This window comes from Ochotona curzoniae, unplaced genomic scaffold (genome assembly GCF_017591425.1).
Source record: "Ochotona curzoniae isolate NIBS_2020 unplaced genomic scaffold, NIBS_Ocur_1.0 contig_2688, whole genome shotgun sequence".
In the NCBI taxonomy this organism is placed as follows: domain Eukaryota; kingdom Metazoa; phylum Chordata; class Mammalia; order Lagomorpha; family Ochotonidae; genus Ochotona; species Ochotona curzoniae.
In genome coordinates, this window is record NW_024465553.1 from 18,735,919 (window position 1) to 19,256,898 (window position 520,980).

At 45.5% G+C, this 520,980-nt stretch overlaps 1 protein-coding gene across 8 annotated transcripts; it reads right to left on the minus strand.

Annotated features, from left to right (window-relative positions):
* Positions 1-21,310: 21,310 nt before the first annotated feature.
* RGS6 (regulator of G protein signaling 6) lies at positions 21,311-418,657 on the minus strand. Of its 8 annotated transcripts, none has more exons than XM_040975607.1 (18): positions 390,488-390,584; positions 130,429-130,528; positions 101,776-101,826; positions 100,195-100,301; positions 98,986-99,037; positions 93,873-93,937; positions 92,447-92,523; positions 90,048-90,129; positions 87,619-87,693; positions 84,645-84,743; positions 83,707-83,768; positions 70,291-70,401; positions 64,985-65,110; positions 58,331-58,517; positions 42,789-42,878; positions 39,213-39,266; positions 29,533-29,599; positions 21,446-21,615 (listed from the first exon to the last, which is right to left on the minus strand). In XM_040975607.1, exons 1-18 carry the CDS (start codon positions 390,569-390,571, stop codon positions 21,446-21,448), a joined length of 1,659 nt encoding a protein of 552 aa, XP_040831541.1. In that variant the 5' UTR covers positions 390,572-390,584. The 8 variants fall into 8 exon arrangements, with proteins under 8 accessions (XP_040831545.1, XP_040831544.1, XP_040831541.1 ...); XM_040975608.1 differs by having other exon boundaries at positions 87,628-87,693; positions 390,488-390,571; XM_040975611.1 differs by lacking the exons at positions 29,533-29,599; positions 39,213-39,266 and adding an exon at positions 418,337-418,657 and having other exon boundaries at positions 21,311-21,615; positions 390,488-390,591.
* Positions 418,658-520,980: the final 102,323 nt, after the last annotated feature.

The following is a 520,980-nucleotide window of genomic DNA, read 5'->3' on the forward strand; positions in this document are numbered from 1 at the left end:
TCTTGAAGTATCATTTGTAGGGCAGGTTTGGAAGAGGCAAATTCTTGTAACTTTCTTTCCTGTGGAAGAATATTTCATTTTCAAAGAAAAAAAGGAAAGTTTGCTGAGTACATTATCCTGGGCCGACAATTTTTTTCTTTTAGAATCTGGAATATGCCACTCTATTCTCTTCTGGCCTGTAGTTTCCCATGAGAGGTCTCCTGTGAGTTTAATTGGCATTCCTTTATATGACAATTGATTTTTTTCTCATGCACATTTAAGGATCTTTTGCTTCTGTTCAATTGAAGAGAGCTTGATGATCATGTGCCTTGGTGAAGATCGCTTTTTGATCAGACCTGTTGGGAGTTCTGTGTCCCTCCTGGATGTTTTCCAATTCTTTCTCTAGATTAAGAAAATTTTCTTTTATTTCATTAAATATATTTGTAAAACCAGTTTCTCTTTCCGCACCTTCTGGGACTCCCATAACTCTTATGTTAGGCCTCTTAATAGTGTCTTTCAATTCTTGAATATTTTTTTTTGGCCTGATCCAGCTCTGCTTCCAGCTTTTTGTTTGCTTCTCCCTGATGACAGAAATATCTTCCAATTCTAAGATTCTTCCTTCTGCTTGCTTCATTCTATTTTGGAGACTCTCCACTGTACTTTTAATTTGCTCTACTGTGTTCTTAACTTCTGATATCAGCCTTGATTTGTTTTATTGCTGCTATTGCTTGTGTAAAATATTCCTGAAATTCTTTGAACTCTTGTATGGCTTCTCATCATTGATCAGAAGCTTTAAAATGAGTTTTCTGAATTCTGTGTCCCCCATTTTCTTGATGTCTTCTTCAGTTAACTCTGAGGTTGGCATAGGGTTTTGCTCCTTTGCAGGGGAGTTTTCAGTAATCTTCATTGTGCCTTTGTCTCTTTTGCTCTTGGTCATTGTACTTCTGCTTAGCAGAGTTCTCCTTGGCAGGTTTCTAAGCTGTGTCACCCACAGGTCTACAGTTTGATTTTATTTATTGTGGTTGGTACATGGCTCTTTGTTTACAGTCACTTGTGCCACTGCCTCCAGCGAGTTCCAAGTCTGAATTCTTATGTTAGATTTCCACAAAGAATTCCATAACCCCAACTCCTGGCTCGCCATTCTCCACCTCTTGCGATACCATGCTGAGGTTGCACCATTGTCTATACAACCTTTCTCCCACTTCTAGTTGCTGAAGTTCCCAGGATTAGGGAGACACCAGGTGTCCTATATAGCTGGTTGTTGGTGGTATTGATCTTGCTGGAACTTGTTGGATGTTAGGTCTGGGTGCCACCGGACCTATTTTGACCCATATGATGCTACAATTGGTATTTTCCTGCGGGACCAAGTGCAATGCACTGAACTCAGTGAATTATCGTGAGCTCAGCACATGCACAGTTCACGGTTGTCTCCTGTAGTCCTAAAGCTATTGCCACAGTGTACAAAATGGCGCCTGGTGTACCACTACTAGAGTTCTTGATCTGTTAGCCGTCAGATCTAAGGGCTACCCAGACCTGTCTTGGGTGATACCTGTAGAATGCCGCATTGATGCAGTTCACTGAGTCAGAAATGAGTTCACTCCCAGCTCAGCGTATGCTCAGTCCTTTCCCTTGCCTTTGCTTCCTTATGCAAAATGGCACCCAATTCGGCTCTAGGGGGCTGGGCTGACTGGGCTGTGAAAGCTACCCTGTTCTTGCGCTACCCATCTGGGATCTGGTGCTGTGTCTCTGCTCCTGGTCAAATCAAATGGACCAGCAGGATGGACAGTTTTTTGTCTAGGTTCACCTCCCAAGCTCCTAGTGAAAGTCCCTTCCCACCTGGTTGCTGGTGGAGTTCAGATCTCAGACTGAATGCTGCTGGAGTATCAGTCACTGCAATACCACACTGCTGTGCCCGCTGCTTTCCTGTGTCTGTCAGTCTCCAGGTACCCCTCTGCTGCTGTTCTGTCCTCTCCTATTTCCTGAAACGTGTCCTCTCTGCTTCATCCCAATTAAATGTTTCTCCATCCGTTTAAACGTGTCCTTACTCTATTCCGCCATCTTGATTCTCCCATCTGTTCATCTTTATACACACTCACCTATTCTTCCATCCTCCGACCCATTCCCCTCACTTATCTTTCTATCCTCCCATCCATCCGTCCATTATCCAGATGAACAGGGGTTTGTTAAGGTAATTGTTTCATGCTATAATGAGGCTTTGACATTCCATGTTATGCCGTCTGCAAACTGGAAAATTAGAAAAGCAGATAAATGGCTCAGCCTAAAACAAAATGTCTGGGAGCCTGGGAAGCTAGTGACGTAATCCTCTGTCTGAGGCCGAAGACCTGAGGAGCAGCAGGAGCGCTGCCCCAAGTGCATGGTCTGAGGACCAGGGAACTTGGAGCTCTGATGTCCAAGGGCAGGTGGGTAGAAGTAATGTGGCTCTAGATGGGAGAATGCGTTGGTCTCCCCTCTGCCTTTTTGCTCTGTCTTGGCCCTTGGTCAATTGTATGAAACCTGCCCATGGAAGGTAGAGGAAGAATGTTTCCTACTGAATTCGCTCACTCACATGTTCATCATTTTCAGAGACACCTTCAAAGGCACAGCCAGAAATGATGCACTACCAGCTATTTGGGCATCCTTGAATTCAGTACAGTGGACCCCTAAATTAACCATTATTACAACATGGAACTATGCAGGTTGGAAGCTTACCTATCTTCATGGTGGTTGCATTAGAGCCAGGTTCATTCATTCAATACCTGGTCAGGTTACCTACGTACTAATTTCTGAATTGTGCTCTAAGCTCAGTGCTAAGTCTCACAGAATGAAGTGTCAGCACATTTACACATGTGACTACATTTGCCTGGGTAAGACATAGCAGCCAAAAGCATAGGGGAAATCTGAGCCAAAAGTGCTTTATTTGAAACTTTCCTTAGTTTTGCATATGTTCCTATTATAACTCCACCCCCCCCCCCGGTTTTACTCACCCCAAGCTCCCAGCTGGCCCCCTTTCAATATTTTATTCTTGAATTAATTCAACCCTGTGATACTTTTAAGTGGCTATTTTGTGGACTATAGTAGTTTTTCTTTTAAGATTTATTTTTAGAAGCTGATGCAATGGTTCAACTGGCTAACTTTCTACTTCCAAGCACAGCATTTCATATGGGTGCTGGTTCATGTCATGGCTGCTGCATTTCCCAATCATCTTCCTGCTTGTGGCCTGGGAAAGCCAGGATGGTCTATGTCCTTGGGACCCCAAACCCATTGGGAGACTAGGAAGAAGCTCCTGGCTTCAAATTGGTTCAGTTCTGGCCATTGAGGCCATTTGGGGAGTATACCAGTGGATGAAAGATCTTTCTGTTATATCTCCTCTGTAAATCTGCCTTTACAATAAAAGCATTGTTTTAAATGAAGGTTTGTTTTTGAATTCAAAAGTTAGAAGGAGACATGGATATCTTCCATCTGCTGGTTCACTCCCTAAATGGCCACAATGGCCAGAGCTGGGCCAGCCTGGAGTTTCTTGTAGGTCTCGCCTGTAGGTACAGGGGCCCAAGAACTTGGACCGTCCTCCACCGCTCTCCCAGGCCATTAGCAGAGAACTGGATGAGAAATTGAGCAGCCAGGACATGAAAGGGCTCCCAGATGGGCTGTCTGGCCTACTATGGTCCAGCAGCAGCCCCTAGGCACAAGTTTTAGAAAGTAGACTGCAACAGCATCTTTGTACTGAAGAAACCCAAGTTTGGGGGACACAGGTATAGAGATAGTACTCTGCAGTAGGAACAAAGGGACACTTATCTGGAGTAAGAAGGAACAGATTTCCTGGAGAAGACTGCTGGGGCCAAGTTCTGGAGAAGGAACGAGATTTAATGGAGCAGAGGGGAGAAAGGAAAATGTTCTGGGCAAAGACGGTGGCACAGCAAGGGCACCTAGTGAGACAATTGCTGGGGCACCATGGGTAGTTTCTGCATGCTGCATGAGGCCCAAACCATAGCTCTGAGGAAACAGGTGGATGAAGGTACCCCGAGCTAAGACTAGAATCTCAGGGAGAAGCCCATGGGAACACATCTTCCTCTTTCTGCAGCCTCTACTTGTATCCCAAAGGGGTTCTCAAGACTCCCCTTAAAACTGAGCTAGGTCCTGAGATCCCTGGGAAAGCTGAAAAGGACACAAAGGCCACACTGGGTGTTGGACATTGTCACCCTGGGGAATGAGGCCACATGCCTGTGAACCAAAGTGTTTCTGAGTCAACCCTGACTTTTGAATCTGAACATGGCTGGCACCTGCTCACACAAGGCAGGCAATGGGCCAAGGGCAGGGCATTGCTTGGAAGACAGCATCCCCTTTGGGGGACCAGGGAAAGTGGAAGGCACTGCTGGTGGTTAGAGATCCACATCCTATCTCAGAAACACTTGCAAAGGGATTGCATGCGTAGATTGCACTCAGGTAAACTGTTTTCTCTGAAAAGCAATTTCAAAGCCACTTCATTCTCCACCTGCATTTGGCTAATATCCTGGTTACAGCCACACTAATAACCTTCAAACGCTCCCTGGAGTGGCATTGGCTCTGAAAGGGCCTGCCTCCATCCTCCCTGCCCTATTCCATGTGTCTCAGGGATTCCAGTGACAACAGCTGCATGCTTCTCGCAGGACCCATGTTCCTTGGAGCAGATGCCAGATGGCCAGGGTAGCAGGGAGGAGCTCATTCCTGAAGCACACTTCCGGGGGCTATCACCCTCAGCTCCCAGGCTGCCATTCTGCCCAGGGTCCAGGTCAGTCAGAGTGCTAACAATTGCCCATGAATACGGATGTCAAAGATGGAGACCGATGGCTTCTCTGCCTCAGGGTGAAGCTATTTTCCCAGGTGGGGATGACATTTTTGCTAAGACACAGGAGCAGGGAAGGGATGTCTCCTGAGTCCCAGAAGGATGCTGGCCACCTGGAAGACAGTGGTCCTAGAGGGAGAAGGACAGAAAGGAATTTGCATTTACCAGATAGCCCCTCTGTCAGCTCTGGCATTTCACCCTGACAATGCTCCATTAAGAGGTTAGATACCAGGGCAGGTGCCATGGCTCAGTTAGGGTAATCCTCCATCTTGTGATGCCAGAATCTCACAAAGCTGCCGGTTCATATTTTGTCTGCTCTGCTTCCCATTCAGTTCCCTACTTAAGGTCTGAGAAAGTAGTGGAGGATGGCCCAAGTCCTTGGGTATCTGCATCCACATGAGACCCAGAAGATCCTTTTTTTGAATCAGTTCAGCTCTGGCCATTGTGGCCATTTGGGAAGTGAGCCAGTGACTAGATCTTTCTCTCCTCTCTATGTAAATCTGCATTTGCAGTACAGAAGTAAAGAAAAAAAGGTTGGATATCAGGGTCTGCAGGAGGATTTTTTAGTGGCTAAGGACTCTGCCTGCCTGCCTTTTTGGGATCAGAGTAGGGATGGGAAGAGCAGCCAGAGGCCAGACAGGACTATACACTGAAGCCCCATATCTAGCCTACTGCTTGACCTGTCCTGGCTGCTCATCCTTTATTTGTGGACCCATGCTGAGTGAATTCTTACAGCAAAAGGGAACCATTGAGATGCCCGGAGCAGGAAATGGATTGAACCTTAAAAATCTGTGAAAAGTAGAATTAAACAATAAGTTCATCTAGGTGTGAGATTTTCAAAATCTGTGCATACAAGGGGTCTTCAAAAAGTTTGTGGAAATGTCTATTATGCAAAAAAACACTATGTATAGGTTTAAATTTTTTATACCAAAATATATTTTAAAAATTATTTGAGAGGCAGAGAGAGAAAGATATATTCTCATCTGCTAGTTCATTGCAGCTGGGGCCAGGCTGGAGCTACAGCCAAAAACTCAGTGAGGGTGGCAGCTGCTTGCATCATCAAGGCTGTCTCCCAAGGCCTGCCTCAGCAGAAAGTTGGAGAGGAGAGCCAGGACTCAAACTCAACGTGTTGTGATGTGGGAGGCAGGCGTTTCTACCAACCAGGCCAAGAACCTTGAACTCCCGGTCTAACCTCATTTTCCCACAGCGGATTTGAAGTATCCTTATGATTTTCTGAGGACTTTGGACTCAGCTACAACAAAGATGAGGGATGGGGGAGAGCAGATGGACAGAATTTGAGGTGTACACAGGAGCGTAGAGGCCACAGGAGGAGGAGGAAGTGGGTTAGCAACCCAACATGGGAGGGGAGGGTGTGGCTGAGTCCTGGAAGGCACTTAAACATCTCTCAAGATGGAGAAAATATTACACATTCATAGAAAATTCTAAGGAAGGAAACTGAGCTATAGTAGTGAGGCAGGTGTACATGGGTGCTCTGAGGTAGAGAACTGGAGCTAACCCCTGAGTCAGACCGCCTCGCTCTGTGAGGGCTAGTCAGCTCCTCCAAGTCTTCAAGGGCAAGGATCTTCTGCCCTCCCCTCCGGAGGCAGAGCGGGGTGGGGGGAGGTTTGATTCTGAACCAAGTCCTACAGCAGCCGGAAGGTAACTCACACGCTGAGAGCCTTAGCACTTCCTTTCCCCTCTGTGTCAAGCATGATATATTCCAGGATTTGAAGGCAGAGGACCCATCTGTCACTGGAGCCCAGGGCCACTAATCTGGCTTTTCCTGTGCCCCTCAGATCTGGAAATAGCAGTGTGGTGACAGCAGGAAGTGGTTTTCTCTTGTGGGGGTTGTTCCGGGCTCCTGCCAAGGACACTGGGACATGTTTTGTCACTATTCAACCCCGAGTTCCCTGCCGGGAGGTAGTGCTTCTGACACACATGTGCCTGGACCGGCAGGTTCATGGTGCAGGCGACTGTGTGGAGTGACGTCCCCCGGGCATGCTCTTATTCTGGTCATGGGCAGCCCCATCCAGCTATCCTCAAGTCCCACGCAGCTTCGTGTTCCCCAATGGGACTTTGTTGCCCCAGGCAGGGTGGTCAGAGCTGGAGCCTCACAAAATGCAGGGACTTTTGGAGGTGAGGTCCAAGTGGTGGGAGAGGGTGTACCAGTGAAAGATCTGGGGTCAGCTGTCAGAGCTTGCGATGCTGCAGGCATGGGGCACGTTGCATCATACCGAACCCTGAGTTTGAGGGCTTTTGCTCCTGTGTCTGTATTTGGCCACAAGGGACTACCCTTAGTCAGTCACATTCCAAATTTTCAACTTTGTTGCTCAGAACATTGTCCCATAGATACATGTTTCATGTGGCTGTGGAGAGAGAATTCCAGAGAAGAGGAACTTATTGATAGCGTTGTGTTGTCCAGGTGGTAGATGTAATGAGAGCAAAGAAGGCTCCATTTTGGTGGTGAAATCCTGACCCTGCCTGCTGGAGCCCCGTGTGGGGAGCGCCGGAGCAAATACGCATGAAGATGACTTCCGGAGACAAGATGGGAGCAGTGTCTGGTGCCCGAGGGGCCCTCCTCCAGCAGCCTTGGTATTAAAATCACATCAATGCATCTGGACATGGAAAGGAGGTGTTCTCAGAGCAGCGGCAAATGCCATCACTGAAGCCCCAGGTGCTCCTGTCGCCTCTGAAGGCAGGGCTTGAGGAGGCCCCTGCAGCCCTCGCCCTGCAGGCTGCTCCGGCATAAATGATTGTGACTCAGATTTAACTACTAAGATTCATATTGCTAATATCCCAGTCCCCACCCCAACACCACAGGTCAGATTCCCAAGGCTGGAAGTGCTGAGAGACAGCAAGAGAGCGGCTGGCTCCCTTCCACTGAGAACCCCCTTCTGAGGGTACGGAAAGAAGCTCTTGTGGTGGGGTAGGGAAGAGGGGATCGGCTTATAGCTCCCCCACTTTGTGTGCCTCGTGGGACCACAGTGTAGCTGTCATGATGGACACATGTCACATGTCTGTGTTGTAAGGTATCCTGACCAATAGTCATTTTGACATGTCTGCCAAGAGTTCTCTTCCAAATGACTACAACAGAGTGTATGCTTCAAGGTGCTGAAAGCCTTCTGTGAGATTCCAGATGTGGCCTGATCTGACTTCTGTTTATGATCCAGCAGCCCCCGCCACCACCCTGCTTATCCACAGGGGAGAAGATGCTCCAAACCGTGACCAGATGTTATGTGGGAAGTACAGGGGTACCCAACTGTAGTCAGACTATTTTTCCCTATGTATACCAGCCTAGGCAAGTGTTTATAAATTAGGTGTGCCAAAAATATTAACAATGCTAACATACTGAAATAGAATCATAACAATATATGATCATCAAAGTTATTTTTGAACTTTCAACTGAATTATTTTTGGAAATTTTCTATTCCAGAAATGGAATAGCCATGGGTTACTGGGACTGTGAAAAGTAACACTGCAGATAAGGAAACTTAATGTCTGTGAAAGGGATAGTACTATTGTCATGGAGAACCGGGTCCCTTTGCTGCAGATGATCATTGTTTTTATTACAGACTGTAGGATGATGATATTCCATGAGTAATAGCTGTGTGTGCTTTTGGCATGGAGGATAGGAAATGACCTGGTTTCATTTCATGGTTCTCATGTGAGATGCCCCCCAGCCTGCCATGGCTAGACTGGCACAGGTCTCTATGAAGTGCGTAGATCTCTGAAGCAAACGTCCCACGTGGAGACATTGGCGGTGCAATAGATGTGCTGCTTGCAATGAAGGGAAAGTGCTGGATGGCGGCAGGGCTTTCCTTGGCTGTGTGCGTGGAGTCGGCAGTTTACGCTCTATGGAATGCTCTAAAGACCGGCTGCTTCATCACATGGTTCTGTTTGCTAGGAGGCTCTGAAGACTGGGAGTGTGTGTGTGCACACCTCTGGCTGTGTCAGGAGGTATTCCCAGTGAGGCAGAGAGGACAGCAGGATGTGGCGTGGGTGGTGACAGTGGTGATGGTGGACGAGCCAGTGTGGGTGTCCTGTCTGCCAAGAGCAGCAGATGCAGCACCAGCTTCCATGGGGGATGAGCCTTCATCTTCTCAAGGAAAGAGAGGGGTGTGCCAGGGGCCCCGCTGAGGGCTCATGTGGATGAGCTGGGAGGGACACAATCAGCCGGGCCTGCCCTGCCCAGGAGCCTGGCCCCTTTTGCAGGAGCGTCCCATTCGTCAGCCTCCCTCGATGCTCTCCCCCATGGACCCGGAGGCTGCCTTCTTGCAGGACAAGGATTCTAGTCCCCACCTCCCAGGCTCTTCTGCTCCACTCCCTGCTATGGTTCCCAGGGACCCCAGTATCCATCCCATGTGCTGCACAACCCCTGGCTCTCAGGCCCTGTTCCTTTCCAGGCTGGCAATGCCCCATGACCAGGCTCTGAAAGAATAAACACTGAGGTATCCTTTTTGGACCCCTGTGTTGTGTCACCCCCCTCGCTTTGTTCCCAGGTGCCGTGTTCCCAGCTTGTCCTTCACCTCGTGTGTCACCAATTCTTGCATCTACTGACTCCATGTGGTTCTACACCCTGAATCAAATCCTCCAGAATTCTCAGCACCCACCTCTCCCCTTCGAACCCCCTTGTTCGCCCAGTCACTGTGAGAGGTTTTGCATCCTGCTGCAGCAGCTCCCACATTCATCCCCCTCCTTGCAGCCTCAGAGCCGGGCCCTGGCCTGCTTCCAGCCATTGGATGGCTCAGTTTGTCTGGGCTCTGTCTCTGAACTTGCTTTCCCCTTCATATTCTCTCCATGCTCTGTGCACTGCCACCGTGGGGTCCACCGGGGCAGGAAGTTTGGGGGCTCCAGTCAGTTTGCGGGTTGGCTTTTGTGCATTTTTCTTGTGCCTTGTGTCACCTGGGTTACTTGCCTAGCTGTATTTTCTAGATGATGTGATCTTCAAGAACAAGACCTCTTTCTACTCAGCTCTGTAGACTCCATGCCCAGCACCACACCCACCACAGGGTCCATCTCAGCAGAGATGGATGGACTTCAGTATGTGACTTCCACACTGACCCCGAGTCCCTCTTGGGACAGAGGCTGAGCCCTGCCTCGTTCCCATGTATGTTTTCCTGCGAGGGGAAGGACGTCCTCCTGTCTTCCACCAACTGGTCCTTCCTCCTTGCCATGCCGGCTGCTGGCTGGTCCTGTTCTACCACCGTCACATGAGCCTGGGCTGTGGGAGGTGGCCAGGATGGGGGAATGTCATGGAACACTGTGTGAGTGAACTGGCAGAAGTTTTGTGGGCTCGCCAGCTGGCGCCACAGGGAAGAGCCAAACGGGAAAAGTTCATTTTTCCTGCCTAAGCTTCAGGATTCTGGGTGCAGTCACAAGTCTGAGGACTTTGGGAGTGATGAGGTGAAGGTCACCTCTGCGTGGGGCCTGAGCAGGGAGGAGTGCCGTGGATGCGGTTGCAAAGCTCCCAGGCATATCCAGAGAGCTAATAGCCTGCTACTATGCAGGGCCAGAGCAAGATCCGCTAATCCGATTTGTAATGTGTATCTTGGTTTGATCCCAGTGTTTGCCCCTTTGTTTCAGACTTGATGTTTTTATCTGAGGGCTCCGGGAGTTCACCTTGAAGTCCTACTTGAATAGAAGCAGTGTACTCAATGCTCTTGGTTTTTGTTTGTGTGTGTGTGTAGCATACAGGCATCCTTGCAGCTTGCTCCCCACCCTCCCCAGGACGGCAACTTGGGGTTGGTTGCTGTGGAACTTGGCTTTGTGAGCCAGTAGGGGGAGCTGGCATTGGTTTAGACCCTGGATGCTGCCAGTCCTCGCTCACAGATCCTGCTGCACTGCATTTTAGGGGAAGGATGGACACGGCATCTGGCTGGAGTGCTAATAGGATGCAGGTGTCTGTTTTTGCCCTTCAGTCAGCTCCCTTTTCCAGAGTCCTGTTAGCACAGTTCTCTGGCTCTTAGAAAACCTAGAAGTGTTAAAGCCAGCGGTTCCCTCACCCCGGGGGCAATGCCGTGTATCCTGGGGTCCTTCCCTAGCCTCCTGATTGGCAACCTCTGCAGGTAGAATCTAGGGTTCTGTTCTCATCATTTGCCCCAGGAGAGCTGGGTTACCAGCTGCCTCCGCTCCCATGCTCACAGTGGCAGCTTCAGGACCAGAACCAAATCATCCTGTTGTCCATCCAGGGCATTCATCCCACTTCCTTACGGCCCAAGTGCCTCTGGGGCTTTAAGGCCCGAGACGCCAGGTCCCTATGGGATGCAGTAGACTGTGGGATGGGTCTTGCATTCTGCAGAGCACTAATACGCCTAGTTAGATTTGCTTTTGTTTTTGTTTTTGTTTTTTTTTTTTTTTTACAGAAGATTCAAAGACTTCTATTCCCTGGGTGGACAGGGATGGCTGAGATGGTCCACTCTCTCTAGGGATCAGCCAGTTCTCCAAGTGACTCGGGCAGAAAGCCTCAGCCTTGTTCCTGCTCTGTAGCCATCCTCTCTCCCTCCCCATTCTTCCCTCTCACCCTCCCATGTTTTTTTTTCTTTTTCCCTTGTAAACAGCTTTACTAAAATAGGATGCACTAACTCCACAGCTCACTCTCGGAAAGCATGTAAGCCAGTGGTTTTGAGTGCATCCCCAGAGTTGTATAAACAGCACCACAGGTTTAGGACTTTTCATCACTGCCCCCAGGAAGCTCCCTTCCCAGGAGTGACAAGCTTTCATTTCTACTTGCCTCCTCCACTCCAGGTCACAGTGAGTCTACTTCCTATCTCTCTGAATTTGTGCATCCTGGATATTGTGCATATGTAAGTTGGTTCACACGCCATGCGATCTTTTGTAACTGGCATGTGTCTGAGGCTTATCCTTCTTGTAGCATGGATCACTGCTTTAAACCTTTCTTACTGCCAAATAACATCCCAGCATAGGAGTCTGCACCTTTTGTGTATCCATGTGTAAATTGATAGATATGTGGATTGTTCTCATTTTCTGGTTATTGCAAATAATGCCGTAATGAACAATTTTCATAGCCATCTATTCTCATTTCTCCTGGCTAATTACCTAGGAGTAGAATTGCTGAGTTTGGGCCTGGTGTGGTAACCTAGTAGCTAAAATGCTCATCTTGAATGCACCGAGATCCCACATGGGTGCTGGTTCTAATCCTGGTGGCCCTGCTTCCCATCCAGTTCCCTGCTTGTGGCCTGGGAAAGTAGTTGAGGACAGCCCAAAGCCTTGGGCTCCTGTACCCATGTGGGAGACCTAGAGGAGTCTCTGGGCTCCTGGCTTCAGATTGGCTCAGCCCTGGCTGTTGTGGCTACTTGGGGAGTGAATCATCAGATGAAAGATCTTCCTCTTTGTCTCTGCTTCTCTTTGTATATCTGCCTTTCCAATTAAAAAAGTAAATCTTATAAAAAGTTGCTGAGTTCATAATTACCTCTATTGTTGCTAGACTGATTTCCGAACTGGCTGCACTGTCTTGCATCGTCACCATTTTATATCCTAGCATCCTTGACATTGGGTAGGAATTTCCATTGCTCCGCCTCCCACCAGCACTTGTCATTACAGTCACCCTAGCAGGTGGCAAGTGGCTTTGCATCTCCCTGGGTGACGTTGAGCCGCTTTTCTGGATTTATTGGCTGTTTGTGTTCCTCCTTTGTAGAAATATCTATATAAATTCTGATGTAGGTTATTTTCCGATCTTTGAGTTGCTTTTTTATAGTGATTTTTATTTATTTTTAATTATATATGTATTTGATAGTGAATTTTAAGCGTTCACTATATAGTCCACATAGGTCATTGATATGGTTTTTACATCTTCCACCAATCCAAGGGTGTCTTTTTACTTGATAGATGCTGATTTTGAAGTTCAACTTGGCTACTTTTCCCTCAGTCCCTTGTATTTTGCAGATACTGGGAAATCATTATCTATGAAATTATTAATAAAGATTTACTCCTGTTTTTCCTCATATGGTTTTTTATAGTATCAGCTCAAGGATCCATTGTTCATTGTTGTAAGCTGCATGGAACAGGAATCCAATTCCAGTCTTCAACCTATGTTTCCCTGAATTGTCCCAGAACGATTTGTTGGGAGATGTCTTCTTTTTCCCACATAACTGTTTCGCACTCCTGTTAAAATCAGTCGACTAAAAAAAATACAGGTGCATTTCTGAACTCTTAATTCTGAGACATCAAGCTCTCTGTCCATCTGTGAACACCAGCACTACGTACATGTTTTGTTTATGACTGGGTAATCTTGGTCATTAGTTTGGAAATCGGGATTCCTACTTTTTATGGTCCCTTCCCCAGCACTTAGCAAACGGTGGGCAGTGGCCTGAGCAGGTAGCCTCGGAACCTGTGCAGACAGGAAGGGCCATGGAGCCACAGGAAGTCGGGAGGCGGGAGCCTCCTCTGTGACTCGTGATGCTGCACAAACCACTTGTTGTCTCTGGTCCTCAGCCTCACCTCTCTGCAGGCAGAAGTTCTGGGCTCGATGACTGTGGATGACATTTTCTAATCTTGGAAGAATTTGCCAAAAGACAATGTTCACCTTTAATCTTCTGAGTCCTAGGAAGCCCAGTTAATATCATCAAAGTCCATCATAGGATCCTTGATCTCACAGCAAACCTGCGTAGACTGATTGACTTGGGACTTAGGGATGGGACAGGAAATAGAACAGGATGAATCCTGGATTATCTTGTCTTCCCTTTCAGCAAGTTCCCAGAGACTGTCACGGTCATGTCTGGAGGACGCATGCCCTTGATAAATGGCTAAAGAAAGGGCATCTTTGGACATCAATAATGATGATTCATGAGACAGAATACTTCAGATACATATTTAAATTCCTGAGTTCATAATACTGCTTTAAAAATCTCCAGTTAGTTGGGATATCAGCATTTATTTTTTAGATTAATTTATTTTTATTGGAAAGGCAGATATACAGAGAGGAGGGGAAGATCTTCCATCCGATGGTTCACTTCCCAAGCGGCTGCAACAGCTGGAGCGGAGCCAATCTGGAGCTTCTTCCGGTTCTCCTACGCAGGTGCAGGGTCCCAAGGCTTTGGACCATCTTCGACTGTTTTCCCAGGCCACAAGCAGGGAGCTGAATGGGAAGCAGAGTCGCTAGGATTAGAACCAGCACCCATATGGGATTCCGGTGTGTTCAAGGTGAGGACTTTAGTTACTAGGCTACTGCGCCAGGCCCAACATTGGCATGTTTGAGATGGCTCATGGAGAGCCTCATCTCCACTTGGCCTTGGTTGTTATAACTGCACTGCTCTGCCTCAGTGGCCTGGTCTCTCAGGTCCGTGTTTCTGCACTTTGCTTCCTGCTTGCTTCCATCACTTTGCTATTCAGCATCAAGCTCTCTTTGGAGCTCCCAACTTAGGGGTAGGGCTCTACCAACCCAGAGCTGCCCTAAGCCCTGGCAACTAATGGACTAAATAATGCTTGTCTCCGATAGGCACTCTGGCTGTGATACAGTGATGTTGCCATCAAAAAAAAAAAAATCAAGATAGAGAGCTTTGCTGCTCTCACCCAGTGTTCTCTCTTGTCCCTCTGTAGCTAGTCCCTCCTCACAACCCTCGCTCTAACACTGCTTCCCTTTGTTTACAAGTAGGTGACAAAGCAAGACCAAAGCATGCATTCTGGGTGGTGCGCAAGGTATACAGTCCTGGACTTCCTCTCTCAGGGCTGGAGGGTCTTTGGGCTGAAGAAGTGTGACCCATGGGCTTGAGCAGCTGGGCGGAAGGCAGGACCTGCAAGGCAAAGCCTTGGCTCGCCAATCCCTCTCTGTCCTGCCCCCTATGGGCCTCTTTTTTTTTTTTTTAATGAAATGTGAAGGAATGTCCTGCCTAACCATGCAACCATGTGCCCTGAGCTAAGCAAGAGTAACCAGAGACGACTTGCAAGTCACAGACTGCATGGTTCCCCTTCTGCAGCTTTTATAAAAGGTGAAACTACAGGGTCAGAGAACAGATCAATACCTGTGGGGAACAGGGGTGGAGGGAAGGGGTTAATGATCAAGGACCACGGTAGGGATGTTGGAGGAGGGGTGATGGAATTATTCTCTAGTGGTGGTGGTGGTGACTTTGTGTTAAGTTTGAGTAAGTTTTACTGTGTGTGAATCACAGCTCAGTAGAGAAACAAGGATATATCACGCCACCACCCAACACACACACTCACACACACACTCACACACTCAAATTCTCAGTTGGACCAGATGATCTTACAGGTTCCTCTCATATGCACTGATTCTCAGATGAGGGTATGGACCTGGGAGGGGCAGCAGGAAGGCTTGGTCTTTCTTTTTGAACTTGCTCCTCGGTCCCTTGCAGCCCTGGCCAAAATGTAACAGTTTTTGTGTGAATTTGTGGGAGGAGGAGGCCACATAAGTCTCATGCACTTGCTTGATTGTTGTAGGTAGTCTGCTCCTTGGGTGGTGGACTCCCACCACGTGCCCACGAGGATGCCAGCGCATCGCGGATAACAGAGGCCTTGGCAAGCCCCTCATGCTAGGTCTGAGTCATTGGCCCAAACTAGAATGGGATATTTCTAAAAAAAAAAATTCAGAATCCAAATCACAATGAAACATCCCCCAAGCCTGATGGACAAATGGACAGCCAGGGGGAGGGATGACATTCCATTGTTGCTGCTTTCCACCTTGCGGAGGCCAGATGCTGGGGCATGTCAGTGGCAGGAAGAGACCCATGGGCAGCAGGCAAACAAGGCCCTTCGCCTCTGGCAGGGAGGCTTGCAGGATGCTGTGCACGTGGTAGAGTTGGCAGGTGTACTCTGTCTTCACCTCTGTTCAGTGCTGATCTCAGACATGACACCAGCTACCTAGAACCAGCACCCATTTCTGGGTCACCTACTGTGTGTGAGGCATAGGCGAAATGCTCTAGATGAACTCAGACACATCAGGGCTTTGACATCCTTATTGTCACATTACAAATGAAGGCTCAGACTGAGCGTGTGTGGGTATGTCCTGCCAATCACAGGCTAGAGCCCTGTTTTGTCAGCCAGAGCAGTGCCAGGGTTCTAGGAAGGACGGAGTCCACGGGAGTGGGAACATAACAGACACAGATCTCTTCCAAGGAGAGCGCATGCCAGGTGGCTCCCTCTTCCTGGCCCCCTTACAATAAACCAGACCTGTCCAGGGCATGAGGCCTTCCCCTCAGCATCCAGGTATGGTGTAGACTCTGTAATCCCTGTGTTGGGTGCTGATGGACTGGGGCTGGGAGAGGAGCCAGCACTTCTTGTGGATGCTTCTGCTGAGGTAGACACGTGAACAGGAGCCTCTGGGCAGAGCTCAGTGGGCCCGGGAGGAGGTGCATCCTCCAGGAGGCTGCTGGGGTTTAGAGGCTGCCTTGTCGCAGGTGGAGTCCTAGGGTCAGAAGCTCTGATGCTCCTGTGGAGGCCCCTGGGACAGCTGGGGGCTGGCACCCAGGAGAGGACAGCCTTCTGCTGGTTGACTCGGCAGTCCCAAGAGGGGGCGTGGGGAGAGAAGACATCGGGGTGGCTCTCAGATATTCTCAGGTGAGCACAGCTCTGTTAGGATGGCCAGTCCCAAGTTGCCACCTCTCTTGTCAAGGGATCTCTAGGATAACGTGTGACACAGCAACAGCTCAGAGGATCCGGCAATTAGCTAGGTAAGGAGAAACTCCGGAAGGGGTGGTCTTGGTCCACGAGGGTAGGGAAGCTGGCTCTTTTAAATTTGTTCATTTATGTGAAAGGTAGTTTCAGAGAGCGGGAGAGAGATCTTCAATCTGCTGGCCCATTCCCATGGTCAAGCTTAGGCAAGACTGAAGCCAAGAGCTTCCGCTGGGTCTCCCAAGCAGGTGCAGGGGCCCAAGCAATTGGGCTGCCATCTGCTGCCTTTCTCAGATCATCAGCAGGGAGCTGGATTAGAAGTGGAGCATCTGGGGCTTATATTGGCACCCACAGGGGACTCTGGTGTTGCAAATGGGGCCTTAACTGGAGATACCACAATGCCGACCCCAGGGGAAAGCTCACTCTTCAGTGTGTGAGCCAGGATGTGAGGCAGGTGTAAACTTGACCTTGGGGAGCAGAAACTGTGGTGGCCCAGGAGTTGAGGGTCTAGTTGGATCCCATCCAGATGTACCCAGGGCTTAGTTCCATGCCAGAGATGCCGCCTCGGGAGCAGCGACGTCCCTGTGGAAGCCTGCTGTGGGGCACCAGCTCTGGCATGCCAGCAGAGGGTCTTTTGTGGCTGGTTCTCTTCTTCCTCTTGCCAGCCTGACTTTCACAATCCTGCAGCTTTGGGGTTGGTGGGAAATGAGATTGTCGCTCGGGCAACCACGACTCCCTGTAAGGAGCAGAGTCTGTAGGCAGTGGCCTTGGATTCTGGGCCTTTTGCAAAGGGGTGGCCGTGCTGCTGCTGTTTTACACCTGAGCACAGACAAAGGCATGTAGAGGGCACCCAGCCAAAGAGACCCTGATGGAGGCTTCAGCATCCCCCCCACCAAGATGAAGGATGATAGAGCTTTTCTGAGCTGCACCACATCCTGTGTGCATGTGCGTGTGTGTGTGTGTGTGTGTGAGAGAGAGAGAGAGAAAGCAGAGGAGAGGCCAGGGGGGAGGGGGGTACTTTTGTTCCCTAGAGGTAAATCCTGCCTCATAAACAATCCCTCTCCCTGTCTCCCCTTCCTCTCACCGCCCCCCACCCCCACGGCCCTGCCACAAACCAAGGAATAACAGAATTAGCTGGAATATAGTGGGTTAAAGTCATTTATTTTCGACTGTTATCAGCATGTTTGGTTCTGGGGTCCAATCCCCAAATTCCAGAAAAATAAACTAATGAGAACCACATGCACTAGGAGGAGGCCGTTCTGACGTGTCCGTGATCATGCGGTGACTGGGCACGGAGTATGGGACGGGAGCCCTAGCTGTGGGCAGGGCCCCTCCCTGGTCAGCTGACAGGAGCTGGCTCTGAGCCCTGGTGGGCGCAGGGGAGACAGCTGAGGCCGTGCAGACCCCACCCATCCATTGCCCGGTCCCCTTATTGCTACATTGGCTACTTTGCTACTTTATGGCCCCGGGACCTGCCCCTGGGATGCCTCATGGGGAGGAATGAAGAAGTGGGTTGCTGGCGTCTGCGGTTGCCATGGTTACAAGAGGCCGGCTTATCTTCAGAGGGTCCCGTGGTGAGTTATTAGTGATTGATTTGGCCACAGTTGAACTTTTTTTCCATGGTCCTTGCTGTGTACCCAGTCAGCTCCTTTTAGAGGCTGGTGACACCTCATTTACACCCCCCAAGCCCCCACCCCCAGCTCCTGGATCTTTCTGGAACCTCTACCCTGCAAGCCCAGAAACCAGCAGCCTTTGCCTTTCAAAGACCACGTATTTGGAACAGAACTGGCAGGGGGATGCATTTTATGAAAAACATGGGCTTTTCACCACCAGTGAGGGGGCTGTGTGGCTGGCAGGCTCCTGGTTCAGCATCCTGAGGGTGAGGTAGTTTGAACATACCAGGAATCCTGCCAGGACAGGAGCCCCACAGCCTGCCCCCTGGGCTCAGCTCATCCAGAAAGCAACCTGGACTTGCCTCCTGGGACTCTGGCTACCACTTGTCTTCTTAGTAACTGTAAGATTAGAGTGCGGGTTTGGTGGCCTGCACTGGTAGCCGGGTCAGCTTCATTCCTGGGGTAGCACAACACCTGCCCAGGGGAACAAAGCTGATACATCACCTTCTGGAAGTGTAGGAGGCTTCTGCTCAGCTCAGAGAGCGCCTGCTGCTTGCTCAGGGCATCTGGCGGCTATTGGCCATGTATTCACATCAACCTACAAGCTGTCCTCTGCCCACAGGAGGAAAGGCTGGGTTTTTTTCTTGGTTGTTTGTTTGAAGGCCCCATGCCTTGGTGCCTTGTGGGTCTGCCCCAATGGATGGGCAGTCACTTGCTCAGGATGCCTGATGCTCTGGCTCTGAGGCTCATGAGATGCTCCCCATGGGGAAAAGTCTAGGGTCCAGAGGCCACAGCCAGTCAGGTGGTTTTGTGGGGGTGTTGTAGCACAGAAGAGGGGTGTCAACTTTGCCACAGAATTCCCTTCAAAAGTCTAATCTGGCTGTGTCAATCAGGCCAATGGGGAACTGGCCAGGAGTGGATTTTCCAATATACTTGCATTAGTAGGTAAACTGAGCTTGGGTTGAGCAACTTGGTCCATCCCCTTCTTGGGGGCCTTTTGCTTGATCCAATATGGAACATGTGGTGGTGGGAGGGGGTCGTAGGACTGAACTTGACTTTGATAGAGGCTGGGCTCGAGGGGTTTATTGCTATGATATGGAATCCAACCTCCAGAATTCAACATTCTGACCTCCATGAGCCGCCTCTATCCCCTCTGGATGTCCTCAGAGGCCTGGTCTGTCTCAGGGCTCACTGGGAACCTCCAGAACAAGGCAAGGCCAAGTCTCAGACCACTGCTGTTCCTGAGCAACACTGGAGGGACAAGGGGGGGAAGTGGAAGAGGAGTCCTGGCTGGGACAGCAGAGCTGCCGAGTCTATAGCCAGGCTATGAATGGGGGAGCAGCAGACAATGAGGCCCTGTGCCCCAAATACTGAGGGCCCAGAGGTACCCAGTGTCTTGGGAACACCCTGGGTCCATACAGCCCATACCGCGGTGATGGCAAAGCCTAGGAGAGAGCTCCTTTTGGATAATGTTGGGTTCAGATAAGCTTAGATTGCCTTTAGTCCTAAGATGGGAGTTGTGGATGAAGAGGAAGCAAATGAATGAGGAGAGGAGGGGTGAAAAGACCCTTAACTTTAGGGGAACCTCCTTTGTGTATGTCTGCTCTTCCATTGTCACAGAGTGTGAAGAGTTGGGCTCTGTGCTGAACTGGGTCTGAAACATGACTTCTGGAGACCCCCTGAGGTCCTACCCTTTGAGGGTCCTTCCGAACATTTGTGGAAAATGGAACTAAAAGGTGCTTATTTGGGGTACCCCAAATTCTGAAATCCATGTTCTTTCATGATATGCCGTCTTCTACCCATAGGCATGGATTTCAACATATTTTTACCAAAGCCAAACTGATTTAAATCCTTTTCAAATGTCGCTGTTCCTGGAAATGAGAGGAGCTACTAATAGTAGGGGAAGCTGTGGCATGGGGGTCGCATGCCAGACACAACCGAGAGACATCTAAAGCCCAGGTGGCTCCACTGTGAGCAAGGTGGGAGTGGAGCAGGAATGCACAGGACTCTGACGTGGGCAAGATGTGTGATAGGGGAGTGCCCAGAGGGTTGGGGGCTTCTGACAAGCACAGGAACCTTGGTTGCCTGCCGGTGGACTTGGCTATGTGAGTGAGGCAGCAGCAGGGACTGCTTCATATAAATCCAAGGGAGAGTTCTCATGACAGTGACTTGGGGACGGAGTGTCTGGGTCCAAACACAGCTTTCTGCAAGGACTCACAGGTGTCACAATCAAAACATGACGATAGTATTTGCTACCATTTGCTAAGCACCTACGAGCGGCAGGCACCTGAACAGTTGCTTCCATACATGACCTTACAGCCATGTTGGTAAATAATCATTTGACATACACATCAAGAGAATACAGGGGGATCTTTTGCAGGCTTTGCGTGCTGCTAGACAACCAACTTCGTTTTGCAGGTGCTTTGAGCCTCCTGGGAAGGGACACGTGGCCCTGGCCTGGTTCCTCTGTACTATACCCTGCAGCAGCTTGAGTCACAGCTGGGATCTGACCCAGGAAGAAGCTGGCTGTGGTTGAATGGATGAAGCCACATGGGCAGAGGCTTCCAGCCCTGAAATCTAGCCACTTCCTGGGACTGGGGACTCTTCTTGGCTCCTGTCTGGGTTGGCTGGAGGGCAGAATCCCAACACGGCCCCTGAGTTTGAGGCCATGTTTATTATGGTAGAACACGAAGGAACAAACCAAGGTGCAAGGTGGGCAAAAACAGAATAAAGGATGAGACAGTCACTTCTTAAAAGACAAAGACCTTTCCAGACTGCTAGGCAGCAAGCTCTTTTGTTGGCACCAGGGCTCCTGCCAGGATCTTGATCATCAGGGCCTTGAGACATTTGTGAGGACTCCAGGGCAGCCACCAGGCTACTGGACACCTCTCCTACAGGTGGTCACCAAGGGTGCGACAGGGTGGCCAAGAACTTGGAGTGAAGCAGTCCCTGGTGTTGGTTTCCTGTCAGATGTGTGAGGATGCTGACTACCAGGCTGGCGGTGCCTGGCACCGCCCTGTTGGACTCAGGTGGCCGAGGAGCCGCGGAGGAGGCGGTGATGCTCTGGACACAGTGGTCGTCGTTAGGGGTCGTGCCATGGGTACACCCTTGTGAAGCAGGGAGCTGATGTACATAATACTGGATCTACCTGGGGGTTTCTCAGTGTCCTCTTGAGTTTGCTGGAAGGTGAGGTCCCCCCAGACTGCAAGAAGGGCGAGGATGGTCAGAATACAACACAGATGACCGTGGCCATGGGAGTCTCCCCGAGGTATCCTCCCCTGGATCAGGTGGACACAAGGGTGTCGTGGAGAACAGATGTTGGCGCACGACTGTACAAGGAAGAGGGCGATGTCAATGGCCGTCTCTGTGTTGCCCTCCCAGGCTCTGTGCACATCCTCTCTGGTCTTCCTATTCACCCACCAGCTCTCCCCATCCTTGCCTTCCACCGCCCTCACTCTTTCTCCTTCACAGTGACCAAATCTCCCCGCAAGGAGACTCTGTCCGTGGACGTGGAGCGCCGCCGGCTGCCCGTGGAGGGCTCCATGGGCCCGGGCGCAGCGCTGGGGACGCTCAGGAGGACTGCATCAAGCCGGTGAGGCGCTTGCCCGCTAGCGACTTTCCCTGCAGACAGACAGTGACAGGGAGGCACACACAGGCACACACAGGGACAGAGACAGAGAGCCAGACAGGCGAGTTAATTGTGGTAGCCACTGAGGACGATCCATGAACCAACCCAACTGTGAGCACTTGAATCTTGGGTCTCTACGAATGGTAGTGTTCCCCATGGATAGCTGGGAAAACCAGGATCCCAGGGCAGGAATGAGGGTGTGTGCTATACCTTGTTTACTTACCCCAAGCCAGGCATCTAAAGACTCAGGTGAAATATCTCTTAATGCCTATGGGCTGTCCCTGAACTTGCCTTCATTTCCATGGAGAAGGAAAAGCTGGACTAAAGAGAAATGGGATCAGGAAGGGTGGGTTGATTCAGCTAAGGATCTGGGTGGTCAGAAATGAATGGAATGACTCATCTAGAGAATGCAAGTGACCTCCCTAGGTCAGAAGGCAGCCTCAGGGGCCTCTTGTCTGTAGGGTCTAGGACTAGGAAAGCGACCAGGGTATTTGGTTGGGGCTCAGTGCCCCTGCAGGTGTCAGGGTGGTATGCACCTGCTGGCCCCTGTATTCTTGATTGCTCATCTGTCACAGCAGGAGGCTTGGGTCTCCTGATGCCACACCAGGAAGTCTTCAACCCTCTGACAACCCATTTGGCAGTTTGTTCTCAAAAACAAGCACAAAGTCTGGACGACATGGCAAGAAAGGTCTGTGAGAATGCTGTTATCCCTGAGCCTAGGAGGGAGGTCTGGGGCATCAAGCTGGGCGATGTAGAGGAGGCAGAATGTGTATCCCCTTTAGAGCTCCACAGTATTGTCCTGGGCTCAGGAGTCTGGCTAGACCCAGGCAGGTGGTGGGGCAGAATGTCCATCCTGCTATTGACAGCAGGTTGGTGATACCAGTGTCACCTGGACAGGGCAGCCCACGAGGGCCCATCAGCTTCGCTGGCCTGAATTGGGGGCCTATTTCAGGGACCAGAACTTCTTGATGTTGATTTCCAAGGGACCTGTGAGGGTTCATTGTGTTGACCGGGTCTGGCTGCGAGAAAGCTGGGCATAATTAAACAGAATTGATCAGGTCAGTGAAGCTCGGTAGGCTATTCGATAAGCAGGCTGATGGATGACTTGATGGATGGCAGGTGCCTCTGATAGGCCAACTCCACGGGCTGTGGGTTTGCTGGCTGCAGGACAATATGTTGGGGGCCAAGCTGACTTGAAACAACGTGATGGCAGATGGGAACCCGTCCAGAAACACCCAGAAAGTCTCTCCTTGTTCTGTCTCTCCCCTTTTTTGCATTTTTCAGTTACCACTGAGATGGCACTTATTATTTTATTCTCTGTGCACGTGCGCACACATACACCTCTGCCCATGAGCATCAGTATCCTCATCTGAGTCTTCAAATGCATTAAACTCATTCTTCAGCAGGTTAGTTGCTATGAGGCTAAGAGTTTTTTAATCCTAGAAGATCACCGCATTGGTCCTCGTAAATCACTAAGCCAGGATGGCTCACCCTCTGCTTAGAGCAGTAGGCCTCCCCTACAGACCTGAATTCTGGGCACACATGCCTGTTACACACCCAGAGTGTCCTTCCTTGTACGGCACAAGGCATTTGTTACCTTGTGGATTGACCTGGGTCTAGGCCTGGTTGGCACTGAGCTGAATGTGGGAAGCCTGTGTGGGGAGGTGGGGCAATTCTTACAACCCTCCTCTCCATCACTACTCCAAAGAGAGGCACTGAGGAGTTTTGCTTTGCAATGCATGCTAGCCCCTCTCCCTCCCTTCTCCATCAAGGTCACAAGTGATGCATTTTGCACCCAAATACATGGGTTCTGAGCTGCTATAGATGGCACTTGGGGCACTGGCTTAGCAAGAGGATGTGAGAGAGAAAAAATAATCACTTTGGCTTCCAAATAGTAGTTTGTTGATAATGTGTGTGCTAGGAGTCCAGAGACAAAGAATACGAGGTTTACCAGTTGCCCAGACCTTCATTATGGCTTCTCATTAGTGTGTGGTTAAAGAGGGTGGTTGTGGATGAAGGGAGGTTGCAAGATTCTATTTCTGGAGAATTGTGTGTCTGCAGCTACTCCAACCTGCACCCTTCCCAGTTCTATAGAATGGGCTGGACCAGGTTTGCAGGTGCTAATTAGCCTCTTTTGCCTGAGTCCAGGCACTCAGTCCCACAGCTAACTCCAAGGGCTGGTGGCCAGCCTGTCACTGCTGCCCACCCCCTGCCACAGCTGCCATTTCCTGGGACTTGAGGGTTGCACGGGGCAGTGCATCAGCCTGGGATCATGTTCAGACCCACCTGAGCCAGGTGTGCTGTGTCTTCCTGTCTACCCATTGCTGTGCTTGGCACATTTACCCAATGCCAGCTGGGCTGCTAAGGATGAAGGTGAGCGGGGTTCAGATCAGCTGCACCACTCCACCACGACCCCTGGTTGATCTGGGACAGGTCCCTCATGCAAGGGGCAGGCATGCCTGGATGCCTGGCTTGGGGTTTGAGGGGAAAATGCTGCAGAAATCGTACTTGCTCAGCAGCTGCCTGCCCTCTGAAGAGCAGAGGCTCCTGGAGTTTTCTGGGATCAAAGTGAAAGCTGACAGCAGACCCCCCCGTGTTCAGAGCTGAGCTGCCCAAGTGGATGCCCCAGAGGGCTTGGTGGCAGTGGTAGTGGGTAGTTCGGCATGTATCCTTGCGCTGTTCAGATAAAGGAGGGCTCCCTCCCGTACTCCCTCTTCTTCATGCCCATCCCTGCCTCCAGGTGGGATGATTCTAAGGGAAGCACACAGAAGGAGAGTGGCAATTCCACTCGTGGCTGGCACCTGCACAGTTACACAAGAGGCAGCTTTGTTCTGAATGTGAATGTGTGGTGTCACTCGGAGCTGGTCAGTTGGGAACGCATTGTGGTGCCAGGAACCTGCAGCCAGAGCAGCCCGAGGCCTTCAGTGCGGGCTGAACAGAGCAGCTGAAGGTGGCTGAAAACAGAGCCGGCAGCCTTTGTCCAGGTTAAAAAGCAAACAAAAAACACCACCACTAGGACCTGAGCTGCTGAATTGCAGATGGTACATTCCAGAGACCCCGGGGCTTTGCAAAAAGACAGAGCACTTTCCACCTCCGAGAGCGTTGTCATAGTGTCATCCAACAAACCCTGCGACCCTTCAGGCTCATGGGCTGTGGGCCCAGGGCTCGCTTCACACACACCCACACATGCTGTTCCTGCCCTTTGCTCTGAAGTCAGCACAGCTCGGAGGCCATCTTGACGATGGCTGAAGCCTAGAAGGCAGGCACGCACTCCCGGGTTTTGGGAAAGAAAAGACACAAAAGGAACTGCTCCCTTCTGTGCAGTGCTTTGAGGGAAAAATCAGCATGCTGCTCCACATGCCGGGGCGCTCTGCGTCGCACTTCCCGTACTTATCAACAAGGCATGCACGATTCGGGCTACCCAGAGCTGCTGTCACTCACTTACCTGGAGACTGAGGCTAATTCAGGGCTGGGGCTCAGTTATGAGCCCTGGAGGTCAGGTGGGCTTATTGGGGGCAGCAGAGCCAAGCACTAGGGGCTGAGTGAGGAAAGATATCCGGGCTCGCTGATGGGATTTTGCTTGCTGATTTGCCCAGATGACCTAAGACCAGAGTCCCAGGTCTCAAGTCCACCAAAGGCAAAATGCAGGCTCCTAGTCTAGGGCTAGAAATCAACTTGGGTTGCCTGTGGGGGGGAGAGGGTAGGGATGACTGCAAAGGAGCAGGAGAGTGACTCTCCGGGGTGATGGGGGGTTGCTTACACAGGTGCATGCATTTGTCAGAGTCACTGAATCGCACACTTCAGATCTGCTCATTTCACGGTGTGCAATTAGACCTCAAAAGAGAAAATGATTAGAAAAAGTAATCCCGGCTTTTATACCCGTGCTTTGAAATCTCCCTTGCTCATTCTCTTGCTGTTGCTGGGCCCATCTTTGCCTTTGGAGAAGTTGAACACACTCGTTTCCCCACTAGCACAGGAAACGCCAAGACAAAATTGGGAGACTAGACCATTTCTAGCTGCCATGGGTGCAAGCTAACCTTATGGATGTGTCACCCAGGCACTGATCTTTTTCCTTGCCAATGAAGAAAGCTGCTGGGCTGCACAGGGGGTCACCAAGCGACCTTTGTGGGAACGGGGAGGCTCCAGAGATGTGTGGCCTTGTGAGTGGATGACATTGAAGTCCATAAGGGATGCGTATGGGTGGACTGCAGGCTCAGGGAAGGGAATTGCTGAAGGGGCATCACCAGGAACGTATCAGCAGGAAAGGCCAGGGGTCCTGGTTGGGGTATGGTGGGGGTAGGGAGGGGTCAAGGAGCCGCTGGGATTTGTTAATGATTGCTGGAATGCTGGTCCTTCCCGTGCCATCTCTCCATGGAGAAGAGCAAAAAGGATGATTTAAAGAGCAGGAGTTTGGCCAGTGGTTCAGCCACCATTTGGGGTGTCTGCCTGGATCTAAGTCTTGGCTCCACTCTTTCAGCTTCCTTCCTGTTCAGTGCACACTGTGGGAGGCAGCAGGTGACGGGCCACATACCCCACCAATGTGGGAGATCCGGATTGAATTTTGAGCTCACGTGAACCAGTGGGCGGGAGATTTTCTCTTAAACAGAAATCAAAGAGTACAAAGGGATTCTGCCATCCATTCAGGAGGATGGCAGGGCATGGTAGGAAAAGCCATCATGCAGATAGAATCGCTCACCATCCTCCATTCAACTTGAAGCGGAAAAGGCAGGTTATGGAACCAGCCGCAAGATCCACCCAGCTAATCCCCAGCAGACCAAGGCCAGGGCAGCCCAGGGAGGAGGAGGGATGTTTGTGGCTTTCTCACCTGTCGGAAGTGAGTTGGGATGGGAGCCCTAGGGTGTGTGTTACGCCGTGGTCCTTGCCAAGCTTTCTGATCTCTCGGGTTGATGGGCATTTTCCTTGGCTTTAAAAAATTCTTTCACTGTGTTTTTTGAAAATGAAGTTCTATTATGATCATAAAACACCACTAAATGTATAACAAATTAAGAAATGGGTAGAAATTAAGAAATCTATCAGCTGAACAACAAATGCACTCATGTATATAATCAACCTAAACCTGTAAAGAAAAATAAGGACTATGATCAAAACAAAAACAGGTTCAGGGCAGGCATTTGGTTTAGTGGTTGATGCCAATGAAGATGCCTATGGGCCAGCTCTGGCTCCAGCTCCCTCGTAATGCAGACGGTAGGAGGTGTCGGTATGGCTCTAGTGGTCAGGTCCTTGTGGAAGAGCTGGATTGAGTTCTAAGCTCGGGCTTTCTGCCCTGGCCCAACCCTGGATATTGTAGGCTGTCAGGCACTTGATTTCAGTCTCAAAATTTTTTTAAAATGGATTCTTTCAAAGCATTTGACAGTGATATAAACAACCCAGTTTTGCCCTATGAGTGGTAGACAGAATCCATCCCGTAAGCAAGTTATTCTTAAACAATTACCATGAAGACTTGAGGACCACTCGTGGCTTTAGACATTTTATGCTGGCCTTAGTTGGCAACTCCCCATGCTTTTCTGTTGAGAGCGTGTGAGTTTAGAAGAGGTGAGTTGCCAGCTCTTACTGGGGTTAAATGTCAAAGCATCAAGCTGGTTCCTTAGCTCCCAGAGCTTATCTGAATGGTTTATTCCTGCCCAGAGGGATGGCATGAGTTCTCACATGCCCTTCCTTCACTAAGTCACCTAAGATTTCATGGTGACTGAGGCCCAGGTTAGGCCACAGGCCCCATTGGCTGTTGTGCAGCCCCTGAGGATCAGGCACATGGGACACTTCAGACACCTGCTCTCTAATACCTGCCATGTCCTTGCCTGAGAGAGACCCTGTTGGCCTCTGCTAGCCAAACACACCCGCTTAGGCCTTGAGCAGTTCACCTGAAAATACATAGCTGCTGACTGGCCTGCCCGTGGCTGTGGCTCAAGGAAGGAGGCGGATGGATTTGCTTGAAACATTGGCTCCTCTGTGGCAACACATGTGGCCACTTCTCTGGGCAAGGCAGGATGATTTTCTCAGCCTCCCCCAGGAAGAGCTTCAGCTCTCGGGTACTCCTGAGCCACATCAGGTGGGAAGGCAGGCTTTTCCTCATGACATCTAAGAGCCTGAGAGGGGAGACACCAGCTTTGGTAAAAGGTGGCTACCACGTTGAGCTGACTGTGGGTCACTATGGCTTGTAGTGGCCGCTGGACAGGCCAAGCAAAGTCAGCCTTCAGTATGTGGCCCTGCATCATAGCAACCAATTCTGTGATCTGCTATAGCAACCGTGCCAGTAAAGAGAGAGGCAGGTATGATGTTTACCCTTCCATAGGAGGTCAGGCAGAGCAGCTGTGATCTGGTTAGAGCTAAGCCCCATTTCACATCATTCTGGGCCAAGTGGCTAACTCGGGTCCCAGCCGGGCTCAGGAAGCCCTCCCTGGAGAGTACTCTTGGTGTGTCTGTCTCCCCTCCTCACTTTCATCACATCTCGGCAGGGACTCACTTCCATCTGTTAGAGCTGCTGAGTGACAGGGGACCTTCCTCTGCCTCCCCACAGCTGTGCAGGGACAGATTTGAAACAGGGCACAGATGCCAGCAACGATGAGGGCTCAGCAGCTGAGCCCTGTGCCGGTGGCAGAGTGCCCAGACGCTGACTCCCCGGCCTCCTTGCCAAGTTGCGCGTTGGCATGTTCCCTTTTCTTTTGACCCTGCATTGCTGCAGAAACACCCTGTGGACCACCAGGCTCTCTGCTCTCCCTCCCCTCATTCCAGCAGCCCTGTGGCTCCTCCAACACTCAGCATCCTGCTCTCCTCCTCTTCCGCATGTATACTTGGGCATCTAAGCTCTGGTTTGCTAAATATTAGGCAGCTGCCAAAAGACTCCAAGAAATAGACAGGACTGTGTTGCTATGGGCAACAACATAGCCAGAGAGTTCAAGCAACTCTTTTCTGTGACCAGAGGGGACTGTTTAGTGACACAGGGACACAGAGGCCAGCAGAAGTGACTCGCGTGGCAATACCCCAGATTCATGAGGATTCTATACTCCCAAAGGGTAGCTCTCATCCCTTGAGAATATATCCACCCAAAACACCTGCAGTCATATGGGGTTCCTGATTAAAATGGCAACCCAGGTAGTCAACTGACTCACCATTCCTCTCCTGTCTCACCTCCAAATAAAACCCTAACACTTCAGGGACTAGCCAGGTGGGGCTGGACACCCATGCGAAGACACCAGCTCATTTCCCTTTTCTCCCTGCCCTCAGGAATGCAGTTCAGCAGATATACATTCCTAACCTGGGAGAGTGAAGCAGGTGGAGCAGCCTGGGGAGAGGTGCCTGGCATTAGGAATTCCTGGCTCCTGGAAAGCATCTTGCTTCCCTCCAGACCCTCGACCCATGAGGCTGTGAATAATTGTGGTTTCTGTGGGTCAGTGGGTAAGCAGTTTCCTAGCTTCTATCTAGTACACTAGGGCCTTGGTAGTAAGCTGGCTGTAGGAGGTGGGCCTGGGCCCACAGGGTTAGGCTCCATCAGGGACGCCCAAGGCCAGAGAGGCTACTGTGGTGTGTAAAAACATCCAGCTTCATGAAAGGGGGCACTTGTGTCCTGTTCTGCCAGTGTTTAGGGTCCAGGAGATTAGGATACAGTGCTAGGAGGCTGTGGGGTGCCTGTTGTGTCGGAGACAAGGGCATGTCTCACCATCATTTCTTAACTTCTCAACTCCTTATTTTTCGGGCAGGAAAATGTATGGGTGCACAGAGAAGGCAAAAAAAAAAAAAGGCAACATCAGGGCAGGAGAGTAACGGAGTGTCTACAGAATCAGGGTGCAAGGGCGGAGCCGAGGCCTCACATGGGTGCCCTGTGTGGTGTTCTGGAGCACCTTTTTTGCAAATGACAGCCTGGGTTAGAAGGTGTGGACGCCGGGATCACTCACCCACTGCTGGAAGGAAGCCACCTCGGGGCTGAAATGCAGCGGCCATTCGGACTCTGCGCCAGCAGCACTAGGCAATTGTGTTTGGGGGAGGGAAGTGAAGAATATTGTATCCAGCTGAAACTGTCGAGACCTGCGCCTTGTAGAGGAGCCCCGGCCCAGGCATACACACAGCTGCCACGGCATGCAGGCCATGCAAGACGTGTCAGGCCACACTCAGGACCTACACGCAACACAGGCGGCACGTGCACTTGGTAGCGCTCCTGTGCGTGTGCACACTGCAGGCTCACCCCAAAGCCTCACATGCAAGGTTGCAGAAGCAAGCAAGTACACTCGATCACCTATCGAGTTTGGCATCAGCTCCCAAGAGGCCAAGTCTTTGACCAATACTGTATTTACCTGGAAACACGTGTTAAAAACTAAATGCTCCCCAAGCATAAAGCATTCATGTCTATGGAATTGGCCTATCCATGTCGGTTTCTGCTAGGATTATAAGCAGTGGGCATGTACAACCAAGGTGGCAGGTATAGGAAGGGAGGTCTAGTTCATGGATATTGCAAAGCAGCCCTCCCAACTTGCTTCTGACTCTTCCATTAACCTCCCCCGGGAGTAAGTGGTCAGTACATGGAGTCTCTTGCTGGCGCAGACGGAATGCCTGGCCTTGGTGGGGCGAGATTGCTCAGGGTGGTTCCAGGCAGGCAGGCAGGTGAGAAGTTAGTCTGGCTGTGAGGCTTCCATTATGCAGAAGGCTACATCGAGAGGACTGCATTTCAGCCTCTGATCACGGGTTGAGTGATTCTAATCTGTTATCTACACTAGCGCCTGCAAGTGTAGATAACAGCATCCTGCATCTGAGCAGAAGGCCAAGTGCCAGGTCCTGGCATGAATGCAATGGTTCACCTGCAGCCTCACTGACCTCCTTACTGACAAGGAGCCCTCCCCACTTTGGCTTCCTGAGAAGTGCTTATGGACTACTGCTGGCCTGTTGGGCACCATAGTTGCTTAGCTTCCAGGGACAAAGAGAGAAACGAGCTCTCTGAGCTGACTTTGAAATAGGCCAGCAGTAATCAGCACTAGGCATTGAGTCATCACATTGAGCTTCCTATGGTAACCATTGCACCTTACCCACATGGTCATGGATGAGGCCACTGAAGGTTCTGGAAGCTGCCTGCCTCAGCAGCTCAGTGGCAAGGCTGAAACAGACCCCCAAGTCCAGGACAGCCAGACGTCACAAAGGTCATAGAAAACGGAATTAAAAAGTTGATTTGGGTTCAAAAGGTAAACTTGAAATCCATACACGCACAGGGTTTCATAAAGTTAATGGACAGTGTGTATTCAAGTACATGGATCACAAACAATGTCTCACACACAGAGACACCTTTCCTCTCCATTTTCCATGAGCTTGGTGAGGTCCCCTGTGTGACACTGGGAAGCCCTGAGCATGGATGCCGTCCTGTCGTTTAGTGCTGACAGTGACCTTGAGGGGCAGGCTTTGCTGTACTCATCAGGCCCACAAACGAACAGTCAGGGCCTTATGCAGACTTCAGCTGGGACACTTGTCTCTAAATCAGCCAACATCTTTTTTTTTTTTTTAAGGGATGCCAACCTCTAGGAATGAAGCAGGTCATTTTCAGGAGTGGATGAGGATGTATGTAGTTGGGGAAAATATGGCTGCCAGGCTTCTGATATTTAACTCCAAGAAGCAGGTATTACTTGGTCACATCCCAGTTCCTCTCTAGTGTACAAGCAACAAGGTAATAAAGAGCATCTTGAAGGGACCATGGCAGCCAGCCAGGCAGGACAGGGGTCTCCCCATAGCATTCCTCCTAAAGCCAAAAACATTCCTCAGTGCAGGTAACTGGGTCACTCCTGGCCATTGGAGGAAGTAAGACGACTCTGGCACTGGTGCTGGGCAAAACTGCCAGAGGGCAGCTCCGCAAGGTCTGGTGGCTGCGCAATCCACACTCCTTCATGTCTGCCGGCCTGGACATTATCCAAGAAAGCTATCATTAAGGGCTAGCAAATAATGTTGTGTGAAGTGTGTTACCAAGGAAGTCTCCACCCTCTGTGCACCCTGGACCATGCAGCCAGCCACCCCCTTTTCATAAACAGAAATGTGGATGACCTGGAACTTACTAGTTTCATCCAGGAGAGAAGTTGTCAGACATTCCCTCCCCTCCTGTTTTTACTGTAGGTAATAAGCTTGGGTTGGGTTTTGTATTGTATGCTTCATCCCTGTTTCCAAAGTTAGCCTGCCACGAGTTCAGGTACGGCTCTGGGCCTTTGCCCTTACAATTCATTTTGTTCTTTTTGGTATGGGAATTCAAATGCACTATATTCTTGGTGCAAATGAAAAAGGCCAAGGATGTGGTTTACATTGTTTTTCACTGTGCAGGTAAATACAGGTGCCCCCAGGTTCCCTATAGCTCCCTCTTCCTCACTTGTACCCAGGTCCCAATTGCACCTGGCGGGCTATAAAAGGAATACCTGAGGGGCCATAGTAACCAGCCACTCTGAGTTTTCTTTAGAAAATGTCCAATAAAAACACCACTGAACTTTATTGGGCTCTCCATGGTTAATGAAAGACCTCAACAAATTTAAAAGCAAAAGACGAAGAGGAGAGAAAGCCATGAGCTGTAATCACCATAATTACACAAATCCACAAGTTGAATATAGCCCTGGAGAAGAGAGGAGGACCAGTTCTTCTCTGGCCTGAGGCCTCCAGGGTTGTGTGCAGCTTCTGGCTGGGATGAGATGGTTTTGGAGTCAGCTTGTCCAACTGGAATGTGCCAGTGGCATTGGGTAAAAGGCAAATGATTTTACCACCCTTTCTGCTTTCAGCCAACCAACCCATCTGGACAGCAACGACAACCAGCCAAGCTTCCTCCATTTCAAGTCACTGTGTCCCATGCCCATGGCCACCCTGGCTGTGCTTGGCTTTCCTGTGCCAGTGGGTGCCCATTTCTTCTACTCACTGGCATCTTCTTAAACATCCAGGGCAGGGAGCAGCGCAGCTGTCCAGAGCTCAGCTGCTGCAATGACAAGTGGCTTGATAAAATAAGAAGGCAAGGATGGCATGCAAAGGGTAAGAATTCCACTTCTTAAAGGTTTCCTTCCTCATGTGGGTATCATTGGGCTTTTTCTCCTTCTAGGCATCTGAAATTTGGGGATTCTCCCTCACCAATTGCTTCAGGCTCCCATAAAACCCATTTTCCCTCTGTAATCTTATTCATGGACCACAGAATGAAAGGCAGAGGGAGGTACTTAATAAATGTTAATGTGACAGGAGATTCCAATCAAAAGGGAGGAAGATGGAATCCAGTGTGAAAAATCTAGGCTACCAGATCCCTGGCCACTAAACTGCTCAAATTGTCGGTCTAGCTTCTACATGTCAAGCCAGGGAGCCCAGTGCCCCTTGAAGTGACATGTTGCATTGCTGGGTAGTGGTTCCCAGTGTAGTTTTGTTCAGTGAAATTATCTTCCCTGCATCTTCCGCCTGCATGTCTATACCTTTGGAGAATAAGCACAGCTCAAGCCATGGAGGCAGATGGTGGACTGTCCTGGCTGGATGTTCAGAATTGCTCACTATTGTGAGCTTCTCCAGCTTGTAAGGTCCCTGATAAGCTGTGAAGGCTGAGAACCAAGTCCAGAGCAATACTGACTCTTTGTTTCTCTGATCTTTCACTCTTGTTATCATAGGCTACGTATCCTTTAAATGGCTGCATCTTTCTCTTGTTTATATTAAACTTGTGGCCAACTTCAACCCCAGAATTTTTAAATTTGAATTATAGGGACGGTTACTGATTTTACCCTGTAGATGGGCAAGGTTCAATATTTTTTTTCCCCAAACACAAATGTCAACTTTAGTTGCTTTTGCTCCAACATCCTGACTAACACAGATCCTTTTGAAAGATGTGAGACCATTTGGGTTTGGGGCTTTTGGCTATGATGGATTTGTTCCTTTATTTATGGGAGTCATCAGAAAGGATGCTGGATAGGAGAAGCGCATCACTGGGCCCCTGGGACCTCAGTGACAGAGTTCACCTTGGAGGGTAACATAGGTGGATCAATTCAACCTCTCTTTAGCTGTTAAGATCTCACGAATATACCCGCTCTATCTGTAGAGGGAGTAGGCAGGAGTAGACCTGATTTCCAACCTTACTGGAGTAAGAACTAGCTGCCTGGGTTTTCTGGAGTTACTAAGGCTATGCTTCTAGAATAAGCAAGCCTGGCGAAGGGGCTGGGCACATTTCCTGACTTCTATCAGGCCAATGAGGCTGCGCCCTTCTGGAGCTGTGGATCCTAATCACTGTTCTTTGACCTGTGTTCAATCATGTCCACCTTCCTGCCCACTGGGCAGTGCCCAAGCAACCCCTTGAGGCTCTTCCTCTCAAACATCTCAAGACTCAAAATCCCATTTTGGGCAGCACTTCCTGGCACCTGTGGGTGTCCGATTTAGCAACATCTCACTGGACTGGTTCAGTACTTGAACCCACATTCCATCCTTCTCCAGAATACCAAGCTTTCCTAACTCCCCACCCATGAACAGGCAGGAACTGGACATGCTAAGGTCCCTGGTCGCTTTCCCATGGGTCTGACTTAGCTGTTGAGTGCCATGACTTATCTTTAAACCCTGCTGTTAGGACCACAGGCACTCCTTGTCCCAGTCCCACTGTCCCCTGCCTAGCATCCTGCTATGGCAAAGCCTGACCAAGGCCTGCTGGTTTCTTCTTTGCTGCCCTTCCAGGACTGGGGCAGAGCCCCCCTGTGTGATGCTGGGTATCTTGGCTCCTGTCTTCCCCACTGTAGGGGTCGCTGGGTTCACCTTCCCCCTCCCCTCTGCTTTCTCACTGGGGATAGATGGGAGTCCACGGGGATGCTTGTGGCCAGGCTAAAACCCTGCAGCACTGGCAGCCACCCGAAAGAAGTCTGGGCCTTCCAGCAGGTTGTCTGAGTTGGGGAAGGGAGGAGGTCCTCTGGAGGTGGAGGGTCGTGTTCCCACTCTGTGCCTGCCTCACCGGAGTTGGGCAGAGTCCACAATTTGGATGTGGATGAGTGGCTGCAAACACACAGCTGTGTCTTTCTGCCTCAGAGGGCATGGATTTCCACTTGGATGCTCAGCACGTGGGGGTCTGGGGAAGGCAGGAGAGGGTTAGCATGGGGAGGCAGAGGACGGCAGCATCCCCCCCTCCCACCATGCCTGGAACCCGAGGCTGAATTACTACAAGGCTGGGTGCTCACTGGGGCTCCAGGTGACCTCATCAGCTGCAGCAGTTGGAGCACTTGAGAGGGAGCAGATCTAGGGCCCAGTGTCCTCCCAACCCACCCCACCAAATAAGCCCTGGCCTTAAACCTTGGAGATCACAAGGACTCTACCACTACCATCCTGGCTGGAGGGTGGGGATAGGGAGTCCCTTTACCTTGCCCTGCCCTCCCAGAAGGGTCTACACTGCCCCAGGCATGGGGTGGGTTTCCACTGTAGAACTGCTCTATGATCTGCTCCATGGCTCTAATGGTAAATGGGCTTCTCTCCTACCTCACAGGAGCCCAGAGAAGACTGCACGGCCACTGAGGGTAACCAGCAGACACTCCCCTCTTGACCCTGCAAGAACAGGTGCTTGGTGCTGAGGCTCCTGTGTATTTACCTCTCATCCCTCTCCTAGGCTCCAGTATGATGGGTTGGCCAACACACGCACACACAGCAGGCGCTTGGCTTGGCTAGGCTGACAGGATAGTATGTCACTCACCCTGGCCTGAGTGGCCCGGCTCCTGTTCTCCAGCTCTTCACAAGGCAGGATTGAGCTGCTGACACCAGTTGGGGTCCACAGCAGCACAGAGGCAGAGAGCAATGTCTGGCTTGTGCTGCTGTGCTTTTCTGAGCTTTGCAAAGGTGGCCAGCACCTCTGTCTCCTTTCTGGGTGGGTAGCTGTCTCCTGATAAAGTCGCTAATGGTGCAACGAGCCAGCATCCCTCTGATCTGAAGGGAAGGTTCTTCCAACTCAGAAATCCCAAGGTGGTTGGAGGGTAAGCATGAACTGCAGCCCACTCCAACCAGAAGGGATCACCGGGGTAATCCAGTCTCATTCCTTCCTTCGCGGGAGAAACAGGGCTTAAAGAGGGCTGCTGATTTGCCTGGAGTCCTGGAGCTGCAAGCTGAAGCTGGACACAGGGGGCAAGGGGTCTGGAGCTGTGGCTCCATGCTTCCCCTCCCAGTTGCCACCCTGGAAGTCCACCCCCATCTCTAACTGGGGCCATGGTTCCCTACCACTGGATCTCAGTGTTCCAGTAGGAGTGACTAGCACCCAGGTATGTGTGACCCAGATATCTCTGAGGAGTTTGAGGATTATTTGCAACCAAAACCAAGCCCAGGGAGCTGGTGAGCTCCTTGTGGTCCTGGCTGGAGACCTGAAAGATTTAGGGCAGAGGGAAGCAGGAAACTGAGGTCAGAGCTCTCCAGGGCTCTGCTGGGTATTTGTGCAATTATTCCAACTGCGGTACCCAGCTGTTCCCATGAGACCTGCTGTCGGGAGGAGGAGGGAGCAGTCCCTGCGGCAGGAGCTGCTGCTGCTGGGTTGGCTCTGTGCCCTGCTGGCCTACACTCTCCTCCCCTGCCAGGAGCCTCAGTTCTCTGCTCCTGCCTGCCTGCCTGCCCGGGAGAGAGTGGGAGAGGGAGGTGAGCGACAGCTGGCTCCCCCTGCATGCCTGTCGCCATCTGACCTCCTTGCTGCATTCCTTGGCAGACAGGATCTAAAAGCCAAAGCCGGCTGTGGAGAGATGCCACCTCTCCCATGCCATGGCTCCCTCCCTCTGCTTCCACAGGGGCCGCTCAGCCATGCTAAGCTTCAGTGTTCTCTTAAGAGATGCACCAACAGGGGTCTCCAGTGCTTGCTTGGGTGCTAACAACTCTTATTTCCTAAAGACTAGAGCTCTGATTCTCTCAAGTGAGCAGCTGACAGCGCTCCCAGGTGCAGACATCCAGGGAGGTCAAGGCCAGCATCGCCCTGGACTGCCATTTCTCCTACCTGAAGTGTTGGCACCCTCGGTGGCTTCCGGCATGGGGCTGTACTCACAAGGTGCAGAGGACTTGGTCTGGCTCCTCCTTCCCCCAGCAGAGTCCTCCCCAGATGCTTTCAGCCATCATGCAACAAGAAGAGGGAATAAGCTGCTGCTAGAGTTGGGCCTTTAGGGAGACCCTGGGGCATCCAAGAGTGAGGTGAGAGATCCTTTGTCTGCCCGAGTCAGCTCTCCAGCCACATCTTTTGCTATTAGTTAGTCCTAAATGACTGCTGGCCCCATGTCCTTGGTCCCTCAGCTGCCTACCTCCACTCTGATTTTTCCAGGATTAGTCCTATGATCTGGGTGGTGGTCTTACACATGGGATTGCCATTGAACTAGCCCTTCATTTCCATTATGGTTTGTGGTAGACAGAAGGTGAAATATTCATGCAGATCAACCTTTAAATAAACTCAAATTGCAAGATGTATAGAGTGGCTGGTTCCATTCTATTAGAGCACTGGACATCTGAGACCAAGCTCTTGGGCTTCAACCTTGACTCGAGGTGAGCATCAACCCAGCTAATGAAACTTAGCTTCAAATGTAGCCACCTCTGAGTGGGGACAGGGTGTTCCCCTAAAGATACCAAGAGCGTGGATAGGACCAGAGAAGTCCAGCTCCATGACAGGAACCAGAGTGAATGCATCATGCATTGATGTTTGTGCCATCTGTCTCAGATGAGAGACATGTCTGGAGCCTGAGATACTCTCCATCACCCTGCCAGCACCACTTCACATGCCTGGAGTGTGTCCAAACACTTAGCTAAGATACCTCTAGCAATCCCTGAGCTAACCCCACTTCGGGGTGAAGAGACATTAACAAAGGCTCTTCACCAAGCATCAGTGACACCTGTCTTGACATACACCTTACCATAAAGAGCAGCCTCAAATGTCTATACATCTTGTCCAAGTACCAGGCCTCCCTTCATGCAGCTTCGGCCCACACAGGCAATGGGAAGTCCTCCCAAAGGGCAGTCAGAACTCGGAGTCCCTAAAGTCTATGCTCAGGAGTTTAAGTGTACAAGGTATACTCTCGGCGGGGAGGGGGCAGGGAGGTTAACCAAATGCTTAAATATCCTCTGCATGCACCCCTGGGGCCTCAAAAGAGACAATGGGGAGATGCAATTCTGCCACTCCATTGGGCCTCTGCAGGTGGAGGAAGGCCCACGTACAGCCCGCAGCACGTGGTTTGGTGTGTGAAATCAGATGGCGTGGCATTCCTGACAAAGACATGGAGCCAGCAGGTCTTACATTCTCATGATTCCTCACGAGAAAAGCCCACAGGGAGGGAGACGACCCAAGAGGGAAAGGGATGCGTACCCCCACTTTAATCCCCCTATGAGAATGTATGATGTCTATATCCCACAAATTCAAAATACTGTTACAATGCAGTTAAAATGCATCTAGCTATGACAAGTAAATGACTAGCTTGCTTTCCACCCAGGATTCTTAGAACTGGTGTTAAAAGCATGAACTAAGGATACTAATCATAGAGGAGTCAGGCTTGGCAAGGACTTTCCTCTTCAACAGAGGCAAAAAGGCAACTCAACACCAACAAACTTCCTCCTACCTTCTGGAAATGGGATCCCTGTCCTGGTTGCCATCAATACAGGCTGGGCCTGTGAACCTGTTGGAAGAGTCAATGGAATGGGTGGAACTGAGGACTTTCTGTGTAATAAGTCCCTTGCTTAAATTTTGGGGAGAGACAAGAAAAGGGCAAAGGCTCTACACCCTGGCCTACAGGCCATGGAACAGAATCTCCACTATGTGCCACCAGGGCAACCTACTCCCTTGCACCTGTTACCACTGAGGCTCTTCCTGTGCTGCTGGGTGGGTGTATGGGGGATGGCGGGGGTGGAAGGGACTGGCTGCTTCCTTCTAATGGCAGGAAACTGGCATCCCACCTTTACTCCATCAGGAATTAAGGCTTGGGGAGCTTGGCTAGACCTTGGTCCCAAGTGGGGTTGGAGGAGAAACGAGATGGCGTGGGGCCCCAGCTACTTCTCTGCTCTCCTGTCACTGCAAAGGAAGCTTACCAGGGCTGCAAGGGGACATGAGCTCATGCAGAGGTGGCTCACATACACGCCAGCTGAGCTACAACACCAGAATCCATGCAGCACAGCCGTGTCCTGCACACAGCAAAAGTCGCCACCACCGCAGCAGCAGCAGCAGCAGCAGCAGCAGCAGCAGCAGCATGCGGCCCATAGTGCACCTGCCAGAGTTCACAGGAGGAAATCTGGATTTTTTTTTGAGATCAGCCATGGCACTGAACCAATTTATCTCACGATGCAGTTCAATATGCTCTTCTTCCCTGGGCTGGTGTGGGAGAGGCACCCACAACACAACCCCATCCCCATCCTACTAGGGCAGTGGAGGCCTTTTTTGAGCCCTAAACAGAAGCTCACACACCCCGACCTGAGCTGGGTGGTCGGGTGCACCTGCCTGCAGCAGCAGTAGCTGCTTGCTCCTTTATGCAAAATCCACCTGCAGACACTTGCAAAAGTACAGGGGGGTGGGTGGAAGGGGGAAAGCACTGGGCTCCCTCCCACCCCCAAGGAGGACAACCACCAAGGAAGAAACCACAACTGCAGAAAACAAAAACGAGGCGGGGAGAAAACCCACTGAACTTACCACACTGCGAGTGAACTTTTCTAGGGAAGTTCTACGACCTTGCTCACTTTCTGGCTTTTGAGGGGGGAAAAAAAAAACAAATGAAAGAAAAAAGGAAAAATACAGGGAAAAAAATCTTGAGCTTATGTATGGTCTCCAAACAGCAGCAGCCATGGGTAAAGGACACCACAACTGAAAGCCAAATGGGGCCAAAAAACAAAACAACGAAAAAAACAAAAACCCCACAAAAACACAGAAGGTAAAGCAGCCAGAGCTATTGGCAGAGTCAACAGGAGAGACAGAAAAGAGAAGTCTGGAGAAACGGAACTGCCTCCTGGGTGGGGCAGACAGGGGCTTGGCTGCAGGAGAGCCAGGACTTGTACGGCAAAGCTTGACATTGATCCCACCATGACCTTGCCTGGGGTTCCTCAGCTGGTGCTCGGAGCTGCTGGCTGTCACAGCCTTTGCCCATAAGCCACAGCCCACCATGCTCAGGGCCACTAGACTCCAGGCAGCCCTCTGGGTAGCTTAGTGATGACCTGGGACACATTAGCTCTAAGGTGGGCAGGTGGTGAGAGCTACGGCAAGGGGATGTCAGGAAGCCATCAACTTATCTGTGAGCCTGGCTGAAGACCGTTCCTGCTATTCAGAGGCAGCTAGACAAGATCATCATTAATGTCCATGTCCTTGTCCTGGAGTCATAGCCCAAGGAGGCTCTGTCCACATCCTAGGCAAGAACAAATGGTCTGGGGCCTCAGAGGATGGTGGCATGGACAGCACTCTGGCTAGCACATGCTCCCAGCACCCAGGCAGGCAGGTGGCACCTTCCAAGCTGTACTCAGACGCTTGGGCATCTCTGAGGGAGGGAGCCAAGGTCAAGGGGAGGTAAATTCCATACTGTAGCAGGAGGGAGAGATGTGAGGGATGGCCCTCTCCCCATCTTTCCTACCTGCAGGTGTTTGGCGGGAGGAGGATTCCACTCCAGATACCTGTTAACTTCATCCTAGAGCCCTGTTCCATGGCCCTGAGCCCACTCACAGCTAGGGGAGTGAAAGGGTGTACACACTCACAGGAACACACCCAGACACCCAGCGCACAATGGAAGGACAGAGTTGCAGAGGCCAGCCAGGTAGTTTAGGCCCTACGGGATGTGCTGAGAGCAGAGAGGCCACTCCATGTGGACAGAGCCAGAGGGGCTTCCTGGCAGATGTGCCTCTGTCTGCTTAGCCAGGTGCTGGAACAGGCACGAGATTGTCGAAGGACAATACAACAACGCAACATACTGCCCTGGAGCAGGGCTGGGCTGCTGCCTGGACAAGGAAGGGAAGTAACCACGCCTGGCCTGGGAACCAGCCGGAGCTCAGCCCTGAACCTGTGGGCAGCCTGCGCACTGCACATTGGGCTCAAGTCAGGTAGGCCCCAGCCCCTCAGCGAGCGCTGTGCCTGTCATCATTGTCCTCCGGCTACTAGGTTGCTGTTCACAGAGGAGAGCCATTGGCTGGTTTGGCTCAAGGTCCTTGGACTTGCAGATGCCCTCTGAGCTGCCCCAGGAAACTAACACGATTGGTGATTAATTATCCTGGGGCAGTCCTCCAACCCATCCCTTCCATCCCCCGAGACTTCTGTACCATTCTCTTGTGAAGAGAATGACTTGGATGAGAAGGCTGGGCCTACAGACTACAGCAGGAGCAGCTCCCAACCACAAGGGGAGGCCAGTTCCTGTCCCCTCTCTTAGCTGAAGGTTGTACACCTCACATACCTTGTGCAACCTGGGCACTGCTGTCACACGGCAAGCCCAACTCACAGTGAAGGACACTTGGAGCCTACCTGAAGTGGAAATCAGATCCACACCTGGAGCTTCTCCAGAAGGGGCAGATGGCCATTGTCACCACTCTGGGGCAACAGTGAACTCCTCAGTGTCAAGAGGGTTTTGGTGTCTGCCAGGGTTTCCTGCTGTAAGAACATCTCCTCCTCCAGGGGCTGGGAGGATAATTATAACCACCACTGGCTCTTCCTCCTCTCCTTGCTCTGAAAAGTAAGGAAGGCTAAGCAGGTGTAGGTGTCTCTGCCCACTTCCAGGTGCACCTGCCTTCACAGGGGGACTGAGTGGCCTTGGGCAGCTCCTCTGCTAGGGGTGGCCAACACCTTGGAGTCTTGCAAAGTCCCCCAATTGTGAGCAGCATAGGTAACCTGGGCCACAAGAAAGCTTACTTTGAGAAAAGGAAAACTTACTTTGAGATCTGGGCTGCAGTTTTCAAAAGGCTCCATTTGCTGGTTCCTTCCGGACTTGAAAACCACAGGCATCAGGGCCATTTGAGGGGCAGAAGGGTGCCAGCCTCCCTTCCACCAATAGCTCACCCCTACTCTGCTAATGACAGCCTCCTGCAAGGGGAGTGAGCAAGAAGCCAGGCTTTTTGCTGTTTCCACTGGAGGAGCTACGCTTGAGAGAAGGAAAGGGTGTATGGGATGCCAAAAACCAGGGCTCTGAGTATCTTGGGGCTGCCTAAGGGCAGGAGATCAGGAGACCGACTCCCTTAGACTCTGGAGTTCCACGGTGCTAACCAGACACACGGTCAAGGTCCTGGCATGGGGAACTGACAGCACAAAGAAGGGCTGCATGGTTGAGCAAGGCTGCCCAACAGAGAACCCAAGGACGGACAACCACACGTGTAAGAATGGGGGTTGGGAGGCTGTTGTTGGGGACAAGAAAGGGAGTCACACGCTCTGCTTATGCAAACACAGGAGTCAAGGAATTTGGGCAAGTAGAGCCACACCTGACCACATGAGGTCTCAGGTCAGAGCCGCACAGTACAGAGGACTGGCAGGTGTCACAGAATTACAAGCCATCTCTCTCACCTCCTCTTCCGCAGCCCCCGTGCCTTCCCAAGTTCATTCTTTCCTCCTCCCCAAAGCCTAGCTAAGCTCATCCCTGCATGAATCACACCCATCAATCTCATCACATGCACGCCCAGCTTTCTGAGCACACAATTCCACGATTGCAAGAGCTGCAGGGAACCTTGATGCCACTCTGAGTGCCGGAAGCGGAAGGGGCCTCAGTGCAGTCTCTTCCTCTCGGTTAAATGAAAGAGGAAACACTGAGGGTTGGGGGTCGGGCCAGGAAGGGCCCAATCCTAAGGACGACCTTAGGCAAACCTCCAGTCCCTCCCTGTCTCCCAAAATGGATTAGCTTTCCTTCCCAGTGAGGTGGCTGCCCCAGTCCTTGCCCTGCACTCATTTCTGGGCTAGTCAGGGATGGACAATCTGTGCAATGGGGCTGGGTGCTTTCTGACACCTCCAGGGCCCACTGGTGTCCCCACCAATCCTGAACGTCTCCAGGGCCCACCCACTGGATCACAACACCGTTGTCCTTCCATGCGCAGGCAGGGGTGGGGACTAGAGGGAGCACACCAGATCCTGGGTGAGGGAGGGTGTGGCAGTGGTCCTAAACTGCTTTTCGTTGGAGTATGAGTGGACAGAGGGGGGAAAGAAGAGGAAAGAAAGGAAACCCAAGGGATGGCGTTCTCGTTTCACCCCAGCAGCAAGCAGCACGCAGAATTGACAGAGCCAAGGAAGGCAAAGCCTGCCATTCCCCGATACCTTCTTCTTGGCCTGCAGCAGGTCCTGGTAAGCATTGGACCGTAGAAAGCGGGCATAGCTGTCACTCTTCATCAGCTTGTAAATGTGCTCCTGGGGGAGGAAGAGGCAGAGAGACATGGGATGAGCTGTCAGCCAACACCAAGGGACCCCACAGCCCAATGGAGAAACAGGGGGCCCTGGCTACACGGGTATGAACTTACCAAACACTGTGTCATGTTTTGCCTCCCTCCACACCTCACCCCACCCCACACACCTGCAAAACTTGGACTAAAAGAGCTATGAGACCAAAGTCCCAACGGATTGGTAGCTGGCCTGGGAGCCATGTTGGATGCTTATGATGGAAATCTCAGGCACAGCAGCAGGCAGGAGCAAACTGCTGCTGTACCCAATTTGGATGAAGCCCAAGAGAACTGTGATGAGCGAGGGAACCAAGCCCCAGGTTACAGACTCCAGGATTCCATTTATACTACAGTCTTGAAATGACAAATTACAGAAACAGAGACCAGTTTAGTGGTTGCCAAGGGGGTGGAGATGGAGGAGATGGAAACAGGGAAGAAAAGCAGGGAGGCAGAGGAGGGAAAAGGGAGGGAGATGAGAACAAGGAAATTTGTGGTCATTGCACGGTTCTCTAACCAGCCCAGTCTTACACGTGTGATTAAGTTGTATAGAACTACACAGCTACACTCACAAACACAGGAGTGGAAGTAAAATTGGCAAGTCTGAACAAACTGTATGAATTACAGTTGTGTCAAAGTCTTGCTTGTGATGCCGTATCGATGGATTTGAAAGAGGTTGACATTGCCCTTGTGTGGTTTCACACAGCGTATCCATCTACAAGTAGCTCAAAAGTTAGGGAGCAGGTGTTTAACCTATCAGGAGGCCCTTGTTGTGCATACAATGTCCTGGGTTCAATTCCCAGCTCTGGCTCCCGACTCTGGCTTCCTGTGCACTCTGGGAGGCAGTAGGAGTGGTTTAAACAATTGGGTCCTGGCCCAATAACAGCTGTTGTGGGCACTGAGAAACTGGTCCAGCAGAGAAGGTCACACTCATTCTTTCTCTCACTCAAATAAATAAATACACAAAATAGTAATAAATGAAGAGTCACCCATGCAGCTGGGTCAGTGTGTACCTTTTCGTCTTGTAAAGGGGCTCTTGGCAAGCAAAGCAGAGGACTGGATGGCTAATAACCAGGCCTGTGGCCGGTGCCCGGAAGAGGCAGGTGCAGTGGCCTGGAGTCACAGCCTCTCCTAGGCACCTAGAGGCATTTACATTCTGGTCCTGGCAATGGATGGCCCGCCTGGCTTCCAGTTAATTCCTGCATCCAGCCAATCCTTTTTGGAGCTTGATCCTCATGATGGGCAGGAAAGTCCTGGTCCAGCCCAAGAGAGAATATGAGGTGGGAAAAAGAAAAAAAGGGAGTCTTCGTCCCTAGAAATGGGGTCAGTCTCAGCTTGGAAGAGCTGGGCTGTCCCTACGGACGACCTGTTGGGAGAGGTAGGGTTGCTAGCTGGTGGCTGAGACAGGAAGTGTTTTTCCCCCTTTGGGCTCATTGTTCCCACCAAGAAGCTAAGCAAAGGCCCTGGTGCTTGGCGTAGAGGGGAGGGGAGGGCAGAGCTGGTCAGTGAGGAGATGGTGCCCAGCCAAGAGGCAGGGCTGGCTAATGATGCCCTCTTCCTTAGCTTCTCTTCCTGAGGTAGGGGAGGGGTGGGAAGGGAAAGAGGAACTTTGCCTCCTCTGAGTTGAAGGACGTGTTCTACAGACACCAGGCCAGAGGAAGCTGACGTCATGGCCAGGGCTTGCCAAGACTCTCCTTCCCCAGCATAAAAGAAGGCAGAAGCCCAGTTGCCAATGTGCAAAATTAACCTGTGTGGCATGCATGAGAGGGTATAAAGAAATGTGGTATCTAAAAAACAGGATCAATATCCAGCCTTAAAAAGAAGGCGATCCTGTTATTTGCAACATCAAGGATGACCCTGGAGAAGCCAGGCCTAGAGGGATCAATTTTGTGTTCATGCCTTCACTTGCATGTGGGATCAAACAGGCAAACTCATAGAAGATGGGAGGAGAACGGTGGTTTTCAGGGAATGGCAGAGACTGGGGAGATGTCGGTCAAGCTACACATTTCAGTGACACACAAGGAAGCGCTTAAGAGCTCAATGGCGCATCGTGATGATGATGGCTCATAACACATTGTCTACCCCAAAACTGCTAAGAGTTCATTTTAAGTCCATTTTCATAGCTGGGTTGAAAGACCCCATTCTCACATATCAAATGTGCATATCTAAGTATCAAGTGGAACACCATAAAGACATTAAATTTTTCTTTATGATTAAAAAAAAAAGGTTAAAATAGAAAGCAAGGCATTTCCTGGTCACATGTGGGACTCTTTGTTCTGCCCCACTGGGATCCCACAGAGTCATTTGGCACCTGCTTCACCCTCCCTTAGAAGTCCCCATATTTTCAAAAGCAGGGTGCTGCCCCACCTATGGTAACTGACTTTTTAACAGGAATCAAAGGAAGCTGAAGGTCGGCCTGGCTCTGGGGCCTGCTGACACATCCTAGAGGAAGTCGGAATGGACACACTTCTTAGGGACATGGTCTCGCAGAGTATTTTTTCTGAAAATTCCCAACAGAAGCAGAGCCCATTGTAGTGGAGTTCCTTGAGAGGGGGAAGAGTATGTTTTTATTTGACAGGTAGAGAGACAGAGAGAGGGAAGGAAACAGAAATCTCCCATCTACTGGTTCACTCCCCAGATGGCTGAGGCTGGATCAGGCCAGAGGCTGGATCAGGTCAAAGCCAGGAACCAGTAATTCTATCTGGGTCTCCCACATAGGTGGCAGGAACCCAAGTGCTTGGGAATATCTGCCTCTATTTTCCCATGTGTGTTAGCAAACATTGGATCTAAAGTATAGGATCAGCCCAGCCAGGACTGGGCATCCCAGTGGTAGCTTAACCTGCTGTGTCACAATGCAGGTCCCTTTCTCTTTTATAAATACAGGACCCACAGGGCAGAGCTCTGTGTTGGAACCATGCTCCATGCCAGATTGGCTTTGTGACTGCATCCAGATCCTGCTGTCCATATGGACAGAGGGTGAGGGTCCCAATCAGCTCCAAAGTAGAGAAGCCTTTGCTTCTTTCATCCCTGCTCTTCTCTGAGACCAGACCAGGAAGCCCTGGCCTTGGCTTGATTGTCACTGTCAATTGTTCAGGCATACATCTTGGGCACAGACATTAACCCAGGTAAAGATGACTCACACCATTCCCTTTGTGTGTCAGGTCTTGCTGTGCCTGGCTGCCAGAGGTAGGTCGCTCCTGAGTCAGCAGGAAAGGCACGTGGACCCTTTCCAAACTCCTGCCCAAAGCAACGGGTCCCTGTTTCTTGCTCTGACTCCACAGAGAAATCAAGTGCCCCAGGTTGTATCTCAAGATATCCCCCTGCTGCCTCAAGAGGAAGCAGGAAGCCTCTTTGAGCCCAGCCCCTCCTGGCCTGGTAATGCATTTCTCTCACCATCCTGCTAATTCTTAAGGCTTCACTGTGGGAAGGAAAAGCCTGGCCTATTAGAAGAGCTATGTCGATTGATATAGAGCAAGATAAGGCAGATGCTTGCACTTAGCTACAACAATGTTCTGCAGACATCCACTGAGCATCTATCGGGCACTAGATGCCAACATTATAGCCCGAGCAAGACACACAAGTCTCTTGCCATACAGCCTGAAGTCTCCTAGGCGAGGAAGATTTTGCACCAAGATGCACATGGCTTGCAGAGCAAATGGCTCCAAAGAAGTACAAGGTCAAAGTGGGACAAGCAGCCCTCCTAGGAAATGGTGGGGGATAGTGAACTGTCAATCTCAGAGTGACCCTTATCCAAGCAGGAAGATGTGAGCAGGCAGGGAGCAGTGAGCCCCCGATTCTGGGGGCTGACCATGTGGCCCCACAATCTGATCAGCTGGAGCAAAAGGGGTGACTTGGGGGCAGGGAGGAAACAGGGAAGAAAGGTGTGGGCAGGAGGGGCAGTATGCCATCACGCTCACCTTTCCTGCTTCCAGGGCCAATGCCATTGCCAGGCACCAAGGCTACAGGGAGGAAGTAGGGAGTAAGACCCCTTGGCCATCATTACGACCACTCCATGACTCCAGCCAAAGCACCATCAGCAGACCCAAGGCACAGGTCTGAAGAGAAAAAGATCCCCCAATCCTGCAGGGCCTGTGGCTCCAGCCTGACTCCTGCCTGAGCCTCTCTTCCCAGCAGCCTAAGGATCTGAGACTCTCCCCTACCCTGCCAGCTTTCTCCCAAGCACAGAAACACAGCCTTTGATGTGCCCAGTTATGGAAGCATGCTGCTTCCTCCTCGCCAGCTTTGTCTAGGAAACACAAAGACAGCAAACAGAGGGTGGGTGAACCGAGAGCCGAGATGTTTCTGGGAATGAGAATTAAGGTTGAGCTCGGGGGCCTTGGCCATGTCCCAAATGCAATGAGTTTATCACTGCCAGGGACAGCAAGTGTACAAAGCTCTTGGCAGTGACCTCTGCTGATTTATGAAGGCCTCTGGTTTGTTTCCCCAGTTCTGCAGACAACTAGTCTTCAGGAAAATGTATCCCTAGGATCTATAATGGGCAAGGGAGCCGCTGGCACAGCCAGCCAAGCCCTCACTGGGAGGAAATTCCTAAGGGGCTGGATAAGAAATTCTTTTTTTAAATTGCTCTTTCTCATCTTGTACTGTTTTATCTTCATCTCTCCTTCATGCCCCTCATCTCTCTTCTTTTTCTGCCCATTCTCTTTCTTCCTCCATACTAGATGACTGAAGTGACCACAGACATGCAGAACTTGTACTGGGCCTCTGACCCCAGGGAAAAGGCATTTTCTCTTGGGATCATGAAACCACTCCCCCAGAGCCTAATCCACTCAAATGCCAGCCAGGGTGCTGGTGGTGGGAGGGAACCCCACGGGAACCCCACCCCTGCAGAGGGGACAGCTGCGGAGCCAGTATGCCACCTTGATGTCATACTTGCTCTTCCTTTCCTTTGTTGCACTGGGAAGCTCAGCTTGCCTGGACAGCCCAGGGAAGAGCAAAAGCACCTGGAGTCAGGGGGGACCAAGGTGCAGATGGGAGTTGGAAGGAAATGGAGGGAACTGGAGCAAACGGGTAGCTGGTACTCTCTAAGCCAAACCTGCTACAAGTCAGTATTTTGCTTGTAGGAGTTCTCATGTGGAAATCTCCCTTCCTTCTAGACAAAGCAGCTACTCACAAGAGATGGGAATGCGTGCAGCTACCAGCATGCCAGAGCAGCTGACCCATTTAAAACAGCCTTAGGTCTTCACCTGGGTGGTGGGTTCTGAAGGCAGCAGAGATCTGGTTTTCCAGAACATTCTCCTAGCCTGAGGAGCCCCTCAGCTGGCACATGGCAGCCCAGAGCCCTTCTGGTGATTTTGAGAGCTGTTTTCCCTGGCATGGGTGTACATGCATGCCTTATCTCTGTCCTCCACACCTAAGCTTTTTGGAAGAACATCCAGACTTGGCTAACCACTGGGTCCCTTGTACAGTCCCACAAAGGCAGATGAGGCTGTGGGACAGAACGGGGCACTGCTGCGTGGGCTGCTAAAGAAGGAACAGAGATGGGCATCCAAAGTTGGGTGGGATTCAGATTTCGAATCTGTTTTCTCTAGCCCTGTCCATCACCCAATTAAATGCAAAGATAGAAGTGGAAGCTTTCCAGCCATGACTAAGGCATGTCCAATACCAGGCATGTCTGAGGGATGGTGCATATACCAGACAGAAGGTCAAATGTTTTGGAGAATAGGGAAACCCAGAGGGCTTGGGAGAAGAGCTGAGCTGTGCTGCTTCTGTTGTTGGTACCCTGAGGCACCCTCAATCAGTGTTGCGGTCTCAGTCCCCCTTCATAGAGGTGGATGCTGCAACTCGTACAGGTTGGGTGGATTGGTCAAGGCTAAGGACAGAGCCAGGACTGGAACCCAGAGCTGTGTGACATCACAGTTCAAGTTCTTCCCACTCTGACATGTTGCTCTTCTCTCTGACCTGGGGGGCTGAGGGGAGTCAGAGTTCTCTATGACAAAGACCCTGCTCCACTCAGGGGTCTCCTTTTTGTCCCCCATCTGAGTCAGTCTCATCACAGGTGCAGCCACTGCTCATGATTGCTTTCCAGGAGCCTTTTGTGGCCAGCGTTGTTAGTGACAGTGACAGCCACAGTGGAGGCTCTGGTTTCTCGCCTCACAGGTTGGCCACATGCAATTTACCTTTCATACTTGAAGGGAACTGTGCTCCACTGAGAATGCCTCAACCAGGCAGATCATGGAGGGTTAATGAGGTCTTAGGAAAACATAAGGTGCAAGGCTGTGTCCTTAAACTTCACCTTCCAAGAAACTCTTGAGTATCAGGAATCAAAGACATAGTTCAGGGACCAGCACAGGTAAAGCTGTTGCCTGAGGTACCAGTATCCCATGTGATCGCAAGTTCAAGTCCTCCACTTCTGAGCCAGCTCCCTGCTGGTGTGCCTGAGAAAGCAGTGGAGGATGGCCCAAGTCTTTGCTTTGTAACCTCAGAACAGACCTAAGGAATATGAACATCCGCTTAGGTGAATGGATGCAGCTTTGGCTCATGTGTTCTTAAAAGAGATTGCTTGGGCCCCTTGTATCTCCCTAAGGCATCTCAGTAGGTCATTAGAGGGTGTAAGAGTCAGTGACCACTAACTTGCCTTTACCTGGCAAAAGCATCTGCCCAAACATATTCAAGCTACTCGGCCAAAGGGTGCAGTGTGTTCATGTTGTTCAGTCCCTATTTTTAGGTAAGGGTAACTCCAAAGACAGCTTTGCCTATTGCCTTTTACCTACCCAAGTCCCCCAGGAGCTAGCTGAGAGGAGTAACCTCCCCCAGCTCACGGGGTTTAGGGTAAGACAGCTACGCTCAGAAGTAGCAATGAGTGAAGTTTGGAACTGAATTCTCTGAGTCCTTCTCTCCAGGAACTAACCACTCTGTACAGTAATCAACAGAACTGGATCACAAACAACCCATTTGCTCTTTGCCAAATGCATCCCTCTCTCAGTTGTTCATCTCCCGAAAATAAAACCACCCACTGGACACAATGAACAACTCTTAAGCAGCGCCATGGCATTCATCAAAGCATGTCTGGCCAAGGAGTCTACCAGGAAATGCCAGGAAACCGGGTATGATCTTATGACATGGGCACACAATGCCACCCCTTCCTTCCACCACTGGAGCAGAGATGTGTCCCCTCCCTCCCGCCAGCCGGAAGACCTCCACTTGCAGTGATCCTGGGCACACACACAACTCCACTCCAACCGTCTCCAGCTTTCACACAGAGCAGGAGTGAGTGTGCAGCACTGCATTCCTTACTCAAGCTTCTTTTACACAGCCACACTTAGGTAACAATAGACATTTGGGCTGGGGCTTTTTGATGCTCCTAGTGAGTGCACCCTGACCACATCTTAGCCCTGCAAGGAGCCTGAACTCATTCTGGCTTTGAGGTTGCTCTCGGCTCATTCTCTGATGATGGCTCCAGCCTTGGTAACTTAGATTGAGGTCCTGCTTGAGGGCAGCCACTTGTCTTATGTGTCTGCATTTTCACAGAGCCTAGAACATCTGACACTTAATGGTATCCCAAGTTTTGCTAAACTGGCATATAGTAGAAGCTGAGTTTAACCAGCATTTGTTGGTCATCTACCATGTGTGTTCCCCAAGACTGGCAGACACCTTGAAAGTTCAAAGGCAAGGGGTAAATTGCTTCCTATCTTTATACCACAGGCACAAGAGAGAGAGACTGAGTTGTCAAGGAGAAAAAAAATTTAACTTTAGGCATATGTAGACCGTGGCCTCAACACAGTAGCAGCTTTCTAAAGGATCAAGAAGGCCAATTCCTCCTCCTTCCAAAATCTTTCAAATCCGAAGGTCTGGAACACCTGCCAGGTGCACAGCAGGCTGACTCTCGGCATTTCTGGCAGCCAAAAGATCATCAGTACATGTGGTTGAGAAAGGACAAGGAGGAATCTTCAGGGACCAAAGCACATGGGCTGGGTCGGCCCACCCATTTTAACTGTCAACCCACCTGAAGGACAGTTTTCCAATCCAATCCACTTCAATCTCAGTGAAGCGTTTTCTTAGACCTGCTTTGTTTTGTTTGTTAAGAGTGATGTGCTGTGAGAACAGCACTGCCTGATGGCAAAAAGCCATCTGGAGCTCCCATTTCCTGTGTAATTTCCCTTGGCAAAGCACTTCATACCCTACAGGTCAAGGTCTCCCAGCTCGATGAGAGAATAGATGTGCATGAGACGGATGGTTGGGCAGATGGACAAGTGATTGAATGGGACCCAGGGACACAGTCCTTGGAACATCCTTGGCTACTCAGACTTTTTAAATCAAAGCCCAGCAGCTGGCCTCCTGACTCCAGTGTCCTTCTGGAGCTGATGGAGGGCCTGGAAGGAGGCAGAGGACTCGAGAGGAAGCCTTGGGCTTTCATTGCTTCCTCTGCTTGAGGTCTCTGAAAACCGCCAGCACATCTTCACGCTACCTGCCCGAGACCTCTTCTCCTGGCTCCCATCCGCTCTGTCTGACCCCATTGGTGTCCCCTTGTTTCCCAGCCAGAAGCCCTCAGCTGCCGGTTTGAGGATGGAGAAAGCTCAGGATCCTTAGCAGGACAATCCAGGGCCCCTCCTCCAAATCAGTCTCACAAATTTTCCCTGCATTTCCGCTTTCCCAGAGTGGACCCCTGCTTGTGGGAATCCCTCAACTTATTACAAGTAGGCCCCATGGCAAAGGAAGGCCACTCAAGTCTGTGGGTTCACACTTAGGCATAGATGCAACCTTTTCACAGAGCATCAGAGCTATCAGTGGAATCGATTTCTCCATCACAGAAACCTTTCTCCCTGCTCTTTCTGATGAGGAGACTAATACACAAAGATGCAGGTTCTGGCCTGCGACCTCAAGGCGAGTAGGTGACAATGCCAACGCTTGGATGCCATATGACTGGCAGGTGGGAATTCAATCCCCAGCATTAAAAAATCTGCCCTTTTAAAAAGAAAAAAAAATGGCCCATATTTTTTTTCCCCCTCCTCACAAGGCTAAATCTGTGAAATTGGAACAGCATGACAAACAGCTGAGGGTTGTGGTCACACCCCACAGACCTTTATGGAAGATTTGGTCTCTGCCCAAATTCTCAAAAAAAAAGCCAAAAGGATCAGCAAAACCCAAGTGCAAACGCTGGGCCTGTGCTGGAAGGGTGTCCTGAACACTATTTCCACAGGAAACACACACAGGCAGTTAGTCTCTGCTCTAACAATGCATGTGGTCAAATAAACAAAATCCCCCGAGACAGGCTGCACCCACCACTCCCATATCCTCATTTCCAGTGAACTTGTAAAGCAGCCCAGGGCCTCACTAGGGCTCCCGAGTGCTAACATGAAGGCCTGGCTTGTGTTTCTATGGGCATTCCAGAACCATCATGAGCGGTGATGCAGCCACTACGAGCCACCATCTCTACTTAGCCGATGAGCAAACTGAGGAGAGAGTATTTGGAGGCCTTATGCGTTTAATTCTAGAAGAAATGCAGATACAGAATCAAAGCCTGCTGCCTTCTCTCCACATCCCAGGGTGACAGACCCAGCTCTCAGCACACCCCAGGGATGCTCTCTCCTAGGGAGGAGACTCCTGCCCATAAGCTGAGAGCTCTCCGTGCAAGTCCTTGCTGGTCATGGGCTGCCAAGGACTTGCCACTCAGGAAAACTGGAAAAGTTCCCACTGTACCTGTTCTGCTAGTGTAGGCAGGCAGCCAGCCAGCCCTGGCCCGGATGGGTAAGGCACTGCATCAGGCACTGGCCATCTTCTGTTCTCCAACATCCAACTGATCTAGAAACACCCTGAGTTGCCATGACTACACCAACACATTCTCCTCCAACCCAAGATTAACTCTCTCAACCCTTTATTTTGTGCACTGTGGTTTGAATACTTGTCCCTCCCAAATCAAGGGGTTGGTCCCCCAAGTCTTGGGTTAATAGTACTCTCAGGGTAAGCACTTGATTAATGGTGTTTGAAGGTGGGGTCTTTGGGAGGTGACTGGATTGGACTGGGTCACTTGGATGGAGCCCAGGACTGAATCCTGGTGGCCACACACAGATGTGTAGTGCCTATCTCATGGCATTTGATGCCTTGTGCCACCCTGAGACTTGGCCAGCCGGAAGATCATCAGTAGAAGATGATGGGGCCTGCTTCATCTGAGGCCAGGGACTTCAGAACTGTGAGCCTAAGTTAGCCTGGTTCAGTGCTGGCAAGCTGCCCATTACATTCCACCTCTCTGTATTTCTTGAAGCTTTTGGAGATTTCTACTAAATGTTGGTTAGTTCAGGGGTTGTAAACACAGTAAGTGGTTCAAATCTGACATCCAATCTTGTATCTTTACATCTTGGGAGCTAACAGTGCTTCAGGTTTTGAAATGGCTGGGAAAAAATCTTTAAAAATGATATATTGGGGAAAAATACATGAAAACAAATTTCATTGTCCCTCAATAAAGTTTGTGGGGACACGGCTGTGCATTCTCATTCCTGCTGCTTACACTGTAACTGCTCTGTCTGGGCAGAACTGAACGGTTATGGCATCCAAGCCCTCGAATGCATCCCATCAGCTTTTCATAAAATCAGTTTAGTGTTTTAACTAACCCCTGGCTTCATGCAAAAGGTGGGTTGTGGAATCACTCTATTTGCATAACCATACTTAATAGGCTGAAGGTTTGCAGACCCCCAACTTCACCCTGTAAAAGCCCAACCCCTCTAAAGTGATGTGGATGGAGGAGGGGCCGCTGGGAAGACACTGGCTATGGATGGGGTGGTGAGAGCGGGATCCTTAGAGGGGCCCAGGTCCTGATAAGGGGAAGAAAGGAGGTCAGATTCTCTCTCTCTCTTTCTCTCTCTGTGTGTGTGTTTGACTGTTTCTCAAGGACACAGCAAGAAGTCCTGGAAGACAGCCCTCCCTAGGACCCACATTTACTGGCATCTTGACCTTGAACTTCTTGGCCTCTAAAATGAGGAGAAAGAAATACTTGTAGCACTTGTGGCAAACTCAGAGGATCAAATGCAGATCTACCTGCCTACCCTGAGCAATAAAATGCTACACTTATCTCTGGGTGCTACAGTTACATTTGTGCGGGGGGGCTACGTATGTTAAATGTGAAAGTATAGAGAAGGCGGTATTTTCAGGGTGGCGCATTGGCTTGACTGGCTAATCTTCTACCTCCAAGCACTGGCATCCCATATAGGTGCCAGTTCATGTTCTGGCTACTTCAGCTTCCTGCCTGTGGCCTGGGAAGACCATGGAGAATGACCCGAGACCTAGGGACCCAGTGCCCACGTAGGAGACCCAAAAGAAGCTTCTGGTTCCTGGCTTTGGATTGGCTCAGCTCTGGATGTTGTGGCCATTTGGGGAGTGAACTAATACATGGAAGATCTTTTTTTGGCTTCTCCTTTTCTCTGGAAATTTGCTTTTCCAATAATTTTTTTAAAAGGGGGGACAGTATTTGAATTACGTTAGGAAAATTGCATAGTGAACATGGGTCCTGGCAGTGGGCTGCCGGTTACTGACACGCTTCATTGTGCCCAGTCCCCATGCCACCCTAGGTGCAGGTCCCATCCGTTCTGCACTTGGGGAATTTAAGCACCTCAGCCAAGGTCACTGTTAGAAGTCATTTAGGGTGGAAACACATTGAGGAAGCCACAAGGAGCAGGATAAACGTAGGAATTGGGTTAGGCAGGGTGTTTTATTTGAAATCTTGGGAAACGGATCCTAACAGATAAAGAAGGGGACGTGTGTGGGATCTTCATACTAACCTATGAGCAGGTCTAAGACAAGCTCACGCTGGTCTAGCAGGCAAGACTGCTGCGCACGTGAGACAAAGCATCCAGGAGGACCTGGAAAATGGCAGTGCGCTGTGCTAACAAAGGCTCATCAAGGAACTCGTCAAGGCCCCGTGGGCTGAATTCCCAAGTCCTCCCATCAAATCCTCTCTGAATCAGAAGCAACATAAACGTACAAGAGCACATTTAGTCGAACAGACCATGCTGTTCCATACAACGGAATCCCATGCAACTCTCAGAAAAGCAGGCCATAATGATATGAAGGCACTTCAGAAACATTCTTGGAAAATGAAATTAGAACAACAGCATTGTTTTTTTTTTTTTGGTGCCAAAAAGTTTTGAAATTGAACAGAGGAGAGATCTTCAACAAGTGCCTGGAGAATACAAACTACGAAACCACGATTGCACGGGTGCGAAACCGTCTTGCACTAAAACCACCCTCTCTCTCCACTCCATTTTTCCAGGAACCAAAGGACCTTGCTATGGCTGCTCCAGTGTTGGCATCACAGTGCTGAGGAAAAACCCAGCAGGGAATCATGCTGTTGTGGAGGGTGTCTCAGAGCCACAGTGTTCTCAGCCAACAGAAAGGAGGCCTGGACGTGAGACAGAGAGACTAAAGAAAAGTCACACGTAGTTCTGAATCTGAATCCCAAGGATCAGCGTGAACTTGGGATGCACCTTCATGACAAACAAGAGCCCATTTCTTATTTCTTTCCACTGAAAAGGCTTCAAAAACAATCAACAACCGAGACTCCCCACCGCTGTGCTAAGCACCCAGATGTGGCCTCTAAATGGCATTTCTCACTTCCCAGGAATCTGGAATCCCTGGAAAATGAGCTCATCCCAGATACAGGGCTGATCCCGGAATACTGTGATATTATTGCTGTTTGGATGACATCAAAGACTCAATTTCTCAAATATGTCAAATTCTCAAACCTGAATCCGATGCAACACCCAAATCAAACCACCAATGTATAAGAAATGCAAAGCACAGAAGCACACAGCACCCAAGGCTGCAATCAGACAATCCTCCCAGGCTGCAGGCATCCTCACAGGGCCAACGCATCCAACTGCTTCAGCAAAGTTGTAAGGGCTGAGGTGCTAAGGGGACCAGAGCTAAAAGGACCCTGGCTCAGGTCCTCCATCTCCCATAATGTGCGCCCTCATTTGAATTCTGAATTTAAGTGAAGCTTAGAGAAAAGGGCGTTCATTGACCTCTAAGTCTGAACACTTGCCTGGCACTTGGTGATACTCTGAGTGCTGGGGTGCAGTTGGTTATGTCTCTGTTAACCCACATGAGTCCTGGTTCAAATCTTGGCTGTTTTGCTTCCAATCCAGTTCCCTACTGATGTGGCTTGGAGACCAGTGGAAGATGACCCAAGTGGGTGGGCCCCTGCCACGATGGGGGAGACCTGGATAGACATGAGGATCCCACTCTCAGCCTGGCACAGCCCTGGCTCTTGCAGCTATCTGGGAAGGGAATCGGTGGATGGAAGATTTTTCTCTCTCTGTCACTCTGCCTTTCAAATAAGTAACTTTTAGCAAAAACCAGATTATTGCTAATTTGCGAAGGAATGATAATGCTCAAACCAAAGTGTTGGTTTATTTAGGAATTGATATTTTTCAGATGAAACTATACAATATCTCAGATTTGCTTCAAAAGAACCTGGCATTAGGTGACAATGGTGAGGACACAGTCAACAAGACCTAGTCATGGGCTGCGGTCGCTGGGGCTGGATGGCAGCCCTCAGGATTTGTGGTCCTGCCTTTCTCACTTTTCCATGGGTTTGAAAGTCTCCATTTAAAAAGGGACTCAGGTAAATCCTTGCTGCTGTCATGCCCCGGGCAATAACACTGCACGGCCGTTCCAACTAAGGGTCCCTTCCTGGCTGCTCTGTGAAGCATGATTCAATTTTGTGTTTTAGATCATACATGTAGGTAGCCCCAATGGGCGTCGCCTCACTGCCCCACATCAATCCAGGGCAGTGGTACACTGTGACATGCTTGGGGATCACAAAGGCTGCACAAGCCCACAACAGGTGCTCAGTGGTTTTCAAGGCACCATGTTCCATCCTTGCCATCCAATCCAGTGCATCAAAATAAGCTTGTCTTTTAGCTCTGCTTCCTCCACATTTTTCAAGTATCCTTATATAAGCACCCACCACCAAAGTACACAGGTACTTCAACAATGGAATGAAAAGATACCTTGTTCTGGTACAAAAAAAAAATCCATGCCTATTTTTTCCCACAATACACATTTCCATGAGCATCTTGGAGTTGCTTTATGTGTAGAATTTATTTACCAGAAGATAAGAAGGTGCCAGGACTCAAACATTTTGCTCTAAAGATGACAAGGGCACAAGAAACTCACAGCTTCAGAAAGTGATGCCCTTGAACTAACCAGAACCCGATCTCTCTGACACAGGCATTCCGTGCTGGCCATGACCAGGAAAGGACAGTCCTGCTGCTCAGGCGGCCAAGTGTTGGCATCCTGAAGCTCTGAGCAAACGACCAGGCGAAGGCAAGCAGTAAGACACTGGCTGGGCTCTCGCACCGTTGCGTGCCCACCGAGTTTCCCAAGTTAGACAAAATGGACAGAAAGGCAAACAGCCCAGTTCTCCTCCAAGGACCCCATGGGTGAGAGAAACGAGGATCAGAGGTGTGGTCACCGGGTGGGGATGAAGGAAAAACCTGGGTCCTTGTTTGTTCTTAGAGATGAGAGTCTAGCCCTTGAGGGAGAGCCGTGGGGTTAGTCAGCTCCTTTCAGCATCAGGGTTGGCATCCCTGCAGGGCTGGGAGTCCCTCCCGTCGGCTTGCTTTGCCTTTGGAGTTCTCCACTCCGGGGCCCTTCGCACACGGCCTCCAGTGACTGTCTGTCTCCTGCATTGGCTCCGGTCTTTTCTTGGTGGTCCCTGCTCACCTGGCATGGGGTCTAGAATACAGAGGTGCTCACTAAACATTAGCAATGCAGCTGGAAGTCACGGTGGTGCTGACAGGGCAGATGTGGGCTTGGCTCACAGCTCCTCCAGCTCACTACACCTTCTTGACCCACGCTGTGTTTGGGTGACCAGATTCCACTGCCAGCTTAGCTCAGACTTCAGATTTTACAAAGTGCTGAGCTCTTTCCTGGAAATGCTAGCGCTTCTGCACCCAGCTGCAGCTCAAGGATGGTGTGTGATAATTTTTGGATGTAGTATGGGGGATGGAGATGACAGGCATTTAAGAGGCATCACAATGAAAGGTTTTAATTTTTATCTTTCCCTGGGCCAGCAAGAGATCATCCGATCCTTTCTCCCTAGGCCAGTTCCCAGTCCACCTTGCACTGGGGGGAACCCACTGATGCTACGCAGTGTGCAGCTGAGCTAGGCCATGCAGTATTGCAGGTGAACTGGATACAGTTCCAACTCACCACGGGTCAGCCAAGCATACTGTACTGTAAACAGAGGGGCACCTGGAACCGGAAATGTCTGCTTCTACACAATCATATTCCAGGAGAAGAACCCCTGTGGTTTCACTGTGCATCCGTCTGGAACGGTTGATGGATTTCTAGATAATAATAAGCTGTGAGATGCTAACTAGGCACTCGGCCCAGGACTTGGTCCAAGGGTTGAGTGGTGCAGTGGACAGAGGAACACTTTGAGACTCAAACCATTCAAGGAGATGGGCAAACCTGGGCATCTTCAAATGTGTGCCTTCCTCCATCTTTGACATTCTGACTGGTGATCTCGTAGCTGTGGGAGTCCAGGTTGATGGCACTCGGGGCTCCAGGAGCCAGGAACTCTTGCCAGATTTCTTCCACCCTCTTGGCCACATCCTGCAAGGGCTGTTTCTTGAGGTCTTGGACAGCCAGCCAGAACCTGAAGTTGGAGCAGAGACACGGTCAGTGCCAAGGGCTCAGCAGCTGGACCCTGCTGCAAGTAGTCCCAGGGCTGATGTCCATGACACTCATTCTGCAACATCCTGCCTGAGTCACAAAGACCACGGAGTCTGCTGGAAACACAGAGAGCACCTCTCTCTTGCAAAGTGTGGAAAACACATGTATAACAGAGGCCAGGATGTTTTTGGCACCAGGTATGTCTCTCCTTAAGCCTGTAGTGCACATGCACCCCCTGGGATATGCCTCCTGGGTCCCCCTTCCCGCTGGAAGCCAAGCCTGGACAACAGCCTCAGCAGGGTTTCCAAGGCAGCCTTGCAGGGCACTCTGGAAATGGGGCATCCCATTGGCTGGGTGTGTCTGTCCCCCATGTGGTTCCAGCAGCCAGGGGAAGATCCCTGTGGTCTTGCCAGTGAGAGATGAGGGACAAAAAAAGCAGAACCACGAGAGGGAAGAAAGTGCATTCAGTCTGCGAAAGAATTTCAAGCATAGTAAGATGCGTTTGTATTTTTAAAACTAGGGATAAGCTTATTTTTCTGCTGTTCAGTGCACAGCCCAAATCCGCCACCTAGTGGTAAAAATGGGGTACTACAGCGTCATTCACACCAGGCGAGAAAGTGGGGTGTGTGTATGTATGTGTTCTCAGCACACTGGACTTAATTCTTTCTATTTATCACCCAGAGTTCCAAGGGACCCATTAAAGTAGACCTTCACGGGTCCCTTCCTGAAACCTCAGAGTCAAGTCAAAGGCAAGGCAAGGCAGGAAGGTGATGACGTCACTGGTCCAATCTGATGGCGTTCAGGACCGCCCTCTCCCTGCCTTTGCTGTCATCTGGAATTCTGTGAGGCTCCATGAGTGCCTCTCTCCTCCCTTGAAATCTTCCCATTCAGATGTAGAAATGTTTCCAGCGTGGGGGTGGGAGCCGAGGAGGAGTGGGCCATGCAGCAGCCGCACGCTCTGTACCGGCCCAGGGACTCATGTGAATACCACCTGTCATCACCAGCAACTTTTCCAACCTGCCAGGCCCTGCCTGGGTGGCTTCCTGAGTCCTCCAGTCCATGCCACAAGAGGTGCCCCCTTCTGTCATCTCTGCCCTGAGGTGGGGCTGAAGGGAGAGAGAGCTGCTGGGAAAGGGCTGCTTGGGACCAGGCAGCTCCCGGCCGCAGAATTATCTGGGGTCTCAGGACCACACTCAGCTGAATCCGGAAGGAGGATCAGCAGAGGCCGCTTTCAGCATCACCCTGGAGGTGGGCTTTTGCAGAAAAATTAAAAGGTTCTTGCCATAGAAACCTCTGAATTAAAATCAAGGTCCAGGGAGAAACAATGGGCAGGAGGGGGGAGAGCGCTCCCTGGTGGCCATTTCCTCTGCCAGCCTTGGAAGTGACCTGCTCTGTCTGGCGCAGTCCCAGCAGGAGCCTGCCACCCAGCAGGACATTCTGCCATCATTGGCTTTGAAGCACCTTTGTGTGCCTTTGATTCTGATAGGTCTAGCCAGCTGAGGCTGCAGGGCCCCTGTCACCCACCCCCAACACACACACACACACACACACACACACACACACACACACACACAGCCACGACAGCTCTGCTCCCTCGCTTGCTTGCTTGCTTGGCACATCCAGCGCCAGCATGAGGTCCCGGGAGGCCTCCAGGGCCTCTGCTCTTATCAACAGTCTGCAGGGCTTGCTCATCCCAAGGACACTGGGGCGGGGGAGGGAGATGCCAGTGGCAGCATCATGCCTGTGGCTCGTGGGGATGGCAGGCCACAGGGGCTGGCTGGTATCAGGGAGACCACCTGTCCCATCTTTCCCCTGGAAGCTGCCAATCGGTGAGCAGCGGGAGGCAGCCTGGATGTGGGCGTTTGATCTGCGTTAGTGGCTTTGAGATAAGCCAAGACAAGGCAGGGGGAGAGGCAGCAGGCGCTGGGAACGGAGCTGAGGGACATGGATGGGACTGGATGGATGGTGATGGGCGCTGCCCCAGATGGCTCCTGTGTCCTGGCTGGGCTCTTCCATGCTAGCTCAACTGGTGTGGACAGCTCTCCCAGGCCCTTGCCTACCCAGCTTTTCACAAATACTGTTTGGGGTTGGTTCCCAGAGTGAAGCAAATTCCAGGGCAAGACAAAGTGTTTCTGTGCCCTCTGCTGGTCAACCAGAGACTCGGGAAGACCAAACATGGTCCCTGCTCTCGCTGGAATCAGCTGCCTACATCAGCGACCACCTCCTGTCGCCACCTCCTGTCGTCCTGGAGAAGCTAAGCTACGGCCCCTGGTTGTCCTGTCCTGGGGATGCCCCTGTTTCTGGGCACTGTGGACTTGGGTAATGATGGGCCCTGCCAGGCTGGGTGGACAAGGGGAACCTCCTGAGGCGGTCCAGGGTTTGGGCTTCTGCCTGAGTAGAGCACTCTTCTAGGCAGGGTCTCCTGTACTCGCTTTTAATTGCTTCTCCCCTTGGCTGACACTGTGTGGAACCAGGATCATCAATCTATGGGTTAGAAGAACAACTCTGCTCTCTCAGGAGACATTACAGCTCATAAAAAATGTACGGGGGATGCATCTGGCTGTGGGGTTTGGTTTTTAACTCATGCCCTGCCATTTGGCAGAGGTGTTAGAAGGCAGAGAGGGACAAAGCCTGGCCGAGGGGAGATGGAATATGAAAAGCAAAGGGTAACAGCCACTCTGGGACCATTCACGGAGCAGCACGGGGACTTAGAGGGCTCAGCAGGGTCCCCGCTTCAGGCTGCAAGACTTCCAGCAGCACTCTGAAGGTACCCATGCCACCCCCGCCGTCTCCTCTGGCCCACGAGGGAGGATGAGAAAAAGAGGAAGAGGACCACTCAGTGCAGCGTGTACCACACAGGCCCATGTGTTGAAGGCTTGGTCCCCAAAGTTTCATGTTAGTGGCTGATGGGTTAAGAGACAATCTTACTCAATCCTAGCCCATGGATGCAGGTCCAAGGGGGAGTCTTGAGGTTTCTCTGGGGGGAGGGTGAGCCCTTGGTGGGGAGTTCTCCTAAGGCAGGTTGGCCTAGACTCTGGCCTAGACTCTCTCAGCTTCCTGGTTGGCCTTGCAGCCCGCCCACTGCCCCTGGTCTGGCATCTGCTGTCACTGTCCTGGGTAGATGCCCACCCTGCAGGGTCATCCAATCTTAGACTGTGAACCTCCAAATGTATGAGCCAAAATAAGCTTCCTTCTTTCTCGCACGTCTCCCCAGTGTTTGTAAAAGTAAGAAAAGGTGACCAACACGGCCTCCAGACCCTGGACACGACACTCCTCCCTTGTCTCACGGGCTCCCCCTGAAGTAGAGAATCCGAGGGGATGTACTATTACCATGCCTGTCCTAGAGCTCTTCCAGGAGGGATCCACGTGATATTCTGGTGTAGACACCACCACTTGGAAACTTCACTGGAACTCTACATGCAGTGTAAACATGTTACAAGATAAGCAGCCCCATCTCCTGGGAGAAGAGCAAGGAGCATGGGGAGACACAAGTGGACAGTATTTGGCAATGTGCCCAGTGGGTTTCCAGTGAGTCTTTTTGCCTTCCATGTTCAAAGTCAGTAGGCTGGGGAGAAGGGTGAACCCAGCCTAGCCAACAGGATCTTACACTGCGCCGTACTGCACAGCCCCCTGGGGGCTATTATGTCCACAGACCATGGTGCAGGGGCATCTGTATGGCCATGCCGAACAAAGGGGAGGGTAGGCACAATCTGTTCTGAATCTCTAGGAATGAAGAACAAGAAAGGGAAGAGGAAGGAATGATTGTGTGATGGGCTACCAGGAGCCCTAGCATGCTGGGATCTCAACTCGGAGCTCTCAACCACCCTCCATGTCCCCAGCGACGGCAAATGTCCCCAAAATGGCATTGGGTATCTCCAGAGAGGCTCCCAAACCATGCTTCTTTTCATTGCTCTATTCTCTTTCTCCTCTTTTCCACTGTGGTCGGGAGGGGAGCTTCTAAGTTGGGATTATGCATGCACACTGGGGCTGGCACAACCACCCACGATTACTCATGCACATTGGTTCACTGGAGAGTGAATGCTTCCCCGCAACCCTAGCCTCTGGGGAGGAGCTGGCAGCGGCTCAGGAGGTAATGGAGGAGGCAGGACTGAACACCTGCCAGAGACGCACTTCTTGGTGCCCTCCAGGCCCTAAGTCTCATGCATACTTGAATTTGAATTGACCTGTTTCTCGATTTCTGGAATGAATGTCCCATATCGGGTAAGGGTCCTCACAGTGGCCAGGTCCTTAAGGTTATTCTCTAAACTCTCTCACCGTGCAGGTCGGGGAGGGGCCTAAGGATCATCAGACCACGTATGGGTTGAGCAATGTGAATGTCCAATGGATCTCTGTGCCACTCCAGCTTGGAAAGTCTAGAAGACCAGAAGTAAGACAGGGTGTGATGGGGAAGAACTTCTGGGTGTGGTTCATGGAGACTGGAGGAGTCAGCTTTTTTCTTATTTCAACTAAAATACCTGAGCAGATTCAGATTGTGGGGAAGGAACAAGTTTATTCTGGCTTCTGATCCAGAGGTTCACGGTTCAGGATTAGGCAGTGCCATTCACCTGGCACCTGGTGGAGGCTGGCCATGGTAGAGCTTTACAGGGAAGTGAGCATGAGGCAGGACCGAAGCTGGACCAACCCAGTGTCAAGCAGCAGAGCTCTGACAAGAACTATTCCTTGAGGACCGGCAACCGAGGACCAGGGGTCATCCCAGAGCTGCATGTCCTAGCTGCCACCATTACACCAAGTCTCTACCCACAGCCATGCACCATCAGCGAAAGAACCTCGAGGTTCCAAAGCCCTCATGAAGAGCCAATTCCTGCCCAACCTGTATCAGAGACAGAATGTGGGACTGAGCTAGTCCCATAGAAAGATTGTGTGGGTGTGTGAGCTGGCTGCAGAGGGGTTCGTATGCTACGTGGCACCTGTCTGCGGGTACAGCCATGCTGGGCTGAGTACACCCTTTGTGGAGCATGTCAAGTCTCCTGTGTCAAGTCCTTCATTAGGAATGGAAGGGACATTCACAGATGTGCTTGGAGTCAGGCTCGAGCACGAGGAAGAAACCCTTGGACCGTAGCCTGCAACAGATTCCCTGACCTTATCTCGTGTGCAGCAGACATGCGCATGCCCAGGGAAGTGTGGACACACAGGGTGAGCTGGCAGCCCACGTCCTGTCAGGTTCCTGGGTGGGTACTATGCTTGGATCACCCTTTGCTGGGAATATTCTCCCTCCTGATAACACTTGTTCCTCCGTTGAAATGTTTCCAAGGTGATTCCGAGGGTTTATACTCACTTGTAGGCATTCAATGACTCAATCATTTACGAATTTGTTTGTTTCTTAAATGCCTTACAAGGTCGTTGGAGGAAGAGCCGCATTATGCCTTTCCTGAGTTCTTCGGTGGGCTCTTGGGGTGACTGGATGCAGATGTGTCACAGATATTGCTTAATGGGGCCATGAGAGACATAGATGGTCCCTAACTTCAAAGAAATATCGTGGATGCCACATGCCAACATCAGAGGGTCCATGCCAACATCAGAGGGTCCAGGCCTTTGCCTATAGCTTACCGAACACACGCTTTTTTAAGTAAGAAAGATATTTTTAAAAAATGAACAAAATATCTTCTCAAAGAAAATATCTCCAGAGTCAGCCAAGTATATATGAGGGAATAGTATAATGAGAGAAGAAACCTTGCCTAACAAATCACCACTGGTTCTACATTGCCTGTGGGTCTCTGACTTTTCATCTAATGTGACAGGAGGCTGAATAAGCCACGCCTTCCCAAGTGTTCCATGACCAAGCAACCTTTCTCTCTCATTGTGTCCTCTTTCCTTCCTCCCCCCGTGGGCCCCATGTCTTGAGTTTCGATTACACGATAATTATCAAAACATGTCACTCATAAAGTGTGATAGGCCAACAGACACAATCCTTGGCTGCAGACAATCAAGGTATGAAGCTGATGGAATTTTCCTATGCAACGAAGAGCCATCTCTCAGTCCTGCATGCATCACGCCTCCAGCTAAGTGAGATTTATTTGGAACGTTTCACATTCTGAAATGAGTCCCTAGGCCCTTGTCTTTTCTGTTGAGCCCTCCAGACAGGAGAAGAGTACTTCTGATCCATGACTTCTTCCTTCCCAGGATCCTGGGGGCTTTCCTGTAGCAAATGGTACCACCAGACCCATGTGACTGTTGGGCTGTTATCAAAGACATGTTCCTTAGTTCGACAGATATCACCCAAGCTTAAAGAGCTAGAAAATGTGGTTGGTACAGGGGCGACAAAGTCACACGTTTTGTTTTCTCCTTTTCAGCTTGAGTCAGATGAATGGAACACTGGATTTGAACCTTAACAATATTTGGCTAAGAAAGGGTGGTTGGGTGGGTGAGTCAGAGAGACAGATTGTGCAAATTCAAATTTCTTCACATGGTTCAAGCCTTGGAGAGACTCACCTGAGGTTTTCAGAGCTGAACTCGGACTCCAGGAATCGGAGGAACTGGTCCCGCCCCACCTGGTCCTTCAGTATCTCATCAAAAGAGAAGCCCCATCTCTTCACTCGCTGCTGGCTGGGCTCTTTGCTTTGGGAAGGAGAGAATGTTTAAGAAACGATGAGTCCCAGGCCAAAGCCCATATGCCATTCTTCTCAATAACTCAACTTCATTTTGTTTCATGCACTAAAAGAAAATGTCATATTTAACTGGCCGAGTCTATCCAATCTGCATGCATTCCAAGTACAGGCTTTAGGATACCAACAGCAGCCAATAGTAAATGCCTTTTTGAAAGCAGGGTTGAGGGAGCAGGTGCTGCAGCACAGTAAACTAAGTAGCTGCCTGGGATGACTGCCTCCCATTGCAGGGAGCCTGGTTGGAGTCTTGGATACTCTGCTTCTAGTCCAGCTTCCTGCTAATGTGCATCATGGGAGGCAGCAGGTGCTGGCTCAAGTACTTAAGGTCCTTCCACTAGTACGGGAAACCCCAATGGAATTCTTGATTCTTGTCCTGGCTGTTCTGAGCATTTGGGGAATGAACTAGTGGGTGGCTTGGTCACTGTTACAAAGGACAGTGCTTTGTGAGAATCTTCAGGGCCTGTCCAGTGTGGTCTCCCACTTGGGAGCAGCCCCACCTTCACCATCGCTGTCCACTACGGGCCCAACCCTGACTCCATTCACTTCCATTGGAAGCCATTGGATATGTGAATGTCACCTTTCCTCAAGGATATCACCCCCACACCACTTCCCACCTGTTCCTCAATCCACATGGGGGAGAACGGAGGGGTCTGTTTGGAGTACAGCAATCTGTCCTGGCTAGAAAGGCACCATCCGTCTGGGATAAGCCACACGCACGGGCTGAGAGGCAACACTTTGCAGTCACTTGCTGAATGCACAGCCACCTGCAGTGTTCATGGTGAGCTTAATGCTTTTCCAGGCTCACGTTGGCCAGCTCACAGATGGCTGGCGACTATTCAGAGGACCACGTACTGGTATGATCCTCACTTTCCAGATGGGGACTATGAGGCCTAGTGATATGTTGTCTAAAGACATGCGAGGAAGGGATGGAGGCTACAATCAAGTCTAGGCAGCATGGGTCCCCAAGGTAGCCTTAACCCCGCTCTGCTGTGTAGACAATCTTTGTTGTGCTGTCTCACATGCAGACCTAAGAGGAAGGGCTGGTCTTACTCATCTGGGGTTGGACAAGAATGTTTTCTTTAGCTGCTGTCTTTTCATTCAGGTCCACTTGTTGTATTTCTTGCCCCAAACTACATGCTCTAACTCCTCCCCATTTAGATGCGGTCCTTGGACCAGAAGCAGAATGTTAGCTACCAGCCCTCCCGGGACCTGTAGAGTCAGAATCTACAATTTAACCAGGTCTCTAGGTAATTTATGGACACATTCTACTATGGAAAAAATTGTTCTAGCTGCACTTTCCTTTAAAGAGACACATACTTTGTGTTATTTCTAACAGACAGTAAGTGAATACCATCATGCTTCCTCTTATCATGGAGTTGACACATTCTCAATATTCACCTTACAAATTACACTTAGTAAAAAGCAGAAGGGAACTAGTGTATTGGAAAGAAGGGAAGAGCAAAGGACTCTGTGCCACTGCAGTTCAATAGAATGTTTTATGATAATACAAGCATCCTGAACCTGTGCTCTGATGGGATGGCCCCTCGGCTCAGGGTTGCTACTGAGCACTGGCAAAGTGGCTAGTATGATGGATACAGTGCATTTTCAATTTTATCTGGTTGATGACACTAAGAGTTTCAATCTAAATAGCCACATGTGGCACACTGGATATAGAACTCCAGGTATAAGCCATCCAAATCCAATTACTTCTGCACCAGTAGATATAATCATCAACCATGGTGCCTGCTAATGCTAACAGTGACCAAGAGATCTTGTGCTTGGGAATCTGGGTGGTGTCCGCTGTCTGACTTTGCCTTTTCAGATGTAACTCACCAGGGTTATGGTAGCAGACAAGGCCCAGCAGCTCAGACTGTAGGGAATTCCACAAAAGATCTTTCCCAAAGCACCAAGCAGGGTCTTTGACAAAGCATGAAGCCAGACTGCAGATTTTCTCGAATATAAACCACAGAGCTAATCAAACTTGGTCACTTTCCAAGGAGCAAACCCATTGCTTACTGAGGATTCTCCTTGAGGTTGAACCTAGCAGCCAGTTTCAGCACGGGAGCATATCACCTTCTTCTGCTAGGACCACACTGTGGATGGACCCAATTATCTGCAAGGATTCAGCTTATACAAGGACTGTGCTGGGGGCAGTTGTGTCCTGATCAATGGCTGTGCCCAGAGAGCCTGCTGTGGAAACTGCAAGTTTTTGCAGTGACAGCCTCAGGGATGCACACCCAACTCCAATATCACTTCTTTCTGGCATCTAAGTGGTGAGTCCACATTTACCCCACCAGAAGGGAGAAGGCAGTGGCAGGGATGAGGAGAAGGACCATTTTGGTGTGAACCAGAAGTGCTGGATGTCACTGCAGATACAGAATTAGAGGGAAGTCTGAAGCAGAAGTTGGGGATGAGTAGCAGAAATCCAGGGATTGGGTGAGACAAAGTACCCTGAAGGATTAGTGCCTTAACATTGCCGCATGGAAATTCTATCAACCTGCTTGGATTACAAGAGCAGAAATGTGTGCTCTTGAAGTCTGGGAGCTAGAAATCCCAAATCAAAGCTTTGGCAGGGCCAGGCTCTTGCTGATGCCTCTAGGGAAACATATGGCCCCTATCACTTCATTGACTTCTGATGGTGCCAATGAGCCTTGGCATTCCTGTACTACTCCCATCCCTACCTCTGCCATTACACAGAATCCTCCCTGAGCTCCTTGTCTTCTCTGGGCATTTGTTCTGACTGTGTCTGTCTTTTTGGATTAGGACCTACCCTTCTCAATAGGACCATACCTTAAACATCTACAGCTATAGCGAGTCTGTTTCCAAATAAGGTTACATGCTGAGGTTCTGGGACAGATATATTCTGAGCTGGGTACATCAACTTAGAACATCTGCATTTTCTCAATGACCCATTACTCACAATCCTATCCATAGGAATGAATGTTTCATATCACCTTCACTTATTCCTGCTGCTACTTGGCTGCTGGGATTCTATGCTATTAGAAGCCTCCTGCATAAGAGTTTCTTTCAATGAATCTTTCCCCTATCACTTGGTTAATCCCCAAATCACCTGCTTTATGGTTCAACCATGTGTTGCTCCCACAGGATGGTCTCTGGAGGGTGTAAAATAATTCTGAAAATTCAAATATCTCTTGACCCCCATTCTCAAGGGACTGGTTCAGTAACTGTCCCTTGTGCAAACTCCAGCAAACAACCTTTAAGAACTCACAGGATACTAGTGAGCCAGGAGCTGGGGCTGTGGAGACCATGGTGGAAGTCTAACATAAGACCTGGAACTCACTGGAGGCAGCGGCACAGTGAGTGCAAACAAAGAGCCGTGTACCAACCACAATAAATAAAATCAAACTGTAGACCTGTGGGTGACAGAGGATGCAAACTTGACACAAGGAGAAGAATCTGCTAACTAGAAGTACAATGACCAAGAGCAAAAGAAGAGACAGAGGAACAAGGAATATTACTGAAGACTCCCCTGCAAAAGAGCAAAATTCTTTGTCAACCTCACAGTTTACTGAGGAAGACAGAGAAAATGGGAGATACAGAATTCAAAACACTTGTTATAAAGCTTCTTATCAACAACGAGAACATGTAATATAGGAGTTCAAAGAACTTAAGGAATATGTCACACTGGAAATGAATCAAATGAAAGCTGATACATCAGAAATGAAGAATACAGTGGAGCAAATTAAAAGTACAGTGGAGAGTCTCCAAAATAGAGTGAAGGAGGCAGAAGAAAGAATCTCAAAATTAGAAGATATTTCCTTCTTTTCACCAGGGGAAAACAAACAAAAAGCTGGAAGCAGATCTGGATCAGGTTAAAAAAAAAAGTCTTCAAGAATTGAAAGACACTATTAAAAGGCCAAATATAAGAGTTATGGGAGTCCCAGATGGTGCAGAAAGAGAAGTTGGTTTTACAAATGTATTTAATGAAATAATAAGGGACAATTTCCTTAATCTAGAGAAAGAATTGGGAAACAACATCCAGGAGGGACACAGAACTCTCAACAGGGCTGACCAAAAGCAATCTTCACCAAGACACATGATAATCAAGCTCTCTTCAATTGAACATAAAGAAAAGATCCTTAAATGTGCACATGAAAAAAAATCAATTGACATATAAAGCAATGCCAATTAAACTCACAGAAGACCTCTACAGGAAACTCTACAGGCCAGAAGAGAATGGAGTGGCATATTCCAGATTCTAACAGCAAAAAGTTGTTGACCCAGGATAACGTAACCAGCAAAACTCTTTGTTTTTGAAAATGAAATAATATTCTTCCACAGTAAAGAAAAGTTAAAGGAATACGCCTCTTCCAAACCTGCCCTACAAAGGATACTTACAGAAGTTCTCTTGACAGAGAAATAGTGCCCACCAAAACCAAAGGTAAATGCAAAGAACATCTCAGTAAAATAACAGAAGACTAAATCAATGAACAGCACATTGCTAAAATGACAGGACAAAATTATCACCCATTTATATTGCCCCTGAATGTAAATAGCCCAACTCATTAATCAAATGTCATAGATTAGTAGACTGAATCAAAAAACAAAACCCATCTATTTGTTACCTACAGGAGACACATTTCACCAACAAAGAATAGCAGAAACTGTATTTCTGAGAGTTTGATTTTTTTGTGTGTGAATTTCATCTCTTCAAAACACTTTCTTCTGATTAAATTTTTCACTGACTCATAGATCATACAGCAGCATCATTTTCTTCAAGATGGTTCTTGATTTTCTTTTTCATTTCTTCAGCTACACGTTAGTCATTCAATAGCATGTTATTTAACTTCATGGTGTTGTTGATTTCTTTGTTTTCTTTCTGTTTTTGATTTTGTTCTGTGGTCTTTCATTTAAGGGGATGTACAGTAACTGTGTAGTGGAGACTATCATATCTAGTAGCGTGTTATTTAACTTCATGGTGTTGCAAATTTCTATTTTTCTTCCTGACGCTGATTTTGTATTGTGGCTTTTCATTTAAGAGGATGTATGGTAGCTGTGTAATGGACACTATCTAGTAGCATGTTATTTAACTTCATGGTGTTGTAAACTTCTATTTTTCTTCCTGCTGTTGATTTTTTATTGTGGCTTTTCATTCAGGGGATGTTTGCTTACCTCATCTCTATGTCCCATAAAGTGATGTCGTCACTGATCCAGGGGTTGGCTGGCTCGGCTGGTGTGATGAAGGGATCATACTCTGCATACTGTTCTGTGTAGGCGATCAGGCTGTGGGAGGGAAGCAGAGAACAGGATGCTGTTGATGTCCCAGGAACTGTAACAACCGCACTGCAGCAGTCCTAACAGAATTCCACATTCAAGGTTGCTCCTGGTCAATCGTGCACCTTTCCTGCATCCCTGTTCCCTTCTCATGATCAGAGTGCCAGCCTGGTGCTGGGACAGTCTCAGTACTCATACACATGTGATGCCTGCTTCTCCCATCAGCTCTTCACCTGAACTTTGCTGCATCTCTGCCTGCCAGCATTAGCTCTGATGGAAGCACTGGTCCAATCCTACGTGTACATCACCTGTCAGGTGGAGCATGTAGAAGACATAGTTCTGCCATCCCAGGATCCCCAGTTGGGTGCCTTTCCTATGGCAAAGACTTTTAAACCCTGCCGGACACTTTTCCAAAATCAACTTCATTTGTCCAGTTGCAATGATCAGCTAATGTAAGTGCAACACACTCTCAACATTAAACTTACCAGTTAACTCTTTTTAAACTCATTTTTATCTTAAAATGCTTTAAAACTTGAGAGGCAGAGAGGCAAATGCAGAAAAAGAGGGATGGAGGGAAGAAGAGGGGCAGAGAGAGAATGCTTATTCCCCAATGCCCACAATGGCCTGGACTGGTCTGCAGCTGAGCCTGGGAGCCAGAAACTCAATGTGGGTGTCCTACGTGAGTGACACAGATCTCGTTACTGTATCCATCATTGTCTCGTTACTGTATCCATCACTGTTGCCTCTTGGGAGCCGGAGGAAGCTGCAGTGAGGGGCCAGAGCCAGGGCTTGAACCCAGACCCTCTGATATGACAAACAGGTCTTGATTATTAGAACATATACCTGCCTCTTTTATTTATTTATTTTAATCAAAATACATATTGATAGCTAAAACCTACTTGTAAAACAGTGCTGAGGAAAGACAGAAGAAGCAAATGCAATGATTGCAAGATTTTTTTCTTCTCTTTCTTCTTACTCCTATTCTGTGTCTTGTTCCTTCTAGCACCTGCCTGAATATGTTTAAATTATATGATCTTATAGCTGCTCTTGCTTTATTAAATTTGAGGCAAGGATTAAACGATCTACTCAATAATCTCCCACTCTCTCCTCCTCTCCCTTTCAATGATCTCCAGAAAGACTTACACGGCAATTTTTTGCAAAATCAGTGGTTGGTGTTCACATCATTAAACCAGATAAAAATCTTCTGGTGCTCAGATAAGTATCATGCTGCTATTTTCAAGTGTTTTAACAAACCTGTGAAACATCCATCAATATTTTTTTTTTTCACACCTGCAACACATTCAATAACCCATCTGTTCTGTGCCCTGCCTCCAGGAGTTTCTCTCTGTGTATCTTTGGTTCACTTCCTCCAACCAGGACTACTTGCTCCACGGACTTCATGCAAAATCATCAGCCCGGGACAGCCTTCCTTCTGTGTTGGAACCCTTGTTTTATGAGTTGTACGTGTGATCTTTGGTTTTATTCCCTGGTTGTGCAGAAGCACACCCTGCCATAGCTTTCTAGCAGAGAGCAGAAGAACCAAGCATTTTGAGTTCTTTCAGTGCTAATTAATGGTTTTCTCTCCATATCTGAGTGAAGGTACTTCTTGACAACTAGTGTTACTATTGAGAAGTCAGGGTCCATTTGAATTCTTGTTCTTCAGTTTCATTTCTCTTTTTCAACACAGAATCTTCTCTTTGGTGCTTGACTGCTGTGAAACTTCACATAGACTCTTGCAACCTGTTTCTATTTACTGTGCTGGACACAACATGCAACAGACTAAAAAAAAAAAACTCTAAGAAATCATGTTATTTCTTTGATAATGTCTTCTTTTTCTTTTTAAAATTCATTTTCATTGGAAAGATTTTACAGAGAGAAGGAGGGACAGAGAACAAGGTCTTTCATACACTGTTCACTCCCCAGATGGCCACAATGGCCACAATGGCCGGAGCTGAGCCAAGTGCTGCTGTGCTGAGTACCAGAACCCTTGGGATGGGTGAGGAAGGCCCCTGTGCTCTCTGTCCTCACAGCCCTGTAGCCAGAGCTGCCATGAATGCCACTGGGTGCCGATGGTCCCTATTGATTTGGGTCATGCCTGTATTCTGTTTACGCACTGTTTTTCAGCACACACACTGCCCTTCTCCTGTGCTCGGGCAGGTGAATTGCGAAGGATTGTTTCTTGTAGGGCAAGGTTTTGATGCTGCTAGAAACAGACTTGGCACAGCCTTCTGCTGTTAGTCTCTTGTTGTCTTCTCACCCCCCACGGCCCTGGTAGCTTCAGGAGTCAAGCATGGCCACTTTCACTGCAATGCAAGTATTTCTATCCCAATGTTTGATTTTTTTTAAAAAAAATGACAATTTATAATATTTCAGACACGCAGAAAGGCTGAAAAGTTGTAGAAAATCTCCCTTATACTCACTGCTCAACTTAAGAATATAAAATATTACAGAGAAACAGGAGCTGTGGTTATTAATGGTTCCTAATCCTCTAAACTTTGTATCTTGGAAAAAAAGTTTAATTTTTAAAATTAATCTCTTAACTGGTTGACTTGTGAGTCCAAATTAGTTTTATTCTCTTAGTTGCTTTGGGGGAAAAAGAGAGGCTAGGCCTGTTTATAGACCTATAATTAATAATAATTTTCCAATATTAAGATTATACACCTACAATTCATCATTTCTTAATTAGAAACAGACTTTCCCTATTTTCAGCAAGTCTCCATAGAGCTGTGGTGGAATACCACTGTTCTTAAAGGGTTTCTTGGCTCTGAGTTATTCATTTAGAATTCAAATCCATCAGTGGACCTATTTGGCCAAGAGGTATGACTAGCTTTATGGTTATCGATCCATGAGAAAACTTCTCCCCAAGCATTGCCAGCAAGATATGTTAGCAATTTCCCCCAATAGCTAAGTCAGAGGCTCAGTTCCTGGGACTCAATTGTAAAGGGTGGGCAGGATGAGGCTCTTAAATCTTGGGAAGGATTGCCACTTTCCCTTTAATTCTCGAATGGGGCTTAGAATGCAACAGAGGGAGCCTTGATAATTCTGGTTTTAAAGCCAGATGCAGATTTCCTGACACCTGTACACCTCCCAGCTGTCCTGCATGCAGACCCTCACTTTTGGGCGGGGAGGAGAGGAAAGGGGAGGAAGTTGAAAATCCCTCTTGGCTGAGACATTGAATTCCTCTTTGTCAAGTTTACCAATGGCCTTACTACACTACTGACACACCACACAGAGGAGCCACACGGCTGTCCTGAGACTGCTGCAAGTTGTGTGCCTTGCCCAGACAAGGTCTATCAGTAGGAGCTTTCAGCCTCTTAGGGAGGATGGACGGGCAGAGGATTCTCAGCAAGGCTTGTGGTGGGATGCTATCCCAGGGAACCACTTCTGTGCCACGAGGGCTAACATTCTCCCTGAAAGCAGTTAGGCTTTGCATGGGGACATGTGTCAGCTTCCCAGAGCTGCTGTAACAGATGGCTGCAGACTTGGTGGCTCAGAGCACTGGCAGCGCACGCAGTCTGAAATCCAGCGCTCAGCAGGAAGAACCCTTCTCTGCTTCTTCTGGCTTCATGCGCCACAGCTGCTGCCTGGTCAGTGGCTGTAAAACTTCAAGCTGTCTCTGTCTTCCTATGGCCTTCTCTTTGAGATCCTTATATCTATAAGTTTTTTCCCCAAGTGAGGCCACATGCATTGGTTCTAGACATGTTATTTTTTGGAAGAGTTTAGCCCACTGTAAGGACCATACAAGGATAAGCTGGATGTGGGGATGCCTGCACACCATGGTAGAGTGCTACGTTGTCTTGACTACTCTGCTTTCAATCCAACTCCCTGCTCATGAGCCTGGGGAAGCACAAGATGGTTCCCTTGCTTGGGCTACTCGACCCATGGGGGAGACTTGGACAGAGTTCCTGGCTCCTGGCTTCAGCCTGACCCAGCCCTAATTGCTGTGGGCATTTCTAATAGATGAAAAAATCTCTCTCGCACATTCATATTCTCTTTCTTCTTCTCTCTCTTTCTTCCTCTCTCTCTCTCTCACACACACACTAAATGCATCTTTAAGAAAAAGAATATGGACATTTTTGGGGATTTTTATTCTGCCTACCACACTTGTGGTTTAGAGGAATTTACGCAGCAGTTAGAAAATGAAGGCACCTGAAAAAGAGTGTGGCGGAGACACAAGGTGCAGGAGGCTTGCCTGGACTTTTGGAGACTGGCACTGACATATTTTATCCCACAGCCACTGTCACCACCCATGCAAATACACTTGGTACTCATGAATCCATGCTTGTCCTGTTGGCAATATCAATGTGAAGAAGGATAAGAGACAGCCAAGTGCATGTTCCTGGAGGTCCCTAGGGGCAACTTGAGCTTTGGGCAGGCTGTGGCAGGAGCTGATCCTTCTCAGAGAGAAAGAGAAGGTTAACACCACAGAGAAGGTTCACATGGGGGATTGAGAGGAGGTGAAAGACTGCTCCTGCCTGGGCAGGGAGGGCGGGGGAGGGTCCCCTTTCCTCTGCTCTTCCTCTGCATTACCCCACCAAATGGACGCAACACAAGGAGGACAGGGAGGACAAGAGGGGCTGCTCGTGACCACCATGCTCTCTTGTCTCCTTCATCTGAGCTGAAGCTGCCTTTCCCTGGGAGCTAGAGCTTTCCAGGAGAGACACAGAGGAAGAGCCACGAAAGGGTGGCTGTGAGGGATCAGACGCATGCTCAGAACAGAGTGAAAGGCTTCGGGGGATGCTTCTAGGCGTGAAAGAGGTTGGAATGGAGACACAAGCACAGCCCATAAATAGAATGGATGCTTTCAGTTCAGCTGAACTTTATGCTTAGTCTCTGTGGAAACCTGTGTGAGGCGGACAGAGATTCTGGGTCATGAGTGTCCCCTAAGATAGACGAGCAGACATGGGGAGACACCTCTGGATTTCTGCTCAGCTCACGCGTCTCCTGAGGCTTGCCCTTGGACATGGACACAAGTTTATTTCAGGGGCGGCTACAGGCTCACTCAAGAGCCCTGCTTCGGCCACAGCTGAGTTTTCAGGAATAGGGCGAACATCCTCTCTCTCCAGTGGTAGGAGCTATGCGGAGCAGGAGGTGGTCTTGTTGCGGGACTCACACCTTGTAAAGCATGAGGTCATGGTAGAAAGTGGAGCAGGACCCAAGTTGGGAGAGTCTTGGAGGGCATCAAGGCCTGGGCTCCAGTTCCGTCTGAGTTCCATGACACTCGTGCCCTTCTCAGAGCGCAACTCTGCAGCCCTTCTCATCTCTGGAGAGTCAATATGTGCTCCTTTTTGCTAATGGATTTCAACTTAGGGATTCTTCTACTGGAAACTAAAAGAATGCAGTGGAAAAGGAGATGAAGGCGATAGGAGTATGAGAGCCAAGTTCATCAGGCTATCCTCTATGGCATCAATCAGACACCCTCTCCTCCAGAACATGCTTGCTTGGGGCTCAGCAACAAGGTGGATGGAGTTGGCTCAAGGTCAGGTAGGCAATGGTGGGGGCAGCAAGGACTACTGTTCAGAACTACTTGAGTCCAAAGTCAATGCCAGTCTCTTCAGAAAGACATGGAGTAGGGCAGCAAAAGCCCTGAGGGAGAGGAGAACAGAAGCAAAGAGCTTTGGAGGATGCTCAGCTGACAGCACACAAGCATCAGCAGCCCACAGGTGCACGTGACACAAAAGACAGAATCAGAGGGAGATAGAAACAAGAACACCCGAGAAATCCAGAGCAAGTTCTTCAGGAACAATACTTCTCCCTGAACAGTTTCAACATTCTTGTCCCTTTTCCCCTGACTCCTGGCAAGGATGTGGCCTTCCCATTTTCAGATGACAAAGTCCTCATGACAATGGAAACTGCTGACCTACAAAGCTTTGGTATGGGTACCACCCCGTCCTCAGGCCTGCCACCAGATTCTTAGCGATGTGTGGAACCAGCTTCCAATAAGTTGTCATAGGAGCTATTCAAAAACTTATTACCTACAGGGTTGTTGCTGTGGCATAGTGTGTTAAGCTTCTGCCCACAGCACAGACAACCCATATGAGCACCAATTTGAGTCCTAGCCATTCCACTTCTAATCTAGCTCCTTGCTAATGATCCGGGAAAGCAGTGGAGGATGGTCCAAGTTCTTGGGACTCTGAACCCACATGTGAGACCCAGAAGAAGCTGTGGGCTCCTAGCTTTTGTCTGGCCCAGCTCCACGCGCTGATACTATTTGTGGAGTGAATCCATGGATGAACAACCTGTCTCTGCATCTTCACTTCTCTCTAATTCCGCCTTTCAAATAAAAACAAATCTTTAAAAACCCTTGTTACCTATTTCTGGAAATTTCCATGAAGTATTTTTGAACTGCAGAGGACCAAGGGTAACTCAAAGTGCAGAGTAAACTGTGGATAGGGGGGCTCCCGGGAGTGAAAAGTTTACCCCAACTGCTTGAGAGCAAGCTCAAAAGCTCTGATAGCATCCTTTCTCCCTTAGCAAAGTGAGATGCATGATCTTGTTACAAATGGGCCAGGTGGGACCCAGCAAGTACGACAGGTGAATTGGAGGAAGAAGTGATGCGAGTCGTCACGGGCTGGGTGATGCTTTCGGAGGGCAGCCGGGAGCTCAGAACACAAGGCTGGGACTTCATTTACTACACGGGAAGGGGGGAGGATGCCAACGCCCTGCCACTGCTGGGCTCCAGGGAAACGGAGCTGGCAGCTTAGGGAAGCCATAACAAGGGCAAGCATCATGGCATAGGGTCCATGCCCACTTGAGCAACTCAGGTGTCTCGGTGTCTTTGGGGCCCGTGAAGACATGCAGATTCACAGAAGCACAAGCTCCTCCCATAACACAGCGCCGTCTTGGTGTCTAACCGGTGACATCCTTCTTTCCATCATTTCTAGATAACTTGTCATGGCTAACACAACGTAAAGGTTATACAAAGAGCGGTCATATTGCATCACCCAGGGAAGAATGGCAAGGGCCAAGGTGTGGTTGTTTGTTTTATACATGGACTTCCCCTGCCCTGTCTCATTATTGCAGATGCATGGCTGCCTGGGTTTGCGGATGTAGACGCTGCAGACAGGGAAGGGTGCCACAGGCCTAAAAGTTGCTGGAGCACTCAGTGCAAAATCTGAGCCTCTCCACAAGAAGGATGCCTAACCCTGACTGTGATGGGAAGAGAGGACAGAGGAGATGCTAACACTCCCCCCTTGGCAGGTGCCGTTCCTTAAGCCATGATGCTTGGCAGAGATGCAAGGAAGGAAGAGAGAGGGGATGCTGTTGAGGAAGGAGATTGCGGTGTGATGTGGCACTGCAGGGGCTGATGGAGGGAGCTTGCTTCCCATGGACCGATTCATTCATGAACACATGGAGTTTGTTTCCCTCCACCAAAGAATGGGGCAGTGGAGAGAGACTACAATGGAAGAAAAACGCATTCATTCAGTAGGTGGCCCTGAGAATTTGAGTCTGCAGAGAGAAGAGTGTATGCCAGGGTAGGTTCCCTGATCCTTGCCCGCCATGGATTACAGTCACCTGGTCCATGCGCCTCCTACTACCTGTAATGGAATGAGAGAAAGGAGAAGCCGGAACCCTATGGCTTCTGGACTCACACCGAAGCAAAGTGCTAGTGGCTTTTGTGGGTTGTTTTTTTTTTTTTTTTTTGCTCCTGGTTTTTCCTCCCCTGAAACTATCATTAGACATTAAGTTCACGGATTTCCATCACCCTAGCAGGTTTTTAATGGAGCCTCAGGGTACCCAGTCCCTTGCTGTCTTATCTCATTTCATTAATTACATTTCATGATCACTGAGGGTCAGGAGGCAGTGGAGGAACCGGCATCCAATTTCAGGCAGCGACGGCAGTCTTAGAGATGGGCACGGCAGATGATGTTAAAAAAAATCAATTCATCAGTCAGCTGTGACGCACAAATGACTCTCAGTAATAGGGTGAGGATAAGCTGAGTGTGGACGCAGATATCACACGGAACAACTTGATCCTGCCGTGTGCGGGTGGTGTGGCGGGACACCTGCTGTGACAGTGCCCCAGCTCAGCGCCACCATGAACAGGGAGCTACCTCTAGGCAAACACAGCCAAGACACAGAGATTCCTGACAATTTAGAACCAAAATGTATTGCTCTTCTCATTCCCGCAGCGGCCTTGTCAAGTGCTGAAAGCCTGGAGCGAACATGAAGGGGACTGCCTGGGGGACTTCCGTGCCAAGAGGGAAGATGTCCTTCACTTGGCAGCTTCAGCCATGCACAGAACTTCCATCAGGGGTCAAAGGCTGCCTGAGCCGAGCCTACAGTTCACTGCCATTTGGGCCTAGCCAAGCCTACACTATCATTTGGGAGCATGAGACTCCTCATGCATCTCCAAGTTCAAGGCTAATCAACTTTGCTCTTTGGGCCTCTGCTTTTGGTAGGTCAAAAAAACGGAGTCTATTTCCCTCCTTGCCTTTGAATCAAATCTGGGCTTGAGTCTTGCTTTATCCAATACAATGCAGCATAATCGCTGGAATGACAGTTTAAAGCCTCAAGAGGTTCTGGATGCTTCTGTGTGCGTGCTTTCTCTGCACCCCATAATTCCCTTGTGAAGACGTTAAATCAGACTGTTGAGCATGAAGCAGAGCCCACTGTCCTAGCTAACGTCATTCGGACCCAGCAGCCACCACTCCGTGAAAGATCACAGCAAAGGTTAGCGGAGCTGCCTACCCTGTCCATAGATGCCTGCAGGCACCTGGAGGAATCCACTGGAGCTGCTGGCACACAGGTGTGCGGGCAGCAGATAAACATGTACAGTTTTAAGTCACTGAGTTGTAGGCTGGCCTGATGTCCAACAATAGCTATGGACTGGAAATGGGAGCTGCTTGGAGGGGAAGCAGCATTACCAGAGATCAGCATGTTGACAGGAGCAAGAAAACCAACCAAGCCAGCAACCAGTCATCCAAACAGACACACAGGCCCTGGTAAAGCAAGGATGCCTTGGGTCACTGAGAGGGTAGGAAGCAATCTGTGGTGTTCTGGAAGACCGTAGTGGATCAGCTACCTCCAATGCTGGTTCCTAAATGGGTACCAGTTCATGTTCCAGCTGCTCTATCACCATTCCAGATCCTGCTATTGGCCTGAGAAAAGCACCTAAAAGATTCCTGAGTGCTTGGGCCCCTGCCGCCCACGTGGGGGACTCGGAAGGAACACTTGGCTCCTGGCTTCAGACTGGCCCATCCCCAGCTTTTGTGGCCATCTAGGAAAGTGAAGCAGCAGATGGAAAATTCAATCTCTCCATCCCTAATTCCTTCAAAGTAAATGATTTTTTAAAAAAGACCTTGACCAGGGCTTTAAAAGTACAGCGTTAACAATCTCCAAGGGGGTCATGAAATTGAATATTTGGAAAAATCCACACATGGACTTAGAAAAATTGTTTTGCCCCCCCCAAATGAGCTTTTTCAATTCCTTTACATGAATCTTTTGAAGTACCTACACATAAGAATACTGACCCTGAGTCAGCTAGAAAAAAACGAACTGGAATATAGTGTTCTTTCTTCTAGAAGGCGAGGTCCTAAATCACATTTCACAAAGACTGTCCCTTGAAACAGCTGGCACACCGAGCCTAGGGGACTAAGAGCTGCTTCTCTCTGCTCTCAGCAAGCTGCTTGTGTGAGCAGGAACCCACTTTCTGAAACACAGGCTGGGGAATAACTCCATTACGTTCCCAGCAGGTGCAGAAGGCCTGGGGACCGCAGTGGGGCTGTCACACGGCTGGCACTTCAGGGACATGTAGGCACTCCTAGGGACAAACAGAACTGTTGAAGCTGGGACACAACGGGGATGTCTGTGAAGAGGAGCTAGATTCCTGGCTCATGCGAAGCAGGGAGGCGTGGAGACCCCAGGGCAGCCTGCAGGGCTCTCAGGGTAGGAGACTTGGAAGACAGTCCAGTAGTGGTCCTGGCATAGAACTGCCATCTTTGGGGCCTCCCCACCTGTGCCCTGAATCTTGTGCCTCTGAATTCTATCCCCTGCACCTCGTGGAAGACAAGGGCTGCACACACTCACTGTGTGTATTCAAGCTGCTGAGGCCTGGATTGACTTATCACCAAATTCTCCCACAACCTCCCATGCCAACAGGTGGAAACAGGCCCTGGAAGAGGTCGCTTTGCTAGTTAGAACATGGGGAATGGCAAAGGCAGGCTCCACGTTGTCAACGGTGGACTCCAAACCCAGTCCTACATTGTCTATCTGCTCCTTCCACAGGCGAAGCTTCTGGATTCATTCCCTCCTATCATGCCCATCACCCTCAAGAGAAGTAAATGGGAAAAGGATGGGGACATTTCCCAAGGGGGATGAGGCTCTGGCTCATTACCACTTATCACCTGCAGCAGGTCCAGGAAACCAGATCCCGGGTGGGGGACAGTGTGCGTGCCCACCTGAGAGGGCTCAGCTTTCAACCCATGGCCAGCTGCCAGCACCATCTCCCTGTCCCACCGCCAGCACAGCCTGTGACAGGCTGGGTTCCAGGCTGCTTTATCTTCTGCTCACACCCATGTCATCCCTCTCCTCTTCCCTATCCGGGGCTCTGAAGAAAGGCTCTTGTGTCACAGGGCAAAGGGGCCAGTTACTGCTGCTGGGAATTAAATCTAGGCTTTGCCGGGTTGGGGGGGGGACTCCCTGAGAGCTTCTGCTGGGCGTGGCAGGAGCCCTGGGACTGGGATAATCCCTTCCAGGAGAGCAGGCTGTCAAGCACAATTAGGGGGAGCAGGTGGGGCCCCTCCCTGGCTTGGGGTAAACAAACAAACCACAGGACACGCCAGCCTGCTGGGCTTTCTGGGCTTTCTCTCCGGCCCACTTCAGCACACCTGTGCACTTGGCAGTGTCTGCCCACCCACTGCTGCCTGGTCAGGGTCTTTCCATATACCCTAAAGGCAAGACAAAGCCAGCTAGCACTCAGGAGCAGCCTCTGGCCGCAACATGTCATCAGAAATCAGGCCAGTCCCTCGGAAGGTTACCTGGGAAGCAGATTTCCTGGCTCTGCCCTGGAGCCCAGGATTAGCATCCTCAGATCTGAGACTTGGCAGTTCTTTTGTGGTCACTGTCCCCGTCCCCGATCCCTGCCTGGATCCCTGCACTCAGCGCCAAGGCATCTGAGGCCAGTGTGTGCTACAATAGCTTAAGCTATCATCTGCAACACAGTCCTCATATATGGGTATTGGTTCGAGTCCTGGCTGTTCCACTTCCAATCTAATTCCCTGCTAATGAACCTAGGAAAGCCTGGGACTATGTCTCAAGTACTTGAATCCCTGCCATCGAGAAGGGAGACCCAAGCAGAGTTCCAGGCTTCTGAATCTAATCTTGCCAAACTCCAGACACTATGGCTATTTGGGGAGAGTGAACCAGCAGATGGAAGGGTGGGGGTGTGTGTGTGTGTGTGTGTGTGTGTGTGTGTGTGTGTGTGTGTGTGTGTGTGAAATCTTTTTTTTTTAAGAGTCATTAGATCATTAGATCTCCATGACGGCCTAAGGAAAGGTGCTTTGAGGAAAGAGGGTGCTTCAAGAACTTCATGGAAACAGAACGAAAAGATAACTTATGTTATTGCAAAACACTGCTGAAATCCATGCCTATGAGGAGTCTTTGAACAGTCTTCAGAAAATGTATATGAGAAAAAAATCATGCACAGATTCCATGATGTTTCTGCATCGAAATAAACAGTCTTTTGGCTCCACGGAGTTTCTGAAGTCTCCTGGTGACCCTCCCCTAGGACTGCGGACCCTGAAGGACCCTTCCGATACCAGCGCAGCAAGTCCCCCTGTGCTCCTGCATACAGGGACAGCCACTCTCTTCCCTGACTCACAGGGACAGAAGCCTGGGGATGTGCACAGCTGTGGGCCCAGGAGAGTTGAAGTCATCCCAGCTACTCCACTTGCAGCCACTGTTGTGGCACAGGTGAACTACAGGGAAACCTGAAATGCATTTCCAGAGCTGGGCACTATGAACAGATGCTCCCATGTTTGGAGTGTGAGAGAGGTGGCTCTGGTGCCAACATTTAGAGGACATTCTGATTCTAGAACAACTGGGACCTAAATGTTAGTAGAGCCCCAGGCCTTGAGCAACCTCCTAACGTGTGTGCATGAGGGAAAACAGGAATGCCAGCAAATCTCAGAGCAGGGTGCTTTAACTCTCTCGGGTCCTGGACACTGGCCCCCTCTGCAGACATTTTGGGTTGCCACAACAATAGGGAAGGGGATGACTTGTAACTGACCAGTGGGTAGAGACTGAAGTTACTCCTCAATCTCTTATAAGGCACAGAATATTATATTATATACAAGCAATTATGTGGCCCAGAGTGTTGGCAAAGCCTCCGTTAGGAAAATGGGGTAAAGACACCATCAAAAATACAAACTGCTCCAGGGATATCTTTGAATCCCCTGTAGGCTGAGTGTTAATTCAGACTGTGATTTGGGGCTGGTATTTTCTTAACTACCATTTGTGATTCTTTACCAACTGCAATGTGGATCAATCCAGGAGTCTGTAGGGAGGTACAGGATTCCACGTGGATGTCACAGCCAGTCTCCAGGACGAGCTGGGCTTAAAGGACTGGGGTCATCTGATATCCGATAAACACCAAGACCAGCTTAAGCCTTTGATTCCCTTGGAAATTGGTCATCACATTAATAGAAACATATGGATGAACAAATGTTCAGTTCTGGGCAGCCTGATCAGATTTTCTCTCTCTCTGGACTCCCAAGGTGGGGTCTACCTAACACTTAAGAGTTCCAAAACAGACTATTTCATGGATAAAACTGAATCTCCCACAAGTTAATGGAGTGGAGCCAGCCATTGGTGCAGATGGAGGTCTCAATGTCCCTGCAAAGCCAGTCTTGAAGGGGACAGATATTTCATTTACAGCTGAGCCGGTGTAGTTTGGAGCTTGATGGTGTGTGGAGGCGGGCCAGCTGCTGCTGCTCTAGTCCCCTCCTGCTTGCTTACCCAGCCAGCACTGCCAAGCCCACACACAGTTTCTCTCTCCCTATAAAGATGAATCTGGGTGTTTTGTAGCTGAAAAGGGAACAATTCTACCTGTTGAAGGTCAAGGTACAGGCCACTCTTCCTTGACTGGCAAAGTCCCATGGACACCTGCCTCCAAGCTTGAGCAACAGAATGTCTCTTATTCCAGCTGGTCCTCTAAGCTGCACTCCCACAGCACCTGTGTGTGTTTTTTCCCCCAGTGGCTAAAGGAGCAACTCTGGCTCCTGGTATTGAACTTTCCTCTTGCCCATAATCTGGCAGCATCTCTCCTTCCCTTGCTCAACAGGAAAACAGGGATGTTGAGTAGAGAACACCTACCTCTCAGCCACCTTGGACATTTTCAAACAATGTCTGTCGATCTGTGCATTCAAAAACGTTATCTGAGGGGGAAAGAAAGGGGTTGTTAAGGTCCTTATACAATTCCTTTCTTCCCTTCAGCCCAAGAACCCAAATCCTACATTTTCACTAAGACCCCACATCCTCTTTGGCAAGCCTTTGCCCAACCTACTGCTTTGTGCACCAGTAGCCAATTTGCCCCTTAGGAAATTTTTTGCCACACTTCAGATTTATTCTCTACAACTGCACCTAGGTCACAGAAGTTGCCTGTTCTATGTTGTATCTGAAACCTAAACCTAACAGCGAACAGCAGCAACTTAATCTACAAAGAAAGGATGGGAAGCATGTGTGCTAAAACCGCCTATTCTCAACTAAGCCCCAATCACTTCTCCTCTTCCCATCTTTCCCATGGACATCACACCCAGGCTTGGTAGACTCAACTAGAACCATCCCATACTGATTTTTACTCATGTTTCTTTTTCCTTATTCAACTAAATGCAGAGAGGCAGGCATGCAAATGTTTATCCCCTGGGGTTTTCCTACCTCTCAGATACCACCGAAGGATAATATAAAATGGAGACCCTGATGGTGCTTTAATATCAGTAACCACCACAAGGGAGAGAGACAATGAGCTATTGTCTGTAGACTTGGAATTCTCATTAAGAAGGAATCCAAACCCAATCAAGTAATGCTGGGAACTGCTGGAGGAAGTCTGAGAATTCTTCCTCTCAAGCTCCATGGGTTCTTCATACACACGGCACTGAAAGACTCTGTGGCCCATGGAATGGACTTCTATGGTGGTTTCCCGAAACTCAAAGTTCACTCAGCCCTGGGAGGTGAGCATTAAAAGGGTTCTCTTGCTGGTTTGTTGGTTGTCTGGCCGTGTCTGCTCTGGGGATCACAACCACGAATCCACTCACCTGTCTCCGGATGTCTTCTTTCGTCGTCTTCCTAATTGGCTGACTGGGTATGTGCATGGGGCTTTGTGACTGGGATTCTTCCGTTACACCATACACGGACTAGAAGGAGGAAGAGGAAGGAGAGAGAATTATCTGCCTTTAGAAGGGAAAGGTGACCTAGGAGACAGCAGGCCCAAACCTCACCGCACTCATCAAACAGCTAACTACAGATGATAAATGGACTTGGAGCGAATTTCTGCCTCCTGAATTTCTGCCTCCTGAAGCATCTCATTCCACCTTTGGTTTATCCCAGTCAGAAAATCTTTCCTTGGCCTGGGCATTCAGTCTTGCAGCTAAAACTCTTGTGTCCCACGTTGGAGTTCTGGAATCCATTCTGCCTTGGTGACCAATTCCAGCTTCCTGCTAACACAGACCCTGGGAGGTAGCATGTGTTGCCCCAAGAAATGGACTCCCATAGGAGAGCTGGATTAAGTTTCTAGCTCCTGGCTTCAGCTGAGCCATTGTAGGCATTTGTAGGGGGTGTGTGTTGCATTTGAAACCTGTCTATTTCTTTCTCTTGACTACTAATATAGATGAAGAAAAAAATTGTAAAATGAAATGCTTTCTTTCATTGAGCTGTAAATGGTCATCTTGTATGCGGGTACTTCAACAAGTTGGTGGCTAAATGGGATGAAAAGATGAACTGATTTTGGATGCATAAAACTTGCAATCCATGCATAATCTTACTGCACGTTTTCTATTCATGCTGTGAAGACGCCCTCGTTCATGAGTATTTCCCCAAAGCTGCAGCTAAAACCTGTGAAATCCGGGAACATTTTGACAGTGTGGACGTGGCATTCTGGAATGCTAGATCCCGTAAAGGGTAAATGAAGACTTTTTAATATTAACAAAGTACAATTTAGTGACTACGGTCATCTCAGTGAGTGACAAAATGCCTAGGCAAATTTAATACACATTGTACACACACACACACACACACACACACACACACACACACACACATTTTTCATGTCTCTCTCAAACTTCAAAAAGTTCATGGGAAGTGTAACAAAAAATAAGCTTATTTGGGTGTACAAATTTTTTAAACCATGCATAGATTTAAAAACTATACATATATAATTATATATTATATGTAATCATATAATATATGATAATATATAATATGATATGATTATATGTAATCATCATATATTATATGAAATCATATAATATATGATAATATAATATAATTATATATTATATTACATATAACATTATATATTATATACACTATATATCATATATGTACAACTATATAATCATATATCATATGATATTATAATATTTATTTTATATTTGATTGTATATTCAATATTATATATAACATCTATTATATAACTTATAACATTTTTTATATAATTATATAATCGCATATAATCATTATAACCATAATTATTCTATATTATGATTATATTATAATCAATGAAATATATTTGTATAGCTATATAAATATAAACATAATATTAGTTGTAAACAATTATAAATTACATAAAATATAATTATAAAAATATATTATAATATAATCATAATTATAACATTAAATTATATAATTATATAATATAATCATATACAATATAATTATGTTTATATAATATAGAATATATTATATGCTTATATAATATAGAATATGATATATAATTATACAAATGTAATATGTAATTATATATAACATGTTTATATATAATTATATATTATACAATATAAATAACTATATATAAAATTATAAATATAATAGGTACTTCCATAAATTTTTGAAGACCTTCCACATTTGAATTCAGTTCAAAATTTTTTGCACCAAAATAAAACTTAAAAATTCCAAATTTCCATGGACTTTTAAAAGATGATTTCTTTGTTTAGCTGAAGGGCAGAGTGACAGAAAGCAAGGGGGAGACACACACAGAGAAAGACACAGAGCGAGAGCCCATCCATCCATCCACTGGTTCACTCCCCAGTGTCTGCAGAATCCTGCGCGAGGCCAGACAGAAACCAGGACTGAGCAATTCCAGCCAGCTCTCCCGTGCAAGAAACAGGAACAGGTCACCATCTGCTGCTAGGAGCATCAGCAGGAAGCTTGATAGGAAGTGACAAGCAGCTGGGGCCCAAACCAGGCACTCTGGTCCAGGATATGGGTATGCCAGAGGGACAACCAATGCAGAACAATGCCCATACTCAATGAACTTTCTGAAGCGCTTGTGTATGTGTGTGTGTCTATGACTACAGGGCAGAGAAAACTGGCCTTTGCATGAAATGGGGAAGTTTGGGGTCACATCTTAACTTTTTCTAATATAGAGGATATCATGTTCACCCACAGGACGTTCCTTGGCACTGTGGTGAGGGTGGGATGTAGGGATTGAGGAACAGTCTGGGGGTGGCACCCATGGGTATGCTGTGGCCCTTTCCATCAAGCGAGACACATGTGACCATAGGGCCATTCATGGTTAAACAAGATGGTGACCTGCGTGCAGACAATCTACTAAAAGACAGTCACTTGCTTCTGAGAGCCCAAGTCTATTTTATCTGTGACCTTTCCCATGTGTTTTTTTTTTTCTGCCTTCAGTTTCCTTTCCTCCCTGCCACCTCCCAAGGTCAGCTGCCACATGCACTGCTTCTGCACACTTGACCTCACTTCCAGGAAGCGCCTGGGAAGACCCCAGCAAGGGCAGCAGCCCTTCACATCACATCTCTGATCCTATGACCTTGTTTCATTGTTTCATTCCCCACAGGCGTAGCAAAGAACACCTGAGTAGGTCCCACTGGCAAGCACTGTGCCAAGCACACCCCAGCCATTCCGTCAGTATTTGTACAATGAATGAAATGGTTCCCAAAGACAAAATACACTAGGAAAGCAAACAGTAAATTACTATTTGAACAGCAGCAGAAATGAGAGGGCTTTTTTTTCGCAGCAGGAGTTCTTGATCCGGCTAAATTCACAAACCTTTTTAACCTTCTGCGGGTTCTTCAATCGTCGACACTTCCTGATATCCATTTCTGTAGTGTTCACACAGCCTGGCTGAGGAGAAAAGTCATGCAAATTACTGAGCGAAAATCCCTCTTCCCACTTAGCCCAAGTAACACCATCAGCATCGATCTCCAGCTTTCTCATTACAGATAATGCATGAATATGACCCAGTTCGCCATGACGGATCTGCTTCTCCAGGGAGTTCTCATACAACTTAGCTGATACTATCTAAGGAATGATATGTAGACGGCAGAATACAGTTTATTTCTTTTTAATATTTATTTAAAAGGTGGGGTTGGAGGTAGGGAGTGAGCAAGCTAACTCTTCTACCCCCTGGTTCACTCTCCATGTGGCCACCATAGCCAGGACTGAGGCACGAGACTGGAAATCCACTGGACCTCCTCTTTGGATGCAGGGGCCCAAATCAAATACTTGGGCCATTGTCCGTTGTCTTCCTAGGTGCGTTAGCAAGGAGCAGGGTCAGAAGCTGAGACTACGGACATATGGGATGCAGTCACAGCAGGCAGTGTCTTAACCTGCGGCGTGCCACCCTTGGAGTGCAGTTTCCAACAGGCAGCTTAAGTGACAAGACTCTCTGGGCCCCAGCCTTTGTTAGTTCACACACATAAGCATCTGAGAAGGCTTTGATGTCAGGGAGTTATTTTTCTTTTTGCCTTTACTTTGAATCCGTTTTTAGAAAGGCTCAAATAGTTTATTCAATTTTAATTCCATTCCATGGCAAGAGATGAAAGCGTTGTCTGAATAACAAAACATTAGAAATATAGTCACACTTCTACTGATACATTTTGTACTGGTGAATGTGTTTACTTGCTAACACGCCTTTGTGACTTCCACATTGGTACTCGGTGCATTAATGGGAAGACAAAGGCATGCTTGGGCTGTCCCCTGGGTCTGTGTTTCCAGCTGAGACTGAATGAGGGGACACTTGGTCCTTTTGTTCCAGGTCTCATGCTCCAAAGCATTTGACCCACGCTTTCTTACTGGCCACATTTCCTTTCCTTCTGTGCTTGTTGTGTGCCGCCCCTACACGTAGAGCTGAAGTGTTGACCCAAAGTGCAGGTGTCACACAGAGAAAACTCAGGCTGGAGAAGCCTCATCCAAGCAGAGCTCTGTGCTGTGGCCAGTGAGTTCAGCATTAATGCAGCAGGAGTGTTTATAGGACCTTCAGAAAGTCTGAGAGGTGTGGACGCCTTGCCTAGCTTCTAAGACACCCAGGTTCCTAATCTGAGCATCTGAGCTCCAGACCTGCCTCGTGTCTGGCTCCAGCCTCCTGCTCATGCAGACCCCGGGAAGCACTAGGGCATGGTTCCAACACTTGTGTTTCTGTCCACATGGGAGATCTGGATTGAGTGCCCAGCTCCTGGCTTTCGCTCCGCTCAGTCCTTGCCATTCATTGAGGACACTGGGGGAATGAACAAGCAGATGGAAGAGCTTTCCCCTACCCCAAGTCTGTCTGTCTGTCTCTCTTTCAAAGACTTTTTTTAAAAAAAGTTTGTTGACAAAGGGGCCTGGCAATGATGATTCAGTGGCTAAAGCTTAGCCTTGCAAGTGCTGACATCCCATATGGGCATCGATTCGTGTCCCAGCTGCTCCATGTCTGGCCCAGTTCCTGTTGTGGCCTGGAAAGGCAATAGAGGATGGCCCAAACCCTTGGGATCCTGCACCCACGTGGGAGACCCAGAAGAGGGTCCTGTCTCCTAGCTTTGGATTGGCTCAGCTCTGGCCATTGAGGCCACTTGGGGAGTAAATCAACGGATGGAAGATCTTTCTCTTTGTTTCGTCCTTCTCTCTGTAAATATGCCTTTCCAATTAAAAAAAAATTTTATTTAAAGTGTGGAAAAAAAATTAAAAGGTAAGTTTATTTTGGTGCAAATTTTTACAATTCATGCATAGCTTTTTCAAAACACGCATTCCCATGGACTTTTTGAAACCCCATTTATACATTAATTGAATCATGTTTCTACAGAAAGGTACTTTTTAACAGGTGGAGCTGGCATACATTCCAGAAACCCACATGAATGCATGGAAAGGCACATTTCACAGACCTTGAGGAATGTCTTAAGAATGAAAATATCTGGTGGTTCAAGGGCAGTGTTTTCTTTCAAGAGGGAAATGAGAAAGCTAAGATGCACGTGCAGAAGCTTCGGGTGAACACCATCACAAAACGTATTTCAAAACAGCCCTGAGAGAGGACGTGGCATGTACCCCCTATAAGGACGTGGAGGTGCCAGACACACTCAGCATTCTGACTCGCTCATTCTACAAGGCACATTGGCTTTGAATCATTATGTTGTTTCTCAACAGGTGCAATTAGGAAGTGTGGATTAAAAATATAAAAAGAGCAGCAACCCATAACCCTAGAGAAGCGGGGACAGCTGTCTCACCACCGGCCTGTGGACATCCCAGAAGGCCCGTTCTTGACTGTCCAGAATCTTCCTTTCTGTCTTGTCCTTTTTCCGGTCAATCCTGAAAGAGCGGAAAGCACACAGAGGATCTTGGATGCTCTGCCCCGGCGCTCCTTGCCCCACATCCCTCGTTTCTCAGGTTAAGCTGCACACGAGCCACGGGCATCACAGGGTCTCTGTTCTCTGCAGAGCTGGACGCGGGCATGTGCACTTCCCTCCCAGCTCTCCACACCTGCTGAGAAAACCTGTTTCTGGGTAGATCACGGATCACCATCAATGTGGAGGGAGCCTGCTAGGCCTGCAGCAAGAGCAGCAATGCAGGTGTCCAAGGGAAGCAGGAAGGCTTGGGTTATGACAAAGTGAATTTCCCGCTGGCACGCCCTCCTCGGCCCATCCTGGTGGTGACTGCGTAACAAATTTAAAGCAGGAATGTCACTGCCTACTCCCCCTGCCCCCAGCACTATCAAACGTGAGAGTTTTCTTTAGACTGGCACTCAGTGGAAACATCTTCTGGATGCTGCAATTATGTGTGCTTAGGCATCGCTTAAAACCCCTGGCTTCCTAAAGGCAGAGTGCGGGACAAAATCCGGAAGACACGTCACTGGCCTCAGCTGGGGGAGGCACAAATTCCAGGAGGTAAATCACAAGTGAAAAAGATTGTTCATTCTCCCCTCGGGAGCACAGGAAAGAGGCTTCATGGTTGTTGTTTCTGAATGCCTGTCCTACTTCGAGCTCCCTAGGTAAAAAGCAGCTTGGATTAATTGCTATGTAACTTCTGGTTCTTGCCTCTCCTGGGAACACTGTAGTTGGCTGGACTGAAATAAACCTATAATCGCTCCGTGACTTTTGTGATAATTACTGTGTACTCGGCTGGCCCACGATTACACTGCGCTCTCAGGGTTAATCAGAAAAGTTAATGGAGAAATACCATCCACAGATGGAATGATAACTTTCCCTTGTCCACAATGTGATGCTGTTTGATTCCAGAACAAATCGGTGCCCAGTCCCCGCCTCCTGCCTGGTGTTTCTCAGGGGTACAATTTTCCTTTGGTCCAACTGAATCCCAAACCTCTTTCCACAGCTTTCATACTTTCCCACTCTACTTCTCGGGCACCTCCCTCTGGAGTTCAACACCCAGAGCAGGTACCTGTTTCCCTTGGGTACTGCTGGGAGCCCAAGGGGAGTCAGCAGGTGGCTGCCACTGGCAGGTAGAGAAGAGACAGAAACTGTGGAGTGTGTGCGTGTATGAGCGCACGCACGCACGCGTGTGTGCACAATGGCAACTCCCCCGTATTTTCAACTGTGACCAACCCTCACCCCTGCCACCCTGCCCCCACCTGGGAAGATGACAGGACACCCAGAGAAAACTGTTCTTTCAGCTCAGCACACCTCTGCCCTCATCCTCTGCCCCCTTCTGTAAGCATCCCTGGCTGAAGCAGGCTTTGTTTCCAGGAAGGATAAAGGAGTTTTGACCCCAGCAATTCTGTTCCCTGGAATCAAACGAGTCTGATTGACAAGCTGGTAAGCTGCTGGGCTGGGGGACATGTTTTCTTCCCTTCCAGAGGGACAGAAGAATTTCTACTATGCTTGTAGGAGCAGCCAGTACAGAAAGAACCTATCTCTCCAGTCTTCCTGGTTCCATCTCTTGCCCTTTGGAGGACGCAGGACTCGACTTCCTGGCAGATTGGTAAGAAGAAAGTGAGGGTGCTTAGAGCAGTCCTGAGGATGTCATGTCCTCAGGCTCCCCTCCAGCTGCCAACCCACAGTGGTTGGCTCTGCAGGGCTGGGTCCATCCACCCAGTTCCACCCCAGAAGCACAAGGATCATTCAGATCTGGGGTTGCACACTCAAAACCTGCCCTATAGCGTAACTTTTAACTCAAGTAATCCTCAGATGCTTCAAACTCCAACCATCTGCTTGATGTGTCTCAATTTCCAAATGGTTCTATACTCAGTGGAGGGAGTGGGAGGTAGGAAGGTCTACTTGTTGTTCAAACTTCCACAAACTTTCTTCTGCCGACAAAAAATCCCCAGCCCCACAGGTAAAGGCGGTCCAAGCATGGAGTCAGAACTAGAAGTCTCCTGGGGAAAGAGCTGCACCTGCTGTGCCTTCTCACCACGAGGTCCACATCTGGGAGGATCCGCACCCATTATCTGCTGAAGCACAGAGTTGTGACATGGTTTGAAGCCAACACTGGTTGTTACAAAGATGGAACTCCTCCATCCTGACTTCAGTTTCCACTGAGTGGCTATCATGCAAGAGGAGAGAGACCCACGCCAGCCAGAAACCCTCACTCTGGCAATCCTGCTTTCATGCTACCTCCAAGTTCTAGAAAGTCTTATTCTCTCTCTGAAAGGGGCTCAATGAAGTTGACCTACTTGACTTGTGCTTCTGCTTGCATGAAGATGAATTCCCACTTCCTTGCAAAGGCTCGCTGGAGTCTTGCTAAATTTTCCTAATGAGAAAGGAGAATCAACAGGAAGGCATTACTCATTGCAATTGAATACATCGACACATGAGCTTATTACAAGGCAGCCATCCATTCTGTTGACTCCCTACACAAGAGCAGCCCCCCAGCTTTATCTTTTGGACATGAACCCAATTTGATCTTGCACCAGGCCCTACTATACAGTGTTGAACTATTAATGTTCATTTGCACATCCCTTCTTTGATTCACCTCATTCCTCTCCTGGACGTATTGTATGTACAACTTATTAAGAAGACCACTGAAAATTGAGAATGGTTTGAGGGTATTGGGGAGGGCTCAGTGGGAACATATAACCTGTCAGGAAGTTCTGAGAGCAAGACCCAGGGCTGGAGCTCACAGGGTTCGTCCTCCAGCAGGGAGCTGAGAAGCTGCAGGAGGTCTGGGCATTAGTGCTTTACAGAGTCAACCATCAGAAGTGGACTCTGTGTCTCTGTGATATTCATCAACAGAAAACCCCCAACCAGAAAGAGCCACCGACAGTGGCTCTTTGCAGCAAAGGGGAGACCCAGTGAGTCTGCAGAGAACAGCCTCAGAGTCTGACAGGTCCCTTAGCATCTGCTAATCTTGAAGAATGCAGAGCCGCAGCCCGCATCACAACATGTATTTTCATAGAGTTCATGCCAACGCCAATTGATGTTGGTGACTTAACGCCAGAGGAGCTCCAAACGAAGAGCCTGCCCAGGAACTCACAGCTAGTACCACGGTGCAGGGTGGAAGTCTTTCTAAAGCTCCATTGCTTGGACTCTGCCACTGTCCAGCGGAAGCAAAGCTGGTTGTGATTAGATGTCTGGCAACTGTCACACCAAGAACTGCCAGGCAACCATAAAAATGACAACACAGATGATTATTACCGAGAGATTTCCAAGACATCTACATTTGATGACCCGAGAATGAAGTGGGTAGCTTCACTGTGTTCATGGCATGGTCCTATGATTTTTTTTTTGTAAAGAATAAAATATATGTGAAAAAAACACTACAGCTACAAATGAGGAGTCACTGGAAATGCGCCTGTAAAATGTCTGTGAAAAAAATTAGGCAAATTTTTTTTGGTACCAAAATAAGTGTATACTTCCATTCAATTTCCCCCTGAATTTTTGAAGTATTCTCATATTTACAGTTTCTTAGGAGAATGACAGATTCTTTCCCTTCTTTGCTGTTTAAATTTTTATTCTATTTCAAAGAGATTACATCAACAAAAAATAAGATAACTGTATTTTGGAAACATTGTCTTTTTGGTTTCTAACCATTTTATTTTCTAACATGTCAAGGCCATAGAAGAGAAAGCCAATATATGATGTATGATATATCATACTTACTGCTTCATAATCTGCCAATTCCAGCCTTGCTTTATTTTGCATTGTCCTCTTACAGAGATAGATGGCTGTGGGAAGAAAAGAAAAAGTATACTATGCAAAAAGCCAGCAGTGGAATCACCAACTCAACCATCCACTGGTCTATCCATCCATCCATCTATACAGCTAGCCAGCCAGCCACCAGTCAGTTCTTATTACGTGATCAGCTCTGCCTCAGGAAGAATACATTTCTAAGTGGATGTGGTGATCCATTCCTGACCCCTAGGGATCTTTCTGAAAGCCAGTATCTGATGAGGACCCTACAGTGCCATAATTCCACAACTCCCTCTGGCTCACTCTGCTTTATCCCAAATGGTGTCCACTCAGAGGGGATCACGCACAAACATGCCCATGTGAATCTAGGACCAAATCCTCAGTGGCCTCCACAGTGAGACTGTCCTCCTTCTGGTAGTAAATATGGTTCCTGATGACCCAGTTTCTGCTTGTCTCACCTGCCTTTTCTCCCTCACTCAGGCATTTTCAGACCGCCACTCCCCCACGTGTGCAGCCTCTGTTTTGAAGGCCTTAGCCTAACCTCTCTTCACCCCTCCTGCCTCCTACCCATCTCTGCAGGCCCACGGCAGGTTCCAGAGGTAGCCACACATCTCCACCCAAGGAGCTTGTTTGTGCTGTGCTAATATCTTGTCCCTTGCTCAGGCAGGCTGCAGGCACTTTAAGGTCAGCTGCCTTGTCCTACTCAGCTTTAAATGTCACTCACTCTTGTGCCTGTCCTGAGGTGGAACAAAAGAGCATTGCAAGGACGGGCCTCCTCCTCTTGGTTGTCAGGCTATTCTTCCTTGAACATGGCCTTCATCACCTCCTTTCCTCATCTCTGCTTCTCAGAGTCTTCCTCCTTCTACAATGTCAAGTTGAAAGGCCCAGGAAGAAGAACGGATGGGGAAATAACAGAACCACCAGGAGGAAAGTCACAGGGGACGAATGATCATCGTGCCTGACTACTAGACTACACTTGGAGCTCTCCAGCCAGCCACTTGCTAGCTCAACCAGCTCTGTCCATGAACTCTCAGAGGTTTACTGATGGCAACCTGTGACATCCTGGAACCTTGTAGCAAACAGCCTGACCCGACTCGGTTGTCATTGTTCCCAGTTATCGCTTATGTCAGATGTACCTGTGGCCTTAAAAAACACACGCGTTCACTAAACCCTAAGTCCCTGACTCAGTGTGGTTTGGCTTAAGATTCTTGGACATCATGCTGGTGTGCAGAGGATACACATTTATTAGATCAAGACTTGACATTGTGAATTTGGATCATTTCCTGAGAAAATGGAATGTGAGCCTCTATTGTGACACTGAGACCAGACGGGGTCAGTGAGTGCAGTCCCAGTGACGTGGGGGAGACTTATGTGGACTATAGCATGCTTTGCTCTAGGCTACAAGGATACTTAGGGAAGTTCATGGAAAAATGGAGTTAAAAATTACTTTGGTGGGGGCCCGGCGCAGTGGCGCAGTGGTTAAGGTCCTCGCCTTGCACACCCGGGATCCCATATGGTCGCCGGTTCTATCCCGGCGGCCCCACTTCCCTTCCGGCTCCCTGCCTGTGGCCCGGGAAGGCAGTTGAGGACGGCCCAAGGCTTTGGGACCCTGCACCCAAATGGGAGACCCGGAAGAGGCTCCTGGCTTCAGATCAGCATAGCATCGGCTGTTGAGCTCACTTGGGGAGTGAATCATTGGACAGAAGATCTTCCTCTCTGTCTCTCCTCTCTGTATATCCGCCTTTCCAATAAAAAAATAATAAAAATAAATCTTTAAAAAAATTAGTTTGGTGCACACAGTGATGAAATCCATGTATAGGTTTTTTTTAATATAATGTGAATTTCTCAAGACCCTGTATGTATGGTCCTTCACACTAGCGTCTAAACCAACTCAAGTGACCACTAGGAAGGATGTGGGGCCTACTGTACACTCAGATGTTGCGTTCTCTTGGGTATTAATTTCTTACAAGTATTTGCCTCTTGCCCTCCTACCTGGCATTCCAGTGTTTCCTCCGGATGAACCTAGTACCACCCACCTCAAACTCAACACATCCCACCATGAAAAAAAATGGCACACACTTAAAACCATGTAAAGGGAACACATTTATATACCATACTTTCCACTGCACTTTAAAAATTGTATCAAAATTTCAATACACCTAAAAACTGATTCCATTCCACTCTTTGTGTCTGACATCATGAAATCATGTATTTTCCTTGTGTTCTCTAGAACCAACTTTAGTAATGGAAGTAACCTTGGCAAGCACCATACAGACCTCTCTTAGATGGAGAAAACAGTCCTGAGAAGCTATTCACTAAAGCTCTAGCAACAGCTGCAGTCTCTAATAACCTCTATGATGACATGCCATTAACTCACCCATTTACTGATCTGTGCACTTATTAAGATACTCGCCAAGCACCTCATCTGTGCCAAGGACTGTTGCAGGTGTTGTGGAAGTCACCAGGTCAGCAGGGACCTCTCGTCCAGAGTTGGTTCTGTGTTAATCACTGGCCATGGGACTCTAACTGGTCACTTACTAAATTCTTGTCACTGCTTTACAGGGTGGGTCCTGGGATCTGCAGTCCACACTTTCTCAGGTTCCTGTTTGGTGGGGGAGTTCACAGTGCTCCCCCAAATTTCTGAGTCCATCTATCCTTGACTGTCAAGATCTTTAAGAAATCTGCCCCACCCAGTTTATTCCACCTGCTCCATCCATCTTCATCAACACAGAACTGCAAGTATTCAGATCCTGGACAAGCTCTCTTTCCCTCCTTCATGCTACCTCTCTCAGCCTACAATGTGTGGCAGGTGAGACTGACTGAATCAAACCTATGACATAGAAATGACAACTATGTGAGGGCAAGCATTTGGTCTACTGGACTGAATTCCCAGCTTTCAGCTTTGGCCTTGGCCCAGCCTGGTTTCTGTAGGTGTTTGAAGAGCAGAAGATGAGAGCTGGCTGGCCCCTCATCTCTTTCTCTGGTAGTCATCAGTAAATAAATAAACAAATATGCACAGAATAAGTGACGGGTAATTGCTGAATAAAAGTTTCTGATAATTTATCAGTTCACATCACTTCTGTTTTGGATTTTTTTTCTTTTTACAGTGCATGCTTATTTGAAAGGCAGAGTGATTGGAGAGACAGACACACCTTCCATCTATTGTTTCACGGTTCCCAAGTGCCCATAACAGCCAAGGTTGCAGCAGGCCAAAGACAGGATCTCCTAGCTCAGTCCTCTATGTGGGTGACACGGGCCCAAGCACTTTGGCCATCTTCCAAGCTGTCCCAATTAACAGCGAGTTGGATTGGAAGGAGAGCAATCAGGACCCCAAATAGTACTTAGATAGGGGATGTCGGTGTTGTAGGTGGCGACTTCACCTTCTGCAGTGCAGCGTTGGTCCCCCGAGTTCTGACACCCAGTTTCCTATCTCTTCTGGTGACAAGGACACCACAGCAGTCTCAGGGTCAATGATATCGATCAGCACCCCACCATCAGTCACATTAGCCACATCCCTGCAATCACACACCATCTATGAGGTGCCATACACCAACCCTAACTTGGTGTTCATTATACTAAGCAACTCAAGGAGACAAGGGCTCTTAATTCTGATTGCTGTATGAGGGTCCTGAGGAGCAGAGCAATGACATCACCTGCTCAGATCCCTCAGGTGGTGGGCCTAGTGGGTCCTGTCTCACTGGGTGCCAGGATCCTTCTGGGTGAACACCAACGGATGATCAAACTGCTCAGGACAGACTGCAAAAGGGTTCTGATGGCTATAAATGGAGGAACAGGAATTCAAAGTAACTTTGCTTTAGCAAGCACTTAAACTGTCACTTCTACCCCTCTACTTGCTATGCATTAAAACTACGAAATGGAGAAAATTGGCAGAAGAAGGAACATACCGCCCTTTTACCCTCAGGGTAAGATGGCTTGAGTGTAAGTGGAGTCATCGTTCCAACCTTCCTAGGCCTTGACATCAGTTCTCGCCTTTTTCTACACACTGCGGGGCTTGGAGACAGTGATTTACTTACGCCCAGGGTCATATGGCTGCCCCCAGAGAATTGGGCTAGGATGATTCAGAGACTGATGGGCCCTTGGGAGGGCAGCTGCCAGCCCTACAGCCCTGGTTTTATGAATATCAAAAGAGGCTTCTGCTCTGAGCTGGAATGCTTGCTGGACCAGCTCGTTACATCACTCAGGGTGCAGCATATCAAAGGGGCCCTCTGCAGTGCCTGGGCACTGCCAAGCACTCAGTCCCAGTGCCTTGTCCTGCCCTGTCCTTCGGGCTTGGGGCAACTGCAGGCTTAACAGACAGGACTTTGCTTGCCCTCCATCCTCAGGACTGCCCCTAGCTGCTGGCATCCCCTCCCTCAGCCACATAGCCAAGGCAGCAAGGGCAGCAGGCAGAGGGGCTACAGCCGTAATGACTCTGTGGGCCCCAGGCTGCGTGTCTCCATGCATAGGGATTCCAGAACTTTCCAGAAGAACTGGCACATACAAATCTTCAAGAGTCTCTGTCGAGGGTCAACAGCCAAAGCCTGGTTTCTGGCAAAACTCCCTTGCTTGCCCATTGTACAGCTGCATCTGTGTTTTTATTTTCCCAGTCTGGAGTGAACTCTTGCACTCCCCTTCCTAGGCTGTCTCCCTACCCTGCCATGATCAGAACCACCCAAGAATTCTTAGTAAGTGTTGGTAAGAAGAGAGAAGACCAAGTGGTCCCTTCATGGAGTTCTTCCTGAAAGGAGCAGTCCAAAGTTGTCATCCTGTTACAATGCTCAGGGATACCAGCTATGCACAGCCTGCCAGCATAAACACCTTGACCACCTTTGGTGAAACTTCTCTTTGCCCTGCCCTTCCCCAGAACGACACGCTAGTGTGTTCTGCTGTCCTTGTTTAATATAATGGAACAGGGAGTTTATTACTTGTCAGTAGTAGGAAATGGGACTAAGAAGGGTGAAGCTCCCCCCACAGCCTGCTGCCTGCCACCCCTCCCATGCAACATGGTCACCCAGACACCAAGCATCTGGTGACCATATGCTCAGGAGTGACCTGAAATGTGGGCCATAACTTAATTTCTCACCATAGTCAGTGTTTTCTGGTTCCCAGCAGTTCGAAGGCCAGAAGTAAGGAGCCTGCAAAACAGCACAGGGTGTCAGGGCTCAGGCACCCCTGTACCCAGTGAAGCCCCCCTCCCCAAGGACGGTCTCCATCTCGGTCTTGTTCACGCTACACCCGCTCTCATCTGTTCTTGAACACAGTCAAGTCTGGTCAACACTTAATTATAGGTACTGAGAACCAGAATCTCAGGTAAGCAACACAGATGCAAAAATTAGAAAGTTTATGAAGCCAACATTTCTTACCCTAGACAACAGAACTCTAGAACTATAGAAGTCGGACTGGTGTAGTTTGGTCAGAACCTAAGTTCCATTGTTCTATTCAATCCTGTCTTGAAAACTTCTGATTCCCAACTCCATAGTTTAGACCCAGACAGAGCCCCAATCCTTTCCTGCAGCTCCCTGTAGGTAGGATTTGGGAGAAGGTGTGGGAAATGGGCATAGAGAACAGTGAAATGGCAAAGAGATACTTCTCCAGGAAGGCCACATGATGTAGCAGGAAGACCAAGGATTGTGCTTGAGGCTCGCCTGACTCCTACAGTTACTGATGCCACGCTAATTCTGAGCATCTCAACTTCCTTGCACAAATGGGTGGCACATACCTCCCCAAAGTTTGTTCTTCCTAAGAAGTGAATAAATATGTGCAGTGTGGCTGTTATGGTCACAATGTACATGGTTGCCCCCCAAGTTAATGTTGAAATGTTAATTCAGAGGAGATATGGTGTTAGAAGGTGGGGTCATTGATAGGTAATTAGGTCCAGGGGGTGGAGCCCTCAAGGATGGAATTAGTGCCATTCTTATTGATGTCTGGTAGAGACCTCTTGCTCTTTCAGGAAGGACACAGAAGGCACCAAAGGGCAGACCCTTATCCAGATCAACCTTGGACTTGACTTCAGAACTGGTATTAAAGGCGCCCCAGTTTATGGTATTTTGTTAAGACAGCCTGAAAAGGTGGAGAGAGTACTCAGTGACAGCAAGATGTCCCTGAGGACCTGAGACTGTTTTTAAATAGCTCTACCAAAGACTCAACAGTTCCTATGGTTTTCCCAGACCTGGCCAAGGAGGGTATTGCCCCTTAAGTACATCTGGGGCTGCTTGAGGAAGTTGGCATCTGGAGTCAAGATCACCAGGGAACAAGAACAGGGTCCTTCAGCAACAGGAGCCAGCAGACCTACCTGGAAGCGGTAAAAGGTCCCGTCATCCTTCATGGTGAGCACGTGGTCAGAGATGGGAAAGATGTAGCCCTGGGCAGCTATGAGGCTTCCCAGGTGTATTGCTTCAACTGCAGGCACACAGCAAATAGGAAAGAAGCACAGAAAGAGACACTTTGAAATCCACGCATAAGCGTCTTCACAAGTTAGTGAGACGTGGGAATTATAACAGAACTACACCTGAATTTCAAAAACTTTTGTACCATAATAAACTCATCTTTTCATTCTGCTTTCCATGAACTTCCTGAAGTATCCTTACAAGATCATAAATAATGTTCAAAATATAATGACTGTTTTAGAAGGAAGAGAAATCATGGTCATTAGACAGGAAAAGCCTCACACAATGGGGAGAAGTGGTACTCAGTTTGGCCTTATAACCAAAGGAAATGTTGATGCTGAAGAAATGTAATCAAATGGGTAGATACTTTTCCAGTCCAAAATTGTACAACTGGAAATCCAGGCCACATAGCAGAAGCAGAGACTGATGATTTGAGTTCTGTACCTCAAGAGGGCCAGCATTATTATATTCTTTCCCATTTGGTTAGGAACTTGATCACAATTAAGAACTGTGCCCAGTACTGAGCGGTTGTTCATCAAGGTGCACAAAAGGTGATGACCATGTCCACGGATGACCTCATCTTCTGACCACTGTATTTAACAGAACTGCATGTAAATAATCTTCTTTCACAGTCAGGGGGAGATGAGGGATGTCAGGGCCAGACAGACACACCGACCCCAGCAGCGAATCACAGCAGAAGGCAGAGAGCAGGGGAGCAGGCACATGACACAAAAAAAATCCTCAAAATGCGCAACAGGTGGGAGCCACTTCACTTGGAGCAAATACGTCTAATAAGCTAACTGTGCCCATCAAGAACATCAGAGTCCATTCATGGATCTTTACGAACATGACCTTCCAGCACTGAGAGCCCTCAGTTAGGTAGGACGAGAGAGTACCATCCATTTAGAGAAGTGTGAATCAACAGCATGTGCATAATAAGATCTATTATCTAGAATTTTCATTTTTCTGGACCCCTCCCCCATTTCCTAATTATGCTGAAAATAAATGTCCCTGTTTCTTTCCAGATGCATTTGGAAACTTTCACTGGCCAGGGTTTTGTGGCTACTTAAGGTTTGCTCTAATTGAAATGCACAATTAAAGGTGAGGGGGGAAAAATCATTACTTACTGCAGAAGCAGAAAACAGAAGGAGTCTGAGCAAATAATTAGACATCGGAATGGTGCATTGGGAATCTAATTTTGAGAGCTCCTCTAGAATGCCGTTCAATGATAGGGTCATACCTTAATCTTTAATTGCCACTGCTAATGGGAACTCATTTCACAGGCAGTTGTATTGGCCTTCTCCATAGTCACTCATTTCCTCACAGGGTGGTTTAAGTTTAAAGAGTGCTATTTAGGGGACCTGAAGAATTCTATTTGTAAATACAGCAATCCCATATCCTGGAATTTACAAGGATAAATTCAGTCCCTAGGAGGGCAGGAAAATCCAATTTAGAACTGCGTCAGGTGGGGGTCAAGGGTCAAGTACCTGGGTCCTCGATGGAAAGGTTCTTCATCAGCCACTGGACAACATCAGTACCTGCAATAACAAAGCAATTTTAGCTGAAGACCTCCGAGGGGACTGAGCCTGTGGCAGAAAGTCCCCTTTCCCGGACAGAATCCCAGTTCCAGCCGGGATACAGCCAGTCAGTCGGACCATCTGACACTCCCATTCGGCAGTCCACAGCCATGGTTCCATCCCTTTCCAAAAACCAGTCACTTCTGATGACGCAGGTGGATCAGACATGCATGTCTGTAATAAGCATCTTTCCTTGATTTCCCAAGAATAAAGATTTTTGCTCTGTCATGCCTAGTCTCAAAGAAAGAGACCACATCACCTCTCCATCCTTCCTGGCAGGTGACTTATCTATTGTGGCCTGGACCCCGTGCTGCATGAACATAATGTAGGGATGCATGAATTTTCCCATTGGCCCAGCCTGTGTCAACACAGTCTTTCATTTTTCCCAACACAACCTTGCCTTCTGACCTCCTCCTTTGGGTGCTTTACCAACCAACCAAGGTCCAATGTCTCTGCAAGGCAGACATTGGGTTACCTGCACAGTGCTCCCTGACAGGTGGCCTGTGTCTGGACCCCTCAGCCATTCCTTCCTGTGATAGGAGCTCCAGTTCTCCACTGCTGTGAGGTACACCTTCTGTTGGCCTCCCTTTGGGAATGTGGCCCCAATATCCCATGTTCTTAGAGCAACACAGCTCACATGGGAGAAGAGGCCAATTTTCTGGAAGGTTCTGAAGGGTTGGTGAAGTCACATTTGGCCTTCAAAGATCTCAACTTAAACCAGTACAGAGCACTAGAGGTGGATGTGGCACCTTGGGAAGCAATGCTTGTGTGGCAACTACCTTGAAAGGGAGGCATTCCAGCCAGGAGGGGTTCTGGGTCCACAGCTTAGGAGTGAGGGAGAGAGAGCTAGCCAGGAGCCTGAGGTAGATTCCCAGTGGAAGGACTGCAAATCCAGTATGGGACTTAATGAGAAAAGCCTTGTTTCCAGAAAGGAAATTTCCAAGATATGGGATAGGTACAGATTGGAGAAGCTTAAACTTCTCTCTCTCTCTCTCTCTCTCTCTCTCTCTCTCTCTGTGGATCCCTGGAAGGTGCTGGTTTATCTCTTCCTGGCCCACTCCCCAAGTCCCCTCACCACTGACAACTCAATTCCCCCACGTTTCAACCTTAAAAGCAACACTTCCCAGCTCCTCCGCATCCCCTGCTCCCAAATCCAAACCACTCTTCTTTATTCATATTCATGGAGCTCAGAGAGTGAGCGTGTGTGTGTGTGTGTGTGTGTGTGTGTGTGTGTGTCTGTGTGTGTGTGGTGTTCATTACCCCCAAATTATACAAGTTCAACATTTGTCCTAGGAAATGAAGAACAAAGCAGAAATCAAACAAGCACAGCAATCCCAAGTTGGGGGTCGGGGAGAGACTTCTTTAACCTGTTTTTTTCCTCAAAAGAAAAATAGTTCCTTCCTGTGGGTTGCCTAGAAACGGGGAGCTTTCCAGGCTGGCTCGGAGCTCCCGGGGGCAAGCGGATTATCTTTCTGCTGAGCTTGCTAAACCATTATTTATCACCTGCCAAGATTGATTACTCACCCTGGGACAATGACAGCCCTTCCTTTCCCCTGTTAATTACTGTCATCATTAATATCCATGTCACTAATTAGTATTCATTCACATTGGAACTCCTTCCTCACTATCATATCCGCTTCCCCCTGGGCCAGCCCCAGCCCCATTGTCTGGGTTTCTAGCCCCGTGGGCGTCATGGCCTCGGGCTCCAGCCCCATTGTTCAGCCCTGGTTTGCATGCACAGAGCTGAGGGCTGCACGGAAGCACGGAAAGTCATGACAGCCCTTTTCCTTTTCCCTCTGGTATCATGGAGATGGTAGAGACGGGTTCACTGCAGCCACCTTGACCCTGGCTGTCTTGTCTAGGGACCAGCATGACTATCTTTGAGGCTCAGGGTGGGGCTGAACTATATGCACCTGGCTATTCTGAGAGTAATCATGCTGCAGGAGCGTGTAGCCCTCTTGCAGTCTCAGAATGACATTCCCTGGCCACCGCTGGGAGCACGTGGCAAGCACGCCTCCACCTAGTGTCAGCTGGCCCTTGTCCCTGTCTTAGAGCTGGGGTACTTCAGGCTGCCTGGGACTAATGCAGCAGCGGGCAGGCTCCACCTTACAGTACAAAGCAAAGGGTTTTGTGTGCAGTGGGGCAGGACACTGTCTTCACATCTGCCCTTTGCAGATCTACAATGGCGAGATCTTTGTTTTTCTTTCCTTTCTTCCCTTTTTCCTTCTATCTCACCAACACCCCGGCCCTCATTCTATCATTTTTCCTTGTATTTTCCATAGCATTTGAGAGAGGCCATTTCCTGTTCTATTGAAAATTAATTGCTATCACTCTTGCATTCAGAACCTGTTACTTAGTCCAGAGGCCCGCCTATAGAAGCCCAACAGCAACATGGACAAAGGGCAGACCAGATTCCTCCCCAAAGCTCCCCAAATGCTAGGGTAAAAGCCTTCTTCTTAAGGCTGATTTTCCAGGCATTTCCAGAAAGTGCACTGTAGGACCCTTGAAAGACCGAGCCCCTTCACATGTCTGTTGGTTATTCAAGTAGGCAACTATTACTGCAGTTAGGGGATAGGTTTCTATACTGCCTATGATATGTACAAGAATACTGCAAAAATGGAAATGAAGGAAGTTTATTTTGGTGCAAAATTATTTTGGAATCTGGGTGTTCTCACAGATACATTTTCTAAGAACTTTTTGAAAAATACCCCCTGTATGCACAGATTTCAATTTTGTTCTGCACCAAACAAATCTTTTTATTTATTTGGAAGTCAGTTACAGAGAGAGAGGGAAAGACAGAGAGACAGAGAGACACAACTTCCATCTGATGGTTCACTCCCACAGTGGCCCCAAAACCCAGGCACAATCACATTGAAGCCAGAAACCATGTTTGGTCTGAGTCTCTCACGCGGCTGTAGGGCCCAGGCATTTGGGCGACCCTACATTGCTTTTCCAGGAGTCTTAGCAGGGAGCTGGATCAGAAGTGAAACAAGCCTGGAGTTGAACTGGTGCCTGTATGGGATATCAGCACTAAAGATGGTGGTTTAACCCACCGTGCCATGGCCGTGGCCCCTAAATCTACTTTGAGATCAATTCACACATTCTCCACCAGGATTCTGAATAATTATCATTTACTCATGCAAAAAATCTATTTATCAAACGTCTGCTGTGTGTGCACAAAAGCACGCTGAGTGTCACGGCAATGTCATAAAACCTAAACATTTATATTCAATAAATGACATATAGATCTATTCAGTGATGAAGAAAGGAGCTGAAGGGTATTTAATCTGACCACTTCAGGTTATCTGAAGGAGAGAGGAACTGCTCCATCACAGGAAATGTCTACTGCTAACATTCCTGCACTTGAACTCTAGGAAACATCCGTGTAATGAATACTTCCACATGGAGAAGAGCACTTCCTGTTTGAAAGTGCAGAGGGACACTGTGGCCTCAGGAAGCTGGGTGGCATCTTCTGCTATCTGGAAGGACAGGGACAAAGGGGGCTGCCTTCTCTCAGCTGCCTCTGTCCTGAGATAAACAGGGGATACTTAACGGTGGGCCTCAAGTCGGCCACTCCGGTCAGGGCTCACCCTTCGAACTGCAGGGTGGGCTTCTGCAGACACTAATAGGGCATTCCACTCAGTTCCAGAGCCAGGGTGCCCGTCTGCACCCTTCCTGAGCTTTTAAAATTCTTTTTCTTTGTTAGAGTAAAATCCAGTGATCTCTCCCTGGAGACTTCTTGTGTTGTATTAACTCTGGGTTGAGATGTGCCCATGGTGAGCAGGCTGGAAAGACCTTCCCATATCCAGGGTGGTTGTTTGTGGTTTGGAGGGGGGATCCTTGTAAGCTTCTGGGCTTTGTGGCAGGTGTCATCCCCTAGGAAGACGCGGCATTTGACAGGAACGCTTCCTTCTCATTAATAAATCAGAACCCAAGGAAATCTTAGACACGCTTCCTGCATCTTCACATAACAGGGATGGAAGCCCAAATTGGCCTGTGAAGAGTTGATAAAAGGCTGCTCCAATAACTTCGGAGTTTTATGTTACCTGAAATTTAATAGATCACCTATCACTGTACTGCTGGCTAATGCAAAGCGTAAGTTAATTTTCAACCTTCACTTTCTCTCGAGTCCAGTGAGAGAGAGGGTGGTTCTGGCGCTGGAGCTCACCTAATTCCCTAGTGAAAGTTATGCCTCAACCTGACACTGGATTTTCATCCACCTGCCCAGTTTTCCATTCTACCTCAGACACAGGTGCCACGTATGGGTCTGTGCTTTGGAAGGGACAGTGACATTTTCAAGTGCCTGCTGTGTTCTAGGGCAGAGATGGGCACGTGACTTGGCAAACACGTCATCAGGATCATAATTACATGTAACGTGAATCTGAGCATTCCTCTTTTCATTACATCAATTACAGGGACGGTTGGAATCCAGGAAATCTCATTGCAAATGTTATTCCCACTGCCTCATTTTGCCTTTCTTATCTCTAACTTTTCAGCAAGAATATTGGAAAAATAATTGGAAAATGTATTTTGCATTCAGTTTTTCTTCAGAGGCATTCATTCAGCAAGAACTATCTCTAGTATTGTTGGTTAATGAACTAATCATTGATGGAACACTTTGATATTCTAGCTTTGGAATAACCCTGAGATGGAGACAGATCATTTCCATTGTGCTAGCTTCACACAGGAGGCAATGCTCAGGTGGGCTCTGGAGGGTGGGCACAGCAAACACCTGGTGTTTAGATGGAGGAAATACTAGTGGGAAAAATTGTGTAATGAGAAGTCCCATGTCATCTTTTGAATAGTGTTGTTTGAAAAAAAATGTGACAGATTTAGCATTTGCTTACGAAGCCTAGGAAAAAGTAGGGCCTGGTGTTGCTAAACACAGACTGAGTTCAGCTTATGGTGTGTGAGGGATGCTGTGGGTCCCTGAGCAACTCTCTTTATCACTGCCTACTCTGTCCCCAGATCTCCATATGTCAATCACGGGAAAACTGCTGATGTGCAGGTCCTTTTCACAAAGCAATGGCCCATGGCCAGACACTGCTCTGTAACCCCGCTGTCCTATAGGAGAAGAGGATCACCATACAGGAATCCCAACTCTGTGAGGGAATGGACCACGGCAGGTGCAGTGTTGGCATCGTGTTGGCACGCAGGCACTCACGCAGTGAGTGCTGGAGTCTGTTTCAGGGACTTCACGTTGGAGCTGAGTGTCTAGCTACATCAGCTTGAATGGGGGACAGCCACTCGGAACTCTATTTACCTGGTGAATCTCAACAGGTCTCTGGGTGTTGTTAGGACGGGGTCTTTTGATGGACAGTTCAGGAGACAGAGAACACAGGAGGCAGTGGCAGCAGAGCCTGCCTCTCCAGGAAGTGGAGGCAGAAAGCGACGCCAGCACTCTTGGTAGTCCAGGCAAAGAAATTACAGTCCTCAGGATCTGGTTTGGAGGGTGCAGGTCCCCTAGGCCCCTCTCTGCACCTGCTGCTGACTCCCACACATCCTTCACTTCTAACCTTCTCAGTGGGGTTTTCACTGCTCTCCAGATGGTCAAGGTCTTCCACTTGCACAGAATGAGGTTCTTTGCTCTGGGAGCATTTCTCTCAGCATGGAACTCAGCAGCCACATGAGACTATTCCAACAGCATCTGTTAGTCTGTTAGAGGTGCCCTAACAAAGAACCACAAGCAGCATGGCTTCACTGGCAGGAATGTATTGCCTCATGGTCCTGGAGGCTGAAAGTTCAAGATCAAAGTGTTTAGCAGGGTTAGTTCCTTGCAAGGTCCGTAGAAAATCTGCTCTGTGCCCTCTCCTAGCTTCCAGGGATCCAGTGGCAGAATCTGGGGGCAGCCTGTGCTGTTCTTGGCTTATAGACACTCACAAGGCTCTCAGCTTTCACCACCATGTAGTATCCACGCTGTGGGGTACTACCCCGGTACAGTCCCGGGTAACCACCCCTGGACTGAGGTCTACTCTGATTAACTCAAGTAATTTCACCTGCAATGGCCGTGTTTCCAAAGACGAGCATCTCCTGAGGTTCTGGGATGTAGGGCTGTGACCTATGGGTGTGGGGGGAAAGAGCAGTTCCTCCTGTTCAGCTTGGGACCCCCTGGGTTACAGCTTTGAGTGGGGCAGGGGGAGCTTGATGCACTGTTCCATCAATCCCTGGCAAGCAGAAAACAGCTAGAACCGACGTGGGGTGCAGTAAGTGCTTGTTACGTGCTCAAACACACATCCTACAGTACAGACCCACCTCAATGTGCCGTCCCCTACCCCTGGCGTTTCTTTGTCACCACAAACTGGCACCAGGTCTGGAGATGGCCGTTTCAGAATCAATGCTTTAGAGGAATTTTTTTTAAATCCATGGACACTGCTTTCTATCAAAAGATACTGACTTGCTATGCAAAGAAACCACCACTGGTTAATACTTTTCAAATGCCAGGCAGCATCCCAAAGCTTTCTCCTTGCCCACTGTAAAGCATTGGCTTCACCAAGAAGTGGACAGTGACCCTCATGTTGGGGCATGGGGTGGGGGCAGAGGGAGCCGTGCACTCCCAAGCTAAAGGGCAGGGCCCTTTGTCCCCTCCCCAGGCTGTCCCAGCCACTTGGTTGCATTCAGACTTCAGACTGTCCCTGCTTTTCCAATTGGCTCAATCCAGTCTGTGACATCCCCTCCTGACTCGGTTTGGAGCAAGCTAAAGAAATGAAAAGTTGATACCAAGGGCATACTGGATCTGCTGGGAGCCTGCCGGCATGGGTGGGTCTGAGCTGGGACCTATGAGGTCTGCCTTCCTGGGTCCTTCTCTCCCCTGTCATGCAAACTGACCTGCCTGGGCACATGGCAAGTACACCTGTGACCCAGCACGGTCCATCCAGTGGGAAGACAATGAGCTGTGCGGAGCTCTGCAGCAGGTTCTCTCCAAGCCCACACTCCCTGCTTTAACTCCGTACTCCCCCAGTCCCCGCCCCATCTGAAATTTAAAACTTCCTTGTGCATTATGAAAAATAATAGGGGGCAGGAGACCAGGCGAGGTTATTACCAACTCATAAATCACCCAGGAGGCTGTGGGGGGCTGCGGCGAGGTGTCTGCGATGGGCTCCTCGGGTTTGTTATCTGCCCCCAGCCCCCACGATTGATTCATAACCTCATAACCCTGGCGCGTCCCAAGCCCAAGCCTTCTATCTAATTGTCAGCAGCCGAGGACATGATTTGCAAGAGGATGCTGTTGGCGGCAGACGCGGGGCGGAGGAGAGATTAGTTTTGTCAATCAAAAGCATCCAGGCAGCCAACAGTGTGCAGGACTCAGCTCCACGACCGGCTTATTAAAGAGAAGGCTGGGGAGGGCTATACTGCTGAAGCCTTGGTGCCCAGAAATGGAGGCTCGCCCTCATGCTCCCCGAGGGTCCCTGCGGCTAAGCAGCACCTAGCAGGTGAGCCAAAGGCAGAAAGGAAAAACAGCAGCAGGCCCAGAGCTCTGTGAGGGCAAGGACCTACTGCCAGGTGCCAGCCCATGCTGTTTTCAGGACCTTGGTGATTTTCTGGGATGGTTATAGTCGGGGGACCCTGTGGCTGGTTGGTCAGTTTGAAGGTTTCTGCCATCTTCCAGGGTTGTCTAGTGGGCACCTGGCTTGAGCCAATGTAAATCTGGAAAGTGCTCTGTGAATATTTAAATGACTCTGGGGACTTGAGGCTTTCTTGCAGAGCCCAGAATGCTCTGTTCAGACAAAGGATCTGCAAGGTGCAGCCTCTCACAGGGACCCAATCAGTCCTGTCACTGGTAAAGCAGCACTCCTGTGAACCCATCCACGCATCCTCTACGGCTAAGTCCCTGAAGTATGCTGAGGTCGGTCACCACCGTGGAGCAGAAGAGGTGTGTGATCCAGACAGGCCCCAGTCACAGCCTGCGACACACAGGCTTGGGAGCAAGGGCTGTCTTGGCACTCACTTTACCCATCTGCAAAATGGGGCCCATCATCTACTGTGGATTCTGACCTGTGAAGATTCAAACAGGGAAGCAAAGTAGAGACAAGTGACCCATCCTCGTCCTTTCCTGATCACGTGCAAGCAGTACACACCTTCCGCCTCCCTAGCTAGGTTCCGTCTTAGAACTGAACTCATGCAATCTCCACTTTCCATCCCTTCTCCCCAGGCTGAAGCTGCTGGCTGCCTGGGCTGGGACACTGTTGGGATTGTCCTAAAGTCACTCCCTCAAGCTTCTCCCTTCCAGGCCTCCTCACCTAGCCAGTCTAGGGTCTTCTTTTATCATCACAGGATCTGCTCCCAAATCCATTTCTGGTTCTGGAGGCAAAACATCAGGACAGCCCAAAGGTCACACCCTCAGCCTTCCTTCTCCCATCAGGACAGCCAGCAGTTGATTGGTTGGGAATCCTGGTCCCCACCCCTGTACCGGGCCCTTGCCAAGCTGCTGCTTCTCTGAAACATGGTCGAAGCCCAACCTGAGACAGGAGGCATGGGGAGGAGACATGGAAACCCGGCAGAGGTTCAACCTGATTTCTGGCATGGCAGAACAAAGGATCGAGACATGCTGACTTCGCCGTCATTGTTACCAGTAACATGATCGGTGTGCATGCATCACTCCTTTGCCTCCCATGATGGAGAAGTCAGGCTCTGTCCTTAAACAGGTGCACCTGAAGGTTCCAACAGTGATGAGTGAAGGATGAGCATGCTGCTACAGGCTGCAGGGAGAGAAGTACTTGGTTCCAGGGCGTCCAGTGTCAGGACATAGTTCAAAGTCAAGGACACCGTTAGGATCAGTGGGATACAGTGAGGATGGACTTAGAGTCAGGGGTTCCAGCAGAGCAGCCCACGGCGAAGTCCACTAATGAGACTTCAGCATTTCTGCACGGGTCACGGTGAGTGGAAAAGCAAGTCCTTGATGAAAGAGAAGTGTCCTAGGAAGCCACAGTCACCAGCCTGCTTTGACATCACTGGGCACAAAGTACTGGGCCACACAGCAGGACTGAGAGCCACATGAAGAATGAAAAGAGGAGCTAGTGTGAGTGAGAGCAGCTATGTTGGAGCTGTGTGTGTTGTGGGAGGGGGTGCACCTGGTCCCCATCTCCCCAGCACCAGATGGAGCCTCTCTCTTCATTCCAGTTTCCAGCCCTGGGCCCAGGGCTGTGAAGGGACCCTCCCTGAAAGCAGTGCACTGCAGGCTCTGTCTATGGGGCAGCAGCTAGTGCGTGGGGATGCTGCTGGCCACTATCCTGCATCTCTATCCTGCTGCCTTCAGGGAGGACTCTGCCCTAGAAGGAACCAGAGGGCAGGACAGTGGCTCCTCCGTGGTTTGCTCTGCTCTGCTCCACTTTGGGGCCTGATGCCCTCTGGCTCTCAAAAACCCTCCCTGGGTGATGTCAAGGAAGGAGGCCTGAGCATGGGGGACAAAGCACTGGGCAGTCTGAGGACAAGGTGGTATTATGACCATGCAACATAAGTGGTGGCAGGAGTTGGCCAGGCTCTGGGTATCCTGGTCCTTCTGAGGGTTGCAGGGCCCTGTGGCACAAAAGGCTCTCAGGACAGCACCCAGAACAAGGGTTGAGCAGGTGTTTGGTATTAAGGTGCTCCCTGGGAAGCACTCGTATCAAGACCTGGCTCTGCTTCTTGATTCCAGCTTTCTGCTAATGTGTGGCCTGGGAGGCAGCACTGAAGGCTCAAGCACCTGGGCCCCTGGCAGCCTCAGCCCCAGCCTGAGCCATAATAGGCATCCTGGATGGGAGCCCTGTCGGTGTCTCTCGATTAGATTCTATGTAGCCATTAGCCCATTTACACATCAACAGAATCCAGGGTCCCGTTACCAGGAAAGCAGGTAGTGGCCAAGCCACACCATCTGCCTTGCCTGGTCCACTCATTCCTCCTACAAACCCCACTTCCATTTCTTCTCCGGGCATTTAGGAATAGGGACCAGATTTACTGGACTCAAGAGGAAATTGCAGCCAGTCTTGGAGACCTAAGGGCAGCAGGCTGAGTCTACAAGTCAGACCCCACCACCTGCGGCCTCTGGCTCACACAGGCAGGTTGCTCAGACAGCAGCAGACCCGCACTGGGTGCACAAGGGACAGAAGGGGAGGAAGGGAAGACCTCATTTCCTCAGCCTCCCCTCACCTCCATGATGCTCCAGGAACCCTTCCCGCCCCACTCCTGCCTCTGTCGTCAAGGCCAAGCACACCCACCACTCAGAGCATCACCATGTGGGTGTGGGTAGGGCCTCTGGATGCAGGCTTGGGGAGAGTATCTGAAGGGGCCAAGGATGCAGCCGAGCATCCAAGGTGAAAGGAACAGCCCACCCCTGGAGCAAGGCTGGGGCTGGTTCCATCAGGTCCAGTGACATAGCATGAGGAGGCAGTACTATGCTCTGCAGGAGAAGGTGGCCACAGCAGGAAGCCATGGCCTCCCAAAGAAGAAGAGCCTAACGAGGTGGGACCAGTCTCAGGCCCACTGGGGCATAAGTACCACAACTTCCCTCTCCTACCCTCTGATCTCCCCTTGGTGACAGCTGGGGGCTGAATCCGTTGGGCATGGAAGCCTACTGGAGAGCCCTTTGTGCAGCCTCGGTGGGTACAGAGGCAGGTGAGGGGTGGAGCAATGCTCCAGGGGGACAATGGAGAGAATCTTCCCAGATGGGGAGAAGGCAGAGGACCTGCGACCCAGGCAGAGCTGCATGGGGCTGTTCAGGACTGCAGTCCGCTGGGGCACTCTTGGCTTCCACAGGGCAGGGTTTTGCTCCTGTCCGTCCAACAGCTTCACTGCTCCCACATTGCCACAAGCCTGTACTTACAGGTGTCCACTTCATAGCTCAGCACATTGAGGCTCAGGGCACCTAATGGTTTTTTGCTTCTTTAGTCTTTCCATAAAGCATCCATTGTGCCTAAAGTTGCTGCTTCTAAGAGATGTACTTGTTTGAAAGGGGGTGCAATAGAGAGTGATAGAGATGGAGGTGGAGGCAGACAGATATACTACCCCCTGGCTCATTCCCCAAAAGACTGCTAGAGCCCAGGTTGGGCCTGGATGAAGCCAGGAGCCAGGAGCTTCCTCCAAGTCTCCAGCACGGGCAGTAAGGATCTAGGTACTTGAGCCATCTTCGGTTGCCTTCCCAGGCACATTAGTAGCAAGCTGGATCAGAAGCCAAGAAGCTGGGACAAACTGGCACTCTGATAGGGAATAGGGATGGAGCCAGAGGCAGCTCAGCCCACTGCACCATGATAATAACCCTCAATGTCAATCTTTGATTGTGGTGGGGTTGGATACAGCCCCACCCTCCCCCAGCTCACTCTCTCAGAGGAGTGAGACGATCAGCACTTCAACTACTCAGAAGCAAGGAGATCCTGGGTCCTGCTGAGTCTCAACTGGGGTAGCAGAGAGAGGTGGGCAGTAAGGGGGGCACCATTCACACTCAGCTCAAGTGGGAGGGAAGATGTGGTGACGTAGCTGCTTGGGGAAGGAGGGGCACCCAGCATGCCAAGGCAGAACCCGTGGAACCAATTCAGAGTGCAAGAGGCAAGCTGGCACCCCAGAGAATGGACAGAGGAGAAATGGCAGCCTTCAGGGTCCCACTGAACTGCAAGAGCATCTGCAGGCCTTGGAAGGATTTCCAGGAGGGAGTAGGCCTGTTTTAGCTTCTGCTTATTGCAAAATCTGTTTTTAGTGAGCTCCCTTGCTGCAGGCTCACTCCCCAGATGCCCACAGTGGCAGGAAGAAGCTCCAAGCCAGGGATGCCATCCAGGTCTCCCACATGGGTGGCAGGGACCCAGTTCTGTTATTTGAGCTATCATTTCTGCCTCCTAGGGTCTGGGTTTGTGGGGGAAGCTGGAGTCAGGAGCAAAAGAGGGGAATTGAAGCTAGGTACTGTGATACAAGATGTGTGCATCACAAAACCAGCATCTTAAACATTTGGTTTAAGCCCCACCTCTCGATTTATGCTTTGAAAATATCACTTCAACTGCTGGGTGTAAATGATGGTTGAAGGGTAAGAGTGGAAGCAGACACCTGCGAGGAGCCGTTTCTAAGGGTTACGGAAATCTAGTGCTGGCTAGGCTTGAGGGGTGGCTGTGAACTTGAGAGACACAAGTGGGTGTGGGTTCCATCTTGGAGACAGGGCTCCTGGTCCCCTCTGCTGTTTGGGTCTTGGTAGGTGAGAGACACAGCAGTTGAGTCTGCCTCTAGGTTTCTAGCTGAAGTAACTGCTTGCATGGTGACACTTAAACAGGTGGAGGTGGGCAAGGGGTTGAGAGGAAACCGGGATCCATGGGTGGACCATGTTTTGCCTGAGATTCACAGTAGGTACACCTGGTGGTTGGGGGTGGGGAGGGTGCAGAGGTGGCATCTGGAGGCATGTGTCTGGATTTCTGAGGGGGAAAAAGGAAAACCTAACATTGCATTGTAAAGACATGTTTATAATATTTAGCAAGGGTATTTTGAAAAATATGGAAATGAAATTTAAAAATTTGGAGGTTGGCATTGTGGCACAGTGGTTTAAATTGCCACTTTGGACCCAAGGATCCCATTAGCAGCATGGGGTCCAGTCTCAGGGGCTCTGCTTCTGATCTGCCTCTCGCTAGTGTGCCTGGGAAGGCAGGGGATGATGGTTTAAGTGCATGGGCCCCTGCCACGCACATGGGAGACCAGGCTGGAGTTTCAAGGTCCTGGCTATTGCTGGGCCCAGCCCTGGCTGTCGTGGCCACGTGGGGAGTAGCCCAGTGGATGGAACCTCACTGACCCTCACTGGCACACACAAACGTCCTCTGTCACTACCTTTTCAAATCAGTAAAACCCATCATTTTTAAAAAAATGATTTTTGTGTCAAAAAAATTTTGAAATCTATAAGAACAACTTAAAATTTCATGGGAAATGTGTGGTATGAGAAAACTAGACATAAATTAAAAAAAAACCCTAAACAATGTGTTATGTTAACTTCCTGAAGTCCTTTTTATGCTTTGACTGATATTATAGTGTAACTCCAACGGAAGCTGCACACTGCAGTTACAACAATCTGTTCATGCTTGTATCGCTTCCACTCTTTCAAGAGGCTTTGCAAGACTGACAGGGAGCAGATATTCAATTTCCAGATGAGGAAACTGGGCCTGCCCTTTGCTCTCCCCAGACAGCAAGACACACTTCAGCACAGCCTTTGAGTTAGTTCCAAACACAACTGACCTCACAGCCCAGGACCATGACCCCGGGCGGTGCTGACCTCGCACTCGCTCTGTTCCTCAGCCACCTGCCCACTGCCCATCCCTGGCCTCTGCTGACCCCACTCCCTCCTGTCTGCTGGTTTCTCTCTCTCCAACCCCAACCCTAAGCCTTCCCATCAACACCCCACTTTCCAACTAATGGAAATGACCCTCTACCACCCGTGCTGCTTGTTTTCTCCCCTATGTTACAGATTTTCTTCAAGTTGGAAGATGGAGCAGCAGCCCCAAAAGAATTTTAACTGGATTCATCTTTCTGGCGTAAAACAGGAGGGCTCTGGAACCAGCGTGCCTTTGAGGCTGTTTTCCCTTTCCTGGAGTGTAATACACATAATGACCACACAGTGGCACTGCTGCACCTGCTACCCACTGTTCTCCAGCAGACTACAGGTCCCAAGATGAAGTGCCAGACTTTCAAATAGGGATTCCCCCCCACCCCCTTCCTTTAAATGAATTGTCTTTGACATTTCGAGTACTGCTTATTTTGTCAGACGTAGCAGTACAGAACTGTCAGCCCGTTTGATGCTACTGGCATTTTCCCATAAGCTAGGGGAATCCCTTGGACATAGCTAAAGTGACATACAGGTTTCCTGTGCATTTAGAAGGGTCCCTGGATCTTCGGGTTAAATGGGTTAAGCTAACAACTGCAGGGAATAAAGAAGGAAAACGAAGCCAGAATTTTGGAGCCTGGGAAGGGAGACCTGTCTTTCCTACCTTTGGCTTCTTCCAACGTTCATTCTTTCCACAGACAGGTTTAGGGCTGGGCTAATCCTAACCCTAGAGACAGATGAACTTAGACATCCTTGGAGGGAGAGATGATGGGGTGTAAGGAAAGTGATAGCTGCTGGCCTGGCGAGCGGCCGTGGGGAGGCCACACAGTGACCAGGGGCATGGAGTGCAAAGCCATCGCCCCGAGTCGCAGACCTGGCTCCCCATGCACACTGATGCTTGGAGCAGGTTGCTCAAAGGCGGGGCGGCTTTGCTGCTTCATCTGCAGCTGCAAGTGTCTGGCTGAGCTGCCCGTGTCCACTCCGATTCTGACACTCTGTGCCCTGTCCCAGCTCTCACGCTGTCCAGCTAGCCAGGGTCAGCTGCCTTGGTCCTCCACAATCATTCCCACCATCTCACCCCCACCACTGGCCCCGTGGGGCCCCTGCCAACCCTCCCTCCTTTCTCTGCTGACTTCCGCTCAGCTCCTCCTCAGCCTCCGACATCCTCCCTCTGCTTCTACTAAAATGCCAAGTGTTGATTCCTCTTCAAGTGCCAAGGCAAAGCTCTCCCCCCTCCCCCCCGAGAGCACAGGGGTAAAGAATCTCCCTGTCCGTTAGACTTTGGTGCTTCACTCAGCCTTCGCTCTTAAAAGTTCAATTTAAAAGGCAGAGTGACATGTGTGTGTGTGTGTGTGTGTGTGTGTGTGTATGTGTGTGTATTGAGAGAGAGAGAGAGAGAGAGAGAATGAGAAAGAACGAGAGAATGAGAGAGAGAGAAATATTACAATATTTTCTACCTGCTGGTTCACTCCCCAAATGGTCATCATGTCCAGGGCTGGGCCAGGCTAAAGCCAGGAGCCTGGAGCTCCACCTGTGTTTCCCACCTTGGTGTAGGGACCTCAGGATTTGGGTCAGCCTTCACTGCTTTCCCAGGTGCATGATTAGGGAGCTAGAATTGGATCAGAAGTAGAACAGCTAGGATTCTAAGTAGCACTCGAATATGGGATGCTGGTGTTACAAGCATCGGCTTAGCCTTCTGCACCACAACACTGGCCCCCCCACCCCTTTTTTTTAAAGCACCAATCTTTTTCTCTGCTCAGTTGGAAGGATTTCTGGGGCCTTCTGCACCCACCCAGTCTTCAGAGCCACTATGGGCACCTGACCCCCCCATTCTACAGGGTGTCAGCCCACAGCAGGAAGCAAAGAGCTGCCCGAATAGGTGGTTATGTGTGCATAGGGAACTTGGTACAGTGGGTTCAGACATAAATATTCAGCTCATAGGATCTGGCCTCTGGTAACTGCACTATCTGAACCTTACAAGCGAGGCTGGACTATGCAGTGGTTAGTGCTTAGTTTCAGGAGCTGGACTGCTGAGTTTAGAACCTGCCTCTTGGTTTACTGGCTGTGGGAACCTGAACAAGTGACCCGATCTCTCGGGGCCTTTCTGGGTCACCTGTGCCCTGAAGATGCTGACAGTGCCACTGTACATGGAACCTAGAGCAATACAATGAGCAAATGCCAAAGCTCCTGGCAGAGAGCCAGCCACTAAGAAGAGCTCACCTGCTCACTGCAAACAGAACTTAAGTTACAAACACACCACATCCTCGGGACGAGGTGCTGGCTCGCAGGATCTTCCTTCCACAGAAAGAAACAAAGAACCCTCTGCCCTTGTGCTGATGCCTGCGTCCCTGGCATGTCTCCCAAGTCCATGTTCCCGGCATCCATGGAAGTGCTGGCCAAGGCTGCGGGCTGCCTTGGTGGATATTCTGAAGAAATCCTTGATTGGTGAAAGCTCTTGAGTGGATGGAAAACAGATTAACTTGCTCTCATTGCAGCCTGCCACTGACATTTGCTAAATGGCACCACTTGATATGGTGAAAGGCCTCTGCGCCCTCTTGGGCCCGCCCAGGCGCCAGCCTGGCTTATCTGCATGGTGTGGGGGCTGCCAGCCACCTGCCCACATGGGACTTGCAGTTTCAGCTGCCCTGCCCTTCTCTGCTGGGATGCAAGGACAGGGACTCAAGGGAAAGTGGTGGGGTCACAGAATGAGATCAAGGGGCGCTCCTTGCTGGGAGCTCTGGGCTCTTCTGCCCAACTCCAAGCCCATTTCCCTTTCCTTCCGATTCTGCTGCCACTTCCTTCCATCCTCTGTCAAGTCTTTCCTGGGACAGAAGTTAGACACCAGCACTGGGAGACCACCCCCACTTCCCACACCGAGTTGTACAGGGCCATGGTTTCCTGTGTGTTCACCCAGGCTGGGGACAGGAAGTGGAGGGCAAGTGGGAGAATGGCGGAAATGGATGTACCCTGGAAGCCATGCCATGCTAAGCGTGATGCACAGCCTTGGGTTTCCTGCGCATGTTCCTGGGTGTTGGGCCCCAGCGGAGGTGATGGCTCCTGCTTGTTCCTTGCTGAGGTCCATTGTGGGGGACTCAGACCCATTGTGGGGGAGCCTCACTCAGTTTTCACTGGCTAGCTACTGATACAGGTTATACATAGGGCTCCAAAAAAAAAAGACAGAATTAAAAGGTAAAGGATTTTTTTGGCGGGGGAGCGGGGACTGCAAACCAATCTTGAAGTCCATGGTGGATTTTACACAACAGTAGATGGAGCTACTTTATATACTTATATTAGCAGGAGGACCGAGACTATAGACAGGGAAATCTCATGGTAGGACTTAGCTATTACATGGTCAACCAGTACTACATACATATAGGCAACAGACACATCAAAAAGAAATTATAAATACTGAAAAAAGTACCACACCATAAAAATGAAAATTACAACGTGACAGCAATTAGATCACACTAATCCTCTCAAGCCACTTGGAAACTGCTAAGGTTCTGTAGATCTCAGTATAAATAGACTTAATTGGATCTGAAACTGCTCAGTGCAAGTCTGGCGTCAGAAGCTGCGGCTTTGCCAACTACAGTGAGACAATAAAAAAAGACGTTTTAGCATGTCCTCTAAGTAGTAAGCGTTATTAGTAGCTTAACAAGCTTAAGTCAGTTTTTTAAAACCTGGATTTAAATATTACTCTTTCAGGAGTATTTTTCACCTAAAGTGAGGACCAGGGACTTGTTTTCTCCAATGGCGAGGATGAGCTATGAAAAAATATTGAAATACAACATTTTCAAAAAAATTTATAAACATGAATCACTTATGGAAAAAAAAAAACAGGGCTCTAATGACTTTCCTTTGCTGAGCTCTAAGGAACCAATATGAATGAGCACAGATGCATGCATTGTGTATATGCATCTATACACACATATACGCAGACACACTTGGGGAGAGTCTGGAATGAGGGCTGGCATTGTAGCGCAGAAGGTCAAGCTGCTAGCTGCAATGACACATCCTGTATCAGAGGGCTGATTCTGGTTGTAGTTACTCTGCTTGTGAATCAGGTCCCTGCTAATGTACCTGGGAAAGCAGCAGACTTGCCACTCACGTGGGAGACCTGGATGAAGTTGCTAGCTCCTGGCTTCAGCCTGTCCCAGCCCTGGATATTTGCAGCCAATTGGAAAGTTGAACAGCAGATGGAAGCTTTCTCTCTTGCTGTGTGTCCCTCTCTCTGTCACTGCCTTTCAAACAAATAGATTTTAAAAAGTTTGAATGGGGCCAGCACCAATCCTCTGCTCTGTGGCACTGGCATCCTATAGGGACACTCTTTCACGTCCTGGCTGCTCCACTTCTAAGAACAGCCAGATGCTTTGTGTATGGCTGGGAAAGCAGCAGAGGATAGCCTAAGTACTGGGACTCTGCACTCATGTGGAAGACCCAGCAAAGACTCCTGGATCCTGGCTTTGAAGCAGCTCAGCTCTGGCCATGGCAGCAATCCAGGAGTGAACTAGCAGATGGAAGACCTTCTCTATTTTTCCTTCTCTGTAAAATTTGCCTTTCAAATCAAAATATATAAATCCCTTTAAAGAATGATGTGTGTTTAATGCCTGAGAGTGCTGTTTTTGGATGTTGAGATTTGCGAGATGATTTTCCATTGTTTTTTGCATGTGTTTGAAGCTTCTGCACTCTTCAAAATAAACATGAATGGTATTTACAGAAACTACACCCCATCTTGTTCTTTAAATGTTTTAAAAAATTAAGTGACATTGGAGTTAGATTCTTCTATGATGTAATGTTATTGCTACAAACTAACACTGTCCAAGAATTTGATCTGGCTCTTTTTTAAAAAAGGAAATAATGAATGTTAGGAGGCTAGACCACAGGTTAAATGTTGCTCACTTAATGACCAAAGTTCCCTTAATCCAATTCACCATTGTTCTTTCTCCTCTTAGTCTTTAAAATATCCTGTTCAGGCTCCTGGTTCAGGTCTATTTTAGACTATTCATGTGACCAGACACTACTTAAGATGGCTCCAGTTTTAGGAGACTTAATTATTGCCTATTAAGGCTCTCCTGTAATTTGTAGAATCATTCCAGAGCGCATTCCCACTGAACAACGCTTTTACTGGGCTCATCAATCTTCCTTCCTCTTTCTCACACTCTGGGCAAGGTACATTAAAAAAACCAGACTGCCAGTTATTAGCCTGCATGGCCATGCATTTGCCTGTGACTTTGCAAGTGTGAGCGAATGGCTAGGCATCAGCTGCATCACCTGTCTTGATTATCATGTGAATTTCCAGATACTACACATTCATTGCACTAGTCGGGAGAGCCCTGGGTTCCATTGTGAAGACACAGGTGTTCAGCACACTTCTCTGGGTCTTAGTTTCCTCATCTGAAAAGAAGAGGGTTCTCAACTCTCACCAGGGGAGCTTTGCCAATGACTGACACGTGGTTCTACACCAAGCTCTCCAGAGATGGAGGGGGGGGTAGGTATGGACATTGGCAAGCCTGTGTATTTCTGCATGTGACTGACAGACCAGGGTGAGCTCCATTCAGCTACCTGATCACCACATGCATTGATTCTCAACCCCCACTTTGCATCACAGAGCATTTGCTGCTAGTCCTTGGTTTCCCAACAGTCAGAGAAAAGCAGGAACCAATATGTGATAGATCTTCAGGAGGAGGAACTTGGAAAATCTCAGGGAGGACAAGACAGAAAAAAAAAACAAACACCTGCTCCATCTCAGCAGGTGAACTGGAGAGAAAATAGTATCAGACAAGGCTTTATCAGCATCCCCATGCTGTGTGCAGTCTTATCTCTGTAGTCCATCAATTCTTATTTGGCCTATTAACACAGCTTCTTTTGCCTCCACTTGCTGTAAGTACGGTGGGGCAGGCTTGCAGCACTGCCAAATGAACTTGTCATGTTAACTGTTGCTTCCCAAACTTCAGCGGCTCATTTGGGAGTTCTCAACTTCCACTTGGTGCAGCTGCTGTGCAGACTGGAGGCTACATCCTTAGCAGGTGCACACCTGGGCCAGAAGATGCAGGGGCGGGGATTACTAGGAGGATCACAGGAGGCCTGGCATACCCATCCTCCATCAGGCTCTTGCAAAGGCTAACCAGGTGCCCAGTAAAGCATCCAGGAGGCTGGCTCCTCTCTCCCGAACGTTTCACAGGTGAGCCACAAGGGATGGTTCTGAGACTTGCAGGGTGGATGGGGAGCAGCAGTCTTGCTGCCGTTCGCTCATGTTATGACTTGCCCATGGCATGCCTCCATAGATGGGGCAGCAGCCAGGATGGACTAGCCCCGTCTCGGTTTTTCTTGAAACTCTTATGATTCCTGAGCCAGGTGTGTGTTTACCACTGTGATGATGAAAGCCAGCATCTCCTGTAGATGACTACACTATCACAGGAGGCAGCATGGACTAACATGGGATTCACTTAGCCTCCGCGGGTCTCAGTTTCTGTGTTTGAGTCACTGTTTGTCCTTGGTCTCCCAAGCTGAAAGCTTGCCCTGTAAACTCGCAGCTCCAACATCAAGTGCTCTAGAAGACGTGGAAGACTTTACTTTCAAGTATGACTTGTGGCTCTTTCTATTCTTCCATTTTATTTGTTATTCACCTGCTATACAGATCCATCTCTTCAAGGGCTCCCCATGCCCAGCTTTCCTACGTTTCACTGCTTCCATCCACTATCTGCTCTCAAATCTTTAACACAAGTCTGTCCACTCGTGGGCGCTTTCCTTGGACCCTAGCTTCAAGTGCTAGCTTGACTTTAATTGCTACTTTTAGTATATGCAACTGAAGTGGAGGAATTGATGCACATTAATTCAATGAACTCATTAATTAACATGACTCCAAGAATTTTATGCACATGGGATAGACTTGAATCTCATAAATTTTTACAAGGTATTCAGCTTATCCAGACAGTGTCATTGTGGATGCTCTCTTAATCTTGAACAACAATGTATCTAAATGAGCAAAACAATGAAAATTATTGGTGGCCTTTGGGAAGTGAACACTGACATCACTTCAGGATGTTGCCACACATGGGTATTCACTTCCAAGTATTGCCTGGCCCATGAGATAGGCTCCGGGATCTGGCAATGGACACCAGAACCTGGCTCTGGGGTGCTGAAGAGGGCTTTATAAAAAGTTTCTCTGGTGTCATTGGGGACCATTTGGATAAATTAACTTACATGAATTCTCTCATCACATCCGGTCACTCATAAGGGAGACAGCCAGGGTACTGTGCACTGGCAGCCTCTGAGGAAGGACCCAGTGGAAAACCCAGCAGCCTGACCATGGCACTGCAGTCTTCAAAGTTCATTCATGTCCTGAAGGCTGTAGGGCACAGCAGTCCAGTGAGGAATGGGGCAAAAGCAAGAAGGGAAGGAAGCTGCAGGTGGGCAGCAGGCAGCTCTAATGAGTCCAGTGGACAGAGCCAAGATCTGGAAGTCTAAGATGGTGATCCCCCCAATCCTACTCCTTAAGGGAAGTGCAGGGAGCCAGCAAGGCCCTACACCTCTAGACCCCAGCCTGCCATCTGTGTTATATATATATATATCATGATATAGAAGAGGAAACAATGACCTAACAAATGGATCTGAGTCACCTAGCACAGTGTCTCACTGCTGAGGCAAGTAAGTTGATTAGGTTAAGTATTTCTAACACCAAGCCCCAGTGAGGCCCAGGAGAGAATCCTAACAGCATTGCCAGTACTAGCCCTGGAAATCTTCTTACTATGGGGAAGATGTTACTTTCAATGTTTTTACATGTCCACTCATTTACTCTCCCAATAACTGCATTAATAGCTCCAAACAAATGATCGCACATATTAATCACAAAGTAAAATGAAATGAATGAAGTATCCAGGACAGCCAGCCACAGGAGAGTCTGAATTCAAACCCAGAAAGTACAGTTCTGGCATCAGAATGTAAGAGGCTTTAGAGTCAGAGTCAACAGGGGCAGCAGTGAGACATGTAGCGGCCAAGGTCCTACCTGTCTAAAGGAAACCTGGGCAAGAGGACCAGATGCTCTGGCCGAGGTGCTGAAGAGCTGTGCACCTTCCCTGCCTGAGATCATGGACATCCTGGCACGACAGACAGAGGCAACTCTGAGAAAATGGATTAACAGAAATAGGGGTAAATTGCAAAGAACAAAGTCACACTTCTTGTGCAGCTAGGTATAAGGACTGCGCTACCCCTAGAATCCATGGAGAAGGGGACAGAGACGAGTATCAAGGCACAAACTATGGAAAGCAACAGTTTTGAGATCTCATCAACAGTTACTGCAGTGTGTGGATTAGCTTGGCCTTTGAAATATATAAGGGGAGTTGAAAAGAACCCATGGAAATGGAATTAAAAGATTTTGTATATTATATGCGTATTATATACTTGATACCACCTGCAATAATTTAAAATCTGATCAACTACACATTTTGGAGGGGAGGAATATTTTCATAACCAACAGGCTTAGAACTGCATGACGACAAACAGAGCAGCTCAACTTCTATTTAGTGTTACGGTATTTTGAAAGCCTCTGTAGACAGTCCCCTTCCTGACTTTTAAAATATATTTCAGAAACAGGAGGAGAAAGGGAGATGGAGAAGGAGAAGGAAGAGGAGAGGAGGAGGGGAGAGCAGGAGAAGGGTAAACGAGAGAGGGGGAAGGGAGAGAAGGAGGGGGGAGAAACAACGGACAGGAAGAGGAAGAGGGAGCGAAAGGAAGAGATGTAGGGGAAGACAAAGAGTAGGGAGAGACAGGGGAGGACAGACAGATCTTTCACATGCTGGTTTACCCCTCAAATGTCTGCAACATTGAAGACTGGGCCAAATCAAAGCCAGAATCCAGAAACTCCGTCTGGGTCTCCCTCTCCCAAATTCAGACAAACAGGAAATCTGGGACAGCAGCTACAAGTTCAGGCTCCTGCTGCCAGCCCCCTGGGGACATCTTGGGTCCTGATGTTCAACCAACTACCCAGGCAGTTCTCATGTGCTGGGGCTATGAGTCAGGCTTCTTTATGGAATCAATGCAATTCAAGGGTCTATAATGTTCTACATGAGGTCATGAAAAAGGCTCACAATGACCAAATCCCAGCCTCTCCATGGTTCTGTCCATAATAAGCTTTGTGATTTTTGAGCACATTATATCATGTCTCTGAGACTCAATTTTCCCTGCTGCTAGAACGAGTCAGATTATATTTTTCTTGTGGCTCTTACAAGTTAGAAATCTGTGGTTTTCAGGATGACCTGGAAGAAATCAATCTTCCAAGTTCCTGGAAGAGTCTTTATGATGTTAGGTGACAGCAAATTATCCTGGAATGACTGTCTATGACAGCTGGGTGAGGCCATGCAATCTGGCTGCTTTCCTGGGGTTGGCAGACATTGTTACAGGGATGTGTCCGCAGCACAAGGGCAGGTGCTGTGGGGATAGGGCTGCCATGCTTGAAGCTGGAAATAGGAAAACTTCACTCTCTTGGTTCCAACAATCACCTTTGTTACCTACTCAGAATTGAAAAAGGAAGGCCTGAGGAGGCTGCTGGGCTGTGCTGGAAAGAGGGTAGCAGGTGACCACAAGGTGAGCAGCCCGCTCTGACACCCTGAGCCTCTACAGAGTGAGCTCCTTGGGCACAGATTCCTGGTCATCTTCTCCCCACAAAAGTCTCGTGTTTGGTCTCAAACTCATAACTTGCTCCAGCCCTTGCACAATGCACCTCCTTTACTCAATTCTGGTGAGATCAATTTGATATTTACTTATTTTCACTAAATGTATTTATTTAGATATAAAGGTCAAACCAATGACAGCACAGCAGACATTTGAAGATCAGAAAGACAAAGAAGAGAATATAACGTGATAGGAAAGGGAGTTTTATTTTCAGGACAGGTGATCCAAATAGACTGTTGAGTCTAGGTGCTGTATGGGTCCTAATAAAATTAAGAGGCATGATAAAATTAAGAGGCACTGTAAGATGGAAAGAAGGATAGGCATTTAGTCCAGCCATTAACAACAGCATCCTAATTATAGTGCCTCGGTTCAGAGCCTGACTCCAGATTCCTGCTCGATGGAGATCCTGTCTCCCAGCATCAGCCTGGTCCAGCCAGGGCTGTTGTAGGCATTAAGGGAGTATACCAGCAGATGAGAGCTTTCTGTTCTTCTGTCTCCTCTACTCAAAATTCTAGAATAGACTGTAAGATGGAAGGTCATGACACAACCTCCTCTTGTTTTTTCTGACTCCAGCTAACAGGCACCAACATGTAGAGAATGTTGTGAACAAATGCACCAAAATGTCTGTTTAAAATGGAGTCGTGTGGAAGATTCTGCTTGGAATCTTCAGCGTCACCTGTAAGTTCTAGAAAACTTCTGCTCTGCTTAAAATTATACTTTGCCTCTCATTCCTACTTTCATTCCTCACAAATTCTTTTTTGAAATCTATATTTGACAGATCTACATATGTTTCCCTTAGACAGTATTTGCATTTTTGCTTTTTTTTTTTTTTGGCAAATGCATTCTTGTTCTGGAATCTTCTCATTATGTTTTGAAACCTTTACAGTTTCTCTCCTAGAAACTGGGACCAACTCTCCCAGACTCATCTGAACTAGATAAGTATACAATTGCCTATTTCTGTTAGTTTATTTATTTGCTGTAGATCTCTTCTTTTTGTTGCCTTGGTGATGGGTTGTGTACGTCAGTGAGATCTTCCACTCAATGGCGTCACCGGGGAGGAGAGCGATGAGCTTTCAGGCAGGCTAGTTTTTTCCCAGGGTGACTCCCTGCACATGAATGTCACTGTTGCCTTTGGTTTTTATGGCAGCTTCCTGGAGCAGGAGGAGGTGGGCATTTCATGACTCTGCATCTTACACTTTATTTTAAAACTTTATTTGTGAGGCAGAGACAAAGAGCTCCCATGTGCTGGTTCACTTCTCTCCAGGCCCACAGCAGCCTGGACTCGGCCCACACCGAGGCTGCGAGGCAGGATCTTATTCAGGTCTCGTGTGCAACTAGAATCAGGAATCAGATGACTTCAGTTGTCATCCCTGCCTCACTTCCTCGTGAAGGTGACCTAGGGGGACCTAGTTCCTTCTCATGGTTTTTCCAGATTATCTTCATTCCCTCCCTCTACTCTAAAAACAGCCTGGAGGCTTTGACTCCTACTCTGCCAGATTAAACCACCCGTGGCCAGTGTTGCCAGTCATTTCACGTATCCTTAGGCTTCTGCTTTTAATTCCACAAATATGTTAAATCAAAATCAAACATCTCTCCAACACCAATTGTTTCCATTACTATACAACTCAGTCTTCTAATATCACAGTCTGTCCATTCCTGATTCCTCATTTCAGATGGCTAATCCAATCTCAATCCCTTATTTTCAGACTATACCTCAAGTCTTGCCCACGCAATCTATCCAGAGGCTTAATAAACACTCAGCCATCCAACCAGTACCTTCTATACCTCCAATGTTTTCAGTTTAACCTTCAACTCTAAAATTCTTTGCCATTTGACTTCCACCTCATGGTAATCAGCACTGTTACTACTCATTATCTGCCCGGTGTTCTCACTTTCCTCCTTACTCATTTAAAATGTAATGGTCAATCATCTTAGTGGCTCTCTTGCCTCTCTCGATTCATCATAGTCTTCATACTTGCTAAAGCATTAATTACGTCCAACTTTCTGCCTGATATATGCCCAAATCCACAGAGCTAAATGTGGCTGGAGAAAGAATGATCTCTTTTTAAATTCATAAATATTAATAATCCTAAGAGGTCCCTTAATACTGCCTAGCAATCAAAACTCAATTTTCTTTGTCCAATCAATCTCTTTACTCCCTGGTGAGCTATTGAGCAGTTTTTAACCTCTTCCCAATCTTCAATATCTTTATCTCTTTTGTTTCCCACTTTAGGAAAAAAGTGGCAATTAGAAAAGAACCCCACAAGCTTCATCACCTCCCATCACACCTTCTTGCTGCTTCTTAATCCTGGGCATCAGTTAGGGCTCCCCTTTCCACACGAATGAACGGGAAATATTTCTAGCTATAGCTACTTGCCTGTCCACAAAGCAGATTCAATCCTCTTTTTAGATACTAACTGACATCGTTTCTTTAATGTCTCCTCCCTTCATTAACCACTTTTCCCCCTCTACAATGGCACTTCAGGAAGTTTGTTGGAAATTGGGAAACATGAGCTCATTTGGGTGCGAAAGCAATTGTGATCTGCACATAGTTTTTTCCTCACAAAATGCATTTTTTCAGGAACTTGTTTGAAGAATGTACATATGCATGAATTCCAAAATGTTGTTTCTGTAAAATAACCTTACCTTTTAAATCTGTTTTCCATAGTTTTTTGAAAGACCCTTGCATTGAGTCATTCCTGTCATACATATTGTTGCTTTCGTACTATTTAAAAACCTTGTGCTTTAACCTAAGGAACCCTTCTAGATACTTCCACAGGTCCTCTTTTTGACAGATTTCTTTCAAGCATTAACTATACTAATTACTCCAAACCATTGGAATCTACATCTCGCCCATCCCCCATTGCTGTGTTTGACCTTCAAACCTGACACTTCATAGAGCTCCAATGCTGACAGTTGAGAGTGAGGCATCATTTTACAACGTCCTCTTGTCTGGCATTGGAGTCCCCAGTCTTCACTCCTTTACCAGAGTTTTCTGAACACAGTAATGTGATAATTTTGAAAGATGATTGAGTGTGTGATGCCACGCACATGGCCTAATCAGGAATTCACATGACCATTATCATTTTGACTTGACTCTTCCTATCTCTCTCCTTACCCTGTGCAGTTGCTCCAGCTCCCTCTTCATGGTCCCTCCATAACCAGGGCCGCTCCTGCACTGAGGATTTCACACTAGCTCTCTGGAATACTCTTCCTCTCAATTTTCATGACCCAAGCCTCATTTCCTTTCTATCTTCACTAACATATCACCCATTCAGAGTTGACTTTTTTGAGCACCAATTCCAGATCTGCAGCAGTCCAACATTGCCTGACTCGTGTGTTGTCTCCTCTGTCCTTATCCCTATGCCAAATTCTGAGAAACTTCCTTACTCATTATCTTTTTTTATAGAAACGTTATATTTTATATAAATTCCATGAGAAAAGACATTTTTATTTACTTCTAAATCTCAAGTGCCTATCAGTGCTTAGACAAGAGCAAACAATCAGTAAACAGTCAAATGATAAAAGTTATTTTTCAAAAAGTGCAATATTGAAGTGGGGTACTGCATGGTACATCCTATGAGGCTGGCACAAGTTTGATCCCCAAACCACTAATGATGGGAAGAAAAACCACCAACCAAATCTCTCCATGAAAATAGATTCAAATCCCCCAAAACAACATATTGTCAAATAAAATCCAACAATACATAGGCTAGTTCAATTAAACAGAACTTAAAATTAGAGAACAACCAGTACAAGCATTCTTCATTACCCAAATATTTTGTCCTGTTATACTGTTTTTCACAAATCTCCCACAGGGGAATCTGATCCCAACCTGACAACACTTGGAGGTAGGGGCTTTAGAAGTCACTTAGGAGACCCAAGCTCTCATGAATGAAATTAGTGCCTTTTTATAAAAGGTAAGAAAATCACCTAGTTTCCATCTGCTTGGTGAGAATACAAAGAAAAGCAAGCTGTCTGTCACTTGCAAAAAACACCTCACCAGAACCCAAGAATGAGAGCATCCTGGTGTTGGACTTCTAGCTCCAACAAATGTGAGAAGCATTTGTAATGTGAGATGAAATAGTTGGCAATTCAGTAAGTTGGGATAATGATGACTCTATTTGCTTTTTTAGTTGTAGTATATTAATACAATCATTCTCTGTGTCTCACACACTTACTCATTGTTCTATGAAGCTTAACCCAAGTATTGACAGAGTCATATTACCACCATCATGATTAGGATACAACAAAGCCCTTTTGCCTTATACAATTCCCTTATGCTATTCCCTTAGTCATATACTTCCTTCAACTCTCAGTCCCTGGTAATCACCCATCCTCTCTCCATCACTCTCACTTTGGAATGGCATGTCAATAGAAGGATACAGTATTTATCCTCTTGAGACTGGCTTCTTTCATTCAGAAAAAAATGATTTTGACACTCATTGAGCTGCTACATGTATCAAGAATTCACCTGTTTTAGCTGTTGAGTTTGGATAGATCAGAGTTTATTTATCTATTTACCCAGGTGAAGAACAAAAATAACTGTGCCATAACATTGGCCTGACCCACACTTTAAAAATGTATTCCACAAAGATTTTTTTAAAAGAAATACATTCAAACATAAAACATACATCAAGAAAAGGAGAAAAATATTTTTGAACCCCTCTTTGCAGGAACTCAAGCAAAGTGAGTTTAAAAACCCACAAGTGCTTTTCAGAATTTGAGCCAAAGACTTGTTAAGAACATTCCTTAAAACTTGTTTAAATTAATTTCTTTACTCTTTCTGGGCTCGAGTATGATTCCTTAGACCCAACTGCAAATGGGCTTGTTTATTAATGGGTTTGTTTATCCCTGAAGCTTTCCATGTCAACATATTTAAAGGACTGGAAATGGTGAAGCCATGCTTAATGATTAGCAAAGCATACCTTCTTCCTAGAGAACAAGACCAGGATGGGACTCAAGGTACGAAACACGATAGAGGGTTAAGAATTTAGCATAGCAATTCAGCAGCCCTTGCTGCACATGGAGTATCTGGTTCAATTCCCCTCTCTGGCTCCTGACTCCAGCTGCCTGTCAATATGTATCCTGCAAGGTGGTAATGAGTGCTTATGCAATTGAGCACCCACATGAAAGACACACATCAAGTAATGTGAGTATTTAAGGCATGAACTAGTAAATGGGAATTCTCTCTCTTTCTCTGTGCCCCTCCCAAGAAATCAATTTGAAATACAGTTAAATTTATTTAAAAGAGATAGGTATCTTCCAGCTGCTAATTCACTGCTGAATACCCACAATAGTTAGAGTAGGGCCAGAACAAAATAATGAGTGTGGAGCTCAACAAAGGCCCCCTATGTGGATGGCAGACACCAACTACTTGAGCCACTACTTGCTGTCCTCCGGGATGTACATTAGCAGGAAGCTAGAATTGGGAACAGAGTCATGATTCAAAGTCAGGTGCTCCAATATGGAAAATACACATCCCAAGTAGCAACTCAACCACTGAATTAAATGCCAGTCATACCATTTCATTGTGCTAGTCAGAGATTCCCAGACACCCCCTAGGTCACAAACCAGACTTCACAATTCTTCCATAGCAGGTTCCAATTTTCATAAACACCTTGTAAGGAGTGTGTTACCTGTAACAACACTGGGGATCTTGGAGAGAAAGCTCTTGACAGTTCTGATGGGCACTCCCCCAGTCTTGTCATCTTGCATCTTTGTAATGATATCTTCAATCTGAAAGAGATTGAAGGAGTATTATTACTTTCCCTGCACAAAATAACAGTAAACAGTACATGTGTAAACAGCCTAAATGTCTAAACATGGATGCCAGCACTAATTATCAAGAAAGGGGGGCAGAGATGAGGATTTTGCTTAGGAGTCCCGCACCCTTCTGGAGAGCCCAATTTCATACTTTGACTCTGCTTCTGACTCGAGCTTCTCATCAATGTGCATGAACTCCTGGAGGGGGTAGTGGGTTATGTCTCAAGTACTTGGGTCCCAATGTGGGAGATCTGAACACAGTACCAGGCTCCCAGTCTCAGCCTGGCCTACCTCTGACTGCTGCAAGTATTTGCAGAACAACTCAGCTGACACAATATCTCTGTTTCTTTCAAATAAAATAAAAACTTGAAAATATGTCAAGAAAATTCCTCACTTAGTCAATCAACACAGGTTATCTCCTATGGACCAGCACCCCAGCACTGGTTGTTAGGATCAGAGGTGACAAAAGAACACAAAGCATTTTCTATAAGAACAAACCATCAGTTCAACAAGGGAAGGCGAGAAAAAAACATGGAGGTTCTGTAGAGGACCCAACATATAATTCAAAGCATGAGATTAAACCCTTTCCTTTTCAAAAATTAGGTTTACATATAAGTGACATCATTGCTATATCTAATTCCTCCAAAATATCAATTCTCCTGTCACTCAAGGGAGGGTATTAACCTGTACTAACCTACAGCCATTGGGAGTAAAGTAAGGGTTGCCTTTGGGACTAGAAAAGGATACAGGAGACCTATATCAAAGAAGAAAAGACCAAATTAAAAAAAAAGTAAGAATCCTCATCTAAGCAAGTTCGAAATGGATCCCAGTGATTGTGTGTGTCAACTGTTGTAAGTCATGCCCGAGGCTGCCAAAAACAACGTTTTCTCCTCCTGAAGGAAGACCACACTGTTAGAGAAAGACCACAGGGTGATGCAGGCTGTGCTTGGAGCCAGGTGACAGTTTACTGGTAAAGCAGAACAAGGAGTGAGGGAAGAACTAAGAAGTATGAAGCTGCCCGAGCTGGGAAATCAATTCGTGACTAAATATTTGAAGGACAAAATCTTCAGAACTAGATGCAGATAAATCTGTAACAAGGATAGAGATCTTTCACCTTGAGGAGGGAGAAGCAATTGGATCAGTGGGGAATACTCACCATGATCACAAGTTTCTAACCCTAAGTAAAGGAAATATGTTTGAAACCCTAGAATGGACTCTGAATTTCCCCACACTAGAGTCCTTAATGGACTAGAAATGAAAGCTGTGGCTCATCTAGCTTAAAATACTACCACGGCAGTGTGAGGCAAAGCGATTTGCTCAAGGACACACTATGTATAATTTGTTCAGAAAAAAAAAATGGATTACATGTTAGAAATAAAGTTAGGACAGAGAACAACCTCATCATCATAATTGTCACAGCCAAAAAAAAAAGGCCTTACCATGTGCATATAGTGCCTACACATTTTATTATGTCTAACTCACAGAATGACTTCAATAATTCAAGCCCATTATTCAATTTTTTCAGATGATCAAACTAAAATTTAGTGAGGTATATCAATGAAGGTAGAGTGAACTAAGTCGTGTAGGGGTAATTCCCCAAAATGCTGTTGACTGAACACAACCATGCATATTTCTCGTGTTTTGTCTGCCTGAAATCAACATGCTGACTCCAGGACCCGGGCTGACAGAGCTGCAGCCCTGGCCATGCAGCCATCTGGGGAATGGTCCATTAATGCATGATCTTTCTTCCTCCTGCCTTCCACCATCTCTGTATGTCTCTCTCTGTAGCTCCTTCAAATAACTAAGCAAATGTTTACAATAAATAAAACCAGAAGAATCAGTCATGACCAGAAAAACTACTAAGAATTGGAGAAAAACCAGTAATTTAATTCACATGGACCCTGGGTGAGCACTAGATGGCAGTAATCTCCAGTGTCTGCAGCTCTGGGCTTAATTTGAAACATTTCACAGAATTTCCCACACCTCCTTTCTCTCATGTGCCACTTTTAAAAGATTTATTTTTATTAGAAAGGCAGATTTATAGAGAGAAGGAGGGACAGAAACAGATCTTCCCTCTCATTTCACTTCCCAAATGGCTGCAAGGGCTGCAGCTGAGCTGATGTGAAGTCAGGAACTTTTTCTGGGTCTCCCACTTGGATGTAGAGACCTAAAAATTTGGGCCATACGTTGCTGGTTTTCCAGGCCATAATCAGGGAAGTAGATGGGAATTGGAGCAGCAGGACATGAGCCGGCACCCACATTGGATGCTGGTGTTTGAAAGTGGAGGAGGCCATGACACTGGGCTCCTCTGTCAATTTTAGCTGCTTTGCATACAATTGACCACTAAGAAGTCTTATTCATAAAACAGGAAATCCCATAATGTATTAAGAAATCTAAACTTTTCTGGAGTTACAACTGGATCATAACGAATTGTCCTCTCCACTAACCAGAAAGGGGGGCTATATATAACAGCAAGAGTTTACAACCTCAGAGATGGGGCAAAATCAATTACTGGTCTCCAATTCTTGATTCTGCTACAACAGTGGAACATCCCAGAGTCTCTCCCATGACAGCTTCATGGAAACTGAGCATTTACGCTTCAACAGGGGGACTATCCATAGGACTTACTCAGCTTCAGGGACATTCATTACAGAATGGACATGGGCAGATGCCTGCAACGCAGTTATATGGTCATGCTTGATGTCTTCTCATGCCTTCTGCTGTTTAAGCATGAGAAGAACATGGCTCAGGTACTTGTCCACCCAAGGAGAGCAGAGCCATCTTCAGCAAATGGGACTGAACTCATATTCAGATCAGCCATCTCTCAGCCCATCTGCAGACTCTTCAGCAACAGATACCTGTTTGCCATCAGACGGCACTCAGCATGGGACAATTTGTAGGAAGATTATGATACAACAAGGCTTTAAAAACAGATGCTGGGCGATCAGAATCAATGACTCCTAGTATTGGAGCACATTTGGATCCAACCCTTTATAAGAATGTAGATATTCAGTTTATATCATCCATCACTACTGAAAAAACTACAACAGGTTGCTGTGCTGTGTCAAGCTTTCGACAGCTGTATTTCATTCTGATGCATTTCCCACTACAACATGATTTGCTAATTCTCTTGAAATTCCTTATAATGGTTTCTGGAGAATTCCTGAGTGAACAGATATCACAGGTGGAATTCCAAGAGCTCATAAAAAATAATACAAGCGTTTTCAGAACATCTATTTTATGATCAAACTGCCTTGGTTATTTTAAGCCTATTAACTAACATATTCCTCAATTTTTAAAGTTACTGAATAAAAATGTTGACATGGATGCCAAGAAAGACAAAGTGCTTTATCCAAGGACACACAGCCAGGAAGTGACCAAACTGGGATTCCTACCTAAGTCATTTCAATTCCCATGTCCACATTCGGTTTGTTACATCTACAGCTCACTTCCAGATATTTGGAAAGGCTGGCTACAAGCCTTCTCTGAGTTATGTGACTGTTGGAGTTAGGAATAGGGGCACATCCTGGAAGATAATTCTCTAAGGGATGAATCCAGTGAATGCCTCAGTGTCTGGCTGATACCTGGGCTAGTGCAGGTATCTAGTCTTAGGGACACAAACCAAGGTTAAGGCCATATTTACTGTAGCCCTCAGGGCACTTTCCAGCAGCCGGGACTACAACCATGCCACCTGCTATGGCACAATGCCAGTCCCTGTCACAGTTCTAAGAGCTCTACCTGTATAAATATTTCTCACAGGCAGGAGATCATTATATCCCTGCATTATAGATCAGGAAACTAAAAATTCATCTCCAGCCTCACTAGTGACCACCAATGTCCTTTTCAAACATGGGGTACTTAACACCATTTTCATTAAAGAAATTTTCCTACAGTCCTAAAGGGGTAGAAGAGGACACCGAAAAATCAGAACAGATAACCAGACACTCAGCTGTCCCAGGATATATTTCTGCACAGCAATCACCACCATCTTGCTGCACAGGGTTCTCTTAGTTCCATGGGTCTGCAAATATATTTCCACCAGTAAAGCACAGCTCCTGGGGGTGGGGAGCGAGAGAAGGAATACACTTACATTGTTTGACTGTTCCATTCCAGCCAACTTCTGGCACCTTTTATTCCTAAAGAACAGAAAAATCAATTCCCTGACATCCTTGCATAGGAAGCTGGACCACTGGGGAGCATGTCTCAACCGAAGTGTCACTGCTCCAGGCAACAAGCAGGTGGCTCCTATCTGACAGGCAAGTGAAGCAGAGAAACCACTTGGCCGATTCTGCAGGTTCTGCCTGGATGGGCTACACCAAGCAGGATGACACCGTTTTCTAGAAAGCACAGGGCTCAGAACCAACACACAGTTACACCTCTCCTCCTGACAGCAAGAAAATGGGAGTGACAACAGCACAGAGTGGGTTTTCTCTCTCTCTCTCTCTCTCTCTCTCTCTCTCTCTCTGTGTGTGTGTGTGTGTGTGTGTGAATGAAACAAATCATGAAGAGGGAGCCAGAATTCAGTGAATAGGGTGACAGTCCAGGCCATGAGAGGAGTACAGAGAACAGCTCTCTTTGCATTCCAAAGCCACGGAGGGCAGCAGGCAGGACCCTAGTCTGAGCTCCCCAGACACCTGCCAGTGTTGGCTTCTTTGACTTGCTGTGTTGAGCACATACATGTTGCTGAACTTCTCTGAACTTTCCATTCCTTGTTCCAGTAGTAACAGACCTGGCTGCAAAGTTCCCAAAGTATGAAAGACTTCTCTGGCTTAACAAGTACAAAACTGTGTTTGCAAGCAAAGGGCAAGACAGATGACCAGGTCTCAAGGCTCTTTTCCTGTGTGTTGCACCTGACCCTAGGCAGATTCTTGTACAACTGTCCTTTGCACTACGATGCATGACTCAGGGGAAGGGTATGAGGCAGGACCAGGGCGTTTGGATGGCTTTAGGAACCACATGGGACAGAAGGCAGCTGAAGCCAGGCCCACACAGCCCCAGGAGCTCTGGCAGAGGCCTTCTTAACCAACCTAGGACTGTTTGTCTCTGATCATATGAATGGTACTTTCAACAGACCGTAAAGTTTCAATTCAGTTTGCATAAATGAATTATTCAATCATCCAATTATTTAGTTCCTCCTTTTGCTTTGTTGGTGGAGGTTTAAAAATTTAATAATAGGTAAACTGTTGTGTCCTCATCCTAAAAGCAAACCACAGAGGGGCAATGGGCACAGCAATTAGAATGCCGCTTGGGTAGCCCACATCCAGGGTAAGGCTGTGAAGCATTGGTCCCCATGTTGTTCCCAGTTCCAGATCCTTGCTACTGAGCTCCCTGGGAGGCAGGTAATGGCTCAAGTAATTGGTCTCTGCCACCCACTTAAAAGTCCAGAACTGAGTTCCTGGCTCCTGGCTTTGGCCTGGCCCAGTTCCAGAGGAAAGAATGAACCAGCACATGAGAATCATATTCTCATTCTCTCTTTCAAACAAATAAGTAAGAATTTAAATGATCCAGCACAACTTCACCAAAGAGGGCAGATGTGTGCTCAGGCATGAAGGACGTCTTCATGAGAACATTACATCCTGACTTGGCAACCCACTGCCTATTTCTAGTTTCTAATGACTGCCACTGCAGCTCCTGCATTCATTAGAGTCTCCTCCTCCTGCTTCGGTGTCTGAAACAGAGTGAAAATGACTGTGCTCGGACGCCACCGCACGGCCTCGAGGCAGGAATCAGAGGCAGCCAATGGCAATCATCTTTCTTAATACATACTCTGCACGCATCATGGAGCACGCTCTGCCCTGTATGTGTTCTAGAGAACTAGGCCATTCCTCTGCTTCATTTTGACAAACATTGCTATCTTTAAGTGTCTTCAGGTTCACTGATGGGGTGAGTGGACATTTAGGGAGTGCCCAAGCAGAGCCAGGAGCAGTGTCTGTTTCTACAGTTACAGCAATAGGTCAAAGAATCTGCTCTCCATCACTAAGGACTAATGCTTTTCAGAAGGATCCAGCATCTAGGTTCACGGTTAAGGATACAGTAGAGACAGCACAGCCAATCCAGCTTCCAAAGAGCCTAGAGGGGGAAAACACTAAGAAATTCCACCTGCGAGCACCAGGAAGAGCCACTGTCAAGATCCCCTCATCTCTTTTACCATTCCACTCAACAACATGGAGAGAAATTTGGGGGTCTACACTCCATGACAGTGATAGAAGTGACTGTTGTTTGTGGTTACACTTAACGTTTGAATCACTGTATCATTCAGGATGCTTTTATGGGAGATAATAACACGCAAAAAAAAATCCAAGCTGCAAACATGAGTTTATATCTTCCAAGTAGCATGTAGTCTGTACCCAGATGGTGGCTGACCCTGCTGTTGTGTCTCAATTCAATGAGAACCATCGTCGTGGTGGTTCTCTCAGGGCTATTCCTAGCTCTCAGCATAACCTTCTGGTTAAAAGTAGTAAGAATGAGGAAGGGTCCTCCAGCTGCACCACTCCTTTTTTGAATAAAAAGCCTACTCCTTTCAGCAGACCTTAACCGATGGTGCTCAATCGTTAGGTCAAAAAGGGGCCATGTGGCTATAGTGACCTGCACAGCTAGATGGGAAGAGAGGGTCCTGGCTTCTCCAGCCTCTATGGCACATGGAATTAGAGGGAGAGAAGACAAAAAGTAGGGCTGAATTAACCCCTTTACACCCTGTACAATAAAGATCTGGCAATGAAGAACTCTTCTAACAGTCTACAGGGTAGGCTTTGGTCCCTTTCTGATCCATTTTATATGCTAGAGCCCATGTGATATGTGGTGAGTTCAAAAAGTTCATGGAGGGCCTGGCATGGTAGCCTCGTGGCTAAAGTCCTCGCCTTGCATGCACCAGGATCCCATATGGACGCTGGTTCCTGTCCTGGCTGCTCCACTTCCCATCCAGCTTCCTGCTTACAGCCTAGGAAAGCAGTTGAGGATGGTCCAAAGCCTTAGGACCCAGAAGAAGCTCCTGATTCCTGGCTTTGGTTTGGCTCAGGTCCAGTTGTTGGGGCCAGTTGGGGAGTGAACCAGTGGATGGAAGATCTTTCTCTCTATAAATTTGACTTTCCAATAAATAAACAAATAAATATTTTTTTAAAGTTCATGCAAAAAAGACTTAAAGCATAAATCTAGGGGTAGGTTTTGGGTCTAACCAATGAGGTTGAACCCAGGCCCCAACATCAGAGTCTCCAGGTTTGACTGCTGGCTCTGCTGTCTGGCTCCAGCAGGTCATGGTGGTAGGTTAACTGTCCCAGGCCATGCCATTCACATGGGATACCTGGTTGTGTTCTAGGCATCCCAATGCAGGCCTCAGCTCAGCCCCAGCTCAGCCTCAGCTCAGCACTCATTGTGGGTATTCAGGAGCAAACTAGCTGTGGTTCTGTCTCATTCATTTACGTATGTATTCTCTCTCCATCTCTCTGCCTCTCAAACAAACAGCTTTTTACAAAGGAAAAGTTTTAGTGTGAGGTAAAATTTAAACTCATGCACGGTTTTGCCAAACTATGTATTTTCCAGTAACTTCATGAAGCCTTCTTCCCATGTTCCTGATAGGGCAAATTTGACTATCTGATGCCCCCACCGAAGTCTGTCCAAGATGCCACAAGATGCCAGGCGATCCAGTATTTCCTTGTCATTACACATCATATCTTTAACTGATATCTGCATTTCTCCCTGTAGACCATTTTCCTCTTTACTGAATCCCAACAGTAGATGCTCAGAAAATATTTCTTGAATGAATAAGGTTATGAATGGCCACGTAGCACAAGTGTTGCATTCTTGAATGACTTTATCTCCGTGGATTCCAGCACGGAGTAGGATGGTGAATATGAAGTCTCAGCACTAAGTGTTATTTACAACTGAAAGGAGATTTGGTACTTAAGATCATTTTGCTTTACAAAACAGGAATCTCAAGGGTTTATGAATATATGCAACAAGGCTCAGAGCAGAGTACCATGGGCCCCAGAGATGCAAAAGAGCTTTGAGCTAGTCCCCAGTATATCATGCTTGTTGACATGACCCAGCAGGGGCTGTCAGGGCATATGGTGGAAGCATCATTATTTGTTTTGTCCCCAGGAGATTTACTTCTATGGCTGTAATGCCACCATATCTGGTGTTTCATAAATAACTTTTATGGGAAATACTCTTTCACTTCATCGAAGAGAAAAGCAAGCAAAAACATGCTAGGTCAGTGATCAAATATGCTCCTGATGGTAATAACGAGAAAATGTCTCCATTGAGCTGGGGGTCAATAGGCAAGATATAGAGTACACCATCTGCCTTGTGTAGGAATCTACTGTTTATTATTCTTAAAGTGGGGTGGAGCTGGTCCTTGAGGCAGTCCTGGTCTGAGAAGTCTCGAACTGCAGAAGGCTAGCTACAATTCAAATGAGGACAATGGACACTGGCCAAGCAGACATTCCAGCAACTTCGGGAGACCTGAAATCCCTGAATTCTCATCTTCTCAAATTCCCCCAACATCAGTGTACTGCATGGTTCTCGTAGAGAACCATTTTCCCTTTACAAGAAAACATGCTGATATTAGAGAAGGCAAGTCATTCAAGGTCAAATGAAATTGTTGAGCAAATGAAATTACTGCCATGAGGTGCAGGCAGTCTTGCTCTAGAGCTGACTGCGTGGATCACAACACCAGCTGGCCAGTGCCTACCCCAGGGTGACCTCAGTTCACCTCAGACTCTGGCTGAAGGGAGAATGCGGAGCATGAGGCCACACCATAGATGTGACATTTCAATGCAGTGTGTGGAAAGAGGAAGATGTCCATGTGCTATACCCTGAAGCCTGCCAATTTGTCACCATGCAGAGCAAATGGAGACATTTCTTCGGTGTGATTACAGTGAAGGACCTTGAGTGGAGGTGATTGTCCTGTATTATTCAGGTAGGCCAGTCCAACACGTGAACCCTTGAAAGCAAGAAGGGACTTTTCCTAGGCAAAGATGGTTGCAGAAGGACTTGAAGATGGAAAAAGGTCAGAGAGTATAGACTTTGCTTACTTTGAAGATGGAGGATGGTGCTACCAACCAAGAAAAATGCAGGCAGCCTATAAAAGCTGAACACAAAAACAAAAACCAAGAGACCTTTCTATAGAACCACAGTGGAACTGTAACCCAGTGGGATCTATCTCATGCTTTTTGGCTTTCAGAACAGTGAGATGATGAGTGTTTTTGTTTTAAATCGCGAAGCTTGTGGGAATTTATTAAAGATGAAGGAGGAAGCTGATACAGTGAACTCCACCCTCTAGTCAATATCTTGTTCATTCGAATTCTGCACCGTGTCCAAAACAGATGAGCAGATTCACCTCCTAGGTAGCAAGCTAGGGGCTGTGCCCCATCTGACATGAGGTCCTTTACAATCTCCTAACATGTTCATAATCTTCCCCTTAGAGCATCAGAGAGGCCAGCATCCTCACTGCCAAAGAAAATTGGGTTCTCCTACCATCCTGGAATATTACAATTCCTGTCCCCGGGAATGGGGAGTCAGAAACCTCAGGATGTACCCTGCCTCTGACCCCAAGGACATCCTGAACTTCTTTCTTTCTGGTTCACTTCCTCTCTGATTTCTCAACATCTTCCCCTACTCCAATTGGAACAACTGATCCAGAACTAGAACTAGTTTTAGGGCATGCAGTCATTTATGTAAATTATCCCATTATCAAAAACCTGCTGTGGGTTCCTATAGCCACCAACCAAATGCTGAATTTCCTACGATGGAATTCAAATTCTTTATCAAATGGCATCAAATCATGTCAACTGTTTTCCCCAACCCAGCACAAGCCTTGTCCCCTCTGGGCAAAGCATCCTATGCTGTGTGCTGGTGGATGCGCCATTCACCTCTCCACTACCAGCCCACCCAATCTATGTCAGGCTTCTAAGTTCTGCTCAAAAGCCGCCGTCAGGAAGGAGTCCCCGCCCTGGTATTTCCAGCACACATGTTTCCATGAAGCATGAATGAATACATAGGTTTACTCCCTTTTTCCCTGCCAAAGCTGCAGGTCAAGGGCCACAATGATGCACCCTGCCCTCAAGCTCCACCTCTAAGGGCTGACATGCCTCCCTCTCTGTCCTTGAAGTCCTGCTCTCTTCACTCCAGAATGTCACTTTCTGGGAAGAAGGGATGTGGCTCATCTGCTACGCCTCCAGATGTCTGCACGTGGCCGGCACTAATGGAGGTTTTAGCAGGGGAGCGTAGCTACTTGTATACCCTTGACCGAAGACTGGTCCTCCTCCAGCGGGGATGGTCGTCCTCTTCGACTGAGCATGCAGCTTCAGGAGGGACGCACATAGAGTGGTGAGGGAGGAAGGGGACACCTGCCTAGCAAGCCAGATCAGCCAAATCAACCCTGGCGATCAATGGGGTGACAGGTGTCGCAGCCAGATGGCCCTCACATCCGTGGCCAGCACTAATGGAAACGGAGTAGGGGCCATGCCGATTCCACAAGCAATGGAAAGTGATTAGCAAGCCCCTGGCATCTCCCAGATGCTGGGATGCTAAGGAGAGATGCTAAGAGAGGGGCTCAGAAGGCCGCAGTCTGGAAGGCCATGGATTAGAAGGGCCCTCTTTAGAGATGGGGTGAAGGCTGAGATGAGGGTGGTGACGGGGTAAGAGGAGAAGTTCTCAACTGAATACCCTCCCAGTGGTCTTTCTGCATGTGGTTTTCACCCTTGCTAGGTCATTAGGGTATAGTGTGTTCTTTTGGGGTATTCAAGTCTCCTCAAGAACGGATTGGAGGGACCAGCATCCCATATGAGCACAGATTCATGTTACAGCTGTTCTACTTTTAATATATATGTGCTGCTGAAGTGACCACAAGCTGCACCATTTTCAGTTCCATGTAGTGTTCCTGGAAAAACAGCAGAGAATGGCCTAAGTGCTTGGGCCCTGCCACCATGGCTTCTGGCTTTAGCCTAGACCAGCTCTGACTATTGCAGCCCTTTCAGGACTGAACCAGCAGAGGGAACATCTCTCTGTACGCCAGGTGCCCAGTGAGTGCTATTTCCAGAGTCTCAGGGCCAATCAGGCCCAGCATCCTTCCCTCCTGCCAATGAGGTGTACCTGGGAAGGGGTTGGTGCAAAGAGGAGGAAGAGCGCTAGGACTTGCCTGCCTGGTGCTTCCTATCCTGCCAGCCTTGTAAGTTGTTGTAGGGTTCAAGTGAAATCCACAGGAAAGCCTTTCCAACACCTGGAGGGGCTGCCCTTGGCCTAGTTCCTACACCTGCCAAAGTGGGGGTTCAGCATGAACTTCTGGGGCTTTGAAGTCCTGAGCCCTTCCAGGAAGAACAGCCTCATTAAAAGCAAAGGTGAGCTCCCTCAAAAGGTCCTTGTTGTTCCCAAGGCCTCTCCTTTTGGATACCAATCACAGACAGGTCTCAGATATTCTCCTAGTCCTTTCTTGACTCTAGCTGACTGGAGGTGGTGGTTAGGGGAGGGGGTAGGTGGGACAGAGAGACCTGCATGGCTTGCATTTGTGATAATGTGTGCAGCAGAGGGGAAAGATGAGTTCCATTTGATAACAACTTTTGACAGATAGAAAGCCATTGCCAACAGGTAGGTCATTTTGGGAAGCAGAGATCTGAAGGGAATAGTAATGAAGCAGGTAGGTGTGTGTGTGTGTGTGTGTGTGTGTGTGTGTGTGTGTGTGTGTGTGTGTGTGTGTGTGTGTGTGTGTGTATGTGTGTGTTCATTACATGGCAGTACAGCAAATAGAAGTTAACGGAATGTACAATTCACAACTTGCGGAATGCGACCACAAAGGTGCTGAAGACTTCCCCAAAATCATGAACACAGCTGGGAGGGCCCTTTCCTCCCTTCTTCAGTTCATGACATGGTGGGGGGTGTTCCATGGGGTCCAGGCTACAGCACTTAAGGGTCTGAGCCTCAACTTTCTTGGAAGCCCAGTTAGGGCCCAGATCCAAGCACAGAGGGAGCAGCCAGCAGAAACATAACCCTGACAGTGACAATGAAGACAAAGTCAACACAGCAGTAGGGGTTGGGTCCAATGGACCCTGAGGGAGGAGAAACGGGCACTGGAGTCGGCAGCAGCTGCAGAAGCTGGATACCAGTGGTTCCTTTCACTGTGATATGGGACTCAGCACCCCTATTCCCTCTCCTCCAAGCTGGCTGTCTTGTCCTTTGACTCAGGCAGGAAGTGACTTCCCTCTCCGACTGTCCATCCAGAGTCTGAGGGGTAGGACACATGTGGCTTGACTCATGATAACAACTCCCCCCAACCCCCAGCCCCTGTCTGCAGTATGCCAGGAACAACCATCTGTCCAATCCCTGTGCGTCTCAAAGTGCCACATGGATGGAATGAGCTCGGGATGGGATTCTGGTGTGAGACCCGTACAAGGCAGAGCCTCTGTGGACCAAGAGGCAGTCTGATTACCAGTATGAGTGTGTGGGTGTGAACAGGTGCCACTTCATCCCACAGGGTGGGATTAAACTGACGGAGAAGCCTTCACAGGGAAGGCAGGTCCACTACCCCTGTACAGCCCAGTCTCCCTCTCCCTACTGAGCAACAGAGGTACCTTCAAGGGCCTTCTAAAACCCTCCCTAGCTCTTGGCAATCTCCACGGCTCCCTCCTGCAAGCTCATCTGGGCTCCCCAGGATGGGAGCATAATGCTGTGTCTCCGGAGGCAGGCTTTGTCTCTTAGAGAAGCCTCCACTTTCTCCTTGGCAGAGAGGGAGAGCGCACCTGAAACCTGAGTACAGGCCAGGGAGCAGCTGAGAAACTGGCCCCCGGCTGCTTCTTCAAGGAGCCCCCGTGCTAGCAGAAAATCTGACTCTGCTCCCAACATAAAGGAAGATGACTATGGGGTGAGGCACTGAGCTAGGTGTCACTGTTGGGTTTTGGGGTCCCCAATCAGGATGTGCTTTGGTGCTGTCCCCTGCACTCTGTTAGGTCAGTGGGTAGTGATAGTGATGTTTCTGTTAACCTTCGGCTTCCCTTTCCTTTGTCATTGCTTTCAAAGGCTGATAAGAACCATGCATATTTCCAGGGCATGTCTAAAAGTTCATGAACTGAACCCATGGAATAAATGAAAAATGTTCCCTTAGTATTAATAAAAAAGAAAATGGAATGAAAATAAATTCATTCAGGAGCTAGCATTGTGGTGCAATGAATTAAAGCTGCTGCCTGTGATGCCAGCATCTTATACTGGAGCACAAATCAAAAGTTCTGGTTGCTCTGCTTCGGAACTAGCTCTCTACCGTTTATGTGGGAGCCTATTTTGTGAAGTTTCTGGTTCCTAATTTCAGGTTGACTCAGTCCCAGATATTGTGGTCAATTAGGGAGTGAACCACTGGAGGGAAGATACACATCTTAAAAGTCAAACAAAACAAGGTAAGTTATTTTTGGGGCACGCAAGATCATTTTGACATCTACGTAAGTTTTTCATAATATGCATCATTTATGAATGTTTTGAAAACCCCTTGTAGGCACTATTTCTAATCTCTTTTGCACCAAAAATAAACTTATTTTTAAATTATATTTGCCACAAAACTTTCAGAAGTTTCCTCCTGTTGAGTAGAATCTAAACCCTCAGTTATAACCCTTGAGTTCACAGCAGAAAGACAAATCTAGCTGCTGAAGTATCACTCTCACTTTTTGGTTCCACTACCAGGATTCTGTAGAATTCCCCCCTACTTTCTGAGCCATCTGGAGCCTACTGGAGCTTAGTTTAAATTGTTTTCAAGGACACCTGGTTCTGGCACCAGCTCTGTCTGTCAGACAGTTCCCCTAAGCCAAGGGGACCCTTGGGGGGGGCACTGGATGCAACTCTAAGGAACTCGTGCTGAGCTTTGTCTAGCCGGATGCAAAGCCAAAAGTTCCTCTGGTTAGGCAATTTACAGGCTACCTCTGGGTATCTAAATACAGCCACGTCTAATGCAGGGTGACAAGTGATTTTACACATCATTTAACTCTTTGCAGTGCAGAAGAATGCAACAGAGATTAGATAACTGGAATAATTGCAGATTAGTAAACAGCTCTGTTCCCTAAAGAACAAGATATTGCAAGAGAGATCAGTAATTCCTGTTCATGGCCACACAAAGCCAGACGTATCTTTTCTTTCTGTCTTCCACTCAGAATGTGTGGCCCTAAAGGGCCCCAGGTCCCTGAGAGATACTACTGCAGGCTTCCTCCAAGACAACAGTGGAATAAATGGAGGGGGAAAGATAAAGGACAAGACATTTGCATCAAGATCTTATGGCAAGGCAGCCCCTGCCCAATACCCACTGGGAATGCAGCTGTGGCTTTGTGTGTTTCCACCCCCAGGGCAACATTCATGAATCAGCATTTCACTGTATTCAACCCTCTATACCAAGCACATTCCTGGGCAAAGGACAGTAACAAATACTTCAGGAACATACAGTGTAGGGTTGGGTTTTCGGCTTCGTGGTTAAGTTGCTGCTCAGGATGCCCACACTTCATATCTGAGTGCTGGACTTGTTTGAGTCCTCACTTCCCTACTTCAGATCTAGTTTCTTGCTACTCCACATCTGGGGAGATGGCAGATGAGAGCTCAGGTACTTACTTGGGAGACTGCTCCAGGCTCCTGGCTTGGACCAGCCTAACCCTGGATGCCCTGGGCATTTAGGGGAACGAACCAGTGGAAGAAAAATTTCTTTCTATCTGCCTTCCAAATACAATGAAAAATAAATTAAAAAAAATCATACTGTCTTGTAGCTTCATGCTTATTCCCAGATAGCCAATGAAACGTAAAGTCACTTCTTCGACAGACATGTCATCCTTTCACAAGGAAAATGCTCAACTCCAGGAGGAAACAGCTCGATTTTCTTAAACAACAGAATGATTTCATGTCTGGTGATGAGATGGCAATATGTAACAGGTGTACCCATACCTTCTCCTACAATCTTCCTGACGTGTGCTTGGGCAAGCTTCTGCTTTGAGCTGAATCTCCAGTGAGCCTACTGCCTCCACGGCAGCCCTGTGCAGAACACTGTCCAGATGGGCTCAGCTGCCAGCCTTTGCCGGCCTGAGCCAGCAGCCCTGCTGCACTGACAGTGATTAATAGATTAATTGGGGCAGAGGAGGCCCTGCTCCAAGGCACCCTACAGACATGTGGGCCCTGGAAAGATCACCGAGTGACAGAAACCCACACCTTGCTTGGGAAGAGGCGGCACACTACTCAAAACTTTCAAAGTGACAGCAGAAGGAAAAAAAATGCCTTCCAAAGCTTTTGTTGAAAAATGTGAAGGAAGCCCCATCACCTCCATCTGGCCTGGAGTCTGCAGTTGCTAGGCAGGGTTTGCCAATGGGAGAATGCTTGCCATTCACTCTGACAAGCACACACTATTAAGTCTAGACGTGGGCCCAGTGGGTCTGAAATTAAATCTCCTGTCACTAACATGGATTTTAAAATCTCACTTAGCTGAGGTATATGAAAAGTTAATGTTCTTGTCTTGCTCAGGTACCAAATTCAGAGAAAGAGATGGAAAAAGCCCTGGTATTTTTTCAACCTGCTCATGACCTTCCACGCACCGAGGAGGGAAGAGGATGTGCTAAGAAAGGACTGGGTCCCCCACTTTCCCTATGTGATGAGTGTTCAGGGTGTTGCTACCCAGAGCACTTGTTCGGGCTCTCAAGCAGGGTTTCCCCATGTGCAGTCTGTGCCTTGCCACCGAGGGAGGCAGCAAGGTGCACCCAGCTTACACCCATGGAGGAAATGAGGAGTGTTCATTCCTCCTGTGGGCTGCCTGACACCCAGCGGGTTGTGTATGACACACACTCAGGGGTCATTTAATACATGCATTTAAGACATTTGCTGTTACTGACAAAGACTGGCCCCTGGGGACAGCAGTAGCCTAGAAAAGTTCCAAACCCTCCTGCTGAGTTAGGATTGCTACTCCAGGCCCAAGGTCAGGTACAAGGTCAGGCCTTTATGGGTGAGAAGCCATCTTGAGGCTTTACCACATGCAGGAAGTTTTACCCTGTGTGGGAATGTGACACAGTGATGAAGGAGCCTCACATGTTCCTCCCCTTGAAGGGACAGCTCTGTGTGTTCCCGATTCCTCTCAGTGGCTCAACAGGCTAATCTTCCACCTGCAAGCATCACCATCCCACGTGGGTGCTTGTTTGTGTCCTGGCTGTTCTACTTCCAATCCAGCTCCCTGCTTATGGCCTGGGAAAGCATCATAGGATGGCTCAAATCCTTGGGTCCCTGTACTAATGTGGGAAGACTAAGAAGAGGCTCCTGGCTCCTGACTTTGGATCAGCTCAGCTCCAGCCATTGTGGCCACTTGGGGAGCAAATCAGCAGACTAAGATCTTTCTCTGCCTCTCCTTTTCTGTAAATTTGCTCTTCGAGACAAAAATAAATATGCATACATTTTTGTAAAAAGTATGTTGATTTCAAATATATATGTCTGTTTTTAAATTTTTTCAATTTTTTAACCTATTGATGTATGTATCAGTTATGCCATTTAAATGAGATCTCATTTTCAGCTGTGTGTGATGAATAAATCTATGCACACCACTTTCTGGCTTCTCCATCCTTTATATGAGCTACTGAATACATTCAGCATCTGTGCTTCTGCCTATCTGAAATTTGCCATATTTATTTTAGACAGTAGGAAAGTGTGGCAGGTTCAGGTTCAGGGCCACTCGAAGTCCTTCCACTAGGCTTTCTTTATTCCTCTCTTGCTTTCATGGTGTTTGAAAGAATGACTCAGGGGAGCTGTCCTCCCTTGGTTCTTCTCTGCTGGATTAGTCTTCTCTGCTTCAGCTGCATTTGCAAGTTTGTTTGCCCGTCCTACTGTGGCTTCCCTCAGCAGAGGCTTCACAGGCACTGTTGTGTTGCCTTTGAACGTGACTGTAAAGCAGCCTTAAGTTTGCGTGATTAAAAAAGTGTGTGTGTGTGTGTATATATATATACACACATATATATATTGATCTTGTGTAGGTAACATGCTATTTCTGATATGTTGACCAAACAATTCTTCTCTAAAGTCTGTTAATCCTCCTACAATTCAGTGTAACATGGATGCTTCTGCGGCACATTTTCTTGGAACATGGCACATCTTGGTAATTAATAAATACCGATCTTTTATTTCTGAAAGGTTATGTGGACTGATCTCTTTGATCATGACTCATTTGTTTAGTTCTCTTCCTCAGGGATTTAATTTTTTCAATTTTTGTTTATTGGAGGGAGGGAGGAAGTGAGAGGGAGAGGGTGACAGGAAGAGAGGGAGAAAGTGTGAAGGGGGAGGAGGAGGAAGGGAGGGTTGAGGGAGGGAGGGTTGAGGGAGGGAGAGAAGGTGGAGCAGGGAGGGGAGGGGAGGGAGATACAGATCCCTTCTGCTGCTTCACTTTCCAAATTGTTAAGCTGGGAGCCAGCAACTCAATCCAGGTGTCTCCTATGGGTGGCAGGGCCCCATTACTTGAGCATCACCTTCACCCTCCAGGGTGCACCTTAGCCTGAAGCTGGAATTGTGTGTGAGGCTGGGGCTTGAACCCAGGCATTCCAACACAGAATGTGTGTCTTAATTGCCAGGCTAAACACCTACTGCTCAATGGATGCTATAAAACTGCGGAGTCTTTGTCACCCAAGTCATGCAGGGGTTTGGGCTACAAAACCTCATGCTGATGGTCTTAAAAGGGTGGGAACTTCATCCAGTTACAATGTTAAGAGGTAGAGCTTTGGGAAGCGATCTGATTGGACTAAGCTGTCAGGGTGGATCCCCCAAGACTGAACCCCAGTGGCCTCATTAGAGATGACAAAAGCTCTTGCACCCCCTGTTTCTTGACATTCAATGTCCTGTGCCACTTCAGATCTGCCAACTCTGGCACTAACATAATCTAATCAATGGACTCATTCAATGCTGGTTGAATCTACCTCAGTCAGATATTTCACTATAGTGGCAGTTGAGTAAGTCACAGAAATATTCTACTTGCTCTTTCTGATACTTTCAAATGGCTATTTCCGTTTTCTGCATTTGCTCTGACAATCCTGGTTTTCACTTCTTTTGCTGTGTTTTGAGCAGTGCCTGTTTCAATTTGCGCTGCTTCAAAATTATCTTTGTACCTGTGATGGCTTCTCTTTCAGTGTTTTGGTGAATTGGATCAGCTTATCCCTTTTCCTTCTCATCCCATCTGCTGGTCTCTCATCTCTGTTTCAAACTCTTCTATGATTTCCTACGTTGAGTCTGTAGCAACTACAATGAGTATCAACTACAGTGAATAGAGCACTGCATTGATCATTTACATTTCATTTTTACGTTACTTTTTAATATTTTTTTAATCAATATGCACTAGTTGAGTGAGTTTATGGAATGAAATCAGACATTTAAACACATGTAGTTATTAATTCAGGATACTCAGCATGTCTTTATCGATTCTTTCAGATTGGGGTCTTCAACCTCCTTTCTTTCTAATTCTTTGTAAAGCATCTATATACATTCTTTTTTATGAACTACAAGAATCCACAGTGCTGTGGAACACAAGAACTTATTTGTTAAAAAAAGAAAGAAACACGTGGCCAATGAGCAAGTAAGGAATACCACTCAGCATCGCTACTCACTAGGGAAAGCCCAAGCAGACCACAGGGATCTATCACTTCTCTCCCAGTTAAAACGGTTATTATTAGACAAAATAAAAGTGTCAGAGAAAAGGGAACTTTCACACACTATTGATGGGCATGAAAATTACATCCGCTACTATGGGAAACGGTGTGGAGCTCTCTGAAGAAATGAGAAGCAGAACTACCACACAGTGTAGACACCCCACTGCCAGGTGCATATACATCCAAAGAAATGAAATCATTTTTTCTCCTTGTTAACTGCACCATCTTTGCAGTATCGTGGCATGTCTGACAGTGTTCTGAGCTTGTTCCTCCTTTTATTATTTCTCTCCACAGAATGTGGGGATTGTTTGATCCAGGCATCTGAAAGATTTCCTGGGGCAGAAGTCAATACGTTTATTGTGAGCTGGTGCAAACTGGCCCTGACTTACTGTTTCCTTTTTTGTCCCCTTATATAAAGACCTAGACTTTACTGTTGTCATAACTTTTATGTTACTATTTTATTTATTTGGAATGCGGAAAGAGCGAGCCAGCCAGAAAGCTCATTTGCTGTTCAATCCCTAAATGCCTGCATCAGCCAGGACCAAGCCAAGTCAACCGAAACTCAAGCCAAGTCTCCCACGTCATTGGGAGAGCCATCACCTGCTACTTCCCAGAGTGCATGTTAGCAGGAAGCTGCAATAGGAAGCAAAACCAGGACCTGAATCCATATCCTCAGATACAGGATACAGGCATCCCAACTGGTGCATAAGGCCCACCCCTGCTGAAGTTTAGTACAAGGTTTCATGTGCATGGGTTGTTTTCAAATCTGATTCCTCTCTGTCCAGAGGCAGCAGCCATGCCTGGCCGAAAGACCCCTTCCTGCATACACAGTGCAATGTCCATGGATTTCTTTTTCAGTTCTGTTTTCTGCTCTATGGCATGGAACTAGTGTTAATTTCAATCAGACAACAAGGAAACTAAATCTTAGCAAAATCAGCCAGCTGCCTGGAATTCACATGTACACTGAGTACCACAGCCAGCACTATCTTCCTTCATCATCACAACTTATTGTTACTGCTATCCTTGAACTCATTATTACTACTATGACTGAAACACCACTTCCTCCCATTCACTAAAAGCCCATGGGTAGAGGCCAGCATTGTGGCACATTGACTGGAGCTGTTGCTTTTGACACCAACAGCACATATTGCAATGCTGAGCAAAGTCCTGGCTGTTCCACTTCTGATACTGCTCCTTGCTGCTGCACCTGGGACTGCAGTGGATGCTGGCTCAAGTTCTTGGGACCTTGTCACCCACATGGGAGACCCAGTTGAAGTGTCTGGCTCCTGGCTTCACTCTGCCTCAGCCCTGCCTATTGAAGCCAGGTGGAAATGAACCAGAGAATGGAAGATCTTGTCGTTCTGCCTTTGAAACAAACAGTTGTAAAAGTCTATGTGTTAGAAACCTAATATCCAAATTCATGTGTTTTATGCTGTTTGGAGGCAGTGAGGATTAGATGAGGTCATAGCTGTGTCCAAGAGCCCATGTGAGCATACCTGCTCTGCCCACTGTGGAATCGGGAGCCTTGTGTTTACACAGCACGAGGACCATCACCGGATGCCAACACCATACTTCCAGACTGCCCTTCCTCCAGAACTGTATGGCTGAATAAACCTGTATTCCACTGAAATCACACAGTTCTATGTATTTTGTGATAGGATCAGGGAACAGACTAAGACACAGTAGTAATTCACACTATTGTTTACACACAATGATATTCTGATTAGAAAGGTGACACAGACAAGGACAATGTTGATTTTCAAGTGATAGAGGTATGTGGTTTATATTTTTTCTATTATCTACACCTGAGGAAGAGCTGACTCTAGAAGCTCCCAGATGGTCTCTTTGAGAAATGCTGTTGAATGGAGCATGTATTTGGCTCTCAGAAAATACTCTCCATCAAAGATCTCAAAACAGTACAAATTGATATTTTTTTCTGGCATAACAAGGCAACTAAGAACATGCAGTTTAGGACAAAAGGAACTGCTTCAGAACAGCATGAGGCAACTAGACTGTTTTTGTCTGTCTGTGTCTTTGACTGTGACCGTACTGCTTTCCTTCCCATAGTGGGGAGATGGCTGTGGCAGGTATAGAAAGTGAATGTGCATTTCATGAAGGGAGAAAGAGACACAACCAAGGACAAAGATGTCTGTCCTACTTAGCAGGAGGACAACACCGCCCTCAGGGAACTGTGCCTGCACGCCGGAGGCAGAACTATGTCCAGTGGCTGGCACCAACCACGCTACAAGGAAGACTGGGACTTTGGCTTGCATGAGGGAAGCAGACTAGACAGACACAGGTGCAACCCAAAGAAAAGCGAGCCAACCCGCTGGGCTGGAGAAGAAGCCATTTCTGTAAACACACAGACTTGTGCTCCTTCCTGTGGGTGGTCTTGCACTATTTCCATGGGCTCTTGGGGTCTAGGTCATTCGCCAGGAAAAGCAAAGCCAAGGACGAGGCAGGGCTGGAAGAACACTGAATCATACTTACACAATCACCTAAGCTGGTGCCTGGCCTGTGAACATGAGTTCTGAGACAGCCTCGCTACTTTCATCACCACTGCAGTCGCCAAGATTTCTTTGTTCATTTAGGAATAGTGAACATTAAAAATAACAGATTCCCCCAAGGGGACAAAAAACCACAAGGGCATTTATTTTGTCAACACTCAAGTACATTTCTCTGCAGGGCAGCTATTATTCAGCTCACCTACAGATTTCATGATTTATTCAATGTTTAGGCTACTGACTAAACATTTAGCAGGTGTGAGCCCTCCCATTTACTGCCAGGCGTATTTAAAGTAAACACAACAAGAGTTTCTCACACCACATTCCCCAGCTAAACAAGGAAGACCGAGGGTGTAAATGTTATTTCAAGGAACTCCTGGAAGAAACACAGTCACATTCCCAGATTCTGTTTTGCCTCCACCTTGCACTGGATGACCCCGTCTGCGCCCCTGCCTGCCGCGCGAACCGCAGGTGGTGATTACAGTGGGGAAGTTCCATTTCATCTTTCACTTCTCATCTTTCAAGCTGATATTTATCTGTGTTTTTCATTCTGGTTTTACTGCAGGAAGGTAAGTTTAATAAATGACTAAGGACATCCAAATAGGATCTTCTTAAGAGGCACAGCGGGGGTGGGGGGCGGTTGGATGGTGGGAGGAGACACAATCTAAAGGAAGACCTTATACCATCTCTGCGATGTGTTTCCAAGTCACTCTGGGAAATCTCAAATACTCAGAACTTGTCCTGGGATGAAGAAACCACTGCTAAACCATCTCACTTCTCACGAAAATCCGTGTGGAAAGTGGAAAAGGAACGCGTGTTAAGGCAAAGCACAGGAAACTGAGACCCTCACCTGCAGTGACTTCTGCTCTCGGCAGGGTGTGGCCAGCTGGATGCTGGCTGAACGCTTTCACAAAGGAAAAGCAGGAAGGCAGGATGGCACCATATCCAAGCTCAGGATTCCAGAACCTGTGGGTTCAGGCTCTATCCCTACCACTTGCCAGGGTGGGATGCACTATTGTAGGTGGACCCCAGAGGCACCCCAACACCCTTCACTTGCTACCAGCATATGGTTCCTGTCCTTGGCATCTGACATAGCTAGAACCTTCCACAGTGCTAGCCAGTGAGACACAAGAAGAGGTCTGAAAGCCAGGGGATGCCTGAGAAACTTTCATGTGGCTCTTATAGCTCCTTTTCCTGTTTCTCCATCTCTTGATCATGGTTGTGATGCCTGGAGCCACAGTAGCCATCCTGTGACCAAGAAGGAAAAACCAAGAGAATGGAAGATGTATGCCAGGGACCTGCTGAACACCTGGGACAGTGGTCTGGCCCCAAGTCTCCAGTTAGGAGCACCATCGCTTCATCCCAGATTTGGACACTGTGATTCTGACTTTGTCTACATGGAGGCACGACATTTAAAACTGGCTCAATAACTACAGAAGTTACTTGATTTCCAGCTCTACAAAGGACATAAACTCAGAGACATCGTAACTTGTGAATACAGCAATCTATAATGAAATGCCTTGTGAACCGTGAGACCCAAAGGGAAGATACAAAGCCCACAGGAAATGCTTGGTTGCTTTATTAATTGGAAATGGCTAAACCCTATGCTTAGATACAAGGAGGCAACACAATGGCCTTTGATAGGGCAGGCTCTGACCTGCTTCTAATATCTTCATTGTCCTCTGTTCTTTTTATCTGCCTCAATTTGCCTTCTCTGTTCTTGCTACCCCTCCACCTCTCATGCATAGCCTGTGTAGATCTTTCTTAGGCACTGTGATGCTGTTAGTTATGTATTATTTCAAGCTGCCTTTGAAAGAGCTTGGGGGGATACAAGGAATGTACCAAGAAGACCATCCTCTCTCACTCCTATTGCTGTGCTTCTTGATGTCAGGGGCAGGGAATCAACAGCTTTACTTTCAGAAGGAGCCACCCAAAGAGGCTTGGGAGCACAAATGCAGCAGAAGGGTTGAGAGGAAAATCAAGTCTTCCCAAGGCTTTCCAGCTGTAAGGCCAAGGAGAGAGACAAGAAAAAAGAATAGGAAGAAGAGCAGGTGAGCGGAGCATATGCAGCGAGTACCTCCTGTCCTCCACTGGTCTCCACGGCCAGGCAGGGCTTACAGGGCAAGTGACCTGCACAGCTGCTCAGAATCTTGCTCCTGGGGGTCTCCTGTGTGAGGAGCAGGGAGGCTGAGACAAATTAGGGTCATGACAGGTTCATACAGCAAAGCCACTCTGGGTTCTCATGAGATTCCCATAGGTAGGGCAATGAAAGCAGCTGACCTCCACCACTGGCCAGGAGATGGAAACACGTGGCTCTCAGCAGCCAACTCTGCAAAGAATTGCTCAGAGTGGTGGGTCTCCTGTGCTCTATGGAGAAGGACTCCACAAAGACCCAGGAATGGCAGTCCCGACGGTCTTCTAGCTGCCACACACCCATTGCAACCGTCACCCACCTGTCAACTTTCTCGGTCCTCACTGTCACCTTTGGAAGTGAATGTGTAACTCATTACTTGCTCTGTCACAGGTGCAGTGCCACGGAAACAGTGCAGATTTTGCCTAACACATTTACACCTGTGGGGTTACTCTGTGTCTGCTCCTACGCCACAGATTGGCAGGGAAAGGTAGTATCAGTTGGATTTGACAAAGTGGTAGTTTCCAGAAAGATTCAGACACTTGCATAAAGAAACAGACACACATGCTGGTAGAACTAAAGCTGGCGTTTAGGGCTTACATGAATCATCCTCTTCCTGAACCAAAACAAGATGACAAGCAGTCAACAAAACACACACAATCTCATGGTTTGCTGGACTCATGTGTTAGCAAAATGATGTGTGATAATGCAAAATATTTCAGAAAGTTGGTGGGGCATGGAATGAGAAATCTGACATTCCTCTGCAGGTTTTCGATGATGTGTTCCATGAACTGTTTTGAGGACTCTTTCATAGAACTGCAAGAGAATCTGAGCTTTCCATGGCTCCATTCATCTCAAAGCTATGAAGCAATGTTTGCCAGGAAAACTAGAGCCAGATTTACCAAACCAAGCAAATTTATAAATCAGACAGATGCTTGATATTCAATACCAGAGCACACATCCCTCTAAAGAAATTTTGCAGGAAAAGAACAGCAAAGTGCAGGCCGTCATTGTGACACAGCTAGTTAAGCTGCTACCTGTGGGGCCAGTATCCCATATGGGTGCTGGCTTGAGTCCTGATTGTTCTACTTCCAACTCAGTTCTTGGCTACAGCACCTAGAAAATGCAGTGAAAGACAGCCCAAGTCCTTGGGCCCCTGCACCCAACTGGGAGACCTGGAAGAAGCTCCTGGCTTCAGCCTGGCCCATCTGGGGAAGTGAACCCACGGATGGAAGACATTTCATTTGTTGTCCGTAACTCTGCCTTTTAAGTAAATAAGCGAATTCTTTTTAAAAGAGCAGCAATGTACACTATGACTTCAGTTGCCCCAGTTGCGTGTGCCCTTTTGCAGGTCTGGTGTGGCCAAGGGAAGAGCTGCTTCTCCTCTCATTTACTGCAGGTCCTAGGGCTGAAGGATTCTGCCAAGGGCCTCTTCAGAAGTAAATGAAGAAATCAATCCTCAGTTTGATGACTTAGCAAGGGAATTGGGAGAACTCTTGGCAATTTCTTGCTCCCCAGAAGGTCATTCTGCCCTTTTCTACGGAAAGTGCTACCTCCCATGGCCACAGATGTAAAAACCAAACCACAACCTTGTATGCAAATAAAGTGGGCAGACCACCAGTTGGGAGATAACCCAAGGCCATCGTTTTGAATGATAATGAGGCAGGTTTGTTCCAGACATGCTTTCCATGACCAGTGGCAGAAACAAAGAGAAAGAGGAGAGAGACAACTGCATTGATAAGGCCAGGGAAATTGCCAGCTCACCAGCCTGTGTCCATCCTGGACTTGGCTGTAGTAAGCCTCTGTTAGATGGACTTATTCTTGGATGGAACAGCCATAATAATGTTTTCTCTCCCATGGGGGAAGAAAAAGAGGTCTCTTGACCTTCAGCAGCAGGATTATCCCACTTTGATGTGCGTGCATTAAACATTAACAACCTCACCATGTTCCTGTCTCAGGCAAATCTTATTAGCATTTAGTTCTGACATTGGTCCTTGCTGTTGAATTATTTTAAAAATGGAAGAGTCTGAGGTTGTGTGATAAAAATCACATAGTCACATAATGGAGGTTATTAAAGGCCTTTGAAGATTTGAAATGGGCAGAGCCGTGAGTACATGAAGCTCTTCATCTGTGTTTTGCTTTCATTAAAACATTCTACGCAGCAAAGGGCTCTTTGCCTTGTGATCTGATCCTGAGGTTGAGGAATGCTCTTTCCCAACACTCCTGACTTTCTAGAATAACTAAAAACAAACATGTCAGGTGGCTAGAGTACAGCAGGGTCCTGCTGCCTTGCCCCATACAAAGGACCCTGGTCTGATTGCTTTACTCCCTTATTGTGCGTGCTGGGACCTGTGACTTCTGAACATCCAAATACAGGTTTCTGATTGTGGGAGAACAAAGTCTCATGAGTTTCGGCGGAGCCTGCATGGTTAGCATTCCCTGAAGCAGCTGCTGGGTCTTGCAAAGGCTCAGGGGAGCTGGCTGTGGACAGAGGCCAGTGCATGCAAATGTTGCATTCAAACCGCAGGCAGACAGGTGGCCCCCATGAGCAGCTCCAGCCAGCTCTGCAGAATCCACAAGTAGAGTTGCTTTCAGAAAGGGCATCTCATGTAAATGACTGGCCCAACTGTACGTTGCAAGGTTTGGTGGAACAAGCAGAGACAAAACAGAATCTTTGCCTCTACTGTTTGTTGCTGATAACTAGGACCACAACTCACACCAGCCTCATTCCTCCTGGCTACACAGAAACCAAAGCAAAGCACTCTAAGGGACAGGCGTCCGGGATGCTGAAGAGCCCAGCAGTCGGCCCCTCCAGGGAAACAAAGCTCCCCAACTTAGGCCTGTGGAAGGGGATGGAGATCTCTTAAAATGAACAGTTGAACCTTCTGCTTCCTAGAGAACAGAAAGAAGATCAAATGCACCCTAAGAACACTGCTGCGCCTGCTAGTGCTACCCTGGTGATCTCAGGAGCCAGGCATCCCCCTACTGGCTGGAAGAGTGAGCTCCCAGGCAGCCTTGGAGCACCAGTCCAAGGCCCCCACCAGAGCTCGCACCTGGCTCTGCACAGTGGTGAACAAGGGCTTCAGGAGCGCTGGGGTGGAGTAGGCACGGAGAGGTTGTCAATAATAGATGACCACAGGGCCTCTGTGGCTTGTACACAGTGAAGGATGGAGGAGGAGGAGTGGGATAAGCCTCTCAAAGAGCTAACAAAGGCACACTCACACCTGCCTATCTTGGCTCCTGGACGTTTGGGGACCCACAGCAAGAGGAAAAAAGGAGCAGGGGTTCTTAAAAGAAGGCTGGGATGAGCTGACCGCCACATAACCCGGCCTAATCACCAACACATTCTGAGTCTGAAACTGCACCACAGAGCCATGGCCAATCACAGACTGACAGGCAGCCTGTGGCGGTGGGGTCTAAGGCTCTGACCCCAGGATGGGGGAACATGATCATCAACACTGATTATTTTTTTCATGCTTAGGCAAAAAGAAAACAATCTCTTAAAAAGAGCATATAGCTTAAGAAGGATTTGCTGCTGCCTTCCACACATGCACCCGTTGCAATGCATGAATTAATAATATGACTGTTATTTTTCAAGTAAGCCACCTAAAGTTCACAGTATCGCCTGAGGACCAGGTTATGGGAAATTTTCTAAACCAAGTGCAAATACACAAGCCGCAGAGTTTGGTCATACTGGAAAAAAGGGGAGAAGCTCAGAGAAAAAGTCAGGCTGTGAGCCAGCTCTTGAGGAAGACACAAAGACCTCCAGTCACTCATGCATCAGGTGACTCACACAAGCATGGACGAGATGCTATGTAGGGTCCAAGTTCAGGAACTCCCCCTGGCAGGCAGTGGGGAGCTAATGTGGAACCAAAACAAATAGGGTTACTGGCCTACATATATGTTCTTCCTTTTAAGACTTATGACACTTCAAAATACATATGAAAAAAAAAACTAGATTTCAATTTTTTCTACAAATTAGTGTATTTTGACCGCCCCCCCCCTCCAAAAAAGGAATTGATGCATGGGAAGGGTCTTTAGGAAGCTCATGGGCAATTCATACAATAATTTTCAAGAAGTTCTTAAACTGAAGCATACCTATCTCTTTAAATCCATTTTCTACAACTTCTTAGTTATTTTAATTGAGAGGTAGCAACAGAGAGATGGGGTTGGGATGGGGAGAGGGAAAAAGAGAGGGAGACAAGGAAGGAGTAAGAGAGAGTGCTTCCATCTGCTGATGAACTGCCCCCAAGCCCACAATAGTACTGGCCTATAGGTTGGGAACTTCATCCAAGTCTCCCAGTGGGAGGCATGGATTCAAGGACTTGAGTCATCACCACTGCCTCCCAAGATGTGCACTGGTAGAAAGTTGGAAACAAGAAAGGAGCTGAGGTTTTGCACTAGCCACTCCACTCTGAGATGCAGGCATCCTGACGGCTACCTTCGGCCCCTTCCAGAACTTTCTGAGATATCCACCTATTCTGAGAAAGCAAGACACTGAAGCTTCCACATCCACTGTCAAGAGCTTCACCCTTACTCTAGACTCTGGGGGACACTCAGGAGGGAGGTGGCAGCAGGTTGATGGCAGGCTACCCCCACCCCACCCCAAGATCAACTTCGACTCTACATCAAGAAGGCTTAGATAGACCTGCAAGGGTGTGTGGGTAATCTGTGGTGTGAGGGGGTGGACAGCCCCAGTGACCAGAAAACACAATCATCAGAGAGGCTGAAAATAGGAATTTAAGATCAAGAGGTCATTCCACACCAGATAATACCAATTGCACATCATGCAGAAACTAAATATTGAGACAAAGGCCACTCTTCCTATTGTTCCTGTGGAGAGAGGCTTCTTAGAGAAAAAGGCTCCAACAGGAAATCTACAAGGCATGAAATAACTTCATGACTTATATTGTTTTGGCTGATTTAGAGGAAATGGTTGGCGTTCAAAGTTCCTGGCGAGCTGATTGCAAGTGGCTTTTTGCTTTCTGTCTCATGTCCCTTGAGCTGAGTGACAGGTGGATTTGCTATATTCTGGTGCCTTTAGGGTTGTTCTGTGTGGCCAACCCCAAACAGACAAGGGGATAATACAAGAACTACACAAGTCATGAACAAGAAAGCAAAATGATTCTATTCAGTATGCCTTGAGAACTACTACAAACAACAACAACAAAATTCAACTACATGGTGGAGGGAAGTGCATGTGGATAAAACCTAATATTTGTAAATTATAATTACTTAGGAACTCTCAAGAGAAGATGACTACTGAAATATCAATGCATAAATGTAATGAGACAAAAGAGTTATATAAACTAAACTTTAAACACTGTTCAGGGACATAAAGACCTGCAAGAAATAACATGTTTATCATCTTCTCTGATTGGAACACTCATCATCTTAATGATTCAATTCTCCTTAATTCAGCCTAAGAATTTCAAAGGAGGCAGCAGTATAAATAGACATTTCTTCATGAAATGTAGACACGATGATGTGAAATTCCATGTGGAAAAAAAAGAAGCAAAAGTAAGTAAAAGAAGCCAAACATCGCTAATAAAGCGATAATAAAGCATATTTGGAATATATAATTAAAACATGTTTGATCAGTGCACAAGGACACAGTCAGACCCATGCAAAAGAACCCAGGTAAAAAAGAAGTTCTTAGCATGATGGAATTTTCAAAAAAGTTCATGAGAAAATGGAATGAAAAGTTGAATTTATGTGGGGACCAAAAATACTCTCTAAATTCACACAGAGTTTTCTCATAACACACTTGTCCATTAACTTTTTGAAGGTGCCCCATATCTAACAAAGATATTGCATGCTAACAGAAGAAAATTCACTGTCAAATCGTTAATTAGCCTGAATAAAACAGATTTTTGGCTTTTGATCTCGTGCCTTACATCAACCTAGATTCCACGTGAATCAAACACTTAGATATAAATTTTCAACCATGAAAATTAAGCCCGAAGCACCTAGAGAATTTTTGACCCGACTGTGAAGCGAAGACTCTTCACAGCAGGAATTCATAAGTGGGGGTAGATATGACATCACAAAACAAAAATCTAGATGGGAAAATCTACTCCAAACAAAGTCAAACAGTAAATGACACATTTCAACTTCACATCCCGGAAAAGGAACCGTTTCCCCAAGTCAGCAGACGAAAGGGGCCATAGGTAACTGGTGATTTTCAAGCAGATGAAGAAACACCTGCCCTGATGCAGAATAAGATGACTGCCAACCAAAACCACAGCACATCGACCATTTTTTTTTTTTTTGCACTTATCATCTTGGCCATGGCCACAGTTGATGTCCTAGGTGGATGAGGATGGATGAAAGAGGACTATCACTTTCCCAGTGGAAATTTCAGTGGAATACACTCCATGGACAATGACTTGGTGAAATTTTTATCAACACTTCAATGGGCAGAGCCTTTTTCCACTTAAGAAAAACAAATGCATTCCTTTAGCTGGGCAAAGCAAGGGACTGAGTTAAGCCTCTTGACCTTCAACTGTCAAAGCAGCGCATGATATTCAGGTCCTGCTCCACAGGAGCAGCTGCATAGGGACAGGAAAGGCCTTGAATCCTGTGCATAGCAACCTACATGCAGATAAAAGCAGCAGCAGATGCTAAGGGTCATGTGTGTACACAGAACATCTCTGGAAAGGGGCACACAGAAAACATGACGGATTTCCCTAGGGAGGGGAACTGTCCATTTGGGTGATGAGGTGCAGAAAAAGCTATTTGGTTGTTCAAGATTCATTCATTTATTTGAAAGAGTTATACAAGGGGAGGGAGAGACAGAAACACAAACTCAGCAAGAGAGCTTCCAGGTACTGGTTTGCTCTCCAGATGGCTAGAATAGCCAGCCTTGGGCCAGGTTGAAGCCAGGAACCAACAGCTTCATCTGGGTTACCCACATGGGTAGCAGGTACCCAGATGCTTGAGTCACCTTCTGCTGCTTCCCAGGCCATTAGTGGGGAACTAGATGAGATATTCAGCAACTGTGACAAGAACCAGAACCCATATGAGATGCCTGTATCACAGATGGCACTTTACTTGCTGTACCACAAGCCTGGCCTCAAGAAGCCAATTTTTCCAAGCAAAATATTTTTTAGGCCCATGGGTCAAAAATCACCAACATACAAATATCAATCTCTATTAAATTAGCTGGTGGAGTTAGAAAATCTTGGGGCAATCCAAGAGGATTCTTTTGCATCCAGGTAAGTCATAGAATGCCTAGTAAAGAGAAAGGGGAAAGTAAAAAGCTTGGAAAATGAGAGACAATAGATGGCAACAGATAGGAAGGACTGCAGCAGCACACATTGTGTTTTGGGGGCAAGTTCAAGTGTGATATGTATATCACACACCCACAAACACACACGAAGAAATGGGTTTCCAAAGTTGAATATACACTGGGACTTAAAAAAATGTCAGGGGCCCGGCACCATGGTCTAGTGGCTAAGTCATCTTCGCCTTGCATGTGCTGGGATCCCACGTGGGTGCCTCTTCATGTCCCAGCTGTTCCACTTCTCATCCAGCTCCCTGCTTGTGGCCTGGGAAAGCAGTCGAGGACGGCCCAAAGCCTTGGGACCCTGCACCCATGTGGAAGACCTGGAAGAAGCTCCTGGTTTCAGACTGGCTCTGCTCTGGCTGTTGGGGCCACCTGGGGAGTGAATCAGTGGATGGAAGATCTTTCTGTCTCTCCTTCTCTCTCTGTAAATCTGCCTTTCCAATAAACACATTTTAAAAGTGTCAGGCTATCTGTGGGAAGGGAAAGGGGCTGCTCTGAGTCCTCGACTTCCCCACAGCTCATGCTTGCTCTGTGCTTCCTACTTGACAGGGACTTCTGCTCCCTGAACTTTCCCAGCTGGCAGGATGATGGAGTTGGCCTGCAGCCCTTCTTGTAAGATTCAAAGCCTGGCTGTGCCACGTTCCTGGGTGTGTGACCTTGGGCAGATGACTCCCTCTCTCCATGTGCTGTCGATTCCTTATCTCTAACACATGTCTGACAGTTGCTCCTATCAGTATCACTCCGTAAGCTGCAGTAGCTGGTGTTGTGATCGACTGTCACTGTGTGAGATTAGCAACATATGCATTATCACTTCCACTTTGCAGACCTGAAAACTGAGGATGGGATAGCAACGTTATTTACTCTAGGTGAGACACTAAGAAAACACATGGAGATGACCGGATTTCCTAACGCAGGGATGAAAGAGATTCCCGATTTCCATCTGCGGGCAGCATTCCCGATGGAAACATGTTCACCCTCCCCTTTCTCATCTTTCTGTCTCACTTCAAGTCCGTCTTTCCAGACAGGCCATCATTCAGGACCCTTGTGAGACCCAGCCTTTGTCTTCTGCCTGTGCACTTTTTACAAGGTATCCTCTTCATTTTGTGGGGGCAAGGACAAGGAAATCTACCATAAAAAAATAAAAACTGTTCCTAGAAAAAAGTACTAGAAAATAATGAAGATGAAGAAGGTCCATAAACCACTCTCAACACACTGAACACTCTCCGAGTTCTTGTGGTATTCTCACCATGGCAGATTAGACGCTAGAAAAAGCTGATTTCTTAAGGATAATCTTTAATTTTTGTTATAATTTATTTAATTTTAGATGATATTTATAAAATTGATCAGGTGTGAAGGATCTAGGGTTAGGGAAAAGTGGGTGTGATTGTTGTTTCCAAACTTTCTATTTCTTCTTCCTGCTTCTGGGGGAGATGAAAGATAAGGACAAAAGCCATACCCAGCCTCCCAACCACCCCAGTATTCAGGAATGGTGAACAGCCACCTGATAACAACCCATGGTCCCAATGTGGTGCATGCTCTGAAGATTCTGTTCAGTTGCTTGCGACTCTCACTGAGATCTAACCCTGCAAATACAACGGCCTTGTCCATGGAAGTCTCTCACAAGTCAGTCCTCACCTGGACATGAACTCTCAGGTCCTTGTTAACCCCCTCCTGGGCCATCCTATACTAGCCCCTATTAGCTCACATCCCCAAGTTCCCAGAGTGTGCCTCCAGGCAGCCCTAGGCCTTTGCCCAGTGCCATTGATGCCCAAGTTGCCCAATCTGGTGCCCACCTGCTGCCACCTCAGAGGTGGTCTGAGACCCCCCCAAGGATGATCTTTAAATCACTTATCCCCATGATCTGATATAAAAATTGTGTTCAGGATAAATAGAAAGGAAATAGAAAAGGAAACAAAGGAATGAAATAGAAATTTTAAAAACAAGGGAGAAAAATCACTGAATCCAGAAAATTCAGTAGCATCGACCAAATCTTAGTTTAAACTAATCAAAAAGAAAAGTACCAAGACAACACTAAGCAACAGCAGGGGCTTGAAGAGGTGCACTGCAAGGAATCAGCATCAAAGAGTTCATAGATGGAGCTAGAAACTCTTTGCATCAAAATAGCAATCTTCTAATTTCACTTTCTACAACCTTTCTGAGGTTCCCTGGTATGTCACATATAAATGGATACACACCCCATCCTATTATCTTATGTATATATAAATACACCATATGCATTGTAAGAGTCATACACAAACATGAAGGGGCTTTTAAATAGTTGATAGAAATGACATTCCAAATTAATACGCATTTCCACAATCTTTTTGAATAGTTTCTATACGTTTACATAACCATGTCCTTAGGGAACATGGTTGTGCTGGCTGGATACAGGCTAATAGCAGTGCTCAAATGGAGCCCCTACTTAGTGCCTAGCACACAGGTGCCAGATACCATCAGGTGCCACCCTTCCACCGTCAGCCTGCCTCCCACCATAAGCTTAAAATGCCCTTACCCTATTTTCAATGATTGCAAACCAATCTCTTTCCAAAATTAACTCAGGGAAGTGTCAGCTGGCCTTCTGGAGCCCCTGAACACATTCTTACAAGGTCATTTTTTCTGCCCAGTAGATCACATCTTGCCAGCTCCACCCCCAACTCTAGCTTCCTGTTCATGTAACCCCGACATGCAGCAAGTAATCACTCCACAGACCAAGTCCCTGTTTCCCATGGGAGGCACCTGTGCCGAGTCAGTGGCCTGGCCACTGTCAGTTATTGTGGGCATTTGGGAGTGAAGCAACAGAGATGGCAGTACAAAGGTTAGGAAGCGGGGAAGGGAAAGAGAGAGAACAGAAAGCCAACAGTAGCTGCCACAGGAAACTTTGAAAACGTCACCCAGTTAGAACTGGAGGAACTGTGTATCCGCTTCAAAGTCTTCTGCAAACAGACTTCATCTGCTGCCTTGTTATTTCCCTATGCAGCCTTAGTCATCCTCTGCATGCAGAGGGACCGAGAATAATAATTGGGGATGAAAACGCAACTTTCTTTAGCTTGCTATGTGACAGTGGCTCCGGATGAACTGAAACATACGGATGGGTTTCCCACGAGAATACCCATGTAAGATGTACCTCTTTAATCCATCTGAACACAGCTTTGTTTTTTTTTTTTCAGTTTCTTAAGAGGGAGGAGCCAGCGAGCCCAGTGTGTGTGTGTGTGTGTGTGTGTGCGCGCGCGCGCGCGCGCGCGCGTGCTTTTGTGTAAAGAAAGGGCTCATAGGGGGGTGGGGGTGTGACATCCAGGCAAAAGCACAACACCCACAATGCAAACGTCACCAGGGAACAGTCAGTTTTCCCCAAGCAGCAGCAGAGCCGACTCCTGAGTCAAGGAGCTGTCAGCCAAATGACGTGTTCAGACAAGGCTGCTGGGTCCTTCAACCCACGTGGCTCCCGCGACACAACACACAGCACCATGGCAGTGCTAGGTCTCACTCCCCAGAGTCCAGCTGAAAGGTGAGGGGCCCTCTCTCTGGGGGAAGGAGATGGCTCAATATCTCGTATCCCCCCTCCTCCCAAAGAAACAACATCGGCAATATCTTGCCTTTTTTTTTACTTCTGCCAACCAAGCCAGCCAACCAAGTTTAGCCCCATTCTTCAGAGAATTGCTCCAAACAGCAAGCAGAGGCTCCTAGGTGAGGCTTGCCGTTCACTACAGATAGCCTGTAGAGGGCGCTGTTTAAAAGGCTGATGGGGAACACTCACGTAAAACAGACAAGGGCTACGGGCAGGAATCAGTCTCCCCGTGATCTGTACCTTCAGTAACTCCAAGCACACGAATTTCTCCATTGCTTTTGATGCTATCGTTCCCCTAGCCTTAGTTCAACCTTCCCTCCCTCTTGTCCATCCAGGCTCCCTTTTCCTTAGCAGTGGAGGATGTGGCTGTCGCTGCCCCTGTATGTGTGTGTGGTAAGGCAAAGTGAAGTATAGTGACACCCTAGCTTTGGCTTTCTGCCGGGAGACTGGGAGCAGCGCAGACAACAAGAGGTGGCCATCCGGAGAGGTCCAAGTCAGGCTTGTCACCTGCCTATCAACTTACTAAAGGAAATGCACAAAGCCCCGACTGCCGCTGCCTTCTCTCCAGGCTGTCATGCCGAAGTGACAAGCTGGGGGAGGCGGGCTGCACAGCTCAGAGAGAGAGAAGATTCTGGACTGTGGGAATTTTGCTGTTCAGGAACACTGCACTGCATCTAGTTATCGCGACACCTCTGTCTCCTCAGCTGGTTTTTAAGGTCTGCTTTCTGCCGGTGTGTGCAATGTATCATGAGATAGTAAAAGCCACTGCTGCGAGCCCATTCATCAAATGCGTGGGAAGTGGAATTAGAAGGCAAGTTTAGGGTAGGCATACAGCTTGGCAGTTCAGATCGCCACATCTCATGGTGCGGCACATAGCTTTGGTTCCTGGCTCCATCTCCCTGCTGACGCAGAACTTGGAAGACGGCTGTGATAGCTTAACTTATTGGGTTCCTATCTTGCAGGCCAGAAACTGAGCTTGAGTTCCTGGCTTCACTGTGGCAAACACTTGGGAGGATAAAATAACAGTCTGGCATGGGGGTGGGGATGGGGTGGTAGGTGTATTTAAAAGGAAACAATTAAAGTAAAAGAGAAATTGTTTTAGTGCAAAACCCTTCGAATTCGTGAATGGCTTTTCTATAACACCTATTTCCACAGATGTTTTTGAAGACATCTTGTGTGCAATGGCTTTGCAATGTTTCTGGCACCGGAATAATCTTTCAATTCCATTATCTATGACATTCTGCACAACTAATTCTGGGTTAATGGAACACACTTGGAAGGCTTTAGTTGTTAAGAAAAATTCACTCTACAGCAGAAGCACCTGTTGTGTGTTGACATTTCTGTTTGGTGCTGTACATGTGCTCGGTAAGCTCATGTGTTCCGAGTGGACTCAGCCTGGATTTCCTTCCTTTCCTTTTTTTTTTTCTAAAGATTTATTTATTTTTATTGGAAAGGCGGATATACAGAGAGGTTGAGAGACAGAGAGGAAGATCTTCTGTCCCATAATTCACTCCCCAAGTGAGCGCAACGGCTGGAGCTGAGCCAATCCGAAGCCAGAAGCCAGGAACTTCTTCCGGGTATCCTACTTGGTTGCAGGGTCCCAAGGCTTTGGGCCATCCTCTACTGCTTTTCCAGACCACAAGCAGGCATCTGGATGGGAATTAGATTAACCAGGACATGAACTGGTGCCCAGAAAGGATTCTGGTGCTTGCAAGGCAAGGATTATCCACGAGGCTATCACGCTGTGCCTAGTGCTGAGGATCTTAAGAGGAGATCTTTTCCCCCCAGAGCCACACTGCAGCCAGTTACATCCTCCTCAGCTTTAGAATGGCGACCATGCTCCACCTTTCCAGGGACATCCTCCCGGCCCTCAGAAAGGTTGCTATGCTGCTCTCACGGCAACCAGCACCGCCAACTCCGGCATGGAACAAAGAACTCCACTGGAGACTGCAAGGCTACAGAGATAAATCACACAGACCAAGGTCTTAGACATTTTAAATTCTATGGAGAGGAAAGACATTCTGCCTACAGTGAAGACAAAGTAGGACCCAAAACATGCAAAGATGCTGTAGAAGAGGACTACTTAAGTTACTTAACAAAGCACTAGAGAAAGAGCAATGAACCCTTGGTGGTCAAGGAGAGGGACTTGAACCCAGCCAGGAAAAATGATAGGAAGTCCTTAGGTGGGAAGGGGACAAGCACAGCCTGGCTCAAAGGATGGCAACAGTCCCCTGCCCCCAAGCTTCTGTGAGGGACAAATAACTGCCCAGTGGGCAGTGCCACCCAGAGGTCATCGATGAAAGTAAGTCCCATGCAAGCGCATGGACTTGACAACAGGGGGCATGAGGAGGCTGAGCCCTAGTCTGGCCAAACAATGGCAAGTGCTGGGCCAGGAGGAAGGGAGGAAGGGAGAAAGAGGCACGACCGTGGCCAGCTGCTCATGAAGTCCTAGGAAACATTCGTCACAATTGCTCTTCCAGATCCTTCTCCCTTGAGATTCTGGCTCCCCAGCTTCTACAGAAGCAATGAAAGGACCTTCTGCATTCAAAACGTCCACCATTCAAATCTTTTTTCCTCCCTTTGCTCACATTTGGCAGCTGCAAATTATTCACCTCCACTGGGCCACCAAGACTTCACCGGCAAAACTTTTAATGAACTTGTGGGAGGATGTGTTAAGAAAGGTGCAAATTGTGTGTTTCCTTGGAAATCTCCTGATGAGGACCGATTTTTCTTTATTTTTAAGCAGTGATTACTTATTTGAAAGGCAGAGCAAGAGAGGGAAAGAGAGAAAAGACAGCTCTTCCATTTGCTGGTTCTCACCGCCCCCCTGCCAAAGGCCTGCAACAGACACTGCAGGATCAGGCCACTAGGAACTAGCCATTACATCTGGGTCTCCCTGGTAGAGACCAATGGGTCACTAGACACTGGCTTCCAAAATGTCTGCTAGCAGGAAGTTGGTGAAAAAGGGAAGCAGAGAGATAAATGTAGAGAGATCTTCTACTACTGGTTTTCCCTGCTGGTAACCATGCCTATTTTCTTCCCAGCTTTGTCAGCGAGAGAAGAATCCCCAGTTCCTTAACAACAGTTGCAAGATTTTTCAAATTAACTTCCTCAGGGGTCAACTGCAGGTGGCAATCAATTGAAGCCAGGAAGCTTGTACAGTCCAAGACTCAGAAAAGAGGCTCACTTTCTAAGGAGCTGTTTAAAGAGACTCTTCCCCTCTCCATCACACTGAAGCTTCCGGTGGGAACAGAGCAGAGAAGGAAGAAGGCAGGCAGAGGTCAGATGGAAAAAAGCCACCTGCTGGGTGTGCAGTTAATGAGGGTGAGAGGGCACTGCGGGCTGGGCTTGGGAGGGCACAGTAAGCACTGCCTGGCAGAACAGGAGTCTCCTGAAGTAGTGGACATGGGAGGGAGTAGGGGAATAATGCTCTCATCTTGACCATGAACCCAAATCCTGCATTAGATTTCCACCCTACACTGGGCACAGCACTATGGGGTGGATCCAATCTTGGCCATTCTTGCTGCCACAGAATTCTCTGCAAGGAAATGTCTCCTATTCTCTCATCTTTGTTTTATGAAATACAGTTCTAAGGTTTCCCTGTTTCTTATTTGTGATTTCCAACCCAAAGTGAAGTTCTTATTTTTTCTATGAATAAAAAAAGAACCCTATTTGCATTGATGGCACAGAGTATTTTGGAGAAAAACAGTTTATTGTATTCAAGAGGCTTTGAGAGAGGGAGAGGAGAGGAGAGTGCTTCTGTCCTTTGGTTTAATTCTCCAACACTTGACAATTACAACTCAGTTCAGGTCTCCCAAAAGGGTACGAGGGATCTAGCTGTTTAAGCTACTGCCCATAACCTCCCAGTGCATGTATTAGTGGGAAACTGGAACCGACACTAGACCTGGCACTTGAACGCAGGCACTCCAATATAGGGTATGGGTGTGCCAAGGCAGCATCTTAACCATTGTGCCAAATAGCCACCCTGGATAAACTAATTTTACAAGCCAGCTTCATTTTGTCTAGTTCAATCTGAGGAGTGGCAGGAGAAACAATTTTGGCAAGAAGTAACTGAGAACTTTCAGCAAATTCATTCATTAAGACCATGTTTATGTTTCTGGTTGTCAACGAGTCATCTGCCCAAATAGGATTTCTTAGGCTATTGAGTCGTAAGCATCTGTCTACATGAGACAATGTAGTTAAGTTTTATGAGTCTGGGAGAACTGCAGGCTTCTGTCCTCCATGGGAAGAGGGATTTGGCTGCGTAAAGACTTCTGGGTGTGCAGCCAGAAGACCATGGCTGAGTCTCACCTTAGAAACTGGGTAGCAGAACCATCTCAGATGAGCAAGCTCTACCTCAGCTCTCCCAAGAGAAAACTAGTAACTACCCCCCAGGGAGAAGGCAGAACTCCTCTGACATTGGGCCTTGCACAAGTGAACATAGGATCCTCTGAAGGATAAAAGTTAGGAATGTCACATTGCAGAGCAACCCAGGAAGCAGCAAGGTGTTCAGGTGTCTGCAAAATGGAGAAGGCGTTGGCAGGCTGGCTGGCAACTAAGGAACAGAGGACTCACGCTGATAGCAAGTATTAAAAACCACACACACACACACACACACGCCTGAATGAATGCTAATAGGGAGAACTCCTGAGCCAGAGAGGGTCAGAACCCTTGGAGTAAGAGATGTGACCTCAGCTGCCACTTTTCAGGTGAAGTAAGTAAAATAAATACAAGAGCATAAACAAAATACCAAGTGGATTCACACTGGACTAAAGATTTGCTGAGCTGCTGATTAAGGGTTAATACTAGTTCCTTGGCAGGAGGTTTCAAAACTGGTATTGGAAGTACCCCGTGTGGTGTTTTCTAGGCTGTATTACATGCAAAAGTGCTGCAAAAGGCTCTTGTAGAATAGTCTTTAAAGCTACATTTCATCTGGGGCAAACCTTCTTGAAATCCGCATGCAGCTTTTCCACAATGTGTTTTTCCTTGGACTTTCTGAAGACTCCATGTCTGCATGGCTCTCTGAATTTCGTGCACCCTCTAAAAAAGACCTTTCAATTCCATTGTCCATGCACACTTAAAATCTCCATTATATATGTTATGTTTATTTCAAATGTGGATTTAGTGGCTCAAATCCACTTTGCCAACCCTAGAAAACTTTTAATGACTTCCTTAAAAACCAGCCTGAATAAACACCTAGCCTAACAGCACCTGGGTTTGGCCTAGGTTCTTAGCATTAAGACTTAGGCATTGTGAATTAAAACCAAGGATGCCACCTTCTTTTACAAGCTCCTAACAGGACCTCTCTGAATAGGGGGGGAGGGATGTCCCTAATGGACACACACCAGGCCCACCTTCATGAGCCTTCCCTTGTCTGCCACTCTCCTCTAAGCTACTTAAAACTTTCCACCACCTAATGCACTAGTGTTTCCCACAGACCTTGTTCCTCACTTCATTCACAAACCCTCCCTGGCCAGCACTCCTCAGGCTCAACCACCATGATACACCAGGATGGTTCCTTCTGCTCAGAACACATCCACTGTCAACAGATTTTGTCCTGAATTCCCTCTAGACTGTTTTGAGACTTGGCAGACTTGCAGGCTGCTTAGGTGATCCCTCCATAGGGGCAGCCCCCCTAACCAATCTGCCCTAGCATCAGAGACTCTTCCAGGCCAGGTATATGTCCGTCAAGCATGGGATCCTTCTCATTCAACAGTGTGAGTGAGAAAATTTCATTATTGCAGTCTTATGTGAGAAGCCAAGATACCAGAATAATGAGGAGAGTCTGAAAAGTGAGAAATCAATTTTCTAATACCTCTGGAGAGATAAAATTACACATATTTCCATTAAAACTTCACTGGGGAATTCTACCAAAAGTTTGAAGAATTAATGCCAATCATTTTCAAACTCAAAAAAAAAATGGAACAAGAGAAAATTGTTTCAAGTTTACTTTGGAAAGGATAACACTAGCCTGATACCAAAGCCAAAGATACTACTAGGAAAGGAAACTATGGCCTAATGTCCCTAATAAATATCAACGCACAAATTCTCAACAAAATACTAGCAAGCTGAATCTGAGAGGACATTAAAGGGATCATCCATCATGACCAAGTGGGACTTATTTCTAGGACACAATGACAATTTGATATGTGTGAATCAATTAATGTGAGACACATAAATAGAAAGAGGGACAAAAACGCTAGGATTACCTCAATATACAGAGAATGAACATTGAAACATGCAATGTTCATGATGGAAACTCACAACAAATTAGATATGGTGAGAATTTACCTCAACATGAAAAGGGCATCACACACACACAGCTAGCATCGTATTCAACAGCCAAAAGCCGAAGGTTTGCTTCTAGGATCAAGAACAAGCAAAGATGCTGCCTCAACTTAGGAACAGACATTCTAGATAGAGCAATGAGTGAAGAAACTCAAATAGAAGACATCCGAGTAAGAAAGGAAGAACTGTCCCTGAAGTCAACACAATGCATATCAAGAAAATACCAAAGATAAACAAAAAACACGTTAAAGCTAATAAATTCAGTGAAGCAATGGAATACAAATCAGTAGAATAATTATTTGTCTTTCTCAAAAGGAAATTTAAAAAATTAGTTTCATTTATTATATCATAAAGAATAAAATACTTAGGAATAAACTGAAATCAAGAAATTGAAAAACTTGTTCACTAAAATCATAAAACTTTGGTGAAAGATATCAAAAAAGGTATAAAATACAGCTATCTGGGCCCGGCGCAGTGATTAAGGTCCTCGCCTTGCACGCCCAGGATCCCATATGGGCACTGGTTCTAATCCTGGCAGCCCCGCTTCCCATCCAGCTCCCTGCTTGTGGACTGGGAAAGCAGTCGAGGACGGCCCAAGGCTTTGGGACCCTGCACCCATGTGGGAGACCCGGAAGAGGCTCCTGGCTTTGGATCGGCATAGCATTGGCCGTTGCGCTCAGTTGGGGAGTGAATCATCAGACGTAAGATCTTCCTCTCTGTCTCTCCTCTCTGTATATCTGCCTTTCCAATAAAAAAAAATATTAAAAAAATACAGCTATCTTATGTTCATGAGTTGAAAGGCTTAATTTAATTAAAATATCCACAGTACCCAGTTATCCACAAATCAATGCTGTCTTCATCAAAATGCAACCTTTGTTTTCCATAGACAGAACAATCCTAACACTCACACAGAACGCCCCAACTCAAAGCAATACAGAGAAAACAAAGCAGGCTTTGTATTTTGTGGTTTTAAAACACAGTTTCTTTCTCTTACTTTGTGGCTTCACTTACCATGGTTTCAGTTGAAGCCAATTGTGGTCTGAATATATTAAATGGAAAATTCCAGAGATCAACAATTCATAAGTTTTAAACCACATGCCATTCTGAGCAGCATGAGGAAGCCTTGCATCATTCCTACCCATCCTTCCTTGGTATGAATCATGACTATTCAGGCTATGTACACTACCCGCCCATGAGCCAGCCACCTAGTAATCATTGACATGTGAGATACACTGTCATGCATCGGCAGAGTTTGTGTGCAAGTGGCTGTTACTGATGGAATGAAGTAGAATCATTTGTTTATAAAGATATTGTGGGATACATGTAGTTGGTAATCTGTTACTACTTCCCCAGGAAAATTAGCAGGAAGCTGGACTGGAAGCAGAGTAGCCAGGACTGGAATAATCACTCTGATATGGGATGCTGGCAGCTTAACTTGCTATACCACAATGCTGGCCTTGAAACATCTTTTAATTTAATTTGCTCTAACTTTCCAAAGCCCACTATGAAGTGTTTTTGTATGTTAAGGGCAATACCAAGCGACCTTGAGACACCAAGATCATCTCTAAAATTCCTCCTCAAGCCCCACCCAGACCTATAGGCTGCTGCCAATCTGCTATTTTCTCATTCTCTTTGTCTCATGTTCTTATCAAAGGGCACTGGCATCCACCCCCCATGTTATAGACCAAGCTAACAAAGATCTGAGCCTCAGAACTGGGATAGTAGAAGGTGGGGGATCGACAGGAAAGATGTTAAACAACCCAACAACAGATGCTGCAATCTATAGGTGGTGGGTGTGAACAGTAAAAGGAAGAAGAGGGCTTGGGTGTACCTGCTGCCCTCAGCTACTGGGATTATAGGAAACTCCATCTTTTGTACTGTTAGAACATCTTCAAATATACCAACTGCTAATATTGAGAGATGCTGTGGACACTCAGAGTAGCTGTGTATTCACTCACTGAATTCAGCAAAACCCCAAAGCCTGGGACACAACTCCTCCACAGCTGGAGAGCCTGTGGAAAGTAAGTGGGTTCCAATCCCACCTGATCTAACAGACCCTAGTGAAGCAGGATCCCATTGATGGATCATGGGACCAACATACTTCTGAATCCCAGGGGCAGAGGTGCCAGACCCTTTCTTAAGACATTATCCTGACTGTTGCAGGTGGACCTGGGAATAGCAGTTTCTAAGATGCATCTGACTAGTGTAGCTTAGCAAGTAATGACTCTTCCCTACTACCCTGACTTCCAGAGATGGTGTGGGTATAAGCCACCAACCAGGCTGACCTTTCTGAAGGGCTTACACTCTATCATGGTAAGAACCAAGTGCTATGCAGCAGCACTGAAACAGTTCAAAATCTCTCTTGCTGAGAGCACACTTCCATATCCATTGCTGATGAATTCACTTCTGTCTGCACACAGCAGTGTCAAGGACACCTTTTCTATGCGTGCCTCCAATGACAGCTTTTGCAAACGGATGCGACTTGACGTACCTGCTATACTTAGTGCCTTCAGATCTGCCTGCAGCCACCCAAAACCGCTGCTTGAGCAATTGCAGAGGTGACATTTCCTAGGTGTTCTTCAGGTCCGCTTCGGGGAATAAGAGTTACTGAGAGAGATGACACTCAAGGCATTAGAGGCCATTAAGTGAAACTAATGCCTTCCTAAGGCAGCCACGTTTATCAGCTGCTGCTAACCATATTTCCTCTCATCTTTTATTACTTTCCATCTTAATAGGGTCTTTGCACTATTCAAGGGCTTATCAATGCTGGCTGCACAGCATCATGTATTTTCTGCGTATATGCCACTTTCTGTCCTTGCTGCCTATACTCACGCTGTGTTAACTGTTGGCCTAATTTGATGCCTAGCTGGATTTTTCCTCTTCATTGTGATTAAAAGGGGGGGGGGGGGAAGCAGTAAGAGATGATCCAGTGACTTTCATAATTCCTTGATTAAAGGGAAAAGCTAGAGAGGGAGGAGGTTGTCCAATAACCTATGCACTGATGGTTTCTTTGTAGGCTCAATTTTCTTACTCCTAATGCAAGCATTGAAAGCCTGAATCCACCTTCTCCATTCACTCCAGAATGCTCACTTTCAATTACACGTAACTTCACACATCCCTACATTACTCTTCTTAAAGCAAAGTGTCAACTTTGCAGTCTTAATCTTGTCACTAATTCACCTGCTTCATTGATATTATTCTTTCATTATATTTTGCAACACAGGGAACAGTGACTGAGGGGTGGACACTGCATTTGCCATCCTCTGGGGTGTAGGACTGGGTTGGGCCCAGGAGAGAGCTAAAAGGGAGCACAGACATTGATTTGTGTTTGAAGTGGCAGTTTGTACTTTGTGCCAGAATGAAGACACTGCATTTTCTGCAGGCCAGCCTGTCTCCATTGCCAGCGCATTCCCTGTGGAACTGGAGAGCCACAGTGTGCAGAAATTGAGAGAGGCAGTAGGCTCATCTAATTCTTGAGCTTTATTTAATAGAGGAGGAAAACAGTGGCCAAGAAAGTTTTGACCAGTCGCCTACAGACACTTAGAGCTTACAGAAGAGGCAAGTTAATTCTCTGGTGGAATTGAAGAGTGGCCTCAGTTACCTTGAGGATGGTGGTAGGAGGTGACTCTTGGTAAGGGCCAGCTAGTGTCCCTCTCTTCTGGGCACAGAGCACACCCTCAACCTGAGTGGTGGTTTTAGATACTGGATGTGAGTTTGTAGTAGCCACAGTAAGGTCATCTTCTCTAACAGCCATAACATAATCCCTACAATCTTCAAGAAGTTGGCATACACGGATAGACAAAAACTCAGGTTGAATGAAATAAGTTGCTAATCTATTGCTATTCAAAGAGGAGAACTCTTGTGGAGTATGTCGGTGAGTTTAGTGTCATCACATGGGTCTCAAGGAGTAAAACAAAGGTGGGTGTGATGTCACCTTAGCCTCATCCACTTTTGCTGTCCTTGGAGAGAGAAGGGGAGAAACAACCAAGGAAAGGTCATAGCTCTTGCAGCTGGAAAATGCAAGGACCCAAGTTTACTCCAGGTCTCCCAGAGAAAAGCATAACCTGTCAACACTTTGGTTTTAAATTATTGAGACCTGTGTTAGATTTCTAACATTTACAGCTCTAAATGAATATAGCTGTATTGATTTAAACTGCAAGATTTGTGATTTATTATGACTGTGGAACACAAACCCATCTCAGAGTTTGGAATCAGCACACAAACCCATTTCAGGTTAAAATGTGGAAGCTCCTTGGACTACAGAACAGGTGCATACAAGGGAACAGGTGCAATAGCTTCTCACATTCTTCTTCTATCCTCCCAAATGCATTATTGCTACAGCTTGTCTTGTACCCTAGAAGGCTACATGGGTTTTCCAACTACAACTTCCTCATCATTTTAGCACCATCAACCAGCATAATTCTTGACATAATATAGTTGGCCCACCCATCTGTATGGAAATGAAATGCCTTTCTAAACAGAATGCCCTACTTTTTGTGCTCCCCTCTGGAAATATGCACGCGTGGACACACACACACACACACACACACACACACACACACACACACACACACCAAGAGAAAAGAAGAATTCTTCCTGTTGTTGCATCAGGAGTTTTCCATGGCAGAATGAGAGTTTGGGGTCTGCAGCAGTTGTACAAAAGATACAAAGTCTTGACTTTGATGTACTAGAAAGTTCTTTTGCGACTCTTCTTTCCCAGTGGCCCACAAGTCCGAGAGCAAATGAAGATGTATTTCAAAGCCTGGTTGACAGGCAGTGTTGGAGTGCACATGATTGTTCTACCATGGAACAGCTTGTCACTGCAGCAGAGTTTATTCCCTCGCTCTGAAAGCCTGGCACACGATCCAACACTGAAACTGCTTTTGTCTAGGACTCAACTAAGACCGCCAGCCAAGCCACAATGGGCATCACTGAAGGCAGTTGCTTGCATGTTAATTACAGCAGTGTCCTCAAGTGATATCTGACTGGCTGGACAGCTGATGGTTATCAGCTCGTGGTGGTCATCTTTGCCAGTTTGTCCTCTCTCCCACCCTTTCCCACTGGCAGTTCCTGGGATGATGCCATTTCATTTCCTCTATTTTTTCTGTCTGCCCTGGAGGATTCCATTTGTTCTGGCTGTCACCCAGTCTCGTTCTTTTCCACAGACCAACACTGTTGGCACAGACCTCATTTTAGATAATGGCTCAAGGCCACAAAAGTTGCACATGGGCTGAAATCTTGCAGACGAGAGCATTTTGAATGCAGAAAGGAGCACATGGCATAAAGGACGCTGGTGTAAACTGTTCTCATTTGTCAAGTCTTCTCTGCAGGCCCCTTCTCCCCCCAGAACCTCTCTAGATTTCTACCAAATGCTTCTCCTTGCCCAGCAGGTGACATGGGGCCTTCGGCTTATATCAGAAGCTGCTAGAAGTCCCACCATTTTTGTTTTCTTCCTCCTTTCTCCTCCTATTCCTGACAGGAGGACACACCAGGGGCTTTCCAAATACTCACGGAAAATGTACATTATCTTTTCATTTTGTTTGTTCACAAGTGTTTTGGAACCTTCTCTATACCTTTTAAAAAATTTACTCTTCCTGTAAGGATTAAGCTATATTTGATTCACTATATTAAATCTATACAGCATTGCCTTGAAACAATATAGATATGTATATGTATAGAAAGAAAAATTCTTTTGCATCTGTGTTTTCTCTATAAAGCTAATGTGTTTTGTTTATTTAGATATCGCCTCTAAAGTCATATTAAAACAAAATATACATAAAAAATCTTATAGTACAAGAGAAACCAACTTTTACTACACAGTCATGACTTTGACATTAAAGCAAAAATGTCTTAAGGAACAAGAGCACAGCCATTGGTGGGCCCTCAAGATTTAAAACTTATTTCAGGAACATATTCCATTTTAAGCTGTTAACTGCCTGTATTGGAGTATGTGGTTTGAACCTCAACTTTCTTGCTTCTGATTCAGCTTCCACTGATGCGCACTCCAAGAAACAGAGGAGAAAACAGCCAAGCACTTAGGTTCCTGCCAGTCATGGAGGAGACCGTGATGGAGTTTCAGACTATTGGCTTTGACCTAGCACAGCACTGACAAGTACGAACATTTGAGAAGTGAACCAGAAGCTAGGAGATCTCTCTGTATCTCCCTCTGTCTTTCTGTGTCTTTTAATTAAAATGAAAATAAATGCACAAATAAAAACTTAAAAATAAGTAAAGCATTTTTCCCTATTTCTAATACCTTAACCTTCCTAAGGGTATAAGGACAGGGAGGGGTATTTTCTTTTAATCCTATATTATATGCTCATATCTAACCAAATTAATAATCAACAAATACCAGTATGAGTCAAACCAAGTTGGTGCTAATCCCATTCATGTATCTTAACGTTTGTCCTTTCATTTAACAAGGTTTTGTAACTTGGAATCCCATACTGATCCACAGAATCCTAAGACTTCCCACATACTTTTACTCTTTGCTGACAGCTTATAGTGCTCAGCTCTGTGTTAGTGTGATGTAGAGAAATACCTGTTGATGAGATTGACACTAGTCAGACAATGGATAAAGGACAGATATGTACACCAGGACTGTATTGGTCTCTGATGTTGTTGGCAGGAGCTATTCTCCTAGCATCATCTCGTCAGAAAAAAAAAGAAAGAAAGAAAAAGAAAAAAGGACTTTAAACTAACACAGTGCCCAAGTTCAATGCACTTGTCTTGAGTCAGATTCAGCAGAGCATCCTGCCCCTAGGACTGCAAGGAAATAAATCAAGGAAAGCAAATATAGGTCTGTTCTACAGAGAGATGAAGTCTGCAATATACATCCAAAAAGAAGTGACACAAACCAGGTGCTGGGTTGCTGCGTTAACTCAATGGAACGAGTAACAGAATTCTCAAAGGCTTATTTATTTCTCATTTTATTTGAAAGTCAGGGAAGAAGAAAAACACTTTGCATTGGATGGTTCATTCCTTTAATGGCTGGGCCAGTCTGAACCAGGGACCAGGAACTCAAACTGGCCTGTCAGAATGGTGATAGGGACCCAAACCATTACCTGCTGCCTCCACATTTGCAGGAAGCCCCAATTGGAGGTGGGAAGAACTCAGACAATGAGGAACAAGGGCTCGTGCTGTGGCACAGTGGGTAAAGCTGCTGTATGTGACACAAGCATCCCATATGGGTGCCAATTCAAGTCCTGGCTGTTCTGCTTTCTGTCCAGTTCCCTGTTAACACACAAGAGGAAAGCAGAAGATGGTGTTCAAGTGCGTGGGCCTCTGCACCTATGTGGGAGACCTGGTTCCTGATTTTGGACCAGCCTAGCTCCAGCTATAGCTGCTATGTGGAGGGTTCATCAGTGGATGGAAGATCTGTTTCTCCCTCTTTATTTCTGTAACTCTGCCTTACAAATAAATAAATCTAAACAAACAAAAGAGAGGAACCTACAATGAGCTGTTTCTTCCCTGTACAGTAAAAAAATTAATAAGCAGGAGAGCAGAAATATGGGTTGAATTTCAAGTCCTGGTATTGACTAATTCTTTCATTCACCCTTCACTATTTATTGAACTTTCACCAGGTGTCAAGCTCCTGGTAATGACTGATTGGGATCAACAGCTTGTCACGTGCAAGGAGCAAGAACACACAGCACCCTACAACCATCCCAAGCTCCCACAAGGTTCCCTCTGCCCTTCAATGCACTGATTGGCACCTGACTGGAGATGTCCCATTTGAACTAGGCAACATGGTTTCTTCTGAAGTACAGACAGACCCAGAGGTCTGGGCTCAGACCCAAGACAGATGGCTTGGCTTGCCAGTTTTGTGCTGCCTCACTGATGCAAAGATGCCAGATCGTATGTCACTATTCCTAACCAACCATAATTACTCAACATTGCTAATGTAATGCATACCATGGTGCTTTGTGAATTAAAGCTTCTCACACAGATCTAGCCAACTCTGAAATCTTCATCCTGGGTACTGCTAAGTTCCTCAATTCTAACACAGCAGCTACCTTAAGTTTCATTCTCATGACAACGGCAGCTTACACGGGATCACCTGGATTTGCCAAGCAATCCGCTAAGCCCCTCCCTCCTGGCGGGCATTAGGGGGCGCTGCATCTTGTTCATCTCTGACAGTTGCCAAGCACCAGCGTGAAGCATTAGGGAGCTCTTGCTGAAATACATCAAAGCCTCCTGGAGTTGACAGAGGGAATAACTGAGATGTTGTGATGGTAAATGGCTGATGGGAACTGGCAGGAACATTAGCAAAACTAGAATTGATTCTGCCCTCTAAATCTCCCTGGGAGAGACCCAGCAGTGTAAACCTGCAAATTCTTGAACTTGAGGAGTCTAAGTGGTAAATTCACTTATTTTTGGATGCTTGAGCTGCTTTTTTACTTCTGGTAAGAATACTCTTAAATTTCTGTATGCAGAGACAGAAGATTTGGAAAATCCTTTTGTGAAAATCCCGCAAGGGTTACTGGAAATAGAGTTATGAACAAGTTTCCCCCTTGACCTAATTTCACTCAGTAATAACTTTTTATGGTGACAGTGTTTTCCCCCATCCTGGAGGTAAGTTGTAGCTTAAAGAAATGAATAAAGAAAAATGTCACATTTCAGATATAGTGGTGCCTTAACTCATTGCCCACCAGTGACATCTGAAAGTGAAGATGCCAGTTCAACAATTATTCTTTAGAGTTTTTTACACACATAAACACACTTGCATGCTTTCAACACTAGCAAGTGCTATTTTAGGTTTTTATTTAAAAGGATTATTTACAATTTCCCATTTACTGGAAAAGCCAATCAAGAAAGAGATTTCTTTTACTTACTGGTTCCTTCACTAAATGCCCACAGCAGCCAGAGCTGAGCCAGGCTGAGGCCAGGACCCAGAATACCCTCTTGCTCTTCTCACCTGGGTAGCAGGGGTCAAGCACCTGAGCCATCCATCCCAGGAGGCATTGGCAGGAAATTGGGCGAGAAACAGAGGAGACTGGACTCAAACTGGCACCCTGGTAAGGGTGCCACAATGCTGTTCCTTTAAATGCCTGAAGTTAAAATGTTTTACAAGTTTTACTGTTTTTCCAGAGACCAGACTATGATGGTGCAAAGGCAGTATGCACAAATGCTTACCATGTACACACAAACACAGATTCACTGTCCCTTGTTGTAAATCTGCAAACAGCCCTGAACATAGACCTTTCTGCTACCTGGCTGGGTAGTAAAATCTGAGCTGAATGGAGGCAAGGCTACTGTTGAATTTCTCCTCAGATTACATGCCTTTTCATAAGCCTCACTGTAGAAATGTGAATGAGATGGTTTGTGGCTGTTCAGCCCCTGCTGGGGGGGGGGTCAGTGACCAGTGTGTACAATGAGGACTTCATATCAGGTCTGTGAAAAGGGTATAATAGGAGGAAACTGCATGGATTTCCAAATTTATGAACCAAAAAAAAAAAGTCTCATTTACTTCCACATTCTCCGAATGTTTTCAAAGTGCCCTTGTACAGCAGAGCCCTCCTAAAATGAGAAATGATTTCCAAACATACGTGATTCTGAAAATTACAGAGGAGGGATCAGGGACCTGCAAACAAGGAATGAGTTTCAATAAGCATTTGCATCATTTGGATCACTGTAACAAAACTGAGGGTGGGCATCATGGTGCAAAGGGTTAAGCTGTTGACTGGGATACTTGCATCCTGTTTTGGTGTGGCTGAGATTAAGGTCCACCTTTGCTTCTGGTCCAGCTTCCTGGAAAAGTGCACGCTGGGAGGCAGTGGATGATGGCTCGAGTAATTTGGTCCCTGCCATCTACATGGGAGATGAGGGATACAGTTCTTGGCTCCCGACTTTGGCCAATTCTACCCCTGACTATTGTGAGGATTTAAGAAGTGAATCTGTGGATAAAACAATACATGCTTATCCCAGTGCTGTGACTGGGAAGTATGAGATCATGGTGCTGTCACATCTGCTGTCTGGCTTACTCTCCAGCTTACAGGTAACTCTGCTCTCTCAAGGATCTCTCTCAGCCCTCTAGCTCCATTTTCTGAAGGCTCCACCTTCATGCCCTAATCAACTCCCAAAGACTCCTATCCTTACCCATTCCACCCACCCACTCACACCCATACACCCACACCACCCCCGCCACACACACTATCACAGGTTAGAATTTCAACAGATGAATTTCAGGGAGACACAAACATCTAGACCATTTGTAGTGGCTGGTGCATGTCATAGAAAGGAACGACTGGAGAAGGAATGGCTAGGACCAAGGCCTTCAAGTGGACACCCTTGGTTACTGATGCTGGAACCAAATTTCCAGGTACTGAGGAGCTGATAAAATCTGAAGATTCTACAGAGAGAACCTTGAAGAGGCCAATGGGACACCAACAACCTCTCAGTTTTGGCACCTTCATGCCATCTCTCACAGAATGATAAAATGAGTTAACCCACCCTTTTCTAAACTATAAACTGTGACTATACCAGCAACAAAATACAGCTAAGATGCCTTAGCTCAGAAACCTAGGGGAGGATGGTTAGTGTTTTGATCTATTTAGCTTTCTGTAACAAAATACAACAGGGACAGGCATTTGTGTTGGGCATATCCTGCCCAACATTCCAAGGCTGGAATCTTGGAGCTGATCCTCCTCTACCAGCTTGGACCCTGCCCTGAGTTTAGACTGTCCACACACAACCCCCTCCCAAGCACAGCGGCCACGGTTAACTCTTAGGAAGCAGTAGGATCAGGTCATCCTGGAGATGCAGCAGGACATCAATGCTGTCACAGGATAAAGTCCCAGCTGAGAGGGAAGCCGACAGAAAGGGAAACAGGACTCGGAGAACCCAGAAACCCTCCAAGAGGGCCCTGAGTCAGAGCTGTGGTTGGCACAGCTCATACTTGGCCCACTGCTATTTGAGTCTCCCCAGAAAGTTTGCTTTTGCTGAGCAATTTTCTAAGTTGGGTTTCAGGCTCTTGCAAAAGAATTTCATAAGCAATTGGTATCAGAAGTCTTTTAAACTGGAAGAATAAAGACATTTTCAGAAACAGTCATCTTTAAAAAAAAAAACTTAAAAATTGTTCTTCCTTCTTTCCTCTTAGGGAGTGTGTGTGCCCACCCCCAGATTCGTTTGGGTAAGCTATAATCCTCAAACCCAATGTGTGTGGAGGCAGGGCCTTCACAGAGGTTAAATGAGGTCATGAAGGAGGGGCCCCTTCTAAGAGGAAACACCAAAGAGCTTCCCTCGTCCTCCTCCCCCCTCTTTCCACTGGTCTTTATTCAGATTTCACAAAAAAAGTCATGTGAGGACACAGTGAGGGGACAGACACTGCTATGCCAAGAAGAGAGTCCTTCCAGGAATTCAAACCTGAGTGAGTCTGATCTTGGACTTCTGTCCTCCAGCACTACAAGAAAATAACTCCCTGTCATTTAGGCCACGTGATCTGTGCTATTTTGATACAGTAGCTCCAGCTGGGAAATATACTCACTATGAAATTTTGGGTGGGTGGATGGGAGGACTTGGAGTATAGCAGGTTCATCTGCCCTTGCAATGCCAACATTCCACAATTGAGCTCTGGTTACAGTCCCAGCTGCTCTGCTTCCCAATTAGCTTTCTGCTGTACCTGGAAGATGACGAATGATGACCCAAATCCTTGGGTCTCTGGCACCCACAGCAGAACCCTGGCTGGAATTCCTGGCTCCTGGCATCAGCTTAGCCCAGCTCTGTCTGTCTCCGGCATTTGGAGAATGAACCAGCATATGGATAATCTCCCATTCCCCTCCCACCCCATTCTTTCCCTGTATCTCATTCTCTGCTCTGCATTTCAAAAATAATAAATATTCCCAAAACTCGTTTCTGAGGAAGCCAATGTGACATTGTGTGTGTCACAATGGTGAAGTTCAATTTTTACTCTGCATTCTCCACCTATTCTCTGAAAGGAAGAACTACATTGTAGATGATCAGGAAGCTGGAACCTTGGATGTCCAAAAGGACCCATCGACTCTAAAACAATAGCAGAAGCAACCCAAGATGTTCTGGATCAATTTCTTCATATACTCTGCGAATTCTGAATTTATGTTGATTTAATAATCTTTTTTGAAATCACCATGACTAAAGACCAAACTCAAAATATAGCTTTTAACTATTATGTATCAGGACTCAAAAATGCATCCCTCTGACACTAATTAACCACAGGAATTTTCTTGAACTCAGCTGTGAAATAAAGCATTTTCAAAAGAAGCTTGGAAGCATACGGTTCCAGCCCATGGCTATGAGACCTCAATTCTGGACAACAGGTACTCTCCACAAAATAATTACAATATGATAAGAAAAGACAACTCTTTATGCAGAAAGGGGCACATTACAGGGGTTTGGTAACTGGCTTGTGGAACAGCAGGAATTTAAAGGTAATTTTTATCTCATCACTGCCTTTGATGGGTTCTGCTTACACTCCATCCCATGGCTGGACAATAACCCAGGAACACACCAATGTTTTTCCATCACTACCATCTAGAAGGATTATCTTATTCATTCTACAAATGAAGACAGGTTTAGCCATCTCACACCCAAGCTTCAGTCTGACACTCATGGTTAATCTTCTCTCCAGCTCACATGAGCAGTTGTGGGAAGGGGGCTTAAGGCTTTCTCTTCATGCTTCCTCATCCATGTTACTGCTGCTCTCTATTCCCCAGCCGCAGTGGCTGCTCCAGACCAACACAAGGTGAAATAACAGCAATGGCATGGTGAATGACTTCTTTAAGTCTGGTGCTTCTTGAATTATGACTGCATCTTCTGTTACTATTACAGAATACCCAAGGCTATTTAGCATAAAGAGAAGAGGTTTACATGAAATGAGCTCACATGTACGGGCAAGGACCTGGCTTCAGAGGGGCTTTGGCCTCTTCCCAGCATGGCATCACAGGAGGAGCAGCTAGAGGACTGAGATGCCATTGCCAGATAGGAAGCCAGAGAGCAATCCAGAGATCCAACCCTGGTTTTCTAACTCATTCTCTTGAGAGGCAACTCAGAAAACTACCTTGAGAAGGGCTCCTAGTAACTTAGGGAGCCATCCATCAAAGCCAAGCTCCCAACACACGGTGTCTATGAGGATAAACTACACTCAAACCATAGCAGTTATGATTGCAACTCTCATCTATCAGAGTGATGGCAGTTACTTTTATGATGAGATTCACTTACGTGTTCTTCAGAAGAACCTCCCTTACCCCTGCATCCTCATTCCCAATTCTTTCACACAACTGAAGAAACATTTCCTTGGTCTTCTGTAACTACCCTACACACACACACACACACACACACACACACATCCCTGGTCTTCTGTAACTATCCATCCAACACCCCCCCGACACACACACACCCTTCTATATCAGGACACATTTTGCATTTCTCACTGCTGGGTCATTTCTTCTGAAAAGTACCTTCTGGGCAGAGAAGACACAATATTTGCTACTATTCCTGATGTTGTTAGTTCATTGCAAAAGTGGCAGTTGAACTCCCACCTGCTAGGTAGCTTTTTCCTTGCTTCACTTGTGTGAACTGCTTTCCCGAATGTGCATCTACCAAATCATCGGCGTTGGAGTTGGGCACCTGTCTCCACATTCACGTAATCCCTAAACTCATCACCCTGCTCTCCCCTGTCAGACCTGGGAGCAGCTAGAGAATAAGATGCCAATCTCCTCTTGTCACCATAGCCCCAGTCTCCAGATCACAGTCCTTCTCGCTCCTCTGGGGCAAAGCCAGGGGATACCTCTCTCCTCCCTCCACAGGAATAGGAAGAACAATGACCACACACTCTTTATGGGTCTCTTTACTGACTGTCTACAGTCGCTTTCAAACCACTGTACAATTGGAATGTAGGAGGGATCTGTGATGGGAGCTGGTTACCATGAGACCAATTCTGACACTTTCTATTAAACACCCTTAACTGTGTCTAATGGCATGTTTTAGAATATTACATCATTAGCACTCATTTTCAACTTTGGGACATTAGTTCCTTCTGATAATTGGAAAAGTTCCATTCAATATCTTCACTTCAAATATGTTTCTGGAGAAATGAGCAAGTCAGAAAACATTTGATAAGCCTTGGTAAAGAAGATCTGGATCAAAACACAAAACTCACAGATCATCTACTCTGAAGGCAATGAATTACAATCACATAATACATCCTACTGATCATGCTAAGTACATTTAATTGTGTATGTATGTATGTATGTATGCTTACAAGAACTTGTCTAATATTTTGGAAATTGGAACAAAAGCTTTATGTAAGCTACTTACTAGGTAAAGCATACAATGGAAGGGCTGGCACAGTGGTATAGTACATTAAGCCTTTGCCTAGGGTGACAGGCATTCCATATGGGTGCTGGTTTGTGTCCCAGCTCCACTTCCTATCCAGGTCTTTGTTTATGCCTTGAGAAAGCAGTGGAGGATGGCTCAAGTTCATGGGCCCCTGAACCCATGTGGGAGACCTGGAAGAAACTCCTGGATTGTGAGTTCAGACTGGCTTGGCTCTGGCCATTACTGCCATTTGGGGAGTTAAGCAATGGATGGAAGACCTCTCTCTCTGTGTCTCTCCTTTTCTTTGTAAGATGGACTTTCAAATAAAAATAAAAATTGTTTAAAGTTGGAAAATTCATGACCTTGTGTAGGTTATTTTAATTTGCTATTTGAGATTATTATTCATTAAGCATTTTACCTTCAGCACCTGATTTCAGTGGCAAAAGTAACAAATTTCCACCCTGCTATTGTGGTACAGTGGCATTAGCACTTTCCTACACACTTTATTATCTTCTTTGTAAAACTTACTGCTAGCCCCATTCAAAGCAATAAACAGGAAGCACTGAATCAGGTGCCTAAGTTACCAACCAAGAAATATGAAACAGGAAGTTAGCAGGGAGCGATGTGCACAGGAGCAAATCCGAAATCATATACAACATCGACTATTATGAAATCTGTTGCCTTTCAAAATAATGGACCCAAGTTTTTTGTTTTAAGTTATTAAGTAAAATAAAATAAACAAAACCTCCACAAATGCCAACAAGTGTGGTCTGCCACCTGGCGGGCTCTCTACAGGGAAGATCTTGCTGGCGGCATTACGAAGGGTCCTCTCTGTACAGATCCTGGGCAGCGCATGTCTGCAGTTAAGCAAGCAGGAAAAGAAACATTCTTCTTGAGTTCCCAGCTTGTTGTTACCTTACAGACACTGTGACTAAAGGAAAGGCTGAAGCTTCTCTCTTTGGCTTCTAGAAAGCACAGCAGTGATTTAGGGGTCACTCCCAGCAAGTACGCACTCTAGCACAGAAGGCACACTTCACCAGTTTTGTCCATTTTAAGTGATTGTCACTTTGGTTTAATCATTAGAAATGCACCCACTTAAACTTTTTCAAATGTACTGATCTGAGAGGCAGAGAAAGGGAGAAAACGACACAAAAAGACAGAGAACTCCCATCTGCTGATTCATTCCCAATAGAGCCCCAATAGTCAGGAACTCAATCCAGGTCTCCTCCATGAGTGAATATCAGTGCTGTCTCCCAGAGTCTGTATTGGTGAGAAGCTGTAGTTAGGAAACAAGCTGGAAGTAACCCAGGCACTATGATTACCACATGCGGGCATCTTAACCACTAGGCTAAATGCCCACTCCCCTAGGTCTGTTCTTTGGAACAGAGTCAACCAAGTATGAGGGGACTCCAAGACATTCATGGAAATAAATGGAACCAACAGAGTAAAGCGCATTTTGGTGCCAACATTTTTGAAATCTCAGCATGGATTTTTTTTTAAAGATTTATTTTCATTGGAGACACAGAATTCTGGAGAGAAGAAGCAGAGAGAAAGATTTTCTATTCACTGGTTCACTCTCCAAATGGTTGCAAAGGCTGAAGCTGAGTGAATCCAAAGCCAGGAGCCAAGAGCATCTTTTGGGTCTCCTACATGGGTGAAAGGTCCCAAAGACTTGGACCATCCTCCATTGCATTCTCAGTCAGGGAGCTAGATAGGAAATGAAGCAGCTGGAACATGAACTGGCATCCATATAGAATCCTGGCACTTGCAAGGTAAAGATTTAGCCACTGAGCCATTGTGCTGGCCCCTGCATGGCTTTTTCAGGACATGTATTTTCCATAGGCTTTTTTTTTTAGGACATCTCATATAAACAATCCTCACCACAGACCCTATGAAACAGATGTTATTAGATCCATTTGACAAAAGAATAAACCAAGGCTCCTCCAGCTGGATGAATAAATAAATCAGTGTATGTAGCTCCAAGCCGAGCGCTCCACTGGCTGTCAACTATGACAATGCACAGGACAGACACCATCCAGATGAGGAGACTATAGGAGCTTTGAGGGTGTCACTCAAAGCCATTGCACCGCGAAGGGGCACAATGCCCTGGGAGACATTGAGATCCTAACACTTGTGATGCCCTCTGGAGTTGTACACTGCAATATCCCTGCCTTTTGGAAGTAAAATCCATTACGTTCTCAGCAAATCAATGGACTAGGCTTGGAAGCAGCCTCCCAACTGCAGAATCAAGCTACTGCCTAAACAGAACACAAAGACGTCAGGTATGGGAAGACTTGAATTCAAACGCCTTATGAAGATAAAGCAAAGAACCCTGGGGCATGTCCTGGGGAGGTCCCCTTATTTCAGGGCTGTCCCCCAAATCAAGGCTTGGAGCAGTTTCCTGGGTGCAAGAGCACAAAGTAATTCTTTGGATTTTCCTGTAATCAAATCCCCTGGAGAGTGTTTCAAAATGAATCTGCTGTGTACAAAACCCTGTTCTTTGCTGAGAATTGAATTGCAGTGTGGCTCCAATGTATTTGGATTGAATTATAACTGTATAAGAGCACAGGATGTTCTCAGGTCTTAAGGAATTAGCTGCTCAAATTCAGTATTGTTTTTATTCTTAGCTTCTTATAAACGACACTACAGTGATGTGTTTCATCAAGCTCCTCTAAGTGGTGGAATTCATTTTTCCGATCACTTTACAGAACTCCAGTACCCTGGGCCTGGGGGAGGTAGGGAAAGGCCATGGGTTGCCCTTCTCTGAGCAGAGCCAACACTGTGGCAGGTTCACCTTCACCCTCCTCAGGGTGCTAAGCCCCTCAATGCTCCTCTGCCATTGTCTTAGCAACAGTATGCATTAAGGTGATCCAAACATTTAGGGGGCGTCTGAAAAGTGGACTGAAGGATAGCAAAGAACAAGACCCAAAAGTTACTCTGGTTGAAGGCACTATTATGTTAATAATTGTCCGTGATCCCCACAAGTAGCATTACAATACTGTTGAAGCAAATCAAAAATACCATGCCAGCTAATTCAGGTTTCCACAGCAACTTCTAACATCACCAGCAAAACTCCCACTTAAGTAGGAAGCCTCCTCCTGTGAGCACATCTGAAAAGCCTTCCTCCTACAGGTGACAACCCAATGGAAAGGTATGTTTGTGGGATGAACATGTATGTTTCAGCAAGTGACTACCAATCTGAACACCAGCCAACTGACAGTTACCTTGAGTTTGTAGTTAGGCTCAAGTAAAATTCTAAGACCAGCTGAGGCACCATATAATTTGTTTACTATGAACAAATACTTTCATTATATGAATATTTAAAAATTTAATGTACATCCAAAGAAGCTGAAGGTTTTCCCAAATCACAGAAGAAATCACAAAGTTAAAAAAAAAAAAGGAAATATTTTACTAACATGAAAGCAAGGAAACAAAAATGTGTCTTTGGGGAAGACTTTCCTTGTTACATTGTCAGCCAGTTCAACTCCTAGGGAAGGTGGTAGAAAGATGTTAGGTAGTAATAAAAGTTTTCCAAAGAAGTAAAAATGGTCTTTTATGTATAAAAGTGCTTCAAAAAATCCATAGAGGGACCCTCACTAAAAAGGATGAATGGGTAAAGCTGCTGCCTGCACCATTGGCATTCCACATGGACACCAGTTACACCCCGCTGTTCCACCTCTGATCCAGTTCCCTGCCAGTGGCCCAGGAGCAGAGGATGAGCCAAGAGTTTGGGCCCCTGCCACAAGTGTGAGATACTCAAATGCAGCTCCTGCCTCCTGGCCTGGATTGACACTATGCTGTGGCCACCTGGGCAAACGCTGGGTGGTAGATCTCTGTCTCTCTGTTTCTCTGTCTCTTTCTCTCTCTGTAGGTTGTCTGTCTCTCCGCCCCTCTTTGTAATTCTAACTTCCAAAACAAATTAATAACACTTAAAAAAAAACAACCTGGTAGAAAATGTAATTAAAAGAGCATGCCATTCTGGAGCAACAGAATTTTGAAATCCAGCCAATAGTTTTTTTTCATAATAAATACTTTTCACAAACTTTTTGAAGACTCTTCTGATTATATGGCTTTCAAAATTGCTGTGGCATCAAAATAAACATCTTTTAATTCTGTGTTCCACAACCTTTTAAGATATTTTTATAGGTAAAACTTAATTTGAAAGTAATGACAGACATGTCATGTGGGGATTAGAGTTTGTCTAGCAGTTGAGACATTTCATATCAGTGTTCCTGGATCCAGGAGCCACCTTGAGCTCCTGACTCCATCTGGCTACCAGTGGAGACCCACGGGAAGCAGCACATCATGATGGCCCCAGTAACTGGGTTTTTCAGTCACATGGAAGGCCTGGATTGCATTCCTGGCTTCAGTGCTAGTCTAGCTCTGGCCTTCACAGGCACTTGGGAGAAGAACAAGCAGATTAAGGTTTTCTTTTTTTTTCTAACAAATAAATAACTGGTTTTACGTATGCAGTTTTTAGTAAGAGAAAAAATGCTCCTTTGAAACCCTCACTAAAAAGGAACTGAAGAGTTGACAATATGAGTGCCACATTTTTCACCTGCAGATATCCACAGGCCACAGGTACTCATCCAGGCACTCATGAGGCAACAAATTCAGAACTTCTTCCTAAATTAACACAGACTTCAACCCAGAACCTGCCAATTCCCCTCTCACTCCACACAACACATCTTTAGCCTTCAGAACAGTGGCTGGAGGTGCTAGGTGCCCAGTGTCGTGGTGCCTCTGCTAGCTCTAACCCAGCTGTTCTAAGCAAGCCCTCTTGATTGGCTACAAGACGGTTCATTTCCATTTTGGAGAGTACATTCAGTTCATACTCCTATCTACTCTGCTTTACTTGCTGAGTCTCCACCCTAAACTCCTGAAGAGAGATACCAGACTACCAGGGACAGCCCATGACACTACGCCCAACAGCACAAAGCAGTCATTGGCCCACACTTAGCTGCATTCCTGCCTTACCCTTCACTTCCAGAGAAGGCTTCTGCCTGTCCTCCCACTGCCTCGCCCCTGCATCATCCCAATGCTCCCAGTGACTTGCAAGGCCTGCTCTGTTCTGTCTTCCACAGAGAACTGGAACAAAACTGCAGTGCTACTTCTGGGTTCTCTCTCTTACTCTCAGCTGGCCTCACCAGCAATACCTTGGTAGTGGGATTTAAATGCTTATTCCTATCTTCCATGATAAAATTCTAAGATGAACTGTAGACAAAGCTGCAATGAATGCATGGCACCTACAAGCCACTGTTAGGGTACAAGTCCAGACCACATTGAGAGTTACAAAGCAATACTCCAAATACAGAATGTGGTGCTTTCTACGGCAAAATTTGATAAATGAGTCTATAATCACATCGAGGTTTCTATGGCCTCCTTTGTCTTTTGAGTTTCTTTCTCTCCCACAAATGCAAGCAAGGACTCACTGATATTTCCTCATAATGCTTTAAGACTGGATCCACCAAAAAGAAACAACAAAAACAAAAATAGAAAACTTCAAAAACACACACCAACTTTTACAGGGGGAAAGTATTTGGTGTAGAAATTAAGACGGTTTAGATACTGGTTGTGACAACTCAATTCTGCATTGGAATGCCTGGATTTGAGTTTCTGCCCCCCTCCATACTCCAGCTTCCTGCTAATGGACACTCTAGCATGGCTTTGCTCGTTGCAGTCCTGCCTCCCACATGAAAGGCCTCAACTGAATTTTCAACTGCATTTTTGGCTTGCCCAGCCATGGTCATCATGGTTCCCTAGAGAATGAATCAGCAGATGGGGGCTGCCTGTCTCACTCTGTCTCTCTGCCTCTGAAAGAAATAAATAACACTTCAGTATAAAAAGTGACCAGATTTGCCAGAGAGAACACAGCTCCCTTGCATTGCCTCCTTGAAATCTCATTACCTATAGAAGAAAAGACCGAAAAGTAGAACCACACCTGGAAGACTTTTGCCACAAAGTAAGGGCTGTCTTTGAAGCTCATTGAAGTTCCTAAGAAAAATCACTTTACAAGTTAATTTCTGTCTGTCAGGTCCATTCAGTCTCCCTAATAATCATTTTCTGTCTTTCCAAATTGCTTCCCCCTCCCCTTGCTCTTCTCCTTTAAATAATGGTAAACATAAACCTGAATTTTATAGGTGTATTGGGTCATCACACTCCCCTGCCCCCCACATTATTACATTTGCTCATCTTCTATTTATCTGTCTGTTGGGAGTTAATCACTGCAAACCAGACCAGGCAGAGGAAGTCTTCCCATTACTTCTATACCTCCTCCACCCCAACGCCAAAATGCAAAGCTGGGATGACCTCCGGGCAACAGAGATTCTGCTTCTTGGCTTGTGGTTCCACTTGGGACTTGTGGTATGTGTCACATTGGTATTGCTGCTCCTTTCTGTGACTTACTCTCCCTTGAGGGTAAACAAGGGGAAGAGAGTCCCTTGTGACTACAAATCTTCCAGAAACATTAGTAATGATCATGGAGTAGGTACAGAAGAGTCCTTGGCATGCTCAAATTGGATGACAATTTTAAGTAGTTGGCCAGCACATCATGGAGAGAAGCCATGAACAAGACAAAGGGTAGGGACAGAGACTGTCAATAAACCACGCTCGCGCACACACCATCAGAAAGCAGATGAGACTGAACAAGTGAAAGGGGACATGGCAAATAGCTCACTGTGGGAAGACAGCCATCACACAAAAGGCCTAACCAGGCTGATGAAGAAAGGTTGTGACATGATGACTTCAATGACAGCATGTTTTCATTAATGAAATGAGCATACAGTAATTAATCCTCATAAACCAGTAAGAATAAATCTAGCAAAGCATTATCCAACTTGATTTTTTTTTTTTTTACAAAGGTCAGGGCTTGTAAATCAAACTCTTAATATTATCCATTATAAACTGAACTAAAATTTTTTTCCAAGCGATTTCATACTTTTGAAAGTACTCAGGAGCTCATGAAGTTAGATGATTGCTTGCAAAATATGTGCAGTCATCCTTTTCCACACTCTAGCTATAATCGAAACATCATCAGGGACGGTGTCGGGGCAGCAGTTAAGATACCACTTACAATGCCTATCTCCCATATTAAAGTGATTGGTTGAGTCCCAGCTATTCAACTTCCAATCCAACTGCCTACTCATGTATTCATTCAGAGGCAGTAGGTAATGGCTCATGCACTTGGGTACCTGTCACCCACAGAGGAGACCTAGAGTGAGTTCCTGGTTCCTCATTTTGTTCTTGCCAAGCCCTAGCTGGTGTCACATTTAGAGAGTGAACTGATGGAATGAAAATCAGTCTCTCTTCTCTATTACTGAGTATATTTATGTCTGTTTTTCAAATTGAGAGTAAGCAAATTCTATTACCATAACAATATAAAGGCTACAAGCAAATCAACAACAGAGAATATCACATGGCATATGCTGGGATGAGGGTAAGCAGAACTTTTCTAAAACATAATACCAGACTGTCCCCATGTCAGTAAAGGTAGACCGCGTTATGCTGTGGTAACAAACCACATTTCATGCCTTAGCAGCTCAAAAAAAGGTGGTTAGGGTTTTTTGTGGCTTTTCATTTAAGGGGATGTACAGTAACTGTAATGGAGACTATCATATCTAGCAGCATGTTATTTAGCTTCGTGGCACTGTAAATTTATATTTTCTTCCTGTTGTTGCCTTTGTTTTGTGGCTTTTCATTTAAGGGGATGTATAGTAACTGTGTAATGGAGATTATCATATCCACATGTGAGGATACAATTCCATATGCATCTCTACTTCCAGACAAAGACTCCCAATTAAACTGTTTACTATATCTTGACAATAGGATACTGGACTCTGCCATTGTCCATGCTTGCAATGATGAACATATGACTGTGTATGAAGAACTATACTATAGTAATGATATACAGGCTCAGTGAGGGGGGAAGGAATTGGGGATAAAGGAAATCCCAGGGCCTACGGAACTGAATCATAAAATGACAACAATAAAAACAAGCAATTTTTTTTAAAAAGGTTGTTTAACTCTTTGTTTTGTGACAGTGAATTGGCCATAGCTAAGCTTTATGTTTTCCTCTGAGATACAGGCTGAGAAAGTAATCAGCACTTATATCCATTTTTAAAATGGCTCTTCACTGTCCAGATTTCTAAAAATTGGCACTCCAATCTCCGAATCAGATCCTTGTTCAGCTTCACAACCACATCTGATCTCAAAGAGATGGGGAGGTAAATCCTGCAGCAGGAATAGACTGAGCCCACAGGCCCTTCACTAGTGTTTGTAAAGTTTTACTGGGACACAGCATGTTTCAGTGTTTGCACATCATCTAGACCAGAGGCAGTCAGGGCTTCCAAGCCTAGAATGCTGACTATCTGATCTTGTTGGAGCAAGCTGGTAGAGCTCTGCCTCTCCCTAGGTTGTGAGCAACTTCCCACTTCTAGAGGCTGACAGCAACAAAAAGGACTCGCAATGCCGTGACAGGTCGGTGGGGACAGGCTGTGGCTCTGCTGTCACAGGCAAAGCATCATTCTCTGCCATAAGACACCACTCCTGAGGACTGGTTCTCAGAAGGCTGTGGCTGAGGACAGGAAGGCTCTTCAGGCTTCAAAGCACAGGGTGCACCACAACCTCGTCTCTGCTCACATTTTACTGGCCAAAGTGAGTCACAGGGTCAAGTCCAGCATCACTGCAGAGAGAAACGGATATACATCCACAAGGTAGCTTTGTAAGTCGGCTCTCTGTGTGCAGGAGTGTGCCACTGAGAACAAAAGTACAACTGGCCACACGGACTGAGCAGTGTGTGCTCAGAGCTGGAGAAACATCGAAGTTAGGAACCATCACAGGCAACACAGTCTGTCCGCTACCTCGGGAAAACCCAGGGCTGACACTTCGTGGTCAGGGAAAGTTCAGATTTCAACATACAGAACAGGAGGATAACATCAGCAGATTTCTGTGTGATATGTCATTCCTATCCATGCTGACACATTTATATTTGTATTTATGTATATTTATATTTGCTTTTTAAACAAAGTATTTCAGCAGAACTTTGAGAAAGTTTTGTACCATTGAAAATGTGTTTGATTAGCACAAAGGAGTGACAATGAGAAAGACTAGCCTCCTTGTTCTCGGTACCTTGCCTGCTTGCTTAAGATCAGTTGTTAAATTCTCTCAGCTGGTTTTGTCATCTCTAAAGCTTTGAACTCTGTCAGGTTAAAAAAAAATACATACTGATCTAGTACAGGCAAAGGTATGGCGATAGATTATGAAAGTATAAATCTGTATACTTAAAAAGCAGGTAAATAGAGCATGGAACTAGAAAATATCACTCCATATCTCTATTAAACCCTCTACCTATATAAAATGAAGTAATTGTCAGACTGCATCATTGTTTAAAAATTATTTGGCTTTTTGGGTGGAGGGACACAGAGAAAGACCAAGTACTTCTATCCACTGATTTACACCCCATGTGTGTTCAACAGCCTTCATTCAGACAGGCTGAAACCAGGAGCCAGCAACTCAATATGGATCTCCCGTATGGATGGCAGGCCCTCAATTACTTGAGCCAATATCACCTGCTGTCTCTCAGGGTGTGTATTGGCAGAAGCTGGAATTGGGAGTGAAGCCAAAACTTAAACCCAGGCACACTGATATGGAATGCGGGTGTTCCAAATGGCAGTCTAACCACCAGGCCAAACTCCAGCCCCATGCGTAACTGTTTTTCAGCACTTTCATGTCAATGTGTTTTGTCCTTCATTCCCTCCTGCTAACTTTGATTGCTGTTATGTAGGACTACTGAGATCACGCATTTGGCTGAAAACGTATTCAGAGGCTTGTGTTGTGGTGTAGCTGGAAAGCTGCCACTTGTGACACTGGCATCCCAAAGCTCTGGTTTGTGTTCTGGCTGCTTTACTTTCTATCCAGGAATCTGCTGGTGGCCTGGAAAAAATAGCAGAAGATGCCCCAAGTGCTTAGGCCTCTGCTATCCTTGTTGGGAGAGCTGGAAGAAGATCCTGAATCCTGGTTTCAGCCTGATCAGCACTGGCCACTTCTACCATCTGGGAAGCAAACATATTCATCAACTGTAAGCCATTGTTTACAAGATCTAGCAGTAACACTGCTATTTCTTTCCTGAGGTTACTAATTAACACTTCAGCAGATTTGCTCAGTATTCCAGGTAGACATAAACAAATACACTGGCTTAAAGGTAGTTTTTCTAGAATCACAAACATCTAAATTTATCCTACAGATAAATATAGGGGGATTGGTACCAATTTCCCTAGATAGTAATCATTCTGTTAATCTGTGTGTATATCTGATTTAGGGCTGTCTTATTCGCTGCTGTATCCTAGAGATTTAATTCATACTTGATGCTTATTAGTTATTCCCAAGCTAAATGACAGAAGGAATCATGTGTTTAGTAATGCTTTTGAATCTTTTTTATCTTCTTTGTCAATCATGTCATGCATATATTTGAAATGAATGGTGGAAATAGGCATGAATGAATCCCATTACATGATTAGTTTACAGACATGCTTGATGTCTGCGCTGATCTACATTCCTTGCACCTCTTCCTGAACCCGCCAGACATTTCTAGTCCATGATTGACTCTGAACTAAAGAAACACAGGTCAACAGATTTACCTCTTGGTGTGAAAGTCAGTCAAAGCAGTAAAAGGGGACTTGCAAAAGCTCATGGAGAAGTTTCCCACTGGGGCTAATAACCAGTCCTTAAACAAAGAGCACAAAACACCCTAGTGTGTAACAGAACTTGACTCAAACTTGACATGTATCCTAGTGGCACATAAAAGCAAACTGGATAAAAGGCTGAAATGTCTGCCCTTGGTTTGCTACCTTCTTACACACTTGACTATATCGTCCATTCCTTTCCTCACAACACACCAGGATCACATTGCCATGACTTGAAAAATACACTAGAGGTACTTGGCCCCTAACAAACTCTGGTTTAATTACCCAGATCCAGACATGAAGACCTTGTGGTTTTGAGTTCATAAGTGATTCTCGTGGGCAGTCAAGGTTGAACCTCACTGACATATTATAATCAATGACTATTCCTTCTCCAAAGATGAATACATGGAACGGATTAATTTTGAAAGCCAGAGTATTTTCTGCTGGTCCTGGGAATGTCCTTAACATAACAGTCATAGCAACTGAATGAAGTGCATCACTCAGGATTTTTGGTCATTGGAATCATGTTTAAAAGATAGGAGGCCTTCCTAGGTAAAGGCCTTTTCTTTATAAATTCAAGATGAAAGGGTACCCTGCTCTACAATGTCACACACATGCACAGAGCAGGGGACTGCTGCCTTATCTCCTTGTCTCCCCTTCCCTGTGTTTAAGATGAATAAAACTCCAGTGCTGCATATTGTAGATGGTATTTTGCACACATGGCCACCTGCCATGTGATAGTGGGCCCTGGCTGACCACCTCCCATGAGGGAGCACTCCATCAGACTCTCTCGACAACAAAGTCCTTTGCCTAGATTAAGACTCCCTGCTGCCCCACCTCTTCTCTCAAGCATGTCTGAGTGCTTCCAAACCTAACATGGTCCAGCTGAAACAGTTTTGATTCAGCTCCCTAACAATGAACTTGGGAAGGCACCAGAGGATGGTTCAAGCACTTATGTCTCTGACACCCACATGAGAGACCCAAATGAAGCTGCTTGCTTCCGGTTTTGTCTTGGCACAGGCCTGGCCATTGAAGCTATTTGGGGAATTAAATCCAGTAGACGGAAGATCTCTCCTGGCCTGTAGCTCTCTCTTTCAAATAAACATCTTAAAGTTAAGTCACATAACCCAAGGAAGGGTAGTTGCTGCGGCACAACAGGCTCAGTCTCTACTTGGGTTGCCCATGTCCCATGCTACAGACCCCATGATCAAATCCCACTTCCTCTGACATCTAGTTTACTACTAATTGGCATCCTGGAAGGCTAATGATAATGGCCTAGTCCCTGCCATTCACATGGGACATCTAGATGGAGTTCATGGCCCAGCACCAGCTGTTGTAGGCATTTAGGGCATCAATCAGTGGGGACAACATCTCCTTTTCACCATTTTCCCTGTCATTCATAAAAATGAATAAACCTTTGTAAAAAGGTTAGGGTTAGAGTATATCTAATGATACTTAATATACATGAAATTGAAGCTGTGTTATCCTATTACAGGAAAACACAAGTAGATTATTATAAATTACATCTCCCATAAAGTTTTAGTGAGAATACCAGCACTATTTCATATTCCTTGCAAATCTCTTCACTCTTTGGCTTCATGGATCACAGCTGGAATCTTCTATCTGCTTCCACACTAGCATGCTATTATTACTTGTCATGTAGGATCTGGGAAATGTTATCAAACACTTGTAAAAGGAGAATGAAAACATTGTTGGGTAATGCCTCAAACAGCTCAGGAGTCTTTGCTGTTACATCTATCTGAAGATCGCCAATGATTTCCTCCAGATTTTTAGACACATTTCAGGAAGACACACTCACCAGCTACCCCAGATGGGTCCAGACATAAGGCAAGAGCAATGCCTGTGTAAATGAGTCAACGTATTCACAGGCCACTTTTTTCTTACTAAGATCTTTGCACAGAGATGCTTGACCTCATTACCACAAAATGTAATTTATGCTGACATATTTTTGAACTCCATGTGTGTGGCCTTTCACTTGGTCCTATGTGAAAACACAGAAATTTCCCTCCTACATAGTCATCATCCCCTGAAATATCTATTTTTTAACCACCCTTGAGGCAGCGATCAGCTTGCTGTGTGTTTGATTAATGGACTCTATTTTGGGGTATTCCATAGCAGTATCTCCAGTCATTTTTGGAGGTGTTCTGTAGCATTTCCTTCTGGTGCATTTCTTAGTGTTTGCCTAGGAAGTGGACCCGTGATTGGGCAGAGCAGAAAAAGGCCAATGATGTCTGTATCATGTTACCACATATATTTGACCTCACAGGCTCTGGAAAGCACATCTGAACCTCCAGGATTTTCCTGGATGCTATTTTGAGAACTGCTGATCCGAGGCAGCAAATACACCTGGATATAGATAGATGACTTTCCCTGACATAGATGAATGTAGACGTATTCTGCATCTTACTCCTTAGCACAATAAAGTCACTTTTATGGGGTTCAATCCAGACATTAATTGTTGACACCAATATTCTTACTCTTCCCTCCATAGGCATTTGGAATGAATATCTGAAACAATGTTTATGCCTGAGAAGATAAACAATCTTATTAGGTCATACAAAGTTCCAGGAAAAAAAAAACTTAATAAAAAAATCAGATGAAGTAATATAAACATAACTGGATTGGGGTAGAATATACTAGTGCATATGCCGATGGAAGCATGTGGACAACGGTTTGAGCTATAAAGGAATGCATTTGAATGGCCAAACTAACACAGGGCGCCAGGTAGGAAGTTAGACACAAAGAAGTTGGGAGATTTCCCCACAATTTCTCTCTCTGCAGCCGATGCACCTTTTTGCATGTCAATCTAGTACACTCACTTCCCCGTGATGCACCTGGATCTGTCTAACCCAGAACTGGAAAGGAAGAGATGCCATGATAAACCTGTGTGAAGAGATCTCCATGTAGTAGCACCAAGAAATTCTCAAAAAACCACACACACGCTGAACCCCTTCCAAACTCCACTTTCTTTGCATATTAGGTTAAGAGCCCCTTACACAATAAAGGGAACTGTTTGCTATGCGAGTGCCCCCCCCCCCTTTTTTTTGCCTCTTTTGGCCTTCTTTCTCTTGCTTTCTCACACACTTTCTCTCCTCTGACCCTGCATGGCAGGCATCTCTCCTCATGTGGTTACCCACACTCACATGTGAACATATATCAGCACCCATATGGGATCCCAGTGCATTCAAGGCGAGGACTTTAGCCGCTAAGCTACCATGCCGGGCCCTTAGTAAGGTCTTCTTTTCTTCCCCAACCTTCACTTGTTATAGAAAACCATTCAATAGGGCCCGGCGGCATGGTCTAGTAGCTAAAAATCCTCGCCTTGAATGGGCTGGGATCCCATATGGGTGCTGGTTCTAGCCAAGGCAGTTCCAGTTCTCATCCAGCTCCCTGCTTGTGGCCTGGGAAAGCAGTCGAGGACAGCCCAAAGCCTTGGGACCCTGCACCCACGTGGGAGACCTGGAGGAAGTTCCTGGCTCTTGGCTTCTGATAGGCACAGCACTGGCCATTGCGCTCACTTGGGGAGTGAATCATCAGACGGAAGATCTTCCTCTCTGTCTCCTCCTCTCTGTATATCTGACTTTGTAAGAACAATAAATAAATCTTTAAAAAAGAAAATCATTCAATAAATCTCTCTGCTTTCTTACCAATCTGCCCCTTTTCCAAAATTGAAACCAGATTGCCCCCTCAGGTTTTCTCTTGCCACACCAGAAACTCAAGAAATCTTGCTGCATGCTCTCTTTGTCATTCCCTCCTTGCTTTAATAAGAATTTCTGGATGCAAAGTCCAAAGACATGTTCTCATGTTGTTTTCTTAGGAGAGCTGCCCAGGACGGGGTTGTGTAGGTGCTGAAAGCTGCAAGTCACCTAACGTGGACACACACACACAAGCAGTGAAAAATCTAACCTATGGCACCCAAGAGACAGGAGCATGAGAACCAAGGGCTCCATTCAGTGCTGGACTCCATCCAATTGGACTTTCTCATCAGTGGCCTGATGCTCAACCCTTCAACCTGCACCCCCTGGAAATTGCCACACAGCAAGCACCTTTTCCTACATAACCCTTGCAGTTTCTCCAGACTGAGGACAAGAGAGACAGACCTTTACTAGCTATCTCCTTGTCTCTCTGGCCATGCTAATGAAGCCTTTCTCAACAGACCCATATCACAGCCCAGTCCATGCACGCCTCTGGTAGTAAACCACATTCATTTGGTGGAAAAAATCTAAATGTTAGACAATCAAGAGGCAGCCTGGCTGGGCGTTCTTATGAAGGCAGGTCCTGCCAGTGACGATCCTTGTCTCACATCCGAGCTCCACGTGTTCCTTCTATTACCAGTATTTGACCATCAAACTGTCTCAGGGCATAAAGAAGCCTTCAGGATCTCAGTCAGGATCCATGTATTTAACTGAGTCTAGGATAAACTATGGGGACTTTTCCAACTTTCTAAGTATATCTGATGTTTCCATCTTTCCATAGCTAATCAGAGTACTGATTCAGGCCAACAAATATTAAAGAATGAAACTCTAACCAATCTTGAACAATGCCTCTTGTCTCTGAGCTCCATGGTGGTCATTTCTCTGACAGAATGAATTGTGCTGCCTCAGAGCTTCCTTCTACATCTAGAGCTTAAATGTCACTTTGTCCCAGACTGTATAGCTGAATAACTGACACCAGACATGTAGGTTACGAACACAGGAAAAAGATTCTTCTTGAAGAGAATGTAGGAAATGTTTAAATGTTCCCTCCCCAAAATGAGACAGGGTGGTTCACTGTGAACAATGCACGGAACTGTCATTCTAGATTTCCATGAAGGCGAAAGAGTTTCTCTAGCTGAAATGCCACCACCTTCCCCAGGATGATTCATGTCTTTCTGACCAGCAAAAGGCTTTCAGAAAGCAATGGTATTTGTGGCAAGTGTACAATGGAGAAACCAGAATGAATTGCACTGTCATGTGTAATGAGCCTTTGTTTTGAGATAGGTTGCACGTCTCTCACTTGCCATGCCTTTCAATTATGTCTCTCACATTACATTATCCACAAAGCAGCTGCAGGGTGTTCAAATCAAGGGTGGCTGTGAAAGTCAAGATTCAAGGAACCGAGATGTCTTTGAATTCCATCTGCAAGACAAACTCCTTCCTGGATGAGTACCAGACCAAAGAGGAATGAATCCAATATCCTACCCCTAGTAGTTATGTTTATTTATATCCAATTCTATAACTCACAAATTTTAAACATATCCCATGATGATAACCTGAAGTAAATGAACATGAGTAATTCTGTACTGTGAGGTATCAAAAAAAATTATTTGAAATTCTCAACTTCCATACATCTTCTCAAATCACTTGTGTCTATTTCTGGCTCATTTGTCTGCTAGAAGTATTTTTCTTTTGTAAGCCAAGATACTCACATTGTTATAGAACACATCTATAAACCAGTGGAGAGATCGTTTAACTCCCCAAACATGGTCCCTGGGCCTGAAGCACAACAAGTCAAGGACTGACACCTCAACATAATTCACAGATCATTGAGCATCTGTGCTATTAAGGCTAAATAGACAGTGGGTTAAGCTATCACGCAAGATGCCCACATGCATGGGTTATCAAAGAGACTGGGAAGGAGGCCTCTCTCTACTTCTGATTCAGCTTTTTGCTAAAGTGTAACATGGAAGGAACTGGAAGATGGCTTGAGTATTAGGTCCCTGCTTCCCACCTAGGAGACCCCAGCAAGACCTTTGCTCTTGGCTCCCGGCTTCAGCCTTGCCTAGTCCTGGCTGTTGTAGAAATTTGGAGAGTAAACTAGCAGATCAAAGATATATCTCTCATCTTCATATTCTTCCAAGTAAACATAAATAAATCAAACTTGCAAAAAGTAAGTCAAATAGAAAATATGGTGGACTAATCAGCTCTCCAGAGTAGGCACAAAATTATTTTAGAATATTCTTATTTTAGAATATTCTGAACTAGTATACAGAGTCTTTCTCAGCTTCCTTTATCTGACTATAGTTGAGCCTCCTCTATATACACCTGCTATTCATCTGCTGTGGTTCCAGTGTCCACTCCAAAACTCACAGTGAAATAAAAAAAAAAAGAGTTAAGTATCCAGACTCACATAGTTTGTTACAGCAATAGAAATGGATAAACATAGGTTCCCTTGCCCAATCTTCTGTCTCTTGTGTAGTTTCTTGCCCTTGCACCATGTTGCCTTGCAGCATGGAGGCTCCCACTAGGTACTAGCACATGATTTGGGGTCTTACTCTGAGAGCCATAAGCCAAACAAACTTGCATCGTGTCTAAGTTCCCCAGTCTGTGGTACTTTACTATAGCAGAACCAAGATCAACATAGCCAACACCTCCTCAGACACTAGGTCCACTCTACCCTATTCTTGTGGGGCAGGGGGACAGTGTTTCAGCAAATGCAGCTGCCATGGGTACACACTGCCCATTCTCATGCAGTGGCCCATCACAACCTTCCTAGACATCTATGAACACCCTTACCACACCCACTTCCTTCAGTTTCTATGCAAACTTTTATTTGGGCTATTTGGCAAGTTGCTCTTTATTAAGCTGCTTTCCAAGCATCCACAAGTAAACTTTGCTCCTTTTCCTGTTATCTGACCAGTGTCAGTAAATCCATAGGTTCTCAAACAATGGACTCAAGTTAGGACACAAAAAATACTCTCAATTGAATTCAAATGGAGATTTGAAAAGAAATGGGTCATGACCAATATGTTTTACTGTTTTTTTTTTTTTAATTTTGTGATACAGCTCCATAGGCTCTGGGATTTCCTGTCTGCCCTCCCCAAGACCCCACCCAGTGGCTAATTTCCCCTATATCATTAGAATAGTACAGTCTTTCGTCAATAGTTATAAGTCCATCATTCGCTATTTAAATGTATCCTGACATTGTAGGTATGGACAAAGGCAACTTTCAATAATAAAATTGTAATTTCTAAAATTACAATTTTAGAACATGCTATGATACAAATTTAAAACTATGTGACATACATTACGTTTGACATATAGAAGGATTCTAGAAGGACATACATCAATACCAATAGCTCTTTGCTCTAACCTGGAGGATGACAGGTCATGTTACTTTCTTCCAAGAGCAAAAGGAAAAGGAAAGACTAAGCTGTAGGCAAAAAACAAACAAAAACCCACCCAAACTACCTACAGACCAATTGAGCAAGCATTGTCTGCAAAGATGTCTGAAGAAACCGTATTTAAAATATTTGCAAACTAAGTAGGGAGACTCTGAATAGATTAGGTTTTCAGTTTCTTATTGGATACCTGCCTGAACTGTCAGGTACACTTTTTCCATTAAACTTGGACAGCAAACTTGTTGCTTAAAACTCAAAGTACAGCAAATAAAAAAGGCAAACTCTTAGCATATTGATAATGATTAACATTATTTCCAATTTTAATATAAAACCTTAAAAATTTCCAAAGAACTTGATATCCAATAAATTAATAACAATCCAAAGCCAGGGACTAGTGAAGCTATGAAAATTAAGAGCAACCATTATACAGTATCACTTCAATAGGTTCCAGTCACCTGATGGCATTAGGGTCCTGCTAGGTCTCTGTGCTCTTTGCTCTGAGTAAAACAGCTCTTTGTCTAAATGAAAATGATTTCTCACATCTAAGAACCATGTCAGAACTGTATTAATGCATTACACTTACATTTTTAAACCCACCAGATAAAACCCACTGGGTTAACTCACATTTGGTTTGTCTACTCACTGGTTTGCCATCAGTTGAAGGTAAAAAGAAATGACAGAGTGATGTGATTTGAACACAGTTTGAATCCCCAACACTAAGGCTAAGGGTAGACTGGACTGGCCCTATCACAGCAGTCCAAGGGCTTGGGACAAGGAGTCAGAAAATCAGGGCCTAGGTTAATGAATGACTATGCATGTTAAAGTCTCAGCTTCTGTTCTGTGGGTGATCTTTGTCTTTACCAGGTAGTATGCAGCTCATCTGAGATCAGGAAGAAAGTGTTGGGTACCTATCAGCAAAGTTTCATGGCAATAAATATTGATTACTATTATATGTGGACCCTATGTTATGTGAGACGCAGCAGGGATTTCAATGGCAAACAGAAGGCACTAAGAATGTGCATAACAGCTTTATTTACAATGTCTTCGACCTGGAGCAAGTCCTGGAGACCATTAATAAGTGAATGGAAAAAAAAAAACAGTTACAGTGTCTGAACACAATGAAACACCACTGAGCACCAGAATGAGTACTAATCATTGCAATGTTCAAAACTAAGACACATTTCAAAAATATGCTGAGTGGAAGAGGCTTATGCAAAACTATGCATGCTGTATACACTTATCCTAAACACTATATTCTGTCTGATTCCCCCAACTGCAGGAAGTTCCAGAACAGGTTGCAGTACACTTTGGCACAAAAACAGTGGTTTCCTGTGCATGTTGCAACAGTTAGGATCAGAACTAACCAGAAAGCAACATTTGTTTCAGCATCCTGGGGGTTAATCAGTCTGCAATTTGATAACGGATTGGCCTTATGCAGGTATATGTTTTGCCAAAGCTCAGAGAATGGAAGATTAAAAATTTAAGTATGTCCCTGCATGTAAATTTTACCTTTAAAATATGAACTCCAATAAATCATGCACATGCTGAACTGTTCAGACATGAGATGTATTAACTTCTGCCTTCGAATTTAAAAGGCATCACAAAAGAGATGGACAGAGGAATCAAACCCTGGATGGTGATTAATCTGACACTGCAAAAACACAAACTGTCAAGTTCAAGTGCCAGAAACATGGGTATCCAAGGTATATTCATCTCAGATGTTTGGTTTGAAACTGATCCTAACAAAATATCTGGAAGGTTCCTGATCATTTTCTTCTCCCTTCCATTCTATAAAGAGATTTTTAAGAGACTAAGAAAACGGAAGTGCATGATAAACACAGCTGCTGTAGAATCATTTTTCAATGCATCATGAAAACCTCATTGTCTACAAATCTTGCTTGCATTCTTTAATTATTGAAGAAGGTACAGAAATTCTGTAGGAGCTCCTTCTGATTTGAACAAAAGACTGTTTTAATGGCTTGTAAGGAAATTTGGAGTAAGTAATTTCATTTTCCAGTACCATATGTACAAGACAGCGGTATATATGGAAGGCCTGTTCTCTATCAACAGGACAGCTGATAAGAAATTCCAGACACTTCAACATTTTGTGGATGAATCACAAACTCAGACATGCAGAACTCATTCGTACACTCATCCACGCATTTACTGTCAAATTGGTAGGTTGTTTTGGAATCATTCAAGGGCACTTGTAAAGGCTTGTGGAAAATGGAATGAACAGATAAGTTTATTTTAGTGCAAAAAGATGAAATCCATGCAGTTTTTATGAAATGCATTTCCATCAACTTATCTCCCAGTGAAATACACCTCTCTTCATTTGATCATCCATAAACATGTTGGAGGGCACTCATATTTATTCTACCCCCCCTCTCTGACACTTTATGCCATCTAATGTTCCAGGTGCTGGGAATATGTTGGTGAATAAAAAAAAAGACACTCACTTTGACAAAGTTTCGCATGCTCCTGGAAGAAACATGTCACTAAATGAAAACCACATCAAATGGTGATGGGAGCTGGTGGGGGTAGGGGAAGCAGTGAACATGGCTTATTTCAGTGCAAAGTGAGTAGCACAACACCTTCTCAGGGCAAGTGGATGAGGCTGACAATATGTTCTGCCCCTTTTTTCATACCCCTCTCCATAGCTATAAATACAGAATGTTGAGGGGCTGGTGATGTGGCACAGTAGATAGAGCAGCCACCTGTGAAACCAGCATCCCATATAAGCACTGGTTTCAGTCCCAACTGCTCTACTTCTAATCCTGCTTCCTGCTAAGGCACCTGAGAAAGCAGGCCCAAGTGCCTGCACCCCTGCACCCATATGGGCAACCCAGAAAAAGCTCCAGGCTTCCATTGGATCAGCTTTGGCCATTGTGGCCAGCTGGGAAGTGAACCAGAGGAAAAAAGATCAGTCAATCATTCTCTCTTTCAAAATAAAAATAAGTCTTTAAAATTGGAACAATCAAGTATCTTGGTAGAGCTTAATGTCATGAAACAAAAATAATGGGTGGAAACAAGGATCTATACGGACAGCACAAAGAGAAACTCAGCCTCTGAGTAAGACTATCACTTAAAAGGGCAGCAATTCAGCAGCTAGAGGACAGAGCACTCAGCCCAGTGGGACCGTGGTGCCTGCAATGGAGCCATCTAGTCACAGTGGGCAGGGTGGTGCTTCAGCCAAGACTCTCACAGCCCTAGGACCCTCCTGACACCCTCTGCCTCACTTGGCCTCTTCATCTTTGTGTGTCATCTTCTGGTCTTAATTTACCTTCTCATAGAAACCTGCCATCAGATACAATGCATGGGTCAGAGAACACGAGTACCTGGCTCATAGGGCTGCTTCCGCCTTTCTTGCTGCATAAAACCAGCTGGCATTCCTATTTTTAGATACCAGAACCTTATGAGTCAGGAGAGCAGCTGTCAATCTCCTAGCCATCCATTCCTTCCTGATTGCACCAATCAGAATTCTGAACCTGACACAATTGAAATTCAGACTTTCAGCTACAACAGCCCTTGACAGGTGGACAGGAAGGAAACCTTCCTAGGTACTATGCCTCACAGTAGGCTAACTAGGATTGACAATTAACCGAATATCTCGAAAAGGACAGTAGAGAGGATTTTAAAATTCCTAGTTCAGGGACACAATAAATGGGGTGACATGCCCATTAATAGGATCTGATCATTATGTATTATCTCCATGGATACACACATCACATCCCAATCCTGCTTCACCCCCACCCCAACCCCACACATACCATGTAAACAAACAAGAAAATTGCTGCCCCTCTGAGCAAAACTTAAAGGTGACATATGCCAAGGGCTATCAGGACTCGGGGCATCACGGAGGCTCAATGCGGGTCCTGAAGCACACAATGATGCAAGGATTTGGCTCTCATCCCTCCAGGCAGGGAACATGCTCCCAAGCATTACACAATCCTGCTTGCTGCCTGTCCTGAGATACCCTTAACCATGGCTGCCACTCCCAAATGCTGGAGTTAAAGCCCTTTCATACTGTGAATGCTCAAAATCCTGTGATCCCCTTGGCTTCCACAGGTCCCACTGACCTGATGCCCATGTCTCAGGCCGGGAGGCTCACAACACTGCCCCACCTGCTGGATGCTGCCTTCAACCTCTGCAATCCTACACCAGCCCATGCCTCCCTGCCTTCCAACTCTGTGAAGCCACAGAACCAGTATCATGCAGCACCTCCAGTGACTGTGAATGTGACTGTGGAAGCAGCCCCACCAAGCACGTGACAGAATATGGTATTAGAATCCTGGCACCCACTTCCAGCACACTGAGAAGCAATCCAGACGATCTGAGATGGACCTAAACTTAAAGGCTGTTGCATAAGCGGAGATTGCTGATCTCAATCCATTTTTAATGTGGTTTCCACATCTGCAAAGTTTTCCAAGTTTCATAAGTCTTGCATTGCATCAACAATTCACCCACATGAGACATGCCTACATTCTCTGTCCTTGGGCTAAGTTCTAGGGCGGCATTTGGCAGAGAATCACAGATGGTCAAGGTCAAGTGGAATACAAAGGTCTAGTTCAGCTCTTCAGAAATACCTGTGTTTTCTGTACTCCATACACCCTCCCAGTAGCTCAGTAGCTTTGTACTTGATTGTTTCATGTTACCTCTAGGGACAGAGAACTCACTTTTCAACAAATCCAAGGACAAAGAGGCTGGTAGTGAAAACAAAGGTACAAGTACTACAGGGCATACCCTGAGGATTCTGATATCAAGAACAAAGGCCCTTTGTGGCCTGCATCCTCTCTGTCAACTCCACTTGAGCCTTCAAGGCTTTCCAGACCATCCTGGAGCCACTGACACAGGGTACGCTCCTGGGCCTGCCCACTCCTCCACCCATCTCAGCAAAGAAGGGCCACTCATATTTCTCACGGACTCCCTGTGCTGTTTTGTGGCCCATGTGTGCACTGGCTGCCCTCACCACCACCATTAGCCTGGCCAGGACCTCTTCACTCAGTGAATTCTGCTGTCGGCATGCGCAGCTCCCTGCTCATCACCTGCTCCTCCTGCTGGTTCATCTCTACTGTGTTGAGCTTCCTGTGACAGCCCCACAGTGTCAGCTGACACACTTGGCCATGGTCATTCAAGTTTCCAGAGTCCGTCTGGGAATATCCACTTCCTCTCTGGCCTCAAGCCAGCCTTGCCTTTTCCCAGAGGACATGGCTTCCTTGTAGATCTCTTAGAGGGAGAGCACTTTTACTACCACATTCTGGGTAACACAGGGGTAGAGTAAAAGGATCCTCTTGGCTCCCACACATCCCATTTTCTGACCAACAATTTCAATTCTAATGAAAGAAAACCACAAAGAGTGAATGAAGGGATGAGGTCATGTGGGCACCATGAAGAGAATGTTTTGGCACAGACAGTAGTAAGTGAAAAGGCCCTGAAGTGGGAGCCTCAATAGCATCCTTCTGATGCAACAAACATACCCTTTGCATTTCTTTGCTGCTGTCATCTGTCATCTTTTTCCTTTTTGTCTAAATTTTACTTTCGATACTTCTTACATATTTGATTAGGATGCAAAGGGTCAAGGGCTAGAAGAAAGTGGGTGAGACCATTGTTTTGACATTCTCTTTTTCCTTCCTGTATCTGGGGGAAGGGCAGAGATAAGGGGAGAAACCACACCCAGCCTCCCAACCATCCCAGGGTCCCCATTGAGGGTCCTGCTCAAGTGGTTTTGATAGTTCAACAGTTCTGTACTGCTGCCACAGGTACCCCCTAGCCACACCATGTGGCTGGAGGATCCAGACACCTGTGCCATTGCTCAGACTTACCTGGACTCCACTCATCTGCCATCTTCTTCATCACATCCTCTCATTCATGATGGACTTCAGAACTTGGCCCTTGGGCCTTCACCCCACCCTTACCTATCGTTCCCACCTCTTGGACAAGTTCCATGGCAATGAAGAAGATCTATGCAAAAACTGAATTATAGGGTCCTAGACAACCTTGATCTAGGCCAACAGGCCAGATCAGAAATGCATCCCCACAGCCACATATACTGGCTTTCTAGTGCCCACTGCTAGTCCTTGCCTGACTATTGCAGACATTTTCCTAACCCACTCCTTCTATCATCGTCCTCATATTGTCCACTCATCACACAACCTCAGCAGGATGCTTGTATAGGCAGTTAGATCCTGTGTCTTCGTTGGCGTGGCTCTTCACAAAGAGTGAACAAACTCAGGACACAACTGACCACACCCAACTTGGTGCCTTGGTATCAGAAATCATCTCCCCTGCTTCTCCTTACACAGAGAAACAGGCTTTGCCCTTAAGGCCTTCATAAACACCACCACCTATTCTTCGATGCTCTCTCTGGTATCTTTACAGGGCACTCACTCCCTTCATTTTCAGGCTCATGTGTGCAAGTTTTCTGAGCAAGTTTCTCTTACGAGCCTGTCTTCCCTCCCTAGCTTTTCTTGCAGCACTGTGCTCCACTGCATAACTTGGCTTGATTTTTCAATGACATTTTATGCCTGGACCTGCTGCTTTCATTATTTGTTGAGGTTTGCTTACTAGCAGTATCTCCTCCCATTAAAAGGCCCCCAAAGGCAGATATCTTATCTGCTCTGGTACCTTTGTCTCTACTGTACCTATAACAATGGGGGCTCATAACCAATACTAACAAATAGGAGTATGAGGACACTTCAAGCAGCTCATAAAAAACAAAACTAAGCTTATTTTGGTACAGAACACTTTAAAATCCATGTATAACTTTTCATAATATACATTTACCGTGAACTTTAAAAAATGTATCTTGATACAGATTCATAGGCTCAGCAATTTACTCTTCTACCCTCCCTATCCACCTTCCCCAACACCATCAATGTTTCTCCCTATGTTATTGCAATAGTATAGTCCTTCAGTAATAGTCACAAGCCCATCATTCTGCTATGTAAATGTATCATGGCATTGTAGGTGTAGACAATGGTAAAAGTCCAGCATTCTATTGTTAAGATATATTTTGTCTTAACTGTCAAACATGCTCCACTACGCCACACTTGACCCATTTTTTAAATCCCAAGATACCTAATTTTGACTTCACGGAACCTGCCTATTCTCTGACAGTTAAATAAAACCACAATAGTAACAATAACTTAAAATTAATGTGGAATGTAGTTCAGTATCTGTCATGAATTATTTATCTTAACCTATGGAGTTGATGTTCTTATTATCATCACTTTCCATTTTTGCCATAGGGTTACAGCCATAACCCTTTGGGACATCATCCAACCAGTTAGCAGCAACTTCAGCACTCCTCAGTCCCTATCCTGAAAATTCCTCTAATCTTGCTTCGATTTAACAATTCACTTTCTTTGTTCTTCTATTCCAGATAGTCAGCTGTGCTGAACTGAATTGGAGAAAGCTAAACATTAAACCGACTGTTTCCAAGAGTATATGGCCCCAGTGACAGTTACATGTACCACACAACCTTGAAAAATAGCCAAAGGCAATGGCTTAGGATGCAAACTGAGCCAAACAGAGTTCTTCCTTGCTAGGACTTGGCCCTGCTGGTAAAGAAGTGAGTCTCATGCCTTAGCAGTACCTATGAGGGTTGACTCTGAATGTGCTGATGACCATAGAAACCACATCCTGAAGTGCATGAGATCAACAAACTGGTGAGAAAGACACAGAGGAGCCTGACCATACTGTTTTAAATCCTAGGAAACCCCAAAGAGAGCCGTATCCCTGCATTTCCAGTTCACCGAGGCAGTGCCTTGACGTTTCTTAAATGAATTGGAGCCTGCACATCTGTTATTTGCTCAAACTTCCAACTCTCTTATAGAAACTTTCCCAGAAATATTTTCCAGAGTCATTCCAAGTGACTCTGCCAATCATCTGGAGAAAGTCAGGTTCAGAATCAACCCTATATGATGCCACACATTGAACAAGATGGTAAACAGCAGTGTTGAAGCTGTAGTCGACACAGGAAAACATCAGAAGCTTTCTGCAGGAAGCTAAGCCTATAGTGGGCAGCCTAGCCTTGGTGTGTGTGGGTAAGAGATGTGGGTCAGGGAGGTGACTTCAGAAATAAGTATTAGAATACATGAATCTTTTAGCTAAAAATTTCTCACACATCATAAAAGTGTTAAAAAAAAAAGACTGGCTTATTTTACTATAGTTTTTTGAGATGCTGCCATTGGGGGAAATTGAGCAGTCGATGGGATTTCCTTGTAACATTTATTACAAATATATTTATGATGATTTTACTTGGAAGAGGGATTATAAGCAAGGTGTAACTACAAAAGAAAAGCAGAAAAGGCAAGAAACTATCTTAATTTCCATCTTATGTAACAGCTTCAACAATCAAGTTATCTGAACTGGCATCTACAAAGACTTGCTTGCCTGTTTCCTCTCCCTATACATCTTTTCTCAGTCCCTGGCCCTGTTTTGCTTCTGTTTTACTTCTGCACTCAGTTCTGCTGCCATGATTGCCATGCTCATGACCTCCGTTCAAGTTCACCTATCAGATTCCTGCTACAGCTTCCCACTGATTTCCCTTCCAGTGTCCTCATCCAGCTGTGTGTCAACCTATTACCAGATTTGTTCATCTCAAATACAAATCTATGGCAATTACTCTCATTAAAAGCCTCCAATGGCTGCCTATCAACAGGAGATAAAGAATGAATTAATATGGCAGCATGCTTTTATAGAATTTTTCATTTTATTTGAATGGCCAAGAAGAGCACATGACCCAGGACACCCTTGTCTTTGTGGTCGCAAGCTCAGTCATAGCTTGTTGCACAGCTCCCTTATCTTTAAGAACATGATCATCCAACCACCGGGCCTTGGTGGATGCATGCATGACCCTTCTCCTCATTTTAATACTGCACACCAGGAGATATTTTTTCCTAAGTTTAATTGCCTGCCTCCAGATGAAGAGCAACCTCCTCCTGTGCAATATTATAATCAAGAATCAACAGATGCTCACAAACCCAGTATAATGAAAATAAAGTGAGAAATAAGGTTCTTTACGAGCACTTTTTCTTGATATCAATTTGATTAAACAGATGCATCCTAATAAGGTACATGCAAAGGAGCAAAGCACTCTATAAACACTCACAAAGAGGTCTTCTTTGACAGAAATGTTCTGTGTCGGTCGGAGAGAAGTAAGTGGAATATTTGGGTGTGTAATTTGTTGGTTTGGTTTATTTAATGTCATTCAAGACAATACTTCTCCAACTTTTAAGTATGTAAGTATCACATGGAAATGCAGCCTAAAAAGAAGATTCTGATCCCAGAGGTGTGGTGTGCGACAGTTGTGTTTATCTAATGAGTTCCTGGGTGACACTGATGCTGTTGGTCCATGGACCACATTGTGAGTAGAGGCTCCAGGGGCTCATGAGCCATCCAGGGTCAGCTCTGGGTCACCCATGCATGGCATGACTTCACAGTTCCCAGTTCTCTTCTAACCCAGAAGGCCATCTGCACAGACACACTCAATTACATGCAAGGAGTTAGAGAAAGAAGAAATCATTTTCTCAGCCCAGTTCACTTTGATAGGACATCTAGATCCTAGAACTTTAACGTCTGATAAGATATGCTAAATAAGAACACACCAATTAAAATGCTCCCTTCTTTAAAAACACTACTTTTGAAGGTTAAATTATAACTTGCTTTAGGAGCTGCTAAATGTCTAATTAAAAATGATTTCAGTGGCATTTTCAGCTTTTATCCTTTGAAATTTCAGAAACTGAGGTTGATTATTTTTGAGAAAGGGAGTGTGTTCATGTCTGTAGACTTGGATTTTTATTCGTAGTTTTCTAGAATAAAGTGAAAATTACATTTAAAGACCTCTGACTGCATTTAAGCAAGAAAACCAGAATCTACAAAGCACCTGTTCCTTCAGACTTCAAGAGCGGCTGCAACAGGGAAAATCCCAAAGGCAAATGATTGAAGCACAGAAAGATATGACAAAATCGAACTTAGGGAATGAGTTTAATATACCATTAACAAGCCTTTATGAATACTAGCAGTCTGTAAACATGAGAAGATAGATATAAATTAACTGAAGCTAACAGATACTTAGGATATATTAAGAAATCAAATGTGACTATACTAACTATAGTATGAAGGTACTCTTTTAAGATTTATCTAATTTCTTGGAAAGGCAGTCTGAAAATAAGGACTTATATATAAATATATAAACTTTATATCTGTATATAAACACACACTTTTACACATAAATGTATACATACACACATATAAGTATATACATACACATATGTATGAGAGAGAGAAGAAAGAGTATCTTTCATCTGCTGGTTCACTTCCCAAGTGGCCGCAACAGCCAGGTCTGGGCCAGGCCACAGCCAGGAGTCACCAGCCTCACCTGTGCCTCCCACATGGGTGGCAGGGGCCAGAGCACCTGGGTCACCTGCTGCTTTTTCCCAGGAATATTAGCAGTAGCTGAGGCCAGAAACGAAACAGCCAGGACTCAAACTGGTAGTACAAACCAATGCAATATCACACTGGCTCTAGTACAAGAGTAATTTTATTTTTGCTTTTATTTTGTTTTGTTTTCTACAGGAACATTTTTAAAAGTTCACAGAAGACACAACTAAAGGATGGATTTTTTTTTTTTTTTGGTGTAGAAGTGCACAAGTTTTGTGTGTATGATCTTATTTGTGGAAAAAAGTATAGGATGTTGGCTAGTGAAATACACTCCACAGTATTAATTGTAGGAGTCCTTGGTGTTGACATTATAGATTAGTCTTTTTCCCAAAATCAAGTTTTTAAGAAAAATCTAACCTTGAATGGACACAGATCAAAGCAAGTGCTACTTCCATCAACAATGTAGATCAACTCTGGAACTGCGAACACCCTTCACTGCTGGATGGCCTCCCCAGCGGATGCTGCAACTCTGCCTGACCAGGAGCCTACTGCCATTCGCAGGGCTCAATTTTATTAAAGCCATTAAACATGCTTTCACAGCAGTTCTTGTGCTCGATACAGCACCCAGAATTGCTGCTGAATCTAAACAGGCTCATTGAAGCTTCTGCATAAAGAAGCTCTCACAAGGCTCCACAAGCCAGAGATCTCAGAAGTCATCGGGGATGCTGAAGAACGAGGCCAGTTCCTGGGAGCTCTCCCTGCAGCTTTGGAGGACCACTGGATGTCATAACACTTGTCTCTACTTCCCTGACCACTGAGAATGTGGCCCAGCAAAGCCAACTTCATGAAACCCGTCCTTGCATCGCACAAACTCTCTTCTGGTGAAGTACAAACTCCTTCCTCCCGATGCTGGAATGAGATTCATTTGATCTGCCTAGCTGATCCTGGCTATTACTAGAACAGTGGTGCTACCCAACTTGTAACTATTTGCTGTGGTTTGAATGAAGTTTGTCACACTGGCATCCAATTCTCTGCAAGTGTGAGGAACTTTAAGAGCTGCTGAGGTCATTTAAACAGATGTAAGCTTTTCTCAAAGCAGTGGGGATATTTATGGTGAGAAGGGGTTGTGATCCAATAAGAAAGTCATCTGTGGACTGGTTCTCCTGCACATGCTCAGTTCTCTTCCACCATGTTACAATCAACCTCCAGAGCCATGAAGCAGAGGACATCTCTTTCCTTCATGAACTGCCCAGTCCTGGAGAATCTGTCAACAGCAAATAAACCAAGACACCATCCTAGGGCAACGTGCCAGTCTGTATCTATGCACTTGGTATTTTAATGGGTTCCACCCCTTTGAATCATGATCAATATGTATTTTATGCTGAAATGCCACTTACACATTAATGAGAAGTTGAATACAAGCAGGGCTCTCCCACCCACAGCCTTATCACAAACAGGCACTAATGACTATAATAAATAAAACAGTTAACATCAGCTATTAGAGATAATGATCAAAGCTGTGATCAAGACCTAGCTATTGTGTCCAGTTGCGGTAACCTAGCAGCTAAAGTCCTTGCTTTGCATGCACTGGGATCCCATATGAGCGCCAGTTTCAATCCTGGTGCCTTGCTTCCCGCTTGTGGCTTGGCAAAGCAGTCAAGGGCAGCCTAGAGACTTGGGATCCTGCACCCATGTGGGAGACTGGGAAGAAGCTCTGGGCTCCTGGCTTTGGACTGGTTCAACTCTGGCCTTCACGGCCACTGGGGGAGTGAATCAGCACATGGAAGATGTTCCTCTTTCTGTCTCTCCTCCTCTATGTATATCCGACTTTCCAATAAAAATAAATAAATCTTTTTAAAAAAAGACTCAGCTATTGAATCTGTTCCCTGAGCTTCCTAGATTACAATTTGGCTTTAAATAATTATGAGGATCTCTCTAAGAGGGCAAGCTACCTGCAGGACACTGCCTTCCATAACATAATGGGGAAGAACAGTTTTGAGTTGTTCTATTTAGGACTGGAAAGGCTGATTATTTATTTTCCAAAGCCCATCATGAAGTCTAATGAGAGAATTTCATTAACAAATATAAATTCTTGAAGGCAAAGTCTTTAAAGAAGTCTAGAGTTTTAATTAGCATGCCGTTAAAGCTCATTAGTTTGGTTTCCACAAGCACCAAATTTGTTATAATTTGCTCAGAAACCACAATAAAGTTGAACTGTGTAATAGGAAAAAGGTCCTTTTAAGTAAATTAATGAGATAAATAAAAGTGCTTAGGAAGTATTTGACCTTAATGAGTGCCGCGTTTTGCATCTTGAAAATGGACTTGAAGATCACTCGGTTGAAATGATTTGTTCACGGTCACACTCATGGCAGACAGACTTAGCACTTGCTCCTATCTTCAATCCAGAATCCTCTCCAGTTGTTGTGATCTTTATTGGGCAGATGTATTCAATAAATATTAATGAGCTAGCTATAGTGCACGTTTTTTGCAAGGATACTTGGTGGCTTAAAGCTCACAGAATCATTCTGATATTCTGTTTTGCAAACTTAACCTACATTTTTGTGATCGGTGTGCTTCTAGTTTTATCTGCCCAGAACTCTGACCCGAATTGCAGCTGATGAAATTGGGCCCAATTTAACATGGAGAAGGTCCTGGAATCATGTGATGTGTGGCTAGACAAGACTGTCCATAGCTTGCAATGTATCTTGGTTACTCTTGGAGATGGGACAAAGGTTAGTGTTGAAATCTTTCATAGTGCTTATGGCAGTGGCAAGAATTCATGTAGAGGCAAAAAAAGTGCAGGAGAGGAAGAGCCTGTGGAAGTGAATGGGCTGGATGAAGGACAGCAGGTACAGTACAATTTATGCGCAGAATTCCCTAGTCTTGCTGCAATCTGGTGCCCATCATGGCAAACACAAGACCTGTTCCTCCAGGCACAGCAGATCCAAATGTTAGAGCTGGAGTGCAGCACTCACATGGACCAAGCTGATTCATGACATCTTTCATATAAACATATTAACTAAATTGGCAATCAGACCACACAGCTCAGCTCAAAGGGTCAACTCTCACCACATGCTATACATTACATAGGAAGTCAGGACCAGAAATATACATCTACAGAAATGGAGTGGACACCTTACATGTCTACTTTATACGCAGATTTCCACTCTATGTTCTGCCATCACTTTTCCCCTAGGAAGTCATCACTGAATGGGCTTAGTGGTACTGATCCCAGGAAGGGTTCCACTTTGATCAATCCAACAGGGTAAAGGGTTGTTAGGAAATCAAAATGGGCTCAATTAGTAATGTTGAAAGACTTTTATTTTTTCTAGGTGACAAGAGATGCTTTTAACATTATGCTACTTTTTTTCTTTTTGGTGCCATTACTTCCTCATGACTAAGTTTGGCTTAACATAATAGTAAATTCAACTACACAATGGTTTCATAAATCACACCCCTTTCCCCATCCATTAGGTAATAAGAAGAGGTAGTGATTGCTGTCATTTGTTCAGAACCCAGAGAATGTCAGATCTAAGGTCTTTGCCATGCTTTTGGACTTTTGCACCAAAGGACAAAATGACCTCTGTAATTCTAATAATTACATCCATGCTCAGACAATCAGAAGGACAAAGGTATAAGCAACAAGAACACAATGAGGGCACCAAAAACTTGTTCAGAAATAATCAGCAAATTCATGCTTTATGTCTGACTCTGTTGCGTGGCAACCCCTACATACTGGGCAGCTTGGGCTAAGCAGTGGTTGGCGGAGTCATAGCAAAACCAGATATTCCCCTGGGAAAAAACACAAAGATGGATAATGAACGATACTATGAAAATCTTACAGACACAAGTGATAAAATCTTGCCATTTAATTGGCATTCAAAAATTGTCCTCTTAGTAACCATAGTCGAAGAAAGCTTTCTAAGCTATGATACTAGGCTTAGCTCTGGGATAAATGAGATCTTCACATAGAAACATGGCTGTCACAGGAGTGGAGGAGTTCCTCTTAGGAACTCGGTAAGGGTTTCACAGGGTTTTCCAATAGGCTGTGTCCTTCAGAGGCTGGTCATTCAAGTACCAAGATTTAGGCAGATGTAAAAGTTTAGGAGAACAAGGCATCAACACCCTTCTGAAAGTTCCCACACCAGTTCTTAAGAGTATCATTTTCCTCCTCCCAATGCCCTAACTTCTGGTGAAGGAATCTAGCAACTATGAAGCCAGCCTAGACTATTATCTGACAGGTCACAGGACTCAGGTAGCCCCATGGTGATGAGAAATGGCATTCACTGAGGCCAGCCATAAATTTCCCGTTTTCAGAGCCTGCACTGAGGCAAGAATGTAAAACCTTTACCCATTTTTTCTTCGCTTTTTCTTACTTTTTTCTTAGTAAAGTCACATTTCTCTAAAACACTGTATGAGAGTATAGAAGTAACCACTTGAGTTCACCCAAGCACTACCTTTCATAGCTGATGATTAAGAAAATGTATTATTTTACCTGACTTCAAATCCAACTAGATTCAACCGCTAATTTGTTTTGGCTTGTTACGTGCAAACATTTCCAACACCAATTCTGATTCTTAGTTGCAAACAAATATAACCTATTTTAATCAGGCTTAAATAGAAAGCAATCAATGAAGGACACCAGCAGCTCACAGGATCACTGGGAACCAGATGTGAATACTACAGACCACCAGTAACATCCCCAACAGGACAAAACACACATACTCACACACCAATTATGTGACCCTGATTGCACTTGGTTCTATATTGTAGAAACTCAGTTATAAACACTATAGAACTACCACACCAATGAACAAACACGTCCACACCACTGTTGTGCATGAATGACAAACAACGCAGTCCTCAACACTGTTGATAAACGTCCAATGAACAGGAAGAAAGCCAACTTAAGGGTGCAACTGATGGTGAGGAAGACTGAGCGCAAAGAGAGAAATGAGTGTTCTGACATGTCAGAGCTGCAGGACCAAAGCTACACAACCCTTCCCATCTTGGATTGCTCAGGGAATTGAGCAATGAATCAGTTATAATTTCTTCCACTTAAATGTGGTTGATTCTACTACCCACAGTCCCAACTCCAAGAGATGTCGACCATGGGGACAGGTCACCTCTCTGTGCCTCAGGCTGAGGTGATGCCTGTTTGTGGTTGATCAGGCTCCTGATCTGTACCAAGGGGTTGGTTGTTTCTGCACTTTAAATTAGCATCAAAACAATGGCAAACATTCAGTTGGAAGAAAGCAAACATAGACTTTACATAATCCCATAGAAAAGAATATTTTCCTCAAATGTAAAACATGCACCTGAAAAGATATTAGAAGACTCAAGTTTTTGCAATCTTGGAGCCATAACAACATAAAAGTCCTTCAGGTATGAAAGGGAGACATAGAATTTATTTTTTAATATGACAAAGATACATAAATCAAAATGAGCAATAGAATGAAAACACATTTGAGTAACACAGGGCAAAGTTTGCCAGTCTAATACACATAATTTCTACAAACTCAAGAGAATAAGCCCCTTAAGAACAAGAACCAGAACAAGTAAACTAGCGAAGACTACATCCCATGTACAATGGAAGAAAATATTCTCATCTTCTCAAGTGATTAGAAATGGGCAAAGATTGTTCCTTCTCAAATTCATGAACATTTTCAAAGTAGTAATACTCTGTGAAGATGAAGCATAAGACAGGGACAAACGCACTGCTGAAGGGAATACATACTTAGTTCGTATGGTGGCAGACTTTGCATGTACAAATTCACACAGTCTCTGTTTTACTTGCCATCCCAGACTGCTATCTGAAATGGTCCTCTGTGGTCACTCATGGACATGCGCTGAAGGTTAATAAAAAAATGGGTTCTCCAAGCTGTTTCCAGATAAAACAGAGAAAAAGGACGTCTTTGTTTCAGTCCCTGCTCCCTTTTAGGATTAAGTGTAGTGCTTTTTCCACCCTGTGTTAGTAATTTCATTGTTTTAAATGGGCCCCTAAGTCTAACACTAAAGTACCATAAAGTAGTTCATAATACTGTAGAGTAATATAAAGTAATACTGTGATATTAATAAAACTAAAAATGAACACGGCTTTTAATGCAGAAATACCATTCCTGTTGCTCTATCACCCCCCAAAGAAGGCATTATTTGTACTGGTGATGAAATAAAACAGGAAATGATTTAATTACATTTCTATGGGGAAATACTTGAACATTTAAAAATGCCCATATGACAGAAAATTTTAAGGCAAAAGAATGATAAGCAATTCTTCAAAGTGTTGTCCAATTTCCTCTCATGTATTATGTAGTCTTTGATGGGGTTTATCATCATTGTGGCTGCCTTTCCAAACAACTGGACACAGATATGTGTGTGTGGCTGGGAGGGGAAGGGAGAGACTTCACGCACATTTTTGATAGGATATCAAAAACTATACAGAAGAGGAGGGAAAGAAGATGGCCGACGTAGGAGGAAGGCTGTGAGGGAGTCTCCAGTGAAAGAGGGATAGAAAGTCACAGAAGCAGCAAAGAGGAACAGCAGGGAATCGCAGGGAGAGGTCCGTGAGGCTCCCTGGGACAGTGTGGAGCCAAAAAGATCCACACAACTCGGAAGAACAGCGAGAACGGAGCAGGGCAAAGGTAGAGAAACCGACATCCCACTCCAGACCTGCTGAGTCACTTTTGAAAACGGCCTGACGGGAGACGCGGACAGCCCGGAGGCGGGGAGATTGGGCGGATCGTCGCCGGCGGGAGGCCTTCGGCAGCGGTGGAGGCAGACTGCAGCGGCCGAACGTTTGGTGAGCCGGGGGGTTGACGTGGCAGCCTCCGCATTCCTAGACCCCTGCCGAGGTTTTAGCCTCTGAGAACGCGGGGCAGACGGACTGAAACTGTTGGGTTTGTGCCTTGGGAACTGCGTGCAGTGGTGTTGGTGGCTGAGGGGGCCCCGGGGGGGCGCCTCGGGTGTTCCTACACTGGGGGGGCCAGTGCGTCTCGGTGCGCAGAGGCTGCTGGCGAGGATCTGGAGTCCTCCACATCCTGCCTGGTGGAAGTGAGATAACATCAGGAAGACCCTGGTCGCCGCGCCGAGCGGCTGCGCCGAGCGGACTAGGCGGCCCCGCCTGCAGCAGCCGCCTCCACAGCGCAGGTGTCAGGTGTCAGAAGAGCTCTGCCCAGCTTTGGGAAGTGTAGTGCTGTGTGTCCCCGACACGCAGGTACCACTCCCATAGGGTGAACTGCTCACCTCTCGCCTCCCACCCTGCAGTTCTGAGCGTGGGCGACCCACCAGGAGAGCACTGAAAACTCCTGCATCACACTGACACGGTGCGAACCTGCCGTGAAATTATAACAGGGCGCCTGGGCCACTCCTCCGCTAAGGGCCGGTGTGAGAGAGCCACACAGGAACAGGGGCTCTGAACATCCACACACCACGAGTGGTGGATTCACTGCACAAGAGCCACGCCTGGAAAGTGCCTCACCCACAGTCCCGTGTGTGGGAGACGCACCAGGTGGGCTCTGAAAAACCTTGCAGTCCCTGACACGGAGAACGCAGGGAGAAAGCACATAAAACCTTCTAAGTCCTGCGGATTCCCGTGCAGGGGGCACACCCAGAGAGCGCCTCCATCCCTCCACGCCCTGGGGTGTCACACCTGTAGAAGAGGTGCCCAGAGTGTGCCTGGAATCCACTGGGCCCCCAAGGTGGTGCTCTACAGCCCCGGGCCCTGAGAACGCACCAACGGTGCCTTGAAAATTACCACGCTCGACAACACCACGTCTGCAGGCTCCAATCTCTACAGGAAAGCATCTGACAGCCCCTCAACACACGGGTTCATTTGCCCCACCAGAATTCACCAACGCAATGGGAAAAACCACCAGAAAGAGCTGTGCTCCAGATGAAAGAGCCAGCACCCCACCAAACATGGGCCAAAAGCCATTATCAATATCGGCGATGCGAGATGAAGACATGGACGTGTTACCAGCAAAGGAATTGATGAAAATAATGCTAAAATTTCTCAGAGACGTGGACACAAAGCTGGAAGACTACCAGAACCGCATAATCACCGAAATACAACAAATCAAAACCAAACTGGATGCCCAAGAGAATAAAATTGAAAGCCTCATCAACAGAATAAATGCGGCAGAGGAAAGGATCTCTGAAACAGAAGACACACAAAATGAAAGTGCCCAGCGAATTAAACAGCTGGAGACAAACCTCAGCAAAACTAATAAAATGATGCAAGAGATGAAGGATTACCTTAGAAAACTGAATATTCGGATCATCGGCCTCCCTGAGGGAGTAGAAAGAGAATCTGGGATGCAAGCAGTGCTTGATGAAATTATACAGGAAAACTTCCAAAACACTTGGAACACGAATCCACCCCGCATACAGGATGGACAGAGAACTCCCAACAGACATGACCCAAAGAGATCTTCACCCAGACACACGGTGCTCAGGTTCTACTCCAATGAAGACAAAGAAGGAATCCTGAGACAAGTACGAAGTAGAGAAAAGATCACATACAGGGGAAAACCCATCAGAATCACTGCTGACTTCTCCGAAGAGACCCTACAAGCAAGGAGAGAATGGACAAAGATCTTCCAAGTCCTGAAACAAAACAACTGTCAACCAAAAATAATCTACCCAGCAAAGATCTCATTTGTATATGAGAACGAGATCAGATACTTCAATAGCAAAGAAAAACTAGAAGAATATGTCTACACAAAACCAGCTCTGCAAAGTCTCCTTAGAAATGCGCTAGTCCCGGACAAAAAGGAGGCAAATCACAAACAAAGATGGCAAATAAGAAGGTCTCCAAACTAAAAGCTGCACAAACAAGACAACTACATAGGCAACAACACACACACAACACAATCACATGGCAAGGCAAAATTGCAAACTCTCAATTTTAACTCTCAACACAAATGGTCTAAATTCACCAATCAAAAGACAGAGATTAATAGAATGGATCATCAAACAAGACCCAACCATCTGTTGCCTACAAGAAACGCATCTAACCAGAAAGGATGCAAAGAAACTGAAAGTGAAGGGATGGAAAAAGATATTTCACGCTAATGGACGAGGAAAAAAAGCTGGGGTAGCTATCCTAATTTCAGACGAGATAGATTTCATTCTAACTAACATCAAAAGAGACAGGGAAGGCCATTTTATACTGGTGAAGGGAATGATCCATCAAGAAGCAATCACCATCATTAATGTTTATGCACCGAATCTTAATGCACCTAGTTACGTAAAGCAATTACTTACAGACTTAAGGGAAGACATAGACACCCGGACAATTCTTGTAGGCGATCTCAACACACCTCTAACAACAATGGACCGGTCTACGAAACAAAAACTCAACAAAGAAACAACAGAGCTCACACAAACAATAGAACAACTGGACTTAGTAGACATATATAGAACTTTTTATCCTAAGGCCACAGACTATACATTCTTCTCAGCGGTACATGGCACCTTCTCCAGAATCGACCACATGATAGGACATAAAGCGAATCTAAACAACTTCCAAAACATTAGTATCATACCATGTACCCTCTCAGACCACCATGGGATGAAACTGGAAATCAACAACTCAAAACTCCCCAGGAAGTATAGGCACTCTTGGAAATTGAACAATATGCTATTAAACGAACATTGGGTCAGAGAAGAAATCAAAGATGAGATCAAAAAATTTATGGAAACCAATGAAAACTCTGATACAACACTCCAAAACTTGTGGGACACCGCCAAAGCAGTGCTACGAGGTAGATTCATCGCAATCGGAGCACATGTCAAGGCCCAAGAAAGACGCCAAATACAGGAACTAACCTCACACCTCCAGGATCTGGAAAAACAGCAGCAGAAGAGTCCCACGCACAATAGGAAACAAGAAATCATCAAAACAAGGGAGGAGATAAACCAAATAGAAATCAAAAAAACTATACATAAAATCAACAAATCAAAAAGTTGGTTTTTTGAGAAAATAAACAAAATAGACACTCCACTGGCCCGATTGACCAAAAAAAAACAAGAGAAAGTGAGAATCAATAGCATTAAAGATGAAAAAGGCAACATAACAACAGACACTGCAATCATTAAGAAAATAATTAGAAATTACTACAAAGAACTGTACTCCCACAAATTTGAGGACCACCAAGAAATAGAAAAGTTCTTGGACTCCCACCACTTACCAAAACTCAGTCCGGAGGCAACTGCAGAATTAAATAAACCCATAACCGAGGTAGAGATTGAAACAGTCATCAAGGATCTCCCAACGAAAAAAAGCCCAGGCCCAGACGGCTTCACTACAGAATTCTACAAAACATTCCGAACAGAACTAACCCCAATCCTCTACAAGCTCTTCAAAACAATAGAGGAGGAAGCAACCCTCCCAAACTCATTCTATGAAGCCAACATCACCTTAATCCCAAAACCGGACAGAGAACCATCAGAGAAGGAAAACTACAGACCTATCTCTCTGATGAACATTGATGCTAAAATTCTCAACAAAATCCTAGCCAATAGAATTCAAAAAATCATCAGACAGATCATTCATCCGGATCAAGTAGGATTCATCCCTGGAATGCAGGGATGGTTCAACATTCGGAAATCCATAAATGTTATAAACCATATCCAAAAACTGCAAAACAAGAACCACATAATAGTTTCAATAGATGCAGAAAAAGCTTTCGACAAAATCCAACACCTCTTCATGCTAAAAACTCTAGCCAAAGTAGGCATAGATGGGAAAATCCACAACATAATTAAAGCAATTTATGAAAAACCCAACGCCAGTATCATACTGAATGGAGAAAAGCTAGAACCCTTCCCACTGAGATCTGGAACAAGACAAGGGTGCCCGCTATCACCACTGCTATTCAACATAGTCCTAGAGGTACTTGCAGAGGCCATAAGACAAGAAAAAGAAATCAAAGGCATACGTATAGGAAACGAAGAAGTCAAGCTTTCACTATATGCAGATGACATAATCCTATACATAGAAAAACCAGGAGACTCAATACAGAAACTGCTAGAACTTATACGAGAGTTTGGCAGAGTGGCAGGGTACAAAATTAACGAACGAAAATCAACAGCCATAGTGTACGCAAATAACACCAAGATGGAAGAAGATCTAACCAACAGGATACCATTCAAAACAACAGAGAGAAGTATGAAGTATTTGGGAATAAATCTAACCAAAAGCGTAGGAGACCTATTCGAAGAAAACTACAAACTATTTAAAAAGGAAATTGAACAAAACCTCAAAAGATGGAATAACATCCCGTGCTCCTGGATAGGCAAAATCAATATCATTAAAATGTCTATACTACCACAAGCAATATACATTTTCAACGCAATTCCAATCAAATTGCCCAAAACATTCTTCACGGAACTGGATACAATGATTCAAAAGTTCATCTGGAAACACAAAAAACCACGAATAGCTAGAACCATCCTGAAAAATAAGAGGTTAGCAGGGGGAATCACAATCCCGGACCTCTGGACATATTATAGAGCAGTGGCTATCAAAACAGCCTGGTACTGGCACAAAGACAGAAAGGAAGATCAATGGAATAGAATAGAAGCACCAAAAGGGAACCCACACAAATACAGCCAATTAATCTTTGACAAAAAGACCAATGACAGCTCAAGCAAGTGGGAAGGCCTCTTTAGTAAATGTTGTTGGGACAACTGGCTGATAGCCTGTAGAAACAAAAGGATAGACCCACATCTATCACCATACACTAAGATCCAATCTACATGGATAAAAGACCTAAACCTACATCCAGAAACCTTCAAACTCTTACAAGAAAATGTAGGAAATACACTGCAAGACCTAGGAGTAGGTTCCGACTTTCTAAGAAGGACACCAAAAGCAATAGCAGTTGAGAACAGAATAAACAAATGGGACCTCATCAAACTAAGAAGCTTCTGTACAGCAAGGGAAACAATCAACAAAGTAAAAAAGCAACCCACAGAGTGGGAGAAGATCTTTGCACACGATATAGGCGATAGGGGGCTAATTTCCAGGATATACAAAGAACTTCAAAACAACCAAAAAACCAAAACAAACAAGCCACTCAAGAAATGGGCAAGGGAAATGGGCAAACATTTCACAAAGGAACAAGTCCAAATGGCAAACAAACATATGAAAAAATGTTCCAGCTCCCTAGCAATAAGGGAAATCCAAATTAAAACATCGATGAGGTACCACCTAACACCAGTAAGATTGGCCCACATAAACAAGAACACCAACGACGCTTGCTGGCGAGGATGCGGGGAAAAGGGAACCCTACTCCACTGCTGGTGGAGCTGCAAATTGGTACAGCCTTTATGGAAATCAGTCTGGAGAACACTCAAACAACTCGGAATCTGCATGCCATATGACCCAGCAATAGCACTCCTAGGAATATATCCAAAACACCTGTTTTACGACAAACCAACATGCATCCCTATGTTCATTGCAGCACAATCAGTAATTGCAAAAACATGGAAGCAACCGAAATGCCCATCAGCAGAAGATTGGATAAGAAAGCTTTGGTTCATCTACTCCATGGAATACTACTCAGCTATTAAAAAAAACAAAATGCAGTTCTTTGTGGCTAAATGGGCACAACTGGAAACTATAATGCTAAGGGAAATGAGTGAATCCCAAAAGATTAGATACCACATGTTTGCCTTGATTTAACCTGTAATTTTTTGTTTGGTTGTTTGTTATTTTTTGAACCTGTCATTGATACTGTCTCAACCCAGATGTTTCGAAGAATGGAACTCGCATTATTCTTAACATATTGTTTACCCATTACTATGTCAATTAATTCCATAATGTTGTATATTGAAACTGAGGCCTTGTTGGGGCTTTTAACCGACCGGATCTTTACTCTGTTAGACCTATCTTCAGACCATAGAAGGTCTCCCCAGGAGGCCACTGAACTTATCTGGACAATAAGACGCTGAACTTTATGCTAGGCATGTGTTTGCAAGCAATGAATCTCAACTGAACTTGAACTATGGTTATGCAACAAGGTGGAGGAATCCACCATGGGGGGAGGGGTATGGGGAGGGGTGGGGGGAATCCCCAGCGCCTATAAAACTGTACTACATAATTCAGTGTAAGCAACAATAAAAAAAAAAAAAAAAAAAAACTATACAGAAAATACTATCAAAAGGTTTTCTAGGTAAATTACTTCAATCCATGTATATTTTTATAATGCTTTTATGAAGTTCTAAAAGTCTCCTCACATGTGTAGATTTCAAATATTTACATTCAAATAATCTTTTAAGTCTCCTTTTCATGAGCTATCTGAGTTGCCCTATATACACACATCTTAAACACTGGAGGTTTTTCCCTTATTAGTTGAGCAAATTTGAAAACTGGGTGTCATATGATCCAGTTTATAAACAAAAGCAACGAAAGAACGAAAACCAAGCAAAAAAACAAAAATATCTTTGTAGAATTGGAACTAAAATATATGTATATTGTGCTACTACAAAAACTGAATCCATGCTGCTTTTCCACAACACATTCTCCATCAATTCTGCGAGGACCTTGCGTGTGTGAGTGTAGAGAATAGGGGAGAAGGGTTGTTCACCAAGTGCTGCTAGAATGGATACTTAAGGGCAGAGGAAACAAAGGGGTCAGCAAAGATTTATCTGTCTTTTACTCTTATGTGTAGTCTCTGCTACAAGGAACCCGAAATAATTGGTTTTAGGATATTAGAGAAATCAGCTGTATATTAACAGACCACAGAGTGTAGATTCTACCCCAGAATTCTCAGTATTGGCGCAGTCAAGTCCCAGGGTCTGCATTTCACAGGCTCCCCAGGAGACTCTGGGCCAGGACTGTTCTAGTACCAAGACTCAGTTCTGCACTGGCATCACCTTCTCCCCAAGCCATCGTCCCATGAAAACACAACTGATGAGGCTGTGGCACACATTCCCCAGCTGTACTTTTACGAAGTCACTCCCATCTCGCCTCCACCAGAGCTTCGTGTTCTCAAAAATTCTCCAACCACATACTGATCCACAAGTGGCTACTTTCCCACCACAGACAGCTGATTTATAAATTGCCTTTGGGCTTTATCTATTTAATCCTCAGGGGCCACCTTGATTCTCCTAATCTTCAGCCTCTCGAACTGACATTGTCCATTTTCCATGCCCAGGTCTTCCTGAGCAGCCATCATTGCAAAATGAGACTCACACCCCTAACGTGCTTGCTTTTCCATAGCTGACAGCAAGGGTCTGACTGCCTTCACCAAGTAGTCAGTATCATTTATTTCACACCTTCATAAAGTCAACGTTTCTTCCCTCTATGTCATCTATGTGATTATCTAAGACAGTTGTGACCTTGGTGCCCAAAGTGAAAGTAATGGGTCTCAAGAAAGGCACAGCAAGAGACGCAGGAAGAGGAATTAGATCCATAGTTGTCAGCAGAGTGCAGGGAGGCGGAGCCACGATGCTTCTCAAGGCTGATGAGTTCTTTGATACTATTTCTACAGGTCTATCAGGTCATCTTGTTACAATTCACACGTGAAAAGTCTAGAATTAAATTTATTCTGTAGGAGAGAACTCTTGATAGTAAGGTGAATCCTTCCTGGTGTCAGGGTCCTGCCTCACGCATGCTGTGCTTCGTCCTAGTAACTAATAAAAGAGCTGGGGTACGCTGCAAAGCTTGAATGAACACGTCACGATTCCCGGGGAATCTTACCAATTGTGGAAAGCATAATCCCACAGCTGACACTGGATATCTCCACTGAGGGGCCAGGACAAGGATGTTGGTGCTTGCTGTGGATGATGCACGAACCTTACCAAGTGGAGTCTTTGAGACTATTACTCTTTCTGAAGTGATCATGTTTCCTAAATGGTGCAAACCACATGTGTAGCCCATGTAATCCTCAAAAGAGAATTTGCTCCACTGGATAAAGTATTCCGATGCACTGTGTGCCAAGAGATCTGTTGGTGTTGGAAAGCATAACTGGATAGATGGTGTTATAGATGGTATGTAAGAGTATTTTCACTAAGACCTGTAGAAATCTCCAGAACGTCTAGGAAATGAAGGGTGGCCCTAAAACATTTCCTCTCTTTCTAGCCCCACCTCTGTCAGCAAAACAGTAGCCTTACGTAGCCTCTGAAAATGGGAAGGGTAAAAATCCTGCCTCTGATTGGCTGAGGGCTTGGATATCAGTCACATGAACAACAAGTCTTACTAGAAAGGGGACTGCTATTCCTGATGGTGCACGCAGCCAACGGGAGCAACAAATGCAGAGAAAATGATGATGAAATCAACAACAAAGGACAAAGTCAAGGCTGTCCTCTGACACAGAACTCCCAAGAGGGAAGCCTTGAGGGTGTCTTGGTCCCCTAAAATAGGATGGCTGACTTGTAGACCTGCCTTTTTTTTGATCAGTTGTACAAATGACAACTTCTCAGATTTCATTTTCTCATTTGTAAATGGAGCTGTTTCTGCATTACATATTTGTCAAGAAGTCTTCAAAAAGTTCATAGAAAACATGTTTTAAATGGATTGTGCAAGGCCTTTAAATTAAGAATTTTGGCACCAAAATAAGCATACCTTATAATTTCATTTTCCCTCAACTGGTCAAGACCTTCTTATAGATTGTATGGTAATGCCTTTTATTTATTTACATGAAGCTCTTTTCTCAAACCCAGAAGGTTGGGAGGCTATAGCCCCTGTGTCCACAAGCACCCACAGAGCTCAGATGAAGTTCAGTGCAGTCAGGCCTTTAGAAAACTTTCTATTGAAATCCAGAATTGCTGACATCCACCAGGAACCTTGGCTCCCTGGAATCCCACTGACTATCCACCCTTAGGCAACTGGAGCCTGTTGTGTTTTTGGTCATTACTCTAGTAGAAGTCTGCCCTTACACCCAATCTGTGATTCTTCATGAGAATTTGTTGACAAAGGCACAGGCCTGCTGGAGGAAGAGATGATTATCCCATGTGTCTGCGCTGTTGCCTGGGGCATTCCATAGGCACTACTGGCTGGCCAGCCATGGCGGTCTGACACAGCGGAATGGGAATGAAGATAGGAAAGGAAATGTACATAACTTAGCCTAGCATACGATATGGCCGCAGAGCATCTACATTCATTTCATAATCTCCCACCAGTACAGAGGGAACCTCAAAAACTTTGTGGAAAAATAGCATCCATTTGGGTGCAAGGGACTTTTGGAAATTCATGCATAGTTTTTTTTATAATATGCATGGTCTGTGACCATATAGAAATTTTGCATATTTGAAATTCAAATCCTTTGCACCAGAATGACCTCACCTTTTTACTAGATTGTGCCATGGATGCTTTAAAAAGCTCCTATAATAAGAAGGTAGTATTTTTATTTTTTTTTTAAAGATTTATTTAGTTTTATCAGAAAGGCAGATTAGATTTTATGGAGGGGAGGAGAGGCAGGAAGATTTTTCATCTCCTGGTTCACCCCCCAAATAGCTGCAGTGGCTGGAATTGAGCTGATCCAGGAACCAGGATCTTCTGGATCTCCCACACAGGTACAGGGTCCCAAGGCTTTGGCCACCCTCCAATGCTTTCCTAGGCCACAAGCAGGGAGCTGGATGAGATGTGGAGCCGCTGGGAAAAAATCAGCATTCATATGGGATCCTGTGCTTGCCTGGTGAGTGTCTAGCCAACTGAGCCATCACGCCAGGCTCACCTATTTTAAATTAGTTTTAAAAAAATGAATTTACTTAGAAGCATTTAGAATGTCAACTTCTGAAACTTGTTTTCCAGCAATTACAGAGTGACGTTAACAGAACAGCAATTGTTTTTTGTAAGTACAACAGAACTGAAGATGAAAAACCCCCATTCCCACACATAACTGATTTGTGCACCAATAGAAATGAGTCTGAAATCTCCATACCCATGTACAGCCTGTACACTGTACCAGACCAGGTTAGAGGCTACTGACAACACCACCACGACAGGGCTATCTAGCAACACTCCTGGTACTGTGCTACCCACCCAAGATGAACAGTACTTTAAAGAAACAAGTTAGGCCTCACATTTCATTTTTTTTTCTATAAAAAGAGTACGTTGCATAAAATACGGCACAAGAACAAACATCTTCATCAACATCATCTTCATCCTCCTCCTCCTCCTCCTTTCCCATGCTCCGTCCAGCCTTACCAACCCTGCTCTTTCTGGCTGCCTTTAGCTCAGCATGCAGCTGTGCTTTCCGGAGGCTGCCACCTGCAGCAGCCTCACCTCTCCTCACCTCTCTTTGCCTTCTTTGCAACATTTTTGCCAACCCAAAGCTGGAGTGTGATTTGGGGGGCGATACTCAGAGCAGGATTCCTGGGTGCTTTAGCATCCTTGCACGGCTTTTTTCGTTTGCTCTTGACAGGGTTCTGGGTTTTTACTTCTATCTCATCATGAGCCTTGTTGGCTTTGCTGTTCCTTCACGTTCTCCCTTCCCTGCCCCAGCCACAGGCCTCTCAGGATCTCCTTAGCCCATGTTTATTTCCTCAGCAAGGCAGGGAGTCAGCAGGACCTGAGTGGCTCTCTCTTGCCCTGCAGCTGAGTCCTTGGAGTTCAGTGTATGGCAATGTCCATGAGAGCCGGAGCCCACGCGACTCCCCATCCTAGAGCCAACTGTGCCTTTCACTTTCGTCTTCCCATGAACGTCTGAAGTATCCTTGCAACACGCCAGTTTTAAGAATTGGAAAAGCAGTACAAAGGCACTAGCAAGACTGTTTTTCCCCTCAAGACAAACCTGAGCTAACCACAGGTCTTACAGGTAGGCTCCTCAAACTGAAGAAAAACAGAAGAGGACCCTGCTGAGTGCGGGTCCTGCTTTCTGGTGACAGTTGAAGAGTTGTGTTTCTGAAACGGCCCATAGAACATTATGTGTGCTCCGGGAGCTGCCCCACCTACCCCCATCAAAGAAAGTTCTCACACAAGCCTCCCCCTCCTGAACACACCAGGATTTGTGCCAAGTCTTCTTCCCAGCTCCTGCACAACACAGGAGAACGTTCCTGCAGCTTCTGACAGGATCACCTAGTCCGGCTGGCTCCCCAGGTGCAAGCTGCCGAACAATCTTTTCTTACGGGAAGCTTTGTTCTTGGCTCTCAGGAGTCCTTCTCAAAGCAGTGACCTTCAGGCCCACACTCCTCCATCCCTTACCCCTCTGCCTTAAGTCAAGGAGTATAATTTGCATGCAAATGTCACCAGCGGGGCTTTCAAATGGCACAAAAGGTCAAGGACCTGTGTTTGGCTTTGAAGCTTTCTCCCCTCTCAGAAAACGGCTGTGGGTTACAAGGTTTTGATCCTCCTTGATGTACAAGTATTTCAATAAGTTCATGGAAAATGAAATTAATTAAAAGAATTAAATGGGAATTAAATTTAAAATTAAAATGGAATTAAAAGTTCAGTTTAGTTGTTAAGCTGGCTGTTTCCCAATCAGAGTATCTGGATTCAACGCCCAAGTCCAGCTCCTAATTTGAGCGTTATTGTTGCTAAGACAGACCCTGGTAAGCAGCAGTGAAGGCTCAAGTGATCTATTTTTAAGATTTGGTTTATTTTTATTGGAAAGTCAGATATACAGAGAGCAGGAGAGACAGAAAGATCTTCCATCCATTGATTCACTGCTCAAGTGGCCACAACAGCCAGAGCTGAGCTGATGACCGAAGCTAGGAGCCTGGAGCTTCTTCCATATGGGTGCAGGATTCCAAGGCTTTGGGCCATACTTGACTGTTTTCCCAGGCCACAGGCAGGTTCGTACCTGGTACCCATATGGGATCTCAGCATGTGCAAGGCGAGGACTTTAACCACTAGGCTACTGTACCAGCCCCAAAGGCTCAAGGAATTATATCCCTGCCACTCATATGGGGTAATCCAGATGAAGTCCCTGGCTCTTGGCTTTGGCCTGGTCCAGTCCTTGTTCTTATGGTCATGTTGGGAGTGAAGCAAAGGATGGGGACTGTCTGTTTCCCTTTCCTCTGTCTCTCCAACAAACACTGGAGTTTTTAAAAGATCTTCCTGGAATGCAGAGTTGATGGACAGACAGACAGAGGCGGATTGGAGTGACGGGGAGAGGAAGACTGAGGGGGAAGGTGGGAGATAGAGAAAAGAACTTCCATCTACTGGTTTACTCCCCAAATTACCACAACGGCAAGAACTAGGTGGTCTCCCATATAGTATAGGGCCCCAGGGACTTGGGCAATTTTCTGCTGCCTTTCCAGGCACAATTGCAGGGCACTAGACTGGAAGTGGAGCAGCTGGGAATTATAAGATATTCTGGTATTATAGGTGGCATGTTAATTTTTCTTGTCACACTGTTGGCCTCCAATAAACAATTTTTTTAAGGGATAAGTTTGTTTTGGTACAACAATGTTGAAATCCATGCATAATTTTTCCAGAATATGCATTTCCATAAACTTTTTAAAGTACCCTTGTACAACCAACCGACACCCCTTGGAATTGCAGCCTTCCATTCTAGAGGCAAACGGAATTCTCTCCTTCTTGATGAGACTACAAAGGGGGTTATTTCAGGGGTTATGTCCAATGTAAGAGTGGAAAGAACTATCCTTTGGGGACATGGACACACTTGGAGCCCTTCTCGTGTTTTCCAGAATTAAGAACAGTGACAGCCACACTGGGGAAAAAACATGGATTAAGCACGAAGGGGAGAAATGTGACAGAAAGCAAGAATGTAAGTCCACTAAAATGTATTTAATATCTGATGTCTCATTGGAGACGCTCCAAACATAGCAGGTATGCCAATTCTATGAAAATCTTAACCACATTCAGCCACTCACAGCCTAGTTCCTGCTGACAGCAACCCGGCCATCCAGGTCCCATAACTCGTAAGACAATCTGTCCTCAGTTTTCTCATCACCGACGAAACTGTTGGCAGATAACACAAGCAACACCAAAAGGTAGTCTGTGTTATCCCACAGAAACCTAAAATTGGACATCCAGTGATGAACAGTTAGCATAACCAGCCTTGCTATGTCCCCATGGCATTGCCAGTATGTGATTCATGCCTTAGAAGTCTGGATAAAAAGTCTTGAAAATGTACACAAAGCAAGTGAGTGGTATCAAGAATTCTGTTCATGGGTTGTTCACTGTTCTCATTTTTTCAGTTTTTTGCCCTTTTTTGGGGAGGGCGGGGTACATCCGCAGGCCCCAGATCCCCTTCCCCAGATATCCCGCTGGTTCCAAGATCATCTCTTAAGCCATATTCTCCATGTAGGGAAGTCCAACTTAAGATAAAACCCTGGCTGCCTGAGCATACTACCTCTCCCGGGACACGGCAAAGCTGAATTCATGGCTCATGGGCCAAGTTCACTTTTCCATATCCTCACTCCTTTCAACGTATTACACGGCTTGATATAAATTCTAACACAACCTTGAATTTACACGAATAAACAACAACTCATCCTTCTGGATTGAACATCAGACCAGACGGAGATTTCCTAACTTCAAAGTTGACCTGAGCAGACCGTCTTTACCAGGAGAACCTAGTATCTAAGGGGCATTTTTTTAAAAAGATGTTTTTGCTGTTGTTGGAAAGGCAGATCTACAGAAAGAAGGAGATACAGAGAGAAAGATCTTCTATCTGCTGGTTCACTCCCCAAGTGGCCACAACATCTGGAGTTAGGCCAATCCTAAGCCACCAGCTGGGAGCTTCTTCTCGGTCTCCCACACAGGTACAGGGTCCCAAGGCTTTGGGTCATTCAATACTGCTTTCCCAGGCCACAAGCAGGAAGCTGGATGGGAAGTGGAACAGCTGGGTTCTGAACTGGCATCTATATGCAATCCTGGTGCATTCAAGGAGAGGATTTAGCCACGAGGCTGCTGTGCTGGGCCCTCTCAGGAGTATTCTTAGCTGAGTCTGAGGTTTGGGGTCACTGTGGATCTTAGGCGCTGATCATCTACTATACTCATACTGAACCTTCTCTCTTGATTATCTGTATCTCTCTTCTATTTGAATCCATTTCTTTCTCTCAATAACTTGCTTCTTGCACAATGAGGGTGAGTTTCATATGTACCTATGAACTCTCACTAGTGCACTGACCCTCAACTCACACACAGGCCAATCAAGTTCTTGAACCTTTTACTAACTGTTTTCTCCAACCATAAAAAGACCACCCGTTAAGTGAAAAAGTAACTCAAAGGTAATAAGCGGCGGCTTTAGGGTCCAAGACAAGAGTTTTCATCCTTGTGGATAGAACACAACGAGCAGTGGACAATACATTTCTGATGCTTCATACTACATTATATCATTCAACCAGAAATCCTAATTCAGGGCTATGGAAGCTTTATTTTCTGCCAAGAGCCATTTGGATATTTAAAATGTCATTTGCAGGTCACAAACAGTTTGCAAGTTAAAAATGGGCTTGCCATAGATTTACTGAATTTTGAGTCCTGTTGTGGTTGCCTTGGCAGGGCCAGGCCAAATGGTTTCATGAATCTTAGCTCTTCACCTGCCTTGTCTGTTGCTGTTCATTTCTTTCTGCTTTATCCAGGCGAAAGCCAAGGCAGTGATTAGGAATCCGATGCATTTCCCAGAGGAATGGACCAACTCTAAACAAGGGCAGCTCTAGCAAGGTCAGTAAAGGGAATCTACAGGGACCAATTAGATGGCTGGTGCCCTGCCCAATGCTGTGAAACAGACAATCCCCACCAGTCCTGCTGTTTAAGGTAATCTTCCACAATTATTTCTAAATAAATCAAACCATATAAAATTTAAATGGATAGAACTTAAGATTTTGTGTAAACACCAATTTAAACAGAAAAAAGCCTTGTAAAATTTTATGATTTCCATTCTCTAAATTTAAAAAGTTATCCAAAGGGGGCCCGGCGTGATGGCACAGTGGTTAAGGTCCTCGCCTTGCATGTCCGGGATCCCATATGGGCACTGGTTCTAATCCCGGCAGCCCCGCTTCCCATCCAGCTCCCTGCCTGTGGCCCAGGAAAGCAGTCAAGGACGGCCCAAAGCTTTGGGACCCTGCACCCGCGTGGGAGACCCGGAAGAGGCTCCTGGCTTCGGACTGGCATAGTATCGGCCGTTGTGCTCAGTTGGGGAGTGAATCATTGGACGGAAGATCTTCCTCTCTGACTCTCCTCTCTGTATATCTGCCTTTCCATTAAAAATAATAAAAATAAATCTTAAAAAAAAAGTTATCCAAAGGGGAAAAAAAAATCTTACTAGTGTTAAACCAAAACATAAGTTTACTAAACATGTTGATTTATTTTTTAACATAAGCCTCATATTTCATTTAAAAGACTTCCATAGAGTTTAGTTATTTTATCTTTCAGCCATATGCTAATTTTTTTCTTGCTTTTGCCAGCAGGCATAAAAAAAGAAGCTAATTTTAAGTGCAAATAAGATGGTATTTTTTTTGGTAACTTAAGTCATGAAATGTTCTGTAGTAGCATGTGAAGTTCTCTCTTGATTGATATTAAATAAACCCTTGAAGGAAAAAAATATGGGGAATGACATTGTGGCATGGTTGGTTAAGCTACTGCCTGCAACATCAGGCAATTGCCAATAGGGTACCAGCTGCTTCACTTTTGATCCAGCTCCTTGGGAATGTGACTGGGAAAGCAGCAGAGGATGGTTCAAGTGCTGGGTCCCTACTGCCCACATGAGGGACCCAGAACTGCCTTGCTCCTTCCTTCCACCTGGCCCAACCCCAGCTGTTGTAATCCATCTGGGGAGTGAACCAACAGGTCAAAGATTTGTCTCCCCAACTCCTGTCTTCCAAATACATAATTAACTCTCTTTAAAAGAAGATCTACAAAAATATGAAAGGCAGTTAAAAAGTATGTAACTTCTACCCATTTGTAAAAAATATATTTTATTTTAAAGACAAAGAATATCCTCTGTTCACTGATTTATTCCTCAAATGTCTGCAACAGCTGAACAGAATGTAGCCAAATACAGAAGTCTGGAACTTCACCTAGTTCTCCATCATGGTGGCAGGGACCCAAATACTTGAGCCATCACCTGTTGCCTCTTAGTCACTTTAGCAGGAAGTTGGATTCAAAGTCCAGAGGCGCTAGGGTTCAGAGTGGCACTGATAGACACGCAGGTTTCCCAAGTGGCAGCTTACATGGCTCTGTCACACATCATGCCTTTCCCAAGTTCTACTCTTCACAAGACAGCAGTCATGCAAGTCTCTTCAGTTCAAGATGTTGTGCTTTTATACATCCTACTGTCTAACTGAAGGGAATGGAGTTTTTCTGTATTCCACAGACTGGCCCATGGCAGGGCACTCTGTGCATATTTGCTAAATAATCAGTTTTGATTATTATCATGGCACAGATAACTCCATGATGCATAACCATATGTAGTTTGCCGTATACAGATTGCTTTACAGAGTCATTCTGGAAGAAGCTGAGCTGTCCTGTAGTCTTCCTTCTCAAATTCTGAAATGCTAACCAGAAGCAATATAAATTCCCATGAGGTGTAGAACAAGCATTCAAATCAGATATCAGTATTACAGACTCCCTGAGCAAGAGCAATCTGGGGGTTACGCACACAAACCCTTCTACAGGAAAGGCTGGTCTGTGTGTCTCTTCTAACCCTCTGTCTCCAAGCCTAAATATCAGCAGGTACAGAACAAGAAGCTGGCAGCATATTGAGAGGAGAGAGTTTTCCGGTGACCTTAAAGTTGGCTTCAGAAAGACAACACCACCCTCCCTAGCCAGAACACGCTCATGTGCAGTTGGTCACTCTCCGTAGTCGTAGGGGAACTCTGAATTTAAATGCTCCACCACTGAAAATGCGTATTTTAAAGAAATTACTCATTTTCACTAAGAACTCGGAAAACAGCATTTTGGACTATTTAAAAAAAAAACACTCAAAGTGTTGTTACCTTATAAGGAGAACTTAGCCACTTTATCTCCCTTTCATTTTGTTAATGAGATACTTAAAGGTACACACTCTTTCTATTTCATTGATGTTTCACTCACTTGGAAGTAAAGCAATTAACAGACCCATCATGGAGAAGAAGGGAGAAAGAGAAATTATGCTTTCTGATTAAATGACATAATGAAGTACTGTGTATATTCCCTAGCTCTTATCAGGCATTTAATAATGTTAAATCAGCCTTCCATCCTGTCTTGTCTTCCTGATAGACCCAGCAGATTTTAGGCTGGGATAAGACAGCCACCTTGAACAGGCTATGCTGTAACACTCGATATATCCCTGAAGTTTTTTATTCATCCCACAAATGCTTAGTATTTAATCTAGGTAAGTACTCTGCTAGAAACTAAGATAGGAAGCTAAAGAATGATCCAAGCCCTATCCTCACACGGCTGAGGGACCAATGGGGAGGAGAGACCAAGACAAAGCTCATTTCACTAAGGTACAACGTTAGCTGGACACAGGAAACAGCTCCTGGAACTCTGTGTGGTGGTAAGGAATACTTGGTTCAAATGTTTGAGGAGCTGAGAGAGCGAGCTGGCCAGGCATGGCTCACACAAAGGCACTCTAGGACACATTTTTTTCTCTTTCCGCTCTATTTGCCTCTATGTTGGTTCCATGCTAGCAGAAGCCCCCGACCTAAAATCTCTCACTGGCAACAGCTATAAACCCAGGACACATGATGAGGAAGCCTGTAAGGGGGAAAAAAGGACATACCTTCTCCCACCCAATAATGGAAGACTTCTCAGTGACATACATCCATTCAAACTGGGGTACATGACCTCCTGAGTTTATCATACAATCTGGGGGAGGGAGGCAGTGAGATTAGCAAACCCCAGAACAGAGGGTGGACCAATCTCAACCACTCTAGGGGAATAACAGAGATGTGATTCCAGGAACAGCAGCTACAGCCTCCAAGCCAGAGAACCCTTCCTAGGACCTGGGCACTGGTAAAACACTGATTCCTTCCCTCACTTCTAGGCTCCGTCATCACTCCATGAGCCACACGCTTGAAGCCCTGGAAGATTAATCACTTTAGCCAAGTTCTCCCACAAGCAATCAACTATTTTGTTTAAAGAAGGAAGGTAACCAAAACAAAAGATGCATGGACTGAGGATAAGATGCCGACTGTATCAGAGAAATGATGGGATCCAAGATGGCGACACTGACACTGAAACCTAGAGAAGTGAGTGTGAGCCAGGGTGGAGGGGACAGAGGTGGGAGCTGAGGGCTAAGGTGATAGCCAGGGATAAGCAGGGCACAAATGTGGGCCAGAAAGTGAGAAATGCAGGAAGGCAGACCTCTATCTTAAGGGCAGTGAGTAGCCATGGGCGATCTTCATTCAGTTCATCAATAAAGCTCAGGTATACAGTGTGGATGGTGTGAGTGGAAGATGGGAAGGGCTGAACGCAGGTGACCAGCTACAGGGTATTGCACTAAGAATTTACCACTTCTAATTCCTAGTTTACAGTAAGCCCACATTGTAAGCGTTAGAGATGCTAGAACTGGACATTGACTGACATACAGATATATCCATGATCTAAATCTTTAGGAAAGAATTGTATTGGTCACACACTGAAATTCAAGAAGTAGCTAACAACACAGTCTATGTGGAATAATCACGTTTTAAAAAGCTCAATACATATGGAGAAAATGTGTAGAAGATTAATGGGACTTGTATCTGGGTAGAGTGATTACAGCGTTTTTTGTTCATTGCTGAAACACTTAACATGTACTACTTCTGTAATAAGTTTAAGAAGTAATTTTTAAACTTTAAGATTATAAAGCAGTATGTGCTAATTATAAAAAATGCAAACTAATGTAAGTAAATCTAATACAAAAAGTAATACATAACTTTCCTATCCTCTAAGAAATTCTGTCCCCAAAAGAACAGTAATCACTCGTAACAGTTTAGCATATATCCTTTTAAACAAATATGTTAATGCATGAGAGATTAGAAATATGTGTATATATGCATGCATTATACAAAATAAAGTGAATATGCAATTATGTATATACACACATTATATATATTATTTCTGAGGAAACTGTACTCATATTATAAGCCCTATTTTTCCAGTTAACAAAATATAGAACTTACAATAAAGTTCATATTCTTAACCTGGAGGACGCGGGGGCAGGCAGAAAGCCCCTAGGTGACGCCCAAAGTTCTCAGAGAATAGAGGCCCCAGACTCATTTAAGTGGAACTGACCAATCAGAAGACAACACATACCTTTACATCAAGCCATGTCATTACCACTACCTAAGGAATGCACGGCTCAGTGCAGGTGCGACTTCAGCGACCTGCTGCCTTAGTTACCATCCAGACCAATGAACCTCACCTTGGAGCAGATCTCCGTAAGCCCGATTTTACCATCATTCTGGTCTTGGTAGTCCTGCTGTTTTGGTGTGGTTTTGTATCTAACACATATCTATCTTCCTTATGGCATCAACTGTTCCACAATCTTGCGGAGTGCAAGGACACTGTTACTACTTGGTCTATGATGGATGAGTATTGAAGCTGCTTCCAAATCTCTCTGAGAATGTACTGCAGGGGTGGGTATTTTGCCCAGCAGTTAACACGCCAACATACCAGATCCGAATGCCTTGACATCTAGTAGCGACTCCCGCTAGTGACTCCAGCTTCCTGCCCACACACACCCTGAGAGGCAGCAGTGCCAGTGACTGTGTTCCTGCCACACTGCTCCAGACCTGCATTGTATTCCCAGTACAGAGCTTCAGCCCCGCCAGTCCTCCATGGCTGCCTCTCAAAAACAGAATTCAGAAATAAACACAGTAGTACAAGCAAGTGCTTTGCACAGGCACCAAATTGCATCACATAAGAAGTATTTAAAATTAATAATCAGAAGTAGAATTGCTCAGCCATATGGCATAGGTATTTTAAAATCTGATGCTGCCAAACTGCCACTCTTAGGGACACACACAGTTTATGCTACTGCAGCAAAAGTCTGACTACTTCCCTGCATTCTCATCAACCCTAACGATTATCAATAATTTTGGCCAGTGGACAGATAGTATTCCATTACACAGAGCATGCTTTAGAAAACTCTGTTGAGAGTAATTACTTTTTAAAAGCAGCCAACTTGCTCAGAGCATAATCCTAAGAGCGAGCTCCCCAGGAACTGACTGCTTCATATTCACAGCACAAGGCTACTCACCAGCCAAGGGGGAAGATGCTTCAACACCTGCAGGGAAGCAAGTGAACAGACCAGGAGGGGGACGAGAGTAGCACCTCAGTGGGGGACCTGAGCCACAGAGGTGGTGCGGTGACAATGTCCTTGGCTAGCAGGGTCCATGCAGGTCTCCCCTTCCCTGCAGGCAGCTCTGCTCAGCATCATGATCATGCTAGGACGAGGATGAGCAGACCAGATTCCAGCTTGGGTCCTCTATCTACTCATGCCATCTGGGTCCTGAAGCGTAACAAGTGCTGAACTGCCTGGCCCAGAGCCATTCCTTTGGTCTCCTGTTGGTAAGTGATAGTTTTGCTTCCACTCGCAGACATGGAAGTGGCTGTGTTCATTGAGTTCGGCTATCCAATTAGGAGAGCTGGTCTTTGAAATGCCTGATGAAATCCCTGGCCTAAGCTGATTGTGTAAGTTCTTTCTGAAGTCCTGTGGAACGAGTAAGAATGGATCTACTCGGGAATGGACATATCCCCTTGCAACACAGACTCAGATCAACAAGGGGTTCTGGAAGGTGGAGGAAGCCTCACCAAAATACACGGGATACATTTGTTTTGTGGTCACACCTCTTACAAAGATGTTTTTGTTTCCTCAGATAAATCATTTGTTCCTTCCTCTATAGTCCAGTGGGTGAGTCATGACCATACTAATACAGATGACTTACTTTGTGAATGCATTTAGCAGTCTCCCAATTGCATGAAGATACCAAAAACAAGAGCTGTTAGAGGTTATGTGCTCATATTCTCAAGTAGCTGACCAGGTGAATCCTTCACCAAAGAGGTGAATATTTGAATCCAACTCCAACCCAAACCTGCCTAGATTGCCTAGCAAAGTTAAAATGCACTCGTGTCACTTAGGAGTTTATTAACTAGAACAGTCAACAATTGCAGATTGCAATCCTTTCATGCCCTTTCATGGAACACTGTTTTGGACAGATGGTCTATTAGCCCACAAAGAAAGTCTTAACAATTTTTTTTAAATGAAATCATCCCAGGTCTCCTTGGTGACTACAAAGGAATAACTGCAAATCAGTAAAAGCAGCACTGAAAGAAATACAGGGAAAATGAACAATGCTTCTGAATTAACAATGGGTCACTGGAAAAGTTAAAAACCAAATTAAAAAATTTCTTAGAAACAAAATGGAAACATGATATGGCAAAACTTTCATGACACAGGGAAACTTATGAGACAAGTGCCTACATGAAAAAAAAAAATCACCATTTTGATAAACAACCTAACATTGCACGTGAAGGATCTATAAAAGAAAGAACAAACTGACCAAAAGTCAGCAGAAGGGGAGAAATAATAGAGCAGAAACAAATGACATAGAAACTAAGAAAGCAATTTACAGAAGATCAATGAAATGAAGACATGGTTTTTTGAAAAGACAAGCAAAACTTGCAAACATTTGGCTAGGCTAAGAAAAAAGAAGAGTTATTCAAACAGAAGAGGTGAAAAACAAGACATTACAACAAATTCTACTGAATTACCAAGAATCACTAGGAACTACACTGTGAACAACAAATGCTAACGCATGGGAAGCCCAGAAGAAAGGAATAAACCTCCATCTAGACATGCATTACCGAGATTGAGCCTTGAAGACATAGGGAACCTGAGCAGATCAATAACGAGCCAATACGGAGTAACCATGCTGAAACGGTAATACCAATCTCCTAACAACGGACAGGACCATGAGCAGAGGATTTCACTGCTCAATTCTACTACACCTTTAAAGATAGACTAACATCAATTCCTCTCATACTACTCTCAAATTAAAGGGAGACAATCCTTTTAAACCCATTTTCTGAGGTCAATGTTATCTTTGTTACAAAACCAGCCAAAATGGTTTATCCCTAATAAACAAATAAGCAGTAATTCTCAACAGAATACTGCCAAATCAAATCTAAAATCTCACAGCAAAGAACATAAATAATGATTAAGTGGGATTTATCCTAAGGATGGTTCAATGTCCATAAATCAATAAACATCACACATCAAAAGGATAAAGGATAAAACAGCATCATGCAAATGCAAAAGGCATTTGGTACAACACTCACTCATGATTAAAATCTTGAACAAATTATGTACAGCAAAGATATCTCTAAACAGAACCAAGGCTGTAAGTGATAAGCCCACAGTTGGCATATTAAATATGGAAAAGTGGGAGAGTATTTCCTTTAAGAGCTGGAACCACTCTTATCACTTTCACTCACTATAATTCTTGCACTGGTGACTCCTAGTGTTCTCCACCAAAGAGTTGGATCTCCCTTACCCCTTGGCCAGCAGGGCTTCTTTCAGGGAACCATCTTAGGGGGTGCCCAGTGAAACTTGGGGTGCTTTGCCCCACCCCCAATAATTTTTTGTCCAGTGGGTCTACAGTGGGACTTAACAGTCTGTGTGTTTAAACAGTTGCCAACCCGCAAGTCCAAACACTTCACTTTGAGAATTGCTACTATATGAACCATCTTAAAAGTTGCTGGAAAATGGAGCTAAAAGCTCCATTTACTTTGATACAGAAAATGTGAATGCTGTGCATAGATGGTCTTCGAAAATTTTATATTCCGAACAAAAGAGCTTTGCGTAGCTTTCACAATTGTTTTGAAGCACAAGAAATTTACCTTTTAGTTCCCTCCGTGAACTCTTTCAAGTACCTGCCTATGAGTTTATTCAATTTACCGAAATATTAAAAAGCCAGGCCTTCCACATGGAGTTAACAGTGTAGAGGAGAGGGGCCATGCATGTCACACACATTTGGTGCTAGCAAGGGTCACTGTGGCCATCTGGCTGAACAACCTCAGGTTCCTTTGAGACCAGGGTCTTGCGTGGCCGGCAGTGTGGGGTTCAGGGAAGGCTTAGCTTTAGGGTTCCTTCCCCGGGGGCTAAGATTATACCAATTAGCAATGCTGTTGCCAGCACGTGTGTGGAGCTCATTTAATAACCACTGTGCCCACCTTGTGCCAGGTGCTACTCTAAACTGAGCAAAGCTTGCCAGCCCAGAGTGGCTGGGTGGGAACTCCTGAGGCATAGTACTGCAGCCTGATGCTGTTCCTTTCCGAGGCCGGCTGACTCTAGGGCTCCCAGCAGGGCCCTGTTGCACCTGGGCTGCCATCCAAACCTTGATGAAGCAGATCTTTCAGCTTAGAAAACTAGAAAAGGGGATCCACTTGCGCAGCAGGCTAATGCTCTTGGCTTACGACGTGGGGAAAATCTGTTCGAATGCAGGCACTCAATTGTTTATTTTCAGTTCTCAAAACAGATTCTTCCTGTTCCAGAGAACAGTAGGGGGGCCAGATGGCTGTTTTACCATTTTTCTCATTGTTATTATTATTATTATTTTTTACAGTGGAGCGGCTCTTAACTTTCACAGGCTGAGAAATATGTGCTGGGTTTTACGCGGCACATACCAGGTAGCACACATGTCTACTTTTTAATTGTCACAGATCCTAACAAATTCAAGAAGGATGGAGAGACTTTCCCCAGGACAGAGAATGTCGGCTCATTCCCCAATTCTCATGAGGGCACAGCCACAAGTGCTGCACTATTCTCTTTGAAGTCACAAAGGCTGACTTCCACATAGGAGTTCAGACCTCATTTTGGGGGCTGGGGGAGGAAATCTATGGCCTGAGATATTCCCTATGCAATACAAGGTCTTAGACCCTATTCCAAAACCATGCACTTCAGGTAATGTGTCCCTAGGTGGCAATCATGTATCAGCACTGTCTGGTTTTCAGCAGGGATCCTCCTGGTTGGTTCCGTTTAGGTCACTATTCACTGTGAAGGATTTTCATGGACTATTTTGTATATATTAGATACTAAGCCAGGAACCCAAAGGAGAAAAATGAACCCTCTTGGCCCTGACTTTATCGTAAGTATCATTCTTTGTTAAAACAGCTGAACTTCAGCAAACACAGTTTGCAAAGATGTTTTAATGCAGCTCTTCAAAAAATCAAGACTAGAACTGGGGGAGGTGTCAGAACAGCTCAGAGTGAGGGGAAGTCAGGCAGGACTGGCTCTGACCATCCAGCTACTCCCAGGACCAGGATTGTCCGTAGGGAGAATGGATTCTGCACCCCTCCCCTTCGCCCCCCGCAGGAGGCTGGGCTCTCTGGGTACAGGAAGCATCCTGGGGTATCAAAGATGTGTGCTCTGCCTACTTTGCACAAAGGTGGGTGGCTAGCTAGGTCAGCTAAGGTGGAAGCCATGTGTCTGCCTACTTGCAAAACTGTCGCCCTCCATGCATGGACTTATCCCTTCCTCTGGGACCTGTGGGGAGGCACCAAACAGCCACTCCCTTTCTGACCTCATGAGAGAGGCCAACAACTGGGAAGAGCTCGCTCTCTTCGCTCACCATGCCTGGAGGAAGTGCCCTCTCTGTTTCTTTTTCACCAGCACTTTCTCCTTGGCCCATTGCACATCTACCCTCACATAGGAAAGTGCTTACTTTCCTACCTTCTGAATCAAATTTCTCTCACCTATGCCAGCATCAAGAATTCCTTCCTAACACACAACAAGAACCTGGAATGGAAAATAAGTGCCCTTTTCCCACTTCACATTCAGCAGGCCGATGATCCTTTAGCACTTCCACATGACACTTCTCCATCACCTCATGTCCCAACCCCTAGTGGGCATTAGAAAGACTGAGTGAGATCCACTGTGGTTTGCAAGCTCTGAGCTGAAAGGCAGAGGGAAAGGAGTGAGACACAGGAGTACACCCTTGGGCGCTGCCCGCCCACACCAGAATGAGAGTGAGCTCTGTGTCATATCTGGAGTGGGCAGTGGCTGGGCAGCCAAATGTCAGGAGGATATACGATTTCTTAGGGTCTGAGGTACAGGGAAACCTGGAAGTAACTTGTGAGTAGATGAACAAATGGCAATGGTCCCTGAAACATGGTTTTCAGAAGACAGAAACAGCTACCAAGCAGCCAGGGACAAGGACTAAAACAGCCAGGAGGAAGGAGGACATGGATTCAGACCTTTGAGGGGAGGCTGCTGGGGGACATGCTGTCTGCTGGGAGGAAAGCCGAAAGGCTGTCTCCACCCAGGAAGGATCAGTGTCAAACAGCTAGCCTGGGCCAATGAGCAGAGTCCCAAGAGAGACGCAAGGTTCCCCAGCGTGGGTGTGGTTTTTGAATCCTTTGATCGAACACATTGCAAACATTTCACATTTGATCTTCTTTGAACAATACAGCCAACAACTCTTCATCTACAATTTACTATGAGAACATGGTAAGAAATTCAATACTGATTTTTAGCAAACAGAAAGATGGGTTCTATTAAAATCGATCACATTAACGTATGGAAGAGACTTGAGTACCTGCATGTTTTGGTATTGATCCAGGAATTCAGGAACTGTACTCCATGGATACTGGGAAAGAACTGTATTTTCACATTCCCTTAGTTCTCAGTACCGATGCAGAAGCAGGTCGCCATGAGCTCACTCCCGCGGGACTTTCCCTAACCACCAGAATCGGTCATTTGCAACTAAGCTACCGTTGACATCAGTATAAAGATGATGAGAGCTCAAAACGCCTTTAGGAATTACTCTGTACAGCTTGTATGATTTCATAAATGAGAAAACAGGCTCCAGGAAATCCTGTGATATGCTCACGGGCAATTTTTTTGTTCTGCGCTGGAGGACAGAACCAGAAGTCAGACTGAGAAAGCTGTCAGCTTCTCAAATTTATACTCTCCCTCTTTACTTAATAATATATATGTCTGTCTGTCTGTCTGTCTATCTATCCATCTATCGTTCTTAAGGAGCTCTCCCTCTATCTATCTATCGTTCTTAAGGCGCTCTCCCTCTATCTATCTATCGTTCTTAAGGAGCTCTCCCTGGCCTCTGGGGCCTGGATCATTTTTTGTCTGGGATTTCCTCCTCAGTCCTATTGCTGTTTGCTCCTTCCTATACTGGGCTACGTAAACAGACTCCAAAAATTCAAGGCTGCCTGTTATGCAAATGGAAAGCACAGGAGAATTATCTGCAGTCCAGACAGGATGATTCTGCAGGGAGGTGGGGTGGGAAGGGAAGACTTCTGGTCAGAGCCAGGATCAACAGCCAGGAACACACTTTATTAATTGTAGCCACAGAGAAGCTCCATGCAGTGCCTGGCAGCTCCCCAACACTAGGCCTGTGGGCAATCACCTCTACCCCCCTACACACCACCCAGGTAGCAGGCAGAGACCCTGGGGGTGATAGCCCACATAGGCCCAGTGCCTGCATCACTTCTGAGACCACCCTCAGGCAGGACCAGCCAATTCCTGTGGGCACCTCCAGCCCAGGGGACCACCCTGACTGCTTTCTCTTCTTGGCAATAACTGCATTTCCATTTCAGAACTAGTGGGGAAAACGCTCACTAGTTCCTGCCCTGCCACCTGCTGACATCATGTGACTCCTGCATCTCAGCCCAAGCTGTCACATGGCTGATGAGCCCTGACAGGCAGATGAGTGGCCAGAGGACCTACTAGAACACCAAACTCCTCCTCCTGATCTGTAGGGAACTGAGGAGCTCCTGGCTTGAAAGGACAAGTGAAGACCAGGATGTAAATTTTATTTAAGAGCCTGCATACTCTTGACTAGGCTTCCCTCAGGCACAGTTTGTAGTGCCATGGAGAGTAGTGGTTCCAGGAACTTTCAAGAGTTGAGTTGGGATATTCTAGGTAATTTTGAGTAAAAAATCACTCCCCGCCCCCACACAAGGCCTCTTTCTTAACCTTGCCTCATCCAGAGACACACTTTAGGTTTCTCTTCTATGTGGCTGAGGACTCAGTGCCAGGTCCCAGGAGTTGCAGGTAACCCCAGCATCATTTGGTTTGGCATCAGATTATTGAATGATCCAGCATGGCCTTGCCTCAATAAAACTGGCAGGCAGAAGCGCACGGGGGCTGAAGCACTTGCTCCAGGGCAGGGCCAGCACCCTGCACTCAGGCAGGAGAGGGTCTAACAGGCTCTCTGCCTTGCACAAGAGGCTCTGGCCCTACACATCTAGAAGGTTATGTGGCTCTTAGAGGTGGCCTGAGCATCTTCTCACATCATTCTGTGGATGGGAAATCCTGGCTGCTGAGGATCAGTTATATTGAGGATACAAGGGGTAGAATTAGAAATTGGTTTTGAAAAAGGAGTCGATCTTGCATCTTCTTTGGAAGGCACAGGCATTAAAAAGATAGAGACTGCTTCCATGCAACTAGTTTTATTTGGAATCAGTCACATGGGCTCCAATGAGCTATGCATATTAGCTATGAATCATTAGCTATGAATACTAGATATTTTAAAATAAAATGCACTAGCTCAAAGTCCAGACAGCTCCCGTGCAAATGTCCATTATCTGTTCAAGTGAGGAAGCATGAAAAATGTGTCACACACACAAACAACAAAAACAAGTCACATCCTGATAGCTCTGTCCCTGAAGGGACATTTTATCAAAGTCTGCCAACAGCAAGTCCATGTTGCTGCAGAGCACAATTCTATCCCCGAGAACTCAGCTGCAGCATGGGTCCTCAGGGGTCAGGGAAACAAATGCCAGGACCAGGGAGCTGAGACAACCTCTCTGTGTCCACATGGGAAAGTGTGATGTGCGCTGGAGAAGGGTGGCACTGGAACAGAGTGTGTGCATGGTGACATCATGTCAGGAGCACCTAGGCTCCACTCACAAGATGCCAGTAGCCTCCCCAGCCCCTGACTCCCAGGGGTGGGAATACAACAAATGAAGCTATCTCGAGAGAGCAGATATCTGCAGTTACTGCCCCAAAATGTCTCTAGATAATGCAGACTTGCCACTGGTTGAGAAAGGCTGTTCTTGAGCAAGAAATACTTGGGATCAAGTAGGAATCCTGCAAAGATAGTTTCTGCCATCTTTGTTGACAATATGACCAGAGCTTTGCCTATTTCTCTCTTCTTCAAAAGTGCATAGTGACACCTGGCATAGATAACATACAGGTTCAACATGTTCAATCTGAAGATCTGAAACATTCTAAATGTCTAAAGCTCTGGAATATCAATACTTGGGGTTTTGATTTCAGATACTCAACCACTGTTATCTATGGAAATATTCCCAAATCAAATAAACTAAAAAGATGAACCACTATTGGTCCCAAGTACTTTATACAACACACGAAACTCAACTTGTATGTACTTGCTTCCTCTCCAACTTCTTTCACTACATGGCCTAGTCTTTGATTGCTCCTGTTTCAGTCACTACTACAATGCTTGGTTCCCACACAAGGTTGGCATGCTATAAAAACCCACTGAGTGTGTGAAAGGAACTGGAGAACACAGGCTGGATCTAAGGCCAAATTGTTAATTAAAAAGTTAATGTTTCATGGAGCAATAAGCTTCATCATCAGTAGTGCTTATAAAATATTAGAAGGGAGTCAAGAGAATGCGATCTTAGTCACATTCATCAGTGCTGGGGAACCCCTCGGTGCCATACTTTTCAAATCACATGTTATATCCCATTAGTAGATCATTACCATTAGATCATTAATCAGTTCTCATTGATAATAATTAGGAGGTTTATTAAATTATGGATCATTTTTATGTATATGCACACAATGGGTAATAATCAGGTCAGGGTAATTAGCACTTCTGTCTCCTTGAATATTTATAATTTCTCTGTTTAGGCAAACTCCTCACCTATTTTTTCATAAAATATGTAGTAAATTATTATGAGCTAGTGTCCCCGTGCTATGCTATGGGGCATGAGAAGTTATTCCTTCTATCTAACCCTGTTTCAGTACATGGCATCTCATCTCCTTTAGTCCCTCCTCTATCATTCCTTCCTATCTCTTGTGAATCACCATTCTATTCACATTTTTCTTCCATGTCAGTGAGAACATGTGATATTTGCCTTTCTACGCATGGGTTATGATCAAAAGAATTGTGTGTCACAATCACCATCATTTTAATGGAAAGGAACAAAATACAATACACTTATTGGAGTTCATCACAGAGTTGTTCTATGGAACTTTTGCATATGTGTGTGTATGTCTGGACATACCATAACGCTTAGCAAATACTCATGAATATGCACACAATGTGTGTGTGCTAGTTCTCAGTGGCATAAAAAGAAACCTGAAAAACCACCATGTAACTTTTATAGTTCTCCTAACAGTAACTAAATACCATTCACTAAGCCTCTTGGGTGTCCTAAGGATAAGACCTCATTTGTAAGAATTGGCTTCCTCCCCTGGAAGGCGTTACCAGCTGCCACAACAGAACTATGACATCATCTGCAGAAGTCTGCTGAGTGTGGCTCTATGGAAATCTCCAAGAATGCCAGTGCATCCCAAATCATCGCAGTTCTTCATCTTTGCGAACAAGCACAGATCATCAGAAAGGGAAGGAAATTGATTTCCTTGGAAACCATACCCTGCCAACGAGCCATTCTCAGATCTCTGAACAGTCATAATCTGCATGGAGCTTCCCTATATAAAAGTTAGCTAGATCCGAAATCACAAAACTCAACACCTTGATGGAAACACCCAGAGGGCAGGCAAGTCGATCCACCCCACAGTAGAGCACTGTGATTAGGCACTCAGCTGGTGGAACTGGATTGAAATTCTAAGTGATGCTGGGGTAGGTTAACCTGTGTGACTCACACGTCCGTTCTGCACAGTAGTCTAAGAAGAGTGCCGATCTCACAGAACTGTTTGAAAGATTAAATGAGAAGGAGCACAGAAAACACTTGTTGTTCCTGCAGTTGGCAATCTGAAATGTCAGGTTAATTAAAGTCGTATTTTGTAGTGATATTTACTCTACAGCACTGAGGGGAACAACAAAGGCAAGATGTGCTATCTGGTGGCAAAGCTCTACAACAGAAACCAGACAGGCCCCATGCTTCCCTTTCCTCCTCTTTCAGAAGGACAACAGCTGCCTAGACCTTCAGACATTTTGAGCACAGATCACCCTCTAGATACTCCAGGTGAGTAATAAAGCAGTGTTAAAATTGGACAAAATTTATCACATTAGCACCTCATCTTTTCAACACCACGATGGACCACCCAAGCTGGGAAGTACTTATTCTCTGCTAGTGAAGATCAAGTGCAAAATTTTGGAGCTCTTTTCTCTGCCTCTTTGGCTAGTGATTCTTATAGACGATATGCTTCTGCATTAATTCCTGCAGTAAATCCAACTTGTCATTCCTCTCTACAGTATTGCATTGAAAGAGACGTCAATGGGGTTTGTGTGTGTGCACATGCACACGGACGTGTACATTTCTGCATATGTAGGTGTCAATCCCTCTTTTTCATCTTCAGCCCATGAGCATTCAGGCTTAGATGCACCTACATGTGTCTAAAGAAAGTGATGCGGTTTAAACAGTCTGGTACTTTTGTGATGTAGTTCTTTGTATAATTTAATCCAATAAGCAAGTATTAGTAAGATTTCCTAATTTAAATTGCCTCAGTCTGGGGAACTCTGGTGAAGGTTTTAAACACTGGCTTTGCCCAATCCAATAGAGACAGCTAGTACAGGAGACAAAGTGCACCCTCAGCCATACAAGCGCACCTGATAAACTCATTCATCTTGCTAATCCTTTTAATCTTCAGGTCCATAAGGGGAAAAAATCAGTATGGGCTCTTTTACTACCACCGCAGGTTGATCTTTGAGGACTTTGCTATGGGCTGGCATGTACACTAAGAATGGGTGGGTGATGCATAGATGAGCATACTCCCTGTGACATATAGGTTCTATAACTTATGTCATGAAGATACCAAATTAATGTTGATTAAACAAATCAGAGTCAATTGACAGTAAGATAATGGAGTTGACCTTCTCTGAATTTAGCTTTCACAGGAAGTGTGCAAATGGTGACCTCCTCATGTACTTACAGGAAAATAATTGCTATAGAAAAGAAAAGTTAGTTTAAAAAGATTGAAACAGGGAAAGAGAAAAGGGAAATCAGAGCATATATATAACATGAATGCAAATATACTGGTCAGTTTTCTTGATGGTGACCTCTAAAACTATCTGTGAGCTTGCCTTGGTCTTGACCAACATATGGAATTTTGGAGCTGCAGCATGGTCACCTTGGGGGACAGATAAGAGGGTGATACATTCCAAACGCTCAGCAGTCTGAAACAGGGAAGGCTGGCTGTTAACAAGAAACCCCCACATCTCAGAGGCTTCATCCATTTTGATTTCTTGTTCATGAACCAATCTAAAGGGGCCATGCCTAGATGACTCTCTGCTAATCCTCAAATCTAGGACCCGGCTCCTTCCAGCAGTGGCTCTGTGACATCCAGGGTCCAGTTCTCATATTTATAAATATTACCTGGAAATCTCAGTAAATTACAAATCAGATTTGCTTGGTCTCCAGTGGAACAAAAGACTACATTTCAATTAAGCTCTCTAAGAATCCTTCATGTTCCAGGAGACAGGATGGAACAGGCAACAATCTGTCCCATCTCCCTCATTGGCCAGTCTCATTTACTAACCACAAGGGAGGCAGGGCAATGTAGTCTAGCTACAACTTCAGGAAGAAAGAGTGTGATGAACAATTGTTCTGTGTTGTGTTGAGACAAGAACCAATAGGCTAAAACATTTGGGGCATCTCAATAATTAATCTTTTTCAGTTCTAATCTCAGATTACATTTATTCAGGAGCAAAAGGCGCAATCCCCAGAAGTAAGCCATTCTTTCTGCATCCACTGTAAATTCAAGTTATAGCAGTCACCATAAATTCGTAAAACTGCCATAAAACAATGCATTGCAAGCATACATTTCTCAAGCAAAGTCTTAAGGGACTCAGGTTCCCTTCTCTGGAGAATAGGAAAGTAAATTTTCTTCTTAGAGGATGTCTGTCTCTGTTGTAATTCAGTAGAGCTTCCGCAAACTCTTAACACATCAGCAGATTGTTCATCCTTTGTATTCAAACAGTATTTCTATTCACTCTGCTAGAAAAATTAATTCAGAAAGACATATGTGTCCTGGGACACCAAAGGAGACAGGAAGAGGAGACTGGATGCCTGCAAGGCAATCCCTTAGCGATGGCATTGGGTCTTCCCTAAAGAGTAACCGCTTCCCAAAAGATGGCTGCTTATAAAAATAATTTGATTTTCTGTCCTTGAATACAGATTGTGAACTAAACACTAGTGTTGCCTGAGATACTATCTTCCTGTTTGGGATAAACCCACATGTGAGCAACAAGAAATTTGCAAGAGGTCATTTACCCACAAGAGGTAGAGAGACCAAATAAATTACAGGCATTGTCAAAACAAGAAACCACTTGGGGCAAGGAGGGTCCCAGTGTGACAAGACTAAGCCTGAGCATCTGCTTGCTGTAGGTCCCAAGAAGTGGATGTCGAGTAGTCTCCAGTCAGCTCCTGTCCTCAAAAGCCTTAGGTTGAAGAGATGTTTATGCTACACAAATGAAGAATTATAGTTCCAGTTGTACTCTTATTTATCGTGTCCATCTCCATTTCCCTAGCAACTAGATAGGATATAACACATCATAGGTGGTCAAGAGATATTTTGGGGTAAATTGTCTTAAATTCCTTGGGCTTCTGGGGGTGGGTGCTGCTATTTGCACCGGCATAACCGGGGTTAGCTGTTGCCATTTGTGCTGGTGTACCTGGGGGGAGCCACTGCCATTTGCTTGTGGGTGCCTGGGGGATGGTGCCAGCAGGGGGCAGAGGGCTCACATCTACATACATGGAGCTAGCCTGGGGATTTTCCCATGTCCTTGGTCCAGGTGAGGTAAGGAGAGGGGAGGGGAGCGCCTCAGGTTAACACACTGACCTGGTGTGCTGGTGGACCTGGCTTGGGGAACTTTTTTGGGCTTAAATCTTGGGTGCGTGGAGGGGTAAGATCCCCAGGCCAACACATGTGCCAGAGGCTTGGGATCCTAGTGGGTGGGCAAAGCTCCAGGCCAACACATCATCCAAATGGAAGACTAGGCTTCAGAAAGCTGGGCTGAGAAACTCATGAGTTCCCAGGTACAAGGACTATGGATTGATCAAGGAAATGGGTAAGGGGGTGTGTGGGGAGGAGCACCACTGAGGAGAGGCTGCAATATCCACCAGCTGATGCAAAGGCTGGAATGGAGAGGGACGGACTATAATGGGTATGGGCCGAATACTCAGCTGCACAGGTGAGATCTAGGTCAGGGAATAGACCTGGTGGAAGAACTTAGGAAATTTCCCTGTTGGGATGTAGCTCCTGCTGGTGAGCATGTGATTCAAACCTGGGTGTTGGTCAGGTCGGGCAATGTAGCCATTTGTGCTGGTGTATCCGTCGGTCAAGTGTGTGGGCTGGTTCTGGAGGGGACTGGAGTGGGACTGGAGAGGACTGCAGAGCCGGGCAAACATTAGTCCACTGGCATGTGCAAGAGCCAGGCTGGAGTGTGGGGCTAGGCTATCACACCTACTAGTTTGTATGAGCCAGGGATGGGAGCAGACTGGGCAGGGCTAGGCTGTAGCATCTGATGACAAAGGTCAAGATAAGGAATGAGGCATGCTGAGCTGGATCAGAGAAACCACTGGCATGCACAAGATCTGTGGGAGGGAGGAGGGAGAGAGAGAGAGGGAGAGAGAGAGAGAGAAAGATATCTTCCATCCATTGGTTTACTCTCCAAATGGCCACAACATCCAAGAGTGGCCCAGACCAAAGCCAGGAGCCAAAGAGCTCCATTAGGATCCTTCAAGTGTGACAGGGCTAAAATATGTGGGCCACCTTCCATTGCCTTTCCAGGTGCATTAGTGAGAAACTATATCAGAAGCTACTCAAAAATCACCATTACAGATACTCTGCCAGCTCTGCCTTCAGACCAGAGAAGGTCTCCCCAAGAAACCGTTGAATGTATCTGGACAATAAGATGCTGGACTCTATGCTTGGTATATGCTTGCAATGAAAGAATCTCCACTGAACTTGAACTGTGGTAATGCAACAAGGTGGAGGAATCCACCATGGGGGGAGGGTTTGGGTGGGGGGAATCCCAGTGCCTATAAAACTGTGTCGCATAATGCAATGTAATTAATAAAAAAAAAACAAACTAAAAAAAAAAATCACCATTACAAGCTAGGTAGAGAACACAGTCTCAGGCAACTGAACATCTAATGAAGAAGAAAATACAAAGGCGAGAGTTCAAAGGCTGGTCTTTTCTCTCCACCAACTGTATTACAGCTGCTGGACCTACACAGCTAGAGAAAAGCACATGGCTTCCATTGCAGCACTTTCAAATTGGGAGATGAACTCACTCCTGCCAACTATGTTTTGACTCTATATAAGAATGTCTCCTGGGCCCTGTGTGGTAGCCTAGTGGCTAACATCCTCACCTTGCATGTGTTGGGAACTCATTTGGGCGCAGGTTCTAATCCTTCCAGCTCCCTGCTTGCGGCCTTGGAAAGCAATCGAGGATGGCCCAGAGCATTGGGACCCTGTGGGAGTCCCAGAAGCAGCTTCACGCTCCTGGTTTTGGATCGGCTCAGCTCCAGCCATTGTGACCGCTTGGTAAGTGAATCAGTGGATGGAAGGTATTTCTTTTTTTTTTTTTAAGATTTATTCTTATTATTTTTTTTATTGGAAAGGCGGATATACAGAGAGGAGAGACAGAGAGGAAGATCTTTCTCTGTATCTCTGACTTTTCAATAAAAATAAACAAATCTTTTTTTTAAAAAAATCTGTGCTTCTTCAGACTTCTCAACCTCTCCACCTCTGCTCCACCCTGAAGACTAATACAGACATACTGACTACCCATAGGTACAGTTACATTTCAATGAGATCCTACCCAACCAGAAACATCCTGAAGTCAGAACCCTTACACATGTACATGTTTTGAAAGTGTGGCCTAGTGTCAAACAAAGAAAACCAAAAGGAGAGGGAAGGTTTTGAAGAAGGTAATAAAAGCAGACAAGACAAGCTCATCTGACCACAGTAAAATCCAACAAGCTATGGTAACATCAGTCTCTCGCAGAATAGACACATGAGATGTGATTGGAAGGGATGCATACAGAAAGACAAGCATCAAAACATTCAAATAAAGTTTAAGTCTAATTTGCCTTAGGTGATGTCACATAGGGAGCTTCAGTAAATTCAGTATTATGGGTAGCTACTGTAACAGTTTCTAGAAGGTTTTACAAGTTACTAATGCATTATTTCACTTAGCATAGTAAGAATTGCCTGGAAAGGGTTTTAACTTACACATCAACAGCTGGTCCAAAGAGAAGAGGCCCATTTGGGATCACCAAGTTGTGAAACAGCACGTACAAAGAAAAGTGCTTCTGAACAAAAATGACAAACAGAGGCAATGCTGGGTGTTTGGCCGCCTGGTCTCCTCAGACACATGGCACCTCCCAACACATTTGCTCTTTTCAGCAGTATTTTCAGCAAACGATGGGTTGGCATTTGTCAACGTGATGCTTGGGTAGAAAGATGCCCAAACACAAAACAAGCTGATAACATCCATGTGGTCTTTTTGCCAGCATAAGCCACCAGAGCACAACAAATAAAAGCAGGGGCACAAAAGAGACCCAGTGAGGCTCTCGTGCCTAGTGAGGCTCTCCTGCTTCATGAGTTCTGAGCAAGGCGCTGGTCATGAAGCAGCCCCACCTATGGTCAAGGTGGTGGACACGCACAGTGTGGCAGCCCAGGCCACGTACAGGCTGCATGGTTCAACAGCGTTGTTCGCCACAGTGTGCTCGCTGGACCACTTTGTTCCTACTTCTCAGATTCTGTGTGTGGGCTCCCATAAGTTCATGGAAAATGGAACTAAAAGGTAAGTTCAATTTGGCACCAAAAAATTGAAACTCATGTCATTGAGAGGCTTTAAAATGTTTATTGGAAAAGGTTTACTAGCAAGAGACTATGCATCGATTTCAATATCTGATGGCAACCAAATAAACCTATCTTGGAGTTCATTTGCCACATGATTTTTGAAGCACTCACATCTTCCTCATAAGCAAATCTACCTGTTGGTTCCTATTTGGAGAACTTCTCTTTTATCTCAAGGCTAAAGAGAACACTTGTACATCTGCTAATCATTCTATACACATACACAGGCATGTACACACACACTTTGCTGACTTCTCCATGTCTGAGTCAACCACGTTTCAAACTTGGTTAGTAAAGCAAGTGACAGCCTTGGATTCTTTGCCTTTCTATGCCTAGAAGGGTTCCTTGTTTCTTGCTGAAACAAACCAAGTTCCCACTCAACACCAGGCCTCCCTTATGTCTCACCTCCTGCAGGAACTTTCTTCTACCACCTTGGATTTTGCAGGACTAGCATGAAGTACTTGAAACTGAGGAACTTCAGCAAGAAAAGAGGTTTACTTAGCCCACAGTTCAGGGGCTTCAGGAGCCCACAGCTGGTGATGGACATCTCATTGGTAAGGTCCTCAGATGGGTCAGAACATCACATGGCACAAGACAGGGAGCTTGTATGAGTGTAAATTTGAATGTGTGACTTTGAGTGTGCAATGATAAGTGCTCCTGAGAGTACAGATGTGTATGTGGGTTTGAATGGATTCGTGTGCTGGTGTGAGTATAGGTGGATGTGTGTGTGTATTGCCTTTGCTCTCTCTTTCTTGTAAAGCCATCAGTGTTCAGTTACATAGATTTCATGTTGATGACCTATCTAATCCTGATCTTCACAAATGCCCTGCACCTAGAACCATATTTGGATAGTTTCTACCCTCCAAATACCTCAAAATGAGGTATTAAATTTCAACCTAAGGGTTTTGGGAGGGTACCCAAATCATAGTTTGAGAAACACAGTTATTTGGCTAGCTCCCATACAGATATTATTAGAGTTTTCATTTCCCAGAAAGCAGGCTCTAACATATACTATCATTTTCCAAGAAGGTTTGCGGGTGGGAGGTGCAGAGAAAACAGATGTTACAGAAGAGCAAAGCTCAATGTCTTTAGGTATCCTTGTCTTACAATTGCCTGCCACTCGAGTCCACCTTTGGGTTTGTCTCTGGCTGGCTTCCTAAGTCAGCCCTCCTAGACGAAATAATCCAAGCCCACTGTTCTCATTTTATGTCACCCTTTCTGTTCCCAGAACTTACAAACTTTCCCTCACTTCATTGTGCAGGAAAATGCAGCATTGTATCTGTATGGAAGGATCTCTGTGTAGACGGCACAACAGGGGTGCAGGAAGAACAGAACTCTGAAAAACTACATCCAAGGTATTTTCCCAAACAGAACTGAAATAAATCCACTCCTCCCCTCCAACGGGTAAAAAGAGAGCCATCATTTCCTTCCACCCCCTTGCTGCACTAATTAGGCATTTTGTGTCCGTGGAAGCAAATGAACAATGTCAAAGGCTTACAAGAATGAATGATAGGCTACATCACAGTCAAAGCCAGATTCTTGAAATTACGATAAAGAATTCACATCACTCAAATCTCACAGCAGAATTCTGCTCTTCTATTAATCCTGCCCTTGAGAATATTGCATAAACACAGCAGAATAGATGAGAGAGAGAACAAAAGAAATGAAATGATCTGAAGTCAAACACCCTGGATACAATCTCTCCCTTCCCAGGGGCTTCAATAGGACTGAAGAACAAGGCGAAAACAAAGCAAACAGAAGCCCCATTATACAGTATAAAAAGAGAACTGGAATTTAACTGCCCTCCTCCAATGCCTAGCACTCTCCAAATGAATAAATGGTCAAACACTTTCATTCAAAGAAATCCTCACCAACAAAACCAATTATGAAAGGCAGTGCAGCTCAGCACTCCAGTTCTTAGGCTCATTGCTGTGGTCATGAAGGAGGAGCCTGACCTGCACTCAGGGACAGGTACTTGGTGCACTGGTTGAGATGCTTCCTGGTTTGAGTCCTAGCTACTCTGATTGCAATCCAGCATCCTGCTAATACATGTCCTAGGAGGCAGTAGATGATGGCTCAAGTACCCAGGTCTCTGATATCCCTGTGAGAAATCTGGGTTGGATTCTGGATTCCTGGCTTCACCCTATCTTAGTTGTGTACATTGGAGGAGTGAACCGGCACCTGACAGCTCTCACCTGGTCTGTGGCTCTGCATTTCCAACACAATGAAAATAAATTAAAAAGGAGCTTCAAGCTATTAGAACACTTCCAGAATGACTTCACTGTGCTGTCTTGTCTTGACATCCCTAGCTCATGGCACGTGCGTTGAAGTTCCCACTCACTTTGAGCAAGATCAGCTCCCTGGCCAAAACTGAGGAATCAAGAAGACAGACCATGAAAAGTGGGAAGGAGATCCAACCAGAGGCCTTCACAGTCCACTGCAATATTAAGACCGTTCCCACTAAGCAAGAAAAGGGCCTCTATTCATCACTACCATCTGGTCATTAGTTGTCCCATTCTTGTGTCCTGTGACATTGCAAATGCTGACACGCAGGTGGCTGTATGAGTTTCCTTGAGCTGTTGCAACAAAACACAGACCAAGCACCTGCAATAACAAAATGCAATTTGCTCGCAGTTCTGCAGGCTATCAAGTCCAAGACCAAGAAGAAGGGCTTGGTCTTTTATATGGGCTCTGCTGTTGGCTTATAGATGGCCACCTTCTTTCTACACTCCCATATGGCCATTCCTGTACATATGTACCCATCCCTGGCATCTAAGTTCAAATTTCTTCTCCTATAAGAACACCCTACACACTGAAGTAGAGCTCACTCAAAGAGGTCATTTTAACAACAAGTTTATCACCTTGGTAAAAGGCATTTATCTCCCCGCACAGTCACATTCTGAGACATGAACGGAAGATTAAAAGCTTTAGCAGATGGATTTGGAGGGAACATGATTCAGCTCACACTGGGCAAGGCCAATGACTCACTGGCAGGCCTGAGTTGTTCTTGTCTGACTCCCTCTCCCCCTTCATCTCCGCCATGTGCAATGAAACAGGAGTCATGGATGAACCATGTAATAGTCCTTTCCTGTGGCATGTGGCAGCTCACTCATAAATATTAGCTCCCAATGCTACTGGCTGATTTGATCATAGGGAGAGATATCTGCAATTCTGCTTGATCAAAGCACACCAGATTTGTTAAGAACTTTTATTCTTTCACCCGAATTCAACATGTTTCAAGGCATTATTGATGGCATTTACTGTTAATTGAATGTTTACTACTTCCCAGGCATTACCAAGCCCTCTGATACAAAGTTAAGTGAGATGTAGGCTCATAATGTATGTCAGCTCATAATGTGATGGACAAAGGATACATTTAAAAAATCCATTAAAAATACAGCTATAAATCCAGGCACCTGAATCCTACAGTTCTGGCCTTGGAAAATCACATTAGAAGATTGCCCTTACCATCAAAGAGTGAAGCTAGGTTCAAAGGTCAGCTCCCTGGACAGTGTCATACACTGTGATGCACTCACCAAGAGGCAGTGCTCTTCTCTGGGACCCCGATCCCCAGCTCTTGTCTCTTTCATCTTCCTGTTTTCAGGGACACTTCCCTCCTAGGTGCTCTTCATCTGCCCCAAGGTCATCATCTAGAGCCTGAACTCTGGTGCCACTCCCGAGGCAAAGCCTATAGTTCAAGAGTTCTTTTTATTTTCCTCTAGGTCTTCTCAAAGGTAAAATCCCAAACTCAGGCACACTGGTGTCCATTATTCCTTGGGAAAGGTTTGCTTGATGTATGAGGTCCCAGTCCCATCCTGTGTAAAACAGGACTAATTCCTGCTACCACAGGTTGATTATAACAGCAAATAAGAAAGCATATAATCAAGACAGAACAGCAGCAGCTAATACTTAGTGAGGTTTGACTACAGACAAGGCAATATCCTGGGCTCGTGTCCCTTCAACAGCCATACAAGATAGATGTCATGATTATGCTCCTGGTTCTGATGAGCAAAGAATCCCAGGCAGCCGAGAGGGAAGGCAGACCTGGGCTGAGCCCTGGGGTACAGGTTCGAGAGCTCTTGCTACTTCCCTCAAGGTAACACGGGATGTTCTGAACTGGGCATGCAGCATCACCTACCTTTGGTGTCCTAAGCAGTTATCATACTTTTGTTCTTTTACCTAATTGGGTCAACTCATTCACACAGGAGTCCACTAACTATTGATGCTGCATTTGTTCATATGAGAAAGGAATGTGTGTTTACAGAAATGATCTTCAAACACTACATTTTCCAGCCAAATAACTCATATAATGGAGTAACAGGTACCAAGAGATGACAAACATAATTTTGGCCAGATGGTGGGTGTAGGAGGAGGTTGTTAGGTCTTGAAATGCTCCTTAAAATAGCCTATAATTACCCAAATGCAAGGCACCCAAAAGAGAAAATCTCTAAAGGGACGGGTTGTTAGGAACTAAACTATATCCCTTCGAAAAACTGTTGAAGTTCAAACCTCAGCCCTCATACCTCACACATTGAGGGTCTTTTCAGGCAAGGAAAGTTAAAACAGTATCTGTCAGGTGGGTCCTAATTCAATGACCGATGTCCTTGTCAAAAGAGGAACTGGAGACACAAATCCACAGAGCAAATGACACTGATGTTACAGGGAAGAAAAGACATTGACGGAGAGGTAGTTCTAAAGGTTCATGAACAATGGAATTGGGATGGGACACTCAGTACAGCTGTTAGGACATCACTTGGATTATCTACATCCCTCCCTGGAAGGCTTGCATTCAAGTCCTAGGCCCTGCTTCTGATTCTTAGCTTTCTGTGCATGCACACTCTGGGAGGCCACCGTTGATGAATGAAGTGCTTGGGCCCTTGCCATGCACATGGGAAACCCAAATGGACTTCTAGGCTCTTGGTTTTGGCCTGGCCCAGCCCAGACTATCTTAGGTTTGTGAGGTAGGAACCAGTGGAAGATGATTTCTCCATGTCTTTGAATTAGGAAGAAATAAAACAGGGCAGGTAACTGAAAATCTATTTTGGCACCAAAAAAAAAAAAATCTTGACCTCTATGCATATTTTCATCCGCATTTCCTAAGAACCTTCTGAAGACTATTTGTATGCATGGATTTAAATCTCTGGAGGTTACCAATCACTGGATCAAGCCCTTGGCTGCTCCATGTCTGACCCAGCTTCCTGCTCATGTGCCTGGAAAAACAGCAAAAGATGAACCAAGGACTTGATCCCTTGCCACCTTTGTGGGAAACTTGGAGAGAGTTCCAGGATTCTGTCTTTGCCTTTTGTTCCACCATGTCAGTTGTGGCCCCACAGAGAGTGAACCACCAGATGGAGATGTCTAACTGCTAGGCACAGCCAAGCCTACAGACCACTTGATCTCAGATTTCTAGCCACTATGGAGATCAAAGATTCAGGTACTATTTAAGCTATGGGCCTTGGGCTCTTTTATTTTAACAGCTCTAGAAACCAACACGGCACCCTGTGTGAAAGCAAAAGGCATCCTTGGAGGCCTCCAGGGCTTGGAGACTTCCAGAGCACACATGTGGCATGGAAGCCCTGCCTCCTTCCCAAGAGCTTGAATTGCTTCATCCACTCATCACAAGCCAGCCATTCAGTGTTGCCATCCCCCTCCCACACATGCTGCCAACTATCTTCTAAAACATCCCTTGCAGTATGTGCCTGCCTGCCCCAAAACCTCAGGCAGCTCCCACCCTGCCTTGAGGAACAAGTTCAAGGGACTCACAGGCAGCCCTGAAAATATTTCCTGATTTACAAGCCAGCAAACATCCTTTCCCAGCAGCTCTGGCCTTGGCACTGTGGTGAAGGCAACCTGGGAATTCACCACCCAGGATAAGGAGACGCTCCACCTGCACAGGACCCATAAGGTGCACCAGCAGATGCTGGTAGTCAAGGGCCGAGCAGTGAGATTGTCTGCACAAGACTTTCCCTGCTATCTAGAGGGTAACAGACATATCAGGCTATTTCCAAAGGTTAATGAGGAAATGAAATGCAAAGCCTATATAGGTGCAAAAAATCAATTCCAAAAACCATGCACACTTTACTACATATGTTTCCAAGACATTTGAACAGTGCCTTTGCATATCAGAGAATCCAAAGAGTCTTGAGTTTCAGCAGAGGGATAACAAACTACATGCCTGTTCTCTTTGGCTAGAGATCCCACCTCTTCACCTTGAATCATTTGTGTTGGCTGTGCTGTGGCATAGCCAGTTAAGATCTGCTGAACTGGAGGAACCTTCAAGCCACAAGAACTGCATCCCTGAGTAATACTATCACCCTACTTACCAAAATGCTCCTTTTCCCAGGATTGGGGGGTAAATACCAGGCAAAGATCCATATCAGGCTCCACACGGTGCACCATAACACTCTCGGTGGCTTTGTGTCCTCAGTGCTAGCAGTTGCTCTCCCTCTTTCCTGGAGACCAGGACGGCAGGAGTTGGTGGGGTTTCTGCTTGCCTTCCCTTCTCCCTTTGGGTCCACTCTCCACTCATGATGGGGCCTTTGTGCATGACGACTTCACACGCATGTGTGTGTATGTGCACATGCGTGTGTGCTAGCTTTCTCATCTTCTTAGAATTTATGTCAGCATCTAGAATTCCTATCTTTTAAGCATGACAGGAATCTAATGAAAATTAAACTGTACTCCCCAATAACACTTCTGACTACCCCACCTCACAGTCAATTGTGAAAACCATGGTACAATACTTGGTTAAACCACGTTATCACTCCCGCTCACCCACAGTGTTCAAATGGGATTTTTCTCCTAGGAATCTTGTGAGCTCTTTAGAGTTATTACCTAATGCAACACTTTCTACATGAGAACTGTAGGATGTTGGCAGCCCAGGTTTAAAGTATCACAAAATAGAAGGCCAAGGACATCTTCACTTTCCTAAGGACCACCATGACTATCACAGCCGACTTAGGGCCAGCCCTCCCATCCAGACCTGCCCTGTTCCTTCTCTTTCAGTCTCAGTGGGCATGAGAGCTCCTGTGTGTTTTCCCGTAATCAGCCTTCAATGTGGAGCAGCCACATTAAGAAGGGTCTGGAGTCAGCCTCTCTGTCCCCACACATGGCAAGAGCAAGGTGAATATACCAGCAGGCCGCTGCCTTTGCTCTAACCATAGCCTGTGGGCTGGGTCCATGCTACAGGGTTCTCCCTGTGACCGTCCATCTGCCCAGTCCTCACCTTCACTGTAATCCTTAAAAGCCACACTCCAGCCCTGTGCATGCCTCAATTCATCAGTAAACATTTCTCCAGCTCCTGCTGCCACCAAAGCAGACCTCGAGAGGGAAAAGCATAACGCATATTACAACTCAGTTTTTAACCCCTTTTGGGCCCCACTGCTCGGGCCTTCTCCAGCCTGTCCAGACTGATTTGGAAGGCTGCTTATATTCCATACACATGAGGGTACTTGCAAAATGTACCTAAATGTAGCTAAAATCAAATTTGTTAAACAAAATTTGAAATGCATGTCTATTGTTTGTCCATCCTTGTTTTCCAAAAATGTTTTGAAGATTCTTATGTCTTGATTTTAATTCTTCTTTGGCACAAAGCTCTCTTTTAATTTCATTTTTCATGAACTTTTTGAACTACTCTCATACTCAGAGACCCTGTCAAATTCCAGCTGCCCAAGGTGCTCCCCAGATCAATCACATCTGCATGACCAGAACTCAACCCTGATACCTTCCAGGGTTCGCAGGTGGCACAGGGGACTGTTAAGTTGGACCACAACCGTAGCAACACTTTTCTTCCTGGTACAGAGCCCAGGGCCCAGCATAGCACAAGGCTGTACCTCAATTGGTAACCAAGCACCAGAAAGTCATACTACAGTGAATGAAGATAAACCTGTCTCTAGCTGCCTCAGTAAATGCAGTCAATCTCAAGGCTGAAATGAGAAGATGGGATCAGCAATTGCTGGGCATTTCTAACTGTGAGCAAGAGCCCCATGTGGCACTCAAAAAGCTGTTAACAGTGAATTGTCATTGGTAATCAGAAAACCCATTATCAACTTCAGGAATTCAAACCACTAAGAAGGAAAGCTGGATATCAGAGTCACCTTCATCACTACCCAGCACACTCCATAGGCTTCATGACACCTGGGGACAAGGCATCTCTTCTCCAAAGGCACAAGTACACTGGGTAACCCACAGTGCAGGGGGGTGCTCCTGAGTGGGAGGCTGAATGAGTTGATGTTTAAGGTCCTCCTTACTTCCAGCAAGTCTTCATTTCTGCCTGACATGGTGGCAAGGGAAGGATCTGTCCTTGATCTCAGCTACTGCTTCCCTTCCCAGCTCTCAACCACACCAAGGGAGCAGAGCAACCTGCTGTCCACACACCATCCCAAGGTGTGTGTGGCATTACAGCAAGACCTGAGCTAACAGGAGGCCATCAGCTTGGCTCCAGAATGCCAGGGTAGTGACCTAAGAGTGACAGCACTGAGGACTGTGGCTGACAGGGGCCCCTGCCTGTGCAGGGCAGAATTCCTTGCTCTGCTGTGTTTATTGCCTTCACCAACAAGGAAGCCTGTGGGGTGGACCCACATGAAGGTGGGCCCAGTTCTCTCATAACCACCCACAGCCAAATGCGGAACTGCTTCTCCCAGGTGGGAGGGAACGCTGGGAAACATTTTCCTCACCATTCTGCTTGGGAGCTTGTTCACACTTCTGTAACCCACTAGGGGTCTGCTTGTGAGCAGCAACCATGCTGGATAATGCTAATGCGGAAGGGATGTGAGCACCCTGACTGCACACTGGGAAAACGGCAAGCAGAGCGAGCAACGTTAACCGCTACAAAGGCAATTAAAACAAAACAAGGAAGACAGAAGCAGCACCCAGGATCAGTGATAGAGAAAGACAAGATTCGGAAATGTGAGTTACAACAACAACAAGCCAATTAACTACACATTGTTTCCCTGGTGTCAGGACCCTGCTGGGCAAGGCCAGAGTCAGTCACCTGATTCCTACATGGCCTTGTTAGCATCATGTGGGCAGCTCAAACTGTGTACACGGAATGCTCCTCTTACTCTGATCAAATGGTTCCAAATAGCAGGGGTTACTCCACAGGAATCCAGAACCGTGTTTCAGGGCTAAACCAGTCTTTGGCAGCTGTGGTGAATCCTAGTACATGTTTAAAATATGGCAGCTGCTAAAATTGCTCTACTGATTTGGAACACATGACCCTTCAAGCAAGCCAAGATCACACACAGTCCATGTTCTAGAAAGAGGGATATTGTAGGGAAATGGCTAACTGTGCTGCCCCAGAGTGGGTAGGCATACAGCTATACACGGGTACCAGGGTTAAAAGGAGAAACTGTTCTCATCCCCTACCACTCTCTTCACACGCTGCTTTAGGCGACTGGTCCAATGCTCCCTCCTGATGCTTGGGTTTGAATTCTGCTCATCAGCAAGTGCAAATCTGCAAGGCTTAGCAGCCCTGTACTTGACCTATAACACTCCCAAAGTTCCCCAAGTGTATTCTAAAGTGGCTTTCCAAAGGAGGATTTAGGGAGACATCCTAAAGTTTTAATGAGGTGTAGGACTCCTCAACACAGAGCTACTAGGATACCATAGAAAGTCTGTGGAAAACAGGATCTAAAACCAAGCTTATTTTGGTGCAAAAATATTGAATCCATTCCCATGAGGAATGTTCTATAAGCTCACAGAGTCAAGCACTGTGGCATAGTGGACAAAGTCACTGCATGCAGGCATTCCATTTGGAGTCTAACTCAAGTCCCACACACTCCACGTTTGATCTGCTTCTCTGCTAATGGCCTGGGAAAGTTAGCAGAAGATGGTCCAGCACCCATATGGGAAACCTGGATGAAGTTGCTGGCTTCTGCCTGGTGCATCCCTGGTCATTGTGGCCATCTGGAGAGTGAACCAGTTGACAGAGAAGCTCTGTCATTACAACTTCTAAATTTATTAATGTTCTCAAAAATCTGTGAAAACAATATTAAGAAAAACTGCACAGTTTCAAAACCAATATAAACATGTGACTCCGTTGTCCACAAGCTATCTGAAACATCCTCTTACTTGCATTTGCAGTGGAGAAATTCCTCACTACCTGAGACTACCCTACTGATCATAGGATGTTTGATAGTGCTAGCTCTGACCCTGGAACACCAGTAGAGATTTCCAGCCACTAAGGCGGCTATACTCCCATCCCTTTCTGAAAGGCCTGGAGTAAGGGTGACAGCCACACCCTATACCTGAAAGGGCCTCCTTGTTCTTACATGTCTCCTTTGTGTGTGCTCTTGGCAGAAACTTCCTTTATACAGGATTGTCAGTTTACAAAATAACTATGTTGCTTGCTGTTCGACAGGAAGTTAGATCCTAATTCCCAGAGCTAAACTAACTAGCATCTCCAGAGCCCAGCCTAACTTGACCATGTGGTAGATGCTGTGGGTGCTCAGGGATTTGGAACACACAGCCCCTTGGAAGAAGTCACTGTCATGTGTGCACCACCCGACTACAGAGCTCCACTTTATCAAGTATTAAGATTAATTTCCCTAGCACTTGTGGCCATTGAACTTGAGTCTGACCTCAAAGGACCACAAAAGCCAGCCTGGTATCTCTTCCACATAGCTTCTCTTTAAATATTTGTTCAAGTTGGGAGGGATAAAATAGTATTCTTCAAACAACCTGATTCAAACCCTCCTAAGCAAGTATTTGCATGGTGAGATCACGAAACTGGGCCTCGATCACTCTACCTGTGTCCTCTTGCACTATAATAAAAATCCCACCAGGTAAGCAAGCCAGTCCCCACCTGACAGAGGACGTTATGCCAACTACGTAGTAGATTAAGTCAAGAAGAACACTCCTTGCTTGTTTCCTGACAACCTGTGGCTCCTCTTACACCTGACTCCCAGTCACCTGTGCAGGCTTACTTACAGATGCACTTGGGTCCTAACACAAATAAAATGCATCCAACCAGATGATCCAGATAGAACCAATGCAGAGATCACACATGAAACCTGGTGCCTGTGGGCAGGGGTCCTGTACCCAGTGTTCCCACCTGACTGGCTTCTCACTCCACCTGCTGGTGGAGGCCAAGTCCGGGAGGCAGCATGTGATGGCTTAAACAGCTAGGTTCTCTCCTCCCATACGGGAGACCTGGATTGAGTTCCCAGCTCCAGGTTTCTACACGGCTTTGCCCAGAAATCCACATGGAAGACCAAGTTGGAATTCCTGGTTCCTAGTTTTAGTCAAGCCGAGTCCTGACATTTGGGCAATAAAGCAGCCAGATGGAAGATTTCTGTCACTCATCCTTTCAAATAAATAAGTAAATACATCTTTTTTTTTTTAAACAAAACTAATTGAAACTGCTGCTTAACAAGATGTTTAGCCTCAGTTTCCTGTTTTTCTTTTTTCGGGGAAGTAATAAGAACATCAACCAACATTCTTCTTACAGTGTGTCCATCCACAAGTGTTCTGACTTGTCCATAGCAGAACAGACTCACTGCCTGCCCACCCAGACAGCCTGGGGACTGTCCCATCACCCATAAACCTGCAGAAAGGTCCAGACAAGGACACAGGGACAGCTTTCCTCCGGCCAGTGCCAGGGAGTCACAGTGGCCACTCACTTCCGATTTGGTCTCCTTTCTGCTGCTTTTCCCCTCTCCACTTTACTTGTCTTCACAAAGTGCATCTCTTGAAGGCAATTAAAATTACACAGTGCCCTGATTTCAATCCTCCTGTAACCATGCTGAATATTTTCCACTTAAAAAAATTAAGTTTTAATTAAGTTTTTTCATCAAAACACCAGGCCTGCTGATAATGTCGGGAAGGTCTGAGAAAGTAATTACGTGCACCATCTGTTTTTGACACACTTCATTCTCCACTGGGATGCTCGTCTGACTTCTTAGCTTCATGAAAGCCTCTGTTGCCATGGGAAGACTTGCTTTCTTGTCTACTGCTCACAACCAAGACAGAGCCAGGGTGCCATCTCAAGTACACAGCAGCCACATCACATGCGCTGAACAGGCTCCAGCATACACATGGGTCTTCCTCCTACCATTTCCCTTCTACCAGTTGGGGAGGATTTCTTTTCATTTGATTTAAAAAGTACCTAAAGACAGGAACAGAGAGAGTACTTCCCAAAGTCCCAAGGTAACCAAGGCTGGACCAGACTGAAGCCAGAAACAGGTACCCCGTCAGATTCTTCACCAGTTGAGCCATCACCTGCTGCCTCTGAGGCAGAAAGCTGAATTGGAATGAAAGAGAGGTCTCAAAGCAGCTACTTTGATGGAGGATGGAGCATCCCAAGCAGGATCTTGCTAGGGTCACCAAGCACCCATCCTGATACCTAGCTGTTTTGATCATGCAGTGAGCAGATCAAGAGCCCAAGCCTGAGTTATGCGAGGATCGTTTGGAGAGTTCATCACTTCCTCTGCTTACTGCTTGCCCTCATTTCGAATGCCTGGAATTTCTCTCTACTTTGAGAGTGAGCCTTTTCCACAGTATATGGAGTGGGCAGCATGACAGATCTGTCAAAACATGATTGTCATAGAAGTCTGGTCACAGGGCATCCAGCACTGGCTTCTGATTCAGATGTAATTTCCCCAGGGATAACAGTGTCTCAATAATGAGATTCCTCAGAGACGATTCTGGCTGGTTCTCCAGTGGATTTTTTTTTTTTTTGGTAGTCTTTCCTTCCTGTCCTTGAAAGCACTACCATTGAAACGACCCTCACTAACTCAAAGCTAATCTGGTTCTGATTTGACAGCAATGCATCTTATTACATTTCACAAAAGTTTTACCACAAACTATCTTCCCTGCATTCATTTTTGTTATGTTCATCTTTGAGAGAAAATCATGGCTTCTTGAAACAGAGCATTAACAAAGCTTCAAGTAAACTGCTAGATATTGGAACTTAATGACACATCCCGAGATGAGAAACGCCTGGGAGAAGGCCCTTAGCTCAGGACCACATCCCTCTTGGCTGGAGCACTCTCCACTGTTGCTTCAACATCAACTGTTTTCAAAGCTGCTAGCCATTTTAGAACTGATGATTGGCAATGCCCATGACTGAGTTTCCAGCATGAACAGCAAAAGGGCAGCAGCCTACGTACAATTTCACAGCAGAAACCAACATTTTTGCATCAAAACCTAAACAAATAAATTCAAATGGAGAGTTGGGAGGAAACAATGGAGTTGCAAGAGGACATTTATGTTTTTCATCCCGAGTTCTCCCCATGGTCAGAGAGGGTCTATCCTGTTCCAACCTCTGGGGCAGCCACAAGAGATTTGTTGCATGACTAAGAGTTGAAAAAAAAGGAGGGGGGCGGGTTTCCTGAGAACATCAGTTAATATCCATTTGAGATGGAGCTTGATTTTATTTTAAAGCTAATCATTTATTTCAAAAGGCAGATAATGGAGAGAGAGAGATTCTATCCATCCTTGGGCTCAATCCCCAAATTACCCAATAGCTAACATTGAACCAAGAGCCAAGACTCCATCCTGGTCTTCTACGTGGGTGGCAGGGTCCAAGTACTCGGGCCATCTTCTGCTACCTTCTCCCAGCAGATAAGCCATAAACTAGATGGGAAGTCAACAGCTGGGACTTGAACAGGCATTACCACATGGGATGCCAGTACTGTATGTAGCAGGTTATCTGTGCCACATGCTGCTCCCCATACCCTGGCTCTTTTTTTTTTTTCTTAAAAAGGGAGATGCTGTCTTCCCAGGTACATTAGCAGTGAGTTTGAGAAGAAGCAGAGCGAGCAGGATGAATAAGCTAACACTGACACGGAATGTTGCTGTCTTGAGTATCAGCTCAGTCTACTACTTTACAATACCTCTGTGGGCTTCTTTTACAACTTAAATGACCCCTTAAACCAGTTGCCCATAACCTGCTCTCCTCTGTCACTCCTAAATAAAGCCTCAAGTAAGTTAAAAAAAAAAAAACCATGGCTAAATATGATATGCTGCAAATCAAGGCACCAAACAGGAGCCAGCCAGGTTCTATTGTGACCCCATTACTACGCAAAGTTGTCTGAGCAAGACTTCACTCTCAGGAAACTAATTCCTCAACAACTCCTTAACAACTCCTGGTGTACAGTACCTCTCCCAAGTTAGCTGCAATGCCCTTGATTTTGTCTGATTGATATCAGAGAAATGCAGGAAACAGATGGAAGTGATCTTAGAGGCCCTCAGGACTTCCTCCTGGCGATGCTCAGGCAAGGCGCCCTCAAGCAATGTCATGGAGAAGGGGACTGCATCAGTATGTTTATTTTAATCACTGCGAAGTTTTCATTTATAATTCATAGGTACTTACCGTGTTTGGGATGTCTTATTGAAAAGAATATCATTTTTCCCACCATTTTTATGACCACAGGGAAGAGGAACCTCTTAAATGTGGTACAAAAATAAACGCTTACCAAAATAGAAGCTGGAGCCCATTCATTACAGTGTTATTCAGTGTTTCTAACACCACCATCATCATCCAAGGAAGAGAGGATCATGTAACGGAGCCTTCAGCTAGTACAGTGAACAGGTTTAGCAGAACTACACATGGGCACTGAGGATACCAATTCTTCTCTCACTGTCCTGAGGAACTCCCCAAAGCAGGGAAGTCACTGGTGACAGAGACTGGAGCAGGAAAAGTTACTTTTGCATCTAGTAAGCATATACAAGCACCTATCCCTAGATGCCTTGGAGGATTTTTTTAAACATAAAATGAACTTATATTAATTCCATATCCCACCTAGAAAATAATACAAGGGCTCTTCAAAAACATTGGGGAAAATATGGAATTAAAAGGTAAGTTCATTTGGGCATAAAATCTTTCTGAATTTTGTACGTTTTCATAATACATATTTTCCACGAAACTTTAACAGCACCCAGGCGCAGTCGACAGGTGCACACCAGTCAATGAGAAAGTCATGTGTAAATAGCGTTGGTGATGTCTTGACAAGGCCTACAGCACATCTTCCATGGATAGAGCTGAAGGCTCAGTCTCTCCTGAATCAAAAGCAGAGGGGGCCAATGTAACATTCATGCACGGAATGGGAAGGCAGCAGTGCCGGCAGCATGCTGCAGGGGTTTCTGAGACTTTGCATCCAGCATCACCAATTCCATGGTCAAGAGCTCCCTTGCTCAAAAGCTAAAGCCCAGCTGGAAACTCCACAGGGCAAGCAGGCACCAGGAAAAGCAGCCACTCTGAAAATAAACACACTCAGATGAACCCCAGACACCAGCTGGTGGGTCAGGTTGCTTCCCCTTGGGTGTGTGAACTGGGAAGCCCCACTTGATTGTGTGACAGTCCTCTGTTACTATTTGCAATGGTATCAGAGTGTTGTTTCTGCCTGTTTGCTTACAACAACCAAAGCCATCAGCTCTTTCCCTCTATTCTACCTGGGCTTCTAACAATAAAGCAAACACCATGGCTCCCCAGACTGTGGAATAAACTCAAAGCCACTTTAATTACCAGCAACTAACCAACCAACACCCAAAGTGTATCCCATTTCAGTGAAACTCAAGTTTCATTAGAGATGGTGCCAGTAATGTCACACCAGGGCTTTGGTGAAAAATCGCTTCATATAATAATTAGAAAATAGGTTTAGCTGAAATAGTAATAGACATGTATTGGTCAGCTTTTCATTACTACAGTGAAATGTGTGAGGCAATTTAAGTGGTATGAAGCAGGTGCTGTTAAAGGCCCCAGAGTGGATAGCAGAGTACATGCTTCTCCATGCATGGAGAGCCAGGAGACAGGGAGAGAGCAGGTCCAGGACTTTGTAATAAGTCTCCTACAGAACCACCTTCCAAGCTCACACTCCATACCCCTAACTAGCCCAAAGTGCTACCTGAACAAAAGCAGTAACACTCAAACCATATCCAAACCGTAGTTCTTCGTACAGGAGGTCTTGGCCAGCCCTTGCTTTCATATGAAAATGACTTGCGTTCCAAGAAGTGAGTTATGGCCAGGGCAGGTGTTTTGTGCAGCCGTAAGACACCACTGGAGACTCCCATTTCCCATGCCAAAATGCCTAAGTTTGAGTCTCAGCTCTTTTCCCAATTTCAGCTTCCTGTTGACGCAGACCCTGAAACTAAGCAGGTGATAGCTTAAGTGGTTAGGTCCCTACTACAGGATGCAGGAGAAAGGGATTAGGTCCTTGGTTCCTGGATTTCGCTGGTGCAGTCATATCCATCACAGGCATTTGTGAGAGTGAATCGGTGGATGTGAACCAGTTACCTCTGTCCTTCTTTCCCTCCCTTCCTCCCTCTATGTATGCACTTGTGTATGGGTGTGTATTTGTCTTTCAAATAAATACACAAGACATGCTTTTAAACAAGGTAAATATGGTTGTTCATGGTGATGAAGCCACTCTCCACCTTCTACCGAGACCATTCACATTTCCTGAGGAGTGTCACAGGATGGGGGTGAGAAGGCTACTCACTGGTAAATGACCACAGAGGCCAATTCCAATCAAGAGGCAACAGGACCTCGTAACCTTGGACTCAGAGATACAACTTCTCTTTCCTCTGGAATGGCTTGGTGGCATTTGCGCCACTCAACAGTTTCTTTATCACATCCCACAGAGTCTGAGTAACTGAAAGTAAGTGGCAAAAGAAGACTGCCGATGATGATGTGAACTTTTAAACTGTCCTTTACATAGGCAAGCATGGGCACAGGTCGCCAAACACCGAAAAACATCTGCCTGGGAAATGTGAGGTGCTCTCAAGCTCAAAGGTGAGGAGTCAACATGGTGTGATGAACAGAGCCACTGTTTATAATGCTGGCATCCCATGTGAGGACCAGCTTGTGCCCTGGCTGCTCCTGGCCAGTGTCACCAGCTGGGAGTGAACCAGTACATGGAAGCTCTGTCTCTAACTTTGACTTTCAAACAAATAAATACATATATATTTTAAAATCCAAGTCAAAACTTCAAGTGTTCTAGGTTCTAAGAACTACATTTTCATTCTCTTTAAATATTTATTTTTTCATTGTCATGGATTTCCCTGGCTCCTACTGTTGGAGAATAAGCAAGAGAAACATAAATAACTCTGATGCTCAGCTGAAAACGATCTATAAACAATCTAACTTCTTCACATTTTAATGCTCAGTGAAAACAGCATTTCTATTTGCTTTGCTTTCTGCATACTAATCTCTGGAATCAAAATGCTTATGCTCTCCTATATAAGATTTTTTTAATGTGTATATGAAACCTTTTCAAAAAATGTTTTGAGAGGCAAAGAGATGAGAGAGAGAAAACAAACTCACTCTATTGGCTCACTCCCAAAATACTCACAATGGTAGACAAAGGCTAGGCTGAAGCTGGGAGCCAGAAACTCAATCCAGGAACCCAACTGCATGAGCCATCACTGCTCCCTCCCAGCGTCTGCATTAGCAGTCAACTGGAGTCAGGAGGTGAAGTTGGGTACAGAACCCAAGTATTCTAATACAGAATGTGGGCATCTTAATCACACGAGCCCAAAAAGCCTGCCCCTCAATCAAGGTTTTAATTAAAAAGTTTAATTAATAATGACTCACATGACTCCTGACAGTCTTTAACCTGCTGGAGTAAGAGGTAGCTGATGACCAGTAACTGAGCAAAGCCTTGCAAGAGTAAGCATCAATTAGAGTGGCTGGAGGTGAGCAACCAAGGCTCTAGGTCCCATCTTATCAGGAAAGGGCAAAGCTAAAGGAAAGGAAAGCAATCGCACCATACTACGAAAGACTCTAGAGTTGAATGCCAATGCCATGAGAATACAGGTAAATCTTGTATTCTATCTGCTTGTCTGAAGAAGGTACAGAATAACAAAAACTAAAGTTCTTTCCACCTTCCCTCCCCTCACTGCCTCCTGGAGACCTCCTGCTTCACAAGAGGCAGTCATCAGAGTTTAGGGTTGCAGGTGCCAGAGCAATGCAACCCCTGAGCAAACCTGGCCACACTCATTCCTTTCCTTCCCCAGATGTTCTGCTTTACAGAAGTTCAGGACTGGTCTCCTTTGCCCTGTCACATTCCTAAAGCAGGCTGCCCCTTGTTAAGATGTTAGGCTGAGTTTCAAGCCATGGCTTATTGAGGGCTGCTGCTCTGCATGATGTGCACTGCTCACATGAACGAATCTGCTTGTTGGTGAAAATGTGCTTCTGCTACACAGGTCTGTCCCAACTACAAACTACTGAAGATCAGGAAAAAGCCTTTCTCTGTAAGAATGTGCAAGGATAGGTGGCCAGGTTTTTAAGTCCCTGCTTGGGGTAGGGAAGAGGTCAAGCTAATCCTCTGCCAGAGGTGCTGGCACCCCATAGGAATGCCAGTTCTAGTCCCAGCTTCTGCACTTCCAATACAGCTCTCTGTTTATGGCCTGGGCAAGCAGAGGAGGATGGCTTAAGCCCTTAGGCCCCTGTGCCCACTTGGGAGACTCACAAGCAGCTCCTGGCTCAGTTCCAACCATTGCAACCATTTGAGGAGTGAACCAGCAGATGGAAAAATCTGTCTCACCTTATCTCTGAAAAATCTGCCGTTCCAATAAAAGCAAACAATCTTTAAACAGAAGATAGTGCTTGGGATCCTGTATTAGAGTACCTGGATTCAAGCCAGCTCTTAAAATCAGTGTCCCCTTTTACAGCTACATCTATTCTACAGAACTTGTTTGGGGAACACTAATAGATACACTAAATGACACTCATCTCTGATTCTGCACCTAGATAACACACTGGTAAGAAGAGAATTCAAAGTTCTTAGTAGAGAATCTGAACAACATAGCAGGCAACTCTAGAACAACTCAGTTTGTTGAGGGCAAAGAATGAATAAGACACATTTCTAGCAGATGAGGCACCAAATACTCCATATTAGCAGAAAGTTATGGGCCAGGTGGAGACAAAGACTCAGTAAAAGTGGAATATGCAACGCACCTGTCCTGGCATCAGCCAACACACTCAGGGGGCTTGTGCAGAGCCAGACTTCATCAGCTTCAATGGATAGGTCCTCCAGTGATGGCTGACAAAAGTCAGGGCAGCAGTATAACGGTTAAAGTTGAAGGGGATGATTCAAGAGGTTAGAAGTAAGCGGAGTTGTGATCCAGCCACCCTGTCCCCAGAATGCTCTGAAGGAGTGGATGAAAAAGTGTGTCTATCCATCACTGATTAGCATGGTCGGCATTTCCTGATGACTATCCCTGTATGAGGCAAAGGCTACCTACTGGGAGGATCCAAGCACTTCCACTCCCTCAACTCTAAGACACAAGCTGAGCAACTGAAACACATCTCAGAACTTTTAAATCAGCAGGTTAATGAGAGAGGATAGAAGATGAAAAATACTAGGAGTATGGAGGGTCAAGGCAAAATAAAGAAGTAGATGGAAAAGCAATTCTGGCAAAGCTACCAAACCTCAGGCCTGAAAGAATTGCCTAGAAACTGGAAAACCAGTCTGTCAGGCAATACAACAATGGGTGAAGTAGATACTGCTGCCACCCAGGAAGAGACCAACACATTTTGCCTCTGCCACCTGCCCTTGGTCCTCATCTAAGGGGCGGCCATCACAGTACCATTAAGGTTGGTTACATTCTAAAGTAACACTATGAAAACCTGACTTTGAAAATAAACCTTGGGGCCATCAATGCCAGATGCAATACATTTTCTTTTTAGTCAAATACAAAATACTTAAAAAAAAAAAAAACGGAATCTGCTTTATGTGCAAAATTCTGCCAAAGCATCTAAGATCAATGAAATCAACTCTGGTCTCAAAGCTTGTCAGAAGCTGACAGTGCAGGCTGCATCCGACAGCAGAAAGACTGCCAGCAAAGCGTGTCTGGACTCTCGTCTTTGACCAAAGGTATGTGAGCAAAGCTTTGAGAACAGTAAACCACACCAGTCAAGGCATTCTTGAAACCAGCTACGATTTTGAATCACCCCCAGGAAATAAACTATAGTGGAAATGTAGCTGCAAGGTGGAAGATATGGACAACAAACAGTACACACACACTGATTTTCTTTTTATTGTTTGGAACTAAAGTTTCTGGTACATGATAGATGCTTAATTAATTTTTAAAAAGTGGGCTAGTGTTATGGCATACAGAGTTAAGCCACTGCCAGTGATGCCAGCGGGCACTGGTTTAAGTTTACATGGTTTCTGTTCAGTTCCAACTCCCTCCCATGCTCAAGGGCTTGGGCTCCTGTCACTTACATGGGAGATTCAGATGGAGTTCTTGGCTCCTACCTTTGACCTGGCTCAGCTCTGCCTATTGTGACCATTAGGGGGCTAAACCATAACTTCATCTAACTCTGCCTTTCAAATAAAGTGGTTTTAAAAGTTAGGGGGAAAAAAAACAGGCAAAGGAAGCTAGCAATTCCTACTTCAACATTTAGATGAAACGAGCTCAGGTTGGTCAATGAGCAATGACAACAAGAGATCTACAAAATTGCAATACAGGGGCTCAACAGGCTAATCCTCCAGCCCTCCCAACACTGGCATCTCATATGGGCACCAGTTTGTGTCTTATATGCTCCACTTTCCATCCAGCTCCGTTTATGGCCTGGGAAAGTAGCAGAGGATGACCAACATGCTGGAACCCTATTCCCACATGGGAAACCTGGAAGAAGCTTCTGGCTTTGGATCAGCTCAGTTTCAGCTGTTGTGGCCATTTAGGGAGTGAACCAGCAGATGGAAGATCTGTCAATCTGTTTTTCCAATAAAAATAAATCTTTAAAAATATTGCAATACAGCTGTGTAAAAAGTTTTATGTGGTATGGGCAAGGGAATAACATCTTTAAGATACGCTCAGACTGTATTTCTAGTAGAACCCTCTGCGATGGCTGTGGTCTAGGATTTTACACTATATCTGAAAAAACACCTAACTTTATAATCCCATCTCAGAGTCCCCTCAGTGGTGGGCTCACAATGCTCATATTTAATGGATGGCATCCAATCTAAAAATCCAGTTAACTTTCTTGAATGCACATCAAGAAAGCAGAGGTAAGCATTGAACCAGTGTGGAAGACAATACTTCAGCCACAGACACTTGCAAGCCTCTTCTCCATTTAATTCACCAAAAGTGCCCCTTAAATTATTCATTCCAGCCTAATTAATCCCCCAGAGGATTATCTTCAAGTTAGCTGATTATTGCCTGAGGCTGAACTCCAAGCCAGCTCTGCAGGCAAGATGGAGATACAAGTGTCCTTGCACTTGAGAATTTCAGCCACGTGGTAACCTTGTGCAACTGAAAAAAAGAGGAAATTCTCCCATATGCATGCCTGTTGAACCCACAGGGACTCATGGGATTTCCTATCACAGTGTGCCTTGGGCAGCTTAGCAGAAGATACATCCTATGCACAATCAAACTTCACATATGGTGTTAATGTTAGTGTTAGAGTGCTAGTATAATGTTAGAATAGTAGAATGCTAGGCCAGGCTGTTAGGCCTCTTGGTGCCAAGAAGCTGTTACATACCCGTTTCACAATGAGTCAGGGCTGTCAGGCCTCTTGGTGCTAAGGAGCTGCTGCTTTGCTTGGTTAGGTTAAGCCAGGGTCATTGGGAGATTCTACCCTAGTCAGGATGAGTCGGGGCTACTGACCTATCTGGCTACTGACCTATCACAAGCCCTATCTATACTGACCAGTGCCACGAGCCCTATCTATAGAATCCACTGGGTGGTAGGGCAGTTGTCCAGTTCCAGGAAACAGGATGTGCTATTGATACCCAGAACCCATGGCCATGATGCATTTGAAGTGTGTTACTTTGATTGGATAATGTGTTACTCGTTTTTTTTTAAAGATTTATTTATTTTTATTACAAAATCAGATATACAGAGAGGAGAGACAGAGAGGAAGATCTTCCATCCACTGATTCACTCCCCAAGTGAGCGCAATGGCTGATGCTATGCCGATCTGAAGCCAGGAGCCAGGAACCTCTTCCGGATCTCCCACACGGGATGCAGGGTCCCAAAGCATTGGACTGTCCTCGACTGCTTTCCCAGGCCACAAGCAGGGAGCTGGATGGGAAGTGGAGCTGCCTGGATTAGAACCGGCGCCCGTATGGGATCCCAGCATGTTCCAGGTGAGGACTTCAGCTGCTAGGCAGCTGGTGGGCCCTAATGTGTTACTCTTTAAATTGATTTGCTGTGTTTGGATTTGTGCGAGCTATGATGTATGTAACACCCAAGAGAGGCCTACAGGACCAGTGGCCTTTCTCTGGTTTGGGGTCCACCCCTCCTTGGCTGGTCTGCATGCCCCAAGAACGGTCTGACTCCAGCATGCTGGCACAATAATCTCTGCTTGCTTTTGCATTACCAGCGAGACTCTGGTTGTTTCTGGGTGGGTGGACAAAACCGGTCCCTAACAATGGAAACATGGGGAAAATTTTACATATTTGAATAAAGAAAAGTTCTTCCCAACACAAAGTAATAGTTTTTCATTGTACTGTTAATACAAACCTGGAAATCCCACTAAGATTCTGGTCAAAGGTCCCAGAGGGTCCTCCATGGTCTGGCTGGTGAGATGCTGCTGCTGGAAATCTAGACACTGTCATAATTACACAGTAGGATGAATTGGAGAAGCATCTGAGCAACCAGGCTATGATGATGGAGTTGGTGGGCTAGGAATCTAGCCCAAGACAAGAGTTTACAAGCCAAAGAAAATAAGCTGAAACTACAAGATCTGGGTAAGGATTGAGTGAACAGAAGGCAAAGGTAGGGAAATGAAGCAGCCCAGGAAATTTCCCCCAAACATACTGACATCCTTATACGCCAGTTAAATTCAAGGCACTGGGCGAGCAGTGGATGCTAGAAGAGGTTGAACTCTGACAAGTCCGCTCCGTGCAGAAAGGGAAATGCTAAACAGGAGAACAATCACCATGGTTGTCTTCCTCGTGTTTTCGTGAACCAAATTCCTCTCTATAGCGAAGAAGATTAAACGCAATCATAGCTGGACAGAATTTGTCACTAGCCATTGTCCATCTCTAAGGCCTATTCAACTCTGAAAGAAGAGTAATTGAGTATTATCAGAGTACAGGGCCCATTCATTCATCTACAATCATTGACTATCTCTCAAAGTGCCACATCCTCCTTCCCTCTCCCCTCCCCTATGAATAATGCATAAGCCAACTGCAGGACTGCAGTAGACACAAGGGGTTATAACACATGCATACCTTTCCTGTTAATCAGTCTATTGTCAATTCCAGCCAAGAATGGGGACAGCCCATAATGCTTATTTAGGTAGGCAGAAGTGTTTGTGCCCTCCCCAAGGCTGAGCCAGGGGTGGGAGGCTGAGATCTGGGTAGTGGGGTTAAAGCAGTCACCACAGGGAACTGGAGCCCCAAGTCAAAGCCTTCACAGGAGACTGCCCCATCACCACCTGCCTGTCAATCCATACATCAGTGCAACCAGCATTTTCTTACCCAATTCCTTTGTGTGCTTGGCATGGACAAATAAAACTAAGCACCAGCTACCCAGCAATCTGTCCCATTGGTGATGGAGGATATACAAGCATAATTTAAAAGGCTCACAGAAAAATGAAATTAAATATGAGTTTTGGGATCAGCTCAGTAGCCTAGCAGTTTAAGTCCTCACTTTGCATGTGACAGGATCCCATATTGGCACCAGTTCTAATCCCAGCAGCCCCACTTCCCCATCCAGCTCCCTGCTTGTGGCCTGGGAAAGTAGTCAAGGACGGACCAAGGCCTTGGAACTCTGCACCCACGTGGGAGACTTGGAAGAAGCTCCTGGCTCCTGGCATCAGATTGGCTCAGCTCCAGTCACTGTGGCCACTTGGAGAGTAAATCAGTGAATAAAAGATCTTCTCTGTCTATCCTCCTCTCTGTGTATCTGACTTTCCAATTAAAAAAAAAATCTTTTAAAAAATAAGTTTTGGTGCAAAAAAAGAAAACTGATACCCAGGCATAGTTTTTTCATAGGTATTTTCTGTGCATTTCAAAAAGAAAACTACCAAAGTTTTCTTGTACCAAACTCATGGGGCTCAGCACATAATTTTTATGAAGGACGTTTGGACATAGGTTCAAATGCTACTTGAATTAGTTTTTTAAAATTATTTTTATCCTTTTGACAGAGGGAGGGAGACATAAAAAGATCTTCTGCCTGCTGGTTCACTCCCCAACTGCCTGCAACAGCCAGGGCTGGGCCAGGCTGAAATAAAAAACCAGGAGCCACATCTCAGTTTCCCCCGTGGGTAGAAGGGGTCCATGCACTCAGACGTTATTCTGCTACCTTTCCAGGCACATCGGAAGGGAGCTGGATGAGAAGTGGAGGGTCTAGGACTCTGAGTGTGCCAGTGTGGGCTGCCAGCACTCCAAACGGCAGATTAAGCTGAGACACCACAACACCAGTAGCCCCAGTGCAATGTCTGAGTGCAGACTGACCCAATCAGGCCATCAGCCCTGCCCTCCTCCCTGCTCCTGGTCGTAAGTCCACTTGCTCTGTTCCTCTAGTTCTTTCCACAATCTATATTGCTTCATTGTGATGTGCCGCTGCTGCACTGGGCTATTTCTTCTGCCTGCATTTGGTGTCATTGAACCAACTGCCTTCCCTCCCTGCACCAACCCATCTCTCGAGATCTCTGAGACTGAGGAACCTGTTGAAATTCTCCACAAGAGACAAGATGTGGTATTTATGTTTCTGCATCTGATTTATCTCACTTCACACAGAGATCTTCAGATCTGCTTACCATACTCTAAATGTCCAGATTTTCTCCATGTTAGCATATGATTAATATTCCATCGTGTGTATGATGTATTTTCTTCACCCATTCCTGTACCAGGAGACACCTAGGTTGATTTTATATCTTGGCTATTATGAATAGTACTGCAGTGAACATCAGAGTGTGGTATCGCTTTCACAGACTCCTTTTATTCCTTTGGAATACATATTTACAACTGGCACATCTGGATCATATGCTAGATCTAGTTCTAAATGTCTGATGAATCTCCACCCTGCTCTTCCTTTTGTGTATACTAATTTGCATTCTATGTAACAGTGCATAAGGGTTCTTTTTTCTCCACATCCTGCAGCATTTGTTATTTGTGTGTTTTTTTTTTCTTGTCGCTAATAATTATTCTAACTGGAATGAGGTAATTCTGATTTGCATTTGCATTTTCCTGATGGCTAATTACATTGAGAATTTTTGCTAGATTTGTTGCCTACTTCTATTTCTTCCTTTGAGAAAGATCTATTCAAATCTTTCATGCTTTTAAGAAAATTTGAGAGGGACCAGAGTCATGGTATAGTAGGTTAGGCCCTTGCCTCCTGTGCTAACATCACATATGGGCCACAGTTTGAGTCCTGGCTGATTTACTTTGGATCCAGCTGCCTAGTGGTAGGTCTGGGACAGTGGCTAAGGATGGAAAGAGTCCCTGGGAGCCTGTATGCGCGTGGGATACCTGGGAAAGGCTCTGGGCTTCTGGTTTTAGTCTAGTCCAGCTGTGGCTGTTGCAGCCATTCAGGGAGTGAATCAGTGGATGGAAGATCTCTGCCTCTCCCTCTCTGTAAACCTGTCTGGCAAATAAAAATAAATATATTAAAAATTTGTTGACAGAGGGTGGTGGAAAGAGTGTACTCTCTCCCACCCATTTGTTCACTCCCCAAATGCCCACAGTGGCTGGGGACTGAGCTAGGCTAAAGCCAGGAGCCCAGAACTCAATGCATGCATCAAATGTGGGAGAGGCAAATTGCTTGAAACAAAATCCCCAACCCTCAGGGTCTCACTGATAGAAGACTGGAGTCAGAAGCCAGAGCCAGATTTCCAACCAAAACACTTCGAGGTGGAACTGAGAGCTTCTTAATTGATAGGCTAAGCATCTGCTTAGCATTTCATAAGGGGACTGTGTATGTACCTGTTGAGTCTTTGAGTTCCTTATTTCTCTGGATACTAAATCTGTATTAGAAAAACAGTTTGCAAATACTCTGTGCCATTCTGCTGGTTGGCTCTTCTCTGCTATTTCTCTTGCTGTATACAAACTATGTACCTGACTTTAACCCTTCTCCTAGTCTTGCTTTTAGTGCCTGTGCTTTCCAGGTATTACTCAAAAAGCCAGCTCAACATCTTGAAACGTTTTTAAGTTTTCTCCTAATATTTTCCTAGTTTCAGGTCATACCCTCAGACCTTTGATCTATTTGAGTTGGTTTTTGGTAAGGTGAAGAAGTGGGGATTGTGGAGGGAGGTCTAGCTTTGATCTTCTGTACACACATGCAGGCTTCCAAGCAACTACTTATTGAAGAGACAGTCTTTCCTGAGGTTTATGTTTTAGAGCCCTTGTTGATAATTAGCTGTAGATGCACAAATTTCATTTAAAAATTCCTAATTTAAATTCTATTTCCCACCAACATTTCAAAGTTCCCATGCACCTAATAGGGTTGTTTTCCAAGTAAGTAATAGGAAAAATTTTTAAAGAAACATTTTTATTGGAAAGCCAGATCTACAGAGAGAAGGAGAGACAAAGATTTTCCATCTACTGGTTCATTCCCTAAGTAGCCACATGGTTGGAACTGAGCTACTACGAAGACAGAAGCTAGGAGTTTTTTCCAGGTCTCCCACACAGGTGCACTGTCCCAAATTTTGGGCCATTCTCTACTACTGCTTTCCCAGGCCACAAGCAGGGAGCTGGATTGGAAGTGGAGGATCTGGGACATGAACTGGCACACACATGGGATCCTGGCACTTACAAGGCAAGGATTCAGCCACTATGCCATTTGGGCAGGTGTGAAAATTGGCAGTTATCAAACCCTTAACACATTTCACAAGGTAATAAGTCAGCTTGATCTGTATACCTACAGATTCAAAACCCATGTTATGCTACCTGGGTGATTGAAGCAAGAGCCTGCACACTTTCAAAAGAGACCCTCATCATACAGGTCATCAGTGGGTTGCAATTCTCAGTATCTTTGACTTCCAGAAAGAGTGTACCTGGAGGCTGAGGTCATCACCACAGCTAATGACTGGATTAATCACACCCAGGCAATGAGGCCTCTTCAACCAAGAGGCCAAGGCACCTCTGGCTCAGTCCTCTGCTCTTCCAAGAGGGTAGAGCAGGGCAGTTCTCAGGGGACAGAGACCCCCTGTACTCAGGGCATTTCCAACCTCACCCTCTAGACCTTCTCATGCAGTTGCATGCTTGCATCCTTTATAATAAGCTATGATTCTAAGTCCAAGCCTTTTTTGAGTTCTTCAAGTCATTCTGGTGAATTATCATAGCCTAAGAGGGAGCAAGGACACTCTTGTACACTTTGTAGCTGTTTGGGCAGAGGAACAGGTAATTTAGGAATAGCCTACTGCGGCTGCCTTGGGAAGTGAGCATTGACCTATATGACCAGGCTTGGAACCACTGGAAACCACTGGTCTCAGTGTCCGAACTGAACTTAGTCCTTAGACAAGTGGGTGGCATCAGAGAGTCATTGCTGGAAACACACACACACACACACACACACAGAGCTAAGCCCAATAAAGGGGTGGAGTTGATTTCTGCTCCCTTGGCATCTGGCCTGACCTCCATAGCTGCTTAATTAAATGAGGACCTAATGCAGAGGCAGTACCAGGCCTCAGACCTTGGAAGGCATAGAGGCTCCCACCGGCGCCACAGCCTGTGAGAAGTTCAGCTATGCTGTTGTGAAGGCCACAGGGAGAAATAAGGCCCTGAGAGGGAGAGAGCCTGACATTCCTGCAGCCATTGGAGCTTCCAGAAACTTCCACTGCTGCCACTATGGGACTGCAGGAGAGATGTCAGATAACCCAGCAGGGGTCACAACTGCCTGGAGCCACTCAGCTCTTCAGTGATTTGTTAAACAGCCACAGTCACTCCACAGCAACCAACAACATGACCAGGGCCAAGTATGAAGACCTGGTCCAGCCTGCTGCTTCATGCATATGAATAGCTACTTATTCACGAAACAAATCAATGGAGTCCTTTAGTTTAGGCAGAACTCTATCCAGGTCAGTGGGCATCAATGAGAGACAATTCTTGCCTTCAGGAAGTTGCCAGGCAAATCTGCTCATTCACCTTATTGTCTTGTTTTGTGAAACTGTCAACTTTTCTCCTCTGGGAATTTTTCCTTCTTTAGCTTCTCCACCTTCTGGGGCAAGCCAAAGCCAATCAACTTCCTGTCTCCATATGCTTTTCTTAGAGTAACCTGGTCTCACCATTTCAATTCCTCCAACTGTAAAATAAAACCCAAAGGGAGCTAAAACTACTTCCAAAGATAGTTGCTAGGTTTAAAACAAAAGTAAAACAAACAAAAAAACAACGCAGCAGCAACATAAAGCTATCTTTTATATATTTCAGGAAAAATGAAGCAAGCAGCCTTTTACTGTCCATTCCAAAATGTAAAGTTATTTCTGTGGATCCTAGAAAAACTATCAACAAATGAGCATTGCTAGGACCATCTGCTGGGCAAACAGGTGGTGACGTGGGGCATGGAAGGTGTGCACCTGACACGAGCACACATTTCTGAGCGCCTCTCCAGGGATGCTGACCATCCACCCAGAAGCTGTCAGTGCCACCGACTGTGCCTGCTCCGGCACTTTTGTTCATGATCGAATGTTTATTTAATTAAGGCTCTTCATCAGAGACTCCAAGAGCATAAGGGTATTTAATGTTTTTAAAACATCTAACAATTGAGCTTGGCAGCCAGAAGCGAACAATCAAATGCTATCAGCTATCACATTGCCAGTGTCAACACACAGTGGGATGTGTGAGCAATGCTTAATGAAAACAAACATGAACAGCATACGCTCTGTTCACAAAGGGAAACATGAACCACTTGCAAAGTTAACACAGCCACTGGCCAAAGTGACTAAAGCTTCATCAAATACCGTAAATAGAACACACTTAGTAAATCAAACTATTCCGAATTAGACTGCCATGACTTACAGCCTTTTTTTTTTGTCATGCTAAATGACAAAATCTTTAATCTTCCTCATTCTCCCCATAAGCACTCATAGTAGATCACAGCCATAAACAATTCTGAAACTGTGGGAATTTTTTTTAAAGTCCTGCTTGCTTTTTTGTAATAGCCAAAAAGTGCAGATAGCCCAGATACCAGTCAGCGGGTGGATGAGTAAACAAGCTATGGTATATCCACACCACAGACTACTACTAAGCAAGAAAAAGGAACAATTGATATAATCATCAATTTGCATGAATCTTGAGGCAACCATGTCCAGATCAAAACAAACAAAAAATAAACACCACTGTCCACTAAGGTTACCCACTGCAAGATCGTAGATTCTACTTGTGTGCCATGCTTGAAGCAGTAAATTGCAGAAACAAAGAACATTTTAAGTTGCCAGGGTTCAGGCAAGGGAAAAGGTGTAGCCATAAAAAGACAACTCAAAGAATCCTATGTTAATGCAGCTGGAACTGCTGAGTTCCTTAACTATCAATATTTATATTCTAGTGATAACATGAATCAGCTTTGAAGACAGCTCCACTGGAAGAAATAGGTTAAACAGAACACTACAATTCCCCGTGTCATATGATTTCATGTGAATCTACACTAAAATTAGAAGTTTAATTAAAAATAAAGTTGCCAAGTTAATTGTGTCCCATGTTAGAAATTTGCTAAAAGTTTCAACAAATTTTAAAATTTTTAACTCTTAAGCCAGTAAGACATTCTTCCAGAAAGCACTTTCATTTCCTGAAGTATGGCTTAAGAATTGTTTTTCTTCAGCTATGATTTGAAAACAAGACATTTAAATAATTAAATATTAAAATGCTTCCAGGCTACACAGAGGAGATAGAAATCCCTCAATTTAAAAACCGAGAGTGGAGATTTAGCATAAATCCAATGCTCCTTTACATACTAACTTCAAAGTAATGGAAATAAATCCTCCTTTGTTTTCAGTTAATACTGCTATTTTTGCCACTATTGTCAAGGCAACTTACTAGGTCAGTGAATTATAGGCAAAGTGTTTTTCCCACTTTCAAAAATCATTTTCCCTATCACTTTACAGTAAAATTTGCAAGATGGGAACCTCTCTGGGCACAGCCCTTGGCGCTCATGGTAGTCAGCCAGCCAGTCTTGCTTTAGTATTTTTTCCCATGTTATCTGAAACATAGGAACAGAGATATTCCTTCCACCTGCTATTGTTAAAAAGTATTTTTATTTTAAAGGCAGCATTACAGATACACACACACACACACACACACACACACACACACACACACACGAGTCTATCTTCCATCTGCTTGTTCACTTTACCAAACTGATTACAATGGCTAGGCTTAGCCAAATCAAAGCCAGAAGTGTCATCCATGTCTCCCAGGTGATGATGGAAAGGGCCCAAGTGCTCAGGCCATCCTCCACTGCTTTCCTAGGTGCATTGGAAGCAAGCTGGATAGAAGCAAAGGAGTGAGCATTCAGACTGGCCTCTATTTGAGATGCCAGAGTTGCAGGTAGTGGCTTAACTCACTGTGCCACAATGCTGGCCCCCATTTGCTGTTTTACTTCCCACAAACCTAGAATCTACGGCTGGCCAGGAGGAAGCCAGGAGCCCAAAACTCAGTCCAGACTTCTCATGTGGTTCACAGGGACCTAAGCATTGGGGCCATCACCTGCTACCTCCCAGGCACATTAGGAAGCGGGATCTGAAGTGGAGTAGCTGGGACTCCAACCAGGTATACAAATGCACAAGCACTACACACATGTTGATTAAGTGATCAAAAATAAAGTTATAGTTACTGTAAGAGTAGGAAAAGCATTTGGTAAGATTATCTTAATTCTTTTCTTTTGACTTAGGGACATTCACACATCTTCCAGGCTGTACTCCCAAGCTCCCCACTTGTGGGCTGGGATCAGACTTAAAGGATGAAAGATTGTGGGTATAAAATCAGGGCTGGGGCAGACAGATGTGTGGAAGCAAGGATCTCACTTTGACCATTGACAAGCAAGAAAACATAGTTGTGCCTTCCCTATTTCTCAGTGGCTGAAGCCTAGCCAGGTCGATATTATCATGGTCACAATTGCATGGACCTGGCTATACATAGCCAGCCACTTTCAATGCCAAGAAAACTACATACAAAACTGGGAATTCAAGTCTTCTCTATTTAATCCATGTTATCTGCTTCAACAGCACACATCCAAAAGGGCTGAAGGAATCCAAAAGCATCCATGGACCAAATAGACAATGATTTAACACCGATCAAGATGGCCAAGAACTAACCTGTAGGGCCGTAAGCACCATGTGAGCAGAGGGGACCCTTACCAATGAGCAAGACCCCAGTGCCTGGAGACGGTAAGCCTGGTGCTCCAGAGCTTGTGCCCAAAGCCAGGGCAATTCCTGTAGTTGTGCCTCTGCACAAGCCACCTGGCATTTGTGCTGAGAACTGGGATCACCTCACTGTACAATGGGCCTTGCTAGGAGGTCCGCCAGCCCTTGCCAGCCATCCTTTGTTGGTAAAACTGCCAGAGACCTTCATTTACTACAAGGAAATGAGCAGATGAATAAAATGAGGGACTCGGTCCCTGAAAAGGTGTGAACTGTTCAGAACAGGACTTAGGAAGATCTGTCTGCTCAAAGGATTTGGGCATGGAGGTGGTGGCATGGGTGCGCCAGGACAACTGGGTGGGGTGGGTTTTAATGTACCAGCAGGTACACAGCACAGCACCCCATACAGCCCTGGAAACCTGACGCTGTTGTACCTGCCTGGTAAGCTGGCATTCCTACAGCAGAACAGAAGGTGCCCAGATTCCACCAGCTGGCTTGCAGCAGTGTGGGAAAGCTCTGCTCAGCACCCCCAGTTAAGTGGGAAAATCTCTTATGATGCCTCCCTGGGAAGTCAGGCAGCACTGGCTCTCCCAAGGTGCCGTGAAGGACTCAGTCCCAGGCCCTTCAAGGACTTCCTTCTTGGTGTATCTGGAAGGAAGAGAGCGAGCCAGCATGTTTTAGCTCTATTCCAAGTCTTTGGGACCCAGAGGGAGTTGACACATTTTGTGTTTGTTGACTGGAAAGACAACCATTGGCAAAGGTAATCATGGAACATCTCTGGGCAGTTAGCTAGTGTGTCTGCATTCCACAGGCCAGCCTCCTCGTCGCCCTTAGTGCTGCCACCTGCTCCTTCTCACATTTTATGACTTTCACCATCCACGCTGCTTAGTAATGGAGAAGGGATTGCAGTGGGCAGTGCAGTAGAGAGCCTCAGTCTCCGCCCAGGTTTTATGGTCCAGCAGCCACACCCTCACAACCACTGCGCATACTCTTCCTAAACTGAGTCTGAAAAAGCTCTTTCTGGAGGGAAACTTACTAAAGATGGATCACTGCATGAAAATTCAAGATACATACAAGAGAAACTCATTTCTGTAGCTATAATATTTTTTTCTATTTTATAGAAAGGTTTTTTTCGTGCCAGCAACAAATTGTCTAAAACCTAGGGGAGGCAGCATGTAGATTGCATTCTAGTGAATTCCCCGAGGCATGTTTGCTACTTACAGACATCCAACGGGGACTTGTCTAGGACAGACTTTCAAGGATCCTTCGGCAAAGCCCCTCATTTAAATACAGATGTTCATGTAATAAGTCTTTGCCTACAACCATGCCCTATTTGATTCCTATGCTTTCCTGTGTATTATACTCTTAGGGAAAAAAAAGACTAAGCATTTCTCTCCTTTCTAGCAGTTTGCTGCAAGCTCTACCAGACAGGCTAAATTGATGAGATCCCTAGGAGTTTATGGGATGAAAAATGCAGCAGCAGACACAGTGATATTTCTATAATATTGCAAGTTCACAGAATAAGTAACATCATAAAGCAAAGATGGCTGTACCAGCAAACAGATTAAATGGTTGTTGTCGTTGTGCTATTACGCAGTAAGAAAAAGAACCAAGAGGCCACAGGCCTGTCACCAAGCTCCACGTCAGCTCTTCCTAAGTGTTGGCAGCCAGCTGCTGAAGGAGAAATGGGCAGTGCAATCTATACTGCCGTTTTGCATGTTCTGTCACTTGCTGCTCTTTGAGGGTCGTTACTCTGAGGAACCACAGGCTGAGCACTCGGGGCGGATCCTTGAGCGAAGCAGCGGTGGAGTCTGCTGCAGGGCAATCCCAGGTTCTCCCATCTGCAGCCTCCCCAGCTTTCTCAGTTCTGAGCAACAGCTTCTACTCAAGCACAATACACCACTCTGTGACATGTATGAGGCATGTCTTTTTTTAATGCCGTCATTTAAAATTCAAAATAGAGCCTGTCATTTTAAGACCTTTATTTTTACTTGAAAGACACAAAAGCAGAGAAGCGAAACAAAACAAAAAGAGAGATCTTCCATCTGCTGGTTCACTCCTCAAATGGCTGCAACAGCTGAAGCTGCGCTGATGCAAGGCCAGGAGGCAGCAGCTTCGCCAGGGGCTCCCACCTGTATACAGAGGCCCAAGCACTCAGGCCATCAGCAGGGAGCTGGATTGGAAGCTGGAATGCCAGCATCACAAGTGGAGGCTTAGCATGCTATGCCATGGCACCAGCCCCACAAAATGTGGTCATTTTAATCTTTTAAATTTAAAAGTCAGAGAAAGAGATATTGAGATTGCGCACTACTCCCTAATTGCCTACAACTGCAGGAGCTGGACCAGGCCCAAGTCAGGAGCCAACAGGAGTCAGGAACTCTATCCTGGTCTCCCCTATGGAGAGGAGGAACTCAGCTGCTCCAGCCATCACCACTGCTTCTTAGGGACTGAGTCAGCAGGAATCTGGGGACAAGAACCAGAGCTGGAACACACTCAGGCACTCTAAAATGGGGTGCCAGCATCTGAACTGCCCCTGGGGTATCTGTGATTTGGAGAAACCTTCTTAGTAAATGTTCAACTTCACAAACATGCTTTGTTTTCATTTTTAAAAAGAAGTGATTTTTCTCATTTATCTGATTCTCAGTTTAAGAGTTGCTACAACAAGATTCCAAAATGCCAGTTGCACCTTCGTGACAATCATATGAGGCACCATCAGGTTCTGTGTTTGCTTCCTGCATTACGACATGGAAACTGGTCAGAGAAGTGAACGCCACTCCCAAGTTTACCAAGCTGTATTTCTTGATTTCTTCCAACTGTATCCCACTATGCCTTTCCTGCTTTTAGACAGATATTTCTTAATTCCCCCATCATAAGCTGTCAAATTCACCAGGAATTCTCCAGGACATACTGGCTGTTTAGAGGTGCCAAATGGCCTTCCATCAACTGTTAGATCAGAGCCACAACTGTGCAAGTCAAACTCAGGTGTAACTCCTGGAATACAATCCTGGGGTTCTGCTTCCCCGACACACTAAGGGTGCTCTTGTGTTCTGTGACATGTTTCAAGGCAATAGGTTGCACAGAACTGAAGTCCAGGTGGATGGAATTTTATCAGAAAGAAGTAGATTTCAGCAAATAAACACACTCAGCTTCACCTGAACCTCACAAGTAGATGGCCTCTGATGACAGCAAAAGTACCATGGTTAGCAGTCTTCCCAAAATGCTGCAAAATATGACTGAATATACAAGATCAATGGCTTTTCATGTTCCCGTTGCCATTTGTCATAATTGTTTGTCCCACTAGGTAATCACCCCCTCCTCCCCAGCTCAGACTCTGAAGAGCCTTAGGATCTCTTAGCAGACACATTTAATAAATATCACCCAAGTAATTAAACTTACCAGGAAAAACAGCCTTAAGTTAGATGGGATGTTCTGTCTATCCCAACCCTGCAGAACTAATTCTTTTATTGTGACTGCAACTCTATGCATTTAAATATCTTGATTTGTATCTGCAAATTCCTCACAGAGTCTGTTTCAATCAGTATGCCACTGGCTAACTCCTGCACCATGTCTCAATGTTTGGATAGAACACGCCTGGCATAGTGTCTCTTAGGGCAGATTTCTCATTTTTCGGCTTCTTATCCATTTTGCTTGAACCACATTACGAACAAAGATAGAATTCAATGATCTTAGCAAAATGTGACAGTTTAAGAAGGCAAATTACAAAGGCTAGGCCATGAGGCACATAGTACTATGGCTGTGGATCAACCTCCCAGGAAGACCTGAGAGCTCAGGGTCGCAGTGACATAGCACAACTAAGGAAACAGCAGCAGAGCAGACACTGCACCTGTAGCTCCATCTAACATAAATGCTGTGGGAGGGGAGGGAGAGGCTCGGGGTTAACTTGGATGGAAACCCACAAGTCCGTGAGGGAGGCATCTGTGTGCCATGCCTCTCTCTCCTCTCACACATGCATCGCTCATTCATCTACCCCACCCTAGTAACATATAAGAGGAGGACACTAACCACAACTAAAACTGAGCAGCTAATCGCTAATCTTTCACAACAACCCCGAGGCCTGATCATCTCTGGGAACCAATCTCTGTCCTTTACCATATATACATATTAGGGACCTGTTATGAGCCCAATGTCTCTCCAATTCAGACGGGACAATAATACTTTTTTCCCCCAATCAGCCTGGCAGACTGCATTACTGCCCCCAGTTCTTTGTCCTCCTCTGCATTCAAAGCCATCTGCCATAGCCTAATTGCCTTAAGAGCAGTCTATTTCACCATCCTGTGACTCTGGGCTTGGCTGTATGACTTGTGTTAATAGTGATGGTGCCAGCTCCAAGTCTCAAAGTGGACATGCAGAGCATGTAGTGCCTAGCTCACTGGTCCAAAGAGGTGAAAGGGTTGTGTGGCAGAACCATCCCCACTTTCTGGCAAATGCAGTCTGCCAAGCAGTCCCTGGTAGAGTTCAGAAGGACCCGTATCCAACCATTGTCTACATGATGGGCTACAGGTCAATGCTGGCAGTTAACAGCAGTAGCCATCCATTAGAATGTCAGAAGCTTTAATAAGATAAAAATCTCATGCAGAGACCTATTCATCAATCAGGTGGAACACGAGTAACTCAGCAGCTCTGAGGCCCAGCTGGCAGGTGCATAGCTTCTTTGATCCTCATTGTTCTCATCTGAATATGACCACGGTACTACCCTTGAACACGGTAGATAGCAGTCACTGGAATCCTGCATGCAACACTACAACTCCCAGTAGCAATTACCATTGTAATTATGAAACCACTGGCAATTTCATGCCCACTATCTTGCCCAGAGTAGACCATGATGACTCCTAGGACATGATGGGCCTTCTCATGAAGTCTGAGCTCTTCAGACAGATGAACACTGCGTCACTGTTGCTTGGCACCTCTGTGACCTTGAGCACAGTCCCAAGCCTCCTACATCTCCTGTGTTACCTGTCCCAGCAGGGCTGATAGAGGGAACACCATGAAAACAGGTCATGTCCAAAACCAGCAGGCAGGTGCAGGAGAGAAACACGGACAGCAGAGACACAGAGCAGAAAGAGGGAACAGCTGAGTGAACTCAGTGTGTACAGGAGGGAAGGGGTGCAGCTGCCAATGCCACTGCCACTGCTGTCGCTGCTGCTGCTGCTGGGAGGGCCTCCCGGGCCATCTGTGATTATGAGCACAAACATTCCTCACCGATCACTGTGGTACATGCCACCATCTGCCCTAAGTTCAAGGACTATCAGAATAAACCTCACACACACACACAGTCCTATTTTTCCAAACCCTGTGGGTTTTGGTGCCAGTGGATTTTGGCTTCAGGGAGGGTGACACTGAACAATCAAACAGTGAAAGTCAAATCCAGACCCTGGCCTTGAGAGCATGCTTTTCCACAAAGGACTTTGACTTGCAGCAGGTAAGGTACATCCCAGACCTGGGGCACCTGCCAGGGCCTGAAAGGAAGCCTCTAGGTCTGTCAATTGGTTATGGATACATGGGGGTACTTTGAAAACTATGTGGGCAAAAAAAAAAAAAAAAGACACAAACATAAGTTCGTGTTGTCACAAATACATCAAAATCCAGGCATGGTTTTCCCATCTCTCTCTCATTCTTTCTCTCTCTCACACACACACACACACAATTTGAAATTTTGGTGATCTCCTCATATGGATGATTTCAAAATGTTTTGTACCAAGACAAGCTGACTTTTACTCCCATTTTCCAATCACTGAAGTTCTCTAGGACAATGACAAAAGCCAATACTCACAATGTTCCTGCCGGGTTCCGTGCTGAACGGCTATGAGCTATGAGCTCCCTTGAGCTATGGAGCCAAGTGGTACTCTGGGGTTGCTGTTGACCACATACCACTGTGGTTCCCTCAGGCCAATTAGTTCTGCAGAGCAAGAGAGTAACTTCTGCGGGAAAAGGCATTTGATCAAGTCTGATGGTGGCTGCTGTGACTCACGTACAATGGCAGTCAGGGTTTTGGAGGCCTTAGAATATTCCAGAAATGTAATGGGATTTTCTCACATGTGTATGTGGCTTCTCATGTGACACAAATGTGAACTCGGTATATGACCCATCTACCCATGTGAGATTCTATTCGGTTTACAATCTGTAAGTGGGACCTTTTCTACTGAGAGGGTTACTCGTGGAACGCCAGTTTACCACTTGCCTTCCATAGGGAATGGGCACTCACCAATCACAATAGTTAACCACAACAAGGACACCCATCCACTCCTCAGTTTGGGTCTGTCAGCCCTTGAATGCCTTTTTCCCTGTGAGAAGAGTTGGATGTAATTCACTTTAGCTAAAAAGAATCGATTTCTTTTTACAGTAACTGTGAAAAAGAAAATGTTACTTAGTGAACCAAAAGTGGCCGAGAAAGGCAGAGTGAGAAAGGCAGAGTGGGAGAAAGAGGATTACAGGTTATTACAAACCTAAGTAGTTTTCTCAAAGGGCTCAGCAGGCAAGCGGGTTGGGAAAGACCAAAGGAAATCAGGGGATAAAGGCAGGCAAGGGCTTCTGATTTGGTCTGGCTCAGGTTTCTCATCAGGCCTCCCACCCATCACATGGTCACTGGGGCAACTAACCAGCCAGAAGAAAGCTCTTGTTTCCTGTAACATTTCTGGTTTCAGTTATCACTTCTTTGACAGCCCTATAGACCAGAGCAGGAAAGTATAAAGATATCAAGAGGAATTGTATACAGAAAATGGCACAAGAATATTCATGTTGGTATGAGTCATGGGAGTGAGTGGGTTTAACTCTCAGATGCTCAGCAATTGCTCAGTGGGAAGGGAAGTGGCCTGGGAGAAGGCAGAGAAACAAAAGTGACACCTCCAAGGGCACACACTCGGGGAGCTCCTCTCCTCACTGTGTGTGTGCATGTACATTTGTCCCCTGTGTATGCACTTAAATGTGGATGAGTGTGTGTGTGTAAGTTTCCCCTGTGTATTTGAGTGCATATGTTGAGGAACAGAGGAAACAGACCAAGGAGCCCATCAGGAGAAAAATCTATCATTTGCTTCCCAAACACCTCCAACATAAGAGGAGTCGTGTCTACTTCCACACATTCGGTCTGTTAGAGTTACTTGGGGAAATACACTCCAAGTTGCCTTAAGTCTCCTCATGCATCAACCAGCAAGGAAGCTAACATACTGCCAAGTGGTGAGGGTTACATGCGAACAGGTAGGAACAACAGACAGCAGTATCTGGAATACAGCAAGTCACTGGGTGTGTGGCCAGGGCTCTGTGCACCCGAACGAAAGGACTCTGCTGAGAAAGCAGCTCTGGTGATTTTTTTTTTCTTTGAGAGACAGCGAGAGAAAGAGAGAATGCACAGTGCTTAGCAAAAAATAGCACAGACTTCATGCCAAGGAGCTTTCTATTTTGGCTAACTACTCCATCTTCCCGGAACTCAGGGATGAGGAAAGCCTGTGCTGGAGTCCCAGGCCTTCAGGCTGCAGTGTGGCTTGGCCAGCGCCTGTGTCACCTCCCTCTGCTCCATCTCAGCTCCTCTTGGTGTAATTGTGGCCAACAACAGCACTGTGAGCAGAGGGCTGGTCATTTGGAACACACTTAGGATGCAATCTGTCCTTTGTCAGGTACTGTATACACTTCTTCACTCCAATGAAGGGAACAAGTCCTTGAGGAGTTGCCTCTGCCTCGGCCCACACCGACTTCTTCTTTGTCATCGTTCTCCCTGTTCTGCTCTGTCATGGGCAAGACACAGAGAACTGACGTGTCAGTGCTACAAGCCACGACGTGTTAGCCAATTTTCTCCTTGCTTCGCATAATTATATTTACATGTTTCTTTTGTCCCAGATGTGCTGTCAAGTTAAGGAATCTAAAGTTTCCTAATCATTTTAGCAACTGAGGAATTCTGAGCAGATGGCTGTGGTCGTAGCAACACAGATTTTTTTGGAGAGGTTTCCCAGAATCCTCACAAACAGAGCAATAAAATGGGGAAACCAAAAATTCATGGACATCTACTACAAAGCGGGATTATCCTCAGAAACATCAAAAGAAAAGCAGGTCAGGATGAACTGCTTACCAATCCTTGCTCCAAGGACAAGGAAGCCCACTTTGGCTACAGTACTGGGAGAATCATCCCATGGAGCAAAACAGAAATAACTATGAAAAACAGGGTTACTGCAAAGAGGGAAAACAGAACAGGGACATTCACTCAAGGGCTTTTTTCTAACACTCTATGGAATCAGAAAAATGCCTCTTAAAACTGGTCGCTTTCCAAAATTTCAGGAAACCAAAGCAACGGCAAGGCAGGGGGAGCAAATTGCACACGATAGAGTTATCAGGAATTAAGAAGCCAAGCTGTGTCCTTACATCTCTATCTATAACTGAATGTACAACGGGAAAACTGGCTAAGGAATCAGATCATAACTGGACATATAATTTCCAAACTTGCCAGAAGATACAAAGAAACTACACAGGACATGAGCAAACAACTCCCATCATAACAAGAAAAGATTCAGCAATAAGGTGATAAAACTTGAAAGTATGACAAAGTATAGATATTGAGACTTAACCAGAAAACATTAAGAAATCAGGGGCGAGCTTTGTGGCACAGCAAGTTCAACTGTAGTTTCTTGCTGAAATATCAAATTCTAGCTACTCTGCTTGGGATCCAGCTATCTGCTAAGGTGCCTGAGAAGGCAGCAGATAACAATCCAAGTTCTTTGGCCCCTGCCACGTATTTGGGAGATGTGGATAAATTTCCTGGTTTTTGGCTTTGGTATGGCCCTGTCCCTGCTGCTGCAGCCGTATGGGTAGTGAACAAGTAGATACAGGATTTCTCTCTTTCAAATAAGTAAATTTTTTAAAAAATAAAAAGGAAAAAGTAAAGAAAGACATCAAATCATCATTCATCTACCAAGGGAGAAATAGCATTTTAAAATTCCAAAGTAATGGGGGCCTGGTATGGTAGCCTAGTGGATATACCCCTCAACTTACATAAGCCATATGGTTCCCATATGGATGCCACTTTATATCTAGCTGCTCCACTTCCCATCCAGCTCCCTGCTTATGGCCTAGGAAAACAACGGGGGGACAGCCCAAAAGCCTTGGGACCCTGCACCCACATGGGAGACCTGGAAGAAGCTCCTAGCTCGCTCCTGGCTCTGGTTTGGCTCAGCTCCAGCTGTTGCAGCTGGAGTGAACCAACAGACAGAAGAGCTTTCTCTGTCTCTCCTTCCCTCTGTAAATCCGAGTTTCCAATCAAATCAATTTAAAAAAAAATCCAAAGAAACAAATATACAAACTTTCAAGCAAAGTGACAACTTTTAACAGGCAAGTATGATACAACATGAAGATAAATGAACCTCTGAAAAAGTTGAAGAAAAGTAAAACATTAGAAATTAATTTTTTAGCGTTCTTCTGAAATACAAAGAGAGTTAACTATGTGAAAATTTAGTTAAAAAGAACTTACAAATGTGAAAAGAATCCAGAATTGTCAACATGAAGACATCCAAGGACTTCAAAAGTTTGTGGGAAATGGAATTAAAAATAAAACTAATTCCAGTGCCAGAACATTTTAAAATCCATGGATAATTTTTACAGGATGCACATTTTCCTTGGAAATTTTTTTGAGAACTTTCATAATTACTGATTACAAAAAGTCTTTGTACCAAAATAAACTTATCTTTTAATTCCACCCTCCATGAACATTTAATAATCCCTTACATATGCCAGAAAAATTACCAGACTTTAAGGGAAAATGTTGGAAGGCACTTTGACCTTCTAGACAAAAGGAGTAGGATTTATAAACAAATGAAAACTAGATAGTCAGAATATGATGGTGTTTTAAGTCAGACTGAAATGAACATACGTAGAACAGTAAGGGAAGTAGGAGGCGTAGCTCTTATCAATGCTATGCAAGGTTGCCTTACCGCACACATTTACCTGGCCTCGCTGATGCACTACAGAGTCCAGTGTTCTGTTTGCTAAGTATGCCACTGTGATCTCTGGGTCTTTTCTTAACTATCACCTGACAATTTCTAAATGCAAAAGAAACCTTGGAATATATTCAGCACTCATATTGATGATCTCGTGTAGTTTACTGCTAAGGCCAGCCACTGATTCAATTTTCTTCCTCAGATATCTTATGCACAAAGCCCACACGTGGGCATCTCTCTGCCACAGGAAACTTTCATTTGACACAGCAGTTCACTTCACTGCCTTGTGACAAGACCTTTCTCTAGAACATCACTAGGGGACTATTGAGAAAAGACCAATTCAGTTCTCCACTTGTAACCTCAGACAAAAGGAGAGACCACGCATCAAGAACAAAAAGCAGGGTATCAGAATATGACATGTTCAACTTCAGTCATTACAATTTTAGGAACATTGAGGAACATTTCCTAGAAAGCAAACAAAAGCAGCCATAAATAAGCCCAAAATAAAACACACCAAAATTCCTATGATGTTAAGAGAATCAAAGCTTGGCTAGGTAAATAGCAAAGGCCACTCACAAGATTTATCTAGCTAATAAATTCAACCCCACAAATGTTTATAAGCCTGCTGTACAAAAAGTACCAAAATGAACAGAACATGGTCCCTGCCCTTAGGACAGCCAGAAGCACAGAAAAAGCTACAGCACATTTTTACCCACAGGCACAGGGAAAATGTGGGTGCCAATTCAAGCAAGGTACAAATGTTCAGCATGGTATAGATTTGATTTACAAGAGGGGAAAGCGCAGGTGGTGCAAGAGTCGTTCTGAAGTCATATCTGTAATGTCCAGACAGGGCTTTGTACAGGTCTCATTTCCTCCTTTGTTACTGGCTGGACTTGGTCTTCATCGAAGCACAACTTTAGTCCAAGGCTTCAGGATTTGATTGCCGCCAGACCAGTGCAATAATCAAATAACCTAACTCCCTTTATGTACTAGTGTGATGTTTCTTCCTCTGGGAACCATGGAGATAGTCACATACATACTGAATTTCTACTGCCTCTTAAATATGTGTCTGTTGTGTAAATAGTAATCTAAAGTAACATTTACAGAAGCCTAACAGGATCATTGTACTCAACGAGTTGGCTCTAGACCAACAACACGGGCATAACCTGAAAGCCTGGGTACAAGGCAGATAGCTGAGTTTCACTCCAGCCCTACTGAACCATGATGAGTATTTTAACAAGACTCTTCCCTCCCCTGCCAGTGATTCTTCTGCATGTTAACATTTCAAAGTCACCGTGGCTCTGGCATTGTTTGCTCCTATTGGCATTTATAACCAAGTGGACAACAAATGGCACCATGTTCACTATTATTACATAGAAGAGAAGTGAACAGAGCTGGAATAAGACACAAAAGTGAAGACAGTGACTGGGATACACACACCCCATACTGGAGCTCCTGGTTAACATCCTGGCTTTTCCATTTCTTATCCAATTTGCAGCACACAAAGGAGGCACCAGATGGTGGCTCAAATACTTGAGACTCTGACATCCACATGGAAGATCTCAGTTGAGTTCCCTGGCTTCTGGCTTTGCCCAGGTCCTGCCCTAAGCATTGCAGACATTTGGGGAATAAGGCACTACATCGAAGATCTCTGTCTCCCACTTCCATTTACACTTGAAAGCACAAAGTAAATTTAAAAAAAAAAAAAATCTCAAAAAAGGGTCCAGTACAGTAGCCTAGCAGCTAAAGTCCTCGCCTTGAACGCTCCGAGATCCCATATGGGCACCATTTCTAACCCTGGTGACTCTGCTTCCCATCCAGCTCCCTGCTTGTGGCTTGGGAAAGCAGTTGAGGACAGCCCAAAGTCTTGGGACCCAGTATTCATATGGGAAAGCCAGAAGAAGCTCCTGGCTCCTGGCGGCAAAGTGGCTCAGCTCTGGCCATCATGGCCACTTGGGGAGTGAATCAGCAGATGGAAGATCTTCATCTCTGTCTTTCCTCCTCTCTATATCTGACTTTCCAATAAATCTTTTTTTAAAAAATCTCCAAGAAAATAAAGATATACTTAATATCTAAATGACACTTTCGTAGCAAATGTCAAATAATGTCACAGTACATGGCATTGCTGAATGATCTACTGCTGTCCAGAGAATGCTGTGAGGGAATGAATGCAATCAAGGCCAGTGGTTGTGAGTCTAGAGGTCAGTTTAGGAAAAATAACACCATCTGTTCTGTAAGATGGTATCTGCTATTCTGAAATTCTTAATTTTTCTTCATTTTTATCTGTTCAAGTTTTATTGTAATTTTTAAATTTTTACATATGCACAAAAGCTATAAACAAGTACAACTCGCACATAGCTTTGTACACATGTTCAATGACATGGTACTACTGACATGTAAGTTGACATTAGTCAACACTTAAATTCACAGGACTGCTTCCTTTAACATGAGGAGATAACCATACACAAGCAACAGAAATCGCACATCAAGCAGGGAGCTTGGCACAACAGGTGGAATGCCTGCATCTCATATTGAGGTCCCTTGTTGGAGTCCTGGATCTGTTTCTGATTTCAGTTTCCTCATAATGCATACATCTTGGGAGTTTCCTGATACACATGTGGAAGATACTCCTGGTTGGGGCGCTGCCCAGTCCTGGCTGTATTTGGGGAGTATTTGCTCCCTGGAGTATTTGGGGAGCAAACCAGTAGATGGGCGAGTTCTGTGTCTTTCTGTCTCTGCTTCTTTCTCTTTCCCACTCACCAGCCCCTCTCTCTGATCCCAAACCTTTCTAACATAACAAAAATTAAAATCTTTAAAAAGAATGGAAATTGCACATCAAAGCTCAAATTGTTTTCATTTGAGCTTAAGGCTGTCACATATTTTGTTTGCAACTACTAACACTCAAAGGAAATGTTTACTGTAATGCTTACTTCCTTTTGCTCTGAAGGATTAGGAAAAAAAAGGGCAAAAACTTACCATGTCAATTCACAACAGCCTCTATCATCCTTCACAAGGCAAGCACAGAAGATAGTCAATTACCAGGATGGCAGCACTTGGCATCTTGAGTTCAGTACCTGTCTCATGCACTAGGGAAGGGCCTTGCTCTTGACTCACCTTGACCCACAACTTCAGAACCCAGGGGCCTGACAGTGACACGTGTTAGTCAAAAGGAGAGGTCACCCCAAGTAGCCCTAGCAGCCATATGCCAGAGCAAGAGCAGGATATATCCTACGGAGAACCACCAGCTGAGCTCAGTCAATCCCCACATGATGGTGTATTACACAGCAAGCCATAATCAGAAGCAGCAGGTCAAGGAGAAGAAAAATAGGAAAAGCAAGAAGTCTTTTTACTCCTAGGGCAATGTGCAAAATATTGAAATTTGTGCCCAGTTGATGTTTTCCCATTTTTTAAAAAATTCTTTTTAATCTCTGGGCCTTCACCTGGAGGGATCACCTAAAGATAATCCAGTCAGCAAAGGATGTATCTTCTGTGAATAGGTATATAGAACTAAAAAGCCCTTTTTCATATGTCTGTGTTTTGCTGAATTTTCTTTAAGAGTCAGGTATTAGCAAAAAAAAAAAAAAAAAAAGGTTAGCTTGTCACCATCAATATGCAAGATACCTTAAGGACAAAGGGTAACAAGCAAAAACACTGTGGAGTGCACCTGTATTTCCAAACTTTCCATTTTAACTATGGATTAAGTATGATAAAGAATGTGACAGGGACAGGTGTTGTGGGGTACTGAATTGAGCAGCCACTTGGGATGCTGACTTCCCATATTACAGTGTCTGTTATACTTCAATCCAGCTTCCCATGAATGCATATCCTCCAAGGCAGTGAGTTATGGCAAGTACTTGCATTCCTGGCACCCTCTTGGGAGACCCAGATGGCGTTCTAGCTACTGGCTTTGGCCTGGACCAGCCCTGGCTGCTGCAATCATTTTGGGAGTCAATCAGAAGATTGAAGATCTCTGTCTCTTCTCTAATTCTGCTTTTCAAAAAGATGTGCACATCTTTTTTTTTTTTGGTAAAGACTTCCATTTCAATAATGACATTCATTTTTATATTGAATGCTTAATGACAAACTCTCACATACAATACATAACAAGTTGATGGCTGCTCTTCATGTGACCATGACATTCACTCATTCTCTGTCCCTTATCAATGACCTTGACTGTGTGAAATCTTCATGTGTCAACTGCAAACCAACTTGGTGAGCTTTCCTTGAAACTGGAATAGACCCAAGGCACCATGATTTGAATTAGAAGTTGGGGAGATGGGATGAAACTTTGGCTCTTCTGACGGAGAGGTCTAACTAGCACCACCACTTCATCTCCCCTTTCTCATAAACCTGCAGCCCTAGCAGCCATCTCGTTGCATGAGGCAACAGCACAATGACGCCAGCTTGAACACGAGCAAGCATAGATTGGAAAGCACTGAAGAGTCTGTGCTGCCAAGTAGCTGAACTTAAGAAACATCCCATCTCTGTACTGACCACCAGAGAGTGGTTACAGCCAGGGGCTCAGCTTCCTATTATCTGCAGCCAAGGGCATGTCCACTTGATTGCAATTATTCTTTAAAACCCAACATGCTTCTGTAAGCTTGAGCTCCAGCAGAGTGGCTCAAATTTAATTTTTCTTCAAACCTTACTGTAGCCCTTGCGGTGGATGAGGAGGCCTATGATTGCCCACTGGAACCACTTGTTTGGCTACGTGACACAATCCCACCGAGAACACGTCCTGTAAATAGCACCCCTCCAAGGAGGAGCCATCTCCTCAGACCGAGAGGCCAAACGGGGAAAAGAAAAAAAAATTAGAGGTAAGGGCATCTGGCTTTCAAAAGCACGGGTGTTAAGGAAGTACTAGAGTGACACGTGGGCGGCCTTTTCACCCTTGCTCGGTGTGCAGGAGCAGGGATATGCCTGCCTGGGGAAGATTCTCAGAGAAGCAGCTCTTGGGCTGTGATCAAGTAGCTTGGCTTTGCTGGAACACTTAACACCACAAAACTCCACCGACTCGCTCCTCCTCCGCCATAGAGATAGGAGTCCCATAATTAAAGTGTAAGGAAAGTAAACAATGCCATGGAAAATCAGATGTCCTTCAAAGCAGAGCAGAGCAGGCAAGGCACACATTCCTAGAGAGCAACAGGGCCACACAGGACTGCTTAGGAGGGATGGAAAGCGTGTGTGTGTGTGTGTGTGTGTGTGTGTGTGTGTGTGTGTGTGTGTGTGTGTGTGTGTGTGTGTGTGTGTGTGTGTGTGTGTGTGTGTGTGTGTGTACATGCTCGTGGTAGTGAGTAAAAGTCAACCATCCCTTAAGTATTTAGAGGGCATACTAACTTTTATGTTGAAATCAAGTGAGCATGCTAATACAGCCAGACTCCTACACAGAGATCCTAAAACCAACAAAGGGAAAACTGCTCCTGAAAAGTTCAAGTTGGGGTGACCTGTAATTTTAGCATCTTGTCTTTAAAGATGTAAATCTGAGTTATTTTCAAAGTGATTTCTAATGCAAAATGTGTTAGACAAAATGTGAAAAGAGGGTCCAGCGTTTTGGCATAACTGGTTAAGCCACAGCCTGTCATGCCATCATGCCATCATCCTATGTGGGTGTTGGTCCAAGTCCCAGCTGCTCCACTTCTAATCTAGCTCCCTACTGATGTGCCTGGGAGAACAGTGGAAAAGAGATCAAGTCCTTTCACCTCTGCATCCATGCTGGAGAGCTGGTTGAACCTCCTGGCTTCAACCTAGTTGTTGCAACCTTTGAGGTGTGAACCAGAGGATGGAAGATCATTTTCTACCCATTTGTTGCTCCCCTTCTCCCTTTAGCTCTGCCTTTCAAATAAATACTTTTTAAACATATCTCAAAAGTAACTATTTAAAAAGATAAACTATAGATTGACTGAGTGCAACAGAGATGTTCCCGGCACTGTGGCTGAACTTGACATTCAGACGTGAAGATTCCAGGTGGCTAAGACAAAGAAACTCTTTACTTAATGCCAATTCTATGTTAGCTAAAACGAACAACAAAAATTCAACAGGAGGGTGTAACGTTTTCTTGGTAGAAAGTCCTTTCAGTAATTTATGATACAAAGAAGCATTAAAGTTCACCATCACTAATATTACCATCTTTTCATGACACACAGCACTGTTTTTTTAAATACATCTGTATTAAGTACACATCTTTTTTTTTTATCACATCTTTCATGTTCATCTTCCCAGAGAAACATCAATCACACAATGATGGAGGGCTTATTTCTCTATTCACCTGCAGAGGATGGCTCAGTTTCTGATCCTTTTCAGGTGTCAAGTAATATTGATTGGGTGAATGAATTAACTCCATATCTAAGGTACATCTGAAACCCAGACATCCTCCTCACTCACCCCCACAGTAGCAAGCCTGTGTGCTCACCTAGGTGGCTGTAATTCACGTCCACCCCACTGTGTTTGCAGCGACTATGACCACAGGGGAAACACCTAAATGTACATCAATCAGAAAGTAGCTGCAGATGACCTGCACTGAGGCAACTTGCATATTTTAAATTGAGGTGGAAAAGATCAAGAACAGAGCAACAGTGCCTTCCAAGAGGCAAAGCAGGGGACAGGCAATGAGCCCAGCAGTGGAGATACGCGCATGGCACATTAGAGCACCTGCGGTCCAGACCCAGCTTTTGACTCAGTAAGCAATGTAATACTTCACACGGTTGTTCCAAAGCATGTATGAGACAAAAACTGACTTCAAAAGAAAATTGGAATCAGTCAAAAGGATCAAAATTTTATGTTCAGTTCCTGGGCACACTCCTGTACACATACCCATTTTCTCTCCCATATTCTCTCATTTTGTGTACCCACAACATTTCATAATAAACAAAACAAGGGAAGTCTGAGAAATTGCTGCAGAGAAATCAGACATGTAGGAAATTTCAATTAACATATCATATTCCACATAGGATCCTGGAGTAGAAAAATGATATTGGATTAAAGCAAATACCAAAGAAATACAGACTTCAGTTGAGAGTCATAATATCAGTATTGGTTCATTAATTGCAACCAATATACTATTCTAATAAGACATTAATGAGGGCTAACTGGATTTAAGCAAATGGATTCTGAATGATCTTCACAACCTGTTTATCAACCTCCAGACATTCTAATATAGCTCAATTTTAAAATTGTAGATAGCATAAAAAAAAAAACATCCTTCAAGTGGACTTTTCTCACAACACTCCTTCAAAACAAAAGTAAAACCACCCTTGTTGTAACTGTTGACCTTAGTAAAGGCTTTCCTACATAAAGCCAAAACAATGTCAACCAACCATGGCTCTATTCAGTCATCTGGCTTCCTAGAAAAGACTTAGCGAACAGAAAACTAAACCATCCTCTGGACTGCTGCATTTTTCTTAAATGTCAGGCGGCTCAAGCAATCCTGTTGTGAGAGCCAGTGAGCAGACACGTTTGCCTTCCCAGGAAACGGGTCCAGCCAAGTACAGCAACCTAGAGGAAACTATGGGTTGAGGGGCTTGCGACCTTGCAGTCCCCTCTCCCCACCCCTTGCAGGCTGGCTGTCCTGCATGCTCAAGCCAGTCTCACTGTGCAAGCTCTTCACCTCTTTAAAGCAAGACAGAATGAAGGAGGTTCCAAGGCAGACACTGTTGTGCCATGTAGATTCCAGCAGGTTCTAAGAGAGGGTTGTACTCTCCAAGCCAGCCTGCTAGGAGAGGTGGGGTACTGAGAGGTGAAGCCCAGGGCAGAGGAGATAAGTTCATCCGGCCACCTTCTGGGAAGATAAATTTGACAGTTAGGGAAGTGGTGCTATCTGGTTCAGTTAGGGATGTCGTGTTATCTGGTCTGAATGCTGTTACTCAGGTGTGCCCTTCCTGAAGCTAGGGACATCCAACTCCTCCTCACCGAAGGAGGGAAAGAACCTCAGCCAGCTGCCTATTGCCACAGGTGGCAGCTAGGGGAAGGGCCAAGAACTTTAGAAGAGGGCAGGGGAGCTGTAAACAGCACCAGCTCCCTGTGGCATGGGGGGCTTGAGGGCAAGGTCCAGCTGACACTGTTTTTCTGCCCCCATCTTCAGGGGCATCTACCACTCCAAAAAAAATGCACAAGAGGAAAAGTTCATGTAGCAGAAATGAATGAAAATGGTATGAAAATAGATATGGCTCACCAGAAGCTGGACTTCTATGCCCAGAAAACAAAATCCCTGAAAACAAGAGCTCCTGGGAAAGAGGGAAGAAAGAGTTCCACTGCCTGACAAGGAACGCAGATGCCAATCCTAGGCAGATTTCAAGGGTTCTGATGAAAGACATCGGCAAAGGCCAAGTGGGCCTAAATAATGCTCCATTCCTCCAAGTGTGTTGAGCTGCAGGGCAGCTTTGTGGGCCCTGCCTCACCTTCCCTGTTACCTTCTCTTAGAGGAACTACATCGTCAGAGATTCTTGAGTTCAGTTAAGATGCTGCTAATACAACTGTGTCCTACAGGGGAGTATATGGATCTGATTCCCAATTCTGACTCCAGTTTCCTGCTGATGTACCCCTGTGAGACAACAGTGACAAGTCGAGTGCTAGGGTCTCTGACAGCCACAAGGAAGACATGTATTGAGACCTTGGTCCCCAGTTTGGCCCTGGCTTGGCCTCGGTAGTTGGCAAGTATTTGGGGAATGAACCAGTGGATAGAAGCTTTCTCTCTGCTTGCCTCCTCTTTTACTCCTCCCCCGACATCCAATCCGTTTGCTCCTCACATAAGCAAATTTTCTGAAAAGAGCTGCTTCCAGTTAAAATTGTTTACGTCGTCTAGTAAGGACCCCCAATATAAAGTAACAATGAGACAGTCTGAGAAAACCAGAAGGACTAAAGTTTCATGTTTAGCAACTACTGCAGGCTTTTAAAGAATGTTATATTGACCTAAATTCCTACAGCATGTCTCATAAAAGTGCTAATTATGCACAAAGCTATCATCATGCTCCCTGCTCAGTCACTGGGCACTTGGTACCCGACTAGGGATGGTTTGGAAATATGGAAGGCAGGACCAAGGGCTGCCCCCAGGACACTCAGGGAGCCCCCATTCAGAAAGACCTTGGAGTGCATAGTGGGGCAAGCTCTGGGCAAGGCGAAGGGCTGAGCCAAGGGATCCGAGTCGCCTTTTGCATGCTGTTTTATGCCATGTAGTTCCGACTCAAAGGAACTCAAGAATATTAGCATATGAAAAGTATATAAAGCATTTTAATTATCTGATTTTAGTAAATCTTTTTTCTCACCAAACCATTTCCATCAAAAGACCAGAAAACAGGGTCCAGGCAAGCTGCTTCTTAAATTCAGATGTAATTTCTCAGCTAAGACAAGACAAATTGGATATAGTAAATCATCTTCATATTCCTAACAGGAAAGACACATTAGAGTCATTAACCCAGTTTTGATCATCAGTAAATTAATACCCTATGCGTAGAAATACAAACTCAGATCACCTGATCTTGGCCTACTTCTTCTGGCAACATTCCAACCTACACTAGTGGGTCACAGCATTTATTAAATACCATTCCAGCTGTGTGAACTTATCTGCAGTAGTGCTGCAGAAAAATGGGAAGGTTTCTCCTATGCTCACCAGAAACTCAATGGAAACAGCTCAACATGGTTATGCATGCAACTGACACATTTAACACTGGGATCAATCTATGATCTGTGAGTAACACCGGTCAGTCTTAGTTTCAGGCACTAGGGGCTTCAATGATTAATCAATCAACATGTCTGTTTTCCCTCCTGGAAATTATTTCTCGTCTATACAGAGACCAGTAATTTCCCAAACATTGTGACTTCAGGGAGTAATATACACAGTGAGGGTAACACGAAGGTGGGGCTGAGCCATCTCACGTAAGAGGACCCTTCAGTGCCTGATGAACAAGTGCCAGCTCTGTGAACTGGAACACAAACGTTCTAGCCATGCGGGACACTACATATGGAGGCCTTGAGGGTGGGATGAGCTTGGCATGACCGAGGAACAGAAAGAAGCCTAAGGGATGAGCGAACAGTGAACAAAGGCCAAAATTGCCTGAGACAAGTGCCAACGCAGGCAGAGATCAGTCCCACAGTGCCTGCAGGATGCATGCATGCTCTTCACAAAGCAATGGGAAACCACTGGGGGAGCTTCCGGCAAGAAAAGGACTTGGTCTAATTTAATTTCTCAGAATATCACAGTGCCTAAAGAAGCAGGTGGATGAGCCAGGTCGGGGCACAGGAAAGCAAAGAAGCCTCACAGCTGCTCAGACAAGAGATGGTAGCTTGACATCATCAACTGTGCATGTGATGGCCCCCTTCCTGTTTTACATCACGGCAAAATAAAATTTCACTTTGATTTGCCAAGAGGATCCCAAGTCTTACTAGAACTGTACTAAAACACACTGAATGCTAAGATGTGAGAATCCCTTGGCGTACAGTCCCAGCAAGCAATAGGTCTTCGAAAAAACATGAGGGATACTCAGAACCACATTGCTGTGATGAGAGGCTTAAGTTGTGCACCCTAGCATTCAGGTCAGCTTCAATTCAATGGGATGGTACTACATTTATTTCTTATGAACATAACCTGCTGTAAGTTTGCTCTTGGGCAAAGCATACTGTGTAACCAAAACCCTGTAGGGCAATACAGAGGGGTGCGCAGTGGTCTTCACAACTGTCCTATCTGGAGTGCTTCAGAAAGACTCAGGTCTTCTGTTTTCCCAAATCCAAAGCTCTCACTCCTACACTTTGGTCTCAGAGTTCCCACACCCACTTAATCTTCATTTCCTCTCCAAGGGATAGAGACCTTCAGGATCACAGCTGCAAATTCAAGGAACTTATGAACAGCACAAAGCTTAAAAACGGCAAATTCGGGTTTGATGAGCTCATCTCCGCTATTTTTAAAGATATTGAATTAATAAAACTGATACTTCATACGTCACAGAAGCGATCATCATTGGTTCATACATGGGCTTTAAAAAGTTAGTAATCTAAAGAAGAGTCACGAGTGTGACTTACCACCCAAACCGAGAACAAGACTAATATTTACCTATAGGCTTACTTTACCCCCACTCCATAACCACTCTTAAAGTTCCTGTTAGCATCTTGTTACAAGCTCTGTTGTTGGAGTATGTCTCCGAATTCTACAAATTACAACATCCTTTTTTTCTCATGGTGTGTCTTCACAATTTATTCATATTTCACTATTTCATAATATGCGTTGTTTTGCGTATTTAGAAAATCTGGTTCATCTTATGAAAGAGGTAAAAAACAATGCAGGAAAAAATACCCCCAGTCTTCCTAAGTCAGTGTTGTACAATGATGTTCCTCTAAACACACAGTAGTAAACATTTCATGGAAAATACACTGAGTAATAATTGTTTTGCTAGCCTTACTCATTAGCTACAGCTATTCAGATACGTTGCAGGAGACTGATTAATAATGAAATCAAGCTGAAATCTGTTCTTTTATCATCCTGAGCTTTTAAGAAGCAGTTCATAGGATTTTTTTCCTTCCACTGAACTGCAAAAGAACTAGTCAGCTTTAGATATTTCTGAACCTAACTTCAAACAAAACACTTTCACATCTGAGTCACTAAGTTGGGTGTGGATTTTTGTGGTGAAGGAGGTCATGGTTGCAACCCGGAGAAGGGCAAGTTCAGAGAGCAGACTGTCAGTCCAAATGGCTCTATGAGTCACAAAACTCCTTTGCACAGGGCTTAGAGAAGAATTCAATATATGCTTGCATTTCAGATAATAAGGTAAAAAGACAAGATATCAGTAAAAAGAAAAGGAGAAGGACTTACTTGGAAAACAAAGTCACTGAGGTTATTTTCAAGGTTACAAGCAGACACCCAGCTGAAAATGTATTGTCAGTACTCCTTCCACGGTAAGTCATCAGTCAAGTACAACTGCAAAGACCAACTCCCCTAGATAGGTCATAAAGTCAGATATTGTGTGCAAGAACAAAAAACCTCTGATGCCTACAGACCGAGGAAGGACACCGGTGGCCCCAAGCAACTGTCTCCAAAACCCAGAACATTTGAGAAGTGGTTTCACCTCCCATCACATCAATAGGGTGTGGGAGGCAGCCACTGGCCCACAGTATGCTGCACTTCCAGATGCATATAGCTTAATTGGAGCTTTTACCAAGGCAGTAATCATTTAGAGCATGCTATCCCTGAGAATTTCTTTCTACATTGACTTAACGTGTGTCTCTAAGGGAAGGGAGCAGAAATCAACACTACAGCCCTGCCATCAGTAAGAAGTTGGTGGGAGGCAGGGAGACAGGCAGGGATGTGTCCAGGGAAAAGTGAACTTGTTTACTGAGATGAAGCAAAAATAACATGCTATAACTCAGGAAGATTCTTCCTTCTGGATGTCCTTTGCCCCTTCTGATAGTCTCCTGCTACTGGGCATGGCCTCAATTTCTGTTAGTTGGAAATGAGGAGCCAGGTGAGCCCTTGGGCTCGCCTCTGTGTCATTCCTGGGATCAGAAGCTTGGTGCTTCTAAGCAGAAGCCAGATTTCACTATGGCAGCCAGAGTATCCCCGGCTGACATGTCTGCTCTTGCCAATTCATAGGGACAGATTCTGGGAAAGTTACCTTACCTCTCTTGGCAACAATTTTACCATACATAAATCAAGGGAATTATAATGATTTAATACAATGAAAACAAAGTGGCTAAGTGGCTGTTATAGAAGAAGCAGTCAACAAATATCAGCACCTTCATTTGCTTTCTGAATTCCCTGTCCTCAGGTCTTACCTTAGCCACATTAGCACTCTACAGTCACCAGCTGTTTCTGTGTGTTTGGCCAAACACAGGTCAAACGTTATTGGGAAAAACAATTGAACTGCACAAACTTTTCCTTTTCACCAGGTCCTATAATACAGTCCTATGTATCGTTGTGTATTTACGTCATATTAGGTATCACAAGTAACTGATGATTCAAAGTCTTGGGTGGGGGATTTGCATGGATTACATGTACACGCAACGGTCATTCAGTAAGCTATAGAAAAACTAAAGTACACTTATTGGGATGCAAAGAAATCCACTCATAATCTTTTCATGACAGTTTTACAATGATAGTTTGACGACCCCTCCCCCCATATCACATCCTGTTACAGATGAGGCTTGAGCAGCAGTGGACTATTTGTATTCAGGAATGTTCTGGAACCAATCTACTGCAGATTGCAAGGTACAACCCTCCCCTCAGTGACTCCACCTACAATCATATGGCACATTTACTGTGATGTGGGGAACAAAGTTATTCTAAAAAAGCACCCAGGGGGTGATGACCATGTGTCCCTGCTGATGTTGACACTAATGCTACCCAAGGTGGAATGAGGCTGTGGGATTTAAGATGAAACATCACAAGCAGAAAAAGATCCCCTTCCCAAGACGACTTTCCATGCAGTCATGTATTTTAGAGATTACACAGCTTCATTTGTTCTTTGGGAACAACTTGAACTTCAGGAAGGCAAGCAGCCACCGTATTACACACTGATCTGGTGAAAATTAACTTTGGTCTCTTCAGTTTTTTTCAAATGTGTGCAAGTTTCAGCAGAAAACAAAATCAATACATGAGCTTGGACCAGATATAGGTAGGCCTAAGAGATTTCACCTGATGTACTTCCTATTGATTGCTAGAAACAATAAAAGCATGAGCAAACGCTAACTTACCACGAGAATCACAGGCTCTCTTGAATGAAAAAAGGAATCCATTTCTTATATCAGATGAGGAAAACTGCAGGAACTGTGAACTCTCATAATTCAATTTATTTTATAGATGAGGTACTCAAAGCTGAAAACAGTCAAACCATTGCACAAACCTAACCACTCATGCTAGGATTTGAAGAAAACCCTTAAGTGATTAAGTAAGAATGTTCTAGGATATTAGTTCTAAAGCCACTACAATTTTAGCAAAGGAGGAAATGCAAAGGCCTATTCTCAGTCCCCCAAACCTGGAGGTACAAGTACCAATGACCCTCTATGTGAAGCCAGAATGGCCATCCTACTCTCTTCTAGGCTGCCCTGGTCAGCAAATACAACCTAGAGCCACCTTCCCCAATCCTCACTTCCTCTGACTCCAATCGAGCAGAACAGCGTTCAGATTTCTCTTACTTGGTTTTTTTTTGGATGCACCTTCTTAAATTCCCTAGAAATATTAGCAGAAAGTTTAGCAAATCAGACAACCAGGAAAGAATTAGAGAACAGCATGAGATGTAATGTGTTCAGTTCATCTTAAGCAGTAACGGTTGCATTGCTGTAGTGAGTGCACTTCACTCTCTCTACAAGATCCACAGCCCTCCTGGCAGCCCTGCTCTACAATGGAAAACAACACCCTTTTCAGCACCAGGAGGGCAACAATCTCCTTAACTATGTCCAGGTTTCTCAATTGGGCAACTTGTCCATGATGGGGTGCATAATGCTTTGTCTTAGGGTTCTCTCGTTCATTAGAGGGTGCATAGCAGCACCTGTGGACTCTATGCACTATACAACAGCAGAGTGTCCCAGCTTTCACAAGTAAACGTGTCTCCAAACCCAGCCAAATGTTTCCTGGGGATACAATGCCTACTAGAAATCATGATGTACATCAGGCGTGGGAATTTTACTCCTTCTATCAAATGCTTTAGGAATGGACAGAAGCGTTGAGTTCTGGCTAGTGAAGCCTTCTATTCTATCCAGGCAAGTTTTATAGGAGGCGGACAGGAAGCAGAGCAGCTTGGACACAAATTATCACCCACGAGGAATCTCAGTTGAGTGCAAGGCAAGGACTCAGCCACTGAGCCATTATGCTGGGTCCAACTGGAATCTTTTTGTATTTTACCTGTTTAGCTTTTTATTTACTGAAGCTTTATACTGTTGAATGCAATGTAAATTAAGTCTACACTATCTCAAATGTGAAGGAGATGAGGAAGGGAGAGGGTGAAGAAGAGAAAGGCAAGGAGGAAGGGAATCCAACATTATATTCTCAGAAAGCTATCTAGGAACTATAGAGTCTGACAAAAACAAAAAAAAATAATTTATAGAAAAAGAACTGTTTCATTTTGCTACAAAAATTGTGATATTCAAACAATTTTTAACACATGAAATTTTGAGAAGTCCTTCATGTACAGAAAATATTTGAAAGAAAAAAAATTTAGTCTATGAGTTCTCAGTCTACGAATTTAAAGCCTATGACTATGGCTCTGGCTACAGCGCTCTCCATGTATGGGGAGGTTTGAGGGGTTGAGAGTGGATTTGCTGCTCCCTGTGACTGTGCAATAGGCTACACTCTTTAGGCAATCCCTGGGTCCAGTTTCAGGGGCTTAGAGGTTCCCGAGGAGTGGGTGGGTCATCATAGGCGGCTTTGTGCTCATACTGCGGAGTGTAATGATCATCTGTATGATTCCTATACCTGAGTACTTGGGGGGAAACAGACCCTGAACTTGGGGCAGTTGGTTCACTTGGCAGAGAGGAACTAAGGCAGTGAACATGCCAGCCCATGTGATCAGACCCTCCCCTCATCACAACAGAGGATATCCATTATGTCCAATCTTGGTATTACTCCGGACTCTTACCCTACACTGGAGCTCCCTGGCCCTACCCAGCACATTCCTCAGGCTAGCTGCTGAAGGAGGATGCGCTCCACTAAGCCACAGAGCCTCATCTCAAAGACAAAAGTCCTCAGAGTAGAAGACCAGGAAGTGTTCTCAAAGATGCCTGAAAAGAAACATAGAAATACAAGGAGCATGAACAAGGAAGAAAATACAGCTCTCCCAAAGGAACACATCAATACTTCATCCTTAGAAGGTAAAGACAAAGGGGTTTATGAAATGCCTGAAAAGGAATTCAAAAGAATCATCACAAGATCACTCAAGAACACTGAGAAGCAAGTTTAGGAGTAAAACAAATCCATATAGGGTACAGATGTGAAATTCATCTGGGAGAGAAAGATACTGAAGGGAAATCAAACTGAAATATAAGAAATGAAGAAATGTATATTTATATAGAAAACACAGCAGAAAGCTTTAACAGCAAACCCTGGGAAGAGAGTATCAGAACCGGAAGCTATCTTTGGGAATAGCTGGGTCAGGCCAAAAAAAGTTAGAAAACAGTGTTCAAGATTTGTGAGATACCATCAAATGTTCAAACATACCTGTCTTAGGAGTTCCTGAAGGTGTGAAAAAACAACAACAGTTTAGAAGACCCATGGTAAAGTTCCAGGATGTGACGTCAACACACACATACACACACACATAAATCAGTAAATCAACACATTGTCTACACAAACAATGTCATAACTAAGAACTTCGCAGCTAAAACCCATTCACAGTCACAATACCTACTAAAATAAAATGTGTCTTAGGATAAATTTAACCAAGGTCATGAAGGATCTCTACAATGAAAATCATGAAATGTTGAGAACACACAAAACAGAAAAATCTTTTATGTTTAGATTTGAAGAATTAATATCAAGATATACATACTCCCCAAAGTGATTTTTAAATTCAGTATGATCTAATCAACACAGAGACATTCTTCTCAGACCAGCAACGCACTACTTGTTGAATACTTTATTTAGTGGAGAATTAAGTTTGCGACTAAGAAGTAAATTGAGTATGTCATTGCAAAATTTCGAAGAAAATAAGAAAGGAGTGAGGAAGGAGTTTGGGAGTGGGAGAGGAGAGAGATGATAGGGTGGGACATCTCATTGTGCTCTTAAAGCTTTACATTTGCAATGTCTAAAATGTGTTCCTTTTCTATACATTTTAAAATAAAAAACATTTTACCTATGCAGCAGTATCATCGGTGACTTTCTATCATTCTCTTTTAGAGTGCACACTTCTAGATGTTTGTGATAACAAGCAAATAGCTCTGTCTTGCAGGAAAGGAAATACAGACTAGAATATGGCAAAGACAAAATGTGAACGGTCTCCATTTAGGTCTCTTCATCCTAAGTGAGGCTGTATCTCCGATACGTATATACACATTCATGACAAAACCTTTACATGTAACACTGCAGGAGTCCTGTGCTTCTTCCTTGTTGGATATTCCAAGCAAGGATAGACAGATTTTAGAGCTAATGAAATGGATGTTTTGCAATAGGAACAAAGTTGCTAAGTTCTACTGCACATATGCCATGAGTGTGAAACCTCACATCCTGGTTGACTGTTAACACTGCAGAAATAATACCTAGTTTTTTTTTTAATGATAATGACATCTAATTGGAGGGACTGGACTGAAAGCCAACTTCAGAAACTGCAGTGGAAATGCTTTTGACCCAGAAGAAAAAATAAATGAGGTCACATCCAGTAGGCGATAAAATCATCAGAACAAGAGATTTCAAGAAAATCCTGAGCACAAGGCTACAGCACTATCAAGCACTGTCTCCTTTTACTGAAACATTTAAGGATGTTTGTTTTAAAACACACTTCAACATCAGTAAGAAAAGCAGCTAAACAAAGCACCAAAATTTTGGAGCATTGCTAGCTGAAAGTGACTCAGCAATGGAAAGAAAATTTCTAAGAAAGTATCAAATTGTTTTATGAGAAAACGTAGCAACATGATTGACACAAACCATCTTACAGCCCTAGTGCAGGATACACCAAAATGAACAAGCATGACATGAAAATAGTGAAATTCTTTTTCCCATGAGATGGGACTGACCGAGTGGGAGTAGCAGTGTGAAGGCTGCCAATCTGGAGAACCAGGCTCTGCTCTAGCCCAACGTCAAAACGAACGTGATCTAAATGCGTGACAGTTCCTTAAGACCTGAATGTCTTCATCCACAATGGCACATTCTTTCTTCAAAGGTGCTCATTTCCAGCTTAAAGAAACGTTCACTTTGGCATATCACAATTCTGTTAGGGTGGGAATCACTTTTTCATCTACCCACAAACTGTCAGTCAATCTTCTGCAAATGCTTCAGTTCAATTTCTGCAACCTTTTGGAAATAAACATCTTAAAAGATTCCAACAGATACCACCTTGAATTCAGAGTGTGATTAGGATTCACTTATAAAGAAAACCAAGGGAAGAAACATCAAAGCTGGGTTAAGGATTATGTCAAACATGGTTCAACTGAAATGCCTCATTCTCCAGATGTTTTCAGACAGTGAACATTCAAACATTCTCGTAATTTTTCTCAGTGGGGCACTTGAAAGTTAAAAACTAATATTGATTTTGTACCAAGTATTCTGAGCATTATACATATATACATATATGTAATATATACATATGGGGACATGCTTTAAGATGTAATATACATTTTATCATTCATCTTAAAGATGGAGAATTGAGCCACAATGACATTGAGACATTTTCCTCAGGTCATATTTAGATCTTCTGAGTTTTATAGATAGGATTCGAATCCAGGTTATCTGAACATGGCATTCACAGACTCTGCCAAGTCACTTTCAGGTAACACAGACTCAATCGGGAGCTAAACAAACTTCCAACATCTGAGACGTAACACAGAAGCCGAAGGATGACACCAAGGCAGCTATGTTTCTGTAACAGTGCTGGGGGCAGCTGGATTTGAGGAGCACAGCACTAGGCTACGTTGCACTCAGGGATACAGCACTAACTGTGACTCTACAGCACTGCTGCTTAATATATTTTGACATGAACATTAACATTGATTGGAAACTAGCTCAATCTGTAAAACATCTATTAAGTTGTTAATTGAGTGGAGAGCTGGTGATTACCTAAAAGGATGGTGAGCTAATTAGTAAACCACTAAGTGCTATCTGCCTTACTAATTTAAAACACATCCATGCTTCTTGAACCTACATTCAATTTCTCAAAAAAAAAAGGTTTAGGTTAAATGTGGTGAGATCCAGGGAGAGTAAGATTGTGTGACCCTGATTTGAACCTATGCAGGCTTAGTCTCCTCCTATGTGCAGCAGGATTCTTCATAGGACCCGCCCCCGAGGTTGTAGGGAGGATTAAATGAGAAACGTGTACCATACACCTTGCATAACAGCTTGCTTGTGGCAGAAGGAACGTATTTACTCCTTATTATTAATGAAACAAGAATTTATTGAAAGTATTCTTGATTGCTACAGAAGAACTTAAATATTGTGTTGAAACAATACACTTTAGCCACCTGGGTAGGCAGGCAAAGCCCCAGACTTGCAGGGTAATCCGCTGGAGGGTCGGGTTTGGGAATTTGTGCACTTGCAGGCACAGGGGCTGTGGATTGCCCAGGGATGCGGGTCTGCAGATGTATGGGAGGGAGGACGGCTAAGGGAGAGCACAGTAGGTGAGGAGTGACTTTGGGGGATTTTCACAAACCTGACTGCTGCGCTTGAAGGTAGGCAACAGGGCTGAGACCAGGTGGTTTGGAGGAGGAAACTGGAGAACCGTGTGGGGCTGAATAAGTGTATATTCCCACATGGGAAACCTGAGCTGGGATTGTTGGTATTAACTGCCTCCTACCAGTACACAAGAAAGCCGTGTCTGGGGAGCCTGTCTGGCAGGGTTTTACTACAGTGAGTGTCAGGGCAGGGAGTGTACCATGTTAGGCTGGGCCCTGACACTAACCAGCACTCAGCCGAACTGGGCCTGGGAGCAGATAATGTGGGGACCATGGGCTCACTTCTGGACAGCCTCCAGGTCAAGCTTTGACAGCAATTATCTGGGTGAATTCAAACTCTGAAATTGACCATGTCAGCAAATGGACCCTGGAAGGATTTCCTCAACCTTGCAGCAATCAGCAGCATCTTCCTCAATCAACAGCATCTCAGAATCATTACAACCACTTAAGCAGTGCCCTCAGAACATGCTCTGCATCGGGGCCCGTCGATGACATCAGGTGGGTGTTCCCTGTTCCCAGGTCGTGGTGTGGGAGTGCTGCTGGGAGTGGCCTTCTCTCCCCACTTTCCTCGGATACAGGAGAGAGATTGGAGGCAGTTAGCTTATCCACTTTCCCCCATTCCTTGACCCTCCTCACTCTAATTGGTGGTCCACATGGGCATGCATCCTTCTCAACCAAGAAATCAAAAATAAAATGAAAAAAAATTTTTAAAAAGAATACAATACATTAAAATTTTCTTTCAGTAGGAGGTGTAAAAGCTTGGGGGCTGGGATGCCGACTCAACACCCAGCTGCTCCACTTGTGAGCCAACACCCTGTGAATGCAGCTGGCAAGCAGCAGATGGCGGCTGAAGAGCTGGAGTCCTGTCACCTGTGTGGGTGATCTGGCTTCGGCTTGGCTCAATCCTGTCCCTTGTAAGCAGTTGGAGAGATAGCCAGTAGTTGGAATCTGTCTCCCTCTACCCCTAACTACTCAATTTGTTCCCTTTCCAATAGACAGATGAATCTTTTAAAAATCAAAACAACTGGGGCTGGCATTGTGGCATAGTCAGGTATGCCACTGCCTACAACACTGGTATCCCATATGGTATTAGTCTGTGTTCCAGCTGCTCTACTTCCTGTCCCTTTTAATACACCCAGGAAAGCAGCTGAAGATGACCCACGTGGAAGACTGGGACAAAGCTTCTGGATGCCAGCTTCAGCCTGGCCATTGCTGCCGTTTGTAGGAGTGAACCAATATATAAAAGATCTTTCAGTCAGTCAGTCCAGTCATTCTCTTAAAAACAAATCTTTCAAAAAAAACAAATAAATAAAAGCAGTTGATCTGGCCTATGCCACAAAGATTTCTACCAAACATAATGGAAAATAAAAGGCATCTATGAAACTGATATATGCAATTCATAGTCATGTAAGTTAATAGTCATCCACTGTGTTTAAATGCGACAATACAAATGTGATATGTGTGTTGCCATGGCTAATTTCTATTGTGCATCTGCTAGCTAACCATCAGTGCCTATATAATAAGACAAACCAATAGGCATGCTGTATATACAGATTTGAATTTAGGAAGTTAGAACAAGAAAATAAGAGATTTAAATCCACACACCTAATAGATGAAAATTAGGAAATCTGACAATACTGAGAGTTGGTAAGAATGTCAAACAATGGAAAACTCATACACTGCCAAAAACCACCTTGAAAAAAAAGTTTAAAAAGTATTCTAAAGAAAACTTTATATATGCATCAGTAGACAAATACAAGAATCCTAATGCAACAATTCATCACAGCAAAACCTAAAAACAATCCAAAAGTCTATCAACAATGAAACTTGAACAGGAATAGAGAGAATTTTATATTGATATGTATCAAATGTGAATGAAATAGAACTACATGGAGAAATAACAAGAAAAAACAAAGTAAAGATTACTTGAAAGTTACCCAATTCACATTTTTACAACTAGGCAAAAACGATTTTCAAAGATACACACTTAGATGACAAAATAAATTAAAGCAAAGGTGACCAGCATTTCAAGTGGATCTGGTTATCTATGTAAATCTACATTTCTCTTGAAAACCAAAGGTCATGAAAACAGTAAATAAAGGCCTAAGAGCATTAAGAGACAATAACAAGAGAATACTACTCAAAGTTAAAACATACACATACAAGGTTTCAAAAAGTTCATGAATATTAGGATTAAAGGGCCATGTGCACTTTGCATGAAACTTTTTTGAGCGGCTAGGCTGGACCCCACAGGGAATCTGGACACTCAGTGCAGATCTCCGGTGGATGGCAGCGATGTCTCAGGAGGCATTACTGTGCCTCCCCGAGTCTGCATTAGCAGGAAGCTTGAGTCAACCGCTCCAAGTTGGGAGTCCAACTGTGCTGTGGGGCATGGGCATCTTCACTGCCAGGCCAAACACCTGACCCTTTGTGGAGCTTTTGAAACACCCCCACATGAGTGTGCCCCCATTATATATATACATATGCTCCCAGTAATATAGATCAGAGAACGACACAGGCATTTGCAGGGTACTTGTGCTTGGTTTGTAGCCTGGCAAGTGGGACCAGAGCAAACAGAGGCCTTGCTGGAAGCCAATCTGTGCTCCTTTGACCACACTCAGCGCCCGCCTGTGTCTGAGGCGAAACCCTCTCAGTTCTGGTAAAGAGCCACGAAGCGAAGCTTGGGAGAAGCATTATCCAAGGAGTTCAGGGTCCCTCCCACAAAGTCCAGGGTGACTAGCAGGATCTCCTTCCTCCAACACCAGCTCCAGGGGCACCCAGCCTAGCTCTATTTCAAGATGATGCAAGGAAAATTGCCTGTCTTGAATCTTGGCCATGGTTGGAAGCAGAAAAAAGATCAACTTATTGAACTTATTGTGAATATTCATGTTTCGTAGCAAAATTTTCAATGCATTTGACCAAAAACTGCTGCACCAGAACCTGTTAAATTCCAAATGCCTATTTTCTGAAGTGCCAAAGAATCCTGAATTCCAAAAACATCTCCTCCAGAGGTTTTGAACTACAAACTGTGGACCCAGAGTATATCCCTTCCGTTCTTTGAATGATGGGAGTTTTTTAGTATGTTTTTTAAAATAGCCTCTGAAGTAGAACTTGGAAAAAATGTATAATTATGCAATAGTATAATAATTATTTGGTTTCAAAAAATCTTTCTCAGGAAAGTAAGTACTTCAGCAACATCCCAAGTGGCTAACCACTTGAGGTTTGATTTCTGTTACCTCAAGACAAAATAATGCTGACCTCATTTGAGTGTTCCAGTGGACAGCCACTGAGTATCTTCTAGACACATCTGTTTCTTGGAGCTGCTATCCTTGGCAAGAAGAAAGATGCCACACAGCTTAATAACCTGAAAAACTTTCACCAAGATTAAATAAAAAACATCTAGATGCAATGTAATTCCAACTAAAGGGTTATTATCTTACATATTTAAAGAAAGCCCAATTTGAGTGAAACTAAAATTGCTGGTTTCTGGAATTGAAGTAGTAACCACAGAGCTATCTATAGATATCAAAGTCTTTAGAAAATCATGGGCCCCATCCAGAAGGTTTGCCATCTGCTCGCTGCCTTTGAGCCACAAAATGTGAACCCTGAAGTGACAGCATAGGCCAAATCTGCAGTGGGCTCTCTCCTCGCAAGCAGACCACACACCCTTGGAGATGAGAAATATTTGGAAGGCAGCAAAGTAGTCCAGTCAGGCACTGTCACATTTATTCCTTCTGCAATACCACTGCGTTTTATGGAGGGATGCTAATGCTCCACAGCAGAGCAAGGTACACTCTCTCTAACATTTGCACGAGACACTGAGTTTAGTTCACCAAGTAAACAGATGGTTAACATAACCACTAGCGGAGCAAAGACAAGGGTTAGTGAGAACCACGTGCAAAACCTAACTGGTGCTCCAATACCTTCCACTTAACTCATGTGGAAACGGTCCATTTGAAAACTGTGTTGGGCAGAGGCACTGCCAAAGCTCTGAACGTAGGAGACCTTGTGGCAGTCTCAGAGACATTGGAAAGTTTTTCTGGATTCTAACACAAATACAGCAGCAGGAAGAGATCATGACAGGGAGACATTTCAGTATGGAGTGAAGGATGTGTAAATGAGTCTCATCCCAACTCTGTCAAATTAGACCAATAATCCGATTTAGACTGAAAGAAATGTGCCCCATCAGGCCCAAATCACGTGCACAGGGAAGAATCCAGCTCAAACTTTGTCAAGAAATAATTGCTGTCACTAATTCTGAGATAAAGCCTCTGAGACTCATACACTGTAAACTGTCAACCTCTGGGGCAAAAAAAACCTCAGCAATGCAGGATCGTAATATTTATAATCCTGATATGCACCCTACCCCACTCCTAAAAGAGAAAAAAAATAACCAGGGAGCTTGGAATCCAAAATAATGCCAATGCAGAATGCTGAGATAACATTTTCCAAATGTGCCAGCTGGGTATTTAATGAAAGTGGCAATTATCATATTTCGGTTTCAATTCAGACGGCTCTGCTTCTAGACAACATATGTTAATCACCAGTACCATCTCCACTAAAAATACAATGTATGTAAAAAATACGTAGATTTTCAATGAATATTGAAATATGAAATAATCATAGTTTTGACCAATAATGCCCAAGATACTGTAAAATACCAACACTCTCTAACTTTGGCATACTTAAGGATGTTATTTGCAACACAAGTTTTTTCTTTTTAATTCTGTGATATATCTCAAGATAAACCACATGTGACAAATCTCCCGTTAGAATTCTTTCTGTGTGCTTCCTTCAGAAGCCAATAGATACTATGGATACAAGGCTCTCCCACACGCCACATGCCAAAATGTCTGTGCCAACAGAGACCTAACTTATCAGTTTCATCTCCTTCGAGAAGTGCTGATGGCCCAGCTGACAGGACAGTCCAGCAAACCCTGCCCCTGGAAGCCAGCAGAGTCATACAAATCCAGGGGAAACCAGCCATCGCTAATCACTTTAATTCACATCCCGTCTGCCTTCTTGCTTGTCTCCTTTGGTTAAAAACACAGAAACAGTTAACTCATTTGAATGACGATCCCAAGAATATCCGTGTGAATATCCTGGTACAAAACCAGCTAGAGGCATACTTGAAAAAATACGCTTTTCCCCAGCCACGCAGCAACAGTAAGTAATTTTAAATCTCTTTTGAGATTAAAGAAAGCTGCCAAATTTGATTCCAAAGGTATTTCCAGCTCTGTTCCTCTGTAGCTTCAACAATTCCACCCTGAAGGCCACGACTTCATCGCCTCTGGATGAGCCATCCTCTGCTGCCTTTAACCTTCCTCCTTAACCTGCCTGGTCTGTGGTGCCACACATTCACTGCCTTGCATTGGTTATCAAGTCCATCCATATCTACATCCACCTTCTTCAGTTCCTATAGAAGTGATTAAATATAATTTTCCATGGTCTCTCTCTCTCTGTATACCACAGGAACTGACCCAACTATGACAATGGAGTTTTCTTTTTAAACATTGTTATTTTTTTATTGGGAAGTCCGATATACAGAGAGGGAGTGGGGAGAGACAGAGAAAAAGATCTGTCCGCTGATTCACTCCCCAAGTGACCACAATGGCCAGAACTGAGCCAATCTGAAGCCAGAATCCTCAATTCTCTTTTCGGTCTCCCACTTGGGTGCAGGGTCTCAAGGCTTTGAGCCATCCTCCACTGGTTTCCTAGGCCACAAGCAGGGAACTGAATGGGAAGCAGGACCTCTAGGATTGGAACTGGCACCCATATGGGATTCCAGCACATGCAAGGCAAGGACCTTAGCCTCTAGGCTACCATGCCGGGCCCGACAGTTGTTTATAAGATGTATTTATTTATGTGAAAGGCAGAATAGTGGGGCCAAGGTAGTGCAGGGCAGTGCATAGATCTTCTAACCACTGGTTCCTGACCCACAGCCTCTATTGAAACTATTGAACCACGAGCTCCAGCCAGGTCTCCTATACAGGCAATAGGAGCCCCAATACTTCAGCTAGCTTTTGTTATCTCAAGGCTTTAGCAGGGAGCTAAAGGCTGAAGCTAGGAGCCAAGAGCCTTTTCCTTGTCTCCCACATGGGGTGCAGGGGTACAAGCTGTTGGGAGATCCTCTAATGCTCTCCCAAGCACAACAGGAGCTGGATAGGAAATAAAGCAGCTAGCACCCTTATGGGATACCAGCACTACAGGCAGTGGCTTACTGCATTATGCCACAGCACCAGTCTTTCAATGCTGTAATTTTAACCAGCACTGAGCCGGGAAACAATTTGTGGGCCCTATGAACTAATGATGGGACTATAAGGAAGTAACTTCATCTTTCCAAACATCTATTTCTTCATCTCTAAAATGAGGAAATTAGACTAGATGATCATTAATCATCCTTTCCTTCTCCTGCTTTATGATATTCTGAAACATTAGGTTAAAAGCAAAAGTATAACCCACCTATTACGCCTAGCCTAGGGTGTTGTGAAAAGGAATAAACCTATGACAGGATAGTAAAAAAAAAAGAAAAATTTTTTTTTGTCTTTTGTTTTTGATGATAAATAACCACATGATATCAGATAAGTCTTGCCATCATTATTGCATAACAAAAACTGGGCATGGTTTCACACCTGACTCTACAGTGAACTCTAAATACTTGCCTGAAAAGAATGTGGCTGAATGTATGTTCCCATTAAAATAAAGCCACCTCCGAAGTGTATGCTCAGTTGGCAGCAATTGTTTTAAACTTTTTTTTTATATACAGTTCAGTTGGCGCTGGGGTTTCCCTTCTCCCTCCCCTCTCATCTCACAATCGGTGTCTCGTGAATTTTTCCAAGTTCACCAGGCTGAGTTGGCAGCAATTTCATCACAAACGCATAAAACGATGTTTTTCGAGGACAAATGTTCTCACTCGAGTTCTTAGCTGTCGTTTAAGCTCCAGCACACTTAGAGAAGCTGGAATGACGACAGCCACACTCCTGCCAAGCCAAGGCCCTGGAAGAGCTTACACACAAGATGACCAGTTCTGAGCTGATAGTCCGATGACCCATGTGCCAAACACCAGACCACGGCCGATTTCCTGGCACTCACACACACCATTTTCCCCTCCTAGAATGCAGGGAAGGTGGAGCTGTCCAGAAAGGGCTAGCACTCCCTTCAGGAGAGCTGGACCAACTGTGTGCAGCTTACAGCTTTCCTCTGAGCCACCCGGCAGCTCCTGCAGAGTGGTAGTCATTTTTTTTCCATATCCTGAGCACACACGGAGTACCTGGGTCACAGCCTATTTCTCTACTGGCTTTTTCCCACCTGTGAGAACACAGTGGAAGCACTCAGTCATCCTCCAACAGTTGTGAAATAAGCCTTTGGATGTCACTCAAGGCTAGGAACTTGTTCGTGTATTAAAACATCTAAAGAAGACATAAAGGATGGTAAAGCAGAACTTTCCATGAAGTGTCTCAGCAGTGGGGCTGGTGACACAGTACAGTGTTGAACCACCACTAGCAACACTGAGGGAGGCAAGCCCAGGAGGTTCCTGTGCTGGGCCATTGCTCCTACTGGTGAACATGGGAGTTGGGACTAGGGATGGACAAGGTTGGGCAAGGCTACAAAGCCTGTTGGCCTGTATGTGAGCAGGTTAAGGGGAGTCGGGCTGGCTAAGCAGCCATTCCCACCAGTGCATATATGAGCCAGAATAAGTACAGGCTGGTTGGGCTTTGCCGCAGCAACAGCCAGCAAGTGCTGCAGCTGGCGGGGGAAGGGGGTGAGTGAGGTGGAGGGGCAAGCACTGTGAAGCTAGACCACAGAACCACCTGGAGAGAGCAAGATCCAGGGTTGGGAGCAAACCTAGGAGGGATACTGTGGGCACTACTTGAATAGGTTGTAGCTCCTACCAGTGAGCACGAAACCCAGGGCTGGGGGTGGGCTTCAATGAACAGGTGGCAGCACCCAGTGGCATAAATGTGGTCTGGATAGTGGGGTCAGTTGGACTGAGCTAAGCTGTAACATGCATTGAGGTGTATGGCAGCTGAATGGGATGTGGGACAGACAGTACCAATCTGCTACACATACCGGCATACACAGAAAATGGGGCTGTTTATTGGGAGTTATAGAAACTGCTGCTTTATTGGGAAGTATATGTTCTTTGCACTATGTGATTTATACTAATTTGATTGCTGAGCGATCATCCTATATAATGGCCATTATCGATCATCCGTATTTCTGGTTGGGAAAGGATGGGTTCATGATTTCCCAAGACCCGCTCATCTCATCTAGGGTATAACTCCTGGGATGCGAAACTCATCGGGGACCATTTTGTCTTTTCTCAGTTTCTTCCTTTCAAAGCTGGGAGACAGGCTCCCCTCTTCTCCATCAGAAACTTCTGAACACACAGCTTTCAGGAAGCATTCGCCTCCAGAAGCGTGAGATCAGCGTTCCTGGCAGGCAGCCGCCAACACGGGCCGGATGTGTCTAGCGCTGCAGTCAGCAGGTCCTATCAAGATCAATTTCACAGAGGAATGTTGAAGGGACTCTTTCTCCCATTCAAAGCACTTACTGATTCGATGAAGTATTCCAGCTTTATCCAAAATAAGTTCTCCAACTCGTAAAGGTCAACAGCAAAATAATTTTGCCTGCAGCAACACAAGGACCCTTAGCAATGGTTCTCAGATATTAGGGGGTATAGTGTGTGGATGGTGAGCAAAACACTCCTCCCTACAGTTCATGCCAAGTAAATGGGAGATGTCCCAGGCTCCACCGGGACCTTGCAATCAGAAACCTGACAGTGGGGGCAGAGGTTGCCTTTTTAAAATTTGTTTTGAAATGCAGAGAAGCAGCATACATACTTCCCATGCATGGATTGACTCCCCTTCCCAAATGCCTGCACAGCCACTGGGGAGCCAGGCTGTAGCCTGCAGCTGAGAGCACGCGAGTCCCTGTGAGTGGCAGGGACCAAAAGGGTGCACATCAGCCAGATGCTGGAGCAGGGAGCAGAGAGCCAGGACTCAAACCCGGGGTTTCTGAAAGCAGACAAGGACTTCAATGCTGTACCCAAGGGCAACTCCCGAAAGCTGGATTCCTAAACAAGCTGCTGAGGCCATGGTGACGCAAGGAGAGCTGACTATCACTTAAGAATATTTTGTACTTCGACTGTGAAAAGGCAAAGGCTACTGTGCTCTGTCCTGGACCTTATATGATACACTGAAAGAAACCTGCACGTCTGAACTGGTCTCCCTCAGCTTGGTTTAGTAAGTTGTGAAGGAATCTCTGTGACCAATCAACCCAACAGAAATTTTTAACAAAAAAATGCATTGCTGGGCTACTTTTAATTGTTTGAAAGCATCTATAGTTAAAAAACTAAAATAACATTTCAAAATCCAGTAAGATTCAGTCTTGGGGCAGCCAGGTAACCGCCCCCTGCCCACCTGCAGTACTGTGTGCTAGAGTGCCAGTGTGAGTCCTGGCTGTTCCACTTCGGATCCAGATTCCTGACAACGCACCTGGGAAGACAACAGAACATGGTCCAAGTACTTGGGCCCTGATAACCTATGTGGTAGACCTTGATGGGGTTCCTGGTTCCTGGCTCCTGGCTTCAGATCTGACTGTTGCAGCCATAAGGGGAATGGACCAGCAAATGGAACATTTTTCTCACCACCATGCATCTCCCTTTACGCAATTCTGCCTTTCAAATAAGTAAATCAGATAATTTTCAAAAATAAATCGTTAAAATACAATAAAGTTTTTCCTGCTGATGGACTAGATCTTTGAGATCTTACTAGATTAGAACACCTGTATAGGTGGTATTCTCACCAATGCTCCAGCCTTGTCTCAGCTCACACCTTAGGACGAGCCCCTATGTATCATCTCGACTCTTCTCTACACAGCTAAGAACGAGGGAGAGGTCACTAAATTAGACCGTCTGTGCTGTTCTCACGAATGTTTCAGATCCATACATGACAGCCAAGGGAGGCAGATGAAGTTCCAGGCCAGTTCTCACCATGCCCACTGCAATATCCATTAAGAAACTCCCTTACAGGCTTCTGACAGCACAGTGCCCTGACAAGCTCAACAGTATCTAATGTGCCAGAAACCTCGATCAGCCGTGGCCTGTGGTCTAATCACAATGCCACAGGGCTGCTTCAGAAGGCTTGTGCAAAAGTGAAATGAAGTGATGACTTCATTCTGTTGCCAAAACTTTTCTGCAACGCATGCAGAATTTGTTCATCGGAAACACTTTCCACCTATGATAAAAGAGATGCCCTCAAAATGCGTTGGTCTCAAACTCAGATTTTAAATTTCCTTTTGCCCTGAACTTTTAGAAGTGCGCTCCACTTTGTTTTCAAGGCAGATACCAGGAAGATTTAAAAAGAAACAAAAACAAAACACAAACTTGTCTGAGATGCAGCTTTCTCGTTCATGTCTCTAAGCGCTTTGAAGAACTTTTCCCTCATGCTCTGAGCACGTTTTTTTCCCAGTCCCTGGCCAGCTGGCCCCCTGACATTTGCACAAGTACTTAACAGGTCGCCTTTTGCCCCTCACCTTAGCTTCCATTAGAAGGAGTGAGTCATCCACTAAAATTTCTTCTCCAGAGGTCAATCTGCCAAGGCAGCCACAGCATCAGGGTCACGCCAAGACAGAAGGTCAATGCAAGTTTGCTGGGCTGGGTTATTCTGTTTTCACTGGATTGGGAAAATCCGCAGTCTTCTCAGGGACTTACTGATAAGAACAGAACAGCTCACCCAGAAAGGGGGAAAAAAAATGACAGTATCTCCTGATAATACCTTTATCTCAAAGTTTTCAATTTTATGGGATTTTTACCATCAGGAAATGTCACAGAAATAAAACTTTGCCTTCTTCTAGAAAAGGACTAAGAAGTAGAGTAGAAAAAAACTCTGAATTTCTCCCACCTGTGCATGACACCATCACCCAGTGCACATACACACCACTCCTAAAGACTGCCGCCTCTCCCGATTCCTTCGTGGGCTCTGAAGTTTGCCAGGAACTCCAGATAAAACACTACTTGGTAACTATTTGAGTGGATACTCAAAGACCAGTGAAGATGTAACCATCACTTACCACAAGACACATGTGACTACCTGTTCAAAGGATCACTGTATAGGATTAAAACAAAGCTAAACTAAACTGAAGCAGTATGTTCTCTGGTCTGCTCCACATTGCCTGCAGAATTCCTGGTAGGGTGGCAGCTGAGATTAGCAGATACCATGTAGCAGTGCAGCACAATGGTGGGCTGGATATGGGAGGTAGTATCCTCGAATCTTCACATGCCAAGATGCAAAGATAAAGGACGTATATCCCATTTGGACAAGCCACCTTGTGGTCATTGATGCCACATCTGTCCCAAGTCATTCCACACTCACATCCTAACAGGCACATCAGCTTGTGCCTTGTGTTCAGTCCTCAGCACCCTCCCTCATCAGGCACTCACACGACATAGACATGAGAATGATGCAAGGGACCAGGAGGCTACCTTAAAAAGCACCTGGGGAAATGTCACAGACAGCATGAGTTGTTTCGTCCAAGATGCTTTAGGAATCTATGCCAGGTGTTTTCATAGCCTCTATGAAGGTCTATCATATACACTTATTTCAGAAAGCCCTTACAGCGTGGTCTAGCACACAGTAGTGATATCTCACAAAGCAATGGCCATTTCCATTATCCTTTCACTTCTTGGCAAATATTATAGTTTAATCATGAGTTCTATGATTAACCACCTGGGGCAGATAGGATGCAATTCCAGGTACCAGCATTTGCCATAGCTGAGTATTAACTGTGGCTGTCCCCATTCTTGGTGTACCCTGTATTATAATGTCATGTGAACAGTTACTTGTGGAAAAAAATACCAAAACTGGCATTTTGGGGAGAAATAATCTGTCAAAAAAAGCATTTGACTGAACATGATTCCTGTGCATATTTTAGCTATCCAGAGAATTTAACCAAATCCAAGGACCACACACTAGGTGAATTAAATAGTTAACTAGCTAAAGACCATTGTTACCGGGGCTAGTATGCTGTTTCAACTGGCTAATCCTCCACCACCAAGCACTGGCATCCCAAATGGGTGTCAGCCCATGTCACAGCTGCTCCACTTCCCATCCAGCTCCCAGCTTGTAACTTGGGAAAGCAGTCAAGGATGGCCCAAAACTTTAGCACCCTTTATTTGCATAATAGACCTGGAGTTTCTTCTAGGTCTCCCATGTGGGTGCAGGATCCCAAGGCTTTGGGCTCTCCTCGATTGCTTTTCCAGCAGGGAGCTGGATGGGAAGCGGGGTCGCTGGGTTTAGAACAAGGGCACCCATATGGAATCCCGGCACATACAAGATGAGGACTTTAGTCACTAGATTACCACACCGGGCCCTGAAGAGTATAACTATTAACAAAGTTCTAATGTGAGCTTAACTTCTATCCCAGATAACATGAGAAGAAGGGCTGCAAGAAGGGCAGCTGTTCATTCAAATACATGCACCCACACGCCACCATAAAGAGGAGCTTTTCTGAATCTCCCTTTTACCTTGACCATAAAGAGTTAGTCGCGGTTTTAAAAAAAAAATTCCCAAAACCCTGAATTGAATTTTAGACTGTAACTGATTTTATCAGAAGCAAAGTTGACACTGTAAGATCATTTTAGAAATAAGATATTTTGAGATTCCCAAAAATAAGACCTCAAAGAGATACTGGGAAATTTCTTCGGACATCTTTGAAGATGCTTGAGCAATCACTCAAGAAATGTGGAAATATGGAAATGTTAATCATGGGATTTCTCCTTAGGAAGATTTCACACATCTGAAAGAGAAAGTCTTGGTAAATCATCTAGGGAAGATAGGCCCTCCCAAGTTACCTGTATTGACACATGATTCACCTTAATACAGTTTTTGCCAGAAACACCATCTTGTGTGATACACCTTCAGCGACAAATAAGAGGCAGCACCCAATGTGTGTCTTTACACCTCTAACTTCTAATCCACACAAGATACAAAGTTCCATGAACACCAGGGTTCTGAGTAATACCTTCCCCCAAGAGCACACAGCAGACAGACCTAGCACCTCAAATCATGACTGTGCTACAATCACCGCCCAACATACGTCATCTAGTTCAGGACTCAAGTAGCAGACAAGAGCTGCAAATGCCCCAGGAGCCTGACATGCAGGATCTGCACAAGAGTGGCAAAGTTGCCAGAACCCCAAGCTGTGTTTCATCAGATCTCTCCCACCACCCTCACCCTAGAGTCCCTATCTCTTTGTTTTCCCTTTAGTCTCCTGCTCCGTCACCAACCTCTACCAGCTGAGCCTTCTTCATGCTGCCTTCTGTCTGTGTAACACATCAAAGTCTAATCTTTTTACTCTCAGAAAAAAATTTTCCCACAGATCTTGAGAGCTGCCCCCTTTGCACTGTCCAAGGGACATCAAAGCAGCCTTTTGGGGGGCTTTCCCAGTGGCCACTGATGAAACAGCACTACTCCCCATTCTTTACCATGTGGCCCTTAGCCTCATCTTCTGCCTTTTTGTTATCTAAATATCCTTTCATTTTTTTCTTTGCCATTCACACCAGCCTCCAACACAAACATATGTGTTGTCAGGCAAAACTCAAGTGTCCCAGCTCCTGTTCTTTCCCCAGTGGCTCCTATGATCCTTGGCACAGGGCAAATCTTACTAGTACTTGGATTTTTACCTCCTAGAAAGTGAAATTCTATAGTAAGGATTTGTGATAAATGCCTTTCCATAAAAATTCTACAACTTAGCAAATCTCTATGAAGTTTAATGAAAAAGCAATAGTATACCTAACACCCAGGTTAACCATTCTCCAATAAAAGGAATTAGTCTTTAGAGAATTGGCAGTAGATCCTAGGACTGGGTAGTAAATAGTCAAGAAAATTCTGTAATATGTTGCACCATAAAGTAGAAGTGTGTTCCACAACAAATGAATACAGCAATAGGGTGCATCAAAGGGACATGGAATCCAACTGACAGAGCTCTAAGTGGCCAAGCATGCAACAACCAGAGCAACAAAATAAGTATATTGGGTAACATCAAGAATAATCACATAATTTTTTTTAATGGGCTGATATTACAGCATTTTGGTTAAGCTACCATCTGCAAAGCAGCATCCTCTGTTGGTCCCAGTTCATATTCTGGTACTCCACTTCCAATCTACTCCCTGAGAAAGACATGGGAAAAGTAGTTAACAACAGCCCAGGTGGTTGGGTCCCTGACACGCATATGGGAGACCCAGAAGATGCTCCTGGCTTCAGCCTTGTCTAGCCCTGGTCATTGTGACCTCTTAGGGAATGAGCAAGCAGACAGAATTTCTCTCATTTTCCCTCTGACACTCTACATATCGAATAAATCTTTTTAAAATAAATAAATGGTGGGGAAGAGACATGTTTCTCATGTCATGTATTTCAAATTATTTTTATAGCTATGCTGACCTTAAGGGACTGGGAAATAACTGCTTTAGGCAAGACGGGATATAATAACTTTATTATCAAGGACAGCGTTGAGAGTAACATGGAAAAGTGCACTGCTCAATGAAAAAAAAAATAGGTAAATACGATCTCAGCCAGGTGGCCCAGGGTCACAGCAACAGCGGGATGTCACGTTACATACATGCCCAAGAAGTCACTGAGCACACTGGAGTACCTGGCTCCGGTGCCGACAATGGGAGACAGCAGTGCTGCTGGCTCAAGTACTGGTCCCTGTCACCCACACACAAAAGACCTGGACTCAGTTCCCAATTCCCAGGTTTACCTCCACAAAGGTTCTGAGCCTTTGGGTAATAAGCTAAGAAATGGGAACACTTCCTTTTGCCCCCAAATGAAGAAATAGCCCAGAGTGTCTTAAAATACCTGAATAGCACAACTTCAAACGTTCAGAAATCGTGAAAACATCCAAAGTCTGAAAAGCAGCCTCAGTCAAGGGGATCCGTGGTAACCACCACAATGTGCAATCTAGGATGGGATCCTGGAATTGCAAAAGGGCATCAAGTACACTTAAGAAAATCTGAATAAAGTCTGGGCCCTAATAAATGTGTCACTACTGGCTCACTAATTGTAGCACATACAACATACTAACAGTATCAATGATAAAACAGACATAGGGTACATGTAATCCTTTCTACTATCTTCGCAACTTTTCCCTAGACCTAGAAACATTCCAAAGTAAGTTTGCCCTTTTTTAAAAAGCAATAGAGATAGTTTTAAAACTTATTAATACTGTAACTATTATTCCCATTTTATCTCATAAGCTTAATTCAGTTCTAAAATCCCACCAGGTAGTACAGGTTTCAAGAGACTTTATAAATGAGCACATGCATGCAGATTAACATTTAGTGCAGATGGAAGATTTAAAAGTCAAGGAGGCTGTATTCATCCTGTCTCACAAAAAACAGAATTAAAAATTAAAATGCTATAGGTCAGGTGCAGAATAAGTCAGACTGTATGAGACTGAGAAATGCTAAGAGGCAAGTGAAAGCAGATGAGTTTAATGTGACAAAACAAGCATCATAAAGCACCAGGAAAGAGAAGGGTTATTTAACTGGAAACTGGTGAAAAACTCAGTCAGCTTTGCCATACAGCATCGTATGCTAAATGGAGCTCAAAACAGCAGACACCCAACATGACAAAGAGACTTCCAGTTCAGTCTCTGAAATGCCATCATTTTATATACACATACGCATATATATACGGTTTCTATATATATGTTAGAATATATAAAATATATATTAGATTATTCTATTATATAATTATATGCAATATAATTATATTGAGTATATATGTATTCTCTATAGATATGAGTATATTACCCTTTGTATTATATATAACCATATGTTTTATATAGTATGCAGAATATATATGTATATAATATAGAACATATATAATACATAATATGTGTGAGAAAGTGAGAGGAGAGATTGATTCCACCTGCTGGTTCACTGTCCCAGATGGCCCAAGCAGCCAGAACTGTGAGAACAAAGCCAAAGAACTCCATCCTGTTCTCCCATACAGAAGACAGGTGCTTTGGGCTACCAGGGCTGCCCTCAAGGTGCATCAGTAAAGCATTGATTGGTATTTCTGTAAGAGATTGAAAGAGTGAGCAACACTCAACCAGCCAGCCTCCTCTAACGAGACTCCCATACACACAGGGACTGAAGGAACAGAAGTGTCCTGCCCCCACAGTTCTGGATGCTGGAAAGTCAGATCAGGCTGCCTGCTTGGCTCAGGGGGTGCCAAGGATCTCCTCATCCCGCACCGTACAGACAGCTGCCACCTCACCCTGTATTCTTAGGCCAGTCCTCAGTATGTGTTCAGGTAACAATACATGGCAACAAAGGGACATCTACAGAATGGGGCTTCATCCCATCGGACCAGCACCCAAATCACATGAGGTCATCTCACCCTAATGACCTCCCATAGGCTGCTCACCACCTGCCACCTCCTGGGGGTCAGGGCTTCCATAGATGAGCTGTTTGGAGGACACAGTCATTCTGTCTATAATGGTAACCACTGCAAATAGGCCCAGGTGTTTCTCAATATTCCAGGCCTACCCTCCAGAGAAAAACCCAGAAGACCACCAGAACTGTATGCCACAGGGATAAAGACCTCTCTTCTACTCAAGTCTACTCAAGTCTGACCATATGATTTTACCTAAAGGTACCCTGAAAACTTACAAACACTGGTGGAATTCACTGTGCAGAAACACAGGCTGCTGAAAACATGACATTAGTCCTAAGGTCACAGACTGCTTTTCCCTCCCCACTCAGCACCATACCCTCCCATACAACATTAGATTCCAGTAGCCTATACAAGCACTCCAAGATACAGGGGCTCAATGGGCAGTATTGAGGGGCTTTTCAAAGGTCACAGAGACCCCACAACATGGACTCTGGATGAACTTGAAACCCTGGTACCTACAGCTACAAGACACATTGTACACACAGACCAGCCGCAACTTCTGACTCATCCACACTGGATCAACATAAAATCTCACCCTTAAAGGCCCAATGACTGAATCCACTATGTGTCACTAATGATAAAAATCACAAGGCAATTTGCTCAAGGCAAGAGCATGAAGAGTTAGAAGAGATCAAGTGATCATCAGAAGGAAATGGACCCTGGAGTGATCAGACAGGGTATTGAAACAACTGTAATACTAGTACTAGTCAGGGCTCTCCAGAGAAACAGATCTGGTGAGGTAAACAGACACACTGATAGGAACAGATGTGTTAGGCAAGCAGGTTGCTAATACATGAGAAGCCACACCTCAAGCTCCAGGGATCAGACCATGTCCAAAAGCCTGGAAACCAACACAGGACAGAGGCATTTCAGTCCAAAGCCAAAGGCCCCAAAATGTGGGGCCTCCTGTAAAAGCCCAGGGACCACAGGTTCAAGTACCTGGTGTTCTAATGTCCAAAGGCAAGAGAAGAGGGATGTCCCAGCTCAGGGAGAGGAGGATAGAGGAGGCAAGTAAACTCATTTTTCCTCTGCCTTTTTGTTCTATCCTTTTTGTTTGTCCTCAGCTGATTGGCTGGCTCTCCTGTCCCCCACCCCACCCCCATCCCATCCCGCCCCATGCCCAAGGAGTGAGAGCAAATCTTAATATGTATCAACTTGGGTGCCCTTTCATCCAGTTGAGCTGAGGTGTAAAATTAACCATCCTGATGTGCTAATGGCCCTGATAGGAAAGTGAACAATAGGCAGGAACCGATAAGGCATCTCAGCAGAGACACACAAACATCCACAAAGGATTGAAAGAAAGTTCTAGAAATCACACACCAAAAAAAAAAAAAAAATCATGTTTTTCAAGGGCTGAGGAGAGAATCAGTGATTAAACATAAATAATACTCAAATGGAAATATGAAAAATGGTAAGGGAAGGAATGAGGGAGGGGGAGAAACCAAAGGATGAAGATAGAAAGGTGGGAGGAGGTGGAGGTGGAGGTGGAGGGGAGAGGGAGAGGCAGAGGCCACCCAAAAACTGGAAAGACCTTCAAAGTTACAACACACATGTAAGGAGGAAAAGAAAATGAAGTACAGAAATACACAAGATCATAATGACTGACCATTTTCCAAAATAAATGACAGACACAAAAGTATCATCTAGAAAGCTCAGAGAATACAAACATACCCCACAAATCCTTATGTATACTATCATGGTCAAACTGCTAGCAGAAAAAAGTCACAGGGGGTATCTTGAAAGAAAAGCCATCAGGGACACAGCATCTTAGCTGTCAGATCTGCGTTACAGCAGTTCTGGTCAGAAACCGTGTAAGGAAGTAGAGGAGATGGGACAGAGGGGGCTCAACTGATAGTTCGACATTCACCCCTTAAAAAGAATGACTCAGGATTCACTGCAAAGGATGCTCAAGGGGGTGTTTCAGGGAAATGGGATGGGTGCCAACACACAGCTACTTAGAAAAGTTAAAGTCCAGGTCCATGATTATCCCGTGTCCAAAAGAACCCTACTACAGGCACTGTGGCAACTGAGAGGTGTTACAAAGAAAGTTGTTCCAAATCAACTAAGTCAAAGAGTCACCATGCTAGGACATAAAATGAAATGCTACATGTACTACGATCAGAAGAAAATATTAACCACAATGCTAAAAGAGTATTAACGCCCTCGAGAGATTTTTTAAAAAACCATTTGAAAGGAAATTTTGTAAAAATCCCAACAGGGAAAAAAGTGAAAGGCTTAAGAAAAGCCATGGATGTAGAATAATGAATCCTTTAGCAGCATATTGTTCCACTGTGGTAACAATGAAGGAGACATAAACCAAACACAGTATAATTTTCATCTTTCAAGTTAGGTTTTTAACAAGTGTTTAAGAATTGAGAGCAATGCATCAGACACAGTGACTCTTTGTACCAAACCAATTGGTAAAAGGCAGAAAATGTTTCCAAACCACTCATGTCTACATTCTTTTTTGTGACCTAAGTGTTTCATTTCCAGCCATGTATTTGAAAGAAACAATACATAAAATCATCTGTTATGGGTCAGGATTGCAGCACGGCTGTTTAAGCAGCTGCCTATGATGCTGGTATCCCATATGGTTAACCTGCATATGGTTACTATATGGGGTGTCCCATATCCCATATCCACTGGTGTCTTGGCTGCTCCACTTCTCAACCAGAGCCCTGTGAATGGCCCGCATGATTTGGCTCCCGTCACCCATGTGGGAGACAGGATGAAGTTCCTGGCTTCCCGTTGGCTCGGCTCTGGCCACTGTGGCCGGCTAAGCAATGACCCGGAGGATGGAGGCTGTTACCTCTACCCCCAGCTCTCCTTTGTGGAGACTCTTTCAAGTAAACATCTTTTTCTTTTAAAAACAACATATATTTGTACAAAGATGTTCATGGTTCCCTATTATAAATTTCCCAAACTGTAAAAAAAAAAAGGGGGGGGGGGAATAAGGTTATATGGCTTAATAAGGTAAAGTATGCCATATATTAGCATAAGGTATAGTTATTTAAGAAATACTGTATGCTCTATAAAAAAAAAAGTCATCACATAAAACCTGGCAGACAGTCACCAGAAATGTGTCCCAAGAACCTCTAACAAGTATATAACTCTGAGTTCATGCCTATGGTGTGGGTGCATCAAAATTACACTTCCAATGGCCAACAGTCACCACACAGGTTCAACAGATGACTTGCATGTATATTTGATAAAGAACAAAATATGAAGGCAAATTTTGTTCTTTAACGAGAGACACAGATGCACAACCATACAACACAATACAACAGTCTTTCCACCGACATACATGAATGGGTACAGAATCTCGCTCCCCCCCCCCCCACAGGGAGGTATAAATAAAACGGCAGATCCCATTTTCCCCATGGAGATACTGAGCTCCGCTGAGACACAACTCAACAAATCTCGATGAGGCTCCCATAAAGCAGGTGAGAAATCAGTCCCAGTATCCCAGGGGAACACAGTGTGGACAGCAGTGTCATCACCTTTTCCCATGCTAACATACCTCAATGGAACTTGGAGATTTATACTCCACTAGCAGCGTTTCCCTTGGAACAGAGGGAAAAGACAAGAGTGGAGACACACCCTCGAGTTCAGCTAGCCAGGGCATTCCCTAGAGGAAATGACACATTTTTGACTGCCTTGGAAGACCCGGGTGGTCATGGAGGGCAAAGGGTAGTTTGCAGCTGCATCAGGGAACCTGCAGTATTACATAGCAACACCAGAGGGAGCAGTATATCACAAAAGTCTTGCACACATTACAAACTCTCCAATAGGAAAATTACCCAGGAGCCCAGAGTGAGCACATTCCAGAAAAGCCCCCCAGACTCTAGCTAAGCTAACTGGTGGGTGGTTTTTCTATGTGGAGGCACTCCAGAAAGGTTAGAAGAACTGAATAATAGCTTAATCATAGCAAAAGAAGACTATGGAATATAATGAAACAGGAATACATGGGCCCAATTAAAAGAACAGAAATTCCAAAACTGACCAGAGATACAGCTATGAAACATCTGACAAAGAATTTAACATAATAATTTCAAAGGAACTCAATGAGATAAAATTATCTAATCCAGCAAAATGGTGAACAAACCAAAAAATAACAAACAGACATACATTCTAACAAAGAACCAAGCCAAAATTGTGAATAGAAGAATTTGGAAATTGAACTGAAAATTCCACCAGTGATATTCAACATCAAACTTGGTCAGATGCAAAAATCAAAAGACCTACCTATTTGAAGGTATATCCTTTGAAGAATTTCAATTGGAGAAACAAAGAGAAAAAAGAAGAAACCCACACCATCAAGTAGATACATATATCAGGGGAGTCTAAGAAAGAGAAGATGGAAAAAAAGATTTGATGAAATAAGGCAAAAATATTCAAAGTTAGAAATGCATGGATATTTAAAATCAAGAAGCTGGAAGGACTCCAGCCCAAGTGAACTCAAAGAGGCACAGAATGAGGCACTGCAAAGTAAACTTTCCAAATTAAAGAGAAAATCTTGAACATTACTTCAATAAATTTCTCCTAAGAGTAACTGAAGAGATCCTTTCTCTAGAAAACAAGGTCACACTTACACTGTCTACAAGACCCCCTTAGTATGCACACAGGGAAGTGAAAGGATGGGAAAATATAGCACATGGAAATATCAGCCAAGAGCGCAGTAGTGGAAATTTTGACAAAGCCAATTTTCATGTCAAAAACTCACAGCAAAGGAGGACATGATATAACGATGAACAGGTCCATTCACCAGGCAGACACAACCACTCACCCAACACCAGGAAACCCAACTTACACAGCAAACATGACTAGAATTAGAGAAACCGTAACACCAAACAGATTTCAAAAATGGACAGAATATCCACAGCAAAACGGAGTAGCAACTTGAGCAACTCCATGGACTTGTGGACTTGTAGACTCATCTAGCAAGTACAAAACATGGTAGCTGACAACTGGTGGCTGCATTCTTCACAAACATACACGGAACATTCTCCAGGACAGAACACAAGTTAGGCCACAAAAGAAATCTACGAAGACCGGAATCACGTCAACCATGTTTTCTGACCATGGCAGGGTTACACAAAGAATCTATAGCAAAAGCCAATGGAAAAAACACTCCTAAAAAACCATGTCAAAGAAGAAATCACAAAGTTATTAGGAAGTGCCTTGAGAAAAATAAAAACACCATATACCAAAGTTCACAAGGTGTAATGAAATAGTATCAAGAAAGGAGTTTACACAGTGAATCTATACTGAAAATGAGGAAGGTCTCCAGTCAACACCTTATTTATTTCAATGAACCAGAGAAAGAATGACCTAAGCTCAAAGTCATCAGGAAGAAGGAAACCATTGATATTAGAGTACAAATCAATGAAATAAAGGAAGTAAACATTATTCAAAAAAAATCAACAAAACCAGATGTTTGGATTTCTTGAAGGATCCATCAACTGACAAATCCTGGCTACACTAACTAAAAAAGGGAGAAAAGACTGGAAAGTCAGAAACGAAAACAGATGAAATAACATGTCCAAGAAAAAGATATGTAAGAGAATATTATCAACAATCACAGGCCGACAAATGGGATAATCTTGAAAGAATAGATTAGTCCTAGAAACACAAAATTTGGGCATCTCATAAGGGCACAGCTCGAGCTCTGGCTGCTCTGCTGCAGATCCAGCTCTCGGCATGCCTGGGAGCCTGGGAAGGCAGCAGAAAGCAGGCCAAGGGCTTGGGCCCCAGCCACTGCTGTGGGAGATCTGGGCGGACTTCCCTGCTCCATGCTTTGAACTGGCCCAGCCCTGAGCTAATCTGGCCATTCTGGGAGTGAACCAGTGAAGGGAAAATAGCCTTTTTCTCTTTCCCCCTAACTCTGCCTTTCACATAAATAAATCTTTTTTAAAAATTACCTGGATCATGAATCAATCTAGAACTTAAAAGATCAGTAACTGCATGCAACAGGGAATGACAAATCAAGAGGTGTCTCTACTCAGAAAGCCTAACTCCACATGCTTTCATGGAAGAATGGTACCAAACTTTTAAATAACTGATACTAATTATTCTCAAGTTCTTCTAAAAATTAAAGAGGAAGGAAAAAAAATTCAAATTCCTCTTCTTAGGTTAGTACCCTAAGAGCAAAACACCACCAGCACCAATAAAAGCCAACATAGTAAAGTTACAAGCCAACCTCATTGATGAATATCTGTACAAAAAAAATTTCAATACTGGCAAACCAATTTCAACACACATTACAAGCAGTTTGCATCATGAGCAAGAGGGATATGTTCCTGGAATGCAAAGATGGCTCAACATATAAAAATCAATCACTGGCATACCATCCATCCATCAATGGAAGGGAGAATAAAAACCACTTGACTGCCTGAATTGATGCAGGTAAAATGTTTGAAAACCATCAAAACTAGGAAGAGAATCAAATTAACAGAATGAAGCTCATGGCTAACATCATATTCAAGGTGAAAGCCTGGAAGCTTGTCCTCTATGCTCAGAAGCAAAGCAAGGATGCCCTCTCTTGCCACTTTGTCAACACAGTACTGGAAAAACACATGAATGGGACTAGTGTTGTGGCCTATAGATAACCACACTTATGTTTCAGAGTGCCAACTGAAGTCTCAGTCAATCTGCGATTCTGATTTGGCTCCTCACCGATGAAGCAGCAGGTGACAGCTCAAGGACGTGCGTTCCTGCCAGCCACTGGGGCAGGGAGGGAGCCTGGATGGAGTTTCTGGCTCTTGATTTTGGCCTGGCCCAGCCCTAACGGAGGTAGGCATTTGGGAGGTGGTGGGTAGTGAATCATGATTTCTGTTCCCCTCAACTTTCAAGTACAGAAGAATCAGGTTTTCTAAAAGCATGCAAAATAAAAGGTGTTCGTTTGTTTATACAAAAATCTAAAGTCTTCACACATAATTATATTGAACAAATTCAGCAAAACAGCAATGCATAAAGTCAACATGCAAAAATCAATCTGCTTTTACAATTAAATACTTGAAAGGGGCATTACGAAAACAAACCAATTTACAACAGTATTTTCATTTTAAAACAATACTGAGAATAAACTTAAGGACACAAAAACTGACACTGAAACCTGTAAAGCATTGCTGAAAGAAATCAAAGACCATGCAAATAAAGACACCCTGTGTTTGTGAACTGAAAGAAAGACAGCATTCTTAAAACATATCATCAAAAACGATCGACCAGTTCAGCCAACATCTCAATGGCATTTTTTTTTGGAAATAAAAAAAAGCTTAAAGTTAATGTGAACTCTCAAGTGATCTGTAATAGCAAAACAATTCTGGAGAAGAAAATATAGCCAGGGGAGTCTTTCCCGATGTGAAAGTCCATTACAAAGTTACAGTAATAAAAACAGTATGACAGTGGCATAGAGACAGAACAAAGCAAGAGAATGGAGTGCTCAGAAATAAACTCTCACATTTATCATAAAATGATGCTCAGCAGGAGCATCAGGATCATACAAATAGGCAATCTCTTCAACCCATGGTACTGGGAAATAACATTCACTTGAAAAATGTCAAATAGGTGGGCACCAGCTCATGTTCCAGATGCTCCAGTTCCAATCCAGTTCCCTGCTCGTGGCCTGGGAAAACAGTAAAGGATGGTCCAAAGGCTTGGAATCCTGCACCTACATGGGAGATTTGAAAGAAGTTCCTAGCTCCCAGCTTCACAGTTTAGCTCCGGCTGGCCACATTGTGGCCACTTGGGGAGTGAATCAGGGAACAAAAGATCTGTCTTTCTCAATACACTATACAATTGTACCTGCCCACATTTTGGAGGCATCAAAGCGCTTATGGGACACAAGTTATAGTTCCTTTATAAGAAAACTTCAGGAGCCTGTACAATAATTACCACTTTTCTTAATTCTGCTTTTTTGACCAAATGCTACATAAGGTCAGTCTTCAGGGGCTGGTTTTGGCTTGATAGGCTAATCCTACTTCTGCAAGTGTCAGCATCCCATGTGGGCACTGCTTCATGTCCTGGCTACTCCACTTCTCATCCAGCTTCCTACTTATGGCCAGCAGAGAACGGCACAATGACTTGGGAGGCTGCACTTGCGTAGGAGATCCAGAGGAGGCTCCTGGCTTTGGATTGGCTCAGCTCCAACTGTTGTTGCCGTCTGGGGAATGAATCTGCAGATTGAAGATCTTTCTGATCTTTCTTCATGGAAGATCTGCCTTTCCAATAAAAGTAAGTATTTTTAAAAAAGGAAATTATAGTCTCCATCAGCAAACCCACGGATCCCTGAGCAGGATGCTTTGTTGTTGTTGTTAACCTGAATTAGACACACGCCTTGAGAACACTGGTATTGTGCTAAGACTCTAAGATTGGAGAAGTTGTAGTGCCACATTATCTAACACAGTGTCTGATACTTCAAAGGAAAGATGGCAATTACAATGAATAGTTTGGAAATCACGTGTACACATCTTCACAGGACAAAGTTTGAAAGGATATACATACTCGCCAATATTTTTTTAAATGTGTCATTTTCAGTGACTATGTGAGTGATATTTTCTACATAAGCATGCATAACATGAATTCACAGACCGTCTCTGGTAAAACAGCATTCCCTAAGAAACGTGGAAGGTCCGATAGAAGAATTTCAGCAGGAAGTATGATCAGCTCACACACCCTAAGTTAAGGCTTTCCAGAAAGACATCAACCCCCCTACATGATCGGGCTCGCCTCAAACAAGGGAGGCCAGGAACCCACATTTGCATTTTTTCAGTACATATTTAGGGTCAACCAGAATGACAGTTTAAAGCTGTGATCTGTGTCCTGTGTTAAGGAATCTCAAGACTCAGAAATTCCTTGGTGCTTAAGGCCTTCTTTCTCTCCCTTCATAGATTCCCAACGTAATACCTAAGTTTTGTTCCGGCTCCTAAGTCGGCATCCGCTACAAATGAATCAATTAGACCTTGCTTCATTTAGAGAACATGCTGACTCTTCTGTTCAGAAAGAAGCTAAGTCACTGCTCAGGGGAAAAAAAAGCTTGGCCACTTTGGCTACTGTGTATATTCTGCAGAGAATTTGACTTCTATGATAGTCTTCTTCCCCTCACCCCTTCATCATTAAGATAATGATTTTTGTCAATACAAAATGTTTCCAATTAAAGTATTAAGACTTTGGCATTGTCTTGGGTAATAGCATACAACATGGTTGCAAAGTCTCTTCCTGCTCAGTATAAACCCTGCAGTTTTTCCACAACATAAAAAGGAATCTGGGGTCTGGTGTGGTGGTTTAGTGGCTGAAGTTCTTGCCTTGCATGTGCCAGGATCCCATTTAAGATTAAAAACAAAAGTAACCTGAAGCAATGATGAAATATTTCCAAACACTTTGACCAAGCACCATTTTTTTCTAACCATAAGAAACATCGATTATAAATGGATGTAATAAAGCACAAATCTATACCATAATCAATCTTATCTGTGATGTGATCCAAATTGATATTCATCACTCTACCTTTGTTTTCCTTCACTGTGTGATTCACTTTCCCATACTTTAGGCTTTCAGGCGTTTATTTCCTTTTATTATAATGTCCCTGTGTCATTTTGTATTTTTGTCATTGTGTGTATGTTGTTTTCCATGACACAGTTTTGTATGAGACCCAGATGAAGCTCCCGGCTTCGGCCTGGCCCAGCCCTGGCCACTGCAGACAACTGGAGAGTGACTGAGTACATGAAAGATCTCTGTCTCTCCCTCTCTGTAACTCTGACTTTCAAGTAAATAAATCTGTTGCTTTTTTTTTTAATTTAAGGATAGAAAAGATCAAACACTATGCTTGGGACTCAGACTCCTGCCCTCCTCAAGGAAGAAATTCACATGCCATCACCCTTCACGTAGACTTCAGTGCAATCCCTTAACGCAGAATTCCCCTTCGGTTCATTTCCATCACAGCAGGACTTCAACCCCGATTGGTGAATGTACTTGACCTTTCAGGCACATGCACTTCATTCTGTTCTAATCCGCAATTCCTTCCTCTTTTTCCAGAAACCAGGATGTGTTTCTTCATGACAGGCAGGTGGGGTGCACTCTCGGGAGGCACTACCCGAGACCTTCTGTGTCACACACCACTAGAGCAAGGATTGGAAGCACACTCCCATCTCATCCACAATCGAGTTCCTGTTTCTGCAGCAAATGTGAACGTTTCAGGATGACCACCTGAACTGTGGCAGAGAGGGTCTCTCCAAGAGGACACAGCTGCTGAAACCTGGGAAAACAGGCCTGGGGAGCTTCCAGAGCCTTCCTGACCAAGAAACCCAGCAGCTTACTCACCTTCAGCAGACCCAGGAGCCGACACATCCAAACATGACGGTTGCACACCAGTTATCAGCAAAGCCACTCTTGTACAAGCTCGGGCAAGATCTGCAGTCTGTAGGTAACAGACTACACAGGCACTGCCCTATCTGAAACTACACCGAGAGCCTTGCAGACAGAAGCCGACCAGCAGTCCCTCCAAGAGTGCTGATGAAAACATTGGTTTCTGCTCTGGGTGACATCCAACCATGTTACACACACACTCTGACCTGTCCACAACCAGCACACATTGTCCACCTGCTGTGGACTACCACCAACACCTAAAGAAATTAGCAAAATATGATCTTGCCTAACATTGGTCCAGAAAGCAGCTGATTCACCCAAGGGATTTCACTTTTGAGTCCCCTATCTTCATGCTTTCTTTTGCATATTTCAAATACAACTTGACCTCCAGATAAAGAGCTGTCAGAACGATGTCAAGAAAGGCTGCAAGGGTTTTTGATCCACTCAATCACTAAAAGCAAGAGCTAGCATGCCAGCATACGTCCAATTTCCAACTTTATCTCCCAAGAATCTCCTCAAAGTCAAGCAAGCACGAAGTCTCCTTTAGGTCCCTCCACAGTTGACAATCTCCCAAGACGTTCACACCCATGAGGAAAGAACAGTGCTAGCATATGGTTCTTCTGCTAATTCCTTAAGCAAACAACCTTAGCTGTATGTTACAGAAGTCATGTCATTGAAACCATAATATGAGATTCTAAGGGATTATTCACTGCACTTTGATGTGTAGCACTGAGATGCTATTAGAACAGACATAAATGTCCGTGTCCAGCACTTATCCTATTTAAACAAATTCTCCTTCCAGAGCCAGCCATCTGATGTTTGAGTGAAGAAGGGTGAAGGATAAAAAGGTATCTTCTGTGTTTTACTGGCTCCTGGCCTTTTACTTCCTGATCTCTGATGTAACTGGAACTCAGAAATGACACATGCAGCTGCCCATCCCTGCAGAGGCAGGTGCAAGCCAATCCCAATTTCCAAGTACCCAAGGCAGTCTGGCGGTGTGACTTCAGGAATGGGACAGAAGTTGGGACAGAAGGAAAAGCTAATCATCTCCAGCTGGATACGAGTTAATGCTTTGGGAAGAACAGAGCAGTCAAGAATTTAAAGAGAAAACAGTGCACTCACAGTGAGGCTAGCCTTGTCAACTCACAGTGGAAATCCAATGCCAATGTCTGTAAGAGCCAACAATACAAATACACATTTTCCTGACATAGAAGCAGCCTCCGGACTAAAACTATGAGGGCATGGGGCATTCATACCCTGGAGCAATTTACACCAGGCTTTGAGAATGAACAAAAACACTCCACACAGTAGGCAGTCAGGTGCACCTGACCGAGGAAACACCCATGTAAAATGAAGTCAGCATATGTCAATGCTCTGGCTGGCATCTCTTCCTCATCTGTGAGAAACAGGATTAGGCAAAATCACAATCGAGAAACACAGGTGTTGATGTGTACATGACACGACTGAGATAAACAGCTAGGCAGCACTGAGTCGTCTAAAACAAGACTCACGGGGACTCCTGACCCCAGAAGCCCTCACCCTCTTTCCTCCCACCCTTCTCTAACCACAGCCCCCAGTGCTATTCAGAATGTTGCTTCCCATTCACCTTCTAGCAGGCCAGCCAGGTCTCAGTCTCTTGTGATCATGCCCAGATGTGATACATTGGGTAAGCTGAGCCACATCCTCCCCTGGCAGGAACAATTGTAACAAGCACATCATGTTGACTGTTGCACATACCAGGATAGAACTGGTTCCAAATGCCAGGACTTGGCCATAAACAAAGCCAAGTGGGAAGATTCTCATGGGCCTTTTGGAAATCTGACTCTAGCAAATTCTGTGTGTATGTTCAACATTAGGTACAAATTATATATATATATATATATACATATATATATATATATGATGGTTTTGGAAGAGTGTGCATTGCAAGGGTTGCTCCAGGGAAGGTGCCACCTGGTGGTAACTATCAGAACAACAGCAGAATTTCAAACCTTAAGCTTCCCAGTAACCAATTATCTTTCACTAATTCTTTAGGCCCTTATCATATGCATGCCAAGAGTCAAACATGCAAAGCAGAATAAACCCAGTAAGCTTGCTGTCAAGAGGACTTCTTCATTCTGAAAATCCAGGTAGCTCTTGAGCGCCCAAAAGAAGAGCTAACACCAAGTTCCTGCTCTAACTTAGCTGAACCCCTTCTTGACTGGTCAGCCTCCCTCTCTGACATCAACTCCCTTAACAGTTGTTCACTTGCAAATAAATGCAACTCTTGTCCATCTACTGCTGCTTGCTCTATCATGCATCCCTCTTTCTGACGTCACTACCCCAAAGTTCAAGCCATTTTTGTGCTTTTTTGTGAAAAGCAGGAATAACACAGAGGGAGAGACGAACTGATTTCCCACCCACTGGTTCACTCTAAGTAACTGAAACAGCTATGGCTGGGCCAGGCCTAAGCCAGGACCCAGCAACTCCATCTGGGTTTCCCATTTGGGTGGCAGGGGCCCCAGCACCAGGGCCATCTTGTGCTGCGTTGCTGCTTTCCCAGGTGCATCAGCAGAGAACTGAATTAGAAGCTGGTAACAGGAGTCAGGACACTGATCAGCACTCCAACACAAGATTCCAGTGTTGCAAGCAGCAGCTTACTCAGCCGCACCACCACCACGCAGCTCCATCCTTGCATGTTTTGGAAGGAAACACCTTATTCTGTCTATTTCTGGTGGAGGCTTAGATTGGGTAAATGGACTGTGTTCAAGTTCGTTGTGTGTGGTTTTGATGGCTTCCCCATGACTCCAAGTGTTTGTTTCTCTCATCACTTTCCCTTCTGCTAAGAAGCGGATCCATGAGAGATAATAGGTTAAGGAATAAGAGGCACACTTCCGTTTTGTTCTTTTCTAGTTGCAACCCTCAAGGGTTGGAATGAACATTTTCAGGCCTTCTATTTCAGAATTTTCTGGGCACAAGTCAGTCCCTCTCTAATTTCAGTGCATTGGGGACAGAATTTTAAACGGAGGCCACTCTGATGACTCCGGTGAGCTGCCGAATGCGTTCAAGGCACGAAGAGTCCAAAAATGAGATGCAGCTATTAAAAAAGGAAATTGACTTCCTTGGGTAGCTCGAAGCAGTAGAGTAAGGAGCTCTACAAAACACATCCTGAGCCCTCGGATGCTCAGCTGAAATCACCATGCGTCTCTCAAGACCCGACTTACAGAAGCTCTGCTCTTTTTTCGCCCTGATGCAACCAGGGTACTTAAAAAAGTTTTCATGGAAACAGCGCAGTGAACCACAGAAAGGAAAATCAATCATCAATCAATCTCATTCTGTAAGGATAATTTCTCTCTGTCCTTATTTTCTCTTGGTGCAGACAACTTTGAAAGCCACATAGTTTGAGTAACAGACATGGTCCATGACCTTTCAAATGATTTCTTATGTGGGGGAGTGTGGTATAGGACAGCCCAGCCATAAGCTCAGTATTTGGAACTCAGACCATCGGACAAGTACGTATAAAAGGTAAAATACTATGCACATACACACACATATATAACATGGTATATTTGTATGTATGCTTACAAATACACACACACAAAATCAATTCTAAATGTCTATAATGCACTATATGATACCGCCAAAATTAAATATATAAAGAACTATTCAGGCCCGGCACCGGGGCTTAGTGGCTAAAGTCCTCGCCTTGAACATGCCAGGATTTCATATGTTCTAATCCCGGCAGCTCCACTTCCCATCCAGCCTTCTTAGGCCTGGGAAAGCAGTCGAGGACAGCCCAAAGCCTTGGGACCCTGCACCCGTGTGGGAGACCTGGAGGAGGTTCCTGGTTCCTGGCTTTGGATCGACACAGAACCGGCCATTGTGGTCACTTGGGGAGTGAATCATCGGACGGAAAATCTACTTTTCTGTCTCTCCTCTGTTTTTCTGCCTTTCCAATAAAAATAAATAAATCTTTTTTTAAAAAATAGAAACTATTCATATGCCACTGTGGTATACAAGGAGTTCCCAAACCATGCACACCAAAAAGCTTTTAGCATAAAGGAGAAATTGACAAATGCAACTCCCTTAGCATTTGGCACTTGTGTTTTATACATGACATCAGAAAGAAATGAAAACAAAAGGCACAGACAACCTAAGAAGCCATTTGCAGCTTAGCTGACAAAGTATCAATATCCAGAATGCAAATTATTCTTATAAATCCTTAATTGAAAAAAAAAAACTAGGAGTAACACAAAAACTCTCCAAGCATGTGAATGGACAATCCACAAAAGAGGAAGCTCAGACGGCCAGCAGGTACAGCAGGGATGCTTAGACACACCTGCCTACCAAGCAGTACACAGATGAAAGCAAGAAGATACAGTCCCCTGCTCATAACATGGGCAAAGCTCAAATCTGATGGGCTAAGAGGGCATGGAGAAGCAGTAAGTGCTGAGGGGGGCATCATTACAACTGCTCTGGGTGGCAGCTGGAAAATATTCACTGCAAAATGCGCATGTTCTAGAAACCAGTAAATACCAACTCCAGACAATCTCTAGTATATGAATCACCATGAGTCCTTTCAAACGGTTCATGGAAAAATGAAGGTAAGTGATTTTTGGTGCAGAGTGAGTGAGAGACACCAGCACGGTGGTGTAACAGCTTAAAGCTGACACAGCATAGCAGCTTATGGCATTGCCGTCAACATCCGCATCCCATAAGGGTGCCAGTCCCAGCTTCTCTACTTCCAATTCACCTCCCTGATAATGCCCACCCCCACCCCAGGGAAAGCAGAAGAAAATGGCCTGCTGCTCATGTGGGAGACCTAGAGGAAAGTTGTGGCAGCCTAGTAGATTTGATCTGGGTGTAACTATGAGGAAGAGGCAGGGACTGGGACAAGGTAAGTCTCTAAGACTAGCTTTTAAAAATTTCCTTCAAAAATATATTAGTGATTCCTAAGACTCATTTTCAAGAAAAGAACAGCAAGGATACAAAGACTGAAGCACATGTACCAACAAACACAGCAAAATGTTACCATCTGTTTAATGTCCATGCTGAGAACACGCCTGCCTGTTCCAGAATGTTCTAGAGCATTGACACATTTCATCATTGGCAACAACAGTTGAAGAAAAAGAAATCACGTTTGCAATAAATACACAAGTCTTGACACACCCTTAAACAATGTCTCAAGTCCTATGCTGCACTCACTAAGCCTGCACCTCTGCCTTCATCACCCATCTCAGTTACTGGACCCACTGACAAAGATCCTTCACTCTCGAAGAGGCAAAGCCCTCCACAGAGAAAGAGTGCCAGGTCCTAGAATACCCACAGAAACGTGCTACATGCTCTGAAGGCAAACATAACAAAGGAAGAATCCTCACTTATACGTTACTAGGTGAGACACAAAGATTAGTTACTCCTCACTAGGGCATTGAGGATTTCTCTGCACACCCCTCCTAAAACTGTTCTGCACCTAAACTGTTAACATATGTCTTGTTAAGAGTTATAAGCCAGTCTAGACTGCCCAAGAAACAGCCAGGTTCAGCAAAATTATGCTTCAACGCTATAAAATGCTAAATACTATAATGAAAATAGACACGAGACAGCTGAACAGTAATCCATAGCCATTTTAAGGTGTATAGAATCCAGCTGTATATAAACTAAAATTGAAATGTTAATGAAGAAGTCACAGGATATGGTTAACAACTTGCATTTTTTTAACATATTGGTTACTCAATACTATGTCGATTAATTCCATTACATTATAAATTGTTGCTGATGTTATGTTGGGGCTTTTAATTGATCGGGATGATACTCTGCCGGCTCTACGTTCAGACCAGAGATGGTCTCCCCAACAAATTGTTGAACTTATCTGAACAATAAGATGCTGGACTCTTATGCTTGGTATATGCTTGCAATGAAAGAATCTCAACTGAACTTGAACTGTGGTAATGCAACAAGGTGGAGGAATCCACCATGGGGGGAGGGTTTGGGGAGAGATAGAGGGAATCCCAGCGCAAAAATACAACAAAAAATTTTTTTTAATTTTAAAAAAAGGAAGAATCCTGCACATGTTGGAGGACAGTAGCTACCTCAAAAAGTTACATCCATCCCAAGGTCATCACTACAGAGACAGCACCATCTATCGGCACCAGAAGTGAGATTTCTTATTTAAATCCAGCCACAGCAAATGAAGTCACTCCTCCCAGGACTGCCTAAGCCTACACGGAGAATGTCCTAGGAGTGGATATTAGTGCCAGTATTATGAATCGCACATCCTCATCCAGTATATGTCATTCAGAACAAGGCTTAGACAGCGGCTGTAAATTATGGCAGATCCTTATGCCACCCAAGGGGATCTGTCTCGGCATTTTGCTCAGAAAATAGGAAATGTGTTAATCACACACTGAACCCCTCGGGCCAACAGGGAGGCAATACTCTTTTCACAGCCAGGTCAATCCAGCATCTATAGGGAGCACAAAGCACACACATGGGACCTGCCAAGGAATGAAAGAGCATGACCAGCCCTACGTGAAGGATTCCTTTGAGCACAGCCTCCTGCAGGATTCCTGCATCTGTTCACCGTCAACTCCAGCCACAACCGGGACAAAGTCTGAAAGGCTCCATCCCACTTCGCAGACAAGACTCCTGCTATCCATTGCCAGAGCCTGGCACAGAGGCCTCATGGCACTTGCCACAATCACGGCAGTGTGTCCCACAAGGCACAGGCAAGTTTGTCCATGACCACTTGCTTACTTCATGAAGACTTAGTGCCTACCACGTCCCAGAGTTGGCACTGTCCACAGTGCTGAACTGAAACACATCCTTGGTCTCAACTGGGAAGGTGGTCCATTAGTGACAATGCTGGCAGAAAAATGACAAGGCTTTTCTTTTTAATATTCTACAATATAAATTGTTTAGAATTTCTTCCTGGTAAGTTTTTTCATCTCTTCTTAGCTTTCTCTTATGACAAGGCTCTAAAACCCCATTTAGAGGCCAATGTGTCACTCTGGCCACAAATGGGCTTTCATTTACCTTGAGTCCTGTAGGACATTGTGGTTCTGTGTTCATGGCTTCCTCCATACATACAAGAACAGACACAAGTGAACTGCAAATATGTTACTCACCTTAGAGTGCATGACCAACGCTTCAGCAAACAAGAGCTAACTGATCATTATCCTGGCTTTTCTGCCAAGGGCAGCTCCCCAGAAGTTATAGCTAAAATGTATTGTTTCCTCTTGCCATGCCTTACACTATTAAGTACTTTCCATTTACCGACTCGTTTAATCCTCCAGTCAGCCCAGCAGGGTGTGAAATATTTGTATCCTCAATTTACAGATGAAGGAAAAACCTACACAGAGTGATGCACATCTGGCCCAAAGTCAACAGCCTAGTGCCTCAGTGCCAGAGGAAAGATTCAAATTACAGTCTGAGCTCTTTCCTATTGTGCAAAATGTCCTTAAATAAGGAAAGAGATAAGGATGCAGGTAAAAGCTTCACTTGTACGGGAAGAGAGCTTTACTGGGATCTCCCCCTAAGGAAACGATGTAGCTGTTTCTGGCATGAGTCCGAGCATTGCAGTTTTATTTCTTTTTCCTTTTTTTTTTATTTTTAAACTTTTAAGATTTACTGATCTATTTTTTTTTTTTTGGAAAGCAGTCATATATAAAGAAAGCATTATACTGAAAGATCCTTCATCCACTGGTTCACTGTTCAAATGGTCCTAACAGCCAGAGCTGGGACAGACAGAAGCCAGGAGCCTTTTCCAGGTCTCCCACGTAATAGGTAGCATGTTCAAGCACTTGGGCCATCCTCCACTGCTTTCTCAGGCTCGTTAGCAGGGAGGTGGATAGGAAATGGAGCAGCTGGGATATGAACCTGCTTCCACGAGATGCTAGCATTACAGGAGGTAGCTTTATCTACTATGCCAAGTACCAGCCCCAAGAGAATCTGTTTTCAGGGAACTAACAGCAAAAAGAGGTAAGAATTTACAAGTGCTGAAGTACAACAGTGTATAGATTGTTCTCTTGACATTTTGTTTTTATATAATAAAACCATGAAAATGTATAGAAAACAAGTGTTTAGCATCAAAGGGCATGTTCATGACATCCAAAAAAATTACATATTTATGGATGTATTAATTTGATAGGAGAGAAAGGGGGAGAGAAAAGGAGGTGAGTATAAAATAATCCTTCCATCTGCTGGTTCATTCTGTAAGTGCCTGTAATAGCTTGGACAGGTCCAGGCTGAAGCCAGGAACCAGGAACCCAGTGAGGGCCTTCTACACTGAGGGGGCAGTGGGGACAGAAACTCAAGTACTCGATCCTTGTCTACTTTCTTCAGGTTCCTTAGCAAGCAAGTGCATGGGAAGCAAAGATGGGACTCATCCAAGTACTTCAGTTTAATATGGAAGCCTCCCAGCTTCACCTGGCACACCATGACACTTGTCTCCTTGGCATTCTTTAAAGTGAAAACAGCAATCATTATACAAATTTTAAGTATCATATGATCGCTCGGCTTTTCAATATATGTCTGTGTGTGGCAAGCTAGCAGAAATACAAATACAATGTTATCATCTGAGTTGTCTCTTTATATAAACACCATCATTTGCATCAACTGAAAAAAGGAAACATTTTCCACTAAGTAGAAATTCACCTAATAACCAACTAAATCATATCTTTCAAATTATACTAATTAAATTTTGATTACTAATTATATCTAAACTTAGTATCAAAGATTCAAGTGTAACATGGCTAATGATACATTTTCTAAAATTAGTGTATTCATTTTGAAAGGTGAAGAAGCAGGAAGAAGGAAAGAGAGGAAAAGGGAGGAAAGGAGAGGGAGGAAGAGAAGAGAGAATGAGAGTATGAATGAGTATATCCTATCTTGTGGTTCATTCCCCAAGTATCCACAAGAGCTGGGTCCAGTCCTGGCCAAAGCCAGGAAACCCAAACAGGTCTACCACCTGAGTGGAAAGGGCCCAGCCACCTGAACCCTCTCTGCTGCATCAGAGGGAAGCTGGAGGTGGGAGCTGAGCTTAGACTCACACCCAGGCATTGCACTATCAGATACAGGCATCCCACACACAGCAGCTTAACCCTAGGACAAACCCTAATTAGCAGAGTCCTGGAAGGCAAAGGCTACACAACGCAGAGAGGAAACACAACATCCCCTGGGAGGCAGAAGACACTCCTGCCCTGAGATGAGGACTGAAGGGCAGAGCAGGATGGTGAGCTCAACAAGCAGGGAGGACACTCACACAGCTGCTTCACAAAGAGTAATGCCTTGCAAATTCTCAGCTCTGGGCCTAGGGATACAGGACTGGAAAAGCTATTATAAGAGTCCTTTGGAAGGTGAAAAATGTTGCTCTCTCAAAAGGTAAGGTACATTTTCTAAAATTGGGAGGTAGAGGCCATTATTGCAATGTCACTGCTTAGGACACCACCATCTCATAAGAGGGAATGTGTCTGAGTCCTACCTGCTCTGCTTTTGATCCAGTTCCCTCCTAATACACCTGGGAAAGATGGCCCAAATACTTGGATCCCTGCCACCCACATAGGAGACCCTATTAGAGTTCCAGGCTCCTGGCTCTGACCTGGTCCAGCCCCTGGTTGCTCTGTGCATTTGGGGGAACAAACAAGCAGATAAAAGATCTCCCTTTCTCCCTGTATTTTTAAAACCTATGCCCTACGTATACAATTATTAATACAATTTTTACAGTGTTTCAGGAGATGGAAATGTTAAGTAACGTGATTTGAATATAACCCATTGAACACATGTATCAAATTATTATATTGTAACCTACATACAATTAAAATTCAAAAATGAAAGGTCAGCTACTATCAGATTATCTTGGGATTACTTGGAAGCTAAAAATCAAGGTCATTTCATGAAGGAAATCTGAAAAGAGGGAAGGGGTTGTGACAGAATCAGCATATTGTGTGTGTGTGTGTGTGTGTGTTGACATCTATGCTGGTGCTTACACAATCTTTTCATCAAAAGATTTTGAGATACTATAAATGATTCAAACCTTACATGTTGAATGTTACTGAATGTTTCCTTCATATTAAAATCTTAGCCTGAATGGTTCTTTGTTTAGTATTACTTTGAAGATAGTTTAGGGAAGTATGGTACAATTTAAATACAAAATTCACTTCTCTGAGCAACTCTCAGGAACCTAAATGATAAAAACCTCACTGGGGGAAAAAATGGTATCTTTTAAAAAAAAAGTTCAGTAATTAATTTTTCAGTACTAAGAGGTTTACATGTTATTGTCAGACTAGCAATCCTCATCATTACTCAAGAGGAGGGACAATATCAAGGGACTTCAGAAGTAAAAACAGAAGCGTCATCCTTCATCAATTTCTGTTCTGTGGACCTCACTCAGAATCAAAGACAGCAAGAGTGCGGGTTCCACCTGGAAGTTAAGACACCTGCATCCCACAGCAGTCCTTGAGTTCAATACCCACCTCTGCTCCTGTCCAGCCTCCAGTTACTACACTCTCTAGGAGGCAGAAGGTGCAACAGCCACACAGGGAACCTGGATTGAGCTACAGTCCCCTGGCTTTGCTTTGGCCCATCTATCTGTAAATAAGCAGACAGATGCCGAGTCTTCCACTCTCTGCCTCTCATGCAACTTTAAAACTTTTTTTTAAATAAAAGATGGCAGAACTTGGTAACTAAGTTCCACAGCTTCCACTGGGATTGGATATTCCAGACAAAAGACAGGTAAGGAGCTTTATAATAAATACCAAGCCAGCATTAGCATTCTCCAACAAAGGAACCAGATGGACTGCAAAAATCAAGAGAAAAAAATGACACCACCTTCTCAACAAATGTGTCTTCAACGCCTGTCTTCGTCTTCTAGGAAGGCACTTCTAAAAGTTTACGGAAAAGTAAATTAGAAGTATATTTTTTTGCTACAAAACAATGTGTAATCTAGGCATAGTTTCTTTTGTAACACACATTTTGCAAGAAATTGTTCAAGATTCCTAGTATACTAAACACTTGAGGCTGGGTAAGTCAGAAATTAAGGGATTTAGGAGGGTTCATGCTGTGGACCAGCAGGGAAGCGGCTGCTTTGGATGTCCACATCTGCTACCTTAATGCCTGATTCAAACCCAACCCAGTTTCTTGCTAATGCCTACCCCGGGAGACAGAGCGTGAAAGCTCAAAGACTGTCACTGTCACTCATATGGGAGACCCAGCTGGAGCTCTGGGCTCCTAGTTCCGTCCTGGCCCAGCTCTGGTCGTGACAGGCATTTGGAAAATGAAACGGCATGTCAAATTCTGTTTCTCTTTCCTTCTCCCTCTTCTCTGTATGTTTCTTTGCCTTAGAAATAAAGAAAACAGAAGAGAAAAAAGTAAGAGATTGATTTGGCTCATGATTTCAGTGGTGCCCTAATTGAACAGAGCCCCCTGGCTACATTCCAACAGGGCCAAGGAACAAAAATGGAAAAGGCAGTGCCAAGAACTCACGCACTCCTGGGACCAAATTCACTCCATAAAGACCTGCATTGGGTCCAGCATGGTAGCCTAGTGGCTAAAGTCCTTGCATATCTTACTCTGTCTCTTCTATCTGTATATGATTTTCCAATAAAAATGATTTTCATAAAGACCTGCATTAATCCATCCTTGAGGATAGAGCCCCAGAGATCCAATCCTTTCAAAAGCCTACACCTCTTAAAAGTTCCACCACCTCAATAAACCCACATTGAGAACCAGAAATTCTGAAATTCAACAAAGCAAATGCTGGAGGTTCTTGGATTAAGTCTCAAGCTGAGTTCTTTCTAAGAATAATTCTCTTAGTTCTACCTTCTGGACTCTTGGTTCCGCCTTCTCAGTCACGGTTGCATGTTCAGGAAACCCAACATGGATGAACAGCTGAGTCATTTTCTGATGATAGTTGGTAGTCTAAAATCTTCCCATTCATTCATTCATTCATTCCCAAGTTGAGGCCAAGTGTAACTCTCCTTGTGTTCTATGGGTCTCCTGTGAACCCTGTTAGATAAAGCCTCGTGTACAAATCTCTCCGCAATAGGTCTCTTTGCCTTAGGCTGCTGCTGCAATACAACCTGCTAGGGCTTCCAACAGAGCCTGCCTATGTGAGAGACTTCTGCAAAAGGCCTTTTGTGCGACCAAACAATACAAAGACTCTGCCTTAAGTTTTCCCAATCTTCAGGGAAGATTTTACCTTTACACTCTTGGCTTCATGCTTGGAACTTGTTTTCTTGCAAATCTCTGAATTTAATCTTTTTTTCAGAAGCCACTTCTTAGTTTCAGCATTGTGTGCCATGGGAAAAGGCTGGGTATCAAAGCCATCAATTGCTCGTTCTTTTTTGTTTAAGAGCTCTGTCTTCAGCTTCTCTCTTACAAATTTCTTATAAACAACAGAATAAAACCAGGAGACTTTCAATACTCTGCTTAGAAAACTCCTTACCTGTGTTATCCAATTAGGCGCATTATCCATCTTCCACAGGACTGTAGGTAAGAGTTATCCCATTTCATGAAAAAAATTCACCTGTCACCAATTTCTAATCATGTTTTCCTTATTTTACTTTAAGCTTTCACTGGTTGCCTGATAAATCCCAAGTGGATGAATAATAAATTCAAGGCACTTTATGTTTTATCAACATATTTCCTCAGCACTTACACCTTTTCCAACACCAATTGTCATTATCAATTACACTTCATTACATCAGTATCTACTTCTTGTCTGAAATCTGTATTAACTAATCCGTTGCTATGTAATATTTTCCCTGAGAATCAGAACTAGCATCAGTAAACATTTATTGTCTCACATAGCTTCTGAATCAGACCTTGGGAACCATCTAGATGGTGTTGACTTGAGAAGTCCCCAGAGATTGCAGTCAAGCGAATGGCAAGGTCTCTACCACCTGAAGGTTCAGCAAGAGGAGGTTCCACCTCCAAACTCATTCACTGGGTCATGGGCAAGCTTCCCTCTTATTGGTTTTGAACACATGAGATCCTCTCCATCCATAGCCTGACTCTCCTTGGCAACTGATTTTCCAGGAGAGCAAATGACCCAAGAGAAAGATTCCAAGATGGAAGTCTAAATCTCCAATGACCTTTGCATGGAAATAACACATTACCACCTCTGTCCTCCTCCATTGTCAAGGTTGTGAAGTCCAGGAAGTGATGACTATTAGGAACTATGTTGGTAGATGGCTACCCTGTTTTCTATCGCATTGCAAGCCACAGGAACTATGTGAAAATCAGCCCAGGGAGATCCTGAGATACTCACAATATGCCAGAGAGGAGGCCCTAGTGGATGATTGTGCTGTACTGGGAAACTTTTCATTTGAAAGTCAAATTTTACTCAGACCCCCCCAAAAAATGAATAAAGTAAAAATGTACATGACAAAATCTCAATCATCTGGTAAAAGATAAAACTCTTCATCACTTCCCGGTGATGATTTAAGGATGGAGAAAGACTTAGGGAAGGAAATGCTCACCCAAGGACCCTTTGTATCAATAAGCACTGTTTAAAGAACAGAAAATAGTCTAGGCAAGTACAGAGACTGTAAAAGCTAATTTTTTTTTCTGTTTTTCACTGTAAGCCTAGCACAATATTATTTAAATATATATGAAGTATAAATAAACATCAGAAGGAAAATAGAAGTCACTTGTCTCTTCAAACTCCAGGAATAACTACTAAATGGATTCTAGATTTCCCTTTTGGGATACTGGATGGATAGGTGGGGGGAGGGTGGGAGGATGGATATGGATGTGTATAATTTGGGCAATATGTGGTTTTATATTTAAGGGTATAAAATGCACACATAAGAACTCCACTAATGGCTTGTGATATTTTTAGGTCCAAATATTACGAGGAAATATGGGATTGGAAATAAAAATTCACTTGCATTTGTATCACTCTAGGGGAAAAACACTGCTGTCAACAGGTGGGATTTTTCTTCCAGGCAGTTTTCAGTGCAAAGGTTCAAGACAGAAAGTCTCCTACTGCATTATTAACTGCATCTCTCATCGAAGATGCACACACGATTTATCCAGCTGACTCCCTACTCGTGAGCCATTTTGTTGCTTCTCATTTTCCACTGTTTACCTCAGTTCTGCACACATACCTGTTATTTACTCAAGATCAACTTCTAGGGTTAGATTGGCTGCACCAAAAGATGTTTGCTTTTGAAGAATTTTTGGGCATCATCTCTACATTCCATTGTAAACTTCATACCCATGTGTATCCACCTGCTTTTTGTTATTTTGAGGTACCTAAGAGGAACTTCTTTGGATTAGAGAGGTTTATTTCAGCTTATGATCACCATCAGACAGCACCCCCGAGGCTGTGTTTAAAGCAATCTGGTGGGGGTGGGGAGGAGCAGGAGAAAACCAAGACTGAACTTGAATGTAAATAACCAAGCCAGGTGCAATGGCTAAGTTGGCTAACCCTTCTCATTCAAGCACCAAGATCCAATATGCGTAGTATGAGTTCTAATTCTGGGTACTCCACTTCTCATCCAGCTCCCTGCTTGTGACCTGGGAAAGCAGCAGAGGATGGCCCAAAGCCTTGAGACTCACATGGGAGACCTAGAAAAGGCTTCTGGCCTCAGATCAGCTATACTCCAAGCATTGCAACCACTTGGAGAATGAACAGAAAGATGGAAGATCTTTGTGTCTCTCCTTTTCTCTGTAATTCTGCCTTGCCAATATTCTTAGGTATTTTTAAAAAGCCTCTCATAAGAATCACCCTCAGACGACAAGCCTCCAGGGATTCAAAGACTTCCCACCAGCCCACCTGTAAGTTAAAGTTAGATCAAGTACCCATCCTTAAACAATCAACCATGACCATGAAAACATCAGAACTAAAACATCTGTATAAACTTTAAGGAAACAAGTTCTACTGTGCTAGTAACACCACCATTGCTGAGAACCATCAATTCTTGTCCATCTTGGCCAATAATGAGCAAACACAACCTTCACTTTCATTTCTTTAGTTACTCTTAAGACATTATCTTTTCCAATGTTTACAAAGTCAGTTGAGTTTGTTAGATATTCCTGCTTTTTGCCAAATTTTCAACGGTGTACACTGTCCTTGAATTAATTGGTAAGTGCCTCATTGCCTACCATATGTATTACCCACAGACATTTTTATTTCTGTAAATAATTTATTCAATTTTTATGTATTTACAAGCTAGAACAGGGGATGAAGGTGATAGAGACAGCCTGCCAGAGATCTTTCATCCTCAGGTTCACTCCCCAAATGTCTACAACAGTTAGAGCTGGGTCAGGATGAAACCAGGAACTCATCTTAGTTCCTGGGATTCAAGGACTTGAACTACGACTGCCCAGGACCATTAGCAGGAAGTTAGACTGGAAGCGGAGGCTGGATTCTATTCTACATAGTCCAAAATGCAATGTCGCATCCCAAGTGGCAGCTGTTACACAATACCCACCCCATTACATTTTAAAAGCCCAGCAGCGAAGTATACAGAGAACATAAATAACAGTGCTCAGAGTGAGAGAAGGATTAAGTCAGGTTCACATTTGCCTGAATCCCAAGTTCAAAATTTCCTACTGAGGTGTGCACTTTGCTGATGTTCCTTCAAGCCTAAACACAGTCCCAATCTGTGTGGCCTACTGTGAGTTCCCCTGGGATGTTTGGAAACTCCCAGAACCCCATTCTCCCTTCCCAGTCCAATTATATCAGGCATAATATTTTTGAGGATGCAAAGGCAATTGCAATGGGCAGCCAGGTTCATGAAACCACTGACCCATCCTTTCACCACCACCCACCCCCAGCGGCTAGGAGGGTAATTAGAAACCCTTTTTTGACCTTGCTTGTAGGAGCTTTCTTAGCCCAAGCTTATGCACCTTCCTAAGGAGACATGAGACATCTTGTGACTAGATGATACGAAAGTAAAAAGACCCATTTCTGTTGCAAGATGCCTTAGTCCATTTTCTGCTGCTCTAACCGAATGCTACAGTTTCTCAATGATGAAAGTTTATTTGGACCATGGTTCCGGAGGCTACCGAGTCCAAGGGCTTCTGGCAAAGGCCTGCATGCTGTGCCCTTATGCAGCGGAAGGGCAGGAGAGAACACCCGAGACAAGGAGATGGAGATGGGGTCCAACCGATCCTTTCATCAAGCACCTACTCCTGCAGTACATTATCACTCTATTTCCACATTAACAGCACCAACTCATTCACGAGGGCATAGCCCTCCTGACCTCAATACCTCTTAGATGTGCCACATTTTAGTGTTGTCATAGCGGCAGTTGAACATCAATATGCATTTAGGAGGGAAATGCAAGCCACAGCCCCTCCAACATAGAAAACCCAAGTTCCAGAGTCTCATTGGGAAGGAAGACTTAGGGCTCCAACTGGCACAGCTCTTGCCCCCTTCTGGCCCTGCCTTTTCTGAATTTTGTCCCTGAGACTTTAATCACATGCCACATGTTTGTCTCAGAAGACACCTCCTAAAGGAACCTCATCTGTGTTACAGTCTGGAATTCACCCCAAAAAGAGCCTACATAAAAGCTTCCTCACTAGTCTTCCATATGCCTGACGGTATTAATTCTATACTAGTACCATTGAACTGCACATTAGAAATGATTGAGTGGATATTTTATTTATATGTGTGTATATATGTATATGTATATATCTATGTATATGTATATATGTATACATAGATGTTTATGTATATATCTACAACTATTGAAAATATATATATATGTTTATATATATAAGCAATTAAAATCTCCAAAAATGAAAGTATGCACTGCGTGCAGGTGAACTATATATGTGTTTTAACTCAACACAGCTGTTTATAAAAATTCTTTTACTGCCATGTCATGCCACAGTCATCACCCAAGGATTAAATGAGACAATGGGCTCAGCCCATTAACCCCCAGAACAATGACAGTACTGTATACCCTCATCAAGGGGTTCTCTTTCACTCATTGTCTCATTTCCAAAAATACAGAAGCAGAATGTTTATTGATTTGTCCTTTACGTATCTTCAGTCAGCAGTAATTCAGGACTTTTGTGCTGAGTGGTTTGGGGGAAGGCAGTGGCCATTTCTCGGGCTAACTCCCAGGGTTAAGAATATTTAAAGACCATTCAAGGCCTGAGATACTGACAAGGTCACTCCAGTCAGTTGTGTAGCAAGAAATGGGTTCGACTGCAGTGCAGCACACAGGGAAAAGCACCAAGAAGCTAGACAGCAGGCCCATTTCTTTAAAAAGGAGCAAAACAAACTTGGTTTTAATGGTAAGTACAGGCATCCCTCAGCATACATATGGTTCCAGGACACTCCAGATTTCAAAACCCAGAGATGCTCACACTCCATGGAGACCACAGTGGGCTAGTTTTGCATAACCATTATGCATCCTGCCATACACTATGCAGCATCTTTGCATTACTCCTAAAACCTTATATACTCTAAGAACAATGACCAGGAAAAAGGCCATGTATGGTCAGCACCAACATTCACTCTTTTTCTCTTATTTTCCATCTATGATTGATGTGGAAACACACCTACGGAGACCACAGATGGCGGTATCCAGAGGTTACTGTGTGCCAAAGCCCCACCCCTCCACAGCACACCCCCAACAGCCAGTCCTCCCAGGGTTGACAGCTTGTGGCACACTTCCTGCACCATCCCCAAGGAGCCTAGTGGCAGGGGCAGGAGGGAAGTTCCATCTTTGAAACCTCAAGGTATACCTTTCCCTGACAAAAGGCCTCTATTCAATAAAAGGTCAAACCTCTGAGAAGGGTCACTCTCAATTACACTCTGTGGTTTCTGCCCCTTGAGCCCTCCCCAATCAATGAGCTTCCAGAAACCAACAAAGCTGAAAGTGCCTGAGTATGAAACAAAACACTATCAGAAATGTCGCCCAAAGCACAGAACACCAACGACCACGTTATAAGACCTGACCTTTAGCTCTAAATCTGAGGCTAATGTGCTGTGTGATGCTGGGCCAATTATTCAACCCCTATGAATCACCATTTCTATATCTGAAATATAGACTTAATGATAAAATGTGGGGTGCCAAGATTCTGCTGTGAAGTCAGTGGAGATTAATGGATATGCAAACATTTTGAAGTCTCAAGTTTTCTACACGTGGGGGAAGAGTACTGTTAACAGCGCTCATCTCCCAAAGAAGTCTGAAGAAACCCAGTCAAGAACTTCTTAGGTGTAGCGTAACTGCTTAAATGGCAGAGTGAGCAAGAGAACTCCACTGGGCAGAAGATAGCATTTCAAATTGTCTTCTTATCTCCGTTTCATAGCTCACTCGCAACCAAGACAATTGTGTTGGAGGAGCCACCCAGCCAAGTTGTGAAAGTAAATGAGTCATAATATGTCTTTCAACAAAATTCGGGTAGCCAGTGTTGTGGCATAGCAGATGTGTACTGGGAGTTAACCAATATACAGTTTCCCTTTATAATTCTACTTTTCAAATAAACAAGTCTTTTTAAGAATATTAAGGAGTCTGTAGACTAATAAAGATCATTGTCACCTAAAACTGTACCATTTCCTTGGTTTTCGCTATTGTTGCTGCAGTGTGTGTGTGTGTGTTTTCTGTTTGTTTATTAACTTATAAAGCACAGGCATAATATGCCCTTTCCCAGCCCCAGCCCCCTAAAAAAGGCCCTGGTGAGAAGAGCAGCCCTTCACAAAATTCTTTAAAAAGTCTGAACAATGGCAAAATCATGAACAGATTTCCTGTACCACAACTGTGTAATCTCTGAAGTTTTTAAATCAGGCTTTTTTTCCCCCCTCAGTGAATGAAGGCTTTGCTTGGGACTCAAACGTGTTCCACATTTAGCAGGACTGGAAGCAATTGCTTAACAACTGCATACATCAGCTCTCGACCTCGGAGGTCGCCAGGAAAGGTCCCCGACAGAGCCAAGTCAGACACAAACAACTGACCTGAAAACAAACCCTGAGAAGCAAAGGGAAGAATCAGATCGCGTGCTCCTTCGAACTTGTTTCTTTCATGCAGCTTTGGGCAACAAATCAGGATCTAGTCGAAGGCCAACTCATTTGTGGCTTTAAGGCATTGAAAAATTAGCCAACTTTAATGCAAACACAAATTTCAACTTACCTGCCTCTTGCTTCTCTCCTTTCATTCATACTTCTCAAGAGCAAAGCCCACCTATTCAACAGCTTCCTTGGGGTTCACACATGATGACTGTGATCAAGTCCAGTGGGCTTTCTTGAACAACTCTCTGCTTCCCCTCATCAAGCAACATTCCCAGCCATCCCTTTTCTGGAAACATCTCCTCCTCCTGACCCCTCCAAAGCAACATCATCCTCCCACCCTGGCACTCCACCCATGCCTCCTAATTCACTTTCCTATCCCTTGTCCCTTGACAAAGTCCCTTGGGTTGTCCTTTGGGCACTGCCAAGGTTTGGATATGGTTAGAGTGAGTCCCACAAGGATCCATGTGCTGGACCCCAGCACATCCCCAGCGTGGAATGTTGCAAGATGTCAGGACCTTTAAGGGCTAAAAGCAAGCCATTGGAATCAATAGCCGTGGGAGAGATTAGGTAGTTTTCATGGGACCCTGGATGGTTCTCCTGGGAGCAAGAGGTTCTACAAAGTGGACCTGGCCACCTCTTCATATGCTCTCCCCCTCGCAGTTACACCCTGATGCTATCCACCAAAATATGATGCAGCCAGGGGAACTCTTGAAAGACCAGGTGCCATTCTGCTTTTTAATTTTGATCTCTAGAACTATGATCTGAGCAATTTTTTTTTCCTTTACAGCAATATCTGACACTTCATCAAGGCAAAGAGATATAGGCTAAAGCAGGCATCTTCTGCCATCTGCATGCCTTCAGAGATCTGAGATCTCAGGCAGCGCTCTGTCCATCTGTGGCAATTCCCAACCAATTGCTTTGAAGATCAAGTCCGCATTTTCAAGTGCCTGCTGCCTGTGGTTATTTCTCCCCTTCAGCACCTATCTCATGCCCAACATGGAATCCACTAAGTTTTCTACCACAATAAGCACCTGCTCCTACCTTTCCAAGTGTGGTTATTCATCTCTCTTCTTCCTAAAAAAAAAAAACCAAAAATCTCTTTCTATCCCACATACACTCACCAGTTTCCAAGTCCTATGAATAATTCAAGACTACACATATCCTGGCCTCTGCCTTTGCTGTCTGATATCCACAGTTTCCCTTGCATGCTCATGCAAACACAGCAATAACTTCCCAAGTGAATTATTATTAACCGTATCTTCTGATCCTAAAGAAATTCTGCACAGCAGTAACAGATAATTCTTCCAGGGGTAATGCTTGCATTCCAACTCTTCAAAAAATGTCAATACTTCTCTTTAACTTCAGATTTATAATCCTCATTCAACAACTCTGCCTTACCTTTGCTAACACCCTAGAAGGTCACCATCTCATACAAATTTCAACTCCTAGCTCTTTTCCTAAGCTTACCTTGAAGTTCTTCTATTTAAAATCCTCTTTTTGATACCTCCTCCTCATCTGTTAAAGTTACACCTTGCTTCAACCCCCAGCTGTTAACAACTTCCTCAGTGAAACCAATTCAAATTTCTCCTATCAAAATTGCCTGTAATCAAGGTATTTTGCAACATGTCTGGAGTGCTTACCACTATTTCATTGGTTTTATCAATGAAGCATCCATTTTTCTCTTTGTTTAGATCTCAAGTCTTGTAACAAAAGTGGTCAAGTATCATGGTTTGCTGGGTCAAGATTCAGTTTTGAAACAAAAATAACCAGAATATGTTTCCAATTACTCTGGATAAATGACTGAATGTCTGTTTTTAATTCCCTCATCTTTAAAAGAACCTATTGTAATTGTCATGAATTGAATCACTTATCTAGTAGACTGACAAGCTATGGGGCATGGAACACATCTGGCTGGTCACCAATTTTGAACTTTGTCTTTGGAACACAAGCACACTCATTCATTTCTGTTTTCTCCAGGCAGCTTTTGTACTGCAATGTTAAGTCTAGAGAGCTACAGCAAAGACCCTATACCTCACTGAGACAAAAATGGAGTTACCTCTTACTATTATAGGTACCTGCATCCAGGGTCTGCCTAGAAGATACCAAAATTGGGTGTTGATCATGCCCTATATAAAAAAATAGGATAGGAGTTGCACATAACCTATGCATAACATTTCCTTGACTTAAAACAATCTCTGGATGACTTTCAATCAGTTGTTGCAAAGTGTCATTTAGGGAGAATCTGAGAAAAACGTCTGTACACATTTATCTAGCTACACCCATCCCAGACCTAACTATACTTTCAACCCACAGCTGGTTAATGCCACAGCTGAAGGACCTACAAGTAAGGATGGTCAGTGATATTTATGGCCTAGTCCAACACACACACAAAGAATCCTCCCACAGCTCTACTTCACTGTCCTTTTAGAGGGGAAAGGCAACATGGCTAGAAAGATTCTTCAGATCTCTATGCATTAAAGACACAGGCATAAGCTGGATTCCACTCATCAGATGCTTTCACACAAGAAGGTTCTAGAAGGAGCAAGTGAGACAACAGCCATCATCTGACCCCTTTGGATTATTCAATACTGTCAAGAAAAGTCAGAGAAACCTAAGATTTTATTTTTAAGATTCAGTTATTTGACAGAATTACCTAGGCATAGAGAGATGGAGATCTCCTATCGCTGGTTCACTCCCTAAATGGTCATGATGGCCAAAGCTGGGCCAGTCTGAAGGTGGACAGCAGCAATTTCTCCAGGCCTCCCACATGGATGCAACTGCCATCCACTGCTGCCTTCCCAGGCCGTAATTAGGGAACTGGATCAGAAATGGAGCAGCTGAGGGCCCGGCGCGGTGGCGCAAGTGGTTAAAGGTCCTCGCCTTGCACCCCCGGGATCCCATATGGGCGCCGGTTCTAATCCCGGCAGCCCCGCTTCCCTTCCAGCTCCCTGCTTGTGGCCTGGGAAAGCAGTCGAGGACGGCCCAAAGCTTTGGGAACCTGCACCCGCGTGGGAGACCCGGAAGAGGCTCCTGGCTTCGGATCGGCATAGTATCGGCCCGTTGCGCTCACTTGGGGAGTGAATCATCGGACGGAAGATCTTCCTCTCTGTCTCTCCTCTGTGTATATCCGCCTTTCCAATGAAAAAATAATAAAAATAAATCTTTAAAAAAAATTAAAAAAAAAAAAAAGAAATGGAGCAGCTGGGATACAAACCAGTGCTCATACAGGAATGCCAACACTGCATGTGGAGGATTAGCCTGATACACCACCATGCTGACCCCCAAAACTGAAGATACTTAAAGTGGAACAGTGATCAGCATCCTTTCTGCAAGTTCACAATGACTGAAACGCAGTTGCTGAGGTAGGACATCCATAAGCACTGGTGACTTTCCCATCCCAGTTTCCCAGTGGCACTAGAGGGTTACACATTCTGATTCGGTTCTGCATTGTTCTGGCAATCTTCCCCTGGGGCTTTTGTAGCCATTTCATAAACCACCAATTCCCTGTATGAAATCCCTTCTTCAAAACTGAGAGTCAAACTTTTGTCTGAAATGGACACAAAGCCAAATCGTAAGCAGCTATTTCCTCAGATGAAATGTTTGTAAACATGTTGGATCAACAGCAGAGACATCGCTGTCAATCTCCCTTTCATCTTGCATCCTCAGATCCCAACCTCTGACTCAAGATGGTGCTTTCCATGCCCAAAATGTTTCAAGTCTCACATCTTCTTCCAGCATTAAGAGCCACATCCACCAAAGGGTTACACGATTTGAGGGCACAGACCTTTTGCAAAGCAAACACCAGGGCTAAATCTCCAGGACCAGGCGTATGCATCCCAGCAGCCACACACTTTTCAAAGTACACAGGCCTCCACACTATATCTTGACTTAACATGCCCAGGAGTATCCAGGTCCAAATCTTCAGTGACTCTGTCCTCCTGGAGGGAAGGCAAGGCCAACATAAACACATCCTCTCTGGCATTCCTGCAGGTAACTCAGACTTGGTGCATCCACAGACTTACTTGGCCTTCCTGCTGCTTCTCTTCTAGAGTTACTCATCATGGAAAGGAACTGTTCCAGCATCACCCACAGGCCTGGGCATTATACAGACATCTCTCCTCCCCTTCTCTCAGACAAAATTGCTGGGTAGCACCCACTCTCTAACCAAAGTCACTTTGAAACCCATCGACTTCCCCCACTGCCATGTTGGGGAACTGTCCAGTCCCTGTCTCAGACAGTAGGAGCCACTTAATGGTTTCTTCCTCCATGCTATCCTCCTGAATCCACTTTCTGCACCTTACAACAAGCACAACAAATCCAGTACCATCTTGCTTTATGTAAAGCTACAGATAACTCAGTGTCATCCCCATCTTGAAAAGGCTTCCTATCACCTACCCTGTGAGCACAGAGCTCCCACAACCAGAGCCTCTGTTACCCCAAAAGCATCTGCCCACCACACAGTCATTCATCACCACTACACTTCCTCCTGCCCAACCTTGCCTCCCCTACCTGCCCCCTCTCTCCTTCTAGCTGATCTCTCATCCTTCAGGTCTCAGCTCAGATAGCACAGAGTTTCTTCAGCTGCCGAGTGCTTTATGGAGCTTCTATTGCATGTCAGCCACTGGGTTAACACCAGAAACAGCAGTGTGAAGTCAAAAATCAAAATCTCTCCTGATAAAGCTGTAACACCTTACAGGGACAAAAGCCCAATAGTAATGACATATGCAATGAGCCCACTTCAGCCCCCAGCCCCAACCTGAGCCAGGGTCCACTTCCTCCTCTACTCCAGCTATGAGACCCCCAAGCTCCATAACCTCTCCCAATGCCCGTCGTGCACACTCTACAGGAAGGACTGCATCTCTCCCTATCTCCACCACTTCTGCTGTGCAATAGCTCTGGCACCCAGGAAGTGCTTAATAAATTCCTACTGATCAATAACAATCCCATCAACAAATACTAGCAAAATTGAGTCCACACTACTTAGAGCTGACCCTGTCAAAGCAACCCAATTGGGGGAAACAGCTGTTGGCAGACGGGGTCTTCTCTGCTGGCCTATCTGGAATTTGTCATTACTCAGCATCACACGAAAGATGCTCCAAGCTAACACCAGCTTGCTGCCTGGATTTCCTGTTCAGTAACTATTCCCAACAGGCCTTTCTGCCTACAGGATAAATACCTGTGTGCTCAACAGTGTAACTAATTAGAGGGACCCCCTGGTGACTTGGGAGGCCTCAGGAGGCCAGTCACCAAGTGGTGCCCTTAGTCACCGCAACCTAAGCAACACAGAAGGCAGGTGCATACAGGGCAACCTGGCAGCCAGGAGAGGCCCAGGGCCCCAACCAAGGTAGATCCCAGGAGCTTTGTTCTAAATTCCCTGCTAGGCCAGCCTCAAGCTCTGCATCCACAGCTGCACGCTTCTTCCTGAGTCTGAAATGGAGTTTGGTTAACAGGCAAAAGAAATCCTAGCAATAAATACTCTGCCTCTTTATAAAAAAATAAGGAAGCTTGAAGAAATGTTAACGTGACTCTTTTCTTGAATCCGCAGGAATATAAACTAAACCTGGATGCAGCGCATGCTACGCATTGGGTCTTGACCTCCCGATGTGGAGAAAATCATTTCACTCTCTCAACGCCTGCAGATGAATACCCTTATTAGCTTCAATCACCAAATAGGAAACAAAGAGTCCCAGGGGAGAAGCAGGAGCCTCCCCATGGCTGCCATCCAGCCAGAAAATGACACACCGAGCTGCAAACCCATGCTGGGGTCTGGCTCAGGGCCCAGGACCTGTGGAGTAGGAGGAGTGCACTCCAGGAGATCTGGGCATGTGGTGTCCAACAGAATGCAAAACACATGATCTGTGTGTAGGGATACCCCATTCACCTGGCCCAATACTTCCAGGAGAGCCTACTGTTGCCAGGAATTTTTTTTGTCCCCAAAGTGGCATATATTTGGTGTTTTTTTAATTGGAGGAGAGAGGCCAAGAAGAACATGGCAATCGTGACATGAATGCTATCTTTCTTACAGGGAGAAAGAGGTTTAGAGAGAATGGGTTCAGCTCCATGTGCTCAGCTCCTGGGGCTGAGGATGCGAAGGACTCTGGGGCCTCTGAGACCACAGAGAAGACTCCCAAGTGACTGACATCAGCTCACCCCCTTCAGCCCGCACTTCCACACAGGACACTGTCCTGCATGGCAACCCATCTTGATGATGCAGAAAACGATGGACATGGAGGATGTGTCTTGGTTCCCAGGGCTGCTGTAACTAAGCTCTACAAGCCAAAAGGCACAAACCGCAGAGGTTTGCTGCATTGGAGCTGAGCAAGCTGTAAGTCTGAGGTCAAGGTCTTGACAGGGTCATGCTCTCTGTGTAGAGTCCAGGAAAGGAGCCTTCCGGGGCTCTCTTTTGGCTTCTGTTACTTCCCGGGCTGTGGCGACATCCATTTCCTCATAGCTGTGTGTCTGTACCTAGAGTTCCCTTTCTATGAAGACACCAGTCATGGTGCATTAGGCATGCATCCTCCAGCAGGGCCTCATCTTATCTTCTTATGGTTGCAATCATCCTGCAAGGTCAAAAGCTAAGGTAGTACAAGGGTCCGGACATCAGCCCCCAGGCTGGGGGAAGAGAAGGGACAAAAATCAAACCCTAGCAAGACTGAAAATAGTTTTATTTTTTTAAGTTTTTTCTTTTAATTTAAAAAGTCAGATTTACAGAAAGGAGAAACAAAGATCTTCCACCTGCTGGTTCACTCCCCAAGTGGCCACAATGGCCAGAGCTGAGCTGAAGCCAGGAGATCTTCTTCCATGTCTCCCACGTGGGTGCAGGGTCCCAAGGCTTTCCCAGGACACAAGCAGGGAGCTGGATGGGAAGTGGAACATCCGAGATATGAACCAGTGGGCATATGGGATCCAGGTGCATGCAAGGCAAAGACTTAGCCACTAGGCTATCGGGTCAGGCCTGGAAACGGTTTCTTCCAAAGAAAAATCCCTGAAGATCCCCAAGAAGAGAACTAATGCATAATATCACTTGTCTTCAGAAAATTACCCTATTCAAGAAGCCATGCTGGTCCTACAGGGGATCCAGCCACGAGTTAGAACCCAATTCTCAAAGGCCTGCCAATGCGGAGGCATAAAAAGCTACCCTACCAACAAGAGGTTCTAACAGACTTGATAGTTAACACCAATCACCCTAAGAATCAAACAGAAGAGAAGTCACTTCTATCTATCAAAAGCAGGACTCCATCTTCAGGTACAAAGATGGGACTTGCAGAATGTTCATAGTTTATTTTAATATCAAAAAAACTGAAATCTTAATATATTTATGATCTTAAAATGTGACACTATGAAAAACTAGGCATGGACTTCCTAAAATGTGTTTCACCAAAATGAACTTTTTATTCCATATCTTCATGTAGCTTTTGAAGTAGCCTTATGTTTTGACTTCAGTACTGAGGGAGGTCCAGAATGCTGGCAAGACGAAGACACAGGAGACACAGGAGGCACAGACTCTTTCTGTACACAGAGGTTGACAAAGGAGACAGGGAAGGCACAAGTTGTGTCTGGATCAGGTTTCTGTCCAAGGATCTGTGTGTGCGCAGTGGAGTTAGACGACAGCAAGCTGCATGCCAGTTTGAACCAGTTAGTAGACCCCTTCATTGGCAGAATAAGGACTTGGATGTGAATTGCCAAACAACGAGCAACCTGAGTACTCTACAAACACGGTTCTTAACCCTAGCACAGAAGCTGCCTTCAAATCCACCCTTTCCCATCAGAAAACATGTTACAACTGGATGGCTCTCAAGTTCAAGACAGAAGCAGAGGAGGACAGCTACGCCTCAGGCTCTCTGAATTGCATCAGCATCCCAACTCTGGCCTTTTTAAGAAAATGATGGGCAGTCCTACCTCAGCCTCTCCACAGGGCATTGATCCTGGCATTGTGCTAGACTAGATGGTCCAGGTGCTGGCATTGATCATCAGGACTTGCCATTCGCTACTACATTACAGTAACTGCACAGCGGGAACTTGAAAAAGTTTAAGGGAAATGGGATTAAAAGGTAAGATTATTTGGTGCAAAGCAGCTACAATTATGGGTACCACACGCTGGAGTTCCTCCTGCAATGAGCCTGTATACTCAAGACAGCAGAAATTCAAATGTGGAAGTTAAGTTCCACTTCTCACCAGCTATACAGGGCAAGGCACTATCTAATACAGTCATGCAGATTAGCATTATGAAAGCATGAGGCATAAATTTCATTTTTCTCCACTAAGATAAACATTTTTTATCTTCCCATGGGCTTCCTGTAGCTTCCATAAGTAAATTGGGATAGTGATAACACTGACAACATAAGATGATTGTGAAATGCGAAGGAAATGCTTTAACACCCTTAGCATTGTGCTGGGATATGGTAGGTTCTTGGTAGGTGGTAACTTAATTTCACTACTTTACCACCTGTTACTAAAGAAGTATGGGTCTGCTATTCACTAATTCATCTAAACTCTGAACACATTGGATAATGAATTTCATCTAAAAGCCACTCCTCAATAAACATGTTTTGTCAAGGTGTGTGCTGCTCCTGGCAGCTCTGTTGCCATGGCCACAGGAAAGAAGCAGTTGTAACTGAAGAGCACAACTCAGCGACTGAAGAGTTGTAACTAGAGAAAAAAGTTCTGCGAAGGAAGTCAAGTTTCCCTTTCCTTACAGTTTGAATTTTGAAATCCAGAAACATAACCATGCCAAGTTAAAAGCAACTGCTTCCTTTTTAATCCTCTTCCATTTACCTGTAAGTGTTGGTATTGATAAGTTTGATGTGATTCAAAATGATGGTTTGTGTCACTACTAAATTAGAACATCTTCAAGAGAATCCTCATTACAGATAAAGGGGTAAGAACAGTCGCTTTCTGTGCCACTCACCAAGTATAACTTGGTCACACATTTCAACCTAGAAGTGTATATTCAGGCCTTAAATTGCACTCACCATTCTAAGAATTCTACAGCAATGATCATTAGTGTGCATAAAAATATAGTGAGTAGAATCTGGTAGTGGCACATCATGCTAATCTTCCACCATGTGGCACCAGCACCTCACATGGGTGCTAGTTCATATCCCAGCTACTCCACTTGCCATCCAGCTCTGTTTATGGCCTGAGAAAGCAGCAGAAGATGGCCAAGTCCATGGGACTCTGTGCCTACCTAGGAGACTTGGAAGAAGCATCTGGCTCCCAGTTTTGAATCAGTTCAGCTCTGGCCATTATGTCCATGTGGGAAGTGAACCAGTGGATAGGAATCCTTCTCTGTATCTCTCCTTCTGCATAAAATTTGCCTTTAAATAAAAATAACTTTATATCTATATTTATATTGAGTGGTGAAGAACTTAACTCCTAAAGCTGAAGTAAATTTAAATACTGACATATCCATTTACCAGCCATCTAAGATTAGGTGTTCTGTATGGAAGCTTACACATCTGAAGCACGACACTCTCCAGAGTTGTGGGCAGAAATAAGTGAGAAAATAGAATCAGCCCCGCATGGTAACCAACACAAAGGCCTCCAGAACAATGCTGACCGGTAAAGCACATATGATAAATCAATAAAGCAGAATATTACTTAGTCATTAAAAATGATATCCTGAACAGGTAGCAACTCAGCCTTAGAGAAGCAATACATTCCCGGCATCCCACAGCACAGTGAGTGACCATAGTTCACAAGCCATTATGTATTTTCTGAGCTAATAGAAAAGAGGAACTCCAAGGCTTCAATTACACAGTCACGACAAGGAGAGGGAACTGTCAATTACTCTGATTTGATGAGTGCACATTTTATATGTATGCTGAAATGTCACACTACAAGCCGTAAGTAAGCACAATTATTGTCAATCAAAGCTTCTTAAGTTTTAAAAGTAAGCAGAGTTCAGTCAAATGATATTATACAGGTAGTCGTTTAGCCTAGTGGTCAAGATGCACATATCCCAAACAGGAGTTTTTGGGTTCATTCACAGTTAAAGTTCCTGATCCCAGCTATCCGCCATGAAGACTCTGGAAGGCAGCCATAGCAGGTCAAGTTGCTGGGTCCCTGCTACTCCATGGGATTCCTGGATTGCATGGTGGCTCCCGGCTTCAGCTGACCTACATCCTGATGTAGTGGGCATTGGAGGAGGGAACCAGTGGATGGGAGATCAGGCTCCCTTTCCTTCTATCAAGTAAGTAAAATTACAAATTGCATCATAACACAGCATTGGAAAACGTCAGCACAGCCCCTGGGGTTGATTTCATACAGCGATACTGGCACAGCACTATGCCCCTTTATTTACATGATGTCTGCAATGCCGTCATATCACAAAGGCAGAACTGCACAGCTGAAACAAATGGCACACCCTGTAAAACAAAAATAACTACTTCTGGCCCAGTAGCAGAAGTTTGTCAACTCTTGAGCTAGAGGAATATTGACTGAAGCCCTCAAAGTTCCAAAAGTAAACATACAAATCTATATATTTTTTCAAAGTATAGAAGCAGATACTTCAAAAATCAACTGTAACACTACATAAGGTAGGGTATACATTTCATTTCCTTCTGTTTTCCTTACTTTTGTTTCTGAATTATTTTTCATGAATCACTCTTTTTACATAATTTTTTAAGAAGCTTTTGAAAAAGCTAAGAAGTCAAGATGTTCTCACCGGGACAGAAAGGAACATACAACCTATGTGATAGTAAAACAAGATGGAAAGGGCCATTTAGCAGATGAGAGGAATATGGAAGTATATTCTTGCCTGTATCTTCTCCCATCCTCACTCAGATAGGAATGAGAAAGATGGGGAAAGAAGGGAGAAGCCAATGCCACGGCTGAATTGTTACATGTGGAGGAGGGCAGCTGAGCCCAGCACGTCCCGAGATAAGCAACTTTCTGAAGCTTAGCAAGGCTACCCCATCTTTGACCCTGTGAATTTCCCAACCTACTCAATGCCAGAAGACATCTCTGTCTTCATCCAAAAACATCACCACGGCCTGCCTCGCTAATGCTCCTGCCCAGCCGACATTTCCTCATTGCTCACCTGGTACCCAGCCTTCACCGCATCATAAGGAGATACACATAAAACGTTAACATCTGCCAACAGTGGAAGCAGGCATGTGGCAGGTGGTAATGATGGAGGGTTCAGGTTAGGTTTATCTCAGATCATCATCTGGGTTAATAATGTTACAGCAACCAGGGAGTTCCAGAGCAAGCACAATTTCAGGAGCAACAACAAAAAAGTAGCAGGGGGAGAGTAGATTTATGTTCCACCTGTTGTATTTGTGGACAGTGGGGAGGACTCAGGCAAGAACAGACCAGCTGGCAGCTGGATGTACATGTGTGGAACACGGAGGAAGCACAACCATCTAACGTCCTCCCCTCCCCACCTCCGTCAGCATCCAGAGAGGCTGACATCCCTGGGGAGCACAAATGAGTGATCATAATCTGCATGGAAAAAGCAATTTAAAAATAAGTCCATGTTACTGTAAAAAAATAAAAAAAGTTAAGAGATCCATGAACATTTTCATAATATGTGCTTTCCATTACCTTTTCAAAGGCCCAATCCTACACATGGATTTCCAAAAACACTGTATGAAAAGGAATTAAGATTTAAGAATTCCATCTTTCATGAACTTTTAGAAGTTCTTGCAGAAGACAAGGGGGCCAAGAATTGCTGAAGCATGCAGGTGTCTCCACGATAATGATCAAGACTTCTGAGAGGGGTTAAGCAGAATTGGAGTGAAACAGTGCTAGATTCATGAGCCCAAAAATGACCTTCCCCAGGAGTGAACATTTGCCTCCAATGAGCTGTTTCAATTCACACCATGAAAGGCTGTGAGCGGCACCCCTGATGCTGCCAAGAAGGGCCCACAGCACACAGGCCTCAGGAAGATGGGTTCTTCTACAGAATGCCAGGCCCTGTCTGGAACAGCACAGGCACTTTGCCCTTCCTTGCCTGCAGCCACACCGGAAAAGGAACCATGAGTGGGAATCTCATCTCAATTTGCTTCTGTTTTGTTCTGAAACCCAAGCAACAGAGGTGGTGATGTCCATGAGAAAGGCATTCAGCAGCTGACCATGCAACACAGTTTCTAAGTCAGGCCTACCACACCTCCAGGCTGAGACCAGTCTCTGCAGCCTAACCAAGAAGGAACTGAATTATCATGTTTAGACTGTAACATCTTTCCCTGCAGAGACTGATTTCAGTGACACAGTTTTGTGGCCAAGGCCAGACCCTACTCCATCTAGAATCCATGGGAAATATGGCAGAGAACATCATGGCAATGGCAGGAATATGGCTTAGAGGCTATGACACTGCTTGGGCATGATTGCATCCCCCAGCATCATTGCACCTGGGTTCAAGGCCTGGCTCTGCTCCTTACTGCAGCTTCCTGTCAATACACACTCCGGGAAGCAGGTGATGGTTTATACAGCTGAGTTCCTGCCACCTGCCTGCGTGGCCCAGCCCAAGCTGTCACAGGTTTACTTGGTGAAATGAACCACTGAAAGCAGGATTGCCTTCTCTTTCAAGATCGCCTCTCTACTTTTCCAAATGAATAATTTTTAAAAATCACATAGTAGGTAATAAGGTCTAGCTCTATTTACCATTAACAGCTGGTTCCCCCTGGACAGCTCTCAAGTCTCTGACCCTTAGGTTCCTTGTTTACAAAGCATGCATAGATCAGATCTGCCTCATCAACTTCACAGCACACTCATGAATAGGATATGAAGGGCACAGAGTACTGTAAGAAACAACAAAATTTGCTACTCTCATCGACTGTTCCAGCTGAGAGGTAAATCACTTTTGTGTATGAGGTTGTGTTAGCCTGCTAGCCCAGAATACACACCAGAACCAAGAGCTCGCCAGTGGCTTTCCTTGTTCCTTGCAGGACTCAGCAGTGAGCATGGCCTGAGAGGAGAGACTCTTCAAGTACAATGCTGGCTACACACTTGACAGTGGAGGCCAGGCACAGTTGATCCTCCATAAACCCCTTTTTATCAAATGCAGAATGAGAACAGCCTAGTATTGGTGCTAGGGCGGAGTGCAATTCTTAGGCCCAGTGCCTGCAGCACCATGTGCTCATACAGAAATAAGAGCCATTTGGACACTGCATGTAGAACAGAGATAGCTGGCCAGCAGGTGGCACATCCCACCAGGCTACTTCCGAACACCTCACCCGACTCTACTAACAGCTCAATATGCCCCCTTTTCATCTAAAACTCAAACAGAATCTCATCAATAATATACTAGTATACATTGTGTAATGCTCCCAGGATATGAAACAGTATTCAGAGGTGAATGGTAGGATGGATATATTTTAAGATTTATTTATATTAAATATTACAGTGAGAGAGGGAGAGGAAGGGAGGAGAAAAGAGAAACCTTTCATCCATGAGGTTCACTCATCAGATTGCCACTACAGTCAGAGCTGGGCCAAGCCAAAGCCAGGAGCTTCTTCCAGGTCTTGCACATGCAGAAGCAGTGGCCCAAGCACTTGGACCATCCTCAGCAGCCTTCCCAGACCATCAGCAGGGAGCTGGATCAGAAGTGCTGGAGCTGGACACGAATTAGCTCCCATATGGGATGCCAGCAGTGCAGGTGAGGCTTTACCAAAGATGCCACAATACTGGGCCCAGATGGGCATATTATTTATAGTATAAAAAGGTACACTGGTCATCTTGCCTAACCATGCTATCAGATCCTCCATGCGTTCCTAGAAATGAACCTGCACTGCAAATATTCATGAGGTGTTTCATGAGAATATTGGCCCAACAAGGAAATTTGCAGATACTTTCAGCCTCTTCCAAATCCACCACACAGAGGCTGAAAACTTCTGTGAAAAGCCAGTTAGTAAATATTTTAGGCTTCACCAATTGTACGGACAATTTCTGTCACAACCACTCAACTCCCCCATGGTTGCATTATAAAAAAAAAAAAAGCCATGGATAATTCATAAACAAATGGCACAGCGACTGTTTCGGTACAACTTGATACACGAACACTGAAATTTGAATTTCTCATAATTTGCAGACATCATAAGAGATGCTTCTCTTTCATTTTTTTTTCAACCATTTCAAGGTATAAAAACCACACAGGGACTTGGTAGATAGAAACTGGCTAGAGAGAACAGGTATTTGGCCTAGGCATTAAGACATCTGTGTCCTGTATTCAATACTTGGCTTCAGTATTAAGCTGTGTGGGCCCTGGGACATTGCAGTGATGGCTCAAGTAAGTGGTTTCTTGCTACACACACATGAGGGACCTGAATTTAGTTCCCATTCCCAGCTCTGGCCCCATCCCAGGCCTGGCTCTTGCCAGCATGTGAGCAGTCAACCACCAGATGCAAACTCTCTCTCTCAAATCAACAAATAAAAATAAAAACTGCTTCAGTGGGATAAAACCCAGCCAAAGGAAAGCAGTTGGCTGCTGGCTGTCCGTTGGTTGTAATGCGTCATCATCAGTAACTTCTTTGTTTCAACTATGGTGCTTTCCTCCCCACTAGGCAGGGAACCTGACGATATTCGCAATGCCCTAAAGGAGTTAGCAGCTCACCCTCCAGTGGCCCACAATGAGGCCTCCTCATCTGCCTGGAATCCTGTTCATATCCAAAGCCATACTCTTCCTTGGTAATTTTCCAGCCCAAACTATGACTTAGGTACTTCTTGACAGCCATGATGCATCAGTTCTTTACTAGAACATGAAAAATGGTGCCAAGAGAGGCCTTAGCAAAGATGCTAGACTTAATTTAAGTCCTCACGTATACACCATGGCAAATACAGGAGGAACAACCCAAACTTCTGCCTACTCTCCTCGCTATCTATGAAAAAATATCCTATTCCAAGTTGTTTTCCTTTCCTTTTCTAAGATATTATGGTAGGAACAATAAGAATGATCCCAAGATGTCTACTTCCTGTCTCCAAGTCTAACTATGTCACCTTATGTGGTGCTAGGGCCCAAATAGGATGCATCCACCCAAACTCATGTGGGAGTTTAAATCCCCACAGTACCAGCTTAATGGTGGTAAAAGGAGGGAAAGCTAGTCCAGCTATGGTCTGTAAGAGTAGGATCTTTAGAAAGTGGTGTTTAGGTTGTTAGGTTAGTTAGGTTAGATTGGGTCACAGCTGAGCCCTGGTGACTGTGTAAGGAGTGAAGAGACCACACAGACCACTAACTCTTACCATGTCATGCTCAATTAAGAACTTTGGGATGGGGAGGTATCTCTAGGTCAACTGGGTATGCCCTACTGAATCACACAGTTCTTGCAAGAGGTGGGAAAGGAGGGTAGGAGTCAGGGGAGGAGATGCGATGAAGGAGGCAGGAGTTGGAGGGAGCCTTAAGTTGGGTAGTGCAGGAAGCCTCTCGAGGCTGAATGAGGGAAGGGGACACACAGTGTACAGGAGTAGACGTGCTGCCTCTGAACCCACACGCCATGTGGCCATTGGTTAAAGCGAAGGCAAGAAACCAGCCAGGACAGCTTCCGACAGTGTCAGAAGAGAATTTGGAGTTTCTCCCCCTAGCCAAGCCCTCTCTCTCTACACTTCACCCCGGAGAATGGGAGCAAAGTTCTCCTCTTTGAGGAAAGGTCCCTGAACTCCAACATCTCAATAACATAAGGCCCAACGCAGACGGCGGAGAACGGCGAGGGGGCAGTTGGAGAACACGACAGTCATCAACAGAGGACTGCGAAGGATGAGATAGAAATGGAATGTGGCTTATTTATAGCTCCGTCTGCCTTCTCAAGTATGTGACAGAAGAGCTGTTTTAAAGTTTTATTCTTCAAACTTGGCTGCCGAACTTGGCTGCTTCTCAGAACTGTGCTTTTGTTTTTTGGGGTTTTTTTTTTTTTTTTTGGTGTGGCTTTAAAAAAATCTACGAAGCAACCCCATAGTTCAACTGTAGACAGAGAGGGTGCTAGCAGGAAAAATGCTGTAGGGAGTGGCGAGGGGTGGAAATGTGATCCTGATGTAGTTAGTTGCTCAAGAAAAACAAATAGAGGATAAAATGGCAAATCGTTTGGCAAAGTCCCAAGCTGGATACTTTCTCAGTACTTTGGCACTGAGGAAGCTCTCAAGACAAGCAAGCTGCTGCAAAGCTGGTATGAACCTAGGACAGGGACATGGTTCAAAAGTAGGATTCTGAATAGGTTTCATCGCGATTGGAACAGCGAGATTGGCAGCAATTCAGACCTGTTGAACTATCAAAACTGCTTGAGCAGGACCCTTGGAGTGTGCCTCATATCGGGGACCTGGAATGGGTAGGAGGCTGGGTGGGAGGCTTGGTGGGGCTTTTCCCTTTGTTTCTCCCCTGACTCCAGATACAGTGAAAAAAATATTAGTGTGAAAACAATGGCATTACCCACTTTCCTGTAGCCCTTGACCCTTTGTACCCTAATCAACTAAGTAAGATCATTTTAAAAAATAATTATAAAAATAAAAATAAAAAGTAGAGACTAATAAACACAGCTCCCTACTATCACATAACCCCCCAATCTTTCTGTTGTTCAATGTCACAGAATTTGTAACCACTCGGACACCCAGTATTTAATACATAAATCAAAGTTGACTGCTCAGGAGAAATATACAAAGGTACTTCAAACATGCATGGAAAATTGAGATTAAATTTTGTTTTAAAAGAAAACACTTTGAAATCCACTCCGTTTTCTATTAACTTGAGCTTTCCAAGAACATGTTGAATATCCCTCACGTATACTGCGAGCTATGAGGCAGGTTGTGCCTTTTGACCCAAAGATTCTAAATAACAATTAAAAAGTGAAGTAATTAAATTACGGTACCTGATCTACTCCCTAGAATATCATACAGCTTTTCACACAATGATGCTGATGTTGCACATGGCACAGATCAACACTTAGCACGTTGAGGGAAGCAGGAAACCGTACATACACCAGGATGACCCACCGAATGGACGCATTATACACATCAGTTACCAATGAGAAGACTTAGAAGAAACAAAAACATTACTTTCATCATATTTGTGTGCTATTAAAATAAGTTAGCCTTTTCCTCTACTTCATGCTTTAATTCTTTTGAATGTTATTTTCAAAAAGGAGAATCGTTTTTAAACGGAAATGAGAAAGAAAATCAGACGGTGAAAGCTTGGCATTACTGCCATTCTTCCAGGTAAATTGCAGAACTAAAAATGCGCATATTTTTCTACTTCCAGGGCCCCAGAAAGGACTGAGGCCATAATTTCAGATATATCCTCTATATTTAGAATCAGAAAATACACCATCCCCTAAATGCTTATGATACCTTGCTGTCTCCGCACCTTTGCTAATCAAGCTCCCATCTCTTAGCTCTTTCTTAAAGAGTTATTTTATTTGAAAGAGTTACAAAGAAAACAGCCAAGAGAGATCTTCCCTCCATTGGTTCACTCCCCTACTAGTTGCAATGGCTAGGCCTGGGATGGTGTAGAACCAGGAGCCAGGAGCTCCTTCCCTGTCTTCCATCCATGTGGTATGAGGACCCAAGCACTGCTTTCTCAGATACATTAGCAGGGAGCTGGTTTGAACAGAGGGCAGCTAGGACTTGAACTGGCACCCATATTGGATGCTAGGATCACAGTAGGCAATTCAAGCTGCACAACACAATGCTGTCCCTCTCTTGGCTGCTTTCCACCTATGCCAAACCTATCCCTTCTTAAAAGTATGCTTGAGAGGGCCTGGAGTGGTAGCCTAGTGGCTAAAGTCCTCACCTTGCACCCTCCAGGATCCCATATGGGCACTGGTTCTAATCCTGGTGGCCCTGCTTCCCATCCAGCTCCCTGCTTGTGGCCCGGGAAAACAGTCAAGAATGGCCCAAAGCCTTGGGACCCTGCACCCACGTGAAAGACCTAGCAGAGGCTTCAGATTTTTGGCTTCAGGATGGCTCAGCTGCAACTGTTGCAGCCACTTGGGGAGTGAAACATGGAATAGAATATCTTCCTCTCTGTCTCTTCTCTCTGTATATCTGACTTTCCAATAAAAATTATATACATATAATATATATATTTAAGGTAATTTCAATTTCTTTCTGTTCTGCACATTGTGAGATGACTGATGTACATGGAGCAATCTAAAAATTTTTTAAAAATCACAGGATTATTTGTAGAGAAAATCATTTTCTACTGCAAACCTGTAAGCGTTTGAATAAAGCAAGCCTAGACTGAAACCCGAATAGTCCCACTTTACACTGGTTGTTGACTCCTTCTGAACTGTTTCTAAGTCTGTTGTAGAAAACGGACCTCACCTACATGGCAAGCTGCTCTGAGAAGGGTATGTGTACAGCACTCACCACTGGTTCCGGTACACAGTGGGTGGCCCGTAAATGCCCATGTTCAACCTTAATTAAACACTACTCTTTGCCTTCCCTATTAGATCAGTAACACAGGAACTGCTGTGTTTCTGCAGGGATTGTGTGCTGTGCTACTCTTCATTCTCCATACAGGAACATGTAACACTTGGCAATTTATTTAAATGCTCCCATTTTTGCAAACAGCACTGAGCCTCAGCCAAAGGCAGGATGGAATTGGCTGTGAGTTGAACTGTGTTGCCCAAAAAGCTAATGTCGAAGTCCTAATCCCTGGTACCTGTGCAGGTGACCCTATATGCTAAGAGTGACTTTGCAGATGTAATTAGTTAACACAAGGTATAGTACACTAGGGGGTGGTACATAGAGGGCATTATCCTCAGCAGGTGGCCATGTGAAGATGCTCAGGTGGCCACATGTGATGGAAAGCACAATGGGAACAAGGGGGAGATGCTGCCAGTCCAGGAACTGTGAGCAGCCACAGAAAGCTTAGGACAAGAGGCAGGGCCCTTGGCTGAAGTCTCAGAGAGAATGGCTCTGCCAGCACTTTGATTTCACAGTGTCAGGCTCCTGCACTGGGAGTGGACAAAACTCTCTAGTTTTAAAACAGTGTGTGGCAATTTGTTACAACACTCTGTGAACCTGACAGACTGAGCACAGTATCAGGACAACAGCTACAGGCTCCTTGCTGATCATTTCCTAGACCACAAAGGTCTCTGGGATCAGATACCAAGCTTCTTTCTATGTCCAGTGCATGTAAAAACTGCCTTGATGTATCCCCTCCTCACTGAAGTTGACCAAACAGGAATCAAGGGGAGGAAGTAGGTGGAGGGTGCTGGGGTAGGAATCCAGCTCAGCATTTAAGATGCCACACAAAATGCCCACATCCCAAATCAGCCAGGGTCTCGGTCCCAGCTCTGCTTCTAGTTCCAACTCCTGCTAATGTACCTGAGAGGTAGCAGTGATCATTCAAATACTTGGTCCCTACCATCTACATGGTCTACCTGGATTGAGTTCCAGGCTCCTGGCTTCTGCGGGCATTTGGCGAACTAATGGACAGAAGATACCTATCTAAATCTGTCTTCCAAATGAAGTAGAATAAAATTTCAAAAGTAATGACACCTTCAAGCAGGATTAATAAATGTCACTCTGTTACCATGGTAAAATTAGGTTTCAATACCAACTGCCTCCTACTACTTACTTGCCCTGGTGACTAGCGCCACCCAACTACCCACGACCAAATCCTACCTTGTCCTGCATTCAAAAACCACAGGTCAATTCTGATCCCTCAATATACTCAAAGTTTTCTTCCCTCAATTATATACCACAACCATTGAAGTCAACAAAGCCCTTGGGAAATGTCCCTTTTAAAACAAGTTTAGGAGACAGAATCATGTTTTAAAGGTGAGGTTCTGGGGTGCTGCTCCAGGCGATAGCTAACGAGATGTTCTGGAATAACCCTCCTAGTGCGAGCAAGAGGAAGGGCTGGCTTAACACCTTGTTAAGTGTGTGTGTGAAGGCACTGTAGAGCCACCAAGGGAGTGAGAAGCTTTGAGGCCATGATCTGAGCAAAGAAGAAGAAAGCTAATAGGCAAGGCCAACAATGGAACCCACAATTTCCTCCCAAGGGCACTGCCAAGTTCTTAAGCAAATGGCATGACCAAGAAGCTGACAGAACTCTTAGTAGTGTCCTGGAGTGTAAGGGATTAGAAATTGGAGGCCAGAGCTCACCACCAGGCCAGGACCTGAATCTATATCCAGGTTTTGACTGGCACCAGAAGGCTCCCTACAAAGAGGAAAGACTGAGAAATGTTCTAGCCCACACAAGAACTGAAGTCACAAACTCTACATCTAGTTACATGAAGGTGATCCACATTGGTGGCAGTGAACCAAGTACGAGAGCCACCATCTGCTGCCTCCTGCAACGTGCATTAGCAGGAAGCTAGACTGAAAACAGAGGGGGGGGGACACAAACCCCAGGGGCTCCAATATGGTTCAACCCAAGGCCCAAGGTTGCCTGCCCCCACATATTATTCTTGTTCTTCCATTATGATACATTTTTTGAGAGAATACTGAAATCGAAAGTTATCTTTTTGTTTTGTATTAGAAAAGATAATTTTAAGAAATATTGTCCTCTCACAATTTTAAAACATGCTTATTCTCCTTTCATAGATGGCCATCAGCTTTTAATTTTCCATTTTCAAAGCCCTGCCAACAGAAAACTTACTCCGTGGCTATAAGAAGTTCATGGAATAAAAATACCACAAAGGAGTGTCAATTGCAAGAGTGATCAACTGTCTGCCAAAATGTAAAGTCTTAAGATTCTTTGAAATGAAATGAAGGGGAAAATAATAGCAAAGATGAAATGAAGTCTTCAACACAGCAGCCTTTTCAGATTGGAATGATATCCTCATGGAAACACAAATTAAGCACAAGGCGCTCCTCCCACCCCATCTCCTCTGTGGACAGCGCAAACACCGTGCTCTGGAATCGGCCTGTGTGCCTGTCTCCTGTCAGCTACGGTAATGTGACAGGGAGCTTTCTTCTGGCCAGTCTAACCCTTGCAGAAAAGGAAAACAGGACAGGATTTTTTTTCCCCCAAAGGCAACAACGACAAAAACCCTTCCAAAAAAAGGTAACAAAAGGAATCTCAAAACACAGACTGAACAATTGAATTAGCTATCCCTACCACTCTACATTCTGCAGTTAGTCCCTGGGAATTTTAATGTTAAGGTAGCAAAGGAAAACAAGGTCTAAATCGTCAAGCCCAGTTTAAAGTCTGCTTCAAACTGTCCCATCCCCATGGTTCTGCCTGAGTGAACACTTAAAGTAAAGACGGTTATGGAAGGAACACCAGGTAATGAAATGGGATTTCTGTGTTTTAGATTATGAATGCTGCAGAATATCAGAACTCAGGAATCCCATGAGATCAGCCTGCCTGGCTAAACCTTTCCTTCACAGATGACAGAGCTTCACTTAACCAGCAGGAACAACTTACGCACAGCCCAACACATGCTGGTGCTGTGGTCAGTATACCTACCCAGACATGTTGGTTCAGTTACCAACTCTTACTACGGCACACTGCAATTATCTACATAAAGAGGGGAGAGAAGCAGCCAATCCAGTTGTGAAAGCGTTTGGTTCAGACTTTGCTGAGGGAGTTTCTGACAAACTCCCAGATGTAACCTGGTGACTAGAGCCCTTCTGTTTCCTCTGGATTACTCTCAGATTTTTCTCTACAGCACATCAGTCACCAAATCCTATTGATTCTACGTCCTAATCATCTCTCAAATACATCCTCCCATTTGCATCATGGCCCTCACTGATTTGGATGTCATTTGCTCTCACTTAAATTCCTGCAACATTTCCCAGCTGTTCTGCCCACTGTCGTCCTCTCTCCACACCGAACTCCCTTCACCTTGACTGCACCTTGACCTTGACCTTATTAGATTCCTTGCTTCAAATCCTGCTCTATACATTGAATGTAACTGCCTCATTGCAAATGCCTTCATGCAGAATTTTCTTGGGAAAAAAACAGTTTCCATGGTTTCCTTTTGCTTGTGGAATGATACCTTTGTGAGTCAGAGTTTTATGGGTAAACAAATGGCACACATAATAGAGGACAATTGAAGAAAGATTTATTTCCTAAAGGACCAAATAAACACAGCTAGTAGGGTACAGAGAAACTAAAAGAGCATTTAGAAATCTTTGCCACTGGAATGAGAACTGTGTCGTGAATGGCTTACGCAGCAGTCTCTAACCGTTTATTCGACTCAACTGACTTCTTGCATACAACTTCACCTTGAACGAAGGAGGGACCTACTGACTTGTTTCCAATCAGAGATAGCAGGCCCAGGTTGTAAAACAGGTAGGCTCCCATCAGCCACTCTCCTTTTCTCTCCCTTGTCTCACTTGCTAATTCTGAGCAGCAACATGCCACGATATCAGCTGCTCAATGGAGAGTGACATCTGACATGGAACTGAATGGGACCTCTACCAACAGCCAGTGAAGAACCAGGGCCACCACCCCAACAGATCTGAAGGACTTGAATAAGTCAACAATCCCAAGGGTGAACCTGGAAGCAGGCCTTTCTTCAGTGGAGACTTCAGATGGAAATGCATCCCAATCAACATTTTCATTGTAGCCTTCTGATATTAAAGCACCCACAGCAACAATGACATAATAAGTGCTATGTTGAAATTATTGGCTGTTGAAATCATTTGTTGCACAGCAATCGATAACTATAACTAGAATCATTCCCAGAACCAAAACAGTGAATGGATGAAAGGGGTATTGACTGACAGGAGGAGTCATGTTGGAGAGTACCAATGATCTTGGGTACAGGGACATAGCAAGGAAAAAAGATATTGCAGGGGGAGAATCAGGGAAGAAGTACTCTTTTTTCCTCTTCTCCATCTCTCCAGTCTTCTATCGACCAAACTCTTTTGAAAGCCAAAAGTCAAAGAAGTCCTGTAGATACATGGTCCTGACTTCATGGTTCAGCTTTCCCAGGCAGGGACTATGTGTAGAGGCTGAGCATTTTGCCCCAAGGTTCACATGGCACAAGCTCGGTTCATCATTAACTCACTTCGTAACTTTGGTCCATACTACGTGACCCGTTTACCTGCTCCCAGATTCCTCAGCTCATCTCCAGCAGCACTATGCCTAGATACCCATCTCCTCCCACATACTCATGTGGGCTCATCTCAACAATGCCAGCATTTAACAGTATCGGGCACACAAATGACCCTCAGTGTATATTTTCTGCTGAGAAACTCAGTCACCAAAAACCTGTATCTTCACATACCCTGTGTTGTTTTGCTTCTATTGCGTTCTGTAGATTCCAAAACACTTCATTTCTAGCTTCTTCCATAGCTTTGCCTTTCCCAGACAAGTTTTTCATTTTTTGCTGCACACTGCAGCCTAGTTAACTAAAATAAGGCCGCATTTACTTTCTGGGAGTGCGCCTAAACCAACTTTTACCCAAGAGTTCAAGGGTCCCAGATCACTAGGCCAAGTAACCTAGGGGTCTTGAAGAAAAAAGAGGGCAGGGACTGGATTCATTTCAGTTTAAAAAAAAAAAAGGCTAAAAACTAGAAACTAGTGGGTCAAGGAAACTATCAATGATAAAACGATTACTTTGATTTCTAACGCTGAATTTTTAAAAATCCCTCTAAAGCCCCTAACTCATCCATGACACTATATGGAATTCATACGTACACAGTGTTGTTAATCACTGTATGCTTTACCAAAGGTAGAAACAACCAGTGCTCCAAACTAACAATACCAACGTCTTAAAGGTCATTAGCAAGTCAAAAAAAAAAAAAAAGCAGCTCGCCAGTAAGAACACAGTTATCTAATGTTCAGTGTTCTATCAGGACAATTAAAATTTTTCTTCTGATACCTAAGTTGGGTTTAATATCAGTCCAAGTTAAGTTATCTTCAACTGTCTAAAATATTACCACACAAGTTCTGAAGACCTTCAAATCATGTTTAATATGACAACACTGTTTTAGTGTCAGAGAAGTGTGTTAACATCTGAAAGCCCAGAAAGTGATAGAATCAAACTTTGACATCTACTCCGAAAGGTATTTGCTCATGCTTTAGATCAGTTCCTTCACTTTACGGAAGGGGAAATGGAGCAAAGTTAACATTTATATTTATTCCACTAATATTGGGTGTGTTGAGTCTATTTTTTTTACTTTTTTCTATATTATATTAACATGGGATATATCCTCTTGTTAGAAATATTTCATAATTTGGGGAGAAAGGAAGTGGCAGAAAGAACAATAAAAACAAGAGTTTTTAAAGATGAAGTTTTCCACCCAGAGAATCACAACTGGGACCAGCTACCCATTTGACATGTCCATCGCGCCGTGCTGCCTCCTGAACCCAAGCCTGGTCAGGGGAAGCCACGTATGCTTTGGTCCTCCTCACATCTCTGAGCCCAGAACTCTAGAACCCCCAACACTAGTCTGGTAGGAGATTTGTCAAGACATTGTAAACAGTTCTCAGAGAACCGAACAAAATCTGAAAGTATTCTGCTCTCACACAACAGAAATAATGGTTATAATGAGCATTTTGCAAAATGAAATAGGAGATGAAACTATACAATGAAACTTCAGCAGATGACTGAGAAGGTACCCCAAGAATGTCTGAGAACAAACATGAGAGCCCAAGATCTGCCACATGAACAGTGGAGCTCAAAAAAAATAAATAAAAGACGGCAACAGTACTTTGTGGCTGTTATGGGTTCTCACACAGTAGCCCTATTGGACGCTAGAAAGTATACTGACAGGACAGTGGTTTACTGGAGACAATCATGGTTTCTCTGGGAAATTCCTAAATTATCTTAGACAAGTTACTTACTCATTCTATATTGTGAATGCTTCCATCTACAAGTTAAGTTGATTAGAACATCTCTAACATTAAGCTATTAAAAACCTCTTCACCCTAATACTTTGTTCTTCCACATCTTGAGAAATCTATAAATAATGATAAAATCAAAAACCTAGTTCCAAAACACCAACTTCCCCATTACTTTGCAATACATGCTATGCCAGGACTCTGCCAAAAACATCAAGTAAGGGCTTTGAAGATTTAGTTTAGAATCAAAATCTCCAGAGACTCTCAAATCTCAGACTGAGGATTCAGTCAAGACCTATTAAATTAAAATATCTTGGGTCAAAGAGTCCTTAGAGAATTAGTATTTTTTTTCATAAAGTATTCCTAAATATTCTGATGCAAAGTTTGGGTTTAATATCATCACTATTCAATGGCCCAAGATCCTTGGGACCCTGAAATGCTAAAAAGAATGAAAAGGTCTGGATGTCTTAATGAATAATTAAGATTTTCTTTTAAATAGATCTTTAATGTGACCAATACATTTTTCATACATACCTCCAATTCAAAATGTGAGAATGAAGGATGAAAAACTAAATGAGAAAGTCTGCTCAAGTCAATAAATAAGTCATGCCTTAGGAAAGTACAACTTCTCACAGTTAATGATAAAAACACAAAAAAGAAAATGAATATTATGAAAAGCACGGGTTTGAGAAACCCACCCATCATTACTCATGTGCCAGAAGGTTTCCATCCGAAGTGGAATTTAAAAGTCACAATAAAATAACAGTGTGTGGCTTATTCTAAAATAGCTGGAAAGAGAAGATTAGGGATGATTTAACAACAAGAAATCATGAATGTTTGGGGCAAAGTATATGCTATTTGCTATGCTACATTCTTCTTTGATCATTACACACTGCATACACATTTTTAAGCAACACACCGCACCCTAAAAATCTGTACAATTTGCCAACTTGAAAAAAGATGTCACAACAACATTATGGAAGTAATCATCCCACTTTTCACTTAGAAGTTTACCCAACTGCTCCGTGTCTCTAAATCTTACTTTTACATGTTAGCAACTAAATCAACACAACCTAATCCAAACAAAAATTTCACATCAAAAACTTCTGACATGAGAAAGGAAACAATAAAAGCATGTAGTTTTAGATGTAAGTTTTAGTTGTAACTATCTACAGACAGATTTGACTTTATGGCTACAAACTCAAATACAAAGATCTTCTTAGAAAATGTTTTTGAAATGACCTTTGTTTAAAAAGTCTACCTTTACTGATATCTTGAGGCTAATGTCCAAAAGAAAGTAAGTTCTTGGTTTGTGGCCAAAGGTCAGCCTGCGACACTGAGAATAGGCAACTATGTGAATATTCATCCCATGGTTCGAGTACAACCATGGTTTAAGTCAAGTTAACTATATTTAAAATGATTCCAGGGCCTGGGCCAACAATAAGCACAAACTCTGCCTTTTTTCTAGTGTACTTACTATGTTCAATGTCATTTGCAGCAAATAACAATATATACAAATTTCTTACAAGAAACATTTGTTTCCATTACTAGTAGTCATTTCCCCCAAGAACCATAGAAATTGGTGTGTAACCTTGTTTTCTCCTAAGTTAAAACAAAGAAAGGCCTTGGTTAACACCCCTTCCCACCCCACCCCCCCGCCCAAGTGTCAAAACCAAGTTCTCATCAATCTGTAGAGATTTTTATACTTTCAACCTAATCGCAAACAATCTACTGGAAAGGTGACTGCACGGCCTTTAAGTTCCTACTAAAGTGTAATAATCCAGACTTTCAAGCCTCTGATACACAATGACTGCTATGTCCTATGACTTAAGAAAGCATTTTGGTGTATTAATTTGTGTTGGTCAATTTATATAGCATCATTTTTTTTATTACCGGTTTCCTCTCCAAATGTCACTATCTCTACATGTCTTTACAATAAAGCATACATTCATTATGGACTACATTGTGAGTAAAGGAAGATCTAAGGCATGTTATTCCCTATTTAAAGGGATCTTCACACTTCTTTCTGCATAGAAAGATATCAATGAAAACATGAAGGCTAACAGAAGTTAGGCAACTAACTTAAGATAATGTTATTAGGAAGTGTTAAACTTTTAGGATCCCCCAGTTTGGGATGGGTTAAGAATGTAATAATGAGAAAACAGCTTCGCATTGTTTTATGTATTTCATTCAGCTCCTATTCCATTAATTTATTTGCTTCTACACTTTAATTAGCATCTCTTAGAGATAGGTTCCTGAGCATTTATCTTGCAAAGGAAGAAATGGCTGATTTTTACACTCAAAGAGTAATTTGAAAGCTGTTTTTACTAGGCAAAGAGAAAAATTTGCCACATTGGCCATTCCAGAATACTGGGTTCAACACTACCCACAGGATCAACAGAGTCAACACAGAACCTTCTGGAATACACAGAAAGCAGCAGACGCTACAATATTTGCCAAAGTAAATGAGAAATAGCTCATTTCTTAATCGATACATAACAAATTACATTATCACAAATATGCAAGCTCAGCCTGGGCAAATATAAACATATATTTTGTCCCTTTAAACTGCATTCTTCCAAATGCCCCCAATTTGAATTAACAGCTCAATTGCGTTTCTATTATTCAACATAAAAACCTAGCCCTCTTTGCCCTCTGACTTCTAAGTCCACATTCACTCAGCTTCCAAGTCACTTTTTAGACTCTTTCATTCTTGGCTTTCTCCTAATTCTGAATGCATTTTCTGGTTTTTCCACACACTTTCCTGAGAGCTTCTATTCTACCTGGAAACAATCCATTGGACACAAGATTCATGATCCCAGAAGAGGCTGCTATTAAAATTCTTGGCACACATATTTTTCATGACTACATTGCCTATAAATTTAACACGTGAAGTCTAGCTCTAGCTAACCTTTCTCTGCAAAATCTTGCATTAATGCCTCAGCAAATTCATCCAATGTTCTGGTTGTATCAAGGTACGCATTGTCTCAAATCGAGTCCCAGGACAGCCCTTCCACAAGCCCCGCCTGACTTGTGAGGCTGGGAGAACCTATCTCCTCTTCTGGGATCATACACGACCCACTTACACCTGTGTGGCCTTCTTCAGAGTTGAAGAAAACCAAACAGCATATTTGTCAAATGTTTCATATCAAATCTTCAGGTATGACAGAATTTAACTTCTTTGAATTTTAGAACTGGATAGCAAATAGGAAAACAAGACTCATTTATCAGTAAGACAGTTTAGACAGAAAGCATTTGTCTTGTGTCCACCAACAGTCTACGCTACCCAGAACACAGATCCATCCACAACAGCAAGGATAAGGTTGAACCAGAGGTCTTACTTTGCAGTAGACTATCATGTTGGGAGAACTCTCCTCTGGGTCAGCAATTCCCACTGCTCTCTGATCCGCAGATCCCTGAGCCATCCTCAGTGTCTTCACTCACTCTGCAGAATAAAAGAATAGAGCAGTCATGAAGGAAGGACATGCAAAGAACTCAGTATCTGGGGCTGGCATGGTGGCCTAGAGGCTAAAGTCCTTGCTTTACATTCCCCGGGATCCCATATGGGCGCTGGTTCTAATCACATCCAACTCCCTGCTTGTGGCCTGGGAAAAGCAGTTGAGGATCCTAGGGACCCAGCACCTGGATGGGAGACCTGGAAGAAGCTCCTGGTTCCTGGGTTCAAATCAGCTCAGCTCTGGCTATTGTGGCCATTTGGGGAGTGAACCAGCAGATGGAAGATCTTTCTGTATCTACTTTTGTAAGTCTGATTTTCCAATTAAAAAAATAAATCTTAAAAAAACTGAGTATCTTTTACCAGATGCCTGGAATCGAAATATATTCTCTTGGTTTTTTTTTGCTCATTCAGAGGCATTAATTAAAAAATATCAGGGGTTATTCATATTATTCTAATCCCAAAGCAATATTTGTTTTTATTTTCAGCACAAATTTAAGCACCTGAGGTGTAAACATACCAGTCTTCACAACATCTCCTGAATAAAGATGATGCCAACATTGATGTGTTGTTGGTCTGAACTGAAGTTCATTTTCTGATTCATTCTGTACATTAAAATACAAATGTACCAGTAGCTAACTGCAAATAAAGACCATTCAGGGCATTACACAGGATGGGTATCCATTGCCCCACATGCTAGAACCAGAACAGCTTTAGATTTTAGATTTTCCCAAATTTGGGATATTTATATATCTAAAATTAGACATCTTAGGCATAGGACCTGTATCTATACACAAAATCCACTTATGTTTCACATATGTGCTATATACCCAAGTTGAAGATAATAGAATAGAGTATTTTACAGTATGTTTCATGAAACAAAGTGTCATGGTGTACAATTTTTTACTTGTGTACCTGAAGTTTCAGATTCGAGTATTTCAGATACTTCTGATTTTTCTTTCTATAATGGATGCTTTACAGTTTAAAAAAAAAAAACAACACATGTTGGCAAGTACATAGGGGAAACTAGAGCTCTCAAACATTACCATAAAAAATATAAAATGGGGGCTTAGCACAATGGCTGAGTGGCTAAATTCTCGCCTTGCATATGCTGAGATCCCAAATAGGTTCCAGTTCATGTTCTGGTGGCTCCACTTCCCTTTCAGCTCCCTGCTTGTGGCTTAAGAAAGCCATGCAGGATGGTCCAAAGCCTTGGGAACCCTGCACCCACATGGGAAACCCAGAGGAATCTCCTAGCTTTGAATTGGCTCAACTCTAGCCATTGCAACCACTTGGGGAGTGAACCAGCAGATGGAAGATATTTTAAACTATATTTCCAATAAAAAAAAAATCTTTTTAAATAAATGTAAATTGGGCTGTCATTGTAGGAAACACTGAAATGGTTCCTTGAAAATTCAACACATAATTACTATATAACCTAGCAATTCTACTTCTAAGTATATACCCAAAAGAACTGAAAACAAATATTCAAATGCTTGCATACAAATGTTCTTAGCAACCACACTGTTTATACAGCAGCACAAAGGTAGTAACAACCCAAATGTCCACCAGTGAGTGAATGGATACGCCTAATGTGGGCCTCCAAACAATATTCAACAGCCATAAAAAGAGCTCAAGTCCTGATCCATAGCACAATGTGGACGAGCCTTGGAAACGCTACACTAAGTCAGAAAGGCCAAACAGAACATCGCTTACTGCGAGTGCATTTATATGAAATACTCAGAATATGTAAATACAAGAGACAGGAAACAGACTGGCAGCTGCCGGCAGCTTTGGACAGCTCGGATTAGGACGACAACTTCATGGATACTTCATCATTCCTTCAGGGATGATGAAAATATTTTCCAACTAAATAGAGTTAACAGTTGCAGCTCATCATCCTGATGTATAAAACTGCTGCCAAGTTATACACTCTAAGAAGGTAATTTTATGTTATGTGAAATTTCACCTTTCTTAAGCTGCCTGCAGTCAATGCGGCCTTTTCATAAGCCTGAAAACTAACAGTGAGAAAACAATAAGCATGTGGAATTTTTGTGTAATGAAGCGAGTTTAATTCTTGGTGTGACACCGCGTTTACTGCATGACCTTGAGCAGATTAAATAACCTCTCAGATTCTCTTAATTTCCCCTGAAAGTGAACACACTGAGCACCTGCTGCACGCTAAGAGCCATGCTGGCACCCCCTCTTCCACCCTGCTCTCAGCAGTGTCAACTCCACAGAAGTCTCACAGCAAAGGGGCGAACAGACTGAATGTGAAAACCAAGTCCCCTACAGATGTGAACACTAGTCTGGAGTATTTGCCCAAAATTCACACGTTCATACGATTTTTTTAAGCCAAAATTTTGTAAATGTCCTACCTGACCGAAAGAAAGGATATCTTTATTAAAAACTCAAGAAATATAAGTTGCTATCAAAGTTCATTTCATAAAAGCAAATTGAATAAAATCCAAATGTCATTTGTGCTAATAATTTAATTGCTCAAAATATCCCCATTTGAATATTTTTGCCTGCTTTATCATTTCAGTCAGGATGTACTTTCAGATTAGATAAAGAGAGCTCCCTTCTGTTTTCTGCACCCGATGTAATACCAGTATTTCTATGAATATAGTACTATATGAAAATACCTATTATTCTCAGAGGCTTTTCAAGTTAAATGGACATCTTACTGTTTCATTTTTAAACAAATACTTATCTGCCTGCTCATTTGCCTTAATGCAGAATATAATAACCAAGCATGAAAAACAAAAATTGAGTCCATTTGCGTATGCTCATCTATCTGTGTAATTCAGCCCTTTTGGGTTTCTATGTTTTATTTTTAAATGAACACTTTCACTTTAATGGGCATATTTGCTTCCATCTAGAAAACTGTTATAATAGCAAGGTTGGAAATGACCTAGAAACAAACGTGTCAGCCCTCTCTTTGTCTTTCCCTGGGCACCTCCTCCATGAACACATGCAGCTCTGTGTGTTCAAACACACTGATTTTCCAGTGTTTGAATATCAACTGCACAATGAATGTGGAAAATGCCCTATGTTGGGAATTTCAGTGAGCCTTGCACTCGGGGGAGGTGGGGGGAATCACATTTGTCTCTTCTACTTTTGGGTCATTGTTTTTAATTTCTGTTTGAGAAGCAGAGAGAAAGCGAGAGAAAGAGCTGAGTACTTGTCTTTCCACAGGACCACTCCCCAGCACTTAGCAAGGTCTCTAGCTAAGGCTGAAGTGGGACCCAGAGACTCACTCCGGGCTTCCCAGTGGGTATGGCAGAAGGCTGGTCACTTGGACCATGACTGCTGCTTCCCAGCACCCTAGCCAGCACCTGACCACCTGTCCCTAGCAACTCTTTTGAAACCCAGACAAGCCTTTTAGTGCTCCCATGCCTAGGAGGAGTCATTTCTGAAGCAGTAACATAGCTACCTACTAGTCTACATGTCAACAAACATTAGAAACTGGAGATGAAATCCATATTGGTAAGGACATTCTCAACAAATACACCGACTCAAGCGAGAGCTCAGGAAGTAAAACTACTAGGTTTTCATTCACTACAATCTGGTGTAAAATATTTCCTTTAAATGCAATCTAGTAGAAATGAATAGGACTGTTTTAAATCTAGAGATAGAACAAAGACAATCTGCATTTTTATTTTATATAACTGTATATGTACAGTTAATAATCCTGGGACCTGTATCATTGGAAGATGGTGGATGTTTTTCTGAAACCAAAGAACGGCATTTCAACAGACAGTGTGAATAATATTATCCTCCTATGATGACTCATGGCTAACAAAAGAAACTAAAATTGTGATAAGACCATGATGCATTTCACCATCCCCAAGAGAAAGCTTCATGGTTACCAGCTGGCCTCTGTCCTCAGACAGATCCACATGTGAAGAGAGGCATACCAGTTCCTAGTCATGTGGTGTGGGGCATGCTGCTTCACCTCTCTGTGCCTGCCTTCCCTTTTATTGTCAATAAGCACAGTCCCAGCACAGCGGGAAGTGCTTTGAACTAGAAAGCCTGGATTCCCCCTCACTGCTCTGCAACTAACAATCTGAACTGTGGAAACCAGGCCAAGCCATGGCTCCTCTGGATACCAGCGTAAGATGAAGCATCCTTGGGGCTCCTTCTGGCCTGAGAACTTCCGTCTCCTGACTCTCCTTCAGAGATGTCCGCCAGTATACCCCATGTCCCCTCTCTCCTGTCCCTATATAGTCTACCTGCAATACCACCACTCACCACTAGGCTCAGAGATCCAACATGGATTCTTGAGATAGCACACCTACCCACTTTCCCAAGGCTTCATACTAGGCTCTGGGGAACAACAGAGACATCAGACCTATATGCTTGTCTTCAAATGTCCAGAGCCTAGCAAAAGAAACAGACCAATCTGAAACAGGGCACTGTCATGGCTGGTATTCAATTCCAATGACTCAGGACAGGAGGAAGGGACCACTGACATGCATATAGCAGAATGAACAGGAGCCTCAGGGAGGCAGAGTTTGTTATTTCAGCCGAGATGCCAGCATGTGCGCATGCACACACACACAAGCATAGACACTGGAAAACTAAGAAATGCTTAAAGGGCAAGCCTTTGGCACAAAAGCTTTAGTTGCCATCTGGGATGCTTGGTTCAAGGGACAGCTCTGCTTCTGATCCAGCTTCCTCGAGAGGCAGCAAGTATTTGGGCCCCAGTTACTCATGTGAGAAACCAGGATGCAGTTTTAGGCTCCTGGCTTCAGCCCTGGCTGTTGCAGGACTTTGCAGAATGAGCCAACCGATGAAGCCTTCCATCTGTCCCACTGTCCGTCTGCCATTCAAATGTAAAGGAAGTCAGCTTTTCAACCAGAAATGATTCAGCCTGGTGCTCAACACTTGCAGAAAAAAAAAAAAAAAAAAACCCCACAAGATGATTCTCTGATCTGTGAGAGATAAACAGGAAAGTCAAGTTTAGAGATAACAGGATTTTTCCCTTAGCTGAACTCACTGTACTTTGTTTACTTCTCTGGGTGTTTATTTGGTCTGGCTTTTTGTTTCTCATAGCAGTGCTACACAGTGTGGGTACTGGTAGCTTTCACTCTTCCACCCTAGAATAGGGCCTGGCACATGACAGATATTCAAAGAATGATGGAACTGCTAAGATTCCACCAAGAGGCAATGTACTTCCTCTGGAATATTTATAATGTTTCCTAAACTGGGCCCAGCCCTGAAACTCAGGCATAGCACAGGGCAGGAGCAGCACATGAGAGGTGACCTGCACAGTGCAGGGAGGCCCTACCAACCCAACGGGCAACTGAGTATCTGGCACAAACTGCCCAACATGCCTTTTCAAAGTCAGCACTGTGGCTGCGATTCACCCTCAGCTCAGGCTGGTAACTTGCAGTTCTAACAAGCGCCTGCTGGGTTCATCATACTAGCCTGTCTGGATCAGGCAGATCCCAGCATTCAGCAAAGCCCAGTGCTGAGTAGAACAGGGAGAGGAAACCGCCAGGGAAGGGGCTTGACACTAGGCCACAAGTCACATTTCAGCTCTAGTCTCACCAAGGCCCCTGAGCAATGAGCTCCTCCCAGCCTTCAATTTCTAATATGTCACCTAGAAGGAGAGAGGTCTGTCTTATACACCGTTGCTTTTGACAAGGGGCTAGCAGAAACCATTCAAGGTTCCTAGCATAGGAAAAAAGTAGAAATTGACCATTGAGACCTGGGCTGCGGCAAGCAGAAACTGACCTTCAGGGCCAGCACAATGGCACAGTGGATAAAGTTGCCACCTATGGTGCCAGCCTCCTCATGTGGGCACTAGTTTGAATCCTTGCCACTCTACTTTTGACTCAACTTCCTCCTAATACACCTAGAAAAGCAGCAGAGGATGGTCCAAGTACTTGGGACCCATATGCATGTGGGAGAGCCAGAAGATTCTGACTGCTGTCTTCAACTGGCCCAGCCCCAGCCATTATGGCCATTTGTGGGAGTGAATCAGAATGGAAGGTCTTTATTTCTCCCCCTCCTTCTTTTCCTCTTCCTCTCCATCTCCCTCCCACACTCTCTAACTGATTTTCAAGTAAGTTACTATTTTTTGGTAGAACAAAAGGAGAGAGAGGAAGGAAAGAAGAAACTGACCATCAGCCCACAGTCTCGTCCTGGGTCAGCATCTGATCAAGTGCATCTCTCAGGCCACCAACACCAGAGTCGGTGGAAGGACCATCCCCCATCCTTCACTAACCTCAGTGCCATCTTAGAAGTCACACTTCAACAGCCTCACAGGTAAGCTTCGGGCGACCTCGATGCAGAGGTAAGAGAACCACTACAACTGCATTACAGTGCCACCAAAGCCATACCAACAAGATTTTAACATCACACCTGCCATCCTCAGTGCCCACTCCTCAAAACCCTACCTCTCTCATGGAGGAGAGGTACACACCATGACTTCAATGTAATCCAAGCATTTGTGCTGCCAAGTAGGAACATCTTGTTGCGGTGAAGCCTTCTCTCCTCTGTACTGTATCAAACTCACATCGTTTCCCTGAGCCCATTAAAACCAAGGCATTGCTTCCTGACAGCAGCAATGTGAAGCACTTCACACACAGAAATGTACAACATTTGAGCAAGCATGGCAATGCAAGCTTGTTTCTACAGCTCTAATCTGAATGGGCAGGAACCTCGCAAGGGTGGGGTGGCAATGGAAGAGCAGCTGCTCAAGAACAAGTCTTTCGGTCACAGCAGAGGCTGCCAGCTCCACATTTCCTGTATTCCCAAGTTCAAATGCTCAGTAACACATGGACTGTCTGCTCCAGAGATGCACCTATGCCCTCACAGCAGAGGTGTAGCATCCCATGCCATGACAGGCCACTTTCCACAGATATTATGGGGGCATTATCGCCTGATCATCCTAGGCCTTTAGTTAGAATTCAGTGGTTCCCAAATGCTGGCCCAGGGACCTGAACCAGAATAGAAACCAAAATGTCCTGGGGGAGATTCTAAATTTATAGACTCCTGGTTCCCATGCTCCAGAAATTCTGATCCAGGAGACCTCGGGCGGTCCCTGGAGAGTTACCCTCTACATGCTCCCTAGGTGATTCGAAAGCTGAGTCAGGTTTAAAAATCATCGACCTGGATTCCAGGGAGCCTTCATTCCCTTCACCTGATCCCCTCACCCCATGCTGTCTGCTGCCTGGGCAAACAGGCTGAGCTGAGGCTCCTCCTGCTTGCCTTGCACTAAGGCAGAACCCCAGTGTCATGGCTAAGTCATAGCTCCTGGGGTCAAAGCACCAGCTCTCACTCATGGCTACATTGTTCAAGCCCTGGGGGACTGTGAGCAACACATCTGGTCTCTGGTGCCTTGCTTTGCTCAGCTTTAAAATGGAACGGATGCTCATGACGCCGTGGCGGTGATTCTCAGCCTTGGCTGCTCAATACCATCATCTGGGCAGCTCATGAAATCACCTGCAGTAGGGAATATTACTACTCAGTCTGCAAAACATTGAGGTTGGAAAACACACAGAATGTACCCCAAGTAACACAGCTGGCCAGCCTAAGCACTCAAAATTCAAGTTCAAGAGGAAATTCAAAGCCAGGAGGACTCCACCTGCCTCCTCCTCCCTCAGTCTTTCTCACATGTCAGTCTTAATCTCCAATTCACTCATCTACAGATAGTGTTTAGTACAAGCTGGGCACATGGCAGTCCTCAACTAATCAGTTTTTCATTTTACTGCCAAGTTTATCAGTCAAGTTGACTTCTCCATGCCAATCCTGCTGTAAGACGTAAATACAATCCTTTTCATGCTACCACAGCTGCCTGACAGCCTGAACAAATTAGTCTACTAAGGTTGTTCATTAAAAACAAAAATTGTATTTTCTGTTAAACAAAGGTCCTCAAAATTAAGCTAGGGAAGAAAAATAGAAGTTGGCTACACAAGATGTGAACTCATACTCATGCATTAGGGCCCGATTACCAAGTCCAAGGTCATCTGCTTTACCAAGGTTCTGAACTGCACGCTGCTCCACTCTATCCTGCCATCTCCCAACACTCTTGCTGCCTTCCAAAGTCTTAACCCATAAATAGCGCAGCCACTACACCCTTCCACTTGCCCCCTGAACTCTGACCTTCTGCCACCTTCATGTGGTCCCTTGAGGACATCCCGAAGGCTCCACCCCCACATCTCAAAGCTGCAAGGAACGTTGGCTTCCTCGGTGCTACTTCAAATCGGCATTTCCTGCCCTTCCTCCTGCACACATCCCTGCTCTGGTGCCACTCAGGTCGCCTGGCAATGTCACCCATACTACCATTTGCTACTTCTCTCCTGCTCATTCCTTTCCATTTCCTAAAGACTCCTTCTGGCTCTCAGCAGCCTTTTTTTTTTTTCTCCACTCCTATCTCCTTCATCAATCTCAGTGATTTTAATATCAAAGAGCTGTCAGAAAGGCTGATTTTTCAGTTCTATTTCCTCACCTCAACCGTTTTCCTCTTTGACCACGAATTTTTTTCATGGCTTCCTCCAGAATTCATACTCAGCAATGACTGTATGACCTCATATCCCAATACAAGCAAGCCTTGTACCGCCCACCCTCCCTCTTTTCAGCTCACTCTACATTCAACGCAATTTTCAAACCCATTTTGACATTCTATTCATGCAATGCACAACTCCGCAGTTGGCATCCCTTCTCTAAGTGGCTCCATGGTTAAAATCACCACTCCCTTGCTAATCTACACTCATCTCCTGCTGTGTTTGCAAAACACCATCTCTACTGGAACCCAACACCAACCAATCCAAGCAGGTGGACATTTTAGAGATGAAGTCAGACTATTTTATATCATGATCACCAAGTTCAAATGAACCTGGTCAAACTACACTCCCAGCCACAGATGCATTCTTACCAATCAAGTTATCTTTCCCGCTGTCTGCATTGGCCATCTCTTACATAGTCTTCATACTCCAATTTAAGTATTAGCTTCAGCAGAGAGACTCACTTCAACATTCCCTAAACAAAAGTCAGCAGGAGGCACATCTCATCCTCAGACATGGTCGTCTAGACCACCATGTCTTCCGTCTCTCGCCTTTTATAGCAGAGTTGTTGCACGTACTGAAGGCACAGTTCTATTATTTGGTTCTTAGTTGGATGGTGATAGAGCATTTCTGCTCACACCCCATTACCACTGCAACATGACTCTAGCACAGCAGCAGGTTGCAGCTCAATGACATCCAAGACAGACTATCAGAGGAGTAGCATTCAGGGAACCCCAAGGACAAGAAAGGAGATAAAGACAAGGATGCTAGGAGTCTGCTGCTTCTAGCACCAACAGCTCCAGCAAACGCGAAGCACAGCCCAACTCCTAGCCAGACTGAAGGATGTTACATCCTCGCTCAGCTCCTGCTGACCTCGGGCACTAGGACCCCATATACCACATTCGGATTTTAACCCAAAGAAAAAAAGTCACAAGGTGTGCTAGAGCAAGAAAAACACCCTAAGGAGACAAACATCATCGGACTCAGATTCAGATACAACAGTTGTTCGAATTATGTGCAGTTAAGACTCAGAAAAAATGGCTGATTTGAAACAGCACTGTTCCTTACAGGAAAAGTAAATGGTAATGGAAGCCGAGGAATGAACTTTTTAAAAATTCTCTCAAAGGGCCACGGTTATAACAGAGTTAAGCCATCACGTGCTGCACTGGCATCCATTATGCAAGCCAGTTGTAGTCTCTGCTGCTCTGCTTCCCACACAGCTCCCTGAAAATGCACCTGGTGGTCAGAAGATACTCCAAATCCTGGGGTCTCTCACTCATGGGGGAGGAAATTGAGTCTGGGCTCTTGGTTTCAGCCTGGCCCAACCCCAGTTACCACAGCCATTTGAGAAGTGAACCAGCAAGTGGAAAAGCTGGCACATGCTCATATTGTGTGTGTGTATGTGTGTGTGTGTCCTCCTCCTGTGTAAATCTGCCTTTCAAATTTTTAAATACTTTAAAAAAATCTCCTTCAGGGCTCAGTGGAATAGCCTAGTGGCTAAAGTCCTCACCTTGAACATGCTGGGATCCCCTGTGGGCACCGATTCTAATCCCAGCAGCTCCACTTACCATCCAGCTTGCTGCCTGTGGCCTAGGAAAGCAGTCAAGGACAGTCCAAAGCCTTAGGACCCTGCACTCACACGGGAGACCTGGAAGAGGCTCTGGGTTCCTGGCTTCAGACTGGCTTAGCTCCAGCCATTGCAGCTGCTTGGGGAGTTAATCCTCTGATGGAAGATCTTTCTCTGTCTCTCCTCCTGTCTGTATATTTAACTTTCCAATAAAGATAAATCTTAAAAAAAAAAAAAAACCTTCAAAAGGAAATGCTAAAAATCAAAACCACTGTAGCAAATGATTAATCCTTTCTACTGATTCTGTTCAGCAGACCACTAGGGAATCTAAACATCAATAAAAATCCAAAATTTGAGAAAAAGGAATGGGGAAACAAAGAAACTTAAAGAACAAGAAAAAGCACGTTCAGAAACAGTCTAATATCAAAAGACGTTACTCATGGTAACTAGAATTCCAGGAAGAGGGAAAAAAAGTGAAACAGATTTGAAGGAAAAATCACTCAAAACTTTTCACAATGAGTGACATGTAACAAAGCTGGCATGTTGGCTCAACTGGCTAATTCTTCACCTTTAAGAAGTGGCATCCCATATGGCACTGGTTTGTATCCCAGCTGATCCACTTCCCATCCAGCTCCCTACTGTGTCCTGGGAAAGAATAAAGGATGATCCAAAGCCTTGGGCCCCTGCACCCATGTGGGAGACCTGGAAGCAGCTCCTGGCTTTCTCTTGACTCAGCTATTGTCATTGAGGACATCTGGGTAGTGAACTAACAGATGGAAAATCTGTCTCTCCTCCTGTCTGTAAGTCTGCCTAATAAAATAAATAAATCTTAAGGAAGAAAGCAGAGGATGGTCCAATGCCTGTACTCATGTGAGAGACCTAAGAAGCTCCTAGCTTTGGATTGGCTCAGCTCTAGCCATTATGACCATTTGGGGAATGAACCAGCAGATGGAAGAATTCCATCTCTCCTTCTCTGTAAATATGCCTTTTCAATTAAAAAAAAAAAAGCACAGATCCTAGCAGAAAAAAATTTAACAAGTCTAAATATCAATAAAAGGAAAACAATACCTAGGCCTAACATAATCCAACTGCAGAAAACCAAAGAGAAAGTTGTCACTGAAGTTGATCTTGACCTACAGAAGAACAGGAGTGAAAACTACGAGATTTATTATGAAGCCCCACAAGCCAAAAAGTGGAAAGCAATGAGACTAATCAAAGACACTGCCCACACTGAAGGCTACATCTAGTGAAACTATCTTTGAAACAAAGACTTAGACCAACAAAAACTAAGGACATGCATTATTAACAGACGTGCTTCAAGAAATTACTGCCCACGAAATGACCAAATAAGTTCTTCAGGCAGAGGAAAATTACCTAGATCAGAAACGTGGGTCCCACAAAGGAAGATATTAAGTATTGGAAAACAAATAAACAGAAAAATTCTTCTTATTCCTAGTGAACTTATCAGTAATAGGTCAATCTACAACTCTACAAACTATGTTCATGGACAGGAAAAAATGTCATTAAAAAGATGTGAATGGTAAAGTCTGATTTAGAGCAATGACACAGCCCTTGGCAGTCCCTGGGCACAAAGCTCTGACAACAGAACCTGGTCTGCTGCACATGAGGATCTTCAGAAAAACCCGTGGAAAGAATGAAAAACTGAATTTCAAAAAGCTTTTGCATCGAAATGAAGTCATCCGGTAATTACATTTTTCCATGAACTTTTTGGAGGGTCCTCATATGGTCCACATGCTAAGAATCGTTTTCACATTTATAGATGGTTGAATAAAGTTCAATGACTATTTCATGACAGATGAAAGCTATGACATTTGCATTTCTGTCAAAGATGTTCATAAGTAAACACACATTTACTCACCTATAATGGCTTCCAACAATAGAATCACAGTAACTAATACTATATAGTCTATGAAGCTCAAAAGTATTGAGTCTTTCATAAGACATTTGCTGGGATGGGCATCTGGCCCGTTGGTAAAGATGCCAATTACGAGTTCCTGGACTCAATGAAAGAATTCTGCTTCTTGATTTCAGCTTCCTCCTCATGCAGACTGGGGAGGAAGTGGTGGTGATGCATTCTTGCCACCACATGGGAGATCTAAACCGAACTTTGAGCTCTCAGCTTGGTCCTCAGCCTGCCTGGGCTCTGTCGATATTTGGGGGAGTGAACCAGTACATGGGAACATCCTCTTCTCTCTTGCACCTGCCAGTAAGAAACAATTCCTGCTTTGAAAAACCTAATATTTGATCTTTCAGAGGATGACTCTGAGGCCTGAAAACTAGTAGTATGTCCCCAACTGGCTGGTAACCATTAGCACTAGAACTAAGGCCTGGACACTTCAGATGGCTCTGCTCTCTCATGAGAACTTCATTTTTTTTTTTAAAGAGAGATGCTGAAAGTATATTTCTAACACTACTGACTGTAGGGAGCACAGCAGTAACATTTTTTATTGGCTCATTTCACATGCAAGATTGCATGATTGCTTTGGAAGAAGTAGGAGTGGCAAAGAAGCGTTGCCAATTTTTATGTACAAGGAGAGGATGACTAAGAGATAAAGAGGATGACATGTTCCCAGGGGACTCAAGAAGAAAAACACTCCCGCTCACTTTAAGGAAAAAAAATGTCCATTTTATTTCCTGGGATTTCTGTTTTCTTTTAAAAACCAAATCAAGTTAGAATGCTTATCTCTTAAAACTAAGAATGTAAAGGTAAAGTAGGGTCAATCGCTTCTAGGACTCCATCACACATACACTTAAATGGTGACAGCAGGCTTTTCCTGTCCTTGTGAAGGCTAAATTTGAAATTTATTCATAAAGCTCGCCATCGAGAAGCAAGGTAAGTCAGAGACGTGACAACTGAATAGGTTTCTGGGAGGAGGGTTGTTTTACAGTTTTACTCATACCATGTAGAAGCAAGACAAAAATAGTACAGCTAGAATGTACTACTTCCTATAATGAGGCTCTACCTTTGAACAAACTCTTGAGAGCCAAACCAAAGGCTAGATAAGACATTGAAGGGGTTCCAAGACAAGGAGGACACAGGGTACCAAAACCCACAGCAAGGTCAAGCCCAGAAATTCTACATTTTTATTCTTGCAAGGAGTTGAGTCAAATCTATTCCTGAAAGTGTTTCTTACAAATTTTGCATGTGAAAGAACTTAAACTGTTAAAGCGTTGTTTTCAAAAACACTAACAGCAAGCAAAGTACCTAATGTTTAAATTTTGAAAGTTTTCCCACTAAGATTAGCAATGGGAAAGATAAATGAGTAGACCACAGTGATAGATTAGTCAACTGTCAAGATAGTAATTTACTCCCAGATTGGGCTACATACTTAATGCTATCCCAAAATTTCACCCAAAGATGATTTTAGAATGTACGCAGTAATCCAAACATCTAATAAACAAAATACTTTTGCCAAGTAGAAGCAGAAATAGGGCAGTGGGGATATATCTGCCTCTCTTCATCCATTGGTTAAGTCCCCAAATATCTGCAATGGCCTGGATGGAAGCTGAAAACACAATCCAGGTTTCCCACAAGTGTCTTATTACTTGAGTCATTAACACAGGCAGGGAAGCAAGAGCTGAGGATCAAACCCCGTCATTCCAGTGTAAGACCTGAGCTACTTAAACATTATGGTAAATCACTTGCTCCCTAAACTATATAGTTAAGAAAGATTAAGACACAGAATAGTAAACTGATTAGACACCGCAAACACAAATTCAAAGGAAAAAAAACACCCAACAGCATACTGAAAGGCCACATTATTAGTTACTGCAAGTTGAAGTCACAATAACATTTCACTAAAAAGCCACTCAAAAGATCGAAATGCTACACTGATGCTGTCAAGTCTTGCCAAGGATGGAGGAAAGAGAAGCACAACAGCTGGTGACAGTATCACCCAGTGCAACCACTCAGCAAAGTTCTTTGGGAAGCTCTATGGCATAAGACTTACTATAAAGTTCAAAGAATTAAGACAGCATGCTATCAGTATCAGAATAGACAAGTGGGACAGAATGGACTAGAAAGTACAAAGGTACACACGTTCAAATGACTGCCCAAATAATGAGAATGCTTACACTTGGGCCCAGAGCAGTAGCCTAGTGGCTGAAGACCTCAACTTGTATGAACCAGGATCTCATGTGGTCACCAGTTCACATCCCAGCTGTTCCATTTCCCATCTGGCTCCCTGACTGTGGCCTGGGAAAATAGTCAAGGACGGCCCAAACCTTGAGACCCTGCACCAGCACAGGAGACCCGGAAGAAGCTCCTCCTTATGGCTTAGGTTGGGCTCAGCTCCATCTGTTGCATCTACTTGGGGAGTGAACCAGCATATGGAAGATCTTTGTTTCTCCTCTCTGTAAATCTGACTTTCCAATAAAAATAAGTATATTTTTAACAAATGGTGACACTTCATGGTGGTGAAAGAAACTTTAGGACAAGGTACTAGATGAATTGGATATCCATATGAAGAATAAAACGAACACAAATGCCTTATTCACACCAGACAAAAATCAACCCCAGGTGAATGTGCAAGAGGAAAGGCAAAATAAGACAGGTGGGCATTTGGCACAGCAGTCGAGACGCTACCTGGGATGCCCACATGGCACAGCAGATGACCTGCATGAGACCAGCTCCTCTGCTTCCCGTTAATGTAGCCAAGGAAGGCGGCAGGCAATGGTTTAGGTGCTGGAGTTACTGCGGCCCGATGGCACACCTGCCCTGGGTTCCAGACTCAGCTTCAGCCTGGCCCAATCCCAGCTCTATGGGTACTTAGGGAGTGAATTAACAGATGGACATTTTCTGTCTTTTAAATAAAGTGAAGAATTTTTTAAAATTTTATCTGTTTTAAAATCAGAGTTAAAGAGAAATGGTGAAAAAGAAAGTGAGAGGTCTTTAATCCACTAGTTCACTCCCTAGATGGTCATAATATTTGGTCCAGGCTGAATGCATAAACCAAGAGCTTCTACTAGAGCTCCCACTTGGTTGGTAGGGGCCCAAGCACTTGGGCCATCTTCCACTGCTTTCCCAGGTGCATTAGCAGGGAGCTGGATCAGAAATAGAGCAGATGAAAAAAGAACTGGTATTCAAATGAGGTGCCAGCACTGCGGGCAGTGGACTCATGTAATTTGCCACCGTATCATTCCAGAGATAATTTTGAAGGCTAAATAATAGGGATTTCTTACATTAAAATATATTCATGACCTTATGGTAGGAAACATTTAAGAGTCACAGAAAAGAATTGAAAGCTGACAAATTGGATTTTATTAAAACATCTATTCATGTAAAAAACTGAATGGCAAGCCAGAGATGACTTTTAGATACATAGAACTAGTGAAAGCATTTGTATTGAGAATACAAGACTTCCAGATTCAAGAAAAAGACAATGCATTAGAAGAATAAACGTGAATAGCTACTTATAAAACCCAAATTAAAGCAATTACAAAATAAAAAGAAACTCAAATGCATATTGAAAAGGTACATCATTAGCCACCACTGAAATTCAAGTTGAAACCACAAGAAAATGATCACTAACCCCCCACTAAAAGACATGTAATGCAAAACTTTGATTATTCCAAGGTTTGCCAAGGATAAAGAGAAACAGTGCATCAACTGGTGAGAGCAAAATAAACTGATGCAATGACTCAGGAAAAATTGAGGGAAATCCCAAAGTTGAAATATGCAGGTTCCCTGACCCAGCAATTCAGGCTGAAAGATGCCACCACCAAACACCTCCAAATACCCACAGCAGCGCTGCCCCCTACAGCCCTCTCCTGAAAGGGCCCCCACGGCCATCAACGGGCCATGAATAAAGTAGAATGCTACCAGCAATAAAAAGCTAACAACTCTGTTACAACTTGGATCATCCTCTCAAGAGATGTGATGCCCAAGAAGCCAGAAAAGTAAATGAAAATATATGTATACATTCCCTTTGCATCAAAACTGAGAGGGCACCAGGGTGTTAGAAATCAGGATAGGGTGCAGTGGTTAAAGATGCTCCTGGGAAGGCCTGTATCCCACAGCAGATAAGCCCCAGTTCTGCTCCAGCATCCTCAGAATGTGCACCCTGGAAGGCAGCAGGTGATGGTTCAAATGGCTGAATCACTGCCACGCAGACTAAGCTTCCAATTTGAGCCTGGCCTGATGTTGACTGTGGCAGGCCTTTTTTGCAAGTGAACCAGACAATTGGGAGGTATCTGTTTTATGTCTCTTTCCCTTCCTTTTCAGATAATTTTTTTTCAAAAAGAAATTAGGTTAGTAGTTACCACTAGAGATGGAGTTATTTACTGGGAGGGTACCGGAGGTGTTTGCTGGAGGAATGTTGAGTGTGTATTCTTTGATGTGGGAGAAGTAACACTAACGTGTTTACGGTTTGCAAATTCATTGAGCAGTGATTTGTGCACTTCTGTCAATATTTTCAACTTCAAATAAAATTGTATGTTTAAAAAGAGAATAGTGCCAACAGATGCAGATTTTGGAAGAAGATACAGCACCGTCTGCTTCCTGAGCCATGTCAGACACAGCAATGCAGAAAGCAGCATCATGACGGGGTTATGGTGAGGGATGGGCCAAGAGCCAGAGGCTCAGTCGGTCATGTCCTCACCCTTCTGTTTGTGAAACAGGCACAGACCAGAAAAAATAATCATGAGATAACTAGAAGTAAAAATAAGATTAAAAGTGCACAATTGAAAGGATGCTTCATGGCATTTTTCAAGAGCTAGAAAGCCTCCCAACTCTTACAAAAATATTTCAGAACTCATACAGTGGTTAGAATTTTTTGCATTCATTCATAATTACTTTTTACAAGTTATTATTTTATTTCTATTGCAAAGGCAGAGAGGAGAAACAGAGAGGAAGGTCTTTCATATGCTGGTATACTCCCCAAATGGCCATCATGGCCACAGCTGAGCCAATCAGGATCCAGAAGCTTCTTCTGTGCCTTCCACAAGGGTGTAGGGATCTGAGGGCTTGGGCCAGCCTTGGCTCCTTTCCCAGGCCATAAGCAGCGAGCTATATTGAAGTAGAGTAGCTAGGATTTGAACGGGCACCCACGAGATATCAGAGCCTTAGCTGGAGATAGTTTCTACGCATGGTGTTGGCCCCCATACATTTTAAAGGATTTATTTAGAACACTAAGTGACAGAGAACACAGAGAAAAAAAAAATCCATCCACAGCTTCATTTCCCAAACTGTAGCAGGATTGGACCAGGCCAAACAGCCAGGAATCAGGAATTCCATCTGGATCTCCCAAGTGGGTGACAGATGCCCAAACACTGTGCCATCTTCTGCTTTCCCAGGTGCATCAGCAGGAGCTGGATAGGAAAAGAACCGCCTGGGACATGAACAGGCACTGATAGAGGATGCCAGCACCACAGGCAGCAGCTTAACCCACTGTGCCCAACATCAGTCCCTTATTTACTTTCTGTTGCCCTGTAAGTCTCAAGTCTTTCAGCCAGTTTGAAAGAGTACAGCAGCTTCTGGCTATCTCCTCATCAAATCTGCTCCTTCTGGGAAAGAGATGAGGCTTTGAACTGTCCCACCCAGAGCTTGCCTTATCCCCAGACACCCAGGGTGACCCATCACAAATATGTGGCTGACCAGGACCTGTGTCCATCGCTGAGCCTGAGGACACAAGGACCAAGATGATACCGTCTGTGGAGGACGGCTGCATTTAGAGGATGTGACAGATCCTGCTTTTCTTCTGTGTCAGAGCACAATGTCAAGTGGACAGGTGTCAGGGAACATTGCTGACAGTACCATTCAAGGTCTCCAGCCAGCCAGACCCGGATTCTCAGATACAGCCTAGTCAAGGAAATTATTTTTGTTTGACATGTTTGAATTCCATTAAAGTTCAGTTGCAGTGTTTAGGGTTTGTGTTTTGTCAATTATTGCATGAAATCCTGAATCATAATCACCATTTAATGTGATATTTAGTTCCTCCATCTGTGGCCCCAACTTACATTTCCTGGGCCATAACGATCAGATAATTCCTTCAGCAGGGAAATTTCAAATGTGGAAAAGTTTAACTTACATCGGCTCATTTCCAACTACATTTTTGTAGCCAACTGATCATTCCTGCTATAGATAATCAGAAAACATAAATGGAAATCAGAATCTATCTTTTTCTAATTGCTACTCAACTATTTGCAAGGTTAGAGATCTTTCGTCCTCTGGTTCACTCGCAGAAGCAAGAACCTGGAACTCTCAAGCCAGGTGTTTCAGGTGTGTGGCAGGGACCCAAAGACTTGAGCCATCCCCTGCTGCCTCCCAGGAAGCCAGACTCAGAAGGGAGTGTATCAGCAGGAAGCCGGCTATGTGTACAGCAAGCAGCACCTTCACCCAAACGCCCATTGCTAGAAACAGATCCTTTCGGTGGGGGAGAGGGACTCAAGGCAGATGGCAGGCAGAGGAAGTGCCTTTAGCAGAGGAGCTTTGGAAAGCTCAAGGAACCCAAAAAGAAAAAAAGAAAACCTCGAATTGACAGCATATGCTCTGGCATGCTGCTCAGAACCCTCTGCATGGGGTGCACTACCCGAGGACATTCTAACCAGTTGTGCCAAGCGAATCCAAAAAATCATCTGTAGGAGATCCAGCAGCCAGCCATCAAGCTTTAGTCCGAAAGGTCCCAAACCCGTGAATAATGCCCACCACCTGGAAACACGTATTGCCTCCAATCTAGCAAAACTTTCTATAAGCACTTCGCTGCCTGGAAGTACCACCATGGAAAACAGGAATGGGAAAGTCTTGTGGCTACGACCCTCATCACCCGTATACAGTGAGCAACACATCTCCGATAACAACCTGCATTTATTGACCTGATCCTGCCCATCCTTGTTTTCATTCGAGTGTGAAGGTCATCAATGCAGCTTTCTCCACCTGCGGAGAGCTGGTAAGGCCCCAATTCTAAGGAAGGGATTTTGTGTATTATTTGCTTTGTGAACTCCAATCTGTAAGTAACACTGAACTACCTCAAGTGCAGCCTCCCCACCCCGTGCCCTTATCCCCTTCCTGCAGGCCCCCAAACTCCAGTCCTCCAGTGGTCCTCTTCTGTGAACCCCCTGGTGGGAAGCCACCTCTCCCTTATTCTCTGCATCTTGCTCACAGCATCCACATTTCTTCATCTTTTATTTCATCATGTGATCAATCACCGCGCACAGGGGCACAGAGACCGCCTGCCTGATACAGGCACACGTGGCAAGAAGTAGGGTGCACGTTAGTGGCCACAGGCCAACTTAGGCCTGCAGTAGGGGAACCTCCTCCCTGCCCCAACAACCTGTTCAAGAACCAGTAGTTCCAGAGGTTGCTCCCTGCTACTGTCTCTCGGAAAAATATGCCCTCAAAGCCATCACCATTTCCCAGCCGCACTCTGCAGCAGGCAGGAAGGCAGCTCCCAGCTGTGTGCAGCTACTTCATCTCATGTCACATATCCTTTCATGTGGGACAGAAACGAGCAGGGACATCGCTCTACTACCTGGTGCACCGAAAATGAAGGTGCCTTCCTCTATTTTAAACAAATCTAAACTATAATCAATCAATGTACTCTCCGGGAATGCATCCTTTCTGTTTTGATGGGCTGCTGAGACTATCTTTGTATTAGGATATATGGTCAGCAAAATATAATGGCATCTTCCTGCTTGCTTTGGAATCTGAACACAAACACTTATGAGGCAATCTAAGGGGAAAAGTATGCATGACATTCTACAAAACGTGTTGTCTGTTTTCTAAAGAGGTCTCACAAACACACACACACACACACACACACACCCACACCCACACACACACACAGCAAGTATTGCTCCAGGACTGAGCAGTGTAGCATTGCAAGGTTTTCCTACCTGAAATAGATTCAAAATATTTCTGAGAAGCACAAACTCCAACACAGCCCTCACCTATCCTTAGTGGCTTCTAACTCTGTGGTCCAGCATGGCCAGTCCTTCATTATCACCCAAGGGTGGCTACGTCACCTTTAGCGACAACCAAGGATTTTTCAGTACCAGTGTCTATCAAAAACAAGTCAGAGAACCTCTCCCCTCCTTCTGTTCCAAGAGCAAAGAGCATAAACATCTTTCTTCCTGAGAGGGGACCTTAAACACACGATGCATCTTGTAGCCAAGAATCCATAACCCTTGGGAGAAGCCCATTTGTCTCCAAACCGGCATTGTATAACTGGTCCTGTTAAGTGCTTGGTTTGTGACCTGTTTTTCTCACATTCCCTTCCTTCATTCATTCCAAAAATCAGTCTTTCAAAATTACTATGGACCAGAATCAGCAACAGATGCTGAAATGACAACAGGGAATAAAGCAGAGTTCCTCACGGACTGCCCATGTATATTCTCATGCAAGGAGCCAGAGAATGTAAGTAAATACACATCACACAGCACCGTGGTGATAAAACTCTGAAAACTCAGGCAGGTAAGAGGCAGGAAGACAGCAACGAGGCTGGTCAGGGAGCATTTTGATTACAATGATTTGGTAATACTAGTTATTACCCTGAAAGCAAGCAACAACTGAATTCATCACCATTATTAACCACCTGAAAAACCTTGCCACCGATCCTCTCTCCATCAATGAAGTTTCTTCATAGTTCCCAGAGTGTCTCTTCATTATCTGATATAAGTTTCTCTCTGAACTGCACCATGTTGTCTTTGCCACACATCACTACCACATCTGACTTACAAAATGCCATGAATTACTTTCTAAACTTCAGCTTAACATTTTTAAACATTTATTTAAAAGGTGGTATTTACAAAAGGAGGACGGAATGAAAGGAAGTCACACACCTGCCATCCACTGGTTCATTCCCCAGATGACCACAATGGCAGGCACAAAGCCAGGCCAAAACCAGCCTGAAACTCCATCTGGATTCCCCATGTAGGTATGTAGGTACAGGGCCTAAGTACTGGGGCCATCTTGCACTGCCTTCCAGGCATATTAGCAGCAAACTGGTTCAGAAGTGGAATAGCCACGACTCAAATTGGTGCCCGTATGGTATGCTGACATCGCAGGTGGCTCCACCCATTCTGTCATAATGCTGTACCTAACATTTTTAATTTTCCATTTATTTCCACCATCTCTCCAAGATGATTCACATTATTAAGGGTGGGGCCTCTCTGGGTGTATCATAGAGACTCAGACAAGGGGTCTGAGTTGGAATCTCAGTTTCCTACCCTCAGTAACCATCTGGCCAAGAGGACATGGCTACATCTTTCTCAGCTTCAGTTTCCTGGCCTACAAAATGAAAACACCACCACAAAATTCTTATTAAAAAACTCTGATCTATAAGAAGCTCAACTGATGCCATTGTTTTGTAAGACCAGTCCACCATTATGTGTTAAATCCATAGTTTTATAAACTTTATAAAGTGGCTCAGTAACTTCTTGCTGCTGGGCCACTGTTTCCAATGATGAGTGTAAAAGCTAGAACTTGGGGCAGGCCAGTCTGAAGTAGGCCATGCAGGGATAGAATGCTGTAGCCACTGGCATGCACGAGAGCCAGAATGGGCATGGGACAGCTAGACTAGGCTGCAGCACTAGCCGGTAGGTACCAGTACAGGGTGTGAGTCTTATCAGGCTAGACCACGGTGTCCCTGACAGGAGTAAGATCCAGGGCTGGGAACATGGCTGACAGTGGAACTGTGGGACTCCCCTGCTAGGCTGCAGCTACCCCCTGGTGATTACAAGAGTCGGGACTGGGTGCAGGCCAGGCCAGGTAGGGTGGTGGCACCTGTCAGCATACACAATGGCTGGGTCAGGGAGTAGGTCAAGCTGAGCTAAGCTGTAGCATTGATGGTTGTGCACAAGAGCCAGATGTGGGCTGGGCTGGACTAAGCCACAGTAAAGGCTGGCACACACAGCAACTCAGGCTGGGGGCAGGCCTGGTGAGGGTTATTGGAACCATCCCGACGAGGCCACTGCACCTGCTGGTATGCAAGACAGCCAGGTCTGTGGCAGGCTAGCTGGGCTAGGCCATAGCACAGCATCTGTCAGTTTGCATGAGATATGGGGCTGAGGCAGAACTGACCAGGCAGCTTCAACCACCAGTGTGTGCATTGGCTGGCACAGGTGACAGAACAAACATGACCTGCACTGGCTGGTACACACAAACTTCAAATCTGAAGTCATCCCAGCTGAGGTGTCTTGGAGAACTTTCCAATTAGAATGCTGGATTCAGACCCTGGCGACAGGGGGAAAAAAAGAGGATGTGGCTTCTGCCCTTGGAGTACATGTATCAGAACTGGGCCTTCTCAGTTGCTCATGCCTATGCAGTGAATCGCATGCCCAGATGCACAAAGACGACTCGATGGCCAGCTCATCTAGGCAAGCAGATGCTGACTGCCTGGCCAGAGGATGGAAGGCAGAATGGTTGCACAATTCTCCTGGCCAAGCTTTGCAGCATGTTCCTGGGTCTGTGGATGCACTAAGGTGGACTTAGCCAACAGTCCCTGCAGAGATTTTCTCAACTTTGGAGCAATGAAGTTAACAATGTCTCAGAACTGTCAAGACCACTCAGGTAACACCCTCAGAACACTGCTCCCCACATCAGGGTCTCTAAGGCATCAAATGACTGTCCCCCATCCCCAGGTGCTGATGTCGTTTGACAGCAAGGGGCAACCTCCTTCCCTTCCTCATCTGTGGACACAGAAGGAAAAGAAAAACATTTGTCCCACCACCTTCCTCCATACCTGACCTTCCCCATCCTAGTCAGATGCCCTCAGGAGCATGTATCCCTCTCAACTATGTAAAAAATATAAGAATAGAAAAAGTTTTTAATGCATAACTTTTTAAAGCAACTAATTTAAAGATTTACTAGGAAAGAATCTTGGGAAAAAGTCTTGGAAAAGGTCTATGATGCAAAAAACATGTATGCATTTCAAAAAGTTTTTATATCAAAATCAATTGACCTTTTTCTTCCATTTTTCTATGAACTTTCTAAAGTACTCTCATAACATGTATGACTATGTGCTGGGGATAAAATCAGGATCAAAACCAAACCTAACCAAAAGCCAGATAAAAAGATCGCAACCCATTGGAGCATAACCAACACACCGAGAATGAAGGTCACACTTCCCTGCATCTGAAGGGCATCCACCAGGTATAGTCAAGCCAGCAGCAAGGCTCAAACCCACGTGCAACTCACTTCCACACTTATACCAGCTCAAGCATTTGCACCAACACAAGCCAACCTTCCTCTGATTTATTCGCACCCACTGCCATCACTCTCCAAGTCGGGAACTCAGTAACACAAAACCCAGCTAAGCAAGATGCCCACTACACTACTTGAAGAGCCAACAGCAGCATTCTTTGGGCTCTGGGCTAGTTAGGCCTCAGCTAAGTGCAACACAAAATTCAGAAAACAACCTTTTGAGTGAGGCCGATACTAGCAAACAGGGCACTCCAGCATGCAGCCATTTACAAGTGGTTGGTTTTTGTTGTTGTTGCTGTTTTCTTTTTTCTTTTAATGATTTTACTCAATTCTTTAGAGGCAAGACCAGCTAACCTGTACCACAAGTCACTTCACAGCCTCCGTTAAATAAACGTCTGCTTTATTCATCTTCAAAATTCAAATCCTTCAGTTTCAAGTCATTAAAAAAATATTCTTTATATTTCTAACAGCTAAGTGGAAGAAAAGGATGAATTTTCTATTCAAAAGGGAGCCACACAGTGAGGGCCTTGAGTCCTAGCTGGGGGACATCAGCCAGCTGGAAGCCCCAAGCCATCCAATGCATTCAACTCAGTGTTCATAGACAGAAAGGCACAGAGCAACACCGTTTGGTGCCAGGCAGCGGCGTCCTGAGTCCTGCTGCTGCCACTTACCATCTCTGCAGCTGTAACGCCAGAACATGTTTACCTGCTTTCTCAGTCAAAACGAGAGCCCACCTCAAGAAAGGATTCTAGGATTCTACCATGTGGAGGAAAGAGGGTTGAGCCACTGCTTGCCTTAGCCACAACTGGGGTAATTAATAGTGCACTCCCTTCTCCTTAAGAATATGTGTATGAGGATGAAAATGAATTGCCTCGTAGAGGTCTCAAGAGGCAATGGTGAAGCACTCGGTAAGCTTCAAGGTCAGCCTCTCCAGCAGGTGCTCCCAGTTATTTAACAGAATTCATTAGGTTTTGTGTTTCTTTTCACTGCCTATTGGTAACGGGTTTTGCTTTCCTGGCAGTTTGAAGAAGTGGGTTTCATGACTTTTCATAGAGTTAACGGTTCCATTGCTGGATGATGATTCTCTCCTCTCTCAACCACAAAGCTTTTCCCTCTTTGGAGATAAGTGCCAGGGATTCAGACAACCCTAAGTGAGTATCTCTAAGCAGCTACATTGTTGAGCACTGTGTAGGTGGATACAGAGAAAAATGAAACACGGTTAATGTCCCCTGCAAGGAGCTTGCCTCTGGGATCTCAGTGTGACCAGACCAGCCAAGTCAGAACCATCTGGGGACTCATTAGAAATGTAAATTCACGGGCCCAGCATGGTAACCTAGCAGCTAAAGTCCTCACCTTGCATGCGCCAGGATCCCATATGGACACCAGTTCTAATCCCGGCGGCCCTGCTTCCCATCCAGCTCCCTGCTTGTGGCCTGGGAAAGCAGTCAAGTACCCTTGGGACCCAGCGCCTGTGTGGGAGACCCAGAAGAGGCTCCTGGCTTCGGATCTGCACGGCGGTGGCCATTGCAGCCATTGGGGGTGAATCGGCAGATGGAAGATCTTCCTCTCCTCCTTTCTGTATATCTGTCATCCCAATAAAAATAAATCTTTAAAAAAACGTAAATTCACAGGGCCAACCCCAAACAGATGGAAGGAGAGCCTCTGGGGTTTCACCCCAGCTGTGTTGTTTGAGGAAACCCTCTTCACACAAACCATCCACTCTCATCACAAGAGAAGCCACAGTTTGCAAGCTGATGGAGCCACATAAAGGAGCCATCTGCCCTTGAAAGAGAGGTCAGAGGCCTTTCGAGAAGCCAGTGGAAGACCAGGAAGCCAAGACATGGGCTTTCTACACTCTAATGCTCAGTCCCCACCTCTGAAGGGGAGCCCCAATGATCACTGACGCCCCACTGAATCACTGGTTTTCAAAGAGAAACAGCCCACCATCTTAGAAAACCAGGACCACGAGCAACACAGAACCGAGTCATCTTATAAATGGGTGATTCCTCCAGCCTTTCACACATGTGAGTTCTGCTCACCAAATTTAAAAATGTGGGGATGCACAGTCCTGATGAATCACAAAACGAGAATATCGCCTGAGAGATTACCCGATTGGAAGAAATCCTCCTTGGGAATTACACATCGCCTCTCGTTTGCATTTTCCTGCGTTTATCCCCAACGGCTAAATACTACTTTTAAAATCATCAACGGGAGTTGGGGGCGGGGGAGAGAAATCAAACTGCTTTTGGAAATATTATAGCCTTTGTCACTCAACATGAAGGCTTATTTTGTAATTTCTATCCCATCCCATATAGCAGGGCAGTGTGTGGTATGGGCATTGTTCATACCAGGCCATATGTTACGATGAAAACAGGATTCAGCGAATACATGCCCTCTGGCTGGCCCTGAAAATGAAGAGGTTAAGTGCCTTCCTAGGCTCAAAGCATTAAGAAGTGAGACAAGCTCACTGTGGAGCTACAGGAAAAATTAATCCCAGTATTGAGGTCTGTCAGCGCATCCCTTTATGTGACACAGAGCTCCTTATCCTTATCTCCATGACGTGTAACTCTTGGTACAAAACAGAATGGTCAGCAATTCCTGGCAAAATCTTAAGAGTCCAATGGGGAAGGAGGAGATCTGAAAGACCACGATGAGAATAAACTTACTTCAACTGAAAATTCTCTCCCTAGGGAACCAGAAGATGTCTGAAACACTGGCAAATTTCACTGTCCACAATATCCCCAACTCATTCTCCGCAAGCATCTGCTCACTTCAGGAGCATCAGCCCTGGCTATCACAGTCCACAGGTCCAACATAAGTCAGAAAGAGGACTCATTGAAAGAATGTGTGTGGGGAGGGGTGGGGGGAAACCCCAGTACCTACGAAACTGTCACATCGTGCAATGTAATTAATAAAAATAAATAAATAAAAAGAATGTCTGCTGCAACAGCACTGTTCCAGTTATTCACTCGATAAGACAAACTGGTTGTTTTGAAGAAAAACAACTGTTTTTGGGTCTGGGTTTTTCGGGCTGTCAATCTCAGTAACACAAATTCACTTGCAGGTTAAGCACAAGCCCTTAAGGAAACAGAAGGATGGAAGGAAGCAATGGAATGAACATGAACATAAAATAGCTCCCAGCGGCTGGCTTTTCTAGAATTCGCACACTCCCGCGGGAAAGCATGCGGCACTGGGACAATGCAGTTTACAGCACAGGACATCACTAAGTTCACCTAATCCAGTCTAGTTGGACCAGAGAACTCAAGAATTTATTACCTCGGCTTTTCCTGTCAAGCATACGGGCTTTGGCTTACAAGGCGTCTCTTCCCAGCGCCACAATTTCCCCCCTAGTCTTCTACTTTGTTTCACAGGCTAGTCCCATCCACTGCACAACTCATAATGCAAAATAAGCAATAGACAACTCACACAGGGTCCCGCCGACAGCACAGCTACCGCTCCGCGCAATTGCTCGTCTGCTGACAGACTGGACCTCCAAGGGCCTTATTACTGAGATTTGAATCTGAAGCCAGCACTCTGACAAGCCAAACACACACAAACTTGTAATTCACTCTCCCATCTGATTCTGATGTTTACCACTTCACCTCATATTCTTTCGTCTTTCATCCCCTCTGCAGAGGACAAGTGTCCCTGGCCAGGTTTGATCTAATCTGGATTATTTTTGCAGTTGTACCTGGGTGTTGCTTTAAAAAAGTGTTGGTGGGAACTTATCTGTAAATCTCATTCCCAAGCATTCATAAACATCCAGGGAACAATTCTAAGCCAACCAGACTCCAAGCATCCCCAACAGGAAGCAGAAAAAACACCACTCTTCTTCACAACAAACAAGAATGTTCCAACTCCACCACGTTTCCTTAAAGAGAACGAAATATAGCAGCTCTCATTCCAAACAAAATCCGATTTTCTGGGTCACTTTTCCTGTCTCTGAATGCAGCCTGACCATCCTGTACACACAGGCAGCGCAGCTGTCACACTCCCAGGGCCGCTGTCTACCCACCGCTCCCCTGCCCAGCGCAGCTCGCAAGTCACTAACCTCACCACGGAGATCCCTTGCTTTTTCTTCCAGACCACAAATGGACCAGCTTGAAATTCACAGGGGAAAAAAAAAAAAAAGTTAACGTCTGCCTAAGAGTTAAAAGCCACCCTACCTGGGATCACAACACCAGAAGGCGCCCAATCCCTAAAAGCACCTTGGCTCAGCGCTCTCGCCCCAGTGGGTGCGCGCCGCCCCTCCTCCTCCAGGAAGGCGATTTGCATGCAGACCCGCACCCATCCCACGGGAGTCCTCAGGCCAGCCGGCCGGCCCCTTATGTAAGCCCGGGCTTCGAGGTCCCCAGATCGCAGACGGTACACACAGCGCAGCACCTGTCAAGCGTCTGAAAGGGGCAAGCGCCCACACCCAGAAAATAATATCCAAGGGGGGGGTGGATGCTGTTCTACACCATCTTTCCCGTTTTTGTCACAACTGCAAATTACCTTAGCAACCAAAGAAATTGCCTGGCCTCTCCCTCCGGCTTCTGAATTTCTCCTAAAGGCAAGCGTGCGCCAGGTTCATGATTAAGCTACACAAGCCCAGGGAACCCGGGACTGGCAGCCTCTTGGGGCGGAGGGGAAGAGTGGAGTCCGTTTCCGCGCTGTTCTCCAGCGTCTCGCCGCTTCTTTCCCAGTTTCGGCAGTTGGCTCAACAAACCCAGAGCGAAGCCCCTGACCGGCGAGGAGGAGGTGCGGAGGGTCGCATGATGCCAAGGCGCCGGGTGCTTGTGGAGTCTCCACAACGCGCTCCGGGCCCGCCTGGCTCTCTACACTGCCGGCCACTCAGCCCTCGCTCCACCACAGGGCCGCCTGAATGCTAGGAGAGGCCTTGGTGCTGGCAGCTGGCAGAACCAGGGGGCCCGGGTGGAGCTCTAGCCACCCAGTAGGGCCCAGCACAAGGAGCTGCCCCAACTCCCGAAGTCTCTCAGCTCCACCGCCGCCCCCGAGCTGCAGCACCGGCGCCCACTGTCGGATGCCGAGCGGAGCTGCAGTCGCGCGCGCACCTGCGAGCAGCCACCTGAGCAGGGAAGAAAGGGGCGGGCATCCAGGGCGGGGCCGAGGCACCTGACCGCCTCCTGCTCTGGGGTGGGGCGGCACCACCCTGCTCAGCTCACCTATTCCCTGCACCGCCAAAGCGACAGGCTTGGCTCGCTCAGGAGAAAACCTGGTACCTCAGCAGCCGCAGAGAAAGCCGGAGACAGGCTGCCCAGACCAAGGCTCTCTCTGTCGATTTCCTTGGTCCTTTTCCGGAAACTTTTGCGTGGCTAAAGGGATCTTTTATAGCCCAGGTCCGGCAGCCGTGCCCGGAACCCTTAGAAGCCCTTGCTAACGTGTAGCTGGCGCCCTCTAAATTAAAGCAAGTCACAGAGACGGTCAGCAGTATTGCTGCCAACAGCATCACTCTTGTTTACTCAACATTTACACCACAGGCTCTATTGGGAGTGTTCTGTGATCACTCTTAAAGTACCACAAAACTTTCAAGAGAAATTAACCCTGCAAATATCCTTGGGGAAACCGGGGGGGGGAGGGGGGAGGAAATGCTGAAGCCAGAAAAAGATAAAGCATATGGAACTGTCTTTTCTTCAATGTGGGAGTTTTGACAATGAGTGACTGAATCAGTAAACTGCCAGGGAAAATATTCTTGAATTGTTTTATGTCTCCAGGAAACAATGGAGAGGGAGCATTGAATGCTTTGAAAATGAGTGGCCTCGGCTGCCTTCATCCTTGTAGAGCCAGATTTGAGGCTCCTCCCCAATGCACACCTTTTCCCATCCTTGAATATCAACTGGTGAATATGCTTATTGTTTTAGCCAATACAGACCCATGAGCACCTACCTGCCTTGGGTTCGGCCCTCTTCTAACGTGAGAAATGGACATGCCACCAAGACAAGCTAAGATGATGTAGTTAGTAAAAGTTAAGACAGAGGAAAGAAGATGGGTATTAGTGCAGTGGTTTAGCTACAGCTAGAAACTCATGCATCTCATAGCAAGTGCATGGGTTCAAGTCCTGACTCCACTTCCAACTTCCTGCTACTGTACACCCTGGGAGGCAGCAGGTGATATTTCAAGGAGTTGGGATCCTGCCAGCCACCTGGGAGACCTGGATTGAGTTCCAGTAATCTGTTGCAAGCATTTGGGGAAATGCATGAACAGACAGAATCTCTGACTTTCAATCAGCCTTCCAAACAAACATCTTAAATGTAACTAGAGTAGTATTTTTCAAGAATACAATGAGGTTGAGATCTGAAACCCTTCTTTCCCTAGATTCAGTGGTTGGTGTAGGTGTAATTGTGGAGCTGACCAGGGCTGTTTTTCCACACTAGGACAAAAGGCCACTGACTGAGATAGAGGCGTGATGAGAAGCAGGTCTGCATTGTCTGAGACCTGCAGCTCCTGAAGGCTCAGGAATGGCATGAGTCAACGGCCATGTGCAAGTGCAGAAAAGACCCCACAGTTTCATCTGAAAGACAGGCCTTGTAAGGGGCTTCCCTCAAAAAATACCAACAAATTCATGAGAAATTAGGAGATGCCAGAGAGACTTCCAGGTGTCATATGGCATTTTGGAAAAACAAGCACATGATTTCATGTCTAATATCCCATGTATGAATACATATGTATAAAATGACCAATTTAATATTGCTTGTTGCCAGGACCTACACACTGGTCTATATATTGGAGAATCGAGAAAAAAATTACTGTATTAAGGATTTAGGAGCCAGTTTTCTCACTGCTGAAAGGGTAATTACAACTATAGAAAGGAAAAGATCTAATGGTGTGGCTTGAAATATTGTGAAACAACTTAAAATAATGCTAGACAGAAAAGCTTAAGTGTATATATATGTTAATATAGTCTCTAGTTAGGTAAATTGCAAAGCCATAAAACCAATACCATACCAGCAGCAATGAACACATCTAACATTAACATATTGGTTTCTAAACACCATTCTGAACTACAAGGAACCATGGTGCACTAGATCAAACTAGATTAATTTTTTGTGTGTGCAAGAAATTGTATAAAGGCTACCCTCTGCCTTTACCAATTCATACAAGTGTGGTTAAAAAAAATATATTCTTAAAAGTTTCCTTCAGCACGGAATACAGTTTTCTTCATCATTATTTCATTTAACGTTCAAGTATAGCAGGTATCAAAAAGCATGTACATTTTAATGGGAGTGCTAAGTAAACATCGAGGATGCACATGGGTTACATACAAGTACTATTCTCTTATGTAAGGGACTCCGATAGCCATAGGATATCCTGGAACCAGGGTTACTGGTTCCAGTGGAGGAATGGTACTTCAAGAATTATGGAGGTGTACCCAAACACTTTAAGTGTCAGCCTGAAGGGGTTCCCCCTAGCCAAACCTAGAATATAAAAATCAAAACAATTAATGACACTAATAGATTGCAACCTTTGGAATAAACCAGAAATACATTAGTTCATGTTGATAGAGATGAAAAGAGATCTCTGTAGTCAAATGCAGCTAAGAGATGAAGGAAACAGTTTGAAAACCACCATTTGGCAACCACCACTGTAATAATTAATTCAAGCCAAACTCATCAATGGATGCTAAAACTGGTGGGTTAATGTTTGATAAGAAACATGATACCCATATCCTAAAATACATCCCTAAAAATATTCATTAAATTATTTATTATTAATACTGCATACTTCTAAACATTGTGACTATAATATCTAGGAGATACCATCTTAAACAACTAGTAAAATCCTACATAAATGAAAACCAGCCACAAGAGAAATCAACCTTCCTGATATACCAGGAACACAGCATTATTTCTTAAGTATAAATACATAGCCATGACGCACCGTCAAACACGGAGGAAGCCTCAAGCATACTCTTGCAAAAACATCAAGCCTATGACAGTCAAGATTGCCCCACATTGAAGGATAGTAAAGAGAAAAAGAAACTAAACCTAAGAACATTTCATCAAGGGCATGAACGGTGCAGTTTCAAGGGATTTTTAACAGATTTATCAAGTCAGATCAATATTATTTTCCCAATGTTAGGATTATATTCCAGTTGCCTAGGAGGAATATTTGATTCTAGAGAGTATATATTGAAATAGGAAACATCCACTTTGCACCTCATTTTCAGATCATTTAGAAATAGCATCAACAGAATGAAAGCAGGAAGGGAGCACTTTGAACTTTTTTGGAAATAATGGTTTCAGATTTTTTTAAAAAATCAAGTTGAAACATAATACTGTTTACCTTACCCAACCCTGCCCCACCCAAAACACACACACACACACACACACACACACACACACACACACACAGAAGTGAAGCCTTCACTTTTAAGTGTTCAACCTGAATTTCATTTGTCCCACAAACTGGATTACCAAAGTTCAAGACTCAGCCTTGCCTTCCCACTGCACCTTCCTGACAGTACCCTGTGGGGAAGCAGCCGTGCTGACTCAGGTAATTGGGTTCCTGGCACTCACACCAAGTTGCCAGCTCCTGGCTGGGAGGAGTCTCTCTGCTTCTCAAATACATTTTAAGAAGCAACCAACTCTGTCGGTTGTATAAAAAAATTAGTTGATGTAGGTCTTTATATATTTACAATAATGTGATCTAGACTTCTTGGTTTTACTCACCGACTACCATGAATAGCATGCTGCACACCAGGATCTTCCCTGAAATTCATCTCAGGAATAAGAGGAAGAACATTCTTTAGGTAAACTCTTGAACCTTTTGATGATTTCCATTGTCAAGTGAGGGTGCTGAAAGAAAACATGTAATGAAATTGATTGTGGAATGGCCCTCAAATCAGGTAGAAAACTAAGAAGAATGGCAATCAGTTGCTGGTCATCTCAACAGCTGCATGGGCAGGCAACATAGAAAAATAGCAGCAGTGTCAAGGCCTTCGGTTCATGTGTTTAGCAAGTAGGTGGGTTCAGAAAAGATCTTGAGTTTTCATCCTCTGGGTCCTGTTTCCCTGAGCTGTGCACTTGCAACATCAAATAGTTGATGCTGCCTTTGCCCAAATCTCACCTTTTCTTTTCCTCACTGTCGTCTTTCTGAAGGTTAGGAATGGTTTTCTCCCGCATTGTTAGCAATCAAAAAAGCCAAGATTCGAGGAGAATTTTGCCTCGTGTCAACTCCTGAAAGTGTTCTCATTAGACAGAGGGCTTCAAAAATTTTATGAGAACTCCATCTTATGACACAAGAAATATTTAAGCCAAATTATCTTTTAAAATTTTTTAATTGTTTTTTTTTTTCATTGAAAAGGCAGATATACAGAGAGGAGATTCAGAGAGAAAGATCTTCTATTTGCTGGTCCACTCCCCCAAGTGGCTGCAAGGGTCAGAGCTAGCTCATCTAAAACCATGAGCCAGGAGCTTCCTCTTGGTTTTCCACACCTTTCTAGGGCATAAGCAAGGAGCTAAAAGGGAAGTGGAGCAGCTGGGACACAAGCTGGCACCCATATGGGATCCCAGTGTTTTGCAAGGCAAGGATATGCCACTAGGTTATAACGCCAGGCCCCAAATTATCTTTTAATTATAGTTTCCAAGAACTTTGTGAGGATCTCCATTTTTCATCAGGATCATGAGAAACAGGCAGAAAAAGCAATACAAGGGGATCCTTTGAGAATTTGTGTCCATTGCAAACTCAATTGAAAATCAGGGTCAAGACTACATGGAGCCAAATGTACCACAGATTAGGTACAGTAGCTTAATGGCTAAAATCCTTGCCTTGCACAATCCAAGATCCCACAGGGGTGCCGGTTCATGTCCTGGCTGCTCCCTGCTGTGACCGCATAGGATCCCTGGAAGCAGCTCCTGGCTCCTGGCTTCGGATTGACTCAGCTCTGGCAGTTGTAGCCACTTGGGGAGTGAACCAGCAGATGGAAGATCTTTCTCTCTGTATATCTGCCTTACCAATGAAAATAAATCTTTAAAGGAAAAAAAGGAGTTCATCTTAGGGAAAGCCACATTTTAATGAACTGGAGTCCTGATGTTGAAGAACCAGACATCAGCTCCCAAGAACCCTCCGCCCTTGATTGAGTTCCATAAAAAGGAAATTTGCAGTGTAACTTGCAATCTGGAAATATAATGCCTCCAACTTTGTTTTCCCATCTCAAAATCACTTTAACCCTTCAGGGTCTTCTCTGGTTCCCTATGGAATTTACAATTGTTTTTTCTATTTCTATGATCAATAGTCACAGTGACTATGGTTCATCCATAGGTCACTTCAGATGGACACTTCAACAGTGTCACTTCTTCCAATTCATTTATTTATGCCTTACTTTCTCTCAGCAAACCTTTATAGTTTTCGGTGTTCTCATCTTTCAGCCCAGGCTTATTTTTATGCATTTGGGGGATATGTTGATAAACAGAATTGTTGTATAGATTTTTACTTTCTGATAGACCATCATTGGTGTAAAGAAATACAGCTGATTTGGTGTTGGTTTTGTAAGCAGTAATAAGACAATATGCTACTAGCATAAAAACAGCCACAGATCTTAACATGACTGGATGTACAATATTTATGAAGCCTCTAAAACAAGCCTTTCTTTTATGAAATTGAGGCCTGTCTGTCATTTTCAGCTACTGTTTTTAAGTTCTCTATATTGTTAAACCTTTCTCTTATTGCCAAAGGCTTATCTGATTCCTCCAAAACAGCAAAGACCAACAGAACAGCATAAAAATCCCAGAAATCAATGTAATAATATATGGTCAATTAATTTTTTTACAAGGGTATCAAAATTCAGTTGGGAAAAGATAGTCTCTTGAATCAACAGTGTTGGAAAAGCTGATCTCCACATGCAAAGAATGATACTAGAGTCTTAGCTTACAAAAATAGATTAAAAATTCAAATCTAAGACCTGAAAACAAAATTCTGACACAAAAATATGGAGACAGTCTCCTTGACATCTTTTGTTATTATCACATCAACAACTCAGGCAACAAAAGTCACAACAAACAAGTGGGACTAGCAAACCAAGCACCAGCTAGACAGCCAAAGGACATTCTCCCTTTAGAACTTAGAGTCCAGGTTCCATTTTGTCCCCTTCTCATCACATTGACCTCTATAAAGAAATGGGATGGTCTGCCAAAATATGTGACCAGTACTGTCCAAAACTGGTAAGGTCATAAGTAAGTGAAACAGAGATCAGAATAAGGAGATGTGATGACTAAATGCATCATAGTATCCCAGTTGGGATCTAGATAAGAAAGGACATTATTAGGAAAGCTGATATAATCTAAAAGGAAGCTTTTAGTGAACAGTATTGTATCTGTCAGTTTCCTAGTGTTTGAATACTAAGAGGCATCATTCCAGGCTTCCTAGGCCATGATGAAGTCTTTAGTTGTCATTTTAAATGCTATGGAAGTTATTACTGGGGTGAGGGGGGTGTTTTAAGAGACCGATACAACCCTATTTATTATTTTAATTTTAACTTCTATGTTTCGGTAGCCAATAGTGAAAAAGACAACAAGGAGTGTGGCTGTTACAGGAATCCAGCATGGCAAGAGATGAGATTGCATTTTGTCTCAGATGACAGTGATAGGAGTACAAGCCAGCCAGCGTTTCTGACAGTGACTTAAGGCATCTCTCACACGACAACCAACCCAGTACTAGGACCTCAGCCTGGAGCAGAGACCTGATTCTTAGGGTCCACATTGTGAAACAGCAGGCTAACCCACATCCCAAGTCAGAGTATGGGTTGGAATGCCAGCTGCTCTACTTCCAATCCAGCTTCTTGCTAATGTGCCTGGGAAGACAACAGAAAGTGGCCCAAGTGCGTGAGCTCCTGCCACTTGCGTAAGACACTAAGATGAAGTTCCTGGCTCAGACCTGGCGGTTGCAGGTGTGTAGGAGTGAAGCAGCAGGTGGTGGTAGTCTCTCTCTCAAAATCTCCCTCTCCACCTCAGTCTGTCTAAAATTTTTTTTAAAAAAAGAGAAAAGTGACGGCCTGATGTGGTGGCCTAGTGGCTAAAGTCCTCACCTTGAGCGCACCAGGATCCCATTTGGGCGCTGGTTCTAATCCTGGCTGCCCTGCTTCCCATCCAGCTCCCTGCTTGTGGCCTGGGAAAGCAGTCAAGGATGGCCCAAAGCCTTGGAACCCTGCACCCGCATGGGAGACTTGGAAGAGGCTCCTGGCTTCGGATCGGCGCCACTCTAGCCATTGCAGTCACTTGGGGAGTAAATAATTGGATGGAGGATCTTCCTCTCTCTCTCCTCCTTTCTGTATCTGGCTTTGCAATAAAAATAAACAAATCTTTTTTAAAAAGTGAAAGCGACATGTTTGAATTCACGATAGAATTAAGCTGGACAACTTGTTGGATGAGGATTGTGAGGAGAGAACAAAGGTTGCTTCCAAAGTTAGAAACACAGGAAACTAGAGTGCCATTGACCAAGGTGAAAAACAAAAAGCAGGTGTGCCAGGGATAAAGACACTCCGGGCCCTGTTGGTTCCAAACATTGGTGCACAAGTTGTATATTCATGGCAAGCAATGTAAGATAATTGAGGTTTAAAGCCAAGGACCTTCTAGAATTACCTGGAAGAATGACAGGGTCTACAGAATAAAACGGTTTGAGAATAGGCTATCTGTGTAATATGCTTTACATACATATCTTCAGTCCTCTTTAATTCACTAGTGAGAAGTTATTTCTCAAGTGCATTGCTACTTAAGTCCTCTGACATGAGAATAGTTAAAGCTGTATGTAGCAAGCTCTCCCCACCCACATGGGGCACACTTAGGAAGGATTTAAATAGAACTACTCTGGCTTAGGTATTCTGGATTAGGTTCTTTTAGATAGTACCCATCTGATTAGCCACTCATTAAACTTAACACACATTTATACCATCTGTGAATTTATCTTGACATTCAAGTTAAAAAGCCAACTTTTCCAGGGCCAGCATGGTGGCATAGCAGGTTAATCCTATGCCTATGGCAACAGCATCCCATATGGACATCAGTTCACATCCAGGCTGTTCCAGTTCCTATCCAACTCCTTGCTTATGGCCTGGGAAAGCAGCGGAGGACAGCCCAAGGGATGGGCCTCCCTACATCCATGTGGGATACCCAGGAGAAGCTCCTGGCTGTCAGCTTTGGACCAGACCAGTTCTGAGCACTGGTGGAGTCAACCCTCAAATGAAGACTTCTTTCTATCCCCTCTTGAATGCTCTCTCTGCCATACTGACTTTCAAGCAAAACAGATCAATCTTTAAAAATAAAGTAACATTTGCATTTCCACAAGAGATCAGCTCAAACAGAGTCTAGCAAAGAAAGTTTAAAATCAGTGCAATCCCCGCTCTATCAGTCAGATCTCTGGGCTGCTACCCAGCTGAGGGCAAAGGAACTCACCCTGGCCCACACCTGCACCTACTTCACAGACCGAGTCTACTCCAAGGGGCTGCTGAGAGCTGTGGACGACAGAGCCTCTCCTTACCTGCAGGTCCCCAGCAGCCCTTGTGGGCACAGGACCACGAAGGAAGTAGCCCCTGGTTTTACGGTCTATCCCAGCACCAGCAGCCATTTCATATGGTTTTGCTGGGAACATACCTTTCCATCATCATGAGTGAGGGGAACAGTTTTAAACATTTACAGAAACAAAGGGAGAGGCAAATGATTCTTCCACGTGTTGATTTACTCCCCAGGTGGCTGTGATGACCAAGTCTGAACCAGGCAAAGCCAGGAACCTACAACTGCATCTAAATCTCCCGTGTGGGTGTCAGGGCCAAAGCACTTAGGCTTTCTGCTGCTACTTTCCTGGGTCATTAGCAGGATGCTGGGTTGAAAACACAACAGCTGGGACTCAAGTTGGCTCTCATGTGGGATACAGACATCACAGGCAGTATTTAACCTACAGTCACAACACCTGCCCAAGGAGACAGCATCAGTGCCATCATGCGCCTGTAGAAGCTACAGCTGTCTTATACCTGGAAGTGTGGTTAACACAAACGTGTATAACAGTAACTCAAATTCTTACCACATGAGGAGTCTTCAAAAAGTGATGAGCATGATATGTTATCCAAAAAAACCTACATGCGCATTTTAAAGTTGTTCACACCCAAACAGACCTATCTTTTAATTCCAATTTTTTACAAAATTTTTGAATATTCTCTAGATCGTATTTTTGTGCATATCTCAGAATACAACAAAATTCTAGTCCTTAAAAATAGAGCAATGACTTAAATGAACATTAAAAGTCAGTCCCCTAGGAAATGATTAGATTTGGTTAGTTGGAAAATGATAAATTGTTTAACAGAATTGCACACAAGGAATGAAAACTATTCCATGTAATGGAAAAAGACAGAGCCTTCAGACAACATACACATGTAAATATTTAGACTGAGGGAGTATTTTTAAGTATAAGAGCTTATTTTTTTTTTAACTACTGTATCAACTGAAAAGGAAACACAAAATTATTTTGGCGTAAACCATGTCTCTGTTTGCATCTCTTTCCTCTCAATTAATACAAAGAATTTCAGCTGTAAAATCACAATAAACTAAAAAATCCTCTCTTGGAGAAGTCTCTAAAACCAGGCAAAATTATGAGGCAACCTATTAGCTAATCCTTTCAGCCAGAGTTCAGCAACTGCTATCACGAGACAAATGGGAACAGGTGAGCAAATGGTTCATCTCACTGTGGTAGAAAATGCGAGAAGCTTTTTGCAAATCAGAACTCAAACTGAGGAAAACAGGAACCACCAGCATAAAAAATATACAGTGGTTAAAGGGTTTACCGGAACTGTCCTTCCGAGAGAGAAGCCTGACCTGACAAGACCAATGCTGAACTTCCAAGCCCTCAATGACCACATCTACAGCGCAAATGAAAGTAAAGCAGGCCCCAAGACAACCATGAAGCAAACCGAGTTTGCACAGCAGAAAGATGACAGCTGGAATCAAGTTCGTTCCAGTTCCAACCTGTGTTCTTCATCTCGACACTTTCCAGAGCTTTCGCTGGAGCTAACATTTGCGGTGCTTTCCCAGGGTAACACGCAGAACTAAAAGCCCCCATAGCAAGAGCAGGTGAGCCTCACACAGGTCCACCAGCTAGGGTTTCTCCGAACTCCGAGAGCTCCCAGCCCAGCCTCAACAGCTTTTTCATACTACAACAACAAGACAAGCTACTTACAGATCTGCAGGTTCATAGTCTGAGCGTGGTTGGGTCTCACTGAGCAAGGCAAAAACTCCACAGCAAAACCCGGGAGCAGAGCACCGGCAGCTGAGCCCGGATTGAGCCCGGATTGAGCCTTTATAGCCAACCCTCTCGCGAGACCTACCTGCTAAGGACACGCCCCCTTTTCTTGAGGTAAGGGCCTCCTACTAGGCCCACCTCCCACGCAGCGAATTAGGTGAAATTTCCTTGCTGTTAGTGCCGTTCATTGGCTTAGGACTTAGGAACTTAAACTACATGAGGTACACATGAAGTTGGAAACCAAATTCTAAAACCAGATACCTGGGCCAAAGACGGAAAGCCAGGTGTTTCCCATTCCCTGGAAAGCTCTGCTCTTTTACCCTAGGGAAATCTAATCACTCCGTGCACAAGGGCTCATTTGCATTCATTGGTTTTGGAAGTCTCTTCCCTTCCCAGTGCGCTTCCATTAGCTCAATACTCTCTCTGCTCCAAGGCATAGATTATTATGTGGCCTTCACCTAAGAATCATGCAGGAGGTTTCCCGAAACGCTTGCACCCAGTTCCTGCACCTGCAAGTTCTGATCAGCGACTTGGGTGTGAGCTCTGAGAATCTGCGTCGAGCCATCTTCCTTGGACCTGCAGTGCTGGCTGATGCAAACACAGAGGCGCCTCCTGACCGGGCTACAGTCACCTCCATGAGTCTGTCACTGCAGTATACTCATAGCAGCTTTGATTGCCCCTAACTGCTCAATTCTTTTGGGAAAGAATCCACTTGTTCACTCCCCAAATGCCTGCAACAACCAGGCCAAGGCCAGGAGACCGGAACTCAGTCTGGGTCTTTTGTATGACTGGCAGGGACCCAAATATCGCTTGTTGCCACCCAGAGTGTGCCCCAGGAGGAAGCTGGAAATCAAGAATGGCTTCAGGAGTTGAACCCAGCCACTCTGATGTGTGAAGTAGGTATCCCAAACATTGCCTTCCCCATGGCACCAAATGCCACCCTGCTCCGTCCTCTCCTGCTTTCACTTGGTCAGAGACTTCACACCTCAGCGGTGCCATCCCCATGTGGTGTGGGTTCAATTGTGGGACAATTCCCAAACCATTTTTGCCTCCCAGGACAGCAGACCCATGTCGCAAACCCACACTTGAAATCAGGTTAATTTTCTTTGCAACCCTCAAAACACAAAGGCTTAATTTTCCTCCCTTTCTGGGGCAATAAAAGTTCCTTGCCTTAAGGAACCTAGACTTATAAAACACACAGACCTATTGACTAAAATTTCTTGAGGATATTCCTCAGCCAGTAAACAAAAAGCCTAAGCTTTTCCATCAGGGGGCCTTCAGGTTACTGCTAATGGAAACTCCATCAGCAAGAAAGAGATTTTTTGGCCCATGCAACTGGAAGTACTGGTGCCAGGCTGGGCCTTGGGCCTGATTTGAATGTATTCCTTCCTATCTGTTTTTGTTGTTTTGCTTTCAGTCTCTCTCCTTTACATCCCATTGCAGCAGCATCACCTAATTTCAGATGTACACAGCACAAAAGGAGGGCAACCCTACCTGGCATGGACGCTAAGCTAAAGGACTCCGTGTCTACCTAGTGAGGCCCATTCAATCACATGCTACAATTTTCCAGTGACAAAGTGGGCAGCAGGAACAGCCCGGATAGCTTAAATAACAGTTTTCATGCTTACTGTTCTCATGGGGAGAAGCATGGGCCACCATCATAGACACAGAGTGTAGCCCATCCAACTGGCAGCTACAGTGCACACAGGTGCACATGGAAGTCATGGATGACACAAACCACTCCATTATCTGATATGTGGAAGGCTGCTGTCACACAGGTCAAAGTGAGAGGCTGGGAGGCTGTGCTGATCTTGCACCTAAGCCTGGGATATTCCCATTTACTTGGGCCAGAGTATGACCGACAAGTGTTAAATAGAGCATTAATATTGTACATCAGAAAATGAAACGAAAGAAGTCTGAAAGCCATATTTAGCAGGTGTCTTAGTCTGTTTGCTGTTGTTGTGGCAAAGTTCCTGGGACTGGGTACTAGTTAAAGGACTAACGTTAGTTGAGCTTGTCTCTGACACTCCATGCCCATGGCTTAATCATTTGCCAGGGTCTGGTTAGGCCCCCTTTAGCTGCATCCCAACATAGCAGAGGGCAGCATGGATGGGTAAGAGGGAGATACCCCATTGTTAGACAGGAAGCCAGAGAGATTTGGGGCCTAGGCTTGCTCGGCACAATCTACTCTCATGGAAACTAACCATGTTACCATGAGAACTGCCATCCAACCCTTCATTGGATGGAAGCCCAGTGATGTCAAAACCTCCAACTAGCCAAGACAGAGACATGGGCACAAATGTCGCCTATCCTCAGCCTGATTTTTGGAAATTAGCCATTAGGTTCGAGGCGATAGCCTAGTGGCTAAATCCTTACCTTACATGCACCAGGATCCCATATAAACCTCTGTTTGTGTCCTGGCCGCTCTGCTTGCCACCCAGCTCCCTGTTTGTGCCTTGGGTAAGCAGTAGAGGACAGCCCAAAGCCTTGGGACCCACGGGGAAGAGCCTGACTTTTGGCTTCGGATCTCTCAGCTCCGGCCATGGTGGCCACTTAGGGAGTGAATCAGTAGATGGAAGATCTTTCTCTCTGTATATTCTCCTCTCTGTATATCTGCTTTTCTAATGAAAATAAAGAAAATTTTAAAAAGAAGAAGGAGGAAAAGAGGAGGAAGAGGACGGAGAGAAAGAAGAAGTTGTTAGCAGTTAGCCTGCAAGAGGACAAAACCCAGCAGAGAGCAGCTAAGCATGAGCATTACAAATACCAGCCATGGCACCTGTGCCAACCAAGCCATCCTGGCTCTGAGTTGCACACTCCCCTCTGCAGAGCCAGCTGCAGTCAGCATCCTTCAACCCCGAAGCAGAGAGCTTCCTAAACGATACACTGGGATTTTGATAAACTTGAGTTCTCACAGTGAAATTCTAGCAGATGATTTAGATCATCCATTTTAATTACTGGTTAAGCTGCCGCAGACTGCAAATTGCAGAATTCTAGACTTTTAAAAGGCTTTAAAACAGCAAAGATATTTCTTTGTCTTGCCTAATAAGAAGGAGGAAAGCCAGGCTTTTCCAGGCTACCCGCCTCATCAGACTCCAAGCCTGTGGCCCTCAGATGACACTGTCAAACAGCAGAAGGAAACCTATTTTTCCCCCTGGCACATCTCTCTCTTTTACAACGAGGGAAGCCATTCCCAGAACTCCTCAGCTCACTTACCCTAGAGTCTCCCCGGCCAGCGTTGGCTGGCGCCTGGGATCACCCTCCCTTCCAGCACGTACTCCTGCATTCTCACCTCTCCCATGAGCTGGAGCAGCTGAACAGGAAGAAGTAGCTGGGGAAGACAGCTGGACTGCAGTCCTTAATCACTTATCCAACGCCTCTACCTCAACTTCCTCCAACCCAAATTCTGAACATCTCTTTCAGGGAGGTCACGAAGCATTTCTAACAATAGCAATAAAAATGTTTAATAAAGAATGTGTTCCAAATACCAGATATCAAATGAGTAAGTAGATCTCAAACTCCCAGAAGCACCCATGGTTCAGCAGAACCTGCTGGCAGATGGCTCTGCAGCCCTCTCACCACACCAGGAGGCAAAGTGTATGCCCTGCTGAGCAAGAATCTTGCAGGTTCAAAGTCATCATCTCGCTAAATGTGAGACAGCAATTTCCTCTTTGAAATACTTTCAACTACAAACAGCTTTATGTCACCATGTTTCCATGTTTTCCTTTTACCTCCCTGCCCCGCTCCCAGAACCTTAGATATGTTTTTCAAAAAGAAAACAATGCTTCTGAGCTTGATATAGCTCTAGATTTTTCCAAGGATGTCTGGAATATGGAATAAAATGTTTCTACCAAAGGTAGAGGGAAAAGAAAAGAATATTCCTTAAGCATCTACCATATGACCCACACTGTATGTAGAACTTCTCCTATTTGGTTTCAAAGTAGGATTTGGCTTTGTCCTGGAGACCTGGTTGTCAAACACTGACTGGTACAGCACTGATGAGGTTCCTTTGATAGACAAGAGCCAGAGAGGTTGAGTAACTTGCCAAAGGTCACAAAGCAGGTCAACGGCAGAAAAGCAACGTGAAGTCAGTTCTGTATAATTCTAGCACCAAAGATGTTCTTGGCACTTGCAAATATAAATGTCTGATTTTCCCCGGCCGTTCATTCTTTCTAACAATTATTTATTGAGCACCTATGTTTAGTGCAGGCAAGCACCGCTCTAGGCACTGCAGGGTCTACATGTAGAAGTGTCACAGGCTTCAAACACACTCTCAAGGAGCCCTCATGGCCACATTACAGTAAACCTCCCTGGCCATTTCTGTTCAGTCTACTTGCCAGTCAACAGGTGCTGCCACCTGGCGGGCGCTCCGTGACCTGCCTTCGCATCTGCTCCTTCTCCCCCAGGAGACACATCTCAAAATATTAAAGCATCATTAAGAAAAGTGCGTCTGTTGTGTTAAGATAGAATTGTTGGCTTTTCCAGGGGAGAATCTTCAGGAGAGAAAAGCTCGGAAGAGATTACATGAGTAATGGTGAACATTTTTCCTTTGATTATCGTGCATAGCCCTTGCCTATTTTCTGCCTGAATTATGGTCTTTTAATTTGTTGAACTCTTTGTTTAATGGCACCATTAGCTTCTGACTAAAATGCCAATTAAAGTTGTTATCTCAAAAAATCATGAATGTTTTAAAGCGAAATAAAAAAAAAATCTTCCTCAAAGATTACTTGATTGAAAAATCAACCTTCTGCAGATCATCGTAAACTGTGCAAGTCACCGGTCCTTCCTTCCTGCCTGGCGCCTGAAAACCAGCACAATTTTTGAGGTTTCCTAAATCGTCATTCCAGCACTCTCAGTTTATTCTTTCCATAGCCTGTCACCAACTTTTAGATACGTATGCTTATTTAAATCAGTTTGTTTTTACTTAGATGGATTTTTCAATAAGAAATCATGGTGTCACTGCCTTGAAAAGAAAATGAGTTGGCAGATAATAATAGTCATAGAAAAAAAATACCAAACACACCATTATTAAAATAGAAGAAATTTTGTGTGTTTGCATCCAAAACAATATACAGAGATTTCTTCTCTCTGGTTCACTCCTCAAATGGCCTAAATGGCCTAAATGGCCAAGGCTGGTTCAGACCAAAGTCAGAAAACAAGAACTCCACCCTGGCCTGCCACTCGGGGGGAGGGGCCCAAATACGTGGACATCTGCCGCTCTCCCACGCTTATTAGCAGGGAGTTGGGTTGGAAGTGGAGGAGCCAGGACTTGAACTGGTGCTCCAATCCGACATACTGACATGACAACTGGCAGCTTAACCAATGTACTCCCTCTCTTTACCCGCTGCTGCTGCCTCATCGTTTCTCACTGGACCCTTGTCGAGAAAGAAATCTAATTTCTCCGCAACTGCGCGTTCACAGCTGGAACAGATCCCTCTAACTAGGCAGATTAACAAGAGAAAAACAAGCAAGTTAATTCACAAACTCACGCCGTGCACATCCCACACAAGTCCGTACTGTGACACGTCGCTCAAAAATGGAGTTAGAACGCCACCTTCCATGATATCCTCCATGAAGGCTAGCGCCTGGGCGCAGCACAATGCACAACCATTCAGGCTGGACAAGGTGGGAATGTCGGGAAAGGCAACGATGTGGGGGAAAAAGAAGACAGTAAGGCTTGACTGCAGCTTCCTCTGGTGCAGCTCTGGGCTGGGAGAGCTGTCCCCACGATGCAGAATTTACATCCTGCGACATGTGGAGAGGGGAGGGGGCAGGGGGAGCTTCAGCTCACAAATATTCATGATGAGTTTTGTAGTGACATATTCCGGTGTCCTTCATGCTTATAAAAGTGTTTTTGTTGATCTCTTAGTTTGAGAGTCCATCTCAACCCAATTACTCTCTATCCAACTGCCTGCGGAAGCCAGCACTCCCCTCCCTTACTTAGAAGTTTTCTTGAGGGCCCAGTGCAGTAGCCTAGGCTAAAGTCCGCATCTTGCACGTACCAGGATCCCATATTGGCACCAGTTGTAATCCCAGCGACCCTACTTCCCATCCATTTCCCTGTTTGTGGCCTGGGAAAGCAGTTGAGGATGACCCAAAGCCTTGGGACCCTGTGCCCGTGTGGGAGACCCGGAAGAGGCTCTGGGATCCTGGCTTTGGATCAGTGTAGCTCCAGCCGTTGCGGCTGCTTGCGGAGTGAGTCAATAGACAGAAGATCTTCCTCTCTGTCTTTTCTCCTCTCTGTATATCTGACTTTGCAATAAAAATAAATAAACCTTTTTAAAAAGAAAAGAAAAAATAGTCTCCTTGGGTAGAAAACAGGAGCTGACTCTCCCCATATCTCCCTCTTGTCTTCCTCCCCCGTCCCCCCTCCTTCCATTCCTTTCTCTCTCTACCTCTCTCTTCTCGTCTGTGTGTGTGTCTGTGTTTCTCCCACACATACACGCATACGGCAGCTTGTATGTTAAATTTCTACTAAATTTCAGCCATTTTTCTGGGCATCCCAAACAGTTTCACAGCTCTGTTTGTTCTACCCAGAAGTACGTTCCCTCATCCATCTAACTGCTCCAAGTTCCTAAGTCAGGGGCTTAGGCTGGGAGCGATGTCCACGCCGCAGCAGGGCCGGAACCTCAAACAGGATAAGACCTCTCTGCTGACCACAGTGCACCCTGACACACATCAGCCTGGGGCGCTGGGGTACCGTCCATGCTCACCTGTTCACTTTTCTCTCACCTGCAAAGCTTTGGCTCCTGCCTAGAGAGCAGAGGAAATATCTCCAAATCTTTGTAACCCTAATGAATATCATGAAATGATACACCACTCATTGTAAATCAACAAACTAATGACTTTCTACTGCAATTAGTGATGACACCAATAACTTTAAAACTAGACCTCTTGGGCCCAGCAGTGTGGCCTAGCGGCTTAAGTCCTCGCCTTGAACGCCCCGCCCCGGGATCCCATATGGGCACCAGTTCTAATCCCGGCAGCTCCACTTCCCATCCAGCTCCCTGCTTGTGGCCTGGGAAAGCAGTCGAGGATGACCCAAAGCCTTGGGACCCTGCACCCGCGTGGGAGACCCGGAAGAAGGAAACATTCGTATGATAACTCTATGCATATTTCTGTGTATTAGAAAAATGTTATTAGCACACCAATCTCATGATTATGCATGTAGTATAGATAAAATTCTTAAAAAAAAAGACTTGGGGGTAGGGGTGGCACTATGGGATAGTAAGTTAAGCATCCATCTATGGTGCCAGCACCCCATATCTCAGTAGCCTTCCTTCTGATTCAGCTCCAACCCAGCTCCTGTACTTGTTAAAGCACCAGGACATTGTCCAAGAGCTTGGCCCTCGGTCATCCGCATAGGAAACTTCGATGGCGTTCCAGGCTCTTCGCTTTGACTTGAACCAGCCAGTTCGTTCATTTGCTTTTCCTGTGTCAGAGACAACGGATAAATGCAACGTGGGAGCTGTCCCCAGAAGACAGGGTGACGTGCTCAGTCATTCTGCGCTGTCCCCGACGCTCAGTCGCATTGCTGGTTTTGCTGGCTGGGATTTTTGCAGCCTTGGCAAACACGATGTGGTGTTCCTAAATTCTTGAAGAAATGCTGAGAAGACTTTCCTGGGGGCCTATTGTCAATTATCTGGGAGAAGAGAAGTATGCAGACGTTAGAAATGAGAACCGAAGAACTGTGTGAGGTGAGCCTCTGGGTTTTAATGAGTAGGATTTAAATGAGAATGTTGGCTATTTCCTATGGCTGGCTAAAAATAACCTAGGTGCCTGCTTCCTTCCCCTCTTTGCCTTCAGAGTCTGTTCATGCTGAACGCGCAGGAGGGCTGGTTAAGACTCCCTGGAACCCAGCATCCACAGTTGCTTGCTCAGAAAAAAATCTGACTTCACTTTGATCTACTCTCTCCCGCCCCAGTGGACGTGCTACCTTGAGGCTGCCAGATCCACTTGAGGGACCTTGAAGGTGGTAAGGCAAGAGCAAACATCAAGCTCTGCAGATTTCACCTCTTAAATCTCTCTTCCCATCACTGCCACTAACTTGGCCCAAGCTGCCATCCTGTCCGGCCCAGGGCAAAACCCTCATGCTGTTCTTCCCATCTTGAATCTGCCTTCCCACCCCATCTCTAGTCACCTTGTAGCTAGAACAATCTTCTCCATCACAATTCTGAACATGTCTGCTGTCTCCACCATCACCAGGGAAAACATCCCGTGGCTTGCAGGACCCTGCTGGTTGACATGTTTGTCACAGCCTGTGAGCCAAGACCTCTCGTATTTGTGTTCTAGAACCCCTCCAACCATACCACCCTCCTCTCACCCCACCCCCGCCGGCTTGGTTCCCCCTGCTCCAGCCCATGGTCTGTATTCCCATGCCTCCTGCCCACCATGACCTAAACAACCCCCCTCAGGACCCAGCTTGTGCCCTATCTTCAGGTCTCCATCCAGCCCTCAGCCTTTTTCAGCTAAGCCTTCCCTGACCCTGCAGACAAGGCCAAGACTTTTCCATGTTGACTCTCATAGCCCAACAGACCTGTTTTGCAGCACTTACTAACCGATACATTTGAACACCTGCTGCTTGATTAACGGACGAAGAGAATTCTTTCCAGATGATAGCGCCATGCCAGCAGGAGCCATATCTGCTTGGCTGGCAGTGCATCCTCAGCCACTTAATCGTCCAAGGAAACAAACAGCCATCTCTGGGTTTGTGGGAATCCACACCTTCACTTTTTTTAAAAAAAAACCAGAGGTCTTCCCAAGAGAAATAAAACCATATTCTTTCCATAGCATTTCCTCAACATCTCCCTGTGCCTGTGAATTCTCATGGCTCCTACCACCTATTGTCTGAATTCTGTCAATGGGAATGAATTTTCCCCCCAAATTCCTATACAATGCTGGGATACATTAGTAGTAAGCTTGCTTGCATATATTGTCTGATGTTGACCTACTCTCCTAAGACAAGGGCACTGATAGTTGCCACGGTTATGGGAGGAGGGCGGAGCCTGCTTCGAACCTGGTATATCACTCTGACCTCAGACTGGACCCGGAAAGGACAGGAGAAATCCGGCACGCCCCTGAGGCAGCACCACTGCTCCACTGATGGACATAATCCAATATTCCTCACCAAATAAGGACCGAAGCGACACCCGCTTCGGCTTCCGTGTCAAGGCGGGCAATACTGCACACTTCTCTCCTTGCCTTTTCCTGTTCCTCTGTAACTCCCTCCTCCACATCTGTCTTTCCACTATAGGGGCAAGAAAGGCCCATGAACAGAGTTTCTTTGAATAAAGGCCATCTATATATTTTTTTCTATACTTGGCTGAATTGTTTCTTCATGGGTGGTTGGCAAATCTAATAGACACCTGAATAAAATCCACACTACCTCCCTCAATTTGTTGACTCAAAGAGCCCATGTATCATTTTCATCAAAATATTTAAATATCTAATTTGTATTTTTATATATATTTGGAATATATATATATTTGGAAGAGCCCAGATGCCCATGTCACCTAGGCTTGGACCAGTCAACAGGCTGAAAGCCAGAAACTCAAGCCAGATCTTCTGGATGAGTAGCAGGGCTCCAAGCATCAGAGTCACCGCCTGCAGCCTCCACGCGCAGGCACCTGGAGTTAGGAGTGGATCTGGGACTCACATCCAGACATAATAACAGACGTTGCCGGCCTCTCCACTGTTGTTTGAACAGTGGCATCAACACCTGCTTCTCTAACATACTGTTTTAGCATCTTTATTCTAAATGAAATCTTAGGCCTTTGTAACATAAAGGGGGATTTTAAGAAGGAAGGCTAGCAAGAGACCTGATGGTGTCAAGGAAGAAAACTCAAAGGTATCTATGTGAAACTTAAAGCCAGCTGAGGGTGGACATGCAGGAGACAAACGAGGTCTCCACAGCAAAGCGAGGTCTGGGAAAGCTGATATCATGGGCAAGAGGGCCTTGCCATGCAGTCTGTCCAACACAGTAACTCTTCCTGACCCAAAGTGTCCTTTGTCCTTTGGTTTGGGGTGAGGTGCACCTGTGTCCCACATCGTGCAGCCGATTGTGTCCCTAGAGTAACAGCGTTCAGCATCTGGTGCTTTGGAAATCCCGCCCAGCCCATGATGAATGAGTTATTATTGGCACATTCTTGAATGTCATCGGGTGTTTTTAAACAGCTATTACTGCGAGGATATGCAGAGGTCCAAGAAAAGTCTGTAAACACTGGGAAATCTATTTATCTGCCTGCTCTGTGACAGCTGGGCCAGCTTCCACATGCCAAAAGCTTCAGGGAAGGGTCAGATCAATGTTTCAGATGGTCTCCAGTGGGGAGTGACTGTTGCAGGGGCACAGGTCATGGGAAAGGCTTCCAGCTCAAAGCTGGCACCAGTGCCGCCTATCCCGTAACTTTGCCGTTAGTCTCATGTTTCACAGTCATCAACAACCCCATCAAATTAGAAGCAACCCTTTGAAACCTTCCAAGATTGAGATGTGGTGCTGCCATATAAGCCTAGGAAGTAAACGGACCCACCACATAGCACAAGGGGCAGCCAGTGCCTGGCTTCTCCCTGCTCTCATAGAAGAGAGAGAGAAAAGAAGGAAAATGTTTAAATACCTTGAGAGGCTCTAGTCAATTGCATTTAACATTTCTGATCTTTGCTGAGTTTTAGTCATTCCATATCCCTTTCAAAAACTGCAACTTCAGAAAATAGGGAAAAGTTACATATAAAATTCAGGATCAGGCATCTAGCAGAGTGCTTATGATGCCACCTGGGGTACCCATATGCCACATCAAAGTGCCTGGGTTTCAGTCCTGATTCTGCTGTTTTCAATTCAACTCCCTGAAGGCACCTGACTCGAATAATGTGGTCCCTGCCACCCAGTTGGGGGACACAGACGGAGTTCTGGACTCCTAGCTTGGGCCTGGCCCTACCCTACATGCTGCAGGCACCTGGGGAGGGTTAACCAGTGAGCAAGAGATCTCACTGCATCTGTCTCTCTCCCTCTTTGTCTTTCAAATACATTGTATACATTTTGAGGAAATGTATAGTGTAGTGGATTAAGCATCACATAGAAGCGTCAACGAGAGTCCTGGCTGCTCCACTTACAATCCAGCTCCCTAATAATGAACCTAAGAAAGCAGAAGAGGTGAGCCCAACTCCTTGAATCCCTGTCAGCTAATGGGAAGCTTGGATGGAGTTTCAGGCTCCTGGTTTTATCCATTTTAGTCATTTGGGTTGGAGACTGATAAATAGATTGAAGATTCTCCTCTCTCTCTCTCTCTCCCTTCCTCCCCTCCCCCCTCCTTCTCTCCCTCCTTCTCTCCCTCTCCCTTTCTGTTTCTAATAAACATAAACAGACCTTTTATTTAAAAAGTAAAGGGTAGAACTCAATGCAGTAGCCCAGTGACTAAAGTCCTCTCCTTGCAGATCCCATATGGATGCTGGTTTGTGTCTCAGATACTCTATTTCCCATCCAGCTTCCCATATGGATGCTGGTTTGTGTCTCAGATATTCTATTTCCCGTCCAGCTTCCTACATGTGGCCTGGGAAAGCAGTAGAGGATGGTCTAAAACCTTGGGACCTTGCACCCATGTGGGAGACCCAGAAGAGGCTCCTGGCTTCAGATCAGCTCAGCTCTAGCCATTGTGGCAGTTTGGGAAATGAATCAGCTAATGGAAGATCATTCTATCTCTTCTTCTCTCTGTAAATATGACTTTCCAATAAAAATAAATAAATCTTTTAAAAAGTAAAAGGTAAAATGAGAGTTCAGATTTCCATAGGACAAAAAGCTGAGTTATGAAGTGGTCTGAGTTTTGAATCGGTTGGTTTGGAAAATAGTTCCTAGCTGAGTGAGTGAGTGGGATTGCTCAAGGCCACACAGTCAATGAGAAGTCCTCAGAGCTCTGTTGCTTTCCCTTCATTTTTTTTTTTTTTTTGCCCAGAATGGAAAGAAAATTAACCAAGGGTAGAGGGACTTCAAGTCTTCGGAGGAATAGCAGGAATCATTGCTAGGGAATAGCAGAAGCCTAGTGCTAGGACACTGATTTTCAAACTTAAGACGTAACAGAGTCACTAAGGAAAGTTAACAAACTGCAGACTGCCAGACTTCCATGTCATATGGCCCAGGAATCTGAATTTTCTATAAGTATTTCATGCAATTGCAAAATAGTTTGAGAAAAACCATGATAGGAAAGCTAACATCACAGTAGAAAAAAAAAAAACCCTACAATTCATTCCAGTATAAAATACTGCTAAAAACACAGAGATAAAATATCAAATAAAGCATGTGTCCAAGAAAAAAATTTTGGTTATTGGAAAGTTGAGTTCCATCCAAAGTTAGACAAGACCAAGGTTCGCTTAGTGGGAACCATAGATAACTGCAAAGTAGTGAACAACGCAGCAGATGTTGGTTATAAAGTAAAGGTAAACCCAGCTCTAAGAGGTTTAAGCAAAAATTTTCAAGAATTTCTTAGGGCTGTGGCATTGTAGCACAGCACATCAAGCAACTACCTACATCATTGCCATCCTGTATCAGAGCACCAGTTTGAGCCTTTGCTCCGCATCCAGCTCCCTGCTAATATAGCTGGAAACGTAGCAGACGGCGGCTCAAGACCTTGAGGCTCTGCACCCACATGGGCAATCTGGATGGAGTTCCAGGCTCCTGGCTCTGACCTGGCTCACCCCTGGCCTATGCAGCCATGTGAGAAGTAGATGAAAGCTCTTGATCTCTCTCTATCATTCTGCCGTCCAAATAAACAAATCAATCTTTAAGCAGACTTTCTTGGTCCACATCAACAGAAGCTGTACCAATAGCACTGGTCCTCGTAGGGAACAAAGGCTCCGCCTACGTGGTTGTAACTCAATCTCTTTGTCTCTGCTTCTCGGGTTAGATTTCCTCTGTGTTGGCTCTTTCGCTTTGTTCTTGGCGCACAGACATCTTTCTGAAGCTCCAGTATTTCATTTTGGATTCCGAGTCCATGAGACAGAGACCTCATCTTTCCTGGTTATTAAAAAAAAAAATCCCAGATTTATCTGGGATGGGACTAGCTTGGGTTACACAGTCACTTCAAAAGTGATCTCAATGTCAGGGGATTAAAACACAATATGGCTGAGCTCATGGCCCCTTTCTCACCGCTAGATCTCGGGGGGGCAGGGCAAAGAGACAAGTAGGCAAAGAGAAAACCAAACCACACTTATTGAATGTACAGAGGGAAGAGGGCTCAATCAAACAAAAAGGGGGCAGATGTTTGGCTAAGCAGTTAGGACATCACTTCAGACACTTGAAGTGCCTGAGTTTGAATCCCAGATCAACTCTCCACTCCAGTTACCTGCTGATGATGCCCACCCTAAGAGGAGGCAGGAGTGATGGCTCAGATGTTCAGGTCCCTGCTACCCACACAGGAGAGCTGGGTAGAGTTCCTGGCTTCAGCCTGGCCCAGCACAGACTGTTTGAGGCATTTGCAGAGTAATACAGCAGATGGAAGACTTGTTACCTTTCAAGTAAACCAAACAATTTTTAGAAGAATAAATTAAGTGTCCTGCCCAGAAAAAGAAAATAGACGTCGGATAGCAAAAGCTACAACTGTTCATTACAGTGGCTGCAAAATATTCCTAGCAATTTTAAGAATATAAAAATGTTTATTGAGACCTAATTTGCCCCTGGAAACCCTAGGATCTCTTCTCAGCAAATGACCTCATCTGAGTAGGAGACCCCCAGTTTCTTTTCTAAAGATATATCTAGTTAGTTATTTGAAAGTCAGATTTACAGAGAGAGGAAAGACATGAGTATATATGTATGTGCACAAGAGACACAGAGAGAGACTCATCTGCTGATTCACTCCCCAGGTGGCTGCAATTGCCACAATCAAGCCAGGACAAAGTCAGCAGCCAAAAGCTTCATTCGGGTCTCCCCCACATCACTGGCCAATGTTCTTGGGCCATCTCCCATTTCTTTCCCCAGGGTATCAGCAGGGAACTGGATTGGAAGTGGAGCAGCCAGGACATGAACTGGCACCAATATGGAATGACTGAGAGAGCACCAAAGATCTTCCATTTACTGGTTTATTCCCCAAATAACCACAATAGCCAGGCTGAAGCCAGAAGCCAGGAACTTCTTACAGATCTTCCACTTGGACACAGGGGCTCAGCACTTGGGCCGTCTTGCAGGGGTCTCCTGTGTGCATTAGCAGACAGCTGGATAGCAAGTAGAGCATCTAGGACACAAATGTTGGCCCATATAAACAGTATCTTCACCCACGGAGCCACAATGCCAGCCTGGGAATCGTCTCTGGAGGAACAGATGTTGAGTCCTAGCATTCTTCTGCACATCAGGTTTTTAAGATGTGGACCACCCCATCCCTAGGCTGATGCTGTCTGGGAGTGGCTCCTCCTCTCCCTCCCCACCCCCACTCCCTGTACCCTTGATACAGGATAAAAGGAAAAATGGGAAGCATTTATCCCACCCACCTTATTCCATACATGGACCCTCCCCCGCTCTAAGCAGTGGCCCTTATGGGTCTACATGTTTGTCAGCTACGTAAACAACATCAAACATACTTTAAAAGTGGGGAGGGGAATCACTGTAGGCCCTTAGCGTAGTTTTCTTGCAGTAGAAAAGTGAGGGAAATTTGCCAACGGGATTCTGTTGACAAAAATGTTCGCTAAAGTTGATAAAGCCATGCAATACTCCAGGGAAGAGAAAGTAACTCCGAAGAGGAATTTTCTTGGCAAAGACCATGTTGTATGAGGCAAATGCCACTCAGCTTGTGAACAGTCGGGTTGGGAGCAGGTTTTACATTCTCCTTACCTCTATTTTAAGATGATCTCTATTTCCCATTAAAAAAAAAATCAACTCGCGTAGTTTTAAAATATTTTTAAAGGGCACTTATGTAGGGGGAGGAGAAGGAGCTTGTTTTATTAAGAAATACTTGGAAAATGGATCTGAAGGACATTTCCAGTAAATGAGTTTTCCATGCCAGTGTTACTTAAAGGAAATTGAATTTAAAAAATAATACTGGAGTCATTCCTAGTTTTACAAGAGAATTCGTCACAGAACGAATGCTCCCATTGCATTCAAAATATCCTCCAACATAAAAGCGTGCCTGCCTGCTTGTTTTTTCGGAACTTCTCCATCACACACAGCCCCGGGTCATATCCACAGGACCCTGCCCTCACGGGTGTGGAAAGCTTCAGACCAAGCTGAATATATTCCCACATCACTCGCCAAACACCAGAGCCCCCATGATCCCTTGAAATAAACCCTTGTTATCAGGGTCAGGATATGGGATAGGAAATATGACGATCTTTGTAAAAGAATAACAACTTTCAGTTTTTAAGAGGTTAAGCCATCACCTGCCATGCTGGTATCCCATAAGTGCACTGGTTTTAATCACTGTTGCTTTACTTCTGACCTGGTTCTCCTCTTACGCATTTGGAAAGCAGCAGAAAGTAGCCCACGTGCTTGGGCTCCTGCCAACCGTGTGGGAGACTGGATGGACTCACAGGCTCCTGCTTCAGCCTGGACCAGCCCTGGCCTTTGCAGCCATTGGGAAGTGAATCAACAGATGAAGATCTCTCTTTATCTTTTCCTCTCTGCTATTGTCTCTCACAATTTTTTATTTTTTTAGGTGGATAAATTGGGGTCCAGTGCGGTAGCCTAGTGACTAAAGTTCTCACCTTGCACATACCAGGATCCCATATGGCTACCAGTTTGTGTCCTGGTGACCCCACTTGCCATCCAGCTCCCTGCTTGTGGCCTGGGAAAGCAGTAGAGGACATCCCAAAAGCTTGGGACCCTGTACTCACATGGGAGACCCAGAAGAGGCTCCTGGCTTCAGGTTAGCTCAGCAATGGCTATTGCAACCACTTGGGGAGTGAGTGAATCAGCAGACGAAAGATATTTCTCTCTGTCTCGCCTCTTCTCTGTATCTCTGTCTTTATAATAAAAATAAATAAATCTTTTTTTTTTTACAAAAGTGGATAAATTTGGGCTGGCAGAGATTCAAACCTAATTAATTCTTCTTTATTCCAGAAATCATACTCTTGACTTTATTAATGCTGTCATACTGGTAGTCAGAATTTCACTCATTCAAGAAATAGTTATTAAGTAGTAACTACTGTGGGCCTAGAACCATTTTTTAAGATGTATTTATTTGTTTCAAAGTAAGAGTTACACAAGGAGAAGGAGGCATAGAGAGGGACTTCCCATCCATTGGTTCACTCCCCAAGTGACTGCAAAGGCCAAGGTTGAGACAGGCCAAAGCCAGAGGTCAGGAGCTCCAACTGGGTTGCCTATCAGAATGTAGGGACGCAAGCATTTGGACCAACCTCTGCTGCTTTCTCAGGTCCTCAGCACAGAGCTGGAGCAGACGTGGAGCAGCTGAGACATGGACTGACACCCATCTGGGATGCCAGGGTCACAGGACATGATTTACCTGTGAGTAAATTCTAGGGATGAGTATGTCTCCTACCAGTGGGTAGCTTATGATAAAAACAAGATCAGATGCAATCTGGCTACAGAGACCAAGCAAGGAAACTGGCCCTGGACCAAAGTGGAACCCTGTGGTGGGATATGATTAGCTGCTTCCTTGGCAGGGCAATCACTATTGTTGATCATTTGCATCAGCTTTTCCCCAATGGGTTCAGATACACTCAAGAGTACTTTCCAGAATGTTGCCTGGGTTAAGGTAGGGCTGCTGCTTGCCCCTGCAGCTCCACCCTCCAATCCCTGAAAGTGGGGCTGTGTGAGCCTGACCGTGGGCTCCCTGGCCTTGTAGCTGGGGTTGCATCAAGCCCGTGGAAAGACCCAGCAGGAGACCAGCGCACAAGTGCAGAGTGGGGCGGACCTCTCTGGCTCTCTGCTTGCACAGCCCCTGAGGGTTAATCCTCCCGCCCCACCCTGAACGTGGGATCTTGACACTCGTGCACCATAAACCTTGTGAAGATCTCTTGTATGGTTTTCAGAAACTTTCGCATCAAAATAAACTTGTCTTGGAATCCCACAAACTTCACAAAGTCCTTTGTCAAAATGGCTCTTCCTCCACACCACCTTTAGCTGGGTTCAAGTAGCTTTCACCTGTCTTGCCTTTGTCCACCATCTACCTAGAACATTCTTCCAGATTTACTGCTGAAAGAGGTAAAATTATAAATCAATGATTGTCTAACCAACAAAAAACACGAACATTTTGATTCCACTAACATAACCAGACTTAAGACAAAAAAACAAAACAAAACAAAACAAAACAACCTGTTATTCCCTACTGGAACAGTTGTCAGATGTTTTGGTGAACATATACCTGGGTCGTTTGATCAAACTCATTCTTTACAACACGATTTTCCGGTTTACTCCATTTCTGCCCTTCAAGTCCTTTTAGTAGCAAAGCATTTTAAAATGTTCATGGGAAGACAAAATGAAAGAGTAGTTTATTCTGTTGCCCCAAGTTTTGAAACCATGAAGAGGAAGAACCTTCCAAAAGTTCATGGAAGATCATACATGATGAAAAACTGTGGACCTCCAAAGGCTGTCGTGCCGGAGTAAGCTCCTCTTTCCCTCTCGCTCTCCATGAGCTGCATGAGGCACCCTTGCACATGCTGCTCACCCTTGGCACAGCTAATTCTAGGGCTGCCTGCAGAACGTGCCATGCATGTTTTATAACTGTTACGACTTATTTCTCCAATCATCTAGAATGTTTCCCCTGTAGTAACTTACCCTTCTAGAAAGTCTTTAGCTGCTACCCACACACCACATGAGTCACAACAGAGTATGAGTCAGAGGCAATGAAACCTTTAAGAGTAAAACTGTTATTAACAGTAAAAATTCATTCTGCAGGGATGAGAGTGGGTTCAATTCACCTTGGAGTTAGAAACAAATGAAATACATTTTTAATACTTTGTTAAAATAATTACTTTTATATTTAAGCAACTTTATGTCTTTAATCTTTTTTTTAATTATTTATGCTTTATGTCTTTAAATTTTTTTTTAATTATTTACATGAAAGACAAAGACATACAGAGACCAAGCCACTGGGTCACTCCCCATAGGCCCGCAACAGCCTGAACCAATTGAGTTCAGACTGAAGTCTGAATCCAGGTCACCCACATCAGTGGCAGGGACTCAAATGCTTCAGCAGTCACCTGCTGTCTTCCAGGGTGCACCTTACCAAGAGCCTAAAAACAGAAGAGGACCTGGGGCTCAAACCTGGCACGAGTGTAGGCAGCCCAGGTGGCACCTTTACTGCTGTGCCAAACACCTACCCCAGATGTGTGTGTGTGTGTGTGTGTGTCCGTGTGATGAGAAAATGCTTCAGTACTCAGTGGACCTTTTGGTAAAATACACCTGCCCTCAGAACTGAGAGGTAATTTTATATTCCTTGATGTCTGGGTCATACGCACACTTTCATAGACCAGGACAGAAGGCTCTCGCGTTGTCACACAACCTGCCACAACCTGCCAACAAGTTCTCAGCTTTTATTTTCGTTTCTGTTTTTCTTAAAGCTTGCTTAATGCAATTCCCAGGATATCGTTTCTTGCAAAATTCTCACCCAGGTTTCCTGTCGATCCATGAAACAGTGCTTGTTCTGATGATGTAAGACAGATTCCTGCAGGGCTGGAAACGCAGGCAGGGCTGCTTAGTTCTCAGGAGGCGTCGCTCCCATAAATGTTGTAAGGTGGCTGCTGGGGCGATCATAACCCTGACAGGTGAACTAAACTGGACAGGCAGGATAGTGCAGCCCGTGGCTGAGGGTCGAGCCCAGAGGCTCATCGGCCCCGCAGAGCGGAGTGGTCCGCGTTCAGACTTTCATCAGGGAATCTGATGCCTCTTGTGGCAGCAAGCTTGCTCCAGGGCAGCCATCTAAACAAAAGGCTTTTCCTTTTCCTGATGCTTCAGAAGCAGAAGGGTGGCAGCAACGACCGAAGCACTCTCAGGCCCACGCACATGCAAAAGGAAGAGGCACAGATCATTCGTAGCCGTTAAAGCAGAACTGCTGTGGTCCTGCACCATCAGCCCTTAGTACGTTAAGCCCAACCAGGCTCAAGTTTGACTCTCTTAGTGTAGGCCCCGGTCTCCCAAGGGTTAACTCCACAGCTTAGCTTGTTTCTTAAGGTCTTCTAGCCTCAGTTGCACTTCCCAAATGGCCACAGCCTCCCGGACTGGGCTAGGCTGAAGCCAGAAGCCAGGAGCTCCATGTGGTTCCCACCCCCCCATGAGTGCAGGAGCCATTTTCAGCTGCTTTGCCAAGTGTGTTGCAGGGAACTGGATTGAAACTGGCTCTTTGTCCCCGCACAAGAGCATAGCCAGCACATAGCAGGCACTGGTTTGTAAGGCCTACTGGCTCCTGGCCTGGTAGGACATGGCACAAGGACACTGGGATGGGTGAAAGGCAAAATGCTATGTACACTCAGGACTATACAAAGAGTGAAGTGGGGAGTAGCTGCCAGAGCTTAAGAGCAGCTAATACACAGGTATTTTCAAAAATTCATGGAAAAATGAAATTAGTAAGTGTATTTGGGTACAAAAAAAATCAAATTCACGTATAGCTTTTTTTTCCTCATAATATTCATGGCCATAAATTTTTTTTTGAAAATCCTTTGTTATATATAGATTTCAAAATTATTGCACCCAAATAAATTGAGCTTCATATTCCATTTCCCACAATCTTTTAAAAGTTCCACTTATGTACCAGTCTGGGTTATCAAGGTCTCCTGGGCTCCCTGCTGATTGGCTGATTTGAATAATTTTCCAAGTTTCAGGGTCTATCCCCAGCTCTCTGGTGCTTGGCCCCAGAGTACTTGGGTATTCTGGTGGGTGGGTGGTCAGTGGGCCTGAAGCAGAGAGCACGGTAAGGCAAATGCCAGTTGGTATAGAGTTAATCACCTGATCTAAAAGAAAAACTGATCAGCCCCTAGCTAGGACTCAAAACCCAATCAACACAGCATTACAAAAAAAAGCATTACAGCTGCTTATAAATATTCACTAAGTTATCCCACTGATTGACAAAATCTAAAAAGCCCTTTACTGGGGCTTGTTTGGATCACAATTAGGAGGATTAAAATGCAAATGTCCTTCAGCAGGTGGGCAGTGGGTTAAGCCACTGCCTGGGATGACTGCATCTCGCATTGGAGGGCGCAGGGACCAGTCTAGCCCCTACTTCCCATCCAGCTTCCTGCTAATGCACAGCCCACAGGATAGCAGCAATGGCTCCAGTCCTGGGTACCTGCCAACTGGAGGAGACCCAGATGGAGATTGTGGCTCCTGGCTTTGGCCTGACCCAGGCCTGACCACTGTGGGCATTTGAGGAATAGATGGAAGATTCTCTCTCTGTCTTTCTCAGTTGCTCTGCCTTTCGAATAAATAAATGTAAACATAGCTTACAATGGAAGAGGAAAGAGGAAGAATTCTCTCAAAGTTGACCACACTGGGAAGGACAGGCTGAGGTAAGAGATGGCACAGGAAGGAGCTTTTGGGTATGTCAGACCCAAGGAAGGTCACTTTGTAGTGTTGTCCAGGATCAACCGTGACCTACAGAAGGGCAATTTAAGGGCAGAGCTGAGAGAAACAGTGATAAGCTATTTCATAAAACCAGTCCTGCTGTGTGCTCTTTGGGAAGCAGAGTCAGATACGCCAAAAAGCAAAAACTGTCATTATTAACACTAAACAGATTTTGTCTTTCTTTGACTCAATTAATTCTTTTAAAATACCCTCCAAGGCATTAACTGTAACCTCTCGGATTAACTTTCTTTTCCTTCCCAGGCAGAAATCCTTGACATTGCTGTTGAACAAGAACTATGTGTCATGATAACTTATACTCTCGCAGGTCTAAGATAACTGAGTTCAACATACATGGGGATTCAAAGGTAAACACAGCCAGGAAAACAGCTCCTCCTGCTCAGGGCAGGCCTGGTAGACAAAACAGCAGCCAGCACCTTGCTGAGAGAACATCCAACCGCTACATTTTTAAAAACTACATTTTTCAAGATCACCTTCTAGAAAGAAGGGACACAGTAGGTGCACCAAGATTTGGCATTCTTCAAAACTGCTAACACCGCCCCCCCAAAAAAAACCCACAAGTGCTCTCACATCACGTGGATGTGCACGGATAAGCAAAGCCTGGCCCTGGTACCCGTGAGAATCTAGATATGATGCAAAGCAGTACATGGCCAAGGGGCTGGCACAGTGGTACAGCCGGTGAAGTCGCTGCCCAGGATGCCCAGTTGCCATCTCTGAGTGCTCATGAAATCCTGGCTTCTCTGCTTCTGATTGCTTACCTCCCTGCTAATGCCTCTCAGAAGGAATAAAAGACAGCTCTAGCAACTGAGTCCTTGCCATCCATGAACACAGAGGGGTTCAGAGAGGTTAAGTAGGTTCTCTTACACCACACAGCAGAGCCATTTCTTTGTCCAAAGCCTGGGCTCTTCACTTTTAAATGCACTTTTATATTAAAAGACTTATTTTCTTTTCATTGGAAAGTTGGATTTTACAGACAGAAGGAGAGACTAAAGAGAAAGATCTTCCATCTACTGATTCACTGCCCAAGTGGCCACATGGCCCAAGCTGAGCCAGTCCAAAGCCAGGAACCATAAGCTTCTTCCAGGTCTCCCACATGGGTGCAGGGTCCCAAGGCTTTGAGCCATCCTCTACTGCTTTCCCAGGCTGCAGGCAGGGAGCTGGAAGGGAAGTGGAGCAAACGGAAGTGGAGTGCTGATGCCCATATGGGATCCTGGCACATGCAAAGTGAGGACTTTAACCACTAGACTTTAACCTCCCTCCCCCGGGCTCTTAGCCTTTTTTTAGCCCAAACTTCTTTTATTTCTGAATAAGGCAAATTTCAGAATTACCCATTTTTATCTCCAACTTATTTTTTATTATCTTATTTTTGACGATGTTTACATAATTGAGAAGGATGCATGTGGACCACTGATTAGGGAGGGAAGGGTCGAGGATTAAGAGAAAGTGGATGGAACATTGTTTCCAAGTTTCTTTTTCTTTTTCCTATCTGATGGAAGTGAGGGTGGAGAAGCAAAGAAGACGCACCCAGCATCCCAACCGCAGCAGCACCCAGGCATGGGGTTCTGCTCGAGTGGTTTCAATAGTTATAAAATGCTATTGATTTCATTGCTCCAAGCATGGGGAAATCCTTCCAAGGCTCATTGGCTGAAAGCCCACCTTAGAATCTCCATTCACCCAGATATTTACTGTTAATGCTTGGCTGGGGTAGTTGTCCAATTTGTTCTGTTCTCCATCCTCTGCTATGGCACTAGATGTCCTCTGCAGGCCCCAAAGGACTGTCATATCCTCCTTGTGCATTTGGGCATGCCGTCCACTGCTCCATCTTAGCAACTGAGAAGACTCAATTCTAACATAGGCACTGCACAGACCACAGATCCTGTGATTCTCCCCATGGTTGGAGTTCTGAGTCCAACAGTTCAGTTTGGGGAATCCCCAAAGAAACCTTGCCTAAAGTGACCCCAGACCTGAATCCTGTGTGTGCTAGCCAGTACGAGGTCCAGCTCAGTCCATCACCCACATGAGCCTACACACCCCGGTGCTTGCAGTTGCTGGGTCAGTTCTGTCTCCAGCCCCATCTCTTATACAAACCAATGAATGCACGGAGGGCCAGCCCAACCCTGCCCACCACACACTCAGCCCTCACGTACACCAGTGGGAACTGCAGCCTAGTCGGAGTGACCCCCGGTAAGCCCCACCAGATTCACCCCATCCCTGGTTCCTGCACATGCCAGTAAGTGCAGCAGACTGCTCCAGTCTGTCATGAATCTCATTCGGCTTTTGTACACACCCAGCTCAGCCCAACCAACTGCTCTATCTAGCCTACATTTATGCTCACAGGTACTGCTACCTGTCCAGGCAGGTCCACCTCCAGCCATGGTTCTCATTCTCACCGATGGGAGCTGCAGTCCATCAAAGAGGTTAAAAAAAAAAAAGGTTTTTTTTCCCCTAACAATCCACACTGAAGTTTTTCTTTTTTAATATGAATTTCTCTAATGTGGAAGACCCATGTTGGTGAGCTTTTCCTTGCTTCTTACAAACCTTGAGCTTAGACACCAAACTAGAGACTTGTATGGAACAGAAAAGAGGAGAGATTTGGGGATTGGGAGAATGAAAAAGTAAACCAAATATACTTGATTAAAGGCACAAAATGAAACACATAAGCAAAACTAGGTGGGATTCTGAAATATAGAACTCAGACCCGGTAACTTCAGAGAAAGGAGGCTATGGCAAGCATAACAAACTGCTGATTTTTTAAAAACCCAATTATGTTTGGTTGTGGAATATAGTTTCTGTATTTACAAGTATTCTTGTATCAGTTTCGCTAGGATCTACACAATCAGTGTCAGATTGCCCAACGAAGCCCTCAAAGGCCCATACAAATGGAACGGGGCCCAGGCACCCACATTTGTGCGCACACCCCAAACCAAGTTAGGCTATGAGGAGATAAAAAGCAGCAATGTATGCCACAAGCATTTGGCTTTGTAGCTAAGACACCCCTTGGGATGCCAGCATCCCAAATCAGAGTGCCAAGTTCAAGTCTTGACTCTGTTTTTGGTTCAGCTTCTCATCACTGTGTTCCTTAGCATGGCCCGGGCACCTGGGTCCTTGCCATCCACACGGATAGAGTTTTGAGCTCCTGACTTCAGTCTGACCCACCCACCCTAGTTTTTACAGATTAAGGGGATGAGAACCAGTAGATGAGAGATCTTTCTCTCTTCCTCTGTTTCTCTCTTTGTCTCTCTCTCTCCCCCTTGCTTCCCTTTCTCATAATAAATAGATTTAAAACAAAGCAGTTTATTGTCTCAGAAGAAATCATCTCCTTCTTCCTTCCTGATCAAAGAAGCCAGCCATGCCGAGCGGACAGAGCAAGCTAACCCCAGGAGAGGCACGCTGCAGGTGAGAGGGTGGGACCAGCGGCAGGAGAAGGCAGCCTTGAGTCACTGCATCAATTCTGCTTTTATCCAATCTGGTGGGTGGAGGTGTGGCGAACTGCTCTTTTCTCCACTTCTCCGAGGGAGAGTAACAGGAGTTAGTGGGCAGGAGTGGGGGTGGTATTGTGCTTACTTGTAATTAGAACCAAATATGTCTTGGTCTAATGGGGGCCAGAGCCCTGCCAGCTGCTGCCCACAGCCTGGCTAACTGTCACCAGGGAGGCATGTCTGGCTGCTCTCTCGCCTCCCCTCTCCTCTGGACTGCCCCGTCCGCCCCCACACAGGTGGAGCTCAGCCAACAGATGTCAGAGGTTTAGCTCTAAGTGGGCGGCAGGACACAGCAAAGATGCATCTAATAGCAGAGTGGGCTTGCTGCATCCTCTGTTACCATCACTCAGGCGCAAGCCACCGAGGCTGCCTGGGTTGACCAAGTTCCCCAGTTAGCAAGTGTTAGCAAGTTCAATATGCCAAGCAAGTGTGGGAAGGAGCAGCTTCATCAGAGATATTTTGTCATGACTCCACTCCCATGAATGCACTAACGTTGATTATAAAAGGGCTTCAGGCTGGGAATTTGATCTTTTGCATATGCAATCTCTCTCTCTCTCTCTCTCACACATACACACACACACACACACACACACAACACAACACACACACATTCTCCTTCCCCCTCTCTTTCCTCCCATCATGTCAAACCTTCCAGTAAGGTACACTGCCTGGACTTCCCACGCCTCAGCCCATGAGTCAAACAAACTTATAGAGGCCTTCAGCTGTGATGTGTTGGGCGCAGTGCTCAGCCAGGCAATCTGCACGCACAGTCCTTAACTCTCGAGTCTTATCCCACACGAGGAAAGACTCCGGCAGCGGCCTCTGGTTGGCAGCCCTGACTGCCAGTGCCTCTATCCAGATCTTCCATGCCAAGGCCTCATGGGCATCATGGGCCTTTGGGAGTTGTTCACAGCTCTGGAGTGTGTGCGGTGATCCTAACTAGTGTCACCCGTGGCAGGGCCTCCATGGACCAAGGCAGAGTGCCTCAGGGGCCAACCACAAACATCAGCCAGGCCCACGTGACTCCTTTCCTCCCCATGCGTAGAGCCTCACATGGCTGAGGTTGTGATGCCTCCATTCTCCCTCCCTCCCACACTGTAGGTGAATCAGACCCAAGTCACTGTTCTCCTGACTACTCAGCTTGCTTTAGCTTCGTTGCAGAGAGGCTAAAAGATGAATGAAAACAAGAGAAAGAAAAAAAGCCAAAGGTCAATAGAGAAGACTCTGTTTCTGGTCTTGGTGTAATTGTCAAAGGAGTTGATAGTGATGCCTGGAATTTTGTAGCATGGCTCGCTTGGTAAACTGTTGTCAGGGCCCAGGCTGTGCAGCTATGGCGGAATCCCTGAAGCCAGGAAGGTGACACCAAGTGGACACTTGTCCTCACGAAGCTGGAGGCTGGGACATTCTCAATGAGAGGCTGCATCATCGCGTGCTGAAGGATGACAGGATAGTCAGCTCACCCCTGTTCGCTGTCCAGCAGTGATGGACTTGGTGCACATGGGGCCTATAATAACACTGTGGACTACCAACTGACGATCAATAGCCAAAGTTTATTAACAGCATCAGACTTTTAAAGAGATGTTGTCACATACGCATTTACATTTCAACAGCAAGAGACAGTCCTGTAATACATAATTTGTTTGTCTAGCAGGTTCCTTTCCTCAGTCTGTTCATTTCTGTTCCGCTGCCTGGGGAGGAAGCACCTCTCTGTTCTTGTATCTAAACCTGCAGACTAGGGAGTTTCCTGTCCATCTATTTCCATATTAACTGCTCCTGGGGCCTTGCCAGAGGAATTGCAACTAGCTCTGGCTCCGCACTGGCAACGATTCATGATGTCCTTCCACAACCCCATTATCAAAGCTCCAGTCCCCACGGCCCAATCACCACTTAAGGATCCCACTTCTGCACACTGCTATGATGGCCATTAAATTTCAGTGTGGGGGTGGTGTTGCAGTGCAGTGAGGTAAGCAGCTGCCTGCAACACTGCCATCCCACAAGAGCGTTGGTTCAAAGCCCAGCTGCTCTATTTCTCATTCAGCACCTCTCTAACATACCTGGGAAAGTGTCAGAAGATGTTCCAAGGACTTGCCCCCCCGCCACCCACATGGGAGACTTGGATGAAACTCCTGGCTCCTGCCTTCAGTCCCAGCGTTGTGACTGTTGGGGAATGAACCCGTGGATGGAAATCTCTCTTTCTCTCCATCTTTCCCTATCTCTAAAACTCGTCCATTCAAATACATAAATATATATTTTCAAAAATTTCCACATGGATTTCAGAAGGGACAAAACCTTCAAACTATCCTACTATACCATGTCAAGTTTTCATGTGCCCATCAAGATGTGTGGGGGAAGGAAAGCCATTAATTCAAGGTGTTGCCTTATTCCACTGACAAAGAGTCCTGTAGCTGAAATAGGTTTTCTCTCCGAAAAATGAATATTTTACTTTTAATTTAGCCTGTGGAAGGATAAGTCATCTTCCTCTGATGGGAAAGCTTGTTAGGTTCCGTTTTAGTTTCAACAGTGACTATAGCAACAATGTCGAGAGCATAATATTATTTGCCCAATTACTGTCACTTTAACATAATTCCATTGGCAAAGCAAAGGCTGGTCCTCCTTCTGTCCACTGAGAAAGGTGACCATCTATGTCACCATCCTAGCAGTGACACTGGAAACAGAGTCTGGGATTATTACTGGTTTGTCTTTCTCCTGGCAGACAAGGGGGCATCAGTTGTTAGAATATGCAGATGAGAAACCTGCTTGGAGCTGCCAGGCTTTGCAGAGCTGAGACACATAACACGCAAGCCCATTCTCAAGGCAGATCTGGCAGTGAAAATGCACGGCAGCTCCTCACCCCTGATCCTGCCTGAGTTCCGTGGGAGCACCCCGAGAGCACAGCCCCAGGCCAAGGCTAATGCGCTGCTCCTCATTAAGAGGCGGCATGCTGGAGAAGGCAGGGCGAAGGCCAGGCAGCATAGGAGGAAGCAGGGGTGTCCTGCACAGCTGGCTAGCTGCTCTGTCTCAGAGACTCGCTACTGAGGGGGGGCTGCTGACGGCATCTCAAGGAAATCTGCAAAGAACAGGCTGGCAGATGCTCACTGGGCAAGGGTTCACCCCCAAGACCTGAAGGCCCCACACTTTTGAGTTGTGCTGGGTGCCCCAATAGATCTCTCCTCTGAACCGTGGCTCCCATCAGCGGGGAGGCTTCTGTGGGGAGGTGGGAGGAGGAGAATAGGAGGGGCAGAGGCCAGAGAGCCAAGGAAATTGCGCCTTTTTGAAGGGTGCTTGAGTCCTTGGGAAACTGTCTGCCTGAGCAGATCGAGATCCTGTGAACAGGTAGGACCGAGAGGATCTCATGGCGGCCAACATTGTTGCGCAGCCAACATTCCAACATGCCACAAGCTGGCTTTCTAGAACTTTCTTTCATGCCTGTATTGTGTGGCTGTTGCAGGGGCTTGTCAAACCTTTGGGAAAGGCTAACCTTGGCGGGAAGCACAACAGTCAACTGGACCAAAGCTTTGAAAGGAAGAGAATTGGCGTTATCTTGAGGATGCATCCCCGCATAGTGCAGAAAGACATGGTCCTGTCTTGCCAGCATCTGCTGAGACCCCATTCCCATAGGCAGAACAAGCTTCCTGAATGATGCTCTCCTTCAATTACCAAAATTGTCTTTTTAGTCCTTAAAGTCCTTTATTTATTAAATGCCCTTTATTTTGAAATTTTCAGCTTCAATGCAAAGCTCCCCACCAACACCAAGTCTGGGCTAGATTGGAGCATGTCAGACATGCTCAGCCCTCCCTGACTCATGCCTCCTTGTTCCTGGTACTCTGCCCTCTGGTGTGGGTGGAAGGAGAAAGCAGGATCTGGTGCTGGCTCCATAATGGCGAAGTAGACACACTAAGGATATTCAGAATATTCGTGGGAAAAAGAATATTCAGGTGCATAAAAAGATTTTTGAGATTCGTGCCTATGAAAATCCTGAAAAGGTCTCTAGAAAGCATGTATTATTAAAAACAACAAAACGAAAGACACATCCAACGAGGTCTCTTCTGCTAGGATTCATCAATTCATTTCTCCAAGAATCTCTTTTCTGGCAAAGCACTACAAATGAATCTAAGGCAGAGACCTGGTTCCATTGTGCTTCCCTGCCCCATTCTTGTTAACTCCAGCCACAAGACCCTCTCCAAGGGCAATCAGAAGTCAAAACTTGGGATAGCAGGACCGACCCGAGACCCGTCCATCAAATGTGGACAACTGAGTTCAGGGTGCAACAGCAACTCTCAGGGCAACCCCTCTGCGCAAGGTTCCCTCCACAGGTGCTCTCTACACAATAGCTCTGTAGAACCGAGTGCCTCCTTGTAAGCATGCACACACTTTTGCTTTGTTTTAGTCTTGGAAGATGACAATCTTTTTCCAAACACATTCCCACTTTCAGCATTTTAGACTGAATATATTGGTTATAACGAACCCTGTTCTTCATGGAGATCACCTTACAGCACTGCATGTTAAATATCCACAGGGAATCGATTTTTGCTCCAGGCAGCGCACTGAGGGGATACAAGTATGAATGAGATAAAACCCTCTGGCAAAGAGCTCACAGTCTATTGGGAGAGATGGAGAACTAATCAGTCAGCTACAAAAATGCCTGACATCTACATGAATTGTAAAAAGGGAAGTTTGAGAATGCAATAGGTCATAGGTAACTCTGACTTTCAGAAAGGAGAAGTCATAGACGTGATTGTCCACGGTTAGGGAAGAATTCCTTCAGCTCCAAGCAGTGAGGAGGTTGGGACACCATCCCAGGCAGGTCCAGGGGTGCAGAATCAGGAGACATGCCTGGGAGAACCCCCGGTAGCTCAGGACACACAGATGGCAGAGTGTGTTGGCAAACAGCAGGAACCTGGACAGTCTCAGAGAGGCTGCTATGTCACACTGAAGACTCCAAATGTTACCCCTGAACATCTTCAAGGAGAGATAACGGATAAGCCTGTGAAAGTCTTCAGGTTCCTAAGAAATGTAACAGTGAGGCAGGTAAGTAGCTGATCAGTTGATATTCTACGTCCCATGGATGTTCTATGCCCGGCTCCAGCTCCTGACCCCAGCTTCCTGCTAGTGCAGACCTTGTGGGCAGCAGGGAGGACCCAGGTGGTGGGGTTCCTGTCGCCCAACTGGGAGACCAGTACTGTGCTTTCAGTGCCAGCTTTGGCTTCGCCTTTGGCTTAACCCCGGCCATTGGAGGCATTTGGGAAGCCAATGGATGGGAACTCTGTTTCTCTGTCTCCTAAATAAACAAAAATCTACTCACATGTGTTTGTGATAGATGCCAAATAATAGTTTTGCAGAGTCCAATATTTTTAGACTAGTATTTTTGCATTAAATAAACAGAAATCATGTCATGTATGGTGTATGATGGAAAACAGTTTTAAGTTAAAATATGTTTAGATGAATATATTTCAGATTAAAACTATCTTTTAATATATACATTACCTTGCTTATTTTTAAGTAAAGTTGGTACAGAGGGAGGTAGGCAATTGGCACAGGAGTTAAGACAATGCTTCAGATACCTGGGCCACCCCGCTGAGTCCCTAGTTTCTGTATTTGTCTGGCTTAACTCCAGGTGTTGTGGGCACTTTGCAGTGAATCAGCATGTAAAAAAAAAAAAAATGTCTCCATCTCTGGCATTCTCTTTGCCTTTCAAAGAAAGTAAACTGTTTTAAAATACAATTTCTTGCTCCATGTCATAAACAACATGCACTCCTTATTTCATTTATATATTTTTAAAAGTCATGGTTTCTTGACCCGAATGTTTAACATAAACACCTTTAGAGTGTGTTTTTAGTTTGAACACACTTAACATAGAATGAATTGTAGAATCTGGCATTGTGGCATAGCATGAAAAGCCACTGCCTGCAATACCAGCATGCCCGAAGAGTACTGGTTCACGTCCCAGCTGCTCCACATCTGATCCAGCTCCCTGCCAATGCCTGGGGAGGCCTTGGAAGGTAGCCAAAGTGTCTGGAGCCCTGTGTGCACAGCAGGGACTCAGAAGAAGTTCCTGACTCCTGCCTTTGGACCACTCCAGCTCTAACCATTGTGGCCACTTGGGGAGTGAACCGACGGACAGAAGAGCTCTCTGTAGCTCTGACTTTCAAATAAATACATAAATTTTAAAAAACTAAATTGTAGTATGTGTTAGAGCAGTAAAAATAGATGAAAACTGCTTCTGTGAGATAATGCTGGAAGGTTCACCTTTGGCACTGGTGGGGGGGCCCGGGTGAGTGGTTTTGAAATATTCATGTATATTCTAAAGGATGCAATCAGAAGAGTCTCGGGGTCCTTTTCTCTGTAAAGAATGCAGTGTGGGTACTGAAGGTCGCTGCTTTTCTGAGTACCAGGGACACCAGAAATGCTGTGGGAGAAACTTTATTCTGTGCTGCGCTTGTGGACCAGGTGAATGAGGTCACCTTCAAGAGAATTTAAAGCAAGAGATTCCAAGAGATTTTTTTTGTTTTAAGATTTATTTATTTGTTTGAAAGTTAGAGTTACAGAGGGAAACAGAGATCTTTTCATCCACTGGGTCACTCCCCAGATGGCTGCAACAGCCAAAGCTGGACCAGGCTGAAGAAATCCAGAGCCAGGAGCTTCATCCAGGTCTCCCATGTAGGTACAGGGGTCGAAGCAGCGGGGGCCACCCTCCACTGCCTTCCCAGGCCATTAGCACGAAACTAGATGGGACTTGAACTGGTGCCCCTATGGGATGCCGGCATCGCAGGCGGAGGCTTTATTGGCTGTGCCACAACACAGCCCTGCAACTTCACATTTTTTCATTAGCTTGTGGCATTCAATAGGGGGCTGTTAGTGTGTCCCATCAGAAGCCACTAATCTATTCTGAGGATAAACTTTTATATATATAATAAAAGATAAGAACAACTTAAAAGACGTTCTGGTCCGGCCCCCGTACGCGCATGCCAGGAGTCCCCTGCCAGTCCAGCTGAGAGCTTTCAGAGATGAGTCCTCCGAGCATTTACCACTGCGCATGCGCGTCTATGGTGGCGCAAATGCTGCTGCTGGAACAGGTGGGAATGTTTAAGTAATTCTGATATTCAGACTTCACGTTCTGAAAAGCAGAAGCTGAAACAAGAACTGGGGGGGAAAACTTGAAGGACATGAATCCTCTGAGAACGTGTTGGGGTACTCTGTGTTGGGGACCCCCTGCCACTCAAAAATCACGTGCAGTTAGTTGATGATTTTAAGATGGTCTTGCAGGCAGCAGTGAGACTGAATTAAGGATAGATGAACCTGTGGTCAGACCAGAGGGAAGGCAATTGTTTCAACCCTGCTAGGACATGAAAACAGTATGTGGGCAACAGGTGCAGGCAACAGAATCTTCCAGCAGGCCGAGAACAAGGACTTGGACATTGAATGTCTCCCCTTTAATCACATAAACACGGATTCACGGGGGCCGCCTCCGTGTGTTAAACTTCTTGGGCTCTCTGTGTGCTGTGGACACCGAAGGATGTATATTTCATAACGATTTTATCTTTCCTTTGCGTCCATTTTTAAGGTTCTTTCTAGACCTTTCTGTAACATAAAACCAGTCCTTTCTGTTTCGTAATCATACTAAACTGCTTTGAGCTGGGCGACTTCTTTGGGCTCAACACAGCAAAGCAACCCGGAGCGCAGGCACAGGGGTTGGCTTTTGGTTGATAGCAGGAGGCCAGTGGTCCTGCTGTTGCCCATTGACTGGCTGATTGCGCAGCAGCTCACTAAGCTGCTGCTCCCGGTGCCTCACTTGCATTTTCCTGTTCACGCCGGTGGATCTTCCTGTCCGTGGGACTGGTCAGAATCTCTTCCCGGTCTGAGAGCCACCTTATTGGTGAGTTGTTTTCATTTGGCTTTGCGCAGATACTCAAAGGTGCCATTAAGTTTGTTTTGTGTGGATAATTTGTCTTGGTCTGCTTCAAACGTTTCACTTCTAATTGCCGGTAATGAAGTTACCAGCTAGGTCACTGGTTTGAAACACTGCGAAGCGAAAGAGACCACAGAAGCGCAGATGGCTGTCTGGTCTGAGAATGTGGGTGGCCTCTCGCCCTGCTCTTGGTTGTGGTCTGTCTTAGGCCCTGAGAGAAGGATGCCCAGGTGAACAATTCCCAGAGGGGCCAAGGGACACCAGGAAGGAGCTCAGACTGCTGTTTCCACACAGCTACTCCTGTGGGTGCCAGGGCTTCCTGCTGGGCAGACTGGCAGCCATGGGTCAAGCACAAGCCTCGGAATCCTCCCCCAGGGGGAACAGCGAGTCCCTAGAAGGTTCTGCAGCAAAAGAAAAAAAAGGCAGGGGAAGTCTCGGGGGTGTACCCCAAAGTGGTGAGAATGGGAGGACAGGGATAGGCCATTCCTGGCGCCTGGGGCAGGCACTGGCTACTAAAGCTTCTGACAACTAAATTCTGGACATTGCTATTACCGTGGTACTGTTGTCAGCTGCCATAAAAACTTCCAAATCCTGATTTTTCTGTCTTAAGTTCCCACTTTTTTACTGGAATGTCAGATAGTCACAGGTGCATGTTCTTGCTCTCCTGATAGACTCCTGGGGGCCGTCCCAGCAATTTGGTAGATTAGTGAGGACTGGAACTTAAGACATGACGGGAAGGATGGAGAAGATGAGCACTGGCGAGCAGCATGGGAGAAGCCCTTGTGGGGAACAAGGGACGATGCTGAAACAGGACTTGGGAGAAGCGCTGCATGCGTGACCCAGGAGAGCGGCGGTGAGAGAAGCCCCCAGCTCCCAGAGGCAGAGGAGGGGCAGGGCCACTCGAATCTCATGCTCACTGCAGTGAATGTAAACCCTTAAACAATGCTCTAGCCTTTAACGGCAACCACTGGACAGCCCTACCTCATCTGCCTAGGGTGGCATTACCATGCTGGTCTAGTTAATACAGAGTTATAGCTTGTACAACTTCCAGGAACAGAACACACGTTTTAAAGGAGTTGTAATTTTGGGTTCATGGCAAAATCAAAAGGACGGTATGGGAAATCTGTACCCTCTTCTCCTCCTCGCCCTGAGCCAGCCCCATTAGCAACATCCACTCGCATAGCATGGCATCAATGTCCATGGATAAACCTTTACAGACATGTCGCCGTCACACCTGGCCCCTAGCTTGCACACAGGTGCACTCTTGCTGTTGTACACATTGTGTAGACACGTATCCACCACAATAGTGTCAGCCGTAGTATCAGCTAGACTTGCCACTGCCATAAACTCTGAGTATGGAATATGATTCGATTCTAAAATCCGTGAACCCCTCTTGACGGTTGAATTCTTTACCCTGGGTTGGTGCAAACTTCCTGTCTGTCCAAGCTCACTCCTAAATTCAAGTTCACACTGGGACCCTAGTACCACATTGGAGCAAAGACTACTTGGAGCACCAGCATCCGTTTACTTTCCTTTCTTATTGTTATCCTAGGCGGCAGTTAACCCAGTTAGAAAATTCTATCTCCCAATCTCCCTTTGAATTATTGTGCCCCTGTGGCTGAGATCTGGCCAGCTGGGGGCAGTATATACGAAACTCCTCAGAGGAGCTCCTTAAGGAGGATTTTCTTAGCTGGAAGCTGCCTGCTTTTGTAAGTCCTCCTCTTCGGAACTCATCATGGTCAAGGCCCCCTGGTGACCTTAAGGATGTAGGTTATAAGCCAAGGATGAAGACTTAGAAAAGAGAAAGATTGTTGTGCCTCTTGGGCTTCAGCAACTGTGGTAAAAAAATAGTTTTTGACTAAATTACATCTGCATTTTAATGACATTAGAATGGCACCTTGTACAACTCCTTTCCATCTTGTTATCTCACACATTAAGAAAAATGACTGCTTTAAGGAGAAATAAGCCACCCACGGCTTGTTTTTCTACTATCCTATAATCTTCCTGGTATTTAAGATTGAGTTCTGCTTCAACCCTGTGGTATTGCAAAGCAATCAAATGGAAATGAATCTCTCAGTATTTTCCAAGGGACTGCATGCTAAAAGTCAGAGCCATGTCTACAAAAATCTTCAGGGGTTGCTGAATCTAACCTGATGCTTAGGAGCTTTGCAGAAATGATCTCAGAAAGTGCCTATTATTGGCCACTCATTAAAGATTCCATGTTTTATTTTTAAACTAACTTTGTGCCCATTTCTATGCATTGCTATCTGTGTGTTGGTTTCCACAGTTCGAATACAAAGATGTGTTTTGTACTCACGTTACCTTTGCTGTTCCCCTGCCGACACCCTTCTGTCTTTTGAAAACTGTCATCTGAATGGAGTAGTGTGCAATTTTTTTTTTTAGAGGGTTTGTTTTCTTTAGCAATGCTTGGAAGAATTGTCCAGTTTGTTGTGCATATCTGTAGCTGTCTTTATTGCTGAGTGGAATTCCATTGAATAGAGACATATTGCACTTTGATGGACATCTTGGTTGTTTCTAGATTGGGGAGATTCAGGGGGGAAAGATGATAAAGGCAACAGGTTTTATTCCCTTTTGGATAAGTACTTAGGAGCAGAATTGCCAGGTCATAAGGTATTTTTAACGTTGCAAGAAGCTGCAGAATGGCTTTCTAGAGTGGTTGTACCATGCTGCATGCCCATTAGCCATGGGTGCAAGTTGTAGTTGCTCCGTATTTTTGCTATCACTTGTTCTTGTCAATATTTGTTTGGTTCAGTTACCCAGTATGCGTCGTTATCAAATTGTGGGTTCAACTTTATCTTCCTATCAGCATTGTTTTCCTTCTGTACATCCTACTGGGTGGAGTGTGCAGGCTATTTGCCCATTTTTAAGTTGCATTGTACTTTGAGAACTCTCTATGCCACCTGCATATAAGACTTAGAGATATGATTGACAAGTATTTTCTTCCAGTGTGCGTTATGCATTTTCATTCTTTTAATGACCATTGCGAGAGCAAATGTTGTAAATTTTGATGATGTGCCAGTATTTTCTATGGAGAAACATGCTTTTGGTATCCTATTCATGAACTCTTTGCATAGCCCCAGGTCATGAAAATATCCTCTTACATTTTCCTGAAAGACTTAAGCATTTCATATATGTGATCCACTGGCGTTAGACCCATCATTGCAGAAGTTGCATTTTGATTTTTCCATGTCCAGTTGTTTCACTGTTTTGTTGAAAAGTTAATGTCTTCTCTGTTGGATTGCCTTTGATCCTCTGTTTGAGATCAGTTGGTTATGTTTGTGTACGTCTGTTTCTACACTCCCTTTTCTGATCCATATATCTGTTTATCACTTCAGCAATGCTACACTTACGTAGCAATTCTTCATTTGTGTGGCTTTGAAGCAAGTCTTAAAAGTGTGTGGTATGATTTCTCGAAGTGCTTTTGACTTATGTTACATTTGTAGACAATTTGGGGAAATTTAACAACTTCCTCTGCATGTGTGTGATATGTCTGTATTTTTAAAATGTCTTCGTTGATGTTCTTAAGAGTTTTATGGCTTCAAGCATATAGAAGTTATGTTTTGTTAGATTTGTGCCTCAGTATTTCTTTCTCCTAATTCCTCTTTCATCCCTCTTCCTTCTTTGCTCTTTTGAACTATTGAAAAATGCATTAAATTTTAAGTTCCATCTATTTATTCCCTCAATGTACAAGAGTTATATTCAAAAAAATTGTAATTTGAAAATAAAAGTCAGAAATGTATTGAGTGCACCTACCTTATTATATAAGGAAGCTTAATCTATATTTGGAGGCTCAAGTCCAAAGCTGGGGTGCTCCTGGGCTAGGAGTCAGGTGAGGGCAGCAGGTGTCAGTGGTAGACCGTCCGCAGGGAGAAACACATGATGAGGCCAGAAGCAAACAGCCGGGCTGCACTTTGCCGTTTTCACCAACCTTCTGGAGAACTATCACCAGCCTTTTCAGGGCACGCCCCCAACTTCCGCAGACCCTCACTCTGGGCCCACCTCCTGAACAACAGAATCAGAGTTTCGACTCTTCTGTACCCTTAGCTTACAACTTTACTGTATAAATGCCTGCATGAATTTGGGAGCCAAATCTTAGTCCAAATCACAGCACCTTCTAAACATGGTAGCCTAGCAACACAGTACACTATAGACTGTTATATACCCTTGGAGTCATGTGACCCGCCAGGGGCTGCTTGCTACTGGCTACACTGCCCAGCATCAAAACCGAGTGGAGAAAGGGAGGGAGGGAGAGAGGGAGGGAGGAAGGAAGGGAAGAAAAAAAGACTGAGGATAGTTCTACATGTTACTAGCTCGGGAAAACTCAACATTCAGGTTTTAAAGCATCATTCCTACTGAATGTCTATTCCATTTCACTCCTTGTACAGGGGATAAGTCACAAGTTGAGCCATTGTCATGTGGGAGACCATCTGTGTACAAAGAATTACTGGCATTGTGAATTGCGTTTGCATCTGTGTTATCATGGAGTTCTTTTCAATGTAGGAGGTTTTCTGCTTTTTGTAATTTGAGATTTTTTTTATATCATGCCGTGGTAAGCAGGGATAATTTGACTTCTAAGGTGTTTGTTTTTTCTTGTTATGTTAATTTGAAGTGCAATGTTGACTAGTCTTAAGGAAAGTGGATCGTCTTGTTCCTAATCTCAAAGAAAATAATTTATGCTTTGACCATGACATTTGCCGGTAGCTGTACATATATTATAAATGCTTTCTTAACAGATGGAGAATGTCAACATCTATTCCTGGTTCACTGAAAATATTTATTGTGATTATTAAATATTGTCAAAGTTTTCCTGCATCAACTTCTACAATCACTGATTTAACTTCTTTAACTTGTTAATATGATAGTTCACACTGATTATTTAGTAATGGAACCAGCCTTATTATATTTACAGGCAAAAATCCACTGTGCTGTAATGTTTATATGGCATGTGTGCTTAGGGAGAGAGAAGGGAGAAGAGAACTAGATTTAGTTCACTACTATCTGATTGAAAATATTTGTGTTGGGCCTGGCGCGATAGCATAGCGGTTAAAATCCTCACCTTGAACACATCGGGATCCCATATGGGCACCGGTTCATATCCTGGCAGCCCCGTTTCCCATCCAATTCCTTGCCTGTGGCCTGGGAAAGCAGTCAAGGGTGGCCCAAAGCTTTGGGACCCTGCACCTGTGTGGGAGACCCAAACGAAGCTCCTGGATCCTGGCCTCGGATTGGCTCAGTTCCTGCCATTGCAGCTGCTTGGGGAGTGAACCATTGGAGGGAAGATCTTTGTCTCTCTCCTCCTCTCTGTATATCCGCCTTTCCAATAAAAATAGATAAATCTTAAAAAAAAAAGAAGGAAAATATTTGTGTTTATGTTCACAGGATATGCATCTGTAGTTTTCTTTTATTGGAATATTTGAGAGTATTAGAACTTCAGTCATCAAATAATGAATTGGGAAATGTCTCTTCTGGTTATGCTTCCAGAAAGATTCTATAGAAATGGTGCTACTGCTTCAGACAGTGGGTCAGATTTGCCAGTGAATCATGGGAGTCTGGACATTTGTTTCTCCGAAAGTGAGTTCTGGATTCATTTTCCTGGATACTCGCAGGGCGTCTGGGGTGTCTGTTTCATCTTCAGTAACTTTTGGTCATTTGCGGTGTTTGAGGAACGAACCCATACCATCTGCTTTGCTGGATTTGTGAATGTGGTTGGCCGTGGTCTTTCTTCCATTCTTTAGATGTCTGTAGGGTGTGTTGAAATTCTGCTTCGCATCCCCGGATAATTGGTCGCAGTGTGGCCAACGGTTCTGGTTTTCCTAGGCCTACAGTGCTTTTTGGGATGTTTAGTCCCAGGCAAACCAGCACGAGCTGGTTCTTTACTTTTTTCTTTTTCTTTTGGAAAGTCTTCAAAGAGCTTCACTGATGATGATCATCATTTTCAACAATCAGCACGTTTTTTTCCACTGATTTTTTTTTTTCTGTTTGTATTTTGGTAATGTCTGCCCTTCCTTCCCTTCGCTAAGGTGACTTTGGGCCTGTTTTGCTCCCTTGTATGTGTCTTCCTTAGGAGCTGAGAGTGTGGATTGGGACACGTCCTCATCGGCAGCACTGAGCACTGTGGCGGCTGCTATGAGCCTGGGGGGGAGTACTCCACGACTGTGCTCGTGCCTTCTGACTCGGTTCAGAATATTGCCATTTTCTTTGAACGTGGATCTTTATGGAAACGATTTACAAGTGTGTTTTTCAAGTGTTTTTCATGTGAGTTTTTCAAGTGATCAGGACCTCTATTTTCCTTCTAGTGTGGGTTTCTGCCTTAATTCCATGATTATTGAGAGCACATCTTTGTGGTTTTAATTCTAAATGTGCCAAGTTTTGTTTTACCATGTACTCATGTTGGTGAATGTTGAAAGCATGGTTGTTGAGTTATCCAACATCAGCACTTCTAAGAGGAGATACAACAAGACCACTTTCTGCCAGCTAATCTGCCTCCAGTCACAATTTTATGAATACATAATGATTACAAGGCAATTTCCATATATACTACTAAGAAAGAATGTGGATCAATACTTTTTTGGTTGCTGAACGCTGAAAAGATATTGCAACTTGTTCAATATCTTGCTAACCAGCCTGACTGATACAATTTCTACTCAGAGCTGGTATTACAGCCAGAATTTCATAAAATGCCTTGGCAAAGGGCCAAACCTGCTAGGATTCTGCTAGATGAGTTAAGTGGCATGGTTTCTCTGGCTGGTTGAATCACTGTGGGATATTCCAGAAATCAGCACAGCAGTCACTCAGTTTGCACCCTGTATTCCCAGAGTTAGTGGACCTGGGCATACATTGCAGAGTGAAGCTGTACTTGGCAACCTGCACCAAGCCCTGTATCTCTCCCTGGTCCACCTGCAGAAATCACTCAAGAATTTCTCACCCATGAGTCCTAAGATGAAATATAACTGGGGGGGGGGGTGAGCCCTCAGAAATATATTCTGAAACACATCCAAGAGACATTGAAAGTTTTTAAAAAATGAAAGAAGGGAGAGGGACATCCACTGGGAGTGTGGAGGGCAGCATTCATGGTGTAAATTCTCACCCTCATCCAATGAGTCTCACAGGCAGGGGCTTTTACATCTCTGGAATTTCTCCTATAGGCCCATGGGTTTTTTGCAAAGCAGTGGTTGGGCTGGGCATTTGGCACAATGGTAAAGATGCCACTTGGATTACCCACATTCCAATACCAAGTGCCTGGTTCCTATTCTACCTGTGTTCCAATTCCACTTTCCTAGACCCTGGGAGGCAGCAGGTGGTGATGGCTCAAGTAGTTGGGTCCCCATCATTTACATGGAAGCCAAGGATGGAGTTCTGGGTTCCTGGCTTTGACCTAGTTCAGCCCTGGCTGTTGCAAGAATTTAGAGAGTTAACCAGCAGATGAAAGATATTCCCTCTCCCCCACTTTCAAATAAATAAAAATAAATGATTTATTAAGATTTATTTATGCATTTGAAATTCAGAAAGACAGAGACAGATCTTCTGTTCATTGGCTCATGTTCTCAATGGCCACAACTGCCAGGGGTGAGCCAGGCCAAAGCCAGGAGCCTCACTTGGTCCCTCGCATGGTGTCAGGAGCCCAAGCAGTTGGGCTGTCCTCCTCTGCTCTCCCAGGCACATTAGCAGGGAGATGGATTGGAAGTGGAGCAGCCAGGACATGAACTGGTATCCATATGGGATGCTGGCATCACCGGTGGAAGATTTACCTCCTACACTACAACATTGATTCCCAAATAATTATTTCTACAAAAAAAGCAGTCATTGAAAATTTTTGAAATGGAAAGGACATTAATTCTTTTTTTCCAATGTTTATTGTTTTATTGGAAAGGCAGATTTACAGAGAAAAGTGAACCATATGCTAGTTCATTCCCCAGATGGTCACAATAGCCAGAGCTGAGCACCAGGATATTCATTTGACAAACAGCAACAAAAATGAAGAGATTGGTCTTTCCATAAGACATTCCCTTGAAGGCCCGGCGCTGTGGCTTAGCAGTCTAAGTCCTTGCCTTGAAAGCACCAGGATCCCATATGGGCGCCAGTTCTAATCCCGGCAGCTCCGCTTCCCATCAGGCTCCTTGCTTGTGGCCTGGGAAAGCAGTCGAGGACGGCCCAAAGCCTTGGGACCCTGCACCCATGTGGGAGACTTGGAGAAAGTTCCTGGCTCCTGGCTTTGGATCAGCTCAGCACTGGCCATTGCGGCCGCTTGGGGAGTGAATCATCTGATGGAAGATCTTCCTCTCTGTCTCTCCTTCTCTCTGTGTATCTGACTTTGCAGTAAAAATAAATAAATCTTCCAAAAAAATAATTCCCTAGAGAGAACTCAGCGAACTGCTCAGACTGGGGCCCAGGAGGTGGCATGCTGCAGCCCAGCAGGTGCGTAGAGGCAGGCTGGGGTTCATGGAGACAGATGAAGGGAATTACACTAAGGAGATAAGTGAGTCCTGTGGCTCAGATGCCTTTCCTAGGGGCTGGAGTTTGACTTCACATCATGACAGATGTGTCCAAATTCAGTTTTAAACTTTTGTTAGGAAAAGTTTCATAAACACAGAGCTAAAGAGAAAAGCGTAGTGAGCACATGTGTTCATTCTCTGGGCTTTTCATTTGTCACTGTTCTACTCCCACACCTATTTTCTTATCTTAAAAACAGAGTTTTACATTCTGTCCTCTTTCTAGGTGTGATACAGTGGGTAGTTCCTCACTGCCCTCCAGGACTTAATCTTCTGTGTTTCTGCTCTGTCACCAAGTCCACTGCCAATCCAGCTTCCTGCTAATGCCCACCCTGGGAGGCCCAGGCACTTTGGATCCCTGCCACCCATAGAGAGAACAAGATGGAGATTTTAACCTCTGAATTCAGTTTGGCCCATCCTTGACTATTGGGCCATCTGGAGAATTAAATCAGTGGATGAGCCTCCTCCCCTCCTCCAAGTATGTGAGCGTATGTGCAAGTGTGACTGCCACTCTTCATTTCAAGTAAAGAAAACTTAAAAAAAAAGATGCCAGGTTAATAGGACATATATAAAATCACCCTCCTTGTGGAAGTGTTATCCACTTATGGTCCTAGACATTCTTCTAAGACCCCAAAGCAAGGTCTGATCTTAAAGGAATCATGTTATCAGACTGAACTACCTAAGGAATCCTTTTTCTTTGCAAGAGTTTCCCCATGCCACCCCATCCCACCCCACCTCACCCCCACATATGCCAAAACCTGTCTCCTGGTCTGGCACCTTACTCTAGACCCTGAGTAAGAGGTGACGTCTGTGGCAGAGTGAAACAGATGAAATCCCGTGGCTGAGAAAACTTGGCCAGCACACTGCACCCCGTTCACTGCCCAGGACCAGCATTCCAGCCTCATGTGGAGGGTGCTGGTAGCCAGTAACCCGTTTTGGCCATTAATATTAGAACTCAGGGAATGTTGAAGTGACGTCATGCTTTATGCACATAATGATAATTCTCACAGTAAAATATGACTTATATTCCAACATAGTGAGAAGAGAATTTGAAAGATTAAGAGTGAAAGGAAGAGACATCTAGAGAATGGTAGATAAGAGGGAAGACAGAAGCCTGCCAGCAGAACTGAGGCAGCCCAGAAGGCAGTGGGAGCAGAGAAAGCCTTTGATTGAGACCCTCATTTGCATATTGATTGCTGTATTTGTTAAGAGCTTTTGGATCTTACAGAAAAAAAACATGATTCTGGGGTTTGCCTGCAAGCCTTCCTTCATTCATATTCAACTCATTGTAAAAATTTCATTAGTTAAAGAAAAAATTGCTCATATTCTCAATCTGCAGTAGAGGACTTGGGGTCTTGCAGTTGAGGGCTCCTTCTGTGAGGTGTTAGAAAGGCTAATAAGCAGTGAGATGGGGTCCCTCCTTGAGTGGGGAAAATGCTGGCTTCTCCCTCATAAGTTACCTTTTGCAAAACAAAAGAACCAATTTGACCCGTCGGTGGTCTTCTTCTTGTTGTCTCATCATGAGCAGGCTAAGCAGAATTACAGTTCTAGCCCTCTGCTGCTTTTTTGTCACTGCCTACTGATTGATTGACAGCTGTCATTCGGCTTCTGTCCCACCAGCTCCCTGACATTGTGCCTAATAGTCCTTGCCCTGGCATGTTCCTCTGGACACTCCCCCTTCTGACGGAGGCAGGAGGCTTCTTGCACAAAGACATCTTGCTTTGCTCGCTGTGTGGGAAGCGCCGTGGCACTGCATCATCCTTGTAGTACATCAAATTTGACTGTGCTGTCTGTTATCCCAGGACCAAGGGAAGACACAGGTGCGATTGTCTGATTCTGTGAAGGATTCAGCAAGGATTACCCAATTCTCTAGTTTCTGAAAGAATCCCTCCAATCCCATTTTCCGGCAAGGAGTAACAAAAATGGAGGGATCCCCCAACCCTACCACCCCAAAAAGCAGACATCACACAGTTAAGCCTTGTTATTCTCAGGACACTGGCACCAGGAACCCTGTGGACATCAAAATCCAGAGGCCCAAGCCTGTCCTTCAAATCTGTGATCTGTGAATATTTCATGATTTTTTAAAATATTGTTTGAATAGTAGAGAGAAATCTTCCAACTATTGACTCACTTCCCTAAATACCTGCTGAAGCCAGGAGCCTGGGAAATCAGCTCAAGATGCCTATGTGTGCAATAGGGGCCTGTATATTTGAGCAATCACCTCATGCCTTTAAGGACGTGCAGTGGGACAACTGGAATCCGAAGCAGAGCTGGGGCGTGGACCCCAAACACCCCACTGTGGAATGTGGGTATCGCAGGCAGAATCACCCCCAGTGCAAGTGCCCACCCTTTCCTGAATACTTTAATTGTTCCATAGCCTTGCAAATGTAATACATTCTAAAGCTGGTACAATGCTGATACATTGTTCAAGGAATAGCAACGAGGAAAAAGACTATATGTTTAGGACAGGTGAGATTTTTTTTCCTAAAGATTTTTAAACCATTGTTGTTTGAATCCAAGAAAGTAAAATCCATGATACAGAGAACAGACTGCCTAGGAAACAGTGACGTTAAAGGTACTGTAACCCTCAGGAGACTGAGCATACACCTGCCGTAGCTCATGTTCAAGACTTTGCCAGCTGTGATGCAGGAAGAGGGACTTGAGCAGAATCCAAGAGACTTCTGATCTAAAGAGATTATGGGGCTGGAGGTGTGACAGCAGTTGAGCTGTCTACTGGGGTATCTGCATCCCACATGGGAGTACCCGTGTGAATCCCGGCTCCTCTGCTTCTGATGCAGCTTGCTGTTAATGTGCCTGGGAAGGCAGGCAATAGTCACACAAGAACTCAGATTCCTGCTACCCACATAGGAGATCTGAACGGAGTTTCTGGCGCTTGCGTTTGACCTGGCTCCACCCTCGTTCTTGGGGGCATTTAAAAAATAATAATGATAATTTTTTAAAAAAATTTAAATAAATTGATTATTTTTTAAAATTTTAAATATTTTTAAAAATTTTTAAATAAATTTTTTTATGATTTTTTTATTGGAAAGGCTAATTCGCAGAGAGAAGGAGACACAGAAAAGGATCCTCCATCTGCTGGTTCATTCCCCAAGTGGCCACAACAGCTGCAGCTGAGCAGATTCAAAGCTGGGAGCCAGTGAATATAGAAGAGACATAAACAGCCTGACCTATGTGACACTTTACCCAATAGTAGTACAATTCACATTTTTTTCTTCAGGTATATAAGAAAAAGTTGTATTAGACCCTATTCTGGGCCAAAAATAAGTCTCAACTTGAAAATGATTCAAATCATATGAAGGATGATCTCTGACCACAGTAGAATTAAATTAGCAAGATCTCTGGAAAATCTCCAGTTATTCAAAAATTAAATAACACACTCCTGAATAATCATGAGTCAGAAGAGAAATCGATGGAAACTAGGAAATTTGAACTGCACAAAAATGAGAATGCAACATATGGAAATTTAGGGAATGCTTCGAGAGTGTTATTAGAGGTGGGCTTTGTACTTTCAAATTCCTGAATTAGAAAGAAAATGTTCTGTAGTAATGAGCTCAGTTTTCACCTTCAAGTGGAAAAAAGACTGAATGAAATTTAAAATAAGCAGAAAAAATAGAAGAATAATTAAAAGTGAGTGAAATATAAATACAATAGGGAAAATCAGTAGAACTCAACCTAATTTTGTGAGATCAGCAAAATCAATAAAATATTCAACCAACCAATCAAGAAATACTGCCGCCACTTGGAGAGTAAACCCTCAGAGGAAAGATCTCTCTCCTCCTCTCTGCAAATCTGCCTTTGCAATAAGAATATACACATTTTATATACATATAAATATACATTAAAATATACGCATTTTATGTACATATAAATATATACATATGTGTGTTTTATATACATACAATATATACTTTTATATACATATAAAAAGAGGTGTTTTTCATGACTGATAAAATTCAAATAAAATCATTTCATTTGAGAAAAATCTGGTCATACATCTAAAAAGGTTAAAATTATTCAACCTTAATAAGTAAGGATGGTTCCTATATTCTTGGGTCAAGCAAAGATTTCTCATGGCAGGTGCAAGATGCACAAATCATAAAAAAAGATAAATTAGATGTTAGCAAATTTAAAACTTGTACATTTAAACAACAAATGGCAAGCCACAAAGTAAGCAAAATATTTCTAAGATTTTATGACTTCATTTCAGGGACTATAAAGCTCGGCATCTTTTAGAAAGAGTGTAACTTCATTGAACATAGCAATTCTGATTGTTAACGTTAATTCAAGGTACATCAAAACAGGTCTACAAAAGACCTGGAGAATCTTCTCAGCAACTTCACTTATCATAGCTAAAAGTAGGACAACCCAAATGCTGATTCATAATTCAATGTGGAACAATTTGTGGTACACTTATAAATGGAAGGTTATTTGACAATAAACAACAAGCAACTACTGAAATATGCAAAACTCTAACTGAATCTCAAAAAATATTCAGCACAAGAAGCCAGGCGTGAAAGTCTATGTATGTTAAGAGTCAATTTATATGCAGCTCAAAATGGGCAACTCTAATCTACAGGATTAAAAAGTAGTGTCTTCCCCCTGGAGGAGGAAATGATCAAATGAAAAGGACATACGTCAAGTTTCCCAGAAGTTAGAAATGTTCTATATTTTAAGTGAAGTGTTTGTTTCATGGATATAGGCACAACGCTCTCTCAAAAAGTGTGCAAAATGAGATTTTAAAAATTCTTGTGGTACTAAAATTCTGAAATCTATAAAGTTATTTTTTTACAATACACATTTTTCAGAAATTTAAGACCTCTCCTGTGCATGAATTTTGTATTTTGTGGCACCAAAATAAACCTTTAATTCCACTTTGCACAGACTCTTTGAAGTACCCTAGTATCTGTCAAAATACATTTAACTCAACCTAAGTAGGAGTTCAGAAAACCATTGCCGAAAAAAATAAAACCAAAAATAAAGCTATATACTGATCATTTAAAAAATACATCTAAAATATAAAAATTCAGAAAAAGTGACAACAAAAGTTGAGGGGAAAATATCAGACAAAGCTCTTTCTGAATATTCCCTTGTCACTTAGCTTCTCTTTCTATTCCACCAAAGAGGTGAAGGTCAGAGGTAACAAGGCAGAAGGAAGAGAGAGGGCATTCTTATCCAGCATCAGCAGTCCATGTGGACTCCTGGTTTCTAGGCAGTTAGATATCTCTCTCTCTCTCTCTCTCTCTCTCTCTCTCTCTCTCTCTCTCTCTCTCTCTCTCTCTCTCTTTCTCTCTGTGTATGTGTGTGTATGGTCACTCTGCCTTTCACATACATAAAAATATCACTTTAAAAATATCTGTGCTTTGGCCTGCATGTTGGCTGTCTTTTCCCATAGAACCTCAGATTTCTCTGGATCATTATTAGTAGGCCACTGATTTTGGACTGTATCTTATATATTTTAAGTACTCTACTATTGGATTCCAAGTCTTGAAATTCCATGCAGCACATGGGCAGTCTTCTTTTGCCAGGCAAGAGATCTGTTCCAGTCTAGGCCAGCTTTTTATAGATTAGGATCCCAGTGTCATGTCTGATGTCAGAGACTTGCCTATGCTGTTCCTACCTGCCTGGCATGCAGGACATCGGGTGGCCGGTGTGGGACTTGAGTGGCGATCTGAGCAGCAGTTCACCACTCAAGGCTGTGAACACTCCTTTGGGTCAGGTATGTGACTTGAGGGTGGAGCCAGGAGTTGTACAGGGCTCCTTTCCCAAGCTCCTTCACTCTGTGAGAGCTCCACCATACTCTGGCTCTCTGTGGTGCTCTGGGCAGGAAGCTGGAGTATCCTTATTCTCTGCTACATAGCTCCCCCAACTTACCTGTGATGGGCCCGCTGATGGATAGAAAGAGGTAGAGAAAAATCAAACATGTGAGATTTGCTTTACAAGGAAGGGATCACAGTCACCCCCCATCAGAGAGAGAAGTTCTGTTTGGAGTTCCAGGTGCCTGCAGGTCTCCCTGCCCCCTGTCATGGCTGTTGCCTCTACCATGACAGCAGTGCCTCAAAGCCAGGATGCAAGAGAACTGAAAATGAATACTGAGGGATTCCTCAATGTGGGGGCATGACATCTCCCCAGCATCAAACCAGAACTGTGGAGCTTTTCCTGGAACTGTGGCCATGCCCAGCTGCCCACTTTCTGGTCTGGGCTGTCTTGAACAGTTCAGGCTAGAAGAAAATAGAGAGCCACAAAGGAGGAAAACTCATCGTTGAATTGGCTAGACTAAATTCTAGTTATCTACTCTGTGTTCCTAATACACTGTGCAGATGCCAGCTTGCCGTGTTCTGTGCAGGGTCTGCAGCTGCATTTAGCGGGAAGGAATGGCTGGGAGCATCTGCTCCATCTCCCCTGGGACAAGAACTCAGGCTCCTTCCATCTTGCTCTTCAGCATCCTCAGTGGTTCATCCTCAGTGGTCCAGAATCATTGCCAACATTCGGACACTTAGGTCTGCATTCCAGTCAGCAAGGAGGAAGAAGAGATAAAGAAGACATTCCCTTCCTTTAAGTCAACTATCTGTAAATCTTTTTAAAAAAATACAAATACCCCAAGTGTGTAGAACTGAAGTCAGTGTATAGACCTTAGAGGTGACAGAGGGCCAGGAAGGAAAAGATTCAGGCTGCCCCGGGTTTTCCGTGAGCCTTTTTGCAGTGCCCAGCGAGGAACTTGCTAAAGCTTGGACAGGTGGATCAGAACACTGAACCATCGTCGCCACTCTTCCCACTGCCACCTGGGGTCCTGGCATGCTCTGTGGGTCTCCTTGGACTCCAGTGTTAGATGGGTAGGCCAGCCTTGGAACCAGCCTTGGCAGGCAGCATCCGGGAGGAGCCGGTGCCTGCTTTGCTGAAAGCTTCCCTGGAGGCTGATGGGCCCAGCCCCCGTCCTCTCTGCCGACCCCCAGGGGACTGGGAAGAGCAGGCCATAGAAGATCAGATAAAATGATGAAGAAAGAGAGCATGTAAGCAGAGCCATTTAAACACCAACAGGAAGAAGAGACTGCATGAGAAAGACCAAAACGGAGGTTTTAGATAGCCCAGGCCTGTGGGAGGTCTGCATTTCCACCCATGGCATCTGCCTGGGCCCAGCTCAGTGTCTCTCCCCCACTGTTGCCACCATCCCATATCCTTCAGGGAAAACCAGAATGACTCAGTGCACAGACAGTTGAATCTGTCTTTTCTTTCAAATTAATTCTTTTTTTTTAAAAGATATATTTGAAAGAGTTGCAGAAAGAGATGAAGAGGCCGAGAAAGAGAATCTTCCATCCGTTAGTTCACTCCCTAGAAGGCCATGCTAAAACCAAGAACCAAAGGCTTCGCCCTGGTCTCCCACATGAATGACAAGGAACTGAACAATTGGACCATCTTTAGCTGCTTTTCTCAGGCCATTAGCAAGGAGCTGGATCAGAAATGGGGCAGCCAGAACACAAGCTGGAAGCTGCTATCATAGATGGCAGCTGAATCTGCTAGGCCACCACATTGGCCCCTTTATTTTCTCCTAAATCCAACAATCTCCATGTATTCCATATATGGACTTTCAAGAATACAATGGGACTTTCTGCCTTACCCTGTTTCCTCTGCCTTCGTTACTTTGTAGAGGCGCCTTTTCTATTTGTGTTTCTCTGCAGTAAGATCTTCTAGAACACTCTATGGTCAGTCTTTACCTAACCCGGTAGTCTGTAACACATCTGTTCTCCCACCTACCTCCTCTCCCTGTAACCTGAAACACAGTTTTGTTAGCTCCATTATGCTAACCTTCCCTCCCTGCATGAGCTGGAATCTTTTGCATGCTGTGGTTTGCATATCCTTGCATATTAGAGACTGGCTGCATCTCAGAAGGCCCACAAAGCCCAGCCTACACTTGTCAAATTACATTTTGAAAAATCCCTAGGATGCTCATTATTGGCCTTGGCTACACATTAAAATCACCTGAAGGTGATGTCATTGTTCCAGCTAAGAACGTTGGAGGTAGGATCTGGGTATTAGTAATTTTTAAAAATTTTATTTTAATTTTAATCATTATGTGAAAAAGCCACAGAGAGAAGGAGAGACAGGGAGAGATCTTAAACCTTCTGATTTTCTCCCCAAATGGCTACAATGGCCAGATCTGGGCTGATCCAAAGCCAGATCCAAGTCTCCCAAGTGGGTGCTGCTTTGCCAGGCCATGAGCAGGCTTGGAAGTGGACCAATCAGAACATGAACCAGCACCCACATGGAATGCCAACATCAAAGCAGGGGCTTAGCCTACTATGCCACAGTGTCGACCCCTAGTGGTATTGTTCATTCATTCATTTATTACAAGGGCAAAAGGACCAAGAGACAGATGAACCAACCAACAGAAAGAGATGGCTAGCCTTTTGGTTCACTATCCAGATGCCTCCAGTAGCACACTTAATCTGTGCCAAGCCCAAGTCAGGAGCGGAGCACTCAGTCTAGGCCTTGCAGATTCATACCAGGTGCCCAGCTCCTTAAGCCATCACTCTGGCCCTCAGGGTGTACTTTAGCAGGAAGTCAGAGGCAGAAGTGGAGCTGGGACTTAACCCAGGCACTCTGATGTAGACGCATGTTTTCCAAGTGGCATCTGTTTTCAAAAAAAGACGGAAGCGGGGGGCAGAGAAATCTTTCATCTACTAGCTCTTTACCCAAACAACAGCAGCACTACCCTGAGTGAAGCCAGGAGCCCAGAACTCCATCCAGGTCTCCGATAAGGTGGCAGGGGCCAAGGTATTTGACCCAACACCTGCTGCCTTGCCAGACTCAATAGCAGATAGCTAGATCTGAAAGGGAGTAGCCAGGGTTGGAACCAACTCTCCAGGGTGGGATGCTGGCTATACAAGCAATGGCACCACAACACTGACCCCTCAACTGGCATTCCCCAAAATGTGCCAAGTGTCTGCCCCCAAGCATTAGTGCTTTTTAAGGTTCCAGGCAGCAGTGGTGGGATGATAATGTTTAATAATGAGTTCTCCAAAAGACCAAAAAAAAGTCTATGCACACATATATGTAAGTTTAGTGTAAATTTCAATGGTATAAAGGACGTGTGCCATACAATTTTAATTCAAAAAAATTAAGTATACTGCATTCTAAAATCCAGAGAGGCAACTGATTCTTGCAGAATGTTTTCAACAACTTTTACTAAACTCTCATCTAAGTCCTGATGAAAACAGACTCTGTGGAAAGGCATGCGTGTACGGCTGTATTAGCTGTGGGTTCAAATCTCAAATGTTTCACTTTCCAGCCCCTGGGAAGTACTCAACAGATGTTTCTTCCTCTGGACAACTTGCCCTGTCCCTGAAAGCCTCAGTTTTCTCTTGTAAAATTGAAATAGTTGAATCCATTAAACTCCTTTCCAAATTTTTGTGAACAGTAGTACAGGAGAGACCTTCCAAAATTCATACAGATGTGTATTATGGATTTTGGGGGGCGAAGGGGCACCAAAACAAATTTATCTTGTCATTTTATTTTTCATAATTTTTTAAATACCAGGATAATAACATAGAAACGTCTTTTTTTCCCTCAAAGATCTGTTTATTTTTATTGGAAAGGCAGATTTTCAGAGAGAAGCAAGACAGAGAAAAAGGCCTTCCATGTGTTGATTCACTCCCCAAATGTCCTCAACAGCTCAAGTTGAGAAAGCCAGGAACCAGGAGTCTAGGTTCTCCTTGCAGGGTCCCAACCCCTTCTGCTTTCCCAGGCCACAATCAGGGGACTGAACGGAAAGTGGAGCATCCGGGACACAAACCAACACCCATATGGGATCCCAAAGCTTCCAAGGTGAGGATTTAGCCACTGAGCCATTGTGCTGGGCCCCATAGAAGTGCCTTAGTATGCATTAAGCAACACCAATGGTGCTTACTTCGTGCTCTGTACCTCCTTCAGGCCAGTCCAGCCTGTTTCAGAAGCAGCCTCCTTCATGTTCCACAAACAAGGCAGCCTCTTTACTTCTGACTTGCTGCTGCCAGGAGGTCAAGGCGGCCACATACCGTCCCTCCCGCTCCATGGCTGCCTGGGGAATTACTGACCTCAGAACAATGTTCTCTGGCCAGTCCATCTCCCTGCAGCCCTGGGACCGCTGCTTCACAGTCCATTTCCTCCTCATTTTTGACTTGCAAATGCAAGATGATGCTGCACGTTCCTTGCCAAGGTCCTTGTGCTTTAGGTTAATCTCGTTAATAATTGGCACTGCAGTTCCCATCAACAATTGTGTTCTTTGTCCTGCGGCTACAAGTACATGTAATATTAGAAATGTCAGCATTCCTCTGATCTTCAGGATCTGTGAGGGTTCAATTATATCCAATCCCGTTGCTATTTCCCCCTTCAGTTCCCTTGGTGCAAGGCATGGGTGCTGATTGTTGGTTTCACATTGCTACTTGCCGCCTCCCCTTCCTTATAGCATCCACTAGCTGCAGGCATTGAAAAGATTGTCTTCCCTTGAACACAAGATTTCTGCCACTTATGCCTGATCCTCACGCACCTGCTATAAGATTAGCCCCTGGATTCCAGAAAACTCACTGGAATCCAGCTTCCTTGTCTTTGGAACCCTTCACGTTGGAAACAAAGTCTTCATGTTGGGTCCAGAGCCAGCTGACTGGGACAGGAGCCCTTGAGCCCTGGTGCCCTGCTGTAAGAGCATGGTCTCTAATACAGTGGTATTTCCCAACGAGCTCCTCGAGGGATTGTGTTGGAGAGGATTTTTTTCTAGCAAAAGTTTCTTGCCCTTTGAAAGCAGAGTGTCACAGGCTGGCCATCAGCTTGAGCATCCCTAGAAGGCCTGACATTAGCAGGAGTTGCTTATGGAAACCGGTGGAAAGGGTAGGACATGGAGCCTCCTGCAGAGGGGGGAAGTGCTACCAAAAGGACCTTCTCATGTGCCCTTTTTGAATTCTCTATGAAGGCTGCTAAGAAGCCTGAGTTTGGACCCACTAAGGCTCCTTGATCCCCTCCCCGATGCATGCTCCTGAGTGAAAGTCCATCAGGCACCACAGGCCCCTCATCACGGCTAAAGCCTACGCTGTGTGGTTTGGGTCTCCTACTGCCTAACTGGGAGTTGACTCAATCATTTCTCATTATTTAGTTTCTCTAGAATTTCATTGCACTGAAGAGTACCTGGCTAGTCCAACTACTACTACTACTATATCTTCAAGTTTTTTTTTAAACAAAATGTTCCTTATTCCCAAAACTAACCCTTCCAAGAACTAGTTTCCAGACCTGCTTCCAAGCTGTTTGTTCTCCAATGCCAACTGCAGACCCCATGGGGTTCCCTGTTGAAATGTGAAAACACACTGTATTTATCCTAGGCCTCCTTTAGCAAATGTCTGTTGAGAACATTGCGTTGTGTAAGGACAAAACAATCATTGTTGCTGCACTGTAATTCTAAATCAAAGAGAATGAGGGATGCACAAATAAGGAGAGAGGGAGAGAAGGGAGGAAAAGAGAAAAGCAAATCAAGGTGCATTCAGTGGGGCTGGAGAGCTGCTGCCTGCCATGGCCGCACCTCATGTCACCTTTGGAGTCCCAAGTGCTCTGTTTCCCATGAGGCTCTCTGTAATGCACATAGGAAAGCATGAAAAGATGGCCCAGGTACTTGGGCCCCTGCCACACTTGAGGGAGACCAGGACACAGTGCCTGACTCCTGGTTTCAACCTGACCCAGGGTTGGCTGTTAGGGCCACTTGGGGAGTGACCCAGCAGATGGGAGATTCTTTCTCTTTCTTCCTGTCTCTCTCCTTCTCTGTCACTCTATCTTTCAAATAATTTTTTTTAAAACCTTTTAAGTGCTACGAAGAAGCAATGAAGGAGGTAAGACAGGGCAGACAGGGAAAAGTGTCTCAGAAAATGTTTCTTAACATGCTATAATAGAAAAAGGAACTAATAGGGCCCGGTGCGATAGCATAGTGGTTAAAGTCCTCGCCTTGAACGCACCACGATCCCATATGGGCGCCGGTTCTAATCCCAGTGGCTCCACTTCCCATCTGACTCCCTGCTTGTGGCCTGGGAAAGCAGTCGAGGACGGTCCAAAGCTTTGGGACCCTGCACCCGTGTGGGATTCCCAGAAGCTCCTGGCTTCATATCTACTCATCTCCAGCTGTTGCGGCCACTTGGAGAGTGAACCATCAGTTGGAAGATCTTCCTCTCTCTCTGTCTCTCTTCCTCTCTGTATATCTGGCTTTCCAATAAAAAGAAATAAATCTTTTTTTAAAAAAGGAACTAACAATGTAAAGAATGCTGGGATCAGAGAGGGCCAGGGAGCGGGAGCAGTTAGTGGACAAAGCAGCATTCAATGAGCAAGAATTGGCTCATTCTAAGGGTACCAGGAAAGCTCCACCTGCTAGGGCGTGGCACTCGGGAGAGAAACAGACACTAAACCATCACATAAGAGGCTTGCACATACTGGGAAGAAATTTGGACTTTATCAGGTATAAAGTATAAAGCCACAAAAAAAATGACCTGTTTTAGTTTCTATTTTTTTTTAAGATTTATTTATTTTTACTGGAAAGGCTGATATACAGAGAGAAGCAGAGGCAGAAAAAAGGTCTTCATGCAATGATTCCCATACGGGCTACGTTTCTAATCCCTGCGGCCCCGCTTTCCATCCAGCTCCCTGCTTGTGGCCTGGGAAAGCAGTCGAGGACGGCCCAAAGCCTTGGGACCCTGCACCTGCATGGGAGACCCAGAAGAGGTTCCTGGCTCCTGGCTTCGGAGGTGCAGCTCCGGCTGTTGTGGCTGCTTGGAGCATGAAGCAGCAGTTGGAAGATCTTTCTCTGTCTCTGCGTCTCTGTGTGTATCTGCCTTTCCAATAAAAATAAATAAATCCTTTAAAAAAAAAAGTAGAATTCACAGCCTTTAAAATATGCTAGAGGTACCAACCCCCCAGAGCTCTTCAGACAAGGTAAAATTCAAGACAAGAAACAGGGAACTGTGAGCGTTCAGCAGTGTCAGATCCGAGGAAATGCCCTGGAATGTTTTCCTTGAAATAAGGAACTCAAAAATGTGCAGAATATTCTTCTTTGCAATGCTAGTGGGAAAAGGCCTGAGCAGGGCTGGCCAATGGCGGCTGTTCTGGTCAGAAAGCAAGGGACGTGTGTAGAGAGAGAGTCCCCCAGATGAGTCTCGTGGGCGGGCAGGCAGCAGGGAGCCTGGCAGCAACAGATGGTAGGATTTTGGCATCACAAAGCCTGGAACAGTCCTTGCTGCTCACCCCCTAAGGAAATTCCTGCAAATAAAAGATGCCTCTCCTTCAAAGGTGGGAGAGAACCAGAGGGTGATGCGATGTTGGTGTAAATACGCCAGATGCATCAGTCTGTTTTTCGTTGCCCTCACAAAATGCCCCAGAGGAGTTTCTAGCAGAAGAAAAGATTTATTTCCACTTGTAGTTGGCAGGCTACGGTTCAGGTCTGGGCAGCCCCAAGATCTGATTTCGGATGGAAGCTCTGCACAGCAGGTGCAGGGAAATGTACAGGTGGTGAAGCAGGAAGCAGCGGGAAGCAGAGCAAGGGTGAGACTGAACTTGAACCTCTAAGAAGCAACCCTTGAGCAAGAGCCACACTCTGACTGCAGGCCCCCAATAACCTAAACACCTCCCTCCTCCCTGTGGCACGATTTAATGAAGTCTCTAGCCTTAAGCCACTTGCCATCAGCTCTAAAACCTCACAGCCCACAGGCCTGCGTGGATGCTGGAGAAATAAGTGCCAGTGAACACCGCCACCAACAAAGCAGGTGACGTGACCCCTAAACTCACCGTCAGGAAGCTGCTACAAATAAGTGGGAATCATGAGCAGATATTTTTGTGCCTCAAAAAGTACTGGCTCCTGAAAAAAAAAAAACAATAAACAAAGGGGGAAAAACAAAAAACACCTTTCGTAGAGCAGAACTGTAACAAATAGGGAAGAGAGGCCCAGCGTTCCAGGGGAGCTCAGAAGTGACCAGGTAACTCAGGAAAATGCCAAAGGGGATTAAAAGGAATGTGTAAACAGCACAGGGAGCCGCGAGCGACAGAAAGGAGGCAAACGTTTAAAAGAACAAAATGAAATGGAACCCAAAGAACCGTGCAGATGGATTAGGGGAAATGGGGACACATAGGGAATAGATGGAGAAGACTTCCACTGGGAGAAGGGGGCGGGGCAGACAACAGGGCTGCTAAGGGATAAACCTCAAGAGAACTTTCCTGAAGCTTAAACCTGGCACACCTCATGCCAGGGCCAGTGCTAGAGTTGAGTGTTAAAGGCAGTTACCCCTGATAGCATAAACACTGCACCGTGTGGAGGGAAAAGAAACTCAGCTGTTGAGGGGTGGATTGAGATCACATATCGCCTTACCTGGAAAAATGGGAGCCAATGACTGTGTTTAAAACTTTACACATAATTGAAGCACTAGGAGTCTCCAGTTAATGAAAAATGCAGATTACTTTTTTAAAGTTCTTTATGTTTTATTTTCATTGGAAAGGCAGATTGACAGAGAAGAGGAAAGACAGAAAGATCTTCCATCCACTGGTTCACTCCCCAAGTGCCTGCAATGGCCGGAGCTGAGCCCATCCAAAGTCAGGAGCCTGGAGCTTCTTCTGGATCTCCCACATGGGTGCAGGGTCCCAAGACTGAGCTGTGCTTGACTGCTTTCCTAGTTTCCACAAGCAGGGAACAGGAAGGGAAGTGGAGCAGCTGGGATATGAACTAGCACTCATATGGGATCCTGGCATGAGCATGTGAGGACTTTAGCCACTAGGCTACCATGCTGGTCCCCCAGATTAGTTTCCCTCCGGGGCTCCCACATCGTTGGCAAAGACCCAACTATTTGAGCCCTCATGTGCTGCTCTCCTGGACACATGAACAGGAAGTTAAGCCAGAAGCTGAGCAGCTGGGCTGCAGTACCTGCGTCATGAGCTGCAGCTCAACTCACTGTGCCAGAAAGAAACAGCCCTAATTATCATTTCATAAATTATTTTTAACAAAAAAATAGCTCTCTAAAATCACATATATATTCAGAGAACAGGAAAAGATCAGATTTCTTTCTAATCACAGATAACAGAACTAAAAGCCAAACACATCACTCACATTGTTATAAATGGTTGTTTATTAAAATTATTTTCAGATTGGTAACAGTGAAATCTCTCTGTGACAATCAAAATACACAGATGGAAACAAACGTTAGAAAATGGAATTTCTGCTAAGTTCTAAGATTTAAGCCAAGTAAGCAGCCATTGTCATCTTAAATACAAGCAAGCTTCAATTTAAGCCAAAAAGCACCACATAAAGAGGATAAAGAGAACCTAAATAATTCAGAGTCCATTTGAATTGATACACATCACGCCATATATCCTAAAAATTGAAAATATGCATTTTTAAGTATGTATGCAATTTTCATAAAAATTAACCATATATTTCTAAAGAGTCCACAAAAAAATTCAATACATTTTAGAAAGTGGAGATATTCTACAAACAACATTTTCTAGTCAGAGGCAATAGAAATTAGGTGTTCAGCAGCAAACAAAAGCTTCTGTCCACTTACAGATTTTAAATACTCTCAACGTTGGGATTTGAGAGGAAACAAACAACAGACTTTCTAAGAAATAGCAAATAAGATGCGTGAACCTGTGAAATATAGCTAAAATCACACTCAGAAATAACCTTAGAAATATTTAGAAAAATCCAATGCATTAGACACCTCAGAAAGTGAACAGCAAAATAAATGGAAAGAGAATGAAAATTAATACAAATTAAAGTGGCAATCGATGTTAAAAACAGCAAAAGCAGTAACCATGAAGTGTCATCTTTAAGAGGATTTGGGGGGTGGGCGCTGTGAGGCAGGGGGTTGAGCTGACAGGATGACTGAATGTGGGCACCAGGTAGAGTTCCAGTTACTCTGCCTCTAATCCAGCTCCCTGCTCATGACCCCGGGAAGCAGCGGATCAGGGTTCAAGTGCCTAAGACCCAGACAGAGTGTCTGGCTCGTGGCTCGGATGTGGGCTGACTGTGGCAGCTGTGGCCATCGGGAGAGAGAACCGACAGAGAATTGCTCTTTTGAAGGGCACTTCCGGCTCCAAACTCCCCAGTCAGTCAGCACACAGGTGCTTGCTGGACCTGCAGCCCAGCACATCTTCTCCCTCTGCCCTCTCCTGCCTCCCTCCCCTCCCTTTCCCAAGTGTGCATTCCAGCACATCCTCAACTCTGTCTTCGGGTCCCTTCCTGGGAAATCAGAGTGGCACCCCTCCAGTAATGAGCCCAGTGTGGAAAGAGAAGACCCAAGTACACACAGGGTCAGCAGCCTTTGTCTGTAAACTCTGGAACCAAATGTTTTGCATTTCTGACTTTTTTGGATTTTGAAATATTTGTGTATACATTATGAGATGCCTTGGGGATAATACCCAGGTCCAAACATTAAGTTCATTTATGATTCCTATGTACCTTGTGCATACACCCCAAGGCAATGACATACAGTATTTTTGAGTAATTTTGTGCATGCCACAGAGTTTCATGGTATGGCAGTCTCCACTTGTGGCATCCTGTTAGTGCCAAGACCATTACACATTTTTTAGCTTTGTGGGTTTTCAAATTAAGGTTGATCAGTCTATACCCAGAATGATACCTTACAGGCAACAGTAATCACAGATACAGAGGAAATTCTAAGAATTATATCAATGTGAATGAAATGGATAATTTTGTTTAAAAAGCCTGTAAATTTAACCTAGAAGAAAAAAAAATCAAAAGAGGCTTTTAGCGAAGGAGAAAGTTATTGTCCTAGCCAGCTTTTCGTCACTGATAAATACCCGAGAAAAGCTGCTTATGCAACATGAAAGGTCATGGTGATGGAGGTTCATGGCCTAAGACCAGATGGCCCCATGGATCTGGCACTAGATGAGGGCAGTGGACAGTGCAGCATGCACAGAGAAAGGATCTCACAGTGAGCCTGGGAGCAGAGGGACATGGGCCTGTGTGATTAGCCCTCTGGGAGAACTGCCTACATGCCAGATACTACAGTTCATCCTTTGGTCATCAGAACAAAACTCTGAAGACCAAGGCATCGATACTGTGAGCTTTGTGGGGGGCACACAAATTAATACTGTACTACAATTGCCAAAGAGTAAACCCCCAAAGTGACAGCAAGGAGTTCCACAGAGGAATTCTACTCATTTCCTCAAGAACAGAATTCTGATGCAAATTGTTTCAGAGCATGGAAAAATGAGAAAGAGACTCTTTTTATGAAGACCATATAATAAAAAATGTCAAAGCTTGTGTAGGACTGTAGATTGGTCTCACATAGTGTTATCAATTCAACAGCTCATTTAAAACTAATACATCATGACCAAGTGGAATGTATTCCTAGAATGCCCAGACAACTCAATATTAGGAAAACTATTAATATAATTCATCATATGAATAGCTCCAAGAATAAAATCATATAATTGTATTCACAGATGATGAAATGCTATTTGACAAAAATCAGTAAACCCGTCTTGACAAAAAAAATATGATAAAGGAAAAATACATGGATATTTCTCATGCTAATACATCTGTGTCATCCTTGAAGTAGAATTAAATAGTGGAGTACAGGAGACAGCTGCACTAAAGAAAAGGCAAGTGTGCCCATTATCACCATTCTTATCTAATATCATCCTAGATCTAGCCGGACAGCCAGGCAATAGTGACACATTTAGAATATAAAGCATGAAAAAGGATATGTTGAATACTGAAAGATATTCCTCTACATCTCAAAAACCCAAGAAAACCACTTGAATATTCATTCCATCAATATTAGTTTATCTGTATGCAAAGCAAATCTGTAACATCCATAGTTTTCATCTGTAAGCTAAAGCCCCTTAGTAAATATGGTGGAATTATTTTATTAGGCTGCAAAAAAAAAAAAAAAATCCTGACCATGAGCTTCATTGCGAGTATCTAAGGATGCTTGGGCTCATGAGAAACCAGCTTTACTATTAACATATATCTGCGGCAGGCTGGCAGTGAAGAGGTTAAATAACCCAACAGGTTGTGGGTTGCTGAAAACTGCTGCCTTGGAGCCCCCATAGCCGTGGAGTCCCGATAGCCGTGCCCTCTGAGGGTCTGTGCAGAATGAGGAGGCTGGAGATGCAGGCACCTCTCAGACACACACCCTGAGAAGTCACACGTGTCTCCTCCAGGTCCATGAAATATGACGTCAATCACTGTCCAGTGGAAGGGCCGGAAGCCTTTGCCCTGGTCCCAGGGGATCTGCTGTGAGAGGTGGGCCGGGGCGAGGAAGTCAGCCACACAGAGTGCCACACCTTTCCTCAGCTCCAGACCCACCCACGCATCCTCCACCTGCCTCCGAAAGCCACTGAGAGACACCTGATACACATCCACAGTATCCCAAAAAGAACCTGCTCTGCATCCCAAGTGTATGGCTCCCGTAGGGTTTCCACAACAGCAGCAAATGGGATCCCCAAATATCTAGCAGGAAGGTCAAAGGCTTGGGAATCATTGCCATCTCACCCTTTCTCTCCCTGCCCACAATCCATCCACTGGCAGGACCTTCAGATACCCTGAATTTAACTTCCCCTCATCACTTCTATGCCAGTCAAGATGTGCCTGGTCCTCTGCACATCCCATCTTCTCCATCTTCCTTTATTCCTGCCTGTTTTCCTTCTATTCGCCTGAGCGACCCTTTTAAACCCTACAAAGTCCTAATCCGAATTAGGACTTTGCTGAATTCTTAGATTGCAAGCTAACAAAACAGGTGTTTTGTCTATCTTGTTCAGTTTATAGATGTATGATCTGCCATAGTGGTTGGATTAGTGTTGAAACTTTATTCAGATGAAGAAATTGAAATTTTCCTTACAAGCTCTGTTTGTGTATTTCAAAAATGTGGCTCATTTGGAACAGGCACTGTGGCACAGTGGGTGAAGCTGCTTGCCGTACTAGCATTCCATATTGGAGTGCCTGCCCAAGTCCAGGTGTCCCACTTCTGATCAGCTCCTTGCTACTGTACCTGGGATGGCAGAGAAAGATGGTCCAGGTATCTGGGCTCCTGCCACCAACGGGAGAGACACATATGGCGCTCCTGGCTCCTGGCTTCAGCTTGGCCCACACCTGGCTGTTGGGGCCACCTGGGGAGTGAATCAGCAGATAGAACAACACTGACTCTCCCTCTCTGAGTCTGCCAATCAAATAACAAGTGGCAAGTTGTTGTTTTATGATAATTTGAAGATAGGTTAAAAAAAAACTCATGGAAAATGACATTAGAAGATGAATTTCTTTTGGTGAACAAATTTTGAGATCTATGCATAGTTTTTTTTTTCCTTATAGTACGGGTTTTGCACAAACTTTTTGATAGCTCTTATGGAAATGTGGTTAATACACTAAAACAAGACTGGGGAGTCTTTTATGGCCAGTGTGAAAGTAATACCTCAGTGTTACATAACCTGTTAGGAATTATTTTAAATTCTTAGTAAGCCAGTTCCTTTGGCAGCTTTAATACCCACTTTAGTGTACAGTTGTTCAGCCATGTCATGGCTTTAAACATCCTTGATGCTAATACAAGGGTATTACCTTTCACCATGGGCCACTAATCTACTAAAGCACACACCCCTGCAGCTGGATGTCACGGCGTGTAATAGTGAGAAAGGTTCAAGTGCTTGAGACCCAGATGGAGTCTCTGGCTCCTGGCTTTGATGGACAGCCACTGGACAGCATCCAGCGAGGAAGGCTGATTGAGTCCTCACAGTGAAAGCTGGGAATAGGGCCAACAAAGACTCCAAGCACACTTTGCAAAGGACTCCTTTACCCTGCATGGAGGACCCCCTGAGACAAGAGAGAAACTGGAGCTGAGTGGTGCCAGGCATGGTCTACTTTGGGAAGGCCAGGAGCTGGGGCCAGGAGGAAACACTACACGGGTCATTTATCTCCCAGATAACATCTCATCTCTGTGTGCCCTGTCATTTGTAAACACAGGTTTCCATGATCACAATGGCTATGCCCTGTGTTATGGTGCAGCATGTTAGGCCAACCACGTATCATGCCACATCCTTTATCAGAGTACCAGTTTGACCCCTGGCAGCTCTGCTTCCAGTCCAGCTTCCTGCTAATGCACATGGGAAGACAGCAGAAAATGATCCAAGTGCTTTGGCCCATGCTACCCTGGCTTTGGACCTGTTGAGGTCATTGCAGGAATGAACCAGTACAAGGAAGATTGATTCTCTCTCTCCCTTCCTCCGTCCCTCTCTCTGTCCCTCCCCTCCTCCCTCTGACTCCCCCTCCCTCCTTTCCTTCTTCTCTTTTTCCCTCTCCCTCATCCTGCCTTTTAAATAAAATGAATCCTAAAAATTACAGTGGCTACAACTGCTTCTAACAGCCCAACAAATGCCACTTTGACTGCCTAGAAAAGATGTTAGAATCCCACCCAGCAGCAGGCAGGGCACCATGTCTTCATCCACTGCAACACCATGGTTTTGATGGGTGTGGCCAAGAAACGCCTCCCTGATAAGAGATACAGTGGTGGCCATGTGATGCCAGGAAGGAGTCTACCCGGGGTTCTCTGTCTCAGAGAACGTTCACTGAAGTGGCTTTTTCCATGACCAAAGACGACTGGAAGTATTGGTATTGGCTTCTCCATCCATACCATCATTTTGGATGCTTGGGGAGAAGGACTCTCCAGGGACTCAGTTGAGACAAGCAACTGCCTTTATCAGACTTCATTTTACTTGAGAGCAAATTCACGACAATTAGGAAAATCGGCATTTTTGTTTTCGTGTTGGATGAGAGAGTTCCATCTTGAGAAGATAATTGTTGTGAAAGGCAACTTAGTCACTTTAAAATTATTTATTTTCATTGGAAAGGCATATTTACAGGAAGAAGCACAGAGAGAAAAGTCTTCCATCTGCTGGTTCATTCCCTAAAAGGCCACAATGGCCACAGCTGAGCCAATTCAAAATCAGGAACCAGGAGCTTCCTCCAGGTCTCCCACGTGGGTCCCAAGGCTTTGAGCCGTCCTCCTCTGCTTTCCCAGGCCACAAGCAGGGAGCTGGATGGGAAGCAGAGCAGCTGCGGCACGTCCCAGTGCTTTCAGGAGAGAGTTAACCAATTGCAATGGCCAATATGCAAACCACTGATCTTTACCCAGATTAAGCCTGATTTTACCAGTGAGTGCCTGAGAAGCTTAAGAGTCAGACCATTAGATCTTAAGGGATCTAAACGGGTATGACTACTGGTGTCTGAGTTTGTTTTGTCTTAAAAATTTGTTTTATTTATTTGAAAAGTAGAGTTAGTGGGAGAAACAGACTCCTCCATCTGCTGTCTCACTCCCCAAACATCTACCAAGGCCACAATTGGGCCCATGTAAAGTCAGGAGCCACTAGTGTCTTCCAGGTCTCCAAGGGTGGGAGGGGCCCAGGCACTCAGACCATCCTCCTCTCCCTTTTCAGCATATTAGCAGGGAGGTGGGTCAAAAGTGGAGCAGCCGGGAATTGAACCAGACCCCCCATGTGATGCCAGCCTGTGTCAGGTGGTGGTTTATATGCTATACACATCAGCCACCGGCGAATGATTTTGACAGTGACTTTGGCATGGATTCCCTCATCTCAGATGAGTCCTTGTGTATGCTTCTGCTGACCGACGGATGCTCACAGTCTCTCAGGTGCAATCATGAACGACAAGATGGATCTTGCAGAACCGCAAGTGAATTAATAGAAAGGAACCGGGAGCAATTGAAAAACTGTCAGATGCTTTTAGACACTTAAGAACCTAAGCCTTATGACTATGCATATGTAAATGAGCCTGAATATTGAAGCTTTCTGTGTGATAAAACTGATGATTGAGCAAGCATCATTGCCCTGCCTTTCGGCAATCAGTTATTCAAATTGTGAATGACTCTCAGAAATTCTTACAACTGACAGAGAAGATGTCTGGGCTAAAATTCATATAGTGGAAAGCAAAACCAAAAAAGAAAAAAAAAAGGCTTACATCTTCTTCCAAAATTTAAGAATCAATTACGAAGAGAAAGCTTAATTGTGAACCTGACTGAATGCATTGAGACTCACAGACAGTGAAGCTAAAATTATGCATCTTACATGTTCAAAAGTCACTTAAACTTGAACTCTGAGAGACTCAGATCAACCCCATCTTAACCTTCTCATTGGGTTCTAGTCATTAATGAATTTGAGATTTTGGGCCCAGCGTGGTGGCCTAGTGTAGTGGCTAAAGTCCTTGTCTTGAACATACCAGGATCCCTATGGGTGCTGGTTCTAATCCTGGCAGCTCCGCTTCTCATCCAGCTCCCTGCTTGTGGCCTGGGAAAGCAGTTCAGCACAGCCCAAAGCCTTGGGACCCTGCACCCGCATGGGAAACCCAGAAGAGCTCCTGGCTCCTTGCTTCAGACCAGCACAGCTCCAGCCAGTGCAGTCACTTGGGGAGTGAATCATCTGATGGAGGATCTTCCTCTCTGTCTCTCCTCCTCTCTATATACCTGCCTTTGCAATTTAAAAAATAAATAAGTCTTTTTTTAAAAAAGAATTTGAGATTTTATTGTGCTTGATCTGCTTCAGTTTAAGTGATGTGTCGGTGGAAAATGTGTTGATTTGCAAATCCCCTTCTCTCAAGTTAAAGAAATTTCCAGATTGGTGACTCAGTTGTTGTGGATTTGGTAGTGCGATCATTACCATTCATGATTGGGGTGCATGATGAGACCACAAGATCACACCATGTCTGCTGCAATTATTATTTTCTGCAATTGGTCCTGAATGTCCCCTCACTGTCACTCGGACATTTAAGTTTCCACTCTAAATAATCTTCAACCACCTGTCCTAGTTCCCAGTTAAAAATCTAAAAACATAAATGTAGTCATTCCATGTGGCGGCAGGCATTTGGCCTAGCAGGTAAGACACCCCACATTGAAGCACCTGTTTTTCACTCACAGCTCCGGCTGTTGGCTTCAGCTTCCTGCTCAGACAGAGCCTGGCAGGTAACAACGGGGTCCCTGCACCCACTGGGGAGACTGATGAGCCCCCAGTTCCTGGGCTCAGCTTGGTCCAACACTCGTGATAACTGCCATCATTTGGGGAGTAAAACAGCAGATGAAAGTTCTCTCTCAAATTTGAAAAAGAAGAAGAAAGAGAGACAGACAGAAAAAAAGGAAGGAAGGAAGGAATATAGAAAAGTTGTCCCAAGGGCTGCTTTTCTGATCCAGCAGGTTATGCTGCCAATGCCAGTGTTTTGTATGGGTGCTGGTTCAAGTCCTGGCTTCTCCACTTCTGCTCTAGCATCCTACTAATACACCTAGGAAAGCAGCTGAAGATTGCACAAGAGCTTGCACCCTGTCACCCACGTGGGAGACGAGGGAGAGTGTCCTGGTTTCAGCCTGGCCCAGCCTTGGCCAGTGTAAGCCAGTTGGGACCCTGCACCCCCAACTGGTTTCTCCTTTTTGAATGTCCTAAGGGCACAGGTTTCTATTTTTTTTCTCACCAATAAGCTTATCTTCTAATCCTTGTTTCACAAACTTTTTGGAGCCCCCTCTTTGTATCTCACAAGGGGAGACCTGCAGGTAAGGCAGGATACAATCCTCCCAAACCTGTCCTGCCTCCAGATCCAGCGGCCCTTCCAGCAGTCGCTGTTTTGCTTTCAAGAGCCTGACCTCTTCATAGCAGTGGCTGAAATGAGTTGTTTTCAAAGCACGTTATTGAATCGTGTGTGTGTGTGTGTGTGTGTGTGTGTGTGTGTGTGTGTGTACGCGTGCACGCATCGGCAGCAGTCCTTGTGAGGAGAGTGTTGGTAATTCTGAGCAACAGCTGAACAGCTAAGCATCAAAGGTGGATTCAGGATGGGAACCTGGGCCTTGGGCTGCAGTGCCACACTTGGTCGGTGTTCTTGGGAAACATCTCACACCAGGCTTCCGGAAACCTCACTGAGGCTGCTGAGCCCATCTCTGATGTTATTTACTGCCTCTCCCTCTGCACCATGTCCCCAAAGTCTTCTCTGAACTTTAGAAGAAAAGATAAGTGCAATGGATTTCCTCAAGGCAAGTAGAACAGGAATGGAAAATTCAGTGAGCTCTGGGCAAACAAAGCTCTCACCGGCTAATGATATTTGACTACTCAGTCAACCTTTTGCATATTGGAATGAGCTGGGACGTGCTGTTTACCAACTGAACCACAACAGGGTTCTTTATTGTAGTTTCTCCCATAGCTTCCAGAACTACGCATTACCCTGTGAAGAGAATACAAATGGGTACAAATGAGTCTTTGTGGCTTGGCTTTCCTCGGGACTGTGTTTTATTAACTGAGAAGGTTCTGGATGAAAATGTAATTGAAGTGAGGCCTCAGGAGCTGTGCTCCTTGAGGGTGGTAGAGGGTTGTAGATGGGTTTGTAGGGGTCTTCACTCACTAATTAAAAGTTGTTCTCCATTCTGAGAGATGGAGAGGTACTTGAGGAGAGAGAGAAAGAAAAGAAAGAAACAAACAAACAGAGATCTTGCATTTCTCTGGTGTACTACCCAATTGTCCAAAACAGCCAAAGTTGAACCAGGATAAAGCCAGGAGATCAAAATTCAAATCAGATCTGCCACAATGTTAAAACCTACCTAAGTACCTGAGCCACGCCTGCTTTTTCCTAGGATTGCCTTATGAGGAAGCCGAGTTAGAAGTAAGGAGTCTGGGACCGCATCCAGAAGCTCCGACATAGGACATAGGGACGCTGAGCACTGTCCTAACTTTTAGCTAAGAAGCCAGCCTCTCATTTGGTATTTTTTTTGTACCAAAATTGTTATCTTTGAATTCCATTTGTCTGCAAGCTTTTTGAAGTCCTCTCTTGCAGATGAAATTCTCATGTCTTTTTCAATGTCATCCCAGTTTAAAGTTTAATGAAGTTGTGATATTTGGATAGATAGAAAGGAAAATAGCCTAAGCAAGAGCAAGGAGAGGAGGACGATATCAGACCAAAATGCTGCATTTCTCACAGGGTCATTTCATAATGCAAGATTGACTAAAATCATCCAGGGAATCTAACAAAGTTTATCAGGGTCAAGTACTAGTCCCCGCTTCCCATATGCTACCTCACTCGCTCTTTCCCTCTCCTTTCCAAGTAACTGCTTGCTAACTATTGTGTATGTTATAAATCTGAGTTCCTTGTTCTGGTTCCCAAAATGTGATTCTTGTCCCTAGATTTTGCTTAATTAGGAACATAAAATAAATGTAAATCCAATTTACATTACATAAAATAAATGTAAATTCGATTCTTGCAATTGGGTACCATGATGTTCAAATATAACTCAGATAAAGTGTGGCTTAGCCGCAAACATTAGTCTTAGCTCCAGAGTTGGACTAGGGGATGGCATTGTGGTATATCAGGTTAAACTTGTACCTGCAATGTTTGCATCCCATGTGGGCACTGGTTCTCACCCTTGCTGCTGCAATTCGAATTCAGCTTCCTACTAATGTGCCTGGGAAGCAGTGGAAAATGGTCCAAGTGCTTGGGCCCCTGCACCCACATGGAAGACCCAGGAGAAGCCCTGGTATCCTGGCTTCAGCCTAACACACCCCCAGCCATTGCAGGCATTTGGGAACTAAACCAGCAGGTGGAAGACCTCTCTTCTTCTTTTTTCTTCCCCTCTCCCTGTGCTTCCTCCTCCTCCTCTTCATCTTCCTCTTTCCCCTCCTCCTCCTCCTCCTTCTCTGTAAAAACTACAAAAACAAACAGTTTGGCACTTATGGAATGCAGCTAAGTGGCACACAAAGGAAGTTTCACAGCAATATGCACTTACCATTAATAAAGAATAAAGTAGGGGCCAATGCTATGACGCAGCAAGTAAAACCACTGCCTGCAGTACTAGCATCCCATACAGGCACCAATTCAAGCTCCACTTCCACTTCAGCTATTATGCCTGGAGGGAAATGGAGAAGGGATAAAGTTTTGGGGGCACTAAACCCACTTAGGAGCCCGATAGGATCCCCCAGCTCCTGGCTTCAGACCAATCTAACCCTGATTGTTAGAATCATTTGGGTACTGAACCAGCATGTAGAGGATCTCTCTATTTCTCTTTCCTTCTGTAATGTTGACTTTCAAATAAATAAATATTTTTTTTAAACAGGATAAAGTAATTACACAGAAGTCATAATAGAAATATGTTAAGAAATGACACATCTCATGTATAGGAAATTACCGATAAGTCATACAAATCCTCAACTCAGAAAAATCCTTACCTCAGTGTAGGCTGTACATAATGACTTCCATCCAAAGAGCATAGTATAGAAATAGGATGCAGAGGACACAACTGTGCAAGGGAGAAACCTGACCCACACTGACTTAAGCAGGCCATCAAGCCCTGCCCTGTAGACATCCGTCCTGTTGATAGCATGTGCCCTCAGTGGGATAGGGCAGGAGTGGCACTTTCCTGCTATGAATCTCCTAAAACCCTGCAGTGTCATCATGAGGAAACACTGATAAGTTTAGTACAGGGACATCCCCATATACCCAGTTGATACCCTCAAAACTATATACATCATCAAAAACAAGGACCCTATGACAAGCTGTCACAGCCAAGAGGAGTCTAAGGAGACATGACAAACATGATAGTCTGGATAGAACCCTGGGATAGCCAAAGGATGGGAGGTGAAAGCTTAGAGACTCTAAACAAATGGGGTTGGATTGGTGTGTTAATACCAAGTCATTCATTATAGTAAATGCACAATGCTCATTCTAGATGCTGATAGCGAAAGCAGAAGTTAAGGGATTTGGGAACTATATTAGCCCAGTTTCCATTGCTATTGATAGCTTGGGAAGCTTAACTTCATAAAGAGGAAAGGCTGATTTAGCTTACATGTGGGTAGGCCCACAACCAAAGTCATCACTTCTTGATGCAGGAAGCCAGAGAGAGATTGAGTTGGGCCAGGCTCCTACCTTTATGACAATCCTCCTGTGAAAACTGACCAGGGTCCACAGAAATACCTTCATCCCTTTCCAAGGCATATCCTAGTGGACCACCCCTAAGCCCGACCTCCCATTGTGGCCATCGTGAGCACCATTACCCTAGGAATTAAGCCTCTACCCTGTGAACATGTAAGGGATATGAAACCTTGGCTAAGTCACAGAACCCTCTGAACTATCTGCTTAGTTTTTCTGTAAGTCTAAACCTGTTCTTTAAAAAATGAAGTTTATTGATTAAAAAAGAAATAAAAACCAAGTCTGTGGTAACTTATGTAAATCTAAACAGTTCCAAAAATATCTATTTTCTAAAAAGATCTCAAATCAATAATATAACCTTCCACCTCAAGACAATGGAAAAAGAAGAGCAAATTAAATGCCATGTAAGCATAAGGAAGGATATAATAAAGTTTAAGGTAGAAATAAATGAAATAGAAACAGGAAACCAGTTGAGAAAAATCAATGAGCCCCAAAGTTGGTTTTTTGAAAAGATTGATAAACTTGTCAACTTTTAATTTGACTGGCGGAACAAAAGAGAAGACTTCAATTACTAAAATCAAGAACAGAGAGAATACTTCTACCAATCTTGGAGAAATAAAGAGACACCGCTGTGATCTGTATGCCCGTCAATTAGATAAGCTAAATGAAATAGAAAAATTGTTAGACACAAACTAACAAAATGACTCAAGAAGAAACACAATCTGAAGAAGCCTAAAATAAATCAAAGAATTAGATTAGTAACAGAGAGGAAAGCCCATGTCCAAATGTATTCATTGCTGAACTGTAAACATTTAAAGAACTCATTTACACTAGTTCTTCTCCAACTCTTCTAAAACATTGAACTCGTCCAACCCATTCTTCAAGGCCAGAAGTAACCAGATGTCAAAAACCAGACAAATATGTTGCAAGAAAATTTTAGACCAATATCTCTTGCAAAATATGGACCCAAAAATCCTTAAGGAAATACTTCCATACCAATCCAGCAACATATGACATCAATTAAATGCCATGATCCGTGGTGTAGGAATGCAAGGTTGGTTTAACATCATAAAAATCAACATAATTCAGTATACAGACAAAAATGGGCAAACTCCACATGATTATTTCAACAGCTACAACATGTGAATTCATGCAAACTCTTCTTGATAAAGGAACTCCAACTGGAAAAGAAACTTGCTCAATCTGAACAGTGGCATCTATGAAAAACCAATTACCAATACATTAAGGGTGAAAGACCAAATTTTTTTTTTTTTTTTTTTTGCAGTCTTGACATTTCTAGTTAATCTTCTATCTAGGTAAAGTAAGCAAATAGAAGGATTACCGCAGACCTCAGCAAATCTGTAACTATGCATGTACTTCAAAAGGCACATGGACGGGCCCAGCGCAGTGGCGCAAGTGGTTCAGGTCCTCGCCTTGAACGCCCAGGATCCCATATGGGCGCCGGTTCTATCCCAGCAGCCCCGCTTCCCTTCCAGCTCCCTGCCTGTGGCCCGGGAAGGCAGTCGAGGACAGCCCAAAGCTTTGGGATCCTGCACCCGCGTGGGAGACCTGAAAGAGGCTCCTGGCTTTGGATCGGCATAGCATCGGCCGTTGCGCTCACTTGGGGAGTGAATCATCGGACGGAAGATCTTCCTCTCTATCTCTCCTCTCTGTATATCTGGCCTTTCCAATAAAAAAAAAAATAAAAAATAAATCTTTAAAAAAAAAAGGCACATGGAAAATGGAACTAAAATATGTTTTTTTGGTACAAGTAGTTTAATTGCAATTCATGCATATTTTTTCATATCATGCATGTTCCCTGAGCTCCATCAGAAGATGGAGCTAATATGTGAATAGGAAGCTCTGTTGGTAGGACTGCTTGGTTATCTATTCTTGTGTGTGTGTGTGTGTGAATTTGTCTTAATTGGGGAGAGGACACAGGTCGGTAAGGGTTACCTCGGGGTGTACCCTCCAGACAGTGCCCATGCTGGCTAGTCTTCCTGGGAGTCCTTGTGGAGCTTCTTCTGTTTCTTGGCACTGCAGCCTCTTCCAGGCCACTGCTGCCAGGCCCCTCCTTGGAACAGAACTTCCACTTATTCTTAGAGGAGCCTCCTGCCACCTGACTCCTATACAGAGTCCACTACTTTATAGCTTTAGTACCATGGATGGTCTTATCCTAACTACTAGGGAAGGGTTGCTGATTTTGTCTGTTATGCGTAATATTCAAAGCCATAGTAGAGTGGTAAGAATTAGGATAATGGTTGGAAGAAGGGTTCGAAGAGTCTCTACTTTTTTTTAAAGATTTTATTTATTTATTTTGGAAAGATTTATAGAAAGAAGAAGAGAGAAAAATCTTTCATCCACTGCTTCATGCCCCAAGTAGCTGCAATGGCCGCAGCTGAGCCAATCCAAACTCAAGAGCCGGGAGCTTTTTTTCAAGTCTCCCACATGGGTGCAGGGTTCCAAAGCTTTGGGCCATCTTCTACTGCTTTCCCAGGCTACAGGTAGGGAGCTGGACAGGAAAATGTAGCAGTCAGGATATGAACCAGTAGCCATATGGGATCCCAGTGCATGCAAGGCGAGAACTTTAGCCAGGACCCATATGCTTTATGTATATTTATAGATATAGATTTGGATATACATACATATAAAAATACATATTGGAAAGGCATAGTTTACAAAAATGGAAATAGAAGGATCTTCCATCTGCTGGTTCACTCTCCAAATGGCCACAACAGCCAGAGCTGAGCTGATCTAAAAGCCAGGAGCCAGGAGCTGCTTCAGAGTCTCCCAGGTGAGTGTAGGGTCCCAAGGCTTTGGGCCATCTTCTACTGCTTTCCTACAGGCAGGGAGCTGGATGGGAAGTAGAGCAGCCAGGATATGAACTGACACCCATATGGGATCCCCGCACATGCAAGGCGAGGACTTAAATCACTAGACTGCTGTGCCAGGCCCAGAGTCCCTGCTGGAGCACCTATTGTGCTGCTATAAGTTTGTTGGCAAGTTTGAGTAAAATGATGTGCAGATGATTGTTAGTGTGTGGTCATGGAAAATGAGAAGACCACACATAGAGTGGAAGAAATGTTGACCGGGGACGTTGGTGTAGTATATAGAAGAGACCCTTACAACATAACTCTCCTAAAACATTGGACATATAGAATATAGCAGACTGAAATGTATCTTGGCAATAAGAAGGAGTGGGGAGTTCATTCAAACCAAAGCATAGATGGATCTTGAATACCATATAGTAGATATCAGAAGTCAACCACAAAAGTCTTTCTATGGTGTAATTTCATTGAAATGCAAACATTCCGGGGTGGGTATCAGGCACCAGGTTAAGGTGCTACAAGGGGACCCAGCATAGTAGCCTGGTGAATCAAGTCCTCGCCTTGCATGTATCGGGATCCCGTATGGATGCTGGTTCATATCCCAGCTGCTCCACTTCCATTCCGATTCCCTGCTTGTGGCCTGGGAAAGCAGTAGAGGACAGCCCAAAGCCTTGGGACTGTGCGTCCGTATGGTAGACCTGGTAGAGGTTCCTGGCTCCTGGCTCCGGATCAGCTCAGTTCCAGCTGTTGTGGCCACATGTGGAGTGAAAAAGCAGATAGAATATCTTTTTTTTTCTGTCTTTTCTTCTCTCTGTAAATCTGCTTTCCCAATAAAAAATAAGCCTTTAAAAAGAAAATGACGCTGCTTGAGACACCCACTTCCTGTGTCAAAGTGTCCGGCTTCAAGTGCTAGCTGCACTTTTGATTCTAGCTTTCCACTTACGTGCACCTGCAGAACAGTGGTGATATCTCAAGTGCTTGGGTCTCTGCCATGAAGCCGGAGACCCTGATGGAGTCATAGGCAGCTGGTTTGGGCCTGAAAGAACCCCAACAATTATAGGCATTTGGGCAGTGAGCCAGTGAAATGGAAGACCTCTCTCAGTGTATGTGTAGGTATATGTGTGTGACTTTCAAATTCCCAAAACAGCAGTTATTGTTTTTTTAAAAATGAATAAATAATCAAATTTCTAGAATGGGCAAATCCGTAATACCAGAGAACAGATTGGTGCTTAGTTCGGACCAGGGATAGGAGTGCTAATGAGGAATGAGGGGAGTCACTGCTCATGGGGATGAGAGAGGCATACTGAAAATTCTTGCAACGACGGCTGTGCCATTCTAAGAATACATTAAAAATAACTAAATTGTGTCCTTTAAGAATGTGAGTTATTTTATGTTAAAATTATATCCCAGGGCCCAGCATGGTAGCCTAGCAGCTAAAGTCCTTGCCTTGCAGGCACTGGGGTCCCATATGGGTGCCGGTTCTAATTCCAGCAGCCCCACTTCCCATCCGGCTCCCTGCTTGTGGCCTAGGAAAGCAGTAGAGGACGGCCCAAAGTCTTAGAACCCTGCACCCACATGGGAGACCCAGAAGAAGCTCTTGGCTCCTGACTTTGGGTTGGCTAAGCTACAGCCATTGAGGCGGCTTAGGGAGTGAATCAACTGACAGAAGATCTTCCTCTCTGTATATCTGAATTGCCAATAAAAAATTTAAAAATTTTAAAAAATCATATCCCAATAAAGCTCCTTTTACAAGTTTGGCCAACCCTCAGCTGAACTTGCAGTTTCTATAAAAATCTGGAAAAACCAAGAAGTTGCTGGGGACCGAAGAGCAGGTTCAAGGAGCGCATTCCTCCCACAGAGGTGAGACAGGACTGTCTTACCGGGACTCACAGGCTACGTATGGCGTTGCATCTGAATCCCTGGAAGAAACATGCTCTTGAGCAAGCCAAAAGGAAGGGCTATGGCAAGGATATGGCTACACTCTACCATGCCTGGGCGCAAAGCCCATGCTTTCTGCAACAGGCTGTGGGCAGGTCATAGAGCCTGTTCGAGAACAAAGTCCCCTGGGATGTGTCAAGGTCAAGGAGGGGTCTGTACCCCTTCAGCGAGGGAACCACGGGGATGAAGGGCAGGTGCTTCACGGCTCACGGTCGGTGCAAGGACGATGAGGGACTTCGAGTGTCTGCATAAACGCACACCCAGGCGCTCAGGAAACAAGGCAATTCATAATTTGATGCAAGCTTTCTGGAAACCAAAATTAGGGTCAGGATAGCCAAGATGATCAAAATATGTGAATTTTAAAGAAAAGGATCAGAAATGACGCTGAATCAAGCCACTTTGGTGCCTGAGGCTAAAGGAAAGGTGTGTGTCATGCACACTATGCATTTTTAATGCATTTTTAATGGTTAATTTTCTTCCCAGAACATTAATACTATTGAAAAATATGGAAAAATTGAAAAATGTACCGAAACCACATTACTTTAAATATTTTATTTATATCCAAACGGATTTATTATTTTAATTTCCTGGCTTTAATGGGCACAAACTCATCCATAATATTTCCAGGATCAGCTTGTCTGCCTGTCTCACTTTCAGTCGGGAGGGTTGTCGTGCTTGACCATTCCAGCAACCATCTGAAATACTTTCAGAAATGAATTTGAAAGGTTGACAAAGATCTCTCCTCCGTTGATTCATTTACCCCAGACACCTGCCACAGCCAGGGACGGGTCCTGCTGCAGCCAGGAACTGGATGTCCAATCCAGGAGTCCATTCTGGATCTCAGGCAAGGACCCCAGCTGCCATCAGCAGCAACCTGGAATTGAAACCCGAGCCTGGCCTTGAACCCAGCTACTCAGGTTTGGGAATGTGGGCATCCCAAGGGGCACTGTGACCATTACACCAAGTGCCAACCCTTCATTGCACTCATTGCAACTTCGTCTTGATACTTCTTCATCTTGCAATTTCAGATTAATTTTAACTTCCTTATATTTTTTCATTAAAATATTATACATCCTGACGACTGATTGGGGAAGCCCTTACATTTTATAAGTTCATCTCAGCCCTGATGGTCAGTACTTGCCAGGTACCTGTCTCCTCCCTCTTCCCTGCTTACCTTGGCTTAGTTGCCAACTGTACTTAATGGAGGAGAGAAGATGTAGAGAAATGGCAAGACTGCTAACTTGGGAAATCTTATGAATCCACTCAGGCCCCACAGCTCCGAAAAAGGAGAACCCAGAACTCAGCAAGAAATCACCATAGAGAGACCCCTCTTTTATGTGTTCGCTTATGTTTAGCTTCCATAACTGGATAAACCAGTCTCTTATAATAAATCTCTTTATGCATTGCCTAACACATCCCATGTACATCCCATACACATTATGTGTATCCATATATCAACCTGTACGTACGTCTGATCCAGCCTACCTCACATGTGTGTGTATAGAGATTTTTTAATAAGGGATTGTCTTATGTGATTACAGAGGAGGCCAAGTCCCCCCGCCTTCCCCCCGCAAGCTGGAAGACTAGGAAAGCTGCAGCCATAGCTGCAGTTCAAGTCCAAAGTCTTGAGACCCAGCAAAGCCAACAGTGCAAGGCCCAGGCAGAAGGCCCCACAGGCAAGGGAACCAGCATTCGAGGTCAGGAGATAAAGAACTTGTGCCTCTGCTGCTGGACGCTCGGCTGCTTCATGGACGCAAACCTAATAATGCAGGGGGCAGCTGGTTTCATGACTTGGTAGGACCAGAAGATCTTTTCTTCATCTGAGAACACACACACACACACACACACACACACACACTCACACTCACACACACTCACACACTCAAACCTTGGGGGCTTGCCCTGGAGGTCATCAGAGAGTCAGGAGAGGCAGCTGCCCGAAGTGGATTCAAGCCAGAATCCTGTGGTTACTTTGAGCTACATCTTAAGAATCAATGCTTGTCAAAAATTACATTTTTAAATTTATTTTCATTTTATTTGAAAGGCAAAGCAGGCAAGAGTAGGAGGGAGGAAGGGAGAGGGAGGGAAAGAGTTTTCCATCTTCTTACTCGTTCCCCCAAATGCCCATGGCAGCTAATGTTAGCTATTCTCTCCACACACCCAAGATGCCAGGCACCACAAACAAGCCACCCCAGGCACCACGAACAAGCCACCCCAGGCACCACAAGCAAGCCACCCCAGGCACCCAAGAGGTTCTTGATTTTCGTGGGAGGGACAGCCGCACAGCAGCGGGAATGTGGGAACAGACAGAGCCAAGGGCAGAGGGGTCTTTGTAGCCTCGAGGTGGGCATGGGGATGCAGGGTCAGGGGTTGGCAGGTGTGGCTGGAGGTGGACACCAGGGATAAATGCCTCAGGAGATTCGTGCCCGCAGCCATGGGGGGCGTGAAGTACAGGGACTGGCAAGGAACTAAAGGGTGCAAAGTTCACCTAGGCGAGTTGGCCTTGAAGGGACCGAGACCTAGGGGATTTAAGGTAGTGCTGGCTCCAAGATGGCAGGGTCAGTCTTCGGAGTCGCTCCTTACAGCTAGAACTGGGCCAGGCAAAAGCCTGGAACCAGGAACTCCATCCAGGTTTCCCGTGGGAGTGGCAGGGACGCAGGTGTTTAAGCCATCACCTGCTGCCTCCCGTGCTGTGCATCAGTGGGAGGCTGGAATCGAAGGAACAGTCGGGATGTGAATATCTGGCACTTTTTCATTTTTTTTTTTATTATTTCTTTTTATTGGGAAAGTCAGATTTACAGAGAGAAGGAGAAACAGAGAAAGATCTTCCATCCACTAGTTTACTCCCCAAGTGGCCACAATGACTGGACGTGTGCTGATCCAAAGCCAGGAGCCAGGAGCTTCTTCCAGGTCTCCCACGCGGGTGCAGGGTCCCAAAGCTGTGGGCCATCCTCTGCTGCTTTCCCAGGCCACAAGCAGGGAGCTGGATGGGAAGTGGAGCAGCCAGGATACAAACCAGTGACCATACGGGATCCTGGCACATGCAAGGCGAGGACTTTGAGCCACTAGGCTATCACACTGGGTCCTGGATATCTGGCACTTTAACATAGGGTATAAACATGACAGGCGGTGTCTTAAGCATTGTGCTGAATGCCTGAGCCTCACAGGTCGGCCTTGAGTTCCCTGCTTTGTGTGGGCAGGTCACCGCTCCACAGCGCAGCCCTGTTCAAGCAGAGGGTGCAGCCACAGTTACTCCCCGTGCCTCATGCACTCAGGTCCTCAGACGGGAACACAGCGGCCACAGTCACAGGCGAAAGATGCTGCCCTTTTTAACCCCTTTCGTAAAAACCCACTTCTTATCCCTGTAAAATGCTCCTTGGGCCCGAGCCACGACCTTCCTTCTTCTGAGCTTTTAATCAAAAAACGCAAGAACAGGGCCTTTCCTAAGCTGGCAGCACATGCCTTGAATAGGATGAATTTTAACTCATCCCTAACTACTTTCTTTTCCCTCCTGTAATTTCAGCCTCATTCGCCGTGATCTTGGTTTTAATATCTTTTCCTCTCAAGGTTGTTGCACAAGCATTTCCTATGGGAGTGCCAGGTCTTCATGCGCCCGCGTGTCTGTTAGCCCCCGGGTCTCTCTGCACCAGGAACACTTCCAGTGCTGTAACTCGGTCACTCCAGGAGAGATTGCGACAGGGAAAGCTACTGGGGGAACGGTGCTGTGGAGTGTAAGCGAGATCACACCAGATAAGTCTAGGGTTTACTAAGGAGTCTTTATTAACCAAGCTTGGTGATAACACAGCCCATTAGAAATTAGCAAATGACGCGTCCATACGGCAATCCAGTCTATTGAAATCCCAGGAGAGGAACAAACGATGATTACCCGGAAGTCCACCCATTAAACTGAAAACCTATGTCCCAGCTTCTCCAACGAGATGAGCTATCCTAAGACATAGAAATGGAAACCAGGGAACAAGTCTGCCCTCTTCCCAGGCCATGCAGTAGATCCCAGCAGGTTGACCACCATTTTTGTCAGCAAGCCTAAAATATACACATAACCCTAAGCACGGTTTGCCCAGGGGCTGTACATTCACCGTCAACAGGAAACCTGGGGGGCCAAGTCCATGTACAAAGTCAGCAATCTAAGAACACCTCACACGCTCAAACATATAATATATTTTCACGCAGAAACATGCAGGTCCTTTGGTCTCTTTCCAGTTTGGAGAGAATCATGCACCTTCCTTGAAATACCAATGTGAAAAAAATAACTGGATCAGCGTGGCAGTAACAGCAACTTGGAAACCAATTGACGGGGACGACAGAGAATAGACTGGGAGTGACTGGAGAGTAAAAGCGCCATCTAGTGGAGACAGCTGGCAAGCAGCACCAGCACTGTCACCATAGGGGAACACTCCCACGTGCAGCTAGATATTTCTTTTCTAAAAATCTGAGTATATGTGTTGCTTCATCTTCCATCTTATTCCTAAATATTGAATCTGTTTAAATACTGTGCGAGCTCACCCTGAGGGGCTGGATTGTATCACAGGAGCACACGTTGGTACACTCGAATGTTGTCAAGCTTAGCAAAATATTTATGTCAGTAGACGGGGGGGTTTCTCTGTGTTTCTCTTATCATATGAAATATAGATGTATATATGTATACACACACACATATACACAGATCATATATGGAGGAACTGACTTCAGGCTCACCTTGTATTTTGCAGGACTCTCCCAAGCCATCACCCATGCCTGGCTGTCGTGACCCAAGAGTTTGTCCCTAAGAGAAGCAGCTCAAGTGCAACGTGAAGTTCAAGGTGAGTTTTGACTAGGGACTCCTCTTGGAAAGCGTGACTTATTTCCTCTGTCCAGGTTCTTCCTTCACTCACTGTAACCAGTTACTCCTGCCCAGCGGCCGTTCAGGTATGCCCTGTCTGGGTACTGACCTTCGGCTTCCTGAAGGACCATGCCCAGTCCCTTGGCAGTGCAACGCCCTAAAAGCAAAATCAACCCTCCCAAGCCTCATCTGGGCACATCTGTCACATAACTTTTATTTAATGCCACCCAACTATGCCATCCAAACTTGATGTCCACATGATGTGATAAACCAGAAAGCTCATGTTTTAAAAAGTTGTTTTTTTTTTTTTTTATGAAAATCTCCTTCCTGTAAGAATGTCTGGTTATGTGAGAGCTGCCCACACCTTACCTGGGGCAGCTGGGCATGGCCTGTGGGGTGTTTGGGGGTGTCTCAGCCGTTCCCAGACACTGCCCGATGCCTTCTATCAAAGGGAAGAGAGCAGTGATGATGGACCTGGGACCGCGGAGCCCACAGAGCTCCGGGAAATCCAGAGAGTTACAGGGAGACATGGCTGATGTGTCTGTCGGTGCTGATGTCTGGGCTGGGGAAGCAAGGGAGGCGGCAAAAGACACAGAGGCACAGAATCTGCCCCGGTTCCAAGCACGCCTGGCAGAGTGGAAAGTGAATCATGAGGTCTAAAGAATGATGCGTCATTTCCCACCCGAGAACCTGGGCGACAAGACCGCCCGCCCCAGGAAGCAGCCATTGTGAAAGAAATCAAGATGTGCCTGGCCGTCACAGGACAGCTCCCCCTGGGGGTGGGAGGGCGCAGCCTTGGAATGCCCGTTAGAGTCTTCCCTTCGTGACCTTGACATTGTCTAGCCGGGATGGTGTCAAGGGTTGGGGATGAGGGGGTGGGCTAGGTAATGGTTGCTTTTAAGCCTGGGAAAATGTTAGACCCGCACAAGGAGATGGTCACCAGATCTGTAGCATTAATCCTTTTTTTTTTCTTTTAAAAATGCATTTGGTAAACATGGAAACAATCTATGTATGTTTGGGACTTCATGTGTCTCAAATACTCTAGAAATTTTAGTATATGAAAGGGTAACACGTTTGAGACCAGTGTTGTGACAGATCAGACAAAAGCGGCTACCTGTAGAGCCAGCATCCCAAACGGGGATTCGTTCCAGTCCCGGCTGCTCCACTTCTGATCCAGTTCCCTGCTAACGCCCCGGGAAGGCAGCAGGGCTGGGGCTGCTGCACCCACGTGCGAGCCGGCGAGAAGCTGCTGGCTCCTGGCTTTGGGCTGGCCCAGCCCTGGCTGTTGCAGCCACTTGGGGAGTGAAATAACAACAGAGGCTCTACCTCTATCTTTGTCTCAAAAAAAACCTTTATATTCACTGATAATCCCATTAGGTTTTTTTAATGACGTTTTAACACTTGGGAAGAGTTGTTTATTTGTTTACATATTTAAAACACTTTCAAAATGAAAAGGAATGCATGCTCTTAATAAGTAAAGCTTATGCTTTTAAAAATTTTATAACCTGGGCTAAATGGGACTCTTTGATAAATAAAAAGGACATAAATTGAATGTAAAAGCAGAGAAAACTGATTTTAAATAATTTAACATTAATCAAATATTCATTTTAATACTCCAACTGCTAACAGATACTTACCTAGGAATAGCAGAAGCATTACTGTGGCATAAAATGAGGGTTCTGGGAAACTGTCTTCCCACGTTCTTCCCTTCGGAGTGGTGTGAGCTTGAGTAAGTCTCTCTCTCCGCACCTGGGGATATTTCCTTGTTGGTGAAGCACATCCCGGCTGTCATTCGTAGCCACACCAAGCCCGCTCGCCGCGCCGCCCGCGTGGGGACGTGCTGTCCATCGTGTTGGCCTCTTCTCCTGGGACTCACTCGCTTTCTGGTTTTCGGTCACATCCTACATCCTTGTTTATTTTTAAGCCTTAAGCAAATGCTTCCTTCCCCAAGCCCAGCTAGGACAATAGGGCGTACTGTAAACACGGGAATTCTCACCCTCTGTGAACCGTCCCGACTCGTCTTAACCCCTAGCAGCGCAAGAGCCGCATCTACGCCTTGGCGGGCCTGGAGGCCAGCTGTTCTATCCCGCTTTACCCACACAATGCCAGAGTACCTGCTCACTAAAGTCAGTCCCATGCCCAAACTGATCAAAGAACCTGAGCAAGCCAGGCAGCTGGGCAGGCTTCCAGCTACCTGCCAGATGAGGCAGCCAGGGACTCGCCTTCCAGGCCAGTTGTTAGCTGAGCCCCCTCCTCCACGGATGGGCAGGATTGACCACGGGCAAAATCCTGATGCCGAAGGCATTATTCCCGCATGCAGATCCCGTCTCACACCTAACCCTCTGCCCTATCACCCACTCATCCCTTCACACCTGCCCCAATCTCATGGCTTTTATCAGAGTCAGGTCTCAGTGGCTCTGTGCATCAACAGCTTGTGTCCACTGCCACCTGTGTCCACAGGCCAGCGTCCCTCCACCAGGGGGAGGGAATGTCTAGCCCTCATACAAGCTTCCCATACAAGGCCAGTAAAAGCACCTGACCCGGCTCTCCCAGGGTAACCACAGGGGGGGCTCGAAGTCCGGTAAATCCACAGCAGGCTAATTTTTAAGTTGATCATCTTGTATGGCCTGCAAAGGATGTCATGGACACCCAGTGACCCATGGAGAAAAGGTCCCGTCCTGCTGCTCTAGGGCTGTGCAGCGACCCTCGGGCAGCCTTGCCACGTTGCTGGCTTCCGTGGGATTCTGTTTCTTCTGAAAAGGGGTGATGATGCCTACTTGAAAGCTTTGCAGATTTTATTTGATAACTTAGATATAGGCTTTAGCATGAGCCTAGCAGAAAATGACAATAAATGACATCTCTTTGTAATTATTAATACTTTCTTACATTTGATAAGATTTTATTACATGCATTAAGTTTTCTATCAGAAAAAAAAAAGCATTTGCTGATGCAGGTATTTCAGTGCTCCTTAAGACACATGTTAGAGTGCCTGGTACAAATCCCAGATATTCTATTTCTTTTTCTTTTATTTGTTTTTATTGGAAAGTCAGATTTATAGAAAGAAGGAAAGACAGAGATCTTCACTCTCCAAGTAGCCGCAACAGCCAGAGCTGAGCCAATCCGAAGCCAGCAACCAGGAGTTTCTTCCAGGTCTCCACACAGGTGCAGGGTCCCAAGGCTTTGAGCCATCCTCCGCTGCTTTCCCAGGCCACAAGCAGGGAGCCAGAAAGAAAGTAGAGCAGCTGGGACACAGACTGGCACCCATATGGGATCCTGGTGCAAAGTGAGGTCTTCGGGCTGGGCCCCAGATGCCCCATTTCTGACCTGCGAATGTGCGTCCGGGGAGGCAGCAGGGGATAGCCCAAGTGTCTGAGGACTGCCCTGCTCGCAGCAGATCCAGACGGAATTCCAGGCTCCTGCCTCAGGCCTGATCCAACCCCACCTGCTCTGTGTATTTGGTAGTGAACTGGCAGAGGTGAAATTCTCTCTGTTTCCCTCCCTCCCTCCTTTTTCCCTCTTTCCCCCTCCCCAACCTTTCAAAAAATTGTACATAAAGCATTGAGCAAGAGACAGAAGGGTCAGCTGTCATCACCAAGCCCACTCCTCAGACAGCATTGAACTGGAAGAAGCTGGTCCTCAGTATGGGGTTAGATCCTGAGGGTGATAGCCGGAGACCTGGGGGACTTCCTGGGGAACAGAGGTGGAATTGTCTGATCTGACTCAGCAAGGCTTTCTTCATCATAAGGCAATAACTAGCCTGCAGATGAACTGAGCTAAATATACAGAATGTTTCACACACCCTGGTACATTGGCAGTGCTTGATGGATGTAGGTGCTGGCACAGTTGCAAACTCGCTGAGTTGCAACTTATTTGCAAACCAGCTTACTGCTGGTTCATTGCAGCAGCTCACTAAACACTTGTTGAATGAATGAGTGAATGATGTTATCCATTGCATTGGCATTAGTTTTGGAGAAGTAAACAAGAAGCATCTCGTCTCCATAACAAAATCTGTCTCAAGACTGATGTGGTATGGCTGGTTAAACTGCTGCTTGCAATGCTTACGCCTGCTATGGGCAGTGGTTCCATTCTTAGCTGCTCTACTTCCGATCCAGCTCCCTGCTAATGCACGTGGGAAGGCAGCATTAGGCCTGTGTGCTTGGACCCCTGAACCCACGTGATAGACCCACATGTACGTCAGGCTTCTGGCTTCAGCCTGGCCCAACTGTGACCGCTGTAGCCATTTGGGGTGGGAACCGGGGGAGGGGTGGCACAGCAGGTTAAGCTACCACCTGCAAAGCAGCAACTACATGAGCACCGGTTCAAGTCCCAGTTGCTCTGCTTCCAATCCAGCTCCCTGCTAATACACCTGGGAAAGCAGCAGACTGTGGGTTCTTGTTAGCTGTGCAGGAGACCTCGATGGAGTTTTGGGTTCTGGCTTCTGCTCAGCCCCAGCCATTACAGCCATGTGGGGAGTGAAAGCTGATAGGAGATCTTTCTTAGTCTCCCCCCTCTCTCAGTAAGCAAAATCCTGGATGTAATTTAATTAGCAGTTGCAAATCAGAAGTTTACAGTCAGCTTGCACAAAGATGTTTAAAGCCCTTGAAACCTCGACTGCTGGCATGCATACAGGCTTCCCTGCTTAACTACAGGGATACATCCTGAGAAATGCCTTGCATAGCAAAGAATATTTACACAAGCTAAAGTGGTTACAACACTGCTACACCATGTATGTCCCTCATGGGACCGTGCATCATCTATGCAGTCCATGGGCCTCATCATCGTTAGGCAGTGCATTATTCTATTTTACACTTCGGGAAATTTCTCTTATAAATCTGAATCTCTAGGCAGCCATTGTGGTGCAACAGGTTAAACCATCACTTCGGGTACCTACACCTTCTGTCACAATCTCTGGGATCAGGTCCTGCCTGCACTTCCAACCCAGATTCCTGCTAATGTGCCTGGGAGGCAGCAGGAATCCTGACTCCCACCAAGGAGACCCAGATGGAGTGCCTACTTCCTGGCTTTTGCCAAGCCCACCCCCAGCAATCAATGGATGAAAGATTTCTGTGTCTCTCCCTGTCTGTCCATACTCACACTTTCAAAAATAAATAGATCTTTACAAAAACAAAGCAAAAAAAAAAAGCCTGAATCTTCAACCTCTCAAAATTCAGAAACTAGTTTTAAAGATTTATTTATTTTTATTGGAAAGGTAGATATACACAGGAGGGGAGACAGAGAGGAAGATCTTCTGCTGGATAATTCACTCCCCAAGCAGCTGCATTGGCCGGAGCTATGCCAATCCGAAGCCAGGATCCTGGAGCCTCTTCCAGGTCTCCAACGTGGATGCAGAGTCCCATCGCTTTGGGCCATCCTGGACTGCTTTCCCAGGCCACAGGCAGGGAACTGGATCGGAAGTGGAGCTGCCCTGATTAGAACCGGTGCCCATATGGGATCCGAGCATGCGCAGGGCAAGGACTAGCCACTGAGCTCCCACACCGAGCACAAAACCCAGAAACTTGTAAGTTCCAAACCCCAAATGGTGACAATGAAGTGAAGGTCATTTGGCTGCAAGCTTCAGGAGGGGCGTCGGGTCCCTTGTTCAGCACAGCCTCCATGACTCCCTTTGTCTCATGTCTGACCCATTCATTTCTTCACCTACCTGGCTTTGAAGGCATTAGCACTTCTCATCTTTGCAGAGAGCTGCCTTGCTGGCTAGCTGACCCAGTGGGTTTTTTTGCTATGGAACAGTGGTATTTTTCCCTTTGCCTGTTACAGTTGTGTTAACATAAATCCGTCTCATGGGTTGCCTCATCTCTGAACACACAAACCAAAATCAAATTCATGCACTTGCTCAGGCTCAACCTGACTTTCCAGACTCCCACATGGTGTGTGAAGGTCAGGGGTGTACTTCACAGGGGAGCTGGCAGTGGGGCAGCGGTGCTGTGCTGTGAACTCCCTGCAGGTGCTGGGGGAAGTGGGGCTTGTGGATGACTGTCCTTGAAGAACTCAGCCAAGGATGTCACCTAACTGTCCGTGTAGCAAAGTCCAGTGGAAAAATTGCTATTGATAGACTTATTCCTGCAGTGCTTCCCTCGCCTTCTCTTTGTGGCTTCCTTCATGAGCTCTGTTTTCCTCTCAGACACAGCCCATGACCTTGGAGACTTTGGCACTTCCCTTTTGAATCGGCATCTCGCCATTAGCAGCGAATGAAGGTGTCTCTCTGCTACCCCAGGGATCTGCAGCCACAGAGGCCTCCCCAGCGGGCAGCCCCGCCTCTTCCCCCTCCATCTCAGCAGGAAAGGGTCTTTGCAACCCACTCACATCAGAGTACAAGCAAGCAATAATTGAAACAGCATTTTTTTTCATAATAAGAAAGACCTTTGATTTTCAGCCCAACCAGAAAGGAAGTTATTTGTCCCTGCTTGGAATGAGCTGTCAGCAGGCAAGTGGCACTGCTTCCCCGGGGGCGGGGGTGGGGGGTGACAAATAAGCACAGAACCATCTGTCTTTCTTACGACCAGTGCCTGGCATTTGCAAGTCACATTCAGAGGATCGTCTGTGGTCACACACTGATGCTAACGGCGTTGAGGACGGAGTAAACTGTTGCCTTCGTTGCCGTGGCTCCAGCCCCTCCAGGGAGAGATCTGGATATGTGTGTGCATCCTCAGCCGCCTCTCTTCTTGACTGCAAAGAAATAAACATCAACATTGTACACTCTCCTTTGAGAACATGTAGAAATAACCTTGTGCTGTACTCGCCACACGGAAGTGAGAATGCCTGCAGTGTTTACTGTCACGTTAATGGGTCCTTCCCAACATGTCAAGGTTGATTATCCACCCAAGGTGTGCTCCATAAATCTGCTTACCTTCCATCCCTTCCCTAGAGAAACCCAAAAATAAAAGGGGCTAGAAGAAAGTAGCTTTCAACAGCCCCAAAGGCACCCTGACATCTGTGCCTACATCACTTACCCATCTATGGCCCTCTGAGTTTCCGGCATTGGTTCCAAAGGCTCAGAACCTGGGAGAGCAGCACTGATTGAGGAACTTGGAGTAAGAGGAAGTTGGACACTTCTCTCTGAGCGCTTCTGACCTTGTATGCATTCACCAGCAAGCTCCTTGAATAGCCTTTTGCACGCGGTCCTAAGTAACGTCACCACAGGGTGGGGGGGACTCTCAGTCAGTGTGTATGTTCTGTAGCTTCCAGATGTCTACCCAGGAACGCCTCCACAGTGTACTTGTCCAGATGGAAGTGAGTCTGATCAGAGCTGAGAGTCAGGAACCAGCAGCTCAGATCGGATCCCCGTTATAGAAGTGGCGCTTCTGTGGAGTAGGCAGCTAGTTCAGGATCACAGCGTTGGCAGCCACTCCCCTCTACCATGGGGTCCCTCCTGCCCACCTGTGACGCCCACCTGTCATCTCCTGGAACCCGAGAGGGGGCGGTATTGCATTACTGTGTAACCGCTGTCCTCGCAAGCCCCCAGAAAGGCCCATGATAGGGAGGGGCTTTCTCTTGCTCATGTGTTTCCATCGCTCTGGCACTCTGACTCTGGGCCTCCCCAGTATCTGCCTCCTCTCTGGCTTCCCCCAGACAGACTCAGGACAGGTGGCCCCTGTGTGTCTGTATTCCTCACCCTCTGTTCACTGCTTGGGTGGGACAGTAAAGATGGCAATGCTAAGATGCTTTGTATTTCTAATGTGTGTACTTTCAGGAGTTGCGTGATCGTTATTAGCATATCTTTTGTCCGGAGTACAACCTAGTTCATTGGATATATGCATGATTTCTTTTTATTTTAAATTAATTTATTTAATTGAAAAGCAGAACAGAGAGATCGTCTATCTGCTGGTTCCCTCCCCAACTGCTAGTAAGAATCTGAGCTGGCCCAGGCCAAAGCCAGGAGCTGTGAACTCCATCCAGGTCGCCCAGGCCGGCAGGGCCCGGGCTGCCTGGGCCAACACCTGACGCCGGCTGCCCCAAAGCCCGCCTCCTTACAGTCAACCTCACGTACAGCTTCCCATCCCAGACAGGGGCTGCTTGCACCATCAGCAACAAACCCTAGAGTCATTTCTGGTGGGTTGAAAATGATCCGTTGATTTCCATCAGACCCACAGGTCTGCCCCCTGGTGGAGACTCTTGACTATGGCTGTTCCATACGTCTTGCCTTGTCAGATTTTTTTTTTTAAAGATTTATTTTTTATTATTATTTTTTTAATTGGAAAGGCGGATATACAGAGAGGAAAGACAGAGAGGAAGATCCTCTGTCCGATGATTCACTCCCCAAGTGAGCGCAACGGCCGATGCTATGCCGATCCAAAGCCAGGAGCCTCTTCCGGGTCTCCCATGCGGGTGCAGGGTCCCAAAGCTTTGGGCCGTCCTCGACTGCTTTCCCGGGCCACAGGCAGGGAGCTGGAAGGGAAGCGGGGCTGCCGGGATTAGAACCGGCGCCTATATGGGATTCCGGGTGCGCAAGGCTAGGACCTTAACCACTGCGCCACCGTGTCGGGCCCCGCCTTGTCAGTTTTAATAGAGGCGAGAGCACTTGTGGATAAGTGAGGCATGTAAGCCACCACTTGTGATGCGCATCCCATAAGGGGACTACTTCTAGTCCAGGCTGTTCCACTTCCCATCCGGCTCCCTGCTAATGGACTGGGAAAACCGTGGACGATGGTCCAAGGCCTTGGGCCCCTACACCTGTGTGGGAGACCCGGAAGAAGCTCCTGGCTTTAGGCTGGCCCAGCCCTGGTCATTACAGTCATTTGGTGAGGCAACCAGGGAATGGTGGACTCCAAACCCCCTTCTCTTTGTCTCTCCAGCTGGCAGGAAGGGGCAGTGCTCTGGGACAGGAGCTGGGCAGGACAGCCCCACACCCTGGCGCAGCGAGCAGGACAACCCAGCAGGGCAGGAAGACCAAGGGCCTCCCCTGCTAGGACCCCAGGGGGACAGGGTCATGGCCTCATTGGATTTACCCAAAGCAGGGAGAAAGGGCTGTGATGCTTCTTGCACCTGTTGTCTTCCATAAACTTGTAATGGCCGGAGGCAGTAAACTTCCTGGATCCCGGCACCTTCTGCTGTTCTCTTCCCCACAGTCTTCAGTGGGGAGAGCCCCCAGCCCAGGAAGGGGTGCACGGCAGGGCCCCGCGATTCTTCTGAATCTCACTTTTAAAACAGTTATTTACATGTCTTTGAAAATCAGCTTTAAGGAGAAAGAGAGGGAGATCTTGCCTCCGGTTCACTCCACAAACAGCCATGACTGCCAGGCTGGACCAGTAGCAGGGAGCTGGATTAGAAGGGGAGGAGCCAGGACTAGAACCTGCGCTATGAAATACAGAACACAGCATCCTGGGCAGCAGGCTTCCCTGGGCCGTAGCACTGGGTGGCACTTAGGCCAAAGCCACCTGTGCCTGCAGTCTCTAGGCAAATGTTTGTACTTTTCTTGTTGGCCCTGATCCCTGAGCTGCCAGTGGAAGGCTTTGCCTGAGGACCAAGCAGTTTCATGCCAGGCCTTGGAGGCTTTCTCGGCATTCAGGGTTTCCTCTGGGGGCTCCTCCTGTACCCCAGATACTCAGACTCTGCCTGTTAATGCAGGTCTTCTCAGAACTACGAGCCTGCCCAAGTGCACTGTAAGGGCCGGCCTTTCTTGGTGCCGAGTCCGCGTGTGGACAGCAGAGGGCGCCAGCAGCCCGCAGTTGGAGTAGGGTCGGGTTGGACCAGAGTCGCGGGGCTCCGCAGCCAGGCGCCAGGAAAAGCAGACTGTCAATGGTCAAAGGCCCCACAATGGACCTCGGACTGACCCCAGAGACTTCTGGATCCGCCTCCCTACCAGCCCCACAGGCAGGTGCAAATGCAGCCTCAGTCCCTGACTGGTTTAGAAGAGAGACTTGGCCCTCAGGTCGTGTTTCTCTGCTGAACCACAGCCTTTAACCCCTGTCCGTCTTTGAAGGGGTCATGTGGGATGTGCAGACAAGGATGGGAAGAGCTGAATGAGCCATTTCTAAAAAGTACCTTTTGGTACTGGAGTAAATGGTCTCCTAGCCAATGTCTGATTTTTTTAAATGCATTTTTCAAAAATAAAAGGTAGAAAGAGCATGCCTGTGCTAGTTGACCCCCCAAATACCTGCTGGGCCTGGGCTTGGCAGGGGCTGGGGCTGAGCTGGGCTGGGGCAGGGCAGGGCAGAGCAGGGCAGGCTGGGCTAGGCTAGGCTGGGCTGGGGCAGGGCAGGGCTGGGCTGGGCTGGGCTGGGGCTGAGCTGGGCTGGGGCAGGGCAGGGCAGGGCAGGCTGGGCTAGGCTAGGCTGGGCTGGGGCAGGGCAGGGCTGGGCTGGGCTGGGCTGGGGCAGGGCAGGGCAGGGCAGGGCTGGGCTGGGCTGGGCTGGGGCAGGGCAGGGCTGAGCTGGGCTGGGCTGGGGCAGAGCAGGGCAGGGCAGGGCAGGGCAGGGCTGAGCTGGGCTGGGCAGGGGCTGAGCTGGGCTGGGGCAGGGCAGGGCAGGGCAGGGCAGGGCTGAGCTGGGCTGGGGCAGGGCAGGGCAGGGCAGGGCTGGGCTGGGCAGGGCTGGACTGGGCAGGGGCTGAGCTGGGCTGGGGCAGGGCAGGGCAGGGCAGGGCTGAGCTGGGCTGGGGCAGGGCAGGGCAGGGCAGGGCAGGGCTGGGCTGGGCAGGGCTGGACTGAGCTGAGCCAGAGTCCACAGGCTGGGGCTGAGCTGGGCTGGGGCTAGGGCTAGGCTAGGCTGGGCAGGGCTGGGCAGGGCAGGGCGAGACTGGGCTGGGGCTGAGCTGGGCTGGGGCAGGGCAGGGCTGGGCTGGGGCAGGGCAGGGCTGGGCTGGGCTGGCTGGGCTGGGCTGGGCTGAGCTGGGCTGGGCAGGGCAGGGCAGGGCAGGCTGGGCTAGGCTAGGCTGGGCTGGGGCAGGGCTGGGCTGGGGCAGGGCAGGGCTGGGCTGGGCTGGGCTGGGGCAGGGCAGGGCAGGGCAGGGCTGGGCTGGGCTGGGGCAGGGCAGGGCTGAGCTGGGCTGGGCTGGGGCAGGGCAGGGCAGGGCAGGGCTGAGCTGGCTGGGCAGGGCTGAGCTGGGCTGGGGCAGGGCAGGGCAGGGCAGGGCTGAGCTGGGCTGGGGCAGGGCAGGGCTGGGCTGGGCAGGGCTGGACTGGGCTGGGGCAGGGCAGGGCAGGGCAGGGCAGGGCTGAGCTGGGCTGGGGCAGGGCAGGGCAGGGCAGGGCAGGGCAGGGCTGGGCTGGGCAGGGCTGGACTGAGCTGAGCCAGAGTCCACAGGCTGGGGCTGAGCTGGGCTGGGGCTAGGGCTAGGCTAGGCTGGGCAGGGCTGGGCAGGGCAGGGCGAGACTGGGCTGGGGCTGAGCTGGGCTGGGGCAGGGCAGGGCTGGGCTGGGCTGGGCTGGGCTGGGCTGGGGCTGAGCTGGGCTGGGCAGGGGCTGAGCTGGGCTGGGCTGGGGCAGGGCTGAGCTGGGCTGGGGCTGGGCTGGGCAGGGCAGGGCTGGGCAGGGCTGAGCCAGAGTCTACAGGCTGGGGACCCCACCCGGGTCTCCCAGAAGAGTGGCAGGGATCACAGTACTTGGGCCTTCACTGTTGCTCACCTTTGTAGGCCATTAGCGGGCCGAACCCACGCACTTTAATGTGGGGGCTTGGAGGTTTAGTACCCATTCCTTCCCGAAAGTTATTCCTCAGGCAAGCACCGCTTTCCACGCTTTCCACACAGTGGGGCCAAAGCTGCCTGCCTTTGTGCCCGAGCTTGACCTTGGCCAGGCCGTCTTTCTCCTGTTTTGCTGCGGGCCTGATTCCTGCTGCATGCCTCCTCGGTGTTCCTGGGGCAGGCACCACGTGCTGCTCCAACTCAGCACTGTGGCGAGGGGGCATTTCAACAAGTTCCTGGAACAGGAGTACTATACATACAGAAAAGCTCTGTGTGGCTTCCAACCCTCTTATAAACGTAAATCATCTAGGGGCCTCTCGGTCCCCGTGGCATCCCAGGGCCCCGCAGCCCTCTGTCCTTGCGTGTGTGTCTGGTGGTGTGGGGGCGAAGGGATCCCCGTTGAAGGTGTTTCTCAGCCTCTGTCTGAACAGCCCAGCCTGCGGCTGAAGGACCAGGGAGGGGGCGTGGGGAGCAGGAGGAGGAAGGAGGGACACTGGATTCTGGAAGGGGCTCCAGCTGGCCGACGGTGCTGGCACCAAGCCCTGTTAAGGACTGGGATCCCAGCCTGGTTCTTGTTGACCCTGTCCTCACCCCAACCAGCCCGGACATTGTGTTGTCTGACTGCTGAGTATGAGTCACTTCAAAAAAAATTATTTATTTGAAAGGCAGAGGAGAGAAAAACAGAGCTGCAGAGGGCACATCCATCCTCTGGTTCACTCCCCAAGGGGCTGCAATGGCCGGAGCTGAGCTGATCCAGAGCCGAGCTGAACCAGAGCCAGGAGCCAGGGGCCTCCCCTGGGTCTCCCATGCAGGTGCAGGGTTCCAAGATTTTGGGCTGTCCTCAGCTGCTTTCCCAGATCACAAGCAGGGAGCTGGATGGGAAGTGGAACAGCCAGGATAGAAACCAGCCCCCATAGGAGATGCCAGCCTCACAGGCAGAAGAGGGTTAGTCACAGTACCTGCCCCGTGAATCACAGTGTCACCTCGCACTTTTGGAGAAACAGTCCCTAGTCCGTAAGATGAATTTTATCTGCTGTAAAAGGAGAGTCTTCTGCCTGTCTTCAGTGCTGAAGGGAGGACTGTCCTAAACAACTCGGGAAGTAGTCTCGGGGGTTGGAGTCCCCTGTGAGCCAAGACGCCAAGACTGCCCCTGGGTTAGCAAGGACAGGAGCAGCCCCGACGGGCTGAGAGCCACATGGGTCCTGGGCAGCGAATCTGGCAGGATGAACTGGGAGCTGGCAGGATGAACTGGGAACCGGCAGGATGAACTGGGAGCCGGCAGGGCTGCACTGGGAGCCGACAGGGCTGCACTGGGAGCCGACAGGATGAACTGGGAGCCAGTAGGATGAACTGGCAGTCTCCCTAGCCCTGCACGTTCTTGCTCTTCCTGGGCATCATGGAGGGATACTGGTCCTGCTGGGTCATCCCGGGAGACGGTCATCGACATGAGCAGCTGAGCAGAGTGCTGGGAACATTGTCAGGACTGCATCAATGATACTCTGAGGTGTGAGTTAGAGGGAGGCCGATGCTGATACAAACAAACAAAAACATCTTCCTAACACTCGCACCTGCCCCAGCCGAGTGCTGTTTTGGCAGATGCTGAATGTTGGGGGTTGAAGTATAAACAAGGTGATTTTGTGTACTTGGTAGCCCTGGCCAAAATACTCCTGGAGAGTTGGGTGTTGGGCATAGTGGGGAAGATGCTGTTGTGGCAATGCCAAGGTTCAAATCCCAGCTCTGCTTCCAATCCCAGTTTCTTTTCTATTTTTTTTTTAAACTTTGTTTCATAGCATGGTTCTTCGAGCACAGGGATTCCCTGCTTCATCCTCCATTCTCCCTCCCCACTATTTCTCCCCACATCGTACAACAGCACGAGTCCAACGTCCTGCTGTTTAGTGTATTATGGCATTGCAGTAGAGCCTGGTATACTTGAGTTTCTCACTTCCCATTCCTAACACACCCAGGCAGGCACAGGTGACGGCTCAGTGGTTGGGTCCCTGCCAATCCCAGGGGGGACCAGGATGGTGTTCTGGGCTCCTGCTTTGGCAACACTGAGCATTTTGGTGTCAGGGGCTGGTCACATCCCTTCTCTGGGGCTGGTGTAAGTGCAGGAGGTGGCTGTTCCAGAACATTCTCAGCAGCTTGGGCTGCACCCTCTGGAAGAAACTTCCCAGCCCACCTCCTAGCAGCCTTTCATTTTGGCTTGTCTTCTGACAAGCCCTTAGGTGGTCTTGCGGGGGGACACAACAGGGTGCCCAAACTAGAGCAAACCTTGCATCCGTAGGAATAGGCTGAAGGGGTGGCCAGCTCTTCCTTGGTCCCCAGCCACAACTGGCCAGGACAGACTTGTGCACGGGATGCACCAGGACCTTGCCCAGCTGGCAGCCTTTGCCCAGGGGGGGTCTCTGGGATTTGGGGGTCCAAGTGGCCAGAGGGGCTGAAGATTGACACCCTCTTCCTCTGTTTTTGTCTTCTAGTGACAGCCCACAGCAGCCGGACCAATGCTTGAACAAAGCCACGGGAGGGCCCATCACCTGAGCCCCAAAGCTGGGGCCCTCCGGGAGCGAGCAGAGGGAGGCGGGCCGGGCCTCACTACAACGGACACCTGTGCTCTGGCCTGGCCCAGAGAACGCAGGTGAATCCGTGTGTGCATCTTACAGCCCCAGCTGAAGCCTCTGCTCTTCAGATCCTGCCTGAGGATTCCTAAGCCTGTGGGAGGAGAAGCGGCCCAACCCAGGGGGAGCAGAGGGTAAGAGGAAGGGTCCGGGGCTGAGCAGATTCTCTGGGAGAGGGGTGTCTGGGTCAGCTTCCGCTGAATGAGGAGACACATGCTCTGGGCTGACTTCCAGCAGAACTAGAAGCTCCTACGAAGGGCGTTGGGAGCTCTCTGCACCAAGTTGAAAATCCAGTGACTCGGCTAGAAAGAGCACACGGAGAGATGCCAGCAAGGGTCTGGCCAGGCCCCGCCTCCTGCTGTCCCCGCTGAGCTGGACCCTCACACGGACCAGGCTGCCTACTCAGTGCTGTGCAGTGACTCCAGGAGAACGGCCCAGCGGAGGAGCCCTGGCCCGTGCAGGAGTAAGTAATTACACGGTGCTTGTGTTAAGTCATGACTTATGGTTTCAGTGGCTGTGACAAGGTGCTGTGTTAAGTCAGGGCTAATGCTCCAGGGGCTGTTAGTACTTGGAACATTGGTTGGTTCAGACAGGAAGGGACACGGTCTCCCAGAGCCCACGCTGTGCCTCGGCGGGCAGTCAGGTGGTTTGGGGCTTCCTTTAGGTCTTCCACTTGGCATCTGCGCTTGTCTTGGTCCCATGTACCAGGCCAGCAAGCAGGGTCTTGGGGCATGGTTTCCTGACGG

Coding starts and splice junctions, on each gene's coding strand:
- RGS6 (XM_040975607.1), bottom strand. CDS start 390,571: ATGGCTCAGGGATCTGCGGATCAGAGAGCAGTGGGAATTGCTGACCCA. Junction 101,827..130,428: donor GATCCCCAGTGTTGTTACAG/GTAACACACTCC, acceptor TTGTTATTGCAG/GTACTGATGTTGTCCAGTGG. Junction 87,694..90,047: donor GGGATGTCCACAGGCCGGTG/GTGAGACAGCTG, acceptor TTTTCTCCTCAG/CCAGGCTGTGTGAACACTAC.